General features: G+C 44.1%; 2 long non-coding RNA genes across 3 annotated transcripts; both read right to left on the minus strand.

Annotated features, from left to right (window-relative positions):
- Window positions 1–29060: 29060 nt before the first annotated feature.
- On the minus strand, window positions 29061–487296 carry LOC307181367. 2 transcript variants are annotated; one of them, XR_013826603.1, is made up of 5 exons: window positions 487215–487296; window positions 101199–101280; window positions 32957–33042; window positions 31380–31465; window positions 29061–29886 (listed from the first exon to the last, which is right to left on the minus strand). It is a non-coding gene; the product is annotated as an uncharacterized lncRNA (long non-coding RNA). The 2 variants fall into 2 exon arrangements; XR_013826604.1 differs by lacking the exons at window positions 101199–101280; window positions 487215–487296 and adding an exon at window positions 36114–36206.
- On the minus strand, window positions 62957–66211 carry LOC307181368. The gene is made up of 5 exons (XR_013826605.1): window positions 66119–66211; window positions 65395–65504; window positions 64544–64625; window positions 63816–63925; window positions 62957–63045 (listed from the first exon to the last, which is right to left on the minus strand). It is a non-coding gene; the product is annotated as an uncharacterized lncRNA (long non-coding RNA).
- Window positions 487297–560773: the final 73477 nt, after the last annotated feature.

Below are 560773 nucleotides of genomic sequence, written 5' to 3' on the forward strand. Positions count from 1 at the left end.
TAGAAAACCAACTTATGCTTGCTTAAGGGTAAAGGTGAGTTGGGGTGCTGCATAAAACCAGAGATTGAAATGAGCACAGATAAAGTTCCTTAAGTCAAATATGGAATAGACAAGAGCTACTCCTTGCTCAACGAAATGGACTCAACACCGCATATTAAACGCCTAAGAATGTACCTGACTAGTAATTATCGTAAAACCTATGGATTGCTATGTCTCCAAAAGAGAATCAAGCATGTGTACAGGGGCATAAACGCAGCAGTGATAGGATTGGAGAGGTTCGGTGAGCAAATGAAGACCCTTTGAAGTCATATTGCATGGTACCCATTCCACGGGTCTCAACTCTCCAGGTTTAAGGTATTCTTCCTTCAGCTAAAACATGCATGTGGAACCCAAGTATGATCAACCATGTGAACGGGAGACGTGTTCAAATATGTCTCAGTTTTCCTCCCCTGGTACTCGGGTGCAACATTCCAGACGCTTTACTAACACTCTCCCCACTTGGAGAGTCAGTCCCTTTAACCTCCTGTTTGGCCCAGTTTGCAATTTCTGCGGAAGATGAACAGGAATAGCGAGAACCAATGAGAGGCTAGCTGGAGGTGTCTGGACGGGCAAATTTAACTCTCATTTCCCACCAGGAAGAGGAATTAACCAAAGGCTCAGCATGCCGGGCCGGAACCATATTAGGGCCTGAAGCCATCCTGCGGTGTTGCGGCCAGGTCACAAGAAAGCGAGTTGAAGAAAGGAGCTCAGGGGCACTGTAATTCACAAACCTGCAGAGTTATAAATGACAGCTATCGTCCAAAAATAGACTGAAGTAAGGCTGCCAAGAGGACTTGAAAGCGGGGCAGAATTGCAGGAAACCGATTTCAGGAGGTAGACTGGAATTGCATTGAAAGCATAGGAAAAGAGGCAGAACGTCCACAATGATGCACTTGGCCAAAAAGGGCGTATGCGTTTTTTCCTGAATATATTCAGGAAAAAACGCATACGCCCTTTTTGGCCAACCAAGCAAGCTTGCAAAGGAAATCTGCACTACAATGAAGTCTCACTTCCCCCCGGTCAAAAGGGCCATCTGAAAAAAGTGTAAAATCCAGAAAGGCAGGACAGGCCATGGAGAACTGGGAGCCTTGTTATGCTGATGGGCGGGATGTAAATTGCCAACAGACACTCGGGAGAAGTGTATGGTGTTTCCTGAAACATCTAAAAAACAAAGCAACAGAGCCTAGGGCACTGCCACTTATGGTCGTATAGCTTAGGGAATTTAAAATCAAAAAGACACAGCCACCCCAAAGTTTGGAACGGCTCTGTTTACAAGAACCTCGTTTACAGTACAAGTTCAACATCGCAGAAAGTGAAAAATGGATAAAGAAGTTGTGGTATTTACTTACAAAGCAATATCACTCAGCAATGAAATCTATGTCATCAGGCCCTTAGCATCACAATTAGTGGATTCAGGTATGATGATTCTAACTGAAATAAGTCACACAGAAAAAGAAACATCATAAGATATCAGTAATACACGGAATGTAAACTTGGCTACACAGGAACTGAATTACAGAACAGAACAGGGTCTCAAATTTAGAAAACCAACTTATGCTTGCTTAAGGGTAAAGGTGAGTTGGGGTGCTGCATAAAACCAGAGATTGAAATGAGCACAGATAAAGTTCCTTAAGTCAAATATGGAATAGACAAGAGCTACTCCTTGCTCAACGAAATGGACTCAACACCGCATATTAAACGCCTAAGAATGTACCTGACTAGTAAGTATCGTAAAACCTATGGATTGCTATGTCTCCAAAAGAGAATCAAGCATGTGTACAGGGGCATAAACGCAGCAGTGATAGGATTGGAGAGGTTCGGTGAGCAAATGAAGACCCTTTGAAGTCATATTGCATGGTACCCATTACACGGGTCTCAACTCTCCAGGTTTAAGGTATTCTTCCTTCAGCTAAAACATGCATGTGGAACCCAAGTATGATCAACCATGTGAACGGGAGACGTGTTCAAATATGTCTCAGTTTTCCTCCCCTGGTACTCGGGTGCAACATTCTAGACGCTTTACTAACACTCTCCCCACTTGGAGAGTCAGCGCCTTTAACCTCCTGTTTGGCCCAGTTTGCAATTTCTGCGGAAGATGAACAGGAATAGCGAGAACCAATGAGAGGCTAGCTGGAGGTGTCTGGACGGGCAAATTTAACTCTCATTTCCCACCAGGAAGAGGAATTAACCAAAGGCTCAGCATGTCGGGCCGGAACCAGATTAGGGCCTGAAGCCATCCTGCGGTGTTGCGGCCAGGTCACAAGAAAGCGAGTTGAAGAAAGGAGCTCAGGGGCACTGTAATTCACAAACCTGCAGAGTTATAAATGACAGCTATCGTCCAAAAATAGACTGAAGTAAGGCTGCCAAGAGGACTTGAAAGCGGGGCAGAATTGCAGGAAACCGATTTCAGGAGGTAGACTGGAATTTCATTGAAAGCATAGGAAAAGAGGCAGAACGTCCACAATGATGCACTTGGCCAAAAAGGGCGTATGCGTTTTTTCCTGAATATATTCAGGAAAAAACGCATACGCCCTTTTTGGCCAACCAAGCAAGCTTGCAAAGGAAATCTGCACTACAATGAAGTCTCAGTTCATCCCGGTCAAAAGGGCCATCTGTAAAAAGTGTAAAATCCAGAAAGGCAACAGGCCATTGAGAACTGGGAGCCTTGTTATGCTGATGGGCGGGATGTAAATTGCCAACAGACACTTGGGAGAAGTGTATGGTGTTTCCTGAAACATCTAAAAAACAAAGCAACAGAGCCTAGGGCACTTCCACTTATGGTCCTATAGCTTAGGGAAATTAAAATCAAAAAGACACAGCCACCCCAAAGTTTGGAACGGCTCTGTTTACAAGAACCTCGTTTACAGTACAAGTTCAACATCGCAGAAAGTGAAAAATGGATAAAGAAGTTGTGGTATTTACTTACAAAGCAATATCACTCAGCAATGAAATCTGTGTCATCAGGCCCTTAGCAGCACAATGAGTGGATTCAGGTATGATGATTCTAACTGAAGTAAGTCACACAGAAAAAGAAACATCATAAGATATCAGTAATACACGGAATGTAAACTTGGCTACACAGGAACTGAATTACAGAACAGAACAGGGTCTCAAATTTAGAAAAGCAACTTATGCTTGCTTAAGGGTAAAGGTGAGTTGGGGTGCTGCATAAAATCAGAGATTAAAATGAGCACAGATAAAGTTCCTTAAGTCAAATATGGAATAGACAAGAGCTACTCCTTGCTCAACGAAATGGACTCAACACCGCATATTAAACGCCTAAGAATGTACCTGACTAGTAAGTATCTTAAAACCTATGGATTGCTATGTCTCCGAAAGAGAATCAAGCATGTGTACAGGGGCATAAACACAGCAGTGATAGGATTGGAGAGGTTCGGTGAGCAAATGAAGACCCTTTGAAGTCATATTGCATGGTACCCATTACACGGGTCTCAACTCTCCAGGTTTAAGGTATTCTTCCTTCAGCTAAGACATGCATGTGGAACCCAAGTATGATCAACCATGTGATCGGGAGACGTGTTCAAATATGTCTCAGTTTTCCTCCCCTGGTACTCGGGTGCAACATTCCAGATGCTTTACTAACACTCTCCCCACTTGGAGAGTCAGTCCCTTTAACCTCCTGTTTGGCCCAGTTTGCAATTTCTGCGGAAGATGAACAGGAATAGCGAGAACCAATGAGAGGCTAGCTGGAGGTGTCTGGACGGGCAAATTTAACTCTCATTTCCCACCAGGAAGAGGAATTAACCAAAGGCTCAGCGTGCCGTGCCGGAACCAGATTAGGGCCTGAAGCCATCCTGCGGTGTTGCGGCCAGCTCAAAAGAAAGCGAGTTGAAGAAAGGAGCTCAGGGGCACTGTAATTCACAAACCTGCAGAGTTATAAATGACAGCTATCGTCCAAAAATAGACTGAAGTAAGGCTGCCAAGAGGACTTGAAAGCGGGGCAGAATTGCAGGAAACTGATTTCAGGAGGTAGACTGGAATTGCATTGAAAGCATAGGAAAAGAGGCAGAACGTCCACAATGATGCACTTGGCCAAAAAGGGCGTATGCGTTTTTTCCTGAATATATTCAGGAAAAAACGCATACGCCCTTTTTGGCCAACCAAGCAAGCTTGCAAAGGAAATCTGCACTACAATGAAGTCTCACTTCCCCCCGGTCAAAAGGGCCATCTGAAAAAAGTGTAAAATCCAGAAAGGCAGGACAGGCCATGGAGAACTGGGAGCCTTGTTATGCTGATGGGCGGGATGTAAATTGCCAACAGACACTCGGGAGAAGTGTATGGTGTTTCCTGAAACATCTAAAAAACAAAGCAACAGAGCCTAGGGCACTGCCACTTATGGTCCTATAGCTTAGGGAAATTAAAATCAAAAAGACACAGCCACCCCAAAGTTTGGGACGCCTCTGTTTACAAGAACCTCGTTTACAGTACAAGTTCAACATCGCAGAAAGTGAAAAATGGATAAAGAAGTTGTGGTATTTACTTACAAAGCAATATCACTCAGCAATGCAATCTATGTCATCAGGCCCTTAGCATCACAATGAGTGGATTCAGGTATGATGATTCTAACTGAAATAAGTCACACAGAAAAAGAAACATCATAAGATATCAGTAATACACGGAATGTAAACTTGGCTACACAGGAACTGAATTACAGAACAGAACAGGGTCTCAAATTTAGAAAACCAACTTATGCTTGCTTAAGGGTAAAGGTGAGTTGGGGTGCTGCATAAAACCAGAGATTGAAATGAGCACAGATAAAGTTCCTTAAGTCAAATATGGAATAGACAAGAGCTACTCCTTGCTCAACGAAATGGACTCAACACCGCATATTAAACGCCTAAGAATGTACCTGACTAGTAATTATCGTAAAACCTATGGATTGCTATGTCTCCAAAAGAGAATCAAGCATGTGTACAGGGGCATAAACGCAGCAGTGATAGGATTGGAGAGGTTCGGTGAGCAAATGAAGACCCTTTGAAGTCATATTGCATGGTACCCATTCCACGGGTCTCAACTCTCCAGGTTTAAGGTATTCTTCCTTCAGCTAAAACATGCATGTGGAACCCAAGTATGATCAACCATGTGAACGGGAGACGTGTTCAAATATGTCTCAGTTTTCCTCCCCTGGTACTCGGGTGCAACATTCCAGACGCTTTACTAACACTCTCCCCACTTGGAGAGTCAGTCCCTTTAACCTCCTGTTTGGCCCAGTTTGCAATTTCTGCGGAAGATGAACAGGAATAGCGAGAACCAATGAGAGGCTAGCTGGAGGTGTCTGGACGGGCAAATTTAACTCTCATTTCCCACCAGGAAGAGGAATTAACCAAAGGCTCAGCATGCCGGGCCGGAACCATATTAGGGCCTGAAGCCATCCTGCGGTGTTGCGGCCAGGTCACAAGAAAGCGAGTTGAAGAAAGGAGCTCAGGGGCACTGTAATTCACAAACCTGCAGAGTTATAAATGACAGCTATCGTCCAAAAATAGACTGAAGTAAGGCTGCCAAGAGGACTTGAAAGCGGGGCAGAATTGCAGGAAACCGATTTCAGGAGGTAGACTGGAATTGCATTGAAAGCATAGGAAAAGAGGCAGAACGTCCACAATGATGCACTTGGCCAAAAAGGGCGTATGCGTTTTTTCCTGAATATATTCAGGAAAAAACGCATACGCCCTTTTTGGCCAACCAAGCAAGCTTGCAAAGGAAATCTGCACTACAATGAAGTCTCACTTCCCCCCGGTCAAAAGGGCCATCTGAAAAAAGTGTAAAATCCAGAAAGGCAGGACAGGCCATGGAGAACTGGGAGCCTTGTTATGCTGATGGGCGGGATGTAAATTGCCAACAGACACTCGGGAGAAGTGTATGGTGTTTCCTGAAACATCTAAAAAACAAAGCAACAGAGCCTAGGGCACTGCCACTTATGGTCGTATAGCTTAGGGAAATTAAAATCAAAAAGACACAGCCACCCCAAAGTTTGGAACGGCTCTGTTTACATGAACCTCGTTTACAGTACAAGTTCAACATCGCAGAAAGTGAAAAATGGATAAAGAAGTTGTGGTATTTACTTACAAAGCAATATCACTCAGCAATGAAATCTATGTCATCAGGCCCTTAGCATCACAATGAGTGGATTCAGGTATGATGATTCTAACTGAAATAAGTCACACAGAAAAAGAAACATCATAAGATATCAGTAATACACGGAATGTAAACTTGGCTACACAGGAACTGAATTACAGAACAGAACAGGGTCTCAAATTTAGAAAACCAACTTATGCTTGCTTAAGGGTAAAGGTGAGTTGGGGTGCTGCATAAAACCAGAGATTGAAATGAGCACAGATAAAGTTCCTTAAGTCAAATATGGAATAGACAAGAGCTACTCCTTGCTCAACGAAATGGACTCAACACCGCATATTAAACGCCTAAGAATGTACCTGACTAGTAAGTATCGTAAAACCTATGGATTGCTATGTCTCCAAAAGAGAATCAAGCATGTGTACAGGGGCATAAACGCAGCAGTGATAGGATTGGAGAGGTTCGGTGAGCAAATGAAGACCCTTTGAAGTCATATTGCATGGTACCCATTACACGGGTCTCAACTCTCCAGGTTTAAGGTATTCTTCCTTCAGCTAAAACATGCATGTGGAACCCAAGTATGATCAACCATGTGAACGGGAGACGTGTTCAAATATGTCTCAGTTTTCCTCCCCTGGTACTCGGGTGCAACATTCTAGACGCTTTACTAACACTCTCCCCACTTGGAGAGTCAGCGCCTTTAACCTCCTGTTTGGCCCAGTTTGCAATTTCTGCGGAAGATGAACAGGAATAGCGAGAACCAATGAGAGGCTAGCTGGAGGTGTCTGGACGGGCAAATTTAACTCTCATTTCCCACCAGGAAGAGGAATTAACCAAAGGCTCAGCATGTCGGGCCGGAACCAGATTAGGGCCTGAAGCCATCCTGCGGTGTTGCGGCCAGGTCACAAGAAAGCGAGTTGAAGAAAGGAGCTCAGGGGCACTGTAATTCACAAACCTGCAGAGTTATAAATGACAGCTATCGTCCAAAAATAGACTGAAGTAAGGCTGCCAAGAGGACTTGAAAGCGGGGCAGAATTGCAGGAAACCGATTTCAGGAGGTAGACTGGAATTTCATTGAAAGCATAGGAAAAGAGGCAGAACGTCCACAATGATGCACTTGGCCAAAAAGGGCGTATGCGTTTTTTCCTGAATATATTCAGGAAAAAACGCATACGCCCTTTTTGGCCAACCAAGCAAGCTTGCAAAGGAAATCTGCACTACAATGAAGTCTCAGTTCATCCCGGTCAAAAGGGCCATCTGTAAAAAGTGTAAAATCCAGAAAGGCAACAGGCCATTGAGAACTGGGAGCCTTGTTATGCTGATGGGCGGGATGTAAATTGCCAACAGACACTTGGGAGAAGTGTATGGTGTTTCCTGAAACATCTAAAAAACAAAGCAACAGAGCCTAGGGCACTTCCACTTATGGTCCTATAGCTTAGGGAAATTAAAATCAAAAAGACACAGCCACCCCAAAGTTTGGAACGGCTCTGTTTACAAGAACCTCGTTTACAGTACAAGTTCAACATCGCAGAAAGTGAAAAATGGATAAAGAAGTTGTGGTATTTACTTACAAAGCAATATCACTCAGCAATGAAATCTGTGTCATCAGGCCCTTAGCAGCACAATGAGTGGATTCAGGTATGATGATTCTAACTGAAGTAAGTCACACAGAAAAAGAAACATCATAAGATATCAGTAATACACGGAATGTAAACTTGGCTACACAGGAACTGAATTACAGAACAGAACAGGGTCTCAAATTTAGAAAAGCAACTTATGCTTGCTTAAGGGTAAAGGTGAGTTGGGGTGCTGCATAAAATCAGAGATTAAAATGAGCACAGATAAAGTTCCTTAAGTCAAATATGGAATAGACAAGAGCTACTCCTTGCTCAACGAAATGGACTCAACACCGCATATTAAACGCCTAAGAATGTACCTGACTAGTAAGTATCTTAAAACCTATGGATTGCTATGTCTCCGAAAGAGAATCAAGCATGTGTACAGGGGCATAAACACAGCAGTGATAGGATTGGAGAGGTTCGGTGAGCAAATGAAGACCCTTTGAAGTCATATTGCATGGTACCCATTACACGGGTCTCAACTCTCCAGGTTTAAGGTATTCTTCCTTCAGCTAAGACATGCATGTGGAACCCAAGTATGATCAACCATGTGATCGGGAGACGTGTTCAAATATGTCTCAGTTTTCCTCCCCTGGTACTCGGGTGCAACATTCCAGATGCTTTACTAACACTCTCCCCACTTGGAGAGTCAGTCCCTTTAACCTCCTGTTTGGCCCAGTTTGCAATTTCTGCGGAAGATGAACAGGAATAGCGAGAACCAATGAGAGGCTAGCTGGAGGTGTCTGGACGGGCAAATTTAACTCTCATTTCCCACCAGGAATAGGAATTAACCAAAGGCTCAGCGTGCCGTGCCGGAACCAGATTAGGGCCTGAAGCCATCCTGCGGTGTTGCGGCCAGCTCAAAAGAAAGCGAGTTGAAGAAAGGAGCTCAGGGGCACTGTAATTCACAAACCTGCAGAGTTATAAATGACAGCTATCGTCCAAAAATAGACTGAAGTAAGGCTGCCAAGAGGACTTGAAAGCGGGGCAGAATTGCAGGAAACTGATTTCAGGAGGTAGACTGGAATTGCATTGAAAGCATAGGAAAAGAGGCAGAACGTCCACAATGATGCACTTGGCCAAAAAGGGCGTATGCGTTTTTTCCTGAATATATTCAGGAAAAAACGCATACGCCCTTTTTGGCCAACCAAGCAAGCTTGCAAAGGAAATCTGCACTACAATGAAGTCTCACTTCCCCCCGGTCAAAAGGGCCATCTGAAAAAAGTGTAAAATCCAGAAAGGCAGGACAGGCCATGGAGAACTGGGAGCCTTGTTATGCTGATGGGCGGGATGTAAATTGCCAACAACCACTCGGGAGAAGTGTATGGTGTTTCCTGAAACATCTAAAAAACAAAGCAACAGAACCTAGGGCACTTCCACTTATGGTCCTATAGCTTAGGGAAATTAAAATCAAAAAGACACAGCCACCCCAAAGTTTGGAACGGCTCTGTTTACAAGAACCTCGTTTACAGTACAAGTTCAACATCGCAGAAAGTGAAAAATGGATAAAGAAGTTGTGGTATTTACTTACAAAGCAATATCACTCAGCAATGAAATCTGTGTCATCAGGCCCTTAGCAGCACAATGAGTGGATTCAGGTATGATGATTCTAACTGAAATAAGTCACACAGAAAAAGAAACATCATAAGATATCAGTAATACACGGAATGTAAACTTGGCTACACAGGAACTGAATTACAGAACAGAACAGGGTCTCAAATTTAGAAAACCAACTTATTCTTGCTTAAAGGTAAAGGTGAGTTGGGGTCCTGCATAAAACCAGAGATTGAAATGAGCACAGATAAAGTTCCTTAAGCCAAATATGGAATAGACAAGAGCTACTCCTTGCTCAACGAAATGGACTAAACACACCATATTAAACGCCTAAGAATGTACCTGACTAGTAAGTATCTTAAAACCTATGGATTGCTATGTCTCCGAAAGAGAATCAAGCATGTGTACAGGGGCGTAAACGCAGCAGTGATAGGATTGGAGAGGTTCGGTGAGCAAATGAAGACCCTTTGAAGTCATATTGCATGGTACCCATTCCACGGGTTTCAACTACCCAGGTTTAAGGTATTCTTCCTTCAGCTAAAACATGCATGTGGAACCTAGAGTATGATCTACCATGTGACCGGGAGACGTGTTCAAATATGTCTCAGTTTTCCTCCCCTGGTACTCGGGTGCAACATTCCAGACGCTTTACTAACACTCTCCCCACTTGGAGAGTCAGCGCCTTTAACCTCCTGTTTGGCCCAGTTTGCAATTTCTGCAGAAGATGAACAGGAATAGCGAGAACCAATGAGAGGCTAGCTGGAGGTGTCTGGACGGGCAAATTTAACTCTCATTTCCCACCAGGAAGAGGAAATAACCAAAGGCTCAGCGTGCCGTACCGGAACCAGATTAGGGCCTGAAGCCATCCTGCGGTGTTGCGGCCAGGTCACAAGAAAGCGAGTTGAAGAAAGGAGCTCAGGGGCACTGTAATTCACAAACCTGCAGAGTTATAAATGACAGCTATCGTCCAAAAATAGACTGAAGTAAGGCTGCCAAGAGGACTTGAAAGCGGGGCAGAATTGCAGGAAACCGATTTCAGGAGGTAGACTGGAATTGCATTGAAAGCATAGGAAAAGAGGCAGAACGTCCACAATGATGCACTTGGCCAAAAAGGGCGTATGCGTTTTTTCCTGAATATATTCAGGAAAAAACGCATACGCACTTTTTGGCCAACCAAGCAAGCTTGCAAAGGAAATCTGCACTACAATGAAGTCTCACTTCCCCCCGGTCAAAAGGGCCATCTGAAAAAAGTGTAAAATCCAGAAAGGCAGGACAGGCCATGGAGAACTGGGAGCCTTGTTATGCTGATGGGCGGGATGTAAATTGCCAACAACCACTCGGGAGAAGTGTATGGTGTTTCCTGAAACATCTAAAAAACAAAGCAACAGAACCTAGGGCACTTCCACTTATGGTCCTATAGCTTAGGGAAATTAAAATCAAAAAGACACAGCCACCCCAAAGTTTGGAACGGCTCTGTTTACAAGAACCTCGTTTACAGTACAAGTTCAACATCGCAGAAAGTGAAAAATGGATAAAGAAGTTGTGGTATTTACTTACAAAGCAATATCACTCAGCAATGAAATCTGTGTCATCAGGCCCTTAGCAGCACAATGAGTGGATTCAGGTATGATGATTCTAACTGAAATAAGTCACACAGAAAAAGAAACATCATAAGATATCAGTAATACACGGAATGTAAACTTGGCTACACAGGAACTGAATTACAGAACAGAACAGGGTCTCAAATTTAGAAAACCAACTTATTCTTGCTTAAAGGTAAAGGTGAGTTGGGGTCCTGCATAAAACCAGAGATTGAAATGAGCACAGATAAAGTTCCTTAAGCCAAATATGGAATAGACAAGAGCTACTCCTTGCTCAACGAAATGGACTAAACACACCATATTAAACGCCTAAGAATGTACCTGACTAGTAAGTATCTTAAAACCTATGGATTGCTATGTCTCCGAAAGAGAATCAAGCATGTGTACAGGGGCGTAAACGCAGCAGTGATAGGATTGGAGAGGTTCGGTGAGCAAATGAAGACCCTTTGAAGTCATATTGCATGGTACCCATTCCACGGGTTTCAACTACCCAGTTTTAAGGTATTCTTCCTTCAGCTAAAACATGCATGTGGAACCTAGAGTATGATCTACCATGTGACCGGGAGACGTGTTCAAATATGTCTCAGTTTTCCTCCCCTGGTACTCGGGTGCAACATTCCAGACGCTTTACTAACACTCTCCCCACTTGGAGAGTCAGTCCCTTTAACCTCCTGTTTGGCCCAGTTTGCAATTTCTGCGGAAGATGAACAGGAATAGCGAGAACCAATGAGAGGCTAGCTGGAGGTGTCTGGACGGGCAAATTTAACTCTCATTTCCCACCAGGAAGAGGAATTAACCAAAGGCTCAGCATGCCGGGCCGGAACCATATTAGGGCCTGAAGCCATCCTGCGGTGTTGCGGCCAGGTCACAAGAAAGCGAGTTGAAGAAAGGAGCTCAGGGGCACTGTAATTCACAAACCTGCAGAGTTATAAATGACAGCTATCGTCCAAAAATAGACTGAAGTAAGGCTGCCAAGAGGACTTGAAAGCGGGGCAGAATTGCAGGAAACCGATTTCAGGAGGTAGACTGGAATTTCATTGAAAGCATAGGAAAAGAGGCAGAACGTCCACAATGATGCACTTGGCCAAAAAGGGCGTATGCGTTTTTTCCTGAATATATTCAGGAAAAAACGCATACGCCCTTTTTGGCCAACCAAGCAAGCTTGCAAAGGAAATCTGCACTACAATGAAGTCTCAGTTCCCCCCGGTCAAAAGGGCCATCTGTAAAAAGTGTAAAATCCAGAAAGGCAACAGGCCATTGAGAACTGGGAGCCTTGTTATGCTGATGGGCGGGATGTAAATTGCCAACAGACACTTGGGAGAAGTGTATGGTGTTTCCTGAAACATCTAAAAAACAAAGCAACAGAGCCTAGGGCACTTCCACTTATGGTCCTATAGCTTAGGGAAATTAAAATCAAAAAGACACAGCCACCCCAAAGTTTGGAACGGCTCTGTTTACAAGAACCTCGTTTACAGTACAAGTTCAACATCGCAGAAAGTGAAAAATGGATAAAGAAGTTGTGGTATTTACTTACAAAGCAATATCACTCAGCAATGAAATCTGTGTCATCAGGCCCTTAGCAGCACAATGAGTGGATTCAGGTATGATGATTCTAACTGAAGTAAGTCACACAGAAAAAGAAACATCATAAGATATCAGTAATACACGGAATGTAAACTTGGCTACACAGGAACTGAATTACAGAACAGAACAGGGTCTCAAATTTAGAAAACCAACTTATGCTTGCTTAAGGGTAAAGGTGAGTTGGGGTGCTGCATAAAACCAGAGATTGAAATGAGCACAGATAAAGTTCCTTAAGTCAAATATGGAATAGACAAGAACTACTCCTTGCTCAACGAAATGGACTCAACACCGCATATTAAACGCCTAAGAATGTACCTGACTAGTAAGTATCTTAAAACCTATGGATTGCTATGTCTCCGAAAGAGAATCAAGCATGTGTACAGGGGCATAAACGCAGCAGTGATAGGATTGGAGAGGTTCGGTGAGCAAATGAAGACCCTTTGAAGTCATATTGCATGGTACCCATTACACGGGTCTTAACTCTCCAGGTTTAAGGTATTCTTCCTTCAGCTAAAACATGCATGTGGAACCCAAGTATGATCAACCATGTGAACGGGAGACGTGTTCAAATATGTCTCAGTTTTCCTCCCCTGGTACTCGGGTGCAACATTCCAGACGCTTTACTAACACTCTCCCCACTTGGAGAGTCAGCGCCTTTAACCTCCTGTTTGGCCCAGTTTGCAATTTCTGCGGAAGATGAACAGGAATAGCGAGAACCAATGAGAGACTAGCTGGAGGTGTCTGGACGGGCAAATTTAACTCTCATTTCCCACCAGGAAGAGGAAATAACCAAAGGCTCAGCGTGCCGTGCCGGAACCAGATTAGGGCCTGAAGCCATCCTGCGGTGTTGCGGCCAGGTCACAAGAAAGCGAGTTGAAGAAAGGAGCTCAGGGGCACTGTAATTCACAAACCTGCAGAGTTATAAATGACAGCTATCGTCCAAAAATAGACTGAAGTAAGGCTGCCAAGAGGACTTGAAAGCGGGGCAGAATTGCAGGAAACCGATTTCAGGAGGTAGACTGCAATTGCATTGAAAGCATAGGAAAAGAGGCAGAACGTCCACAATGATGCACTTGGCCAAAAAGGGCGTATGCGTTTTTTCCTGAATATATTCAGGAAAAAACGCATACGCCCTTTTTGGCCAACCAAGCAAGCTTGCAAAGGAAATCTGCACTACAATGAAGTCTCACTTCCCCCCGGTCAAAAGGGCCATCTGAAAAAAGTGTAAAATCCAGAAAGGCAGGACAGGCCATGGAGAACTGGGAGCCTTGTTATGCTGATGGGCGGGATGTAAATTGCCAATAGACACTCGGGAGAAGTGTATGGTGTTTCCTGAAACATCTAAAAAACAAAGCAACAGAGCCTAGGGCACTGCCACTTATGGTCCTATAGCTTAGGGAAATTAAAATCAAAAAGACACAGCCACCCCAAAGTTTGGGACGCCTCCATTTACAAGAACCTCGTTTACCGTACAAGTTCAATATCACAGAAAGTGAAAAATGGATAAAGAACTTGTGGTACTTACGTACAATGCAGTATCACTCAGCAATGAAACCTATGTCATCAGGCCCGTAGCAGCATAATGAGTGGATTCAGGTACGATGATTCTAACTGAAATAAGTCACACAGAAAAAGAAACATCATAAGATATCACTAATACACGGAATGTAAACTTGGCTACACAGGAACTGCATTCCAAAACAGAACAGGGTCTCAAATTTAGAAAACCAACTTATGCTTGCTTATGGGGAAAGGTGAGTTGGGGTGCTGCATAAAACCAGAAATTGAAATGAGCACACATAAAGTTCCTTAAGCCAAATATGGAATAGACAAGAGCTACTCCTTGCTCAACGAAATGGACTCAACACCCCATATTAAACGCCTAAGAATGTACCTGACTAGTAAGTATCTTAAAACCTATGAATTGCTATGTCTCCATAAGAGAACCAAGCGTGTGTACAGGGGCATAAACGCAGCAGTGATAGGATTGGAGAGGTTCGGTGAGCAAATGAAGACCCTTTGAAGTCATATTGCATGGTACCCATTCCACGGGTCTCAACTCTCCAGGTTTAAGGTATTCTTCCTTCAGCTAAAACATGCATGTGGAACCCAAGTATGATCAACCATGTGAACGGGAGACGTGTTCAAATATGTCTCAGTTTTCCTCCCCTGGTACTCGGGTGCAACATTCCAGACGCTTTACTAACACTCTCCCCACTTGGAGAGTCAGTCCCTTTAACCTCCTGTTTGGCCCAGTTTGCAATTTCTGCGGAAGATGAACAGGAATAGCGAGAACCAATGAGAGGCTAGCTGGAGGTGTCTGGACGGGCAAATTTAACTCTCATTTCCCACCAGGAAGAGGAAATAACCAAAGGCTCAGCGTGCCGTACCGGAACCACATTAGGGCCTGAAGCCATCCTGCGGTGTTGCGGCCAGGTCACAAGAAAGCGAGTTGAAGAAAGGAGCTCAGGGGCACTGTAATTCACAAACCTGCAGAGTTATAAATGACAGCTATCGTCCAAAAATAGACTGAAGTAAGGCTGCCAAGAGGACTTGAAAGCGGGGCAGAATTGCAGGAAACCGATTTCAGGAGGTAGACTGGAATTGCATTGAAAGCATAGGAAAAGAGGCAGAACGTCCACAATGATGCACTTGGCCAAAAAGGGCGTATGCGTTTTTTCCTGAATATATTCAGGAAAAAACGCATACGCCCTTTTTGGCCAACCAAGCAAGCTTGCAAAGGAAATCTGCACTACAATGAAGTCTCACTTCCCCCCGGTCAAAAGGGCCATCTGAAAAAAGTGTAAAATCCAGAAAGGCAGGACAGGCCATGGAGAACTGGGAGCCTTGTTATGCTGATGGGCGGGATGTAAATTGCCAACAGACACTCGGGAGAAGTGTATGGTGTTTCCTGAAACATCTAAAAAACAAAGCAACAGAGCCTAGGGCACTGCCGCTTATGGTCCTATAGCTTAGGGAAATTAAAATCAAAAGACACAGCCTCCCCAAAGTTTGGGACGCCTCTGTTTACAAGAACCTCGTTTACAGCACAAGTTCCACATCGCAGAAAGTGAAAAATGGATAAAGAAGTTGTGGTATTTACTTACAAAGCAATATCACTCAGCAATGAAATCTGTGTCATCAGGCCCTTAGCAGCACAATGAGTGGATTCAGGTATGATGATTCTAACTGAAATAAGTCACACAGAAAAAGAAACATCATAAGATATCAGTAATACACGGAATGTAAACTTGGCTACACAGGAACTGAATTACAGAACAGAACAGGGTCTCAAATTTAGAAAACCAACTTATGCTTGCTTAAGGGTGAAGGTGAGTTGGGGTGCTGCATAAAACCAGAGATTGAAATGAGCACAGATAAAGTTCCTTAAGTCAAATATGGAATAGACAAGAGCTACTCCTTGCTCAACGAAATGGACTCAACACCGCATATTAAACGCCTAAGAATGTACCTGACTAGTAAGTATCGTAAAACCTATGGATTGCTATGTCTCCAAAAGAGAATCAAGCATGTGTACAGGGGCATAAACGCAGCAGTGATAGGATTGGAGAGGTTCGGTGAGCAAATGAAGACCCTTTGAAGTCATATTGCATGGTACCCATTCCACGGGTCTCAACTCTCCATGTTTAAGGTATTCTTCCTTCAGCTAAAACATGCATGTGGAACCTAGAGTATGATCAACCATGTGATCGGGAGACGTGTTCAAATATGTCTCAGTTTTCCTCCCCTGGTACTCGGGTGCAACATTCCAGACGCTTTACTAACACTCTCCCCACTTGGAGAGTCAGCGCGTTTAACCTCCTGTTTGGCCCAGTTTGCAATTTCTGCGGAAGATGAACAGGAATAGCGAGAACCAATGAGAGGCTAGCTGGAGGTGTCTGGACGGGCAAATTTAACTCTCATTTCCCACCAGGAAGAGGAATTAACCAAAGGCTGAGCGTGCCGTACCGGAACCAGATTAGGGCCTGAAGCCATCCTGCGGTGTTGCGGCCAGGTCACAAGAAAGCGAGTTGAAGAAAGGAGCTCAGCGGCACTGTAATTCACAAACCTGCAGAGCTATAAATGACAGCTATCGTCCAAAAATATACTGAAGTAAGGCTGCCAAGAGGACTTGAAAGCGGGGCAGAATTGCAGGAAACCGATTTCAGGAGGTAGACTGGAATTGCATTGAAAGCATAGGAAAAGAGGCAGAACGTCCACAATGATGCACTTGGCCAAAAAGGGCGTATGCGTTTTTTCCTGAATATATTCAGGAAAAAACGCATACGCCCTTTTTGGCCAACCAAGCAAGCTTGCAAAGGAAATCTGCACTACAATGAAGTCTCACTTCCCCCCGGTCAAAAGGGCCATCTGAAAAAAGTGTAAAATCCAGAAAGGCAGGACAGGCCATGGAGAACTGGGAGCCTTGTTATGCTGATGGGCGGGATGTAAATTGCCAACAGAGACTCGGGAGAAGTGTATGGTGTTTCCTGAAACATCTAAAAAACAAAGCAACAGAACCTAGGGCACTTCCACTTATGGTCCTATAGCTTAGGGAAATTAAAATCAAAAAGACACAGCCACCCCAAAGTTTGGGACTCCTCTGTTTACAAGAACGTCGTTTACAGTACAAGTTCAACATCGCAGAAAGTGAAAAATGGATAAAGAAGTTGTGGTATTTACTTACAAAGCAATATCACTCAGCAATGAAATCTGTGTCATCAGGCCCTTAGCAGCACAATGAGTGGATTCAGGTATGATGATTCTAACTGAAGTAAGTCACACAGAAAAAGAAACATCATAAGATATCAGTAATACATGGAATGTAAACTTGGCTACACAGGAACTGAATTACAGAACAGAACAGGGACTCAAATTTAGAAAACCAACTTATGCTTGTTTAAGGGTAAAGGTGAGTTGGGGTGCTGCATAAAACCAGAGATTGAAATGAGCACAGATAAAGTTCCTTAAGCCAAATATGGAATAGACAAGAGCTACTCCTTGCTCAACGAAATGGACTCAACACCGCATATTAAACGCCTAAGAATGTACCTGACTAGTAAGTATCTTAAAACCTATGGATTGCTATGTTTCCGAAAGAGAATCAAGCATGTGTACAGGGGCATAAACGCAGCAGTGATAAGATTGGAGAGGTTCGGTGAGCAAATGAAGACCCTTTGAAGTCATATTGCATGGTACCCATTCCACGGGTTTCAACTACCCAGGTTTAAGGTATTCTTCCTTCAGCTAAAACATGCATGTGGAACCTAGAGTATGATCAACCATGTGATCGGGAGACGTGTTCAAATATGTCTCAGTTTTCGTACCCTTGTACTCGGGTGCAACATTCCAGACGCTTTACTAACACTCTCCCCACTTGGAGAGTCAGTCCCTTTAACCTCCTGTTTGGCCCAGTTTGCAATTTCTGCGGAAGATGAACAGGAATAGCGAGAACCAATGAGAGGCTAGCTGGAGGTGTCTGGACGGGCAAATTTAACTCTCATTTCCCACCAGGAAGAGGAAATAAGCAAAGGCTCAGCGTGCCGTGCCGGAACCAGATTAGGGCCTGAAGCCATCCTGCGGTGTTGCGGCCAGCTCAAAAGAAAGCGAGTTGAAGAAAGGAGCTCAGGGGCACTGTAATTCACAAACCTGCAGAGTTATAAATGACAGCTATCGTCCAAAAATAGACTGAAGTAAGGCTGCCAAGAGGACTTGAAAGCAGGGCAGAATTGCAGGAAACCGATTTCAGGAGGTAGACTGGAATTGCATTGAAAGCATAGGAAAAGAAGCAGAACGTCCACAATGATGCACTTGGCCAAAAAGGGCGTATGCGTTTTTTCCTGAATATATTCAGGAAAAAACGCATACGCCCTTTTTGGCCAACCAAGCAAGCTTGCAAAGGAAATCTGCACTACAATGAAGTCTCACTTCCCCCCGGTCAAAAGGGCCATCTGAAAAAAGTGTAAAATCCAGAAAGGCAGGACATGCCATGGAGAACTGGGAGCCTTGTTATGCTGATGGGCGGGATGTAAATTGCCAAGAACCACTCGGGAGAAGTGTATGCTGTTTCCTGAAACATGTAAAAAACAAAGCAACAGAACCTAGGGCACTTCCACTTATGGTCCTATAGCTTAGGGAAATTAAAATCAAAAAGACACAGCCACCCCAAAGTTTGGAACGGCTCTGTTTACAAGAACCTCGTTTACAGTACAAGTTCAATATCGCAGAAAGTGAAAAATGGATAAAGAAGTTGTGGTATTTACTTACAAAGCAATATCACTCAGCAATGAAATCTATGTCATCAGGCCTTTAGCAGCACAATGAGTGGATTCAGGTACGATGATTCTAACTGAAATAAGTCACACAGAAAAAGAAACATCATAAGATATCACTAATACACGGAATGTAAACTTGGCTACACAGGAACTGAATTCCAAAACAGAACAGGGTCTAAAATTTAGAAAACCAACTTATGCTTGCTTAAGGGTAAAGGTGAGTTGGGGTGCTGCATAAAACCAGAGATTGAAATGAGCACAGATAAAGTTCCTTAAGTCAAATATGGAATAGACAAGAGCTACTCCTTGCTCAATGAAATGGACTCAACACCGCATATTAAACGCCTAAGAATGTACCTGACTAGTAAGTATCGTAAAACCTATGGATTGCTGTGTCTCCAAAAGAGAATCAAGCATGTGTACAGGGGCATAAACGCAGCAGTGATAGGATTGGAGAGGTTCGGTGAGCAAATGAAGACCCTTTGAAGTCATATTGCATGGTACCCATTACACGGGCCTCAACTCTCCAGGTTTAAGGTATTCTTCCTTCAGCTAAAACATGCATGTGGATCCCAAGTATGATCAACCATGTGAACGGGAGACGTGTTCAAATATGCCTCAGTTTTCCTCCCCTGGTACTCGCGTGCAACATTCCAGACGCTTTACTAACACTCTCCCCACTTGGAGAGTCAGCGCCTTTAACCTCCTGTTTGGCCCAGTTTGCAATTTCTGCGGAAGATGAACAGGAATAGCGAGAACCAATGAGAGGCTAGCTGGAGGTGTCTGGACGGGCAAATTTAACTCTCATTTCCCACCAGGAAGAGGAAATAACCAAAGGCTCAGCGTGCCGTACCGGAACCAGATTAGGGCCTGAAGCCACCCTGCGGTGTTGCGGCCAGCTCAAAAGAAAGCGAGTTGAAGAAAGGAGCTCAGGGGCACTGTAATTCAAAAACCTGCAGAGTTATAAATGACAGCTATCGTCCAAAAATAGATTGAAGTAAGGCTGCCAAGAGGACTTGAAAGCGGGGCAGAATTGCAGGAAACCGATTTCAGGAGGTAGACTGGAATTGCATTGGAAGCATAGGAAAAGAGGCAGAACGTCCACAATGATGCACTTGGCCAAAAAGGGCGTATGCGTTTTTTCCTGAATATATTCAGGAAAAAACGCATACGCCCTTTTTGGCCAACCAAGCAAGCTTGCAAAGGAAATCTGCACTACAATGAAGTCTCACTTCCCCCCGGTCAAAAGGGCCATCTGAAAAAAGTGTAAAATCCAGAAAGGCAGGACATGCCATGGAGAACTGGGAGCCTTGTTATGCTGATGGGCGGGATGTAAATTGCCAAGAACCACTCGGGAGAAGTGTATGCTGTTTCCTGAAACATGTAAAAAACAAAGCAACAGAACCTAGGGCACTTCCACTTATGGTCCTATAGCTTAGGGAAATTAAAATCAAAAAGACACAGCCACCCCAAAGTTTGGAACGGCTCTGTTTACAAGAACCTCGTTTACAGTACAAGTTCAATATCGCAGAAAGTGAAAAATGGATAAAGAAGTTGTGGTATTTACTTACAAAGCAATATCACTCAGCAATGAAATCTATGTCATCAGGCCTTTAGCAGCACAATGAGTGGATTCAGGTATGATGATTCTAACTGAAATAAGTCACACAGAAAAGAAACATCATAAGATATCAGTAATACACGGAATGTAAACTTGGCTACACAGGAACTGAATTACAGAACAGAACAGGGTCTCAAATTTAGAAAACCAACTTATGCTTGCTTAAGGGTAAAGGTGAGTTGGGGTGCTGCATAAAACCAGAGATTGAAATGAGCACAGATAAAGTTCCTTAAGCCAAATATGGAATAGACAAGAGCTACTCCTTGCTCAACGAAATGGACTCAACACCCCATATTAAACGCCTAAGAATGTACCTGACTAGTAAGTATCTTAAAACCTATGGATTGCTATGTCTCCAAAAGAGAATCAAGCGTGTGTACAGGGGCATAAACGCAGCAGTGATAGGATTGGAGAGGTTCGGTGAGCAAATGAAGACCCTTTGAAGTCATATTGCATGGTACCCATTACACGGGCCTCAACTCTCCAGGTTTAAGGTATTCTTCCTTCAGCTAAAACATGCATGTGGATCCCAAGTATGATCAACCATGTGAACGGGAGACGTGTTCAAATATGCCTCAGTTTTCCTCCCCTGGTACTCGCGTGCAACATTCCAGACGCTTTACTAACACTCTCCCCACTTGGAGAGTCAGCGCCTTTAACCTCCTGTTTGGCCCAGTTTGCAATTTCTGCGGAAGATGAACAGGAATAGCGAGAACCAATGAGAGGCTAGCTGGAGGTGTCTGGACGGGCAAATTTAACTCTCATTTCCCACCAGGAAGAGGAAATAACCAAAGGCTCAGCGTGCCGTACCGGAACCAGATTAGGGCCTGAAGCCACCCTGCGGTGTTGCGGCCAGCTCAAAAGAAAGCGAGTTGAAGAAAGGAGCTCAGGGGCACTGTAATTCAAAAACCTGCAGAGTTATAAATGACAGCTATCGTCCAAAAATAGATTGAAGTAAGGCTGCCAAGAGGACTTGAAAGCGGGGCAGAATTGCAGGAAACCGATTTCAGGAGGTAGACTGGAATTGCATTGGAAGCATAGGAAAAGAGGCAGAACGTCCACAATGATGCACTTGGCCAAAAAGGGCGTATGCGTTTTTTCCTGAATATATTCAGGAAAAAACGCATACGCCCTTTTTGGCCAACCAAGCAAGCTTGCAAAGGAAATCTGCACTACAATGAAGTCTCACTTCCCCCCGGTCAAAAGGGCCATCTGAAAAAAGTGTAAAATCCAGAAAGGCAGGACATGCCATGGAGAACTGGGAGCCTTGTTATGCTGATGGGCGGGATGTAAATTGCCAAGAACCACTCGGGAGAAGTGTATGCTGTTTCCTGAAACATGTAAAAAACAAAGCAACAGAACCTAGGGCACTTCCACTTATGGTCCTATAGCTTAGGGAAATTAAAATCAAAAAGACACAGCCACCCCAAAGTTTGGAACGGCTCTGTTTACAAGAACCTCGTTTACAGTACAAGTTCAATATCGCAGAAAGTGAAAAATGGATAAAGAAGTTGTGGTATTTACTTACAAAGCAATATCACTCAGCAATGAAATCTATGTCATCAGGCCTTTAGCAGCACAATGAGTGGATTCAGGTATGATGATTCTAACTGAAATAAGTCACACAGAAAAGAAACATCATAAGATATCAGTAATACACGGAATGTAAACTTGGCTACACAGGAACTGAATTACAGAACAGAACAGGGTCTCAAATTTAGAAAACCAACTTATGCTTGCTTAAGGGTAAAGGTGAGTTGAGGTGCTGCATAAAACCAGAGATTGAAATGAGCACAGATAAAGTTCCTTAAGCCAAATATGGAATAGACAAGAGCTACTCCTTGCTCAACGAAATGGACTCAACACCCCATATTAAACGCCTAAGAATGTACCTGACTAGTAAGTATCTTAAAACCTATGGATTGCTGTGTCTCCAAAAGAGAATCAAGCGTGTGTACAGGGGCATAAACGCAGCAGTGATAGGATTGGAGAGGGTCGGTGAGCAAATGAAGACCCTTTGAAGTCATATTGCATGGTACCCATTACACGGGCCTCAACTCTCCAGGTTTAAGGTATTCTTCCTTCAGCTAAAACATGCATGTGGATCCCAAGTATGATCAACCATGTGAACGGGAGACGTGTTCAAATATGCCTCAGTTTTCCTCCCCTGGTACTCGCGTGCAACATTCCAGACGCTTTACTAACACTCTCCCCACTTGGAGAGTCAGCGCCTTTAACCTCCTGTTTGGCCCAGTTTGCAATTTCTGCGGAAGATGAACAGGAATAGCGAGAACCAATGAGAGGCTAGCTGGAGGTGTCTGGACGGGCAAATTTAACTCTCATTTCCCACCAGGAAGAGGAAATAACCAAAGGCTCAGCGTGCCGTACCGGAACCAGATTAGGGCCTGAAGCCACCCTGCGGTGTTGCGGCCAGCTCAAAAGAAAGCGAGTTGAAGAAAGGAGCTCAGGGGCACTGTAATTCAAAAACCTGCAGAGTTATAAATGACAGCTATCGTCCAAAAATAGATTGAAGTAAGGCTGCCAAGAGGACTTGAAAGCGGGGCAGAATTGCAGGAAACCGATTTCAGGAGGTAGACTGGAATTGCATTGGAAGCATAGGAAAAGAGGCAGAACGTCCACAATGATGCACTTGGCCAAAAAGGGCGTATGCGTTTTTTCCTGAATATATTCAGGAAAAAACGCATACGCCCTTTTTGGCCAAGCAAGCAAGCTTGCAAAGGAAATCTGCACTACAATGAAGTCTCACTTCCCCCCGGTCAAAAGGGCCATCTGAAAAAAGTGTAAAATCCAGAAAGGCAGGACATGCCATGGAGAACTGGGAGCCTTGTTATGCTGATGGGCGGGATGTAAATTGCCAAGAACCACTCGGGAGAAGTGTATGCTGTTTCCTGAAACATGTAAAAAACAAAGCAACAGAACCTAGGGCACTTCCACTTATGGTCCTATAGCTTAGGGAAATTAAAATCAAAAAGACACAGCCACCCCAAAGTTTGGAACGGCTCTGTTTACAAGAACCTCGTTTACAGTACAAGTTCAATATCGCAGAAAGTGAAAAATGGATAAAGAAGTTGTGGTATTTACTTACAAAGCAATATCACTCAGCAATGAAATCTATGTCATCAGGCCTTTAGCAGCACAATGAGTGGATTCAGGTATGATGATTCTAACTGAAATAAGTCACACAGAAAAGAAACATCATAAGATATCAGTAATACACGGAATGTAAACTTGGCTACACAGGAACTGAATTACAGAACAGAACAGGGTCTCAAATTTAGAAAACCAACTTATGCTTGCTTAAGGGTAAAGGTGAGTTGGGGTGCTGCATAAAACCAGAGATTGAAATGAGCACAGATAAAGTTCCTTAAGCCAAATATGGAATAGACAAGAGCTACTCCTTGCTCAACGAAATGGACTCAACACCCCATATTAAACGCCTAAGAATGTACCTGACTAGTAAGTATCTTAAAACCTATGGATTGCTATGTCTCCAAAAGAGAATCAAGCGTGTGTACAGGGGCATAAACGCAGCAGTGATAGGATTGGAGAGGTTCGGTGAGCAAATGAAGACCCTTTGAAGTCATATTGCATGGTACCCATTACACGGGTCTCAACTCTCCAGGTTTAAGGTATTCTTCCTTCAGCTAAAACATGCATGTGGATCCCAAGTATGATCAACCATGTGAACGGGAGACGTGTTCAAATATGTCTCAGTTTTCCTCCCCTGGTACTCGGGTGCAACATTCCAGACGCTTTACTAACACTCTCCCCACTTGGAGAGTCAGCGCCTTTAACCTCCTGTTTGGCCCAGTTTGCAATTTCTGCGGAAGATGAACAGGAATAGCGAGAACCAATGAGAGGCTAGCTGGAGGTGTCTGGACGGGCAAATTTAACTCTCATTTCCCACCAGGAAGAGGAAATAACCAAAGGCTCAGCGTGCCGTACCGGAACCAGATTAGGGCCTGAAGCCATCCTGCGGTGCTGCGGCCAGGTCAAAAGAAAGCGAGTTGAAGAAAGGAGCTCAGGGGCACTGTAATTCACAAACCTGCAGAGTTATAAATGACAGCTATCGTCCAAAAATAGACTGAAGTAAGGCTGCCAAGAGGACTTGAAAGCGGGGCAGAATTGCAGGAAACCGATTTCAGGAGGTAGACTGGAATTGCATTGAAAGCATAGGAAAAGAGGCAGAACGTCCACAATGATGCACTTGGCCAAAAAGGGCGTATGCGTTTTTTCCTGAATATATTCAGGAAAAAACGCATACGCCCTTTTTGGCCAACCAAGCAAGCTTGCAAAGGAAATCTGCACTACAATGAAGTCTCACTTCCCCCCGGTCAAAAGGGCCATCTGAAAAAAGTGTAAAATCCAGAAAGGCAGGACAGGCCATGGAGAACTGGGAGCCTTGTTATGCTGATGGGCGGGATGTAAATTGCCAACAGACACTCGGGAGAAGTGTATGGTGTTTCCTGAAACATCTAAAAAACAAAGCAACAGAGCCTAGGGCACTTCCACTTATGGTCCTATAGCTTAGGGAAATTAAAATCAAAAAGACACAGCCACCCCAAAGTTTGGGACGCCTCTGTTTACAAGAACCTCGTTTACAGTTCAAGTTCAACATCGCAGAAAGTGAAAAATGGATAAAGAAGTTGTGGTATTTACTTACAAAGCAATATCACTCAGCAATGAATTCTATGTCATCAGGCCCTTAGCATCACAATGAGTGGATTCAGGTATGATGATTCTAACTGAAATAAGTCACACAGAAAAAGAAACATCATAAGATATCAGTAATACACGGAATGGAAACTTGGCTACACAGGAACTGAATTACAGAACAGAACAGGGTCTCAAATTTAGAAAACTAACTTATGCTTGCTTAAGGGGAAAGGTGAGTTGGGGTGCTGCATAAAACCAGAGATTGAAATGAGCACAGATAAAGTTCCTTAAGCCAAATATGGAATAGACAAGAGCTACTCCTTGCTCAACGAAATGGACTCAAAACCCCATATTAAACGCCTAAGAATGTACCTGACTAGTAAGTATCTTAAAACCTATGGATTGCTATGTCTCCAAAAGAGAATCAAGCGTGTGTACAGGGGAATAAACACAGCAGTGATAGGATTGGAGAGGTTCGGTGAGCAAATGAAGACCCTTTGAAGTTATATTGCATGGTACCCATTACACGGGTCTCAACTTTCCAGGTTTAAGGTATTCTTCCTTCAGCTAAAACATGCATGTGGAACCCAGAGTATGATCAACCATGTGAACGGGAGACGTGTTCAAATATGTCTCAGTTTTCCTCCCCTGGTACTCGGGTGCAACATTCCAGACGCTTTACTAACACTCTCCCGACTTAGAGAGTCAGTCCCTTTAACCTCCTGTTTGGCCCAGTTTGCAATTTCTGCGGAAGATGAACAGGAATAGCGAGAACCAATGACAGACTAGCTGGAGGTGTCTGGACGGGCAAATTTAACTCTCATTTCCCACCAGGAAGAGGAAATAACCAAAGGCTCAGCGTGCCGTGCCGGAACCAGATTAGGGCCTGAAGCCATCCTGCGGTGTTGCGGCCAACTCAAAAGAAAGCGAGGTGAAGAAAAGAGCTCAGGGGCACTGTAATTCACAAACCTGCAGAGTTATAAATGACAGCTATCGTCCAAAAATATACTGAAGTAAGGCTGCCAAGAGGACTTGAAAGCGGGGCAGAATTGCAGGAAACCGATTTCAGGAGGTAGACTGGAATTGCATTGAAAGCATAGGAAAAGAGGCAGAACATCCACAATGATGCACTTGGCCAAAAAGGGCGTATGCGTTTTTTCCTGAATATATTCAGGAAAAAACGCATACGCCCTTTTTGGCCAACCAAGCAAGCTTGCAAAGGAAATCTGCACTACAATGAAGTCTCACTTCCCCCCGGTCAAAAGGGCCATCTGAAAAAAGTGTAAAATCCAGAAAGGCAGGACAGGCCATGGAGAACTGGGAGCCCTGTTATCCTGATGGGCGGGATGTAAATTGCCAACAGACACTCCGGAGAAGTGTATGGTGTTTCCTGAAACATCTAAAAAACAAAGCAACAGAGCCTAGGGCACTTCCAATTATGGTCCTATAGCTTAGGGAAATTAAAATCAAAAAGACACAGCCACCCCAAAGTTTGGGACGCCTCTGTTTACAAGAACCTCGTTTACAGTACAAGTTCAACATCGCAGAAAGTGAGAAATGGATAAAGAACTTGTGGTACTTACGTACAATGCACTATCACTCAGCAATGAAATCTATGTCATCAGGCCTGTAGCAGCATAATGAGTGGATTCAGATAGGATGATTCTAACTGAAATAAATCACACAGAAAAAGAAACATCATAAGATATCACTAATACACGGAATGTAAACTTGGCTACACAGGAACTGAATTCCAAAACAGAACAGGGTCTCAAATTTAGAAAACCAACTTATGCTTGCTTAAGGGTAAAGGTGAGTTGGGGTGCTGCATAAAACCAGAGATTGAAATGAGCACAGATAAAGTTCCTTAAGCCAAATATGGAATAGACAAGAGCTATTCCTTGCTCAACGAAATGGACTCAACACCCCATATTAAACGCCTAAGAATGTACCTGACTTGTAAGTAGCTTAAAACCTATGGATTGCTATGTCTCCAAAAGAGAATCAAGCGTGTGTACAGGGACATAAACGCAGCAGTGATAGGATTGGAGAGGTTCGGTGAGCAAATGAAGACCTTTGAATTCATATTGCATGGTTCCCATTCCACGGGTCTCAACTCTCCAGGTTTAAGGTATTCTTCCTTCAGCTAAAACATGCATGTGGAACCCAGAGTACGATGAACCATGGGAACGGGAGACGTGTTCAAATATGTCTCAGTTTTCCTCCCCTGGTACTCGGGTGCAACATTCCAGACACTTTACTAACAATCTCCCCACTTGGAGAGTCAGCGCCTTTAACCTCCTGTTTGGCCCAGTTTGCAATTTCTGTGGAAGATGAACAGGAATAGGGAGAACCAATGAGAGACTAGCTGGAGGTGTCTGGACGGGCAAATTTAACTCTCATTTCCCACCAGGAAGAGGAATTAACCAAAGGCTCAGTGTGCCGTGCCTGAACCAGATTAGGGCCTGAAGCCATCCTGCGGTGTTGCGGCCAGCTCACAAGAAAGCCAGTTGAAGAAAGGAGCTCGGGGACACTGTAATGCAGAAACCTGCAGAGTTATAAATGACAGCTATCGTCCAAAAATATACTGAAGTAAGGCTGCCAAGAGGACTTGAAAGCAGGGCAGAATTGCAGGAAACCGATTTCAGGAGGTAGACTGGAATTGCATTGAAAGCATAGGAAAAGAGGCAGAACGTCCACAATGATGCACTTGGCCAAAAAGGGCGTATGCGTTTTTTCCTGAATATATTCAGGAAAAAACGCATACGCCCTTTTTGGCCAACCAAGCAAGCTTGCAAAGGAAATCTGCACTATAATGAAGTCTCACTTCCCCCGGTCAAAAGGGCCATCTGAAAAAAGTGTAAAATCCAGAAAGGAAGGACAGGCCATGGAGAACTGGGAGCCTTGTTATGCTGATGGGCGGGATGTAAATTGCCAACAGACACTCGGGAGAAGTGTATGGTGTTTCCTGAAACATCTAAAAAACAAAGCAACAGAGCCTAGGGCACTTCCACTTATGGTCCTATAGCTTAGGGAAATTAAAATCCAAAAGACACAGCCACCCCAAAGTTTGGAACGGCTCTGTTTACAAGAACCTCGTTTACAGTAGAAGTTCAGCATCCCAGAAAGTGAAAAATGGATAAAGAAGTTGTGGTATTTACTTACAAAGCAATATCACTCAGCAATGAAATCTATGTCATCAGGCCCTTAGCAGCACAATGAGTGGATTCAGGTATGACGATTCTAACTGAAATAAGTCACACAGAAAAAGAAACATCATAAGATATCACTAATGCACGGAATGTAAACTTGGCTACACAGGAACTGAATTCCAAAACAGAACAGGGTCTCAAATTTAGAAAACCAACTTATGCTTGCTTAAGGGTAAAGGTGAGTTGGGGTGCTGCATAAAACCAGAGATTGAAATGAGCACAGATAAAGTTCCTTAAGCCAAATATGGAATAGACAAGAGCTACTCCTTGCTCAACGAAATGGACTCAACACCGCATATTAAACGCCTAAGAATGTACCTGACTAGTAAGTATCTTAAAACCTATGGATTGCTATGTCTCCAAAAGAGAATCAAGCGTGTGTACAGGGACATAAACGCAGCAGTGATAGGATTGGAGAGGTTCGGTGAGCAAATGAAGACCTCTGAAGACATATTGCATGGTACCCATTCCACGGGTCTCAACTCTCCAGGTTTAAGGTATTCTTCCTTCAGCTAAAACATGCATGTGGAACCCAGAGTATGATCAACCGTGTGAACGGGAGCCGTGTTTAAATATGTCTCAATTTTCCTCCCCTGGTACTCGGGTGCAACATTCCAGACGCTTTACTAACACTCTCTCCACTTGGAGAGTCAGCGCCTTTAACCTCCTGTTTGGCCCAGTTTGCAATTTCTGCGGAAGATGAACAGGAATAGGGAGAACCAATGAGAGACTAGCTGGAGGTGTCTGGACGGGCAAATTTAACTCTCATTTCCCACCAGGAAGAGGAAATAACCAAAGGCTCAGCGTGCCGTGCCGGAACCAGATTAGGGCCTGAAGCCATCCTGCGGTGTTGCGGCCAACTCAAAAGAAAGCGAGGTGAAGAAAAGAGCTCAGGGGCACTGTAATTCACAAACCTGCAGAGTTATAAATGACAGCTATCGTCCAAAAATATACTGAAGTAAGGCTGCCAAGAGGACTTGAAAGCGGGGCAGAATTGCAGGAAACCGATTTCAGGAGGTAGACTGGAATTGCATTGAAAGCATAGGAAAAGAGGCAGAACATCCACAATGATGCACTTGGCCAAAAAGGGCGTATGCGTTTTTTCCTGAATATATTCAGGAAAAAACGCATACGCCCTTTTTGGCCAACCAAGCAAGCTTGCAAAGGAAATCTGCACTACAATGAAGTCTCACTTCCCCCCGGTCAAAAGGGCCATCTGAAAAAAGTGTAAAATCCAGAAAGGCAGGACAGGCCATGGAGAACTGGGAGCCCTGTTATCCTGATGGGCGGGATGTAAATTGCCAACAGACACTCCGGAGAAGTGTATGGTGTTTCCTGAAACATCTAAAAAACAAAGCAACAGAGCCTAGGGCACTTCCAATTATGGGCCTATAGCTTAGGGAAATTAAAATCAAAAAGACACAGCCACCCCAAAATTTGGGACGCCTCTGTTTACAAGAACCTCGTTTACAGTACAAGTTCAACATCGCAGAAAGTGAGAAATGGATAAAGAACTTGTGGTACTTACGTACAATGCAGTATCACTCAGCAATGAAATCTATGTCATCAGGCCTGTAGCAGCATAATGAGTGGATTCAGATAGGATGATTCTAACTGAAATAAATCACACAGAAAAAGAAACATCATAAGATATCACTAATACACGGAATGTAAACTTGGCTACACAGGAACTGAATTCCAAAACAGAACAGGGTCTCAAATTTAGAAAACCAACTTATGCTTGCTTAAGGGGAAAGGTGAGTTGGGGTGCTGCATAAAACCAGAGATTGAAATGAGCACAGATAAAGTTCCTTAAGCCAAATATGGAATAGACAAGAGCTATTCCTTGCTCAACGAAATGGACTCAACACCCCATATTAAACGCCTAAGAATGTACCTGACTTGTAAGTATCTTAAAACCTATGGATTGCTATGTCTCCAAAAGAGAATCAAGCGTGTGTACAGGGACATAAACGCAGCAGTGATAGGATTGGAGAGGTTCGGTGAGCAAATGAAGACCTCTGAAGTCATATTGCATGGTACCCATTCCACGGGTCTCAACTCTCCAGGTTTAAGGTATTCTTCCTTCAGCTAAAACATGCATGTGGAACCCAGAGTATGATCAACCGTGTGAACGGGAGCCGTGTTTAAATATGTCTCAGTTTTCCTCCCCTGGTACTCGGGTGCAACATTCCAGACGCTTTACTAACACTCTCTCCACTTGGAGAGTCAGCGCCTTTAACCTCCTGTTTGGCCCAGTTTGCAATTTCTGCGGAAGATGAACAGGAATAGGGAGAACCAATGAGAGACTAGCTGGAGGTGTCTGGACGGGCAAATTTAACTCTCATTTCCCACCAGGAAGAGGAAATAACCAAAGGCTCAGCGTGCCGTGCCGGAACCAGATTAGGGCCTGAAGCCATCCTGCGGTGTTGCGGCCAGCTCAAAAGAAAGCGAGTTGAAGAAAAGAGCTCAGGGGCACTGTAATTCACAAACCTGCAGAGTTATAAATGACAGCTATCGTCCAAAAATATACTGAAGTAAGGCTGCCAAGAGGACTTGAAAGCGGGGCAGAATTGCAGGAAACCGATTTCAGGAGGTAGACTGGAATTGCATTGAAAGCATAGGAAAAGAGGCAGAACGTCCACAATGATGCACTTGGCCAAAAAGGGCGTATGCGTTTTTTCCTGAATATATTCAGGAAAAAACGCATACGCCCTTTTTGGCCAACCAAGCAAGCTTGCAAAGGAAATCTGCACTACAATGAAGTCTCACTTCCCCCCGGACAAAAGGGCCATCTGAAAAAAGTGTAAAATCCAGAAAGGCAGGACAGGCCATGGAGAACTGGGAGCCTTGTTATGCTGATGGGCGGGATGTAAATTGCCAACATACACTCCGGAGAAGTGTATGGTGTTTCCTGAAACATCTAAAAAACAAAGCAACAGAGCCTAGGGCACTTCCACTTATGGTCCTATAGCTTAGGGAAATTAAAATCAAAAAGACACAGCCACCCCAAAGTTTGGGATGCCTCTGTTTACAAGAACCTCATTTACCGTACAAGTTAAATATCACAGAAAGTGAAAAATGGATAAAGAACTTGTGGTACTTACGTACAATGAAGTATCACTCAGCAATGAAATCTATGTCATCAGGCCCGTAGCAGCATAATGAGTGGATTCAGGTACGATGATTCTAACTGAAATAAGTCACACAGAAAAAGAAACATCATAAGATATCACTAATACACGGAATGTAAACTTGGCTACACAGGAACTGAATTCCAAAACAGAACAGGGTCTCAAATTTAGAAAACCAACTTATGCTTGCTTAAGGGGAAAGGTGAGTTGGGGTGCTGCATAAAACCAGAGATTGAAATGAGCACAGATAAAGTTCCTTAAGCCAAATATGGAATAGACAAGAGCTATTCCTTGCTCAACGAAATGGACTCAACACCCCATATTAAACGCCTAAGAATGTACCTGACTAGTAAGTATCTTAAAACCTATGGATTGCTATGTCTCCAAAAGAGAATCAAGCGTGTGTACAGGGACATAAACGCAGCAGTGATAGGATTGGAGAGGTTCGGTGAGCAAATGAAGACCTTTGAAGTCATATTGCATGGTACCCATTCCACGGGTCTCAACTCTCCAGGTTTAAGGTATTCTTCCTTCAGCTAAAACATGCATGTGGAACCCAGAGTACGATGAACCATGGGAACGGGAGACGTGTTCAAATATGTTTCAGTTTTCCTCCCCTGGTACTCGGGTGCAACATTCCAGACGATTTACTAACACTCTCCCCCTTGGAGAGTCAGCGCCTTTAACCTCCTGTTTGGCCCAGTTTGCAATTTCTGTGGAAGATGAACAGGAATAGGGAGACCAATGAGAGACTAGCTGGAGGTGTCTGGACGGGCAAATTTAACTCTCATTTCCCACCAGGAAGAGGAAATAACCAAAGACTCAGCATGCCATGCCAGAACCAGATTAGGGCCTGAAGCCATCCTGCGGTGTTGCGGCCAGCTCACAAGAAAGCGAGTTGAAGAAAGGAGCTCAGGAGCACTGTAATTCACAAACCTGCAGAGTTATAAATGACAGCTATCGTCCAAAAATATACTGAAGTAAGGCTGTCAAGAGGACTTGAAAGCGGGGCAGAATTGCAGGAAACCGATTTCAGGAGGTAGACTGGAATTGCATTGAAAGCATAGGAAAAGAGGCAGAACGTCCACAATGATGCACTTGGCCAAAAAGGGCATATGCGTTTTTTCCTGAATATATTCAGGAAAAAACGCATACGCCCTTTTTGGCCAACCAAGCAAGCTTGCAAAGGATACCTGCACTACAATGAAGTTTCACTTCCACACGGTCAAAAGGGCCATCTGAAAAAAGTGTAAAATCCAGAAAGGCAGGACAGGCCATGGAGAACTGGGAGCCTTGTTATGCTGATGGGCGGGATGTAAATTGCCAACAGACACTCGGGAGAAGTGTATGGTGTTTCCTGAAACATCTAAAAAACAAAGCAACAGAGCCTAGGGCACTTCCACTTATGGTCCTATAGCTTAGGGAAATTAAAATCAAAAAGACACAGCCACCCCAAAGTTTGGGACAGCTCTGTTTACAAGAACATCGTTTACCGTACAAGTTCAATATCACAGAAAGTGAAAAACGGATAAAGAACTTGTGGTACTTACGTACAATGCAGTATCACTCAGCAATGAAATCTATGTCATCAGGCTCGTAGCAGCATAATGAGTGGATTCAGGTACGATGATTCTAACTGAAATAAGTCACACAGAAAAAGAAACATCATAAGATATCACTAATACACGGAATGTAAACTTGGCTACAAAGTAACTGAATTCCAAAACAGAACAGGGTCTCAAATTTATAAAACCAACTTATGCTTGCTTAAGGGGAAAGGTGAGTTGGGGTGCTGCATAAAACCAGAGATTGAAATGAGCACAGATAAAGTTCCTTAAGCCAAATATGGAATAGACAAGAGCTACTCCTTGCTCAACGAAATGGACTCAACACCCCATATTAAACGCCTAAGAATGTACCTGACTAGTAAGTATCTTAAAACCTATGGATTGCTATGTCTCCAAAAGAGAATCAAGCGTGTGTACAGGGACATAAACGCAGCAGTGATAGGATTGGAGAGGTTCGGTGAGCAAATGAAGACCTCTGAAGTCATATTGCATGGTACCCATTCCACGGGTCTCAACTCTCCAGGTTTAAGGTATTCTTCCTTCAGCTAAAACATGCATGTGGAACCCAGAGTATGATCAACCGTGTGAACGGGAGACGTGTTCAAATATGTCTCAGTTTTTCTCCCCTGGTACTCGGGTGCAACATTCCAGACGCTTTACTAACACTCTCCCAACTTGGAGAGTCAACGCCTTTAACCTCCTGTTTGGCCCAGTTTGCAATTTCTGCGGAAGATGAACAGGAATAGGGAGAACCAATGAGAGACTAGCTGGAGGTGTCTGGACGGGCAAATTTAACTCTCATTTCCCACCAGGAAGAGGAAATAACCAAAGGCTCAGCATGCCGGGCCGGAACGAGATTAGGGCCTGAAGCCATCCTGCGGTGTTGCGGCCAGCTCAAAAGAAAGCGAGTTGAAGAAAGGAGCTCAGGGGCACTGTAATTCACAAACCTGCAGAGTTATAAATGACAGCTATCGTCCAAAAATATACTGAAGTAAGGCTGCCAAGAGGACTTGAAAGTGGGGCAGAATTGCAGGAAACCGATTTCAGGAGGTAGACTGGAATTGCATTGAAAGCATAGGAAAAGAGGCAGAACGTCCACAATGATGCACTTGGCCAAAAAGGGCGTATGCGTTTTTTCCTGAATATATTCAGGAAAAAACGCATACGCCCTTTTTGGCCAACCAAGGAAGCTTGCAAAGGAAATCTGCAGTACAATGAAGTCTCAATTACCCCGGTCAAAAGGGCCATCTGAAAAAACTGTAAAATCCAGAAAGGCAGGACAGGCCATGGAGAACTGGGAGCCTTGTTATGCTGATGGGCGGGATGTAAATTGCCAACAGACACTCGGGAGAAGTGTATGGTGTTTCCTGAAACATCTAAAAAACAAAGCAACAGAGCCTAGGGCACTTCCACTTATGGTCCTATAGCTTAGGGAAATTAAAATCAAAAAGACACAGCCACCCCAAAGTTTGGAATGGCTCTGTTTACAAGAACCTCGTTTACAGTAGAAGTTCAACATCCCAGAAAGTGAAAAATGGATAAAGAAGTTGTGGTATTTACTTACAAAGCAATATCACTCAGCAATGAAATCTATGTCATCAGGCCCTTAGCAGCACAATGAGTGAATTCAGGTATGATGATTCTAACTGAAATAAGTCACACAGAAAAAGAAACATCATAAGATATCACTAATACACGGAATGTAAACTTGGCTACACAGGAACTGAATTCCAAAACAGAACAGGGTCTCAAATTTAGAAAACCAACTTATGCTTGCTTAAGGGTAAAGGTGAGTTGGGGTGCTGCATAAAACCAGAGATTGAAATGAGCACAGATAAAGTTCCTTAAGCCAAATATGGAATAGACAAGAGCTACTCCTTGCTCAACGAAATGGACTCAACACCGCATATTAAACGCCTAAGAATGTACCTGACTAGTAAGTATCTTAAAACCTATGGATTGCTATGTCTCCAAAAGAGAATCAAGCGTGTGTACAGGGACATAAACGCAGCAGTGATAGGATTGGAGAGGTTCGGTGAGCAAATGAAGACCTCTGAAGTCATATTGCATGGTACCCATTCCACGGGTCTCAACTCTCCAGGTTTAAGGTATTCTTCCTTCAGCTAAAATATGCATGTGGAACCCAGAGTATGATCAACCGTGTGAACGGGAGCCGTGTTTAAATATGTCTCAGTTTTCCTCCCCTGGTACTCGGGTGCAACATTCCAGACGCTTTACTAACACTCTCCCCACTTGGAGAGTCAGCGCCTTTAACCTCCTGTTTGGCCCAGTTTGCAATTTCTGCGGAAGATGAACAGGAATAGGGAGAACCAATGAGAGACTAGGTGGAGGTGTCTGGACGGGCAAATTTAACTCTCATTTCCCACCAGGAAGAGGAAATAACCAAAGGCTCAGCGTGCCGTGCCGGAACCAGATTAGGGCCTGAAGCCATCCTGCGGTGTTGCGGCCAGCTCAAAAGAAAGCGAGTTGAAGAAAAGAGCTCAGGGGCACTGTAATTCACAAACCTGCAGAGTTATAAATGACAGCTATCGTCCAAAAATATACTGAAGTAAGGCTGCCAAGAGGACTTGAAAGCCGGGCAGAATTGCAGGAAACCGATTTCAGGAGGTAGACTGGAATTGCCTTGAAAGCATAGGAAAAGAGGCAGAACGTCCACAATGATGCACTTGGCCAAAAAGGGCGTATGCGTTTTTTCCTGAATATATTCAGGAAAAAACGCATACGCCCTTTTTGGCCAACCAAGCAAGCTTGCAAAGGAAATCTGCACTACAATGAAGTCTCACTTCCCCCCGATCAAAAGGGCCATCTGAAAAAAGTGTAAAATCCAGAAAGGCAGGACAGGCCATGGAGAACTGGGAGCCTTGTTATGCTGATGGGCGGGATGTAAATTGCCAACAGACACTCGGGAGAAGTGTATGGTGTTTCCTGAAACATCTAAAAAACAAAGCAACAGAGCCTAGGGCACTTCCACTTATGGTCCTATAGCTTAGGGAAATTAAAATCAAAAAGACACAGCCACCCCAAAGTTTGGGACGCCTCTGTTTACAAGAACCTCGTTTACCGTACAAGTTCAATATCACAGAAAGTGAAAAATGGATAAAGAACTTGTGGTACTTACGTACAATGAAGTATCACTCAGCAATGAAATCTATGTCATCAGGCCCGTAGCAGCATAATGAGTGGATTCAGGTACGATGATTCTAACTGAAATAAGTCACACAGAAAAAGAAACATCATAAGATATCACTAATACACGGAATGTAAACTTGGCTACACAGGAACTGAATTCCAAAACAGAACAGGGTCTCAAATTTAGAAAACCAACTTATGCTTGCTTAAGGGGAAAGGTGAGTTGGGGTGCTGCATAAAACCAGAGATTGAAATGAGCACAGATAAAGTTCCTTAAGCCAAATATGGAATAGACAAGAGCTATTCCTTGCTCAACGAAATGGACTCAACACCCCATATTAAACGCCTAAGAATGTACCTGACTAGTAAGTATCTTAAAACCTATGGATTGCTATGTCTCCAAAAGAGAATCAAGCGTGTGTACAGGGACATAAACGCAGCAGTGATAGGATTGGAGAGGTTCGGTGAGCAAATGAAGACCCTTTGAAGTCATATTGCATGGTACCCATTCCACGGGTCTCAACTCTCCAGGTTTAAGGTATTCTTCCTTCAGCTAAAACATGCATGTGGAACCCAGAGTATGATCACCCGTGTGAACGGGAGACGTGTTTAAATATGTCTCAGTTTTCCTCCCCTGGTACTCGGGTGCAACATTCCAGACGCTTTACTAACACTCTCCCCACTTGGAGAGTCTGTCCCTTTAACCTCCTGTTTGGCCCAGTTTGCAATTTCTGCGGAAGATGAACAGGAATAGCGAGAACCAATGAGAGACTAGCTGGAGGTGTCTGGACGGGCAAATTTAACTCTCATTTCCCACCAGGAAGAGGAATTAACCAAAGGCTCAGCGTGCCGTGCTGGAACCAGATTAGGGCCTGAAGCCATCCTGCGGTGTTGCGGCCAGCTCAAAAGAAAGCGAGTTGAAGATAGGAGCTCAGGGACACTGTTTTTCACAAACATGCAGAGTTATAAATGACAGCTATCATCCAAAAATATACTGAAGTAAGGCTGTCAAGAGGACTTGAAAGCGGGGCAGAATTGCAGGAAACCGATTTCAGGAGGTAGACTGGAATTGCATTGAAAGCATAGGAAAAGAGGCAGAGCGTCCACAATGATGCACTTGGCCAAAAAGGGCGTATGCGTTTTTTCCTAAATATATTCAGGAAAAAACGCATATGCCCTTTTTGGCCAACCAAGCAAGCTTGCAAAGGAAATCTGCACTACAATGAAGTCTCACTTCCCCCCGGTCAAAAGGGCCATCTGAAAAAAGTGTAAAATCCAGAAAGGCAGGACAGGCCATGGAGAACTGGGAGCCTTGTTATGCTGATGGGCGGGATGTAAATTGCCAACAGACACTCCGCAGAAGTGTATGGTGTTTCCTGAAACATCTAAAAAACAAAGCAACAGAGCCTAGGGCACTTCCACTTATGGTCCTATAGCTTAGGGAAATTAAAATCAAAAAGACACAGCCACCCCAAAGTTTGGGACGCCTCTGTTTACAAGAACCTCGTTTACAGTACAAGTTCAACATCGCAGAAAGTGAAAAATGGATAAAGAAGTTGTGGTATTTACTTACAAAGTAATATCACTCAGCAATGAAATCTATGTCATCAGGCCCGTAGCAGCATAATGAGTGGATTCAGGTACGATGATTCTAACTGAAAAAAGTCACACAGAAAAAGAAACATCATAAGATATCAGTAATACACGCAATAAACTTGGCTACACAGGAAATGAATTACAGAACAGAACAGGGTCTCAAATTTAGAAAACCAACTTATGCTTAATTAAGGGTAAAGGTGAGTTGGGGTGCTGCATAAAACCAGAGATCGAAATGAGCACAGATAAAGTTCCTTAAGCCAAATATGGAATAGACAACAGCTACTCCTTGCTCAACGAAATGGACTCAACACCGCATATTAAACGCCTAAGAATGTACCTGACTAGTAAGTATCTTAAAACCTATGGATTGCTATGTCTCCGAAAGAGAATCAAGCATGTGTACAGGGGCATAAACGCAGCAGTGATAGGATTGGAGAGGTTCGTGAGCAAATGAAGACCCTTTGAAGTCATATTGCATGGTACCCATTCCACGGGTTTCTACTACCCAGGTTTAAGGTATTCTTCCTTCAGCTAAAACATGCATGTGGAACCTAGAGTATGATCAACCATGTGATCGGGAGACATGTTCAAACATGTCTCAGTTTTTGTACCCTGGTACTCGGGTGCAACATTCCAGACGCTTTACTAACACTCTCCCGACTTGGAGAGTCAGTCCCTTTAACCTCCTGTTTGGCCCAGTTTGCAATTTCTGCGGAAGATGAACAGGAATAGCGAGAACCAATGAGAGACTAGCTGGAGGTGTCTGGACGGGCAAATTTAACTCTCATTTCCCACCAGGAAGAGGAATTAACCAAAGGCTCAGCGTGCCGTGCCGGAACCAGATTAGGGCCTGAAGCCATCCTGCGGTGTTGCGGCCAGGTCACAAGAAAGCGAGTTGAAGAAAGGAGCTCAGGGGCACTGTAATTCACAAACCTGCAGAGTTATAAATGACAGCTATCATCCAAAAATATACTGAAGTAAGGCTGCCAAGAGGACTTGAAAGCGGGGCAGAATTGCAGGAAACCGATTTCAGGAGGTAGACTGGAATTGCATTGAAAGCATAGGAAAAGAGGCAGAACGTCCACAATGATGCACTTGGCCAAAAAGGGCGTATGCGTTTTTTCCTGAATATATTCAGGAAAAAACGCATACGCCCTTTTTGGCCAACCAAGCAAGCTTGCAAAGGAAATCTGCACTACAATGAAGTCTCACATCCCCCCGGTCAAAAGGGCCATCTGAAAAAAGTGTAAAATCCAGAAAGGCAGGACAGGCCATGGAGAACTGGGAGCCTTGTTATGCTGATGGGCGGGATGTAAATTGCCAACAGACACTCGGGAGAAGTGTATGGTGTTTCCTGAAACATCTAAAAAACAAAGCAACAGAGCCTAGGGCACTTCCACTTATGGTCCTATAGCTTAGGGAAATTAAATTCAAAAAGACACAGCCATCCCAAAGTTTGGGACGGCTCTGTTTACAAGAACCTCGTTTACAGTACAAGTTCAACATCGCAGAAAGTGAAAAATGGATAAAGAAGTTGTGGTATTTACTTACAAAGCAATATCGCTCAGCAATGAAATCTATGTCATCAGGCCCTTAGGAGCACAATGAGTGGATTCAGGTACGATGATTCTAACTGAAATAAGTAACACAGAAAAAGAAACATCATAAGATATCACTAATACACGGAATGTAAACTTGGCTACACAGGAACTGAATTACAAAACATAACAGGGTCTCAAATTTAGAAAACCAACTTATGCTTGCTTAAGGGGAAAGGTGAGTTGGGGTGCTGCATAAAACCAGAGATTGAAATGAGCACAGATAAAGTTCCTTAAGCCAAATATGGAATAGACAAGAGCTACTCCTTGCTCGACGAAATGGACTCAACACCGCATATTAAACGCCTAAGAATGTACCTGACTAGTAAGTATCTTAAAACCTGTGGATTGCTATGTCCCTGAAAGAGAACCAAGCATGTGTACAGGGGCATAAACGCAGCAGTGATAGGATTGGAGAGGTTCGGTGAGCAAATGAAGACCCTTTGAAGTCATATTGCATGGTACCCATTCCACGGGTTTCAACTACCCAGGTTTAAGGTATTCTTCCTTCAGCTAAAACATGCATGTGGAACGTAGAGTATGATCAACCATGTGATCGGGAGACGTGTTCAAATATGTCTCAGTTTTCGTACCCTGGTACTCGGGTGCAGCATTCCAGACGCTTTACTAACACTCTCACCACTTGGAGAGTCAGTCCCTTTAACCTCCTGTTTGGCCCAGTTTGCAATTTCTGCGGAAGATGAACAGGAATAGCGAGAACCAATGAGAGACTAGCTGGAGGTGTCTGGACGGGCAAATTTAACTCTCTTTTCCCACCAGGAAGAGGAATTAACCAAAGGCTCAGCGTGCCATGCCGGAACCATATTAGAGCCTGCAGCCATCCTTTCGGTGTTGCGGCCAGCTCAAAAGAAAGCGAGTTGAAGAAAGGAGCTCAGGGGCACTGTAATTCACAAACCTGCAGAGTTATAAATGACAGCTATCGTCCAAAAATATACTGAAGTAAGGCTGCCAAGAGGACTTGAAAGCGGGGCAGAATTGCAGGAAACCGATTTCAGGAGGTAGACTGGAATTGCATTGAAAGCATAGGAAAAGAGGCAGAACGTCCACAATGATGCACTTGGCCAAAAAGGGCGTATGCGTTTTTTCCTGAATATATTCAGGAAAAAACGCATACGACCTTTTTGGCCAACCAAGTAAGCTTGCGAAGGAAATCTGCACTACAATGAAGTCTCACATCCCCCCGGTCAAAAGGGCCATCTGAAAAAAGTGTAAAATCCAGAAAGGCAGGACAGGCCATGGAGAACTGAGAGCCTTGTTATGCTGATGGGCGGGATGTAAATTGCCAACAAACACTTGGGAGAAGTGTATGGTGTTTCCTGAAACATCTAAAAAACAAAGCAACAGAGCTTAGGGCACTTCCACTTATGGTCCTATAGCTTAGGGAAATTAAAATCAAAAAGACACAGCCACCCCAAAGTTTGGGACGCCTCTGTTTACAAGAACCTCGTTTACCGTACAAGTTCAACATCGCAGAAAGTGAAAAATGGATAAAGAACTTGTGGTACTTACGTACAATGCAGTATCACTCAGCAATGAAACCTATGTCATCAGGCCCGTAGCAGCATAATGAGTGGATTCAGGTACGATGATTCTAACTGAAATAAGTCACACAGAAAAAGAAACATCATAAGATATCACTAATACACGGAATGTAAACTTGGGTACACAGGAACTGAATTCCAAAACAGAACAGGGTCTCAAATTTAGAAAACCAACTTATGCTTGCTTAAGGGGAAAGGTGAGTTGGGGTGCTGCATAAAACCAGAGATTGAAATGAGCACAGATAAAGTTCCTTAAGCCAAATATGGAATAGACAAGAGCTACTCCTTGCTCAACGAAATGGACTCAACACGCCATATTAAACGCCTAAGAATGTACCTGACTAGTAAGTATCTTAAAACCTATGGATTGCTATGTCTCCAAAAGAGAATCAAGCGTGTGTACAGGGACATAAACGCAGCAGTGATAGGATTGGAGAGGTTCGGTGAGCAAATGAAGACCCTTTGAAGTCATATTGCATGGTACCCATTACACGGGTCTCAACTCTCCAGGTTTAAGGAATTCTTCAGCTAAAACATGCATGTGGAACCCAGAGTATGATCAACCGTGTGAATGGGAGACGTGTTCAAATATGTCTCAGTTTTCCTCCCCTGGTACTAGGGTGCAACATTCCAGACGATTTACTAACACTCTCCCCACTTGGAGAGTCAGCGCCTTTAACCTCCTGTTTGGCCCAGTTTGCAATTTCTGCGGAAGATGAACAGGAATAGCGAGAACCAATGAGAGACTAGCTGGAGGTGTCTGGACGGGCAAATTTAATTCTCATTTCCCACCAAGAAGAGCAATTAACCAAAGGCTCAGCATGCCGTGCCGGAACCACATTAGGGCCTGAAGCCATCCTGCGGTGTTGCGGCCAGCTCACAAGAAAGCGAGTTGAAGAAAGGAGCTCAGGGGAACTGTAATTCACAAACCTGCAGAGTTATAAATGACAGCTATCGTCCAAAAATATACTGAAGTAAGGCTGCCAAGAGGACTTGAAAGCGGGGCAGAATTGCAGGAAACCGATTTCAGGAGGTAGACTGGAATTGCATTGAAAGCATAGGAAAAGAGGCAGAACGTCCACAATGATGCACTTGGTCAAAAAGGGCGTATGCGTTTTTTCCTGAATATATTCAGGAAAAAACGCATACGCCCTTTTTGGCCAACCAAGCAAGCTTGCAAAGGAAATCTGCACTACAATGAAGTCTCACTTCCCCCCGGTGAAAAGGGCCATCTGAAAAAAGTGTAAAATCCAGAAAGGCAGGACAGGCCATGGAGAACCGGGAGCCTTGTTATGCTGATGGGCGGGATGGAAATTGCCAACAGACACTCGGGAGAAGTGTATGGTGTTTCGTGAAACATCTAAAAAACAAAGCAACAGAGCCAAGGTCACTTCCACTTATGGTCCTATAGCTTAGGGAAATTAAAATCGAAAAGACACAGCCACCCCAAAGTTTGGGATGCCTCTGTTTACAAGAACCTCGTTTACCATACAAGTTCAATATCACAGAAAGTGAAAAATGGATAAAGAAGTTGTGGTATTTACTTACAAAGCAATATCACTCAGCCATGAACTCTATGTCATCAGGCCCTTAGCAGCACAATGAGTGGATTCAGGTATGATGATTCTAACTGAAATAAATCACACAGAAAAAGAAACATCATAAGATATCAGTAATACACGGAATGTAAACTTGGCTACACAGGAACAGAATTACAGAACAGAACAGGGTCTCAAATTTAGAAAACAAACTTATGCTTGCTTAAGGGGAAAGGTGATTTGGCGTGCTGCATAAAACCAGAGATTGAAATGAGCACAGATAAAGTTCCTTAAGCCAAATATGGAAAAGACAAGAGCTACTCCTTGCTCAACGAAATGGACTCAACACCGCATATTAAACGCCTAAGAATGTACCTGACTAGTAAGTACCTTAAAACCTATGGATTGCTATGTCTCCGAAAGAGAATCAAGCATGTGTACAGGGGCATAAACGCAGCAGTGATAAGATTGGAGAGGTTCGGTGAGCAAATGAAGACCCTTTGAAGTCATATTGCATGGTACCCATTCCACGGGTTTCAACTACCCAGGTTTAAGGTATTCTTCCTTCAGCTAAAACATGCATGTGGAACCTAGAGTATGATCAACCATGTGATCGGGAGACGTGTTCAAATATGTCTCAGTTTTCGTACCCTGGTACTCGGGTGCAACATTCCAGACGCTTTACTAACACTCTCCCGACTTGGAGAGTCAGTCCCTTTAACCTCCTGTTTCGCCCAGTTTGCAATTTCTGCGGAAGATGAACAGGAATAGCGAGAAACAATGAGAGACTAGCTGGAGGTGTCTGGACGTGTAAATTTAACTCTCATTTCCCACCAGGAAGAGGAATTAACCAAAGGCTCAGCGTGCCGTGCCGGGATCAGATTAGGGACTGAAGCCATCCTGCGGTGTTGCGGCCAGCTCACAAGAAAGCGAGTTGAAGAAAGGAGCTCAGGGGCACTGTAATTCACAAACCTGCAGAGTTATAAATGACAGCTATCGTCCAAAAATATACTGAAGTAAGGCTGCCAAGAGGACTTGAAAGCGGGGCAGAATTGCAGGAAACCGATTTCAGGAGGTAGACTGGAATTGCATTGAAAGCATAGGAAAAGAGGCAGAACGTCCACAATGATGCACTTGGCCAAAAAGGGCGTATGCGTTTTTTCCTGAATATATTCCAGAAAAAAACGCATACGCCCTTTTTGGCCAACCAAGCAAGTTTGCAAAGGAAATCTGCACTACAATGAAGTCTCACTTCCCTCCGGTCAAAAGAGCCATCTGAAAAAAGTGTAAAATCCAGAAAGGCAGGACAGGCCATGGAGAAATGGGAGCCTTGTTATGCTGATGGGCAGGATGTAAATTGCCAACACACACACAGGAGAAGTGTATGGTGTTTCCTGAAACATCTAAAAAACAAAGCAACAGAGCCTAGGGCACTTCCACTTATGGTCCTATAGCTTAGGGAAATTAAAATCAAAAAGACACAGCCACCCCAAAGTTTGGAACGGCTCTGTTTACAAGAACCTCGTTTACAGAACAAGTTCAACATCGCAGAAAGTGAAAAATGGATAAAGAAGTTGTGGTATTTACTTACAAAGCAATATCACTCAGCAATGAAATCTATGTCATCAGGCCCTTAGCAGCACAATGAGTGGATTCAGGTACGATGATTCTAACTGAAATAAGTCACAGAGAAAAAGAAACATCATAAGATATCAGTAATACACGGAATGTAAACTTGGCTACACAGGAACTGAATTACAGAACAGAACAGGGTCTCAAATTTAGAAAACCAACTTATGCTTGCTTAAGGGGAAAGGTGAGTTGGGGTGCTGCATAAAACCAGAGATTGAAATGAGCACAGATAAAGTTCTTTAAGCCAAATATGGAATAGAAAAGAGCTACTCCTTGCTCAACAAAATGGACTCAACACCGCATATTAAACGCCTAAGAATGTACCTGACTAGTAAGTATCTTAAAACCTATGGATTGCTATGTCTCCAAAAGAGAATCAAGCGTGTGTACAGGGGCATAAACGCAGCAGTGATAGGATTGGAGAGGTTCGGTGAGCAAATGAAGACCCTTTGAAGTCATATTGCATGGTACCCATTCCACGGGTCTCAACTCTCCAGGTTTAAGGTATTCTTCCTTCAGCTAAAACATGCATGTGGAACCCAGAGTATGATCAACCATGTGATCGGGAGACGTGTTCAAATATGTCTCAGTTTTCCTCCCCTGGTACTCGGGTGCAACATTCCAGACGCTTTACTAACACTCTCCCCACTTGGAGAGTCAGTCCCTTTAACCTCCTGTTTGGCCCAGTTTGCAATTTCTGCGGAAGATGAACAGGAATAGCGAGAACCAATGAGAGACTAGCTGGAGGTGTCTGGACGGGCAAATTTAACTCTCATTTCCCACCAAAAAGAGGAATTAACCAAAGGCTCAGCGTGCCGTTCCGGAACCAGATTAGGGCCTGAAGCCATCCTGCGGTGTTGCGGCCAGCTCACAAGAAAGCGAGTTGAAGAAAGGAGCTCAGGGGCACTGTAATTCACAAACCTGCAGAGTTATAAATGACAGCTATCGTCCAAAAATATACTGAAGTAAGGCTGCCAAGAGGACTTGAAAGCGGGGCAGAATTGCAGGAAACCAATTTCAGGAGGTAGACTGGAATTGCATTGAAAGCATAGGAAAAGAGGCAGAACGTCCACAATGATGCACTTGGCCAAAAAGGGCGTATGCGTTTTTTCCTGAATATATTCAGGAAAAAACGCATACGCCCTTTTTGGCCAACCAAGCAAGCTTGCAAAGGAAATCTGCACTACAATGAAGTCTCACTTCCCCCCGGTCAAAAGGGCCATCTGAAAAAAGTGTAAAATCCAGAAAGGCAGGACAGGCCATGGAGAACTGGGAGCCTTGTTATGCTGATGGGCGGGATGTAAATTGCCAACAGACACTCGGGAGAAGTGTATGGTGTTTCCTGAAATATCTAAAAAACAAAGTAACAGAGCCTAGGGCACTTCCACTTATGGTCCTATAGCTCAGGGAAATTAAAATCAAAAAGACACAACCACCCCAAAGTTTGGGACGCCTCTGTTTACAAGAACCTCGTTTACCGTACAAGTTCAATATCACAGAAAGTGAAAAATGGATAAAGAACTTGTGGTACTTATGTACAATGCAGTATCACTCAGCAATGAAATCTATGTCATCAGGCCCTTAGCAGCATAATGAGTGGATTCAGGTACAATGATTCTAACTGAAATAAGTCACACAGAAAAAGAAACATCATAAGATATCACTAATACACGGAATGTAAACTTGGCTACAGAGGAACTGAATTCCAAAACAGAACAGGGTCTCAAATTTAGAAAACCAACTTATGCTTGCTTAAGGGGAAAGGTGAGTTGGGGAGCTGCATAAAACCAGAGATTGAAATGAGCACAGATAAAGTTCCTTAAGCCAAATATGGAATAGACAAGAGCTACTCCTTGCTCAACGAAATGGACTCAACAACCCATATTAAACGCCTAAGAATGTACCTGACTAGTAAGTATCTTAAAACCTATGGATTGCTATGTCTCCAAAAGAGAATCAAGCATGTGTACAGGGGCATAAACGCAGCAGTGATAGGATTGGAGAGGTTCGGTGAGCAAATGAAGACCCTTTGAAGTCATATTGCATGGTACCCATTCCACGGGTCTCAACTCTCCAGGTTTAAGGTATTCTTCCTTCAGCTAAATCATGCATGTGGAACCTAGAGTATGATCAACCATGTGATCGGGAGACGTGTTCAAATATGTCTCAGTTTTCGTACCCTGATACTCGGGTGCAACATTCCAGACGCTTTACTAACACTCTCCCCACTTGGAGAGTCAGTGCCTTTAACCTCCTGTTTGGCCCAGTTTGCAATTTCTGCGGAAGATGAACAGGAATAGCGAGAAACAATGAGAGACTAGCTGGAGGTGTCTGGACGTGTAAATTTAACTCTCATTTCCCACCAGGAAGAGGAATTAACCAAAGGCTCAGCGTGCCGTGCCGGGATCAGATTAGGGCCTGAAGCCATCCTGCGGTGTTGCGGCCAGCTCACAAGAAAGCGAGTTGAAGAAAGGAGCTCAGGGGCACTGTAATTCACAAACCTGCAGAGTTATAAATGACAGCTATCGTCCAAAAATAGACTGAAGTAAGGCTGCCAAGAGGACTTGAAAGCGGGGCAGAATTGCAGGAAACCGATTTCAGGAGGTAGACTGGAATTGCATTGAAAGCATAGGAAAAGAGGCAGAACGTCCACAATGATGCACTTGGCCAAAAAGGGCGTATGCGTTTTTTCCTGAATATATTCAGGAAAAAACGCATACGCCCTTTTTGGCCAACCAAGCAAACTTGCAAAGGAAATCTGCAGTACAATGAAGTCTCACTTCCCCCCGGTCAAAAGGGCCATCTGAAAAAAGTGTAAAATCCAGAAAGGCAGGACAGGCCATGGAGAACTGGGAGCCTTGTTGTGTTGGTGGGCGGGATGTAAATTGCCAACAGACCCTCGGGAGAAGTGTATGGTGTTTCCTGAAACATCTAAAAAACAAAGCAACAGAGCCAAGGTCACTTCCACTTATGGTCCTATAGCTTAGGGAAATTAAAATCAAAAAGACACAGCCACCCCAAAGTTTGGGACGCCTCTGTTTACAAGAACCTCGTTTACCGCACAAGTTCAATATCACAGAAAGTGAAAAATGGATAAAGAACTTGTGGTACTTACGTACAATGCAGTATCACTCAGCAATGAAATCTATGTCATCAGGCCCGTAGCAGCATAATGAGTGGATTCAGGTACGATGATTCTAACTGAAATAAGTCACACAGAAAAAGAAACATCATAAGATATCACTAATACACGGAATGTAAACTTGGCTACACAGGAACAGAATTCCAAAACAGAACAGGGTCTCTAATTTAGAAAACCAACTTATGCTTGCTTAAGGGGAAAGGTGATTTGGGGTGTTGCATAAAACCAGAGATTGAAATGAGCACAGATAAAGTTCCTTAAGCCAAATATGGAATAGAGAAGAGCTAATCCTTGCTCAACGAAATGGACTCAACACCCCATATTAAACGCCTAAGAATGTACCTGACTAGTAACTATCTTAAAACCTATGGATTGCTATGTATCCAAAAGAGAATCAAGCATGTGTACAGGGGCATAAACGCAGCAGTGATAGGATTGGAGAGGTTCGGTGCTCAAATGAAGACCCTTTGAAGTCATATTGCATGGTACCCATTACACGGGTCTCAACTCTCCAGGTTTAAGGTATTCTTCCTTCAGCTAAAACATGCATGTGGAACCCAGAGTATGATCAACCGTGTGAACGGGAGACGTGTTCAAATATGTCTCAGTTTTCCTCCCCTGGTACTCGGGTGCAACATTCCAGACTCTTTACTAACACTCTCCCCACTTTGAGAGTCAGCGCCTTTAAACTCTTGTTTGAACCAGTTTGCAATTTCTGCGGAAGATGAACAGGAATAGGGAGAACCAATGAGAGACTAGCTGGAGGTGTCTGGACGGGCAAATTTAACTCTCATTTCCCACCAGGAAGAGGAAATAACCAAAGGCTCAACGTGCCATGCTGGAACCAGATTAGGGCCGGAAGCCATCTTGCGGTGTTGCGGCCAGGTCACAAGAAAGCGAGTTGAAGAAAGGAGCTCAGGGGCACTGTAATTCACAAACCTGCAGAGTTATAAATGACAGCTATCGTCCAAAAATATACTGAAGTAAGGCTGCCAAGAGGACTTGAAAGCGGCGCAGAATTGCAGGAAACCGATTTCAGGAGGTAGACTGGAATTGCATTGAAAGCATAGGAAAAGAGGCAGAACGTCCACAATGATGCACTTGGCCAAAAAGGGCGTATGCGTTTTTTCCTGAATATATTCAGGAAAAAACGCATACGCCCTTTTTGGCCAACCAAGCAAACTTGCAAAGGAAATCTGCACTACAGTGAAGTCTCACTTCCCCGCGGTCAAAAGGGCCATCTGAAAAAAGTGTAAAATCCAGAAAGGCAGGACAGGCCATGGAGAACTGGGAGCCTTGTTATGCTGATGGGCGGGATGTAAATTGCCAACAGACACTCGGGAGAAGTGTATGGTGTTTCGTGAAACATCTAAAAAACAAAGCAACAGAGCCAAGGTCACTTCCACTTATGGTCCTATAGCTTAGGGAAATTAAACTCAAAAAGACACAGCCACCCCAAAGTTTGGGACGCCTCTGTTTACAAGAACCTCGTTTACCGTACAAGTTCAATATCACAGAAAGTGAAAAATGGATAAAGAACTTGTGGTACTTACGTACAATGCAGTATCACTCAGCAATGAAATCTATGTCATCAGGCCCGTAGCAGCATAATGAGTGGATTCAGGTACGATGATTCTAACTGAAATAAGTCTCACAGAAAAAGAAACATCATAAGATATCAGTAATGCACGGAATGTAAACTTGGCTACACAGGAACTGAATTCCAAAACAGAACAGGGTCTCAAATTTAGAAAACCAACTTATGCTTGCTTAAGGGGAAAGGTGAGTTGGGGTGCTGCATAAAACCAGAGATTGAAATGAGCACAGATAAAGTTCCTTAAGCCAAATATGGAATAGACAAGAGCTACTCCTTGCTCAACGAAATGGACTCAACACCGCATATTAAACGCCTAAGAATGTACCTGACTAGTAAGTATCTTAAAACCTATGGATTGCTATGTCTCCGAAAGAGAATCAAGCATGTGTACAGGGGCATAAACGCAGCAGTGATAGGATTGGAGATGTTCGGTGAGCAAATGAAGACCCTTTGAAGTCATATTGCATGGTACCCATTCCACGGGTCTCAACTCTCCAGTTTTAAGGTATTCTTCCTTCAGCTAAAACATGCATGTGGAACCTAGAGTATGATCAACCATGTGATCGGGAGATGTGTTCAAATATGTCTCAGTTTTCGTACCCTGGTACTCGGGTGCAACATTCCAGGCGCTTTACTAACACTCTCCCTACTTGGAGAGTCAGTCCCTTTAACCTCCTGTTTGGCCCAGTTTGCAATTGCTGCGGAAGATGAACAGGGATAGCGAGAACCAATGAGAGACTAGCTGGAGGTGTCTGGACGGGCAAATTTAACTCTCATTTCCCACCAGGAAGAGGAATTAACCAAAGGCTCAGCGTGCCGTGCGGGAACCAGATTAGGGCTTGAAGCCATCCTGCTGTGTTGCGGCCAGGTCACAAAAAAGCGAGTTGAAGAAAGGAGCTCAGGGGCACTGTAATGCACAAACCTGCAGAGTTATAAATGACAGCTATCGTCCAAAAATATACTGAAGTAAGGCTGCCAAGAGGACTTGAAAGCCGGGCAAAATTGCAGGTAACCGATTTCAGGAGGTAGACTGGAATTGCATTGAAAGCATAGGAAAAGAGGCAGAACGTCCACAATGATGCACTTGGCCAAAAAGGGCGTATGCGTTTTTTCCTGAATATATTCAGGAAAAAACGCATACGCCCTTTTTGGCCAACCAAGCAAGCTTGCAAAGGAAATCTGCACTACAATGAAGTCTCACTTCCCCCCCGGTCAAAAGGGCCATCTGTAAAAAGTGTAAAATCCAGAAAGGCAGGACAGGCCATGGAGAACTGGGAGCCTTGTTATGCTGATGGGCGGGATGTAAATTGCCAACAGACACTCCGGAGAAGTGTATGGTGTTTCCTGAAACATCTAAAAAACAAAGCAACAGAGCCTAGGGCACTTCCACCTATGGTCCTATAGTTTAGGGAAATTAAAATCAAAAAGACACAGCCACCCCAAAGTTTGGGACGCCTCTGTTTACAAGAACCTCGTTTACCGTACAAGTTCAATATCACAGAAAGTGAAAAATGGATAAAGAACTTGTGGTACTTACGTACAATGCAGTATCACACAGCAATGAAATCTATGTCATCAGGCCCGTAGCAGCATAATGAGTGGATTCAGGTACGATGATTCTAACTGAAATAAGTCACACAGAAAAAGAAACATCATAAGATATCAGTAATACACGGAATGTAAACTTGGCTACACAGGAACTGAATTCCAAAACAGAACATGGTCTCAAATTTAGAAAACCAACTTATGCTTGCTTAAGGGGAAAGGTGAGTTGGGGTGCTGCATAAAACCAGAAATTGAAATGAGCACAGATAAAATTCCTTAAGCCAAATATGGAATAGACAAGAGCTACTCCTTGCTCAACGAAATGGACTCAACACCCCATATTAAACGCCTAAGAATGTACCTGACTAGTAAGTATCTTAAAACCTATGGATTGCTATGTCTCCAAAAGAGAATCAAGCGTGTGTACAGGGGCATGAACGCAGCAGTGATAGGATTGGAGAGGATCGGTAGGCAAATGAAGACCCTTTGAAGTAATATTTCATGGTACCCATTCCACGGGTTTCAACTACCCAGGTTTAAGGTATTCTTCCTTCAGCTAAAACATGCATGTGGAACCCAGAGTATGATCAACCGTGTGAACGGGAGACGTGTTCAAATATGTCTCAGTTTTTCTCGCCTGGTACTCGGGTGCAACATTCCAGACGCTTTACTAACACTCTCCCCACTTGGAGAGTCAGCGCCTTTAACCTCCTGTTCGGCCCAGTTTGCAATTTCTGCGGAAGATGAACAGGAATAGCGAGAACCAATGAGAGACTAGCTGGAGGTGTCTGGACGGGCAAATTTAACTCTCATTTCCGACCGGGAAGAGGAATTAACCAAAGGCTCAGCGTGCCGTGCCGGAACCAGATTAGGGCCTGAAGCCATCCTGCGGTGTTGCGGCCAGGTCACAAGAAAGCGAGTTGAAGAAAGGAGCTCAGGGACACTGTAATGCACAAACTTGCAGAGTTATAAATGACAGCTATCGTCCAAAAATATACTGAAGTAAGGCTGCCAAGAGGACTTGAAAGCGGGGCAAAATTGCAGGAAACCGATTTCAGGAGGTAGACGGGAATTGCATTGAAAGCATAGGAAAAGAGGCAGAGCGTCCACAATGATGCACTTGGCCAAAAAGCGCGTATGCGTTTTTTCCTGAATATATTCAGGAAAAAACGCATACGCCCTTTTTGGCCAACCAAGCAAGCTTGCAAAGGAAATCTGCACTACAATGAAGTCTCACTTCCCCCCGGTCAAAAGGGCCATCTGAAAAAAGTGTAAAATCCAGAAAGGCAGGACAGTCCATGGAGAACTGGGAGCCTTGTTATGCTGATGGGCGGGATGTAAATTGCCAACAGACACTCGGGAGAAGTGTATGGTGTTTCCTGAAACATCTAAAAAACAAAGCAACAGAGCCTAGGGCACTTCCACTTATGGTCCTATAGCTTAGGGAAATTAAAATCAAAAAGACACAGCCACCCCAAAGTTTGGAACGGCTCTGTTTACAAGAACCTCGTTTACAGAAGAAGTTCAACATCCCAGAAAGTGAAAAATGGATAAAGAAGTTGTGGTATTTACTTACAAAGCAATATCACTCAGCAATGAAATCTATGTCATCAGGCCCTTAGCAGCACAATGAGTGGATTCAGGTATGATGACTCTAACTGAAATAAGTCACACAGAAAAAGAAACATCATAAGATATCACTAATACACGGAATGTAAACTTGGCTACACAGGAACTGAATTCCAAAACAGAACAGGGTCTCAAATTTAGAAAACCAACTTATGCTTGCTTAAGGGGAAAGGTGAGTTGGGGTGCTGCATAAAACCAGAGATTGAAATGAGCAAAGATAAAGTTCCTTAAGCCAAATATGGAATAGACAAGAGCTACTCCTTGCTCAACGAAATGGACTCAACACCGCATATTAAACGCCTAAGAATGTACCTGACTAGTAAGTATCTTAAAACCTATGGATTGTTATGTCTCCGAAAGAGAATCAAGCATGTGTACAGGGGCATAAACGCAGCAGTGATAGGATTGGAGAGGTTTGGTGAGCAAATGAAAACCCTTTGAAGTCACATTGCATGGTACCCATTCCCGGGTTTCAACTCTGCAGGTTTAAGGTATTCTTCCTTCAGCTAAAACATGCATGTGGAACCTAAAGCATGATCAACCATGTGATCGGGAGACGTGTTCAAATATGTCTCAGTTTTCATACCCTGGGACTCGTGTGCAACATTCCAGACGCTTTACTAACACTCTCCCCACTTGGAGAGTCAGCGCCTTTAACCTCCTGTTTGGCCCAGTTTGCAATTTCTGCGGAAGATGAACAGGAATAGCGAGAACCAATGAGAGACTAGCTGGAGGTGTCTGGACGGGCAAATTTAACTCTCATTTCCCACCAGGAAGAGGAATTAACCAAAGGCTCAGCATGCCGTGCCGGAACCAGATTAGGGCCTGAAGCCATCCTGCGGTGTTGCGGCCAGCTCACAAGAAAGCGAGTTGAAGAAAGGAGCTCAGGGGCACTGTAATGCACAAACCTGCAGAGTTATAAATGACAGCTATCGTCCCAAAATATACTGAAGTAAGGCTGCCAAGAGGACTTGAAAGCGGGGCAGAATTGCAGGAAACCGATTTCAGGAGGTAGAGTGGAATTGCATTGAAAGCATAGGAAAAGAGGCAGAGCGTCCACAATGATGCACTTGGCCAAAAAGGGCGTATGCGTTTTTTCCTGAATATATTCAGGAAAAAACGCATACGCCCTTTTTGGCCAACCAAGCAAACTTGCAAAGGAAATCTGCACTACAATGAAGTCGCACTTCCCCCCGGTCAAAAGGACCATCTGAAAAAAGTGTAAAATCCAGAAAGGCAGGACAGTCCATGGAGAACTGGGAGCCTTGTTATGCTGATGGGCGGGATGTAAATTGCACACAGACACTCGGGAGAAGTGTATGGTGTTTCCTGAAACATCTAAAATACAAAGCAACAGAGCCTAGAGCACTTCCACTTATGGTCCTATAGCTTAGGGAAATTAAAATCAAAAAGACACAGCCACCCCAAAGTTTGGGAGGCCTCTGTTTACAAGAACCTCGTTTACCGTACAAGTTCAATATCACAGAAAGTGAAAAATGGATAAAGAAATTGTGGTACTTACGTACAATGCAGTATCACTCAGCAATGAAATCTATGTCATCAGGCCCGTAGCAGCATAATGAGTGGATTCAGTTACGATGATTCTAACTGAAATAAGTCACACAGAAAAAGAAACATCATAAGATATCAGTAATACACGGAATGTAAACTTGGCTACACAGGAACTGGATTCCAAAACAGAACAGGGTCTCAAATTTAGAAAACCAACTTATGCTTGCTTAAGGGGAAAGGTGAGTTGGGGTGCTGCATAAAACCAGAGATTGAAATGAGCAAAGATAAAGTTCCTTAAGCCAAATATGGAATAGACAAGAGCTACTCCTTGCTCAATGAAATGGACTCAACATCGCATATTAAACGCCTAAGAATGTACCTGACTAGTAAGTATCTTAAAACCTATGGATTGCTATGTCTCCGAAAGAGAATCAAGCATGTGTACAGGGGCATAAACGCAGCAGTGATAGGATTGGAGAGGTTCGGTGAGCAAATGAAAACCCTTTGAAGTCACATTGCATGGTACCCATTCCCGGGTTTCAACTCTGCAGTTTTAAGGTATTCTTCCTTCAGCTAAAACATGCATGTGGAACCTAAAGCATGATCAACCATGTGATCGGGAGACGTGTTCAAATATGTCTCAGTTTTCATACCCTGGTACTCGTGTGCAACATTCCAGACGCTTTACTAACACTCTCCCCACTTGGAGAGTCAGCGCCTTTAACCTCCTGTTTGGCCAAGTTTGCAATTTCTGCGGAAGATGAACAGGAATAGCGAGAACCAATGAGAGACTAGCTGGAGGTGTCTGGACGGGCAAATTTAACTCTCATTTCCCACCAGGAAGAGGAATTAACCAAAGGCTCAGCATGCCGTGCCGGAACCAGATTAGGGCCTGAAGCCATCCTGCGGTGTTGCGGCCAGCTCACAAGAAAGCGAGTTGAAGAAAGGAGCTCAGGCGCACTGTAATGCACAAACCTGCAGAGTTATAAATGACAGCTATCGTCCAAAAATATACTGAAGTAAGGCTGCCAAGAGGACTTGAAAGCGGGGCAGAATTGCAGGAAACCGATTTCAGGAGGTAGACTGGAATTGCATTGAAAGCATAGGAAAAGAGGCAGAGCGTCCACAATGATGCACTTGGCCAAAAAGGGCGTATGCGTTTTTTCCTGAATATATTCAGGAAAAAACGCATACGCCCTTTTTGGCCAACCAAGCAAGCTTGCAAAGGAAAGCTGCACTACAATGAAGTCTCACTTCCACCCGGTCAAAAGGGCCATCTGAAAAAAGTGTAAAATCCAGAAAGGCAAGACAGGCCATGGAGAACTGGGAGCCTTGTTATGCTGATGGGCGTGATGTAAATTGCCAACAGACACTCGGGAGAAGAGTATGGTGTTTCCTGAAACATCTAAGAAACAAAGCAACAGAGCCTAGGGCACTTCCACTTATGGTCCTATAGCTTAGGGAAATTAAAATCAAAAAGACACAGCCACCCCAAAGTTTGGGACAGCTCTGTTTACAAGAACATTGTTTACCGTACAAGTTCAATATCACAGAAAGTGAAAAACGGATAAAGAACTTGTGGTACTTACGTACAATGCAGTATCACTCAGCATGAAATCTATGTCATCAGGCTCGTAGCAGCATAATGAGTTGATTCAGGTACGATGATTCTAACTGAAATAAGTCACACAGAAAAAGAAACATCATAAGATATCACTAATACACGGAATGTAAACTTGGCTACACAGGAACTGAATTCCAAAACAGAACAGGGTCTCAAATTTAGAAAACCAACTTATGTTTGCTTAAGGGGAAAGGTGAGTTGGGGTGCTGCATAAAACCAGAGATTGAAATGAGCACAGATAAAGTTCCTTAAGCCAAATATGGAATAGACAAGAGCTACTCCTTGCTCAACGAAATGGACTCAACACCGCATATTAAACGCCTAAGTATGTACCTGACTAGTAAGTATCTTAAAACCTATGGATTGCTATGTCTCCAAAAGAGAATCAAGCGTGTGTACAGGGGCATAAACGCAGCAGTAATAGGATTGGAGAAGATCGGTGAGCAAATGAAGACCCTTTGAAGTCATATTGCATGGTACCCATTCCACGGGTTTCAACTACCCAGGTTTAAGGTATTCCTCCTTCAGCTAAAACATGCATGTGGAACCCAGAGTATGATCAACCGTGTGAACGGGAGACGTGTTCAAATATGTCTCAGTTTTTCTCCCCTGGTACTCGGGTGCAACATTCCAGACGCTTTACTAACACTCTCCCAACTTGGAGAGTCAACGCCTTTAACCTCCTGTTTGGCCCAGTTTGCAATTTCTGGGGAAGATGAACAGGAATTGCGAGAACCAATGAGAGACTAGCTGGAGGTGTCTGGACGGGCAAATTTAACTCTCATTTCCCACCAGGAAGAGGAATTAACCAAAGGCTCAGCGTGCCGTGCTGGAACCAGATTAGGGCCTGAAGCCATCCTGCGGTGTTGCGGCCAGCTCAAAAGAAAGCGAGTTGAAGAAAGGAGCTCAGGGGCACTGTTATTCACAAACCTGCAGAGTTATAAATGACAGCTATCATCCAAAAATATACTGAAGTAAGGCTGCCAAGAGGACTTGAAAGCGGGGCAGAATTGCAGGAAACCGATTTCAGGAGGTAGACTGGAATTGCATTGAAAGCATAGGAAAAGAGGCAGAACGTCCACAATGATGCACTTGGCCAAAAAGGGCGTATGCGTTTTTTCCTAAATATATTCAGGAAAAAACGCATACGCCCTTTTTGGCCAACCAAGCAAGCTTGCAAAGGAAATCTGCACTACAATGAAGTCTCACTTCCCCCCGGTCAAAAGGGCCATCTGAAAAAAGTGTAAAATCCAGAAAGGCAGGACAGGCCATGGAGAACTGGGAGCCTTGTTATGCTGATGGGCGGGATGTAAATTGCCAACAGACACTCCGCAGAAGTGTATGGTGTTTCCTGAAACATCTAAAAAACAAAGCAACAGAGCCTAGGGCACTTCCACTTATGGTCCTATAGCTTAGGGAAATTAAAATCAAAAAGACACAGCCACCCCAAAGTTTGGGACAGCTCTGTTTACAAGAACATCGTTTACCGTACAAGTTCAATATCACAGAAAGTGAAAAACGGATAAAGAACTTGTGGTACTTACGTACAATGCAGTATCACTCAGCAATGAAATCTATGTCATCAGGCTCGTAGCAGCATAATGAGTTGATTCAGGTACGATGATTCTAACTGAAATAAGTCACACAGAAAAAGAAACATCATAAGATATCACTAATACACGGAATGTAAACTTGGCTACACAGGAACTGAATTCCAAAACAGAACAGGGTCTCAAATTTAGAAAACCAACTTATGTTTGCTTAAGGGGAAAGGTGAGTTGGGGTGCTGCATAAAACCAGAGATTGAAATGAGCACAGATAAAGTTCCTTAAGCCAAATATGGAATAGACAAGAGCTACTCCTTGCTCAACGAAATGGACTCAACACCGCATATTAAACGCCTAAGTATGTACCTGACTAGTAAGTATCTTAAAACCTATGGATTGCTATGTCTCCAAAAGAGAATCAAGCGTGTGTACAGGGGCATAAACGCAGCAGTAATAGGATTGGAGAAGATCGGTGAGCAAATGAAGACCCTTTGAAGTCATATTGCATGGTACCCATTCCACGGGTTTCAACTACCCAGGTTTAAGGTATTCTTCCTTCAGCTAAAACATGCATGTGGAACCCAGAGTATGATCAACCGTGTGAACGGGAGACGTGTTCAAATATGTCTCAGTTTTCCTCCCCTGGTACTCGGGTGCAACATTCCAGACGCTTTACTAACACTCTCCCCCTTGGAGAGTCAGCGCCTTTAACCTCCTGATGGCCCACTTTGCAATTTCTGTGGAAGATGAACTGGAATAGGGAGAACCAATGAGAGACTAGCTGGAGGTGTCTGGACGGGCAAATTTAACTCTCATTTCCCACCAGGAAGAGGAAATAACCAAAGACTCAGCATGCCATGCCAGAACCAGATTAGGGCCTGAAGCCATCCTGCGGTGTTGCGGCCAGCTCAAAAGAAAGCGAGTTGAAGAAAGGAGCTCAGGGGCACTGTAATTCACAAACCTGCAGAGTTATAAATGACAGTTATCGTCCAAAAATATACTGAAGTAAGGCTGTCAAGAGGACTTGAAAGCGGGGCAGAATTGCAGGAAACCGATTTCAGGAGGTAGACTGGAATTGCATTGAAAGCATAGGAAAAGAGGCAGAACGTCCACAATGATGCACTTGGCCAAAAAGGGCGTATGCGTTTTTTCCTGAATATATTCAGGAAAAAACGCATACGCCCTTTTTGGCCAACCAAGCAAGCTTGCAAAGGAAAGCTGCACTACAATGAAGTCTCACTTCCACCCGGTCAAAAGGGCCATCTGAAAAAAGTGTAAAATCCAGAAAGGCAGGATAGGCCATGGAGAACTGGGAGCCTTGTTATGCTGATGGGCGGGATGTAAATTGCCAACAGACACTCGGGAGAAGTGTATGGTGTTTCCTGAAACATCTAAGAAACAAAGCAACAGAGCCTAGGGCACTTCCACTTATGGTCCTATAGCTTAGGGAAATTAAAATCAAAAAGACACAGCCACCCCAAAGTTTGGGACAGCTCTGTTTACAAGAACATCGTTTACCGTACAAGTTCAATATCACAGAAAGTGAAAAACGGATAAAGAACTTGTGGTACTTACGTACAATGCAGTATCACTCAGCATGAAATCTATGTCATCAGGCTCGTAGCAGCATAATGAGTTGATTCAGGTACGATGATTCTAACTGAAATAAGTCACACAGAAAAAGAAACATCATAAGATATCACTAATACACGGAATGTAAATTTGGCTACACAGGAACTGAATTCCAAAACAGAACAGGGTCTCAAATTTAGAAAACCAACTTATGCTTGCTTAAGGGGAAAGGTGAGTTGGGGTGCTGCATAAAACCAGAGATTGAAATGAGCACAGATAAAGTTCCTTAAGCCAAATATGGAATAGACAAGAGCTACTCCTTGCTCAACGAAATGGACTCAACACCGCATATTAAACGCCTAAGTATGTACCTGACTAGTAAGTATCTTAAAACCTATGGATTGCTATGTCTCCAAAAGAGAATCAAGCGTGTGTACAGGGGCATAAACGCAGCAGTAATAGGATTGGAGAAGATCGGTGAGCAAATGAAGACCCTTTGAAGTCATATTGCATGGTACCCATTCCACGGGTTTCAACTACCCAGGTTTAAGGTATTCTTCCTTCAGCTAAAACATGCATGTGGAACCCAGAGTATGATCAACCGTGTGAACGGGAGACGTGTTCAAATATGTCTCAGTTTTTCTCCCCTGGTACTCGGGTGCAACATTCCAGACGCTTTACTAACACTCTCCCAACTTGGAGAGTCAACGCCTTTAACCTCCTGTTTGGCCCAGTTTGCAATTTCTGGGGAAGATGAACAGGAATAGCGAGAACCAATGAGAGACTAGCTGGAGGTGTCTGGACGGGCAAATTTAACTCTCATTTCCCACCAGGAAGAGGAATTAACCAAAGGCTCAGCGTGCCGTGCTGGAACCAGATTAGGGCCTGAAGCCATCCTGCGGTGTTGCGGCCAGCTCAAAAGAAAGCGAGTTGAAGAAAGGAGCTCAGGGGCACTGTAATTCACAAACCTGCAGAGTTATAAATGACAGCTATCATCCAAAAATATACTGAAGTAAGGCTGCCAAGAGGACTTGAAAGCGGGGCAGAATTGCAGGAAACCGATTTCAGGAGGTAGACTGGAATTGCATTGAAAGCATAGGAAAAGAGGCAGAACGTCCACAATGATGCACTTGGCCAAAAAGGGCGTATGCGTTTTTTCCTAAATATATTCAGGAAAAAACGCATACGCCCTTTTTGGCCAACCAAGCAAGCTTGCAAAGGAAATCTGCACTACAATGAAGTCTCACTTCCCCCCGGTCAAAAGGGCCATCTGAAAAAAGTGTAAAATCCAGAAAGGCAGGACAGGCCATGGAGAACTGGGAGCCTTGTTATGCTGATGGGCGGGATGTAAATTGCCAACAGACACTCCGCAGAAGTGTATGGTGTTTCCTGAAACATCTAAAAAACAAAGCAACAGAGCCTAGGGCACTTCCACTTATGGTCCTATAGCTTAGGGAAATTAAAATCAAAAAGACACAGCCACCCCAAAGTTTGGGACGCCTCTGTTTACAAGAACCTCGTTTACAGTACAAGTTCAACATCGCAGAAAGTGAAAAATGGATAAAGAAGTTGTGGTATTTACTTACAAAGCAATATCACTCAGCAATGAAATCTATGTCATCAGGCCCTTAGCAGCACAATGAGTGGATTCAGGTATGATGATTCTAACTGAAAAAAGTCACACAGAAAAAGAAACATCATAAGATATCAGTAATACACGCAATAAACTTGGCTACACAGGAAATGAATTACAGAACAGAACAGGGTCTCAAATTTAGAAAACCAACTTATGCTTAATTAAGGGTAAAGGTGAGTTGGGGTGCTGCATAAAACCAGAGATCGAAATGAGCACAGATAAAGTTCCTTAAGCCAAATATGGAATAGACAAGAGCTACTCCTTGCTCAACGAAATGGACTCAACACCGCATATTAAACGCCTAAGAATGTACCTGACTAGTAAGTATCTTAAAACCTATGGATTGCTATGTCTCCGAAAGAGAATCAAGCATGTGTACAGGGGCATAAACGCAGCAGTGATAGGATTGGAGAGGTTCGGTGAGCAAATGAAGACCCTTTGAAGTCATATTGCATGGTACCCATTGCACGGTTTTCTACTACCCAGGTTTAAGGTATTCTTCCTTCAGCTAAAACATGCATGTGGAACCTAGAGTATGATCAACCATGTGATCGGGAGACATGTTCAAACATGTCTCAGTTTTCGTACCCTGGTACTCCGGTGCAACATTCCAGACGCTTTACTAACACTCTCCCGACTTGGAGAGTCAGTCCCTTTAACCTCCTGTTTGGCCCAGTTTCCAATTTCTGCGGAAGATGAACAGGAATAGCGAGAACCAATGAGAGACTAGCTGGAGGTGTCTGGACGGGCAAATTTAACTCTCATTTCCCACCAGGAAGAGGAATTAACCAAAGGCTCAGCGTGCCGTGCCGGAACCAGATTAGGGCCTGAAGCCATCCTGCGGTGTTGCGGCCAGGTCACAAGAAAGCGAGTTGAAGAAAGGAGCTCAGGGGCACTGTAATTCACAAACCTGCAGAGTTATAAATGACAGCTATCGTCCAAAAATATACTGAAGTAAGGCTGCCAAGAGGACTTGAAAGCAGGGCAGAATTGCAGGAAACCTATTTCAGGAGGCAGACTGGAATTGCATTGAAAGCATAGGAAAAGAGGCAGAACGTCCACAATGATGCAATTGGCCAAAAAGGGCGTATGCGTTTTTTCCTGAATATATTCAGGAAAAAACGCATACGCCCTTTTTGGCCAACCAAGCAAGCTTGTAGAGGAAACCTGCACTACAATGAAGTCTCACTTCCCCCCGGTCAAAAGGACCATCTGAAAAAAGTGTAAAATGCAGAAAGGCAGGACAGGCCATGGAGAACTGGGAGCCTTGTTATGCTGATGGGCGGGATGTAAATTGCCAACAGACACTCAGGAGAAGTGTATGGTGTTTCCTGAAACATCTAAAAAACAAAGCAACAGAGCCTAGGGCACTTCCACTTATGGTCCTATAGCTTAGGGAAATTAAAATCAAAAAGACACAGCCACCCCAAAGTTTGGAACGGCTCTGTTTACAAGAACCTCGTTTACAGTACAAGTTCAACATCGCAGAAAGTGAAAAATGGATAAAGAAGTTGTGGTATTTACTTACAAAGCAATATCACTCAGCCATGAACTCTATGTCATCAGGCCCTTAGCAGCACAATGAGTGGATTCAGGTACGATGATTCTAACTGAAATAAGTCACACAGAAAAAGAAACATCATAAGATATCAGTAATACACGGAATGTAAACTTGGCTACACAGGAACTGAATTCCAAAACAGAACAGGGTCTCAAATTTAGAAAACCAACATATGCTTGCTTAAGGGGAAAGGTGAGTTGGGGTGCTGCATAAAACCAGAGATTGAAATGAGCACAGATAAAGTTCCTTAAGCCAAATATGGAATAGACAAGAGCTATTCCTTGCTCAACGAAATGGACTCAACACCCCATATTAAACGCCTAAGAATGTACCTGACTAGTAAGTATCTTAAAACCTATGGATTGCTATGTCTCCAAAAGAGAATCAAGCGTGTGCACAGGGACATAAACGCAGCAGTGATAGGATTGGAGAGGTTCAGTGAGCAAATGAAGACCTTTGAATTCATATTGCATGGTACCCATTCCACGAGTCTCAACTCTCCAGGTTTAAGGTATTCTTCCTTCAGCTAAAACATGCATGTGGAACCCAGAGTACGATGAACCATGGGAACGGGAGACGTGTTCAAATATGTCTCTGTTTTCCTCCCCTGGTACTCGGGTGCAACATTCCAGATGCTTTACTAACACTCTCCCCCTTGGAGAGTCAGCGCCTTTAACCTCCTGTTTGGCCCAGTTTGCAATTTCTGTGGAAGATGAACAGGAATAGGGAGAACCAATGAGAGACTAGCTGGAGGTGTCTGGACGGGCAAATTTAACTCTCATTTCCCACCAGGAAGAGGAAATAACCAAAGGCTCAGCATGCCGTGCCGGAACCAGATTAGGGCCTGAATCCATCCTGCGGTGTTGCGGCCAGCTCACAAGAAAGCGAGTTGAAGAAAGGATCTCAGGGACACTGTAATTCACAAACCTGCAGAGTTATAAATGACAGCTATCGTCCAAAAATATACTGAAGTAAGGCTGCCAAGAGGACTTGAAAGCGGGGCAGAATTGCAGAAAACCGATTTCAGGAGGCAGACTGGAATTGCGTTGAAAGCATAGGAAAAGGGGCAGAGCGTCCACAATGATGCACTTGGCCAAAAAGGGCGTATGCGTTTTTTCCTGAATATATTCAGGAAAAAACGCATACGCCCTTTTTGGCCAACCAAGCAAGCTTGCAAAGGAAAGCTGCACTACAATGAAGTCTCACTTCCCCCCGGTCAAAAGGGCCATCTGAAAAAAGTGTAAAATCCAGAAAGGCAGGACAGGCCATGGAGAACTGGGAGCCTTGTTATGCTGATGGGCGGGATGTAAATTGCCAACAGACACTCGGGAGAAGTGTATGGTGTTTCCTGAAACATCTAAAAAACAAAGCAACAGAGCCTAGGGCACTTCCACTTATGGTCCTATAACTTAGGGAAATTAAAATCAAAAAGACACAGCCACCCCAAAGTTTGGGACACCTCTGTTTACAAGAACCTCGTTTACCATACAAGTTCAATATCACAGAAAGTGAAAAATGGATAAAGAACTTGTGGTACTTACGTACAATGCAGTATCACTCAGCAATGAAATCTATGTCATCAGGCCCTTAGGAGCACAATGAGTGGATTCAGGTACGATGATTCTAACTGAAATAAGTCACACAGAAAAAGAAACATCATAAGATATCACTAATACACGGAATGTAAACTTGGCTACACAGGAACTGAATTACAAAACATAACAGGGTCTCAAATTTAGAAAACCAACTTATGCTTGCTTAAGGGAAAAGGTGAGTTGGGGTGCTGCATAAAACCAGAGATTGAAATGAGCACAGATAAAGTTCCTTAAGCCAAATATGGAATAGACAAGAGCTACTCCTTGCTCAACGAAATGGACTCAACACCGCATATTAAACGCCTAAAAATGTACCTGACTAGTAAGTATCTTAAAACCTATGGATTGCTATGTCTCCGAAAGGGAATCAAGCATGTGTACAGGGACATAAACGCAGCAGTGATAGGATTGGAGAGGTTCGGTGAGCAAATGAAGACCCTTTGAAGTCATATTGCATGGTACCCATTCCACGGGTTTCAACTACCCAGGTTTAAGGTATTCTTCCTTCAGCTAAAACATGCATGTGGAACCTAGAGTATGATCAACCATGTGATCGGGAGACATGTTCAAATATGTCTCAGTTTTCGTACCCTGGTACTCGGGTGCAACATCCCAGACGCTTTACTAACACTCTCCCGACTTGGAGAGTCAGTCCCTTTAACCTCCTGTTTGGCCCAGTTTGCAATTTCTGCGGAAGATGAACAGGAATAGCGAGAACCAATGAGAGACTAGCTGGAGGTGTCTGGACGGGCAAATTTAACTCTCATTTCCCACCAGGAAGAGGAAGTAACTAAAGGCTCACCGTGCCACGCCGGAACCAGATTAGGGCCTGAAGCCATCCTGTGGTGTTGCGGCCAGCTCACAAGAAAGCGAGTTGAAGAAAGGAGCTCAAGGTCACTGTAATTCACAAACCTGCAGAGTTATAAATGACAGCTATCGTCCAAAAATATACTGAAGTAAGGCTGCCAAGAGAACTTGAAAGTGGGGCAGAATTGCAGGAAACCGATTTCAGGAGGTAGACTGGAATTGCATTGAAAGCATAGGAAAAGAGGCAGAACGTCCACAATGATGCACTTGGCCAAAAAGGGCGTATGCGTTTTTTCCTGAATATATTCAGGAAAAAACGCATACGCCCTTTTTGGCCAACCAAGCAAGCTTGCAAAGTAAATCTGCACTACAATGAAGTCTCACATCCCCCCGGTCAAAAGGGCCATCTGAAAAAAGTGTAAAATCCAGAAAGGCAGGACAGGCCATGGAGAACTGGGAGCCTTGTTATGCTGATGGGCGGGATGTAAATTGCCAACAGACACTCGGGAGAAGTGTATGGTGTTTCCTGAAACATCTAAAAAACAAAGCAACAGAGCCTAGGGCACTTCCACTTAGTGTCCTATAGCTTAGGGAAATTAAATTCAAAAAGACACAGCCATCCCAAAATTTGGGACGGCTCTGTTTACAAGAACCTCGTTTACAGTACAAGTTCAACATCGCAGAAAGTGAAAAATGGATAAAGAACTTGTGGTATTTACTTACAAAGCAATATCACTCAGCAATGAAATCTATGTCATCAGGCCCTTAGGAGCACAATGAGTGGATTCAGGTACGATGATTCTAACTGAAATAAGTAACACAGAAAAAGAAACATCATAAGATATCACTAATACACGGAATGTAAACTTGGCTACACAGGAACTGAATTACAAAACATAACAGGGTCTCAAATTTAGAAAACCAACTTATGCTTGCTTAAGGGGAAAGGTGAGTTGGGGTGCTGCATAAAACCAGAGATTGAAATGAGCACAGATAAAGTTCCTTAAGCCAAATATGGAATAGACAAGAGCTACTCCTTGCTCGACGAAATGGACTCAACACCGCATATTAAACGCCTAAGAATGTACCTGACTAGTAAGTATCTTAAAACCTATGGATTGCTATGTCTCCGAAAGAGAATCAAGCATGTGTACAGGGGCATAAACGCAGCAGTGATAGGATTGGAGAGGTTCGGTGAGCAAATGAAGACCCTTTGAAGTCATATTGCATGGTACCCATTCCACGGGTTTCAACTACCCAGGTTTAAGGTATTCTTCCTTCAGCTAAAACATGCATGTGGAACCTAGAGTATGATCAACCATGTGATCGGGAGACGTGTTCAAATATGTCTCAGTTTTCCTCCCTGGTACTCGGGTGCAACATTCCAGACGCTTTACTAACACTCTCACCACTTGGAGAGTCAGTCCCTTTAACCTCCTCTTTGGCCCAGGTTGCAATTTCTGCGGAAGATGAACAGGAATAGCGACAACCAATGAGAGACTAGCTGGAGGTGTCTGGACGGGCAAATTTAACTCTCATTTCCCACCAGGAAGAGGAAGTAACTAAAGGCTCACCGTGCCACGGCGGAACCAGATTAGGGCTTGAAGCCATCCTGTGGTGTTGCGGCCAGCTCACAAGAAAGCGAGTTGAAGAAAGGAGCTCAAGGTCACTGTAATTCACAAACCTGCAGAGTTATAAATGACAGCTATCGTCCAAAAATATACTGAAGTAAGGCTGCCAAGAGGACTTGAAAGCGGGGCAGAATTGCAGGAAACCGATTTCAGGAGGTAGACTGGAATTGCATTGAAAGCATAGGAAAAGAGGCAGAACGTCCACAATGATGCACTTGGCCAAAAAGGGCGTATGCGTGTTTTCCTGAATATATTCAGGAAAAAACGCATACGCCCTTTTTGGCCAACCAAGCAAGCTTGCAAAGGAAATCTGCACTACAATGAAGTCTCACTTCCCCCCGGTCAAAAGGGTCATCTGAAAAAAGTGTAAAATCCAGAAAGGCAGGACAGGCCATGGAGAACTGGGAGCCTTGTTATGTTGATGGGCGGGATGTAAATTGCCAACAGACACTTGGGAGAAGTGTATGGTGTTTCCTGAAACATCTAAAAAACAAAGCAACCGAGCCTAGGGCACTTCCACTTATGGTCCTATAGCTTAGGGAAATTAAAATCAAAAAGACACAGCCACCCCAAAGTTTGGGACGCCTCTGTTAACAAGAACCTCGTTTACCGTACAAGTTCAATATCACAGAAAGTGAAAAATGGATAAAGAACTCGCGGTACTTACGTACAATGCAGTATCACTCAGCAATGAAATCTATGTCATCAGGCCCTTAGCAGCACAATGAGTGGATTCAGGTATGATGATTCTAACTGAAATAAGTAACACAGAAAAAGAAACATCATAAGATATCAGTAATATACGGAATAAACTTGGCTACACAGGAAATGAATTACAGAACAGAACAGGGTCTCAAATTTAGAAAACCAACTTATGCTTGCTTAAGGGTAAAGGTGAGTTGGGGTGCTGCATAAAACCAGAGATTGAAATGAGCACAGATAAAGTTCCTTAAGCCAAATATGGAATAGACAAGTGCTACTCCTTGCTCAATGAAATGGACTCAACACCGCATATTAAACGCCTAAGAATGTACCTGACTAGTAAGTATCTTAAAAGCTATGGATTGCTATGTCTCCGAAAGGGAATCAAGCATGTGTACAGGGGCATAAGCGCAGCAGTGATAGGATTGGAGAGGTTCGGTGAGCAAATGAAGACCCTTTGAAGTCATATTGCATGGTACCCATTCCACGGGTTTCAACTACCCAGGTTTAAGGTATTCTTCCTTCAGCTAAAACATGCATGTGGAACCTAGAGTATGATCAACCATGTGAACGGGAGACATGTTCAAATATGTCTCAGTTTTCGTACCCTGGTACTCGGGTGCAACATTCCAGACGCTTTACTAACACTCTCCCGACTTGGAGAGTCAGTCCCTTTAACCTCCTGTTTCGCCCAGTTTACAATTTCTGCGGAAGATGAACAGGAATAGCGAGAACCAATGAGAGACTAGCTGGAGGTGTCTGGACGGGCATATTTAACTCTCATTTCCCACCAGGAAGAGGAAATAACCAAAGTCTCAGCGTGCCTTGCCGGACAAGATTAGGGCCTGAAGCCATCCTGCGGTGTTGCGGCCAGCTCAAAAGAAAGCGAGTTGAAGAAAGGAGCTCAGGGGCACTGTAATTCACAAACCTGCAGAGTTATAAATGGCAGCTATCGTCCAAAAATATACTGAAGTAAGGCTGCCAAGAGGACTTGAAAGCGGGGCAGAATTGCAGGAAACCGATTTCTGGAGGTAGACTGGAATTGCATTGAAAGCATAGGAAAAGAGGCAGAGCGTCCACAATGATGCACTTGGCCAAAAAGGGCGTATGCGTTTTTTCCTGAATATATTCAGTTAAAAACGCATACACCCTTTTTGGCCAACCAAGCAAGCTTGCAAAGAAATCTGCACTACAATGAAGTCTCACTTCCCCCCGGTCAAACGGTCCACCTGAAAAAAGCGTAAAATCCAGAAAGGCAGGACAGGCCATGGAGAACTGGGAGCCTTGTTATGCTGATGGGCGAGATGGAAATTGCCAACAGAAACTCGGGAGAAGTGTATGGTGTTTCCTGAAATATCTAAAAAACAAAGCTATAGAGCCTAGGGCACTTCCACTTATGGTCCTATAGCTTAGGGAAATTAAAATCAAAAAGACACAGCCACCCCAAAGTTTGGGACGCCTCTGTTTACAAAAACCTCATTTACCGTACAAGTTCAATATCACAGAAAGTGAAAAATGGATAAAGAACTTGTGGTACTTACGTACAATTCAGTATCACTCAGCAATGAAATCTATGTCATCAGGCCCGTAGCAGCATAATGAGTGGATTCAGGTACGATGATTCTAACTGAAATAAGTCTCACAGAAAAAGAAACATCATAAGATATCACTAATACACGGAATGTAAACTTGGCTACACAGGAACTGAATTACAGAACAGAACAGGGTCTCAAATTTAGAAAACCAACTTATGCTTGCTTAAGGGGAAAGGTGAGTTGGGGTGCTGCATAAAACCAGAGATCGAAATGAGCACAGATAAAGTTCCTTAAGCCAAATATGGAATAGACTAGAGCTACTCCTTGCTCAACGAAATGGACTCAACACCGCATATTAAACGCCTAAGACTGTACCTGACTAGTAAGTATCTTAAAACCTATGGATTGCTATGTCTCCGAAAGAGAATCAAGCATGTGTACAGGGGCATAAACGCAGCAGTGATAGGATTGGAGAGGTTCGGTGAGCAAATGAAGACCCTTTGAAGTCATATTGCATGGTACCCATTACACGGGTCTCAACTCTCCAGGTTTAAGGTATTCTTCCTTCTGCTAAAACATGCATGTGGAACCCAGAGTATGATCAACCATGTGAACGGGAGATGTGTTCAAATATGTCTCAGTTTTCCTCCCCTGGTACTCGGGTGCAACATTCCAGACGCTTTACTAACACTCTCCCCACTTGGAGAGTCAGCGCCTTTAACTTCCTGTTTGGCCCAGTTTGCAATTGCTGCGGAAGATGAACAGGAATAGGGAGAACAAATGAGAGACTAGCTGGAGGTGTCTGGACAGGCAAATTTAACTCTCATTTCCCACCAGGAAGAGGAAATAACCAAAGGCTCAGCGTGCCATGCCGGAACCAGATTAGGGCCTGAAGCCATCCTGCGGTGTTGCGGCCAGCTCACAAGAAAGCGAGTTGAAGAAAGGAGCTCAGGGCACTGTAATTCACAAACCTGCAGAGTTATAAATGACAGCTATCGTCCAAAAACAGACTGAAGTAAGGCTGCCAAGAGGACTTGAAAACGGGGTAGAATTGCAGGAAACCGATTTCAGGAGGTAGACTGGAATTGCATTGAAAGCATAGGAAAAGAGGCAGAGCGTCCACAATGATGCACTTGGCCAAAAAGGGCATATGCGTTTTTTCCTGAATATATTCAGGAAAAAACGCATATGCCCTTTTTGGCTAACCAAGCAAGCTTGCAAAGGAAATCTGCACTACAATGAAGTCTCACTTCCCCCCGGTCAAACGGGCCATGTGAAAAAAGCGTAAAATCCAGAAAGGCAGGACAGGCCATGGAGAACTGGGAGCCTTGTTATGCTGATGGGCGGGATGTAAATTGCCAACAGACACTCGGGAGAAGTGTATGGTGTTTCCTGAAACATCTAAAAAACAAAGCAACAGAGCCTAGGGCACTTCCACTTATGGTCCTTTAGCTTAGGGAAATTAAAATCAAAAAGACACAGCCACCCCAAAGTTTGGGACGCCTCTGTTTACAAGAACTTCGGTTACCGTACAAGTTCAATATCACTGAAAGTGAAAAATGGATAAAGAACTTGTGGTACTTACGTACAATGCAGTATCACTCAGCAATGAAATCTATGTCATCAGGCCCGTAGCAGCATAATGAGTGGATTCAGGTACGATGATTCTAACTGAAATAAGTCACACAGAAAAAGAAACATCATAAGATATCACTAATACACGGAATGTAAACTTGGCTACACAGGAACTGAATTACAGAACAGAACAGGGTCTCAAATTTAGAAAACCAACTTATGCTTGCTTAAGGGGAAAGGTGAGTTGGGGTGCTGCATAAAACCAGAGATCGAAATGAGCACAGATAAAGTTCCTTAAGCCAAATATGGAATAGACAAGAGCTACTCCTTGCTCAACGAAATGGACTCAACACCGCATATTAAACGCCTAAGAATGTACCTGACTAGTAAGTATCTTAAAACCTATGGATTGCTATGTCTCCGAAAGAGAATCAAGCATGTGTACAGGGGCATAAACGCAGCAGTGATAGGATTGGAGAGGTTCGGTGAGCAAATGAAGACCCTTTGAAGTCATATTGCATGGTACCCATTACACGGGTCTCAACTCTCCAGGTTTAAGGTATTCTTCCTTCTGCTAAAACATGCATGTGGAACCCAGAGTATGATCAACCATGTGAACGGGAGATGTGTTCAAATATGTCTCAGTTTTCCTCCCCTGGTACTCGGGTGCAACATTCCAGACGCTTTACTAACACTCTCCCCACTTGGAGAGTCAGCGCCTTTAACTTCCTGTTTGGCCCAGTTTGCAATTGCTGCGGAAGATGAACAGGAATAGGGAGAACAAATGAGAGACTAGCTGGAGGTGTCTGGACAGGCAAATTTAACTCTCATTTCCCACCAGGAAGAGGAAATAACCAAAGGCTCAGCGTGCCATGCCGGAACCAGATTAGGGCCTGAAGCCATCCTGCGGTGTTGCGGCCAGCTCACAAGAAAGCGAGTTGAAGAAAGGAGCTCAGGGCACTGTAATTCACAAACCTGCAGAGTTATAAATGACAGCTATCGTCCAAAAACAGACTGAAGTAAGGCTGCCAAGAGGACTTGAAAACGGGGTAGAATTGCAGGAAACCGATTTCAGGAGGTAGACTGGAATTGCATTGAAAGCATAGGAAAAGAGGCAGAGCGTCCACAATGATGCACTTGGCCAAAAAGGGCGTATGCGTTTTTTCCTGAATATATTCAGGAAAAAACGCATACGCACTTTTTGGCTAACCAAGCAAGCTTGCAAAGGAAATCTGCACTACAATGAAGTCTCACTTCCCCCCGGTCAAACGGGCCATCTGAAAAAAGCGTAAAATCCAGAAAGGCAGGACAGGCCATGGAGAACTGGGAGCCTTGTTATGCTGATGGGCGGGATGTAAATTGCCAACAGACACTCGGGAGAAGTGTATGGTGTTTCCTGAAACATCTAAAAAACAAAGCAACAGAGCCTAGGGCACTTCCACTTATGGTCCTTTAGCTTAGGGAAATTAAAATCAAAAAGACACAGCCACCCCAAAGTTTGGGACGCCTCTGTTTACAAGAACTTCGGTTACCGTACAAGTTCAATATCACTGAAAGTGAAAAATGGATAAAGAACTTGTGGTACTTACGTACAATGCAGTATCACTCAGCAATGAAATCTATGTCATCAGGCCCGTAGCAGCATAATGAGTGGATTCAGGTACGATGATTCTAACTGAAATAAGTCACACAGAAAAAGAAACATCATAAGATATCACTAATACACGGAATGTAAACTTGGCTACACAGGAACTGAATTACAGAACAGAACAGGGTCTCAAATTTAGAAAACCAACTTATGCTTGCTTAAGGGGAAAGGTGAGTTGGGGTGCTGCATAAAACCAGAGATCGAAATGAGCACAGATAAAGTTCCTTAAGCCAAATATGGAATAGACAAGAGCTACTCCTTGCTCAACGAAATGGACTCAACACCGCATATTAAACGCCTAAGAATGTACCTGACTAGTAAGTATCTTAAAACCTATGGATTGCTATGTCTCCGAAAGAGAATCAAGCATGTGTACAGGGGCATAAACGCAGCAGTGATAGGATTGGAGAGGTTCGGTGAGCAAATGAAGACCCTTTGAAGTCATATTGCATGGTACCCATTACACGGGTCTCAACTCTCCAGGTTTAAGGTATTCTTCCTTCTGCTAAAACATGCATGTGGAACCCAGAGTATGATCAACCATGTGAACGGGAGATGTGTTCAAATATGTCTCAGTTTTCCTCCCCTGGTACTCGGGTGCAACATTCCAGACGCTTTACTAACACTCTCCCCACTTGGAGAGTCAGCGCCTTTAACTTCCTGTTTGGCCCAGTTTGCAATTGCTGCGGAAGATGAACAGGAATAGGGAGAACAAATGAGAGACTAGCTGGAGGTGTCTGGACAGGCAAATTTAACTCTCATTTCCCACCAAGAAGAGGAAATAACCAAAGGCTCAGCGTGCCATGCCGGACCAGATTAGGGCCTGAAGCCATCCTGCGGTGTTGCGGCCAGCTCACAAGAAAGCGAGTTGAAGAAAGGAGCTCATTGCACTGTAATTCACAAACCTGCAGAGTTATAAATGACAGCTATCGTCCAAAAATAGACTGAAGTAAGGCTGCCAAGAGGACTTGAAAACGGGGTAGAATTGCAGGAAACCGATTTCAGGAGGTAGACTGGAATTGCATTGAAAGCATAGGAAAAGAGGCAGAGCGTCCACAATGATGCACTTGGCCAAAAAGGGCGTATGCGTTTTTTCCTGAATATATTCAGGAAAAAACGCATACGCCCTTTTTGGCTAACCAAGCAAGCTTGCAAAGGAAATCTGCACTACAATGAAGTCTCACTTCCCCCCGGTCAAACGGGCCATCTGAAAAAAGCGTAAAATCCAGAAAGGCAGGACAGGCCATGGAGAACTGGGAGCCTTGTTATGCTGATGGGCGGGATGTAAATTGCCAACAGACACTCGGGAGAAGTGTATGGTGTTTCCTGAAACATCTAAAAAACAAAGCAACAGAGCCTAGGGCACTTCCACTTATGGTCCTTTAGCTTAGGGAAATTAAAATCAAAAAGACACAGCCACCCCAAAGTTTGGGACGCCTCTGTTTACAAGAACTTCGGTTACCGTACAAGTTCAATATCACTGAAAGTGAAAAATGGATAAAGAACTTGTGGTACTTACGTACAATGCAGTATCACTCAGCAATGAAATCTATGTCATCAGGCCCGTAGCAGCATAATGAGTGGATTCAGGTACGATGATTCTAACTGAAATAAGTAACACAGAAAAAGAAACATCATAAGATATCACTAATACACGGAATGTAAACTTGGCTACACAGGAACTGAATTACAGAACAGAACAGGGTCTCAAATTTAGAAAACCAACTTATGCTTGCTTAAGGGGAAAGGTGAGTTGGGGTGCTGCATAAAACCAGAGATCGAAATGAGCACAGATAAAGTTCCTTAAGCCAAATATGGAATAGACAAGAGCTACTCCTTGCTCAACGAAATGGACTCAACACCGCATATTAAACGCCTAAGAATGTACCTGACTAGTAAGTATCTTAAAACCTATGGATTGCTATGTCTCCGAAAGAGAATCAAGCATGTGTACAGGGGCATAAACGCAGCAGTGATAGGATTGGAGAGGTTCGGTGAGCAAATGAATACCCTTTGAAGTCATATTGCATGGTACCCATTCCACGGGTTTCAACTCTCCAGGTTTAAGGTATTCTTCCTTCAGCTAAAACATGCATGTGGAACCCAGAGTATGATCAACCGTGTGAATCGGAGGCGTGTTCAAATATGTCTCAGTTTTCCTCTCCTGGTACTCTTGTGCAACATTCCAGATGCTTTACTAACACTCTCCCCACTTGGAGAGTCAGCGCCTTTAACCACCTGTTTGGCCCAGTTTGCAATTTCTGCGGAAGATGAACAGGAATAGGGAGAACCAATGAGACACTAGCTGGAGGTGTCTGGACACGCAAATTTAACTCTCATTTCCCACCAGGAAGAGGAAATAACCAAAGGCTCAGCGTGCCGTGCCGGAACAAGATTAGGGCCTGAAGCCATCCTGCGGTGTTGCGGCCAGCTCACAAGAAAGCGAGTTGAAGAAAGGAGCTGAGGGACACTGTAATTCACAAACCTGCAGAGTTATAAATGACAGCTATCGTCCAAAAATATACTGAAGTAAGGCTGCCAAGAGGACTTGAAAGCGGGGCAGAATTGCAGGAAACCGATTTCAGGAGGTAGACTGGAATTGCAATGAAAGCATAGGAAAAGAGGCAGAGCGTCCACAATGATGCACTTGGCCAAAAAAGACGTATGCGTTTGTTCCTGAATATATTCAGGAAAAAACGCATACGCCCTTTTTGGCCAACCAAGCAAGCTTGCAAAGGAAATCTGCACTACAATGAAGTCTCACTTCCCCCTGGTCAAAAGGGCCATCTGAAAAAGGTGTAAAATCCAGAAAGGCAGGACAGGCCATGGAGAACTGGGAGCCTTGTTATGCTGATGGGCGGGATGGAAATTGCCAACAGACACTCGGGAGAAGTGTATGGTGTTTCCTGAAACATCTAAAAAACAAAGCAACAGAGCCTAGGGCACTTCCACTTATGGTCCTATAGCTTAGGGAAATTAAAATCAAAAAGACACAGCCACCCCAAAGTTTGGGACACCTCTGTTTACAAGAACCTCGTTTACCGTACAAGTTCAATATCACAGAAAGTGAAAAATGGATAAAGAACTTGTGGTACTTACGTACAATGCAGTATCACTCAGCAATGAAATCTATGTCATCAGACCCATAGCAGCATAATGAGTGGATTCAGGTACGACGATTCTAACTGAAATAAGTCACACAGAAAAAGAAACATCATAAGATATCACTAATACACGGAAGGTAAACTTGGCTACACAGGAACTGAATTCCAAAACAGAACAGGGTCTCAAATTTAGAAAACCAACTTATGCTTGCTTAAGGGGAAAGGTGAGTTGGGGTGCTGCATAAAACCAGAGATTGAAATGAGCACAGATAAAGTTCCTTAAGCCAAATATGGAATAGACAAGAGCTACTCCTTGCTCAATGAAATGGACTCAACACCCCATATTAAACGCCTAAGAATGTACCTGACTAGTAAGTAGCTTAAAACCTATGGAATGCTATGTCTCCAAAAGAGAATCAAGCGTGTGTACAGGGGCATAAACGCAGCAGTGATAGGATTGGAGAGGTTCGGTGAGCAAATGAAGACCCTTTGAAGTCATATTGCATGGTACCCATTACACGGGTCTCAACTCTCCAGGTTAAGGTATTCTTCCTTCTGCTAAAACATGCATGTGGAACCCAGAGTATGATCAACCGTGTGAATGGGAGACGTGTTCAAATATGTCTCAATTTTCCTCCCCTGGTACTCGGGTGCAACATTCCAGACGCTTTACTAACACTCTCCCCACTTGGAGAGTCAGCGCCTTTAACTTCCTGTTTGGCCCAGTTTGCAATTTCTGCGGAAGATGAACAGGAATAGGGAGAACCAATGAGAGACTAGCTGGAGGTGTCTGGACGGGCAAATTTAACTCTCATTTCCCACCAGGAAGAGGAAATAACCAAAGGCTCAGCGTGCCATGCCGGAACCAGATTAGGGCCTGAAGCCATCCTGCGGTGTTGCGGCCAGCTCACAAGAAAGCGAGTTGAAGAAAGGAGCTCAGGGGCACTGTAATTCACAAACCTGCAGAGTTATAAATGACAGCTATCGTCCAAAAATATACTGAAGTAAGGCTGCCAAGAGGACTTGAAAACGGGGTAGAATTGCAGGAAACCGATTTCAGGAGGTAGACAGGAATTGCATTGAAAGCATAGGAAAAGAGGCAGAGCGTCCACAATGATGCACTTGGCCAAAAAGGGCGTATGCGTTTTTCCCTGAATATATTCAGGAAAAAACGCATACGCACTTTTTGGCCAACCAAGCAAGCTTGCAAAGGAAATCTGCACTACAGTGAAGTCTCACTTCCCCCCGGTCAAAAGGGCCATCTGAAAAAAGTGTAAAATCCAGAAAAGCAGGAGAGGCCATGGAGAACTGGGAGCCTTGTTATGCTGTTGGGCGGGATGGAAATTGCCAACAGACACTCGGGAGAAGTGTATGGTGTTTTTGAAACATCTAAAAAACAAAGCAACAGAGCCTAGGGCACTTCCACTTATGGTCCTATAGCTTAGGGAAATTAAAATCAAAAAGACACAGCCACCCCAAAGTTTGGGACGCCTCTGTTTACAAGAACCTCGTTTACTGTACAAGTTCAATATCACAGAAAGTGAAAAATGGATAAAGAACTTGTGGTACATACGTACAATGCAGTATCACTCAGCAATGAAATCTATGTCATCAGGCCCGTAGCAGCATAATGAGTGGATTCAGGTATGATGATTCTAACTGCAATATGTCACACAGAAAAAGAAACATCATAAGACATCACTAATACACGGAATGTAAACTTGGCTACACAGGAACTGAATTAGAGAACAGAACAGGGTCTCAAATTTAGAAAACCAACTTATGCTTGCTTAAGGGGAAAGGTGAGTTGGGGTGCTGCATAAAACCAGAGATTGAAATGAGCACAGATAAAGTTCCTTAAGCCAAATATGGAATAGACAAGAGCTACTCCTTGCTCAACGAAATGGACTCAACACCCCATATTAAACGCCTAAGAATGTACCTGACTAGTAAGTATCTTAAAACCTATGGATTGCTATGTCTCCAAAAGAGAATCAAGCGTGTGTACACGGGCATAAACGCAGCAGTGATAGGATTGGAGAGGTTCGGTGAGCAAATGAAGACCCTTTGAAGTCATATTGCATGGTACCCATTCCACGGGTTTCAACTACCCAGGTTTAAGGTATTCTTCCTTCAGCTAAAACATGCATGTGGAACCCAGAGTATGATCAACCATGTGATCGGGAGACGTGTTCAAATATGTCTCAGTTTTCGTACCCTGGTACTCGGGTGCAACATTCCAGACGCTTTACTAACACTCTCCCCACTTGGAGAGTCAGCGCCTTTAACCTCCTGTTTGGCCCAGTTTGCAATTTCTGCGGAAGATGAACAGGAATAGCGAGAACCAATGAGAGACTAGCTGGAGGTGTCTGGACGGGCAAATTTAACTCTCATTTCCCACCAGGAAGAACAATTAACCAAAGGCTCAGCGTGCCGTGCCGGAACCAGATTAGGGCCTGAAGCCATCCTGCGGTGTTGCGGCCAGCTCACAAGAAAGCGAGTTGAAGAAAGGAGCTCAGGGGCACTGTAATTCACAAACCTGCAGAGTTATAAATGACAGCTATCGTCCAAAAATATACTGAAGTAAGGCTGCCAAGAGGACTTGAAAGCGGGGCAGAATTGCAGGAAACCGATTTCAGGAGGTAGACTGGAATTGCATTGAAAGCATAGGAAAAGAGGCAGAGCGTCCACAATGATTCACTTGGCCAAAAAGGGCGTATGCGTTTTTTCCTGAATATATTCAGGGAAAAACGCATACGCCCTTTTTGGCCAACCAAGCAAGCTTGCAAAGGAAATCTGCACTACAATGAAGTCTCACTTCCCCCCGGTCAAAAGGGCCATCTGAAAAAAGTGTAATATCTAGAAAAGCAGGAGAGGCCATGGAGAACTGGGAGCCTTGTTATGCTGATGGGCGGGATGGAAATTGCCAACAGACACTCGGGAGAAGTGTATGGTGTTTCCTGAAACATCTAAAAAACAAAGCAACAGAGCCTAGGGCACTTCCACTTATGGTCCTATAGCTTAGGGAAATTAAAATCAAAAAGACACAGCGTCCCCAAAGCTTGGGACGCCGCTGTTTACAAGAACCTCGTTTACAGTACAAGTTCAACATCGCAGAAAGTGAAAAATGGATAAAGAACTTGTGGTATTTGCTTACAAAGCAATATCACTCAGCAATGAAATCTATGTCATCAGGCCCGTAGCAGCATAATGAGTGGATTCAGGTACGATGATTCTAACTGAAATAAGTCACACAGAAAAAGAAACATCATAAGATATCAGTAATACACGGAATGTAAACTTGGCTACACAGGAACTGAATTCCAAAACAGAACAGGGTCTCAAATTTAGAAAACCAACTTATGCTTGCTTAAGGGGAAAGGTGAGTTGGCGTGCTGCATAAAACCAGAGATTGAAATGAGCACAGATAAAGTTCCTTAAGCCAAATATGGAATAGACAAGAGCTACTCCTTGCTCAACGAAATGGATTCAACACGCCATATTAAACGCCTAAGAATGTACCTGACTAGTAAGTATCTTAAAACGTATGGATTGCTATGTCTCCAAAAGAGAATCAAGCGTGTGTACAGGGGCATAAACGCAGCAGTGATAGGATTGGAGAGGTTCGGTGAGCAAATGAAGACCCTTTGAAGTCATATTGCATGGTACCCATTCCACGGGTCTCAACTCTCCAGGTTTAAGGTATTCTTCCTTCAGCTAAAACATGCATGTGGAACCCAGAGTATGATCAACCGTGTGAACGGGAGACGTGTTCAAATATGTCTCAGTTTTCCTCCCCTGGTACACGGGTGCAACATTCCAGACGCTTTACTAACACTCTCCCCACTTGGAAAGTCAGCGCCTTTAACCTCCTGTTTGGCCCAGTTTGCAATTTCTGCGGAAGATAAACAGGAATAGGGAGAACCAATGAGAGACTAGCTGGAGGTGTCTGGACGGGCAAATTTAACTCTCATTTCCCACCAGGAAGAGGAAATAACCAAAGGCTCAGCGTGCCGTGCCGGAACCAGATTAGGGCCTGAAGCCATCCTGCGGTGTTGCGGCCAGCTCACAAGAAAGCGAGTTGAAGAAAGGAGCTCAGGGGCACTGTAATTCACAAACCTGCAGAGTTATAAATGACAGCTATCGTCCAAAAATATACTGAAGTAAGGCTGCCAAGAGGACTTGAAAGCGGGGCAGAATTGCAGGAAACCGATTTCAGGAGGTAGACTGGAATTGCATTGAAAGCATAGGAAAAGAGACAGAGCGTCCACAATGATGCACTTGGCCAAAAAGAGCGTATGCGTTTTTTCCTGAATATATTCAGGAAAAAACGCATACGCACTTTTTGGCCAACCAAGCAAGCTTGCAAAGGAAATCTGCACTACAATGAAGTCTCACTTCCCCCCGGTCAAAAGGGCCATCTGAAAAAAGTGTAAAATCCAGAAAAGCAGGAGAGGCCATGGAGAACTGGGAGCCTTGTTATGCTGATGGGCGGGATGGAAATTGCCAACAGACACTCGGGAGAAGTGTATGGTGTTTCCTGAAACATCTAAAAAACAAAGCAACAGAGCCTAGGGCACTTCCACTTATGGTCCTATAGCTTAGGGAAATTAAAATCAAAAAGACACAGCGTCCCCAAAGCTTGGGACGCCTCTGTTTACAAGAACGTCGTTTACAGTACAAGTTCAACATCGCAGAAAGTGAAAAATGGATAAAGAACTTGTGGTATTTGCTTACAAAACAATATCACTCAGCAATGAAATCTATGTCATCAGGCCCGTAGCAGCATAATGAGTGGATTCAGGTACGATGATTCTAACTGAAATAAGTCACACAGAAAAAGAAACATCATAAGATATCAGTAATACACGGAATGTAAACTTGGCTACACAGGAACTGAATTCCAAAACAGAACAGGGTCTCAAATTTAGAAAACCAACTTATGCTTGCTTAAGGGGAAAGGTGAGTTGGGGTGCTGCATAAAACCAGAGATTGAAATGAGCACAGATAAAGTTCCTTAAGCCAAATATGGAATAGACAAGAGCTACTCCTTGCTCAACGAAATGGACTCAACACCCCATATTAAACGCCTAAGAATGTACCTGACTAGTAAGTATCTTAAAACCTATGGATTGCTATGTCTCCAAAAGAGAATCAAGCGTGTGTACAGGGGCATATACGCAGCAGTGATAGGATTGGAGAGGTTCGGTGAGCAAATGAAGACCCTTTGAAGTCATATTGCATGGTACCCATTCCACGGGTCTCAACACTCCAGGTTTAAGGTATTCTTCCTTCAGCTAAAACATGCATGTGGAACCTAGAGCATGATCAACCATGTGATCGGGAGACGTGTTCAAATATGTCTCAGTTTTCGTACCCTGGTACTCGGGTGCAACATTCCAGACGCTTTACTAACACTCTCCCCACTTGGAGAGTCAGCGCCTTTAACCTCCTGTTTGGCCCAGTTTGCAATTTCTGCGGAAGATGAACAGGAATAGCGAGAACCAATGAGAGACTAGCTGGAGGTGTCTGGACGGGCAAATTTAACTCTCATTTCCCACCAGGAAGAGCAATTAACCAAAGGCTCAGCGTGCCGTGCCGGAACCAGATTAGGGCTTGAAGCCATCCTGCGGTGTTGCAGCCAGCTCAAAAGAAAGCGAGTTGAAGAAAGGAGCTCAGGGGCACTGTAATTCACAAACCTGCAGAGTTATAAATGACAGCTATCGTCCAAAAATAGACTGAAGTAAGGCTGCCAAGAGGACTTGAAAGCGGGGCAGAATTGCAGGAAACCGATTTCAGGAGGTAGACTGGAATTGCATTGAAAGCATAGGAAAAGAGGCAGAACGTCCACAATGATGCACTTGGCCAAAAAGGGCGTATGCCTTTTTTCCTCAGGAAAAAACGCATACGCCCTTTTTGGCCAACCAAGCAAGCTTGCAAAGGAAATCGGCACTAAAATGAAGTCTCACTTCCCCCCGGTCAAAAGGGCCATGTGAAAAAAGTGTAAAATCCAGAAAGGCAGGACAGGCCATGGAGAACTGGGAGCCTTGTTATGCTGATGGGCGGGATGTAAATTGCCAACAGACACTCGGGAGAAGTGTATGGTGTTTTTGAAACATCTAAAAAACAAAGCAACAGAGCCTAGGGCACTGCCACTTATGGTCCTATAGCTTAGGGAAATTAAAATCAAAAAGACACAGCCACCCCAAAGTTTGGGACGCCTCTGTTTACAAGAACCTCGTTTACTGTACAAGTTCAATATCACAGAAAGTGAAAAATGGATAAAGAACTTGTGGTACATACGTACAATGCAGTATCACTCAGCAATGAAATCTATGTCATCAGGCCCGTAGCAGCATAATGAGTGGATTCAGGTATGATGATTCTAACTGAAATAAGTCACACAGAAAAAGAAACATCATAAGACATAACTAATACAAGGAATGTAAACTTGGCTACACAGGAACTGAATTAGAGAACAGAACAGGGTCTCAAATTTAGAAAACCTACTTATGCTTGCTTAAGGGGAAAGGTGAGTTGGGGTGCTGCATAAAACCAGAGATTGAAATGAGCACAGATAAAGTTCCTTAAGCCAAATATGGAATAGACAAGAGCTACTCCTTGCTCAATGAAATGGACTCAACACCCCATATTAAACGCCTAAGAATGTACCTGACTAGTAAGTATCTTATAACCTATGGATTGCTATGTCTCCAAAAGAGAATCAAGCGTGTGTACACGGGCATAAACGCAGCAGTGATAGGATTGGAGAGGTTCGGTGAGCAAATGAAGACCCTTTGAAGTCATATTGCATGGTACCCTTTACACGGGTCTCAACTCTCCAGGTTTAAGGTATTCTTCCTTCAGCTAAAACATGCATGTGGAACCCAGAGTATGATCAACCATGTGATCGGGAGACGTGTTCAAATATGTCTCAGTTTTCCTCCCCTGGTACTCGGGTGCAACATTCCAGACGCTTTACTAATACTCTCCCCACTTGGAGAGTCAGCGCCTTTAACCTCCTGTTTGGCCCAGTTTGCAATTTCTGCGGAAGATGAACAGGAATAGCGAGAACCAATGAGAGATTGGCTGGAGGTGTCTGGACGGGCAAATTTAACTCTCATTTCCCAACAGGAAGAGGAATTAACCAAAGGCTCAGCGTGCCGTGCCGGAACCAGATTAGTGCCTGAAGCCATCCTGCGGTGTTGCGGCTAGCTCACAAGAAAGCGAGTTGAAGAAAGGAGCTCAGGGGCACTATAATTCACAAACCTGCAGACTTATAAATGACAGCTATTGTCCAAAAATATACTGAAGTAAGGCTGCCAAGAGGACTTGAAAGTGGGGCAGAATTGCAGGAAAACGATTTCAGGAGGTAGACTGGAATTGCATTGAAAGCATAGGAAAAGAGGCAGAACGTCCACAATGCTGTACTTGGCCAAAAAGGGCGTATGCGTTTTTTCCTGAATATATTCAGGAAAAAACGCATACGCCCTTTTTGGCCAACCAAGCAAGCTTGCAAAGGAAATCTGCACTACAATGAAGTCTCACTTCCCCCCAGTCAAAAGGGCCATCTGAAAAAAGTATAAAATCCAGAAAGGCAGGACAGGCCATGGAGAACAGGGAGCCTTGTTATGCTGATGGGCGGGATGTAAATTGCCAACACACACTCAGGAGAAGTGTATGGTGTTTCCTGAAACATCTAAAAAACAAAGCAACAGAGCATAGGGTACTTCCACTTATGGTCCTATAGCTTAGGGAAATTAAAATGAAAAAGACACAGCCACCCCAAAGTTTGGGACGCTTCTGTTTACAAGAACCTCGTTTACCGTACAAATTCAACATCGCAGAAAGTGAAAAATGGATAAAGAACTTGTGGTACTTACGTACAATGCAGTATCACTCAGCAATGAAATCTATGTCATCAGGCCCGTAGCAGCATAATGAGTGGATTCAGGTACGATGATTCTAACTGAAATAAGTCACACAGAAAAAGAAACATCATAAGATATCACTAATACACGGAATGTAAACTTGGCTAAACAGGAATAGAATTCCAAAACAGAACAGGGTCTCAAATTTAGAAAACCAACTTATGCTTGCTTAAGGGGAAAGGTGAGTTGGGGTGCTGCATAAAACCAGAGATTGAAATGAGCACAGATAAAGTTCCTTAAGCCAAATATGGAATAGCCAAGAGCTACTCCTTGCTCAACGAAATGGACTCAACACCGCATATTAAACGCCTAAGAATGTACCTGACTAGTAAGTATCTTAAAACCTATGGATTGCTATGTCTCCGAAAGAGAATCAAGCATGTGTACAGGGACATAAACGCAGCAGTGATAGGATTGGAGAGGTTCAGTGAGCAAATGAAGACCCTTTGAATTCATATTGCATGGTACCCATTCCACGGGTTTCAACTACCCAGATTTTAGGTATTCTTCCTTCAGCTAAAACATGCATGTGGAACCCAGAGTATGATCAACCATGTGATCGGGAGACGTGTTCAAATATGTCTCAGTTTTCCTCCCCTGGTACTCGGGTGCAACATTCCAGACGCTTTACTAACACTCTCCCCACTTGGAGAGTCAGCGCCTTTAACCTCCTGTTTGGCCCAGTTTGCAATTTCTGCGGAAGATGAACAGGAATAGCGAGAACCAATGAGAGGCTAGCTGGAGGTGTCTGGACGGGCAAATTTAACTCTCATTTCCCACCAGGAAGAGGAAATAACCAAAGGCTCAGCGTGCCGTACCGGAACCAGATTAGGGCCTGAAGCCATCCTGCGGTGTTGCGGCCAGGTCACAAGAAAGCGAGTTGAAGAAAGGAGCTCAGGGGCACTGTAATTCACAAACCTGCAGAGTTATAAATGACAGCTATCGTCCAAAAATAGACTGAAGTAAGGCTGCCAAGAGGACTTGAAAGCGGGGCAGAATTGCAGGAAACCGATTTCAGGAGGTAGACTGGAATTGCATTGAAAGCATAGGAAAAGAGGCAGAACGTCCACAATGATGCACTTGGCCAAAAAGGGCGTATGCGTTTTTTCCTGAATATATTCAGGAAAAAACGCATACGCCCTTTTTGGCCAACCAAGCAAGCTTGCAAAGGAAATCTGCACTACAATGAAGTCTCACTTCCCCCCGGTCAAAAGGGCCATCTGAAAAAAGTGTAAAATCCAGAAAGGCAGGACAGGCCATGGAGAACTGGGAGACTTGTTATGCTGATGGGCGGGATGTAAATTGCCAATAGACACTCCGGAGAAGTGTATGGTGTTTCCTGAAACATCTAAAAAACAAAGCAACAGAGCCTAGGGCACTTCCACTTATGGTCCTATAGCTTAGGGAAATTAAAATCAAAAAGACACAGCCACCCCAAAGTTTGGGACGCCTCTGTTTACAAGAACCTCGTTTACAGTACAAGTTCAACATCGCAGAAAGTGAAAAATGGATAAAGAAGTTGTGGTATTTACTTACAAAGCAATATCACTCAGCCATGAACTCTATGTCATCAGGCCCTTAGCAGCACAATGAGTGGATTCAGGTATGATGATTCTAACTGAAATAAGTCACACAGAAAAAGAATCATCATAAGATATCAGTAATACATGGAATGTAAACTTGGCTACACAGGAACTGAATTACAGAACAGACCAGCGTCTCAAATTTAGAAAACCAACTTATGCTTGCTTAAGGGGAAAGGTGAGTTGGGGTGCTGCATAAAACCAGAGATTGAAATGAGCACAGATAAAGTTCCTTAAGCCAAATATGGAATAGACAAGAGCTACTCCTTGCTCAACGAAATGGACTCAACACCGCATATTAAACGCCTAAGAATGTACCTGACTAGTAAGTATCTTAAAACCTATGGATTGCTATGTCTCCGAAAGAGAATCAAACATGTGTACAGGGACATAAACGCAGCAGTGATAGGATTGGAGAGGTTCGGTGAGCAAATGAAGACCCTTTGAAGTCATATTGCATGGTACCCAGTGACGGGTTTCAACTACCCAGGTTTAAGGTATTCTTCCTTCAGCTAAAACATGCATGTGGAACCTAGAGTATGATCAACCATGTGATCGGGAGACGTGTTCAAATATGTCTCAGTTTTCCTCCCCTGGTACTCGGGTGCAACATTCCAGACGCTTTACTAACACTCTCCCCACTTGGAGAGTCAGTCCCTTTAACCTCCTGTTTGGCCCAGTTTGCAATTTCTGCGGAAGATGAACAGGAATAGCGAGAACCAATGAGAGACTAGCTGGAGGTGTCTGGACGTGTAAATTTAACTCTCATTTCCCACCAGGAAGAGGAATTAACCAAAGGCTCAGTGTGCCGTGCCGTGACCAGATTAGGGCCTGAAGCCATCCTGCGGTGTTGCGGCCAGCTCACAAGAAATCGAGTTGAAGAAAGGAGCTCAGGGGCACTGTAATTCACAAACCTGCAGAGTTATAAATGACAGCTATCATCCAAAAATATACTGAAATAAGGCTGCCAAGAGGACTTGAAAGCGGGGCAGAATTGCAGGAAACCGATTTCAGGAGGTAGACTGGAATTGCATTGAAAGCATAGGAAAAGAGGCAGAACGTCCACAATGATGCACTTGGCCAAAAAGGGCGTATGCGTTTTTTCCTGAATATATTCAGGAAAAAACGCATACGCCCTTTTTGGTCAACCAAGCAAACTTGCAAAGGAAATCTGCACTACAATGAAGTCTCACTTCCCCCCGGTCAAAAGGGCCATCTGAAAAAAGTGTAAAATCCAGAAAGGCAGGACAGGCCATGGAGAACTGGGAGCCCTGTTATGCTGATGGGCGGGATGTAAATTGCCAACAGACACTCGGGAGAAGTGTATGGTGTTTCCTGAAACATCTAAAAAACAAAGCAACAGAACCTAGGGCACTTCCACTTATGGTCCTATAGCTTAGGGAAATTAAAATCAAAAAGACAGAGCCACCCCAAAGTTTGGGACGCTTCTGTTTACAAGAACCTCGTTTACCGTACAAATTCAACATCGCAGAAAGTGAAAAATGGATAAAGAACTTGTGGTACTTACGTACAATGCAGTATCACTCAGCAATGAAATCTATGTCATCAGGCCCGTAGCAGCATAATGAGTGGATTCAGGTACGATGATTCTAACTGAAATAAGTCACACAGAAAAAGAAACATCATAAGATATCACTAATACACGGAATGTAAACTTGGCTAAACAGGAACTGAATTCCAAAACAGAACAGGTTCTCAAATTTAGAAAACCAACTTATGCTTGCTTAAGGGGAAAGGTGAGTTGGGGTGCTGCATAAAACCAGAGATTGAAATGAGCACAGATAAAGTTCCTTAAGCCAAATATGGAATAGCCAAGAGCTACTCCTTGCTCAACGAAATGGACTCAACACCGCATATTAAACGCCTAAGAATGTACCTGACTAGTAAGTATCTTAAAACCTATGGATTGCTATGTCTCCAAAAGAGAATCAAGCATGTGTACAGGGACATAAACGCAGCAGTGATAGGATTGGAGAGGTTCAGTGAGCAAATGAAGACCCTTTGAATTCATATTGCATGGTACCCATTCCACGGGTTTCAACTACCCAGATTTTAGGTATTCTTCCTTCAGCTAAAACATGCATGTGGAACCCAGAGTATGATCAACCATGTGATCGGGAGACGTGTTCAAATATGTCTCAGTTTTCCTCCCCTGGTACTCGGGTGCAACATTCCAGACGCTTTACTAACACTCTCCCCACTTGGAGAGTCAGCGCCTTTAACCTCCTGTTGGCCCAGTTTGCAATTTCTGCGGAAGATGAACAGGAATAGCGAGAACCAATGAGAGGCTAGCTGGAGGTGTCTGGACGGGCAAATTTAACTCTCATTTCCCACCAGGAAGAGGAAATAACCAAAGGCTCAGCGTGCCGTACCGGAACCAGATTAGGGCCTGAAGCCATCCTGCGGTGTTGCGGCCAGCTCAAAAGAAAGCGAGTTGAAGAAAGGAGCTCAGGGGCACTGTAATTCACAAACCTGCAGAGTTATAAATGACAGCTATCGTCCAAAAATAGACTGAAGTAAGGCTGCCAAGAGGACTTGAAAGCGGGGCAGAATTGCAGGAAACCGATTTCAGGAGGTAGACTGGAATTGCATTGAAAGCATAGGAAAAGAGGCAGAACGTCCACAATGATGCACTTGGCCAAAAAGGGCGTATGCGTTTTTTCCTGAATATATTCAGGAAAAAACGCATACGCCCTTTTTGGCCAAACAAGCAAGCTTGCAAAGGAAATCTGCACTACAATGAAGTCTCACTTCCCCCCGGTCAAAAGGGCATCTGAAAAAAGTGTAAAATCCAGAAAGGCAGGACAGGCCATGGAGAACTGGGAGCCCTGTTATGCTGATGACCGGGATGTAAATTGCCAACAGACACTCGGGAGAAGTGTATGGTGTTTCCTGAAACATCTAAAAAACAAAGCAACAGAACCTAGGGCACTTCCACTTATGGTCCTATAGCTTAGGGAAATTAAAATCAAAAAGACACAGCCACCCCAAAGTTTGGGACGCTTCTGTTTACAAGAACCTCGTTTACCGTACAAATTCAACATCGCAGAAAGTGAAAAATGGATAAAGAACTTGTGGTACTTACGTACAATGCAGTATCACTCAGCAATGAAATCTATGTCATCAGGCCCGTAGCAGCATAATGAGTGGATTCAGGTACGATGATTCTAACTGAAATAAGTCACACAGAAAAAGAAACATCATAAGATATCACTAATACACGGAATGTAAACTTGGCTAAACAGGAACTGAATTCCAAAACAGAACAGGGTCTCAAATTTAGAAAACCAACTTATGCTTGCTTAAGGGGAAAGGTGAGTTGGGGTGCTGCATAAAACCAGAGATTGAAATGAGCACAGATAAAGTTCCTTAAGCCAAATATGAAATAGACAAGAGCTACTCCTTGCTCAACGAAATGGACTCAACACCGCATATTAAACGCCTAAGAATGTACCTGAGTAGTAAGTATCTTAAAACCTATGGATTGCTATGTCTCCGAAAGAGAATCAAGCATGTGTACAGGGACATAAACGCAGCAGTGATAGGATTGGAGAGGTTCAGTGAGCAAATGAAGACCCTTTGAATTCATATTGCATGGTACCCATTCCACGGGTTTCAACTACCCAGATTTTAGGTATTCTTCCTTCAGCTAAAACATGCATGTGGAACCCAGAGTATGATCAACCATGTGATCGGGAGACGTGTTCAAATATGTCTCAGTTTTCCTCCCCTGGTACTCGGGTGCAACATTCCAGACGCTTTACTAACACTCTCCCCACTTGGAGAGTCAGCGCCTTTAACCTCCTGTTTGGCCCAGTTTGCAATTTCTGCGGAAGATGAACAGGAATAGCGAGAACCAATGAGAGGCTAGCTGGAGGTGTCTGGACGGGCAAATTTAACTCTCATTTCCCACCAGGAAGAGGAAATAACCAAAGGCTCAGCGTGCCGTACCGGAACCAGATTAGGGCCTGAAGCCATCCTGCGGTGTTGCGGCCAGCTCAAAAGAAAGCGAGTTGAACAAAGGAGATCAGGGGCACTGTAATTCACAAACCTGCAGAGTTATAAATGACAGCTATCGTCCAAAAATAGACTGAAGTAAGGCTGCCAAGAGGACTTGAAAGCGGGGCAGAATTGCAGGAAACCGATTTCAGGAGGTAGACTGGAATTGCATTGAAAGCATAGGAAAAGAGGCAGAACGTCCACAATGATGCACTTGGCCAAAAAGGGCGTATGCGTTTTTTCCTGAATATATTCAGGAAAAAACGCATACGCCCTTTTTGGCCAACCAAGCAAGCTTGCAAAGGAAATCTGCACTACAATGAAGTCTCACTTCCCCCCGGTCAAAAGGGCATCTGAAAAAAGTGTAAAATCCAGAAAGGCAGGACAGGCCATGGAGAACTGGGAGCCTTGTTATGCTGATGGGCGGGATGTAAATTGCCAACAGACACTCGGGAGAAGTGTATGGTGTTTCCTGAAATATCTAAAAAACAAAGCAACAGAGCCTAGGGCACTTCCACTTATGGTCCTATAGCTCAGGGAAATTAAAATCAAAAAGACACAGCCACCCCAAAGTTTGGGACGCCTCTGTTTACAAGAACCTCGTTTACCGTACAAGTTCAATATCACAGAAAGTGAAAAATGGATAAAGAACTTGTGGTACTTATGTACAATGCAGTATCACTCAGCAGTGAAATCTATGTCATCAGGCCCTTTGCAGCACAATGAATGGATTCAGGTATGATGATTCTAACTGAAATAAGTCACACAGAAAAAGAAACATCATAAGATATCAGTAATACACGGAATGTAAACTTGGCTACACAGGAACTGAATTACAGAACAGAACAGGGTCTCAAATTTAGAAAACCAACTTATGCTTGCTTAAGGGGAAAGGTGAGTTGGGGTGCTGCATAAAACCAGAGATTGAAATGAGCACAGATAAAGTTCCTTAAGCCAAATATGGAATAGACAAGAGCTACTCCTTGCTCAACGAAATGGACTCAACACCCCATATTAAACGCCTAAGAATGTACCTGACTAGTAACTATCTTAAAACCTATGGATTGCTATGTCCCCAAAAGAGAATCAAACGTGTGTACAGGGGCATAAACGCAGCAGTGTTAGGATTGGAGAGGTTCAGTGAGCAAATGAAGACCCTTTGAAGTCATATTGCATGGTACCCATTCCACGGATTTCAACTACCCAGGTTTAAGGTATTCTTCCTTCAGCGAAAACATGCATGTGGAACCCAGAGTATGATCAACCGTGTGAACGGGAGACGTGTTCAAATATGTCTCAGTTTTCCTCCCCTGGTACTCGGGTGCAACATTCCAGACGCTTTACTAACACTCTCCCCACTTGGAGAGTCAGCGCCTTTAAACTCTTGTTTGAACCAGTTTGCAATTTCTGCGGAAGATGAACAGGAATAGGGAGAACCAATGAGAGACTAGCTGGAGGTGTCTGGACGGGCAAATTTAACTCTTATTTCCCACCCGGAAGAGGAAATAACCAAAGGCTCAGCGTGCCATGCCGGAACCAGATTAGGGCCGGAAGCCATCCTGCGGTGTTGCGGCCAGCTCAAAACAAAGCGAGTTGAAGAAAGGAGCTCAGGGGCACTGTAATTCACAAACCTGCAGAGTTATAAATGACAGCTATCGTCCAAAAATATACTGAAGTAAGGCTGCCAAGAGTACTTGAAAGCGGGGCAGAATTGCAGGAAACCGATTTCAGGAGGTAGACTGGAATTGCATTGAAAGCATAGGAAAAGAGGCAGAACGTCCACAATGATGCACTTGGCCAAAAAGGGCGTATGCGTTTTTTCCTTAATATATTCAGGAAAAAACGCATACGCCCTTTTTGGCCAACCAAGCAAGCTTTCAAAGGAAATCTGCAGTACAATGAAGTCTCACTTCCCCCCGGTCAAAAGGGCCATCTGAAAAAAGTGTAAAATCCAGAAAGGCAGGACAGGCCATGGAGAACTGGGAGCCTTGTTATGCTGATGGGCGGGATGTAAATTGCCAACAGACACTCCGGAGAAGTGTATGGTGTTTCCTGAAACATCTAAAAAACAAAGCAACAGAGCCTAGGGCACTTCCACTTATGGTCCTATAGCTTAGGGAAATTAAAATCAAAAAGACACAGCCACCCCAAAGTTTGGGACGGCTCTGTTTACAAGAACCTCGTTTACCGTACAAGTTCAATATCACAGAAAGTGAAAAATGGATAAAGAACTTGTGGTACTTACGTACAATGCAGTATCACTCAGCAATGAAATCTATGTCATCAGGCCCGTAGCAGCATAATGAGTGGATTCAGGTACGATGATTCTAACTGAAATAAGTCACACAGAAAAAGAAACATCATAAGATATCACTAATACACGGAATGTAAACTTGGCTACACAGGAACTGAATTCCAAAACAGAACAGGGTCTCAAATTTAGAAAACCAACTTATGCTTGCTTAAGGGGAAAGGTGAGTTGGGGTGCTGCATAAAACCAGAGATTGAAATGAGCACAGATAAAGTTCCTTAAGCCAAATATGGAATAGACAAGAGCTACTCCTTGCTCAACGAAATGGACTCAACACCCCATATTAAACGCCTAAGAATGTACCTGACTAGTAAGTATCTTAAAACCTATGGATTGCTATGTCTCCAAAAGAGAATCAAGCGTGTGTACAGGGGCATAAACGCAGCAGTGATAGGATTGGAGAGGTTCGGTGAGCAAATGAAGACCCTTTGAAGTCATATTGCATGGTACCCATTCCACGGGTCTCAACTCTCCAGGTTTAAGGTATTCTTCCTTCAGCTAAAACATGCATGTGGAACCCAGAGTATGATCAACCATGTGAACGGGAGACGTGTTCAAATATGTCTCAGTTTTCCTCCCCTGGTACTCGGGTGCAACATTCCAGACGCTTTACTAACACTCTCCCCACTTGGAGAGTCAGCGCCTTTAACCTCCTGTTTGGCCAAGTTTGCAATTTCTGCGGAAGATGAACAGGAATAGGGAGAACCAATGAGAGACTAGCTGGAGGTTTCTGGACGGGCAAATTTAACTCTCATTTCCCACCCGGAAGAGGAAATAACCAAAGGCTCAGCGTGCCGTGCCGGAACCAGATTAGGGCCTGAAGCCATCCTGCGGTGTTGCGGCCAGGTCACAAGAAAGCGAGTTGAAGAAAGGAGCTCAGGGGCACTGTAATTCACAAACCTGCAGAGTTATAAATGACAGCTATCGTCCAAAAATAGACTGAAGTAAGGCTGCCAAGAGGACTTGAAAGCGGGGCAGAATTGCAGGAAACCGATTTCAGGAGGTAGACTGGAATTGCATTGAAAGCATAGGAAAAGAGGCAGAACGTCCACAATGATGCACTTGGCCAAAAAGGGCGTATGCGTTTTTTCCTGAATATATTCAGGAAAAAACGCATACGCCCTTTTTGGCCAACCAAGCAAGCTTGCAAAGGAAATCTGCACTACAATGAAGTCTCACTTCCCCCCGGTCAAAAGGGCCATCTGAAAAAAGTGTAAAATCCAGAAAGGCAGGACAGGCCATGGAGAACTGGGAGCCTTGTTATGCTGATGGGCGGGATGTAAATTGCAAACAACCACTCGGGAGAAGTGTATGGTGTTTCCTGAAACATCTAAAAAACAAAGCAACAGAACCTAGGGCACTTCCACTTATGGTCCTATAGCTTAGGGAAATTAAAATCAAAAAGACACAGCCACCCCAAAGTTTGGAACGGCTCTGTTTACAAGAACCTCGTTTACAGTACAAGTTCAACATCGCAGAAAGTGAAAAATGGATAAAGAAGTTGTGGTATTTACTTACAAAGCAATATCACTCAGCAATGAAATCTGTGTCATCAGGCCCTTAGCAGCACAATGAGTGGATTCAGGTATGATGATTCTAACTGAAGTAAGTCACACAGAAAAAGAAACATCATAAGATATCAGAAATACACGGAATGTAAACTTGGCTACACAGGAACTGAATTACAGAACAGAACAGGGACTCAAATTTAGAAAACCAACTTATGCTTGCTTAAGGGTAAAGGTGAGTTGGGGTGCTGCATAAAACCAGAGATTGAAATGAGCACAGATAAAGTTCCTTAAGTCAAATATGGAATAGACAAGAGCTACTCCTTGCTCAACGAAATGGACTCAACACCGCATATTAAATGCCTAAGAATGTACCTGACTAGTAAGTATCTTAAAACCTATGGATTGCTATCTCTCCGAAAGAGAATCAAGCATGTGTACAGGGGCATAAACGCAGCAGTGATAGGATTGGAGAGGTTCGGTGAGCAAATGAAGACCCTTTGAAGTCATATTGCATGGTACCCATTCCACGGGTCTCAACTCTCCAGGTTTAAGGTATTCTTCCTTCAGCTAAAACATGCATGTGGAACCCAAGTATGATCAACCATGTGAACGGGAGACGTGTTCAAATATGTCTCAGTTTTCGTACCCTGGTACTCGGGTGCAACATTCCAGACGCTTTACTAACACTCTCCCGACTTGGAGAGTCAGTCCCTTTAACCTCCTGTTTGGCCCAGTTTGCAATTTCTGCGGAAGATGAACAGGAATAGCGAGAACCAATGAGAGACTAGCTGGAGGTGTCTGGACGGGCAAATTTAACTCTCATTTCCCACCAGGAAGAGGAAATAACCAAAGGCTCAGCGTGCCGTGCCGGAACCAGATTAGGGCCTGAAGCCATCCTGCGGTGTTGCGGCCAGGTCACAAGAAAGCGAGTTGAAGAAAGGAGCTCAGGGGCACTGTAATTCACAAACCTGCAGAGTTATAAATGACAGCTATCGTCCAAAAATAAACTGAAGTAAGGCTGCCAAGAGGACTTGAAAGCGGGGCAGAATTGCAGGAAACCGATTTCAGGAGGTAGACTGGAATTGCATTGAAAGCATAGGAAAAGAGGCAGAACGTCCACAATGATGCACTTGGCCAAAAAGGGCGTATGCGTTTTTTCCTGAATATATTCAGGAAAAAACGCATACGCCCTTTTTGACCAACCAAGCAAGCTTGCAAAGGAAATCTGCACTACAATGAAGTCTCACTTCCCCCCGGTCAAAAGGGCCATCTGAAAAAAGTGTAAAATCCAGAAAGGCAGGACAGGCCATGGAGAACTGGGAGCCTTGTTATGCTGATGGGCGGGATGTAAATTGCCAACGGACACTCGGGAAAAGTGTATGGTGTTTCCTGAAACATCTAAAAAACAAAGCAACAGAGCCTAGGGCACTGCCACTTATGGTCCTATAGCTTAGGGAAATTAAAATCAAAAAGACACAGCCACCCCAAAGTTTGGAGCGGATCTTTTTACAAGAACCTCGTTTACCGTACAAGTTCACTATCACAAAAAGTGAAAAATGGATAAAGAACTTATGGTACTTACGTACAATGCAGTATCACTCAGCAATGAAATCTATGACATCAGGCTCGTAGCAGCATAATGAGTGGATTCAGGTACGATGATTCTAACTGAAATAAGTCACACAGAAAAAGAAACATCATAAGATATCACTAATACATGGAATGTAAACGTGGCTACACAGGAACTGAATTCCAAAACAGAACAGGGTCTCAAATTTAGAAAACCAACTTATTCTTGCTTAAGGGGAAAGGTGAGTTGGGGTGCTGCATAAAACCAGAGATTGAAATGAGCACAGATAAAGTTCCTTAAGCCAAATATGGAATAGACAAGAGCTACTCCTTGCTCAATGAAATGGACTCAACACCCCATATTAAACGCCTAAGAATGTACCTGACTAGTAAGTATCTTAAAACCTATGGATTGCTATGTCTCCAAAAGAGAATCAAGCGTGTGTACAGGGGCATAAACGCAGCAGTGATAGGATTGGAGAGGTTCGGTGAGCAAATGAAGACTCTTTGAAGTCATATTGCATGGTACCCATTCCACGGGTCTCAACTCTCCAGGTTTAAGGTATTCTTCCTTCAGCTAAAACATGCATGTGGAACCCAGAGTATGATCAACCGTGTGAACGGGAGACGTGTTCAAATATGTCTCAGTTTTCGTACCCTGGAACTCGGGTGCAACATTCCAGACGCTTTACTCACACTCTCCCGACTTGGAGAGCCAGTCCCTTTAACCTCCTGTTTGGCCCAGTTTGCAATTTCTGCGGAAGATGAACAGGAATAGCGAGAACCAATGAGAGGCTAGCTGGAGGTGTCTGGACGGGCAAATTTAACTCTCATTTCCCACCAGGAAGAGGAATTAACCAAAGGCTCAGCGTGCTGTGCCTGAACCAGATTAGGGCCTGAAGCCATCCTGCGGTGTTGCGGCCAGGTCACAAGAAAGCGAGTTGAAGAAAGGAGCTCAGGGGCACTGTAATTCACAAACCTGCAGAGTTATAAATGACAGCTATTGTCCAAAAATATACTGAAGTAAGGCTGCCAAGAGGAATTGAAAGCGGGGCAGAATTGCAGGAAACCGATTTCAGGAGGTAGACTGGAATTGCATTGAAAGCATAGGAAAAGAGGCAGAACGTCCACAATGATGCACTTGGCCAAAAAGGGCGTATGCGTTTTTTCCTGAATATATTTAGGAAAAAACGCATACGCCCTTTTTGGCCAACCAAGCAAGCTTGCAAAGGAAATCTGCACTACAATGAAGTCTCACTTCCCCCCGGTCAAAAGGGCATCTGAAAAAAGTGTAAAATCCAGAAAGGCAACAGGCCATGGAGAACTGGGAGCCTTGTTATGCTGATGGGCGGGATGTAAATTGCCAACAGACACTCGGGAGAAGTGTATGGTGTTTCCTGAAACATCTAAAAAACAAAGCAACAGAACCTAGGGCACTTCCACTTATGGTCCTATAGCTTAGGGAAATTAAAATCAAAAAGACACAGCCACCCCAAAGTTTGGAACGGCTCTGTTTACAAGAACCTCGTTTACAGTACAAGTTCAACATCGCAGAAAGTGAAAAATGGATAAAGAAGTTGTGGTATTTACTTACAAAGCAATATCACTCAGCAATGAAATCTGTGTCATCAGGCCCTTAGCAGCACAAAGAGTGGATTCAGGTATGATGATTCTAACTGAAGTAAGTCACACAGAAAAAGAAACATCATAAGATATCAGTAATACACGGAATGTAAACTTGGCTACACAGGAACTGAATTACAGAACAGAACAGGGTCTCAAATTTAGAAAACCAACTTATGCTTGCTTAAGGGTAAAGGTGAGTTGGGGTGCTGCATAAAACCAGAGATTGAAATGAGCACAGATAAAGTTCCTTAAGTCAAATATGGAATAGACAAGAGCTACTCCTTGCTCAACGAAATGGACTCAACACCGCATATTAAACGCCTAAGAATGTACCTGACTAGTAAGTATCTTAAAACCTATGGATTGCTATGTCTCTGAAAGAGAATCAAGCGTGTGTACAGGGGCATAAACGCAGCAGTGATAGGATTGGAGAGATTCGGTGAGCAAATGAAGACCCTTTGAAGTCATATTGCATGGTACCCATTCCACGGGTCTCAACTCTCCAGGTTTAAGGTATTCTTCCTTCAGCTAAAACATGCATGTGGAACCTAGAGTATGATCAACCATGTGATCGGGAGACGTGTTCAAATATGTCTCAGTTTTCCTCCCCTGGTACTCGGGTGCAACATTCCAGACGCTTTAGTAACACTCTCCCGACTTGGAGAGTCAGTCCCTTTAACCTCCTGTTTGGCCCAGTTTGCAATTTCTGCGGAAGATGAACAGGAATAGCGAGAACCAATGAGAGGCTAGCTGGAGGTGTCTGGACGGGCAAATTTAACTCTCATTTCCCACCAGGAAGAGGAATTAACCAAAGGCTCAGCGTGCCGTGCCGGAACCAGATTGGGGCCTGAAGCCATCCTGCGGTGTTGCGGCCAGCTCAAAAGAAAGCGAGTTGAAGAAAGGAGCTCAGGGGCACTGTAATTCACAAACCTGCAGATTTATAAATGACAGCTATCGTCCAAAAATAGACTGAAGTAAGGCTGCCAAGAGGACTTGAAAGCGGGGCAGAATTGCAGGAAACCGATTTCAGGAGGTAGACTGGAATTGCATTGAAAGCATAGGAAAAGAGGCAGAACGTCCACAATGATGCACTTGGCCAAAAAGGGCGTATGCGTTTTTTCCTGAATATATTCAGGAAAAAACGCATACGCCCTTTTTGGCCAACCAAGCAAGCTTGCAAAGGAAATCTGCACTACAATGAAGTCTCACATCCCCCCGGTCAAAAGGGCCATCTGAAAAAAGTGTAAAATCCAGAAAGGCAACAGGCCATGGAGAACTGGGAGCCTTGTTATGCTGATGGGCGGGATGTAAATTGCCAACAGACACTCGGGAGAAGTGTATGGTGTTTCCTGAAACATCTAAAAAACAAAGCAACAGAACCTAGGGCACTTCCACTTATGGTCCTATAGCTTAGGGAAATTAAAATCAAAAAGACACAGCCACCCCAAAGTTTGGAACGGCTCTGTTTACAAGAACCTCGTTTACAGTACAAGTTCAACATCGCAGAAAGTGAAAAATGGATAAAGAAGTTGTGGTATTTACTTACAAAGCAATATCACTCAGCAATGAAATCTGTGTCATCAGGCCCTTAGCAGCACAAAGAGTGGATTCAGGTATGATGATTCTAACTGAAGTAAGTCACACAGAAAAAGAAACATCATAAGATATCAGTAATACACGGAATGTAAACTTGGCTACACAGGAACTGAATTACAGAACAGAACAGGGTCTCAAATTTAGAAAACCAACTTATGCTTGCTTAAGGGTAAAGGTGAGTTGGGGTGCTGCATAAAACCAGAGATTGAAATGAGCACAGATAAAGTTCCTTAAGTCAAATATGGAATAGACAAGAGCTACTCCTTGCTCAACGAAATGGACTCAACACCGCATATTAAACGCCTAAGAATGTACCTGACTAGTAAGTATCTTAAAACCTATGGATTGCTATGTCTCCGAAAGAGAATCAAGCATGTGTACAGGGGCATAAACGCAGCAGTGATAGGATTGGAGAGGTTCGGTGAGCAAATGAAGACCCTTTGAAGTCATATTGCATGGTACCCATTCCACGGGTCTCAACTCTCCAGGTTTAAGGTATTCTTCCTTCAGCTAAAACATGCATGTGGAACCTAGAGTATGATCAACCATGTGATCGGGAGACGTGTTCAAATATGTCTCAGTTTTCCTCCCCTGGTACTCGGGTGCAACATTCCAGACGCTTTAGTAACACTCTCCCGACTTGGAGAGTCAGTCCCTTTAACCTCCTGTTTGGCCCAGTTTGCAATTTCTGCGGAAGATGAACAGGAATAGCGAGAACCAATGAGAGGCTAGCTGGAGGTGTCTGGACGGGCAAATTTAACTCTCATTTCCCACCAGGAAGAGGAATTAACCAAAGGCTCAGCGTGCCGTGCCGGAACCACATTGGGGCCTGAAGGCATCCTGCGGTGTTGCGGCCAGCTCAAAAGAAAGCGAGTTGAAGAAAGGAGCTCAGGGGCACTGTAATTCACAAACCTGCAGATTTATAAATGACAGCTATCGTCCAAAAATAGACTGAAGTAAGGCTGCCAAGAGGACTTGAAAGCGGGGCAGAATTGCAGGAAACCGATTTCAGGAGGTAGACTGGAATTGCATTGAAAGCATAGGAAAAGAGGCAGAACGTCCACAATGATGCACTTGGCCAAAAAGGGCGTATGCGTTTTTTCCTGAATATATTCAGGAAAAAACGCATACGCCCTTTTTGGCCAACCAAGCAAGCTTGCAAAGGAAATCTGCACTACAATGAAGTCTCACATCCCCCCGGTCAAAAGGGCCATCTGAAAAAAGTGTAAAATCCAGAAAGGCAGGACAGGCCATGGAGAACTGGGAGTCTTGTTATGCTGATGGGCGGGATGTAAAAACGCATACGCCCTTTTTGGCCAACCAAGCAAGCTTGCAAAGGAAATCTGCACTACAATGAAGTCTCACTTCCCCCAGGTCAAAAGGGCCATCTGAAAAAAGTGTAAAATCCAGAAAGGCAGGACAGGCCATGGAGAACTGGGAGCCTTGTTATGCTGATGGGCGGGATGTAAATTGCCAACAGACACTCGGGAGAAGTGTATGGTGTTTCCTGAAACATCTAAAAAACAAAGCAACAGAGCCTAGGGCACTTCCACTTATGGTCCTATAGCTTAGGGAAATTAAAATCAAAAAGACACAGCCACCCCAAAGTTTGGGACGCCTCTGTTTACAAGAACCTCGTTTACAGTACAAGTTCAACATCGCAGAAAGTGAAAAATGGATATAGAAGTTGTGGTATTTACTTACAAAGCAATATCACTCAGCAATGAATTCTATGTCATCAGGCCCTTAGCATCAAAATGAGTGGATTCAGGTATGATGATTCTAACTGAAATAAGTCACACAGAAAAAGAAACATCATAAGATATCAGTAATACACGGAATGTAAACTTGGCTACACAGGAACTGAATTACAGAACAGAACAGGGTCTCAAATTTAGAAAACCAACTTATGCTTGCTTAAGGGGAAAGGTGAGTTGGGGTGCTGCATAAAACCAGAGATTGAAATGAGCACAGATAAAGTTCCTTAAGCCAAATATGGAATAGACAAGAGCTACTCCTTGCTGAACGAAATGGACTCAACACCGCATATTAAACGCCTAAGAATGTACCTGACTAGTAAGTATCTTAAAACCTATGGATTGCTATGTCTCCGAAGGAGAATCAAGCATGTGTACAGGGGCATAAACGCAGCAGTGATAGGATTGGAGAGGTTCGGTGAGCAAATGAAGACCCTTTGAAGTCATATTGCATGGTACCCATTCCACGGGTTTCAACTACCCAGGTTTTAGGTATTCTTCCTTCAGCTAAAACATGCATGTGGAACCCAAGTATGATCAACCATGTGAACGGGAGACGTGTTCAAATATGTCTCAGTTTTCCTCCCCTGGTACTCGGGTGCAGCATTCCAGACGCTTTACTAACACTCTCCCCACTTGGAGAGTCAGCGCCTTTAACCTCCTGTTTGGCCCAGTTTGCAATTTCTGCGGAAGATGAACAGGAATAGCGAGAACCAATGAGAGGCTAGCTGGAGGTGTCTGGACGGGCAAATTTAACTCTCATTTCCCACCAGGAAGAGGAAATAACCAAAGGCTCAGCGTGCCGTACCGGAACCAGATTAGGGCCTGAAGCCATCCTGCGGTGTTGCGGCCAGCTCAAAAGAAAGCGAGTTGAAGAAAGGAGCTCAGGGGCACTGTAATTCACAAACCTGCAGAGTTATAAATGACAGCTATCGTCCAAAAATAGACTGAAGTAAGGCTGCCAAGAGGACTTGAAAGCGGGGCAGAATTGCAGGAAACCGATTTCAGGAGGTAGACTGGAATTGCATTGAAAGCATAGGAAAAGAGGCAGAACGTCCACAATGATGCACTTGGCCAAAAAGGGCGTATGCGTTTTTTCCTGAATATATTCAGGAAAAAACGCATACGCCCTTTTTGGCCAACCAAGCAAGCTTGCAAAGGAAATCTGCACTACAATGAAGTCTCACTTCCCCCCGGTCAAAAGGGCCATCTGAAAAAAGTGTAAAATCCAGAAAGGCAGGACAGGCCATGGAGAACTGGGAGCCTTGTTATGCTGATGGGCGGGATGTAAAAACGCATACGCCCTTTTTGGCCAACCAAGCAAGCTTGCAAAGGAAATCTGCACTACAATGAAGTCTCACTTCCCCCAGGTCAAAAGGGCCATCTGAAAAAAGTGTAAAATCCAGAAAGGCAGGACAGGCCATGGAGAACTGGGAGCCTTGTTATGCTGATGGGCGGGATGTAAATTGCCAACAGACACTCGGGAGAAGTGTATGGTGTTTCCTGAAACATCTAAAAAACAAAGCAACAGAGCCTAGGGCACTTCCACTTATGGTCCTATAGCTTAGGGAAATTAAAATCAAAAAGACACAGCCACCCCAAAGTTTGGGACGCCTCTGTTTACAAGAACCTCGTTTACAGTACAAGTTCAACATCGCAGAAAGTGAAAAATGGATAAAGAAGTTGTGGTATTTACTTACAAAGCAATATCACTCAGCAATGAATTCTATGTCATCAGGCCCTTAGCATCACAATGAGTGGATTCAGGTATGATGATTCTAACTGAAATAAGTCACACAGAAAAAGAAACATCATAAGATATCAGTAATACACGGAATGTAAACTTGGCTACACAGGAACTGAATTACAGAACAGAACAGGGTCTCAAATTTAGAAAACCAACTTATGCTTGCTTAAGGGGAAAGGTGAGTTGGGGTGCTGCATAAAACCAGAGATTGAAATGAGCACAGATAAAGTTCCTTAAGCCAAATATGGAATAGACAAGAGCTACTCCTTGCTCAACGAAATGGACTCAACACCGCATATTAAACGCCTAAGAATGTACCTGACTAGTAAGTATCTTAAAACCTATGGATTGCTATGTCTCCGAAGGAGAATCAAGCATGTGTACAGGGGCATAAACGCAGCAGTGATAGGATTGGAGAGGTTCGGTGAGCAAATGAAGACCCTTTGAAGTCATATTGCATGGTACCCATTCCACGGGTCTCAACTCTCCAGGTTTTAGGTATTCTTCCTTCAGCTAAAACATGCATGTGGAACCCAAGTATGATCAACCATGTGAACGGGAGACGTGTTCAAATATGTCTCAGTTTTCCTCCCCTGGTACTCGGGTGCAGCATTCCAGACGCTTTACTAACACTCTCCCCACTTGGAGAGTCAGCGCCTTTAACCTCCTGTTTGGCCCAGTTTGCAATTTCTGCGGAAGATGAACAGGAATAGCGAGAACCAATGAGAGGCTAGCTGGAGGTGTCTGGACGGGCAAATTTAACTCTCATTTCCCACCAGGAAGAGGAAATAACCAAAGGTTCAGCGTGCCGTGCCGGAACCAGATTAGGGCCTGAAGCCATCCTGCGGTGTTGCGGCCAGGTCACAAGAAAGCGAGTTGAAGAAAGGAGCTCAGGGGCACTGTAATTCACAAACCTGCAGAGTTATAAATGACAGCTATCGTCCAAAAATAGACTGAAGTAAGGCTGCCAAGAGGACTTGAAAGCGGGGCAGAATTGCAGGAAACCGATTTCAGGAGGTAGACTGGAATTGCATTGAAAGCATAGGAAAAGAGGCAGAACGTCCACAATGATGCACTTGGCCAAAAAGGGCGTATGCGTTTTTTCCTGAATATATTCAGGAAAAAACGCATACGCCCTTTTTGGCCAACCAAGCAAGCTTGCAAAGGAAATCTGCACTACAATGAAGTCTCACTTCCCCCCGGTCAAAAGGGCCATCTGAAAAAAGTGTAAAATCCAGAAAGGCAGGACAGGCCATGGAGAACTGGGAGCCTTGTTATGCTGATGGGCGGGATGTAAATTGCCAACAACCACTCGGGAGAAGTGTATGGTGTTTCCTGAAACATCTAAAAAACAAAGCAACAGAACCTAGGGCACTTCCACTTATGGTCCTATAGCTTAGGGAAATTAAAATCAAAAAGACACAGCCACACCAAAGTTTGGAACGGCTCTGTTTACAAGAACCTCGTTTACAGTACAAGTTCAACATCGCAGAAAGTGAAAAATGGATAAAGAAGTTGTGGTATTTACTTACAAAGCAATATCACTCAGCAATGAGATCTGTGTCATCAGGCCCTTAGCAGCACAATGAGTGGATTCAGGTATGATGATTCTAACTGAAATAAGTCACACAGAAAAAGAAACATCATAAGATATCAGTAATACACGGAATGGAAACTTGGCTACACAGGAACTGAATTACAGAACAGAACAGGGTCTCAAATTTAGAAAACCAACTTATTCTTGCTTAAGGGGAAAGGTGAGTTGGGGTGCTGCATAAAACCAGAGATTGAAATGAGCACAGATAAAGTTCCTTAAGCCAAATATGGTATAGACAAGAGCTACTCCTTGCTCAACGAAATGGACTCAACACCCCATATTAAACGCCTAAGAATGTACCTGACTAGTAAGTATCTTAAAACCTATGGATTGCAATGTCTCCGAAAGAGAATCAAGCATGTGTACAGGGGCATAAACGCAGCAGTGATAGGTTTGGAGATGTTCGGTGAGCAAATGAAGACCCTTTGAAGTCATATTGCATGGTACCCATTCAACGGGTTTCAACTACCCAGGTTTAAGGTATTCTTCCTTCAGCTAAAACATGCATGTGGAACCCAAGTATGATCAACCATGTGAACGGGAGACGTGTTCAAATATGTTTCAGTTTTCCTCCCCTGGTACTCGGGTGCAACATTCCAGACGCTTTACTAACACTCTCCCCACTTGGAGAGTCAGCGCCTTTAACCTCCTGTTTGGCCCAGTTTGCAATTTCTGCGGAAGATGAACAGGAATAGCGAGAACCAATGAGAGGCTAGCTGAAGGTGTCTGGACGGGCAAATTTAACTCTCATTTCCCACCAGGAAGAGGAAATAACCAAAGGCTCAGCATGCCGTACCGGAACGAGATTAGGGCCTGAAGCCATCCTGCGGTGTTGCGGCCAGCTCAAAAGAAAGCGAGTTGAAGAAAGGAGCTCAGGGGCACTGTAATTCACAAACCTGCAGAGTTATAAATGACAGCTATCGTCCAAAAATAGACTGAAGTAAGGCTGCCAAGAGGACTTGAAAGCGGGGCAGAATTGCAGGAAACCGATTTCAGGAGGTAGACTGGAATTGCATTGAAAGCATAGGAAAAGAGGCAGAACGTCCACAATGATGCACTTGGCCAAAAAGGGCGTATGCGTTTTTTCCTGAATATATTCAGGAAAAAACGCATACGCCCTTTTTGGCCAACCAAGCAAGCTTGCAAAGGAAATCTGCACTACAATGAAGTCTCACTTCCCCCCGGTCAAAAGGGCCATCTGAAAAAAGTGTAAAATCCAGAAAGGCAACAGGCCATTGAGAACTGGGAGCCTTGTTATGCTGATGGGCGGGATGTAAATTGCCAACAGACACTTGGGAGAAGTGTATGGTGTTTCCTGAAACATCTAAAAAACAAAGCAACAGAGCCTAGGGCACTTCCACTTATGGTCCTATAGCTTAGGGAAATTAAAATCAAAAAGACACAGTCACCCCAAAGTTTGGAACGGCTCTGTTTACAAGAACCTCGTTTACAGTACAAGTTCAACATCGCAGAAAGTGAAAAATGGATAAAGAAGTTGTGGTATTCACTTACAAAGCAATATCACTCAGCAATGAAATCTATGTTATCAGGCCCTTAGCTGTACAATGAGTGGCTTCAGGTATGATGATTCTAACTGAAATAAGTCACACAGAAAAAGAAACATCATAAGATATCAGTAATACACGGAATGGAAACTTGGCTACACAGGAACTGAATTACAGAACAGAACAGGGTCTCAAATTTAGAAAAACAACTTATGCTTGCTTAAGAGTAAAGGTGAGTTGGGGTGCTGCATAAAACCAGAGATTGAAATGAGCACAGATAAAGTTCCTTAAGCCAAATATGGAATAGACAAGAGCTACTCCTTGCTCAATGAAATGAACTCAACACCGCATATTAAACGCCTAAGAATGTACCTGACTTGTAAGTATCTTAAAACCTATGGATTGCTATGTCTCCAAAAGAGAATCAAGCATGTGTACAGGGGCATAAACGCAGCAGTGATAGGATTGGAGAGGTTCGGTGAGCAAATGAAGACCCTTTGAAGTCATATTGCATGGTACCCATTCCACGGGTTTCAACTACCCAGGTTTAAGGTATTCTTCCTTCAGCTAAAACATGCATGTGGAACCTAGAGTATGATCAACCATGTGATCGGGAGACGTGTTCAAATATGTCTCAGTTTTCCTCCCCTGGTACTCGGGTGCAACATTCCAGACGCTTTACTAACACTCTCCCCACTTGGAGAGTCAGTCCCTTTAACCTCCTGTTTGGCCCAGTTTGCAATTTCTGCGGAAGATTAACAGGAATAGCGAGAACCAATGAGAGGCTAGCTGGAGGTGTCTGGACGGGCAAATTTAACTCTCATTTCCCACCAGGAAGAGGAATTAACCAAAGGCTCAGCATGCCGGGCCGGAACCAGATTAGGGCCTGAAGCCATCCTGCGGTGTTGCGGCCAGGTCACAAGAAAGCGAGTTGAAGAAAGGAGCTCAGGGGCACTGTAATTCACAAACCTGCAGAGTTATAAATGACAGCTATCATCCAAAAATAGACTGAAGTAAGGCTGCCAAGAGGACTTGAAAGTGGGGCAGAATTGCAGGAAACCGATTTCAGGAGGTAGACTGGAATTGCATTGAAAGCATAGGAAAAGAGGCAGAACGTCCACAATGATGCACTTGGCCAAAAAGGGCGTATGCGTTTTTTCCTGAATATATTCAGGAAAAAACGCATACGCCCTTTTTGGCCAACCAAGCAAGCTTGCAAAGGAAATCTGCACTACAATGAAGTCTCACTTCCCCCGGTCAAAAGGGCCATCTGGAAAAAGTGTAAAATCCAGAAAGGCAGGACAGGCCATGGAGAACTGGGAGCCTTGTTATGCTGATGGGCGGGATGTAAATTGCCAACAGACACTTGGGAGAAGTGTATGGTGTTTCCTGAAACATCTAAAAAACAAAGCAACAGAGCCTAGGGCACTTCCACTTATGGTCCTATAGCTTAGGGAAATTAAAATCAAAAAGACACAGCCACCCCAAAGTTTGGAATGGCTCTGTTTACAAGAACCTCGTTTACAGTACAAGTTCAACATCGCAGAAAGTGAAAAATGGATAAAGAAGTTGTGGTATTTACTTACAAAGCAATATCACTCAGCAATGAAATCTATGTCATCAGGCCCTTTGCATCACAATGAGTGGATTCAGGTATGATGATTCTAACTGAAATAAGTCACACAGAAAAAGAAACATCATAAGATATCAGTAATACACGGAATGTAAACTTGGCTACACAGGAACTGAATTACAGAACAGAACAGGGTCTCAAATTTAGAAAACCAACTTATGCTTGCTTAAGGGTAAAGGTGAGTTGGGGTGCTACATAAAACCAGAGATTGAAATGAGCACAGATAAAGTTCCTTAAGTCAAATATGAAATAGACAAGAGCTACTCCTTGCTCAACGAAATGGACTCAACACCGCATATTAAACGCCTAAGAATGTACCTGACTAGTAAGTATCGTAAAACCTATGGATTGCTATGTCTCCAAAAGAGAATCAAGCATGTGTACAGGGGCATAAACGCAACAGTGATAGGATTGGAGAGGTTCGGTGAGCAAATGAAGACCCTTTGAAGTCATATTGCATGGTACCCATTACACGGGTCTCAACTCTCCAGGTTTAAGGTATTCTTCCTTCAGCTAAAACATGCATGTGGAACCCAAGTATGATCAACCATGTGAACGGGAGACGTGTTCAAATATGTCTCAGTTTTCCTCCCCTGGTACTCGGGTGCAACATTCCAGACGCTTTACTAACACTCTCCCCACTTGGAGAGTCAGCGCCTTTAACCTCCTGTTTGGCCCAGTTTGCAATTTCTGCGGAAGATGAACAGGAATAGCGAGAACCAATGAGAGGCTAGCTGGAGGTGTCTAGACGGGCAAATTTAACTCTCATTTCCCACCAGGAAGAGGAATTAACCAAAGGCTCAGCATGCCGGGCCGGAACCAGATTAGGGCCTGAAGCCGACCTGCGGTGTTGCGGCCAGGTCACAAGAAAGCGAGTTGAAGAAAGGAGCTCAGGGGCACTGTAATTCACAAACCTGCAGAGTTATAAATGACAGCTATCATCCAAAAATAGACTGAAGTAAGGCTGCCAAGAGGACTTGAAAGCGGGGCAGAATTGCAGGAAACCGATTTCAGGAGGTAGACTGGAATTGCATTGAAAGCATAGGAAAAGAGGCAGAACGTCCACAATGATGCACTTGGCCAAAAAGGGCGTATGCGTTTTTTCCTGAATATATTCAGGAAAAAACGCATACGCCCTTTTTGGCCAACCAAGCAAGCTTGCAAAGGAAATCTGCACTACAATGAAGTCTCACTTCCCCCCGGTCAAAAGGGCCATCTGAAAAAAGTGTAAAATCCAGAAAGGCAACAGGCCATTGAGAACTGGGAACCTTGTTATGCTGATGGGCGGGATGTAAATTGCCAACAGACACTTGGGAGAAGTGTATGGTGTTTCCTGAAACATCTAAAAAACAAAGCAACAGAGCCTAGGGCACTTCCACTTATGGTCCTATAGCTTAGGGAAATTAAAATCAAAAAGACACAGCCACCCCAAAGGTTGGAACGGCTCTGTTTACAAGAACCTCGTTTACAGTACAAGTTCAACATCGCAGAAAGTGAAAAATGGATAAAGAAGTTGTGGTTTTCACTTACAAAGCAATATCACTCAGCAATGAAATCTATGTCAACAGGCCCTTAGCAGCACAATGAGTGGATTCAGGTATGATGATTCTAACTGAAATAAGTCACACAGAAAAAGAAACATCATAAGACATCAGTAATACACGGAATGGAAACTTGGCTACACAGGAACTGAATTACAGAACAGAACAGGGTCTCAAATTTAGAAAAACAACTTATGCTTGCTTAAGGGTAAAGGTGAGTTGGGGTGCTGCATAAAACCAGAGATTGGAATGAGCACAGATAAAGTTCCTTAAGCCAAATATGGAATAGACAAGAGCTACTCCTTGCTCAACGAAATGGACTCAACACCGCATATTAAACGCCTAAGAATGTACCTGACTTGTAAGTATCTTAAAACCTATGGATTGCTATGTCTCCAAAAGAGAATCAAGCATGTGTACAGGGGCATAAACGCAGCAGTGATAGGATTGGAGAGGTTCGGTGAGCAAATGAAGACCCTTTGAAGTCATATTGCATGGTACCCATTCCACGGGTTTCAACTACCCAGGTTTAAGGTATTCTTCCTTCAGCTAAAACATGCATGTGGAACCTAGAGTATGATCAACCATGTGATCGGGAGACGTGTTCAAATATGTCTCAGTTTTCCTCCCCTGGTACTCGGGTGCAACATTCCAGACGCTTTACTAACACTCTGCCCACTTGCAGAGTCAGTCCCTTTAACCTCCTGTTTGGCCCAGTTTGCAATTTCTGCGGAAGATGAACAGGAATAGTGAGAACCAATGAGAGGCTAGCTGGAGGTGTCTGGACGGGCAAATTTAACTCTCATTTCCCACCAGGAAGAGGAATTAACCAAAGGCTCAGCATGCCGGGCCGGAACCAGATTAGGGCCTGAAGCCATCCTGCGGTGTTGCGGCCAGCTCACAAGAAAGCGAGTTGAAGAAAGGAGCTCAGGGGCACTGTAATTCACAAACCTGCAGAGTTATAAATGACAGCTATCGTCCAAAAATAGACTGAAGTAAGGCTGCCAAGAGGACTTGAAAGCGGGGCAGAATTGCAGGAAACCGATTTCAGGAGGTAGACTGGAATTGCATTGAAAGCATAGGAAAAGAGGCAGAACGTCCACAATGATGCACTTGGCCAAAAAGGGTGTATGCGTTTTTTCCTGAATATATTCAGGAAAAAACGCATACGCCCTTTTTGGCCAACCAAGCAAGCTTGCAAAGGAAATCTGCACTACAATGAAGTCTCACTTCCCCCCGGTCAAAAGGGCCATCTGGAAAAAGTGTAAAATCCAGAAAGGCAGGACAGGCCATGGAGAACTGGGAGCCTTGTTATGCTGATGGGCGGGATGTAAATTGCCAACAGACACTCGGGAGAAGTGTATGGTGTTTCCTGAAACATCTAAAAAACAAAGCAACAGAGCCTAGGGCACTGCCGCTTATGGTCCTATAGCTTAGGGAAATTAAAATCAAAAAGACACAGCCACCCCAAAGTTTGGGACGCCTCTGTTTACAAGAACCTCGTTTACAGTACAAGTTCAACATCACAGAAAGTGAAAAATGGATAAAGAAGTTGTGGTATTTACTTACAAAGCAATATCACTCAGCAATGAAATCTATGTCATCAGGCCCTTAGCATCACAATGAGTGGATTCAGGTATGATGATTCTAACTGAAATATGTCACACAGAAAAAGAAACATCATAAGATATCAGTAATACACGGAATGTAAACTTGGCTACACAGGAACTGAATTACAGAACAGAACAGGGTCTCAAATTTAGAAAACCAACTTATGCTTGCTTAAGGGTAAAGGTGAGATGGGGTGCTGCATAAAACCAGAGATTGAAATGAGCACAGATAAAGTTCCTTAAGTCAAATATGGAATAGACAAGAGCTACTCCTTGCTCAACGAAATGGACTCAACACCGCATATTAAACGCCTAAGTATGTACCTGACTAGTAAGTATCTTAAAACCTATGGATTGCTGTGTCTCCGAAAGAGAATCAAGCATGTGTACAGGGGCATAAACGCAGCAGTGATAGGATTGGAGAGGTTCGGTGAGCAAATGAAGACCCTTTGAAGTCATATTGCATGGTACCCATTACACGGGTCTCAACTCTCCAGGTTTAAGGTATTCTTCCTTCAGCTAAAACATGCATGTGGAACCTAGAGTATGATCAACCATGTGAACGGGAGACGTGTTCAAATATGTCTCAGTTTTCCCCCCCTGGTACTCGGGTGCAACATTCCAGACGCTTTACTAACACTCTCCCCACTTGGAGAGTCAGCGCCTTTAACCTCCTGTTTGGCCCAGTTTGCAATTTCTGCGGAAGATGAACAGGAATAGCGAGAACCAATGAGAGACTAGCTGGAGGTGTCTGGACGGGCAAATTTAACTCTCATTTCCCACCAGGAAGAGGAAATAACCAAAGGCTCAGCATGCCGTGCCGGAACCAGATTAGGGCGTGAAGCCATCCTGCGGTGTTGCGGCCAGGTCACAAGAAAGCAAGTTGAAGAAAGGAGCTCAGGGGCACTGTAATTCACAAACCTGCAGAGTTATAAATGACAGCTATCGTCCAAAAATAGACTGAAGTAAGGCTGCCAAGAGGACTTGAAAGCGGGGCAGAATTGCAGGAAACCGATTTCAGGAGGTAGACTGGAATTGCATTGAAAGCATAGGAAAAGAGGCAGAACGTCCACAATGATGCACTTGGCCAAAAAGGGCGTATGCGTTTTTTCCTGAATATATTCAGGAAAAAACGCATACGCCCTTTTTGGCCAACCAAGCAAGCTTGCAAAGGAAATCTGCACTACAATGAAGTCTCACTTCCCCCCGGTCAAAAGGGCCATCTGAAAAAAGTGTAAAATCCAGAAAGGCAGGACAGGCCATGGAGAACTGGGAGCCTTGTTATGCTGATGGGCGGGATGTAAATTGCCAACAACCACTCGGGAGAAGTGTATGGTGTTTCCTGAAACCTCTAAAAAACAAAGCAACAGAACCTAGGGCACTTCCACTTATGGTCCTATAGCTTAGGGAAATTAAAATCAAAAAGACACAGCCACCCCAAAGTTTGGAACGGCTCTGTTTACAAGAACCTCGTTTACAGTACAAGTTCAACATCGCAGAAAGTGAAAAATGGATAAAGAAGTTGTGGTATTTACTTACAAAGCAATATCACTCAGCAATGAAATCTGTGTCATCAGGCCCTTAGCAGCACAATGAGTGGATTCAGGTATGATGATTCTAACTGAAATAAGTCACACAGAAAAAGAAACATCATAGGATATCAGTAATACACGGAATGGAAACTTGGCTACACAGGAACTGAATTACAGAACAGAACAGGGTCTCAAATTTAGAAAACCAACTTATGCTTGCTTAAGGGTAAAGGTGAGTTGGGGTGCTGCATAAAACCAGAGATTGAAATGAGCACAGATAAAGTTCCTTAAGTCAAATATGGAATAGACAAGAGCTACTCCTTGCTCAACGAAATGGACTCAACACCGCATATTAAACGCCTAAGAATGTACCTGACTAGTAAGTATCAAAACCTATGGATTGCTATGTCTCCGAAAGAGAATCAAGCATGTGTACAGGGGCATAAACGCAGCAGTGATAGGATTGGAGAGGTTCGGTGAGCAAATGAAGACCCTTTGAAGTCATATTGCATGGTACCCATTCCACGGGTCTCAACTCTCCAGGTTTAAGGTATTCTTCCTTCAGCTAAAACATGCATGTGGAACCCAAGTATGATCAACCATGTGAACGGGAGACGTGTTCAAATATGTCTCAGTTTTCCCCCCCTGGTACTCGGGTGCAACATTCCAGACGCTTTATTAACACTCTCCCCACTTGGAGAGTCAGCGCCTTTAACCTCCTGTTTGGCCCAGTTTGCAATTTCTGCGGAAGATGAACAGGAATAGCGAGAACCAATGAGAGACTAGCTGGAGGTGTCTGGACGGGCAAATTTAACTCTCATTTCCCACCAGGAAGAGGAAATAACCAAAGGCTCAGCGTGCCGTGCCGGAACCAGATTAGGGCGTGAAGCCATCCTGCGGTGTTGCGGCCAGCTCACAAGAAAGCAAGTTGAAGAAAGGAGCTCAGGGGCACTGTAATTCAAAAACCTGCAGAGTTATAAATGACAGTTATCGTCCAAAAATAGACTGAAGTAACGCTGCCAACAGGACTTGAAAGCGGGGCAGAATTGCAGGGAACCGATTTCAGGAGGTAGACTGGAATTGCATTGAAAGCATAGGAAAAGAGGCAGAACGTCCACAATGATGCACTTGGCCAAAAAGGGCGTATGCGTTTTTTCCTGAATATATTCAGGAAAAAACGCATACTCCCTTTTTGGCCAACCAAGCAAGCTTGCAAAGGAAATCTGCACTACAATGAAGTCTCACTTCCCCCCGGTCAAAAGGGCCATCTGAAAAAAGTGTAAAATCCAGAAAGGCAGGACAGGCCATGGAGAACTGGGAGCCTTGTTATGCTGATGGGCGGGATGTAAATTGCCAACAACCACACGGGAGAAGTGTATGGTGTTTCCTGAAACCTCTAAAAAACAAAGCAACAGAACCTAGGGCACTTCCACTTATGGTCCTATAGCTTAGGGAAATTAAAATCAAAAAGACACAGCCACCCCAAAGTTTGGAACGGCTCTGTTTACAAGAACCTCGTTTACAGTACAAGTTCAACATCGCAGAAAGTGAAAAATGGATAAAGAAGTTGTGGTATTTACTTACAAAGCAATATCACTCAGCAATGAAATCTGTGTCATCAGGCCCTTAGCAGCACAATGAGTGGATTCAGGTATGATGATTCTAACTGAAATAAGTCACACAGAAAAAGAAACATCATAGGATATCAGTAATACACGGAATGGAAACTTGGCTACACAGGAACTGAATTACAGAACAGAACAGGGTCTCAAATTTAGAAAACCAACTTATTCTTGCTTAAGGGTAAAGGTGAGTTGGGGTGCTGCATAAAACCAGAGATTGAAATGAGCACAGATAAAGTTCCTTAAGCCAAATATGGAATAGACAAGAGCTACTCCTTGCTCAACGAAATGGACTCAACACCCCATATTAAACGCCTAAGAATGTACCTGACTAGTAAGTATCTTAAAACCTATGGATTGCTATTTCTCCGAAAGAGAATCAAGCATGTGTACATGGGCATAAACGCAGCAGTGATAGGATTGGAGAGGTTCGGTGAGCAAATGAAGACCCTTTGAAGTCATATTGCATGGTACCCATTCCACGGGTTTCAACTACCCAGGTTTAAGGTATTCTTCCTTCAGCTAAAACATGCATGTGGAACCTAGAGTATGATCAACCATGTGATCGGGAGACGTGTTCAAATATGTCTCAGTTTTCCTCCCCTGGTACTCGGGTGCAACATTCCAGACGCTTTACTAACACTCTCCCCACTTGGAGAGTCAGTCCCTTTAACCTCCTGTTTGGCCCAGTTTGCAATTTCTGCGGAAGATGAACAGGAATAGCGAGAACCAATGAGAGGCTAGCTGTAGGTGTCTGGACGGGCAAATTTAACTCTCATTTCCCACCAGGAAGAGGAATTAACCAAAGGCTCAGCGTGCCGGGCCGGAACCAGATTAGGGCCTGAAGCCATCCTGCGGTGTTGCGGCCAGGTCACAAGAAATCGAGTTGAAGAAAGGAGCTCAGGGACACTGTAATTCACAAACCTGCAGAGTTATAAATGACAGCTATCGTCCAAAAATAGACTGAAGTAAGGCTGCCAAGAGGACTTGAAAGCGGGGCAGAATTGCAGGAAACCAATTTCAGAAGGTAGACTGGAATTGCATTGAAAGCATAGGAAAAGAGGCAGAACGTCCACAATGATGCACTTGGCCAAAAAGGGCGTATGCGTTTTTTCCTGAATATATTCAGGAAAAAACGCATACGCCCTTTTTGGCCAACCAAGCAAGCTTGCAAAGGAAATCTGCACTACAATGAAGTCTCACTTCCCCCCGGTCAAAAGGGCCATCTGAAAAAAGTGTAAAATCCAGAAATGCAACAGGCCATTGAGAACTGGGAGCCTTGTTATGCTGATGGGCGGGATGTAAATTGCCAACAGACACTTGGGAGAAGTGTATGGTGTTTCCTGAAACATCTAAAAAACAAAGCAACAGAGCCTAGGGCACTTCCACTTATGGTCCTATAGCTTAGGGAAATTAAAATAAAAAAGACACAGCCAGCCCAAAGTCTGGGACGCCTCTGTTTACAAGAACCTCGTTTACAGTACAAGTTCAACATCGCAGAAAGTGAAAAATGGATAAAGAAGTTGTGGTATTTACTTACAAACCAATATCACTCAGCAATGAAATCTATGTCATCAGGCCCTTAGCAGCACAATGAGTGGATTCAGGTATGATGATTCTAACTGAAATAAGTCACACAGAAAAAGAAACATCATAAGATATCAGTAATACACGGAATGTAAACTTGGCTACACAGGAACTGAATTACAGAACAGAACAGGTTCTCAAATTTAGAAAACCAACTTATGCTTGCTTAAGGGTAAAGGTGAGTTGGGGTGCTGCATAAAACCAGAGATTGAAATGAGCACAGATAAAGTTCCTTAAGCCAAATATGGAATAGACAAGAGCTACTCCTTGCTCAACGAAATGGACTCAACACCCCATATTAAACGCCTAAGAATGTACCTGACTAGTAAGTATCTTAAAACCTATGGATTGCTATGTCTCCGAAAGAGAATCAAGCATGTGTACAGGGGCATTAACGCAGCAGTGATAGGATTGGAGAGGTTCGGTGAGCAAATGAAGACCCTTTGAAGTCATATTGCATGGTACCCATTACACGGGTCTCAACTCTCCAGGTTTAAGGTATTCTTCCTTCAGCTAAAACATGCATGTGGAACCCAAGTATGATCAACCATGTGAACGGGAGACGTGTTCAAATATGTCTCAGTTTTCCTCCCCTGGTACTCGGGTGCAACATTCCAGACGCTTTACTAACACTCTCCCCACTTGGAGAGTCAGTCCCTTTAACCTCCTGTTTGGCCCAGTTTGCAATTTCTGCGGAAGATGAACAGGAATAGCGAGAACCAATGAGAGGCTAGCTGGAGGTGTCTGGACGGGCAAATTTAACTCTCATTTCCCACCAGGAAGAGGAAATAACCAAAGGCTCAGCGTGCCGTGCCAGAACCAGATTAGGGCCTGAAGCCATCCTGCGCTGTTGCGGCCAGGTCACAAGAAAGCAAGTTGAAGAAAGGAGCTCAGGGGCACTGTAATTCACAAACCTGCAGAGTTATAAATGACAGCTATCGTCCAAAAATAGACTGAAGTAAGGCTGCCAAGAGGACTTGAAAGCGGGGCAGAATTGCAGGAAACCGATTTCAGAAGGTAGATTGGAATTGCATTGAAAGCATAGGAAAAGAGGCAGAACGTCCACAATGATGCACTTGGCCAAAAAGGGCGTATGCGTTTTTTCCTGAATATATTCAGGAAAAAACGCATACGCCCTTTTTGGCCAACCAAGCAAGCTTGCAAAGGAAATCTGCACTACAATGAAGTCTCACTTCCCCCCGGTCAAAAGGGCCATCTGAAAAAAGTGTAAAATCCAGAAAGGCAGGACAGGCCATGGAGAACTGGGAGCCTTGTTATGCTGATGGGCGGGATGTAAATTGCCAACAGACACTCGGGAGAAGTGTATGGTGTTTCCTGAAACATCTAAAAAACAAAGCAACAGAGCCTAGGGCACTGCCACTTATGGTCCTATAGCTTAGGGAAATTAAAATCAAAAAGACACAGCCACCCCAAAGTTTGGGACGCCTCTGTTTACAAGAACCTCGTTTACAGTACAAGTTCAACATTGCAGAAAGTGAAAAATGGATAAAGAAGTTGTGGTATTTACTTACAAAGCAATATCACTCAGCAATGAAATCTATGTCATCAGGCCCTTAGCATCACAATGAGTGGATTCAGGTATGATGACTCTAACTGAAATAAGTCACACAGAAAAAGAAACATCATAAGATATCAGTAATACACGGAATGTAAACTTGGCTACACAGGAACTGAATTACAGAACAGAACAGGGTCTCAAATTTAGAAAACCAACTTATGCTTGCTTAAGGGTAAAGGTGAGTTGGGGTGCTGCATAAAACCAGAGATTGAAATGAGCACAGATAAAGTTCCTTAAGTCAAATATGGAATAGACAAGAGCTACTCCTTGCTCAACGAAATGGACTCAACACCGCATATTAAACGCCTAAGAATGTACCTGACTAGTAAGTATCGTAAAACCTATGGATTGCTATGTCTCCAAAAGAGAATCAAGCATGTGTACAGGGGCATAAACGCAGCAGTGATAGGATTGGAGAGGTTCGGTGAGCAAATGAAGACCCTTTGAAGTCATATTGCATGGTACCCATTCCACGGGTCTCAACTCTCCAGGTTTAAGGTATTCTTCCTTCAGCTAAAACATGCATGTGGAACCCAAGTATGATCAACCATGTGAACGGGAGACGTGTTCAAATATGTCTCAGTTTTCCTCCCCTGGTACTCGGGTGCAACATTCCAGACGCTTTACTAACACTCTCCCCACTTGGAGAGTCAGCGCCTTTAACCTCCTGTTTGGCCCAGTTTGCAATTTCTGCGGAAGATGAACAGGAATAGCGAGAACCAATGAGAGGCTACCTGGAGGTGTCTGGACGGGCAAATTTAACTCTCATCTCCCACCAGGAAGAGGAAATAACCAAAGGCTCAGCGTGCCGTACCGGAACCAGATTAGGGCCTGAAGCCATCCTGCGGTGTTGCGGCCAGCTCAAAAGAAAGCGAGTTGAAGAAAGGAGCTCAGGGGCACTGTAATTCACAAACCTGCAGAGTTATAAATGACAGCTATCGTCCAAAAATAGACTGAAGTAAGGCTGCCAAGAGGACTTGAAAGTGGGGCAGAATTGCAGGAAACCGATTTCAGGAGGTAGACTGGAATTGCATTGAAAGCATAGGAAAAGAGGCAGAACGTCCACAATGATGCACTTGGCCAAAAAGGGCGTATGCGTTTTTTCCTGAATATATTCAGGAAAAAACGCATACGCCCTTTTTGGCCAACCAAGCAAGCTTGCAAAGGAAATCTGCACTACAATGAAGTCTCACTTCCCCCTGGTCAAAAGGGCCATCTGAAAAAAGTGTAAAATCCAGAAAGGCAACAGGCCATTGAGAACTGGGAGCCTTGTTATGCTGATGGGCGGGATGTAAATTGCCAACAGACACTCGGGAGAAGTGTATGGTGTTTCCTGAAACATCTAAAAAACAAAGCAACAGAGCCTAGGGCACTGCCACTTATGGTCCTATAGCTTAGGGAAATTAAAATCAAAAAGACACAGCCACCCCAAAGTTTGGGACGCCTGTGTTTACAAGAACCTCGTTTACAGTACAAGTTCAACATCGCAGAAAGTGAAAAATGGATAAAGAAGTTGTGGTATTTACTTACAAAGCAATATCACTCAGCAATGAAATCTATGTCAACAGGCCCTTTGCATCACAATGAGTGGATTCAGGTATGATGATTCTAACTGAAATAAGTCACACAGAAAAAGAAACATCATAAGATATCAGTAATACACGGAATGTAAACTTGGCTACACAGGAACTGAATTACAGAACAGAACAGGGTCTCAAATTTAGAAAACCAACTTATGCTTGCTTAAGGGGAAAGGTGAGTTGGGGTGCTGCATAAAACCAGAGATTGAAATGAGCACAGATAAAGTTCCTTAAGTCAAATATGAAATAGACAAGAGCTATTCCTTGCTCAACGAAATGGGCTCAACACCGCATATTAAACGCCTAAGAATGTACCTGACTAGTAAGTATCGTAAAACCTATGGATTGCTATGTCTCCAAAAGAGAATGAAGCATGTGTACAGGGGCATAAACACAGCAGTGATAGGATTGGAGAGGTTCGGTGAGCAAACGAAGACCCTTTGAAGTCATATTGCATGGTACCCATTACACGGGTCTCAACTCTCCAGCTTTAAGGTATTCTTCCTTCAGCTAAAACATGCATGTGGAACCCAAGTATGATCAACCATGTGAACTGGAGACGTGTTCAAATATGTCTCAGTTTTCCTCCCCTGGTACTCGGGTGCAACATTCCAGACGCTTTACTAACACTCTCCCCACTTGGAGAGTCAGCGCCTTTAACCTCCTGTTTGGCCCAGTTTGCAATTTCTGCGGAAGATGAACAGGAATAGCGAGAACCAATGAGAGGCTAGCTGGAGGTGTCTGGACGGGCAAATTTAACTCTCATTTCCCACCAGGAAGAGGAATTAACCAAAGGCTCAGCATGCCAGGCCGGAACCAGATTAGGGCCTGAAGCCATCCTGCGGTGTTGCGGCCAGGTCACAAGAAAGCGAGTTGAAGAAAGGAGCTCAGGGGCACTGTAATTCACAAACCTGCAGAGTTATAAATGACAGCTATCGTCCAAAAATAGACTGAAGTAAGGCTGCCAAGAGGACTTGAAAGCGGGGCAGAATTGCAGGAAACCGATTTCAGGAGGTAGACTGGAATTGCATTGAAAGCATAGGAAAAGAGGCAGAACGTCCACAATGATGCACTTGGCCAAAAAGGGCGTATGCGTTTTTTCCTGAATATATTCAGGAAAAAACGCATACGCCCTTTTTGGCCAACCAAGCAAGCTTGCAAAGGAAATCTGCACTACAATGAAGTCTCACTTCCCCCCGGTCAAAAGGGCCATCTGAAAAAAGTGTAAAATCCAGAAAGGCAACAGGCCATTGAGAACTGGGAACCTTGTTATGCTGATGGGCGGGATGTAAATTGCCAACAGACACTTGGGAGAAGTGTATGGTGTTTCCTGAAACATCTAAAAAACAAAGCAACAGAGCCTAGGGCACTTCCACTTATGGTCCTATAGCTTAGGGAAATTAAAATCAAAAAGACACAGCCACCCCAAAGTTTGGAACGGCTCTGTTTACAAGAACCTCGTTTACAGTACAAGTTCAACATCGCAGAAAGTGAAAAATGGATAAAGAAGTTGTGGTATTTACTTACAAAGCAATATCACTCAGCAATGAAATCTATGTCATCAGGCCCTTTGCATCACAATGAGTGGATTCAGGTATGATGATTCTAACTGAAATAAGTCACACAGAAAAAGAAACATCATAAGATATCAGTAATACACGGAATGTAAACTTGGCTACACAGGAACTGAATTACAGAACAGAACAGGGTCTCAAATTTAGAAAACCAACTTATGCTTGCTTAAGGGTAAAGGTGAGTTGGGGTGCTACATAAAACCAGAGATTGAAATGAGCACAGATAAAGTTCCTTAAGTCAAATATGAAATAGACAAGAGCTACTCCTTGCTCAACGAAATGGACTCAACACCGCATATTAAACGCCTAAGAATGTACCTGACTAGTAAGTATCGTAAAACCTATGGATTGCTATGTCTCCAAAAGAGAATCAAGCATGTGTACAGGGGCATAAACGCAGCAGTGATAGGATTGGAGAGGTTCGGTGAGCAAATGAAGACCCTTTGAAGTCATATTGCATGGTACCCATTACACGGGTCTCAACTCTCCAGGTTTAAGGTATTCTTCCTTCAGCTAAAACATGCATGTGGAACCCAAGTATGATCAACCATGTGAACGGGAGACGTGTTCAAATATGTCTCAGTTTTCCTCCCCTGGTACTCGGGTGCAACATTCCAGACGCTTTACTAACACTCTCCCCACTTGGAGAGTCAGCGCCTTTAACCTCCTGTTTGGCTCAGTTTGCAATTTCTGCGGAAGATGAACAGGAATAGCGAGAACCAATGAGAGGCTAGCTGGAGGTGTCTAGACGGGCAAATTTAACTCTCATTTCCCACCAGGAAGAGGAATTAACCAAAGGCTCAGCATGCCGGGCCGGAACCAGATTAGGGCCTGAAGCCATCCTGCGGTGTTGCGGCCAGGTCACAAGAAAGCGAGTTGAAGAAAGGAGCTCAGGGGCACTGTAATTCACAAACCTGCAGAGTTATAAATGACAGCTATCGTCCAAAAATAGACTGAAGTAAGGCTGCCAAGAGGACTTGAAAGCGGGGCAGAATTGCAGGAAACCGATTTCAGGAGGTAGACTGGAATTGCATTGAAAGCATAGGAAAAGAGGCAGAACGTCCACAATGATGCACTTGGCCAAAAAGGGCGTATGCGTTTTTTCATGAATATATTCAGGAAAAAACGCATACGCACTTTTTGGCCAACCAAGCAAGCTTGCAAAGGAAATCTGCACTACAATGAAGTCTCACTTCCCCCCGGTCAAAAGGGCCATCTGAAAAAAGTGTAAAATCCAGAAAGGCAACAGGCCATTGAGAACTGGGAACCTTGTTATGCTGATGGGCGGGATGTAAATTGCCAACAGACACTCGGGAGAAGTGTATGGTGTTTCCTGAAACATCTAAAAAACAAAGCAACAGAGCCTAGGGCACTTCCACTTATGGTCCTATAGCTTAGGGAGATTAAAATCAAAAAGACACAGCCACCCCAAAGTTTGGGACGCCTGTGTTTACAAGAACCTCGTTTACAGTACAAGTTCAACATCGCAGAAAGTGAAAAATGGATAAAGAAGTTGTGGTATTTACTTACAAAGCAATATCACTCAGCAATGAAATCTATGTCAACAGGCCCTTTGCATCACAATGAGTGGATTCAGGTATGATGATTCTAACTGAAATAAGTCACACAGAAAAAGAAACATCATAAGATATCAGTAATACACGGAATGTAAACTTGGCTACACAGGAACTGAATTACAGAACAGAACAGGGTCTCAAATTTAGAAAACCAACTTATGCTTGCTTAAGGGGAAAGGTGAGTTGGGGTGCTGCATAAAACCAGAGATTGAAATGAGCACAGATAAAGTTCCTTAAGTCAAATATGAAATAGACAAGAGCTATTCCTTGCTCAACGAAATGGGCTCAACACCGCATATTAAACGCCTAAGAATGTACCTGACTAGTAAGTATCGTAAAACCTATGGATTGCTATGTCTCCAAAAGAGAATGAAGCATGTGTACAGGGGCATAAACACAGCAGTGATAGGATTGGAGAGGTTCGGTGAGCAAACGAAGACCCTTTGAAGTCATATTGCATGGTACCCATTACACGGGTCTCAACTCTCCAGCTTTAAGGTATTCTTCCTTCAGCTAAAACATGCATGTGGAACCCAAGTATGATCAACCATGTGAACTGGAGACGTGTTCAAATATGTCTCAGTTTTCCTCCCCTGGTACTCGGGTGCAACATTCCAGACGCTTTACTAACACTCTCCCCACTTGGAGAGTCAGCGCCTTTAACCTCCTGTTTGGCCCAGTTTGCAATTTCTGCGGAAGATGAACAGGAATAGCGAGAACCAATGAGAGGCTAGCTGGAGGTGTCTGGACGGGCAAATTTAACTCTCATTTCCCACCAGGAAGAGGAATTAACCAAAGGCTCAGCATGCCAGGCCGGAACCAGATTAGGGCCTGAAGCCATCCTGCGGTGTTGCGGCCAGGTCACAAGAAAGCGAGTTGAAGAAAGGAGCTCAGGGGCACTGTAATTCACAAACCTGCAGAGTTATAAATGACAGCTATCGTCCAAAAATAGACTGAAGTAAGGCTGCCAAGAGGACTTGAAAGCGGGGCAGAATTGCAGGAAACCGATTTCAGGAGGTAGACTGGAATTGCATTGAAAGCATAGGAAAAGAGGCAGAACGTCCACAATGATGCACTTGGCCAAAAAGGGCGTATGCGTTTTTTCCTGAATATATTCAGGAAAAAACGCATACGCCCTTTTTGGCCAACCAAGCAAGCTTGCAAAGGAAATCTGCACTACAATGAAGTCTCACTTCCCCCCGGTCAAAAGGGCCATCTGAAAAAAGTGTAAAATCCAGAAAGGCAACAGGCCATTGAGAACTGGGAACCTTGTTATGCTGATGGGCGGGATGTAAATTGCCAACAGACACTTGGGAGAAGTGTATGGTGTTTCCTGAAACATCTAAAAAAGAAAGCAACAGAGCCTAGGGCACTTCCACTTATGGTCCTATAGCTTAGGGAAATTAAAATCAAAAAGACACAGCCACCCCAAAGTTTGGAACGGCTCTGTTTACAAGAACCTCGTTTACAGTACAAGTTCAACATCGCAGAAAGTGAAAAATGGATAAAGAAGTTGTGGTATTTACTTACAAAGCAATATCACTCAGCAATGAAATCTATGTCATCAGGCCCTTTGCATCACAATGAGTGGATTCAGGTATGATGATTCTAACTGAAATAAGTCACACAGAAAAAGAAACATCATAAGATATCAGTAATACACGGAATGTAAACTTGGCTACACAGGAACTGAATTACAGAACAGAACAGGGTCTCAAATTTAGAAAACCAACTTATGCTTGCTTAAGGGTAAAGGTGAGTTGGGGTGCTACATAAAACCAGAGATTGAAATGAGCACAGATAAAGTTCCTTAAGTCAAATATGAAATAGACAAGAGCTACTCCTTGCTCAACGAAATGGACTCAACACCGCATATTAAACGCCTAAGAATGTACCTGACTAGTAAGTATCGTAAAACCTATGGATTGCTATGTCTCCAAAAGAGAATCAAGCATGTGTACAGGGGCATAAACGCAGCAGTGATAGGATTGGAGAGGTTCGGTGAGCAAATGAAGACCCTTTGAAGTCATATTGCATGGTACCCATTACACGGGTCTCAACTCTCCAGGTTTAAGGTATTCTTCCTTCAGCTAAAACATGCATGTGGAACCCAAGTATGATCAACCATGTGAACGGGAGACGTGTTCAAATATGTCTCAGTTTTCCTCCCCTGGTACTCGGGTGCAACATTCCAGACGCTTTACTAACACTCTCCCCACTTGGAGAGTCAGCGCCTTTAACCTCCTGTTTGGCTCAGTTTGCAATTTCTGCGGAAGATGAACAGGAATAGCGAGAACCAATGAGAGGCTAGCTGGAGGTGTCTAGACGGGCAAATTTAACTCTCATTTCCCACCAGGAAGAGGAATTAACCAAAGGCTCAGCATGCCGGGCCGGAACCAGATTAGGGCCTGAAGCCATCCTGCGGTGTTGCGGCCAGGTCACAAGAAAGAGAGTTGAAGAAAGGAGCTCAGGGGCACTGTAATTCACAAACCTGCAGAGTTATAAATGACAGCTATCGTCCAAAAATAGACTGAAGTAAGGCTGCCAAGAGGACTTGAAAGCGGGGCAGAATTGCAGGAAACCGATTTCAGGAGGTAGACTGGAATTGCATTGAAAGCATAGGAAAAGAGGCAGAACGTCCACAATGATGCACTTGGCCAAAAAGGGCGTATGCGTTTTTTCATGAATATATTCAGGAAAAAACGCATACGCACTTTTTGGCCAACCAAGCAAGCTTGCAAAGGAAATCTGCACTACAATGAAGTCTCACTTCCCCCCGGTCAAAAGGGCCATCTGAAAAAAGTGTAAAATCCAGAAAGGCAACAGGCCATTGAGAACTGGGAACCTTGTTATGCTGATGGGCGGGATGTAAATTGCCAACAGACACTCGGGAGAAGTGTATGGTGTTTCCTGAAACATCTAAAAAACAAAGCAACAGAGCCTAGGGCACTTCCACTTATGGTCCTATAGGTTAGGGAAATTAAAATCAAAAAGACACAGCCACCCCAAAGTTTGGAATGGCTCTGTTTACAAGAACCTCGTTTACAGTACAAGTTCAACATCGCAGAAAGTGAAAAATGGATAAAGAAGTTGTGGTATTCACTTACAAAGCAATATCACTCAGCAATGAAATCTATGTCAACAGGCCCTTAGCAGCACAATGAGTGGATTCAGGTATGATGATTCTAACTGAAATAAGTCACACAGAAAAAGAAACATCATAAGATATCAGTAATACACGGAATGGAAACTTGGCTACACAGGAACTGAATTACAGAACAGAACAGGGTCTCAAATTTAGAAAAACAACTTATGCTTGCTTAAGGGTAAAGGTGAGTTGGGGTGCTGCATAAAACCAGAGATTGGAATGAGCACAGATAAAGTTCCTTAAGCCAAATATGGAATAGACAAGAGCTACTCCTTGCTCAACGAAATGGACTCAACACCGCATATTAAACGCCTAAGAATGTACCTGACTTGTAAGTATCTTAAAACCTATGGATTGCTATGTCTCCAAAAGAGAATCAAGCATGTGTACAGGGGCATAAACGCAGCAGTGATAGGATTGGAGAGGTTCGGTGAGCAAATGAAGACCCTTTGAAGTCATATTGCATGGTACCCATTCCATGGGTTTCAACTACCCAGGTTTAAGGTATTCTTCCTTCAGCTAAAACATGCATGTGGAACCTAGAGTATGATCAACCATGTGATCGGGAGACGTGTTCAAATATGTCTCAGTTTTCCTCCCCTGGTACTCGGGTGCAACATTCCAGACGCTTTACTAACACTCTCCCCACTTGCAGAGTCAGTCCCTTTAACCTCCTGTTTGGCCCAGTTTGCAATTTCTGCGGAAGATGAACAGGAATAGTGAGAACCAATGAGAGGCTAGCTGGAGGTGTCTGGACGGGCAAATTTAACTCTCATTTCCCACCAGGAAGAGGAATTAACCAAAGGCTCAGCATGCCGGGCCGGAACCAGATTAGGGCCTGAAGCCATCCTGCGGTGTTGCGGCCAGGTCACAAGAAAGCGAGTTGAAGAAAGGAGCTCAGGGGCACTGTAATTCACAAACCTGCAGAGTTATAAATGACAGCTATCATCCAAAAATAGACTGAAGTAAGGCTGCCAAGAGGACTTGAAAGCGGGGCAGAATTGCAGGAAACCGATTTCAGGAGGTAGACTGAAATTGCATTGAAAGCATAGGAAAAGAGGCAGACCGTCCACAATGATGCACTTGGCCAAAAAGGGCGTATGCGTTTTTTCCTGAATATATTCAGGAAAAAACGCATACGCCCTTTTTGGCCAACCAAGCAAGCTTGCAAAGGAAATCTGCACTACAATGAAGTCTCACTTCCCCCGGTCAAAAGGGCCATCTGGAAAAAGTGTAAAATCCAGAAAGGCAGGACAGGCCATGGAGAACTGGGAGCCTTGTTATGCTGATGGGCGGGATGTAAATTGCCAACAGACACTCGGGAGAAGTGTATGGTGTTTCCTGAAACATCTAAAAAACAAAGCAACAGAGCCTAGGGCACTGCCACTTATGGTCCTATAGCTTAGGGAAATTAAAATCAAAAAGACACAGCCACCCCAAAGTTTGGGACGCCTCTGTTTACAAGAACCTCGTTTACAGTACAAGTTCAACATCGCAGAAAGTGAAAAATGGATAAAGAAGTTGTGGTATTTACTTACAAAGCAATATCACTCAGCAATGAAATCTATGTCATCAGGCCCTTAGCATCACAATGAGTGGATTCAGGTATGATGATTCTAACTGAAATAAGTCACACAGAAAAAAAACATCATAAGATATCAGTAATACACGGAATGTAAACTTGGCTACACAGGAACTGAATTACAGAACAGAACAGGGTCTCAAATTTAGAAAACCAACTTATGCTTGCTTAAGGGTAAAGGTGAGTTGGGGTTCTGCATAAAACCAGAGATTGAAATGAGCACAGATAAAGTTCCTTATGTCAAATATGGAATAGACAAGAGCTACTCCTTGCTCAACGAAATGGACTCAACACCGCATATTAAACGCCTAAGAATGTACCTGACTAGTAAGTATCGTAAAACCTATGGATTGCTATGTCTCCAAAAGAGAATCAAGCATGTGTACAGGGGCATAAACGCAGCAGTGATAGGATTGGAGAGGTTCGGTGAGCAAATGAAGACCCTTTGAAGTCATATTGCATGGTACCCATTCCACGGGTCTCAACTCTCCAGGTTTAAGGTATTCTTCCTTCAGCTAAAACATGCATGTGGAACCCAAGTATGATCAACCATGTGAACGGGAGACGTGTTCAAATATGTCTCAGTTTTCCTCCCCTGGTACTCGGGTGCAACATTCCAGACGCTTTACTAACACTCTCCCCACTTGGAGAGTCAGCGCCTTTAACCTCCTGTTTGGCCCAGTTTGCAATTTCTGCGGAAGATGAACAGGAATAGCGAGAACCAATGAGAGGCTAGCTGAAGGTGTCTGGACAGGCAAATTTAACTCTCATTTCCCACCAGGAAGAGGAAATAACCAAAGGCTCAGCGTGCCGTGCCGGAACCAGATTAGGGCCTGAAGCCATCCTGCGGTGTTGCGGCCAGGTCACAAGAAAGCAAGTTGAAGAAAGGAGCTCAGGGGCACTGTAATTCACAAACCTGCAGAGTTATAAATGACAGCTATCGTCCAAAAATAGACTGAAGTAAGGCTGCCAAGAGGACTTGAAAGCGGGGCAGAATTGCAGGAAACCGATTTCAGGAGGTAGACTGGAATTGCATTGAAAGCATAGGAAAAGAGGCAGAACGTCCACAATGATGCACTTGGCCAAAAAGGGCGTATGCGTTTTTTCCTGAATATATTCAGGAAAAAACGCATACGCCCTTTTTGGCCAACCAAGCAAGCTTGCAAAGGAAATCTGCACTACAATGAAGTCTCACTTCCCCCCGGTCAAAAGGGCCATCTGAAAAAAGTGTAAAATCCAGAAAGGCAGGACAGGCCATGGAGAACTGGGAGCCTTGTTATGCTGATGGGCGGGATGTAAATTGCCAACAACCACTCGGGAGAAGTGTATGGTGTTTCCTGAGACATCTAAAAAAGAAAGCAACAGAACCTAGGGCACTTCCACTTATGGTCATATAGCTTAGGGAAATTAAAATAAAAAAGACACAGCCACCCCAAAGTTTGGAACGGCTCTGTTTACAAGAACCTCGTTTACAGTACAAGTTCAACATCGCAGAAAGTGAAAAATGGATAAAGAAGTTGTGGTATGTACTTACAAAGCAATATCACTCAGCAATGAAATCTGTGTCATCAGGCCCTTAGCAGCACAATGAGTGGATTCAGGTATGATGATTCTAACTGAAGTAAGTCACACAGAAAAAGAAACATCATAAGATATCAGTAATACACGGAATGTAAACTTGGCTACACAGGAACTGCATTCCAAAACAGAACAGGGTCTCAAATTTAGAAAACCAACTTATGCTTGCTTAAGGGTAAAGGTGAGTTGGGGTTCTGCATAAAACCAGAGATTGAAATGAGCACAGATAAAGTTCCTTAAGTCAAATATGGAATAGACAAGAGCTACTCCTTGCTCAACGAAATGGACTCAACACCGCATATTAAACGCCTAAGAATGTACCTGACTAGTAAGTATCGTAAAACCTATGGATTGCTATGTCTCCGAAAGAGAATCAAGCATGTGTACAGGGGCATAAACGCAGCAGTGATAGGATTGGAGAGGTTCGGTGAGCAAATGAAGACCCTTTGAAGTCATATTGCATGGTACCCATTCCACGGGTCTCAACTCTCCAGGTTTTAGGTATTCTTCCTTCAGCTAAAACATGCATGTGGAACCCAAGTATGATCAACCATGTGAACGGGAGACGTGTTCAAATATGTCTCAGTTTTCCTCCCCTGGTACTCGGGTGCAACATTCCAGACGCTTTACTAACACTCTCCCCACTTGGAGAGTCAGCGCCTTTAACCTCCTGTTTGGCCCAGTTTGCAATTTCTGCGGAAGATGAACAGGAATAGCGAGAACCAATGAGAGGCTAGCTGGAGGTGTCTGGACGGGCAAATTTAACTCTCATTTCCCACCAGGAAGAGGAAATAACCAAAGGCTCAGCGTGCCATACCGGAACCAGATTAGGGCCTGAAGCCATCCTGTGGTGTTGCGGCCAGCTCAAAAGAAAGCGAGTTGAAGAAAGGATCTCAGGGGCACTGTAATTCACAAACCTTCAGAATTATAAATGACAGCTATCGTCCAAAAATATACTGAAGTAAGTCTGCCAAGAGGACTTGAAAGCGGGGCAGAATTGCTGGAAACCGATTTCAGGAGGTAGACTGGAATTGCATTGAAAGCATAGGAAAAGAGGCAGAACGTCCACAATGATGCACTTGGCCAAAAAGGGCGTATGCGTTTTTTCCTGAATATATTCAGGAAAAAACGCATACGCCCTTTTTGGCCAACCAAGCAAGCTTGCAAAGGAAATCTGCACTACAATGAAGTCTCACTTCCCCCCGGTCAAAAGGGCCATCTGAAAAAAGTGTAAAATCCAGAAAGGCAGGACAGGCCATGGAGAACTGGGAGCCTTGTTATGCTGATGGGCGGGATGTAAATTGCCAACAACCACTCGGGAGAAGTGTATGGTGTTTCCTGAGACATCTAAAAAACAAAGCAACAGAACCTAGGGCACTTCCACTTATGGTCCTATAGCTTAGGGAAATTAAAATCAAAAAGACACAGCCACCCCAAAGTTTGGAACGGCTCTGTTTACAAGAACCTCGTTTACAGTACAAGTTCAACATCGCAGAAAGTGAAAAATGGATAAAGAAGTTGTGGTATGTACTTACAAAGCAATATCACTCAGCAATGAAATCTGTGTCATCAGGCCCTTAGCAGCACAATGAGTGGATTCAGGTATGATGATTCTAACTGAAGTAAGTCACACAGAAAAAGAAACATCATAAGATATCAGTAATACACGGAATGTAAACTTGGCTACACAGCAACTGAATTACAGAACAGAATAGGGTCTCAAATTTAGAAAACCAACTTATGCTTGCTTAAGGGTAAAGGTGAGTTGGGGTGCTGCATAAAACCAGAGATTGAAATGAGCACAGATAAAGTTCCTTAAGTCAAATATGGAATAGACAAGAGCTACTCCTTGCTCAACGAAATGGACTCAACACCGCATATTAAACGCCTAAGAATGTACCTGACTAGTAAGTATCTTAAAACCTATGGATTGCTATGTCTCCGAAAGAGAATCAAGCATGTGTACAGGGGCATAAACGCAGCAGTGATAGGATTGGAGAGGTTCGGTGAGCAAATGAAGACCCTTTGAAGTCATATTGCATGGTACCCATTACACGGGTCTTAACTCTCCAGGTTTAAGGTATTCTTCCTTCAGCTAAAACATGCATGTGGAACCCAAGTATGATCAACCATGTGAACGGGAGACGTGTTCAAATATGTCTCAGTTTTCCTCCCTTGGTACTCGGGTGCAACATTCCAGACGCTTTACTAACACTCTCCCCACTTGGAGAGTCAGCGCCTTTAACCTCCTGTTTGGCCCAGTTTGCAATTTCTGCGGAAGATGAACAGGAATAGCGAGAACCAATGAGAGACTAGCTGGAGGTGTCTGGACGGGCAAATTTAACTCTCATTTCCCACCAGGAAAAGGAAATAACCAAAGGCTCAGCGTGCCGTGCCGGAACCAGATTAGGGCCTGAAGCTATCCTGCGGTGTTGCGGCCAGGTCACAAGAAAGCAAGTTGAAGAAAGGAGCTCAGGGGCACTGTAATTCACAAACCTGCAGAGTTATAAATGACAGCTATCGTCCAAAAATAGACTGAAGTAAGGCTGCCAAGAGGACTTGAAAGCGGGGCAGAATTGCAGGAAACCGATTTCAGGAGGTAGACTGGAATTGCATTGAAAGCATAGGAAAAGAGGCAGAACGTCCACAATGATGCACTTGGCCAAAAAGGGCGTATGCGTTTTTTCCTGAATATATTCAGGAAAAAACGCATACGCCCTTTTTGGCCAACCAAGCAAGCTTGCAAAGGAAATCTGCACTACAATGAAGTCTCACTTCCCCCCGGTCAAAAGGGCCATCTGAAAGAAGTGTAAAATCCAGAAAGGCAGGACAGGCCATGGAGAACTGGGAGCCTTGTTATGCTGATGGGCGGGATGTAAATTGCCAACAGACACTTGGGAGAAGTGTATGGTGTTTCCTGAAACATCTAAAAAAGAAAGCAACAGAGCCTAGGGCACTTCCACTTATGGTCCTATAGCTTAGGAAAATTAAAATCAAAAAGACACAGCCACCCCAAAGTTTGGAACAGCTCTGTTTACAAGAACCTCGTTTACAGTACAAGTTCAACATCACAGAAAGTGAAAAATGGATAAAGAACTTGTGGTACTTACGTACAATGCAGTATCACTCAGCAATGAAATCTATGTCATCAGGCCCGTAGCAGCATAATGAGTGGATTCAGGTACGATGATTCTAACTGAAATAAGTCACACAGAAAAAGAAACATCATAAGATATCAGTAATACACGGAATGTAAACTTGGCTACACAGAAACTGAATTACAGAACAGAACAGGGTCTCAAATTTAGAAAACCAACTTATGCTTGCTTAAGGGTAAAGGTGAGTTGGGGTGCTGCATAAAACCAGAGATTGAAATGAGCACAGATAAAGTTCCTTAAGTCAAATATGGAATAGACAAGAGCTACTCCTTGCTCAACGAAATGGATTCAACACCGCATATTAAACGCCTAAGAATGTACCTGACTAGTAAGTATCTTAAAACCTATGGATTGCTATGTCTCCGAAAGAGAATCAAGCATGTGTACAGGGGCATAAACGCAGCAGTGATAGGATTGGAGAGGTTCGGTGAGCAAATGAAGACCCTTTGAAGTCATATTGCATGGTACCCATTACACGGGTCTCAACTCTCCAGGTTTAAGGTATTCTTCCTTCAGCTAAAACATGCATGTGGAACCCAGAGTATGATCAACCATGTGAACGGGAGATGTGTTCAAATATGTCTCAGTTTTCTTCCCCTGGTACTCGGGTGCAACATTCCAGACGCTTTACTAACACTCTCCCCACTTGGAGAGTCAGCGCCTTTAACCTCCTGTTTGGCCCAGTTTGCAATTTCTGCGGAAGATGAACAGGAATAGCGAGAACCAATGAGAGGCTAGCTGGAGGTGTCTGGACGGGCAAATTTAACTCTCATTTCCCACCAGGAAGAGGAATTAACCAAAGGCTCAGCATGCCGGGCCGGAACCAGATTAGGGCCTGAAGCCATCCTGCGGTGTTGCGGCCAGGTCACAAGAAAGCGAGTTGAAGAAAGGAGCTCAGGGGCACTGTAATTCACAAACCTGCAGAGTTATAAATGACAGCTATCGTCCAAAAATATACTGAAGTAAGGCTGCCAAGAGGACTTGAAAGCGGGGCAGAATTGCAGGAAACCGATTTCAGGAGGTAGACTGGAATTGCATTGAAAGCATAGGAAAAGAGGCAGAACGTCCACAATGATGCACTTGGCCAAAAAGGGCGTATGCGTTTTTTCCTGAATATATTCAGGAAAAAACGCATACGCCCTTTTTGGCCAACCAAGCAAGCTTGCAAAGGAAATCTGCACTACAATGAAGTCTCACTTCCCCCCGGTCAAAAGGGCCATCTGAAAAAAGTGTAAAATCCAGAAAGGCAGGACAGGCCATGGAGAACTGGGAGCCTTGTTATGCTGATGGGCGGGATGTAAATTGCCAACAACCACTCGGGAGAAGTGTATGGTGTTTCCTGAAACATCTAAAAAACAAAGCAACAGAACCTAGGGCACTTCCACTTATGGTCCTATAGCTTAGGGAAATTAAAATCAAAAAGACACAGCCACCCCAAAGTTTGGAACGGCTCTGTTTACAAGAACCTCGTTTACAGTACAAGTTCAACATCGCAGAAAGTGAAAAATGGATAAAGAAGTTGTGGTATTTACTTACAAAGCAATATCACTCAGCAATGAAATCTGTGTCATCAGGCCCTTAGCAGCACAATGAGTGGATTCAGGTATGATGATTCTAACTGAAATAAGTCACACAGAAAAAGAAACATCATAAGATATCAGTAATACACGGAATGTAAACTTGGCTACACAGGAACTGAATTACAGAACAGAACAGGGTCTCAAATTTAGAAAACCAACTTATGCTTGCTTAAGGGGAAAGGTGAGTTGGGGTGCTGCATAAAACCAGAGATTGAAATGAGCACAGATAAAGTTCCTTAAGCCAAATATGGAATAGACAAGAGCTACTCCTTGCTCAACGAAATGGACTCAACACCCCATATTAAACGCCTAAGAATGTACCTGACTAGTAAGTATCTTAAAACCTATGGATTGCTATGTCTCCGAAAGAGAATCAAGCATGTGTACAGGGGCATAAACGCAGCAGTGATAGGATTGGAGAGGTTCGGTGAGCAAATGAAGACCCTTTGAAGTCATATTGCATGGTACCCATTCCACGGGTTTCAACTACCCAGGTTTAAGGTATTCTTCCTTCAGCTAAAACATGCATGTGGAACCTACAGTATGATCAACCATGTGATCAGGAGACGTGTTCAAATATGTCTCAGTTTTCCTCCGCTGGTACTCGGGTGCAACATTCCAGACGCTTTACTAACACTCTCCCCACTTGGAGCGTCAGTCCCTTTAACCTCCTGTTTGGCCCAGTTTGCAATTTCTGCGGAAGATGAACAGGAATAGCGAGAACCAATGAGAGGCTAGCTGGAGGTGTCTGAACGGGCAAATTTAACTCTCATTTCCCACCAGGAAGAGGAATTAACCAAAGGCTCAGCATGCCGGGCCGGAACCAGATTAGGGCCTGAAGCCATCCTGCGGTGTTGCGGCCAGGTCACAAGAAAGCGAGTTGAAGAAAGGAGCTCAGGGGCACTGTAATTCACAAACCTGCAGAGTTATAAATGACAGCTATCGTCCAAAAATATACTGAAGTAAGGCTGCCAAGAGGACTTGAAAGCGGGGCAGAATTGCAGGAAACCGATTTCAGGAGGTAGACTGGAATTGCATTGAAAGCATAAGAAAAGAGGCAGAACGTCCACAATGATGCACTTGGCCAAAAAGGGCGTATGCGTTTTTTCCTGAATATATTCAGGAAAAAACGCATACGCCCTTTTTGGCCAACCAAGCAAGCTTGCAAAGGAAATCTGCACTACAATGAAGTCTCACTTCCCCCCGGTCAAAAGGGCCATCTGAAAAAAGTGTAAAATCCAGAAAGGCAGGACAGGCCATGGAGAACTGGGAGCCTTGTTATGCTGATGGGCGGGATGTAAATTGCCAACAACCACTCGGGAGAAGTGTATGGTGTTTCCTGAAACATCTAAAAAACAAAGCAACAGAGCCTAGGGCACTTCCACTTATGGTCCTATAGCTTAGGGAAATTAAAATCAAAAAGACACAGCCACCCCAAAGTTTGGAACGGCTCTGTTTACAAGAACCTCGTTTACAGTACAAGTTCAACATCACAGAAAGTGAAAAATGGATAAAGAAGTTGTGGTATTTACTTACAAAGCAATATCACTCAGCAATGAAATCTGTGTCATCAGGCCCTTAGCAGCACAATGAGTGGATTCAGGTATGATGATTCTAACTGAAATAAGTCACACAGAAAAAGAAACATCATAAGATATCAGTAATACACGGAATGTAAACTTGGCTACACAGGAACTGAATTACAGAACAGAACAGGGTCTCAAATTTAGAAAACCAACTTATTCTTGCTTAAGGGGAAAGGTGAGTTGGGGTGCTGCATAAAACCAGAGATTGAAATGAGCACAGATAAAGTTCCTTAAGCCAAATACGGAATAGACAAGAGCTACTCCTTGCTCAACGAAATGGACTCAACACCGCATATTAAACGCCTAAGAATGTACCTGACTAGTAAGTATCTTAAAACCTATGGATTGCTATGTCTCCGAAAGAGAATCAAGCATGTGTACAGGGGCATAAACGCAGCAGTGATAGGATTGGAGAGGTTCGGTGAGCAAATGAAGACCCTTTGAAGTCATATTGCATGGTACCCATTCCACGGGTTTCAACTACCCAGGTTTAAGGTATTCTTCCTTCAGCTAAAACATGCATGTGGAACCTACAGTATGATCAACCATGTGATCAGGAGACGTGTTCAAATATGTCTCAGTTTTCCTCCCCTGGTACTCGGGTGCAACATTCCAGACGCTTTACTAACACTCTCCCCACTTGGAGCGTCAGTCCCTTTAACCTCCTGTTTGGTCCAGTTTGCAATTTCTGCGGAAGATGAACAGGAATAGCGAGAACCAATGAGAGGCTAGCTGGAGGTGTCTGAACGGGCAAATTTAACTCTCATTTCCCACCAGGAAGAGGAATTAACCAAAGGCTCAGCATGCCGGGCCGGAACCAGATTAGGGCCTGAAGCCATCCTGCGGTGTTGCGGCCAGCTGAAAAGAAAGCGAGTTGAAGAAAGGAGCTCAGGGGCACTGTAATTCATAAACCTGCAGAGTTATAAATGACAGCTATCGTCCAAAAATAGACTGAAGTAAGGCTGCCAAGAGGACTTGAAAGCGGGGCAGAATTGCAGGAAACCGATTTCAGGAGGTAGACTGGAATTGCATTGAAAGCATAGGAAAAGAGGCAGAACGTCCACAATGATGCACTTGGCCAAAAAGGGCGTATGCGTTTTTTCCTGAATATATTCAGGAAAAAACGCATACGCCCTTTTTGGCCAACCAAGCAAGCTTGCAAAGGAAATCTGCACTACAATGAAGTCTCACTTCCCCCCGGTCAAAAGGGCCATCTGAAAAAAGTGTAAAATCCAGAAAGGCAGGACAGGCCATGGAGAACTGGGAGCCTTGTTATGCTGATGGGCGGGATGTAAATTGCCAACAGACACTTGGGAGAAGTGTATGGTGTTTCCTGAAACATCTAAAAAACAAAGCAACAGAGCCTAGGGCACTTCCACTTATGGTCCTATAGCTTAGGGAAATTAAAATCAAAAAGACACAGCCACCCCAAAGTTTGGGATGCCTCTGTTTACAAGAACCTCGTTTACAGTACAAGTTCAACATCGCAGAAAGTGAAAAAAGGATAAAGAAGTTGTGGTATTTACTTACAAAGCAATATCACTCCGCAATGAAATCTATGTCATCAGGCCCGTAGCAGCACAATGAGTGGATTCAGGTATGATGATTCTAACTGAAATAAGTCACACAGAAAAAGAAACATCATAAGATATCAGTAATACACGGAATGTAAACTTGGCTACACAGAAACTGAATTACAGAACAGAACAGTGTCTCAAATTTAGAAAACCAACTTATGCTTGCTTAAGGGTAAAGGTGAGTTGGGGTGCTGCATAAAACCAGAGATTGAAATGAGCACAGATAAAGTTCCTTAAGTCAAATATGGAATAGACAAGAGCTACTCCTTGCTCAACGAAATGGACTCAACACCGCATATTAAACGCCTAAGAATGTACCTGACTAGTAAGTATCTTAAAACCTATGGATTGCTATGTCTCCGAAAGAGAATCAAGCATGTGTACAGGGGCATAAACGCAGCAGTGATAGGATTGGAGAGGTTCGGTGAGCAAATGAAGACCCTTTGAAGTCATATTGCATGGTACCCATTCCACGGGTTTCAACTACCCAGGTTTAAGGTATTCTTCCTTCAGCTAAAACATGCATGTGGAACCTACAGTATGATCAACCATGTGATCAGGAGACGTGTTCAAATATGTCTCAGTTTTCCTCCCCTGGTACTCGGGTGCAACATTCCAGACGCTTTACTAACACTCTCCCCACTTGGAGCGTCAGTCCCTTTAACCTCCTGTTTGGTCCAGTTTGCAATTTCTGCGGAAGATGAACAGGAATAGCGAGAACCAATGAGAGGCTAGCTGGAGGTGTCTGAACGGGCAAATTTAACTCTCATTTCCCACCAGGAAGAGGAATTAACCAAAGGCTCAGCATGCCGGGCCGGAACCAGATTAGGGCCTGAAGCCATCCTGCGGTGTTGCGGCCAGCTGAAAAGAAAGCGAGTTGAAGAAAGGAGCTCAGGGGCACTGTAATTCATAAACCTGCAGAGTTATAAATGACAGCTATCGTCCAAAAATAGACTGAAGTAAGGCTGCCAAGAGGACTTGAAAGCGGGGCAGAATTGCAGGAAACCGATTTCAGGAGGTAGACTGGAATTGCATTGAAAGCATAGGAAAAGAGGCAGAACGTCCACAATGATGCACTTGGCCAAAAAGGGCGTATGCGTTTTTTCCTGAATATATTCAGGAAAAAACGCATACGCCCTTTTTGGCCAACCAAGCAAGCTTGCAAAGGAAATCTGCACTACAATGAAGTCTCACTTCCCCCCGGTCAAAAGGGCCATCTGAAAAAAGTGTAAAATCCAGAAAGGCAGGACAGGCCATGGAGAACTGGGAGCCTTGTTATGCTGATGGGCGGGATGTAAATTGCCAACAGACACTTGGGAGAAGTGTATGGTGTTTCCTGAAACATCTAAAAAACAAAGCAACAGAGCCTAGGGCACTTCCACTTATGGTCCTATAGCTTAGGGAAATTAAAATCAAAAAGACACAGCCACCCCAAAGTTTGGGATGCCTCTGTTTACAAGAACCTCGTTTACAGTACAAGTTCAACATCGCAGAAAGTGAAAAAAGGATAAAGAAGTTGTGGTATTTACTTACAAAGCAATATCACTCCGCAATGAAATCTATGTCATCAGGCCCGTAGCAGCACAATGAGTGGATTCAGGTATGATGATTCTAACTGAAATAAGTCACACAGAAAAAGAAACATCATAAGATATCAGTAATACACGGAATGTAAACTTGGCTACACAGAAACTGAATTACAGAACAGAACAGTGTCTCAAATTTAGAAAACCAACTTATGCTTGCTTAAGGGTAAAGGTGAGTTGGGGTGCTGCATAAAACCAGAGATTGAAATGAGCACAGATAAAGTTCCTTAAGTCAAATATGGAATAGACAAGAGCTACTCCTTGCTCAACGAAATGGACTCAACACCGCATATTAAACGCCTAAGAATGTACCTGACTAGTAAGTATCTTAAAACCTATGGATTGCTATGTCTCCGAAAGAGAATCAAGCATGTGTACAGGGGCATAAACGCAGCAGTGATAGGATTGGAGAGGTTCGGTGAGCAAATGAAGACCCTTTGAAGTCATATTGCATGGTACCCATTACACGGGTCTCAACTCTCCAGGTTTAAGGTATTCTTCCTTCAGCTAAAACATGCATGTGGAACCCAAGTATGATCAACCATGTGAACGGGAGACGTGTTCAAATATGTCTCAGTTTTCCTCCCCTGGTACTCGGGTGCAACATTCCAGACGCTTTACTAACACTCTCCCCACTTGGAGAGTAAGCGCCTTTAACCTCCTGTTTGGCCCAGTTTGCAATTTCTGCGGAAGATGAACAGGAATAGCGAGAACCAATGAGAGGCTAGCTGGAGGTGTCTGAACGGGCAAATTTAACTCTCATTTCCCACCAGGAAGAGGAATTAACCAAAGGCTCAGCCTGACGTGCCGGAACCAGATTAGGGCCTGAAGCCATCCTGCGGTGTTGCGGCCAGGTCACAAGAAAGCGAGTTGAAGAAAGGAGCTCGGGGCACTGTAATTCACAAACCTGCAGAGTTATAAATGACAGCTATCGTCCAAAAATAGACTGAAGTAAGGCTGCCAAGAGGACTTGAAAGCGGGGCAGAATTGCAGGAAACCAATTTCAGGAGGTAGACTGGAATTGCATTGAAAGCATAGGAAAAGAGGCAGAACGTCCACAATGATGCACTTGGCCAAAAAGGGCGTATGCGTTTTTTCCTGAATATATTCAGGAAAAAACGCATACGCCCTTTTTGGCCAACCAAGCAAGCTTGCAAAGGAAATCTGCACTACAATGAAGTCTCACTTCCCCCCGGTCAAAAGGGCCATCTGAAAAAAGTGTAAAATCCAGAAAGGCAGGACAGGCCATGGAGAACTGGGAGCCTTGTTATGCTGATGGGCGGGATGTAAATTGCCAACAACCACTCGGGAGAAGTGTATGGTGTTTCCTGAAACATCTAAAAAACAAAGCAACAGAACCTAGGGCACTTCCACTTATGGTCCTATAGCTTAGGGAAATTAAAATCAAAAAGACACAGCCACCCCAAAGTTTGGAACGGCTCTGTTTACAAGAACCTCGTTTACAGTACAAGTTCAACATCGCAGAAAGTGAAAAATGGATAAAGAAGTTGTGGTATTTACTTACAAAGCAATATCACTCAGCAATGAAATCTGTGTCATCAGGCCCTTAGCAGCACAATGAGTGGATTCAGGTATGATGATTCTAACTGAAATAAGTCACACAGAAAAAGAAACATCATAAGATATCAGTAATACACGGAATGTAAACTTGGCTACACAGGAACTGAATTACAGAACAGAACAGGGTCTCAAATTTAGAAAACCAACTTATTCTTGCTTAAGGGGAAAGGTGAGTTGGGGTGCTGCATAAAACCAGAGATTGAAATGAGCACAGATAAAGTTCCTTAAGCCAAATATGGAATAGACAAGAGCTACTCCTTGCTCAACGAAATGGACTCAACACCCCATATTAAACGCCTAAGAATGTACCTGACTAGTAAGTATCTTAAAACCTATGGATTGCTATGTCTCCGAAAGAGAATCAAGCATGTGTACAGGGGCATAAACGCAGCAGTGATAGGATTGGAGAGGTTCGGTGAGCAAATGAAGACCCTTTGAAGTCATATTGCATGGTACCCATTCCACGGGTTTCAACTACCCAGGTTTAAGGTATTCTTCCTTCAGCTAAAACATGCATGTGGAACCTACAGTATGATCAACCATGTGATCAGGAGACGTGTTCAAATATGTCTCAGTTTTCCTCCGCTGGTACTCGGGTGCAACATTCCAGACGCTTTACTAACACTCTCCCCACTTGGAGCGTCAGTCCCTTTAACCTCCTGTTTGGCCCAGTTTGCAATTTCTGCGGAAGATGAACAGGAATAGCGAGAACCAATGAGAGGCTAGCTGGAGGTGTCTGAACGGGCAAATTTAACTCTCATTTCCCACCAGGAAGAGGAATTAACCAAAGGCTCAGCATGCCGGGCCGGAACCAGATTAGGGCCTGAAGCCATCCTGCGGTGTTGCGGCCAGGTCACAAGAAAGCGAGTTGAAGAAAGGAGCTCAGGGGCACTGTAATTCACAAACCTGCAGAGTTATAAATGACAGCTATCGTCCAAAAATAGACTGAAGTAAGGCTGCCAAGAGGACTTGAAAGTGGGGCAGAATTGCAGGAAACCGATTTCAGGAGGTAGACTGGAATTGCATTGAAAGCATAGGAAAAGAGGCAGAACGTCCACAATGATGCACTTGGCCAAAAAGGGCGTATACGTTTTTTCCTGAATATATTCAGGAAAAAACGCATACGCCCTTTTTGGCCAACCAAGCAAGCTTGCAAAGGAAATCTGCACTACAATGAAGTCTCACTTCCCCCCGGTCAAAAGGGCCATCTGAAAAAAGTGTAAAGTCCAGAAAGGCAGGACAGGCCATGGAGAACTGGGAGCCTTGTTATGCTGATGGGCGGGATGTAAATTGCCAACAACCACTGGGGAGAAGTGTATGGTGTTTCCTGAAACATCTAAAAAACAAAGCAACAGAACCTAGGGCACTTCCACTTATGGTCCTATAGCTTAGGGAAATTAAAATCAAAAAGACACAGCCACCCCAAAGTTTGGAACGGCTCTGTTTACAAGAACCTCGTTTACAGTACAAGTTCAACATCGCAGAAAGTGAAAAATGGATAAAGAAGTTGTGGTATTTACTTACAAAGCAATATCACTCAGCAATGAAATCTGTGTCATCAGGCCCTTAGCAGCACAATGAGTGGATTCAGGTATGATGATTCTAACTGAAGTAAGTCACACAGAAAAAGAAACATCATAAGATATCAGTAATACACGGAATGTAAACTTGGCTACACAGGAACTGAATTACAGAACAGAACAGGGTCTCAAATTTAGAAAACCAACTTATTCTTGCTTAAGGGGAAAGGTGAGTTGGGGTGCTGCATAAAACCAGAGATTGAAATGAGCACAGATAAAGTTCCTTAAGCCAAATATGGAATAGACAAGAGCTACTCCTTGCTCAACGAAATGGACTCAACACCGCATATTAAACGCCTAAGAATGTACCTGACTAGTAAGTATCGTAAAACCTATGGATTGCTATGTCTCCGAAAGAGAATCAAGCATGTGTACAGGGGCATAAACGCAGCAGTGATAGGATTGGAGAGGTTCGGTGAGCAAATGAAGACCCTTTGCAGTCATATTGCATGGTACCCATTCCACGGGTTTCAACTACCCAGGTTTAAGGTATTCTTCCTTCAGCTAAAACATGCATGTGGAACCTAGAGTATGATCAACCATGTGATCGGGAGACGTGTTCAAATATGTCTCAGTTTTCCTCCCCTGGTCCTCGGGTGCAACATTCCAGACGCTTTACTAACACTCTCCCCACTTGGAGAGTCAGCACCTTTAACCTCCTGTTTGGCCCAGTTTGCAATTTCTGCGGAAGATGAACAGGAATAGCGAGAACCAATGAGAGGCTAGCTGGAGGTGTCTGGACGGGCAAATTTAACTCTCATTTCCCACCAGGATGAGGAATTAACCAAAGGCTCAGCATGCCAGGCCGGAACCAGATTAGGGCCTGAAGCCATCCTGCGGTGTTGCGGCCAGGTCACAAGAAAGCGAGTTGAAGAAAGGAGCTCAGGGGCACTGTAATTCACAAACCTGCAGAGTTATAAATGACAGCTATCGTCCAAAAATAGACTGAAGTAAGGCTGCCAAGAGGACTTGAAAGCGGGGCAGAATTGCAGGAAACCGATTTCAGGAGGTAGACTGGAATTGCATTGAAAGCATAGGAAAAGAGGCAGAACGTCCACAATGATGCACTTGGCCAAAAAGGGCGTATGCGTTTTTTCCTGAATATATTCAGGAAAAAACGCATACGCCCTTTTTGGCCAACCAAGCAAGCTTGCAAAGGAAATCTGCACTACAATGAAGTCTCACTTCCCCCCGGTCAAAAGGGCCATCTGAAAAAAGTGTAAAATCCAGAAAGGCAGGACAGGCCATGGAGAACTGGGAGCCTTGTTATGCTGATGGGCGGGATGTAAATTGCCAACAGACACTTGGGAGAAGTGTATGGTGTTTCCTGAAACATCTAAAAAACAAAGCAACAGAGCCTAGGGCACTTCCACTTATGGTCCTATAGCTTAGGAAAATTAAAATCAAAAAGACACAGCCACCCCAAAGTTTGGAACGGCTCTGTTTACAAGAACCTCGTTTACAGTACAAGTTCAACATCGCAGAAAGTGAAAAATGGATAAAGAAGTTGTGGTATTTACTTACAAAGCAATATCACTCAGCAATGAAATCTGTGTCATCAGGCCCTTAGCAACACAATGAGTGGATTCAGGTATGATGATTCTAACTGAAGTAAGTCACACAGAAAAAGAAACATCATAAGATATCAGTAATACACGGAATGTAAACTTGGCTACACAGGAACTGAATTACAGAACAGAACAGAGTCTCAAATTTAGAAAACCAACTTAGGCTTGCTTAAGGGTAAAGGTGAGTTGAGGTGCTGCATAAAACGAGAGATTGAAATGAGCACAGATAAAGTTCCTTAAGTCAAATATGGAATAGACAAGAGCTACTCCTTGCTCAACGAAATGGACTCAACACCGCATATTAAACGCCTAAGAATGTACCTGACTAGTAAGTATCTTAAAACCTATGGATTGCTATGTCTCCGAAAGAGAATCAAGCATGTGTACAGGGGCATAAACGCAGCAGTGATAGAATTGGAGAGGTTCGGTGAGCAAATGAAGACCCTTTGAAGTCATATTGCATGGTACCCATTCCACGGGTTTCAACTACCCAGGTTTTAGGTATTCTTCCTTCAGCTAAAACATGCATGTGGAACCCAGAGTATGATCAACCATGTGATCGCGAGACGTGTTCAAATATGTCTCAGTTTTCCTCCCCTGGTCCTCGGGTGCAACATTCCAGACGCTTTACTAACACTCTCCCCACTTGGAGAGTCAGCGCCTTTAACCTCCTGTTTGGTCCAGTTTGCAATTTCTGCGGAAGATGAACAGGAATAGCGAGAACCAGTGAGAGGCTAGCTGGAGGTGTCTGGACGGGCAAATTTAACTCTCATTTTCCAACAGGAAGAGGAAATAACCAAAGGCTCATCTTGCCGTACCGGAACCAGATTAGGGCCTGAATCCATCCTGCGGAGTTGCGGCCAGCTCAAAAGAAAGCGAGTTGAAGAAAGGAGCTCAGGGGCACTGTAATTCACAAACCTGCAGAGTTATAAATGACAGCTATCGTCCAAAAATAGACTGAAGTAAGGCTGCCAGGAGGACTTGAAAGCGGGGCAGAATTGCAGGAAACCGATTTCAGGAGGTAGACTGGAATTGCACTGAAAGCATAGGAAAAGAGGCAAAACGTCCACAATGATGCACTTGGCCAAAAAGGGCGTATGCGTTTTTTCCTGAATATATTCAGGAAAAAACGCATACGCCCTTTTTGGCCAACCAAGCAAGCTTGCAAAGGAAATCTGCACTACAAAGAAGTCTCTCTTCCCCCGGTCAAAAGGGCCATCTGAAAAAAGTGTAAAATCCAGAAAGGCAGGACAGGCCATGGAGAACTGGGAGCCTTGTTATGCTGATGGGCGGGATGTAAATTGCCAACAACCACTCGGGAGAAGTGTATGGTGTTTCCTGAAACATCTAAAAAACAAAGCAACAGAACCTAGGGCACTTCCACTTATGGTCCTATAGCTTAGGGAAATTAAAATCAAAAAGACACAGCAACCCCAAAGTTTGGAACGGCTCTGTTTACAAGAACCTCGTTTACAGTACAAGTTCAACATCGCAGAAAGTGAAAAATGGATAAAGAAGTTGTGGTATGTACTTACAAAGCAATATCACTCAGCAATGAAATCTGGGTCATCAGGCCCTTAGCAGCACAATGAGTGGATTCAGGTATGATGATTCTAACTGAAGTAAGTCACACAGAAAAAGAAACATCATAAGATATCAGTAATACACGGAATGTAAACTTGGCTACACAGGAACTGAATTACAGAACAGAATAGGGTCTCAAATTTAGAAAACCAACTTATGCTTGCTTAAGGGTAAAGGTGAGTTGGGGTGCTGCATAAAACCAGAGATTGAAATGAGCACAGATAAAGTTCCTTAAGTCAAATATGGAATAGACAAGAGCTACTCCTTGCTCAACGAAATGGACTCAACACCGCATATTAAACGCCTAAGAATGTACCTGACTAGTAAGTATCTTAAAACCTATGGATTGCTATGTCTCCGAAAGAGAATCAAGCATGTGTACAGGGGCATAAACGCAGCAGTGATAGGATTGGAGAGGTTCGGTGAGCAAATGAAGACCCTTTGAAGTCATATTGCATGGTACCCATTACACGGGTCTTAACTCTCCAGGTTTAAGGTATTCTTCCTTCAGCTAAAACATGCATGTGGAACCCAAGTATGATCAACCATGTGAACGGGAGACGTGTTCAAATATGTCTCAGTTTTCCTCCCTTGGTACTCGGGTGCAACATTCCAGACGCTTTACTAACACTCTCCCCACTTGGAGAGTCAGCGCCTTTAACCTCCTGTTTGGCCCAGTTTGCAATTTCTGCGGAAGATGAACAGGAATAGCGAGAACCAATGAGAGACTAGCTGGAGGTGTCTGGACGGGCAAATTTAACTCTCATTTCCCACCAGGAAAAGGAAATAACCAAAGGCTCAGCGTGCCGTGCCGGAACCAGATTAGGGCCTGAAGCCATCCTGCGGTGTTGCGGCCAGGTCACAAGAAAGCAAGTTGAAGAAAGGAGCTCAGGGGCACTGTAATTCACAAACCTGCAGAGTTATAAATGACAGCTATCGTCCAAAAATAGACTGATGTAAGGCTGCCAAGAGGACTTGAAAGCGGGGCAGAATTGCAGGAAACCGATTTCAGGAGGTAGACTGGAATTGCATTGAAAGCATAGGAAAAGAGGCAGAACGTCCACAATGATGCACTTGGCCAAAAAGGGCGTATGCGTTTTTTCCTGAATATATTCAGGAAAAAACGCATACGCCCTTTTTGGCCAACCAAGCAAGCTTGCAAAGGAAATCTGCACTACAATGAAGTCTCACTTCCCCCCGGTCAAAAGGGCCATCTGAAAAAAGTGTAAAATCCAGAAAGGCAGGACAGGCCATGGAGAACTGGGAGCCTTGTTATGCTGATGGGCGGGATGTAAATTGCCAACAGACACTTGGGAGAAGTGTATGGTGTTTCCTGAAACATCTAAAAAACAAAGCAACAGAGCCTAGGGCACTTCCACTTATGGTCCTATAGCTTAGGAAAATTAAAATCAAAAAGACACAGCCACCCCAAAGTTTGGAACAGCTCTGTTTACAAGAACCTCGTTTGCCATACAAGTGCAATATCACAGAAAGTGAAAAATGGATAAAGAACTTGTGGTACTTACGTACAATGCAGTATCACTCAGCAATGAAATCTATGTCATCAGGCCCGTAGCAGCATAATGAGTGGATTCAGGTACGATGATTCTAACTGAAATAAGTCACACAGAAAAAGAAACATCATAAGATATCAGTAATACACGGAATGTAAACTTGGCTACACAGGAACTGAATTACAGAACAGAACAGGGTCTCAAATTTAGAAAACCAACTTATGCTTGCTTAAGGGGAAAGGTGAGTTGGGGTGCTGCATAAAACCAGAGATTGAAATGAGCACAGATAAAGTTCCTTAAGTCAAATATGGAATAGACAAGAGCTACTCCTTGCTCAACGAAATGGACTCAACACCGCATATTAAACGCCTAAGAATGTACCTGACTAGTAAGTATCTTAAAACCTATGGATTGCTATGTCTCCGAAAGAGAATCAAGCATGTGTACAGGGGCATAAACGCAGCAGTGATAGGATTGGAGAGGTTCGGTGAGCAAATGAAGACCCTTTGAAGTCATATTGCATGGTACCCATTACACGGGTCTTAACTCTCCAGGTTTAAGGTATTCTTCCTTCAGCTAAATCATGCATGTGGAACCCAAGTATGATCAACCATGTGAACGGGAGACGTGTTCAAATATGTCTCAGTTTTCCTCCGCTGGTACTCGGGTGCAACATTCCAGACGCTTTACTAACACTCTCCCGACTTGGAGAGTCAGTCCCTTTAACCTCCTGTTTGGCCCAGTTTGCAATTTCTGCGGAAGATGAACAGGAATAGCGAGAACCAATGAGAGGCTAGCTGGAGGTGTCTGAACGGGCAAATTTAACTCTCATTTCCCACCAGGAAGAGGAATTAACCAAAGGCTCAGCATGCCGGGCCGGAACCAGATTAGGGCCTGAAGCCATCCTGCGGTGTTGCGGCCAGGTCACAAGAAAGCGAGTTGAAGAAAGGAGCTCAGGGGCACTGTAATTCACAAACCTGCAGAGTTATAAATGACAGCTATCGTCCAAAAATATACTGAAGTAAGGCTGCCAAGAGGACTTGAAAGCGGGGCAGAATTGCAGGAAACCGATTTCAGGAGGTAGACTGGAATTGCATTGAAAGCATAGGAAAAGAGGCAGAACGTCCACAATGATGCACTTGGCCAAAAAGGGCGTATGCGTTTTTTCCTGAATATATTCAGGAAAAAACGCATACGCCCTTTTTGGCCAACCAAGCAAGCTTGCAAAGGAAATCTGCACTACAATGAAGTCTCACTTCCCCCCGGTCAAAAGGGCCATCTGAAAAAAGTGTAAAATCCAGAAAGGCAGGACAGGCCATGGAGAACTGGGAGCCTTGTTATGCTGATGGGCGGGATGTAAATTGCCAACAACCACTCGGGAGAAGTGTATGGTGTTTCCTGAAACATCTAAAAAACAAAGCAACAGAACCTAGGGCACTTCCACTTATGGTCCTATAGCTTAGGGAAATTAAAATCAAAAAGACACAGCCACCCCAAAGTTTGGAACGGCTCTGTTTACAAGAACCTCGTTTACAGTACAAGTTCAACATCGCAGAAAGTGAAAAATGGATAAAGAAGTTGTGGTATTTACTTACAAAGCAATATCACTCAGCAATGAAATCTGGGTCATCAGGCCCTTAGCAGCACAATGAGTGGATTCAGGTATGATGATTCTAACTGAAATAAGTCACACAGAAAAAGAAACATCATAAGATATCAGTAATACACGGAATGTAAACTTGGCTACACAGGAACTGAATTACAGAACAGAACAGGGTCTCAAATTTAGAAAACCAACTTATTCTTGCTTAAGGGGAAAGGTGAGTTGGGGTGCTGCATAAAACCAGAGATTGAAATGAGCACAGATAAAGTTCCTTAAGCCAAATATGGAATAGACAAGAGCTACTCCTTGCTCAACGAAATGGACTCAACACCCCATATTAAACGCCTAAGAATGTACCTGACTAGTAAGTATCTTAAAACCTATGGATTGCTATGTCTCCGAAAGAGAATCAAGCATGTGTACAGGGGCATAAACGCAGCAGTGATAGGATTGGAGAGGTTCGGTGAGCAAATGAAGACCCTTTGAAGTCATATTGCATGGTACCCATTCCACGGGTTTCAACTACCCAGGTTTAAGGTATTCTTCCTTCAGCTAAAACATGCATGTGGAACCTACAGTATGATCAACCATGTGATCAGGAGACGTGTTCAAATATGTCTCAGTTTTCCTCCGCTGGTACTCGGGTGCAACATTCCAGACGCTTTACTAACACTCTCCCCACTTGGAGCGTCAGTCCCTTTAACCTCCTGTTTGGCCCAGTTTGCAATTTCTGCGGAAGATGAACAGGAATAGCGAGAACCAATGAGAGGCTAGCTGGAGGTGTCTGAACGGGCAAATTTAACTCTCATTTCCCACCAGGAAGAGGAATTAACCAAAGGCTCAGCATGCCGGGCCGGAACCAGATTAGGGCCTGAAGCCATCCTGCGGTGTTGCGGCCAGGTCACAAGAAAGCGAGTTGAAGAAAGGAGCTCAGGGGCACTGTAATTCACAAACCTGCAGAGTTATAAATGACAGCTATCGTCCAAAAATATACTGAAGTAAGGCTGCCAAGAGGACTTGAAAGCGGGGCAGAATTGCAGGAAACCGATTTCAGGAGGTAGACTGGAATTGCATTGAAAGCATAAGAAAAGAGGCAGAACGTCCACAATGATGCACTTGGCCAAAAAGTGCGTATGCGTTTTTTCCTGAATATATTCAGGAAAAAACGCATACGCCCTTTTTGGCCAACCAAGCAAGCTTGCAAAGGAAATCTGCACTACAATGAAGTCTCACTTCCCCCCGGTCAAAAGGGCCATCTGAAAAAAGTGTAAAATCCAGAAAGGCAGGACAGGCCATGGAGAACTGGGAGCCTTGTTATGCTGATGGGCGGGATGTAAATTGCCAACAACCACTCGGGAGAAGTGTATGGTGTTTCCTGAAACATCTAAAAAACAAAGCAACAGAGCCTAGGGCACTTCCACTTATGGTCCTATAGCTTAGGGAAATTAAAATCAAAAAGACACAGCCACCCCAAAGTTTGGAACGGCTCTGTTTACAAGAACCTCGTTTACAGTACAAGTTCAACATCGCAGAAAGTGAAAAATGGATAAAGAAGTTGTGGTATTTACTTACAAAGCAATATCACTCAGCAATGAAATCTGTGTCATCAGGCCCTTAGCAGCACAATGAGTGGATTCAGGTATGATGATTCTAACTGAAATAAGTCACACAGAAAAAGAAACATCATAAGATATCAGTAATACACGGAATGTAAACTTGGCTACACAGGAACTGAATTACAGAACAGAACAGGGTCTCAAATTTAGAAAACCAACTTATTCTTGCTTAAGGGGAAAGGTGAGTTGGGGTGCTGCATAAAACCAGAGATTGAAATGAGCACAGATAAAGTTCCTTAAGCCAAATACGGAATAGACAAGAGCTACTCCTTGCTCAACGAAATGGACTCAACACCCCATATTAAACGCCTAAGAATGTACCTGACTAGTAAGTATCTTAAAACCTATGGATTGCTATGTCTCCGAAAGAGAATCAAGCATGTGTACAGGGGCATAAACGCAGCAGTGATAGGATTGGAGAGGTTCGGTGAGCAAATGAAGACCCTTTGAAGTCATATTGCATGGTACCCATTCCACGGGTTTCAACTACCCAGGTTTAAGGTATTCTTCCTTCAGCTAAAACATGCATGTGGAACCTACAGTATGATCAACCATGTGATCAGGAGACGTGTTCAAATATGTCTCAGTTTTCCTCCCCTGGTACTCGGGTGCAACATTCCAGACGCTTTACTAACACTCTCCCCACTTGGAGCGTCAGTCCCTTTAACCTCCTGTTTGGTCCAGTTTGCAATTTCTGCGGAAGATGAACAGGAATAGCGAGAACCAATGAGAGGCTAGCTGGAGGTGTCTGAACGGGCAAATTTAACTCTCATTTCCCACCAGGAAGAGGAATTAACCAAAGGCTCAGCATGCCGGGCCGGAACCAGATTAGGGCCTGAAGCCATCCTGCGGTGTTGCGGCCAGGTCACAAGAAAGCGAGTTGAAGAAAGGAGCTCAGGGGCACTGTAATTCATAAACCTGCAGAGTTATAAATGACAGCTATCGTCCAAAAATAGACTGAAGTAAGGCTGCCAAGAGGACTTGAAAGCGGGGCAGAATTGCAGGAAACCGATTTCAGGAGGTAGACTGGAATTGCATTGAAAGCATAGGAAAAGAGGCAGAACGTCCACAATGATGCACTTGGCCAAAAAGGGCGTATGCGTTTTTTCCTGAATATATTCAGGAAAAAACGCATACGCCCTTTTTGGCCAACCAAGCAAGCTTGCAAAGGAAATCTGCACTACAATGAAGTCTCACTTCCCCCCGGTCAAAAGGGCCATCTGAAAAAAGTGTAAAATCCAGAAAGGCAGGACAGGCCATGGAGAACTGGGAGCCTTGTTATGCTGATGGGCGGGATGTAAATTGCCAACAGACACTCGGGAGAAGTGTATGGTGTTTCCTGAAACATCTAAAAAACAAAGCAACAGAGCCTAGGGCACTGCCACTTATGGTCCTATAGCTTAGGGAAATTAAAATCAAAAAGACACAGCCACCCCAAAGTTTGGAACGGCTCTGTTTACAAGAACCTCGTTTACAGTACAAGTTCAACATCGCAGAAAGTGAAAAATGGATAAAGAACTTGTGGTACTTACGTACAATGCAGTATCACTCAGCAATGAAATCTATGTCATCAGGCCCGTAGCAGCATAATGAGTAGATTCAGGTACGATGATTCTAACTGAAATAAGTCACACAGAAAAAGAAACATCATAAGATATCACTAATACACGGAATGTAAACTTGGCTACACAGGAACAGAATTTCAAAACAGAACAGGTTCTCAAATTTAGAAAACCAACTTATGCTTGCTTAAGGGGAAAGGTGAGTTGGGTTGCTGCATAAAACCACAGATTGAAATGAGCACAGATAAAGTTCCTTAAGCCAAATATGGAATAGACAAGAGCTACTCCTTGCTCAACGAAATGGACTCAACACCGCATATTAAACGCCTAAGAATGTACCTGACTAGTAAGTATCTTAAAACCTATGGATTGCTATGTCTCCGAAAGAGAATCAAGCATGTGTACAGGGGCATAAACGCAGCAGTGATAGGATTGGAGAGGTTCGGTGAGCAAATGAAGACCCTTTGAAGTCATATTGCATGGTACCCATTCCACGGGTTTCAACTACCCAGGTTTTAGGTATTCTTCCTTCAGCTAAAACATGCATGTGGAACCCAGAGTATGATCAACCATGTGATCAGGAGACGTGTTCAAATATGTCTCAGTTTTGCTCCCTTGGTACTCGGGTGCAACATTCCAGACGCTTTACTAACACTCTCCCCACTTGGAGAGTCAGCCCCTTTAACCTCCTGTTTGGCCCAGTTTGCAATTTCTGCGGAAGATGAACAGGAATAGCGAGAACCAATGAGAGGCTAGCTGGAGGTGTCTGGACGGGCAAATTTAACTCTCATTTCCCACCAGGATGAGGAATTAACCAAAGGCTCAGCATGCCGGGCCGGAACCAGATTAGGGCCTGAAGCCATCCTGCGGTGTTGCGGCCAGGTCACAAGAAAGCGAGTTGAAGAAAGGAGCTCAGGGGCACTGTAATTCACAAACCTGCAGAGTTATAAATGACAGCTATCGTCCAAAAATAGACTGAAGTAAGGCTGCCAAGAGGACTTGAAAGCGGAGCAGAATTGCAGGAAACCGATTTCAGGAGGTAGACTGGAATTGCATTGAAAGCATAGGAAAAGAGGCAGAACGTCCACAATGATGCACTTGGCCAAAAAGGGCGTATACGTTTTTTCCTGAATATATTCAGGAAAAAACGCATACGCCCTTTTTGGCCAACCAAGCAAGCTTGCAAAGGAAATCTGCACTACAATGAAGTCTCACTTCCCCCCGGTCAAAAGGGCCATCTGAAAAAAGTGTAAAGTCCAGAAAGGCAGGACAGGCCATGGAGAACTGGGAGCCTTGTTATGCTGATGGGCGGGATGTAAATTGCCAACAACCACTCGGGAGAAGTGTATGGTGTTTCCTGAAACATCTAAAAAACAAAGCAACAGAACCTAGGGCACTTCCACTTATGGTCCTATAGCTTAGGGAAATTAAAATCAAAAAGACACAGCCACCCCAAAGTTTGGAACGGCTCTGTTTACAAGAACCTCGTTTACAGTACAAGTTCAACATCGCAGAAAGTGAAAAATGGATAAAGAAGTTGTGGTATTTACTTACAAAGCAATATCACTCAGCAATGAAATCTGTGTCATCAGGCCCTTAGCAGCACAATGAGTGGATTCAGGTATGATGATTCTAACTGAAGTAAGTCACACAGAAAAAGAAACATCATAAGATATCAGTAATACACGGAATGTAAACTTGGCTACACAGGAACTGAATTACAGAACAGAACAGGGTCTCAAATTTAGAAAACCAACTTATTCTTGCTTAAGGGGAAAGGTGAGTTGGGGTGCTGCATAAAACCAGAGATTGAAATGAGCACAGATAAAGTTCCTTAAGCCAAATATGGAATAGACAAGAGCTACTCCTTGCTCAACGAAATGGACTCAACACCGCATATTAAACGCCTAAGAATGTACCTGACTAGTAAGTATCTTAAAACCTATGGATTGCTATGTCTCCGAAAGAGAATCAAGCATGTGTACAGGGGCATAAACGCAGCAGTGATAGGATTGGAGAGGTTCGGTGAGCAAATGAAGACCCTTTGCAGTCATATTGCATGGTACCCATTCCACGGGTTTCAACTACCCAGGTTTAAGGTATTCTTCCTTCAGCTAAAACATGCATGTGGAACCTAGAGTATGATCAACCATGTGATCGGGAGACGTGTTCAAATATGTCTCAGTTTTCCTCCCCTGGTCCTCGGGTGCAACATTCCAGACGCTTTACTAACACTCTCCCCACTTGGAGAGTCAGCACCTTTAACCTCCTGTTTGGCCCAGTTTGCAATTTCTGCGGAAGATGAACAGGAATAGCGAGAACCAATGAGAGGCTAGCTGGAGGTGTCTGGACGGGCAAATTTAACTCTCATTTCCCACCAGGATGAGGAATTAACCAAAGGCTCAGCATGCCAGGCCGGAACCAGATTAGGGCCTGAAGCCATCCTGCGGTGTTGCGGCCAGGTCACAAGAAAGCGAGTTGAAGAAAGGAGCTCAGGGGCACTGTAATTCACAAACCTGCAGAGTTATAAATGACAGCTATCGTCCAAAAATAGACTGAAGTAAGGCTGCCAAGAGGACTTGAAAGCGGGGCAGAATTGCAGGAAACCGATTTCAGGAGGTAGACTGGAATTGCATTGAAAGCATAGGAAAAGAGGCAGAACGTCCACAATGATGCACTTGGCCAAAAAGGGCGTATGCGTTTTTTCCTGAATATATTCAGGAAAAAACGCATACGCCCTTTTTGGCCAACCAAGCAAGCTTGCAAAGGAAATCTGCACTACAATGAAGTCTCACTTCCCCCCGGTCAAAAGGGCCATCTGAAAAAAGTGTAAAATCCAGAAAGGCAGGACAGGCCATGGAGAACTGGGAGCCTTGTTATGCTGATGGGCGGGATGTAAATTGCCAACAACCACTCGGGAGAAGTGTATGGTGTTTCCTGAAACATCTAAAAAACAAAGCAACAGAACCTAGGGCACTTCCACTTATGGTCCTATAGCTTAGGGAAATTAAAATCAAAAAGACACAGCCACCCCAAAGTTTGGAACGGCTCTGTTTACAAGAACCTCGTTTACAGTACAAGTTCAACATCGCAGAAAGTGAAAAATGGATAAAGAAGTTGTGGTATTTACTTACAAAGCAATATCACTCAGCAATGAAATCTGTGTCATCAGGCCCTTAGCAGCACAATGAGTGGATTCAGGTATGATGATTCTAACTGAAGTAAGTCACACAGAAAAAGAAACATCATAAGATATCAGTAATACACGGAATGTAAACTTGGCTACACAGGAACTGAATTACAGAACAGAACAGAGTCTCAAATTTAGAAAACCAACTTAGGCTTGCTTAAGGGTAAAGGTGAGTTGAGGTGCTGCATAAAACGAGAGATTGAAATGAGCACAGATAAAGTTCCTTAAGTCAAATATGGAATAGACAAGAGCTACTCCTTGCTCAACGAAATGGACTCAACACCGCATATTAAACTCCTAAGAATGTACCTGACTAGTAAGTATCTTAAAACCTATGGATTGCTATGTCTCCGAAAGAGAATCAAACATGTGTACAGGGGCATAAACGCAGCAGTGATAGAATTGGAGAGGTTCGGTGAGCAAATGAAGACCCTTTGAAGTCATATTGCATGGTACCCATTACACGGGTTTCAACTACCCAGGTTTTAGGTATTCTTCCTTCAGCTAAAACATGCATGTGGAACCCAGAGTATGATCAACCATGTGATCGCGAGACGTGTTCAAATATGTCTCAGTTTTCCTCCCCTGGTACTCGGGTGCAACATTCCAGACGCTTTAATAACACTCTCCCCACTTGGAGAGTCAGCGCCTTTAACCTCCTGTTTGGTCCAGTTTGCAATTTCTGCGGAAGATGAACAGGAATAGCGAGAACCAGTGAGAGGCTAGCTGGAGGTGTCTGGACGGGCAAATTTAACTCTCATTTTCCAACAGGAAGAGGAAATAACCAAAGGCTCATCGTGCCGTACCGGAACCAGATTAGGGCCTGAATCCATCCTGCGGAGTTGCGGCCAGCTCAAAAGAAAGCGAGTTGAAGAAAGGAGCTCAGGGGCACTGTAATTCACAAACCTGCAGACTTATAAATGACAGCTATCGTCCAAAAATAGACTGAAGTAAGGCTGCCAAGAGGACTTGAAAGCGGGGCAGAATTGCAGGAAACCGATTTCAGGAGGTAGACTGGAATTGCACTGAAAGCATAGGAAAAGAGGCAAAACGTCCACAATGATGCACTTGGCCAAAAAGGGCGTATGCGTTTTTTCCTGAATATATTCAGGAAAAAACGCATACGCCCTTTTTGGCCAACCAAGCAAGCTTGCAAAGGAAATCTGCACTACAAAGAAGTCTCACTTCCCCCGGTCAAAAGGGCCATCTGAAAAAAGTGTAAAATCCAGAAAGGCAGAACAGGCCATGGAGAACTGGGAGCCTTGTTATGCTGATGGGCGGGATGTAAATTGCCAACAACCACTCGGGAGAAGTGTATGGTGTTTCCTGAAACATCTAAAAAACAAAGCAACAGAACCTAGGGCACTTCCACTTATGGTCCTATAGCTTAGGGAAATTAAAATCAAAAAGACACAGCCACCCCAAAGTTTGGAACGGCTCTGTTTACAAGAACCTCGTTTACAGTACAAGTTCAACATCGCAGAAAGTGAAAAATGGATAAAGAAGTTGTGGTATTTACTTACAAAGCAATATCACTCAGCAATGAAATCTATGTCATCAGGCCCTTAGCAGCACAATGAGTGGATTCAGGTATGATGATTCTAACTGAAGTAAGTCACACAGAAAAAGAAACATCATAAGATATCAGTAATACACGGAATGTAAACTTGGCTACACAGGAACTGAATTACAGAACAGAACAGGGTCTCAAATTTAGAAAACCAACTTATTCTTGCTTAAGGGGAAAGGTGAGTTGGGGTGCTGCATAAAACCAGAGATTGAAATGAGCACAGATAAAGTTCCTTAAGCCAAATATGGAATAGACAAGAGCTACTCCTTGCTCAACGAAATGGACTCAACACCCCATATTAAACGCCTAAGAATGTACCTGACTAGTAAGTATCTTAAAACCTATGGATTGCTATGTCTCCGAAAGAGAATCAAGCATGTGTACAGGGGCATAAACGCAGCAGTGATAGAATTGGAGAGGTTCGGTGAGCAAATGAAGACCCTTTGAAGTCATATTGCATGGTACCCATTCCACGGGTTTCAACTACCCAGGTTTAAGGTATTCTTCCTTCAGCTAAAACATGCATGTGGAACCTAGAGTATGATCAACAATGTGATCGGGAGACGTGTTCAAATATGTCTCAGTTTTCCTCCGCTGGTACTCGGGTGCAACATTCCAGACGCTTTACTAACACTCTCCCCACTTGGAGAGTCAGCGCCTTTAACCTCCTGTTTGGCCCAGTTTGCAATTTCTGCGGAAGATGAACCGGAATAGCGAGAACCAATGAGAGGCTAGCTGGAGGTGTCTGGACGGGCAAATTTAACTCTCATTTCCCACCAGGATGAGGAATTAACCAAAGGCTCAGCATGCCAGGCCGGAACCAGATTAGGGCCTGAAGCCATCCTGCGGTGTTGCGGCCAGGTCACAAGAAAGCGAGTTGAAGAAAGGAGCTCAGGGGCACTGTAATTCACAAACCTGCAGAGTTATAAATGACAGCTATCGTCCAAAAATAGACTGAAGTAAGGCTGCCAAGAGGACTTGAAAGCGGGGCAGAATTGCAGGAAACCGATTTCAGGAGGTAGACTGGAATTGCACTGAAAGCATAGGAAAAGAGGCAGAACGTCCACAATGATGCACTTGGCCAAAAAGGGCGTATGCGTTTTTTCCTGAATATATTCAGGAAAAAACGCATACGCCCTTTTTGGCCAACCAAGCAAGCTTGCAAAGGAAATCTGCACTACAATGAAGTCTCACTTCCCCCCGGTCAAAAGGGCCATCTGAAAAAAGTGTAAAATCCAGAAAGGCAGGACAGGCCATGGAGAACTGGGAGCCTTGTTATGCTGATGGGCGGGATGTAAATTGCCAACAACCACTCGGGAGAAGTGTATGGTGTTTCCTGAAACATCTAAAAAACAAAGCAACAGAACCTAGGGCACTTCCACTTATGGTCCTATAGCTTAGGGAAATTAAAATCAAAAAGACACAGCCACCCCAAAGTTTGGGACGCCTCTGTTTACAAGAACCTCGTTTACATTACAAGTTCAACATCGCAGAAAGTGAAAAATGGATAAAGAAGTTGTGGTATTTACTTACAAAGCAATATCACTCAGCAATGAAATCTGTGTCATCAGGTCCTTAGCAGCATAATGAGTGGATTCAGGTATGATGATTCTAACTGAAATAAGTCACACAGAAAAAGAAACATCATAAGATATCAGTAATACACGGAATGTAAACTTGGCTACACAGGAACTGAATTACAGAACAGAACAGGGTCTCAAATTGAGAAAATCAACTTATGCTTGCTTAAGGGGAAAGGTGAGTTTGGGTGCTGCATAAAACCAGAGATTGAAATGAGCACAGATAAAGTTCCTTAAGTCAAATATGGAATAGACAAGAGCTACTCCTTGCTGAACGAAATGGACTCAACACCCCATATTAAACGCCTAAGAATGTACCTGACTAGTAAGTATCTTAAAACCTATGGATTGCTATGTCTCCGAAAGAGAATGAAGCATGTGTACAGGGGCATAAACGCAGCAGTGATAGGATTGGAGAGGTTCGGTGAGCAAATGAAGACCCTTTGAAGTCATATTGCATGGTACCCATTCCACGGGTTTCAACTACCCAGGTTTAAGGTATTCTTCCTTCAGCTAAAACATGCATGTGGAACCTAGAGTATGATCAACCATGTGATCGGGAGACGTGTTCAAATATGTCTCAGTTTTCCTCCCCTGGTACTCGGGTGCAACATTCCAGACGCTTTACTAACACTCTCCCCACTTGGAGAGTCAGTCCCTTTAACCTCCTGTTTGGCCCAGTTTGCAATTTCTGCGGAAGATGAACAGGAATAGCGAGAACCAATGAGAGGCTAGCTGGAGGTGTCTGGACGGGCAAATTTAACTCTCATTTCCCACCAGGAAGAGGAATTAACCAAAGGCTCAGCATGCCGTGCCGGAACCAGATTAGGGCCTGAAGCCATCCTGCGGTGTTGCGGCCAGGTCACAAGAAAGCGAGTTGAAGAAAGGAGCTCAGGGGCACTGTAATTCACAAACCTGCAGAGTTATAAATGACAGCTATCGTCCAAAAATAGACTGAAGTAAGGCTGCCAAGAGGACTTGAAAGCGGGGCAGAATTGCAGGAAACCGATTTCAGGAGGTAGACTGGAATTGCATTGAAAGCATAGGAAAAGAGGCAGAACGTCCACAATGATGCACTTGGCCAAAAAGGGCGTATGCGTTTTTTCCTGAATATATTCAGGAAAAAACGCATACGCCCTTTTTGGCCAACCAAGCAAGCTTGCAAAGGAAATCTGCACTACAATGAAGTCTCACTTCCCCCCGGTCAAAAGGGCCATCTGAAAAAAGTGTAAAATCCAGAAAGGCAGGACAGGCCATGGAGAACTGGGAGCCTTGTTATGCTGATGGGCGGGATGTAAATTGCCAACAACCACTCGGGAGAAGTGTATGGTGTTTCCTGAAACATCTAAAAAACAAAGCAACAGAACCTAGGGCACTTCCACTTATGGTCCTATAGCTTAGGGAAATTAAAATCAAAAAGACACAGCCACCCCAAAGTTTGGGACACCTCTGTTTACAAGAACCTCGTTTACATTACAAGTTCAACATCGCAGAAAGTGAAAAATGGATAAAGAAGTTGTGGTATTTACTTACAAAGCAATATCACTCAGCAATGAAATCTGTGTCATCAGGTCCTTAGCAGCACAATGAGTGGATTCAGGTATGATGATTCTAACTGAAATAAGTCACACAGAAAAAGAAACATCATAAGATATCAGTAATACACGGAATGTAAACTTGGCTACACAGGGACTGCATTCCAAAACAGAACAGGGTCTCAAATGTAGAAAACCAACTTATGCTTGCTTAAGGGGAAAGGTGAGTTGGGGTGCTGCATAAAACCAGAGATTGAAATGAGCACAGATAAAGTTCCTTAAGCCAAATATGGAATAGACAAGAGCTACTCCTTGCTCAACGAAATGGACTCAACACCCCATATTAAACGTCTAAGAATGTACCTGACTAGTAAGTATCTTAAAACCTATGGATTGCTATGTCTCTGAAAGAGAATCAAGCATGTGTACAGGGGCATAAACGCAGCAGTGATAGGATTGGAGAGGTTCGGTGAGCAAATGAAGACCCTTTGAAGTCATATTGCATGGTACCCATTCCACGGGTTTCAACTACCCAGGTTTAAGGTATTCTTCCTTCAGCTAAAACATGCATGTGGAACCCAAGTATGATCAACCATGTGAACGGGAGACGTGTTCAAATATGTCTCAGTTTTCCTCCCCTGGTACTCGGGTGCAACATTCCACACGCTTTACTAACACTCTCCCCACTTGGAGAGTCAGCGCCTTTAACCTCCTGTTTGGCCCAGTTTGCAATTTCTGCGGAAGATGAACAGGAATAGCGAGACCCAATGAGAGACTAGCTGGAGGTGTCTGGACGGGCAAATTTAACTCTCATTTCCCACCAGGAAGAGGAAATAACCAAAGGCTCAGCGTGCCGTGCCGGAACCAGATTAGGGCCTGAAGCCATCCTGCGGTGTTGCGGCCAGGTCACAAGAAAGCGAGTTGAAGAAAGGAGCTCAGGGGCACTGTAATTCACAAACCTGCAGAGTTATAAATGACAGCTATCGTCCAAAAATAGACTGAAGTAAGGCTGCCAAGAGGACTTGAAAGCGGGGCAGAATTGCAGGAAACCGATTTCAGGAGGTAGACTGGAATTGCATTGAAAGCATAGGAAAAGAGGCAGAACGTCCACAATGATGCACTTGGCCAAAAAGCGCGTATGCGTTTTTTCCTGAATATATTCAGGAAAAAACGCATACGCCCTTTTTGGCCAACCAAGCAAGCTTGCAAAGGAAATCTGCACTACAATGAAGTCTCACTTCCCCCCGGTCAAAAGGGCCATCTGAAAAAAGTGTAAAATCCAGAAAGGCAGGACAGGCCATGGAGAACTGGGAGCCTTGTTATGCTGATGGGCGGGATGTAAATTGCCAACAACCACTCGGGAGAAGTGTATGGTGTTTCCTGAAACATCTAAAAAACAAAGCAACAGAGCCTAGGGCACTGCCACTTATGGTCCTATAGCTTAGGGAAATTAAAATCAAAAAGACACAGCCACCCCAAAGTTTGGGACGCCTCTGTTTACAAGAACCTCGTTTACAGTACAAGTTCAACATCGCAAAAAGTGAAAAATGGATAAAGAACTTGTGGTACTTACGTACAATGCAGTATCACTCAGCAATGAAATCTATGTCATCAGGCCCGTAGCAGCATAATGAGTGGATTCAGGTACGATGATTCTAACTGAAATAAGTCACACAGAAAAAGAAACATCATAAGATATCACTAATACACGGAATGTAAACTTGGCTACACAGGGACTGCATTCCAAAACAGAACAGGGTCTCAAATTTAGAAAACCAACTTATGCTTGCTTAAGGGGAAAGGTGAGTTGGGGTGCTGCATAAAACCAGAGATTGAAATGAGCACAGATAAAGTTCCTTAAGCCAAATATGGAATAGACAAAGCTACTCCTTGCTCAACGAAATGGACTCAAAACCCCATATTAAACCCCTAAGAATGTACCTGACTAGTAAGTATCTTAAAGACTATGGATTGCTATGTCTCCAAAAGAGAATCAAGCGTGTGTACAGGGGAATAAACGCAGCAGTGATAGGATTGGAGAGGTTCGGTGAGCAAATGAAGACCCTTTGAAGTCATATTGCATGGTACCCATTACACGGGTCTCAACTCTACAGGTTTAAGGTATTCTTCCTTCAGCTAAAACATGCATGTGGAACCCAGAGTATGATCAACCATGTGAACGGGAGACGTGTTCAAATATGTCTCAGTTTTCCTCCCCTGGTACTCGGGTGCAACATTCCAGACGCTTTACTAACACTCACCCCACTTGGAGAGTCAGCGCCTTTAACCTCCTGTTTGGCCCAGTTTGCAATTTCTGCGGAATATGAACAGGATTAGCGAGAACCATGAGAGACTAGCTGGAGGTGTCTGGACGGGCAAATTTAACTCTCATTTCCCACCAGGAAGAGGAAATAACCAAAGGCTCAGCGTGCCGTGCCGGAACCAGATTAGGGCCTGAAGCCATCCTGCGGTGTTGCGGCCAGGTCACAAGAAAGCGAGTTGAAGAAAGGAGCTCAGGGGCACTGTAATTCACAAACCTGCAGAGTTATAAATGACAGCTATCGTCCAAAAATAGACTGAAGTAAGGCTGCCAAGAGGACTTGAAAGCGGGGCAGAATTGCAGGAAACCGATTTCAGGAGGTAGACTGGAATTGCATTGAAAGCATAGGAAAAGAGGCAGAACGTCCACAATGATGCACTTGGCCAAAAAGGGCGTATACGTTTTTTCCTGAATATATTCAGGAAAAAACGCATACGCCCTTTTTGGCCAACCAAGCAAGCTTGCAAAGGAAATCTGCACTACAATGAAGTCTCACTTCCCCCCGGTCAAAGGGCCATCTGAAAAAAGTGTAAAATCCAGAAAGGCAGGACAGGCCATGGAGAACTGGGAGCCTTGTTATGCTGATGGGCGGGATGTAAATTGCCAACAACCACTCGGGAGAAGTGTATGGTGTTTCCTGAAACATCTAAAAAACAAAGCAACAGAGCCTAGGGCACTTCCACTTATGGTCCTATAGCTTAGGGAAATTAAAATAAAAAAGACACAGCCACCCCAAAGTTTGGGACGCCTCCGTTTACAAGAACCTCGTTTACCGTACAAGTTAAATATCACAGAAAGTGAGAAATGGATAAAGAACTTGGGGTACTTACGTACAATGCAGTATCACTCAGCAATGAAATCTATGTCATCAGGCCCGTAGCAGCATAATGAGTGGATTCAGGTACGATGATTCTAACTGAAATAAGTCACACAGAAAAAGAAACATCATAAGATATCAGTAATACACGGAATGTAAACTTGGCTACACAGGAACTGAATTACAGAACAGAACAGTGTCTCAAATTTAGAAAACCAACTTATGCTTGCTTAAGGGGAAAGGTGAGTTGGGGTGCTGCATAAAACCAGAGATTGAAATGAGCACAGATAAAGTTCCTTAAGCCAAATATGGAATAGACAAGAGCTACTCCTTGCTCAACGAAATGGACTCAACACCCCATATTAAACGCCTAAGAATGTACCTGACTAGTAAGTATCTTAAAACCTATGGATTGCTATGTCTCCAAAAGAGAATCAAGCGTGTGTACAGGGGCATAAACGCAGCAGTGATAGGATTGGAGAGGTTCGGTGAGCAAATGAAGACCCTTTGAAGTCATATTGCATGGTACCCATTCCACGGGTCTCAACTCTCCAGGTTTTAGGTATTCTTCCTTCAGCTAAAACATGCATGTGGAACCCAGAGTATGATCAACCATGTGAACGGGAGACGTGTTCAAATATGTCTCAGTTTTCCTCCCCTGGTACTCGGGTGCAACATTCCAGACGCTTTACTAACACTCTCCCGACTTGGAGAGTCAGTCCCTTTAACCTCCTGTTTGGCCCAGTTTGCAATTTCTGCGGAAGATGAACAGGAATAGCGAGAACCAATGAGAGGCTAGCTGGAGGTGTCTGAACGGGCAAATTTAACTCTCATTTCCCACCAGGAAGAGGAATTAACCAACGGCTCAGCGTGCGGGGCCGGAACCAGATTAGGGCCTGAAGCCATCCTGCGGTGTTGCGGCCAGGTCACAAGAAAGCGAGTTGAAGAAAGGAGCTCAGGGGCACTGTAATTCACAAACCTGCAGAGTTATAAATGACAGCTATCGTCCAAAAATAGACTGAAGTAAGGCTGCCAAGAGGACTTGAAAGCGGGGCAGAATTGCAGGAAACCGATTTCAGGAGGTAGACTGGAATTGCATTGAAAGCATAGGAAAAGAGGCAGAACGTCCACAATGATGCACTTGGCCAAAAAGGGCGTATGCGTTTTTTCCTGAATATATTCAGGAAAAAACGCATACGCCCTTTTTGGCCAACCAAGCAAGCTTGCAAAGGAAATCTGCACTACAATGAAGTCTCACTTCCCCCCGGTCAAAAGGGCCATCTGAAAAAAGTGTAAAATCCAGAAAGGCAGAACAGGCCATGGAGAACTGGGAGCCTTGTTATGCTGATGGGCGGGATGTAAATTGTCAACAGACACTTGGGAGAAGTGTATGGTGTTTCCTGAAACATCTAAAAAACAAAGCAACAGAGCCTAGGGCACTTCCACTTATGGTCCTATAGCTTAGGGAGATTAAAATCAAAAAGACACAGCCACCCCAAAGTTTGGGACGCCTCTGTTTACAAGAACCTCGTTTACAGTACAAGTTCAACATCGCAGAAAGTGAAAAATGGATAAAGAAGTTGTGGTATTCACTTACAAAGCAATATCACTCAGCAATGAAATCTATGTCATCAGGCCCTTAGCAGCACAATGAGTGGATTCAGGTATGATGATTCTAACTGAAATAAGTCACACAGAAAAAGAAACATCATAAGATATCACTAATACACGGAATGGAGACTTGGCTACACAGGAACTGAATTACAGAACAGAACAGGGTCTCAAATTTAGAAAACCAACTTATGCTTGCTTAAGGGGAAAGGTGAGTTGGGGTGCTGCATAAAACCAGAGATTGAAATGAGCACAGATAAAGTTCCTTAAGCCAAATATGGAATAGACAAGAGCTACTCCTTGCTCAACGAAATGGACTCAACACCCCATATTAAACGCCTAAGAATGTACCTGACTAGTAAGTATCTTAAAACCTATGGATTGCTATGTCTCCGAAAGAGAATCAAGCATGTGTACAGGGGCATGAACGCAGCAGTGAGGGGATTGCAGAGGTTCGGTGAGCAAATGAAGACCCTTTGAAATCATATTGCATGGTACCCATTACACGGGTCTCAACTCTCCAGGTTTAAGGTATTCTTCCTTCAGCTAAAACATGCATGTGGAACCCCGAGTATGATCAACCATGTGAACGGGAGACGTGTTCAAATATGTCTCAGTTTTCCTCCCCTGGTACTCGGGTGCAACATTCCAGACCCTTTACTAACACTCTCCTGACTTGGAGAGTCAGCGCCTTTAACCTCCTGTTTGGCCCAGTTTGCAATTTCTGCGGAAGATGAACAGGAATAGGGAGAACCAATGAGAGACTAGCTGGAGGTGTCTGGACGGGCAAATTTAACTCTCATTTCCCACCAGGAAGAGGAAATAACCAAAGGCTCAGCGTGCCGTGCCGGAACCAGATTAGGGCCTGAAGCCATCCTGCGGTGTTGCGGCCAGCTCAAAAGAAAGCGAGTTGAAGAAAGGAGCTCAGGGTCTCTGTAATTCACAAACCTGCAGAGTTATAAATGACAGCTATCGTCCAAAAATATACTGAAGTAAGGCTGCCAAGAGGACTTGAAAGCGGGGCAGAATTGCAGGATACCGATTTCAGGAGGTAGACTGGAATTGCATTGAAAGCATAGGAAAAGAGGCAGAACGTCCACAATGATGCACTTTGCCAAAACGGCGTATGCGTTTTTTCCTCAATATATTCAGGAAAAAACGCATACGCCCTTTTTGGCCAACCAAGCAAGCTTGCAAAGGAAATCTGCACTACAATGAAGTCTCACTTCCCCCAGGTCAAAAGGGCCATCAGAATAAAGTGTAAAATCCAGAAAGGCAGGACAGGCCATGGAGAACTGGGAGCCTTCTTATGCTGATGGGCGGGATGTAAATTGCCAACAGACACTTGGGAGAAGTGTATGGTGTTTCCTGAAACATCTAAAAAACAAAGCAACAGAGCCTAGGGCACTTCCACTTATGGTCCTATAGCTTAGGGAAATTAGTATCAAAAAGACACAGCAACCCCAAAATTTGGGACGGCTCTTTTTACAGGAATCTCTTCTACGGCACAAGTTAAATATCCCAGAGAGCAAATAATGGATAAAGAAGTTGCGGTACTTCTGTACAACAGAATACCACTCAGCAATGAAATCTATGTCACCAGGCCCGTACCAGCATAATGAGTGGATTGAGGCACGATGATTCTAAGTGAAATAAGTCACACAGAAAAAGAAACATCATAAGGTATCACTAATACACGGAATGTGAACTTGGCTACACATGAACTGAATTACAAAACAGAACAGGGTCTCAAGTTTAGAAAACCAACTTATGCCTGCTTAAGGGGGAAGGTGAGTTGGGGTGCTGCATAAAAGCAGAGTTTGAAATTAGCACAGATACCGTTCCATAAGCCAAATATGTAATAGACAAGAGCTACCCCTTGCTCAACGAAATGGATTCAACAATGAGGTATCACCTCACACCTGGTAGAATAGGCATCATTGAAAATCTACAAACAAAAAATGCTGGAAAGGGTGTGGAGAAAAGGAACCCTCTTCCACTATTGTTGGGAATATAAATTGATACAGTCATTATGGAGAACAATATGGAATTTCTTAAGAAACTAACAATAGAATTACCATATGATACAGCAATCCCAGTACTGGACATATACCCAGACAAAACCATAAATCAAAAAGAGTCATTCACCGCAATGTTCATTGCATCACTATTTACAATATCGAGGTAATGGAAGCAACCTAAATGCCCACAGACAGACGAATGCATAAAGCTGTGGTACATATATAAAATGGAATATTACTCAGCCATGAAAAGGAATGAAATTGGGTCATTTGTAGAGACGTCGATGGATCTAGAGACTGTCATACAGAGTGAAGTAAGTCAGAAAGAGAAAAACAAATCTTGTATATTCATGCATATATGTGGAACCTAGAAAAACTGTACAGATTAACCATTTTGCAAGGCATAAATAGAGCAACAGATGTAGACAACAAACGTATGGACAACAAGGGGGGAAAGCTGTTGGGGGGGTGGTGGTGGGAGGAGTTGAGAGACTGGGATTGGCATGTATACATTTAGATGTATAAAATAGATAACCAATAAGAACCTGCTGTATAAAAATATAAAATAAAATTCAAAATTAAAAAGAAGTAAAATTTAAAAAATAAAACAGAAAAAACAATTATTCCCTGCACATACATGTATTTATATGAATAAATTATTTCCATGCTTATATCTGTAAATACAAAAAAGAGGAATAAAATCTACCTTGAACCAAAAACGAAAAAGAGAAAAAAAACACAGAACCCACCAGTTACACAGAGGAAAACCGTATCAGGGCACTTGCTCCAGTTGTAAACAATTCTGAAGTTGGTCAGTGGTGGGGAATCGTCTCCCATTCAGCCAGCAGCCCCCACGCAACAAGCGTCCTCATTGCAAAGCTGGGGCACCGTGCCGAGGCATCTGTGAGTAAACGTGAGCTGAGCCCCAGGCCAGTTGCTGCTGAACTATTCCCACCCGTCCCAGGTAAAACACCTGAATATATACAAGGACTTGAAAGCCTAGAGGAAGGGCCATAGAGCCACACGAGTGACAGCATGCCGGCCGACTTGGTGCCTGCAGGCCAGCCAGGATGGTCCTGGCCCTGGGTGCTCTTCTGGAAGATTTCCATTTCCCTGCCTGAGATACCCGTCCTGTCCCTGCCCCCACTGCTTTTTTCCTTCCTCACCTCTGCCCAGGGAGAAATTCCAGCAGCAGGTATGGGTGACACATCCTCTTCTTTAGCAGGTGGCAGCCTGGCAACTGCTGCAGAAAGTCCAGCAGAGCCCCACTCACACTGGGCCACCCACAAAGCCGTGGCCTCTCACTCCCTCCCACCAGCCCAGCCCCGAGACTGCTGACAGGGCAGAGAAAATGGCGTCAGGCACGGCTGCAGGGGCTCTTGCTGCCTGGAGTGGTATTTATATTGATCTCAACCCAGGCACACCTGGGGAGGGCTGGCCGGCACGGTAAGGCTGCCCAGGTCAGCCAATCATCACCCCTCAGGGGCTCACAGTTGCAGAAAATGGAACTTGCTGAACCGGCCAGGTCCAAGGAACAGGTGTGGGCTCCTGAGAGTCAGGATAGACAAGGGGCTGCAGCTTTGGCTTGTTTTCTAATCATTTTATCTGGCCCATGAGTGGGAGACAACTTCAAGAAAACCCTCTCCTAATGAGAGGAACCCAGGAGTCAGGCAGAGGAGGGGTGGGTGGTGGTTGGAGACAGAGGCCTGGTGCCCCGGGTGCAGTGGAAGTCTCTGGAAGACCAGGTGGAGGGAGGCCTCACGGAGTGATGCCCAGGGTCACAGACCTGTCGCAGCTGCTGTTTGTTAGTTCAAGTCCTGCTCTGAGGTGCTCTGTGTCAGCTCTGAGCGACAGGTGAGCTGGGGGTGCTCTGCAATGAGGGCTATGTGCACGGTTCCTGTGTGCCCAGCCCTGCCACGGTACCTGCAAGGGTAGCTCTGTATCCTGGGAGGGGCCTGACCACGAGAGCCCCGAGGGCTGGGGTGGGGGTGGGGTACCTGCCCAGGTGAGCTCCATATTCTGGGATTGGTCTGACCACGAGAGCCCCATGGGCTGCTGGGGACCTGGTAAAGGATGTCAGGACAGTCAGTGAAGCCACCGAGGATATACCTCCAGTTGCTCCTAATTCCTACACCCTGCTGGTCATTCTACCAACCACCAGGACATGGTATTCTGTATTAGTCTTCAATGATGCCTTCTTTTGTATTCCATTAGTCCCAGAGTCACAAGAAATTTTGGCTTGTGAGTGGCAGGACTCAACATACAACTAAAACAATACTTCCGGGCCGTCTGGCCCCAAGGGTGCAAAAATTCCCACACCATCTTTGGGGAAAGCTTAGCTAAAGACCTAAAAGTTCTACCTCTGGAAAAGGAAACCCTCCTTCAATATGCAGACGACATTCTGATCACCAGCCCTACTAAGGAGGCCTCTGAACTACCAAGCCAATAAAGGATAGAAGTTGTCCAAGAAAAAGCTCAAATATCACAGACTGCGGTGACCTGCCTGGGCTTCATTCTCACAGAAGGTCAGAGAAGCCCATCCCAGGAAAGGGAAGAAACCATTTTCAGCCTTACCCCTTTCTAAAACTAGAAGACAGCTTAGGGGTTCCTGGGGAGGCCAGGGTTTGCTGCTTCTGGATCCCTAGCTACAGTCTACTAGCTGGGCCTCTATATGAAACACTGAAAGGAAAAGATGATGATCCTTTTGAATAGAATCCAGAAGTGGCCTTTCAAGAATGGAAAGAGCAGTCAATTCAGACCCTTGCCCTGGAACTCCCTAATTTAGCTAAACCCTTTGACCTTTACATTCCCGGTGAAAGGTGAATCGCCATTGGAGAATTAGTGCAAAAACTGGGACCACTTGAAATGGAACAATGCAAGAATGCCATCCAGGTAGGATAAACTACGGTCACTAAGGGGCTTGGCCCACTGCCACATCTGGCCAAGATACTGGCGGTATCTAAAAACCTGGAAATCAGCAGCCCAAAAGGCCACCTCCCTCCTAAGGGAAAAGGACCCCACGTGGTGATCCTAACCACCAACCATGCCCTGAAGTTGCAGGGTTCGCTCCGTGGGCACACCGACCTCGAGTGAGGAGGCCCTCCAACTCCAACATCCAGAGAGATAACCGGGGGCAACAGGGCACCATGACGACTCGTGTGAACATCACTTGACCTGGAGTTTCTCTCATAAAACAACAAGAGTGTGTCCCAAAAGAGTAGACTACTGCTTGCAGGACTTACTGCACCCAGAGGGGAGCTAATAATCTTGGCGGGGGAACAGTATACCACACTGTCACCATAGAAAAGCCTACAGACACCGTGATGATGGTGGCCAATAAGACCGGCTGGACTCCTGTTTACTTCAAAAGGCTGTTGACTCAGTAGCCATCATGGTCCTTGGTCACCACTGACCCTGGACTGTCTGGGAGTTGAGCGGGCAGGGCTCTGACACCTGGTGCTGTTTGTACGTTAATTCAGGGGCCTAATTGAAGAAAGCGCAGACTACTGGTCAGAACATCTAGGCTGGCAGAGACGGTCAGCCTAAGGTGGCCGAACAAATGTGGGGCGGGGTGAAACCGGCCCCCACAGCGTCTCTGCACATCTCTTTCCTGGACCCTTAAAGGTCATTAGAATCTATAACACTTCCAATGCTGGTGCTCAGGTGGACGAGCAGGGAGGCAGGGGTCCTGGGGACAATCAACGTCACCGGGAGGCTGCTGGGGAGAAGCTCTGACCCTCGCCCCAGGGTATGAGGGCTCCCAACTCAGCACTCAGCAGTTACAGAAGAAGGGTCTGCACCCTCAGCACTCCAAGAATGAGGAACGGGACAAAAGGCAGAGGAGGGGTTTGTCCCCAGCAAAGCCCATTAAAAATCCCTGGGAGATAAAAATAGAATCTGGGCAATAAAGTCAAGTCTAACCTTTTTTATCCTTTGTGCTTTGTCTAATTTCACGTGCTCCTAGGGTCCCGCATGCAGAGGTTCCACACCCGGCACTTCAGACCAGATTTCCTAGTGCAGAATGGCTGGGTCGACACCTCAGCTCCTGGGGCCCAGTGCAGACTCCACGATATAGAGGCTGAGCTACAGCCAACCCGGTCCTCGAGAGCTCCGCCGCCTCCCTCCCTCCCACTGACTCTGACAGGATCTCTACACAGCAGCCCAGCCCACAGCCCACGGGGTAGTGCATGCTCTCACCTCTCCATTCTCTGATCAAAATATAAAGTTTCCTTTGCTTGTGAACCAAACTCAGTCTCGATCTGTTGGCCCCAATGACACTGGGCAGGGGGACACTTGTTGGGGTCCACTCTGGAGGATCAGTAACAGAAATTGAGACTATTGTAACCTCAATGAACAGATGTGTGAGCCAAACTGTAGTTAACATAGAACAGTGTATAAGGCTCGGGTAAAATAAGATGTTTTTAACACTTCCATTTGATATTTCCATCACTTTTTATAAGCAAGTTCAGTGAAAAGGTTTGTCTTATTTGTCAGGTCAATATTAGAGAAACGAAGTGATTTCTTTCCAAGGATGTACAGCTAATAATCTTGGTTAAACCTTCAATCTTGTTTTAAATGCTTTTCCATTGAAAATGATACCTCTCTTTCAGCTCCCCCATTTCTGAGAAGTATAAAATCTTATAATTTATTATTACCAAAGGGGAAAGGTGGGAGGAGGGATAAATTAACAGTTTGGAATGAACACATACACACTGCTATGTATAAAATAGATCATCAACAAGGAACTACTGTATAGCACAGGGAACTACACTCAACATTTTGCAATAACCTATAAGGGGAAATAATCTGAAAAAGAATAGATATTTTTATTGACATCATCTATCAATGACAGTTAAAGTGTAGCCTAAGGGAAGCTGGTGGTGAGTGCTTCTGACCCTGAAGACTTCAATCATCTAAAGTTTGGACTCTGCCTACTTCCCAAGGCCCTTAATGAACATATGTGTAGCCGTAGCTTAAAAACTTCCCCAGTTTGGGTTTCGGGGAGACACTGATTTTGAAAAAGCCCTGGTGTTCTCCTTACATGAATGGGACTCTTCCTACTGCTAAAACATGTCTGTCACACCCAGAGGATGGTATACCGTCTGATCGGGAAGAGTTTGGAAAAGGCATCTCATCTCCTCATCTCCTGGTGCTCGGGTTCACCCCTCCAGCGTCTTTACTAACAGTCTCCCCACTTGGAGATGTCAGCACTGTCAACATCCTGTTGCGTACAGTTTGGAATTTGTCCAGAGGATGAAGCGGAAGGATGAGGAACAATGAGAGACAAGTCCTAGGTGTTCAGACAGGCACATGTCACTCTAATTTCCAATCAGGAAGACGAATTGACCAAAGGCTAGGGTTGCCCATGGAAACAGTATAGGGCTTGAGGAAATCCCGCTGCTTTGTGGCCAGTTCCCATAAACACGAGTTGAACAATGGAACTCAGGGGCAGTAAAATTCACAAAACTGCAGAGTTGAAAATATCCATCACTGAAAAATGTCTTGAGGAAAGTCAGAGAAAAGGACTTGTAAGCAAGGGAGAATGGCAGGAAAGGGATTTGAGGAGGTAGAAAGGACTCGCCATTAAGCACAAGAAAAGGAGCTGAACATTGCCAACATTGCAGTTGGCCAAAAAGGGTGTATGCGTTCTTTTCTGTATATATTCAAGAAAAGGGCATACACTTTTTTAGCCAACCAAACAGGTGGGCACTGGAAGTCAATACTACAAAAGATATCACTTCGCATCAGTCAGAAGAGCCATCCTCATAAAGCGTAAACAACAGAAATGCAGGACAGGGCAACGAGAAGAGGGAGCCCTGTGAGACTTATAGTGGAAATGTATATTGCCAACGGCCATTCTGGAGAAGTGTATTGTGTTTACTAAAGCATCTAAAAAATGAGCTACAGAGCATAGGGCACTTGCACTCATGGGCGTATATCTTGGGAAAAACAAAAATCGAGAGGACACAGGCACCCCAATGTTTACCCCCTCTCTGTTTAAAAGATCCTCGACTAGGATATAACTTAAATGTCTCTGGAGGGAAAAAATGGATAGAGATGTGGTACTTAGGTAGAGTGGAATATTATTCAGCCTGGAAATCAATGAAATATGGCCAGTTGTAACAACTCCGGAGGAGTTACGTATGATCATTCTAAGTGACAGAATTCAAAAAGAAAAAGACACATATCATAAGATATCACTTAAAGGTGGAATCCAAAATGGCTACACATGAAATAAATTACAAAACAAAAACATAGTCAAATATGTAGAAAACACGCATAAGGCTGCTAAACGGGAAAGGTGGGGAGGGGTGAGGCATCATCCAGGAGGTTGAAATTAGCAAAGATACCATTCCAAATACCAAACTGATAATCAACAAGGCCTACACGGTAGCTAAAAGAACTGCACTCAGCACACTCAAGTCACCGGAAAAGAATATATACGACTGGTAAGAATCTGAAAAAGAATTTATTGATGTCTCTCTGTACGCGAATCAAGTGGATGTACAGCAGCAAGAAACAGAGCTTTGAAAATCAGCTGTAACCAATATAGTAATAAATTGAAAAAAATAAACGACAGAGAGACAGAGAAAACCTCTTACAACTTTTCCTCAGGGACGGTGATGCAACATGGATTGAACACATCTAGACCCACAGCAGGATGAGACATAAGGCTGGAAACTGTTTGCGCTAAGAGAAATGTGAGGTTGGGTGAGGAAATGCACACCCTTTAAAGTAATACTACCTGGTACCCATTCAATGGGTCCCAAATCTGCAGGTTCAAGGGATCTTCCTACAGCTAAAACATGCATGGAAAACCCAGAGGACTGTACACCATGTGATCGGGAGATGTGTCTAAAATGCACCTCATTTATCCTCTCCTGGTGCTCCTGTTCACCATTCCAGCCACGCTACTTAGAATCTCCCCACTTGGAGAATCAGCACATTTAAACTTCTGTTTCACACATTTTGCAAATTGTGAGGAGGATGAACGGGAAGAGGGGGAACCAATGAGAGAAGAGTTGTAGGGGTTTGGACGGGCACATATCACTCTAATTTCCCATTAAGAATAAGAATTAAAGGAAGGCTCAGCCTGCCTCGCCGGAGCCAAAATAGGGCCTGAAGCAATCCTGCGGGTTTGAGGCCAGCTCACAAAAGAGCAACTTAAAAAATGGAGCTCAGGGTCACTGCAATTCACAAACCTGCAGAGTTATAAATGAAAACTAACGTCCAAAAATATGTTGAGGTAAGGCAAAGAAGAGGATCTGAATGCAAGACAGAATTGCAAGAAACAGATTTCAAGAGATAGATTGGACTCGTCTTTAACGCACATGAAAAGCGGCAGAATTTCGACAATGATGCAGTTGGCCCAAAAGGGCGTATGCGTTTTTTCCTGATTATATCCAGGAAAAAACGCATACGCACTTTATGGGCAACGAAGCAAGCAAGCAATGCAAATGTGCACAACAAAGAAGTCTCACTTCCCACCGGTCAAAAGGGCCATCCTAAAAAATTGTAAAAACCAGAAATGCAGGACAGGCCATGGAGAACAGGGAGCCTTTATACGCTGATGGGCAGTGTGTGAACTGCCGAGAGCCACTCTGGAGAAGTGTATGGTGGTTCCTAAATCATCTAAAAAACAGAGCTACAGAGCATAGGACACTTCCAATCATGGGAGTATATCTAGGGAAGTCTAAAAATCAACAAGACACAAGCACACCACAGTTTAGGGCTACTCTGTTTACAAGAACCTCAACTTCAGTACACCTTAAATATCCCAGGAAAGAGAACAATGGATAAAGAAGATGTGGTACTTATGTACAATGGAATATCTCTTCACCATGAAATCAATGTAATAAGGCTAGTAGAAGGATAAAGAGTGGATTTAGGTCCGATAATACTACTTGAAATAAGTCAAACAGAAAAAGAAACATATCATAAGATATCACTTATAGAGGGAGGGTAAATATGGCTGCACAAGAAATGAATTACAGAACAGAACAGTGTCTCACATTTAGAAAACACACTTATGTCAGCTTAAGGGGAAAGGAGAGGTGGGGTGATGCATAAAACCAGAGTTTGAAATTAGCACAGATACCGTTCAATAAACCAAATAGGTATTAGACAAGATCTACACCTTGCTCAATGAACAGGCCTCAACACACCTTATACACCGCAGAGAAATATATCTGAGGAATAAGAATCTTAAAACCCATGTATTGATATATCTCCATAAGGGAATCGAGTGTGTGCAGAGCGGCACAAACACAGCAGTGAAAAGGAGCTAAACCCCATTATAGAAATAAATTTTAAAAACAAAACGCTGAAACAATGAAAGAGAGAAAAATTCTTACAAAATTCGCTCAGGGGCTGTGATGCAACCTGGATTGACCACATATAAACCCACAGCTGGATAAGACATAAGGCTGGACACTTGGGGCTGACAGGATTGGTGAGCTTTGGTGAGCAACTGCCGAAAGTTTAATGCAATACTTCATGCTACTCAGTCCAAGGGTCCCAACACTCCAGGTTGAAGGGAATCTTCCTACAGCTAAACCATGCTTGGGAAACCCAGCGACTGGTATACCATATGATCGGGAAAGGTTTCTAAAACGCACCTCATTTTTCCCCTCCTGGGGCTCCGGATCGACATTCCAGCCGCTTTACTAACAACATCCCCACATGGAGTCAATGCCTTTAAGTTCTGGTATCGCACAGTCTGCAGTTAGTGCAGAGGATGAATGGGAATAGGGGGAACCAGTGAGAAACTAGCTGTAGCGGTTTCAATGGGCACATGTCACTCTAATATCACATCAGTAAGAAGAATTAACCAAAGGCACAGCAAGGTGCCCCAGAAGAAAAATAGGGCTTCAAGGAATCCTGTGGTTATGGGGCAAGACCACAAAAATAAGAGCTAAAAAATGGAGCTAAGGGCCACTGCAATTCAAAAACCTGCAGAGTTATAAAGGCCAACTATTTTTAAAAAATATATTGAGGTAAGGCTATGAAGAGGCATTGAAAGCAAGGCAGAATTGCAGGAAACCGATTTCAGGAGGTAGACTGGAATTGCATTGAAAGCATATGAAGAGAGTCAGAAACTCGACAATGATGCACTTGGCCAAAAAGGGCGTATGCGTTTTTTCCTGAATATATTCAGGAAAAAACGCATACGCACTTTTTGGCCAACCAAGCAAGCTTGCAAAGGAAATCTGCACTACAATGAAGTCTCACTTCCACCCGGTCAAAAGGGCCATCTGAAAAAAGTGTAAAATCCATAAAGGCACGACAGGCCATGGAGAACTGGGAGCCTTCTTATGCTGATGGGCGGGATGTAAATTGCCAACAGACACTTGGGAGAAGTGTATGGTGTTTCCTGAAACATCTAAAAAACAAAGCAACAGAGCCTAGGGCACTTCCACTTATGGTCCTATAGCTTAGGGAAATTAGTATCAAAAAGACACAGCAACCCCAAAATTTGGGACGGCTCTTTTTACAGGAATCTCTTCTACGGCACAAGTTAAATATCCCAGAGAGCAAATAATGGATAAAGAAGTTGCGGTACTTCTGTACAACAGAATACCACTCAGCAATGAAATCTATGTCACCAGGCCCGTACCAGCATAATGAGTGGATTGAGGCACGATGATTCTAAGTGAAATAAGTCACACAGAAAAAGAAACATCATAAGGTATCACTAATACACGGAATGTGAACTTGGCTACACATGAACTGAATTACAAAACAGAACAGGGTCTCAAGTTTAGAAAACCAACTTATGCCTGCTTAAGGGGGAAGGTGAGTTGGGGTGCTGCATAAAAGCAGAGTTTGAAATTAGCACAGATACCGTTCCATAAGCCAAATATGTAATAGACAAGAGCTACCCCTTGCTCAACGAAATGGATTCAACAATGAGGTATCACCTCACACCTGGTAGAATAGGCATCATTGAAAATCTACAAACAAAAAATGCTGGAAAGGGTGTGGAGAAAAGGAACCCTCTTCCACTATTGTTGGGAATATAAATTGATACAGTCATTATGGAGAACAATATGGAATTTCTTAAGAAACTAACAATAGAATTACCATATGATACAGCAATCCCAGTACTGGACATATACCCAGACAAAACCATAAATCAAAAAGAGTCATTCACCGCAATGTTCATTGCATCACTATTTACAATATCGAGGTAATGGAAGCAACCTAAATGCCCACAGACAGACGAATGCATAAAGCTGTGGTACATATATAAAATGGAATATTACTCAGCCATGAAAAGGAATGAAATTGGGTCATTTGTAGAGACGTCGATGGATCTAGAGACTGTCATACAGAGTGAAGTAAGTCAGAAAGAGAAAAACAAATCTTGTATATTCATGCATATATGTGGAACCTAGAAAAACTGTACAGATTAACCATTTTGCAAGGCATAAATAGAGCAACAGATGTAGACAACAAACGTATGGACAACAAGGGGGGAAAGCTGTTGGGGGGGTGGTGGTGGGAGGAGTTGAGAGACTGGGATTGGCATGTATACATTTAGATGTATAAAATAGATAACCAATAAGAACCTGCTGTATAAAAATATAAAATAAAATTCAAAATTAAAAAGAAGTAAAATTTAAAAAATAAAACAGAAAAAACAATTATTCCCTGCACATACATGTATTTATATGAATAAATTATTTCCATGCTTATATCTGTAAATACAAAAAAGAGGAATAAAATCTACCTTGAACCAAAAACGAAAAAGAGAAAAAAAACACAGAACCCACCAGTTACACAGAGGAAAACCGTATCAGGGCACTTGCTCCAGTTGTAAACAATTCTGAAGTTGGTCAGTGGTGGGGAATCGTCTCCCATTCAGCCAGCAGCCCCCACGCAACAAGCGTCCTCATTGCAAAGCTGGGGCACCGTGCCGAGGCATCTGTGAGTAAACGTGAGCTGAGCCCCAGGCCAGTTGCTGCTGAACTATTCCCACCCGTCCCAGGTAAAACACCTGAATATATACAAGGACTTGAAAGCCTAGAGGAAGGGCCATAGAGCCACACGAGTGACAGCATGCCGGCCGACTTGGTGCCTGCAGGCCAGCCAGGATGGTCCTGGCCCTGGGTGCTCTTCTGGAAGATTTCCATTTCCCTGCCTGAGATACCCGTCCTGTCCCTGCCCCCACTGCTTTTTTCCTTCCTCACCTCTGCCCAGGGAGAAATTCCAGCAGCAGGTATGGGTGACACATCCTCTTCTTTAGCAGGTGGCAGCCTGGCAACTGCTGCAGAAAGTCCAGCAGAGCCCCACTCACACTGGGCCACCCACAAAGCCGTGGCCTCTCACTCCCTCCCACCAGCCCAGCCCCGAGACTGCTGACAGGGCAGAGAAAATGGCGTCAGGCACGGCTGCAGGGGCTCTTGCTGCCTGGAGTGGTATTTATATTGATCTCAACCCAGGCACACCTGGGGAGGGCTGGCCGGCACGGTAAGGCTGCCCAGGTCAGCCAATCATCACCCCTCAGGGGCTCACAGTTGCAGAAAATGGAACTTGCTGAACCGGCCAGGTCCAAGGAACAGGTGTGGGCTCCTGAGAGTCAGGATAGACAAGGGGCTGCAGCTTTGGCTTGTTTTCTAATCATTTTATCTGGCCCATGAGTGGGAGACAACTTCAAGAAAACCCTCTCCTAATGAGAGGAACCCAGGAGTCAGGCAGAGGAGGGGTGGGTGGTGGTTGGAGACAGAGGCCTGGTGCCCCGGGTGCAGTGGAAGTCTCTGGAAGACCAGGTGGAGGGAGGCCTCACGGAGTGATGCCCAGGGTCACAGACCTGTCGCAGCTGCTGTTTGTTAGTTCAAGTCCTGCTCTGAGGTGCTCTGTGTCAGCTCTGAGCGACAGGTGAGCTGGGGGTGCTCTGCAATGAGGGCTATGTGCACGGTTCCTGTGTGCCCAGCCCTGCCACGGTACCTGCAAGGGTAGCTCTGTATCCTGGGAGGGGCCTGACCACGAGAGCCCCGAGGGCTGGGGTGGGGGTGGGGTACCTGCCCAGGTGAGCTCCATATTCTGGGATTGGTCTGACCACGAGAGCCCCATGGGCTGCTGGGGACCTGGTAAAGGATGTCAGGACAGTCAGTGAAGCCACCGAGGATATACCTCCAGTTGCTCCTAATTCCTACACCCTGCTGGTCATTCTACCAACCACCAGGACATGGTATTCTGTATTAGTCTTCAATGATGCCTTCTTTTGTATTCCATTAGTCCCAGAGTCACAAGAAATTTTGGCTTGTGAGTGGCAGGACTCAACATACAACTAAAACAATACTTCCGGGCCGTCTGGCCCCAAGGGTGCAAAAATTCCCACACCATCTTTGGGGAAAGCTTAGCTAAAGACCTAAAAGTTCTACCTCTGGAAAAGGAAACCCTCCTTCAATATGCAGACGACATTCTGATCACCAGCCCTACTAAGGAGGCCTCTGAACTACCAAGCCAATAAAGGATAGAAGTTGTCCAAGAAAAAGCTCAAATATCACAGACTGCGGTGACCTGCCTGGGCTTCATTCTCACAGAAGGTCAGAGAAGCCCATCCCAGGAAAGGGAAGAAACCATTTTCAGCCTTACCCCTTTCTAAAACTAGAAGACAGCTTAGGGGTTCCTGGGGAGGCCAGGGTTTGCTGCTTCTGGATCCCTAGCTACAGTCTACTAGCTGGGCCTCTATATGAAACACTGAAAGGAAAAGATGATGATCCTTTTGAATAGAATCCAGAAGTGGCCTTTCAAGAATGGAAAGAGCAGTCAATTCAGACCCTTGCCCTGGAACTCCCTAATTTAGCTAAACCCTTTGACCTTTACATTCCCGGTGAAAGGTGAATCGCCATTGGAGAATTAGTGCAAAAACTGGGACCACTTGAAATGGAACAATGCAAGAATGCCATCCAGGTAGGATAAACTACGGTCACTAAGGGGCTTGGCCCACTGCCACATCTGGCCAAGATACTGGCGGTATCTAAAAACCTGGAAATCAGCAGCCCAAAAGGCCACCTCCCTCCTAAGGGAAAAGGACCCCACGTGGTGATCCTAACCACCAACCATGCCCTGAAGTTGCAGGGTTCGCTCCGTGGGCACACCGACCTCGAGTGAGGAGGCCCTCCAACTCCAACATCCAGAGAGATAACCGGGGGCAACAGGGCACCATGACGACTCGTGTGAACATCACTTGACCTGGAGTTTCTCTCATAAAACAACAAGAGTGTGTCCCAAAAGAGTAGACTACTGCTTGCAGGACTTACTGCACCCAGAGGGGAGCTAATAATCTTGGCGGGGGAACAGTATACCACACTGTCACCATAGAAAAGCCGACAGACACCGTGATGATGGTGGCCAATAAGACCGGCTGGACTCCTGTTTACTTCAAAAGGCTGTTGACTCAGTAGCCATCATGGTCCTTGGTCACCACTGACCCTGGACTGTCTGGGAGTTGAGCGGGCAGGGCTCTGACACCTGGTGCTGTTTGTACGTTAATTCAGGGGCCTAACTGAAGAAAGTGCAGACTACTGGTCAGAGCATCTAGGCTGGCAGAGACGGTCAGCCTAAGGTGGCCAAACAAATGTGGAGCGGGGTGAAACCGGCCCCCACAGCGTCTCTGCACATCTCTTTCCTGGACCCTTAAAGGTCATTAGAATCTATAACACTTCCAATGCTGGTGCTCAGGTGGACGAGCAGGGAGGCAGGGGTCCTGGGGACAATCAACGTCACCGGGAGGCTGCTGGGGAGAAGCTCTGACCCTCGCCCCAGGGTATGAGGGCTCCCAACTCAGCACTCAGCAGTTACAGAAGAAGGGTCTGCACCCTCAGCACTCCAAGAATGAGGAACGGGACAAAAGGCAGAGGAGGGGTTTGTCCCCAGCAAAGCCCATTAAAAATCCCTGGGAGATAAAAATAGAATCTGGGCAATAAAGTCAAGTCTAACCTTTTTTATCCTTTGTGCTTTGTCTAATTTCACGTGCTCCTAGGGTCCCGCATGCAGAGGTTCCACACCCGGCACTTCAGACCAGATTTCCTAGTGCAGAATGGCTGGGTCGACACCTCAGCTCCTGGGGCCCAGTGCAGACTCCACGATATAGAGGCTGAGCTACAGCCAACCCGGTCCTCGAGAGCTCCGCCGCCTCCCTCCCTCCCACTGACTCTGACAGGATCTCTACACAGCAGCCCAGCCCACAGCCCACGGGGTAGTGCATGCTCTCACCTCTCCATTCTCTGATCAAAATATAAAGTTTCCTTTGCTTGTGAACCAAACTCAGTCTCGATCTGTTGGCCCCAATGACACTGGGCAGGGGGACACTTGTTGGGGTCCACTCTGGAGGATCAGTAACAGAAATTGAGACTATTGTAACCTCAATGAACAGATGTGTGAGCCAAACTGTAGTTAACATAGAACAGTGTATAAGGCTCGGGTAAAATAAGATGTTTTTAACACTTCCATTTGATATTTCCATCACTTTTTATAAGCAAGTTCAGTGAAAAGGTTTGTCTTATTTGTCAGGTCAATATTAGAGAAACGAAGTGATTTCTTTCCAAGGATGTACAGCTAATAATCTTGGTTAAACCTTCAATCTTGTTTTAAATGCTTTTCCATTGAAAATGATACCTCTCTTTCAGCTCCCCCATTTCTGAGAAGTATAAAATCTTATAATTTATTATTACCAAAGGGGAAAGGTGGGAGGAGGGATAAATTAACAGTTTGGAATGAACACATACACACTGCTATGTATAAAATAGATCATCAACAAGGAACTACTGTATAGCACAGGGAACTACACTCAACATTTTGCAATAACCTATAAGGGGAAATAATCTGAAAAAGAATAGATATTTTTATTGACATCATCTATCAATGACAGTTAAAGTGTAGCCTAAGGGAAGCTGGTGGTGAGTGCTTCTGACCCTGAAGACTTCAATCATCTAAAGTTTGGACTCTGCCTACTTCCCAAGGCCCTTAATGAACATATGTGTAGCCGTAGCTTAAAAACTTCCCCAGTTTGGGTTTCGGGGAGACACTGATTTTGAAAAAGCCCTGGTGTTCTCCTTACATGAATGGGACTCTTCCTACTGCTAAAACATGTCTGTCACACCCAGAGGATGGTATACCGTCTGATCGGGAAGAGTTTGGAAAAGGCATCTCATCTCCTCATCTCCTGGTGCTCGGGTTCACCCCTCCAGCGTCTTTACTAACAGTCTCCCCACTTGGAGATGTCAGCACTGTCAACATCCTGTTGCGTACAGTTTGGAATTTGTCCAGAGGATGAAGCGGAAGGATGAGGAACAATGAGAGACAAGTCCTAGGTGTTCAGACAGGCACATGTCACTCTAATTTCCAATCAGGAAGACGAATTGACCAAAGGCTAGGGTTGCCCATGGAAACAGTATAGGGCTTGAGGAAATCCCGCTGCTTTGTGGCCAGTTCCCATAAACACGAGTTGAACAATGGAACTCAGGGGCAGTAAAATTCACAAAATTGCAGAGTTGAAAATATCCATCACTGAAAAATGTCTTGAGGAAAGTCAGAGAAAAGGACTTGTAAGCAAGGGAGAATGGCAGGAAAGGGATTTGAGGAGGTAGAAAGGACTCGCCATTAAGCACAAGAAAAGGAGCTGAACATTGCCAACATTGCAGTTGGCCAAAAAGGGTGTATGCGTTCTTTTCTGTATATATTCAAGAAAAGGGCATACACTTTTTTAGCCAACCAAACAGGTGGGCACTGGAAGTCAATACTACAAAAGATATCACTTCGCATCAGTCAGAAGAGCCATCCTCATAAAGCGTAAACAACAGAAATGCAGGACAGGGCAACGAGAAGAGGGAGCCCTGTGAGACTTATAGTGGAAATGTATATTGCCAACGGCCATTCTGGAGAAGTGTATTGTGTTTACTAAAGCATCTAAAAAATGAGCTACAGAGCATAGGGCACTTGCACTCATGGGCGTATATCTTGGGAAAAACAAAAATCGAGAGGACACAGCCACCCCAATGTTTACCCCCTCTCTGTTTAAAAGATCCTCGACTAGGATATAACTTAAATGTCTCTGGAGGGAAAAAATGGATAGAGATGTGGTACTTAGGTAGAGTGGAATATTATTCAGCCTGGAAATCAATGAAATATGGCCAGTTGTAACAACTCCGGAGGAGTTACGTATGATCATTCTAAGTGACAGAATTCAAAAAGAAAAAGACACATATCATAAGATATCACTTAAAGGTGGAATCCAAAATGGCTACACATGAAATAAATTACAAAACAAAAACATAGTCAAATATGTAGAAAACACGCATAAGGCTGCTAAACGGGAAAGGTGGGGAGGGGTGAGGCATCATCCAGGAGGTTGAAATTAGCAAAGATACCATTCCAAATACCAAACTGATAATCAACAAGGCCTACACGGTAGCTAAAAGAACTGCACTCAGCACACTCAAGTCACCGGAAAAGAATATATACGACTGGTAAGAATCTGAAAAAGAATTTATTGATGTCTCTCTGTACGCGAATCAAGTGGATGTACAGCAGCAAGAAACAGAGCTTTGAAAATCAGCTGTAACCAATATAGTAATAAATTGAAAAAAATAAACGACAGAGAGACAGAGAAAACCTCTTACAACTTTTCCTCAGGGACGGTGATGCAACATGGATTGAACACATCTAGACCCACAGCAGGATGAGACATAAGGCTGGAAACTGTTTGCGCTAAGAGAAATGTGAGGTTGGGTGAGGAAATGCACACCCTTTAAAGTAATACTACCTGGTACCCATTCAATGGGTCCCAAATCTGCAGGTTCAAGGGATCTTCCTACAGCTAAAACATGCATGGAAAACCCAGAGGACTGTACACCATGTGATCGGGAGATGTGTCTAAAATGCACCTCATTTATCCTCTCCTGGTGCTCCTGTTCACCATTCCAGCCACGCTACTTAGAATCTCCCCACTTGGAGAATCAGCACATTTAAACTTCTGTTTCACACATTTTGCAAATTGTGAGGAGGATGAACGGGAAGAGGGGGAACCAATGAGAGAAGAGTTGTAGGGGTTTGGACGGGCACATATCACTCTAATTTCCCATTAAGAATAAGAATTAAAGAAAGGCTCAGCCTGCCTCGCCGGAGCCAAAATAGGGCCTGAAGCAATCCTGCGGGTTTGAGGCCAGCTCACAAAAGAGCAACTTAAAAAATGGAGCTCAGGGTCACTGCAATTCACAAACCTGCAGAGTTATAAATGAAAACTAACGTCCAAAAATATGTTGAGGTAAGGCAAAGAAGAGGATCTGAATGCAAGACAGAATTGCAAGAAACAGATTTCAAGAGATAGATTGGACTCGTCTTTAACGCACATGAAAAGCGGCAGAATTTCGACAATGATGCAGTTGGCCCAAAAGGGCGTATGCGTTTTTTCCTGATTATATCCAGGAAAAAACGCATACGCACTTTATGGGCAACGAAGCAAGCAAGCAATGCAAATGTGCACAACAAAGAAGTCTCACTTCCCACCGGTCAAAAGGGCCATCCTAAAAAATTGTAAAAACCAGAAATGCAGGACAGGCCATGGAGAACAGGGAGCCTTTATACGCTGATGGGCAGTGTGTGAACTGCCGAGAGCCACTCTGGAGAAGTGTATGGTGGTTCCTAAATCATCTAAAAAACAGAGCTACAGAGCATAGGACACTTCCAATCATGGGAGTATATCTAGGGAAGTCTAAAAATCAACAAGACACAAGCACACCACAGTTTAGGGCTACTCTGTTTACAAGAACCTCAACTTCAGTACACCTTAAATATCCCAGGAAAGAGAACAATGGATAAAGAAGATGTGGTACTTATGTACAATGGAATATCTCTTCACCATGAAATCAATGTAATAAGGCTAGTAGAAGGATAAAGAGTGGATTTAGGTCCGATAATACTACTTGAAATAAGTCAAACAGAAAAAGAAACATATCATAAGATATCACTTATAGAGGGAGGGTAAATATGGCTGCACAAGAAATGAATTACAGAACAGAACAGTGTCTCACATTTAGAAAACACACTTATGTCAGCTTAAGGGGAAAGGAGAGGTGGGGTGATGCATAAAACCAGAGTTTGAAATTAGCACAGATACCGTTCAATAAACCAAATAGGTATTAGACAAGATCTACACCTTGCTCAATGAACAGGCCTCAACACACCTTATACACCGCAGAGAAATATATCTGAGGAATAAGAATCTTAAAACCCATGTATTGATATATCTCCATAAGGGAATCGAGTGTGTGCAGAGCGGCACAAACACAGCAGTGAAAAGGAGCTAAACCCCATTATAGAAATAAATTTTAAAAACAAAACGCTGAAACAATGAAAGAGAGAAAAATTCTTACAAAATTCGCTCAGGGGCTGTGATGCAACCTGGATTGACCACATATAAACCCACAGCTGGATAAGACATAAGGCTGGACACTTGGGGCTGACAGGATTGGTGAGCTTTGGTGAGCAACTGCCGAAAGTTTAATGCAATACTTCATGCTACTCAGTCCAAGGGTCCCAACACTCCAGGTTGAAGGGAATCTTCCTACAGCTAAACCATGCTTGGGAAACCCAGCGACTGGTATACCATATGATCGGGAAAGGTTTCTAAAACGCACCTCATTTTTCCCCTCCTGGGGCTCCGGATCGACATTCCAGCCGCTTTACTAACAACATCCCCACATGGAGTCAATGCCTTTAAGTTCTGGTATCGCACAGTCTGCAGTTAGTGCAGAGGATGAATGGGAATAGGGGGAACCAGTGAGAAACTAGCTGTAGCGGTTTCAATGGGCACATGTCACTCTAATATCACATCAGTAAGAAGAATTAACCAAAGGCACAGCAAGGTGCCCCAGAAGAAAAATAGGGCTTCAAGGAATCCTGTGGTTATGGGGCAAGACCACAAAAATAAGAGCTAAAAAATGGAGCTAAGGGCCACTGCAATTCAAAAACCTGCAGAGTTATAAAGGCCAACTATTTTTAAAAAATATATTGAGGTAAGGCTATGAAGAGGCATTGAAAGCAAGGCAGAATTGCAGGAAACCGATTTCAGGAGGTAGACTGGAATTGCATTGAAAGCATATGAAGAGAGTCAGAAACTCGACAATGATGCACTTGGCCAAAAAGGGCGTATGCGTTTTTTCCTGAATATATTCAGGAAAAAACGCATACGCACTTTTTGGCCAACCAAGCAAGCTTGCAAAGGAAATCTGCACTACAATGAAGTCTCACTTCCACCCGGTCAAAAGGGCCATCTGAAAAAAGTGTAAAATCCATAAAGGCACGACAGGCCATGGAGAACTGGGAGCCTTCTTATGCTGATGGGCGGGATGTAAATTGCCAACAGACACTTGGGAGAAGTGTATGGTGTTTCCTGAAACATCTAAAAAACAAAGCAACAGAGCCTAGGGCACTTCCACTTATGGTCCTATAGCTTAGGGAAATTAATATCAAAAAGACACAGCAACCCCAAAATTTGGGACGGCTCTTTTTACAGGAATCTCTTCTACGGCACAAGTTAAATATCCCAGAGAGCAAATAATGGATAAAGAAGTTGCGGTACTTCTGTACAACAGAATACCACTCAGCAATGAAATCTATGTCACCAGGCCCGTACCAGCATAATGAGTGGATTGAGGCACGATGATTCTAAGTGAAATAAGTCACACAGAAAAAGAAACATCATAAGGTATCACTAATACACGGAATGTGAACTTGGCTACACATGAACTGAATTACAAAACAGAACAGGGTCTCAAGTTTAGAAAACCAACTTATGCCTGCTTAAGGGGGAAGGTGAGTTGGGGTGCTGCATAAAAGCAGAGTTTGAAATTAGCACAGATACCGTTCCATAAGCCAAATATGTAATAGACAAGAGCTACCCCTTGCTCAACGAAATGGATTCAACAATGAGGTATCACCTCACACCTGGTAGAATAGGCATCATTGAAAATCTACAAACAAAAAATGCTGGAAAGGGTGTGGAGAAAAGGAACCCTCTTCCACTATTGTTGGGAATATAAATTGATACAGTCATTATGGAGAACAATATGGAATTTCTTAAGAAACTAACAATAGAATTACCATATGATACAGCAATCCCAGTACTGGACATATACCCAGACAAAACCATAAATCAAAAAGAGTCATTCACCGCAATGTTCATTGCATCACTATTTACAATATCGAGGTAATGGAAGCAACCTAAATGCCCACAGACAGACGAATGCATAAAGCTGTGGTACATATATAAAATGGAATATTACTCAGCCATGAAAAGGAATGAAATTGGGTCATTTGTAGAGACGTCGATGGATCTAGAGACTGTCATACAGAGTGAAGTAAGTCAGAAAGAGAAAAACAAATCTTGTATATTCATGCATATATGTGGAACCTAGAAAAACTGTACAGATTAACCATTTTGCAAGGCATAAATAGAGCAACAGATGTAGACAACAAACGTATGGACAACAAGGGGGGAAAGCTGTTGGGGGGGTGGTGGTGGGAGGAGTTGAGAGACTGGGATTGGCATGTATACATTTAGATGTATAAAATAGATAACCAATAAGAACCTGCTGTATAAAAATATAAAATAAAATTCAAAATTAAAAAGAAGTAAAATTTAAAAAATAAAACAGAAAAAACAATTATTCCCTGCACATACATGTATTTATATGAATAAATTATTTCCATGCTTATATCTGTAAATACAAAAAAGAGGAATAAAATCTACCTTGAACCAAAAACGAAAAAGAGAAAAAAAACACAGAACCCACCAGTTACACAGAGGAAAACCGTATCAGGGCACTTGCTCCAGTTGTAAACAATTCTGAAGTTGGTCAGTGGTGGGGAATCGTCTCCCATTCAGCCAGCAGCCCCCACGCAACAAGCGTCCTCATTGCAAAGCTGGGGCACCGTGCCGAGGCATCTGTGAGTAAACGTGAGCTGAGCCCCAGGCCAGTTGCTGCTGAACTATTCCCACCCGTCCCAGGTAAAACACCTGAATATATACAAGGACTTGAAAGCCTAGAGGAAGGGCCATAGAGCCACACGAGTGACAGCATGCCGGCCGACTTGGTGCCTGCAGGCCAGCCAGGATGGTCCTGGCCCTGGGTGCTCTTCTGGAAGATTTCCATTTCCCTGCCTGAGATACCCGTCCTGTCCCTGCCCCCACTGCTTTTTTCCTTCCTCACCTCTGCCCAGGGAGAAATTCCAGCAGCAGGTATGGGTGACACATCCTCTTCTTTAGCAGGTGGCAGCCTGGCAACTGCTGCAGAAAGTCCAGCAGAGCCCCACTCACACTGGGCCACCCACAAAGCCGTGGCCTCTCACTCCCTCCCACCAGCCCAGCCCCGAGACTGCTGACAGGGCAGAGAAAATGGCGTCAGGCACGGCTGCAGGGGCTCTTGCTGCCTGGAGTGGTATTTATATTGATCTCAACCCAGGCACACCTGGGGAGGGCTGGCCGGCACGGTAAGGCTGCCCAGGTCAGCCAATCATCACCCCTCAGGGGCTCACAGTTGCAGAAAATGGAACTTGCTGAACCGGCCAGGTCCAAGGAACAGGTGTGGGCTCCTGAGAGTCAGGATAGACAAGGGGCTGCAGCTTTGGCTTGTTTTCTAATCATTTTATCTGGCCCATGAGTGGGAGACAACTTCAAGAAAACCCTCTCCTAATGAGAGGAACCCAGGAGTCAGGCAGAGGAGGGGTGGGTGGTGGTTGGAGACAGAGGCCTGGTGCCCCGGGTGCAGTGGAAGTCTCTGGAAGACCAGGTGGAGGGAGGCCTCACGGAGTGATGCCCAGGGTCACAGACCTGTCGCAGCTGCTGTTTGTTAGTTCAAGTCCTGCTCTGAGGTGCTCTGTGTCAGCTCTGAGCGACAGGTGAGCTGGGGGTGCTCTGCAATGAGGGCTATGTGCACGGTTCCTGTGTGCCCAGCCCTGCCACGGTACCTGCAAGGGTAGCTCTGTATCCTGGGAGGGGCCTGACCACGAGAGCCCCGAGGGCTGGGGTGGGGGTGGGGTACCTGCCCAGGTGAGCTCCATATTCTGGGATTGGTCTGACCACGAGAGCCCCATGGGCTGCTGGGGACCTGGTAAAGGATGTCAGGACAGTCAGTGAAGCCACCGAGGATATACCTCCAGTTGCTCCTAATTCCTACACCCTGCTGGTCATTCTACCAACCACCAGGACATGGTATTCTGTATTAGTCTTCAATGATGCCTTCTTTTGTATTCCATTAGTCCCAGAGTCACAAGAAATTTTGGCTTGTGAGTGGCAGGACTCAACATACAACTAAAACAATACTTCCGGGCCGTCTGGCCCCAAGGGTGCAAAAATTCCCACACCATCTTTGGGGAAAGCTTAGCTAAAGACCTAAAAGTTCTACCTCTGGAAAAGGAAACCCTCCTTCAATATGCAGACGACATTCTGATCACCAGCCCTACTAAGGAGGCCTCTGAACTACCAAGCCAATAAAGGATAGAAGTTGTCCAAGAAAAAGCTCAAATATCACAGACTGCGGTGACCTGCCTGGGCTTCATTCTCACAGAAGGTCAGAGAAGCCCATCCCAGGAAAGGGAAGAAACCATTTTCAGCCTTACCCCTTTCTAAAACTAGAAGACAGCTTAGGGGTTCCTGGGGAGGCCAGGGTTTGCTGCTTCTGGATCCCTAGCTACAGTCTACTAGCTGGGCCTCTATATGAAACACTGAAAGGAAAAGATGATGATCCTTTTGAATAGAATCCAGAAGTGGCCTTTCAAGAATGGAAAGAGCAGTCAATTCAGACCCTTGCCCTGGAACTCCCTAATTTAGCTAAACCCTTTGACCTTTACATTCCCGGTGAAAGGTGAATCGCCATTGGAGAATTAGTGCAAAAACTGGGACCACTTGAAATGGAACAATGCAAGAATGCCATCCAGGTAGGATAAACTACGGTCACTAAGGGGCTTGGCCCACTGCCACATCTGGCCAAGATACTGGCGGTATCTAAAAACCTGGAAATCAGCAGCCCAAAAGGCCACCTCCCTCCTAAGGGAAAAGGACCCCACGTGGTGATCCTAACCACCAACCATGCCCTGAAGTTGCAGGGTTCGCTCCGTGGGCACACCGACCTCGAGTGAGGAGGCCCTCCAACTCCAACATCCAGAGAGATAACCGGGGGCAACAGGGCACCATGACGACTCGTGTGAACATCACTTGACCTGGAGTTTCTCTCATAAAACAACAAGAGTGTGTCCCAAAAGAGTAGACTACTGCTTGCAGGACTTACTGCACCCAGAGGGGAGCTAATAATCTTGGCGGGGGAACAGTATACCACACTGTCACCATAGAAAAGCCGACAGACACCGTGATGATGGTGGCCAATAAGACCGGCTGGACTCCTGTTTACTTCAAAAGGCTGTTGACTCAGTAGCCATCATGGTCCTTGGTCACCACTGACCCTGGACTGTCTGGGAGTTGAGCGGGCAGGGCTCTGACACCTGGTGCTGTTTGTACGTTAATTCAGGGGCCTAACTGAAGAAAGCGCAGACTACTGGTCAGAGCATCTAGGCTGGCAGAGACGGTCAGCCTAAGGTGGCCAAACAAATGTGGAGCGGGGTGAAACCGGCCCCCACAGCGTCTCTGCACATCTCTTTCCTGGACCCTTAAAGGTCATTAGAATCTATAACACTTCCAATGCTGGTGCTCAGGTGGACGAGCAGGGAGGCAGGGGTCCTGGGGACAATCAACGTCACCGGGAGGCTGCTGGGGAGAAGCTCTGACCCTCGCCCCAGGGTATGAGGGCTCCCAACTCAGCACTCAGCAGTTACAGAAGAAGGGTCTGCACCCTCAGCACTCCAAGAATGAGGAACGGGACAAAAGGCAGAGGAGGGGTTTGTCCCCAGCAAAGCCCATTAAAAATCCCTGGGAGATAAAAATAGAATCTGGGCAATAAAGTCAAGTCTAACCTTTTTTATCCTTTGTGCTTTGTCTAATTTCACGTGCTCCTAGGGTCCCGCATGCAGAGGTTCCACACCCGGCACTTCAGACCAGATTTCCTAGTGCAGAATGGCTGGGTCGACACCTCAGCTCCTGGGGCCCAGTGCAGACTCCACGATATAGAGGCTGAGCTACAGCCAACCCGGTCCTCGAGAGCTCCGCCGCCTCCCTCCCTCCCACTGACTCTGACAGGATCTCTACACAGCAGCCCAGCCCACAGCCCACGGGGTAGTGCATGCTCTCACCTCTCCATTCTCTGATCAAAATATAAAGTTTCCTTTGCTTGTGAACCAAACTCAGTCTCGATCTGTTGGCCCCAATGACACTGGGCAGGGGGACACTTGTTGGGGTCCACTCTGGAGGATCAGTAACAGAAATTGAGACTATTGTAACCTCAATGAACAGATGTGTGAGCCAAACTGTAGTTAACATAGAACAGTGTATAAGGCTCGGGTAAAATAAGATGTTTTTAACACTTCCATTTGATATTTCCATCACTTTTTATAAGCAAGTTCAGTGAAAAGGTTTGTCTTATTTGTCAGGTCAATATTAGAGAAACGAAGTGATTTCTTTCCAAGGATGTACAGCTAATAATCTTGGTTAAACCTTCAATCTTGTTTTAAATGCTTTTCCATTGAAAATGATACCTCTCTTTCAGCTCCCCCATTTCTGAGAAGTATAAAATCTTATAATTTATTATTACCAAAGGGGAAAGGTGGGAGGAGGGATAAATTAACAGTTTGGAATGAACACATACACACTGCTATGTATAAAATAGATCATCAACAAGGAACTACTGTATAGCACAGGGAACTACACTCAACATTTTGCAATAACCTATAAGGGGAAATAATCTGAAAAAGAATAGATATTTTTATTGACATCATCTATCAATGACAGTTAAAGTGTAGCCTAAGGGAAGCTGGTGGTGAGTGCTTCTGACCCTGAAGACTTCAATCATCTAAAGTTTGGACTCTGCCTACTTCCCAAGGCCCTTAATGAACATATGTGTAGCCGTAGCTTAAAAACTTCCCCAGTTTGGGTTTCGGGGAGACACTGATTTTGAAAAAGCCCTGGTGTTCTCCTTACATGAATGGGACTCTTCCTACTGCTAAAACATGTCTGTCACACCCAGAGGATGGTATACCGTCTGATCGGGAAGAGTTTGGAAAAGGCATCTCATCTCCTCATCTCCTGGTGCTCGGGTTCACCCCTCCAGCGTCTTTACTAACAGTCTCCCCACTTGGAGATGTCAGCACTGTCAACATCCTGTTGCGTACAGTTTGGAATTTGTCCAGAGGATGAAGCGGAAGGATGAGGAACAATGAGAGACAAGTCCTAGGTGTTCAGACAGGCACATGTCACTCTAATTTCCAATCAGGAAGACGAATTGACCAAAGGCTAGGGTTGCCCATGGAAACAGTATAGGGCTTGAGGAAATCCCGCTGCTTTGTGGCCAGTTCCCATAAACACGAGTTGAACAATGGAACTCAGGGGCAGTAAAATTCACAAAATTGCAGAGTTGAAAATATCCATCACTGAAAAATGTCTTGAGGAAAGTCAGAGAAAAGGACTTGTAAGCAAGGGAGAATGGCAGGAAAGGGATTTGAGGAGGTAGAAAGGACTCGCCATTAAGCACAAGAAAAGGAGCTGAACATTGCCAACATTGCAGTTGGCCAAAAAGGGTGTATGCGTTCTTTTCTGTATATATTCAAGAAAAGGGCATACACTTTTTTAGCCAACCAAACAGGTGGGCACTGGAAGTCAATACTACAAAAGATATCACTTCGCATCAGTCAGAAGAGCCATCCTCATAAAGCGTAAACAACAGAAATGCAGGACAGGGCAACGAGAAGAGGGAGCCCTGTGAGACTTATAGTGGAAATGTATATTGCCAACGGCCATTCTGGAGAAGTGTATTGTGTTTACTAAAGCATCTAAAAAATGAGCTACAGAGCATAGGGCACTTGCACTCATGGGCGTATATCTTGGGAAAAACAAAAATCGAGAGGACACAGGCACCCCAATGTTTACCCCCTCTCTGTTTAAAAGATCCTCGACTAGGATATAACTTAAATGTCTCTGGAGGGAAAAAATGGATAGAGATGTGGTACTTAGGTAGAGTGGAATATTATTCAGCCTGGAAATCAATGAAATATGGCCAGTTGTAACAACTCCGGAGGAGTTACGTATGATCATTCTAAGTGACAGAATTCAAAAAGAAAAAGACACATATCATAAGATATCACTTAAAGGTGGAATCCAAAATGGCTACACATGAAATAAATTACAAAACAAAAACATAGTCAAATATGTAGAAAACACGCATAAGGCTGCTAAACGGGAAAGGTGGGGAGGGGTGAGGCATCATCCAGGAGGTTGAAATTAGCAAAGATACCATTCCAAATACCAAACTGATAATCAACAAGGCCTACACGGTAGCTAAAAGAACTGCACTCAGCACACTCAAGTCACCGGAAAAGAATATATACGACTGGTAAGAATCTGAAAAAGAATTTATTGATGTCTCTCTGTACGCGAATCAAGTGGATGTACAGCAGCAAGAAACAGAGCTTTGAAAATCAGCTGTAACCAATATAGTAATAAATTGAAAAAAATAAACGACAGAGAGACAGAGAAAACCTCTTACAACTTTTCCTCAGGGACGGTGATGCAACATGGATTGAACACATCTAGACCCACAGCAGGATGAGACATAAGGCTGGAAACTGTTTGCGCTAAGAGAAATGTGAGGTTGGGTGAGGAAATGCACACCCTTTAAAGTAATACTACCTGGTACCCATTCAATGGGTCCCAAATCTGCAGGTTCAAGGGATCTTCCTACAGCTAAAACATGCATGGAAAACCCAGAGGACTGTACACCATGTGATCGGGAGATGTGTCTAAAATGCACCTCATTTATCCTCTCCTGGTGCTCCTGTTCACCATTCCAGCCACGCTACTTAGAATCTCCCCACTTGGAGAATCAGCACATTTAAACTTCTGTTTCACACATTTTGCAAATTGTGAGGAGGATGAACGGGAAGAGGGGGAACCAATGAGAGAAGAGTTGTAGGGGTTTGGACGGGCACATATCACTCTAATTTCCCATTAAGAATAAGAATTAAAGAAAGGCTCAGCCTGCCTCGCCGGAGCCAAAATAGGGCCTGAAGCAATCCTGCGGGTTTGAGGCCAGCTCACAAAAGAGCAACTTAAAAAATGGAGCTCAGGGTCACTGCAATTCACAAACCTGCAGAGTTATAAATGAAAACTAACGTCCAAAAATATGTTGAGGTAAGGCAAAGAAGAGGATCTGAATGCAAGACAGAATTGCAAGAAACAGATTTCAAGAGATAGATTGGACTCGTCTTTAACGCACATGAAAAGCGGCAGAATTTCGACAATGATGCAGTTGGCCCAAAAGGGCGTATGCGTTTTTTCCTGATTATATCCAGGAAAAAACGCATACGCACTTTATGGGCAACGAAGCAAGCAAGCAATGCAAATGTGCACAACAAAGAAGTCTCACTTCCCACCGGTCAAAAGGGCCATCCTAAAAAATTGTAAAAACCAGAAATGCAGGACAGGCCATGGAGAACAGGGAGCCTTTATACGCTGATGGGCAGTGTGTGAACTGCCGAGAGCCACTCTGGAGAAGTGTATGGTGGTTCCTAAATCATCTAAAAAACAGAGCTACAGAGCATAGGACACTTCCAATCATGGGAGTATATCTAGGGAAGTCTAAAAATCAACAAGACACAAGCACACCACAGTTTAGGGCTACTCTGTTTACAAGAACCTCAACTTCAGTACACCTTAAATATCCCAGGAAAGAGAACAATGGATAAAGAAGATGTGGTACTTATGTACAATGGAATATCTCTTCACCATGAAATCAATGTAATAAGGCTAGTAGAAGGATAAAGAGTGGATTTAGGTCCGATAATACTACTTGAAATAAGTCAAACAGAAAAAGAAACATATCATAAGATATCACTTATAGAGGGAGGGTAAATATGGCTGCACAAGAAATGAATTACAGAACAGAACAGTGTCTCACATTTAGAAAACACACTTATGTCAGCTTAAGGGGAAAGGAGAGGTGGGGTGATGCATAAAACCAGAGTTTGAAATTAGCACAGATACCGTTCAATAAACCAAATAGGTATTAGACAAGATCTACACCTTGCTCAATGAACAGGCCTCAACACACCTTATACACCGCAGAGAAATATATCTGAGGAATAAGAATCTTAAAACCCATGTATTGATATATCTCCATAAGGGAATCGAGTGTGTGCAGAGCGGCACAAACACAGCAGTGAAAAGGAGCTAAACCCCATTATAGAAATAAATTTTAAAAACAAAACGCTGAAACAATGAAAGAGAGAAAAATTCTTACAAAATTCGCTCAGGGGCTGTGATGCAACCTGGATTGACCACATATAAACCCACAGCTGGATAAGACATAAGGCTGGACACTTGGGGCTGACAGGATTGGTGAGCTTTGGTGAGCAACTGCCGAAAGTTTAATGCAATACTTCATGCTACTCAGTCCAAGGGTCCCAACACTCCAGGTTGAAGGGAATCTTCCTACAGCTAAACCATGCTTGGGAAACCCAGCGACTGGTATACCATATGATCGGGAAAGGTTTCTAAAACGCACCTCATTTTTCCCCTCCTGGGGCTCCGGATCGACATTCCAGCCGCTTTACTAACAACATCCCCACATGGAGTCAATGCCTTTAAGTTCTGGTATCGCACAGTCTGCAGTTAGTGCAGAGGATGAATGGGAATAGGGGGAACCAGTGAGAAACTAGCTGTAGCGGTTTCAATGGGCACATGTCACTCTAATATCACATCAGTAAGAAGAATTAACCAAAGGCACAGCAAGGTGCCCCAGAAGAAAAATAGGGCTTCAAGGAATCCTGTGGTTATGGGGCAAGACCACAAAAATAAGAGCTAAAAAATGGAGCTAAGGGCCACTGCAATTCAAAAACCTGCAGAGTTATAAAGGCCAACTATTTTTAAAAAATATATTGAGGTAAGGCTATGAAGAGGCATTGAAAGCAAGGCAGAATTGCAGGAAACCGATTTCAGGAGGTAGACTGGAATTGCATTGAAAGCATATGAAGAGAGTCAGAAACTCGACAATGATGCACTTGGCCAAAAAGGGCGTATGCGTTTTTTCCTGAATATATTCAGGAAAAAACGCATACGCACTTTTTGGCCAACCAAGCAAGCTTGCAAAGGAAATCTGCACTACAATGAAGTCTCACTTCCACCCGGTCAAAAGGGCCATCTGAAAAAAGTGTAAAATCCATAAAGGCACGACAGGCCATGGAGAACTGGGAGCCTTCTTATGCTGATGGGCGGGATGTAAATTGCCAACAGACACTTGGGAGAAGTGTATGGTGTTTCCTGAAACATCTAAAAAACAAAGCAACAGAGCCTAGGGCACTTCCACTTATGGTCCTATAGCTTAGGGAAATTAATATCAAAAAGACACAGCAACCCCAAAATTTGGGACGGCTCTTTTTACAGGAATCTCTTCTACGGCACAAGTTAAATATCCCAGAGAGCAAATAATGGATAAAGAAGTTGCGGTACTTCTGTACAACAGAATACCACTCAGCAATGAAATCTATGTCACCAGGCCCGTACCAGCATAATGAGTGGATTGAGGCACGATGATTCTAAGTGAAATAAGTCACACAGAAAAAGAAACATCATAAGGTATCACTAATACACGGAATGTGAACTTGGCTACACATGAACTGAATTACAAAACAGAACAGGGTCTCAAGTTTAGAAAACCAACTTATGCCTGCTTAAGGGGGAAGGTGAGTTGGGGTGCTGCATAAAAGCAGAGTTTGAAATTAGCACAGATACCGTTCCATAAGCCAAATATGTAATAGACAAGAGCTACCCCTTGCTCAACGAAATGGATTCAACAATGAGGTATCACCTCACACCTGGTAGAATAGGCATCATTGAAAATCTACAAACAAAAAATGCTGGAAAGGGTGTGGAGAAAAGGAACCCTCTTCCACTATTGTTGGGAATATAAATTGATACAGTCATTATGGAGAACAATATGGAATTTCTTAAGAAACTAACAATAGAATTACCATATGATACAGCAATCCCAGTACTGGACATATACCCAGACAAAACCATAAATCAAAAAGAGTCATTCACCGCAATGTTCATTGCATCACTATTTACAATATCGAGGTAATGGAAGCAACCTAAATGCCCACAGACAGACGAATGCATAAAGCTGTGGTACATATATAAAATGGAATATTACTCAGCCATGAAAAGGAATGAAATTGGGTCATTTGTAGAGACGTCGATGGATCTAGAGACTGTCATACAGAGTGAAGTAAGTCAGAAAGAGAAAAACAAATCTTGTATATTCATGCATATATGTGGAACCTAGAAAAACTGTACAGATTAACCATTTTGCAAGGCATAAATAGAGCAACAGATGTAGACAACAAACGTATGGACAACAAGGGGGGAAAGCTGTTGGGGGGGTGGTGGTGGGAGGAGTTGAGAGACTGGGATTGGCATGTATACATTTAGATGTATAAAATAGATAACCAATAAGAACCTGCTGTATAAAAATATAAAATAAAATTCAAAATTAAAAAGAAGTAAAATTTAAAAAATAAAACAGAAAAAACAATTATTCCCTGCACATACATGTATTTATATGAATAAATTATTTCCATGCTTATATCTGTAAATACAAAAAAGAGGAATAAAATCTACCTTGAACCAAAAACGAAAAAGAGAAAAAAAACACAGAACCCACCAGTTACACAGAGGAAAACCGTATCAGGGCACTTGCTCCAGTTGTAAACAATTCTGAAGTTGGTCAGTGGTGGGGAATCGTCTCCCATTCAGCCAGCAGCCCCCACGCAACAAGCGTCCTCATTGCAAAGCTGGGGCACCGTGCCGAGGCATCTGTGAGTAAACGTGAGCTGAGCCCCAGGCCAGTTGCTGCTGAACTATTCCCACCCGTCCCAGGTAAAACACCTGAATATATACAAGGACTTGAAAGCCTAGAGGAAGGGCCATAGAGCCACACGAGTGACAGCATGCCGGCCGACTTGGTGCCTGCAGGCCAGCCAGGATGGTCCTGGCCCTGGGTGCTCTTCTGGAAGATTTCCATTTCCCTGCCTGAGATACCCGTCCTGTCCCTGCCCCCACTGCTTTTTTCCTTCCTCACCTCTGCCCAGGGAGAAATTCCAGCAGCAGGTATGGGTGACACATCCTCTTCTTTAGCAGGTGGCAGCCTGGCAACTGCTGCAGAAAGTCCAGCAGAGCCCCACTCACACTGGGCCACCCACAAAGCCGTGGCCTCTCACTCCCTCCCACCAGCCCAGCCCCGAGACTGCTGACAGGGCAGAGAAAATGGCGTCAGGCACGGCTGCAGGGGCTCTTGCTGCCTGGAGTGGTATTTATATTGATCTCAACCCAGGCACACCTGGGGAGGGCTGGCCGGCACGGTAAGGCTGCCCAGGTCAGCCAATCATCACCCCTCAGGGGCTCACAGTTGCAGAAAATGGAACTTGCTGAACCGGCCAGGTCCAAGGAACAGGTGTGGGCTCCTGAGAGTCAGGATAGACAAGGGGCTGCAGCTTTGGCTTGTTTTCTAATCATTTTATCTGGCCCATGAGTGGGAGACAACTTCAAGAAAACCCTCTCCTAATGAGAGGAACCCAGGAGTCAGGCAGAGGAGGGGTGGGTGGTGGTTGGAGACAGAGGCCTGGTGCCCCGGGTGCAGTGGAAGTCTCTGGAAGACCAGGTGGAGGGAGGCCTCACGGAGTGATGCCCAGGGTCACAGACCTGTCGCAGCTGCTGTTTGTTAGTTCAAGTCCTGCTCTGAGGTGCTCTGTGTCAGCTCTGAGCGACAGGTGAGCTGGGGGTGCTCTGCAATGAGGGCTATGTGCACGGTTCCTGTGTGCCCAGCCCTGCCACGGTACCTGCAAGGGTAGCTCTGTATCCTGGGAGGGGCCTGACCACGAGAGCCCCGAGGGCTGGGGTGGGGGTGGGGTACCTGCCCAGGTGAGCTCCATATTCTGGGATTGGTCTGACCACGAGAGCCCCATGGGCTGCTGGGGACCTGGTAAAGGATGTCAGGACAGTCAGTGAAGCCACCGAGGATATACCTCCAGTTGCTCCTAATTCCTACACCCTGCTGGTCATTCTACCAACCACCAGGACATGGTATTCTGTATTAGTCTTCAATGATGCCTTCTTTTGTATTCCATTAGTCCCAGAGTCACAAGAAATTTTGGCTTGTGAGTGGCAGGACTCAACATACAACTAAAACAATACTTCCGGGCCGTCTGGCCCCAAGGGTGCAAAAATTCCCACACCATCTTTGGGGAAAGCTTAGCTAAAGACCTAAAAGTTCTACCTCTGGAAAAGGAAACCCTCCTTCAATATGCAGACGACATTCTGATCACCAGCCCTACTAAGGAGGCCTCTGAACTACCAAGCCAATAAAGGATAGAAGTTGTCCAAGAAAAAGCTCAAATATCACAGACTGCGGTGACCTGCCTGGGCTTCATTCTCACAGAAGGTCAGAGAAGCCCATCCCAGGAAAGGGAAGAAACCATTTTCAGCCTTACCCCTTTCTAAAACTAGAAGACAGCTTAGGGGTTCCTGGGGAGGCCAGGGTTTGCTGCTTCTGGATCCCTAGCTACAGTCTACTAGCTGGGCCTCTATATGAAACACTGAAAGGAAAAGATGATGATCCTTTTGAATAGAATCCAGAAGTGGCCTTTCAAGAATGGAAAGAGCAGTCAATTCAGACCCTTGCCCTGGAACTCCCTAATTTAGCTAAACCCTTTGACCTTTACATTCCCGGTGAAAGGTGAATCGCCATTGGAGAATTAGTGCAAAAACTGGGACCACTTGAAATGGAACAATGCAAGAATGCCATCCAGGTAGGATAAACTACGGTCACTAAGGGGCTTGGCCCACTGCCACATCTGGCCAAGATACTGGCGGTATCTAAAAACCTGGAAATCAGCAGCCCAAAAGGCCACCTCCCTCCTAAGGGAAAAGGACCCCACGTGGTGATCCTAACCACCAACCATGCCCTGAAGTTGCAGGGTTCGCTCCGTGGGCACACCGACCTCGAGTGAGGAGGCCCTCCAACTCCAACATCCAGAGAGATAACCGGGGGCAACAGGGCACCATGACGACTCGTGTGAACATCACTTGACCTGGAGTTTCTCTCATAAAACAACAAGAGTGTGTCCCAAAAGAGTAGACTACTGCTTGCAGGACTTACTGCACCCAGAGGGGAGCTAATAATCTTGGCGGGGGAACAGTATACCACACTGTCACCATAGAAAAGCCGACAGACACCGTGATGATGGTGGCCAATAAGACCGGCTGGACTCCTGTTTACTTCAAAAGGCTGTTGACTCAGTAGCCATCATGGTCCTTGGTCACCACTGACCCTGGACTGTCTGGGAGTTGAGCGGGCAGGGCTCTGACACCTGGTGCTGTTTGTACGTTAATTCAGGGGCCTAACTGAAGAAAGCGCAGACTACTGGTCAGAGCATCTAGGCTGGCAGAGACGGTCAGCCTAAGGTGGCCAAACAAATGTGGAGCGGGGTGAAACCGGCCCCCACAGCGTCTCTGCACATCTCTTTCCTGGACCCTTAAAGGTCATTAGAATCTATAACACTTCCAATGCTGGTGCTCAGGTGGACGAGCAGGGAGGCAGGGGTCCTGGGGACAATCAACGTCACCGGGAGGCTGCTGGGGAGAAGCTCTGACCCTCGCCCCAGGGTATGAGGGCTCCCAACTCAGCACTCAGCAGTTACAGAAGAAGGGTCTGCACCCTCAGCACTCCAAGAATGAGGAACGGGACAAAAGGCAGAGGAGGGGTTTGTCCCCAGCAAAGCCCATTAAAAATCCCTGGGAGATAAAAATAGAATCTGGGCAATAAAGTCAAGTCTAACCTTTTTTATCCTTTGTGCTTTGTCTAATTTCACGTGCTCCTAGGGTCCCGCATGCAGAGGTTCCACACCCGGCACTTCAGACCAGATTTCCTAGTGCAGAATGGCTGGGTCGACACCTCAGCTCCTGGGGCCCAGTGCAGACTCCACGATATAGAGGCTGAGCTACAGCCAACCCGGTCCTCGAGAGCTCCGCCGCCTCCCTCCCTCCCACTGACTCTGACAGGATCTCTACACAGCAGCCCAGCCCACAGCCCACGGGGTAGTGCATGCTCTCACCTCTCCATTCTCTGATCAAAATATAAAGTTTCCTTTGCTTGTGAACCAAACTCAGTCTCGATCTGTTGGCCCCAATGACACTGGGCAGGGGGACACTTGTTGGGGTCCACTCTGGAGGATCAGTAACAGAAATTGAGACTATTGTAACCTCAATGAACAGATGTGTGAGCCAAACTGTAGTTAACATAGAACAGTGTATAAGGCTCGGGTAAAATAAGATGTTTTTAACACTTCCATTTGATATTTCCATCACTTTTTATAAGCAAGTTCAGTGAAAAGGTTTGTCTTATTTGTCAGGTCAATATTAGAGAAACGAAGTGATTTCTTTCCAAGGATGTACAGCTAATAATCTTGGTTAAACCTTCAATCTTGTTTTAAATGCTTTTCCATTGAAAATGATACCTCTCTTTCAGCTCCCCCATTTCTGAGAAGTATAAAATCTTATAATTTATTATTACCAAAGGGGAAAGGTGGGAGGAGGGATAAATTAACAGTTTGGAATGAACACATACACACTGCTATGTATAAAATAGATCATCAACAAGGAACTACTGTATAGCACAGGGAACTACACTCAACATTTTGCAATAACCTATAAGGGGAAATAATCTGAAAAAGAATAGATATTTTTATTGACATCATCTATCAATGACAGTTAAAGTGTAGCCTAAGGGAAGCTGGTGGTGAGTGCTTCTGACCCTGAAGACTTCAATCATCTAAAGTTTGGACTCTGCCTACTTCCCAAGGCCCTTAATGAACATATGTGTAGCCGTAGCTTAAAAAATTCCCCAGTTTGGGTTTCGGGGAGACACTGATTTTGAAAAAGCCCTGGTGTTCTCCTTACATGAATGGGACTCTTCCTACTGCTAAAACATGTCTGTCACACCCAGAGGATGGTATACCGTCTGATCGGGAAGAGTTTGGAAAAGGCATCTCATCTCCTCATCTCCTGGTGCTCGGGTTCACCCCTCCAGCGTCTTTACTAACAGTCTCCCCACTTGGAGATGTCAGCACTGTCAACATCCTGTTGCGTACAGTTTGGAATTTGTCCAGAGGATGAAGCGGAAGGATGAGGAACAATGAGAGACAAGTCCTAGGTGTTCAGACAGGCACATGTCACTCTAATTTCCAATCAGGAAGACGAATTGACCAAAGGCTAGGGTTGCCCATGGAAACAGTATAGGGCTTGAGGAAATCCCGCTGCTTTGTGGCCAGTTCCCATAAACACGAGTTGAACAATGGAACTCAGGGGCAGTAAAATTCACAAAACTGCAGAGTTGAAAATATCCATCACTGAAAAATGTCTTGAGGAAAGTCAGAGAAAAGGACTTGTAAGCAAGGGAGAATGGCAGGAAAGGGATTTGAGGAGGTAGAAAGGACTCGCCATTAAGCACAAGAAAAGGAGCTGAACATTGCCAACATTGCAGTTGGCCAAAAAGGGTGTATGCGTTCTTTTCTGTATATATTCAAGAAAAGGGCATACACTTTTTTAGCCAACCAAACAGGTGGGCACTGGAAGTCAATACTACAAAAGATATCACTTCGCATCAGTCAGAAGAGCCATCCTCATAAAGCGTAAACAACAGAAATGCAGGACAGGGCAACGAGAAGAGGGAGCCCTGTGAGACTTATAGTGGAAATGTATATTGCCAACGGCCATTCTGGAGAAGTGTATTGTGTTTACTAAAGCATCTAAAAAATGAGCTACAGAGCATAGGGCACTTGCACTCATGGGCGTATATCTTGGGAAAAACAAAAATCGAGAGGACACAGGCACCCCAATGTTTACCCCCTCTCTGTTTAAAAGATCCTCGACTAGGATATAACTTAAATGTCTCTGGAGGGAAAAAATGGATAGAGATGTGGTACTTAGGTAGAGTGGAATATTATTCAGCCTGGAAATCAATGAAATATGGCCAGTTGTAACAACTCCGGAGGAGTTACGTATGATCATTCTAAGTGACAGAATTCAAAAAGAAAAAGACACATATCATAAGATATCACTTAAAGGTGGAATCCAAAATGGCTACACATGAAATAAATTACAAAACAAAAACATAGTCAAATATGTAGAAAACACGCATAAGGCTGCTAAACGGGAAAGGTGGGGAGGGGTGAGGCATCATCCAGGAGGTTGAAATTAGCAAAGATACCATTCCAAATACCAAACTGATAATCAACAAGGCCTACACGGTAGCTAAAAGAACTGCACTCAGCACACTCAAGTCACCGGAAAAGAATATATACGACTGGTAAGAATCTGAAAAAGAATTTATTGATGTCTCTCTGTACGCGAATCAAGTGGATGTACAGCAGCAAGAAACAGAGCTTTGAAAATCAGCTGTAACCAATATAGTAATAAATTGAAAAAAATAAACGACAGAGAGACAGAGAAAACCTCTTACAACTTTTCCTCAGGGACGGTGATGCAACATGGATTGAACACATCTAGACCCACAGCAGGATGAGACATAAGGCTGGAAACTGTTTGCGCTAAGAGAAATGTGAGGTTGGGTGAGGAAATGCACACCCTTTAAAGTAATACTACCTGGTACCCATTCAATGGGTCCCAAATCTGCAGGTTCAAGGGATCTTCCTACAGCTAAAACATGCATGGAAAACCCAGAGGACTGTACACCATGTGATCGGGAGATGTGTCTAAAATGCACCTCATTTATCCTCTCCTGGTGCTCCTGTTCACCATTCCAGCCACGCTACTTAGAATCTCCCCACTTGGAGAATCAGCACATTTAAACTTCTGTTTCACACATTTTGCAAATTGTGAGGAGGATGAACGGGAAGAGGGGGAACCAATGAGAGAAGAGTTGTAGGGGTTTGGACGGGCACATATCACTCTAATTTCCCATTAAGAATAAGAATTAAAGGAAGGCTCAGCCTGCCTCGCCAGAGCCAAAATAGGGCCTGAAGCAATCCTGCGGGTTTGAGGCCAGCTCACAAAAGAGCAACTTAAAAAATGGAGCTCAGGGTCACTGCAATTCACAAACCTGCAGAGTTATAAATGAAAACTAACGTCCAAAAATATGTTGAGGTAAGGCAAAGAAGAGGATCTGAATGCAAGACAGAATTGCAAGAAACAGATTTCAAGAGATAGATTGGACTCGTCTTTAACGCACATGAAAAGCGGCAGAATTTCGACAATGATGCAGTTGGCCCAAAAGGGCGTATGCGTTTTTTCCTGATTATATCCAGGAAAAAACGCATACGCACTTTATGGGCAACGAAGCAAGCAAGCAATGCAAATGTGCACAACAAAGAAGTCTCACTTCCCACCGGTCAAAAGGGCCATCCTAAAAAATTGTAAAAACCAGAAATGCAGGACAGGCCATGGAGAACAGGGAGCCTTTATACGCTGATGGGCAGTGTGTGAACTGCCGAGAGCCACTCTGGAGAAGTGTATGGTGGTTCCTAAATCATCTAAAAAACAGAGCTACAGAGCATAGGACACTTCCAATCATGGGAGTATATCTAGGGAAGTCTAAAAATCAACAAGACACAAGCACACCACAGTTTAGGGCTACTCTGTTTACAAGAACCTCAACTTCAGTACACCTTAAATATCCCAGGAAAGAGAACAATGGATAAAGAAGATGTGGTACTTATGTACAATGGAATATCTCTTCACCATGAAATCAATGTAATAAGGCTAGTAGAAGGATAAAGAGTGGATTTAGGTCCGATAATACTACTTGAAATAAGTCAAACAGAAAAAGAAACATATCATAAGATATCACTTATAGAGGGAGGGTAAATATGGCTGCACAAGAAATGAATTACAGAACAGAACAGTGTCTCACATTTAGAAAACACACTTATGTCAGCTTAAGGGGAAAGGAGAGGTGGGGTGATGCATAAAACCAGAGTTTGAAATTAGCACAGATACCGTTCAATAAACCAAATAGGTATTAGACAAGATCTACACCTTGCTCAATGAACAGGCCTCAACACACCTTATACACCGCAGAGAAATATATCTGAGGAATAAGAATCTTAAAACCCATGTATTGATATATCTCCATAAGGGAATCGAGTGTGTGCAGAGCGGCACAAACACAGCAGTGAAAAGGAGCTAAACCCCATTATAGAAATAAATTTTAAAAACAAAACGCTGAAACAATGAAAGAGAGAAAAATTCTTACAAAATTCGCTCAGGGGCTGTGATGCAACCTGGATTGACCACATATAAACCCACAGCTGGATAAGACATAAGGCTGGACACTTGGGGCTGACAGGATTGGTGAGCTTTGGTGAGCAACTGCCGAAAGTTTAATGCAATACTTCATGCTACTCAGTCCAAGGGTCCCAACACTCCAGGTTGAAGGGAATCTTCCTACAGCTAAACCATGCTTGGGAAACCCAGCGACTGGTATACCATATGATCGGGAAAGGTTTCTAAAACGCACCTCATTTTTCCCCTCCTGGGGCTCCGGATCGACATTCCAGCCGCTTTACTAACAACATCCCCACATGGAGTCAATGCCTTTAAGTTCTGGTATCGCACAGTCTGCAGTTAGTGCAGAGGATGAATGGGAATAGGGGGAACCAGTGAGAAACTAGCTGTAGCGGTTTCAATGGGCACATGTCACTCTAATATCACATCAGTAAGAAGAATTAACCAAAGGCACAGCAAGGTGCCCCAGAAGAAAAATAGGGCTTCAAGGAATCCTGTGGTTATGGGGCAAGACCACAAAAATAAGAGCTAAAAAATGGAGCTAAGGGCCACTGCAATTCAAAAACCTGCAGAGTTATAAAGGCCAACTATTTTTAAAAAATATATTGAGGTAAGGCTATGAAGAGGCATTGAAAGCAAGGCAGAATTGCAGGAAACCGATTTCAGGAGGTAGACTGGAATTGCATTGAAAGCATATGAAGAGAGTCAGAAACTCGACAATGATGCACTTGGCCAAAAAGGGCGTATGCGTTTTTTCCTGAATATATTCAGGAAAAAACGCATACGCACTTTTTGGCCAACCAAGCAAGCTTGCAAAGGAAATCTGCACTACAATGAAGTCTCACTTCCACCCGGTCAAAAGGGCCATCTGAAAAAAGTGTAAAATCCATAAAGGCACGACAGGCCATGGAGAACTGGGAGCCTTCTTATGCTGATGGGCGGGATGTAAATTGCCAACAGACACTTGGGAGAAGTGTATGGTGTTTCCTGAAACATCTAAAAAACAAAGCAACAGAGCCTAGGGCACTTCCACTTATGGTCCTATAGCTTAGGGAAATTAGTATCAAAAAGACACAGCAACCCCAAAATTTGGGACGGCTCTTTTTACAGGAATCTCTTCTACGGCACAAGTTAAATATCCCAGAGAGCAAATAATGGATAAAGAAGTTGCGGTACTTCTGTACAACAGAATACCACTCAGCAATGAAATCTATGTCACCAGGCCCGTACCAGCATAATGAGTGGATTGAGGCACGATGATTCTAAGTGAAATAAGTCACACAGAAAAAGAAACATCATAAGGTATCACTAATACACGGAATGTGAACTTGGCTACACATGAACTGAATTACAAAACAGAACAGGGTCTCAAGTTTAGAAAACCAACTTATGCCTGCTTAAGGGGGAAGGTGAGTTGGGGTGCTGCATAAAAGCAGAGTTTGAAATTAGCACAGATACCGTTCCATAAGCCAAATATGTAATAGACAAGAGCTACCCCTTGCTCAACGAAATGGATTCAACAATGAGGTATCACCTCACACCTGGTAGAATAGGCATCATTGAAAATCTACAAACAAAAAATGCTGGAAAGGGTGTGGAGAAAAGGAACCCTCTTCCACTATTGTTGGGAATATAAATTGATACAGTCATTATGGAGAACAATATGGAATTTCTTAAGAAACTAACAATAGAATTACCATATGATACAGCAATCCCAGTACTGGACATATACCCAGACAAAACCATAAATCAAAAAGAGTCATTCACCGCAATGTTCATTGCATCACTATTTACAATATCGAGGTAATGGAAGCAACCTAAATGCCCACAGACAGACGAATGCATAAAGCTGTGGTACATATATAAAATGGAATATTACTCAGCCATGAAAAGGAATGAAATTGGGTCATTTGTAGAGACGTCGATGGATCTAGAGACTGTCATACAGAGTGAAGTAAGTCAGAAAGAGAAAAACAAATCTTGTATATTCATGCATATATGTGGAACCTAGAAAAACTGTACAGATTAACCATTTTGCAAGGCATAAATAGAGCAACAGATGTAGACAACAAACGTATGGACAACAAGGGGGGAAAGCTGTTGGGGGGGTGGTGGTGGGAGGAGTTGAGAGACTGGGATTGGCATGTATACATTTAGATGTATAAAATAGATAACCAATAAGAACCTGCTGTATAAAAATATAAAATAAAATTCAAAATTAAAAAGAAGTAAAATTTAAAAAATAAAACAGAAAAAACAATTATTCCCTGCACATACATGTATTTATATGAATAAATTATTTCCATGCTTATATCTGTAAATACAAAAAAGAGGAATAAAATCTACCTTGAACCAAAAACGAAAAAGAGAAAAAAAACACAGAACCCACCAGTTACACAGAGGAAAACCGTATCAGGGCACTTGCTCCAGTTGTAAACAATTCTGAAGTTGGTCAGTGGTGGGGAATCGTCTCCCATTCAGCCAGCAGCCCCCACGCAACAAGCGTCCTCATTGCAAAGCTGGGGCACCGTGCCGAGGCATCTGTGAGTAAACGTGAGCTGAGCCCCAGGCCAGTTGCTGCTGAACTATTCCCACCCGTCCCAGGTAAAACACCTGAATATATACAAGGACTTGAAAGCCTAGAGGAAGGGCCATAGAGCCACACGAGTGACAGCATGCCGGCCGACTTGGTGCCTGCAGGCCAGCCAGGATGGTCCTGGCCCTGGGTGCTCTTCTGGAAGATTTCCATTTCCCTGCCTGAGATACCCGTCCTGTCCCTGCCCCCACTGCTTTTTTCCTTCCTCACCTCTGCCCAGGGAGAAATTCCAGCAGCAGGTATGGGTGACACATCCTCTTCTTTAGCAGGTGGCAGCCTGGCAACTGCTGCAGAAAGTCCAGCAGAGCCCCACTCACACTGGGCCACCCACAAAGCCGTGGCCTCTCACTCCCTCCCACCAGCCCAGCCCCGAGACTGCTGACAGGGCAGAGAAAATGGCGTCAGGCATGGCTGCAGGGGCTCTTGCTGCCTGGAGTGGTATTTATATTGATCTCAACCCAGGCACACCTGGGGAGGGCTGGCCGGCACGGTAAGGCTGCCCAGGTCAGCCAATCATCACCCCTCAGGGGCTCACAGTTGCAGAAAATGGAACTTGCTGAACCGGCCAGGTCCAAGGAACAGGTGTGGGCTCCTGAGAGTCAGGATAGACAAGGGGCTGCAGCTTTGGCTTGTTTTCTAATCATTTTATCTGGCCCATGAGTGGGAGACAACTTCAAGAAAACCCTCTCCTAATGAGAGGAACCCAGGAGTCAGGCAGAGGAGGGGTGGGTGGTGGTTGGAGACAGAGGCCTGGTGCCCCGGGTGCAGTGGAAGTCTCTGGAAGACCAGGTGGAGGGAGGCCTCACGGAGTGATGCCCAGGGTCACAGACCTGTCGCAGCTGCTGTTTGTTAGTTCAAGTCCTGCTCTGAGGTGCTCTGTGTCAGCTCTGAGCGACAGGTGAGCTGGGGGTGCTCTGCAATGAGGGCTATGTGCACGGTTCCTGTGTGCCCAGCCCTGCCACGGTACCCGCAAGGGTAGCTCTGTATCCTGGGAGGGGCCTGACCACGAGAGCCCCGAGGGCTGGGGTGGGGGTGGGGTACCTGCCCAGGTGAGCTCCATATTCTGGGATTGGTCTGACCACGAGAGCCCCATGGGCTGCTGGGGACCTGGTAAAGTATGTCAGGACAGTCAGTGAAGCCACCGAGGATATACCTCCAGTTGCTCCTAATTCCTACACCCTGCTGGTCATTCTACCAACCACCAGGACATGGTATTCTGTATTAGTCTTCAATGATGCCTTCTTTTGTATTCCATTAGTCCCAGAGTCACAAGAAATTTTGGCTTGTGAGTGGCAGGACTCAACATACAACTAAAACAATACTTCCGGGCCGTCTGGCCCCAAGGGTGCAAATATTCCCACACCATCTTTGGGGAAAGCTTAGCTAAAGACCTAAAAGTTCTACCTCTGGAAAAGGAAACCCTCCTTCAATATGCAGACGACATTCTGATCACCAGCCCTACTAAGGAGGCCTCTGAACTACCAAGCCAATAAAGGATAGAAGTTGTCCAAGAAAAAGCTCAAATATCACAGACTGCGGTGACCTGCCTGGGCTTCATTCTCACAGAAGGTCAGAGAAGCCCATCCCAGGAAAGGGAAGAAACCATTTTCAGCCTTACCCCTTTCTAAAACTAGAAGACAGCTTAGGGGTTCCTGGGGAGGCCAGGGTTTGCTGCTTCTGGATCCCTAGCTACAGTCTACTAGCTGGGCCTCTATATGAAACACTGAAAGGAAAAGATGATGATCCTTTTGAATAGAATCCAGAAGTGGCCTTTCAAGAATGGAAAGAGCAGTCAATTCAGACCCTTGCCCTGGAACTCCCTAATTTAGCTAAACCCTTTGACCTTTACATTCCCGGTGAAAGGTGAATCGCCATTGGAGAATTAGTGCAAAAACTGGGACCACTTGAAATGGAACAATGCAAGAATGCCATCCAGGTAGGATAAACTACGGTCACTAAGGGGCTTGGCCCACTGCCACATCTGGCCAAGATACTGGCGGTATCTAAAAACCTGGAAATCAGCAGCCCAAAAGGCCACCTCCCTCCTAAGGGAAAAGGACCCCACGTGGTGATCCTAACCACCAACCATGCCCTGAAGTTGCAGGGTTCGCTCCGTGGGCACACCGACCTCGAGTGAGGAGGCCCTCCAACTCCAACATCCAGAGAGATAACCGGGGGCAACAGGGCACCATGACGACTCGTGTGAACATCACTTGACCTGGAGTTTCTCTCATAAAACAACAAGAGTGTGTCCCAAAAGAGTAGACTACTGCTTGCAGGACTTACTGCACCCAGAGGGGAGCTAATAATCTTGGCGGGGGAACAGTATACCACACTGTCACCATAGAAAAGCCGACAGACACCGTGATGATGGTGGCCAATAAGACCGGCTGGACTCCTGTTTACTTCAAAAGGCTGTTGACTCAGTAGCCATCATGGTCCTTGGTCACCACTGACCCTGGACTGTCTGGGAGTTGAGCGGGCAGGGCTCTGACACCTGGTGCTGTTTGTACGTTAATTCAGGGGCCTAACTGAAGAAAGCGCAGACTACTGGTCAGAGCATCTAGGCTGGCAGAGACAGTCAGCCTAAGGTGGCCGAACAAATGTGGGGCGGGGTGAAACCGGCCCCCACAGCGTCTCTGCACATCTCTTTCCTGGACCCTTAAAGGTCATTAGAATCTATAACACTTCCAATGCTGGTGCTCAGGTGGACGAGCAGGGAGGCAGGTGTCCTGGGGACAATCAACGTCACCGGGAGGCTGCTGGGGAGAAGCTCTGACCCTCGCCCCAGGGTATGAGGGCTCCCAACTCAGCACTCAGCAGTTACAGAAGAAGGGTCTGCACCCTCAGCACTCCAAGAATGAGGAACGGGACAAAAGGCAGAGGAGGGGTTTGTCCCCAGCAAAGCCCATTAAAAATCCCTGGGAGATAAAAATAGAATCTGGGCAATAAAGTCAAGTCTAACCTTTTTTATCCTTTGTGTTTTGTCTAATTTCACGTGCTCCTAGGGTCCCGCATGCAGAGGTTCCACACCCGGCACTTCAGACCAGATTTCCTAGTGCAGAATGGCTGGGTCGACACCTCAGCTCCTGGGCCCAGTGCAGACTCCACGATATAGAGGCTGAGCTACAGCCAACCCGGTCCTCGAGAGCTCCGCCGCCTCCCTCCCTCCCACTGACTCTGACAGGATCTCTACACAGCAGCCCAGCCCACAGCCCACGGGGTAGTGCATGCTCACACCTCTCCATTCTCTGATCAAAATATAAAGTTTCCTTTGCTTGTGAACCAAACTCAGTCTCGATCTGTTGGCCCCAATGACACTGGGCAGGGGGACACTTGTTGGGGTCCACTCTGGAGGATCAGTAACAGAAATTGAGACTATTGTAACCTCAATGAACAGATGTGTGAGCCAAACTGTAGTTAACATAGAACAGTGTATAAGGCTCGGGTAAAATAAGATGTTTTTAACACTTCCATTTGATATTTCCATCACTTTTTATAAGCAAGTTCAGTGAAAAGGTTTGTCTTATTTGTCAGGTCAATATTAGAGAAACGAAGTGATTTCTTTCCAAGGATGTACATCTAATAATCTTGGTTAAACCTTCAATCTTGTTTTAAATGCTTTTCCATTGAAAATGATACCTCTCTTTCAGCTCCCCCATTTCTGAGAAGTATAAAATCTTATAATTTATTATTACCAAAGGGGAAAGGTGGGAGGAGGGATAAATTAACAGTTTGGAATGAACACATACACACTGCTATGTATAAAATAGATCATCAACAAGGAACTACTGTATAACACAGGGAACTACACTCAACATTTTGCAATAACCTATAAGGGGAAATAATCTGAAAAAGAATAGATATTTTTATTGACATCATCTATCAATGACAGTTAAAGTGTAGCCTAAGGGAAGCTGGTGGTGAGTGCTTCTGACCCTGAAGACTTCAATCATCTAAAGTTTGGACTCTGCCTACTTCCCAAGGCCCTTAATGAACATATGTGTAGCCGTAGCTTAAAAAATTCCCCAGTTTGGGTTTCGGGGAGACACTGATTTTGAAAAAGCCCTGGTGTTCTCCTTACATGAATGGGACTCTTCCTACTGCTAAAACATGTCTGTCACACCCAGAGGATGGTATACCGTCTGATCGGGAAGAGTTTGGAAAAGGCATCTCATCTCCTCATCTCCTGGTGCTCGGGTTCACCCCTCCAGCGTCTTTACTAACAGTCTCCCCACTTGGAGATGTCAGCACTGTCAACATCCTGTTGCGTACAGTTTGGAATTTGTCCAGAGGATGAAGCAGAAGGATGAGGAACAATGAGAGACAAGTCCTAGGTGTTCAGACAGGCACATGTCACTCTAATTTCCAATCAGGAAGACGAATTGACCAAAGGCTAGGGTTGCCCATGGAAACAGTATAGGGCTTGAGGAAATCCCGCTGCTTTGTGGCCAGTTCCCATAAACACGAGTTGAACAATGGAACTCAGGGGCAGTAAAATTCACAAAATTGCAGAGTTGAAAATATCCATCACTGAAAAATGTCTTGAGGAAAGTCAGAGAAAAGGACTTGTAAGCAAGGGAGAATGGCAGGAAAGGGATTTGAGGAGGTAGAAAGGACTCGCCATTAAGCACAAGAAAAGGAGCTGAACATTGCCAACATTGCAGTTGGCCAAAAAGGGTGTATGCGTTCTTTTCTGTATATATTCAAGAAAAGGGCATACACTTTTTTAGCCAACCAAACAGGTGGGCACTGGAAGTCAATACTACAAAAGATATCACTTCGCATCAGTCAGAAGAGCCATCCTCATAAAGCGTAAACAACAGAAATGCAGGACAGGGCAACGAGAAGAGGGAGCCCTGTGAGACTTATAGTGGAAATGTATATTGCCAACGGCCATTCTGGAGAAGTGTATTGTGTTTACTAAAGCATCTAAAAAATGAGCTACAGAGCATAGGGCACTTGCACTCATGGGCGTATATCTTGGGAAAAACAAAAATCGAGAGGACACAGGCACCCCAATGTTTACCCCCTCTCTGTTTAAAAGATTCTCGACTAGGATATAACTTAAATGTCTCTGGAGGGAAAAAATGGATAGAGATGTGGTACTTAGGTAGAGTGGAATATTATTCAGCCTGGAAATCAATGAAATATGGCCAGTTGTAACAACTCCGGAGGAGTTACGTATGATCATTCTAAGTGACAGAATTCAAAAAGAAAAAGACACATATCATAAGATATCACTTAAAGGTGGAATCCAAAATGGCTACACATGAAATAAATTACAAAACAAAAACATAGTCAAATATGTAGAAAACACGCATAAGGCTGCTAAACGGGAAAGGTGGGGAGGGGTGAGGCATCATCCAGGAGGTTGAAATTAGCAAAGATACCATTCCAAATACCAAACTGATAATCAACAAGGCCTACACGGTAGCTAAAAGAACTGCACTCAGCACACTCAAGTCACCGGAAAAGAATATATACGACTGGTAAGAATCTGAAAAAGAATTTATTGATGTCTCTCTGTACGTGAATCAAGTGGATGTACAGCAGCAAGAAACAGAGCTTTGAAAATCAGCTGTAACCAATATAGTAATAAATTGAAAAAAATAAACGACAGAGAGACAGAGAAAACCTCTTACAACTTTTCCTCAGGGACGGTGATGCAACATGGATTGAACACATCTAGACCCACAGCAGGATGAGACATAAGGCTGGAAACTGTTTGCGCTAAGAGAAATGTGAGGTTGGGTGAGGAAATGCACACCCTTTAAAGTAATACTACCTGGTACCCATTCAATGGGTCCCAAATCTGCAGGTTCAAGGGATCTTCCTACAGCTAAAACATGCATGGAAATCCCAGAGGACTGTACACCATGTGATCGGGAGATGTGTCTAAAATGCACCTCATTTATCCTCTCCTGGTGCTCCTGTTCACCATTCCAGCCACGCTACTTAGAATCTCCCCACTTGGAGAATCAGCACATTTAAACTTCTGTTTCACACATTTTGCAAATTGTGAGGAGGATGAACGGGAAGAGGGGGAACCAATGAGAGAAGAGTTGTAGGGGTTTGGACGGGCACATATCACTCTAATTTCCCATTAAGAATAAGAATTAAAGAAAGGCTCAGCCTGCCTCGCCAGAGCCAAAATAGGGCCTGAAGCAATCCTGCGGGTTTGAGGCCAGCTCACAAAAGAGCAACTTAAAAAATGGAGCTCAGGGTCACTGCAATTCACAAACCTGCAGAGTTATAAATGAAAACTAACGTCCAAAAATATGTTGAGGTAAGGCAAAGAAGAGGATCTGAATGCAAGACAGAATTGCAAGAAACAGATTTCAAGAGATAGATTGGACTCGTCTTTAACGCACATGAAAAGCGGCAGAATTTCGACAATGATGCAGTTGGCCCAAAAGGGCGTATGCGTTTTTTCCTGATTATATCCAGGAAAAAACGCATACGCACTTTATGGGCAACGAAGCAAGCAAGCAATGCAAATGTGCACAACAAAGAAGTCTCACTTCCCACCGGTCAAAAGGGCCATCCTAAAAAATTGTAAAAACCAGAAATGCAGGACAGGCCATGGAGAACAGGGAGCCTTTATACGCTGATGGGCAGTGTGTGAACTGCCGAGAGCCACTCTGGAGAAGTGTATGGTGGTTCCTAAATCATCTAAAAAACAGAGCTACAGAGCATAGGACACTTCCAATCATGGGAGTATATCTAGGGAAGTCTAAAAATCAACAAGACACAAGCACACCACAGTTTAGGGCTACTCTGTTTACAAGAACCTCAACTTCAGTACACCTTAAATATCCCAGGAAAGAGAACAATGGATAAAGAAGATGTGGTACTTATGTACAATGGAATATCTCTTCACCATGAAATCAATGTAATAAGGCTAGTAGAAGGATAAAGAGTGGATTTAGGTCCGATAATACTACTTGAAATAAGTCAAACAGAAAAAGAAACATATCATAAGATATCACTTATAGAGGGAGGGTAAATATGGCTGCACAAGAAATGAATTACAGAACAGAACAGTGTCTCACATTTAGAAAACACACTTATGTCAGCTTAAGGGGAAAGGAGAGGTGGGGTGATGCATAAAACCAGAGTTTGAAATTAGCACAGATACCGTTCAATAAACCAAATAGGTATTAGACAAGATCTACACCTTGCTCAATGAACAGGCCTCAACACACCTTATACACCGCAGAGAAATATATCTGAGGAATAAGAATCTTAAAACCCATGTATTGATATATCTCCATAAGGGAATCGAGTGTGTGCAGAGCGGCACAAACACAGCAGTGAAAAGGAGCTAAACCCCATTATAGAAATAAATTTTAAAAACAAAACGCTGAAACAATGAAAGAGAGAAAAATTCTTACAAAATTCGCTCAGGGGCTGTGATGCAACCTGGATTGACCACATATAAACCCACAGCTGGATAAGACATAAGGCTGGACACTTGGGGCTGACAGGATTGGTGAGCTTTGGTGAGCAACTGCCGAAAGTTTAATGCAATACTTCATGCTACTCAGTCCAAGGGTCCCAACACTCCAGGTTGAAGGGAATCTTCCTACAGCTAAACCATGCTTGGGAAACCCAGCGACTGGTATACCATATGATCGGGAAAGGTTTCTAAAACGCACCTCATTTTTCCCCTCCTGGGGCTCCGGATCGACATTCCAGCCGCTTTACTAACAACATCCCCACATGGAGTCAATGCCTATAAGTTCTGGTATCGCACAGTCTGCAGTTAGTGCAGAGGATGAATGGGAATAGGGGAACCAGTGAGAAACTAGCTGTAGCGGTTTCAATGGGCACATGTCACTCTAATATCACATCAGTAAGAAGAATTAACCAAAGGCACAGCAAGGTGCCCCAGAAGAAAAATAGGGCTTCAAGGAATCCTGTGGTTATGGGGCAAGACCACAAAAATAAGAACTAAAAAATGGAGCTAAGGGCCACTGCAATTCAAAAACCTGCAGAGTTATAAAGGCCAACTATTTTTAAAAAATATATTGAGGTAAGGCTATGAAGAGGCATTGAAAGCAAGGCAGAATTGCAGGAAACCGATTTCAGGAGGTAGACTGGAATTGCATTGAAAGCATATGAAGAGAGTCAGAAACTCGACAATGATGCACTTGGCCAAAAAGGGCGTATGCGTTTTTTCCTGAATATATTCAGGAAAAAACGCATACGCACTTTTTGGCCAACCAAGCAAGCTTGCAAAGGAAATCTGCACTACAATGAAGTCTCACTTCCACCCGGTCAAAAGGGCCATCTGAAAAAAGTGTAAAATCCATAAAGGCACGACAGGCCATGGAGAACTGGGAGCCTTCTTATGCTGATGGGCGGGATGTAAATTGCCAACAACCACTCGGGAGAAGTGTATGGTGTTTCCTGAAACATCTAAAAAACAAAGCAACAGAGCCTAGGGCACTTCCACTTATGGTCCTATAGCTTAGGGAAATTAATATCAAAAAGACACAGCAACCCCAAAATTTGGGACAGCTCTTTTTACAGGAATCTCTTCTACGGCACAAGTTAAATATCCCAGAGAGCAAATAATGGATAAAGAAGTTGCGGTACTTCTGTACAACAGAATACCACTCAGCAATGAAATCTATGTCACCAGGCCCGTACCAGCATAATGAGTGGATTGAGGCACGATGATTCTAAGTGAAATAAGTCACACAGAAAAAGAAACATCATAAGGTATCACTAATACACGGAATGTGAACTTGGCTACACATGAACTGAATTACAAAACAGAACAGGGTCTCAAGTTTAGAAAACCAACTTATGCCTGCTTAAGGGGGAAGGTGAGTTGGGGTGCTGCATAAAAGCAGAGTTTGAAATTAGCACAGATACCGTTCCATAAGCCAAATATGTAATAGACAAGAGCTACCCCTTGCTCAACGAAATGGATTCAACAATGAGGTATCACCTCACACCTGGTAGAATAGGCATCATTGAAAATCTACAAACAAAAAATGCTGGAAAGGGTGTGGAGAAAAGGAACCCTCTTCCACTATTGTTGGGAATATAAATTGATACAGTCATTATGGAGAACAATATGGAATTTCTTAAGAAACTAACAATAGAATTACCATATGATACAGCAATCCCAGTACTGGACATATACCCAGACAAAACCATAAATCAAAAAGAGTCATTCACCGCAATGTTCATTGCATCACTATTTACAATATCGAGGTAATGGAAGCAACCTAAATGCCCACAGACAGACGAATGCATAAAGCTGTGGTACATATATAAAATGGAATATTACTCAGCCATGAAAAGGAATGAAATTGGGTCATTTGTAGAGACGTCGATGGATCTAGAGACTGTCATACAGAGTGAAGTAAGTCAGAAAGAGAAAAACAAATCTTGTATATTCATGCATATATGTGGAACCTAGAAAAACTGTACAGATTAACCATTTTGCAAGGCATAAATAGAGCAACAGATGTAGACAACAAACGTATGGACAACAAGGGGGGAAAGCTGTTGGGGGGGTGGTGGTGGGAGGAGTTGAGAGACTGGGATTGGCATGTATACATTTAGATGTATAAAATAGATAACCAATAAGAACCTGCTGTATAAAAATATAAAATAAAATTCAAAATTAAAAAGAAGTAAAATTTAAAAAATAAAACAGAAAAAACAATTATTCCCTGCACATACATGTATTTATATGAATAAATTATTTCCATGCTTATATCTGTAAATACAAAAAAGAGGAATAAAATCTACCTTGAACCAAAAACGAAAAAGAGAAAAAAAACACAGAACCCACCAGTTACACAGAGGAAAACCGTATCAGGGCACTTGCTCCAGTTGTAAACAATTCTGAAGTTGGTCAGTGGTGGGGAATCGTCTCCCATTCAGCCAGCAGCCCCCACGCAACAAGCGTCCTCATTGCAAAGCTGGGGCACCGTGCCGAGGCATCTGTGAGTAAACGTGAGCTGAGCCCCAGGCCAGTTGCTGCTGAACTATTCCCACCCGTCCCAGGTAAAACACCTGAATATATACAAGGACTTGAAAGCCTAGAGGAAGGGCCATAGAGCCACACGAGTGACAGCATGCCGGCCGACTTGGTGCCTGCAGGCCAGCCAGGATGGTCCTGGCCCTGGGTGCTCTTCTGGAAGATTTCCATTTCCCTGCCTGAGATACCCGTCCTGTCCCTGCCCCCACTGCTTTTTTCCTTCCTCACCTCTGCCCAGGGAGAAATTCCAGCAGCAGGTATGGGTGACACATCCTCTTCTTTAGCAGGTGGCAGCCTGGCAACTGCTGCAGAAAGTCCAGCAGAGCCCCACTCACACTGGGCCACCCACAAAGCCGTGGCCTCTCACTCCCTCCCACCAGCCCAGCCCCGAGACTGCTGACAGGGCAGAGAAAATGGCGTCAGGCACGGCTGCAGGGGCTCTTGCTGCCTGGAGTGGTATTTATATTGATCTCAACCCAGGCACACCTGGGGAGGGCTGGCCGGCACGGTAAGGCTGCCCAGGTCAGCCAATCATCACCCCTCAGGGGCTCACAGTTGCAGAAAATGGAACTTGCTGAACCGGCCAGGTCCAAGGAACAGGTGTGGGCTCCTGAGAGTCAGGATAGACAAGGGGCTGCAGCTTTGGCTTGTTTTCTAATCATTTTATCTGGCCCATGAGTGGGAGACAACTTCAAGAAAACCCTCTCCTAATGAGAGGAACCCAGGAGTCAGGCAGAGGAGGGGTGGGTGGTGGTTGGAGACAGAGGCCTGGTGCCCCGGGTGCAGTGGAAGTCTCTGGAAGACCAGGTGGAGGGAGGCCTCACGGAGTGATGCCCAGGGTCACAGACCTGTCGCAGCTGCTGTTTGTTAGTTCAAGTCCTGCTCTGAGGTGCTCTGTGTCAGCTCTGAGCGACAGGTGAGCTGGGGGTGCTCTGCAATGAGGGCTATGTGCACGGTTCCTGTGTGCCCAGCCCTGCCACGGTACCTGCAAGGGTAGCTCTGTATCCTGGGAGGGGCCTGACCACGAGAGCCCCGAGGGCTGGGGTGGGGGTGGGGTACCTGCCCAGGTGAGCTCCATATTCTGGGATTGGTCTGACCACGAGAGCCCCATGGGCTGCTGGGGACCTGGTAAAGGATGTCAGGACAGTCAGTGAAGCCACCGAGGATATACCTCCAGTTGCTCCTAATTCCTACACCCTGCTGGTCATTCTACCAACCACCAGGACATGGTATTCTGTATTAGTCTTCAATGATGCCTTCTTTTGTATTCCATTAGTCCCAGAGTCACAAGAAATTTTGGCTTGTGAGTGGCAGGACTCAACATACAACTAAAACAATACTTCCGGGCCGTCTGGCCCCAAGGGTGCAAAAATTCCCACACCATCTTTGGGGAAAGCTTAGCTAAAGACCTAAAAGTTCTACCTCTGGAAAAGGAAACCCTCCTTCAATATGCAGACGACATTCTGATCACCAGCCCTACTAAGGAGGCCTCTGAACTACCAAGCCAATAAAGGATAGAGTTGTCCAAGAAAAAGCTCAAATATCACAGACTGCGGTGACCTGCCTGGGCTTCATTCTCACAGAAGGTCAGAGAAGCCCATCCCAGGAAAGGGAAGAAACCATTTTCAGCCTTACCCCTTTCTAAAACTAGAAGACAGCTTAGGGGTTCCTGGGGAGGCCAGGGTTTGCTGCTTCTGGATCCCTAACCACAGTCTACTACCTGGGCCTCTATATGAAACACTGAAAGGAAAAGATGATGATCCTTTTGAATAGAATCCAGAAGTGGCCTTTCAAGAATGGAAAGAGCAGTCAATTCAGACCCTTGCCCTGGAACTCCCTAATTTAGCTAAACCCTTTGACCTTTACATTCCCAGTGAAAGGTGAATCGCCATTGGAGAATTAGTGCAAAAACTGGGACCACTTGAAATGGAACAATGCAAGAATGCCATCCAGGTAGGATAAACTACGGTCACTAAGGGGCTTGGCCCACTGCCACATCTGGCCAAGATACTGGCGGTATCTAAAAACCTGGAAATCAGCAGCCCAAAAGGCCACCTCCCTCCTAAGGGAAAAGGACCCCACGTGGTGATCCTAACCACCAACCATGCCCTGAAGTTGCAGGGTTCGCTCCGTGGGCACACCGACCTCGAGTGAGGAGGCCCTCCAACTCCAACATCCAGAGAGATAACCGGGGGCAACAGGGCACCATGACGACTCGTGTGAACATCACTTGACCTGGAGTTTCTCTCATAAAACAACAAGAGTGTGTCCCAAAAGAGTAGACTACTGCTTGCAGGACTTACTGCACCCAGAGGGGAGCTAATAATCTTGGCGGGGGAACAGTATACCACACTGTCACCATAGAAAAGCCTACAGACACCGTGATGATGGTGGCCAATAAGACCGGCTGGACTCCTGTTTACTTCAAAAGGCTGTTGACTCAGTAGCCATCATGGTCCTTGGTCACCACTGACCCTGGACTGTCTGGGAGTTGAGCGGGCAGGGCTCTGACACCTGGTGCTGTTTGTACGTTAATTCAGGGGCCTAACTGAAGAAAGCGCAGACTACTGGTCAGAGCATCTAGGCTGGCAGAGACAGTCAGCCTAAGGTGGCCAAACAAATGTGGGGCGGGGTGAAACCAGCCCCCACAGCGTCTCTGCACATCTCTTTCCTGGACCCTTAAAGGTCATTAGAATCTATAACACTTCCAATGCTGGTGCTCAGGTGGACGAGCAGGGAGGCAGGTGTCCTGGGGACAATCAACGTCACCGGGAGGCTGCTGGGGAGAAGCTCTGACCCTCGCCCCAGGGTATGAGGGCTCCCAACTCAGCACTCAGCAGTTACAGAAGAAGGGTCTGCACCCTCAGCACTCCAAGAATGAGGAACGGGACAAAAGGCAGAGGAGGGGTTTGTCCCCAGCAAAGCCCATTAAAAATCCCTGGGAGATAAAAATAGAATCTGGGCAATAAAGTCAAGTCTAACCTTTTTTATCCTTTGTGCTTTGTCTAATTTCACGTGCTCCTAGGGTCCCGCATGCAGAGGTTCCACACCCGGCACTTCAGACCAGATTTCCTAGTGCAGAATGGCTGGGTCGACACCTCAGCTCCTGGGGCCCAGTGCAGACTCCACGATATAGAGGCTGAGCTACAGCCAACCCGGCCCTCGAGAGCTCCGCCGCCTCCCTCCCTCCCACTGACTCTGACAGGATCTCTACACAGCAGCCCAGCCCACAGCCCACGGGGTAGTGCATGCTCTCACCTCTCCATTCTCTGATCAAAATATAAAGTTTCCTTTGCTTGTGAACCAAACTCAGTCTCGATCTGTTGGCCCCAATGACACTGGGCAGGGGGACACTTGTTGGGGTCCACTCTGGAGGATCAGTAACAGAAATTGAGACTATTGTAACCTCAATGAACAGATGTGTGAGCCAAACTGTAGTTAACATAGAACAGTGTATAAGGCTCGGGTAAAATAAGATGTTTTTAACACTTCCATTTGATATTTCCATCACTTTTTATAAGCAAGTTCAGTGAAAAGGTTTGTCTTATTTGTCAGGTCAATATTAGAGAAACGAAGTGATTTCTTTCCAAGGATGTACAGCTAATAATCTTGGTTAAACCTTCAATCTTGTTTTAAATGCTTTTCCATTGAAAATGATACCTCTCTTTCAGCTCCCCCATTTCTGAGAAGTATAAAATCTTATAATTTATTATTACCAAAGGGGAAAGGTGGGAGGAGGGATAAATTAACAGTTTGGAATTAACACATACACACTGCTATGTATAAAATAGATCATCAACAAGGAACTACTGTATAGCACAGGGAACTACACTCAACATTTTGCAATAACCTATAAGGGGAAATAATCTGAAAAAGAATAGATATTTTTATTGACATCATCTATCAATGACAGTTAAAGTGTAGCCTAAGGGAAGCTGGTGGTGAGTGCTTCTGACCCTGAAGACTTCAATCATCTAAAGTTTGGACTCTGCCTACTTCCCAAGGCCCTTAATGAACATATGTGTAGCCGTAGCTTAAAAACTTCCCCAGTTTGGGTTTCGGGGAGACACTGATTTTGAAAAAGCCCTGGTGTTCTCCTTACATGAATGGGACTCTTCCTACTGCTAAAACATGTCTGTCACACCCAGAGGATGGTATACCGTCTGATCGGGAAGAGTTTGGAAAAGGCATCTCATCTCCTCATCTCCTGGTGCTCGGGTTCACCCCTCCAGCGTCTTTACTAACAGTCTCCCCACTTGGAGATGTCAGCACTGTCAACATCCTGTTGCGTACAGTTTGGAATTTGTCCAGAGGATGAAGCGGAAGGATGAGGAACAATGAGAGACAAGTCCTAGGTGTTCAGACAGGCACATGTCACTCTAATTTCCAATCAGGAAGACGAATTGACCAAAGGCTAGGGTTGCCCATGGAAACAGTATAGGGCTTGAGGAAATCCCGCTGCTTTGTGGCCAGTTCCCATAAACACGAGTTGAACAATGGAACTCAGGGGCAGTAAAATTCACAAAACTGCAGAGTTGAAAATATCCATCACTGAAAAATGTCTTGAGGAAAGTCAGAGAAAAGGACTTGTAAGCAAGGGAGAATGGCAGGAAAGGGATTTGAGGAGGTAGAAAGGACTCGCCATTAAGCACAAGAAAAGGAGCTGAACATTGCCAACATTGCCAACATTGCAGTTGGCCAAAAAGGGTGTATGCGTTCTTTTCTGTATATATTCAAGAAAAGGGCATACACTTTTTTAGCCAACCAAACAGGTGGGCACTGGAAGTCAATACTACAAAAGATATCACTTCGCATCAGTCAGAAGAGCCATCCTCATAAAGCGTAAACAACAGAAATGCAGGACAGGGCAACGAGAAGAGGGAGCCCTGTGAGACTTATAGTGGAAATGTATATTGCCAACGGCCATTCTGGAGAAGTGTATTGTGTTTACTAAAGCATCTAAAAAATGAGCTACAGAGCATAGGGCACTTGCACTCATGGGCGTATATCTTGGGAAAAACAAAAATCGAGAGGACACAGGCACCCCAATGTTTACCCCCTCTCTGTTTAAAAGATCCTCGACTAGGATATAACTTAAATGTCTCTGGAGGGAAAAAATGGATAGAGATGTGGTACTTAGGTAGAGTGGAATATTATTCAGCCTGGAAATCAATGAAATATGGCCAGTTGTAACAACTCCGGAGGAGTTACGTATGATCATTCTAAGTGACAGAATTCAAAAAGAAAAAGACACATATCATAAGATATCACTTAAAGGTGGAATCCAAAATGGCTACACATGAAATAAATTACAAAACAAAAACATAGTCAAATATGTAGAAAACACGCATAAGGCTGCTAAACGGGAAAGGTGGGGAGGGGTGAGGCATCATCCAGGAGGTTGAAATTAGCAAAGATACCATTCCAAATACCAAACTGATAATCAACAAGGCCTACACGGTAGCTAAAAGAACTGCACTCAGCACACTCAAGTCACCGGAAAAGAATATATACGACTGGTAAGAATCTGAAAAAGAATTTATTGATGTCTCTCTGTACGCGAATCAAGTGGATGTACAGCAGCAAGAAACAGAGCTTTGAAAATCAGCTGTAACCAATATAGTAATAAATTGAAAAAAATAAACGACAGAGAGACAGAGAAAACCTCTTACAACTTTTCCTCAGGGACGGTGATGCAACATGGATTGAACACATCTAGACCCACAGCAGGATGAGACATAAGGCTGGAAACTGTTTGCGCTAAGAGAAATGTGAGGTTGGGTGAGGAAATGCACACCCTTTAAAGTAATACTACCTGGTACCCATTCAATGGGTCCCAAATCTGCAGGTTCAAGGGATCTTCCTACAGCTAAAACATGCATGGAAAACCCAGAGGACTGTACACCATGTGATCGGGAGATGTGTCTAAAATGCACCTCATTTATCCTCTCCTGGTGCTCCTGTTCACCATTCCAGCCACGCTACTTAGAATCTCCCCACTTGGAGAATCAGCACATTTAAACTTCTGTTTCACACATTTTGCAAATTGTGAGGAGGATGAACGGGAAGAGGGGGAACCAATGAGAGAAGAGTTGTAGGGGTTTGGACGGGCACATATCACTCTAATTTCCCATTAAGAATAAGAATTAAAGGAAGGCTCAGCCTGCCTCGCCGGAGCCAAAATAGGGCCTGAAGCAATCCTGCGGGTTTGAGGCCAGCTCACAAAAGAGCAACTTAAAAAATGGAGCTCAGGGTCACTGCAATTCACAAACCTGCAGAGTTATAAATGAAAACTAACGTCCAAAAATATGTTGAGGTAAGGCAAAGAAGAGGATCTGAATGCAAGACAGAATTGCAAGAAACAGATTTCAAGAGATAGATTGGACTCGTCTTTAACGCACATGAAAAGCGGCAGAATTTCGACAATGATGCAGTTGGCCCAAAAGGGCGTATGCGTTTTTTCCTGATTATATCCAGGAAAAAACGCATACGCACTTTATGGGCAACGAAGCAAGCAAGCAATGCAAATGTGCACAACAAAGAAGTCTCACTTCCCACCGGTCAAAAGGGCCATCCTAAAAAATTGTAAAAACCAGAAATGCAGGACAGGCCATGGAGAACAGGGAGCCTTTATACGCTGATGGGCAGTGTGTGAACTGCCGAGAGCCACTCTGGAGAAGTGTATGGTGGTTCCTAAATCATCTAAAAAACAGAGCTACAGAGCATAGGACACTTCCAATCATGGGAGTATATCTAGGGAAGTCTAAAAATCAACAAGACACAAGCACACCACAGTTTAGGGCTACTCTGTTTACAAGAACCTCAACTTCAGTACACCTTAAATATCCCAGGAAAGAGAACAATGGATAAAGAAGATGTGGTACTTATGTACAATGGAATATCTCTTCACCATGAAATCAATGTAATAAGGCTAGTAGAAGGATAAAGAGTGGATTTAGGTCCGATAATACTACTTGAAATAAGTCAAACAGAAAAAGAAACATATCATAAGATATCACTTATAGAGGGAGGGTAAATATGGCTGCACAAGAAATGAATTACAGAACAGAACAGTGTCTCACATTTAGAAAACACACTTATGTCAGCTTAAGGGGAAAGGAGAGGTGGGGTGATGCATAAAACCAGAGTTTGAAATTAGCACAGATACCGTTCAATAAACCAAATAGGTATTAGACAAGATCTACACCTTGCTCAATGAACAGGCCTCAACACACCTTATACACCGCAGAGAAATATATCTGAGGAATAAGAATCTTAAAACCCATGTATTGATATATCTCCATAAGGGAATCGAGTGTGTGCAGAGCGGCACAAACACAGCAGTGAAAAGGAGCTAAACCCCATTATAGAAATAAATTTTAAAAACAAAACGCTGAAACAATGAAAGAGAGAAAAATTCTTACAAAATTCGCTCAGGGGCTGTGATGCAACCTGGATTGACCACATATAAACCCACAGCTGGATAAGACATAAGGCTGGACACTTGGGGCTGACAGGATTGGTGAGCTTTGGTGAGCAACTGCCGAAAGTTTAATGCAATACTTCATGCTACTCAGTCCAAGGGTCCCAACACTCCAGGTTGAAGGGAATCTTCCTACAGCTAAACCATGCTTGGGAAACCCAGCGACTGGTATACCATATGATCGGGAAAGGTTTCTAAAACGCACCTCATTTTTCCCCTCCTGGGGCTCCGGATCGACATTCCAGCCGCTTTACTAACAACATCCCCACATGGAGTCAATGCCTTTAAGTTCTGGTATCGCACAGTCTGCAGTTAGTGCAGAGGATGAATGGGAATAGGGGGAACCAGTGAGAAACTAGCTGTAGCGGTTTCAATGGGCACATGTCACTCTAATATCACATCAGTAAGAAGAATTAACCAAAGGCACAGCAAGGTGCCCCAGAAGAAAAATAGGGCTTCAAGGAATCCTGTGGTTATGGGGCAAGACCACAAAAATAAGAGCTAAAAAATGGAGCTAAGGGCCACTGCAATTCAAAAACCTGCAGAGTTATAAAGGCCAACTATTTTTAAAAAATATATTGAGGTAAGGCTATGAAGAGGCATTGAAAGCAAGGCAGAATTGCAGGAAACCGATTTCAGGAGGTAGACTGGAATTGCATTGAAAGCATATGAAGAGAGTCAGAAACTCGACAATGATGCACTTGGCCAAAAAGGGCGTATGCGTTTTTTCCTGAATATATTCAGGAAAAAACGCATACGCACTTTTTGGCCAACCAAGCAAGCTTGCAAAGGAAATCTGCACTACAATGAAGTCTCACTTCCACCCGGTCAAAAGGGCCATCTGAAAAAAGTGTAAAATCCATAAAGGCACGACAGGCCATGGAGAACTGGGAGCCTTCTTATGCTGATGGGCGGGATGTAAATTGCCAACAGACACTTGGGAGAAGTGTATGGTGTTTCCTGAAACATCTAAAAAACAAAGCAACAGAGCCTAGGGCACTTCCACTTATGGTCCTATAGCTTAGGGAAATTAATATCAAAAAGACACAGCAACCCCAAAATTTGGGACGGCTCTTTTTACAGGAATCTCTTCTACGGCACAAGTTAAATATCCCAGAGAGCAAATAATGGATAAAGAAGTTGCGGTACTTCTGTACAACAGAATACCACTCAGCAATGAAATCTATGTCACCAGGCCCGTACCAGCATAATGAGTGGATTGAGGCACGATGATTCTAAGTGAAATAAGTCACACAGAAAAAGAAACATCATAAGGTATCACTAATACACGGAATGTGAACTTGGCTACACATGAACTGAATTACAAAACAGAACAGGGTCTCAAGTTTAGAAAACCAACTTATGCCTGCTTAAGGGGGAAGGTGAGTTGGGGTGCTGCATAAAAGCAGAGTTTGAAATTAGCACAGATACCGTTCCATAAGCCAAATATGTAATAGACAAGAGCTACCCCTTGCTCAACGAAATGGATTCAACAATGAGGTATCACCTCACACCTGGTAGAATAGGCATCATTGAAAATCTACAAACAAAAAATGCTGGAAAGGGTGTGGAGAAAAGGAACCCTCTTCCACTATTGTTGGGAATATAAATTGATACAGTCATTATGGAGAACAATATGGAATTTCTTAAGAAACTAACAATAGAATTACCATATGATACAGCAATCCCAGTACTGGACATATACCCAGACAAAACCATAAATCAAAAAGAGTCATTCACCGCAATGTTCATTGCATCACTATTTACAATATCGAGGTAATGGAAGCAACCTAAATGCCCACAGACAGACGAATGCATAAAGCTGTGGTACATATATAAAATGGAATATTACTCAGCCATGAAAAGGAATGAAATTGGGTCATTTGTAGAGACGTCGATGGATCTAGAGACTGTCATACAGAGTGAAGTAAGTCAGAAAGAGAAAAACAAATCTTGTATATTCATGCATATATGTGGAACCTAGAAAAACTGTACAGATTAACCATTTTGCAAGGCATAAATAGAGCAACAGATGTAGACAACAAACGTATGGACAACAAGGGGGGAAAGCTGTTGGGGGGGTGGTGGTGGGAGGAGTTGAGAGACTGGGATTGGCATGTATACATTTAGATGTATAAAATAGATAACCAATAAGAACCTGCTGTATAAAAATATAAAATAAAATTCAAAATTAAAAAGAAGTAAAATTTAAAAAATAAAACAGAAAAAACAATTATTCCCTGCACATACATGTATTTATATGAATAAATTATTTCCATGCTTATATCTGTAAATACAAAAAAGAGGAATAAAATCTACCTTGAACCAAAAACGAAAAAGAGAAAAAAAACACAGAACCCACCAGTTACACAGAGGAAAACCGTATCAGGGCACTTGCTCCAGTTGTAAACAATTCTGAAGTTGGTCAGTGGTGGGGAATCGTCTCCCATTCAGCCAGCAGCCCCCACGCAACAAGCGTCCTCATTGCAAAGCTGGGGCACCGTGCCGAGGCATCTGTGAGTAAACGTGAGCTGAGCCCCAGGCCAGTTGCTGCTGAACTATTCCCACCCGTCCCAGGTAAAACACCTGAATATATACAAGGACTTGAAAGCCTAGAGGAAGGGCCATAGAGCCACACGAGTGACAGCATGCCGGCCGACTTGGTGCCTGCAGGCCAGCCAGGATGGTCCTGGCCCTGGGTGCTCTTCTGGAAGATTTCCATTTCCCTGCCTGAGATACCCGTCCTGTCCCTGCCCCCACTGCTTTTTTCCTTCCTCACCTCTGCCCAGGGAGAAATTCCAGCAGCAGGTATGGGTGACACATCCTCTTCTTTAGCAGGTGGCAGCCTGGCAACTGCTGCAGAAAGTCCAGCAGAGCCCCACTCACACTGGGCCACCCACAAAGCCGTGGCCTCTCACTCCCTCCCACCAGCCCAGCCCCGAGACTGCTGACAGGGCAGAGAAAATGGCGTCAGGCACGGCTGCAGGGGCTCTTGCTGCCTGGAGTGGTATTTATATTGATCTCAACCCAGGCACACCTGGGGAGGGCTGGCCGGCACGGTAAGGCTGCCCAGGTCAGCCAATCATCACCCCTCAGGGGCTCACAGTTGCAGAAAATGGAACTTGCTGAACCGGCCAGGTCCAAGGAACAGGTGTGGGCTCCTGAGAGTCAGGATAGACAAGGGGCTGCAGCTTTGGCTTGTTTTCTAATCATTTTATCTGGCCCATGAGTGGGAGACAACTTCAAGAAAACCCTCTCCTAATGAGAGGAACCCAGGAGTCAGGCAGAGGAGGGGTGGGTGGTGGTTGGAGACAGAGGCCTGGTGCCCCGGGTGCAGTGGAAGTCTCTGGAAGACCAGGTGGAGGGAGGCCTCACGGAGTGATGCCCAGGGTCACAGACCTGTCGCAGCTGCTGTTTGTTAGTTCAAGTCCTGCTCTGAGGTGCTCTGTGTCAGCTCTGAGCGACAGGTGAGCTGGGGGTGCTCTGCAATGAGGGCTATGTGCACGGTTCCTGTGTGCCCAGCCCTGCCACGGTACCTGCAAGGGTAGCTCTGTATCCTGGGAGGGGCCTGACCACGAGAGCCCCGAGGGCTGGGGTGGGGGTGGGGTACCTGCCCAGGTGAGCTCCATATTCTGGGATTGGTCTGACCACGAGAGCCCCATGGGCTGCTGGGGACCTGGTAAAGGATGTCAGGACAGTCAGTGAAGCCACCGAGGATATACCTCCAGTTGCTCCTAATTCCTACACCCTGCTGGTCATTCTACCAACCACCAGGACATGGTATTCTGTATTAGTCTTCAATGATGCCTTCTTTTGTATTCCATTAGTCCCAGAGTCACAAGAAATTTTGGCTTGTGAGTGGCAGGACTCAACATACAACTAAAACAATACTTCCGGGCCGTCTGGCCCCAAGGGTGCAAAAATTCCCACACCATCTTTGGGGAAAGCTTAGCTAAAGACCTAAAAGTTCTACCTCTGGAAAAGGAAACCCTCCTTCAATATGCAGACGACATTCTGATCACCAGCCCTACTAAGGAGGCCTCTGAACTACCAAGCCAATAAAGGATAGAAGTTGTCCAAGAAAAAGCTCAAATATCACAGACTGCGGTGACCTGCCTGGGCTTCATTCTCACAGAAGGTCAGAGAAGCCCATCCCAGGAAAGGGAAGAAACCATTTTCAGCCTTACCCCTTTCTAAAACTAGAAGACAGCTTAGGGGTTCCTGGGGAGGCCAGGGTTTGCTGCTTCTGGATCCCTAGCTACAGTCTACTAGCTGGGCCTCTATATGAAACACTGAAAGGAAAAGATGATGATCCTTTTGAATAGAATCCAGAAGTGGCCTTTCAAGAATGGAAAGAGCAGTCAATTCAGACCCTTGCCCTGGAACTCCCTAATTTAGCTAAACCCTTTGACCTTTACATTCCCGGTGAAAGGTGAATCGCCATTGGAGAATTAGTGCAAAAACTGGGACCACTTGAAATGGAACAATGCAAGAATGCCATCCAGGTAGGATAAACTACGGTCACTAAGGGGCTTGGCCCACTGCCACATCTGGCCAAGATACTGGCGGTATCTAAAAACCTGGAAATCAGCAGCCCAAAAGGCCACCTCCCTCCTAAAGGAAAAGGACCCCACGTGGTGATCCTAACCACCAACCATGCCCTGAAGTTGCAGGGTTCGCTCCGTGGGCACACCGACCTCGAGTGAGGAGGCCCTCCAACTCCAACATCCAGAGAGATAACCGGGGGCAACAGGGCACCATGACGACTCGTGTGAACATCACTTGACCTGGAGTTTCTCTCATAAAACAACAAGAGTGTGTCCCAAAAGAGTAGACTACTGCTTGCAGGACTTACTGCACCCAGAGGGGAGCTAATAATCTTGGCGGGGGAACAGTATACCACACTGTCACCATAGAAAAGCCGACAGACACCGTGATGATGGTGGCCAATAAGACCGGCTGGACTCCTGTTTACTTCAAAAGGCTGTTGACTCAGTAGCCATCATGGTCCTTGGTCACCACTGACCCTGGACTGTCTGGGAGTTGAGCGGGCAGGGCTCTGACACCTGGTGCTGTTTGTACGTTAATTCAGGGGCCTAACTGAAGAAAGCGCAGACTACTGGTCAGAGCATCTAGGCTGGCAGAGACGGTCAGCCTAAGGTGGCCAAACAAATGTGGAGCGGGGTGAAACCGGCCCCCACAGCGTCTCTGCACATCTCTTTCCTGGACCCTTAAAGGTCATTAGAATCTATAACACTTCCAATGCTGGTGCTCAGGTGGACGAGCAGGGAGGCAGGGGTCCTGGGGACAATCAACGTCACCGGGAGGCTGCTGGGGAGAAGCTCTGACCCTCGCCCCAGGGTATGAGGGCTCCCAACTCAGCACTCAGCAGTTACAGAAGAAGGGTCTGCACCCTCAGCACTCCAAGAATGAGGAACGGGACAAAAGGCAGAGGAGGGGTTTGTCCCCAGCAAAGCCCATTAAAAATCCCTGGGAGATAAAAATAGAATCTGGGCAATAAAGTCAAGTCTAACCTTTTTTATCCTTTGTGCTTTGTCTAATTTCACGTGCTCCTAGGGTCCCGCATGCAGAGGTTCCACACCCGGCACTTCAGACCAGATTTCCTAGTGCAGAATGGCTGGGTCGACACCTCAGCTCCTGGGGCCCAGTGCAGACTCCACGATATAGAGGCTGAGCTACAGCCAACCCGGTCCTCGAGAGCTCCGCCGCCTCCCTCCCTCCCACTGACTCTGACAGGATCTCTACACAGCAGCCCAGCCCACAGCCCACGGGGTAGTGCATGCTCTCACCTCTCCATTCTCTGATCAAAATATAAAGTTTCCTTTGCTTGTGAACCAAACTCAGTCTCGATCTGTTGGCCCCAATGACACTGGGCAGGGGGACACTTGTTGGGGTCCACTCTGGAGGATCAGTAACAGAAATTGAGACTATTGTAACCTCAATGAACAGATGTGTGAGCCAAACTGTAGTTAACATAGAACAGTGTATAAGGCTCGGGTAAAATAAGATGTTTTTAACACTTCCATTTGATATTTCCATCACTTTTTATAAGCAAGTTCAGTGAAAAGGTTTGTCTTATTTGTCAGGTCAATATTAGAGAAACGAAGTGATTTCTTTCCAAGGATGTACAGCTAATAATCTTGGTTAAACCTTCAATCTTGTTTTAAATGCTTTTCCATTGAAAATGATACCTCTCTTTCAGCTCCCCCATTTCTGAGAAGTATAAAATCTTATTATTTATTATTACCAAAGGGGAAAGGTGGGAGGAGGGATAAATTAACAGTTTGGAATTAACACATACACACTGCTATGTATAAAATAGATCATCAACAAGGAACTACTGTATAGCACAGGGAACTACACTCAACATTTTGCAATAACCTATAAGGGGAAATAATCTGAAAAAGAATAGATATTTTTATTGACATCATCTATCAATGACAGTTAAAGTGTAGCCTAAGGGAAGCTGGTGGTGAGTGCTTCTGACCCTGAAGACTTCAATCATCTAAAGTTTGGACTCTGCCTACTTCCCAAGGCCCTTAATGAACATATGTGTAGCCGTAGCTTAAAAACTTCCCCAGTTTGGGTTTCGGGGAGACACTGATTTTGAAAAAGCCCTGGTGTTCTCCTTACATGAATGGGACTCTTCCTACTGCTAAAACATGTCTGTCACACCCAGAGGATGGTATACCGTCTGATCGGGAAGAGTTTGGAAAAGGCATCTCATCTCCTCATCTCCTGGTGCTCGGGTTCACCCCTCCAGCGTCTTTACTAACAGTCTCCCCACTTGGAGATGTCAGCACTGTCAACATCCTGTTGCGTACAGTTTGGAATTTGTCCAGAGGATGAAGCGGAAGGATGAGGAACAATGAGAGACAAGTCCTAGGTGTTCAGACAGGCACATGTCACTCTAATTTCCAATCAGGAAGACGAATTGACCAAAGGCTAGGGTTGCCCATGGAAACAGTATAGGGCTTGAGGAAATCCCGCTGCTTTGTGGCCAGTTCCCATAAACACGAGTTGAACAATGGAACTCAGGGGCAGTAAAATTCACAAAATTGCAGAGTTGAAAATATCCATCACTGAAAAATGTCTTGAGGAAAGTCAGAGAAAAGGACTTGTAAGCAAGGGAGAATGGCAGGAAAGGGATTTGAGGAGGTAGAAAGGACTCGCCATTAAGCACAAGAAAAGGAGCTGAACATTGCCAACATTGCAGTTGGCCAAAAAGGGTGTATGCGTTCTTTTCTGTATATATTCAAGAAAAGGGCATACACTTTTTTAGCCAACCAAACAGGTGGGCACTGGAAGTCAATACTACAAAAGATATCACTTCGCATCAGTCAGAAGAGCCATCCTCATAAAGCGTAAACAACAGAAATGCAGGACAGGGCAACGAGAAGAGGGAGCCCTGTGAGACTTATAGTGGAAATGTATATTGCCAACGGCCATTCTGGAGAAGTGTATTGTGTTTACTAAAGCATCTAAAAAATGAGCTACAGAGCATAGGGCACTTGCACTCATGGGCGTATATCTTGGGAAAAACAAAAATCGAGAGGACACAGGCACCCCAATGTTTACCCCCTCTCTGTTTAAAAGATCCTCGACTAGGATATAACTTAAATGTCTCTGGAGGGAAAAAATGGATAGAGATGTGGTACTTAGGTAGAGTGGAATATTATTCAGCCTGGAAATCAATGAAATATGGCCAGTTGTAACAACTCCGGAGGAGTTACGTATGATCATTCTAAGTGACAGAATTCAAAAAGAAAAAGACACATATCATAAGATATCACTTAAAGGTGGAATCCAAAATGGCTACACATGAAATAAATTACAAAACAAAAACATAGTCAAATATGTAGAAAACACGCATAAGGCTGCTAAACGGGAAAGGTGGGGAGGGGTGAGGCATCATCCAGGAGGTTGAAATTAGCAAAGATACCATTCCAAATACCAAACTGATAATCAACAAGGCCTACACGGTAGCTAAAAGAACTGCACTCAGCACACTCAAGTCACCGGAAAAGAATATATACGACTGGTAAGAATCTGAAAAAGAATTTATTGATGTCTCTCTGTACGCGAATCAAGTGGATGTACAGCAGCAAGAAACAGAGCTTTGAAAATCAGCTGTAACCAATATAGTAATAAATTGAAAAAAATAAACGACAGAGAGACAGAGAAAACCTCTTACAACTTTTCCTCAGGGACGGTGATGCAACATGGATTGAACACATCTAGACCCACAGCAGGATGAGACATAAGGCTGGAAACTGTTTGCGCTAAGAGAAATGTGAGGTTGGGTGAGGAAATGCACACCCTTTAAAGTAATACTACCTGGTACCCATTCAATGGGTCCCAAATCTGCAGGTTCAAGGGATCTTCCTACAGCTAAAACATGCATGGAAAACCCAGAGGACTGTACACCATGTGATCGGGAGATGTGTCTAAAATGCACCTCATTTATCCTCTCCTGGTGCTCCTGTTCACCATTCCAGCCACGCTACTTAGAATCTCCCCACTTGGAGAATCAGCACATTTAAACTTCTGTTTCACACATTTTGCAAATTGTGAGGAGGATGAACGGGAAGAGGGGGAACCAATGAGAGAAGAGTTGTAGGGGTTTGGACGGGCACATATCACTCTAATTTCCCATTAAGAATAAGAATTAAAGAAAGGCTCAGCCTGCCTCGCCGGAGCCAAAATAGGGCCTGAAGCAATCCTGCGGGTTTGAGGCCAGCTCACAAAAGAGCAACTTAAAAAATGGAGCTCAGGGTCACTGCAATTCACAAACCTGCAGAGTTATAAATGAAAACTAACGTCCAAAAATATGTTGAGGTAAGGCAAAGAAGAGGATCTGAATGCAAGACAGAATTGCAAGAAACAGATTTCAAGAGATAGATTGGACTCGTCTTTAACGCACATGAAAAGCGGCAGAATTTCGACAATGATGCAGTTGGCCCAAAAGGGCGTATGCGTTTTTTCCTGATTATATCCAGGAAAAAACGCATACGCACTTTATGGGCAACGAAGCAAGCAAGCAATGCAAATGTGCACAACAAAGAAGTCTCACTTCCCACCGGTCAAAAGGGCCATCCTAAAAAATTGTAAAAACCAGAAATGCAGGACAGGCCATGGAGAACAGGGAGCCTTTATACGCTGATGGGCAGTGTGTGAACTGCCGAGAGCCACTCTGGAGAAGTGTATGGTGGTTCCTAAATCATCTAAAAAACAGAGCTACAGAGCATAGGACACTTCCAATCATGGGAGTATATCTAGGGAAGTCTAAAAATCAACAAGACACAAGCACACCACAGTTTAGGGCTACTCTGTTTACAAGAACCTCAACTTCAGTACACCTTAAATATCCCAGGAAAGAGAACAATGGATAAAGAAGATGTGGTACTTATGTACAATGGAATATCTCTTCACCATGAAATCAATGTAATAAGGCTAGTAGAAGGATAAAGAGTGGATTTAGGTCCGATAATACTACTTGAAATAAGTCAAACAGAAAAAGAAACATATCATAAGATATCACTTATAGAGGGAGGGTAAATATGGCTGCACAAGAAATGAATTACAGAACAGAACAGTGTCTCACATTTAGAAAACACACTTATGTCAGCTTAAGGGGAAAGGAGAGGTGGGGTGATGCATAAAACCAGAGTTTGAAATTAGCACAGATACCGTTCAATAAACCAAATAGGTATTAGACAAGATCTACACCTTGCTCAATGAACAGGCCTCAACACACCTTATACACCGCAGAGAAATATATCTGAGGAATAAGAATCTTAAAACCCATGTATTGATATATCTCCATAAGGGAATCGAGTGTGTGCAGAGCGGCACAAACACAGCAGTGAAAAGGAGCTAAACCCCATTATAGAAATAAATTTTAAAAACAAAACGCTGAAACAATGAAAGAGAGAAAAATTCTTACAAAATTCGCTCAGGGGCTGTGATGCAACCTGGATTGACCACATATAAACCCACAGCTGGATAAGACATAAGGCTGGACACTTGGGGCTGACAGGATTGGTGAGCTTTGGTGAGCAACTGCCGAAAGTTTAATGCAATACTTCATGCTACTCAGTCCAAGGGTCCCAACACTCCAGGTTGAAGGGAATCTTCCTACAGCTAAACCATGCTTGGGAAACCCAGCGACTGGTATACCATATGATCGGGAAAGGTTTCTAAAACGCACCTCATTTTTCCCCTCCTGGGGCTCCGGATCGACATTCCAGCCGCTTTACTAACAACATCCCCACATGGAGTCAATGCCTTTAAGTTCTGGTATCGCACAGTCTGCAGTTAGTGCAGAGGATGAATGGGAATAGGGGGAACCAGTGAGAAACTAGCTGTAGCGGTTTCAATGGGCACATGTCACTCTAATATCACATCAGTAAGAAGAATTAACCAAAGGCACAGCAAGGTGCCCCAGAAGAAAAATAGGGCTTCAAGGAATCCTGTGGTTATGGGGCAAGACCACAAAAATAAGAGCTAAAAAATGGAGCTAAGGGCCACTGCAATTCAAAAACCTGCAGAGTTATAAAGGCCAACTATTTTTAAAAAATATATTGAGGTAAGGCTATGAAGAGGCATTGAAAGCAAGGCAGAATTGCAGGAAACCGATTTCAGGAGGTAGACTGGAATTGCATTGAAAGCATATGAAGAGAGTCAGAAACTCGACAATGATGCACTTGGCCAAAAAGGGCGTATGCGTTTTTTCCTGAATATATTCAGGAAAAAACGCATACGCACTTTTTGGCCAACCAAGCAAGCTTGCAAAGGAAATCTGCACTACAATGAAGTCTCACTTCCACCCGGTCAAAAGGGCCATCTGAAAAAAGTGTAAAATCCATAAAGGCACGACAGGCCATGGAGAACTGGGAGCCTTCTTATGCTGATGGGCGGGATGTAAATTGCCAACAGACACTTGGGAGAAGTGTATGGTGTTTCCTGAAACATCTAAAAAACAAAGCAACAGAGCCTAGGGCACTTCCACTTATGGTCCTATAGCTTAGGGAAATTAATATCAAAAAGACACAGCAACCCCAAAATTTGGGACGGCTCTTTTTACAGGAATCTCTTCTACGGCACAAGTTAAATATCCCAGAGAGCAAATAATGGATAAAGAAGTTGCGGTACTTCTGTACAACAGAATACCACTCAGCAATGAAATCTATGTCACCAGGCCCGTACCAGCATAATGAGTGGATTGAGGCACGATGATTCTAAGTGAAATAAGTCACACAGAAAAAGAAACATCATAAGGTATCACTAATACACGGAATGTGAACTTGGCTACACATGAACTGAATTACAAAACAGAACAGGGTCTCAAGTTTAGAAAACCAACTTATGCCTGCTTAAGGGGGAAGGTGAGTTGGGGTGCTGCATAAAAGCAGAGTTTGAAATTAGCACAGATACCGTTCCATAAGCCAAATATGTAATAGACAAGAGCTACCCCTTGCTCAACGAAATGGATTCAACAATGAGGTATCACCTCACACCTGGTAGAATAGGCATCATTGAAAATCTACAAACAAAAAATGCTGGAAAGGGTGTGGAGAAACGGAACCCTCTTCCACTATTGTTGGGAATATAAATTGATACAGTCATTATGGAGAACAATATGGAATTTCTTAAGAAACTAACAATAGAATTACCATATGATACAGCAATCCCAGTACTGGACATATACCCAGACAAAACCATAAATCAAAAAGAGTCATTCACCGCAATGTTCATTGCATCACTATTTACAATATCGAGGTAATGGAAGCAACCTAAATGCCCACAGACAGACGAATGCATAAAGCTGTGGTACATATATAAAATGGAATATTACTCAGCCATGAAAAGGAATGAAATTGGGTCATTTGTAGAGACGTCGATGGATCTAGAGACTGTCATACAGAGTGAAGTAAGTCAGAAAGAGAAAAACAAATCTTGTATATTCATGCATATATGTGGAACCTAGAAAAACTGTACAGATTAACCATTTTGCAAGGCATAAATAGAGCAACAGATGTAGACAACAAACGTATGGACAACAAGGGGGGAAAGCTGTTGGGGGGGTGGTGGTGGGAGGAGTTGAGAGACTGGGATTGGCATGTATACATTTAGATGTATAAAATAGATAACCAATAAGAACCTGCTGTATAAAAATATAAAATAAAATTCAAAATTAAAAAGAAGTAAAATTTAAAAAATAAAACAGAAAAAACAATTATTCCCTGCACATACATGTATTTATATGAATAAATTATTTCCATGCTTATATCTGTAAATACAAAAAAGAGGAATAAAATCTACCTTGAACCAAAAACGAAAAAGAGAAAAAAAACACAGAACCCACCAGTTACACAGAGGAAAACCGTATCAGGGCACTTGCTCCAGTTGTAAACAATTCTGAAGTTGGTCAGTGGTGGGGAATCGTCTCCCATTCAGCCAGCAGCCCCCACGCAACAAGCGTCCTCATTGCAAAGCTGGGGCACCGTGCCGAGGCATCTGTGAGTAAACGTGAGCTGAGCCCCAGGCCAGTTGCTGCTGAACTATTCCCACCCGTCCCAGGTAAAACACCTGAATATATACAAGGACTTGAAAGCCTAGAGGAAGGGCCATAGAGCCACACGAGTGACAGCATGCCGGCCGACTTGGTGCCTGCAGGCCAGCCAGGATGGTCCTGGCCCTGGGTGCTCTTCTGGAAGATTTCCATTTCCCTGCCTGAGATACCCGTCCTGTCCCTGCCCCCACTGCTTTTTTCCTTCCTCACCTCTGCCCAGGGAGAAATTCCAGCAGCAGGTATGGGTGACACATCCTCTTCTTTAGCAGGTGGCAGCCTGGCAACTGCTGCAGAAAGTCCAGCAGAGCCCCACTCACACTGGGCCACCCACAAAGCCGTGGCCTCTCACTCCCTCCCACCAGCCCAGCCCCGAGACTGCTGACAGGGCAGAGAAAATGGCGTCAGGCACGGCTGCAGGGGCTCTTGCTGCCTGGAGTGGTATTTATATTGATCTCAACCCAGGCACACCTGGGGAGGGCTGGCCGGCACGGTAAGGCTGCCCAGGTCAGCCAATCATCACCCCTCAGGGGCTCACAGTTGCAGAAAATGGAACTTGCTGAACCGGCCAGGTCCAAGGAACAGGTGTGGGCTCCTGAGAGTCAGGATAGACAAGGGGCTGCAGCTTTGGCTTGTTTTCTAATCATTTTATCTGGCCCATGAGTGGGAGACAACTTCAAGAAAACCCTCTCCTAATGAGAGGAACCCAGGAGTCAGGCAGAGGAGGGGTGGGTGGTGGTTGGAGACAGAGGCCTGGTGCCCCGGGTGCAGTGGAAGTCTCTGGAAGACCAGGTGGAGGGAGGCCTCACGGAGTGATGCCCAGGGTCACAGACCTGTCGCAGCTGCTGTTTGTTAGTTCAAGTCCTGCTCTGAGGTGCTCTGTGTCAGCTCTGAGCGACAGGTGAGCTGGGGGTGCTCTGCAATGAGGGCTATGTGCACGGTTCCTGTGTGCCCAGCCCTGCCACGGTACCTGCAAGGGTAGCTCTGTATCCTGGGAGGGGCCTGACCACGAGAGCCCCGAGGGCTGGGGTGGGGGTGGGGTACCTGCCCAGGTGAGCTCCATATTCTGGGATTGGTCTGACCACGAGAGCCCCATGGGCTGCTGGGGACCTGGTAAAGGATGTCAGGACAGTCAGTGAAGCCACCGAGGATATACCTCCAGTTGCTCCTAATTCCTACACCCTGCTGGTCATTCTACCAACCACCAGGACATGGTATTCTGTATTAGTCTTCAATGATGCCTTCTTTTGTATTCCATTAGTCCCAGAGTCACAAGAAATTTTGGCTTGTGAGTGGCAGGACTCAACATACAACTAAAACAATACTTCCGGGCCGTCTGGCCCCAAGGGTGCAAAAATTCCCACACCATCTTTGGGGAAAGCTTAGCTAAAGACCTAAAAGTTCTACCTCTGGAAAAGGAAACCCTCCTTCAATATGCAGACGACATTCTGATCACCAGCCCTACTAAGGAGGCCTCTGAACTACCAAGCCAATAAAGGATAGAAGTTGTCCAAGAAAAAGCTCAAATATCACAGACTGCGGTGACCTGCCTGGGCTTCATTCTCACAGAAGGTCAGAGAAGCCCATCCCAGGAAAGGGAAGAAACCATTTTCAGCCTTACCCCTTTCTAAAACTAGAAGACAGCTTAGGGGTTCCTGGGGAGGCCAGGGTTTGCTGCTTCTGGATCCCTAGCTACAGTCTACTAGCTGGGCCTCTATATGAAACACTGAAAGGAAAAGATGATGATCCTTTTGAATAGAATCCAGAAGTGGCCTTTCAAGAATGGAAAGAGCAGTCAATTCAGACCCTTGCCCTGGAACTCCCTAATTTAGCTAAACCCTTTGACCTTTACATTCCCGGTGAAAGGTGAATCGCCATTGGAGAATTAGTGCAAAAACTGGGACCACTTGAAATGGAACAATGCAAGAATGCCATCCAGGTAGGATAAACTACGGTCACTAAGGGGCTTGGCCCACTGCCACATCTGGCCAAGATACTGGCGGTATCTAAAAACCTGGAAATCAGCAGCCCAAAAGGCCACCTCCCTCCTAAAGGAAAAGGACCCCACGTGGTGATCCTAACCACCAACCATGCCCTGAAGTTGCAGGGTTCGCTCCGTGGGCACACCGACCTCGAGTGAGGAGGCCCTCCAACTCCAACATCCAGAGAGATAACCGGGGGCAACAGGGCACCATGACGACTCGTGTGAACATCACTTGACCTGGAGTTTCTCTCATAAAACAACAAGAGTGTGTCCCAAAAGAGTAGACTACTGCTTGCAGGACTTACTGCACCCAGAGGGGAGCTAATAATCTTGGCGGGGGAACAGTATACCACACTGTCACCATAGAAAAGCCGACAGACACCGTGATGATGGTGGCCAATAAGACCGGCTGGACTCCTGTTTACTTCAAAAGGCTGTTGACTCAGTAGCCATCATGGTCCTTGGTCACCACTGACCCTGGACTGTCTGGGAGTTGAGCGGGCAGGGCTCTGACACCTGGTGCTGTTTGTACGTTAATTCAGGGGCCTAACTGAAGAAAGCGCAGACTACTGGTCAGAGCATCTAGGCTGGCAGAGACGGTCAGCCTAAGGTGGCCAAACAAATGTGGAGCGGGGTGAAACCGGCCCCCACAGCGTCTCTGCACATCTCTTTCCTGGACCCTTAAAGGTCATTAGAATCTATAACACTTCCAATGCTGGTGCTCAGGTGGACGAGCAGGGAGGCAGGGGTCCTGGGGACAATCAACGTCACCGGGAGGCTGCTGGGGAGAAGCTCTGACCCTCGCCCCAGGGTATGAGGGCTCCCAACTCAGCACTCAGCAGTTACAGAAGAAGGGTCTGCACCCTCAGCACTCCAAGAATGAGGAACGGGACAAAAGGCAGAGGAGGGGTTTGTCCCCAGCAAAGCCCATTAAAAATCCCTGGGAGATAAAAATAGAATCTGGGCAATAAAGTCAAGTCTAACCTTTTTTATCCTTTGTGCTTTGTCTAATTTCACGTGCTCCTAGGGTCCCGCATGCAGAGGTTCCACACCCGGCACTTCAGACCAGATTTCCTAGTGCAGAATGGCTGGGTCGACACCTCAGCTCCTGGGGCCCAGTGCAGACTCCACGATATAGAGGCTGAGCTACAGCCAACCCGGCCCTCGAGAGCTCCGCCGCCTCCCTCCCTCCCACTGACTCTGACAGGATCTCTACACAGCAGCCCAGCCCACAGCCCACGGGGTAGTGCATGCTCTCACCTCTCCATTCTCTGATCAAAATATAAAGTTTCCTTTGCTTGTGAACCAAACTCAGTCTCGATCTGTTGGCCCCAATGACACTGGGCAGGGGGACACTTGTTGGGGTCCACTCTGGAGGATCAGTAACAGAAATTGAGACTATTGTAACCTCAATGAACAGATGTGTGAGCCAAACTGTAGTTAACATAGAACAGTGTATAAGGCTCGGGTAAAATAAGATGTTTTTAACACTTCCATTTGATATTTCCATCACTTTTTATAAGCAAGTTCAGTGAAAAGGTTTGTCTTATTTGTCAGGTCAATATTAGAGAAACGAAGTGATTTCTTTCCAAGGATGTACAGCTAATAATCTTGGTTAAACCTTCAATCTTGTTTTAAATGCTTTTCCATTGAAAATGATACCTCTCTTTCAGCTCCCCCATTTCTGAGAAGTATAAAATCTTATTATTTATTATTACCAAAGGGGAAAGGTGGGAGGAGGGATAAATTAACAGTTTGGAATTAACACATACACACTGCTATGTATAAAATAGATCATCAACAAGGAACTACTGTATAGCACAGGGAACTACACTCAACATTTTGCAATAACCTATAAGGGGAAATAATCTGAAAAAGAATAGATATTTTTATTGACATCATCTATCAATGACAGTTAAAGTGTAGCCTAAGGGAAGCTGGTGGTGAGTGCTTCTGACCCTGAAGACTTCAATCATCTAAAGTTTGGACTCTGCCTACTTCCCAAGGCCCTTAATGAACATATGTGTAGCCGTAGCTTAAAAACTTCCCCAGTTTGGGTTTCGGGGAGACACTGATTTTGAAAAAGCCCTGGTGTTCTCCTTACATGAATGGGACTCTTCCTACTGCTAAAACATGTCTGTCACACCCAGAGGATGGTATACCGTCTGATCGGGAAGAGTTTGGAAAAGGCATCTCATCTCCTCATCTCCTGGTGCTCGGGTTCACCCCTCCAGCGTCTTTACTAACAGTCTCCCCACTTGGAGATGTCAGCACTGTCAACATCCTGTTGCGTACAGTTTGGAATTTGTCCAGAGGATGAAGCGGAAGGATGAGGAACAATGAGAGACAAGTCCTAGGTGTTCAGACAGGCACATGTCACTCTAATTTCCAATCAGGAAGACGAATTGACCAAAGGCTAGGGTTGCCCATGGAAACAGTATAGGGCTTGAGGAAATCCCGCTGCTTTGTGGCCAGTTCCCATAAACACGAGTTGAACAATGGAACTCAGGGGCAGTAAAATTCACAAAATTGCAGAGTTGAAAATATCCATCACTGAAAAATGTCTTGAGGAAAGTCAGAGAAAAGGACTTGTAAGCAAGGGAGAATGGCAGGAAAGGGATTTGAGGAGGTAGAAAGGACTCGCCATTAAGCACAAGAAAAGGAGCTGAACATTGCCAACATTGCAGTTGGCCAAAAAGGGTGTATGCGTTCTTTTCTGTATATATTCAAGAAAAGGGCATACACTTTTTTAGCCAACCAAACAGGTGGGCACTGGAAGTCAATACTACAAAAGATATCACTTCGCATCAGTCAGAAGAGCCATCCTCATAAAGCGTAAACAACAGAAATGCAGGACAGGGCAACGAGAAGAGGGAGCCCTGTGAGACTTATAGTGGAAATGTATATTGCCAACGGCCATTCTGGAGAAGTGTATTGTGTTTACTAAAGCATCTAAAAAATGAGCTACAGAGCATAGGGCACTTGCACTCATGGGCGTATATCTTGGGAAAAACAAAAATCGAGAGGACACAGGCACCCCAATGTTTACCCCCTCTCTGTTTAAAAGATCCTCGACTAGGATATAACTTAAATGTCTCTGGAGGGAAAAAATGGATAGAGATGTGGTACTTAGGTAGAGTGGAATATTATTCAGCCTGGAAATCAATGAAATATGGCCAGTTGTAACAACTCCGGAGGAGTTACGTATGATCATTCTAAGTGACAGAATTCAAAAAGAAAAAGACACATATCATAAGATATCACTTAAAGGTGGAATCCAAAATGGCTACACATGAAATAAATTACAAAACAAAAACATAGTCAAATATGTAGAAAACACGCATAAGGCTGCTAAACGGGAAAGGTGGGGAGGGGTGAGGCATCATCCAGGAGGTTGAAATTAGCAAAGATACCATTCCAAATACCAAACTGATAATCAACAAGGCCTACACGGTAGCTAAAAGAACTGCACTCAGCACACTCAAGTCACCGGAAAAGAATATATACGACTGGTAAGAATCTGAAAAAGAATTTATTGATGTCTCTCTGTACGCGAATCAAGTGGATGTACAGCAGCAAGAAACAGAGCTTTGAAAATCAGCTGTAACCAATATAGTAATAAATTGAAAAAAATAAACGACAGAGAGACAGAGAAAACCTCTTACAACTTTTCCTCAGGGACGGTGATGCAACATGGATTGAACACATCTAGACCCACAGCAGGATGAGACATAAGGCTGGAAACTGTTTGCGCTAAGAGAAATGTGAGGTTGGGTGAGGAAATGCACACCCTTTAAAGTAATACTACCTGGTACCCATTCAATGGGTCCCAAATCTGCAGGTTCAAGGGATCTTCCTACAGCTAAAACATGCATGGAAAACCCAGAGGACTGTACACCATGTGATCGGGAGATGTGTCTAAAATGCACCTCATTTATCCTCTCCTGGTGCTCCTGTTCACCATTCCAGCCACGCTACTTAGAATCTCCCCACTTGGAGAATCAGCACATTTAAACTTCTGTTTCACACATTTTGCAAATTGTGAGGAGGATGAACGGGAAGAGGGGGAACCAATGAGAGAAGAGTTGTAGGGGTTTGGACGGGCACATATCACTCTAATTTCCCATTAAGAGTAAGAATTAAAGGAAGGCTCAGCCTGCCTCGCCGGAGCCAAAATAGGGCCTGAAGCAATCCTGCGGGTTTGAGGCCAGCTCACAAAAGAGCAACTTAAAAAATGGAGCTCAGGGTCACTGCAATTCACAAACCTGCAGAGTTATAAATGAAAACTAACGTCCAAAAATATGTTGAGGTAAGGCAAAGAAGAGGATCTGAATGCAAGACAGAATTGCAAGAAACAGATTTCAAGAGATAGATTGGACTCGTCTTTAACGCACATGAAAAGCGGCAGAATTTCGACAATGATGCAGTTGGCCCAAAAGCGCGTATGCGTTTTTTCCTGATTATATCCAGGAAAAAACGCATACGCACTTTATGGGCAACGAAGCAAGCAAGCAATGCAAATGTGCACAACAAAGAAGTCTCACTTCCCACCGGTCAAAAGGGCCATCCTAAAAAATTGTAAAAACCAGAAATGCAGGACAGGCCATGGAGAACAGGGAGCCTTTATACGCTGATGGGCAGTGTGTGAACTGCCGAGAGCCACTCTGGAGAAGCGTATGGTGGTTCCTAAATCATCTAAAAAACAGAGCTACAGAGCATAGGACACTTCCAATCATGGGAGTATATCTAGGGAAGTCTAAAAATCAACAAGACACAAGCACACCACAGTTTAGGGCTACTCTGTTTACAAGAACCTCAACTTCAGTACACCTTAAATATCCCAGGAAAGAGAACAATGGATAAAGAAGATGTGGTACTTATGTACAATGGAATATCTCTTCACCATGAAATCAATGTAATAAGGCTAGTAGAAGGATAAAGAGTGGATTTAGGTCCGATAATACTACTTGAAATAAGTCAAACAGAAAAAGAAACATATCATAAGATATCACTTATAGAGGGAGGGTAAATATGGCTGCACAAGAAATGAATTACAGAACAGAACAGTGTCTCACATTTAGAAAACACACTTATGTCAGCTTAAGGGGAAAGGAGAGGTGGGGTGATGCATAAAACCAGAGTTTGAAATTAGCACAGATACCGTTCAATAAACCAAATAGGTATTAGACAAGATCTACACCTTGCTCAATGAACAGGCCTCAACACACCTTATACACCGCAGAGAAATATATCTGAGGAATAAGAATCTTAAAACCCATGTATTGATATATCTCCATAAGGGAATCGAGTGTGTGCAGAGCGGCACAAACACAGCAGTGAAAAGGAGCTAAACCCCATTATAGAAATAAATTTTAAAAACAAAACGCTGAAACAATGAAAGAGAGAAAAATTCTTACAAAATTCGCTCAGGGGCTGTGATGCAACCTGGATTGACCACATATAAACCCACAGCTGGATAAGACATAAGGCTGGACACTTGGGGCTGACAGGATTGGTGAGCTTTGGTGAGCAACTGCCGAAAGTTTAATGCAATACTTCATGCTACTCAGTCCAAGGGTCCCAACACTCCAGGTTGAAGGGAATCTTCCTACAGCTAAACCATGCTTGGGAAACCCAGCGACTGGTATACCATATGATCGGGAAAGGTTTCTAAAACGCACCTCATTTTTCCCCTCCTGGGGCTCCGGATCGACATTCCAGCCGCTTTACTAACAACATCCCCACATGGAGTCAATGCCTTTAAGTTCTGGTATCGCACAGTCTGCAGTTAGTGCAGAGGATGAATGGGAATAGGGGGAACCAGTGAGAAACTAGCTGTAGCGGTTTCAATGGGCACATGTCACTCTAATATCACATCAGTAAGAAGAATTAACCAAAGGCACAGCAAGGTGCCCCAGAAGAAAAATAGGGCTTCAAGGAATCCTGTGGTTACGGGCCAAGACCACAAAAATAAGAGCTAAAAAATGGAGCTAAGGGCCACTGCAATTCAAAAACCTGCAGAGTTATAAAGGCCAACTATTTTTAAAAAATATATTGAGGTAAGGCTATGAAGAGGCATTGAAAGCAAGGCAGAATTGCAGGAAACCGATTTCAGGAGGTAGACTGGAATTGCATTGAAAGCATATGAAGAGAGTCAGAAACTCGACAATGATGCACTTGGCCAAAAAGGGCGTATGCGTTTTTTCCTGAATATATTCAGGAAAAAACGCATACGCCCTTTTTGGCCAACCAAGCAAGCTTGCAAAGGAAATCTGCACTACAATGAAGTCTCACTTCCACCTGGTCAAAAGGGCCATCTGAAAAAAGTGTAGAATCCATAAAGGCACGACAGGCCATGGAGAACTGGGAGCCTTCTTATGCTGATGGGCGGGATGAAAATTGCCAACAGCCACTCTGGAGAAGTGTATGGTGTTTCCTGAAACATCTAAAAAACAAAGCAACAGAGCCTAGGGCACTTCCACTTATGGTCCTATAGCTTAGGGAAGTTAAAATCAAAAAGACACAGCCACCCCAAAGTTTGGGACGCCTCTGTTTACAAGAACCTCGTTTACGGTACAAGTTCAATATCGCAGATAGTGAAAAATGGATAAAGAACTTGTGGTACTTACGTACAATGCAATATCACTCAGCAATGAAATCTATGTGATCAGGCCCGTAGCAGCATAATGAGTGGATTCCGGTATGATGATTCGAACTGAAATAAGTCACACAGAAAAGAAACATCATAAGGTATCACTAATACACAGGATGTGAACTTGGCTACACATGAACTGAATTACAAAACAGAACAGTGTCTCAAGTTTAGAAAACCAACTTACGCTTGCTTAACGGGGAAGGTGAGTTGGGGTGCTGTATAAAACCAGAGATTGAAATCAGCACAGATAAAGTTCCTTAAGCCAAATATGGAATAGACAAGAGCTACTCCTTGCTCAACGAAATGGACTCAACACCCCATATTAAACGCCTAAGAATGTACCTGACTAGTAAGTATCTTAAAACCTATGGATTGCTATGTCTCCAAAAGAGAATCAAGCGTGTGTACAGGGGCATAAACGCAGCAGTGATAGGATTGGAGAGGTTCTGTGAGCAAATGAAGACCCTTTGAAGTCATATTGCATGGTACCCATTCCACGGGTTTCAACTACCCAGGTTTTAGGTATTCTTCCTTCAGCTAAAACATGCATGTGGAACCCAGAGTATGATCAACCATGTGATCGGGAGATGTGTTCAAATATGTCTCAGTTTTCGTACCCTGGTACTCGGGTGCAACATTCCAGACGCTTTACTAACACTCTCCCCACATGGAGAGTCAGCACCTTTAACCTCCTGTTTGGCCCAGTTTGCAATTTCTGCGGAAGATGAACAGGAATAGCGAGAACCAATGAGAGGCTAGCTGGAGGTGTCTGGACGGGCAAATTTAACTCTCATTTCCCACCAGGAAGAGGAATTAACCAAAGGCTTAGTGTGCCGTGCCGGAACCAGATTAGGGCCTGAAGCCATCCTGCGGTGTTGCGGCCAGCTGAAAAGAAAGCGAGTTGAAGAAAGGAGCTCAGGGGCACTGTAATTCATAAACCTGCAGAGTTATAAATGACAGCTATCGTCCAAAAATAGACTGAAGTAAGGCTGCCAAGAGGACTTGAAAGTGGGGCAGAATTGCAGGAAACCAATTTCAGGAGGTAGACTGGAATTGCATTGAAAGCATAGGAAAAGAGGCAGAACGTCCACAATGATGCACTTGGCCAAAAAGGGCGTATGCGTTTTTTCCAGAATATATTCAGGAAAAAACGCATACGCCCTTTTTGGCCAACCAAGCAAGCTTGCAAAGGAAATCTGCACTACAATGAAGTCTCACTTCCCCCCGGTCAAAAGGGCCATCTGAAAAAAGTGTAAAATCCAGAAAGGCAACAGGCCATTGAGAACTGGGAGCCTTGTTATGCTGATGGGCGGGATGTAAATTGCCAACAGACACTCGGGAGAAGTGTATGGTGTTTCCTGAAACATCTAAAAAACAAAGCAACAGAGCCTAGGGCACTGCCACTTATGGTCCTATAGCTTAGGGAAATTAAAATCAAAAAGACACAGCCACCCCAAAGTTTGGAACGGCTCTGTTTACAAGAACCTCGTTTACAGTACAAGTTCAACATCGCAGAAAGTGAAAAATGGATAAAGAAGTTGTGGTATTTACTTACAAAGCAATATCACTGAGCAATGAAATCTGTGTCATCAGGCCCTTAGCAGCACAATGAGTGGATTCAGGTATGATGATTCTAACTGAAATAAGTCACACAGAAAAAGAAACATCATAAGATATCAGTAATACACGGAATGTAAACTTGGCTACACAGGAACTGAATTACAGAACAGAACAGGGTCTCAAATTTAGAAAACCAACTTATGCTTGCTTAAGGGTAAAGGTGAGTTGGGGTGCTGCATAAAACCAGAGATTGAAATGAGCACAGATAAAGTTCCTTAAGCCAAATATGGAATAGACAAGAGCTACTCCTTGCTCAACGAAATGGACTCAACACCGCATATTAAACGCCTAAGAATGTACCTGACTTGTAAGTATCTTAAAACCTATGGATTGCTATGTCTCCGAAAGAGAATCAAGCATGTGTACAGGGGCATAAACAGAGCAGTGATAGGATTGGAGAGGTTCGGTGAGCAAATGAAGACCCTTTGAAGTCATATTGCATGGTACCCATTCCACGGGTTTCAACTACCCAGGTTTAAGGTATTCTTCCTTCAGCTAAAACATGCATGTGGAACCTAGAGTATGATCAACCATGTGATCGGGAGACGTGTTCAAATATGTCTCAGTTTTCGTACCCTGGTACTCGGGTGCAACATTCCAGACGCTTTACTAACACTCTCCAGACTTGGAGAGTCAGTTCCTTTAACCTCCTGTTTGGCCCAGTTTGCAATTTCTGCGGAAGATGAACAGGAATAGCGAGAACCAATGAGAGGCTAGCTGGAGGTGTCTGGACGGGCAAATTTAACTCTCATTTCCCACCAGGAAGAGGAATTAACCAAAGGCTCAGCGTGCCATGCCGGAACCAGATTAGGGCCTGAAGCCATCCTGCGGTGTTGCGGCCAGCTCACAAGAAAGCGAGTTGAAGAAAGGAGCTCAGGGGCACTGTAATTCACAAACCTGCAGAGTTATAAATGACAGCTATCGTCCAAAAATAGACTGAAGTAAGGCTGCCAAGAGGACTTGAAAGTGGGGCAAAATTGCAGGAAACCGATTTCAGGAGGTAGACTGGAATTGCATTGAAAGCATAGGAAAAGAGGCAGAACGTCCACAATGATGCACTTGGCCAAAAAGGGCGTATGCGTTTTTTCCTGAATATATTCAGGAAAAAACGCATACGCCCTTTTTGGCCAACCAAGCAAGCTTGCAAAGGAAATCTGCACTACAATGAAGTCTCACTTCCCCCCGGTCAAAAGGGCCATCTGAAAAAATTGTAAAATCCAGAAAGGCAGGACAGGCCATGGAGAACTGGGAGCCTTGTTATGCTGATGGGCGGGATGTAAATTGCCAACAACCACTGGGGAGAAGTGTATGGTGTTTCCTGAAACATCTAAAAAACAAAGCAACAGAACCTAGGGCACTTCCACTTATGGTCCTATAGCTTAGGGAAATTAAAATCAAAAAGACACAGCCACCCCAAAGTTTGGGACGCTTCTGGTTACAAGAACCTCGTTTACAGTACAAGTTCAACATCGCAGAAAGTGAAAAGTGGAGAAAGAAGTTGTGGTATTTACTTACAAAGCAATATCACTCAGCAATGAAATCTGTGTCATCAGGCCCTTAGCAGCACAATGAGTGGATTCAGGTATGATGATTCTAACTGAAATAAGTCACACAGAAAAAGAAACATCATAAGATATCAGTAATACACGGAATGTAAACTTGGCTACACAGGAACTGAATTACAGAACAGAACAGGGTCTCAAATTTAGAAAACCAACTTATGCTTGCTTAAGGGTAAAGGTGAGTTGGGGTGCTGCATAAAACCAGAGATTGAAATGAGCACAGATAAAGTTCCTTAAGCCAAATATGGAATAGACAAGAGCTACTCCTTGCTCAACTTAATGGACTCAACACCCCATATTAAACGCCTAAGAATGTACCTGACTAGTAAGTATCTTAAAACCTATGGATTGCTATGTCTCCGAAAGAGAATCAAGCAAGTGTACAGGGGCATAAACGCAGCAGTGATAGGATTGGAGAGGTTCGGTGAGCAAATGAAGACCCTTTGAAGTCATATTGCATGGTACCCATTCCACGGGTTTCAACTACCAAGGTTTAAGGTATTCTTCCTTCAGCTAAAACATGCATGTGGAACCTAGAGTATGATCAACCATGTGATCGGGAGACGTGTTCAAATATGTCTCAGTTTTCATACCCTGGTACTCGGGTGCAACATTCCAGATGCTTTACTAACACTCTCCCGACTTGGAGAGTCAGTCCCTTTAACCTCCTGTTTGGCCCAGTTTGCAATTTCTGCGGAAGATGAACAGGAATAGCGAGAACCAATGAGAGACTAGCTGGAGGTGTCTGAACGGGCAAATTTAACTCTCATTTCCCACCAGGAAGAGGAATTAACCAAAGGCTCAGCGTGCCGTGCCGGAACCAGATTAGGGCCTGAAGCCATCCTGCGGTGTTGCGGCCAGCTCAAAAGAAAGCGAGTTGAAGAAAGGAGCTCAGGGGCACTGTAATTCACAAACCTGCAGAGTTATAAATGACAGCTATCGTCCAAAAATATACTGAAGTAAGGCGGCCAAGAGGACTTGAAATCGGGGCAGAATTGCAGGAAACCGATTTCAGGAGGTAGACTGGAATTGCATTGAAAGCATAGGAAAAGAGGCAGAACTTCCACAATGATGCACTTGGCCAAATAGGGCGTATGCGTTTTTTCCTGAATATATTCAGGAAAAAACGCATACGCCCTTTTTGGCCAACCAAGCAAGCTTGCAAAGGAAATCTGCACTACAATGAAGTCTCACTTCCCCCCTGCTCAAAAGGGCCATCTGAAAAAAGTGTAAAATCCAGAAAGGCAGGACAGGCCATGGAGAACTGGGAGCCTTGTTATGCTGATGGGCGGGATGTAAATTGCCAACAGACACTCGGGAGAACTGTATGGTGTCTCCTGAAACATCTAAAAAACAAAGCAACAGAGCCTAGGGCACTTCCACTTATGGTCCTATAGCTTAGGGAAATTAAAATCAAAAAGACACAGCCACCCCAAAGTTTGGGACGCCTCTGTTTACAACAACCTCGTTTACCGTACAGGTTCAATATCACAGAAAGTGAAAAATGGATAAAGAATTGTGGTACTTACGTACAATGCAGTATCACTCAGCAATGAAATCTATGTCATCAGGCCCGTAGCAGCATAATGAGTGGATTCAGGTACGATGATTCTAACTGAAATAAGTCACACAGAAAAAGAAACATCATAAGATATCACTAATACACGGAATGTAAACTTGGCTACACAGGAACTGAATTCCAAAACAGAACAGGGTCTCAAATTTAGAAAACCAACTTATGCTTGCTTAAGGGGAAAGGTGAGTTGGGGTGCTGCATAAATCCAGAGATTGAAATGAGCACAGATAAAGGTCCTTAAGCCAAATATGGAATAGACAAGAGCTACTCCTTGCTCAACGAAATGGACTCAACACCCCATATTAAACGCCTAAGAATGTACCTGACTAGTAAGTATCTTAAAACCTATGGATTGCTATGTCTCCAAAAGAGAATCAAGCGTGTGTACAGGGGCATAAACGCAGCAGTGATAGGATTGGAGAGGTTCGGTGAGCAAATGAAGACCCTTTGAAGTCATATTGCATGGTACCCATTACACGGGTCTCAACTCTCCAGGTTTAAGGTATTCTTTCTTCAGCTAAAACATGCATGTGGAACCCAGAGTATGATCAACCATGTGAACGGGAAACGTGTTCAAATATGTCTCAGTTTTCCTCCCCTGGTACTCGGGTGCAACCTTCCAGACGCTTTACTAACACTCTCCCGACTTGGAGAGTCAGTCCCTTTAACCTCCTGTTTGGCCCAGTTTGCAATTTCTGCGGAAGATGAACAGGAATAGCGAGAACCAATGAGAGACTAGCTGGAGGTGTCTGAACGGGCAAATTTAACTCTCATTTCCCACCAGGAAGAGGAATTAACCAAAGGCTCAGCGTGCCGTGCCGGAACCAGATTAGGGCCTGAAGCCATCCTGCGGTGTTGCGGCCAGGTCACAAGAAAGCGAGTTGAAGAAAGGAGCTCACGGGCACTGTAATTCACAAACCTGCAGAGTTATAAATGACAGCTATCGTCCAAAAATAGACTGAAGTAAGGCTGCCAAGAGGACTTGAAAGCGGGGCAGAATTGCAGGAAACCGATTTCAGGAGGTAGACTGGAATTGCATTGAAAGCATAGGAAAAGAGGCAGAACGTCCACAATGATGCACTTGGCCAAAAAGGGCGTATGCGTTTTTTCCTGAATATATTCAGGAAAAAACGCATACGCCCTTTTTGGCCAACCAAGCAAGCTTGCAAAGGAAATCTGCACTACAATGAAGTCTCACTTCCCCCCGGTCAAAAGGGCCATCTGAAAAAAGTGTAAAATCCAGAAAGGCAGGACAGGCCATGGAGAACTGGGAGCCTTGTTATGCTGATGGGCCGGATGTAAATTGCCAACAACCACTCGGGAGAAGTGTATCGTGTTTCCTGAAACATCTAAAAAACAAAGCAACAGAGCCTAGGGCACTTCCACTTATGGTCCTATAGCTTAGGGAAATTAAAATCAAAAAGACACAGCCACCCCAAAGTTTGGGACGCCTCTGTTTACAAGAACCTTGTTTACAGTACAAGTTCAACATCGCAGAAAGTGAAAAATGGATAAAGAAGTTGTGGTATTTACTTACAAAGCAATATCACTGAGCAATGAAATCTGTGTCATCAGGCCCTTAGCAGCACAATGAGTGGATTCAGGTATGATGATTCTACCTGAAATAAGTCACACAGAAAAAGAAACATCATAAGATATCAGTAATACACGGAATGTAAACTTGGCTACACAGGAACTGAATTACAGAACAGAACAGTGTCTCAAATTTAGAAAACCAACTTATGCTTGCTTAAGGGGAAAGGTGAGTTGGGGTGCTGCATAAAACCAGAGATTGAAATGAGCACAGATAAAGTTCCTTAAGCCAAATATGGAATAGACAAGAGCTACTCCTTGCTCAACGAAATGGACTCAACACCCCATATTAAACGCCTAAGAATGTACCTGACTAGTAAGTATCTTAAAACCTATGGATTGCTATGTCTCCAAAAGAGAATCAAGCGTGTGTTCAGGGGCATAAACGCAGCAGTGATAGGATTGGAGAGGTTCGGTGAGCAAATGAAGACCCTTTGAAGTCATATTGCATGGTACCCATTCCACGGGTCTCAACTCTCCAGGTTTTAGGTATTCTTCCTTCAGCTAAAACATGCATGTGGAACCCAGAGTATGATCAACCATGTGAACGGGAGACGTGTTCAAATATGTCTCAGTTTTCCTCCCCTGGTACTCGGGTGCAACATTCCAGACGCTTTACTAACACTCTCCCGACTTGGAGAGTCAGTCCCTTTAACCTCCTGTTTGGCCCAGTTTGCAATTTCTGCGGAAGATGAACAGGAATAGCGAGAACCAATGAGAGGCTAGCTGGAGGTGTCTGAACGGGCAAATTTAACTCTCATTTCCCACCAGGAAGAGGAATTAACCAACGGCTCAGCGTGCGGGGCCGGAACCAGATTAGGGCCTGAAGCCATCCTGCGGTGTTGCGGCCAGGTCACAAGAAAGCGAGTTGAAGAAAGGAGCTCAGGGGCACTGTAATTCACAAACCTGCAGAGTTATAAATGACAGCTATCGTCCAAAAATAGACTGAAGTAAGGCTGCCAAGAGGACTTGAAAGCGGGGCAGAATTGCAGGAAACCGATTTCAGGAGGTAGACTGGAATTGCATTGAAAGCATAGGAAAAGAGGCAGAACGTCCACAATGATGCACTTGGCCAAAAAGGGCGTATGCGTTTTTTCCTGAATATATTCAGGAAAAAACGCATACGCCCTTTTTGGCCAACCAAGCAAGCTTGCAAAGGAAATCTGCACTACAATGAAGTCTCACTTCCCCCCGGTCAAAAGGGCCATCTGAAAAAAGTGTAAAATCCAGAAAGGCAGAACAGGCCATGGAGAACTGGGAGCCTTGTTATGCTGATGGGCGGGATGTAAATTGTCAACAGACACTTGGGAGAAGTGTATGGTGTTTCCTGAAACATCTAAAAAACAAAGCAACAGAGCCTAGGGCACTTCCACTTATGGTCCTATAGCTTAGGGAGATTAAAATCAAAAAGACACAGCCACCCCAAAGTTTGGGACGCCTCTGTTTACAAGAACCTCGTTTACAGTACAAGTTCAACATCGCAGAAAGTGAAAAATGGATAAAGAAGTTGTGGTATTCACTTACAAAGCAATATCACTCAGCAATGAAATCTATGTCATCAGGCCCTTAGCAGCACAATGAGTGGATTCAGGTATGATGATTCTAACTGAAATAAGTCACACAGAAAAAGAAACATCATAAGATATCACTAATACACGGAATGGAAACTTGGCTACACAGGAACTGAATTACAGAACAGAACAGGGTCTCAAATTTAGAAAACCAACTTATGCTTGCTTAAGGGGAAAGGTGAGTTGGGGTGCTGCATAAAACCAGAGATTGAAATGAGCACAGATAAAGTTCCTTAAGCCAAATATGGAATAGACAAGAGCTACTCCTTGCTCAACGAAATGGACTCAACACCCCATATTAAACGCCTAAGAATGTACCTGACTAGTAAGTATCTTAAAACCTATGGATTGCTATGTCTCCGAAAGAGAATCAAGCATGTGTACAGGGGCATGAACACAGCAGTGAGGGGATTGCAGAGGTTCGGTGAGCAAATGAAGACCCTTTGAAGTCATATTGCATTGTACCCATTACACGGGTCTCAACTCTCCAGGTTTAAGGTATTCTTTCTTCAGCTAAAACATGCATGTGGAACCCAGAGTATGATCAACCATGTGAACGGGAAACGTGTTCAAATATGTCTCAGTTTTCCTCCCCTGGTACTCGGGTGCAACCTTCCAGACGCTTTACTAACACTCTCCCGACTTGGAGAGTCAGTCCCTTTAACCTCCTGTTTGGCCCAGTTTGCAATTTCTGCGGAAGATGAACAGGAATAGCGAGAACCAATGAGAGACTAGCTGGAGGTGTCTGAACGGGCAAATTTAACTCTCATTTCCCACCAGGAAGAGGAATTAACCAAAGGCTCAGCGTGCCGTGCCGGAACCAGATTAGGGCCTGAAGCCATCCTGCGGTGTTGCGGCCAGGTCACAAGAAAGCGAGTTGAAGAAAGGAGCTCAGGGGCACTGTAATTCACAAACCTGCAGAGTTATAAATGACAGCTATCGTCCAAAAATATACTGAAGTAAGGCGGCCAAGAGGACTTGAAATCGGGGCAGAATTGCAGGAAACCGATTTCAGGAGGTAGACTGGAATTGCATTGAAAGCATAGGAAAAGAGGCAGAACGTCCACAATGATGCACTTGGCCAAAAAGGGCGTATGCGTTTTTTCCTGAATATATTCAGGAAAAAACGCATACGCCCTTTTTGGCCAACCAAGCAAGCTTGCAAAGGAAATCTGCACTACAATGAAGTCTCACTTCCCCCCGGTCAAAAGGGCCATCTGAAAAAAGTGTAAAATCCAGAAAGGCAGGACAGGCCATGGAGAACTGGGAGCCTTGTTATGCTGATGGGCGGGATGTAAATTGCCAACAACCACTCGGGAGAAGTGTATCGTGTTTCCTGAAACATCTAAAAAACAAAGCAACAGAGCCTAGGGCACTTCCACTTATGGTCTTATAGCTTAGGGAAATTAAAATCAAAAAGACACAGCCACCCCAAAGTTTGGGACGCCTCTGTTTACAAGAACCTTGTTTACAGTACAAGTTCAACATCGCAGAAAGTGAAAAATGGATAAAGAAGTTGTGGTATTTACTTACAAAGCAATATCACTGAGCAATGAAATCTGTGTCATCAGGCCCTTAGCAGCACAATGAGTGGATTCAGGTATGATGATTCTAACTGAAATAAGTCACACAGAAAAAGAAACATCATAAGATATCAGTAATACACGGAATGTAAACTTGGCTACACAGGAACTGAATTACAGAACAGAACAGTGTCTCAAATTTAGAAAACCAACTTATGCTTGCTTAAGGGGAAAGGTGAGTTGGGGTGCTGCATAAAACCAGAGATTGAAATGAGCACAGATAAAGTTCCTTAAGCCAAATATGGAATAGACAAGAGCTACTCCTTGCTCAACGAAATGGACTCAACACCCCATATTAAACGCCTAAGAATGTACCTGACTAGTAAGTATCTTAAAACCTATGGATTGCTATGTCTCCAAAAGAGAATCAAGCGTGTGTACAGGGGCATAAACGCAGCAGTGATAGGATTGGAGAGGTTCGGTGAGCAAATGAAGACCCTTTGAAGTCATATTGCATGGTACCCATTCCACGGGTCTCAACTCTCCAGGTTTTAGGTATTCTTCCTTCAGCTAAAACATGCATGTGGAACCCAGAGTATGATCAACCATGTGAACGGGAGACGTGTTCAAATATGTCTCAGTTTTCCTCCCCTGGTACTCGGGTGCAACATTCCAGACGCTTTACTAACACTCTCCCGACTTGGAGAGTCAGTCCCTTTAACCTCCTGTTTGGCCCAGTTTGCAATTTCTGCGGAAGATGAACAGGAATAGCGAGAACCAATGAGAGGCTAGCTGGAGGTGTCTGAACGGGCAAATTTAACTCTCATTTCCCACCAGGAAGAGGAATTAACCAACGGCTCAGCGTGCGGGGCCGGAACCAGATTAGGGCCTGAAGCCATCCTGCGGTGTTGCGGCCAGGTCACAAGAAAGCGAGTTGAAGAAAGGAGCTCAGGGGCACTGTAATTCACAAACCTGCAGAGTTATAAATGACAGCTATCGTCCAAAAATAGACTGAAGTAAGGCTGCCAAGAGGACTTGAAAGCGGGGCAGAATTGCAGGAAACCGATTTCAGGAGGTAGACTGGAATTGCATTGAAAGCATAGGAAAAGAGGCAGAACGTCCACAATGATGCACTTGGCCAAAAAGGGCGTATGCGTTTTTTCCTGAATATATTCAGGAAAAAACGCATACGCCCTTTTTGGCCAACCAAGCAAGCTTGCAAAGGAAATCTGCACTACAATGAAGTCTCACTTCCCCCCGGTCAAAAGGGCCATCTGAAAAAAGTGTAAAATCCAGAAAGGCAGAACAGGCCATGGAGAACTGGGAGCCTTGTTATGCTGATGGGCGGGATGTAAATTGTCAACAGACACTTGGGAGAAGTGTATGGTGTTTCCTGAAACATCTAAAAAACAAAGCAACAGAGCCTAGGGCACTTCCACTTATGGTCCTATAGCTTAGGGAGATTAAAATCAAAAAGACACAGCCACCCCAAAGTTTGGGACGCCTCTGTTTACAAGAACCTCGTTTACAGTACAAGTTCAACATCGCAGAAAGTGAAAAATGGATAAAGAAGTTGTGGTATTCACTTACAAAGCAATATCACTCAGCAATGAAATCTATGTCATCAGGCCCTTAGCAGCACAATGAGTGGATTCAGGTATGATGATTCTAACTGAAATAAGTCACACAGAAAAAGAAACATCATAAGATATCACTAATACACGGAATGGAGACTTGGCTACACAGGAACTGAATTACAGAACAGAACAGGGTCTCAAATTTAGAAAACCAACTTATGCTTGCTTAAGGGGAAAGGTGAGTTGGGGTGCTGCATAAAACCAGAGATTGAAATGAGCACAGATAAAGTTCCTTAAGCCAAATATGGAATAGACAAGAGCTACTCCTTGCTCAACGAAATGGACTCAACACCCCATATTAAACGCCTAAGAATGTACCTGACTAGTAAGTATCTTAAAACCTATGGATTGCTATGTCTCCGAAAGAGAATCAAGCATGTGTACAGGGGCATGAACGCAGCAGTGAGGGGATTGCAGAGGTTCGGTGAGCAAATGAAGACCCTTTGAAATCATATTGCATGGTACCCATTACACGGGTCTCAACTCTCCAGGTTTAAGGTATTCTTCCTTCAGCTAAAACATGCATGTGGAACCCCGAGTATGATCAACCATGTGAACGGGAGACGTGTTCAAATATGTCTCAGTTTTCCTCCCCTGGTACTCGGGTGCAACATTCCAGACCCTTTACTAACACTCTCCTGACTTGGAGAGTCAGCGCCTTTAACCTCCTGTTTGGCCCAGTTTGCAATTTCTGCGGAAGATGAACAGGAATAGGGAGAACCAATGAGAGACTAGCTGGAGGTGTCTGGACGGGCAAATTTAACTCTCATTTCCCACCAGGAAGAGGAAATAACCAAAGGCTCAGCGTGCCGTGCCGGAACCAGATTAGGGCCTGAAGCCATCCTGCGGTGTTGCGGCCAGCTCAAAAGAAAGCGAGTTGAAGAAAGGAGCTCAGGGTCTCTGTAATTCACAAACCTGCAGAGTTATAAATGACAGCTATCGTCCAAAAATATACTGAAGTAAGGCTGCCAAGAGGACTTGAAAGCGGGGCAGAATTGCAGGATACCGATTTCAGGAGGTAGACTGGAATTGCATTGAAAGCATAGGAAAAGAGGCAGAACGTCCACAATGATGCACTTTGCCAAAACGGCGTATGCGTTTTTTCCTCAATATATTCAGGAAAAAACGCATACGCCCTTTTTGGCCAACCAAGCAAGCTTGCAAAGGAAATCTGCACTACAATGAAGTCTCACTTCCCCCAGGTCAAAAGGGCCATCAGAATAAAGTGTAAAATCCAGAAAGGCAGGACAGGCCATGGAGAACTGGGAGCCTTCTTATGCTGATGGGCGGGATGTAAATTGCCAACAGACACTTGGGAGAAGTGTATGGTGTTTCCTGAAACATCTAAAAAACAAAGCAACAGAGCCTAGGGCACTTCCACTTATGGTCCTATAGCTTAGGGAAATTAGTATCAAAAAGACACAGCAACCCCAAAATTTGGGACGGCTCTTTTTACAGGAATCTCTTCTACGGCACAAGTTAAATATCCCAGAGAGCAAATAATGGATAAAGAAGTTGCGGTACTTCTGTACAACAGAATACCACTCAGCAATGAAATCTATGTCACCAGGCCCGTACCAGCATAATGAGTGGATTGAGGCACGATGATTCTAAGTGAAATAAGTCACACAGAAAAAGAAACATCATAAGGTATCACTAATACACGGAATGTGAACTTGGCTACACATGAACTGAATTACAAAACAGAACAGGGTCTCAAGTTTAGAAAACCAACTTATGCCTGCTTAAGGGGGAAGGTGAGTTGGGGTGCTGCATAAAAGCAGAGTTTGAAATTAGCACAGATACCGTTCCATAAGCCAAATATGTAATAGACAAGAGCTACCCCTTGCTCAACGAAATGGATTCAACAATGAGGTATCACCTCACACCTGGTAGAATAGGCATCATTGAAAATCTACAAACAAAAAATGCTGGAAAGGGTGTGGAGAAAAGGAACCCTCTTCCACTATTGTTGGGAATATAAATTGATACAGTCATTATGGAGAACAATATGGAATTTCTTAAGAAACTAACAATAGAATTACCATATGATACAGCAATCCCAGTACTGGACATATACCCAGACAAAACCATAAATCAAAAAGAGTCATTCACCGCAATGTTCATTGCATCACTATTTACAATATCGAGGTAATGGAAGCAACCTAAATGCCCACAGACAGACGAATGCATAAAGCTGTGGTACATATATAAAATGGAATATTACTCAGCCATGAAAAGGAATGAAATTGGGTCATTTGTAGAGACGTCGATGGATCTAGAGACTGTCATACAGAGTGAAGTAAGTCAGAAAGAGAAAAACAAATCTTGTATATTCATGCATATATGTGGAACCTAGAAAAACTGTACAGATTAACCATTTTGCAAGGCATAAATAGAGCAACAGATGTAGACAACAAACGTATGGACAACAAGGGGGGAAAGCTGTTGGGGGGGTGGTGGTGGGAGGAGTTGAGAGACTGGGATTGGCATGTATACATTTAGATGTATAAAATAGATAACCAATAAGAACCTGCTGTATAAAAATATAAAATAAAATTCAAAATTAAAAAGAAGTAAAATTTAAAAAATAAAACAGAAAAAACAATTATTCCCTGCACATACATGTATTTATATGAATAAATTATTTCCATGCTTATATCTGTAAATACAAAAAAGAGGAATAAAATCTACCTTGAACCAAAAACGAAAAAGAGAAAAAAAACACAGAACCCACCAGTTACACAGAGGAAAACCGTATCAGGGCACTTGCTCCAGTTGTAAACAATTCTGAAGTTGGTCAGTGGTGGGGAATCGTCTCCCATTCAGCCAGCAGCCCCCACGCAACAAGCGTCCTCATTGCAAAGCTGGGGCACCGTGCCGAGGCATCTGTGAGTAAACGTGAGCTGAGCCCCAGGCCAGTTGCTGCTGAACTATTCCCACCCGTCCCAGGTAAAACACCTGAATATATACAAGGACTTGAAAGCCTAGAGGAAGGGCCATAGAGCCACACGAGTGACAGCATGCCGGCCGACTTGGTGCCTGCAGGCCAGCCAGGATGGTCCTGGCCCTGGGTGCTCTTCTGGAAGATTTCCATTTCCCTGCCTGAGATACCCGTCCTGTCCCTGCCCCCACTGCTTTTTTCCTTCCTCACCTCTGCCCAGGGAGAAATTCCAGCAGCAGGTATGGGTGACACATCCTCTTCTTTAGCAGGTGGCAGCCTGGCAACTGCTGCAGAAAGTCCAGCAGAGCCCCACTCACACTGGGCCACCCACAAAGCCGTGGCCTCTCACTCCCTCCCACCAGCCCAGCCCCGAGACTGCTGACAGGGCAGAGAAAATGGCGTCAGGCACGGCTGCAGGGGCTCTTGCTGCCTGGAGTGGTATTTATATTGATCTCAACCCAGGCACACCTGGGGAGGGCTGGCCGGCACGGTAAGGCTGCCCAGGTCAGCCAATCATCACCCCTCAGGGGCTCACAGTTGCAGAAAATGGAACTTGCTGAACCGGCCAGGTCCAAGGAACAGGTGTGGGCTCCTGAGAGTCAGGATAGACAAGGGGCTGCAGCTTTGGCTTGTTTTCTAATCATTTTATCTGGCCCATGAGTGGGAGACAACTTCAAGAAAACCCTCTCCTAATGAGAGGAACCCAGGAGTCAGGCAGAGGAGGGGTGGGTGGTGGTTGGAGACAGAGGCCTGGTGCCCCGGGTGCAGTGGAAGTCTCTGGAAGACCAGGTGGAGGGAGGCCTCACGGAGTGATGCCCAGGGTCACAGACCTGTCGCAGCTGCTGTTTGTTAGTTCAAGTCCTGCTCTGAGGTGCTCTGTGTCAGCTCTGAGCGACAGGTGAGCTGGGGGTGCTCTGCAATGAGGGCTATGTGCACGGTTCCTGTGTGCCCAGCCCTGCCACGGTACCTGCAAGGGTAGCTCTGTATCCTGGGAGGGGCCTGACCACGAGAGCCCCGAGGGCTGGGGTGGGGGTGGGGTACCTGCCCAGGTGAGCTCCATATTCTGGGATTGGTCTGACCACGAGAGCCCCATGGGCTGCTGGGGACCTGGTAAAGGATGTCAGGACAGTCAGTGAAGCCACCGAGGATATACCTCCAGTTGCTCCTAATTCCTACACCCTGCTGGTCATTCTACCAACCACCAGGACATGGTATTCTGTATTAGTCTTCAATGATGCCTTCTTTTGTATTCCATTAGTCCCAGAGTCACAAGAAATTTTGGCTTGTGAGTGGCAGGACTCAACATACAACTAAAACAATACTTCCGGGCCGTCTGGCCCCAAGGGTGCAAAAATTCCCACACCATCTTTGGGGAAAGCTTAGCTAAAGACCTAAAAGTTCTACCTCTGGAAAAGGAAACCCTCCTTCAATATGCAGACGACATTCTGATCACCAGCCCTACTAAGGAGGCCTCTGAACTACCAAGCCAATAAAGGATAGAAGTTGTCCAAGAAAAAGCTCAAATATCACAGACTGCGGTGACCTGCCTGGGCTTCATTCTCACAGAAGGTCAGAGAAGCCCATCCCAGGAAAGGGAAGAAACCATTTTCAGCCTTACCCCTTTCTAAAACTAGAAGACAGCTTAGGGGTTCCTGGGGAGGCCAGGGTTTGCTGCTTCTGGATCCCTAGCTACAGTCTACTAGCTGGGCCTCTATATGAAACACTGAAAGGAAAAGATGATGATCCTTTTGAATAGAATCCAGAAGTGGCCTTTCAAGAATGGAAAGAGCAGTCAATTCAGACCCTTGCCCTGGAACTCCCTAATTTAGCTAAACCCTTTGACCTTTACATTCCCGGTGAAAGGTGAATCGCCATTGGAGAATTAGTGCAAAAACTGGGACCACTTGAAATGGAACAATGCAAGAATGCCATCCAGGTAGGATAAACTACGGTCACTAAGGGGCTTGGCCCACTGCCACATCTGGCCAAGATACTGGCGGTATCTAAAAACCTGGAAATCAGCAGCCCAAAAGGCCACCTCCCTCCTAAGGGAAAAGGACCCCACGTGGTGATCCTAACCACCAACCATGCCCTGAAGTTGCAGGGTTCGCTCCGTGGGCACACCGACCTCGAGTGAGGAGGCCCTCCAACTCCAACATCCAGAGAGATAACCGGGGGCAACAGGGCACCATGACGACTCGTGTGAACATCACTTGACCTGGAGTTTCTCTCATAAAACAACAAGAGTGTGTCCCAAAAGAGTAGACTACTGCTTGCAGGACTTACTGCACCCAGAGGGGAGCTAATAATCTTGGCGGGGGAACAGTATACCACACTGTCACCATAGAAAAGCCTACAGACACCGTGATGATGGTGGCCAATAAGACCGGCTGGACTCCTGTTTACTTCAAAAGGCTGTTGACTCAGTAGCCATCATGGTCCTTGGTCACCACTGACCCTGGACTGTCTGGGAGTTGAGCGGGCAGGGCTCTGACACCTGGTGCTGTTTGTACGTTAATTCAGGGGCCTAATTGAAGAAAGCGCAGACTACTGGTCAGAACATCTAGGCTGGCAGAGACGGTCAGCCTAAGGTGGCCGAACAAATGTGGGGCGGGGTGAAACCGGCCCCCACAGCGTCTCTGCACATCTCTTTCCTGGACCCTTAAAGGTCATTAGAATCTATAACACTTCCAATGCTGGTGCTCAGGTGGACGAGCAGGGAGGCAGGGGTCCTGGGGACAATCAACGTCACCGGGAGGCTGCTGGGGAGAAGCTCTGACCCTCGCCCCAGGGTATGAGGGCTCCCAACTCAGCACTCAGCAGTTACAGAAGAAGGGTCTGCACCCTCAGCACTCCAAGAATGAGGAACGGGACAAAAGGCAGAGGAGGGGTTTGTCCCCAGCAAAGCCCATTAAAAATCCCTGGGAGATAAAAATAGAATCTGGGCAATAAAGTCAAGTCTAACCTTTTTTATCCTTTGTGCTTTGTCTAATTTCACGTGCTCCTAGGGTCCCGCATGCAGAGGTTCCACACCCGGCACTTCAGACCAGATTTCCTAGTGCAGAATGGCTGGGTCGACACCTCAGCTCCTGGGGCCCAGTGCAGACTCCACGATATAGAGGCTGAGCTACAGCCAACCCGGTCCTCGAGAGCTCCGCCGCCTCCCTCCCTCCCACTGACTCTGACAGGATCTCTACACAGCAGCCCAGCCCACAGCCCACGGGGTAGTGCATGCTCTCACCTCTCCATTCTCTGATCAAAATATAAAGTTTCCTTTGCTTGTGAACCAAACTCAGTCTCGATCTGTTGGCCCCAATGACACTGGGCAGGGGGACACTTGTTGGGGTCCACTCTGGAGGATCAGTAACAGAAATTGAGACTATTGTAACCTCAATGAACAGATGTGTGAGCCAAACTGTAGTTAACATAGAACAGTGTATAAGGCTCGGGTAAAATAAGATGTTTTTAACACTTCCATTTGATATTTCCATCACTTTTTATAAGCAAGTTCAGTGAAAAGGTTTGTCTTATTTGTCAGGTCAATATTAGAGAAACGAAGTGATTTCTTTCCAAGGATGTACAGCTAATAATCTTGGTTAAACCTTCAATCTTGTTTTAAATGCTTTTCCATTGAAAATGATACCTCTCTTTCAGCTCCCCCATTTCTGAGAAGTATAAAATCTTATAATTTATTATTACCAAAGGGGAAAGGTGGGAGGAGGGATAAATTAACAGTTTGGAATGAACACATACACACTGCTATGTATAAAATAGATCATCAACAAGGAACTACTGTATAGCACAGGGAACTACACTCAACATTTTGCAATAACCTATAAGGGGAAATAATCTGAAAAAGAATAGATATTTTTATTGACATCATCTATCAATGACAGTTAAAGTGTAGCCTAAGGGAAGCTGGTGGTGAGTGCTTCTGACCCTGAAGACTTCAATCATCTAAAGTTTGGACTCTGCCTACTTCCCAAGGCCCTTAATGAACATATGTGTAGCCGTAGCTTAAAAACTTCCCCAGTTTGGGTTTCGGGGAGACACTGATTTTGAAAAAGCCCTGGTGTTCTCCTTACATGAATGGGACTCTTCCTACTGCTAAAACATGTCTGTCACACCCAGAGGATGGTATACCGTCTGATCGGGAAGAGTTTGGAAAAGGCATCTCATCTCCTCATCTCCTGGTGCTCGGGTTCACCCCTCCAGCGTCTTTACTAACAGTCTCCCCACTTGGAGATGTCAGCACTGTCAACATCCTGTTGCGTACAGTTTGGAATTTGTCCAGAGGATGAAGCGGAAGGATGAGGAACAATGAGAGACAAGTCCTAGGTGTTCAGACAGGCACATGTCACTCTAATTTCCAATCAGGAAGACGAATTGACCAAAGGCTAGGGTTGCCCATGGAAACAGTATAGGGCTTGAGGAAATCCCGCTGCTTTGTGGCCAGTTCCCATAAACACGAGTTGAACAATGGAACTCAGGGGCAGTAAAATTCACAAAACTGCAGAGTTGAAAATATCCATCACTGAAAAATGTCTTGAGGAAAGTCAGAGAAAAGGACTTGTAAGCAAGGGAGAATGGCAGGAAAGGGATTTGAGGAGGTAGAAAGGACTCGCCATTAAGCACAAGAAAAGGAGCTGAACATTGCCAACATTGCAGTTGGCCAAAAAGGGTGTATGCGTTCTTTTCTGTATATATTCAAGAAAAGGGCATACACTTTTTTAGCCAACCAAACAGGTGGGCACTGGAAGTCAATACTACAAAAGATATCACTTCGCATCAGTCAGAAGAGCCATCCTCATAAAGCGTAAACAACAGAAATGCAGGACAGGGCAACGAGAAGAGGGAGCCCTGTGAGACTTATAGTGGAAATGTATATTGCCAACGGCCATTCTGGAGAAGTGTATTGTGTTTACTAAAGCATCTAAAAAATGAGCTACAGAGCATAGGGCACTTGCACTCATGGGCGTATATCTTGGGAAAAACAAAAATCGAGAGGACACAGGCACCCCAATGTTTACCCCCTCTCTGTTTAAAAGATCCTCGACTAGGATATAACTTAAATGTCTCTGGAGGGAAAAAATGGATAGAGATGTGGTACTTAGGTAGAGTGGAATATTATTCAGCCTGGAAATCAATGAAATATGGCCAGTTGTAACAACTCCGGAGGAGTTACGTATGATCATTCTAAGTGACAGAATTCAAAAAGAAAAAGACACATATCATAAGATATCACTTAAAGGTGGAATCCAAAATGGCTACACATGAAATAAATTACAAAACAAAAACATAGTCAAATATGTAGAAAACACGCATAAGGCTGCTAAACGGGAAAGGTGGGGAGGGGTGAGGCATCATCCAGGAGGTTGAAATTAGCAAAGATACCATTCCAAATACCAAACTGATAATCAACAAGGCCTACACGGTAGCTAAAAGAACTGCACTCAGCACACTCAAGTCACCGGAAAAGAATATATACGACTGGTAAGAATCTGAAAAAGAATTTATTGATGTCTCTCTGTACGCGAATCAAGTGGATGTACAGCAGCAAGAAACAGAGCTTTGAAAATCAGCTGTAACCAATATAGTAATAAATTGAAAAAAATAAACGACAGAGAGACAGAGAAAACCTCTTACAACTTTTCCTCAGGGACGGTGATGCAACATGGATTGAACACATCTAGACCCACAGCAGGATGAGACATAAGGCTGGAAACTGTTTGCGCTAAGAGAAATGTGAGGTTGGGTGAGGAAATGCACACCCTTTAAAGTAATACTACCTGGTACCCATTCAATGGGTCCCAAATCTGCAGGTTCAAGGGATCTTCCTACAGCTAAAACATGCATGGAAAACCCAGAGGACTGTACACCATGTGATCGGGAGATGTGTCTAAAATGCACCTCATTTATCCTCTCCTGGTGCTCCTGTTCACCATTCCAGCCACGCTACTTAGAATCTCCCCACTTGGAGAATCAGCACATTTAAACTTCTGTTTCACACATTTTGCAAATTGTGAGGAGGATGAACGGGAAGAGGGGGAACCAATGAGAGAAGAGTTGTAGGGGTTTGGACGGGCACATATCACTCTAATTTCCCATTAAGAATAAGAATTAAAGGAAGGCTCAGCCTGCCTCGCCGGAGCCAAAATAGGGCCTGAAGCAATCCTGCGGGTTTGAGGCCAGCTCACAAAAGAGCAACTTAAAAAATGGAGCTCAGGGTCACTGCAATTCACAAACCTGCAGAGTTATAAATGAAAACTAACGTCCAAAAATATGTTGAGGTAAGGCAAAGAAGAGGATCTGAATGCAAGACAGAATTGCAAGAAACAGATTTCAAGAGATAGATTGGACTCGTCTTTAACGCACATGAAAAGCGGCAGAATTTCGACAATGATGCAGTTGGCCCAAAAGGGCGTATGCGTTTTTTCCTGATTATATCCAGGAAAAAACGCATACGCACTTTATGGGCAACGAAGCAAGCAAGCAATGCAAATGTGCACAACAAAGAAGTCTCACTTCCCACCGGTCAAAAGGGCCATCCTAAAAAATTGTAAAAACCAGAAATGCAGGACAGGCCATGGAGAACAGGGAGCCTTTATACGCTGATGGGCAGTGTGTGAACTGCCGAGAGCCACTCTGGAGAAGTGTATGGTGGTTCCTAAATCATCTAAAAAACAGAGCTACAGAGCATAGGACACTTCCAATCATGGGAGTATATCTAGGGAAGTCTAAAAATCAACAAGACACAAGCACACCACAGTTTAGGGCTACTCTGTTTACAAGAACCTCAACTTCAGTACACCTTAAATATCCCAGGAAAGAGAACAATGGATAAAGAAGATGTGGTACTTATGTACAATGGAATATCTCTTCACCATGAAATCAATGTAATAAGGCTAGTAGAAGGATAAAGAGTGGATTTAGGTCCGATAATACTACTTGAAATAAGTCAAACAGAAAAAGAAACATATCATAAGATATCACTTATAGAGGGAGGGTAAATATGGCTGCACAAGAAATGAATTACAGAACAGAACAGTGTCTCACATTTAGAAAACACACTTATGTCAGCTTAAGGGGAAAGGAGAGGTGGGGTGATGCATAAAACCAGAGTTTGAAATTAGCACAGATACCGTTCAATAAACCAAATAGGTATTAGACAAGATCTACACCTTGCTCAATGAACAGGCCTCAACACACCTTATACACCGCAGAGAAATATATCTGAGGAATAAGAATCTTAAAACCCATGTATTGATATATCTCCATAAGGGAATCGAGTGTGTGCAGAGCGGCACAAACACAGCAGTGAAAAGGAGCTAAACCCCATTATAGAAATAAATTTTAAAAACAAAACGCTGAAACAATGAAAGAGAGAAAAATTCTTACAAAATTCGCTCAGGGGCTGTGATGCAACCTGGATTGACCACATATAAACCCACAGCTGGATAAGACATAAGGCTGGACACTTGGGGCTGACAGGATTGGTGAGCTTTGGTGAGCAACTGCCGAAAGTTTAATGCAATACTTCATGCTACTCAGTCCAAGGGTCCCAACACTCCAGGTTGAAGGGAATCTTCCTACAGCTAAACCATGCTTGGGAAACCCAGCGACTGGTATACCATATGATCGGGAAAGGTTTCTAAAACGCACCTCATTTTTCCCCTCCTGGGGCTCCGGATCGACATTCCAGCCGCTTTACTAACAACATCCCCACATGGAGTCAATGCCTTTAAGTTCTGGTATCGCACAGTCTGCAGTTAGTGCAGAGGATGAATGGGAATAGGGGGAACCAGTGAGAAACTAGCTGTAGCGGTTTCAATGGGCACATGTCACTCTAATATCACATCAGTAAGAAGAATTAACCAAAGGCACAGCAAGGTGCCCCAGAAGAAAAATAGGGCTTCAAGGAATCCTGTGGTTATGGGGCAAGACCACAAAAATAAGAGCTAAAAAATGGAGCTAAGGGCCACTGCAATTCAAAAACCTGCAGAGTTATAAAGGCCAACTATTTTTAAAAAATATATTGAGGTAAGGCTATGAAGAGGCATTGAAAGCAAGGCAGAATTGCAGGAAACCGATTTCAGGAGGTAGACTGGAATTGCATTGAAAGCATATGAAGAGAGTCAGAAACTCGACAATGATGCACTTGGCCAAAAAGGGCGTATGCGTTTTTTCCTGAATATATTCAGGAAAAAACGCATACGCACTTTTTGGCCAACCAAGCAAGCTTGCAAAGGAAATCTGCACTACAATGAAGTCTCACTTCCACCCGGTCAAAAGGGCCATCTGAAAAAAGTGTAAAATCCATAAAGGCACGACAGGCCATGGAGAACTGGGAGCCTTCTTATGCTGATGGGCGGGATGTAAATTGCCAACAGACACTTGGGAGAAGTGTATGGTGTTTCCTGAAACATCTAAAAAACAAAGCAACAGAGCCTAGGGCACTTCCACTTATGGTCCTATAGCTTAGGGAAATTAGTATCAAAAAGACACAGCAACCCCAAAATTTGGGACGGCTCTTTTTACAGGAATCTCTTCTACGGCACAAGTTAAATATCCCAGAGAGCAAATAATGGATAAAGAAGTTGCGGTACTTCTGTACAACAGAATACCACTCAGCAATGAAATCTATGTCACCAGGCCCGTACCAGCATAATGAGTGGATTGAGGCACGATGATTCTAAGTGAAATAAGTCACACAGAAAAAGAAACATCATAAGGTATCACTAATACACGGAATGTGAACTTGGCTACACATGAACTGAATTACAAAACAGAACAGGGTCTCAAGTTTAGAAAACCAACTTATGCCTGCTTAAGGGGGAAGGTGAGTTGGGGTGCTGCATAAAAGCAGAGTTTGAAATTAGCACAGATACCGTTCCATAAGCCAAATATGTAATAGACAAGAGCTACCCCTTGCTCAACGAAATGGATTCAACAATGAGGTATCACCTCACACCTGGTAGAATAGGCATCATTGAAAATCTACAAACAAAAAATGCTGGAAAGGGTGTGGAGAAAAGGAACCCTCTTCCACTATTGTTGGGAATATAAATTGATACAGTCATTATGGAGAACAATATGGAATTTCTTAAGAAACTAACAATAGAATTACCATATGATACAGCAATCCCAGTACTGGACATATACCCAGACAAAACCATAAATCAAAAAGAGTCATTCACCGCAATGTTCATTGCATCACTATTTACAATATCGAGGTAATGGAAGCAACCTAAATGCCCACAGACAGACGAATGCATAAAGCTGTGGTACATATATAAAATGGAATATTACTCAGCCATGAAAAGGAATGAAATTGGGTCATTTGTAGAGACGTCGATGGATCTAGAGACTGTCATACAGAGTGAAGTAAGTCAGAAAGAGAAAAACAAATCTTGTATATTCATGCATATATGTGGAACCTAGAAAAACTGTACAGATTAACCATTTTGCAAGGCATAAATAGAGCAACAGATGTAGACAACAAACGTATGGACAACAAGGGGGGAAAGCTGTTGGGGGGGTGGTGGTGGGAGGAGTTGAGAGACTGGGATTGGCATGTATACATTTAGATGTATAAAATAGATAACCAATAAGAACCTGCTGTATAAAAATATAAAATAAAATTCAAAATTAAAAAGAAGTAAAATTTAAAAAATAAAACAGAAAAAACAATTATTCCCTGCACATACATGTATTTATATGAATAAATTATTTCCATGCTTATATCTGTAAATACAAAAAAGAGGAATAAAATCTACCTTGAACCAAAAACGAAAAAGAGAAAAAAAACACAGAACCCACCAGTTACACAGAGGAAAACCGTATCAGGGCACTTGCTCCAGTTGTAAACAATTCTGAAGTTGGTCAGTGGTGGGGAATCGTCTCCCATTCAGCCAGCAGCCCCCACGCAACAAGCGTCCTCATTGCAAAGCTGGGGCACCGTGCCGAGGCATCTGTGAGTAAACGTGAGCTGAGCCCCAGGCCAGTTGCTGCTGAACTATTCCCACCCGTCCCAGGTAAAACACCTGAATATATACAAGGACTTGAAAGCCTAGAGGAAGGGCCATAGAGCCACACGAGTGACAGCATGCCGGCCGACTTGGTGCCTGCAGGCCAGCCAGGATGGTCCTGGCCCTGGGTGCTCTTCTGGAAGATTTCCATTTCCCTGCCTGAGATACCCGTCCTGTCCCTGCCCCCACTGCTTTTTTCCTTCCTCACCTCTGCCCAGGGAGAAATTCCAGCAGCAGGTATGGGTGACACATCCTCTTCTTTAGCAGGTGGCAGCCTGGCAACTGCTGCAGAAAGTCCAGCAGAGCCCCACTCACACTGGGCCACCCACAAAGCCGTGGCCTCTCACTCCCTCCCACCAGCCCAGCCCCGAGACTGCTGACAGGGCAGAGAAAATGGCGTCAGGCACGGCTGCAGGGGCTCTTGCTGCCTGGAGTGGTATTTATATTGATCTCAACCCAGGCACACCTGGGGAGGGCTGGCCGGCACGGTAAGGCTGCCCAGGTCAGCCAATCATCACCCCTCAGGGGCTCACAGTTGCAGAAAATGGAACTTGCTGAACCGGCCAGGTCCAAGGAACAGGTGTGGGCTCCTGAGAGTCAGGATAGACAAGGGGCTGCAGCTTTGGCTTGTTTTCTAATCATTTTATCTGGCCCATGAGTGGGAGACAACTTCAAGAAAACCCTCTCCTAATGAGAGGAACCCAGGAGTCAGGCAGAGGAGGGGTGGGTGGTGGTTGGAGACAGAGGCCTGGTGCCCCGGGTGCAGTGGAAGTCTCTGGAAGACCAGGTGGAGGGAGGCCTCACGGAGTGATGCCCAGGGTCACAGACCTGTCGCAGCTGCTGTTTGTTAGTTCAAGTCCTGCTCTGAGGTGCTCTGTGTCAGCTCTGAGCGACAGGTGAGCTGGGGGTGCTCTGCAATGAGGGCTATGTGCACGGTTCCTGTGTGCCCAGCCCTGCCACGGTACCTGCAAGGGTAGCTCTGTATCCTGGGAGGGGCCTGACCACGAGAGCCCCGAGGGCTGGGGTGGGGGTGGGGTACCTGCCCAGGTGAGCTCCATATTCTGGGATTGGTCTGACCACGAGAGCCCCATGGGCTGCTGGGGACCTGGTAAAGGATGTCAGGACAGTCAGTGAAGCCACCGAGGATATACCTCCAGTTGCTCCTAATTCCTACACCCTGCTGGTCATTCTACCAACCACCAGGACATGGTATTCTGTATTAGTCTTCAATGATGCCTTCTTTTGTATTCCATTAGTCCCAGAGTCACAAGAAATTTTGGCTTGTGAGTGGCAGGACTCAACATACAACTAAAACAATACTTCCGGGCCGTCTGGCCCCAAGGGTGCAAAAATTCCCACACCATCTTTGGGGAAAGCTTAGCTAAAGACCTAAAAGTTCTACCTCTGGAAAAGGAAACCCTCCTTCAATATGCAGACGACATTCTGATCACCAGCCCTACTAAGGAGGCCTCTGAACTACCAAGCCAATAAAGGATAGAAGTTGTCCAAGAAAAAGCTCAAATATCACAGACTGCGGTGACCTGCCTGGGCTTCATTCTCACAGAAGGTCAGAGAAGCCCATCCCAGGAAAGGGAAGAAACCATTTTCAGCCTTACCCCTTTCTAAAACTAGAAGACAGCTTAGGGGTTCCTGGGGAGGCCAGGGTTTGCTGCTTCTGGATCCCTAGCTACAGTCTACTAGCTGGGCCTCTATATGAAACACTGAAAGGAAAAGATGATGATCCTTTTGAATAGAATCCAGAAGTGGCCTTTCAAGAATGGAAAGAGCAGTCAATTCAGACCCTTGCCCTGGAACTCCCTAATTTAGCTAAACCCTTTGACCTTTACATTCCCGGTGAAAGGTGAATCGCCATTGGAGAATTAGTGCAAAAACTGGGACCACTTGAAATGGAACAATGCAAGAATGCCATCCAGGTAGGATAAACTACGGTCACTAAGGGGCTTGGCCCACTGCCACATCTGGCCAAGATACTGGCGGTATCTAAAAACCTGGAAATCAGCAGCCCAAAAGGCCACCTCCCTCCTAAGGGAAAAGGACCCCACGTGGTGATCCTAACCACCAACCATGCCCTGAAGTTGCAGGGTTCGCTCCGTGGGCACACCGACCTCGAGTGAGGAGGCCCTCCAACTCCAACATCCAGAGAGATAACCGGGGGCAACAGGGCACCATGACGACTCGTGTGAACATCACTTGACCTGGAGTTTCTCTCATAAAACAACAAGAGTGTGTCCCAAAAGAGTAGACTACTGCTTGCAGGACTTACTGCACCCAGAGGGGAGCTAATAATCTTGGCGGGGGAACAGTATACCACACTGTCACCATAGAAAAGCCTACAGACACCGTGATGATGGTGGCCAATAAGACCGGCTGGACTCCTGTTTACTTCAAAAGGCTGTTGACTCAGTAGCCATCATGGTCCTTGGTCACCACTGACCCTGGACTGTCTGGGAGTTGAGCGGGCAGGGCTCTGACACCTGGTGCTGTTTGTACGTTAATTCAGGGGCCTAATTGAAGAAAGCGCAGACTACTGGTCAGAACATCTAGGCTGGCAGAGACGGTCAGCCTAAGGTGGCCGAACAAATGTGGGGCGGGGTGAAACCGGCCCCCACAGCGTCTCTGCACATCTCTTTCCTGGACCCTTAAAGGTCATTAGAATCTATAACACTTCCAATGCTGGTGCTCAGGTGGACGAGCAGGGAGGCAGGGGTCCTGGGGACAATCAACGTCACCGGGAGGCTGCTGGGGAGAAGCTCTGACCCTCGCCCCAGGGTATGAGGGCTCCCAACTCAGCACTCAGCAGTTACAGAAGAAGGGTCTGCACCCTCAGCACTCCAAGAATGAGGAACGGGACAAAAGGCAGAGGAGGGGTTTGTCCCCAGCAAAGCCCATTAAAAATCCCTGGGAGATAAAAATAGAATCTGGGCAATAAAGTCAAGTCTAACCTTTTTTATCCTTTGTGCTTTGTCTAATTTCACGTGCTCCTAGGGTCCCGCATGCAGAGGTTCCACACCCGGCACTTCAGACCAGATTTCCTAGTGCAGAATGGCTGGGTCGACACCTCAGCTCCTGGGGCCCAGTGCAGACTCCACGATATAGAGGCTGAGCTACAGCCAACCCGGTCCTCGAGAGCTCCGCCGCCTCCCTCCCTCCCACTGACTCTGACAGGATCTCTACACAGCAGCCCAGCCCACAGCCCACGGGGTAGTGCATGCTCTCACCTCTCCATTCTCTGATCAAAATATAAAGTTTCCTTTGCTTGTGAACCAAACTCAGTCTCGATCTGTTGGCCCCAATGACACTGGGCAGGGGGACACTTGTTGGGGTCCACTCTGGAGGATCAGTAACAGAAATTGAGACTATTGTAACCTCAATGAACAGATGTGTGAGCCAAACTGTAGTTAACATAGAACAGTGTATAAGGCTCGGGTAAAATAAGATGTTTTTAACACTTCCATTTGATATTTCCATCACTTTTTATAAGCAAGTTCAGTGAAAAGGTTTGTCTTATTTGTCAGGTCAATATTAGAGAAACGAAGTGATTTCTTTCCAAGGATGTACAGCTAATAATCTTGGTTAAACCTTCAATCTTGTTTTAAATGCTTTTCCATTGAAAATGATACCTCTCTTTCAGCTCCCCCATTTCTGAGAAGTATAAAATCTTATAATTTATTATTACCAAAGGGGAAAGGTGGGAGGAGGGATAAATTAACAGTTTGGAATGAACACATACACACTGCTATGTATAAAATAGATCATCAACAAGGAACTACTGTATAGCACAGGGAACTACACTCAACATTTTGCAATAACCTATAAGGGGAAATAATCTGAAAAAGAATAGATATTTTTATTGACATCATCTATCAATGACAGTTAAAGTGTAGCCTAAGGGAAGCTGGTGGTGAGTGCTTCTGACCCTGAAGACTTCAATCATCTAAAGTTTGGACTCTGCCTACTTCCCAAGGCCCTTAATGAACATATGTGTAGCCGTAGCTTAAAAACTTCCCCAGTTTGGGTTTCGGGGAGACACTGATTTTGAAAAAGCCCTGGTGTTCTCCTTACATGAATGGGACTCTTCCTACTGCTAAAACATGTCTGTCACACCCAGAGGATGGTATACCGTCTGATCGGGAAGAGTTTGGAAAAGGCATCTCATCTCCTCATCTCCTGGTGCTCGGGTTCACCCCTCCAGCGTCTTTACTAACAGTCTCCCCACTTGGAGATGTCAGCACTGTCAACATCCTGTTGCGTACAGTTTGGAATTTGTCCAGAGGATGAAGCGGAAGGATGAGGAACAATGAGAGACAAGTCCTAGGTGTTCAGACAGGCACATGTCACTCTAATTTCCAATCAGGAAGACGAATTGACCAAAGGCTAGGGTTGCCCATGGAAACAGTATAGGGCTTGAGGAAATCCCGCTGCTTTGTGGCCAGTTCCCATAAACACGAGTTGAACAATGGAACTCAGGGGCAGTAAAATTCACAAAACTGCAGAGTTGAAAATATCCATCACTGAAAAATGTCTTGAGGAAAGTCAGAGAAAAGGACTTGTAAGCAAGGGAGAATGGCAGGAAAGGGATTTGAGGAGGTAGAAAGGACTCGCCATTAAGCACAAGAAAAGGAGCTGAACATTGCCAACATTGCAGTTGGCCAAAAAGGGTGTATGCGTTCTTTTCTGTATATATTCAAGAAAAGGGCATACACTTTTTTAGCCAACCAAACAGGTGGGCACTGGAAGTCAATACTACAAAAGATATCACTTCGCATCAGTCAGAAGAGCCATCCTCATAAAGCGTAAACAACAGAAATGCAGGACAGGGCAACGAGAAGAGGGAGCCCTGTGAGACTTATAGTGGAAATGTATATTGCCAACGGCCATTCTGGAGAAGTGTATTGTGTTTACTAAAGCATCTAAAAAATGAGCTACAGAGCATAGGGCACTTGCACTCATGGGCGTATATCTTGGGAAAAACAAAAATCGAGAGGACACAGGCACCCCAATGTTTACCCCCTCTCTGTTTAAAAGATCCTCGACTAGGATATAACTTAAATGTCTCTGGAGGGAAAAAATGGATAGAGATGTGGTACTTAGGTAGAGTGGAATATTATTCAGCCTGGAAATCAATGAAATATGGCCAGTTGTAACAACTCCGGAGGAGTTACGTATGATCATTCTAAGTGACAGAATTCAAAAAGAAAAAGACACATATCATAAGATATCACTTAAAGGTGGAATCCAAAATGGCTACACATGAAATAAATTACAAAACAAAAACATAGTCAAATATGTAGAAAACACGCATAAGGCTGCTAAACGGGAAAGGTGGGGAGGGGTGAGGCATCATCCAGGAGGTTGAAATTAGCAAAGATACCATTCCAAATACCAAACTGATAATCAACAAGGCCTACACGGTAGCTAAAAGAACTGCACTCAGCACACTCAAGTCACCGGAAAAGAATATATACGACTGGTAAGAATCTGAAAAAGAATTTATTGATGTCTCTCTGTACGCGAATCAAGTGGATGTACAGCAGCAAGAAACAGAGCTTTGAAAATCAGCTGTAACCAATATAGTAATAAATTGAAAAAAATAAACGACAGAGAGACAGAGAAAACCTCTTACAACTTTTCCTCAGGGACGGTGATGCAACATGGATTGAACACATCTAGACCCACAGCAGGATGAGACATAAGGCTGGAAACTGTTTGCGCTAAGAGAAATGTGAGGTTGGGTGAGGAAATGCACACCCTTTAAAGTAATACTACCTGGTACCCATTCAATGGGTCCCAAATCTGCAGGTTCAAGGGATCTTCCTACAGCTAAAACATGCATGGAAAACCCAGAGGACTGTACACCATGTGATCGGGAGATGTGTCTAAAATGCACCTCATTTATCCTCTCCTGGTGCTCCTGTTCACCATTCCAGCCACGCTACTTAGAATCTCCCCACTTGGAGAATCAGCACATTTAAACTTCTGTTTCACACATTTTGCAAATTGTGAGGAGGATGAACGGGAAGAGGGGGAACCAATGAGAGAAGAGTTGTAGGGGTTTGGACGGGCACATATCACTCTAATTTCCCATTAAGAGTAAGAATTAAAGGAAGGCTCAGCCTGCCTCGCCGGAGCCAAAATAGGGCCTGAAGCAATCCTGCGGGTTTGAGGCCAGCTCACAAAAGAGCAACTTAAAAAATGGAGCTCAGGGTCACTGCAATTCACAAACCTGCAGAGTTATAAATGAAAACTAACGTCCAAAAATATGTTGAGGTAAGGCAAAGAAGAGGATCTGAATGCAAGACAGAATTGCAAGAAACAGATTTCAAGAGATAGATTGGACTCGTCTTTAACGCACATGAAAAGCGGCAGAATTTCGACAATGATGCAGTTGGCCCAAAAGCGCGTATGCGTTTTTTCCTGATTATATCCAGGAAAAAACGCATACGCACTTTATGGGCAACGAAGCAAGCAAGCAATGCAAATGTGCACAACAAAGAAGTCTCACTTCCCACCGGTCAAAAGGGCCATCCTAAAAAATTGTAAAAACCAGAAATGCAGGACAGGCCATGGAGAACAGGGAGCCTTTATACGCTGATGGGCAGTGTGTGAACTGCCGAGAGCCACTCTGGAGAAGCGTATGGTGGTTCCTAAATCATCTAAAAAACAGAGCTACAGAGCATAGGACACTTCCAATCATGGGAGTATATCTAGGGAAGTCTAAAAATCAACAAGACACAAGCACACCACAGTTTAGGGCTACTCTGTTTACAAGAACCTCAACTTCAGTACACCTTAAATATCCCAGGAAAGAGAACAATGGATAAAGAAGATGTGGTACTTATGTACAATGGAATATCTCTTCACCATGAAATCAATGTAATAAGGCTAGTAGAAGGATAAAGAGTGGATTTAGGTCCGATAATACTACTTGAAATAAGTCAAACAGAAAAAGAAACATATCATAAGATATCACTTATAGAGGGAGGGTAAATATGGCTGCACAAGAAATGAATTACAGAACAGAACAGTGTCTCACATTTAGAAAACACACTTATGTCAGCTTAAGGGGAAAGGAGAGGTGGGGTGATGCATAAAACCAGAGTTTGAAATTAGCACAGATACCGTTCAATAAACCAAATAGGTATTAGACAAGATCTACACCTTGCTCAATGAACAGGCCTCAACACACCCTATACACCGCAGAGAAATATATCTGAGGAATAAGAATCTTAAAACCCATGTATTGATATATCTCCATAAGGGAATCGAGTGTGTGCAGAGCGGCACAAACACAGCAGTGAAAAGGAGCTAAACCCCATTATAGAAATAAATTTTAAAAACAAAACGCTGAAACAATGAAAGAGAGAAAAATTCTTACAAAATTCGCTCAGGGGCTGTGATGCAACCTGGATTGACCACATATAAACCCACAGCTGGATAAGACATAAGGCTGGACACTTGGGGCTGACAGGATTGGTGAGCTTTGGTGAGCAACTGCCGAAAGTTTAATGCAATACTTCATGCTACTCAGTCCAAGGGTCCCAACACTCCAGGTTGAAGGGAATCTTCCTACAGCTAAACCATGCTTGGGAAACCCAGCGACTGGTATACCATATGATCGGGAAAGGTTTCTAAAACGCACCTCATTTTTCCCCTCCTGGGGCTCCGGATCGACATTCCAGCCGCTTTACTAACAACATCCCCACATGGAGTCAATGCCTTTAAGTTCTGGTATCGCACAGTCTGCAGTTAGTGCAGAGGATGAATGGGAATAGGGGGAACCAGTGAGAAACTAGCTGTAGCGGTTTCAATGGGCACATGTCACTCTAATATCACATCAGTAAGAAGAATTAACCAAAGGCACAGCAAGGTGCCCCAGAAGAAAAATAGGGCTTCAAGGAATCCTGTGGTTATGGGGCAAGACCACAAAAATAAGAGCTAAAAAATGGAGCTAAGGGCCACTGCAATTCAAAAACCTGCAGAGTTATAAAGGCCAACTATTTTTAAAAAATATATTGAGGTAAGGCTATGAAGAGGCATTGAAAGCAAGGCAGAATTGCAGGAAACCGATTTCAGGAGGTAGACTGGAATTGCATTGAAAGCATATGAAGAGAGTCAGAAACTCGACAATGATGCACTTGGCCAAAAAGGGCGTATGCGTTTTTTCCTGAATATATTCAGGAAAAAACGCATACGCACTTTTTGGCCAACCAAGCAAGCTTGCAAAGGAAATCTGCACTAAAATGAAGTCTCACTTCCACCTGGTCAAAAGGGCCATCTGAAAAAAGTGTAGAATCCATAAAGGCACGACAGGCCATGGAGAACTGGGAGCCTTCTTATGCTGATGGGCGGGATGTAAATTGCCAACAGCCACTCTGGAGAAGTGTATGGTGTTTCCTGAAACATCTAAAAAACAAAGCAACAGAGCCTAGGGCACTTCCACTTATGGTCCTATAGCTTAGGGAAATTAAAATCAAAAAGACACAGCCACCCCAAAGTTTGGGACGCCTCTGTTTACAAGAACCTCGTTTACGGTACAAGTTCAATATCGCAGATAGTGAAAAATGGATAAAGAACTTGTGGTACTTACGAACAATGCAATATCACTCAGCAATGAAATCTATGTGATCAGGCCCGTAGCAGCATAATGAGTGGATTCCGGTATGATGATTCGAACTGAAATAAGTCACACAGAAAAGAAACATCATAAGGTATCACTAATACACAGAATGTGAACTTGGCTACACATGAACTGAATTACAAAACAGAACAGTGTCTCAAGTTTAGAAAACCAACTTACGCTTGCTTAACGGGGAAGGTGAGTTGGGGTGCTGTATAAAACCAGAGATTGAAATGAGCACAGATAAAGTTCCTTAAGCCAAATATGGAATAGACAAGAGCTACTCCTTGCTCAACGAAATGGACTCAACACCCCATATTAAACGCCTAAGAATGTACCTGACTAGTAAGTATCTTAAAACCTATGGATTGCTATGTCTCCAAAAGAGAATCAAGCGTGTGTACAGGGGCATAAACGCAGCAGTGATAGGATTGGAGAGGTTCGGTGAGCAAATGAAGACCCTTTGAAGTCATATTGCATGGTACCCATTCCACGGGTTTCAACTACCCAGGTTTTAGGTATTCTTCCTTCAGCTAAAACATGCATGTGGAACCCAGAGTATGATCAACCATGTGATCGGGAGATGTGTTCAAATATGTCTCAGTTTTCGTACCCTGGTACTCGGGTGCAACATTCCAGACGCTTTACTAACACTCTCCCCACTTGGAGAGTCAGCACCTTTAACCTCCTGTTTGGCCCAGTTTGCAATTTCTGCGGAAGATGAACAGGAATAGCGAGAACCAATGAGAGGCTAGCTGGAGGTGTCTGGACGGGCAAATTTAACTCTCATTTCCCACCAGGAAGAGGAATTAACCAAAGGCTTAGTGTGCCGTGCCGGAACCAGATTAGGGCCTGAAGCCATCCTGCGGTGTTGCGGCCAGCTCACAAGAAAGCGAGTTGAAGAAAGGAGCTCAGGGGCACTGTAATTCACAAACCTGCAGAGTTATAAATGACAGCTATCGTCCAAAAATAGACTGAAGTAAGGCTGCCAAGAGGACTTGAAAGCGGGGCAGAATTGCAGGAAACCAATTTCAGGAGGTAGACTGGAATTGCATTGAAAGCATAGGAAAAGAGGCAGAACGTCCACAATGATGCACTTGGCCAAAAAGGGCGTATGCGTTTTTTCCAGAATATATTCAGGAAAAAACGCATACGCCCTTTTTGGCCAACCAAGCAAGCTTGCAAAGGAAATCTGCACTACAATGAAGTCTCACTTCCCCCCGGTCAAAAGGGCCATCTGAAAAAAGTGTAAAATCCAGAAAGGCAACAGGCCATTGAGAACTGGGAGCCTTGTTATGCTGATGGGCGGGATGTAAATTGCCAACAGACACTCGGGAGAAGTGTATGGTGTTTCCTGAAACATCTAAAAAACAAAGCAACAGAGCCTAGGGCACTGCCACTTATGGTCCTATAGCTTAGGGAAATTAAAATCAAAAAGACACAGCCACCCCAAAGTTTGGAATGGCTCTGTTTACAAGAACCTCGTTTACAGTACAAGTTCAACATCGCAGAAAGTGAAAAATGGATAAAGAAGTTGTGGTATTTACTTACAAAGCAATATCACTCAGCAATGAAATCTGTGTCATCAGGCCCTTAGCAGCACAATGAGTGGATTCAGGTATGATGATTCTAACTGAAATAAGTCACACAGAAAAAGAAACATCATAAGATATCAGTAATACACGGAATGTAAACTTGGCTACACAGGAACTGAATTACAGAACAGAACAGGGTCTCAAATTTAGAAAACCAACTTATGCTTGCTTAAGGGTAAAGGTGAGTTGGGGTGCTGCATAAAACCAGAGATTGAAATGAGCACAGATAAAGTTCCTTAAGCCAAATATGGAATAGACAAGAGCTACTCCTTGCTCAACGAAATGGACTCAACACCGCATATTAAACGCCTAAGAATGTACCTGACTTGTAAGTATCTTAAAACCTATGGATTGCTATGTCTCCGAAAGAGAATCAAGCATGTGTACAGGGGCATAAACAGAGCAGTGATAGGATTGGAGAGGTTCGGTGAGCAAATGAAGACCCTTTGAAGTCATATTGCATGGTACCCATTCCACGGGTTTCAACTACCCAGGTTTAAGGTATTCTTCCTTCAGCTAAAACATGCATGTGGAACCTAGAGTATGATCAACCATGTGATCGGGAGACGTGTTCAAATATGTCTCAGTTTTCGTACCCTGGTACTCGGGTGCAACATTCCAGACGCTTTACTAACACTCTCCCGACTTGGAGAGTCAGTTCCTTTAACCTCCTGTTTGGCCCAGTTTGCAATTTCTGCGGAAGATGAACAGGAATAGCGAGAACCAATGAGAGGCTAGCTGGAGGTGTCTGGACGGGCAAATTTAACTCTCATTTCCCACCAGGAAGAGGAATTAACCAAAGACTCAGCGTGCTATGCCGGAACCAGATTAGGGCCTGAAGCCATCCTGCGGTGTTGCGGCCAGGTCACAAGAAAGCGAGTTGAAGAAAGGAGCTCAGGGGCACTGTAATTCACAAACCTGCAGAGTTATAAATGACAGCTATCGTCCAAAAATAGACTGAAGTAAGGCTGCCAAGAGGACTTGAAAGTGGGGCAGAATTGCAGGAAACCGATTTCAGGAGGTAGACTGGAATTGCATTGAAAGCATAGGAAAAGAGGCAGAACGTCCACAATGATGCACTTGGCCAAAAAGGGCGTATGCGTTTTTTCCTGAATATATTCAGGAAAAAACGCATACGCCCTTTTTGGCCAACCAAGAAAGCTTGCAAAGGAAATCTGCACTACAATGAAGTCTCACTTCCCCCCGGTCAAAAGGGCCATCTGAAAAAAGTGTAAAATCCAGAAAGGCAACAGGCCATTGAGAACTGGGAGCCTTGTTATGCTGATGTGCGGGATGTAAATTGCCAACAGACACTCGGGAGAAGTGTATGGTGTTTCCTGGAACATCTAAAAAACAAAGCAACAGAACCTAGGGCACTTCCACTTATGGTCCTATAGCTTAGGGAAATTAAAATCAAAAAGACACAGCCACCCCAAAGTTTGGGACGCCTGTGTTTACAAGAACCTCGTTTACAGTACAAGTTCAACATCGCAGAAAGTGAAAAATGGATAAAGAAGTTGTGGTATTTACTTACAAAGCAATATCACTCAGCAATGAAATCTGTGTCATCAGGCCCTTAGCAGCACAATGAGTGGATTCAGGTATGATGATTCTAACTGAAATAAGTCACACAGAAAAAGAAACATCATAAGATATCACTAATACACGGAATGTAAACTTGGCTACACAGGAACTGCATTCCAAAACAGAACAGGGTCTCAAATTTAGAAAACCAACTTATGCTTGCTTAAGGGGAAAGGTGAGTTGGGGTGCTGCATAAAACCAGAGATTGAAATGAGCACAGATAAAGTTCCTTAAGCCAAATATGGAATAGACAAGAGCTACTCCTTGCTCAACGAAATGGACTCAACACCGCATATTAAACGCCTAAGAATGTACCTGACTAGTAAGTATCTTAAAACCTATGGATTGCTATGTCTCCGAAAGAGAATCAAGCATGTGTACAGGGGCATAAACGCAGCAGTGATAGGATTGGAGAGGTTCGGTGAGCAAATGAAGACCCTTTGAAGTCATATTGCATGGTACCCATTCCACGGGTTTCAACTACCCAGGTTTAAGGTATTCTTCCTTCAGCTAAAACATGCATGTGGAACCTAGAGTATGATCAACCATGTGATCGGGAGACATGTTCAAATATGTCTCAGTTTTCCTCCCCTGGTACTCGGGTGCAACATTCCAGACGCTTAACGAACACTCTCCCCACTTGGAGAGTCAGCGCCTTTAACCTCCTGTTTGGCCCAGTTTGTAATTTCTGCGGAAGATGAACAGGAATAGCGAGAACCAATGAGAGGCTAGCTGGAGGTGTCTGGACGGGCAAATTTAACTCTCATTTCCCACCAGGAAGAGGAAATAACCAAAGGCTCAGCGTGCCGTGCCGGAAACAGATTAGGGCCTGAAGTCATCCTGCGGTGTTGCGGCCAGGTCACAAGAAAGCGAGTTGAAGAAAGGAGCTCAGGGGCACTGTAATTCACAAACCTGCAGAGTTATAAATGACAGCTATCGTCCAAAAATAGACTGAAGTAAGGCTGCCAAGAGGACTTGAAAGCGGGGCAGAATTGCAGGAATCCGATTTCAGGAGGTAGACTGGAATTGCATTGAAAGCATAGGAAAAGAGGCAGAACGTCCACAATGATGCACTTGGCCAAAAAGGGCGTATGCGTTTTTTCCTGAATATATTCAGGAAAAAACGCATACGCCCTTTTTGGCCAACCAAGCAAGCTTGCAAAGGAAATCTGCACTACAATGAAGTCTCACTTCCCCCCGGTCAAAAGGGCCATCTGAAAAAAGTGTAAAATCCAGAAAGGCAGGACAGGCCATGGAGAACTGGGAGCCTTGTTATGCTGATGGGCGGGATGTAAATTGCCAACAACCACTCGGGAGAAGTGTATGGTGTTTCCTGAAACATCTAAAAAACAAAGCAACAGAACCTAGGGCACTTCCACTTATGGTCCTATAGCTTAGGGAAATTAAAATCAAAAAGACACAGCCACCCCAAAGTTTGGAACGGCTCTGTTTACAAGAACCTCGTTTACAGTACAAGTTCAACATCGCAGAAAGTGAAAAATGGATAAAGAAGTTGTGGTATTTACTTACAAAGCAATATCACTCAGCAATGAAATCTGTGTCATCAGGCCCTTAGCAGCACAATGAGTGGATTCAGGTATGATGATTCTAACTGAAGTAAGTCACACAGAAAAAGAAACATCATAAGATATCAGTAATACACGGAATGTAAACTTGTCTACACAGGGACTGAATTACAGAACAGAACAGGGTCTCAAATTTAGAAAACCAACTTATGCTTGCTTAAGGGTAAAGGTGAGTTGGGGTGCTGCATAAAACCAGAGATTGAAATGAGCACAGATAAAGTTCCTTAAGCCAAATATGGAATAGACAAGAGCTACTCCTTGCTCAACGAAATGGATTCAACACCCCATATTAAACGCCTAAGAATGTACCTGACTAGTAAGTATCTTAAAACCTATGGATTGCTATGTCTCTGAAAGAGAATCAAGCATGTGTACAGTGGCATAAACGCAGCAGTGGTAGGATTGGAGAGGTTCAGTGAGCAAATGAAGACCCTTTGAAGTCATATTGCATGGTACCCATTCCACGGGTTTCAACTACCCAGGTTTAAGGTATTCTTCCTTCAGCTAAAACATGCATGTGGAACCTAGAGTATGATCAACCATGTGATCGGGAGACGTGTTCAAATATGTCTCAGTTTTCCTCCCCTGGTACTCGGGTGCAACATTCCAGACGCTTTCCTAACACTCTCCCCACTTGGAGAGTCAGTCCCTTTAACCTCCTGTTTGGCCCAGTTTGCAATTTCTGCGGAAGAAGAACAGGAATAGCGAGAACCAATGAGAGTCTAGCTGGAGGTGTCTGGACTGGCAAATTTAACTCTCATTTCCCACCAGGAAGAGGAATTAACCAAAGGCTCAGCATGCCGGGCCGGAACCAGATTAGGGCCTGAAGCCATCCTGCGGTGTTGCGGCCAGGTCACAAGAAAGCGAGTTGAAGAAAGGAGCTCAGGGGCACTGTAATTCACAAACCTGCAGAGTTATAAATAACAGCTATCGTCCAAAAATAGACTGAAGTAAGGCTGCCAAGAGGACTTGAAAGCGGGGCAGAATTGCAGGAAACCGATTTCAGGAGGTAGACTGGAATTGCATTGAAAGCATAGGAAAAGAGGCAGAACGTCCACAATGATGCACTTGGCCAAAAAGGGCGTATGCGTTTTTTCCTGAATATATTCAGGAAAAAACGCATACGCCCTTTTTGGCCAACCAAGCAAGCTTGCAAAGGAAATCTGCACTACAATGAAGTCTCACTTCCCCCCGGTCAAAAGGGCCATCTGAAAAAAGTGTAAAATCCAGAAAGGCAGGACAGGCCATGGAGAACTGGGAGCCTTGTTATGCTGATGGGCGGGATGTAAATTGCCAACAGACACTCGGGAGAAGTGTATGGTGTTTCCTGAAACATCTAAAAAACAAAGCAACAGAGCCTAGGGCACTTCCACTTATGGTCCTATAGCTTAGGGAAATTAAAATCAAAAAGACACAGCCACCCCAAAGTTTGGAACGGCTCTGTTTACAAGAACCTCGTTTACAGTACAAGTTCAACATCGCAGAAAGTGAAAAATGGAGAAAGAAGTTGTGGTATTTACTGACAAAGCAATATCACTCAGCAATGAAATCTGTGTCATCAGGCCCTTAGCAGCACAATGAGTGGATTCAGGTATGATGATTCTACCTGAAATAAGTCACACAGAAAAAGAAACATCATAAGATATCAGTAATACACGGAATGTAAACTTGGCTACACAGGAACTGAATTACAGAACAGAACAGGGTCTCAAATTTAGAAAACCAACTTATTCTTGCTTAAGGGTAAAGGTGAGTTGGAGTGCTGCATAAAACCAGAGATTGAAATGAGCACAGATAAAGGTCCTTAAGCCAAATATGGAATAGACAAGAGCTACTCCTTGCTCAACGAAATGGACTCAACACCCCATATTAAACGCCTAAGAATGTACCTGACTAGTAAGTATCTTAAAACCTATGGATTGCTATGTCTCCGAAAGAGAATCAAGCATGTGTACAGGGGCATAAACACAGCAGTGATAGGATTGGAGAGGTTCGGTGAGCAAATGAAGACCCTTTGAAGTCATATTGCATGGTACCCATTCCACGGGTTTCAACTACCCAGGTTTAAGGTATTCTTCCTTCAGCTAAAACATGCATGTGGAACCTAGAGTATGATCAACCATGTGATCGGGAGACGTGTTCAAATATGTCTCAGTTTTCCTCCCCTGGTACTCGGGTGCAACATTCCAGACGCTTTCCTAACACTCTCCCCACTGGGAGAGTCAGTCCCTTTAACCTCCTGTTTGGCCCAGTTTGCAATTTCTGCGGAAGATGAACAGGAATAGCGAGAACCAATGAGAGGCTAGCTGGAGGTGTCTGGACTGGCAAATTTAACTCTCATTTCCCACCAGGAAGAGGAATTAACCAAAGGCTCAGCATCCCGGGCCGGAACCAGATTAGGGTCTGAAGCCATCCTGCGGTGTTGCGGCCAGGTCACAAGAAAGCGAGTTGAAGAAAGGAGCTCAGGGGCACTGTAATTCACAAACCTGCAGAGTTATAAATGACAGCTATCGTCCAAAAATAGACTGAAGTAAGGCTGCCAAGAGGACTTGAAAGCGGGGCAGAATTGCAGGAAACCGATTTCAGGAGGTAGACTGGAATTGCATTGAAAGCATAGGAAAAGAGGCAGAACGTCCACAATGATGCACTTGGCCAAAAAGGGCGTATGCGTTTTTTCCTGAATATATTCAGGAAAAAACGCATACGCCCTTTTTGGCCAACCAAGCAAGCTTGCAAAGGAAATCTGCACTACAATGAAGTCTCACTTCCCCCCGGTCAAAAGGGCCATCTGAAAAAAGTGTAAAATCCAGAAAGGCAGGACAGGCCATGGAGAACTGGGAGCCTTGTTATGCTGATGGGCGGGATGTAAATTGCCAACAGACACTCGGGAGAAGTGTATGGTGTTTCCTGAAACATCTAAAAAACAAAGCAACAGAGCCTAGGGCACTTCCACTTATGGTCCTATAGCTTAGGGAAATTAAAATCAAAAAGACACAGCCACCCCAAAGTTTGGAACGGCTCTGTTTACAAGAACCTCGTTTACAGTACAAGTTCAACATCACAGAAAGTGAAAAATGGATAAAGAAGTTGTGGTATTTACTTACAAAGCAATATCACTCAGCAATGAAATCTGTGTCATCAGGCCCTTAGCAGCACAATGAGTGGATTCAGGTATGATGATTCTAACTGAAATAAGTCCCACAGAAAAAGAAACATCATAAGATATCAGTAATACACGGAATGTAAACTTGGCTACACAGGAACTGAATTACAGAACAGAACAGGGTCTCAAATTTAGAAAACCAACTTATTCTTGCTTAAGGGTAAAGGTGAGTTGGGGTGCTGCATAAAACCAGAGATTGAAATGAGCACAGATAAAGTTCCTTAAGCCAAATATGGAATAGACAAGAGCTACTCCTTGCTCAACGAAATGGACTCAACACCCCATATTAAACGCCTAAGAATGTACCTGACTAGTAAGTATCTTAAAACCTATGGATTGCTATGTCTCTGAAAGAGAATCAAGCATGTGTACAGGGGCATAAACGCAGCAGTGATAGGATTGGAGAGGTTCGGTGAGCAAATGAAGACCCTTTGAAGTCATATTGCATGGTACCCATTCCACGGGTTTCAACTACCCAGGTTTAAGGTATTCTTCCTTCAGCTAAAACATGCATGTGGAACCTAGAGTATGATCAACCATGTGATCGGGAGACGTGTTCAAATATGTCTCAGTTTTCCTCCCCTGGTACTCGGGTGCAACATTCCAGACGCTTTACTAACTCTCTCCCCACTTGGAGAGTCAGTCCCTTTAACCTCCTGTTTGGTCCAGTTTGCAATTTCTGCGGAAGATGAACAGGAATAGCGAGAACCAATGAGAGGCTAGCTGGAGGTGTCTGGACGGGCAAATTTAACTCTCATTTCCCACCAGGAAGAGGAATTAACCAAAGGCTCAGCATGCCGGGCCGGAACCAGATTAGGGCCTGAAGCCATCCTGCGGTGTTGCGGCCAGGTCACAAGAAAGCGAGTTGAAGAAAGGAGCTCAGGGGCACTGTAATTCACAAACCTGCATAGTTATAAATGACAGCTATCGTCCAAAAATAGACTGAAGTAAGGCTGCCAAGAGGACTTGAAAGCGGGGCAGAATTGCAGGAAACCGATTTCAGGAGGTAGACTGGAATTGCATTGAAAGCATAGGAAAAGAGGCAGAACGTCCACAATGATGCACTTGGCCAAAAAGGGCGTATGCGTTTTTTCCTGAATATATTCAGGAAAAAACGCATACGCCCTTTTTGGCCAACCAAGCAAGCTTGCAAAGGAAATCTGCACTACAATGAAGTCTCACATCCCCCCGGCCAAAAGGGCCATCTGAAAAAAGTGTAAAATCCAGAAAGGCAACAGGCCATTGAGAACTGGGAGCCTTGTTATGCTGATGGGCGGGATGTAAATTGCCAACAGACACTCGGGAGAAGTGTATGGTGTTTCCTGAAACATCTAAAAAACAAAGCAACAGAGCCTAGGGCACTGCCACTTATGGTCCTATAGCTTAGGGAAATTAAAATCAAAAAGACACAGCCACCCCAAAGTTTGGAATGGCTCTGTTTACAAGAACCTCGTTTACAGTACAAGTTCAACATCACAGAAAGTGAAAAATGGATAAAGAAGTTGTGGTATTTACTTACAAAGCAATATCACTCAGCAATGAAATCTGTGTCATCAGGCCCTTAGCAGCACAATGAGTGGATTCAGGTATGATGATTCTAACTGAAATAAGTCACACAGAAAAAGAAACATCATAAGATATCAGTAATACACGGAATGGAAACTTGGCTACACAGGAACTGAATTACAGAACAGAACAGGGTCTCAAATTTAGAAAACCAACATATTCTTGCTTAAGGGTAAAGGTGAGTTGGGGTACTGCATAAAAACAGAGATTGAAATGAGCACAGATAAAGTTCCTTAAGCCAAATATGGAATAGACAAGAGCTACTCCTTGCTCAACGAAATGGACTCAACACCCCATATTAAACGCCTAAGAATGTACCTGACTAGAAAGTATCTTAAAACCTATGGATTGCTATGTCTCCGAAAGAGAATCAAGCATGTGTACAGGGGCATAAACGCAGCAGTGATAGGATTGGAGAGGTTCGGTGAGCAAATGAAGACCCTTTGAAGTCATATTGCATGGTACCCATTCCACGGGTTTCAACTACCCAGGTTTTAGGTATTCTTCCTTCAGCTAAAACATGCATGTGGAACCCAGAGTATGATCAACCATGTGATCGGGAGACGTGTTCAAATATGTCTCAGTTTTCCTCCCCTGGTACTCGGGTGCAACATTCCAGACGCTTTACTAACACTCTCCCCACTTCGAGAGTCAGCGCCTTTAACCTCCTGTTTGGCCCAGTTTGCAATTTCTGCGGAAGATGAACAGGAATAGCGAGAACCAATGAGAGGCTAGCTGGAGGTGTCTGGACGGGCAAATTTAACTCTCATTTCCTACCAGGAAGAGGAAATAACCAAAGGCTCAGCGTGCCGTACCAGAACCAGATTAGGGCCTGAAGCCATCCTGCGATGTTGCGGCCAGCTCAAAAGAAAGCGAGTTGAAGAAAGGAGCTCAGGGGCACTGTAATTCACAAACCTGCAGAGTTATAAATGACAGCTATCGTCCAAAAATAGACTGAAGTAAGGCTGCCAAGAGGACTTGAAAGCGGGGCAGAATTGCAGGAAACCGATTTCAGGAGGTAGACTGGAGTTGCATTGAAAGCATAGGAAAAGAGGCAGAACGTCCACAATGATGCACTTGGCCAAAAAGGGCGTATGCGTTTTTTCCTGAATATATTCAGGAAAAAACGCATACGCCCTTTTTGGCCAACCAAGCAAGCTTGCAAAGGAAATCTGCACTACAATGAAGTCTCACTTCCCCCCGGTCAAAAGGGCCATCTGAAAAAAGTGTAAAATCCAGAAAGGCAGGACAGGCCATGGAGAACTGGGAGCCTTGTTATGCTGATGGGCGGGATGTAAATTGCCAACAGACACTCGGGAGAAGTGTATGGTGTTTCCTGAAACATCTAAAAAACAAAGCAACAGAGCCTAGGGCACATCCACTTATGGTCCTATAGCTTAGGGAAATTAAAATCAAAAAGACACAGCCACCCCAAAGTTTGGGACGCCTCTGTTTACAAGAACCTCGTTTACAGTACAAGTTCAACATCGCAGAAAGTGAAAAATGGATAAAGAAGTTGTGGTATTTACTTACAAAGCAATATCACTCAGCAATGAAATCTGTGTCATCAGGCCCTTAGCAGCACAATGAGTGGATTCAGGTATGATGATTCTAACTGAAATAAGTCACACAGAAAAAGAAACATCATAAGATATCAGTAATACACGGAATGTAAACCTGGCTACACAGGAACTGAATTACAGAACAGAACAGGGTCTCAAATTTAGAAAACCAACTTATGCTTGCTTAAGGGTAAAGGAGAGTTGGGGTGCTGCATAAAACCAGAGATTGAAATGAGCACAGATAAAGTTCCTTAAGTCAAATATGGAATAGACAAGAGCTACTCCTTGCTCAACGAAATGGACTCAACACCGCATATTAAACGCCTAAGAATGTACCTGACTAGTAAGTATCTTAAAAACCTATGGATTGCTATGTCTCCGAAAGAGAATCAAGCATGTGTACAGGGGCATAAACGCAGCAGTGATAGGATTGGAGAGGTTCGGTGAGCAAATGAAGACCCTTTGAAGTCATATTGCATGGTACCCATTACACGGGTCTCAACTCTCCAGGTTTAAGGTATTCTTCCTTCAGCTAAAACATGCATGTGGAACCCAAGTATGATCAACCATGTGAACGGGAGACGTGTTCAAATATGTCTCAGTTTTCCTCCCCTGGTACTCGGGTGCAACATTCCAGATGCTTTACTAACACTCTCCCCACTTGGAGAGTCAGCGCCTTTAACCTCCTGTTTGGCCCAGTTTGCAATTTCTGCGGAAGATGAACAGGAATAGCGAGAACCAATGAGAGGCTAGCTGGAGGTGTCTGGACGGGCAAATTTAACTCTCATTTCCCACCAGGAAGAGGAAATAACCAAAGGCTCAGCGTGCCATACCGGAACAAGATTAGGGCCTGAAGCCATCCTGCGGTGTTGCGGCCAGCTCACAAGAAAGCGAGTTGAAGAAAGGAGCTCAGGGGCACTGTAATTCACAAACCTGCAGAGTTATAAGTGACAGCTATCGTCCAAAAATAGACTGAAGTAAGGCTGCCAAGAGGACTTGAAAGCGGGGCAGAATTGCAGGAAACCGATTTCAGGAGGTAGACTGGAATTGCATTGAAAGCATAGGAAAAGAGGCAGAACGTCCACAATGATGCACTTGGCCAAAAAGGGCGTATGCGTTTTTTCCTGAATATATTCAGGAAAAAACGCATACGCCCTTTTTGGCCAACCAAGCAAGCTTGCAAAGGAAATCTGCACTACAATGAAGTCTCACTTCCCCCCGGCCAAAAGGGCCATCTGAAAAAAGTGTAAAATCCAGAAAGGCAACAGGCCATTGAGAACTGGGAGCCTTGTTATGCTGATGGGCGGGATGTAAATTGCCAACAGACACTTGGGAGAAGTGTATGGTGTTTCCTGAAACATCTAAAAAACAAAGCAACAGAGCCTAGGGCACTTCCACTTATGGTCCTATAGCTTAGGGAAATTAAAATCAAAAAGACACAGCCACCCCAAAGTTTGGGACGCCTCTGGTTACAAGAACCTCGTTTACAGTACAAGTTCAACATCGCAGAAAGTGAAAAATGGAGAAAGAAGTTGTGGTATTTACTTACAAAGCAATATCACTCAGCAATGAAATCTGTGTCATCAGGCCCTTAGCAGCACAATGAGTGGATTCAGGTATGATGATTCTAACTGAAATAAGTCACACAGAAAAAGAAACATCATAAGATATCAGTAATACACGGAATGTAAACTTGGCTACACAGGAACTGAATTACAAAACAGAACAGGGTCTCAAATTTAGAAAACCAACTTATTCTTGCTTAAGGGTAAAGGTGAGTTGGGGTGCTGCATAAAACCAGAGATTGAAATGAGCACAGATAAAGTTCCTTAAGCCAAATATGGAATAGACAAGAGCTACTCCTTGCTCAATGAAATGGACTCAACACCCCATATTAAACGCCTAAGAATGTACCTGACTAGTAAGTATCGTAAAACCTATGGATTGCTATGTCTCCGAAAGAGAATCAAGCATGTGTACAGGGGCATAAACGCAGCAGTGATAGGATTGGAGAGGTTCGGTGAGCAAATGAAGACCCTTTGAAGTCATATTGCATGGTACCCATTACACGGGTCTTAACTCTCCAGGTTTAAGGTATTCTTCCTTCAGCTAAAACATGCATGTGGAACCCAAGTATGATCAACCATGTGATCGGGAGACGTGTTCAAATATGTCTCAGTTTTCCTCCCCTGGTACTCGGGTGCAACATTCCAGACGCTTTACTAACACTCTCCCCACTTGGAGAGTCAGCGCCTTTAACCTCCTGTTTGGCCCAGTTTGCAATTTCTGCGGAAGATGAACAGGAATAGCGAGAACCAATGAGAGGCTAGCTGGAGGTGTCTGGACGGGCAAATTTAACTCTCATTTCCCACCAGGAAGAGGAAATAACCAAAGGCTCAGCGTGCCGTACCGGAACCAGATTAGGGCCTGAAGCCATCCTGCGGTGTTGCGGCCAGGTCACAAGAAAGCGAGTTGAAGAAAGGAGCTCAGGGGCACTGTAATTCACAAACCTGCAGAGTTATAAATGACAGCTATCGTCCAAAAATAGACTGAAGTAAGGCTGCCAAGAGGACTTGAAAGCGGGGCAGAATTGCAGGAAACCGATTTCAGGAGGTAGACTGGAATTGCATTGAAAGCATAGGAAAAGAGGCAGAACGTCCACAATGATGCACTTGGCCAAAAAGGGCGTATGCGTTTTTTCCTGAATATATTCAGGAAAAAACGCATACGCCCTTTTTGGCCAACCAAGCAAGCTTGCAAAGGAAATCTGCACTACAATGAAGTCTCACTTCCCCCCGGTCAAAAGGGCCATCTGAATAAAGTGTAAAATCCAGAAAGGCAGGACAGGCCATGGAGAACTGGGAGCCTTGTTATGCTGATGGGCGGGATGTAAATTGCCAACAACCACTCGGGAGAAGTGTATGGTGTTTCCTGAAACATCTAAAAAACAAAGCAACAGAACCTAGGGCACTTCCACTTATGGTCCTATAGCTTAGGGAAATTAAAATCAAAAAGACACAGCCACCCCAAAGTTTGGAACGGCTCTGTTTACAAGAACCTCGTTTACAGTACAAGTTCAACATCGCAGAAAGTGAAAAATGGATAAAGAAGTTGTGGTATTTACTTACAAAGCAATATCACTCAGCAATGAAATCTGTGTCATCAGGCCCTTAGCAGCACAATGAGTGGATTCAGGTATGATGATTCTAACTGAAGTAAGTCACACAGAAAAAGAAACATCATAAGATATCAGTAATACACGGAATGTAAACTTGGCTACACAGGAACTGAATTACAGAACAGAACAGGGTCTCAAATTTAGAAAACCAACTTATGCTTGCTTAAGGGTAAAGGTGAGTTGGGGTGCTGCATAAAACCAGAGATTGAAATGAGCACAGATAAAGTTCCTTAAGTCAAATATGGAATAGACAAGAGCTACTCCTTGCTCAACGAAATGGACTCAACACCCCATATTAAACGCCTAAGAATGTACCTGACTAGTAATTATCGTAAAACCTATGGATTGCTATGTCTCTGAAAGAGAATCAAGCATGTGTACAGGGGCATAAACGCAGCAGTGATAGGATTGGAGAGGTTCGGTGAGCAAATGAAGACCCTTTGAAGTCATATTGCATGGTACCCATTACACGGGTCTCAACTCTCCAGGTTTAAGGTATTCTTCCTTCAGCTAAAACATGCATGTGGAACCCAAGTATGATCAACCATGTGAACGGGAGACGTGTTCAAATATGTCTCAGTTTTCCTCCCCTGGTACTCGGGTGCAACATTCCAGACGCTTTACTAACACTCTCCCCACTTGGAGAGTCAGCGCCTTTAACCTCCTGTTTGGCCCAGTTTGCAATTTCTGCGGAAGATGAACAGGAATAGCGAGAACCAATGAGAGGCTAGCTGGAGGTGTCTGGACGGGCAAATTTAACTCTCATTTCCCACCAGGAAGAGGAAATAACCAAAGGCTCAGCGTGCCGTACCAGAACCAGATTAGGGCCTGAAGCCATCCTGCGGTGTTGCGGCCAGCTCAAAAGAAAGCGAGTTGAAGAAAGGAGCTCAGGGGCACTGTAATTCACAGACCTGCAGAGTTATAAATGACAGCTATTGTCCAAAAATAGACTGAAGTAAGGCTGCCAAGAGGACTTGAAAGCGGGGCAGAATTGCAGGAAACCGATTTCAGGAGGTAGACTGGAATTGCATTGAAAGCATAGGAAAAGAGGCAGAACGTCCACAATGATGCACTTGGCCAAAAAGGGCGTATGCGTTTTTTCCTGAATATATTCAGGAAAAAACGCATACGCCCTTTTTGGCCAACCAAGCAAGCTTGCAAAGGAAATCTGCACTACAATGAAGTCTCACTTCCCCCCGGTCAAAAGGGCCATCTGAAAAAAGTGTAAAATCCAGAAAGGCAGGACAGGCCATGGAGAACTGGGAGCCTTGTTATGCTGATGGGCGGGATGTAAATTGCCAACAACCACTCGGGAGAAGTGTATGGTGTTTCCTGAAACATCTAAAAAACAAAGCAACAGAACCTAGGGCACTTCCACTTATGGTCCTATAGCTTAGGGAAATTAAAATCAAAAAGACACAGCCACCCCAAAGTTTGGAACGGCTCTGTTTACAAGAACCTCGTTTACAGTACAAGTTCAACATCGCAGAAAGTGAAAAATGGATAAAGAAGTTGTGGTATTTACTTACAAAGCAATATCACTCAGCAATGAAATCTGTGTCATCAGGCCCTTAGCAGCACAATGAGTGGATTCAGGTATGATGATTCTAACTGAAGTAAGTCACACAGAAAAAGAAACATCATAAGATATCAGTAATACACGGAATGTAAACTTGGCTACACAGGAACTGAATTACAGAACAGAACAGGGTCTCAAATTTAGAAAACCAACTTATGCTTGCTTAAGGGTAAAGGTGAGTTGGGGTGCTGCATAAAACCAGAGATTGAAATGAGCACAGATAAAGTTCCTTAAGCCAAATATGGAATAGACAAGAGCTACTCCTTGCTCAACGAAATGGACTCAACACCGCATATTAAACGCCTAAGAATGTGCCTGACTTGTAAATATCTTAAAACCTATGGATTGCTATGTCTCCGAAAGAGAATCAAGCATGTGTACAGGGGCATAAACGCAGCAGTGATAGGATTGGAGAGGTTCGGTGAGCAAATGCAGACCCTTTGAAGTCATATTGCATGGTACCCATTACACGGGTCTCAACTCTCCAGGTTTAAGGTATTCTTCCTTCAGCTAAAACATGCATGTGGAACCCAAGTATGATCAACCATGTGAACGGGAGACGTGTTCAAATATGTCTCAGTTTTCCTCCCCTGGTACTCGGGTGCAACATTCCAGACGCTTTACTAACACTCTCCCCACTTGGAGAGTCAGTGCCTTTAACCTCCTGTTTGGCCCAGTTTGCAATTTCTGCGGAAGATGAACAGGAATAGCGAGAACCAATGAGAGGCTAGCTGGAGGTGTCTGGACGGGCAAATTTAACTCTCATTTCCCACCAGGAAGAGGAATTAACCAAAGGCACAGCATGCCGGGCCGGAACCAGATTAGGGCCTGAAGCCATCCTGTGGTGTTGCGGCCAGGTCACAAGAAAGCGAGTTGAAGAAAGGAGCTCAGGGGCACTGTAATTCACAAAACTGCAGAGTTATAAGTGACAGCTATCGTCCAAAAATAGACTGAAGTAAGGCTGCCAAGAGGACTTGAAAGCGGGGCAGAATTGCAGGAAACCGATTTCAGGAGGTAGACTGGAATTGCATTGAAAGCATAGGAAAAGAGGCAGAACGTCCACAATGATGCACTTGGCCAAAAAGGGCGTATGCGTTTTTTCCTGAATATATTCAGGAAAAAACGCATACGCCCTTTTTGGCCAACCAAGCAAGCTTGCAAAGGAAATCTGCACTACAATGAAGTCTCACTTCCCCCCGGTCAAAAGGGCCATCTGAAAAAAGTGTAAAATCCAGAAAGGCAACAGGCAATTGAGAACTGGGAGCCTTGTTATGCTGATGGGCGGGATGTAAATTGCCAACAGACACTTGGGAGAAGTGTATGGTGTTTCCTGAAACATCTAAAAAACAAAGCAACAGAGCCTAGGGCACTTCCACTTATGGTCCTATAGCTTAGGGAAATTAAAATCAAAAAGACACAGCCACCCCAAAGTTTGGGACGCCTCTGTTTACAAGAACCTCGTTTACAGTACAAGTTCAACATCACAGAAAGTGAAAAATGGATAAAGAAGTTGTGGTATTCACTTACAAAGCAATATCACTCAGCAATGAAATCTATGTCATCAGGCCCTTAGCAGCACAATGAGTGGATTCAGGTATGATGATTCTAACTGAAATAAGTCACACAGAAAAAGAAACATCATAAGATATCAGTAATACACGGAATGGAAACTTGGCTACACAGGAACTGAATTACAGAACAGAACAGGGTCTCAAATTTAGAAAACCAACTTATGCTTGCTTAAGGGTAAAGGTGAGTTGGGGTGCTGCATAAAACCAGAGATTGAAATGAGCACAGATAAAGTTCCTTAAGCCAAATATGGAATAGACAAGAGCTACTCCTTGCTCAACGAAATGGACTCAACACCGCATATTAAACGCCTAAGAATGTACCTGACTAGTAAGTATCTTAAAACCTATGGATTGCTATGTCTCCAAAAGAGAATCAAGCATGTGTACAGGGGCATAAACGCAGCAGTGATAGGATTGGAGAGGTTTGGTGAGCAAATGAAGACCCTTTGAAGTCATATTGCATGGTACCCATTACACGGGTCTTAACTCTCCAGGTTTAAGGTATTCTTCCTTCAGCTAAAACATGCATGTGGAACCCAAGTATGATCAACCATGTGAACGGGAGACGTGTTCAAATATGTCTCAGGTTTCCTCCCCTGGTACTCGGGTGCAACATTCCAGACGCTTTACAAACACTCTCCCCACTTGGAGAGTCAGCGCCTTTAACCTCCTGTTTGGCCCAGTTTGCAATTTCTGCGGAAGATGAACAGGAATAGCGAGAACCAATGAGAGACTAGCTGGAGGTGTCTGGACGGGCAAATTTAACTCTCATTTCCCACCAGGAAGAGGAAATAACCAAAGGCTCAGCGTGCCGTACCGGAACCAGATTAGGGCCTGAAGCCATCCTGCGGTGTTGCGGCCAGCTCAAAAGAAAGCGAGTTGAACAAAGGAGCTCAGGGGCACTGTAATTCACAAACCTGCAGAGTTATAAATGACAGCTATCGTCCAAAAATAGACTGAAGTAAGGCTGCCAAGAGGACTTGAAAGCGGGGCAGAATTGCAGGAAACCGATTTCAGGAGGTAGACTGGAATTGCATTGAAAGCATAGGAAAAGAGGCAGAACGTCCACAATGATGCACTTGGCCAAAAAGGGCGTATGCGTTTTTTCCTGAATATATTCAGGAAAAAACGCATACGCCCTTTTTGGCCAACCAAGCAAGCTTGCAAAGGAAATCTGCACTACAATGAAGTCTCACTTCTCCCCGGTCAAAAGGGCCATCTGCAAAAAGTGTAAAATCCAGAAAGGCAGGACAGGCCATGGAGAACAGGGAGCCTTGTTATGCTGATGGGCGGGATGTAAATTGCCAACAGACACTCGGGAGAAGTGTATGGTGTTTCCTGAAACATCTAAAAAACAAAGCAACAGAACCTAGGGCACTTCCACTTATGGTCCTATAGCTTAGGGAAATTAAAATCAAAAAGACACAGCCACCCCAAAGTTTGGAACGGCTCTGTTTACAAGAACCTCGTTTACAGTACAAGTTCAACATCGCAGAAAGTGAAAAATGGATAAAGAAGTTGTGGTATTTACTTACAAAGCAATATCACTCAGCAATGAAATCTGTGTCATCAGGCCCTTAGCAGCACAATGAGTGGATTCAGGTATGATGATTCTAACTGAAATAAGTCACACAGAAAAAGAAACATCATAAGATATCAGTAATACACGGAATGTAAACTTGGCTACACAGGAACTGAATTACAGAACAGAACAGGGTCTCAAATTTCGAAAACCAACTTATGCTTGCTTAAGGGTAAAGGTGAGTTGGGGTGCTGCATAAAACCAGAGATTGAAATGAGCACAGATAAAGTTCCTTAAGCCAAATATGGAATAGACAAGAGCTACTCCTTGCTCAACCAAATGGACTGAACACCCCATATTAAACGCCTAAGAATGTACCTGACTAGTAAGTATCTTAAAACCTATGGATTGCTATGTCTCCGAAAGAGAATCAAGCATGTGTACAGGGGCATAAACGCAGCAGTGATAGGATTGGAGAGGTTCGGTGAGCAAATGAAGACCCTTTGAAGTCATATTGCATGGTACCCATTCCACGGGTTTCAACTACCCAGGTTTAAGGTATTCTTCCTTCAGCTAAAACATGCATGTGGAACCCAAGTATGATCAACCATGTGAACGGGAGACGTGTTCAAATATGTCTCAGTTTTCCTCCCCTGGTACTCGGGTGCAACATTCCAGACGCTTTACTAACACTCTCCCCACTTGGAGAGTCAGCGCCTTTAACCTCCTGTTTGGCCCAGTTTGCAATTTCTGCGGAAGATGAACAGGAATAGCGAGAACCAATGAGAGGCTAGCTGGAGGTGTCTGGACGGGCAAATTTAACTCTCATTTCCCACCAGGAAGAGGAATTAACCAAAGGCTCAGCGTGCCGGGCCGGAACCAGATTAGGGCCTGAAGCCATCCTGCGTTGTTGCGGCCAGGTCACAAGAAAGCGAGTTGAAGAAAGGAGCTCAGGGGCACTGTAATTCACAAACCTGCAGAGTTATAAGTGACAGCTATCGTCCAAAAATAGACTGAAGTAAGGCTGCCAAGAGGACTTGAAAGCGGGGCAGAATTGCAGGAAACCGATTTCAGGAGGTAGACTGGAATTGCATTGAAAGCATAGGAAAAGAGGCAGAACGTCCACAATGATGCACTTGGCCAAAAAGGGCGTATGCGTTTTTTCCTGAATATATTCAGGAAAAAACGCATACGCCCTTTTTGGCCAACCAAGCAAGCTTGCAAAGGAAATCTGCACTACAATGAAGTCTCACTTCCCCCCGGTCAAAAGGGCCATCTGCAAAAAGTGTAAAATCCAGAAAGGCAGGACAGGCCATGGAGAACTGGGAGCCTTGTTATGCTGATGGGTGGGATGTAAATTGCCAACAGACACTCGGGAGAAGTGTATGGTGTTTCCTGAAACATCTAAAAAACAAAGCAACAGAGCCTAGGGCACTGCCACTTATGGTCCTATAGCTTAGGGAAATTAAAATCAAAAAGACACAGCCACCCCAAAGTTTGGGACGCCTTTGTTTACAAGAACCTCGTTTACAGTACAAGTTCAACATCGCAGAAAGTGAAAAATGGATAAAGAAGTTGTGGTATTTACTTACAAAGCAATATCACTCAGCAATGAAATCTATGTCATCAGGCCCTTAGCATCACAATGAGTGGATTCAGGTATGATGATTCTAACTGAAATAAGTCACACAGAAAAAGAAACATCATAAGATATCAGTAATACACGGAATGTAAACTTGGCTACACAGGAACTGAATTACAGAACAGAACAGGGTCTCAAATTTAGAAAACCAACTTATGCTTGCTTAAGGGTAAAGGTGAGTTGGGGTGCTGCATAAAACCAGAGATTGAAATGAGCACAGATAAAGTTCCTTAAGTCAAATATGGAATAGACAAGAGCTACTCCTTGCTCAACGAAATGGACTCAACACCGCATATTAAACGCCTAAGAATGTACCTGACTAGTAAGTATCTTAAAAACCTATGGATTGCTATGTCTCCGAAAGAGAATCAAGCATGTGTACAGGGGCATAAACGCAGCAGTGATAGGATTGGAGAGGTTCGGTGAGCAAATGAAGACCCTTTGAAGTCATATTGCATGGTACCCATTACACGGGTCTCAACTCTCCAGGTTTAAGGTATTCTTCCTTCAGCTAAAACATGCATGTGGAACCCAAGTATGATCAACCATGTGAACGGGAGACGTGTTCAAATATGTCTCAGTTTTCCTCCCCTGGTACTCGGGTGCAACATTCCAGACGCTTTACTAACACTCTCCCCACTTGGAGAGTCAGCGCCTTTAACCTCCTGTTTGGCCCAGTTTGCAATTTCTGCGGAAGATGAACAGGAATAGCGAGAACCAATGAGAGGCTAGCTGGAGGTGTCTGGACGGGCAAATTTAACTCTCATTTCCCACCAGGAAGAGGAATTAACCAAAGGCTCAGCGTGCCGGGCCGGAACCAGATTAGGGCCTGAAGCCATCCTGCGGTGTTGCGGCCAGGTCACAAGAAAGCGAGTTGAAGAAAGGAGCTCAGGGGCACTGTAATTCACAAACCTGCAGAGTTATAAGTGACAGCTATCGTCCAAAAATAGACTGAAGTAAGGCTGCCAAGACGACTTGAAAGCAGGGCAGAATTGCAGGAAACCGATTTCAGGAGGTAGACTGGAATTGCATTGAAAGCATAGGAAAAGAGGCAGAACGTCCACAATGATGCACTTGGCCAAAAAGGGCGTATGCGTTTTTTCCTGAATATATTCAGGAAAAAACGCATACGCCCTTTTTGGCCAACCAAGCAAGCTTGCAAAGGAAATCTGCACTACAATGAAGTCTCACTTCCCCCCGGTCAAAAGGGCCATCTGAAAAAAGTGTAATATCCAGAAAGGCAACAGGCAATTGAGAACTGGGAGCCTTGTTATGCTGATGGGCGGGATGTAAATTGCCAACAGACACTTGGGAGAAGTGTATGGTGTTTCCTGAAACATCTAAAAAACAAAGCAACAGAGCCTAGGGCACTTCCACTTATGGTCCTATAGCTTAGGGAAATTAAAATCAAAAAGACACAGCCACCCCAAAGTTTGGGATGCCTCTGTTTACAAGAACCTCGTTTACAGTACAAGTTCAACATCGCAGAAAGTGAAAAATGGATAAAGAAGTTGTGGTATTCACTTACAAAGCAATATCACTCAGCAATGAAATCTATGTCATCAGGCCCTTAGCAGCACAATGAGTGGATTCAGGTATGATGATTCTAACTGAAATAAGTCACACAGAAAAAGAAACATCATAAGATATCAGTAATACACGGAATGGAAACTTGGCTACACAGGAACTGAATTACAGAACAGAACAGGGTCTCAAATTTAGAAAACCAACTTATGCTTGCTTAAGGGTAAAGGTGAGTTGGGGTGCTGCATAAAACCAGAGATTGAAATGAGCACAGATAAAGTTCCTTAAGCCAAATATGGAATAGACAAGAGCTACTCCTTGCTCAACGAAATGGACTCAACACCGCATATTAAACGCCTAAGAATGTATCTGACTTGTAAGTATCTTAAAACCTATGGATTGCTATGTCTCCGAAAGAGAATCAAGCATGTGTACAGGGGCATAAATGCAGCAGTGATAGGATTGGAGAGGTTCGGTGAGCAAATGAAGACCCTTTGAAGTCATATTGCATGGTACCCATTACACGGGTCTCAACTCTCCAGGTTTAAGGTATTCTTCCTTCAGCTAAAACATGCATGTGGAACCCAAGTATGATCAACCATGTGAACGGGAGACGTGTTCAAATATGTCTCAGTTTTCCTCCCCTGGTACTCGGGTGCAACATTCCAGACGCTTTACTAACACTCTCCCCACTTGGAGAGTCAGCGCCTTTAACCTCCTGTTTGGCCCAGTTTGCAATTTCTGCGGAAGATGAACAGGAATAGCGAGAACCAATGAGAGGCTAGCTGGAGGTGTCTGGACGGGCAAATTTAACTCTCATTTCCCACCAGGAAGAGGAAATAACCAAAGGCTCAGCGTGCCGTGCCGGAACCAGATTAGGGCCTGAAGCCATCCTGCGGTGTTGCGGCCAGGTCACAAGAAAGCGAGTTGAAGAAAGGAGCTCAGGGGCACTGTAATTCACAAACCTGCAGAGTTATAAATGACAGCTATCGTCCAAAAATAGACTGAAGTAAGGCTGCCAAGAGGACTTGAAAGCGGGGCAGAATTGCAGGAAACCGATTTCAGGAGGTAGACTGGAATTGCATTGCAAGCATAGGAAAAGAGGCAGAACGTCCACAATGATGCACTTGGCCAAAAAGGGCGTATGCGTTTTTTCCTGAATATATTCAGGAAAAAACGCATACGCCCTTTTTGGCCAACCAAGCAAGCTTGCAAAGGAAATCTGCACTACAATGAAGTCTCACTTCCCCCCGGTCAAAAGGGCCATCTGAAAAAAGTGTAAAATCCAGAAAGGCAGGACAGGCCATGGAGAACTGGGAGCCTTGTTATGCTGATGGGCGGGATGTAAATTGCCAACAACCACTCGGGAGAAGTGTATGGTGTTTCCTGAAACATCTAAAAAACAAAGCAACAGAACCTAGGGCACTTCCACTTATGGTCCTATAGCTTAGGGAAATTAAAATCAAAAAGACACAGCCACCCCAAAGTTTGGAACGGCTCTGTTTACAAGAACCTCGTTTACAGTACAAGTTCAACATCGCAGAAAGTGAAAAATGGATAAAGAAGTTGTGGTATTTACTTACAAAGCAATATCACTCAGCAATGAAATCTGTGTCATCAGGCCCTTAGCAGCACAATGAGTGGATTCAGGTATGATGATTCTAACTGAAATAAGTCACACAGAAAAAGAAACATCATAAGATATCAGTAATACACGGAATGTAAACTTGGCTACACAGGAACTGAATTACAGAACAGAACAGGGTCTCAAATTTAGAAAACCAACTTATGCTTGCTTAAGGGGAAAGGTGATTTGGGGTGCTGCATAAAACCAGAGATTGAAATGAGCACAGATAAAGTTCCTTAAGTCAAATATGGAATAGACAAGAGCTACTCCTTGCTCAACGAAATGGACTCAACACCGCATATTAAACGCCTAAGAATGTACCTGACTAGTAAGTATCTTAAAAACCTATGGATTGCTATGTCTCCGAAAGAGAATCAAGCATGTGTACAGGGGCATAAACGCAGCAGTGATAGGATTGGAGAGGTTCGGTGAGCAAATGAAGACCCTTTGAAGTCATATTGCATGGTACCCATTACACGGGTCTCAACTCTCCAGGTTTAAGGTATTCTTCCTTCAGCTAAAACATGCATGTGGAACCCAAGTATGATCAACCATGTGAACGGGAGACGTGTTCAAATATGTCTCAGTTTTCCTCCCCTGGTACTCGGGTGCAACATTCCAGACGCTTTACTAACACTCTCCCCACTTGGAGAGTCAGCGCCTTTAACCTCCTGTTTGGCCCAGTTTGCAATTTCTGCGGAAGATGAACAGGAATAGCGAGAACCAATGAGAGGCTAGCTGGAGGTGTCTGGACGGGCAAATTTAACTCTCATTTCCCACCAGGAAGAGGAATTAACCAAAGGCTCAGCGTGCCGGGCCGGAACCAGATTAGGGCCTGAAGCCATCCTGCGGTGTTGCGGCCAGGTCACAAGAAAGCGAGTTGAAGAAAGGAGCTCAGGGGCACTGTAACACACAAACCTGCAGAGTTATAAATGACAGCTATCGTCCAAAAATAGACTGAAGTAAGGCTGCCAAGAGGACTTGAAAGCGGGGCAGAATTGCAGGAAACCGATTTCAGGAGGTAGACTGGAATTGCATTGAAAGCATAGGAAAAGAGGCAGAACGTCCACAATGATGCACTTGGCCAAAAAGGGCGTATGCGTTTTTTCCTGAATATATTCAGGAAAAAACGCATACGCACTTTTTGGCCAACCAAGCAAGCTTGCAAAGGAAATCTGCACTACAATGAAGTCTCACTTCCCCCCGGTCAAAAGGGCCATCTGAAAAAAGTGTAAAATCCAGAAAGGCAGGACAGGCCATGGAGAACTGGGAGCCTTGTTATGCTGATGGGCGGGATGTAAATTGCCAACAGACACTCGGGAGAAGTGTATGGTGTTTCCTGAAACATCTAAAAAACAAAACAACAGAGCCTAGGGCACTGCCACTTATGGTCCTATAGCTTAGGGAAATTAAAATCAAAAAGACACAGCCACCCCAAAGTTTGGGACGCCTCTGTTTACAAGAACCTCGTTTACAGTACAAGTTCAACATCGCAGAAAGTGAAAAATGGATAAAGAAGTTGTGGTATTTACTTACAAAGCAATATCACTCAGCAATGAAATCTATGTCATCAGGCCCTTAGCATCACAATGAGTGGATTCAGGTATGATGATTCTAACTGAAATAAGTCACACAGAAAAAGAAACATCATAAGATATCAGTAATACACGGAATGTAAACTTGGCTACACAGGAACTGAATTACAGAACAGAACAGGGTCTCAAATTTAGAAAACCAACTTATGCTTGCTTAAAGGTAAAGGTGAGTTGGGGTGCTGCATAAAACCAGAGATTGAAATGAGCACAGATAAAGTTCCTTAAGTCAAATATGGAATAGACAAGAGCTACTCCTTGCTCAACGAAATGGACTCAACACCGCATATTAAACGCCTAAGAATGTACCTGACTAGTAAGTATCGTAAAACCTATAGATTGCTATGTCTCCGAAAGAGAATCAAGCATGTGTACAGGGGCATAAACGCAGCAGTGATAGGATTGGAGAGGTTCGGTGAGCAAATGAAGACCCTTTGAAGTCATATTGCATGGTACCCATTACACGGGTCTCAACTCTCCAGGTTTAAGGTATTCTTCCTTCAGCTAAAACATGCATGTGGAACCCAAGTATGATCAACCATGTGAACGGGAGACGTGTTCAAATATGTCTCAGTTTTCCTCCCCTGGTACTCGGGTGCAACATTCCAGACGCTTTACTAACACTCTCCCCACTTGGAGAGTCAGCGCCTTTAACCTCCTGTTTGGCCCAGTTTGCAATTTCTGCGGAAGATGAACAGGAATAGCGAGAACCAATGAGAGGCTAGCTGGAGGTGTCTGGACGGGCAAATTTAACTCTCATTTCCCACCAGGAAGAGGAAATAACCAAAGGCTCAGCGTGCCGTGCCGGAACCAGATTAGGGCCTGAAGCCATCCTGCGGTGTTGCGGCCAGGTCACAAGAAAGCGAGTTGAAGAAAGGAGCTCAGGGGCACTGTAATTCACAAACCTGCAGAGTTATAAATGACAGCTATCGTCCAAAAATAGACTGAAGTAAGGCTGCCAAGAGGACTTGAAAGCGGGGCAGAATTGCAGGAAACCGATTTCAGGAGGTAGACTGGAATTGCATTGAAAGCATAGGAAAAGAGGCAGAACGTCCACAATGATGCACTTGGCCAAAAAGGGCGTATGCGTTTTTTCCTGAATATATTCAGGAAAAAACGCATACGCCCTTTTTGGCCAACCAAGCAAGCTTGCAAAGGAAATCTGCACTACAATGAAGTCTCACTTCCCCCCGGTCAAAAGGGCCATCTGAAAAAAGTGTAAAATCCAGAAAGGCAGGACAGGCCATGGAGAACTGGGAGCCTTGTTATGCTGATGGGCGGGATGTAAATTGCCAACAACCACTCGGGAGAAGTGTATGGTGTTTCCTGAAACATCTAAAAAACAAAGCAACAGAACCTAGGGCACTTCCACTTATGGTCCTATAGGTTAGGGAAATTAAAATCAAAAAGACACAGCCACCCCAAAGTTTGGGACGCCTCTGTTTACAAGAACCTCGTTTACAGTACAAGTTCAACATCGCAGAAAGTGTAAAATGGATAAAGAAGTTGTGGTATTTACTTACAAAGCAATATCACTCAGCAATGAAATCTATGTCATCAGGCCCTTAGCATCACAATGAGTGGATTCAGGTATGATGATTCTAACTGAAATAAGTCACACAGAAAAAGAAACATCATAAGATATCAGTAATACACGGAATGTAAACTTGGCTACACAGGAACTGAAATACAGAACAGAACAGGGTCTCAAATTTAGAAAACCAACTTATGCTTGCTTAAGGGGAAAGGTGAGTTGGGGTGCTGCATAAAACCAGAGATTGAAATGAGCACAGATAAAGTTCCTTAAGCCAAATATGGAATAGACAAGAGCTACTCCTTGCTCAACGAAATGGACTCAACACCCCATATTAAACGCCTAAGAATGTACCTGACTAGTAAGTATCTTAAAACCTATGGATTGCTATGTCTCCAAAAGAGAATCAAGCGTGTGTACAGGGGCATAAACGCAGCAGTGATAGGATTGGAGAGGTTCGGTGAGCAAATGAAGACCCTTTGAAGTCATATTGCATGGTACCCATTCCACGGGTCTCAACTCTCCAGATTTAAGGTATTCTTCCTTCAGCTAAAACATGCATGTGGAACCCAGAGTATGATCAACCATGTGAACGGGAGACGTGTTCAAATATGTCTCAGTTTTCCTCCCCTGGTACTCGGGTGCAACATTCCAGACGCTTTACTAACACTCTTCCGACTTGGAGAGTCAGTCCCTTTAACCTCCTGTTTGGCACAGTTTGCAATTTCTGCGGAAGATGAACAGGAATAGCGAGAACCAATGAGAGGCTAGCTGGAGGTGTCTGGACGGGCAAATTTAACTCTCATTTCCCACCAGGAAGAGGAAATAACCAAAGGCTCAGCGTGCCGTGCCGGAACCAGATTAGGGCCTGAAGCCATCCTGCGGTGTTGCGGCCAGGTCACAAGAAAGCGAGTTGAAGAAAGGAGCTCAGGGGCACTGTAATTCACAAACCTGCAGAGTTATAAATGACAGCTATCGTCCAAAAATAGACTGAAGTAAGGCTGCCAAGAGGACTTGAAAGCGGGGCAGAATTGCAGGAAACCGATTTCAGGAGGTAGACTGGAATTGCATTGCAAGCATAGGAAAAGAGGCAGAACGTCCACAATGATGCACTTGGCCAAAAAGGGCGTATGCGTTTTTTCCTGAATATATTCAGGAAAAAACGCATACGCCCTTTTTGGCCAACCAAGCAAGCTTGCAAAGGAAATCTGCACTACAATGAAGTCTCACTTCCCCCCGGTCAAAAGGGCCATCTGAAAAAAGTGTAAAATCCAGAAAGGCAGGACAGGCCATGGAGAACTGGGAGCCTTGTTATGCTGATGGGCGGGATGTAAATTGCCAACAGACACTCGGGAGAAGTGTATGGTGTTTCCTGAAACATCTAAAAAACAAAGCAACAGAACCTAGGGCACTTCCACTTATGGTCCTATAGCTTAGGGAAATTAAAATCAAAAAGACACAGCCACCCCAAAGTTTGCGACGCCTCCGTTTACAAGAACCTCGTATACCATACAAGTTCAATATCACAGAAAGTGAAAAATGGATAAAGAACTTGTGGTTCTTACGTACAATGCAGTATCACTCAGCAATGAAATCTATGTCATCAGGCCCATAGCAGCATAATGAGTGGATTCAGGTACGATGATTCTAACTGAAATAAGTCACACAGAAAAAGAAACATCATAAGATATCAGTAATACACGGAATGTAAACTTGGCTACACAGGAACTGAATTACAGAACAAAACAGGGTCTCAAATTTAGAAAACCAACTTATGCTTGCTTAAGGGGAAAGGTGAGTTGGGGTGCTGCATAAAACCAGAGATTGAAATGAGCACAGATAAAGTTCCTTAAGCCAAATATGGAATAGACAAGAGCTACTTCTTGCTCAACGAAATGGACTCAACACCCCATATTAAACGCCTAAGAATGTACCTGACTAGTAAGTATCTTAAAACCTATGGATTGCTATGTCTCCAAAAGAGAATCAAGCGTGTGTACAGGGGCATAAACGCAGCAGTGATAGGATTGGAGAGGTTCGGTGAGCAAATGAAGACCCTTTGAAGTCATATTGCATGGTACCCATTACACGGGTCTCAACTCTCCAGGTTTAAGGTATTCTTCCTTCAGCTAAAACATGCATGTGGAACCCAAGTATGATCAACCATGTGAACGGGAGACGTGTTCAAATATGTCTCAGTTTTCCTCCCCTGGTACTCGGGTGCAACATTCCAGACGCTTTACTAACACTCTCCCCACTTGGAGAGTCAGCGCCTTTAACCTCCTGTTTGGCCCAGTTTGCAATTTCTGCGGAAGATGAACAGGAATAGCGAGAACCAATGAGAGGCTAGCTGGAGGTGTCTGGACGGGCAAATTTAACTCTCATTTCCCACCAGGAAGAGGAAATAACCAAAGGCTCAGCGTGCCGTACCGGAACCAGATTAGGGCCTGAAGCCATCCTGCGGTGTTGCGGCCAGCTCAAAAGAAAGCGAGTTGAAGAAAGGAGCTCAGGGGCACTGTAATTCACAAACCTGCAGAGTTATAAATGACAGCTATCGTCCAAAAATAGACTGAAGTAACGCTGCCAAGAGGACTTGAAAGCGGGGCAGAATTGCAGGAAACCGATTTCAGGAGGTAGACTGGAATTGCATTGAAAGCATAGGAAAAGAGGCAGAACGTCCACAATGATGCACTTGGCCAAAAAGGGCGTATGCGTTTTTTCCTGAATATATTCAGGAAAAAACGCATACGCCCTTTTTGGCCAACCAAGCAAGCTTGCAAAGGAAATCTGCACTACAATGAAGTCTCACTTCCCCCCGGTCAAAAGGGCCATCTGAAAAAAGTGTAAAATCCAGAAAGGCAGGACAGGCCATGGAGAACTGGGAGCCTTGTTATGCTGATGGGCGGGATGTAAATTGCCAACAACCACTCGGGAGAAGTGTATGGTGTTTCCTGAAACATCTTAAAAACAAAGCAACAGAGCCTAGGGCACTTCCACTTATGGTCCTATAGCTTAGGGAAATTAAAATCAAAAAGACACAGCCACCCCAAAGTTTGGAACGGCTCTGTTTACAAGAACCTCTTTTACAGTACAAGTTCAACATCGCAGAAAGTGAAAAATGGATAAAGAAGTTGTGGTATTTACTTACAAAGCAATATCACTCAGCAATGAAATCTGTGTCATCAGGCCCTTAGCAGCACAATGAGTGGATTCAGGTATGATGATTCTAACTGAAATAAGTCACACAGAAAAAGAAACATCATAAGATATCAGTAATACACGGAATGTAAACTTGGCTACACAGGAACTGAATTACAGAACAGAACAGGGTCTCAAATTTAGAAAACCAACTTATGCTTGCTTAAGGGGAAAGGTGAGTTGGGGTGCTGCATAAAACCAGAGATTGAAATGAGCACAGATACAGTTCCTTAAGTCAAATATGGAATAGACAAGAGCTACTCATTGCTCAACGAAATGGACTCAACACTGCATATTAAACGCGTAAGAATGTACCTGACTAGTAAGTATCTTAAAACCTATGGATTGCTATGTCTCCGAAAGAGAATCAAGCATGTGTACAGGGGCATAAACGCAGCAGTGATAGGATTGGAGAGGTTCGGTGAGCAAATGAAGACCCTTTGAAGTCATATTGCATGGTACCCATTACACAGGTCTTAACTCTCCAGGTTTAAGGTATTCTTCCTTCAGCTAAAACATGCATGTGGAACCCAAGTATGATCAACCATGTGAACGGGAGACGTGTTCAAATATGTCTCAGTTTTCCTCCCCTGGTACTCGGGTGCAACATTCCAGACGCTTCCCTAACACTCTCCCCACTTGGAGAGTCAGCGCCTTTAACCTCCTGTTTGGCCCAGTTTGCAATTTCTGCGGAAGATGAACAGGAATAGCGAGAACCAATGAGAGACTAGCTGGAGGTGTCTGGACGGGCAAATTTAACTCTCATTTCCCAACAGGAAGAGGAAATAACCAAAGGCTCAGCGTGCCATGCCGGAACCAGATTAGGGCCTGAAGCCATCCTGCGGTGTTGCGGCCAGGTCACAAGAAAGCGAGTTGAAGAAAGGAGCTCAGGGGCACTGTAATTCACAAACCTGCAGAGTTATAAATGACAGCTATCGTCCAAAAATAGACTGAAGTAAGGCTGCCAAGAGGACTTGAAAGCGGGGCAGAATTGCAGGAAACCGATTTCAGGAGGTAGACTGGAATTGCATTGAAAGCATAGGAAAAGAGGCAGAACGTCCACAATGATGCACTTGGCCAAAAAGGGCGTATGCGTTTTTTCCTGAATATATTCAGGAAAAAACGCATACGCCCTTTTTGGCCAACCAAGCAAGCTTGCAAAGGAAATCTGCACTACAATGAAGTCTCACTTACCCCCGGTCAAAAGGGCCATCTGAAAAAAGTGTAAAATCCAGAAAGGCAGGACAGGCCATGGAGAACTGGGAGCCTTGTTATGCTGATGGGCGGGATGTAAATTGCCAACAACCACTCGGGAGAAGTGTATGGTGTTTCCTGAAACATCTTAAAAACAAAGCAACAGAGCCTAGGGCACTTCCACTTATGGTCCTATAGCTTAGGGAAATTAAAATCAAAAAGACACAGCCACCCCAAAGTTTGGAACGGCTCTGTTTACAAGAACCTCTTTTACAGTACAAGTTCAACATCGCAGAAAGTGAAAAATGGATAAAGAAGTTGTGGTATTTACTTACAAAGCAATATCACTCAGCAATGAAATCTGTGTCATCAGGCCCTTAGCAGCACAATGAGTGGATTCAGGTATGATGATTCTAACTGAAATAAGTCACACAGAAAAAGAAACATCATAAGATATCAGTAATACACGGAATGTAAACTTGGCTACACAGGAACTGAATTACAGAACAGAACAGGGTCTCAAATTTAGAAAACCAACTTATGCTTGCTTAAGGGGAAAGGTGAGTTGGGGTGCTGCATAAAACCAGAGATTGAAATGAGCACAGATAAAGTTCCTTAAGTCAAATATGGAATAGACAAGAGCTACTCATTGCTCAACGAAATGGACTCAACACTGCATATTAAACGCGTAAGAATGTACCTGACTAGTAAGTATCTTAAAACCTATGGATTGCTATGTCTCCGAAAGAGAATCAAGCATGTGTACAGGGGCATAAACGCAGCAGTGATAGGATTGGAGAGGTTCGGTGAGCAAATGAAGACCCTTTGAAGTCATATTGCATGGTACCCATTACACAGGTCTTAACTCTCCAGGTTTAAGGTATTCTTCCTTCAGCTAAAACATGCATGTGGAACCCAAGTATGATCAACCATGTGAACGGGAGACGTGTTCAAATATGTCTCAGTTTTCCTCCCCTGGTACTCGGGTGCAACATTCCAGACGCTTCCCTAACACTCTCCCCACTTGGAGAGTCAGCGCCTTTAACCTCCTGTTTGGCCCAGTTTGCAATTTCTGCGGAAGATGAACAGGAATAGCGAGAACCAATGAGAGACTAGCTGGAGGTGTCTGGACGGGCAAATTTAACTCTCATTTCCCACCAGGAAGAGGAAATAACCAAAGGCTCAGCGTGCCATGCCGGAACCAGATTAGGGCCTGAAGCCATCCTGCGGTGTTGCGGCCAGGTCACAAGAAAGCGAGTTGAAGAAAGGAGCTCAGGGGCACTGTAATTCACAAACCTGCAGAGTTATAAATGACAGCTATCGTCCAAAAATAGACTGAAGTAAGGCTGCCAAGAGGACTTGAAAGCGGGGCAGAATTGCAGGAAACCGATTTCAGGAGGTAGACTGGAATTGCATTGAAAGCATAGGAAAAGAGGCAGAACGTCCACAATGATGCACTTGGCCAAAAAGGGCGTATGCGTTTTTTCCTGAATATATTCAGGAAAAAACGCATACGCCCTTTTTGGCCAACCAAGCAAGCTTGCAAAGGAAATCTGCACTACAATGAAGTCTCACTTCCCCCCCGTCAAAAGGGCCATCTGAAAAAAGTGTAAAATCCAGAAAGGCAGGACAGGCCATGGAGAACTGGGAGCCTTGTTATGCTGATGGGCGGGATATAAATTGCCAACAGACACTCGGGAGAAGTGTATGGTGTTTCCTGAAACATCTAAAACACAAAGCAACAGAGCCTAGGGCACTGCCACTTATGGTCCTATAGCTTAGGGAAATTAAAATCAAAAAGACACAGCCACCCCAAAGTTTGGGACGCCTCTGTTTACAAGAACCTCGTTTACAGTACAAGTTCAACATCGCAGAAAGTGTAAAATGGATAAAGAAGTTGTGGTATTTACTTACAAAGCAATATCACTCAGCAATGAAATCTATGTCATCAGGCCCTTAGCATCACAATGAGTGGATTCAGGTATGATGATTCTAACTGAAATAAGTCACACAGAAAAAGAAACATCATAAGATATCAGTAATACACGGAATGTAAACTTGGCTACACAGGAACTGAAATACAGAACAGAACAGGGTCTCAAATTTAGAAAACCAACTTATGCTTGCTTAAGGGGAAAGGTGAGTTGGGGTGCTGCATAAAACCAGAGATTGAAATGAGCACAGATAAAGTTCCTTAAGCCAAATATGGAATAGACAAGAGCTACTCCTTGCTCAACGAAATGGACTCAACACCGCATATTAAACGCCTAAGAATGTACCTGACTAGTAAGTATCTTAAAACCTATGGATTGCTATGTCTCCAAAAGAGAATCAAGCGTGTGTACAGGGGCATAAACGCAGCAGTGATAGGATTGGAGAGGTTCGGTGAGCAAATGAAGACCCTTTGAAGTCATATTGCATGGTACCCATTCCACGGGTCTCAACTCTCCAGGTTTAAGGTATTCTTCCTTCAGCTAAAACATGCATGTGGAACCCAGAGTATGATCAACCAAGTGAACGGGAGACGTGTTCAAATATGTCTCAGTTTTCCTCCCCTGGTACTCGGGTGCAACATTCCAGACGCTTTACTAACACTCTTCCGACTTGGAGAGTCAGTCCCTTTAACCTCCTGTTTGGCACAGTTTGCAATTTCTGCGGAAGATGAACAGGAATAGCGAGAACCAATGAGAGGCTAGCTGGAGGTGTCTGGACGGGCAAATTTAACTCTCATTTCCCACCAGGAAGAGGAAATAACCAAAGGCTCAGCGTGCCGTGCCGGAACCAGATTAGGGCCTGAAGCCATCCTGCGGTGTTGCGGCCAGGTCACAAGAAAGCGAGTTGAAGAAAGGAGCTCAGGGGCACTGTAATTCACAAACCTGCAGAGTTATAAATGACAGCTATCGTCCAAAAATAGACTGAAGTAAGGCTGCCAAGAGGACTTGAAAGCGGGGCAGAATTGCAGGAAACCGATTTCAGGAGGTAGACTGGAATTGCATTGCAAGCATAGGAAAAGAGGCAGAACGTCCACAATGATGCACTTGGCCAAAAAGGGCGTATGCGTTTTTTCCTGAATATATTCAGGAAAAAACGCATACGCCCTTTTTGGCCAACCAAGCAAGCTTGCAAAGGAAATCTGCACTACAATGAAGTGTCACTTCCCCCCGGTCAAAAGGGCCATCTGAAAAAAGTGTAAAATCCAGAAAGGCAGGACAGGCCATGGAGAACTGGGAGCCTTGTTATGCTGATGGGCGGGATGTAAATTGCCAACAACCACTTGGGAGAAGTGTATGGTGTTTCCTGAAACATCTAAAAAACAAAGCAACAGAACCTAGGGCACTAACACTTATGGTCCTATAGCTTAGGGAAATTAAAATCAAAAAGACACAGCCACCCCAAAGTTTGGAACGGCTCTGTTTACAAGAACCTCGTTTACAGTACAAGTTCAACATCGCAGAAAGTGAAAAATGGATAAAGAAGTTGTGGTATTTACTTACAAAGCAATATCACTCAGCAATGAAATCTGTGTCCTCAGGCCCTTAGCAGCACAATGAGTGGATTCAGGTATGATGATTCTAACTGAAGTAAGTCACACAGAAAAAGAAACATCATAAGATATCAGTAATACACGGAATGTAAACTTGGCTACACAGGAACTGAATTACAGAACAGAACAGGGACTCAAATTTAGAAAACCAACTTATGCTTGCTTAAGGGTAAAGGTGAGTTGGGGTGCTGCATAAAACCAGAGATTGAAATGAGCACAGATAAAGTTCCTTAAGCCAAATATGGAATAGACAAGAGCTACTCCTTGCTCAACGAAATGGACTCAACACCGCATATTAAACGCCTAAGAATGTACCTGACTAGTAAATATCTTAAAACCTATGGATTGCTATGTCTCCGAAAGAGAATCAAGCATGTGTACAGGGGCATAAACGCAGCAGTGATAGGATTGGAGAGGTTCGGTGAGCAAATGAAGACCCTTTGAAGTCATATTGCATGGTACCCATTCCACGGGTTTCAACTACCCAGGTTTAAGGTATTCTTCCTTCAGCTAAAACATGCATGTGGAACCTAGAGTATGATCAACCATGTGATCGGGAGACGTGTTCAAATATGTCTCAGTTTTCGTACCCTGGTACTCGGGTGCAACATTCCAGACGCTTTACTAACACTCTCCCGACTTGGAGAGTCAGTCCCTTTAACCTCCTGTTTGGCCCAGTTTGCAATTTCTGCTTAAGATGAACAGAAATAGCGAGAACCAATGAGAGGCTAGCTGGAGGTGTCTGGACGGGCAAATTTAACTCTCATTTCCCACCAGGAAGAGGAAATAACCAAAGGCTCAGCGTGCCGTGCCGGAACCAGATTAGGGCCTGAAGCCATCCTGCGGTGTTGCGGCCAGCTCAAAAGAAAGCGAGTTGAAGAAAGGAGCTCAGGGGCACTGTAATTCACAAACCTGCAGAGTTATAAATGACAGCTATCGTCCAAAAATAGACTGAAGTAAGGCTGCCAAGAGGACTTGAAAGCGGGGCAGAATTGCAGGAAACCGATTTCAGGAGGTAGACTGGAATTGCATTGCAAGCATAGGAAAAGAGGCAGAACGTCCACAATGATGCACTTGGCCAAAAAGGGCGTATGCGTTTTTTCCTGAATATATTCAGGAAAAAACGCATACGCCCTTTTTGGCCAACCAAGCAAGCTTGCAAAGGAAATCTGCACTACAATGAAGTCTCACTTCCCCCCGGTCAAAAGGGCCATCTGAAAAATGTGTAAAATCCAGAAAGGCAGGACAGGCCATGGAGAACTGGGAGCCTTGTTATGCTGATGGGCGGGATGTAAATTGCCAACAGACACTCGGGAGAAGTGTATGGTGTTTCCTGAAACATCTAAAAAACAAAGCAACAGAACCTAGGGCACTTCCACTTATGGTCCTATAGCTTAGGGAAATTAAAATCAAAAAGACACAGCCACCCCAAAGTTTGGAACGGCTCTGTTTACAAGAACCTCGTTTACAGTACAAGTTCAACATCGCAGAAAGTGAAAAATGGATAAAGAAGTTGTGGTATTTACTTACAAAGCAATATCACTCAGCAATGAAATCTGTGTCATCAGGCCCTTAGCAGCACAATGAGTGGATTCAGGTATGATGATTCTAACTGAAGTAAGTCACACAGAAAAAGAAACATCATAAGATATCAGTAATACACGGAATGTAAACTTGGCTACACAGGAACTGAATTACAGAACAGAACAGGGACTCAAATTTAGAAAACCAACTTATGCTTGCTTAAGGGTAAAGGTGAGTTGGGGTGCTGCATAAAACCAGAGATTGAAATGAGCACAGATAAAGTTCCTTAAGCCAAATATGGAATAGACAAGAGCTACTCCTTGCTCAACGAAATGGACTCAACACCGCATATTAAACGCCTAAGAATGTACCTGACTAGTAAATATCTTAAAACCTATGGATTGCTATGTCTCCGAAAGAGAATCAAGCATGTGTACAGGGGCATAAACGCAGCAGTGATAGGATTGGAGAGGTTCGGTGAGCAAATGAAGACCCTTTGAAGTCATATTGCATGGTACCCATTCCACGGGTTTCAACTACCCAGGTTTAAGGTATTCTTCCTTCAGCTAAAACATGCATGTGGAACCTAGAGTATGATCAACCATGTGATCGGGAGACGTGTTCAAATATGTCTCAGTTTTCGTACCCTGGTACTCGGGTGCAACATTCCAGACGCTTTACTAACACTCTCCCGACTTGGAGAGTCAGTCCCTTTAACCTCCTGTTTGGCCCAGTTTGCAATTTCTGCTTAAGATGAACAGAAATAGCGAGAACCAATGAGAGGCTAGCTGGAGGTGTCTGGACGGGCAAATTTAACTCTCATTTCCCACCAGGAAGAGGAAATAACCAAAGGCTCAGCGTGCCGTGCCGGAACCAGATTAGGGCCTGAAGCCATCCTGCGGTGTTGCGGCCAGCTCAAAAGAAAGCGAGTTGAAGAAAGGAGCTCAGGGGCACTGTAATTCACAAACCTGCAGAGTTATAAATGACAGCTATCGTCCAAAAATAGACTGAAGTAAGGCTGCCAAGAGGACTTGAAAGCGGGGCAGAATTGCAGGAAACCGATTTCAGGAGGTAGACTGGAATTGCATTGCAAGCATAGGAAAAGAGGCAGAACGTCCACAATGATGCACTTGGCCAAAAAGGGCGTATGCGTTTTTTCCTGAATATATTCAGGAAAAAACGCATACGCCCTTTTTGGCCAACCAAGCAAGCTTGCAAAGGAAATCTGCACTACAATGAAGTCTCACTTCCCCCCGGTCAAAAGGGCCATCTGAAAAAAGTGTAAAATCCAGAAAGGCAGGACAGGCCATGGAGAACTGGGAGCCTTGTTATGCTGATGGGCGGGATGTAAATTGCCAACAGACACTCGGGAGAAGTGTATGGTGTTTCCTGAAACATCTAAAAAACAAAGCAACAGAACCTAGGGCACTTCCACTTATGGTCCTATAGCTTAGGGAAATTAAAATCAAAAAGACACAGCCACCCCAAAGTTTGCGACGCCTCCGTTTACAAGAACCTCGTATACCATACAAGTTCAATATCACAGAAAGTGAAAAATGGATAAAGAACTTGTGGTACTTACGTACAATGCAGTATCACTCAGCAATGAAATCTATGTCATCAGGCCCATAGCAGCATAATGAGTGGATTCAGGTACGATGATTCTAACTGAAATAAGTCACACAGAAAAAGAAACATCATAAGATATCAGTAATACACGGAATGTAAACTTGGCTACACAGGAACTGAATTACAGAACAAAACAGGTTCTCAAATTTAGAAAACCAACTTATGCTTGCTTAAGGGGAAAGGTGAGTTGGGGTGCTGCATAAAACCAGAGATTGAAATGAGCACAGATAAAGTTCCTTAAGCCAAATATGGAATAGACAAGAGCTACTCCTTGCTCAACGAAATGGACTCAACACCCCATATTAAACGCCTAAGAATGTACCTGACTAGTAAGTATCTTAAAACCTATGGATTGCTATGTCTCCAAAAGAGAATCAAGCGTGTGTACAGGGGCATAAACGCAGCAGTGATAGGATTGGAGAGGTTCGGTGAGCAAATGAAGACCCTTTGAAGTCATATTGCATGGTACCCATTACACGGGTCTCAACTCTCCAGGTTTAAGGTATTCTTCCTTCAGCTAAAACATGCATGTGGAACCCAAGTATGATCAACCATGTGAACGGGAGACGTGTTCAAATATGTCTCAGTTTTCCTCCCCTGGTACTCGGGTGCAACATTCCAGACGCTTTACTAACACTCTCCCCACTTGGAGAGTCAGTCCCTTTAACCTCCTGTTTGGCCCAGTTTGCAATTTCTGCGGAAGATGAACAGGAATAGCGAGAACCAATGAGAGGCTAGCTGGAGGTGTCTGGACGGGCAAATTTAACTCTCATTTCCCACCAGGAAGAGGAAATAACCAAAGGCTCAGCGTGCCGTACCGGAACCAGATTAGGGCCTGAAGCCATCCTGCGGTGTTGCGGCCAGCTCAAAAGAAAGCGAGTTGAAGAAAGGAGCTCAGGGGCACTGTAATTCACAAACCTGCAGAGTTATAAATGACAGCTATCGTCCAAAAATAGACTGAAGTAAGGCTGCCAAGAGGACTTGAAAGCGGGGCAGAATTGCAGGAAACCGATTTCAGGAGGTAGACTGGAATTGCATTGAAAGCATAGGAAAAGAGGCAGAACGTCCACAATGATGCACTTGGCCAAAAAGGGCGTATGCGTTTTTTCCTGAATATATTCAGGAAAAAACGCATACGCCCTTTTTGGCCAACCAAGCAAGCTTGCAAAGGAAATCTGCACTACAATGAAGTCTCACTTCCCCCCGGTCAAAAGGGCCATCTGAAAAAAGTGTAAAATCCAGAAAGGCAGGACAGGCCATGGAGAACTGGGAGCCTTGTTATGCTGATGGGCGGGATGTAAATTGCCAACAACCACTCGGGAGAAGTGTATGGTGTTTCCTGAAACATCTTAAAAACAAAGCAACAGAGCCTAGGGCACTTCCACTTATGGTCCTATAGCTTAGGGAAATTAAAATCAAAAAGACACAGCCACCCCAAAGTTTGGAACGGCTCTGTTTACAAGAACCTCGTTTACAGTACAAGTTCAACATCGCAGAAAGTGAAAAATGGATAAAGAAGTTGTGGTATTTACTTACAAAGCAATATCACTCAGCAATGAAATCTGTGTCATCAGGCCCTTAGCAGCACAATGAGTGGATTCAGGTATGATGATTCTAACTGAAGTAAGTCACACAGAAAAAGAAACATCATAAGATATCAGTAATACACGGAATGTAAACTTGGCTACACAGGAACTGAATTACAGAACAGAACAGGGTCTCAAATTTAGAAAAACAACTTATGCTTGCTTAAGGGGAAAGGTGAGTTGGGGTGCTGCATAAAACCAGAGATTGAAATGAGCACAGATAAAGTTCCTTAAGCCAAATATGGAATAGACAAGAGCTACTCCTTGCTCAACGAAATGGACTCAACACCCCATATTAAACGCCTAAGAATGTACCTGACTAGTAAGTATCTTAAAACCTATGGATTGCTATGTCTCCAAAAGAGAATCAAGCGTGTGTACAGGGGCATAAACGCAGCAGTCATAGGATTGGAGAGGTTCGGTGAGCAAATGAAGACCCTTTGAAGTCATATTGCATGGTACCCATTCCACGGGTCTCAACTCTCCAGGTTTAAGGTATTCTTCCTTCAGCTAAAACATGCATGTGGAACCCAGAGTATGATCAACCATGTGAACGGGAGACGTGTTCAAATATGTCTCAGTTTTCCTCCCCTGGTACTCGGGTGCAACATTCCAGACGCTTTACTAACACTCTCCCGACTTGGAGAGTCAGTCCCTTTAACCTCCTGTTTGGCCCAGTTTGCAATTTCTGCGGAAGATGAACAGGAATAGCGAGAACCAATGAGAGACTAGCTGGAGGTGTCTGAACGGGCAAATTTAACTCTCAATTCCCACCAGGAAGAGGAATTAACCAAAGGCTCAGCATGCCGGGCCGGAACCAGATTAGGGCCTGAAGCCATCCTGCGGTGTTGCGGCCAGGTCACAAGAAAGCGAGTTGAAGAAAGGAGCTCAGGGGCACTGTAATTCACAAACCTGCAGAGTTATAAATGACAGCTATCGTCCAAAAATAGACTGAAGTAAGGCTGCCAAGAGGACTTGAAAGCGGGGCAGAATTGCAGGAAACCGATTTCAGGAGGTAGACTGGAATTGCATTGAAAGCATAGGAAAAGAGGCAGAACGTCCACAATGATGCACTTGGCCAAAAAGGGCGTATGCGTTTTTTCCTGAATATATTCAGGAAAAAACGCATACGCCCTTTTTGGCCAACCAAGCAAGCTTGCAAAGGAAATCTGCACTACAATGAAGTCTCACTTCCCCCCGGTCAAAAGGGCCATCTGAAAAAAGTGTAAAATCCAGAAAGGCAGGACAGGCCATGGAGAACTGGGAGCCTTGTTATGCTGATGGGCGGGATGTAAATTGCCAACAGACACTCGGGAGAAGTGTATGGTGTTTCCTGAAACATCTAAAAAACAAAGCAACAGAGCCTAGGGCACTGCCACTTATGGTCCTATAGCTTAGGGAAATTAAAATCAAAAAGACACAGCCACCACAAAGTTTGGGATGCCTCTGTTTACAAGAACCTCGTTTACAGTACAAGTTCAACATCGCAGAAAGTGAAAAATGGATAAAGAAGTTGTGGTATTTACTTACAAAGCAATATCACTCAGCAATGAAATCTATGTCATCAGGCCCTTAGCATCACAATGAGTGGATTCAGGTATGATGATTCTAACTGAAATAAGTCACACAGAAAAAGAAACATCATAAGATATCAGTAATACACGGAATGGAAACTTGGCTACACAGGAACTGAAATACAGAACAGAACAGGGTCTCAAATTTAGAAAAACAACTTATGCTTGCTTAAGGGGAAAGGTGAGTTGGGGTGCTGCATAAAACCAGAGATTGAAATGAGCACAGATAAAGTTCCTTAAGTCAAATATGGAATAGACAAGAGCTACTCCTTGCTCAACGAAATGGACAAAACACCGCATATTAAACGCCTAAGAATGTACCTGACTAGTAAGTATTGTAAAACCTATGGATTGCTATGTCTCCAAAAGAGAATCAAGCATGTGTACAGGGGCATAAACGCAGCAGTGATAGGATTGGAGAGGTTCGGTGAGCAAATGAAGACCCTTTCAAGTCATATTGCATGGTACCCATTCCACGGGTCTCAACTCTCCAGGTTTAAGGTATTCTTCCTTCAGCTAAAACATGCATGTGGAACCCAAGAATGATCAACCATGTGAACGGGAGACGTGTTCAAATATGTCTCAGTTTTCCTCCCCTGATACTCGGGTGCAACATTCCAGACGCTTTACTAACACTCTCCCCACTTGGAGAGTCAGCGCCTTTAACCTCCTGTTTGGCCCAGTTTGCAATTTCTGCAGAAGATGAACAGGAATACCGAGAACCAATGAGAGGCTAGCTGGAGGTGTCTGGACGGGCAAATTTAACTCTCATTTCCCAACAGGAAGAGGAAATAACCAAAGGCTCAGCGTGCCGTACCGGAACCAGATTAGGGCCTGAAGCCATCCTGCGGTGTTGCGGCCAGCTCAAAAGAAAGCGAGTTGAAGAAAGGAGCTCAGGGGCACTGTAATTCACAAACCTGCAGAGTTATAAATGACAGCTATCGTCCAAAAATAGACTGAAGTAAGGCTGCCAAGAGGACTTGAAAGCGGGGCAGAATTGCAGGAAACCGATTTCAGGAGGTAGACTGGAATTGCATTGAAAGCATAGGAAAAGAGGCAGAATGTCCACAATGATGCACTTGGCCAAAAAGGGCGTATGCGTTTTTTCCTGAATATATTCAGGAAAAAACGCATACGCCCTTTTTGGCCAACCAAGCAAGCTTGCAAAGGAAATCTGCACTACAATGAAGTCTCACTTCCCCCCGGTCAAAAGGGCCATCTGAAAAAAGTGTAAAATCCAGAAAGGCAGGACAGGCCATGGAGAACTGGGAGCCTTGTTATGCTGATGGGCGGGATGTAAATTGCCAACAACCACTCGGCAGAAGTGTATGGTGTTTCCTGAAACATCTAAAAAACAAAGCAACAGAGCCTAGGGCACTTCCACTTATGGTCCTATAGCTTAGGGAAATTAAAATCAAAAAGACACAGCCACCGCAAAGTTTGGGACGCCTCTGTTTACAAGAACCTCGTTTACAGTACAAGTTCAACATCGCAGAAAGTGAAAAATGGATAAAGAAGTTGTGGTATTCACTTACAAAGCAATATCACTCAGCAATGAAATCTATGTCATCAGGCCCTTAGCAGCACAATGAGTGGATTCAGGTATGATGATTCTAACTGAAATAAGTCACACAGAAAAAGAAAGATCATAAGATATCAGTAATACACGGAATGGAAACTTGGCTACACAGGAACTGAATTACAGAACAGAACAGGGTCTCAAATTTAGAAAAACAACTTATGCTTGCTTAAGGGTAAAGGTGAGTTGGGGTGCTGCATAAAACCAGAGATTGAAATGAGCACAGATAAAGTTCCTTAAGCCAAATATGGAATAGACAAGAGCTACTCCTTGCTCAACGAAATGGACTCAACACCCCATATTAAACGCCTAAGAATGTACCTGACTTGTAAGTATCTTAAAACCTATGGATTGCTATGTCTCCAAAAGAGAATCAAGCATGTGTACAGGGGCATAAACGCAGCAGTGATAGGATTGGAGAGATTCGGTGAGCATATGAAGACCCTTTGAAGTCATATTGCATGGTACCCATTCCACGGGTCTCAACTCTCCAGGTTTAAGGTATTCTTCCTTCAGCAAAAACATGCATGTGGAACCCAAGAATGATCAACCATGTGAACGGGAGACGTGTTCAAATATGTCTCAGTTTTCCTCCCCTGATACTCGGGTGCAACATTCCAGACGCTTTACTAACACTCTCCCCACTTGGAGAGTCAGCGCCTTTAACCTCCTGTTTGGCCCAGTTTGCAATTTCTGCAGAAGATGAACAGGAATACCGAGAACCAATGAGAGGCTAGCTGGAGGTGTCTGGACGGGCAAATTTAACTCTCATTTCCCACCAGGAAGAGGAAATAACCAAAGGCTCAGCGTGCCGTACCGGAACCAGATTAGGGCCTGAAGCCATCCTGCGGTGTTGCGGCCAGCTCAAAAGAAAGCGAGTTGAACAAAGGAGCTCAGGGGCACTGTAATTCACAAACCTGCAGAGTTATAAATGACAGCTATCGTCCAAAAATAGACTGAAGTAAGGCTGCCAAGAGGACTTGAAAGCGGGGCAGAATTGCAGGAAACCGATTTCAGGAGGTAGACTGGAATTGCATTGAAAGCATAGGAAAAGAGGCAGAATGTCCACAATGATGCACTTGGCCAAAAAGGGCGTATGCGTTTTTTCCTGAATATATTCAGGAAAAAACGCATACGCCCTTTTTGGCCAACCAAGCAAGCTTGCAAAGGAAATCTGCACTACAATGAAGTCTCACTTCCCCCCGGTCAAAAGGGCCATCTGAAAAAAGTGTAAAATCCAGAAAGGCAGGACAGGCCATGGAGAACTGGGAGCCTTGTTATGCTGATGGGCGGGATGTAAATTGCCAACAACCACTCGGGAGAAGTGTATGGTGTTTCCTGAAACATCTAAAAAACAAAGCAACAGAACCTAGGGCACTTCCACTTATGGTCCTATACCTTAGGGAAATTAAAATCAAAAAGACACAGCCACCCCAAAGTTTGGGACGCCTCTGTTTACAAGAACCTCGTTTACAGTACAAGTTCAACATCGCAGAAAGTGAAAAATGGATAAAGAACTTGTGGTACTTACGTACAATGCAGTATCACTCAGCAATGAAATCTATGTCATCAGGCCCTTAGCAGCATAATGAGTAGATTCAGGTACGATGATTCTAACTGAAATAAGTCACACAGAAAAAGAAACATCATAAGATCAGTAATACACGGAATGTAAACTTGGCTACACAGGAACTGAATTCCAAAACAGAAAAGGTTCTCAAATTTAGAAAACCAACTTATGCTTGCTTAAGGGGAAAGGTGAGTTGGGTTGCTGCATAAAGCCAGAGATTGAAATGAGCACAGATAAAGTTCCTTAAGCCAAATATGGAATAGACAAGAGCTACTCCTTGCTCAACGAAATGGACTCAACACCGCATATTAAACGCCTAAGAATGTACCTGACTAGTAAGTATCTTAAAACCTATGGATCGCTATGTCTCCGAAAGAGAATCAAGCATGTGTACAGGGGCATAAACGCAGCAGTGATAGGATTGGAGAGGTTCGGTGAGCAAATGAAGACCCTTTGAAGTCATATTGCATGGTACCCATTCCACGGGTTTCAACTACCCACGTTTTAGGTATTCTTCCTTCAGCTAAAACATGCATGTGGAACCCAGAGTATGATCAACCATGTGATCGGGAGACGTGTTCAAATGTGTCTCAGTTTTCCTCCCCTGGTACTCGGGTGCAACATTGCAGACGCTTTACTAACACTCTCCCCACTTGGAGAGTCAGCGCCTTTAACCTCCTGTTTGGCACAGTTTGCAATTTCTGCGGAAGATGAACAGGAATAGCGAGAACCAATGAGAGGCTAGCTGGAGGTCTCTGGACGGGCAAATTTAACTCTCATTTCGCAACAGGAAGAGGAAATAACCAAAGGCTCAGCGTTCCATACCGAAACCAGATTAGGGCCTGAAGACATCCTGCGGTGTTGCGGCCAGCTCAAAAGAAACCGAGTTGAAGAAAGGAGCTCAGGGGCACTGTAATTCACAAACCTGCAGTTATAAATGACAGCTATCGTCCAAAAATAGACTGAAGTAAGGCTGCCAAGAGGACTTGAAAGCGGGGCAGAATTGCAGGAAACCGATTTCAGGAGGTAGACTGGAATTGCATTGAAAGCATAGGAAAAGAGGCAGAACGTCCACAATGATGCACTTGGCCAAAAACGGCGTATGCGTTTTTTCCTGAATATATTCAGGAAAAAACGCATACGCCCTTTTTGGCCAACCAAGCAAGCTTGCAAAGGAAATCTGCACTACAATGAAGTCTCACTTCCCCCCGGTCAAAAGGGCCATCTGAAAAAAGTGTAAAATCCAGAAAGGCAGGACAGGCCATGGAGAACTGGGAGCCTTGTTATGCTGATGTGCGGGATGTAAATTGCCAACAACCACTCGGGAGAAGTGTATGGTGTTTCCTGAAACATCTAAAAAACAAAGCAACAGAACCTAGGGCACTTCCACTTATGGTCCTATACCTTAGGGAAATTAAAATCAAAAAGACACAGCCACCCCAAAGTTTGGAACGGCTCTGTTTACAAGAACCTCGTTTACAGTACAAGTTCAACATCGCAGAAAGTGAAAAATGGATAAAGAAGTTGTGGTATTCACATACAAAGCAATATCACTCAGCAATGAAATCTATGTCATCAGGCCCGTAGCAGCACAATGAGTGGATTCAGGTATGATGATTCTAACTGAAATAAGTCACACAGAAAAAGAAACATCATAAGATATCAGTAATACACGGAATGGAAACTTGGCTACACAGGAACTGAATTACAGAACAGAACAGGGTCTCAAATTTAGAAAAACAACTTATGCTTGCTTAAGGGTAAAGGTGAGTTGGGGTGCTGCATAAAACCAGAGATTGAAATGAGCACAGATAAAGTTCCTTAAGCCAAATATGGAATAGACAAGAGCTACTCCTTGCTCAACGAAATGGACTCAACACCGCATATTAAACGCCTAAGAATGTACCTGACTTGTAAGTATCTTAAAACCTATGGATTGCTATGTCTCCAAAAGAGAATCAAGCATGTGTACAGGGGCATAAACGCAGCAGTGATAGGATTGGAGAGGTTCGGTGAGCAAATGAAGACCCTTTCAAGTCATATTGCATGGTACCCATTCCACGGGTTTCAACTACCCAGGTTTAAGGTATTCTTCCTTCAGCTAAAACATGCATGTGGAACCTAGAGTATGATCAACCATGTGATCGGGAGACGTGTTCAAATATGTCTCAGTTTTCCTCCCCTGGTACTCGGGTGCAACATTCCAGACGCTTTACTAACACTCTCCCCACTTGGAGAGTCAGTCCCTTTAACCTCCTGTTTGGCCCAGTTTGCAATTTCTGCGGAAGATGAACAGGAATAGCGAGAACCAATGAGAGGCTAGCTGGAGGTGTCTGGACGGGCAAATTTAACTCTCATTTCCCACCAGGAAGAGGAATTAACCAAAGGCTCAGCATGCCGGGCCGGAACCAGATTAGGGCCTGAAGCCATCCTGCGGTGTTGCGGCCAGGTCACAAGAAAGCGAGTTGAAGAAAGGAGCTCAGGGGCACTGTAATTCACAAACCTGCAGAGTTATAAATGACAGCTATCGTCCAAAAATAGACTGAAGTAAGGCTGCCAAGAGGACTTGAAAGCGGGGCAGAATTGCAGGAAACCGATTTCAGGAGGTAGACTGGAATTGCATTGAAAGCATAGGAAAAGAGGCAGAACGTCCACAATGATGCACTTGGCCAAAAAGGGCGTATGCGTTTTTTCCTGAATATATTCAGGAAAAAACGCATACGCCCTTTTTGGCCAACCAAGCAAGCTTGCAAAGGAAATCTGCACTACAATGAAGTCTCACTTCCCCCCGGTCAAAAGGGCCATCTGAAAAAAGTGTAAAATCCAGAAAGGCAGGACAGGCCATGGAGAACTGGGAGCCTTGTTATGCTGATGGGCAGGATGTAACTTGCCAACAACCACTCGGGAGAAGTGTATGGTGTTTCCTGAAACATCTAAAAAACAAAGCAACAGAGCCTAGGGCACTGCCACTTATGGTCCTATAGCTTAGGGAAATTAAAATCAAAAAGACACAGCCACCCCAAAGTTTGGGACGCCTCTGTTTACAAGAACCTCGTTTACAGTACAAGTTCAACATCACAGAAAGTGAAAAATGGATAAAGAAGTTGTGGTATTTACTTACAAAGCAATATCACTCAGCAATGAAATCTATGTCATCAGGCCCTTAGCATCACAATGAGTGGATTCAGGTATGATGATTCTAACTGAAATAAGTCACACAGAAAAAGAAACATCATAAGATATCAGTAATACACGGAATGTAAACTTGGCTACACAGGAACTGAATTACAGAACAGAACAGGGTCTCAAATTTAGAAAACCAACTTATGCTTGCTTAAGGGGAAAGGTGAGTTGGGGTGCTGCATAAAACCAGAGATTGAAATGAGCACAGATAAAGTTCCTTAAGTCAAATATGGAATAGACAAGAGCTACTCCTTGCTCAACGAAATGGACTCAACACCGCATATTAAACGCCTAAGAATGTACCTGACTAGTAAGTATTGTAAAACCTATCGATTGCTATGTCTCCAAAAGAGAATCAAGCATGTGTACAGGGGCATAAACGCAGCAGTGATAGGATTGGAGAGGTTCGGTGAGCAAATGAAGACCCTTTGAAGTCATATTGCATGGTACCCATTCCATGGGTCTCAACTCTCCAGGTTTAAGGTATTCTTCCTTCAGCTAAAACATGCATGTGGAACCCAAGAATGATCAACCATGTGAACGGGAGACGTGTTCAAATATGTCTCAGTTTTCCTCCCCTGATACTCGGGTGCAACATTCCAGACGCTTTACTAACACTCTCCCCACTTGGAGAGTCAGCGCCTTTAACCTCCTGTTTGGCCCAGTTTGCAATTTCTGCAGAAGATGAACAGGAATACCGAGAACCAATGAGAGGCTAGCTGGAGGTGTCTGGACGGGCAAATTTAACTCTCATTTCCCACCAGGAAGAGGAAATAACCAAAGGCTCAGCGTGCCGTACCGGAACCAGATTAGGGCCTGAAGCCATCCTGCGGTGTTGCGGCCAGGTCACAAGAAAGCGAGTTGAAGAAAGGAGCTCAGGGGCACTGTAATTCACAAACCTGCAGAGTTATAAATGACAGCTATCGTCCAAAAATAGACTGAAGTAAGGCTGCCAAGAGGACTTGAAAGCGGGGCAGAATTGCAGGAAACCGATTTCAGGAGGTAGACTGGAATTGCATTGAAAGCATAGGAAAAGAGGCAGAACGTCCACAATGATGCACTTGGCCAAAAAGGGCGTATGCGTTTTTTCCTGAATATATTCAGGAAAAAACGCATACGCCCTTTTTGGCCAACCAAGCAAGCTTGCAAAGGAAATCTGCACTACAATGAAGTCTCACTTCCCCCCGGTCAAAAGGGCCATCTGAAAAAAGTGTAAAATCCAGAAAGGCAGGACAGGCCATGGAGAACTGGGAGCCTTGTTATGCTGATGGGCGGGATGTAAATTGCCAACAACCACTCGGGAGAAGTGTATGGTGTTTCCTGAAACATCTAAAAAACAAAGCAACAGAACCTAGGGCACTTCCACTTATGGTCCTATAGCTTAGGGAAATTAAAATCAAAAAGACACAGCCACCCCAAAGTTTGGAACGGCTCTGTTTACAAGAACCTCGTTTACAGTACAAGTTCAACATCGCAGAAAGTGAAAAATGGATAAAGAAGTTGTGGTATTTACTTACAAAGCAATATCACTCAGCAATGAAATCTGTGTCATCAGGCCCTTAGCAGCACAATTAGTGGATTCAGGTATGATGATTCTAACTGAAGTAAGTCACACAGAAAAAGAAACATCATAAGATATCAGTAATACACGGAATGTAAACTTGGCTACACAGGAACTGAATTACAGAACAGAACAGGGTCTCAAATTTAGAAAACCAACTTATGCTTGCTTAAGGGGAAAGGTGAGTTGGGGTGCTGCATAAAACCAGAGATTGAAATGAGCACAGATAAAGTTCCTTAAGTCAAATATGGAATAGACAAGAGCTACTCCTTGCTCAACGAAATGGACTCAACACCGCATATTAAACGCCTAAGAATGTACCTGACTAGTTAATATCTTAAAACCTATGGATTGCTATGTCTCCGAAAGAGAATCAAGCATGTGTACAGGGGCATAAACGCAGCAGTGATAGGATTGGAGAGGTTCGGTGAGCAAATGAAGACCCTTTGAAGTCATATTGCATGGTACCCATTACACGGGTCTTAACTCTCCAGGTTTAAGGTATTCTTCCTTCAGCTAAAACATGCATGTGGAACCCAAGTATGATCAACCATGTGAACGGGAGACGTGTTCAAATATGTCTCAGTTTTCCTCCCCTGGTACTCGGGTGCAACATTCCAGACGCTTTACTAACACTCTCCCCACTTGGAGAGTCAGCGCCTTTAACCTCCTGTTTGGCCCAGTTTGCAATTTCTGCGGAAGATGAACAGGAATAGCGAGAACCAATGAGAGACTAGCTGGAGGTGTCTGGACGGGCAAATTTAACTCTCATTTCCCACCAGGAAGAGGAAATAACGAAAGGCTCAGCGTGCCGTGCCGGAACCAGATTAGGGCCTGAAGCCATCCTGCGGTGTTGCGGCCAGGTCACAAGAAAGCGAGTTGAAGAAAGGAGCTCAGGGGCACTGTAATTCACAAACCTGCAAAGTTATAAATGACAGCTATCGTCCAAAAATAGACTGAAGTAAGGCTGCCAAGAGGACTTGAAAGCGGGGCAGAATTGCAGGAAACCGATTTCAGGAGGTAGACTGGAATTGCATTGAAAGCATAGGAAAAGAGGCAGAACGTCCACAATGATGCACTTGGCCAAAAAGGGCGTATGCGTTTTTTCCTGAATATATTCAGGAAAAAACGCATACGCCCTTTTTGGCCAACCAAGCAAGCTTGCAAAGGAAATCTGCACAACAATGAAGTCTCACTTCCCCCGGTCAAAAGGGCCATCTGAAAAAAGTGTAAAATCCAGAAAGGCAACAGGCCATTGAGAACTGGGAGCCTTGTTATGCTGATGGGCGGGATGTAAATTGCCAACAGACACTCGGGAGAAGTGTATGGTGTTTCCTGAAACATCTAAAAAACAAAGCAACAGAGCCTAGGGCACTTCCACTTATGGTCCTATAGCTTAGGGAAATTAAAATCAAAAAGACACAGCCACCCCAAAGTTTGGGACGCCTCTGTTTACAAGAACCTCGTTTACAGTACAAGTTCAACATCGCAGAAAGTGAAAAATGGATAAAGAAGTTGTGGTATTCACTTACAAAGCAATATCACTCAGCAATGAAATCTATGTCATCAGGCCCTTAGCAGCACAATGAGTGGATTCAGGTATGATGATTCTAACTGAAATAAGTCACACAGAAAAAGAAACATCATAAGATATCAGTAATACACGGAATGTAAACTTGGCTACACAGGAACTGAATTACAGAACAGAACAGGGTCTCAAATTTCGAAAACCAACTTATGCTTGCTTAAGGGGAAAGGTGAGTTGGGGTGCTGCATAAAACCAGAGATTGAAATGAGCACAGATAAAGTTCCTTAAGCCAAATATGGAATAGACAAGAGCTACTCCTTTCTCAACGAAATGGACTCAACACCGCATATTAAACGCCTAAGAATGTACCTGACTAGTAAGTATCTTAAAACCTATGGATTGCTATGTCTCCGAAAGAGAATCAAGCATGTGTACAGGGGCATAAACGCAGCAGTGATAGGATTGGAGAGGTTCGGTGAGCAAATGAAGACCCTTTGAAGTCATATTGCATGGTACCCATTCCACGGGTTTCAACTACCCAGGTTTTAGGTATTCTTCCTTCAGCTAAAACATGCATGTGGAACCCAGAGTATGATCAACCATGTGATCGGGAGACGTGTTCAAATATGTCTCAGTTTTCCTCCCCTGGTACTCGGGTGCAACATTGCAGACGCTTTACTAACACTCTCCCCACTTGGAGAGTCAGCGCCTTTAACCTCCTGTTTGGCACAGTTTGCAATTTCTGCGGAAGATGAACAGGAATAGCGAGAACCAATGAGAGGCTAGCTGGAGGTGTCTGGACGGGCAAATTTAACTCTCATTTCGCAACAGGAAGAGGAAATAACCAAAGGCTCAGCGTTCCATACCGAAACCAGATTAGGGCCTGAAGCCAACCTGCGGTGTTGCGGCCAGCTCAAAAGAAACCGAGTTGAAGAAAGGAGCTCAGGGGCACTGTAATTCACAAACCTGCAGTTATAAATGACAGCTATCGTCCAAAAATAGACTGAAGTAAGGCTGCCAAGAGGACTTGAAAGCGGGGCAGAATTGCAGGAAACCGATTTCAGGAGGTAGACTGGAATTGCATTGAAAGCATAGGAAAAGAGGCAGAACGTCCACAATGATGCACTTGGCCAAAAACGGCGTATGCGTTTTTTCCTGAATATATTCAGGAAAAAACGCATACGCCCTTTTTGGCCAACCAAGCAAGCTTGCAAAGGAAATCTGCACTACAATGAAGTCTCACTTCCCCCCGGTCAAAAGGGCCATCTGAAAAAAGTGTAAAATCCAGAAAGGCAGGACAGGCCATGGAGAACTGGGAGCCTTGTTATGCTGATGGGCGGGATGTAAATTGCCAACAACCACTCGGGAGAAGTGTATGGTGTTTCCTGAAACATCTAAAAAACAAAGCAACAGAACCTAGGGCACTTCCACTTATGGTCCTATAGCTTAGGGAAATTAAAATCAAAAAGACACAGCCACCCCAAAGTTTGGAACGGCTCTGTTTACAAGAACCTCGTTTACAGTACAAGTTCAACATCGCAGAAAGTGAAAAATGGATAAAGAAGTTGTGGTATTTACTTACAAATCAATATCACTCAGCAATGAAATCTGTGTCATCAGGCCCTTAGCAGCACAATGAGTGGATTCAGGTATGATGATTGTAACTGAAATAAGTCACACAGAAAAAGAAACATCATAAGATATCAGTAATACACGGAATGTAAACTTGGCTACACAGGAACTGAATTACAGAACAGAACAGGGTCTCAAATTTAGAAAACCAACTTATTCTTGCTTAAGGGTAAAGGTGAGTTGGGGTGCTGCATAAAACCAGAGATTGCAATGAGCACAGATAAAGTTCCTTAAGCCAAATATGGAATAGACAAGAGTTACTCCTTGCTCAACGAAATGGACTCAACACCCCATATTAAACGCCTAAGAATGTTCCTGACTAGTAAGTATCTTAAAACCTATGGATTGCTATGTCTCCGAAAGAGAATCAAGCATGTGTACAGGGGCATAAACGCAGCAGTGATAGGATTGGAGAGGTTCGGTGAGCAAATGAAGACCCTTTGAAGTCATATTGCATGGTACCCATTCCACGGGTTTCAACTACCCAGGTTTAAGGTATTCTTCCTTCAGCTAAAACATGCATGTGGAACCTAGAGTATGATCAACCATGTGATCGGGAGACGTGTTCAAATATGTCTCAGTTTTCGTACCCTGGTACTCGGGTGCAACATTCCAGACGCTTTACTAACACTCTCCCGACTTGGAGAGTCAGTCCCTTTAACCTCCTGTTTGGCCCAGTTTGCAATTTCTGCGGAAGATGAACAGGAATAGCGAGAACCAATGAGAGACTAGCTGGAGGTGTCTGGACGGGCAAATTTAACTCTCATTTCCCACCAGGAAGAGGAATTAACCAAAGGCTCAGCGTGCCGTGCCGGAACCAGATTAGGGCCTGAAGCCATCCTGCGGTGTTGCGGCCAGGTCACAAGAAAGCGAGTTGAAGAAAGGAGCTCAGGGGCACTGTAATTCACAAACCTGCAGAGTTATAAATGACAGCTATCGTCCAAAAATAGACTGAAGTAAGGCTGCCAAGAGGACTTGAAAGCGGGGCAGAATTGCAGGAAACCGATTTCAGGAGATAGACTGGAATTGCATTGAAAGCATAGGAAAAGAGGCAGAACGTCCACAATGATGCACTTGGCCAAAAAGGGCGTATGCGTTTTTTCCTGAATATATTCAGGAAAAAACGCATACGCCCTTTTTGGCCAACCAAGCAAGCTTGCAAAGGAAATCTGCACTACAATGAAGTCTCACTTCCCCCCGGTCAAAAGGGCCATCTGAAAAAAGTGTAAAATCCAGAAATGCAACAGGCCATTGAGAACTGGGAGCCTTGTTATGCTGATGGACGGGATGTAAATTACCAACAGACACTTGGAGAAGTGTATGGTGTTTCCTGAAACATCTAAAAAACAAAGCAACAGAGCCTAGGGCACTTCCACTTATGGTCCTATAGCTTAGGAAAATTAAAATCAAAAAGACACAGCCACCCCAAAGTTTGGAACGGCTCTGTTTACAAGAACCTCGTTTACAGTACAAGTTCAACATCGCAGAAAGTGAAAAATGGATAAAGAACTTGTGGTACTTACGTACAATGCAGTGTCACTCAGCAATGAAATCTATGTCATCAGGCCCGTAGCAGCATAATGAGTAGATTCAGGTACGATGATTCTAACTGAAATAAGTCACACAGAAAAAGAAACATCATAAGATATCACTAATACACGGAATGTAAACTTGGCTACACAGGAACTGAATTCCAAAACAGAACAGGTTCTCAAATTTAGAAAACCAACTTATGCTTGCTTAAGGTGAAAGGTGAGTTGGGTTGCTGCATAAAACCAGAGATTGAAATGAGCACAGATAAAGTTCCTTAAGCCAAATATGGAATAGACAAGAGCTACTCCTTGCTCAACGAAATGGACTCAACACCGCATATTAAACGCCTAAGAATGTACCTGACTAGTAAGAATCTTAAAACCTATGGATTGCTATGTCTCCGAAAGAGAATCAAGCATGTGTACAGGGGCATAAACGCAGCAGTGATAGGATTGGAGAGGTTCGGTGAGCAAATGAAGACCCTTTGAAGTCATATTGCATGGTACCCATTCCACGGGTTTCAACTACCCAGGTTTTAGGTATTCTTCCTTCAGCTAAAACATGCATGTGGAACCCAGAGTATGATCAACCATGTGATCGGGAGACGTGTTCAAATATGTCTCAGTTTTCCTCCCCTGGTACTCGGGTGCAACATTCCAGACGCTTTACTAACACTCTCCCCACTTGGAGAGTCAGCGCCTTTAACCTCCTGTTTGGCACAGTTTGCAATTTCTGCGGAAGATGAACAGGAATAGCGAGAACCAATGAGAGGCTAGCTGGAGGTGTCTGGACGGGCAAATTTAACTCTCATTTCCCAACAGGAAGAGGAAATAACCAAAGGCTCAGCGTGCCGTACCGGAACCAGATTAGGGCCTGAAGCCATCCTGCGGTGTTGCGGCCAGCTCAAAAGAAACCGAGTTGAAGAAAGGAGCTCAGGGGCACTGTAATTCACAAACCTGCAGAGTTATAAATGACAGCTATCGTCCAAAAATAGACTGAAGTAAGGCTGCCAAGAGGACTTGAAAGCGGGGCAGAATTGCAGGAAACCGATTTCAGGAGGTAGACTGGAATTGCATTGAAAGCATAGGAAAAGAGGCAGAACGTCCACAATGATGCACTTGGCCAAAAAGGGCGTATGCGTTTTTTCCTGAATATATTCAGGAAAAAACGCATACGCCCTTTTTGGCCAACCAAGCAAGCTTGCAAAGGAAATCTGCACTACAATGAAGTCTCACTTCCCCCCGGTCAAAAGGGCCATCTGAAAAAAGTGTAAAATCCAGAAAGGCAGGACAGGCCATGGAGAACTGGGAGCCTTGTTATGCTGATGGGCGGGATGTAAATTGCCAACAGACACTCGGGAGAAGTGTATGGTGTTTCCTGAAACATCTAAAAAACAAAGCAACAGAGCCTAGGGCACTGCCACTTATGGTCCTATAGCTTAGGGAAATTAAAATCAAAAAGACACAGCCACCCCAAAGTTTGGGACGCCTCTGTTTACAAGAACCTCGTTTACAGTACAAGTTCAACATCACAGAAAGTGAAAAATGGATAAAGAAGTTGTGGTATTTACTTACAAAGCAATATCACTCAGCAATGAAATCTGTGTCATCAGGCCCTTAGCAGCACAATGAGTGGATTCAGGTATGATGATTCTAACTGAAGTAAGTCACACAGAAAAAGAAACATCATAAGATATCAGTAATACACGGAATGTAAACTTGGCTACACAGGAACTGAATTACAGAACAGAACAGGGTCTAAAATTTCGAAAACCAACTTATGCTTGCTTAAGGGGAAAGGTGAGTTGGGGTGCTGCATAAAACCAGAGATTGAAATGAGCACAGATAAAGTTCCTTAAGTCAAATATGGAATAGACAAGAGCTACTCCTTTCTCAACGAAATGGACTCAACACCGCATATTAAACGCCTAAGAATGTACCTGACTAGTAAGTATCTTAAAACCTATGGATTACTATGTCTCCGAAAGAGAATCAAGCATGTGTACAGGGGCATAAACGCAGCAGTGATAGGATTGGAGAGGTTCGGTAAGCAAATGAAGACCCTTTGAAGTCATATTGCATGGTACCCATTCCACGGGTCTCAACTCTCCAGGTTTAAGGTATTCTTCCTTCAGCTAAAACATGCATGTGGAACCCAAGTATGATCAACCATGTGAATGGGAGACGTGTTCAAATATGTCTCAGTTTTCCTCCCCTGGTATTCGGGTGCAACATTCCAGACGCTTTACTAACACTCTCCCCACTTGGAGAGTCAGCGCCTTTAACCTCCTGTTTGGCCCAGTTTGCAATTTCTGCGGAAGATGAACAGGAATAGCGAGAACCAATGAGAGACTAGCTGGAGGTGTCTGGACGGGCAAATTTAACTCTCATTTCCCACCAGGAAAAGGAAATAACCAAAGGCTCAGCGTTCCGTGCCAGAACCAGATTAGGGCCTGAAGCCATCCTGCGGTGTTGCGGCCAGGTCACAAGAAAGCGAGTTGAAGAAAGGAGCTCAGGGGCACTGTAATTCACAAACCTGCAGAGTTATAAATGACAGCTATCATCCAAAATAGACTGAAGTAAGGCTGCCAAGAGGACTTGAAAGCAGGGCAGAATTGCAGGAAACCGATTTCAGGAGGTAGACTGGAATTGCATTGAAAGCATAGGAAAAGAGGCAGAACGTCCACAATGATGCACTTGGCCAAAAAGGGCGTATGCATTTTTTCCTGAATATATTCAGGAAAAAACGCATACGCCCTTTTTGGCCAACCAAGCAAGCTTGCAAAGGAAATCTGCACTACAATGAAGTCTCACTTCCCCCCGGTCAAAACGGCCATCTGAAAAAAGTGTAAAATCCAGAAAGGCAGGACAGGCCATGGAGAACTGGGAGCCTTGTTATGCTGATGGGCGGGATGTAAATTGCCAACAACCACTCGGGAGAAGTGTATGGTGTTTCCTGAAACATCTAAAAAACAAAGCAACAGAACCTAGGGCACTTCCACTTATGGTCCTATAGCTTAGGGAAATTAAAATCAAAAAGACACAGCCACCCCAAAGTTTGGAACGGCTCTGTTTACTAGAACCTCGTTTACAGTACAAGTTCAACATCGCAGAAAGTGAAAAATGGATAAAGAAGTTGTGGTATTTACTTACAAAGCAATATCACTCAGCAATGAAATCTGTGTCATCAGGCCCTTAGCAGCACAATGAGTGGATTCAGGTATGATGATTCTAACTGAAGTAAGTCACACAGAAAAAGAAACATCATAAGATATCAGTAATACACGGAATGTAAACTTGGCTACACAGGAACTGAATTACAGAACAGAACAGGGTCTCAAATTTAGAAAACCAACTTATTCTTGCTTAAGGGGAAAGGTGAGTTGGGGTGCTGCATAAAAACAGAGATTGAAATGAGCACAGATAAAGTTCCTTAAGCCAAATATGGAATAGACAAGAGCTACTCCTTGCTCAGCGAAATGGACTCAACACCCCATATTAAACGCCTAAGAATGTTCCTGACTAGTAAGTATCTTAAAACCTATGGATTGCTATGTCTCCGAAAGAGAATCAAGCATGTGTACAGGGGCATAAACGCAGCAGTGATAGGATTGGAGAGGTTCGGTGAGCAAATGAAGACCCTTTGAAGTCATATTGCATGGTACCCATTCCACGGGTTTCAACTACCCAGGTTTAAGGTATTCTTCCTTCAGCTAAAACATGCATGTGGAACCTAGAGTATGATCAACCATGTGATCGGGAGACGTGTTCAAATATGTCTCAGTTTTCCTCCCCTAGTACTCGGGTGCAACATTCCAGATGCTTTACTAACACTCTCCCGAGTTGGAGAGTCAGTCCCTTTAACCTCCTGTTTGGCCCAGTTTGCAATTTCTGCGGAAGATGAACAGGAATAGCGAGAACCAATGAGAGACTAGCTGGAGGTGTCTGGACGGGCAAATTTAACTCTCATTTCCCACCAGGAAGAGGCATTAACCAAAGGCTCAGCATGCCGTGCCGGAACCAGATTAGGGCCTGAAGCCATACTGCGGTGTTGCGGCCAGGTCACAAGAAAGCGAGTTGAAGAAAGGAGCTCGGGGCACTGTAATTCACAAACCTGCAGAGTTATAAATGACAGCTATCGTCCAAAAATAGACTGAAGTAAGGCTGCCAAGAGGACTTGAAAGCGGGGCAGAATTGCAGGAAACCGATTTCAGGAGGTAGACTGGAATTGCATTGAAAGCATAGGAAAAGAGGCAGAACGTCCACAATGATGCACTTGGCCAAAAACGGCGTATGCGTTTTTTCCTGAATATATTCAGGAAAAAACGCATACGCCCTTTTTGGCCAACCAAGCAAGCTTGCAAAGGAAATCTGCACTACAATGAAGTCTCACTTCCCCCCGGTCAAAACGGCCATCTGAAAAAAGTGTAAAATCCAGAAAGGCAGGACAGGCCATGGAGAACTGGGAGCCTTGTTATGCTGATGGGCGGGATGTAAATTGCCAACAACCACTCGGGAGAAGTGTATGGTGTTTCCTGAAACATCTAAAAAACAAAGCAACAGAACCTAGGGCACTTCCACTTATGGTCATATAGCTTAGGGAAATTAAAATCAAAAAGACACAGCCACCCCAAAGTTTGGAACCGCTCTGTTTACAAGAACCTCGTTTACAGTACAAGTTCAACATCGCAGAAAGTGAAAAATGGATAAAGAACTTGTGGTACTTACGTACAATGCAGTATCACTCAGCAATGAAATCTATGTCATCAGGCCCGTAGCAGCATAATGAGTAGATTCAGGTACGATGATTCTAACTGAAATAAGTCACACAGAAAAAGAAACATCATAAGATATCAGTAATACACGGAATGTAAACTTGGCTACACAGGAACTGAATTCCAAAACAGAACAGGTTCTCAAATTTAGAAAACCAACATATGCTTGCTTAAGGGGAAAGGTGAGTTGTGTTGCTGCATAAAACCAGAGATTGAAATGAGCACAGATAAAGTTCCTTAAGCCAAATATGGAATAGACTAGAGCTACTCCTTGCTCAACAAAATGGACTCAACACCGCATATTAAACGCCTAAGAATGTACCTGACTAGTAAGTATCTTAAAACCTATGGATTGCTATGTCTCCGAAAGAGAATCAAGCATGTGTACAGGGGCATAAACGCAGCAGTGATAGGATTGGAGAGGTTCGGTGAGCAAATGAAGACCCTTTGAAGTCATATTGCATGGTACCCATTCCACGGGTTTCAACTACCCAGGTTTTAGGTATTCTTCCTTCAGCTAAAACATGCATGTGGAACCCAGAGTATGATCAACCATGTGATCGGGAGACGTGTTCAAATATGTCTCAGTTTTCCTCCCCTGGTACTCGGGTGCAACATTCCAGACGCTTTACTAACACTCTCCCCATTTGGAGAGTCAGCGCCTTTAACCTCCTGTTTGGCACAGTTTGCAATTTCTGCGGAAGATGAACAGGAATAGCGAGAACCAATGAGAGGCTAGCTGGAGGTGTCTGGACGGGCAAATTTAACTCTCATTTCCCAACAGGAAGAGGAAATAACCAAAGGCTCAGCATGCCGTACCGGAACCAGATTAGGGCCTGAAGCCATCCTGCGGTGTTGCGGCCAGGTCACAAGAAAGCGAGTTGAAGAAAGGAGCTCAGGGGCACTGTAATTCACAAACCTGCAGAGTTATAAATGACAGCTATCGTCCAAAAATAGACTGAAGTAAGGCTGCCAAGAGGACTTGAAAGCGGGGCAGAATTGCAGGAAACCGATTTCAGGAGGTAGACTGGAATTGCATTGAAAGCATAGGAAAAGAGGCAGAACGTCCACAATGATGCACTTGGCCAAAAAGGGCGTATGCGTTTTTTCCTGAATATATTCAGGAAAAAACGCATACGCCCTTTTTGGCCAACCAAGCAAGCTTGCAAAGGAAATCTGCACTACAATGAAGTCTCACTTCCCCCCGGTCAAAAGGGCCATCTGAAAAAAGTGTAAAATCCAGAAAGGCAGGACAGGCCATGGAGAACTGGGAGCCTTGTTATGCTGATGGGCGGGATGTAAATTGCCAACAACCACTCGGGAGAAGTGTATGGTGTTTCCTGAAACATCTAAAAAACAAAGCAACAGAACCTAGGGCACTTCCACTTATGGTCCTATAGCTTAGGGAAATTAAAATCAAAAAGACACAGCCACCCCAAAGTTTGGAACGGCTCTGTTTACAAGAACCTCGTTTAAAGTACAAGTTCAACATCGCAGAAAGTGAAAAATGGATAAAGAAGTTGTGGTATTTACTTACAAAGCAATATCACTCAGCAATGAAATCTGTGTCATCAGGCCCTTAGCAGTACAATGAGTGGATTCAGGTAGGATGATTCTAACTGAAATAAGTCACACAGAAAAAGAAACATCATAAGATATCAGTAATACACGGAATGTAAACTTGGCTACACAGGAACTGAATTACAGAACAGAACAGGGTCTCAAATTTAGAAAACCAACTTATGCTTGCTTAAGGGGAAAGGTGAGTTGGGGTGCTGCATAAAACCAGAGATTGAAATGAGCACAGATAAAGTTCCTTAAGCCAAATATGGAATAGACAAGAGCTACTCCTTGCTCAACGAAATGGACTCAACACCGCATATTAAACGCCTAAGAATGTACCTGACTAGTAAGTATCTTAAAACCTATAGATTGCTATGTCTCCGAAAGAGAATCAAGCATGTGTACAGGGGCATAAACGCAGCAGTGATAGGATTGGAGAGGTTCGGTGAGCAAATGAAGACCCTTTGAAGTCATATTGCATGGTACCCATTCCACGGGTTTCAATTACCCAGGTTTTAGGTATTCTTCCTTCAGCTAAAACATGCATGTGGAACCCAGAGTATGATCAACCATGTGATCGGGAGACGTGTTCAAATATGTCTCAGTTTTCCTCCCCTGGTACTCGGGTGCAACATTCCAGACGCTTTACTAACACTCTCCCCACTTGGAGAGTCAGCGCCTTTAACCTCCTGTTTGGCCCAGTTTGCAATTTCTGCGGAAGATGAACAGGAATAGCGAGAACCAATGAGAGGCTAGCTGGAGGTGTCTGGACGGCAAATTTAACTCTCATTTCCCACCAGGAGGAGGAAATAACCAAAGGCTCAGCCTGCCGTGCCAGAACCAGATTAGGGCCAGAAGCCATCCTGCGGTGTTGCGGCCAGGTCACAAGAAAGCGAGTTGAAGAAAGGAGCTAAGGGGCACTGTAATTCACAAACCTGCAGAGTTATAAATGACAGCTATCGTCCAAAAATAGACTGAAGTAAGGCTGCCAAGAGGACTTGAAAGTGGGGCAGAATTGCAGGAAACCGATTTCAGGAGGTAGACTGAAATTGCATTGAAAGCATAGGAAAAGAGGCAGAACGTCCACAATGATGCACTTGGTCAAAAAGGGCGTATGCGTTTTTTCCTGAATATATTCAGGAAAAAACGCATACACCCTTTTTGGCCAACCAAGCAAGCTTGCAAAGGAAATCTGCACTACAATGAAGTCTCACTTCCCCCCTGGTCAAAAGGGCCAACTGAAAAATGTGTAAAATCCAGAAAGGCAGGACAGGCCATGGAGAACTGGGAGCCTTGTTATGCTGATGGGCGGGATGTAAATTGCCAACAGACACTCGGGAGAAGTGTATGGTGTTTCCGGAAACATCTAAAAAACAAAGCAACAGAGCCTAGGGCACTGCCACTTATGGTCCTATAGCTGAGGGAAATTAAAATCAAAAAGACACAGCCACCCCAAAGTTTGGGACACCTCTGTTTACAAGAACCTCGTTTACAGTACAAGTTCAACATCGCAGAAAGTGAAAAATGGATAAAGAAGTTGTGGTATTTACTTACAAAGCAATATCACTCAGCAATGAAATCTATGTCATCAGGCCCTTAGCATCACAATGAGTGGATTCAGGTATGATGATTGTAACTGAAATAAGTCACACAGAAAAAGAAACATCATAAGATATCAGTAATACACGGAATATAAACTTGGCTACACAGGAACTGAATTACAGAACAGAACAGGGTCTCAAATTTAGAAAACCAACTTATGCTTGCTTAAGGGTAAAGGTGAGGTGAGGTGCTGCATAAAACCAGAGATTGAAATGAGCACAGATAAAGTTCCTTAAGTCAAATATGGAATAGACAAGAGCTACTCCTTGCTCAACGAAATGGACTCAACACCGCATATTAAACGCCTAAGAATGTACCTGACTAGTATCGTAAAACCTATGGATTGCTATGTCTCCGAAAGAGAATCAAGCATGTGTACAGGGGCATAAACGCAGCAGTGATAGGATTGGAGAGGTTTGGTGAGCAAATGAAGACCGTTTGAAGTCATATTGCATGGTACCCATTCCACGGGTCTCAACTCTCCAGGTTTAAGGTATTCTTCCTTCAGCTAAAACATGCATGTGGAACCCAAGTATGATCAACCATGTGAACGGGAGACGTGTTCAAATATGTCTCAGTGTTCCTCCCCTGGTACTCGGGTGCAACATTCCAGACGCTTTACTAACACTCTCCCCACTTGGAGAGTCAGCGCCTTTAACCTCCTGTTTGGCCCAGTTTGCAATTTCTGAGGAAGATGAACAGGAATAGCGAGAACCAATGAGAGGCTAGCTGGAGGTGTCTGGACGGGCAAATTTAACTCTCATTTCCCACCAGGAAGAGGAAATAACCAAAGGCTCAGCGTGCCGTACCGGAACCAGATTAAGGCCTGAAGCCATCCTGCGGTGTTGCGGCCAGGTCAAAAGAAAGCGAGTTGAACAAAGGAGCTCAGGGGCACTGTAATTCACAAACCTGCAGAGTTATAAATGACAGCTATCGTCCAAAAATAGACTGAAGTAAGGCTGCCAAGAGGACTTGAAAGCGGGGCAGAATTGCAGGAAACCGATTTCAGGAGGTAGACTGGAATTGCATTGAAAGCATAGGAAAAGAGGCAGAACGTCCACAATGATGCACTTGGCCAAAAAGGGCGTATACGTTTTTTCCTGAATATATTCAGGAAAAAACCCATACGCCCTTTTTGGCCAACCAAGCAAGCTTGCAAAGGAAATCTGCACTACAATGAAGTCTCACTTCCCCCCGGTCAAAAGGGCCATCTGAAAAAAGTGTAAAATCCAGAAAGGCAGGACAGGCCATGGAGAACTGGGAGCCTTGTTATGCTGATGGGCGGGATGTAAATTGCCAACAACCACTCGGGAGAAGTGTATGGTGTTTCCTGAAACATCTAAAAAACAAAGCAACAGAACCTAGGGCACTTCCACTTATGGTCCTATAGCTTAGGGAAATTAAAATAAAAAAGACACAGCCACCCCAAAGTTTGGAACCGCTCTGTTTACAAGAACCTCGTTTACAGTACAAGTTCAACATCGCAGAAAGTGAAAAATGGATAAAGAACTTGTGGTACTTACGTACAATGCAGTATCACTCAGCAATGAAATCTATGTCATCAGGCCCGTAGCAGCATAATGAGTAGATTCAGGTACGATGATTCTAACTGAAATAAGTCACACAGAAAAAGAAACATCATAAGATATCAGTAATACACGGAATGTAAACTTGGCTACACAGGAACTGAATTCCAAAACAGAACAGGTTCTCAAATTTAGAAAACCAACCTATGCTTGCTTAAGGGGAAAGGTGAGTTGTGTTGCTGCATAAAACCAGAGATTGAAATGAGCACAGATAAAGTTCCTTAAGCCAAATATGGAATAGACAAGAGCTACTCCTTGCTCAACAAAATGGACTCAACACCGCATATTAAACGCCTAAGAATGTACCTGACTAGTAAGTATCTTAAAACCTATGGATTGCTATGTCTCCGAAAGAGAATCAAGCATGTGTACAGGGGCATAAACGCAGCAGTGATAGGATTGGAGAGGTTCGGTGAGCAAATGAAGACCCTTTGAAGTCATATTGCATGGTACCCATTCCACGGGTTTCAACTACCCAGGTTTTAGGTATTCTTCCTTCAGCTAAAACATGCATGTGGAACCCAGAGTATGATCAACCATGTGATCGGGAGACGTGTTCAAATATGTCTCAGTTTTCCTCCCCTGGTACTCGGGTGCAACATTCCAGACGCTTTACTAACACTCTCCCCACTTGGAGAGTCAGCGCCTTTAACCTCCTGTTTGGCCCAGTTTGCAATTTCTGCGGAAGATGAACAGGAATAGCGAGAACCAATGAGAGGCTAGCTGGAGGTGTCTGGACGGGCAAATTTAACTCTCATTTCCCAACAGGAAGAGGAAATAACCAAAGGCTCAGCGTGCCGTACCGGAACCAGATTAGGGCCTGAAGCCATCCTGCGGTGTTGCGGCCAGGTCACAAGAAAGCGAGTTGAAGAAAGGAGCTCAGGGGCACTGTAATTCACAAACCTGCAGAGTTATAAATGACAGCTATCGTCCAAAAATAGACTGAAGTAAGGCTGCCAAGAGGACTTGAAAGCGGGGCAGAATTGCAGGAAACCGATTTCAGGAGGTAGACTGGAATTGCATTGAAAGCATAGGAAAAGAGGCAGAACGTCCACAATGATGCACTTGGCCAAAAAGGGCGTATGCGTTTTTTCCTGAATATATTCAGGAAAAAACGCATACGCCCTTTTTGGCCAACCAAGCAAGCTTGCAAAGGAAATCTGCACTACAATGAAGTCTCACTTCCCCCCGGTCAAAAGGGCCATCTGAAAAAAGTGTAAAATCCAGAAAGGCAGGACAGGCCATGGAGAACTGGGAGCCTTGTTATGCTGATGGGCGGGATGTAAATTACCAACAACCACTCGGGAGAAGTGTATGGTGTTTCCTGAAACATCTAAAAAACAAAGCAACAGAACCTAGGGCACTTCCACTTATGGTCCTATAGCTTAGGGAAATTAAAATCAAAAAGACACAGCCACCCCAAAGTTTGGAACGGCTCTGTTTACAAGAACCTCGTTTAAAGTACAAGTTCAACATCGCAGAAAGTGAAAAATGGATAAAGAAGTTGTAGTATTTACTTACAAAGCAATATCACTCAGCAATGAAATCTGTGTCATCAGGCCCTTAGCAGCACAATGAGTGGATTCAGGTAGGATGATTCTAACTGAAATAAGTCACACAGAAAAAGAAACATCATAAGATATCAGTAATACACGGAATGTAAACTTGGCTACACAGGAACTGAATTACAGAACAGAACAGGGTCTCAAATTTAGAAAACCAACTTATGCTTGCTTAAGGGTAAAGGTGAGTTGGGATGCTGCCTAAAACCAGAGATTGCAATGAACACAGATAAAGTTCCTTAAGCCAAATATGGAATAGACAAGAGCTACTCCTTGCTCAGCGAAATGGACTCAACACCCCATATTAAACGCCTAAGAATGTTCCTGACTAGTAAGTATCTTAAAACCTATGGATTGCTATGTCTCCGAAAGAGAATCAAACATGTGTACAGGGGCATAAACGCAGCAGTGATAGGATTGGAGAGGTTCGGTGAGCAAATGAAGACCCTTTGAAGTCATATTGCATGGTAACCATTCCACGGGTTTCAACTACCCAGGTTTAAGGTATTCTTCCTTCAGCTAAAACATGCATGTGGAACCTAGAGTACGATCAACCATGTGATCGGGAGACGTGTTCAAATATGTCTCAGTTTTCCTCCCCTGGTACTCGGGTGCAACATTCCAGACGCTTTACTAACACTCTCCCGACTTGGAGAGTCAGTCCCTTTAACCTCCTGTTTGGCCCAGTTTGCAATTTCTGCGGAAGATGAACAGGAATAGCGAGAACCAATGAGAGACTAGCTGGAGGTGTCTGGACGGGCAAATTTAACTCTCATTTCCCACCAGGAAGAGGCATTAACCAAAGGCTCAGCGTGCCGTGCCAGAACCAGATTAGGGCCTGAAGCCATCCTGCGGTGTTGCGGCCAGGTCACAAGAAAGCGAGTTGAAGAAAGGAGCTCAGGGGCACTGTAATTCACAAACCTGCAGAGTTATAAATGACAGCTATCGTCCAAAAATAGACTGAAGTAAGGCTGCCAAGAGGACTTGAAAGCGGGGCAGAATTGCAGGAAACCGATTTCAGGAGGTAGACTGGAATTGCATTGAAAGCATAGGAAAAGAGGCAGAACGTCCACAATGATGCACTTGGCCAAAAAGGGCGTATGCGTTTTTTCCTGAATATATTCAGGAAAAAACGCATACGCCCTTTTTGGCCAACCAAGCAAGCCTGCAAAGGAAATCTGCACTACAATGAAGTCTCACTTCCCCCCGGTCAAAAGGGCCATCTGAAAAAAGTGTAAAATCCAGAAAGGCAACAGACCATGGAGAACTGGGAGCCTTGTTATGCTGATGGGCGGGATGTAAATTGCCAACAGACACTTGGGAGAAGTGTATGGTGTTTCCTGAAACATCTAAAAAACAAAGCAACAGAGCCTAGGGCACTTCCACTTATGGTCCTATAGCTTAGGGAAATTAAAATCAAAAAGACACAGCCACCCCAAAGTTTGGAATGGCTCTGTTTACAAGAACCTCGTTTACAGTACAAGTTCAACATCGCAGAAAGTGAAAAATGGATAAAGAACTTGTGGTACTTACGTACAATGCAGTATCACTCAGCAATGAAATCTATGTCATCAGACCCGTAGCAGCATAATGAGTAGATTCAGGTACGATGATTCTAACTGAAATAAGTCACACAGAAAAAGAAACATCATAAGATATCAGTAATACACGGAATGTAAACTTGGCTACACAGGAACTGAATTCCAAAACAGAACAGGTTCTCAAATTTAGAAAACCAACATATGCTTGCTTAAGGGGAAAGGTGAGTTGGGTTGCTGCATAAAACCAGAGATTGAAATGAGCACAGATAAAGTTCCTTAAGCCAAATATGGAATAGACAAGAGCTACTCCTTGCTCAACGAAATGGACTCAACACCGCATATTAAACGCCTAAGAATGTACCTGACTAGTAAGTATCTTAAAACCTATGGATTGCTATGTCTCCGAAAGAGAATCAAGCATGTGTACAGGGGCATAAACGCAGCAGTGATAGGATTGGAGAGGTTCGGTGAGCAAATGAAGACCCTTTGAAGTCATATTGCATGGTACCCATTCCACGGGTTTCAACTTCCCAGGTTTTAGGTATTCTTCCTTCAGCTAAAACATGCATGTGGAACCCAGAGTATGATCAACCATGTGATCGGGAGACGTGTTCAAATATGTCTCAGTTTTCCTCCCCTGGTACTCGGGTGCAACATTCCAGACGCTTTACTAACACTCTCCCCACTTGGAGAGTCAGCGCCTTTAACCTCCTGTTTGACACAGTTTGCAATTTCTGCGGAAGATGAACAGGAAGAGCGAGAACCAATGAGAGGCTAGCTGGAGGTGTCTGGACGGGCAAATTTAACTCTCATTTCCCAACAGGAAGAGGAAATAACCAAAGGCTCAGCGTGCCGTACCGGAACCAGATTAGGGCCTGAAGCCATCCTGCGGTGTTGCGGCCAGCTCAAAAGAAAGCGAGTTGAAGAAAGGAGCTCAGGGGCACTGTAATTCACAAACCTGCAGAGTTATAAATGACAGCTATCGTCCAAAAATAGACTGAAGTAAGGCTGCCAAGAGGACTTGAAAGCGGGGCAGAATTGCAGGAAACCGATTTCAGGAGGTAGACTGGAATTGCATTGAAAGCATAGGAAAAGAGGCAGAACGTCCACAATGATGCACTTGGCCAAAAAGGGCGTATGCGTTTTTTCCTGAATATATTCAGGAAAAAACGCATACGCCCTTTTTGGCCAACCAAGCAAGCTTGCAAAGGAAATCTGCACTACAATGAAGTCTCACTTCCCCCCGGTCAAAAGGGCCATCTGAAAAAAGTGTAAAATCCAGAAAGGCAGGACAGGCCATGGAGAACTGGGAGCCTTGTTATGCTGATGGGCGGGATGTAAATTGCCAACAACCACTCGGGAGAAGTGTATGGTGTTTCCTGAAACATCTAAAAAACAAAGCAACAGAACCTAGGGCACTTCCACTTATGGTCCTATAGCTTAGGGAAATTAAAATCAAAAAGACACAGCCACCCCAAAGTTTGGAACGGCTCTGTTTACAAGAACCTCGTTTAAAGTACAAGTTCAACATCGCAGAAAGTGAAAAATGGATAAAGAAGTTGTGGTATTTACTTACAAAGCAATATCACTCAGCAATGAAATCTGTGTCATCAGGCCCTTAGCAGCACAATGAGTGGATTCAGGTAGGATGATTGTAACTGAAATAAGTCACACAGAAAAAGAAACATCATAAGATATCAGTAATACACGGAATGTAAACTTGGCTACACAGGAACTGAATTACAGAACAGAACAGGGTCTCAAATTTAGAAAACCAACTTATGCTTGCTTAAGGGTAAAGGTGAGTTGGGGTGCTGCATAAAACCAGAGATTGAAATGAGCACAGATAAAGTTCCTTAAGCCAAATATGGAATAGACAAGAGCTACTCCTTGCTCAACGAAATGGACTCAACACCTCATATTAAACGCCTAAGAATGTACCTGACTAGTAAGTATCTTAAAACCTATAGATTGCTATGTCTCTGAAAGAGAATCAAGCATGTGTACAGGGGCATAAACGCAGCAGTGATAGGATTGGAGAGGTTCGGTGAGCAAATGAAGACCCTTTGAAGTCATATTGCATGGTACCCATTCCACGGGTTTCAACTTCCCAGGTTTTAGGTATTCTTCCTTCAGCTAAAACATGCATGTGGAACCCAGAGTATGATCAACCATGTGATCGGGAGACGTGTTCAAATATGTCTCAGTTTTCCTCCCCTGGTACTCGGGTGCAACATTCCAGACGCTTTACTAACACTCTCCCCACTTGGAGAGTCAGCGCCTTTAACCTCCTGTTTGGCCCAGTTTGCAATTTCTGCGGAAGATGAACAGGAATAGCGAGAACCAATGAAAGGCTAGCTGGAGGTGTCTGGACGGGCAAATTTAACTCTCATTTCCCACCAGGAGGAGGAAATAACCAAAGGCTCAGCCTGCCGTGCCAGAACCAGATTAGTGCCAGAAGCCATCCTGCGGTGTTGCGGCCAGGTCACAAGAAACCGAGTTGAAGAAAGGAGCTCAGGGGCACTGTAATTCACAAACCTGCAGAGTTATAAATGACAGCTATCGTCCAAAAATAGACTGAAGTAAGGCTGCCAAGAGGACTTGAAAGCGGGGCAGAATTGCAGGAAACCGATTTCAGGAGGTAGACTGAAATTGCATTAAAAGCATAAGAAAAGAGGCAGAACGTCCACAATGATGCACTTGGCCAAAAAGGGCGTATGCGTTTTTTCCTGAATATATTCAGGAAAAAACGCATACGCCCTTTTTGGCCAACCAAGCAAGCTTGCAAAGGAAATCTGCACTACAATGAAGTCTCACTTCCCCCCGGTCAAAAGGGCCATCTGAAAAAAGTGTAAAATCCAGAAAGGCAGGACAGGCCATGGAGAACTGGGAGCCTTGTTATGCTGATGGGCGGGATGTAAATTGCCAACAGACACTCGGGAGAAGTGTATGGTGTTTCCTGAAACATCTAAAAAACAAAGCAACAGAGCCTAGGGCACTGCCACTTATGGTCCTATAGCTTAGGGAAATTAAAATCAAAAAGACACAGTCACCCCAAAGTTTGGGACACCTCTGTTTACAAGAACCTCGTTTACAGTACAAGTTCAACATCGCAGAAAGTGAAAAATGGATAAAGAATTTGTGGTATTTACTTACAAAGCAATATCAGTCAGCAATGAAATCTGTGTAATCAGGCCCTTAGCAGCACAATGAGTGGATTCAGGTACGATGATTCTAACTGAAATAAGTCACACAGAAAAAGAAACATCATAAGATATCAGTAATACACGGAATGTAAACTTGGCTACACAGGAACTGAATTACAGAACAGAACAGGGTCTCAAATTTAGAAAACCAACTTATGCTTGCTTAAGGGTAAAGGTGAGTTGGGGTGCTGCATAAAACCAGAGATTGAAATGAGCACAGAGAAAGTTCCTTAAGTCAAATATGGAATAGACAAGAGCTACTCCTTGCTCAACGAAATGGACTCAACACCGCATATTAAACGCCTAAGAATGTACCTGACTAGTATCATAAAACCTATGGATTTCTATGTCTCCGAAAGAAAATCAAGCATGTGTACAGGGGCATAAACGCAGCAGTGATAGGATTGGAGAGGTTCGGTGAGCAAATGAAGACCCTTTGAATTCATATTGCATGGTACCAATTCCACGGGTCTCAACTCTCCAGGTTTAAGGTATTCTTCCTTCAGCTAAAACATGCATGTGGAACCCAAGTATGATCAACCATGTGAATGGGAGACGTGTTCAAATATGTCTCAGTTTTCCTCCCCTGGTACTCGGGTGCAACATTCCAGACGCTTTACTAACACTCTCCCCACTTGGAGAGTCAGCGCCTTTAACCTCCTGTTTGGCACAGTTTGCAATTTCTGCGGAAGATGAACAGGAATAGCGAGAACCAATGAGAGGCTAGCTGGAGGTGTCTGGACGGGCAAATTTAACTCTCATTTCCCACCAGGAAGAGGAAATAACCAAAGGCTCAGCGTGCCGTACCGGAACCAGATTAGGGCCTGAAGCCATCCTGCGGTGTTGCGGCCAGCTCAAAAGAAAGCGAGTTGAAGAAAGGAGCTCAGGGGCACTGTAATTCACAAACCTGCAGAGTTATAAATGACAGCTATCGTCCAAAAATAGACTGAAGTAAGGCTGCCAAGAGGACTTGAAAGCGGGGCAGAATTGCAGGAAACCGATTTCAGGAGGTAGACTGGAATTGCATTGAAAGCATAGGAAAAGAGGCAGAACGTCCACAATGATGCACTTGGCCAAAAAGGGCGTATGCGTTTTTTCCTGAATATATTCAGGAAGAAACGCATACGCCCTTTTTGGCCAACCAAGCAAGCTTGCAAAGGAAATCTGCACTACAATGAAGTCTCACTTCCCCCCGGTCAAAAGGGCCATCTGAAAAAAGTGTAAAATCCAGAAAGGCAACAGGCCATTGAGAACTGGGAGCCTTGTTATGCTGATGGGCGGGATGTAAATTGCCAACAACCACTCGGGAGAAGTGTATGGTGTTTCCTGAAACATCTAAAAAACAAAGCAACAGAACCTAGGGCACTTCCACTTATGGTCCTATAGCTTAGGGAAATTAAAATCAAAAAGACACAGCCACCCCAAAGTTTGGAACGGCTCTGTTTACAAGAACCTCGTTTACAGTACAAGTTCAACATCGCAGAAAGTGAAAAATGGATAAAGAAGTTGTGGTATTCACTTACAAAGCAATATCACTCAGCAATGAAATCTGTGTCATCAGGCCCTTAGCAGCACAATGAGTGGATTCAGGTATGATGATTCTAACTGAAATAAGTCACACAGAAAAAGAAACATCATAAGATATCAGTAATACACGGAATGTAAACTTGGCTACACAGGAACTGAATTACAGAACAGAACAGGGTCTCAAATTTAGAAAACCAACTTATTCTTGCTTAAGGGTAAAGGTGAGTTGGGGTGCTGCATAAAACCAGAGATTGAAATGAGCACAGATAAAGTTCCTTAAGCCAAATATGGAATAGACAAGAGCTACTCCTAGCTCAACGAAATGGACTCAACACCGCATATTAAACGCCTAAGAATGTACCTGACTAGTAAGTACCTTAAAACCTATGGATTGCTATGTCTCCGAAAGAGAATCAAGCATGTGTACAGGGGCATAAACGCAGCAGTGATAGGATTGGAGAGGTTCGGTGAGCAAATGAAGACCCTTTGAAGTCATATTGCATGGTACCCATTACACGGGTCTTAACTCTCCAGGTTTAAGGTATTCTTCCTTCAGCTAAAACATGCATGTGGAACCCAAGTATGATCAACCATGTGAACGGGAGACGTGTTCAAATATGTCTCAGGTTTCCTCCCCTAGTACTCGGGTGCAACATTCCAGATGCTTTACTAACACTCTCCCCACTTGGAGAGTCAGTCCCTTTAACCTCCTGTTTGGCCCAGTTTGCAATTTCTGCAGAAGATGAACAGGAATAGCGAGAACCAATGAGAGGCTAGCTGGAGGTGTCTGGACGGGCAAATTTAACTCTCATTTCCCACCAGGAAGAGGAATTAACCAAAGGCTCAGCATGCCGGGCCGGAAGCAGATTAGGGCCTGAAGCCATCCTGCGGTGTTGCGGCCAGGTCACAAGAAAGCGAGTTGAAGAAAGGAGCTCAGGGGCACTGTAATTCACAAACCTGCAGAGTTATAAATGACAGCTATCGTCCAAAAATAGACTGAAGTAAGGCTGCCAAGAGGACTTGAAAGCGGGGCAGAATTGCAGGAAACCGATTTCAGGAGGTAGACTGGAATTGCATTGAAAGCATAGGAAAAGAGGCAGAACGTCCACAATGATGCACTTGGCCAAAAAGGGCGTATGCGTTTTTTCCTGAATATATTCAGGAAAAAACGCATACGCCCTTTTTGGACAACCAAGCAAGCTTGCAAAGGAAATCTGCACTACAATGAAGTCTCATTTCCCCCGGTCAAAAGGGCCATCTGAAAAAAGTGTAAAATCCAGAAAGGCAACAGGCCATTGAGAACTGGGAGCCTTGTTATGCTGATGGGCAGGATGTAAATTGCCAACAGACACTTGGGAGAAGTGTATGGTGTTTCCTGAAACATCTAAAAAACAAAGCAACAGAGCCTAGGGCACTGCCACTTATGGTCCTATAGCTTAGGGAAATTAAATTCAAAAAGACACAGCCACCCCAAAGTTTGGAACGGCTCTGTTTACAAGAACCTCGTTTACAGTACAAGTTCAACGTCGCAGAAAGTGAAAAATGGATAAAGAAGTTGTGGTATTCACTTACAAAGCAATATCACTCAGCAATGAAATCTGTGTCATCAGGCCCTTAGCAGCACAATGAGTGGATTCAGGTATGATGATTCTAACTGAAATAAGTCTCACAGAAAAAGAAACATCATAAGATATCAGTAATACACGGAATGTAAACTTGGCTACACAGGAACTGAATTACAGAACAGAACAGGGTCTCAAATTTAGAAAAACAACTTATGCTTGCTTAAGGGGAAAGGTGAGTTGGGGTGCTGCATAAAACCAGAGATTGAAATGAGCACAGATAAAGTTCCTTAAGGCAAATATGGAATAGACAAGAGCTACTCCTTGCTCAACGAAATGGACTCAACACCGCATATTAAACGCCTAAGAATGTACCTGACTAGTAAGTATCTTAAAACCTATGGATTGCTATGTCTCCGAAAGAGAATCAAGCATGTGTACAGGGGCATAAACGCAGCAGTGATAGGATTGGAGAGGTTCGGTGAGCAAATGAAGACCCTTTGAAGTCATATTGCATGGTACCCTTTACACGGGTCTCAACTCTCCAGGTTTAAGGTATTCTTCCTTCAGCTAAAACATGCATGTGGAACCCAAGTATGATCAACCATGTGAACGGGAGACGTGTTCAAATATGTCTCAGTTTTCCTCCCCTGGTACTCGGGTGCAACATTCCAGACGCTTTACTAACACTCTCCCCACTTGGAGAGTCAGCGCCTTTAACCTCCTGTTTGGCCCAGTTTGCAATTTCTGCGGAAGATGAACAGGAATAGCGAGAACCAATGAGAGACTAGCTGGAGGTGTCTGGACGGGCAAATGTAACTCTCATTTCCCACCAGGAAGAGGAATTAACCAAAGGCTCAGCGTGCCGTGCCGGAACCAGATTAAGGCCTGAAGCCATCCTGCAGTGTTGCGGCCAGCTCAAAAGAAAGAGAGTTGAAGAAAGGAGCTCAGGGGCACTGTAATTCACAAACCTGCAGAGTTATAAATGACAGCTATCGTCCAAAAATAGACTGAAGTAAGGCTGCCAAGAGGACTTGAAAGCGGGGCAGAATTGCAGGAAACCGATTTCAGGAGGTAGACTGGAATTGCATTGAAAGCATAGGAAAAGAGGCAGAACGTCCACAATGATGCACTTGGCCAAAAAGGGCGTATGCGTTTTTTCCTGAATATATTCAGGAAAAAACGCATACGCCCTTTTTGGCCAACCAAGCAAGCTTGCAAAGGAAATCTGCACTACAATGAAGTCTCACTTCCCCCCGGTCAAAAGGGCCATCTGAAAAAAGTGTAAAATCCAGAAAGGCAGGACAGGCCATGAGAACTGGGCGCCTTGTTATGCTGATGGGCGGGATGTAAATTGCCAACAACCACTCAGGAGAAGTGTATGGTGTTTCCTGAAACATCTAAAAAACAAAGCAACAGAGCCTAGGGCACTTCCACTTATGGTCCTATAGCTTAGGGAAATTAAAATCAAAAAGACACAGCCACCCCAAAGTTTGGAATGGCTCTGTTTACAAGAACCTCGTTTACAGTACAAGTTCAACATCGCAGAAAGTGAAAAATGGATAAAGAAGTTGTGGTATTTACTTACAAAGCAATATCACTCAGCAATGAAATCTGTGTCATCAGGCCCGTAGCACCACAATGAGTGGATTCAGGTATGATGATTCTAACTGAAATAAGTCACACAGAAAAAGAAACATCATAAGATATCAGTAATACACGGAATGTAAACTTGGCTACACAGGAACTGAATTACAGAACAGAACAGGGTCTCAAATTTAGAAAACCAACTTATGCTTGCTTAAGGGTAAAGGTGAGTTGGGGTGCTGCATAAAACCAGAGATTGAAATGAGCACAGATAAAGTTCCTTAAGCCAAATATGGAATAGACAAGAGCTACTCCTTGCTCAACGAAATGGACTCAACACCCCATATTAAACGCCTAAGAATGTACCTGACTAGTAAGTATCTTAAAACCTATGGATTGCTATGTCTCCGAAAGAGAATCAAGCATGTGTACAGGGGCATAAACGCAGCAGTGATAGGATTGGAGAGGTTCGGTGAGCAAATGAAGACCCTTTGAAGTCATATTGCATGGTACCCATTCCACGGGTTTCAACTACCCAGGTTTAAGGTATTCTTCCTTCAGCTAAAACATGCATGTGGAAACTAGAGTATGATCAACCATGTGATCGGGAGACGTGTTCAAATATGTCTCAGTTTTCCTCCCCTGGTACTCGGGTGCAACATTCCAGACGCTTTACTAACACTCTCCCCACTTGGAGAGTCAGTCCCTTTAACCTCCTGTTTGGCCCAGTTTGCAATTTCTGCGGAAGATGAACAGGAATAGCGAGAACCAATGAGAGGCTAGCTGGAGGTGTCTGGACGGGCAAATGTAACTCTCATTTCCCACCAGGAAGAGGAATTAACCAAAGGCTCAGCGTGCCGTGCCGGAACCAGATTAGGGCCTGAAGCCATCCTGCAGTGTTGCGGCCAGCTCAAAAGAAAGAGAGTTGAAGAAAGGAGCTCAGGGGCACTGTAATTCACAAACCTGCAGAGTTATAAATGACAGCTATCGTCCAAAAATAGACTGAAGTAAGGCTGCCAAGAGGACTTGAAAGCGGGGCAGAATTGCAGGAAACCGATTTCAGGAGGTAGACTGGAATTGCATTGAAAGCATAGGAAAAGAGGCAGAACGTCCACAATGATGCACTTGGCCAAAAAGGGCGTATGCGTTTTTTCCTGAATATATTCAGGAAAAAACGCATACGCCCTTTTTGGCCAACCAAGCAAGCTTGCAAAGGAAATCTGCACTACAATGAAGTCTCACTTCCCCCCGGTCAAAAGGGCCATCTGAAAAAAGTGTAAAATCCAGAAAGGCAGGACAGGCCATGAGAACTGGGAGCCTTGTTATGCTGATGGGCGGGATGTAAATTGCCAACAACCACTCAGGAGAAGTGTATGGTGTTTCCTGAAACATCTAAAAAACAAAGCAACAGAGCCTAGGGCACTTCCACTTATGGTCCTATAGCTTAGGGAAATTAAAATCAAAAAGACACAGCCACCCCAAAGTTTGGAATGGCTCTGTTTACAAGAACCTCGTTTACAGTACAAGTTCAACATCGCAGAAAGTGAAAAATGGATAAAGAAGTTGTGGTATTTACTTACAAAGCAATATCACTCAGCAATGAAATCTGTGTCATCAGGCCCGTAGCACCACAATGAGTGGATTCAGGTATGATGATTCTAACTGAAATAAGTCACACAGAAAAAGAAACATCATAAGATATCAGTAATACACGGAATGTAAACTTGGCTACACAGGAACTGAATTACAGAACAGAACAGGGTCTCAAATTTAGAAAACCAACTTATGCTTGCTTAAGGGTAAAGGTGAGTTGGGGTGCTGCATAAAACCAGAGATTGAAATGAGCACAGATAAAGTTCCTTAAGCCAAATATGGAATAGACAAGAGCTACTCCTTGCTCAACGAAATGGACTCAACACCCCATATTAAACGCCTAAGAATGTACCTGACTAGTAAGTATCTTAAAACCTATGGATTGCTATGTCTCCGAAAGAGAATCAAGCATGTGTACAGGGGCATAAACGCAGCAGTGATAGGATTGGAGAGGTTCGGTGAGCAAATGAAGACCCTTTGAAGTCATATTGCATGGTACCCATTCCACGGGTTTCAACTACCCAGGTTTAAGGTATTCTTCCTTCAGCTAAAACATGCATGTGGAACCTAGAGTATGATCAACCATGTGATCGGGAGACGTGTTCAAATATGTCTCAGTTTTCCTCCCCTGGTACTCGGGTGCAACATTCCAGACGCTTTACTAACACTCTCCCCACTTGGAGAGTCAGTCCCTTTAACCTCCTGTTTGGCCCAGTTTGCAATTTCTGCGGAAGATGAACAGGAATAGCGAGAACCAATGAGAGGCTAGCTGGAGGTGTCTGGACGGGCAAATTTAACTCTCATTTCCCACCAGGAAGAGGAATTAACCAAAGGCTCAGCGTGCCGGGCCGGAACCAGATTAGGGCCTGAAGCCATCCTGCGGTGTTGCGGCCAGGTCACAAGAAAGCGAGTTGAAGAAAGGAGCTCAGGGGCACTGTAATTCACAAACCTGCAGAGTTATAAATGACAGCTATCGTCCAAAAATAGACTGAAGTAAGGCTGCCAAGAGGACTTGAAAGCGGGGCAGAATTGCAGGAAACCGATTTCAGGAGGTAGACTGGAATTGCATTGAAAGCATAGGAAAAGAGGCAGAACGTCCACAATGATGCACTTGGCCAAAAAGGGCGTATGCGTTTTTTCCTGAATATATTCAGGAAAAAACGCATACGCCCTTTTTGGACAACCAAGCAAGCTTGCAAAGGAAATCTGCACTACAATGAAGTCTCATTTCCCCCGGTCAAAAGGGCCATCTGAAAAAAGTGTAAAATCCAGAAAGGCAACAGGCCATTGAGAACTGGGAGCCTTGTTATGCTGATGGGCAGGATGTAAATTGCCAACAGACACTTGGGAGAAGTGTATGGTGTTTCCTGAAACATCTAAAAAACAAAGCAACAGAGCCTAGGGCACTGCCACTTATGGTCCTATAGCTTAGGGAAATTAAATTCAAAAAGACACAGCCACCCCAAAGTTTGGAACGGCTCTGTTTACAAGAACCTCGTTTACAGTACAAGTTCAACGTCGCAGAAAGTGAAAAATGGATAAAGAAGTTGTGGTATTCACTTACAAAGCAATATCACTCAGCAATGAAATCTGTGTCATCAGGCCCTTAGCAGCACAATGAGTGGATTCAGGTATGATGATTCTAACTGAAATAAGTCTCACAGAAAAAGAAACATCATAAGATATCAGTAATACACGGAATGTAAACTTGGCTACACAGGAACTGAATTACAGAACAGAACAGGGTCTCAAATTTAGAAAAACAACTTATGCTTGCTTAAGGGGAAAGGTGAGTTGGGGTGCTGCATAAAACCAGAGATTGAAATGAGCACAGATAAAGTTCCTTAAGGCAAATATGGAATAGACAAGAGCTACTCCTTGCTCAACGAAATGGACTCAACACCGCATATTAAACGCCTAAGAATGTACCTGACTAGTAAGTATCTTAAAACCTATGGATTGCTATGTCTCCGAAAGAGAATCAAGCATGTGTACAGGGGCATAAACGCAGCAGTGATAGGATTGGAGAGGTTCGGTGAGCAAATGAAGACCCTTTGAAGTCATATTGCATGGTACCCTTTACACGGGTCTCAACTCTCCAGGTTTAAGGTATTCTTCCTTCAGCTAAAACATGCATGTGGAACCCAAGTATGATCAACCATGTGAACGGGAGACGTGTTCAAATATGTCTCAGTTTTCCTCCCCTGGTACTCGGGTGCAACATTCCAGACGCTTTACTAACACTCTCCCCACTTGGAGAGTCAGCGCCTTTAACCTCCTGTTTGGCCCAGTTTGCAATTTCTGCGGAAGATGAACAGGAATAGCGAGAACCAATGAGAGACTAGCTGGAGGTGTCTGGACGGGCAAATGTAACTCTCATTTCCCACCAGGAAGAGGAATTAACCAAAGGCTCAGCGTGCCGTGCCGGAACCAGATTAAGGCCTGAAGCCATCCTGCAGTGTTGCGGCCAGCTCAAAAGAAAGAGAGTTGAAGAAAGGAGCTCAGGGGCACTGTAATTCACAAACCTGCAGAGTTATAAATGACAGCTATCGTCCAAAAATAGACTGAAGTAAGGCTGCCAAGAGGACTTGAAAGCGGGGCAGAATTGCAGGAAACCGATTTCAGGAGGTAGACTGGAATTGCATTGAAAGCATAGGAAAAGAGGCAGAACGTCCACAATGATGCACTTGGCCAAAAAGGGCGTATGCGTTTTTTCCTGAATATATTCAGGAAAAAACGCATACGCCCTTTTTGGCCAACCAAGCAAGCTTGCAAAGGAAATCTGCACTACAATGAAGTCTCACTTCCCCCCGGTCAAAAGGGCCATCTGAAAAAAGTGTAAAATCCAGAAAGGCAGGACAGGCCATGAGAACTGGGCGCCTTGTTATGCTGATGGGCGGGATGTAAATTGCCAACAACCACTCAGGAGAAGTGTATGGTGTTTCCTGAAACATCTAAAAAACAAAGCAACAGAGCCTAGGGCACTTCCACTTATGGTCCTATAGCTTAGGGAAATTAAAATCAAAAAGACACAGCCACCCCAAAGTTTGGAATGGCTCTGTTTACAAGAACCTCGTTTACAGTACAAGTTCAACATCGCAGAAAGTGAAAAATGGATAAAGAAGTTGTGGTATTTACTTACAAAGCAATATCACTCAGCAATGAAATCTGTGTCATCAGGCCCGTAGCACCACAATGAGTGGATTCAGGTATGATGATTCTAACTGAAATAAGTCACACAGAAAAAGAAACATCATAAGATATCAGTAATACACGGAATGTAAACTTGGCTACACAGGAACTGAATTACAGAACAGAACAGGGTCTCAAATTTAGAAAACCAACTTATGCTTGCTTAAGGGTAAAGGTGAGTTGGGGTGCTGCATAAAACCAGAGATTGAAATGAGCACAGATAAAGTTCCTTAAGCCAAATATGGAATAGACAAGAGCTACTCCTTGCTCAACGAAATGGACTCAACACCCCATATTAAACGCCTAAGAATGTACCTGACTAGTAAGTATCTTAAAACCTATGGATTGCTATGTCTCCGAAAGAGAATCAAGCATGTGTACAGGGGCATAAACGCAGCAGTGATAGGATTGGAGAGGTTCGGTGAGCAAATGAAGACCCTTTGAAGTCATATTGCATGGTACCCATTCCACGGGTTTCAACTACCCAGGTTTAAGGTATTCTTCCTTCAGCTAAAACATGCATGTGGAAACTAGAGTATGATCAACCATGTGATCGGGAGACGTGTTCAAATATGTCTCAGTTTTCCTCCCCTGGTACTCGGGTGCAACATTCCAGACGCTTTACTAACACTCTCCCCACTTGGAGAGTCAGTCCCTTTAACCTCCTGTTTGGCCCAGTTTGCAATTTCTGCGGAAGATGAACAGGAATAGCGAGAACCAATGAGAGGCTAGCTGGAGGTGTCTGGACGGGCAAATGTAACTCTCATTTCCCACCAGGAAGAGGAATTAACCAAAGGCTCAGCGTGCCGTGCCGGAACCAGATTAGGGCCTGAAGCCATCCTGCAGTGTTGCGGCCAGCTCAAAAGAAAGAGAGTTGAAGAAAGGAGCTCAGGGGCACTGTAATTCACAAACCTGCAGAGTTATAAATGACAGCTATCGTCCAAAAATAGACTGAAGTAAGGCTGCCAAGAGGACTTGAAAGCGGGGCAGAATTGCAGGAAACCGATTTCAGGAGGTAGACTGGAATTGCATTGAAAGCATAGGAAAAGAGGCAGAACGTCCACAATGATGCACTTGGCCAAAAAGGGCGTATGCGTTTTTTCCTGAATATATTCAGGAAAAAACGCATACGCCCTTTTTGGCCAACCAAGCAAGCTTGCAAAGGAAATCTGCACTACAATGAAGTCTCACTTCCCCCCGGTCAAAAGGGCCATCTGAAAAAAGTGTAAAATCCAGAAAGGCAGGACAGGCCATGAGAACTGGGAGCCTTGTTATGCTGATGGGCGGGATGTAAATTGCCAACAACCACTCAGGAGAAGTGTATGGTGTTTCCTGAAACATCTAAAAAACAAAGCAACAGAGCCTAGGGCACTTCCACTTATGGTCCTATAGCTTAGGGAAATTAAAATCAAAAAGACACAGCCACCCCAAAGTTTGGAATGGCTCTGTTTACAAGAACCTCGTTTACAGTACAAGTTCAACATCGCAGAAAGTGAAAAATGGATAAAGAAGTTGTGGTATTTACTTACAAAGCAATATCACTCAGCAATGAAATCTGTGTCATCAGGCCCGTAGCACCACAATGAGTGGATTCAGGTATGATGATTCTAACTGAAATAAGTCACACAGAAAAAGAAACATCATAAGATATCAGTAATACACGGAATGTAAACTTGGCTACACAGGAACTGAATTACAGAACAGAACAGGGTCTCAAATTTAGAAAACCAACTTATGCTTGCTTAAGGGTAAAGGTGAGTTGGGGTGCTGCATAAAACCAGAGATTGAAATGAGCACAGATAAAGTTCCTTAAGCCAAATATGGAATAGACAAGAGCTACTCCTTGCTCAACGAAATGGACTCAACACCCCATATTAAACGCCTAAGAATGTACCTGACTAGTAAGTATCTTAAAACCTATGGATTGCTATGTCTCCGAAAGAGAATCAAGCATGTGTACAGGGGCATAAACGCAGCAGTGATAGGATTGGAGAGGTTCGGTGAGCAAATGAAGACCCTTTGAAGTCATATTGCATGGTACCCATTCCACGGGTTTCAACTACCCAGGTTTAAGGTATTCTTCCTTCAGCTAAAACATGCATGTGGAACCTAGAGTATGATCAACCATGTGATCGGGAGACGTGTTCAAATATGTCTCAGTTTTCCTCCCCTGGTACTCGGGTGCAACATTCCAGACGCTTTACTAACACTCTCCCCACTTGGAGAGTCAGTCCCTTTAACCTCCTGTTTGGCCCAGTTTGCAATTTCTGCGGAAGATGAACAGGAATAGCGAGAACCAATGAGAGGCTAGCTGGAGGTGTCTGGACGGGCAAATTTAACTCTCATTTCCCACCAGGAAGAGGAATTAACCAAAGGCTCAGCGTGCCGTGCCGGAACCAGATTAGGGCCTGAAGCCATCCTGCGGTGTTGCGGCCAGGTCACAAGAAAGCGAGTTGAAGAAAGGAGCTCAGGGGCACTGTAATTCACAAACCTGCAGAGTTATAAATGACAGCTATCGTCCAAAAATAGACTGAAGTAAGGCTGCCAAGAGGACTTGAAAGCGGGGCAGAATTGCAGGAAACCGATTTCAGGAGGTAGACTGGAATTGCATTGAAAGCATAGGAAAAGAGGCAGAACGTCCACAATGATGCACTTGGCCAAACAGGGCGTATGCGTTTTTTCCTGAATATATTCAGGAAAAAACGCATACGCCCTGTTTGGCCAACCAAGCAAGCTTGCAAAGGAAATCTGCACTACAATGAAGTCTCATTCCCCCCGGTCAAAAGGGCCATCTGAAAAAAGTGTAAAATCCAGAAAGGCAGGACAGGCCATGGAGAACTGGGAGCCTTGTTATGCTGATGGGCGGGATGTAAATTGCCAACAGACACTCGGGAGAAGTGTATGGTGTTTCCTGAAACATCTAAAAAACAAAGCAACAGAGCCAAGGGCACTGCCACTTATGGTCCTATAGCTTAGGGAAATTAAAATAAAAAAGACACAGCCACCCCAAAGTTTGGGACGCCTCTGTTTACAAGAACCTCGTGTACAGTACAAGTTCAACATCGCAGAAAGTGAAAAATGGATAAAGAAGTTGTGGTATTTACTTACAAAGCAATATCACTCAGCAATGAAATCTGTGTCATCAGGCCCTTAGCAGCACAATGAGTGGATTCAGGTATGATGATTCTAACTGAAATAAGTCACACAGAAAAAGAAACATCATAAGATATCAGTAATACACGGAATGTAAACTTGGCTACACAGGAACTGAATTACAGAACAGAACAGGGTCTCAAATTTAGAAAATCAACTTATTCTTGCTTAAGGGTAAAGGTGAGTTGGGGTGCTGCATAAAACCAGAGATTGAAATGAGCACAGATAAAGTTCCTTAAGCCAAATATGGAATAGACAAGAGCTACTCCTTGCTCAAGGAAATGGACTCAACACCACATATTAAACGCCTAAGAATGTACCTGACTAGTAAGTATCTTAAAACCTATGGATTGCTATGTCTCCGAAAGAGAATCAAGCATGTGTACAGGGGCATAAACGCAGCAGTGATAGGATTGGAGAGGTTCAGTGAGCAAATGAAGACCCTTTGAAGTCATATTGCATGGTACCCATTGCACGGGTTTCAACTACCCAGGTTTAAGGTATTCTTCCTTCAGCTAAAACATGCATGTGGAACCTAGAGTATGATCAACCATGTGATCGGGAGACGTGTTCAAATATGTCTCAGTTTTCGTACCCTGGTACTCGGGTGCAACATTCCAGACACTTTACTAACACTCTCCCCACTTGGAGAGTCAGCGCCTTTAACCTCCTGTTTGGCCCAGTTTGCAATTTCTGCGGAAGATGAACAGGAATAGCGAGAACCAATGAGAGACTAGCTGGAGGTGTCTGGACTGGCAAATTTAACTCTCATTTCCCACCAGGAAGAGGAAATAACCAAAGGTTCAGCGTGCCGTGCCTGACCCAGATTAGGGCCTGAAGCCATCCTGCGGTGTTGCGGCCAGGTCACAAGAAAGCGAGTTGAAGAAAGGAGCTCAGGGTCACTGTAATTCACAAACCTGCAGAGTTATAAATGACAGCTATCGTCCAAAAATAGACTGAAGTAAGGCTGCCAAGAGGACTTGAAAGCGGGGCAGAATTGCAGGAAACCGATTTCAGGAGGTAGACTGGAATTGCATTGAAAGCATAGGAAAAGAGGCAGAACGTCCACAATGATGCACTTGGCCAAAAAGGGCGTATGCATTTTTTCCTGAATATATTCAGGAAAAAACGCATACGCCCTTTTTGGCCAACCAAGCAAGCTTGCAAAGGAAATCTGCACTACAATGAAGTCTCACTTCCCCCCGGCCAAAAGGGCCATCTGAAAAAAGTGTAAAATCCAGAAAGGCAACAGGCCATTGAGAACTGGGAGCCTTGTTATGCTGATGGGCGGGATGTAAATTGCCAACAGACACTTGGGAGAAGTGTATGGTGTTTCCTAAAACATCTAAAAAACAAAGCAACAGAGCCTAGGGCACTTCCACTTATGGTCCTATAGCTTAGGGAAATTAAAATCAAAAAGACACAGCCACCCCAAAGTTTGGGACGCCTCTGTTTACAAGAACCTCGTTTACAGTACAAGTTCAACATCGCAGAAAGTGAAAAATGGATAAAGAAGTTGTGGTATTTACTTACAAAGCAATATCACTCAGCAATGAAATCTGTGTCATCAGGCCCTTAGCAGCACAATGAGTGGATTCAGGTATGATGATTCTAACTGAAATAAGTCACACAGAAAAAGAAACATCATAAGATATCAGTAATACACGGAATGTAAACTTAGCTACACAGGAACTGAATTACAGAACAGAACAGGGTCTCAAATTTAGAAAACCAACTTATTCTTGCTTAAGGGGAAAGGTGAGTTGGGGTGCTGCATAAAAACAGAGATTGCAATGAGCACAGATAAAGTTCCTTAAGCCAAATATGGAATAGACAAGAGCTACTCCTTGCTCAACGAAATGGACTCAACACCGCATATTAAACGCCTAAGAATGTACCTGAGTAGTAAGTATCTTAAAACCTATGGATTGCTATGTCTCCGAAAGAGAATCAAGCATGTGTACAGGGGCATAAACGCAGCAGTGATAGGATTGGAGAGGTTCGGTGAGCAAATGAAGACCCTTTGAAGTCATATTGCATGGTACCCATTCCACGGGTTTCAACTACCCAGGTTTAAGGTATTCTTCCTTCAGCTAAAACATGCATGTGGAACCTAGAGTATGATCAACCATGTGAACGGGAGACGTGTTCAAATATGTCTCAGTTTTCCTCCCCTGGTACTCGGGTGCAACATTCCAGACGCTTTACTAACACTCTCCCCACTTGGAGAGTCAGTCCCTTTAACCTCCTGTTTGGGCCAGTTTGCAATTTCTGCGGAAGATGAACAGGAATAGCGAGAACCAATGAGAGACTAGCTGGAGGTGTCTGGACGGGCAAATTTAACTCTCATTTCCCACCAGGAAGAGGAAATAACCAAAGGCTCAGCGTGCCGTGCCGGAACCAGATTAGGGCCTGAAGCCATCCTGCGGTGTTGCGGCCAGGTCACAAGAAAGCGAGTTGAAGAAAGGAGCTCAGGGGCACTGTAATTCACAAACCTGCAGAGTTATAAATGACAGCTATCGTCCAAAAATAGACTGAAGTAAGGCTGCCAAGAGGACTTGAAAGCGGGGCAGAATTGCAGGAAACCGATTTCAGGAGGTAGACTGGAATTGCATTGAAAGCATAGGAAAAGAGGCAGAACGTCCACAATGATGCACTTGGCCAAAAAGGGCGTATGCGTTTTTTCCTGAATATATTCAGGAAAAAACGCATACGCCCTTTTTGGCCAACCAAGCAAGCTTGCAAAGGAAATCTGCACTACAATGAAGTCTCACTTCCCCCCGGTCAAAAGGGCCATCTGAAAAAAGTGTAAAATCCAGAAAGGCAGGACAGGTCATGGAGAACTGGGAGCCTTGTTATGCTGATGGGCGGGATGTAAATTGCCAACAACCACTCGGGAGAAGTGTATGGTGTTTCCTGAAACATCTAAAAAACAAAGCAACAGAACCTAGGGCACTTCCACTTATGGTCCTATAGCTTAGGGAAATTAAAATCAAAAAGACACAGCCACCCCAAAGTTTGGAACGGCTCTGTTTACAAGAACCTCGTTTAAAGTACAAGTTCAACATCGCAGAAAGTGAAAAATGGATAAAGAAGTTGTGGTATTTACTTACAAAGCAATATCACTCAACAATGAAATCTGTGTCATCAGGCCCTTAGCAGCACAATGAGTGGATTCAGGTAGGATGATTCTAACTGAAATAAGTCACACAGAAAAAGAAACATCATAAGATATCAGTAATACACGGAATGTAAACTTGGCTACACAGGAACTGAATTACAGAACAGAACAGGGTCTCAAATTTAGAAAACCAACTTATGCTTGCTTAAGGGTAAAGGTGAGTTGGGGTGCTGCATAAAACCAGAGATTGAAATGAGCACAGATAAAGTTCCTTAAGCCAAATATGGAATAGACAAGAGCTACTCCTTGCTCAACGAAATGGACTCAACACCGCATATTAAACGCCTAAGAATGTACCTGACTAGTAAGTATCTTAAAACCTATAGATTGCTATGTCTCCGAAAGAGAATCAAGCATGTGTACAGGGGCATAAACGTAGCAGTGATAGGATTGGAGAGGTTCGGTGAGCAAATGAAGACCCTTTGAAATCATATTGCATGGTACCCATTCCACGGGTTTCAATTACCCAGGTTTTAGGTATTCTTCCTTCAGCTAAAACATGCATGTGGAACCCAGAGTATGATCAACCATGTGATCGGGAGACGTGTTCAAATATGTCTCAGTTTTCCTCCCCTGGTACTCGGGTGCAACATTCCAGACGCTTTACTAACACTCTCCCCACTTGGAGAGTCAGCGCCTTTAACCTCCTGTTTGGCCCAGTTTGCAATTTCTGCGGAAGATGAACAGGAATAGCGAGAACCAATGAGAGGCTAGCTGGAGGTGTCTGGACGGGCAAATTTAACTCTCATTTCCCACCAGGAGGAGGAAATAACCAAAGGCTCAGCCTGCCGTGCCAGAACCAGATTAGGGCCAGAAGCCATCCTGCGGTGTTGCGGCCAGGTCACAAGAAAGCGAGTTGAAGAAAGGAGCTCAGGGGCACTGTAATTCACAAACCTGCAGAGTTATAAATGACAGCTATCGTCCAAAAATAGACTGAAGTAAGGCTGCCAAGAGGACTTGAAAGTGGGGCAGAATTGCAGGAAACCGATTTCAGGAGGTAGACTGAAATTGCATTGAAAGCATAAGAAAAGAGGCAGAACGTCCACAATGATGCACTTGGCCAAAAAGGGCGTATGCGTTTTTTCCTGAATATATTCAGGAAAAAACGCATACGCCCTTTTTGGCCAACCAAGCAAGCTTGCAAAGGAAATCTGCACTACAATGAAGTCTCACTTCCCCCCGGTCAAAAGGGCCATCTGAAAAAAGTGTAAAATCCAGAAAGGCAGGACAGGCCATGGAGAACTGGGAGCCTTGTTATGCTGATGGGCGGGATGTAAATTGCCAACAGACACTCGGGAGAAGTGTATGGTGTTTCCTGAAACATCTAAAAAACAAAGCAACAGAGCCTAGGGCGCTGCCACTTATGGTCCTATAGCTTAGGGAAATTAAAATCAAAAAGACACAGCCACCCCAAAGTTTGGGACGCCTCTGTTTACAAGAACCTCGTTTACAGTACAAGTTCAACATCGCAGAAAGTGAAAAATGGATAAAGAAGTTGTGGTATTCACTTACAAAGCAATATCACTCAGCAATGAAATCTATGTCATCAGGCCCTTAGCAGCACAATGAGTGGATTCAGGTATGATGATTCTAACTGAAATAAGTCACACAGAAAAAGAAACATCATAAGATATCAGTAATACACGGAATGCAAACTTGGCTACACAGGAACTGAATTACAGAACAGAACAGGGTCTCAAATTTAGAAAACCAACTTATGCTTGCTTAAGGGTAAAGGTGAGTTGGGGTGCTGCATAAAACCAGAGATTGAAATGAGCACAGATAAAGTTCCTTAAGCCAAATATGGAATAGACAAGAGCTACTCCTTGCTCAACGAAATGGACTCAACACCGCATATTAAACGCCTAAGAATGTACCTGACTTGTAAGTATCTTAAAACCTATGGATTGCTATGTCTCCGAAAGAGAATCAAGCATGTGTACAGGGGCATAAACGCAGCAGTGATAGGATTGGAGAGGTGCGGTGAGCAAATGAAGACCCTTTGAAGTCATATTGCATGGTACCCATTCCACGGGTCTCAACTCTCCAGGTTTAAGGTATTCTTCCTTCAGCTAAAACATGCATGTGGAACCCAAGTATGATCAACCATGTGAACGGGAGACGTGTTCAAATATGTCTCAGTTTTCCTCCCCTGGTACTCGGGTGCAACATTCCAGACGCTTTACTAACACTCTCCCCACTTGGAGAGTCAGCGCCTTTAACCTCCTGTTTGGCCCAGTTTGCAATTTCTGCGGAAGATGAACAGGAATAGCGAGAACCAATGAGAGGCTAGCTGGAGGTGTCTGGACGGGCAAATTTAACTCTCATTTCCCACCAGGAAGAGGAAATAACCAAAGGCTCAGCGTGCCGTACCGGAACCAGATTAGGGCCTGAAGCCATCCTGCGGTGTTGCGGCCAGCTCAAAAGAAAGCGAGTTGAAGAAAGGAGCTCAGGGGCACTGTAATTCACAAACCTGCAGAGTTAGAAATGACAGCTATCGTCCAAAAATAGACTGAAGTAAGGCTGCCAAGAGGACTTGAAAGCGGGGCAGAATTGCAGGAAACCGATTTCAGGAGGTAGACTGGAATTGCATTGAAAGCATAGGAAAAGAGGCAGAACGTCCACAATGATGCACTTGGCCAAAAAGGGCGTATGCGTTTTTTCCTGAATATATTCAGGAAAAAACGCATACGCCCTTTTTGGCCAACCAAGCAAGCTTACAAAGGAAATCTGCACTACAATGAAGTCTCACTTCCCCCCGGTCAAAAGGGCCATCTGAAAAAAGTGTAAAATCCAGAAAGGCAGGACAGGCCATGGAGAACTGGGAGCCTTGTTATGCTGATGGGCGGGATGTAAATTGCCAACAACCACTCGGGAGAAGTGTATGGTGTTTCCTGAAACATCTAAAAAATAAAGCAACAGAACCTAGGGCACTTCCACTTATGGTCCTATAGCTTAGGGAAATTAAAATCAAAAAGACACAGCCACCCCAAAGTTTGGAACGGCTCTGTTTACAAGAACCTCGTTTACAGTACAAGTTCAACATCGCAGAAAGTGAAAAATGGATAAAGAAGTTGTGGTATTTACTTACAAAGCAATATCACTCAGCAATGAAATCTGTGTCATCACGCCCTTAGCAGCACAATGAGTGGATTCAGGTATGATGATTCTAACTGAAATAAGTCACACAGAAAAAGAAACATCATAAGATATCAGTAATACACGGAATGTAAACTTGACTACACAGGAAATGAATTACAGAACAGAACAGGTTCTCAAATTTAGAAAACCAACTTATGCTTGCTTAAGGGTAAAGGTGAGTTGGGGTGCTGCATAAAACCAGAGATTGAAATGAGCACAGATAAAGTTCCTTAAGTCAAATATGGAATAGACAAGAGTTACTCCTTGCTCAACGAAATGGACTCAACACCGCATATTAAACGCCTAAGAATGTACCTGACTAGTAAGTATCTTAAAACCTATGGATTGCTATGTCTCCGAAAGAGAATCAAGCATGTGTACAGGGGCATAAACGCAGCAGTGATAGGATTGGAGAGGTTCGGTGAGCAAATGAAGACCCTTTGAAGTCATATTGCATGGTACCCATTGCACGGGTCTTAACTCTCCAGGTTTAAGGTATTCTTCCTTCAGCTAAAACATGCATGTGGAACCCAAGTATGATCAACCATGTGAACGGGAGACGTGTTCAAATATGTCTCAGGTTTCCTTCCCTGGTACTCGGGTGCAACATTCCAGACGCTTTACTAACACTCTCCCCACTTGGAGAGTCAGCGCCTTTAACCTCCTGTTTGGCCCAGTTTGCAATTTCTGCGGAAGATGAACAGGAATAGCGAGAACCAATGAGAGGCTAGTTGGAGGTGTCTGGACGGGCAAATTTAACTCTCATTTCCCACCAGGAAGAGGAATTAACCAAAGGCTCAGCATGCCGGGCCGGAACCAGATTAGGGCCTGAAGCCATCCTGCGGTGTTGCGGCCAGGGCACAAGAAAGCGAGTTGAAGAAAGGAGCTCAGGGTCACTGTAATTCACAAACCTGCAGAGTTATAAATGACAGCTATCGTCCAAAAATAGACTGAAGTAAGGCTGCCAAGAGGACTTGAAAGCGGGGCAGAATTGCAGGAAACCGATTTCAGGAGGTAGACTGGAATTGCATTGAAAGCATAGGAAAAGAGGCAGAACGTCCACAATGATGCACTTGGCCAAAAAGGGCGTATGCATTTTTTCCTGAATATATTCAGGAAAAAACGCATACGCCCTTTTTGGCCAACCAAGCAAGCTTGCAAAGGAAATCTGCACTACAATGAAGTCTCACTTCCCCCCGGCCAAAAGGGCCATCTGAAAAAAGTGTAAAATCCAGAAAGGCAACAGGCCATTGAGAACTGGGAGCCTTGTTATGCTGATGGGCGGGATGTAAATTGCCAACAGACACTTGGGAGAAGTGTATGGTGTTTCCTAAAACATCTAAAAAACAAAGCAACAGAGCCTAGGGCACTTCCACTTATGGTCCTATAGCTTAGGGAAATTAAAATCAAAAAGACACAGCCACCCCAAAGTTTGGGACGCCTCTGTTTACAAGAACCTCGTTTACAGTACAAGTTCAACATCGCAGAAAGTGAAAAATGGATAAAGAAGTTGTGGTATTTACTTACAAAGCAATATCACTCAGCAATGAAATCTGTGTCATCAGGCCCTTAGCAGCACAATGAGTGGATTCAGGTATGATGATTCTAACTGAAATAAGTCACACAGAAAAAGAAACATCATAAGATATCAGTAATACACGGAATGTAAACTTAGCTACACAGGAACTGAATTACAGAACAGAACAGGGTCTCAAATTTAGAAAACCAACTTATTCTTGCTTAAGGGGAAAGGTGAGTTGGGGTGCTGCATAAAAACAGAGATTGCAATGAGCACAGATAAAGTTCCTTAAGCCAAATATGGAATAGACAAGAGCTACTCCTTGCTCAACGAAATGGACTCAACACCGCATATTAAACGCCTAAGAATGTACCTGAGTAGTAAGTATCTTAAAACCTATGGATTGCTATGTCTCCGAAAGAGAATCAAGCATGTGTACAGGGGCATAAACGCAGCAGTGATAGGATTGGAGAGGTTCGGTGAGCAAATGAAGACCCTTTGAAGTCATATTGCATGGTACCCATTCCACGGGTTTCAACTACCCAGGTTTAAGGTATTCTTCCTTCAGCTAAAACATGCATGTGGAACCCAAGTATGATCAACCATGTGAACGGGAGACGTGTTCAAATATGTCTCAGTTTTCCTCCCCTGGTACTCGGGTGCAACATTCCAGACGCTTTACTAACACTCTCCCCACTTGGAGAGTCAGTCCCTTTAACCTCCTGTTTGGGCCAGTTTGCAATTTCTGCGGAAGATGAACAGGAATAGCGAGAACCAATGAGAGACTAGCTGGAGGTGTCTGGACGGGCAAATTTAACTCTCATTTCCCACCAGGAAGAGGAATTAACCAAAGGCTCAGCATGCCGTGCCGGAACCAGATTAGGGCCTGAAGCCATCCTGCGGTGTTGCGGCCAGGTCACAAGAAAGCGAGTTGAAGAAAGGAGCTCAGGGGCACTGTAATTCACAAACCTGCAGAGTTATAAATGACAGCTATCGTCCAAAAATAGACTGAAGTAAGGCTGCCAAGAGGACTTGAAAGCGGGGCAGAATTGCAGGAAACCGATTTCAGGAGGTAGACTGGAATTGCATTGAAAGCATAGGAAAAGAGGCAGAACGTCCACAATGATGCACTTGGCCAAAAAGGGCGTATGCGTTTTTTCCTGAATATATTCAGGAAAAAACGCATACGCCCTTTTTGGCCAACCAAGCAAGCTTGCAAAGGAAATCTGCACTACAATGAAGTCTCACTTCCCCCCGGTCAAAAGGGCCATCTGAAAAAAGTGTAAAATCCAGAAAGGCAGGACAGGTCATGGAGAACTGGGAGCCTTGTTATGCTGATGGGCGGGATGTAAATTGCCAACAACCACTCGGGAGAAGTGTATGGTGTTTCCTGAAACATCTAAAAAACAAAGCAACAGAACCTAGGGCACTTCCACTTATGGTCCTATAGCTTAGGGAAATTAAAATCAAAAAGACACAGCCACCCCAAAGTTTGGAACGGCTCTGTTTACAAGAACCTCGTTTAAAGTACAAGTTCAACATCGCAGAAAGTGAAAAATGGATAAAGAAGTTGTGGTATTTACTTACAAAGCAATATCACTCAACAATGAAATCTGTGTCATCAGGCCCTTAGCAGCACAATGAGTGGATTCAGGTAGGATGATTCTAACTGAAATAAGTCACACAGAAAAAGAAACATCATAAGATATCAGTAATACACGGAATGTAAACTTGGCTACACAGGAACTGAATTACAGAACAGAACAGGGTCTCAAATTTAGAAAACCAACTTATGCTTGCTTAAGGGTAAAGGTGAGTTGGGGTGCTGCATAAAACCAGAGATTGAAATGAGCACAGATAAAGTTCCTTAAGCCAAATATGGAATAGACAAGAGCTACTCCTTGCTCAACGAAATGGACTCAACACCGCATATTAAACGCCTAAGAATGTACCTGACTAGTAAGTATCTTAAAACCTATAGATTGCTATGTCTCCGAAAGAGAATCAAGCATGTGTACAGGGGCATAAACGTAGCAGTGATAGGATTGGAGAGGTTCGGTGAGCAAATGAAGACCCTTTGAAATCATATTGCATGGTACCCATTCCACGGGTTTCAATTACCCAGGTTTTAGGTATTCTTCCTTCAGCTAAAACATGCATGTGGAACCCAGAGTATGATCAACCATGTGATCGGGAGACGTGTTCAAATATGTCTCAGTTTTCCTCCCCTGGTACTCGGGTGCAACATTCCAGACGCTTTACTAACACTCTCCCCACTTGGAGAGTCAGCGCCTTTAACCTCCTGTTTGGCCCAGTTTGCAATTTCTGCGGAAGATGAACAGGAATAGCGAGAACCAATGAGAGGCTAGCTGGAGGTGTCTGGACGGGCAAATTTAACTCTCATTTCCCACCAGGAGGAGGAAATAACCAAAGGCTCAGCCTGCCGTGCCAGAACCAGATTAGGGCCAGAAGCCATCCTGCGGTGTTGCGGCCAGGTCACAAGAAAGCGAGTTGAAGAAAGGAGCTCAGGGGCACTGTAATTCACAAACCTGCAGAGTTATAAATGACAGCTATCGTCCAAAAATAGACTGAAGTAAGGCTGCCAAGAGGACTTGAAAGTGGGGCAGAATTGCAGGAAACCGATTTCAGGAGGTAGACTGAAATTGCATTGAAAGCATAAGAAAAGAGGCAGAACGTCCACAATGATGCACTTGGCCAAAAAGGGCGTATGCGTTTTTTCCTGAATATATTCAGGAAAAAACGCATACGCCCTTTTTGGCCAACCAAGCAAGCTTGCAAAGGAAATCTGCACTACAATGAAGTCTCACTTCCCCCCGGTCAAAAGGGCCATCTGAAAAAAGTGTAAAATCCAGAAAGGCAGGACAGGCCATGGAGAACTGGGAGCCTTGTTATGCTGATGGGCGGGATGTAAATTGCCAACAGACACTCGGGAGAAGTGTATGGTGTTTCCTGAAACATCTAAAAAACAAAGCAACAGAGCCTAGGGCACTTCCACTTATGGTCCTATAGCTTAGGGAAATTAAAATCAAAAAGACACAGCCACCCCAAAGTTTGGAACGGCTCTGTTTACAAGAACCTCGTTTACAGTACAAGTTCAACATCGCAGAAAGTGAAAAATGGATAAAGAAGTTGTGGTATTCACTTACAAAGCAATATCACTCAGCAATGAAATCTATGTCATCAGGCCCTTAGCAGCACAATGAGTGGATTCAGGTATGATGATTCTAACTGAAATAAGTCACACAGAAAAAGAAACATCATAAGATATCAGTAATACACGGAATGCAAACTTGGCTACACAGGAACTGAATTACAGAACAGAACAGGGTCTCAAATTTAGAAAAACAACTTATGCTTGCTTAAGGGTAAAGGTGAGTTGGGGTGCTGCATAAAACCAGAGATTGAAATGAGCACAGATAAAGTTCCTTAAGCCAAATATGGAATAGACAAGAGCTACTCCTTGCTCAACGAAATGGACTCAACACCGCATATTAAACGCCTAAGAATGTACCTGACTTGTAAGTATCTTAAAACCTATGGATTGCTATGTCTCCGAAAGAGAATCAAGCATGTGTACAGGGGCATAAACGCAGCAGTGATAGGATTGGAGAGGTTCGGTGAGCAAATGAAGACCCTTTGAAGTCATATTGCATGGTACCCATTCCACGGGTTTCAACTACCCAGGTTTTAGGTATTCTTCCTTCAACTAAAACATGCATGTGGAACCCAAGTATGATCAACCATGTGAACGGGAGACGTGTTCAAATATGTCTCAGTTTTCCTCCCCTGGTACTCGGGTGCAACATTCCAGACGCTTTACTAACACTCTCCCCACTTGGAGAGTCAGCGCCTTTAACCTCCTGTTTGGCCCAGTTTGCAATTTCTGCGGAAGATGAACAGGAATAGCGAGAACCAATGAGAGGCTAGCTGGAGGTGTCTGGACGGGCAAATTTAACTCTCATTTCCCACCAGGAAGAGGAAATAACCAAAGGCTCAGCGTGCCGTACCGGAACCAGATTAGGGCCTGAAGCCATCCTGCGGTGTTGCGGCCAGCTCAAAAGAAAGCGAGTTGAAGAAAGGAGCTCAGGGGCACTGTAATTCACAAACCTGCAGAGTTAGAAATGACAGCTATCGTCCAAAAATAGACTGAAGTAAGGCTGCCAAGAGGACTTGAAAGCGGGGCAGAATTGCAGGAAACCGATTTCAGGAGGTAGACTGGAATTGCATTGAAAGCATAGGAAAAGAGGCAGAACGTCCACAATGATGCACTTGGCCAAAAAGGGCGTATGCGTTTTTTCCTGAATATATTCAGGAAAAAACGCATACGCCCTTTTTGGCCAACCAAGCAAGCTTGCAAAGGAAATCTGCACTACAATGAAGTCTCACTTCCCCCCGGTCAAAAGGGCCATCTGAAAAAAGTGTAAAATCCAGAAAGGCAGGACAGGCCATGGAGAACTGGGAGCCTTGTTATGCTGATGGGCGGGATGTAAATTGCCAACAACCACTCGGGAGAAGTGTATGGTGTTTCCTGAAACATCTAAAAAATAAAGCAACAGAACCTAGGGCACTTCCACTTATGGTCCTATAGCTTAGGGAAATTAAAATCAAAAAGACACAGCCACCCCAAAGTTTGGAACGGCTCTGTTTACAAGAACCTCGTTTACAGTACAAGTTCAACATCGCAGAAAGTGAAAAATGGATAAAGAAGTTGTGGTATTTACTTACAAAGCAATATCACTCAGCAATGAAATCTGTGTCATCACGCCCTTAGCAGCACAATGAGTGGATTCAGGTATGATGATTCTAACTGAAATAAGTCACACAGAAAAAGAAACATCATAAGATATCAGTAATACACGGAATGTAAACTTGACTACACAGGAAATGAATTACAGAACAGAACAGGTTCTCAAATTTAGAAAACCAACTTATGCTTGCTTAAGGGTAAAGGTGAGTTGGGGTGCTGCATAAAACCAGAGATTGAAATGAGCACAGATAAAGTTCCTTAAGTCAAATATGGAATAGACAAGAGTTACTCCTTGCTCAACGAAATGGACTCAACACCGCATATTAAACGCCTAAGAATGTACCTGACTAGTAAGTATCTTAAAACCTATGGATTGCTATGTCTCCGAAAGAGAATCAAGCATGTGTACAGGGGCATAAACGCAGCAGTGATAGGATTGGAGAGGTTCGGTGAGCAAATGAAGACCCTTTGAAGTCATATTGCATGGTACCCATTGCACGGGTCTTAACTCTCCAGGTTTAAGGTATTCTTCCTTCAGCTAAAACATGCATGTGGAACCCAAGTATGATCAACCATGTGAACGGGAGACGTGTTCAAATATGTCTCAGGTTTCCTTCCCTGGTACTCGGGTGCAACATTCCAGACGCTTTACTAACACTCTCCCCACTTGGAGAGTCAGCGCCTTTAACCTCCTGTTTGGCCCAGTTTGCAATTTCTGCGGAAGATGAACAGGAATAGCGAGAACCAATGAGAGGCTAGTTGGAGGTGTCTGGACGGGCAAATTTAACTCTCATTTCCCACCAGGAAGAGGAATTAACCAAAGGCTCAGCATGCCGGGCCGGAACCAGATTAGGGCCTGAAGCCATCCTGCGGTGTTGCGGCCAGGGCACAAGAAAGCGAGTTGAAGAAAGGAGCTCAGGGGCACTGTAATTCACAAACCTGCAGAGTTATAAATGACAGCTATCGTCCAAAAATAGACTGAAGTAAGGCTGCCAAGAGGACTTGAAAGCGGGGCAGAATTGCAGGAAACCGATTTCAGGAGGTAGACTGGAATTGCATTGAAAGCATAGGAAAAGAGGCAGAACGTCCACAATGATGCACTTGGCCAAAAAGGGCGTATGCGTTTTTTCCTGAATATATTCAGGAAAAAACGCATACGCCCTTTTTGGCCAACCAAGCAAGCTTGCAAAGGAAATCTGCACTACAATGAACTCTCATTTCCCCCAGGCCAAAAGGGCCATCTGAAAAAAGTGTAAAATCCAGAAAGGCAACAGGCCATTGAGAACTGGGAGCCTTGTTATGCTGATGGGCGGGATGTAAATTGCCAACAGACACTTGGGAGAAGTGTATGGTGTTTCCTGAAACATCTAAAAAACAAAGCAACAGAGCCTAGGGCACTTCCACTTATGGTCCTATAGCTTAGGGAAATTAAAATCAAAAAGACACAGCCACCCCAAAGTTTGGAACGGCTCTGTTTACAAGAACCTCGTTTACAGTACAAGTTCAACATCGCAGAAAGTGAAAAATGGATAAAGAAGTTGTGGTATTTACTTACAAAGCAATATCACTCAGCAATGAAATCTGTGTCATCAGGCCCTTAGCAGCACAATGAGTGGATTCAGGTATGATGATTCTAACTGAAATAAGTCACACAGAAAAAGAAACATCATAAGATATCAGTAATACACGGAATGTAAACTTGGCTACACAGGAACTGAATTACAGAACAGAACAGGGTCTCAAATTTAGAAAACCAACTTATGCTTGCTTAAGGGTAAAGGTGAGTTGGGGTGCTGCATAAAACCAGAGATTGAAATGAGCACAGATAAAGTTCCTTAAGCCAAATATGGAATAGACAAGAGCTACTCCTTGCTCAACGAAATGGACTCAACACCGCATATTAAACGCCTAAGAATGTACCTGACTAGTAAGTATCGTAAAACCTATGGATTGCTATGTCTCCGAAAGAGAATCAAGCATGTGTACAGGGGCATAAACGCAGCAGTGATAGGATTGGAGAGGTTCGGTGAGCAAATGAAGACCCTTTGAAGTCATATTGCATGGTACCCATTACACGGGTCTCAACTCTCCAGGTTTAAGGTATTCTTCCTTCAGCTAAAACATGCATGTGGAACCCAAGTATGATCAACCATGTGAACGGGAGACGTGTTCAAATATGTCTCAGTTTTCCTCCCCTGGTACTCGGGTGCAACATTCCAGACGCTTTACTAACACTCTCCCCACTTGGAGAGTCAGCGCCTTTAACCTCCTGTTTGGCCCAGTTTGCAATTTCTGCGGAAGATGAACAGGAATAGCGAGAACCAATGAGAGGCTAGCTGGAGGTGTCTGGACGGGCAAATTTAACTCTCATTTCCCACCAGGAAGAGGAAATAACCAAAGGCTCAGCGTGCCGTACCGGAACCAGATTAGGGCCTGAAGCCATCCTGCGGTGTTGCGGCCAGCTCAAAAGAAAGCGAGTTGAAGAAAAGAGCTCAGGGGCACTGTAATGCACAAACCTGCAGAGTTATAAATGACAGCTATCGTCCAAAAATAGACTGAAGTAAGGCTGCCAAGAGGACTTGAAAGCGGGGCAGAATTGCAGGAAACCGATTTCAGGAGGTAGACTGGAATTGCATTGAAAGCATAGGAAAAGAGGCAGAACGTCCACAATGATGCACTTGGCCGAAAAGTGCGTATGAGTTTTTTCCTGAATATATTCAGGAAAAAACGCATACGCCCTTTTTGGCCAACCAAGCAAGCTTGCAAAGGAAATCTGCACTACAATGAAGTCTCACTTCCCCCCGGTCAAAAGGGCCATCTGAAAAAAGTGTAAAATCCAGAAAGGCAGGACAGGCCATGGAGAACTGGGAGCCTTGTTATGCTGATGGGCGGGATGTAAATTGCCAACAACCACTCGGGAGAAGTGTATGGTGTTTCCTGAAACATCTAAAAAACAAAGCAACAGAACCTAGGGCACTTCCACTTATGGTCCTATAGCTTAGGGAAATTAAAATCAAAAAGACACAGCCACCCCAAAGTTTGGGACAGCTCTGTTTACAAGAACCTCGTTTACAGTACAAGTTCAACATCGCAGAAAGTGAAAAATGGATAAAGAAGTTGTGGTATTTACTTACAAAGCAATATCACTCAGCAATGAAATCTGTGTCATCAGGCCCTTAGCAGCACAATGAGTGGATTCAGGTATGATGATTCTAACTGAAATAAGTCACACAGAAAAAGAAACATCATAAGATATCAGTAATACACGGAATGTAAACTTGGCTACACAGGAACTGAATTACAGAACAGAACAGGGTCTCTAATTTAGAAAACCAACTTATTCTTGCTTAAAGGTAAAGGTGAGTTGGGGTGCTGCATAAAACCAGAGATTGAAATGAGCACAGATAAAGTTCCTTAAGCCAAATATGGAATAGACAAGAGCTACTCCTTGCTCAACGAAATGGACTCAACACCGCATATTAAACGCCTAAGAATGTACCTGACTAGTAAGTATCTTAAAACCTATGGATTGCTATGTCTCCGAAAGAGAATCAAGCATGTGTACAGGGGCGTAAACACAGCAGTGATAGGATTGGAGAGGTTCGGTGAGCAAATGAAGACCCTTTGAAGTCATATTGCATGGTACCCATTCCACGGGTTTCAACTACCCAGGTTTAAGGTATTCTTCCTTCAGCTAAAACATGCATGTGGAACCTAGAGTATGATCAACCATGTGATCGGGAGACGTGTTCAAATATGTCTCAGTTTTCCTCCCCTGGTACTCGGGTGCAACATTCCAGACGCTTTACTAACACTCTCCCCACTTGGAGAGTCAGTCCCTTTAACCTCCTGTTTGGCCCAGTTTGCAATTTCTGCGGAAGATGAACAGGAATAGCGAGAACCAATGAGAGGCTAGCTGGAGGTGTCTGGACGGGCAAATTTAACTCTCATTTCCCACCAGGAAGAGGAATTAACCAAAGGCTCAGCATGCCGTGCCGGAACCAGATTAGGGCCTGAAGCCATCCTGCGGTGTTGCGGCCAGCTCACAAGAAAGCGAGTTGAAGAAAGGAGCTCAGGGGCACTGTAATTCACAAACCTGCAGAGTTATAAATGACAGCTATCGTCCAAAAATAGACTGAAGTAAGGCTGCCAAGAGGACTTGAAAGCGGGGCAGAATTGCAGGAAACCGATTTCAGGAGGTAGACTGGAATTGCATTGAAAGCATAGGAAAAGAGGCAGAACGTCCACAATGATGCACTTGGCCAAAAAGGGCGTATGCGTTTTTTCCTGAATATATTCAGGAAAAAACGCATACGCCCTTTTTGGCCAACCAAGCAAGCTTGCAAAGGAAATCTGCACTACAATGAAGTCTCACTTCCCCCCGGTCAAAAGGGCCATCTGAAAAAAGTGTAAAATCCAGAAAGGCAGGACAGGCCATGGAGAACTGGGCGCCTTGTTATGCTGATGGGCGGGATGTAAATTGCCAACAGACACTCGGGAGAAGTGTATGGTGTTTCCTGAAACATCTAAAAAACAAAGCAACAGAGCCTAGGGCACTGCCACTTATGGTCCTATAGCTTAGGGAAATTAAAATCAAAAAGACACAGCCACCCCAAAGTTTGGGACGCCTCTGTTTACAAGAACCTCGTTTACAGTACAAGTTCAACATCGCAGAAAGTGAAAAATGGATAAAGAAGTTGTGGTATTTACTTACAAAGCAATATCACTCAGCAATGAAATCTGTGTCATCAGGCCCTTAGCAGCACAATGAGTGGATTCAGGTATGATGATTCTAACTGAAATAAGTCACACAGAAAAAGAAACATCATAAGATATCAGTAATACACGGAATGTAAACTTGGCTACACAGGAACTGAATTACAGAACAGAACAGGGTCTCAAATTTAGAAAACCAACTTATTCTTGCTTAAAGGTAAAGGTGAGTTGGGGTGCTGCATAAAACCAGAGATTGAAATGAGCACAGATAAAGTTCCTTAAGGCAAATATGGAATAGACAAGAGCTACTCCTTGCTCAACGAAATGGACTCAACACCCCATATTAAACGCCTAAGAATGTACCTGACTAGTAAGTATCTTAAAACCTATGGATTGCTATGTCTCCGAAAGAGAATCAAGCATGTGTACAGGGGCGTAAACGCAGCAGTGATAGGATTGGAGAGGTTCGGTAAGCAAATGAAGACCCTTTGAAGTCATATTGCATGGTACCCATTCCACGGGTTTCAACTACCCAGGTTTAAGGTATTCTTCCTTCAGCTAAAACATGCATGTGGAACCCAAGTATGATCAACCATGTGATCGGGAGACTTGTTCAAATATGTCTCAGTTTTCCTCCCCTGGTACTCGGGTGAAACATTCCAGACGCTTTACTAACACTCTCCCCACTTGGAGAGTCAGTCCCTTTAACCTCCTGTTTGGCCCAGTTTGCAATTTCTGCGGAAGATGAACAGGAATAGCGAGAACCAATGAGAGGCTAGCTGGAGGTGTCTGGACGGGCAAATTTAACTCTCATTTCCCACCAGGAAGAGGAATTAACCAAAGGCTCAGCATGCCGGGCCAGAACCAGATTAGGGCCTGAAGCCATCCTGCGGTGTTGCGGCCAGGTCACAAGAAAGCGAGTTGAAGAAAGGAGCTCAGGGGCACTGTAATTCACAAACCTGCAGAGTTATAAATGACAGCTATCGTCCAAAAATAGACTGAAGTAAGGCTGCCAAGAGGACTTGAAAGCGGGGCAGAATTGCAGGAAACCGATTTCAGGAGGTAGACTGGAATTGCATTGAAAGCATAGGAAAAGAGGCAGAACGTCCACAATGATGCACTTGGCCAAAAAGGGCGTATGCGTTTTTTCCTGAATATATTCAGGAAAAAACGCATACGCCCTTTTTGGCCAACCAAGCAAGCTTGCAAAGGAAATCTGCACTACAATGAAGTCTCACTTCCCCCAGGTCAAAAGGGCCATCTGAAAAAAGTGTAAAATCCAGAAAGGCAGGACAGGCCATGGAGAACTGGGAGCCTTGTTATGCTGATGGGCGGGATGTAAATTGCCAACAGACACTCGGGAGAAGTGTATGGTGTTTCCTGAAACATCTAAAAAACAAAGCAACAGAGCCTAGGGCACTGCCACTTATGGTGCTATAGCTTAGGGAAATTAAAATCAAAAAGACACAGCCACCCCAAAGTTTGGAACGGCTCTGTTTACAAGAACCTCGTTTACAGTACAAGTTCAACATCGAAGAAAGTGAAAAATGGATAAAGAACTTGTGGTACTTACGTACAATGCAGTATCACTCAGCAATGAAATCTATGTCATCAGGCCCGTAGCTGCATAATGAGTAGATTCAGGTACGATGATTTTAACTGAAATAAGTCACACAGAAAAAGAAACATCATAAGATATCAGTAATACACGGAATGTAAACTTGGCTACACAGGAACTGAATTATAGAACAGAACAGGGTCTCAAATTTAGAAAAACAACTTATTCTTGCTTAAGGGGAAAGGTGAGTTGGGGTGCTGCAAAAAACCAGAGATTGAAATGAGCACAGATAAAGTTCCTTAAGCCAAATATGGAATAGACAAGAGCTACTCCTTGCTCAACGAAATGGACTCAACACCCTATATTAAACGCCTAAGAATGTACCTGACTAGTAAGTATCATAAAACCTATGGATTGCTATGTCTCCAAAAGAGAATCAAGCGTGTGTACAGGGGCATAAACGCAGCAGTGATAGGATTGGAGAGGTTCGGTGAGCAAATGAAGACCCTTTGAAGTCATATTGCATGGTACCCATTCCACGGGTCTCAACTCTCCAGGTTTAAGGTATTCTTCCTTCAGCTAAAACATGCATGTGGAACCCAGAGTATGATCAACCATGTGAACGGGAGACGTGTTCAAATATGTCTCAGTTTTCCTCCCCTGGTACTCGGGTGCAACATTCCAGACGCTTTACTAACACTCTCCCGACTTGGAGAGTCAGTCCCTTTAACCTCCTGTTTGGCCCAGTTTGCAATTTCTGCGGAAGATGAACAGGAATAGCGAGAACCAATGAGAGACTAGCTGGAGGTGTCTGAACGGGCAAATTTAACTCTCATTTCCCACCAGGAAGAGGAATTAACCAAAGGCTCAGCATGCCGGGCCAGAACCAGATTAGGGCCTGAAGCCATGCTGCGGTGTTGCGGCCAGGTCACAAGAAAGCGAGTTGAAGAAAGGAGCTCAGGGGCACTGTAATTCACAAACCTGCAGAGTTATAAATGACAGCTATCGTCCAAAAATATACTGAAGTAAGGCTGCCAAGAGGACTTGAAAGCGGGGCAGAATTGCAGGAAACCGATTTCAGGAGGCAGACTGGAATTTCATTGAAAGCATAGGAAAAGAGGCAGAACGTGCACAATGATGCACTTGGCCAAAAAGGGCGTATGCGTTTTTTCCTGAATATATTCAGGAAAAAAAGCATACGCCCTTTTTGGCCAACCAAGCAAGCTTGCAAAGGAAATCTGCACTACAATGAAGTCTCACTTCCCCCCGGTCAAAAGGGCCATCTGAAAAAAGTGTAAAATCCAGAAAGGCAACAGGCCATGGAGAACTGGGTGCCTTGTTATGCAGATGGGCGGGATGTAAATTGCCAAGAAACTCTCGGGAGAAGTGTATGGTGTTTCCTGAAACATGTAAAAAACAAAGCAACAGAACCTAGGGCACTTCCACTTATGGTCCTATAGCTTAGGGAAATTAAAATCAAAAAGACACAGCCACCCCAAAGTTTGGAATGGCTCTGTTTACAAGAACCTCGTTTACAGTACAAGTTCAACATCGCAGAAAGTGAAAAATGGATAAAGAAGTTGTGGTATTTACTTACAAAGCAATATCACTCAGCAATGAAATCTCTGTCATCAGGCCCTTAGCAGCACAATGAGTGGATTCAGGTACGATGATTCTAACTGAAATAAGTCACACAGAAAAAGAAACATCATAAGATATCACTAATACACGGAATGTAAACTTGGCTACACAGGAACTGAATTCCAAAACAGAACAGTGTCTCAAATTTAGAAAACCAACTTATGCTTGCTTAAGGGGAAAGGTGAGTTGGGGTGCTGCATAAAACCAGAGATTGAAATGAGCACAGATAAAGTTCCTTAAGCCAAATATGGAATAGACAAGAGCTACTCCTTGCTCAACGAAATGGACTCAACACCCCATATTAAACGCCTAAGAATGTACCTGACTAGTAAGTATCTTAAAACCTATGGATTTCTATGTCTCCAAAAGAGAATCAAGCGTGTGTACAGGGGCATAAACGCAGCAGTGATAGGATTGGAGAGGTTCGGTGAGCAAATGAAGACCCTTTGAAGTCATATTGCATGGTACCCATTCCACGGGTTTCAACTACCCAGGTTTAAGGTATTCTTCCTTCAGCTAAAACATGCATGTGGAACCTAGAGTATGATCAACCATGTGATTGGGAGACGTGTTCAAATATGTCAGTTTTCGTACCCTGGTACTCGGGTGCAACATTCCAGACGCTTTACTAACACTCTCCCGACTTGGAGAGTCAGTCCCTTTAACCTCCTGTTTGGCCCAGTTTGCAATTTCTGCGGAAGATGAACAGGAATAGCGAGAACCAATGAGAGGCTAGCTGGAGGTGTCTGGACGGGCAAATTTAACTCTCATTTCCCAACAGGAAGAGGAAATAACCAAAGGCTCAGCGTGCCGTACCGGAACCAGATTAGGGCCTGAAGCCATCCTGCGGTGTTGCGGCCAGCTCAAAAGAAAGCGAGTTGAAGAAAGGAGCTCAGAGGCACTGTAATTCACAAACCTGCAGAGTTATAAATGACAGCTATCGTCCAAAAATAGACTGAAGTAAGGCTGCCAAGAGGACTTGAAAGCGGGGCAGAATTGCAGGAAACCGATTTCAGGAGGTAGACTGGAATTGCATTGAAAGCATAGGAAAAGAGGCAGAACGTCCACAATGATGCACTTGGCCAAAAAGGGCGTATGCGTTTTTTCCTGAATATATTCAGGAAAAAACGCATACGCCCTTTTTGGCCAACCAAGCAAGCTTGCAAAGGAAATCTGCACTACAATGAAGTCTCACTTCCCCCCGGTCAAAAGGGCCATCTGAAAAAAGTGTAAAATCCAGAAAGGCAGGACAGGCCATGGAGAACTGGGAGCCTTGTTATGCTGATGGGCGGGATGTAAATTGCCAACAGACACTCGGGAGAAGTGTATGGTGTTTCTTGAAACATCTAAAAAACAAAGCAACAGAGCCTAGGGCACTGCCACTTATGGTCCTATAGCTTAGGGAAATTAAAATCAAAAAGACACAGCCACCCCAAAGTTTGGGACGCCTCTGTTTACAAGAACCTCGTTTAAAGTACAAGTTCAACATCGCAGAAAGTGAAAAATGGATAAAGAACTTGTGGTACTTACGTACAATGCAGTATCACTCAGCAATGAAATCTATGTCATCAGGCCCGTAGCAGCATAATGAGTGGATTCAGGTACGATGATTCTAACTGAAATAAGTCACACAGAAAAAGAAACATCATAAGATATCAGTAATACACGGAATGTAAACTTGGCTACACAGGAACTGCTTTCCAGAACAGAACAGGGTCTCAAATTTAGAAAACCAACTTATGCTTGCTTAAGGGGAAAGGTGAGTTGGGGGGCTGCATAAAACCAGAGATTGAAATGAGCACAGTTAAAGTTCCTTAAGCCAAATATGGAATAGACAAGAGCTACTCCTTGCTCAATGAAATGGACTCAACACCGCATATTAAACGCCTAAGAATGTACCTGACTAGTAAGTATCTTAAAACCTATGGATTGGTATGTCTCCGAAAGAGAATCAAGCATGTGTACAGGGGCATAAACGCAGCAGTGATAGGATTGGAGAGGTTCGGTGAGCAAATGAAGACCCTTTGAAGTCATATTGCACGGTACCCATTCCACGGGTTTCAACTACTCAGGTTTAAGGTATTCTTCCTTCAGCTAAAACATGCATGTGGAACCTAGAGTATGATCAACCATGTGATCGGGAGACGTGTTCAAATATGTCTCAGTTTTCCTCCCCTGGTACTTAGGTGCAACATTCCAGACGCTTTACTAACACTCTCCCGACTTGGAGAGTCAGTCCCTTTAACCTCCTGTTTGGCCCAGTTTGCAATTTCTGCGGAAGATGAACAGGAATAGCGAGAACCAATGAGAGGCTAGCTGGAGGTGTCTGGACGGGCAAATTTAACTCTCATTTCCCACCAGGAAGAGGAATTAACCAAAGGCTCAGCATGCCGTGCCAGAACCAGATTAGGGCCTGAAGCCATCCTGCGGTGTTGCGGCCAGCTCAAAAGAAAGCGAGTTGAAGAAAGGAGCTCAGGGGCACTGTAATTCACAAACCTGCAGAGTTATAAATGACAGCTATCGTCCAAAAATAGACTGAAGTAAGGCTGCCAAGAGGACTTGAAAGCGGGGCAGAATTGCAGGAAACCGATTTCAGGAGGTAGACTGGAATTGCATTGAAAGCATAGGAAAAGAGGCAGAACGTCCACAATGATGCACTTGGCCAAAAAGGGCGTATGCGTTTTTTCCTGAATATATTCAGGAAAAAACGCATACGCCCTTTTTGGCCAACCAAGCAAGCTTGCAAAGGAAATCTGCACTACAATGAAGTCTCACTTCCCCCCGGTCAAAAGGGCCATCTGAAAAAAGTGTAAAATCCAGAAAGGCAGGACAGGCCATGGAGAACTGGGAGCCTTGTTATGCTGATGGGCGGGATGTAAATTGCCAACAACCACTTGGGAGAAGTGTATGGTGTTTCCTGAAACATGTAAAAAACAAAGCAACAGAACCTAGGGCACTTCCACTTATGGTCCTATAGCTTAGGGAAATTAAAATCAAAAAGACACAGCCACCCCAAAGTTTGGAACGGCTCTGTTTACCAGAACCTCGTTTACAGTACAAGTTCAACATCGAAGAAAGTGAAAAATGGATAAAGAAGTTGTGGTATTTACTTACAAAGCAATATCACTCAGCAATGAAATCTATGTCATCAGGCCCTTAGCATCACAATGAGTGGATTCAGGTATGATGATTCTAACTGAAATAAGTCACACAGAAAAAGAAACATCATAAGATATCAGTAATACACGGAATGTAAACTTGGCTACACAGGAACTGAATTACAGAACAGAACAGGGTCTCAAATTTAGAAAACCAACTTATGCTTGCTTAAGGGTAAAGGTGAGTTGGGGTGCTGCATAAAACCAGAGATTGAAATGAGCACAGATAAAGTTCCTTAAGTCAAATATGGAATAGACAAGAGCTACTCCTTGCTCAACGAAATGGACTCAACACCGCATATTAAACGCCTAAGAATGTACCTGACTAGTAAGTATCTTAAAACCTATGGATTGCTATGTCTCCAAAAGAGAATCAAGCATGTGTACAGGGGCATAAACGCAGCAGTGATAGGATTGGAGAGGTTCGGTGAGCAAATGAAGACCCTTTGAAGTCATATTGCATGGTACCCATTCCACGGGTCTCAACTCTCCAGGTTTAAGGTATTCTTCCTTCAGCTAAAACATGCATGTGGAACCCAAGTATGATCAACCATGTGAACGGGAGACGTGTTCAAATATGTCTCAGTTTTCCTCCCCTGGTACTCGGGTGCAACATTCCAGATGCTTTACTAACACTCTCCCCACTTGGAGAGTCAGCGCCTTTAACCTCCTGTTTGGCCCAGTTTGCAATTTCTGCGGAAGATGAACAGGAATAGCGAGAACCAATGAGAGGCTAGCTGGAGGTGTCTGGACGGGCAAATTTAACTCTCATTTCCCACCAGGAAGAGGAAATAACCAAAGGCTCAGCGTGCCGTACCGGAACCAGATTAGGGCCTGAAGCCACCCTGCGGTGTTGCGGCCAGCTCAAAAGTAAGCGAGTTGAAGAAAGGAGCTCAGGGGCACTGTAATTCACAAACCTGCAGAGTTATAAATGACAGCTATCGTCCAAAAATAGACTGAAGTAAGGCTGCCAAGAGGACTTGAAAGCGGGGCAGAATTGCAGGAAACCGATTTCAGGAGGTAGACTGGAATTGCATTGAAAGCATAGGAAAAGAGGCAGAACGTCCACAATGATGCACTTGGCCAAAAAGGGCGTATGCGTTTTTTCCTGAATATATTCAGGAAAAAACGCATACGCCCTTTTTGGCCAACCAAGCAAGCTTGCAAAGGAAATCTGCACTACAATGAAGTCTCACTTCCCCCCGGTCAAAAGGGCCATCTGAAAAAAGTGTAAAATCCAGAAAGGCAGGACAGGCCATGGAGAACTGGGAGCCTTGTTATGCTGATGGGCGGGATGTAAATTGCCAACAACCACTCGGGAGAAGTGTATGGTGTTTCCAGAAACATCTAAAAAACAAAGCAACAGAACCTAGGGCACTTCCACTTATGGTCCTATCGCTTAGGGAAATTAAAATCAAAAAGACACAGCCACCCCAAAGTTTGGAACGGCTCTGTTTACAAGAACCTCGTTTACAGTACAAGTTCAACATCGCAGAAAGTGAAAAATGGATAAAGAAGTTGTGGTATTTACTTACAAAGCAATATCACTCAGCAATGAAATCTGTGTCATCAGGCCCTTAGCAGCACAATGAGTGGATTCAGGTATGATGATTCTAATTGAAGTAAGTCACACAGAAAATAAACATCATAAGATATCAGTAATACACGGAATGTAAACTTGGCTACACAGGAACTGAATTCCGAAACAGAACAGGGTCTCAAATTTAGAAAACCAACTTATGCTTGCTTAAGGGTAAAGGTGAGTTGGGGTGCTGCATAAATCCAGAGATTGAAATGAGCACAGATAAAGTTCCTTAAGCCAAATATGGAATAGACAAGAGCTACTCCTTGCTCAACGAAATGGACTCAACACCCCATATTAAACGCCTAAGAATGTACCTGACTAGTAAGTATCTTAAAACCTATGGATTGCTATGTCTCCAAAAGAGAATCAAGCGTGTGTACAGGGGCATAAACGCAGCAGTGATAGGATTGGAGAGGTTCGGTGAGCAAATGAAGACCCTTTGAAGTCATATTGCATGGTACCCATTCCACGGGTTTCAACTACCCAGGTTTAAGGTATTCTTCCTTCAGCTAAAACATGCATGTGGAACCTAGAGTATGATCAACCATGTGATCGGGAGACGTGTTCAAATATGTCTCAGTTTTCCTCCCCTGGTACTCGGGTGCAACATTCCAGACGCTTTACTAACACTCTCCCCACTTGGAGAGTCAGCGCCTTTAACCTCCTGTTTGGCCCAGTTTGCAATTTCTGCGGAAGATGAACAGGAATAGCGAGAACCAATGACAGGCTACCTGGAGGTGTCTGGACGGGCAAATTTAACTCTCATTTCCCACCAGGAAGAGGAAATAACCAAAGGCTCAGCGTGCCGTACCGGAACCAGATTAGGGCCTGAAGCCATCCTGCGGTGTTGCGGCCAGCTCAAAAGAAAGCGAGTTGAAGAAAGGAGCTCAGGGGCACTGTAATTCACAAACCTGCAGAGTTATAAATGACAGCTATCGTCCAAAAATAGACTGAAGTAAGGCTGCCAAGAGGACTTGAAAGCGGGGCAGAATTGCAGGAAACCGATTTCAGGAGGTAGACTGGAATTGCATTGAAAGCATAGGAAAAGAGGCAGAACGTCCACAATGATGCACTTGGCCAAAAAGGGCGTATGTGTTTTTTCCTGAATATATTCAGGAAAAAACGCATACGCCCTTTTTGGCCAACCAAGCAAGCTTGCAAAGGAAATCTGCACTACAATGAAGTCTCACTTCCCCCCGGTCAAAAGGGCCATCTGAAAAAAGTGTAAAATCCAGAAAGGCAGGACAGGCCATGGAGAACTGGGAGCCTTGTTATGCTGATGGGCGGGATGTAAATTGCCAACAACCACTCGGGAGAAGTGTATGGTGTTTCCTGAAACATCTAAAAAACAAAGCAACAGAACCTAGGGCACTTCCACTTATGGTCCTATAGCTTAGGGAAATTAAAATCAAAAAGACACAGCCACCCCAAAGTTTGGGACGGCTCTGTTTACAAGAACCTCGTTTACAGTACAAGTTCAACATCGCAGAAAGTGAAAAATGGATAAAGAAGTTGTGGTATTTACTTACAAAGCAATATCACTCAGCAATGAAATCTGTGTCATCAGGCCCGTAGCAGCACAATGAGTGGATTCAGGTATGATGATTCTAACTGAAATAAGTCACACAGAAAAGAAACATCATAAGATATCAGTAATACACGGAATGTAAACTTGGCTACACAGGAACTGAATTACAGAACAGAACAGGGTCTCAAATTTAGAAAACCAACTTATTCTTGCTTAAAGGTAAAGGTGAGTTGGGGTGCTGCATAAAACCAGAGATTGAAATGAGCACAGATAAAGTTCCTTAAGCCAAATATGGAATAGACAAGAGCTACTCCTTGCTCAACGAAATGGACTCAACACCGCATATTAAACGCCTAAGAATGTACCTGACTAGTAAGTATCTTAAAACCTATGGATTGCTATGTCTCCGAAAGAGAATCAAGAATGTGTACAGGGGCGTAAACGCAGCAGTGATAGGATTGGAGAGGTTCGGTGAGCAAATGAAGACCCTTTGAAGTCATATTGCATGGTACCCATTCCACGGGTTTCAACTACCCAGGTTTAAGGTATTCTTCCTTCAGCTAAAACATGCATGTGGAACCTAGAGTATGATCAACCATGTGATCGGGAGACGTGTTCAAATATGTCTCAGTTTTCCTCCCCTGGTACTCGGGTGCAACATTCCAGACGCTTTACTAACACTCTCCCCACTTGGAGAGTCAGTCCCTTTAACCTCCTGTTTGGCCCAGTTTGCAATTTCTGCGGAAGATGAACAGGAATAGCGAGAACCAATGACAGGCTACCTGGAGGTGTCTGGACGGGCAAATTTAACTCTCATTTCCCACCAGGAAGAGGAATTAACCAAAGGCTCAGCATGCCGTGCCGGAACCAGATTAGGGCCTGAAGCCATCCTGCGGTGTTGCGGCCAGCTCACAAGAAAGCGAGTTGAAGAAAGGAGCTCAGGGGCACTGTAATTCACAAACCTGCAGAGTTATAAATGACAGCTATCGTCCAAAAATAGACTGAAGTAAGGCTGCCAAGAGGACTTGAAAGCGGGGCAGAATTGCAGGAAACCGATTTCAGGAGGTAGACTGGAATTGCATTGAAAGCATAGGAAAAGAGGCAAAACGTCCACAATGATGCACTTGGCCAAAAAGGGCGTATGCGTTTTTTCCTGAATATATTCAGGAAAAAACGCATACGCCCTTTTTGGCCAACCAAGCAAGCTTGCAAAGGAAATCTGCACTACAATGAAGTCTCACTTCCCCCCGGTCAAAAGGGCCATCTGAAAAAAGTGTAAAATCCAGAAAGGCAGGACAGGCCATGGAGAACTGGGCGCCTTGTTATGCTGATGGGCGGGATGTAAATTGCCAACAGACACTCGGGAGAAGTGTATGGTGTTTCCTGAAACATCTAAAAAACAAAGCAACAGAGCCTAGGGCACTGCCACTTATGGTCCTATAGCTTAGGGAAATTAAAATCAAAAAGACACAGCCACCCCAAAGTTTGGGACGCCTCTGTTTACAAGAACCTCGTTTACAGTACAAGTTCAACATCGCAGAAAGTGAAAAATGGATAAAGAAGTTGTGGTATTTACTTACAAAGCAATATCACTCAGCAATGAAATCTGTGTCATCAGGCCCTTAGCAGCACAATGAGTGGATTCAGGTATGATGATTCTAACTGAAATAAGTCACACAGAAAAAGAAACATCATAAGATATCAGTAATACACGGAATGTAAACTTGGCTACACAGGAACTGAATTACAGAACAGAACAGGGTCTCAAATTTAGAAAACCAACTTATTCTTGCTTAAAGGTAAAGGTGAGTTGGGGTGCTGCATAAAACCAGAGATTGAAATGAGCACAGATAAAGTTCCTTAAGCCAAATATGGAATAGACAAGAGCTACTCCTTGCTCAACGAAATGGACTCAACACCCTATATTAAACGCCTAAGAATGTACCTGACTAGTAAGTATCGTAAAACCTATGGATTGCTATGTCTCCAAAAGAGAATCAAGCGTGTGTACAGGGGCATAAACGCAGCAGTGATAGGATTGGAGAGGTTCGGTGAGCAAATGAAGACCCTTTGAAGTCATATTGCATGGTACCCATTCCACGGGTCTCAACTCTCCAGGTTTAAGGTATTCTTCCTTCAGCTAAAACATGCATGTGGAACCCAGAGTATGATCAACCATGTGAACGGGAGACGTGTTCAAATATGTCTCAGTTTTCCTCCCCTGGTACTCGGGTGCAACATTCCAGACGCTTTACTAACACTCTCCCGACTTGGAGAGTCAGTCCCTTTAACCTCCTGTTTGGCCCAGTTTGCAATTTCTGCGGAAGATGAACAGGAATAGCGAGAACCAATGAGAGACTAGCTGGAGGTGTCTGAACGGGCAAATTTAACTCTCATTTCCCACCAGGAAGAGGAATTAACCAAAGGCTCAGCATGCCGGGCCAGAACCAGATTAGGGCCTGAAGCCATGCTGCGGTGTTGCGGCCAGGTCACAAGAAAGCGAGTTGAAGAAAGGAGCTCAGGGGCACTGTAATTCACAAACCTGCAGAGTTATAAATGACAGCTATCGTCCAAAAATATACTGAAGTAAGGCTGCCAAGAGGACTTGAAAGCGGGGCAGAATTGCAGGAAACCGATTTCAGGAGGCAGACTGGAATTTCATTGAAAGCATAGGAAAAGAGGCAGAACGTGCACAATGATGCACTTGGCCAAAAAGGGCGTATGCGTTTTTTCCTGAATATATTCAGGAAAAAAAGCATACGCCCTTTTTGGCCAACCAAGCAAGCTTGCAAAGGAAATCTGCACTACAATGAAGTCTCACTTCCCCCCGGTCAAAAGGGCCATCTGAAAAAAGTGTAAAATCCAGAAAGGCAACAGGCCATGGAGAACTGGGTGCCTTGTTATGCTGATGGGCGGGATGTAAATTGCCAAGAACCTCTCGGGAGAAGTGTATGGTGTTTCCTGAAACATGTAAAAAACAAAGCAACAGAACCTAGGGCACTTCCACTTATGGTCCTATAGCTTAGGGAAATTAAAATCAAAAAGACACAGCCACCCCAAAGTTTGGAATGGCTCTGTTTACAAGAACCTCGTTTACAGTACAAGTTCAACATCGCAGAAAGTGAAAAATGGATAAAGAAGTTGTGGTATTTACTTACAAAGCAATATCACTCAGCAATGAAATCTCTGTCATCAGGCCCTTAGCAGCACAATGAGTGGATTCAGGTACGATGATTCTAACTGAAATAAGTCACACAGAAAAAGAAACATCATAAGATATCACTAATACACGGAATGTAAACTTGGCTACACAGGAACTGAATTCCAAAACAGAACAGTGTCTCAAATGTAGAAAACCAACTTATGCTTGCTTAAGGGGAAAGGTGAGTTGGGGTGCTGCATAAAACCAGAGATTGAAATGAGCACAGATAAAGTTCCTTAAGCCAAATATGGAATAGACAAGAGCTACTCCTTGCTCAACGAAATGGACTCAACACCCCATATTAAACGCCTAAGAATGTACCTGACTAGTAAGTATCTTAAAACCTATGGATTTCTATGTCTCCAAAAGAGAATCAAGCGTGTGTACAGGGGTATAAACGCAGCAGTGATAGGATTGGAGAGGTTCGGTGAGCAAATGAAGACCCTTTGAAGTCATATTGCATGGTACCCATTCCACGGGTTTCAACTACCCAGGTTTAAGGTATTCTTCCTTCAGCTAAAACATGCATGTGGAACCCAAGTATGATCAACCATGTGATTGGGAGACGTGTTCAAATATGTCAGTTTTCGTACCCTGGTACTCGGGTGCAACATTCCAGACGCTTTACTAACACTCTCCCGACTTGGAGAGTCAGTCCCTTTAACCTCCTGTTTGGCCCAGTTTGCAATTTCTGCGGAAGATGAACAGGAATAGCGAGAACCAATGAGAGGCTAGCTGGAGGTGTCTGGACGGGCAAATTTAACTCTCATTTCCCACCAGGAAGAGGAATTAACCAAAGGCTCAGCGTGCCGTACCGGAACCAGATTAGGGCCTGAAGCCATCCTGCGGTGTTGTGGCCAGCTTAAAAGAAAGCGAGTTGAAGAAAGGAGCTCAGAGGCACTGTAATTCACAAACCTGCAGAGTTATAAATGACAGCTATCGTCCAAAAATAGACTGAAGTAAGGCTGCCAAGAGGACTTGAAAGCGGGGCAGAATTGCAGGAAACCGATTTCAGTAGGTAGACTGGAATTGCATTGAAAGCATAGGAAAAGAGGCAGAACGTCCACAATGATGCACTTGGCCAAAAAGGGCGTATGCGTTTTTTCCTGAATATATTCAGGAAAAAACGCATACGCCCTTTTTGGCCAACCAAGCAAGCTTGCAAAGGAAATCTGCACTACAATGAAGTCTCACTTCCCCCCGGTCAAAAGGGCCATCTGAAAAAAGTGTAAAATCCAGAAAGGCAGGACAGGCCATGGAGAACTGGGAGCCTTGTTATGCTGATGGGCGGGATGTAAATTGCCAACAGACACTCGGGAGAAGTGTATGGTGTTTCTTGAAACATCTAAAAAACAAAGCAACAGAGCCTAGGGCACTGCCACTTATGGTCCTATAGCTTAGGGAAATTAAAATCAAAAAGACACAGCCACCCCAAAGTTTGGGACGCCTCTGTTTACAAGAACCTCGTTTAAAGTACAAGTTCAACATCGCAGAAAGTGAAAAATGGATAAAGAACTTGTGGTACTTACGTACAATGCAGTATCACTCAGCAATGAAATCTATGTCATCAGGCCCGTAACAGCATAATGAGTGGATTCAGGTACGATGATTCTAACTGAAATAAGTCACACAGAAAAAGAAACATCATAAGATATCACTAATACACGGAATGTAAACTTGGCTACACAGGAACTGCTTTCCAGAACAGAACAGGGTCTCAAATTTAGAAAACCAACTTATGCTTGCTTAAGGGGAAAGGTGAGTTGGGGGGCTGCATAAAACCAGAGATTGAAATGAGCACAGTTAAAGTTCCTTAAGCCAAATATGGAATAGACAAGAGCTACTCCTTGCTCAATGAAATGGACTCAACACCGCATATTAAACGCCTAAGAATGTACCTGACTAGTAAGTATCTTAAAACCTATGGATTGGTATGTCTCCGAAAGAGAATCAAGCATGTGTACAGGGGCATAAACGCAGCAGTGATAGGATTGGAGAGGTTCGGTGAGCAAATGAAGACCCTTTGAAGTCATATTGCACGGTACCCATTCCACGGGTTTCAACTACCCAGGTTTAAGGTATTCTTCCTTCAGCTAAAACATGCATGTGGAACCTAGAGTATGATCAACCATGTGATCGGGAGACGTGTTCAAATATGTCTCAGTTTTCCTCCCCTGGTACTTAGGTGCAACATTCCAGACGCTTTACTAACACTCTCCCGACTTGGAGAGTCAGTCCCTTTAACCTCCTGTTTGGCCCAGTTTGCAATTTCTGCGGAAGATGAACAGGAATAGCGAGAACCAATGAGAGGCTAGCTGGAGGTGTCTGGACGGGCAAATTTAACTCTCATTTCCCACCAGGAAGAGGAATTAACCAAAGGCTCAGCATGCCGTGCCAGAACCAGATTAGGGCCTGAAGCCATCCTGCGGTGTTGCGGCCAGCTCAAAAGAAAGCGAGTTGAAGAAAGGAGCTCAGGGGCACTGTAATTCACAAACCTGCAGAGTTATAAATGACAGCTATCGTCCAAAAATAGACTGAAGTAAGGCTGCCAAGAGGACTTGAAAGCGGGGCAGAATTGCAGGAAACCGATTTCAGGAGGTAGACTGGAATTGCATTGAAAGCATAGGAAAAGAGGCAGAACGTCCACAATGATGCACTTGGCCAAAAAGGGCGTATGCGTTTTTTCCTGAATATATTCAGGAAAAAACGCATACGCACTTTTTGGCCAACCAAGCAAGCTTGCAAAGGAAATCTGCACTACAATGAAGTCTCACTTCCCCCCGGTCAAAAGGGCCATCTGAAAAAAGTGTAAAATCCAGAAAGGCAGGACAGGCCATGGAGAACTGGGAGCCTTGTTATGCTGATGGGCGGGATGTAAATTGCCAACAACCACTTGGGAGAAGTGTATGGTGTTTCCTGAAACATCTAAAAAACAAAGCAACAGAACCTAGGGCACTTCCACTTATGGTCCTATAGCTTAGGGAAATTAAAATCAAAAAGACACAGCCACCCCAAAGTTTGGAACGGCTCTGTTTACCAGAACCTCGTTTACAGTACAAGTTCAACATCGAAGAAAGTGAAAAATGGATAAAGAAGTTGTGGTATTTACTTACAAAGCAATATCACTCAGCAATGAAATCTATGTCATCAGGCCCTTAGCATCACAATGAGTGGATTCAGGTATGATGATTCTAACTGAAATAAGTCACACAGAAAAAGAAACATCATAAGATATCAGTAATACACGGAATGTAAACTTGGCTACACAGGAACTGAATTACAGAACAGAACAGGGTCTCAAATTTAGAAAACCAACTTATGCTTGCTTAAGGGTAAAGGTGAGTTGGGGTGCTGCATAAAACCAGAGATTGAAATGAGCACAGATAAAGTTCCTTAAGTCAAATATGGAATAGACAAGAGCTACTCCTTGCTCAACGAAATGGACTCAACACCGCATATTAAACGCCTAAGAATGTACCTGACTAGTAAGTATCTTAAAACCTATGGATTGCTATGTCTCCAAAAGAGAATCAAGCATGTGTACAGGGGCATAAACGCAGCAGTGATAGGATTGGAGAGGTTCGGTGAGCAAATGAAGACCCTTTGAAGTCATATTGCATGGTACCCATTCCACGGGTCTCAACTCTCCAGGTTTAAGGTATTCTTCCTTCAGCTAAAACATGCATGTGGAACCCAAGTATGATCAACCATGTGAACGGGAGACGTGTTCAAATATGTCTCAGTTTTCCTCCCCTGGTACTCGGGTGCAACATTCCAGACGCTTTACTAACACTCTCCCCACTTGGAGAGTCAGCGCCTTTAACCTCCTGTTTGGCCCAGTTTGCAATTTCTGCGGAAGATGAACAGGAATAGCGAGAACCAATGAGAGGCTAGCTGGAGGTGTCTGGACGGGCAAATTTAACTCTCATTTCCCACCAGGAAGAGGAAATAACCAAAGGCTCAGCGTGCCGTACCGGAACCAGATTAGGGCCTGAAGCCACCCTGCGGTGTTGCGGCCAGCTCAAAAGTAAGCGAGTTGAAGAAAGGAGCTCAGGGGCACTGTAATTCACAAACCTGCAGAGTTATAAATGACAGCTATCGTCCAAAAATAGACTGAAGTAAGGCTGCCAAGAGGACTTGAAAGCGGGGCAGAATTGCAGGAAACCGATTTCAGGAGGTAGACTGGAATTGCATTGAAAGCATAGGAAAAGAGGCAGAACGTCCACAATGATGCACTTGGCCAAAAAGGGCGTATGCGTTTTTTCCTGAATATATTCAGGAAAAAACGCATACGCCCTTTTTGGCCAACCAAGCAAGCTTGCAAAGGAAATCTGCACTACAATGAAGTCTCACTTCCCCCCGGTCAAAAGGGCCATCTGAAAAAAGTGTAAAATCCAGAAAGGCAGGACAGGCCATGGAGAACTGGGAGCCTTGTTATGCTGATGGGCGGGATGTAAATTGCCAACAACCACTCGGAAGAAGTGTATGGTGTTTCCTGAAACATCTAAAAAACAAAGCAACAGAACCTAGGGCACTTCCACTTATGGTCCTATAGCTTAGGGAAATTAAAATCAAAAAGACACAGCCACCCCAAAGTTTGGGACGCCTCTGTTTACAAGAACCTCGTTTAAAGTACAAGTTCAACATCGCAGAAAGTGAAAAATGGATAAAGAAGTTGTGGTATTTACTTACAAAGCAATATCACTCAGCAATGAAATCTGTGTCATCAGGCCCGTAGCAGCACAATGAGTGGATTCAGGTATGATGATTCTAACTGAAATAAGTCACACAGAAAAGAAACATCATAAGATATCAGTAATACACGGAATGTAAACTTGGCTACACAGGAACTGAATTACAGAACAGAACAGGGTCTCAAATTTAGAAAACCAACTTATGCTTGCTTAAGGGGAAAGGTGAGTTGGGGTGCTGCATAAAACCAGAGATTGAAATGAGCACAGATAAAGTTCCTTAAGCCAAATATGGAATAGACAAAAGCTACTCCTTGCTCAATGAAATGGACTCAACACCCCATATTAAACGCCTAAGAATGTACCTGACTAGTAAGTATCTTAAAACCTATGGATTGCTATGTCTCCAAAAGAGAATCAAGCGTGTGTACAGGGGCATAAACGCAGCAGTGATAGGATTGGAGAGGTTCGGTGAGCAAATGAAGACCCTTTGAAGTCATATTGCATGGTACCCATTACACGGGTCTCAACTCTCCAGGTTTAAGGTATTCTTCCTTCAGCTAAAACATGCATGTGGATCCCAAGTATGATCAACCATGTGAACGGGAGACGTGTTCAAATATGTCTCAGTTTTCCTCCCCTGGTACTCGGGTGCAACATTCCAGACGCTTTACTAACACTCTCCCCACTTGGAGAGTCAGCGCCTTTAACCTCCTGTTTGGCCCAGTTTGCAATTTCTGCGGAAGATGAACAGGAATAGCGAGAACCAATGAGAGGCTAGCTGGAGGTGTCTGGACGGGCAAATTTAACTCTCATTTCCCACCAGGAAGAGGAAATAACCAAAGGCTCAGCGTGCCGTACCGGAACCAGATTAGGGCCTGAAGCCATCCTGCGGTGTTGCGGCCAGCTCAAAAGAAAGCGAGTTGAACAAAGGAGCTCAGGGGCACTGTAATTCACAAACCTGCAGAGTTATAAATGACAGCTATCGTCCAAAAATAGACTGAAGTAAGGCTGCCAAGAGGACTTGAAAGCGGGGCAGAATTGCAGGAAACCGATTTCAGGAGGTAGACTGGAATTGCATTGAAAGCATAGGAAAAGAGGCAGAACGTCCACAATGATGCACTTGGCCAAAAAGGGCGTATGCGTTTTTTCCTGAATATATTCAGGAAAAAACGCATACGCCCTTTTTGGCCAACCAAGCAAGCTTGCAAAGGAAATCTGCACTACAATGAAGTCTCACTTCCCCCCGGTCAAAAGGGCCATCTGAAAAAGGTGTAAAATCCAGAAAGGCAACAGGCCATTGAGAACTGGGAGCCTTGTTATGCTGATGGGCGGGATGTAAATTGCCAACAGACACTTGGGAGAAGTGTATGGTGTTTCCTGAAACATCTAAAAAACAAAGCAACAGAGCCTAGGGCACTTCCACTTATGGTCCTATAGCTTAGGGAAATTAAAATCAAAAAGACACAGCCACCCCAAAGTTTGGAACGGCTCTGTTTAAAAGAACCTCGTTTACAGTACAAGTTCAACATCGCAGAAAGTGAAAAATGGATAAAGATGTTGTGGTATTTACTTACAAAGCAATATCACTCAGCAATGAAATCTGTGTCATCAGGCCCGTAGCAGCACAATGAGTGGATTCAGGTATGATGATTCTAACTGAAATAAGTCACACAGAAAAGAAACATCATAAGATATCAGTAATACACGGAATGTAAACTTGGCTACACAGGAACTGAATTACAGAACAGAACAGGGTCTCAAATTTAGAAAACCAACTTATGCTTGCTTAAGGGTAAAGGTGAGTTGGGGTGCTGCATAAAACCAGAGATTGAAATGAGCACAGATAAAGTTCCTTAAGCCAAATATGGAATAGACAAGAGCTACTCCTTGCTCAACGAAATGGACTCAACACCCCATATTAAACGCCTAAGAATGTACCTGACTAGTAAGTATCTTAAAACCTATGGATTGCTATGTCTCCAAAAGAGAATCAAGCGTGTGTACAGGGGCATAAACGCAGCAGTGATAGGATTGGAGAGGTTCGGTGAGCAAATGAAGACCCTTTGAAGTCATATTGCATGGTACCCATTCCACGGGTCTCAACTCTCCAGGTTTAAGGTATTCTTCCTTCAGCTAAAACATGCATGTGGAACCCAAGTAAGATCAACCATGTGAACGGGAGACGTGTTCAAATATGTCTCAGTTTTCCTCCCCTGGTACTCGGGTGCAACATTCCAGACGCTTTACTAACACTCTCCCCACTTGGAGAGTCAGCGCCTTTAACCTCCTGATTGGCCCAGTTTGCAATTTCTGCGGAAGATGAACAGGAATAGCGAGAACCAATGAGAGGCTAGCTGGAGGTGTCTGGACGGGCAAATTTAACTCTCATTTCCCACCAGGAAGAGGAAATAACCAAAGGCTCAGCGTGCCGTTCCGGAACCAGATTAGGGCCTGAAGCCATCCTGCGGTGTTGCGGCCAGCTCAAAAGAAAGCGAGTTGAAGAAAGGAGCTCAGGGGCACTGTAATTCACAAACCTGCAGAGTTATAAATGACAGCTATCGTCCAAAAATAGACTGAAGTAAGGCTGCCAAGAGGACTTGAAAGCGGGGCAGAATTGCAGGAAACCGATTTCAGGAGGTAGACTGGAATTGCATTGAAAGCATAGGAAAAGAGGCAGAACGTCCACAATGATGCACTTGGCCAAAAAGGGCGTATGCGTTTTTTCCTGAATATATTCAGGAAAAAACGCATACGCCCTTTTTGGCCAACCAAGCAAGCTTGCAAAGGAAATCTGCACTACAATGAAGTCTCACTTCCCCCCGGTCAAAAGGGCCATCTGAAAAAAGTGTAAAATCCAGAAAGGCAGGACAGGCCATGGAGAACTGGGAGCCTTGTTATGCTGATGGGCGGGATGTAAATTGCCAACAACCACTCGGGAGAAGTGTATGGTGTTTCCTGAAACATCTAAAAAACAAAGCAACAGAACCTAGGGCACTTCCACTTATGGTCCTATAGCTTAGGGAAATTAAAATCAAAAAGACACAGCCACCCCAAAGTTTGGAACGGCTCTGTTTAAAAGAACCTCGTTTACAGTACAAGTTCAACATCGCAGAAAGTGAAAAATGGATAAAGAAGTTGTGGTATTTACTTACAAAGCAATATCACTCAGCAATGAAATCTGTGTCATCAGGTCCTTAGCAGCACAATGAGTGGATTCAGGTATGATGATTTTAACTGAAGTAAGTCACACAGAAAAGAAACATCATAAGATATCAGTAATACACGGAATGTAAACTTGGCTACACAGGAACTGAATTACAGAACAGAACAGGGTCTCAAATTTAGAAAACCAACTTATGCTTGCTTAAGGGGAAAGGTGAGTTGGGGTGCTGCATAAAACCAGAGATTGAAATGAGCACAGATAAAGTTCCTTAAGCCAAATATGGAATAGACAAGAGCTACTCCTTGCTCAATGAAATGGACTCAACACCCCATATTAAACGCCTAAGAATGTACCTGACTAGTAAGTATCTTAAAACCTATGGATTGCTATGTCTCCAAAAGAGAATCAAGCGTGTGTACAGGGGCATAAACGCAGCAGTGATAGGATTGGAGAGGTTCGGTGAGCAAATGAAGACCCTTTGAAGTCATATTGCATGGTACCCATTACACGGGTCTCAACTCTCCAGGTTTAAGGTATTCTTCCTTCAGCTAAAACATGCATGTGGATCCCAAGTATGATCAACCATGTGAACGGGAGACGTGTTCAAATATGTCTCAGTTTTCCTCCCCTGGTACTCGGGTGCAACATTCCAGACGCTTTACTAACACTCTCCCCACTTGGAGAGTCAGCGCCTTTAACCTCCTGTTTGGCCCAGTTTGCAATTTCTGCGGAAGATGAACAGGAATAGCGAGAACCAATGAGAGGCTAGCTGGAGGTGTCTGGACGGGCAAATTTAACTCTCATTTCCCACCAGGAAGAGGAAATAACCAAAGGCTCAGCGTGCCGTACCGGAACCAGATTAGGGCCTGAAGCCATCCTGCGGTGTTGCGGCCAGCTCAAAAGAAAGCGAGTTGAACAAAGGAGCTCAGGGGCACTGTAATTCACAAACCTGCAGAGTTATAAATGACAGCTATCGTCCAAAAATAGACTGAAGTAAGGCTGCCAAGAGGACTTGAAAGCGGGGCAGAATTGCAGGAAACCGATTTCAGGAGGTAGACTGGAATTGCATTGAAAGCATAGGAAAAGAGGCAGAACGTCCACAATGATGCACTTGGCCAAAAAGGGCGTATGCGTTTTTTCCTGAATATATTCAGGAAAAAACGCATACGCCCTTTTTGGCCAACCAAGCAAGCTTGCAAAGGAAATCTGCACTACAATGAAGTCTCACTTCCCCCCGGTCAAAAGGGCCATCTGAAAAAGGTGTAAAATCCAGAAAGGCAACAGGCCATTGAGAACTGGGAGCCTTGTTATGCTGATGGGCGGGATGTAAATTGCCAACAGACACTTGGGAGAAGTGTATGGTGTTTCCTGAAACATCTAAAAAACAAAGCAACAGAGCCTAGGGCACTTCCACTTATGGTCCTATAGCTTAGGGAAATTAAAATCAAAAAGACACAGCCACCCCAAAGTTTGGAACGGCTCTGTTTACAAGAACCTCGTTTACAGTACAAGTTCAACATCGCAGAAAGTGAAAAATGGATAAAGAACTTGTGGTACTTACGTACAATGCAGTATCACTCAGCAATGAAATCCATGTCATCAGGCCCGTAGCAGCATAATGAGTAGATTAAGGTACGATGATTCTAACTGAAATAAGTCACACAGAAAAAGAAACATCATAAGATATCAGTAATACACGGAATGTAAACTTGGCTACACAGGAACTGAATTCCGAAACAGAACAGGGTCTCAAATTTAGAAAACCAACTTATGCTTGCTTAAGGGGAAAGGTGAGTTGGGTTGCTGCATAAAACCAGAGATTGAAATGAGCACAGATAAAGTTCCTTAAGCCAAATATGGAATAGACAAGAGCTACTCCTTGCTCAACGAAATGGACTCAACACCGCATATTAAACGCCTAAGAATGTACCTGACTAGTAAGTATCTTAAAACCTATGGATTGCTATGTCTCCAAAAGAGAATCAAGCATGTGTACAGGGGCATAAACGCAGCAGTGATAGGATTGGAGAGGTTCGGTGAGCAAATGAAGACCCTTTGAAGTCATATTGCATGGTACCCTTTCCACGGGTTTCAACTACACAGGTTTTAGGTATTCTTCCTTCAGCTAAAACATGCATGTGGAACCCAAGTATGATCAACCATGTGAACGGGAGACGTGTTCAAATATGTCTCAGTTTTCCTCCCCTGGTACTCGGGTGCAACATTCCAGACGCTTTACTAACACTCTCCCCACTTGGAGAGTCAGCGCCTTTAACCTCCTGTTTGGCCCAGTTTGCAATTTCTGCGGAAGATGAACAGGAATAGCGAGAACCAATGAGAGGCTAGCTGGAGGTGTCTGGACGGGCAAATTTAACTCTCATTTCCCACCAGGAAGAGGAAATAACCAAAGGCTCAGCGTGCCGTACCGGAACCAGATTAGGGCCTGAAGCCATCCTGCGGTGTTGCGGCCAGCTCAAAAGAAAGCGAGTTGAACAAAGGAGCTCAGGGGCACTGTAATTCACAAACCTGCAGAGTTATAAATGACAGCTATCGTCCAAAAATAGACTGAAGTAAGGCTGCCAAGAGGACTTGAAAGCGGGGCAGAATTGCAGGAAACCGATTTCAGGAGGTACACTGGAATTGCATTGAAAGCATAGGAAAAGAGGCAGAACGTCCACAATGATGCACTTGGCCAAAAAGGGCGTATGCGTTTTTTCCTGAATATATTCAGGAAAAAACGCATACGCCCTTTTTGGCCAACCAAGCAAGCTTGCAAAGGAAATCTGCACTACAATGAAGTCTCACTTCCCCCCGGTCAAAAGGGCCATCTGAAAAAAGTGTAAAATCCAGAAAGGCAGGACAGGCCATGGAGAACTGGGAGCCTTGTTATGCTGATGGGCGGGATGTAAATTGCCAACAACCACTCGGGAGAAGTGTATGGTGTTTCCTGAAACATCTAAAAAACAAAGCAACAGAACCTAGGGCACTTCCACTTATGGTCCTATAGCTTAGGGAAATTAAAATCAAAAAGACACAGCCACCCCAAAGTTTGGGACGCCTCTGTTTACAAGAACCTCGTTTACAGTACAAGTTCAACATCGCAGAAAGTGAAAAATGGATAAAGAAGTTGTGGTATTTACTTACAAAGCAATATCACTCAGCAATGAAATCTGTGTCATCAGGCCCGTAGCAGCACAATGAGTGGATTCAGGTATGATGATTCTAACTGAAATAAGTCACACAGAAAAGAAACATCATAAGATATCAGTAATACACGGAATGTAAACTTGGCTACACAGGAACTGAATTACAGAACAGAACAGGGTCTCAAATTTAGAAAACCAACTTATGCTTGCTTAAGGGTAAAGGTGAGTTGGGGTGCTGCATAAAACCAGAGATTGAAATGAGCACAGATAAAGTTCCTTAAGCCAAATATGGAATAGACAAGAGCTACTCCTTGCTCAACGAAATGGACTCAACACCCCATATTAAACGCCTAAGAATGTACCTGACTAGTAAGTATCTTAAAACCTATGGATTGCTATGTCTCCAAAAGAGAATCAAGCGTGTGTACACGGGCATAAACGCAGCAGTGATAGGATTGGAGAGGTTCGGTGAGCAAATGAAGACCCTTTGAAGTCATATTGCATGGTACCCATTCCACGGGTCTCAACTCTCCAGGTTTAAGGTATTCTTCCTTCAGCTAAAACATGCATGTGGAACCCAAGTAAGATCAACCATGTGAACGGGAGACGTGTTCAAATATGTCTCAGTTTTCCTCCCCTGGTACTCGGGTGCAACATTCCAGACGCTTTATTAACACTCTCCCCACTTGGAGAGTCAGCGCCTTTAACCTCCTGATTGGCCCAGTTTGCAATTTCTGCGGAAGATGAACAGGAATAGCGAGAACCAATGAGAGGCTAGCTGGAGGTGTCTGGACGGGCAAATTTAACTCTCATTTCCCACCAGGAAGAGGAAATAACCAAAGGCTCAGCATGCCGTTCCGGAACCAGATTAGGGCCTGAAGCCATCCTGCGGTGTTGCGGCCAGCTCAAAAGAAAGCGAGTTGAAGATAGGAGCTCAGGGGCACTGTAATTCACAAACCTGCAGAGTTATAAATGACAGCTATCGTCCAAAAATAGACTGAAGTAAGGCTGCCAAGAGGACTTGAAAGCGGGGCAGAATTGCAGGAAACCGATTTCAGGAGGTAGACTGGAATTGCATTGAAAGCATAGGAAAAGAGGCAGAACATCCACAATGATGCACTTGGCCAAAAAGGGCGTATGCGTTTTTTCCTGAATATATTCAGGAAAAAACGCATACGCCCTTTTTGGCCAACCAAGCAAGCTTGCAAAGGAAATCTGCACTACAATGAAGTCTCACTTCCCCCCGGTCAAAAGGGCCATCTGAAAAAAGTGTAAAATCCAGAAAGGCAGGACAGGCCATGGAGAACTGGGAGCCTTGTTATGCTGATGGGCGGGATGTAAATTGCCAACAACCACTCGGGAGAAGTGTATGGTGTTTCCTGAAACATCTAAAAAACAAAGCAACAGAGCCTAGGGCACTTCCACTTATGGTCCTATAGCTTAGGGAAATTAAAATCAAAAAGACACAGCCACCCCAAAGTTTGGAACGGCTCTGTTTACAAGAACCTCGTTTACAGTACAAGTTCAACATCGCAGAAAGTGAAAAATGGATAAAGAACTTGTGGTACTTACGTACAATGCAGTATCACTCAGCAATGAAATCTATGTCATCAGGCCCGTAGCAGCACAATGAGTAGATTCAGGTACGATGATTCTAACTGAAATAAGTCACACAGAAAAAGAAACATCATAAGATATCAGTAATACACGGAATGTAAACTTGGCTACACAGGAACTGAATTCCGAAACAGAACAGGGTCTCAAATTTAGAAAACCAACTTATGCTTGCTTAAGGGGAAAGGTGAGTTGGGTTGCTGCATAAAACCAGAGATTGAAATGAGCACAGATAAAGTTCCTTAAGGCAAATATGGAATAGACAAGAGCTACTCCTTGCTCAACGAAATGGACTCAACACCGCATATTAAACGCCTAAGAATGTACCTGACTAGTAAGTATCTTAAAACCTATGGATTGCTATGTCTCCAAAAGAGAATCAAGCATGTGTACAGGGGCATAAACGCAGCAGTGATAGGATTGGAGAGGTTCGGTGAGCAAATGAAGACCCTTTGAAGTCATATTGCATGGTACCCATTCCACGGGTTTCAACTACCCAGGTTTTAGGTATTCTTCCTTCAGCTAAAACATGCATGTGGAACCCAAGTATGATCAACCATGTGAACGGGAGACGTGTTCAAATATGTCTCAGTTTTCCTCCCCTGGTACTCGGGTGCAACATTCCAGACGCTTTACTAACACTCTCCCCACTTGGAGAGTCAGCGCCTTTAACCTCCTGTTTGGCCCAGTTTGCAATTTCTGCGGAAGATGAACAGGAATAGCGAGAACCAATGAGAGGCTAGCTGGAGGTGTCTGGACGGGCAAATTTAACTCTCATTTCCCACCAGGAAGAGGAAATAACCAAAGGCTCAGCGTGCCGTACCGGAACCAGATTAGGGCCTGAAGCCATCCTGCGGTGTTGCGGCCAGGTCAAAAGAAAGCGAGTTGAACAAAGGAGCTCAGGGGCACTGTAATTCACAAACCTGCAGAGTTATAAATGACAGCTATCGTCCAAAAATAGACTGAAGTAAGGCTGCCAAGAGGACTTGAAAGCGGGGCAGAATTGCAGGAAACCGATTTCAGGAGGTAGACTGGAATTGCATTGAAAGCATAGGAAAAGAGGCAGAACGTCCACAATGATGCACTTGGCCAAAAAGGGCGTATGCGTTTTTTCCTGAATATATTCAGGAAAAAACGCATACGCCCTTTTTGGCCAACCAAGCAAGCTTGCAAAGGAAATCTGCACTACAATGAAGTCTCACTTCCCCCCGGTCAAAATGGCCATCTGAAAAAAGTGTAAAATCCAGAAAGGCAGCAGGCCATTGAGAACTGGGAACCTTGTTATGCTGATGGGCGGGATGTAAATTGCCAACAGACACTCCGGAGAAGTGTATGGTGTTTCCTGAAACATCTAAAAAACAAAGCAACAGAGCCTAGGGCACTTCCACTTATGGTCCTATAGCTTAGGGAAATTAAAATCAAAAAGACACAGCCACCCCAAAGTTTGGAACGGCTCTGTTTACAAGAACCTCGTTTACAGTACAAGTTCAACATCGCAGAAAGTGAAAAATGGATAAAGAAGTTGTGGTATTCACTTACAAAGCAATATCACTCAGCAATGAAATTTGTGTCATCAGGCCCTTAGCATCACAATGAGTGGATTCAGGTATGATGATTCTAACTGAAATAAGTCACACAGAAAAAGAAACATCATAAGATATCACTAATACACGGAATGTAAACTTGCCTACACAGGAACTGAATTACAGAACAGAACAGTGTCTCAAATTTAGAAAACCAACTTATGCTTGCTTAAGGGTAAAGGTGAGTTGGGGTGCTGCATAAAACCAGAGATTGAAATGAGCACAGATAAAGTTCCTTAAGCCAAATATGGAATAGACTAGAGCTACTCCTTGCTCAACGAAATGGACTCAACACCCCATATTAAACGCCTAAGAATGTTCCTGACTAGTAAGTATCTTAAAACCTATGGATTGCTATGTGTCCGAAAGAGAATCAAGCATGTGTACAGGGGCATAAACGCAGCAGTGATAGGATTGGAGAGGTTCGGTGAGCAAATGAAGACCCTTTGAAGTCATATTGCATGGTACCCATTCCACGGGTTTCAACTACCCAGGTTTAAGGTATTCTTCCTTCAGCTAAAACATGCATGTGGAACCTAGAGTATGATCAACCATGTGATCGGGAGACGTGTTCAAATATGTCTCAGTTTTCGTACCCTGGTACTTGGGTGCAACATTCCAGACGCTTTACTAACACTCTCCCGACTTGGAGAGTCAGTCCCTTTAACCTCCTGTTTGGCCCAGTTTGCAATTTCTGCGGAAGATGAACAGGAATAGCGAGAACCAATGAGAGGCTAGCTGGAGGTGTCTGGACGGGCAAATTTAACTCTCATTTCCCACCAGGAAGAGGAAATAACCAAAGGCTCAGCATGCCGTACCGGAACCAGATTAGGGCCTGAAGCCATCCTGCGGTGTTGCGGCCAGCTCAAAAGAAAGCGAGTTGAAGAAAGGAGCTCAGGGGCACTGTAATTCACAAACCTGCAGAGTTATAAATGACAGCTATCGTCCAAAAATAGACTGAAGTAAGGCTGCCAAGAGGACTTGAAAGCGGGGCAGAATTGCAGGAAACCGATTTCAGGAGGTAGACTGGAATTGCATTGAAAGCATAGGAAAAGAGGCAGAACGTCCACAATGATGCACTTGGCCAAAAAGGGCGTATGCGTTTTTTCCTGAATATATTCAGGAAAAAACGCATACGCCCTTTTTGGCCAACCAAGCAAGCTTGCAAAGGAAATCTGCACTACAGTGAAGTCTCACTTCCCCCCGGTCAAAAGGGCCATCTGAAAAAAGTGTAAAATCCAGAAAGGCAGGACAGGCCATGGAGAACTGGGAGCCTTGTTATGCTGATGGGCGGGATGTAAATTGCCAACAACCACTCGGGAGAAGTGTATGGTGTTTCCTGAAACATCTAAAAAACAAAGCAACAGAACCTAGGGCACTTCCACTTATGGTCCTATAGCTTAGGGAAATTAAAATCAAAAAGACACAGCCACCCCAAAGTTTGGGACGCCTCTGTTTACAAGAACCTCGTTTACAGTACAAGTTCAACATCGCAGAAAGTGAAAAATGGATAAAGAAGTTGTGGTATTTACTTACAAAGCAATATCACTCAGCAATGAAATCTGTGTCATCAGGCTCGTAGCACCACAATGAGTGGATTCAGGTATGATGATTCTAACTGAAATAAGTCACACAGAAAAGAAACATCATAAGATATCAGTAATACACGGAATGTAAACTTGGCTACACAGGAACTGAATTACAGAACAGAACAGGGTCTCAAATTTAGAAAACCAACTTATGCTTGCTTAAGGGTAAAGGTGAGTTGGGGTGCTGCATAAAACCAGAGATTGAAATGAGCACAGATAAAGTTCCTTAAGCCAAATATGGAATAGACAAGAGCTACTCCTTGCTCAACGAAATGGACTCAACACCCCATATTAAACGCCTAAGAATGTACCTGACTAGTAAGTATCTTAAAACCTATGGATTGCTATGTCTCCAAAAGAGAATCAAGCGTGTGTACAGGGGCATAAACGCAGCAGTGATAGGATTGGAGAGGTTCGGTGAGCAAATGAAGACCCTTTGAAGTCATATTGCATGGTACCCATTCCACGGGTCTCAACTCTCCAGGTTTAAGGTATTCTTCCTTCAGCTGAAACATGCATGTGGAACCCAAGTATGATCAACCATGTGAACGGGAGACGTGTTCAAATATGTCTCAGTTTTCCTCCCCTGGTACTCGGGTGCAACATTCCAGACGCTTTACTAACACTTTCCCCACTTGGAGAGTCAGCGCCTTTAACCTCCTGTTTGGCCCAGTTTGCAATTTCTGCGGAAGATGAACAGGAATAGCGAGAACCAATGACAGGCTAGCTGGAGGTGTCTGGACGGGCAAATTTAACTCTCATTTCCCACCAGGAAGAGGAAATAACCAAAGGCTCAGCGTGCCGTACCGGAACCAGATTAGGGCCTGAAGCCATCCTGCGGTGTTGCGGCCAGCTCAAAAGAAAGCGAGTTGAACAAAGGAGCTCAGGGGCACTGTAATTCACAAACCTGCAGAGCTATAAATGACAGCTATCGTCCAAAAATAGACTGAAGTAAGGCTGCCAAGAGGACTTGAAAGCGGGGCAGAATTGCAGGAAACCGATTTCAGGAGGTACACTGGAATTGCATTGAAAGCATAGGAAAAGAGGCAGAACGTCCACAATGATGCACTTGGCCAAAAAGGGCGTATGCGTTTTTTCCTGAATATATTCAGGAAAAAACGCATACGCCCTTTTTGGCCAACCAAGCAAGCTTGCAAAGGAAATCTGCACTACAATGAAGTCTCACTTCCCCCCGGTCAAAATGGCCATCTGAAAAAAGTGTAAAATCCAGAAAGGCAGCAGGCCATTGAGAACTGGGAACCTTGTTATGCTGATGGGCGGGATGTAAATTGCCAACAGACACTTGGGAGAAGTGTATGGTGTTTCCTGAAACATCTAAAAAACAAAGCAACAGAGCCTAGGGCACTTCCACTTATGGTCCTATAGCTTAGGGAAATTAAAATCAAAAAGACACAGCCACCCCAAAGTTTGGAACGGCTCTGCTTACAAGAACCTTGTTTACAGTACAAGTTCAACATCGCAGAAAGTGAAAAATGGATAAAGAAGTTGTGGTATTCACTTACAAAGCAATATCACTCAGCAATGAAATTTGTGTCATCAGGCCCTTAGCATCACAATGAGTGGATTCAGGTATGATGATTCTAACTGAAATAAGTCACACAGAAAAAGAAACATCATAAGATATCACTAATACACGGAATGTAAACTTGCCTACACAGGAACAGAATTACAGAACAGAACAGTGTCTCAAATTTAGAAAACCAACTTATGCTTGCTTAAGGGTAAAGGTGAGTTGGGGTGCTGCATAAAACCAGAGATTGAAATGAGCACAGATAAAGTTCCTTAAGCCAAATATGGAATAGACAAGAGCTACTCCTTGCTCAACGAAATGGACTCAACACCCCATATTAAACGCCTAAGAATGTTCCTGACTAGTAAGTATCTTAAAACCTATGGATTGCTATGTGTCCGAAAGAGAATCAAGCATGTGTACAGGGGCATAAACGCAGCAGTGATAGGATTGTAGAGGTTCGGTAAGCAAATGAAGACCCTTTGAAGTCATATTGCATGGTACCCATTCCACGGGTTTCAACTACCCAGGTTTAAGGTATTCTTCCTTCAGCTAAAACATGCATGTGGAACCTAGAGTATGATCAACCATGTGATCGGGAGACGTGTTCAAATATGTCTCAGTTTTCGTACCCTGGTACTTGGGTGCAACATTCCAGACGCTTTACTAACACTCTCCCGACTTGGAGAGTCAGTCCCTTTAACCTCCTGTTTGGCCCAGTTTGCAATTTCTGCGGAAGATGAACAGGAATAGCGAGAACCAATGAGAGGCTAGCTGGAGGTGTCTGGACGGGCAAATTTAACTCTCATTTCCCACCAGGAAGAGGAAATAACCAAAGGCTCAGCGTGCCGTACCAGAACCAGATTAGGGCCTGAAGCCATCCTGCGGTGTTGCGGCCAGCTCAAAAGAAAGCGAGTTGAAGAAAGGAGCTCAGGGGCACTGTAATTCACAAACCTGCAGAGTTATAAATGACAGCTATCGTCCAAAAATAGACTGAAGTAAGGCTGCCAAGAGGACTTGAAAGCGGGACAGAATTGCAGGAAACCGATTTCAGGAGGTAGACTGGAATTGCATTGAAAGCATAGGAAAAGAGGCAGAACGTCCACAATGATGCACTTGGCCAAAAAGGGCGTATGCGTTTTTTCCTGAATATATTCAGGAAAAAACGCATACGCCCTTTTTGGCCAACCAAGCAAGCTTGCAAAGGAAATCTGCACTACAATGAAGTCTCACTTCCCCCCGGTCAAAAGGGCCATCTGAAAAAAGTGTAAAATCCAGAAAGGCAGGACAGGCCATGGAGAACTGGGAGCCTTGTTATGCTGATGGGCGGGATGTAAATTGCCAACAACCACTCGGGAGAAGTGTATGGTGTTTCCTGAAACATCTAAAAAACAAAGCAACAGAACCTAGGGCACTTCCACTTATGGTCCTATAGCTTAGGGAAATTAAAATCAAAAAGACACAGCCACCCCAAAGTTTGGGACGCCTCTGTTTACAAGAACCTCGTTTACAGTACAAGTTCAACATCGCAGAAAGTGAAAAATGGATAAAGAAGTTGTGGTATTTACTTACAAAGCAATATCACTCAGCAATGAAATCTGTGTCATCAGGCCCGTAGCACCACAATGAGTGGATTCAGGTATGATGATTCTAACTGAAATAAGTCACACAGAAAAGAAACATCATAAGATATCAGTAATACACGGAATGTAAACTTGGCTACACAGGAACTGAATTACAGAACAGAACAGGGTCTCAAATTTAGAAAACCAACTTATGCTTGCTTAAGGGTAAAGGTGAGTTGGGGTGCTGCATAAAACCAGAGATTGAAATGAGCACAGATAAAGTTCCTTAAGCCAAATATGGAATAGACAAGAGCTACTCCTTGCTCAACGAAATGGACTCAACACCCCATATTAAACGCCTAAGAATGTACCTGACTAGTAAGTATCTTAAAACCTATGGATTGCTATGTCTCCAAAAGAGAATCAAGCGTGTGTACACGGGCATAAACGCAGCAGTGATAGGATTGGAGAGGTTCGGTGAGCAAATGAAGACCCTTTGAAGTCATATTGCATGGTACCCATTCCACGGGTCTCAACTCTCCAGGTTTAAGGTATTCTTCCTTCAGCTAAAACATGCATGTGGAACCCAAGTAAGATCAACCATGTGAACGGGAGACGTGTTCTAATATGTCTCAGTTTTCCTCCCCTGGTACTCGGGTGCAACATTCCAGACGCTTTACTAACACTCTCCCCACTTGGAGAGTCAGCGTCTTTAACCTCCTGATTGGCCCAGTTTGCAATTTCTGCGGAAGATGAACAGGAATAGCGAGAACCAATGAGAGGCTAGCTGGAGGTGTCTGGACGGGCAAATTTAACTCTCATTTCCCACCAGGAAGAGGAAATAACCAAAGGCTCAGCATGCCGTTCCGGAACCAGATTAGGGCCTGAAGCCATCCTGCGGTGTTGCGGCCAGCTCACAAGAAAGCGAGTTGAAGATAGGAGCTCAGGGGCACTGTAATTCACAAACCTGCAGAGTTATAAATGACAGCTATCGTCCAAAAATAGACTGAAGTAAGGCTGCCAAGAGGACTTGAAAGCGGGGCAGAATTGCAGGAAACCGATTTCAGGAGGTAGACTGGAATTGCATTGAAAGCATAGGAAAAGAGGCAGAACGTCCACAATGATGCACTTGGCCAAAAAGGGCGTATGCGTTTTTTCCTGAATATATTCAGGAAAAAACGCATACGCCCTTTTTGGCCAACCAAGCAAGCTTGCAAAGGAAATCTGCACTACAATGATGTCTCACTTCCCCCCGGTCAAAAGGGCCATCTGAAAAAAGTGTAAAATCCAGAAAGGCAGGACAGGCCATGGAGAACTGGGAGCCTTGTTATGCTGATGGGCGGGATGTAAATTGCCAACAACCACTCGGGAGAAGTGTATGGTGTTTCCTGAAACATGTAAAAAACAAAGCAACAGAACCTAGGGCACTTCCACTTATAGTCCTATAGCTTAGGGAAATTAAAATCAAAAAGACACAGCCACCCCAAACTTTGGAACGGCTCTGTTTACAAGAACCTCGTTTACAGTACAAGTTCAACATCGCAGAAAGTGAAAAATGGATAAAGAAGTTGTGGTATTTACTTACAAAGCAATATCACTCAGCAATGAAATCTGTGTCATCAGGTCCTTAGCTGCACAATGAGTGGATTCAGGTATGATGATTCTAACTGAAGTAAGTCACACAGAAAAGAAACATCATAAGATATCAGTAATACACGGAATGTAAACTTGGCTACACAGGAACTGAATTACAGAACAGAACAGGGTCTCAAATTTAGAAAACCAACTTATGCTTGCTTAAGGGGAAAGGTGAGTTGGGGTGCTGCATAAAACCAGAGATTGAAATGAGCCCAGATAAAGTTCCTTAAGCCAAATATGGAATAGACAAGAGCTACTCCTTGCTCAACGAAATGGAATCAACACCCCATATTAAACGCCTAAGAATGTACCTGACTAGTAAGTATCTTAAAACCTATGGATTGCTATGTCTCCAAAAGAGAATCAAGCATGTGTACAGGGGCATAAACGCAGCAGTGATAGGATTGGAGAGGTTCGGTGAGCAAATGAAGACCCTTTGAAGTCATATTGCATGGTACCCATTCCACGGGTCTCAACTCTCCAGGTTTAAGGTATTCTTCCTTCAGCTAAAACATGCATGTGGAACCCAAGTATGATCAACCATGTGAACGGGAGACGTGTTCAAATATGTCTCAGTTTTCCTCCCCTGGTACTCGGGTGCAACATTCCAGACGCTTTACTAACACTCTCCCCACTTGGAGAGTCAGCGCCTTTAACCTCCTGTTTGGCCCAGTTTGCAATTTCTGCGGAAGATGAACAGGAATAGCGAGAACCAATGAGAGGCTAGCTGGAGGTGTCTGGACGGGCAAATTTAACTCTCATTTCCCACCAGGAAGAGGAAATAACCAAAGGCTCAGCGTGCCGTACCGGAACCAAATTAGGGCCTGAAGCCATCCTGCGGTGTTGCGGCCAGCTCAAAAGAAAGCGAGTTGAAGAAAGGAGCTCAGGGGCACTGTAATTCACAAACCTGCAGAGTTATAAATGACAGCTATCGTCCAAAAATAGACTGAAGTAAGGCTGCCAAGAGGACTTGAAAGCGGGGCAGAATTGCAAGAAACCGATTTCAGGAGGTAGACTGGAATTGCATTGAAAGCATAGGAAAAGAGGCAGAACGTCCACAATGATGCACTTGGCCAAAAAGGGCGTATGCGTTTTTTCCTGAATATATTCAGGAAAAAACGCATACGCCCTTTTTGGCCAACCAAGCAAGCTTGCAAAGGAAATCTGCACTACAATGAAGTCTCACTTCCCCCCGGTCAAAAGGGCCATCTGAAAAAAGTGTAAAATCCAGAAAGGCAGCAGGCCATTGAGAACTGGGAACCTTGTTATGCTGATGGGCGGGATGTAAATTGCCAACAGACACTTGGGAGAAGTGTATGGTGTTTCCTGAAACATCTAAAAAACAAAGCAACAGAGCCTAGGGCACTTCCACTTATGGTCCTATAGCTTAGGGAAATTAAAATCAAAAAGACACAGCCACCCCAAAGTTTGGAACGGCTCTGTTTACAAGAACCTCGTTTACAGTACAAGTGCAACATCGCAGAAAGTGAAAAATGGATAAAGAAGTTGTGGTATTCACTTACAAAGCAATATCACTCAGCAATGAAATTTGTGTCATCAGGCCCTTAGCATCACAATGAGTGGATTCAGGTATGATGATTCTAACTGAAATAAGTCACACAGAAAAAGAAACATCATAAGATATCACTAATACACGGAATGTAAACTTGCCTACACAGGAACTGAATTACAGAACAGAACAGTGTCTCAAATTTAGAAAACCAACTTATGCTTGCTTAAGGGGAAAGGTGAGTTGGGGTGCTGCATAAAACCAGAGATTGAAATGAGCACAGATAAAGTTCCTTAAGCCAAATATGGAATAGACAAGAGCGACTCCTTGCTCAACGAAATGGAATCAACACCCCATATTAAACGCCTAAGAATGTACCTGACTAGTAAGTATCTTAAAACCTATGGATTGCTATGTCTCCAAAAGAGAATCAAGCGTGTGTACAGGGGCATAAACGCAGCAGTGATAGGATTGGAGAGGTTCGGTGAGCAAATGAAGACCCTTTGAAGTCATATTGCATGGTACCCATTCCACGGGTCTCAACTCTCCAGGTTTAAGGTATTCTTCCTTCAGCTAAAACATGCATGTGGAACCCAAGTATGATCAACCATGTGAACGGGAGACGTGTTCAAATATGTCTCAGTTTTCCTCCCCTGGTACTCGGGTGCAACATTCCAGACGCTTTACTAACACTCTCCCCACTTGGAGAGTCAGCGCCTTTAACCTCCTGTTTGGCCCAGTTTGCAATTTCTGCGGAAGATGAACAGGAATAGCGAGAACCAATGAGAGGCTAGCTGGAGGTGTCTGGACGGGCAAATTTAACTCTCATTTCCCACCAGGAAGAGGAAATAACCAAAGGCTCAGCGTGCCGTACCGGAACCAAATTAGGGCCTGAAGCCATCCTGCGGTGTTGCGGCCAGCTCAAAAGAAAGCGAGTTGAACAAAGGAGCTCAGGGGCACTGTAATTCACAAACATGCAGAGTTATAAATGACAGCTATCGTCCAAAAATACACTGAAGTAAGGCTGCCAAGAGGACTTGAAAGCGGGGCAGAATTGCAAGAAACCGATTTCAGGAGGTAGACTGGAATTGCATTGAAAGCATAGGAAAAGAGGCAGAACGTCCACAATGATGCACTTGGCCAAAAAGGGCGTATGCGTTTTTTCCTGAATATATTCAGGAAAAAACGCATACGCCCTTTTTGGCCAACCAAGCAAGCTTGCAAAGGAAATCTGCACTACAATGAAGTCTCACTTCCCCCCGGTCAAAAGGGCCATCTGAAAAAAGTGTAAAATCCAGAAAGGCAGCAGGCCATTGAGAACTGGGAACCTTGTTATGCTGATGGGCGGGATGTAAATTGCCAACAGACACTTGGGAGAAGTGTATGGTGTTTCCTGAAACATCTAAAAAACAAAGCAACAGAGCCTAGGGCACTTCCACTTATGGTCCTATAGCTTACGGAAATTAAAATCAAAAAGACACAGCCACCCCAAAGTTTGGAACGGCTCTGTTTACAAGAACCTCGTTTACAGTACAAGTTCAACATCGCAGAAAGTGAAAAATGGATAAAGAAGTTGTGGTATTCACTTACAAAGCAATATCACTCAGCAATGAAATTTGTGTCATCAGGCCCTTAGCATCACAATGAGTGGATTCAGGTATGATGATTCTAACTGAAATAAGTCACACAGAAAAAGAAACATCATAAGATATCACTAATACACGGAATGTAAACTTGCCTACACAGGAACTGAATTACAGAACAGAACAGTGTCTCAAATTTAGAAAACCAACTTATGCTTGCTTAAGGGTAAAGGTGAGTTGGGTTGCTGCATAAAACCAGAGATTGAAATGAGCACAGATAAAGTTCCTTAAGCCAAATATGGAATAGACAAGAGCTACTCCTTGCTCAACGAAATGGACTCAACACCCCATATTAAACGCCTAAGAATGTTCCTGACTAGTAAGTATCTTAAAACCTATGGATTGCTATGTCTCCAAAAGAGAATCAAGCATGTGTACAGGGGCATAAACGCAGCAGTGATAGGATTGGAGAGGTTCGGTGAGCAAATGAAGACCCTTTGAAGTCATATTGCATGGTACCCATTCCACGGGTTTCAACTACCCAGGTTTAAGGTATTCTTCCTTCAGCTAAAACATGCATGTGGGACCTAGAGTATGATCAACCATGTGATCGGGAGACGTGTTCAAATATGTCTCAGTTTTCGTACCCTGGTACTTGGGTGCAACATTCCAGACGCTTTACTAACACTCTCCCGACTTGGAGAGTCAGTCCCTTTAACCTCCTGTTTGGCCCAGTTTGCAATTTCTGCGGAAGATGAACAGGAATAGCGAGAACCAATGAGAGGCTAGCTGGAGGTGTCTGGACGGGCAAATTTAACTCTCATTTCCCACCAGGAAGAGGCATTAACCAAAGGCTCAGCGTGCCGTGCCAGAACCAGATTAGGGCCTGAAGCCATCCTGCGGTGTTGCGGCCAGGTCACAAGAAAGCGAGTTGAAGAAAGGAGCTCAGGGGCACTGTAATTCACAAACCTGCAGAGTTATAAATGACAGCTATCGTCCAAAAATAGACTGAAGTAAGGCTGCCAAGAGGACTTGAAAGCGGGGCAGAATTGCAGGAAACCGATTTCAGGAGGTAGACTGGAATTGCATTGAAAGCATAGGAAAAGAGGCAGAACGTCCACAATGATGCACTTGGCCAAAAAGGGCGTATGCGTTTTTTCCTGAATATATTCAGGAAAAAACGCATACGCCCTTTTTGGCCAACCAAGCAAGCTTGCAAAGGAAATCTGCACTACAATGAAGTCTCACTTCCCCCCCGGTCAAAAGGGCCATCTGAAAAAAGTGTAAAATCCAGAAAGGCAGGACAGGCCATGGAGAACTGGGAGCCTTGTTATGCTGATGGGCGGGATGTAAATTGCAAACAACCACTAGGGAGAAGTGTATGGTGTTTCCTGAAACATCTAAAAAACAAAGCAACAGAGCCTAGGGCACTTCCACTTATGGTCCTATAGCTTAGGGAAATTAAAATCAAAAAGACACAGCCACCCCAAAGTTTGGAACGGCTCTGTTTACAAGAACCTCGTTTACAGTAAAAGTTCAACATCGCAGAAAGTGAAAAATGGATAAAGAACTTGTGGTACTTACGTACAATGCAGTATCACTCAGTAATGAAATCTATGTAATCACGCCCGTAGCAGCATAATGAGTAGATTCAGGTACGATGATTCTAACTGAAATAAGTCACACAGAAAAAGAAACATCATAAGATATCAGTAATACACGGAATGTAAACTTGGCTACACAGGAACTGAATTCCGAAACAGAACAGGGTCTCAAATTTAGAAAACCAACTTATGCTTGCTTAAGGGTAAAGGTGAGTTGGGTTGCTGCATAAAACCAGAGATTGAAATGAGCACAGATAAAGTTCCTTAAGCCAAATATGGAATAGACAAGAGCTACTCCTTGCTCAACGAAATGGACTCAACACCGCATATTAAACGCCTAAGAATGTACCTGACTAGTAAGTATCTTAAAACCTATGGATTGCTATGTCTCCAAAAGAGAATCAAGCATGTGTACAGGGGCATAAACGCAGCAGTGATAGGATTGGAGAGGTTCGGTGAGCAAATGAAGACCCTTTGAAGTCATATTGCATGGTACCCATTCCACGGGTTTCAACTACCCAGGTTTTAGGTATTCTTCCTTCAGCTAAAACATGCATGTGGAACCCAAGTATGATCAACCATGTGAACGGGAGACGTGTTCAAATATGTCTCAGTTTTCCTCCCCTGGTACTCGGGTGCAACATTCCAGACGCTTTACTAACACTCTCCCCACTTGGAGAGTCAGCGCCTTTAACCTCCTGTTTGGCCCAGTTTGCAATTTCTGCGGAAGATGAACAGGAATAGCGAGAACCAATGAGAAGCTAGCTGGAGGTGTCTGGACGGGCAAATTTAACTCTCATTTCCCACCAGGAAGAGGAAATAACCAAAGGCTCAGCGTGCCGTACCGGAACCAGATTAGGGCCTGAAGCCATCCCGCGGTGTTGAGGCCAGGTCACAAGAAAGCGAGTTGAAGAAAGGAGCTCAGGGGCACTGTAATTCACAAACCTGCAGAGTTATAAATGACAGCTATCGTCCAAAAATAGACTGAAGTAAGGCTGCCAAGAGGACTTGAAAGCGGGGCAGAATTGCAGGAAACCGATTTCAGGAGGTAGACTGGAATTGCATTGAAAGCATAGGAAAAGAGGCAGAACGTCCACAATGATGCACTTGGCCAAAAAGGGCGTATGCATTTTTTCCTGAATATATTCAGGAAAAAACGCATACGCCCTTTTTGGCCAACCAAGCAAGCTTGCAAAGGAAATCTGCACTACAATGAAGTCTCACTTCCCCCCGGTCAAAAGGGCCATCTGAAAAAAGTGTAAAATCCAGAAAGGCAGGACAGGCCATGGAGAACTGGGAGCCTTGTTATGCTGATGGGCGGGATGTAAATTGCCAACAAACACTCGGGAGAAGTGTATGGTGTTTCCTGAAACATCTAAAAAACAAAGCAACAGAACCTAGGGCACTTCCACTTATGGTCCTATAGCTTAGGGAAATTAAAATCAAAAAGACACAGCCACCCCAAAGTTTGGAACGGCTCTGTTTACAAGAACCTCGTTTACAGTACAAGTTCAACATCGCAGAAAGTGAAAAATGGATAAAGAAGTTGTGGTATTTACTTACAAAGCAATATCACTCAGCAATGAAATCTGTGTAATCAGGCCCTTAGCAGCACAATGAGTGGATTCAGGTATGATGATTCTAACTGAAGTAAGTCACACAGAAAAAGAAACATCATAAGATATCAGTAATACACGGAATGTAAACTTGGCTACACAGGAACTGAATTACAGAACAGAACAGGGACTCAAATTTAGAAAACCAACTTATGCTTGCTTAAGTGTAAAGGTGAGTTGGGGTGCTGCATAAAACCAGAGATTGAAATGAGCACAGATAAAGTTCCTTAAGACAAATATGGAATAGACAAGAGCTACTCCTTGCTCAACGAAATGGACTCAACACCCCATATTAAACGCCTAAGAATGTACCTGACTAGTAAGTATCTTAAAACCTATGGATTGCTATGTCTCCAAAAGAGAATCAAGCGTGTGTACAGGGTCATAAACGCAGCAGTGATAGGATTGGAGAGGTTCGGTGAGCAAATGAAGACCCTTTGAAGTCATATTGCATGGTACCCATTCCACGGGTCTCAACTCTCCAGGTTTAAGGTATTCTTCCTTCAGCTAAAACATGCATGTGGAACCCAAGTATGATCAACCATGTGAACGGGAGACGTGTTCAAATATGTCTCAGTTTTCCTCCCCTGGTACTCGGGTGCAACATTCCAGACGCTTTACTAACACTCTCCCCACTTGGAGAGTCAGCGCCTTTAACCTCCTGTTTGGCCCAGTTTGCAATTTCTGCGGAAGATGAACAGGAATAGCGAGAACCAATGAGAGGCTAGCTGGAGGTGTCTGGACGGGCAAATTTAACTCTCATTTCCCACCAGGAAGAGGAAATAACCAAAGGCTCAGCGTGCCGTACCGGAACCAGATTAGGGCCTGAAGCCATCCTGCGGTGTTGCGGCCAGCTCAAAAGAAAGCGAGTTGAACAAAGGAGCTCAGGGGCACTGTAATTCACAAACCTGCAGAGTTATAAATGACAGCTATCGTCCAAAAATAGACTGAAGTAAGGCTGCCAAGAGGACTTGAAAGTCGGGCAGAATTGCAGGAAACCGATTTCAGGAGGTAGACTGGAATTGCATTGAAAGCATAGGAAAAGAGGCCGAACGTCCACAATGATGCACTTGGCCAAAAAGGGCGTATGCGTTTTTTCCTGAATATATTCAGGAAAAAACGCATACGCCCTTTTTGGCCAACCAAGCAAGCTTGCAAAGGAAATGTGCACTACAATGAAGTCTCACTTCCCCCCGGTCAAAAGGGCCATCTGAAAAAAGTGTAAAATCCAGAAAGGCAGCAGGCCATTGAGAACTGGGAACCTTGTTATGCTGATGGGAGGGATGTAAATTGCCAACAGACATTGGGAGAAGTGTATGGTGTTTCCTGAAACATCTAAAAAACAAAGCAACAGAGCCTAGGGCACTTCCACTTATGGTCCTATAGCTTAGGGAAATTAAAATCAAAAAGACACAGCCACCCCAAAGTTTGGAACGGCTCTGTTTACAAGAACCTCGTTTACAGTACAAGTTCAACATCGCAGAAAGTGAAAAATGGATAAAGAACTTGTGGTACTTACGTACAATGCAGTATCACTCAGTAATGAAATCTATGTCATCACGCCCGTAGCAGCATAATGAGTAGATTCAGGTACGATGATTCTAACTGAAATAAGTCACACAGAAAAAGAAACATCATAAGATATCAGTAATACACGGAATGTAAACTTGGCTACACAGGAACTGAATTCCAAAACAGAACAGGTTCTCAAATTTAGAAAACCAACTTATGCTTGCTTAAGGGTAAAGGTGAGTTGGGGTGCTGCATAAAACCAGAGATTGAAATGAGCACAGATAAAGTTCCTTAAGCCAAATATGGAATAGACAAGAGCTACTCCTTGCTCAACGAAATGGACTCAACACCGCATATTAAACGCCTAAGAATGTACCTGACTAGTAAGTATCTTAAAACCTATGGATTACTATGTCTCCAAAAGAGAATCAAGCATGTGTACAGGGGAATAAACACAGCAGTGATAGGATTGGAGAGGTTCGGTGAGCAAATGAAGACCCTTTGAAGTTATATTGCATGGTACCCATTCCACGGGTCTCAACTCTGCAGGTTTAAGGTATTCTTCCTTAAGCTAAAACATGCATGTGGAACCCAGAGTATGATCAACTATGTGAACGGGAGACGTGTTCAAATATGTCTCAGTTTTCCTCCCCTGGTACTCGGGTGCAACATTCCAGACGCTTTACTAACACTCTCCCGACTTGGAGAGTCAGTCCCTTTAACCTCCTGTTTGGCCCAGTTTGCAATTTCTGCGGAAGATGAACAGGAATAGCGAGAACCAATGAGAGGCTAGCTGGAGGTGTCTGGACGGGCAAATTTAACTCTCATTTCCCACCAGGAAGAGGAATTAACCAAAGGCTCAGCGTGCCGTGCCGGAACCAGATTAGGTCCTGAAGCCATCCTGCGGTGTTGCGGCCAGGTCACAAGAAAGCGAGTTGAAGAAAGGAGCTCAGGGGCACTGTAATTCACAAACCTGCAGAGTTATAAATGACAGCTATCGTCCAAAAATAGACTGAAGTAAGGCTGCCAAGAGGACTTGAAAGCAGGGCAGAATTGCAGGAAACCGATTTCAGGAGGTAGACTGGAATTGCATTGAAAGCATAGGAAAAGAGGCAGAACGTCCACAATGATGCACTTGGCCGAAAAGGGCGTATGCGTTTTTTCCTGAATATATTCAGGAAAAAACGCATACGCCCTTTTTGGCCAACCAAGCAAGCTTGCAAAGGAAATCTGCACTACAATGAAGTCTCACTTCCCCCCGGTCAAAAGGGCCATCTGAAAAAAGTGTAAAATCCAGAAAGGCAACAGGCCATTGAGAACTGGGAGCCTTGTTATGCTGATGGGCGGGATGTAAATTGCCAACAGACACTTGGGAGAAGTGTATGGTGTTTCCTGAAACATCTAAAAAACAAAGCAACAGAGCCTAGGGCACTTCCACTTATGGTCCTATAGCTTAGGGAAATTAAAATCAAAAAGACACAGCCACCCCAAAGTTTGGAACGGCTCTGTTTACAAGAACCTCGTTTACAGTACAAGTTCAACATCGCAGAAAGTGAAAAATGGATAAAGAAGTTGTGGTATTCACTTACAAAGCAATATCACTCAGCAATGAAATCTATGTCATCAGGCCCTTAGCATCGCAATGAGTGGATTCAGGTATGATGATTCTAACTGAAATAAGTCACACAGAAAAAGAAACATCATAAGATATCACTAATACACGGAATGTAAACTTGCCTACACAGGAACTGAATTACAGAACAGAACAGGGTCTCAAATTTAGAAAACCAACTTATGCTTGCTTAAGGGTAAAGGTGAGTTGGGGTGCTGCATAAAACCAGAGATTGAAATGAGCACAGATAAAGTTCCTTAAGCCAAATATGGAATAGACAAGAGCTACTCCTTGCTCAATGAAATGGACTCAACACCCCATATTAAACGCCTAAGAATGTTCCTGACTAGTAAGTATCTTAAAACCTATGGATTGCTATGTCTCCAAAAGAGAATCAAGCATGTGTACAGGGGCATAAACGCAGCAGTGATAGGATTGGAGAGGTTCGGTGAGCAAATGAAGACCCTTTGAAGTCATATTGCATGATACCCATTCCACGGGTTTCAACTACCCAGGTTTAAGGTATTCTTCCTTCAGCTAAAACATGCATGTGGAACCTAGAGTATGATCAACCATGTGATCGGGAGACGTGTTCAAATATGTCTCAGTTTTCGTACCCTGGTACTTGGGTGCAACATTCCAGACGCTTTACTAACACTCTTCCGACTTGGAGAGTCAGTCCCTTTAACCTCCTGTTTGGCCCAGTTTACAATTTCTGCGGAAGATGAACAGGAATAGCGAGAACCAATGAGAGGCTAGCTGGAGGTGTCTGGACGGGCAAATTTAACTCTCATTTCCCACCAGGAAGAGGAATTAACCAAAGGCTCAGCGTGCCGTGCCGGAACCAGATTAGGTCCTGAAGCCATCCTGCGGTGTTGCGGCCAGGTCACAAGAAAGCGAGTTGAAGAAAGGAGCTCAGGGGCACTGTAATTCACAAACCTGCAGAGTTATAAATGACAGCTATCGTCCAAAAATAGACTGAAGTAAGGCTGCCAAGAGGACTTGAAAGCAGGGCAGAATTGCAGGAAACCGATTTCAGGAGGTAGACTGGAATTGCATTGAAAGCATAGGAAAAGAGGCAGAACGTCCACAATGATGCACTTGGCCAAAAAGGGCGTATGCGTTTTTTCCTGAATATATTCAGGAAAAAACGCATACGCCCTTTTTGGCCAACCAAGCAAGCTTGCAAAGGAAATCTGCACTACAATGAAGTCTCACTTCCCCCCGGTCAAAAGGGCCATCTGAAAAAAGTGTAAAATCCAGAAAGGCAGGACAGGCCATGGAGAACTGGGAGCCTTGTTATGCTGATGGGCGGGATGTAAATTGCCAACAACCACTCGGGAGAAGTGTATGGTGTTTCCTGAAACATCTAAAAAACAAAGCAACAGAGCCTAGGGCACTTCCACTTATGGTCCTATAGCTTAGGGAAATTAAAATCAAAAAGACACAGCCACCCCAAAGTTTGGAACGGCTCTGTTTACAAGAACCTCGTTTACAGTACAAGTTCAACATCGCAGAAAGTGAAAAATGGATAAAGAACTTGTGGTACTTACGTACAATGCAGTATCACTCAGCAATGAAATCCATGTCATCAGGCCCGTAGCAGCATAATGAGTAGATTCAGGTACGATGATTCTAACTGAAATAAGTCACACAGAAAAAGAAACATCATAAGATATCAGTAATACACGGAATGTAAACTTGGCTACACAGGAACTGAATTCCAAAACAGAACAGGGTCTCAAATTTAGAAAACCAACTTATGCTTGCTTAAGGGTAAAGGTGAGTTGGGTTGCTGCATAAAACCAGAGATTGAAATGAGCACAGATAAAGTTCCTTAAGCCAAATATGGAATAGACAAGAGCTACTCCTTGCTCAACGAAATGGACTCAACACCGCATATTAAACGCCTAAGAATGTACCTGACTAGTAAGTATCTTAAAACCTATGGATTGCTATGTCTCCAAAAGAGAATCAAGCATGTGTACAGGGGCATAAACGCAGCAGTGATAGGATTGGAGAGGTTCGGTGAGCAAATGAAGACCCTTTGAAGTCATATTGCATGGTACCCATTCCACGGGTTTCAACTACACAGGTTTTAGGTATTTTTCCTTCAGCTAAAACATGCATGTGGAACCCAAGTATGATCAACCATGTGAACGGGAGACGTGTTCAAATATGTCTCAGTTTTCCTCCCCTGGTACTCGGGTGCAACATTCCAGACGCTTTACTAACACTCTCCCCACTTGGAGAGTCAGCGCCTTTAACCTCCTGTTTGGCCCAGTTTGCAATTTCTGCGGAAGATGAACAGGAATAGCGAGAACCAATGAGAGGCTAGCTGCAGGTGTCTGGACGGGCAAATTTAACTCTCATTTCCCACCAGGAAGAGGAAATAACCAAAGGCTCAGCGTGCCGTACCGGAACCAGATTAGGGCCTGAAGCCATCCTGCGGTGTTGCGGCCAGCTCAAAAGAAAGCGAGTTGAACAAAGGAGCTCAGGGGCACTGTAATTCACAAACCTGCAGAGTTATAAATGACAGCTATCGTCCAAAAATAGACTGAAGTAAGGCTGCCAAGAGGACTTGAAAGCGGGGCAGAATTGCAGGAAACCGATTTCAGGAGGTAGACTGGAATTGCATTGAAAGCATAGGAAAAGAGGCAGAACGTCCACAATGATGCACTTGGCCAAAAAGGGCGTATGCGTTTTTTCCTGAATATATTCAGGAAAAAACGCATACGCCCTTTTTGGCCAACCAAGCAAGCTTGCAAAGGAAATCTGCACTACAATGAAGTCTCACTTCCCCCCGGTCAAAAGGGTCATCTGAAAAAAGTGTAAAATCCAGAAAGGCAGGACAGGCCATGGAGAACTGGGAGCCTTGTTATGCTGATGGGCGGGATGTAAATTGCCAACAACCACTCGGGAGAAGTGTATGGTGTTTCCTGAAACATCTAAAAAACAAAGCAACAGAACCTAGGGCACTTCCACTTATGGTCCTATAGCTTAGGGAAATTAAAATCAAAAAGACACAGCCACCCCAAAGTTTGGAACGGCTCCGTTTACAAGAACCTCGTTTACAGTACAAGTTCAACATCGCAGAAAGTGAAAAATGGATAAAGAAGTTGTGGTATTTACTTACAAAGCAATATCACTCAGCAATGAAATCTGTGTCATCAGGCCCTTAGCAGCACAATGAGTGGATTCAGGTATGATGATTCTAACTGAAGTAAGTCACACAGAAAAAGAAACATCATAAGATATCAGTAATACATGGAATGTAAACTTGGCTACACAGGAACTGAATTACAGAACAGAACAGGGTCTCAAATTTAGAAAACCAACTTATGCTTGCTTAAGGGGAAAGGTGAGTTGGGGTGCTGCATAAAACCAGAGATTGAAATGAGCACAGATAAAGTTCCTTAAGCCAAATATGGAATAGACAAGAGCTACTCCTTGCTCAACGAAATGGACTCAACACCGCATATTAAACGCCTAAGAATGTACCTGACTAGTAAGTATCTTAAAACCGATGGATTGCTATGTCTCCAAAAGAGAATCAAGCATGTGTACAGGGGCATAAACGCAGCAGTGATAGGATTGGAGAGGTTCGGTGAGCAAATGAAGACCCTTTGAAGTCATATTGCATGGTACCCATTCCACGGGTTTCAACTACCCAGGTTTTAGGTATTCTTCCTTCAGCTAAAACATGCATGTGGAACCCAAGTATGATCAACCATGTGAACGGGAGACGTGTTCAAATATGTCTCAGTTTTCCTCCCCTGGTACTCGGGTGCAACATTCCAGACGCTTTACTAACACTCTCCCCACTTGGAGAGTCAGCGCCTTTAACCTCCTGTTTGGCCCAGTTTGCAATTTCTGCAGAAGATGAACAGGAATAGCGAGAACCAATGAGAGGCTAGCTGGAGGTGTCTGGACGGGCAAATTTAACTCTCATTTCCCACCAGGAAGAGGAAATAACCAAAGGCTCAGCGTGCCGTACCGGAACCAGATTAGGGCCTGAAGCCATCCTGCGGTGTTGCGGCCAGCTCAAAAGAAAGCGAGTTGAACAAAGGAGCTCAGGGGCACTGTAATTCACAAACCTGCAGAGTTATAAATGACAGCTATCGTCCAAAAATAGACTGAAGTAAGGCTGCCAAGAGGACTTGAAAGCGGGGCAGAATTGCAGGAAACCGATTTCAGGAGGTAGACTGGAATTGCATTGAAAGCATAGGAAAAGAGGCAGAACGTCCACAATGATGCACTTGGCCAAAAAGGGCGTATGCGTTTTTTCCTGAATATATTCAGGAAAAAACGCATACGCCCTTTTTGGCCAACCAAGCAAGCTTGCAATGGAAATCTGCACTACAATGTAGTCTCACTTCCCCCCGGTCAAAAGGGCCATCTGAAAAAAGTGTAAAATCCAGAAAGGCAGGACAGGCCATGGAGAACTGGGAGCCTTGTTATGCTGATGGGCAGGATGTAAATTGCCAACAACCACTCGGGAGAAGTGTATGGTGTTTCCTGAAACATCTAAAAAACAAAGCAACAGAACCTAGGGCACTTCCACTTATGGTCCTATAGCTTAGGGAAATTAAAATCAAAAAGACACAGCCACCCCAAAGTTTGGAACGGCTCTGTTTACAAGAACCTCGTTTACAGTACAAGTTCAACATCGCAGAAAGTGAAAAATGGATAAAGAAGTTGTGGTATTTACTTACAAAGCAATATCACTCAGCAATGAAATCTGTGTCATCAGGCCCTTAGCAGCACAATGAGTGGATTCAGGTATGATGATTCTAACTGAAGTAAGTCACACAGAAAAAGAAACATCATAAGATATCAGTAATACACGGAATGTAAACTTGGCTACACAGGAACTGAATTACAGAACAGAACAGGGTCTCAAATTTAGAAAACCAACTTATGCTTGCTTAAGGGGAAAGGTGAGTTGGGGTGCTGCATAAAACCAGAGATTGAAATGAGCACAGATAAAGTTCCTTAAGTCAAATATGGAATAGACAAGAGCTACTCCTTGCTCAACGAAATGGACTCAACACCGCATATTAAACGCCTAAGAATGTACCTGACTAGTAAGTATCTTAAAAACCTATGGATTGCTATGTCTCCGAAAGAGAATCAAGCATGTGTACAGGGGCATAAACGCAGCAGTGATAGGATTGGAGAGGTTCGGTGAGCAAATGAAGACCCTTTGAATTCATATTGCATGGTACCCATTACACGGGTCTTAACTCTCCAGGTTTAAGGTATTCTTCCTTCAGCTAAAACATGCATGTGGAACCCAAGTATGATCAACCATGTGAACGGGAGACGTGTTCAAATATGTCTCAGTTTTCCTCCCCTGGTACTCGGGTGCAACATTCCAGACGCTTTACTAACACTCTCCCCACTTGGAGAGTCAGCGCCTTTAACCTCCTCTTTGGCCCAGTTTGCAATTTCTGCGGAAGATGAACAGGAATAGCGAGAACCAATGAGAGGCTAGCTGGAGGTGTCTGGACGGGCAAATTTAACTCTCATTTCCCACCAGGAAGAGGAAATAACCAAAGGCTCAGCGTGCCGTGCCGGAACCAGATTAGGGCCTGAAGCCATCCTGCGGTGTTGCGGCCAGGTCACAAGAAAGCGAGTTGAAGAAAGGAGCTCAGGGGCACTGTAATTCACAAACCTGCAGAGTTATAAATGACAGCTATCGTCCAAAAATAGACTGAAGTAAGGCTGCCAAGAGGACTTGAAAGCGGGGCAGCATTGCAGGAAACCGATTTCAGGAGGTAGACTGGAATTGCATTGAAAGCATAGGAAAAGAGGCAGAACGTCCACAATGATGCACTTGGCCAAAAAGGGCGTATGCGTTTTTTCCTGAATATATTCAGGAAAAAACGCATACGCCCTTTTTGGCCAACCAAGCAAGCTTGCAAAGGAAATCTGCACTACAATGAAGTCTCACTTCCCACCGGTCAAAAGGGCCATCTGAAAAAAGTGTAAAATCCAGAAAGGCAGGACAGGCCATGGAGAACTGGGAGCCTTGTTATGCTGATGGGCGGGATGTAAATTGCCAACAACCACTCGGGAGAAGTGTATGGTGTTTCCTGAAACATCTAAAAAACAAAGCAACAGAACCTAGGGCACTTCCACTTATGGTCCTATAGCTTAGGGAAATTAAAATCAAAAAGACACAGCCACCCCAAAGTTTGGAATGGCTCTGTTTACAAGAACCTCGTTTACAGTACAAGTTCAACATCGCAGAAAGTGAAAAATGGATAAAGAAGTTGTGGTATTTACTTACAAAGCAATATCACTCAGCAATGAAATCTGTGTCATCAGGCCCTTAGCAGCACAATGAGTGGATTCAGGTATGATGATTCTAACTGAAATAAGTCACACAGAAAAAGAAACATCATAAGATATCAGTAATACACGGAATGTAAACTTGGCTACACAGGAACTGAATTACAGAACAGAACAGGGACTCAAATTTAGAAAACCAACTTATGCTTGCTTAAGGGTAAAGGTGAGTTGGGGTGCTGCATAAAACCAGAGATTGAAATGAGCACAGATAAAGTTCCTTATGTCAAATATGGAATAGACAAGAGCTACTCCTTGCTCAACGAAATGGACTCAACACCGCATATTAAACGCCTAAGAATGTACCTGACTAGTAAGTATCTTAAAACCTATGGATTGCTATGTGTCTGAAAGAGAATCAAGCATGTGTACAGGGGCATAAACGCAGCAGTGATAGGATTGGAGAGGTTCGGTGAGCAAATGAAGACCCTTTGAAGTCATATTGCATGGTACCCATTCCACGGGTTTCAACTACCCAGGTTTTAGGTATTCTTCCTTCAGCTAAAACATGCATGTGGAACCTAGAGTATGATCAACCATGTGATCGGGAGACGTGTTCAAATATGTCTCAGTTTTCGTACCCTGGTACTCAGGTGCAACATTCCAGACGCTTTACTAACACTCTCCCGACTTGGAGAGTCTGTCCCTTTAACCTCCTGTTTGGCCCAGTTTGCAATTTCTGCGGAAGATGAACAGGAATAGCGAGAACCAATGAGAGACTAGCTGGAGGTGTCTAGACGGGCAAATTTAACTCTCATTTCCCACCAGGAAGAGGAAATAACCAAAGGCTCAGCGTGCCGTACCGGAACCAGATTAGGGCCTGAGGCCATCCTGCAGTGTTGCGGCCAGGTCACAAGAAAGCGAGTTGAAGAAAGGAGCTCAGGGGCACTGTAATTCACAAACCTGCAGAGTTATAAATGACAGCTATCGTCCAAAAATAGACTGAAGTAAGGCTGCCAAGAGGACTTGAAAGCGGGGCAGAATTGCAGGAAACCGATTTCAGGAGGTAGACTGGAATTGCATTGAAAGCATAGGAAAAGAGGCAGAACGTCCACAATGATGCACTTGGCCAAAAAGGGCGTATGCGTTTTTTCCTGAATATATTCAGGAAAAAACGCATACGCCCTTTTTGGCCAACCAAGCAAGCTTGCAAAGGAAATCTGCACTACAATGAAGTCTCACTTCCCACCGGTCAAAAGGGCCATCTGAAAAAAGTGTAAAATCCAGAAAGGCAGGACAGGCCATGGAGAACTGGGAGCCTTGTTATGCTGATGGGCGGGATGTAAATTGCCAACAGACACTCGGGAGAAGTGTATGGTGTTTCCTGAAACATCTAAAAAACAAAGCAACAGAGCCTAGGGCACTGCCACTTATGGTCCTATAGCTTAGGGAAATTAAAAACAAAAAGACACAGCCACCCCAAAGTTTGGGACGCCTCTGTTTACAAGAACCTCGTTTACAGTACAAGTTCAACATCGCAGAAAGTGAAAAATGGATAAAGAAGTTGTGGTATTTACTTACAAAGCAATATCACTCAGCAATGAATTCTATGTCATCAGGCCCTTAGCATCACAATGAGTGGATTCAGGTATGATGATTCTAACTGAAATAAGTCACACAGAAAAAGAAACATCATAAGATATCACTAATACACGGAATGTAAACTTGGCTACACAGGAACTGCATTCCAAAACAGAACAGGGTGTCAAATTTAGAAAACCAACTTATGCTTGCTTAAGGGGAAAGGTGAGTTGGGGTGCTGCATAAAACCAGAGATTGAAATGAGCACAGATACAGTTCCTTAAGCCAAATATGGAATAGACAAGAGCTACTCCTTGCTCAACGAAATGGACTCAACACCGCATATTAAACGCCTAAGAATGTACCTGACTAGTAAGTATCTTAAAACCTATGGATTGCTATGTCTCCGAAAGAGAATCAAGCATGTGTACAGGGGCATAAACGCAGCAGTGATAGGATTGGAGAGGTTCGGTGAGCAAATGAAGACCCTTTGAAGTCATATTGCATGGTACCCATTACACGGGTCTCAACTCTCCAGGTTTAAGGTATTCTTCCTTCAGCTAAAACATGCATGTGGAACCCAATTATGATCAACCATGTGAACGGGAGACCTGTTCAAATATGTCTCAGTTTTCCTCCCCTGGTACTCGGGTGCAACATTCCAGACGCTTTACTAACACTCTCCCCACTTGGAGAGTCAGCGCCTTTAACCTCCTGTTTGGCACAGTTTGCAATTTCTGCGGAAGATGAACAGGAATAGCGAGAACCAATGAGAGACTAGCTGGAGGTGTCTGGACGGGCAAATTTAACTCTCATTTCCCACCAGGAAGAGGAAATAACCAAAGGCTCAGCGTGCCGTACCGGAACCAGATTAGGGCCTGAAGCCATCCTGCGGTGTTGCGGCCAGGTCACAAGAAAGCGAGTTGAAGAAAGGAGCTCAGGGGCACTGTAATTCACAAACCTGCAGAGTTATAAATGACAGCTATCGTCCAAAAATAGACTGAAGTAAGGCTGCCAAGAGGACTTGAAAGTGGGGCAGAATTGCAGGAAACCGATTTCAGGAGGTAGACTGGAATTGCATTGAAAGCATAGGAAAAGAGGCAGAACGTCCACAATGATGCACTTGGCCAAAAAGGGCGTATGCGTTTTTTCCTGAATATATTCAGGAAAAAACGCATACGCCCTTTTTGGCCAACCAAGCAAGCTTGCAAAGGAAATCTGCACTACAATGAAGTCTCACTTCCCCCCGGTCAAAAGGGCCATCTGAAAAAACTGTAAAATCCAGGAAGGCAGGACAGGCCATGGAGAACTGGGAGCCTTGTTATGCTGATGGGCGGGATGTAAATTGCCAACAACCACTCGGGAGAAGTGTATGGTGTTTCCTGAAACATCTAAAAAACAAAGCAACAGAACCTAGGGCACTTCCACTTATGGTCCTATAGCTTAGGGAAATTAAAATCAAAAAGACACAGCCACCCCAAAGTTTGGAACGGCTCTGTTTACAAGAACCTCGTTTACAGTACAAGTTCAACATCGCAGAAAGTGAAAAATGGATAAAGAAGTTGTGGTATTTACTTACAAAGCAATATCACTCAGCAATGAAATCTGTGTCATCAGGCCCTTAGCAGCACAATGAGTGGATTCAGGTATGATGATTCTAACTGAAGTAAGTCACACAGAAAAAGAAACATCATAAGATATCAGTAGTACACGGAATGTAAACTTGGCTACTCAGGAACTGAATTACAGAACAGAACAGGGACTCAAATTTAGAAAACCAACTTATGCTTGCTTAAGGGTAAAGGTGAGTTGGGGTGCTGCATAAAACGAGAGATTGAAATGAGCACAGATAAAGTTCCTTAAGCCAAATATGGAATAGACAAGAGCTACTCCTTGCTCAACGAAATGGACTCAAAACCCCATATTAAACCCCTAAGAATGTACCTGACTAGTAAGTATCTTAAAACCTATGGATTGCTATGTCTCCAAAAGAGAATCAAGCGTGTGTACAGGGGAATAAACGCAGCAGTGATAGGATTGGAGAGGTTCGGTGAGCAAATGAAGACCCTTTGAAGTCATATTGCATGGTACCCATTACACGGGTCTCAACTCTCCAGGTTTAAGGTATTCTTCCTTCAGCTAAAACATGCATGTGGAACCCAGAGTATGATCAACCATGTGATCGGGAGACGTGTTCAAATATGTCTCAGTTTTCCTCCCCTGGTACTCGGGTGCAACATTCCAGATGCTTTACTAACACTCTCCCGACTTGGAGAGTCAGTCCCTTTAACCTCCTGTTTGGCCCAGTTTGCAATTTCTGCGGAAGATGAACAGGAATAGCGAGAACCAATGAGAGGCTAGCTGGAGGTGTCTGGACGGGCAAATTTAACTCTCATTTCCCACCAGGAAGAGGAATTAACCAAAGGCTCAGCATGCCGGGCCGGAACCAGATTAGGGCCTGAAGCCATCCTGCGGTGTTGCGGCCAGGTCACAAGAAAGCGAGTTGAAGAAAGGAGCTCAGGGGCACTGTAATTCACAAACCTGCAGAGTTATAAATGACAGCTATCGTCCAAAAATAGACTGAAGTAAGGCTGCCAAGAGGACTTGAAAGCAGGGCAGAATTGCAGGAAACCGATTTCAGGAGGTAGACTGGAATTGCATTGAAAGCATAGGAAAAGAGGCAGAACGTCCACAATGATGCACTTGGCCAAAAAGGGCGTATGCGTTTTTTCCTGAATATATTCAGGAAAAAACGCATACGCTCTTTTTGGCCAACCAAGCAAGCTTGCAAAGGAAATCTGCACTACAATGAAGTCTCACTTCCCCCCGGTCAAAAGGGCCATCTGAAAAAAGTGTAAAATCCAGAAAGGCAACAGGCCATTGAGAACTGGGAGCCTTGTTATGCTGATGGGCGGGATGTAAATTGCCAACAGACACTTGGGAGAAGTGTATGGTGTTTCCTGAAACATCTAAAAAACAAAGCAACAGAGCCTAGGGCACTTCCACTTATGGTCCTATAGCTTAGGGAAATTAAAATCAAAAAGACACAGCCACCCCAAAGTTTGGAACGGCTCTGTTTACAAGAACCTCATTTACAGTACAAGTTCAACATCGCAGAAAGTGAAAAATGGATAAAGAAGTTGTAGTATTCACTTACAAAGCAATATCACTCAGCAATGAAATCTGTGTCGTCAGGCCCTTAGCAGCACAATGAGTGGATTCAGGTATGATGATTCTAACTGAAGTAAGTCACACAGAAAAAGAAACATCATAAGATATCAGTAATACACGGAATGTAAACTTGGCTACACAGGAACTGAATTACAGAACAGAACAGGGTCTCAAATTTAGAAAACCAACTTATGCTTGCTTAAGGGTAAAGGTGAGTTGGGGTGCTGCATAAAACCAGAGATTGAAATGAGCACAGATAAAGTTCCTTAAGCCAAATATGGAATAGACAAGAGCTACTCCTTGCTCAACGAAATGGACTCAACACCGCATATTAAACGCCTAAGAATGTACCTGACTTGTAAGTATCTTAAAACCTATGGATTGCTATGTCTCCGAAAGAGAATCAAGCATGTGTACAGGGGCATAAACGCAGCAGTGATAGGATTGGAGAGGTTCGGTGAGCAAATGAAGACCCTTTGAAGTCATATTGCATGGTACCCTTTCCACGGGTTTCAACTACCCAGGTTTAAGGTATTCTTCCTTCAGCTAAAACATGCATGTGGAACCCAAGTATGATCAACCATGTGAACGGGAGACGTGTTCAAATATGTCTCAGTTTTCCTCCCCTGGTACTCGGGTGCAACATTCCAGACGCTTTACTAACACTCTCCCCACTTGGAGAGTCAGCGCCTTTAACCTCCTGTTTGGCCCAGTTTGCAATTTCTGCGGAAGATGAACAGGAATAGCGAGAACCAATGAGAGACTAGCTGGAGGTGTCAGGACGGGCAAATTTAACTCTCATTTCCCACCAGGAAAAGGAAATAACCAAAGGCTCAGCGTGCCGTGCCGGAACCAGATTAGGGCCTGAAGCCATCCTGCGGTGTTTCGGCCAGGTCACAAGAAAGCAAGTTGAAGAAAGGAGCTCAGGGGCACTGTAATGCACAAACCTGCAGAGTTATAAATGACAGCTATCGTCCAAAAATAGACTGAAGTAAGGCTGCCAAGAGGACTTGAAAGCGGGGCAGAATTGCAGGAAACCGATTTCAGGAGGTAGACTGGAATTGCATTGAAAGCATAGGAAAAGAGGCAGAACGTCCACAATGATACACTTGGCCAAAAAGGGCGTATGCGTTTTTTCCTGAATATATTCAGGAAAAAACGCATACGCCCTTTTTGGCCAACCAAGCAAGCTTGCAAAGGAAATCTGCACTACAATGAAGTCTCACTTCCCCCCGGTCAAAAGGGCCATCTGAAAAAAGTGTAAAATCCAGAAAGGCAGGACAGGCCATGGAGAACTGGGAGCCTTGTTATGCTGATGGGCGGGATGTAAATTGCCAACAACCACTCGGGAGAAGTGTATGGTGTTTCCTGAAACATCTAAAAAACAAAGCAACAGAACCTAGGGCACTTCCACTTATGGTCCTATAGCTTAGGGAAATTAAAATCAAAAAGACACAGCCACCCCAAAGTTTGGAACGGCTCTGTTTACAAGAACCTCGTTTACAGTACAAGTTCAACATCGCAGAAAGTGAAAAATGGATAAAGAAGTTGTGGTATTTACTTACAAAGCAATATCACTCAGCAATGAAATCTGTGTCATCAGGCCCTTAGCAGCACAATGAGTGGATTCAGGTATGATGATTCTAACTGAAGTAAGTCACACAGAAAAAGAAACATCATAAGATATCAGTAATACACGGAATGTAAACTTGGCTACACAGGAACTGAATTACAGAACAGAACAGGGTCTCAAATATAGAAAACCAACTTATGCTTGCTTAAGGGTAAAGGTGAGTTGGGGTGCTGCATAAAACCAGAGATTGAAATGAGCACAGATAAAGTTCCTTAAGTCAAATATGGAATAGACAAGAGCTACTCCTTGCTCAACGAAATGGACTCAACACCGCATATTAAATGCCTAAGAATGTACCTGACTAGTAAGTATCTTAAAAACCTATGGATTGCTATGTCTCCGAAAGAGAATCAAGCATGTGTACAGGGGCATAAACGCAGCAGTGATAGGATTGGAGAGGTTCGGTGAGCAAATGAAGACCCTTTGAAGTCATATTGCATGGTACACATTACACGGGTCTTAACTCTCCAGGTTTAAGGTATTCTTCCTTCAGCTAAAACATGCATGTGGAACCCAAGTATGATCAACCATGTGAAAGGGAGACGTGTTCAAATATGTCTCAGTTTTCCTCCCCTGGTACTCGGGTGCAACATTCCAGACGCTTTACTAACACTCTCCCCACTTGGAGAGTCAGCGCCTTTAACCTCCTGTTTGGCCCAGTTTGCAATTTCTGTGGAAGATGAACAGGAATAGCGAGAACCAATGAGAGACTAGCTGGAGGTGTCAGGACGGGCAAATTTAACTCTCATTTCCCACCAGGAAAAGGAAATAACCAAAGGCTCAGCGTGCCGTGCCGGAACCAGATTAAGGCCTGAAGCCATCCTGCGGTGTTGCGGCCAGGTCACAAGAAAGCGAGTTGAAGAAAGGAGCTCAGGGGCACTGTAATGCACAAACCTGCAGAGTTATAAATGACAGCTATCGTCCAAAAATAGACTGAAGTAAGGCTGCCAAGAGGACTTGAAAGCGGGGCAGAATTGCAGGAAACCGATTTCAGGAGGTAGACTGGAATTGCATTGAAAGCATAGGAAAAGAGGCAGAACGTCCACAATGATGCACTTGGCCAAAAAGGGCATATGCGTTTTTTCCTGAATATATTCAGGAAAAAACGCATACGCCCTTTTTGGCCAACCAAGCAAGCTTGCAAAGGAAATCTGCACTACAATGAAGTCTCACTTCCCCGCGGTCAAAAGGGCCATCTGAAAAAAGTGTAAAATCCAGAAAGGCAGGACAGGTCATGGAGAACTGGGAGCCTTGTTATGCTGATGGGTGGGATGTAAATTGCCAACAACCACTCGGGAGAAGTGTATGGTGTTTCCTGAAACATCTAAAAAACAAAGCAACAGAGCCTAGGGCACTGCCACTTATGGTCCTATAGCTTAGGGAAATTAAAATCAAAAAGACACAGCCACCCCAAAGTTTGGAATGGCTCTGTTTACAAGAACCTCGTTTACAGTACAAGTTCAACATCGCAGAAAGTGAAAAATGGATAAAGAACGTGTGGTACTTACGTACAATGCAGTATCACTCAGCAATGAAATCTATGTCATCAGGCCCGTAGCAGCATAATGAGTAGATTCAGGTACGATGATTCTAACTGAAATAAGTCACACAGAAAAAGAAACATCATAAGATATCCCTAATACACGGAATGTAAACTTGTCTACACAGGAACTGAATTCCAAAACAGAACAGGGTCTCAAATTTAGAAAACCAACTTATGCTTGCTTAAGGGGAAAGGTGAGTTGGGGTGCTGCATAAAACCAGAGATTGAAATGAGCACAGATAAAGTTCCTTAAGCCAAATATGGAATAGACAAGAGCTACTCCTTGCTCAACGAAATGGACTCAACACCGCATATTAAACGCCTAAGAATGTACCTGACTAGTAAGTATCTTAAAACCTATGGATTGCTATGTCTCCGAAAGAGAATCAAGCATGTGTACAGGGGCATAAACGCAGCAGTGATAGGATTGGAGAGGTTCGGTGAGCAAATGAAGACCCTTTGAAGTCATATTGCATGGTACCCATTCCACGGGTTTCAACTACCCTGGTTTTAGGTATTCTTCCTTCAGCTAAAACATGCATGTGGAACCCAAGTATGATCAACCATGTGAACGGGAGACGTGTTCAAATATGTCTCAGTTTTCCTCCCCTGGTACTCGGGTGCAACATTCCAGACGCTTTACTAACACTCTCCCCACTTGGAGAGTCAGCGCCTTTAACCTCCTGTTTGGCCCAGTTTGCAATTTCTGCGGAAGATGAACGGGAATAGCGAGAACCAATGAGAGGCTAGCTGGAGGTGTCTGGACGGGCAAATTTAACTCTCATTTCCCACCAGGAAGAGGAAATAACCAAAGGCTCAGCGTGCCGTGCCGGAACCAGATTAGGGCCTGAAGCCATCCTGCGGTGTTGCGGCCAGCTCAAAAGAAAGCGAGTTGAAGAAAGGAGCTCAGGGGCACTGTAATTCACAAACCTGCAGAGTTATAAATGACAGCTATCGTCCAAAAATAGACTGAAGTAAGGCTGCCAAGAGGACTTGAAAGCGGGGCAGAATTGCAGGGAAACCGATTTCAGGAGGTAGACTGGAATTGCATTGAAAGCATAGGAAAAGAGGCAGAACGTCCACAATGATGCACTTGGCCAAAAAGGGCGTATGCGTTTTTTCCTGAATATATTCAGGAAAAAACGCATACGCCCTTTTAGGCCAACCAAGCAAGCTTGCAAAGGAAATCTGCAGTACAATGAAGTCTCACTTCCCCCCGGTCAAAAGGGCCATCTGAAAAAAGTGTAAAATCCAGAAAGGCAGGACAGGCCATGAAGAACTTGGAGCCTTGTTATGCTGATGGGCGGGATGTAAATTGCCAACAACCACTCGGGAGAAGTGTATGGTGTTTCCTGAAACATCTAAAAAACAAAGCAACAGAACCTAGGGCACTTCCACTTATGGTCCTATAGCTTAGGGAAATTAAAATCAAAAAGACACAGCTACCCCAAAGTTTGGAACGGCTCTGTTTACAAGAACCTCGTTTACAGTACAAGTTCAACATCGCAGAAAGTGAAAAATGGATAAAGAAGTTGTGGTATTTACTTACAAAGCAATATCACTCAGCAATGAAATCTGTGTCATCAGGCCCTTAGCAGCACAATGAGTGGATTCAGGTATGATGATTCTAACTGAAGTAAGTCACACAGAAAAAGAAACATCATAAGATATCAGTAATACACGGAATGTAAACTTGGCTACACAGGAACTGAATTACAGAACAGAACAGGGTCTCAAATTTAGAAAACCAACTTATGCTTGCTTAAGGGTAAAGGTGAGTTGGGGTGCTGCATAAAACCAGAGATTGAAATGAGCACAGATAAAGTTCCTTAAGTCAAATATGGAATAGACAAGAGCTACTCCTTGCTCAACAAAATGGACTCAACACCCCATATTAAACGCCTAAGAATGTACCTGACTAGTAAGTATCTTAAAACCTATGGATTGCTATGTCTCCGAAAGAGAATCAAGCATGTGTACAGGAGCATAAACGCAACAGTGATAGGATTGGAGAGGTGCGGTGAGCAAATGAAGACCCTTTGAAGTCATATTGCATGGTACCCATTACACGGGTCTCAACTCTCCAGGTTTAAGGTATTCTTCCTTCAGCTAAAACATGCATGTGGAACCCAAGTATGATCAACCATGTGAACGGGAGACGTGTTCAAATATGTCTCAGTTTTCCTCCCCTGGTACTCGGGTGCAACATTCCAGACGCTTTACTAACACTCTCCCCACTTGGAGAGTCAGCGCCTTTAACCTCCTGTTTGGCCCAGTTTGCAATTTCTGCGGAAGATGAACAGGAATAGCGAGAACCAATGAGAGACTAGCTGGAGGTGTCTGGACGGGCAGATTTAACTCTCATTTCCCACCAGGAAGAGGAAATAACCAAAGGCTCAGCGTGCCGTACCGGAACCAGATTAGGGCCTGAAGCCATCCTGCGGTGTTGCGGCCAGCTCAAAAGAAAGCGAGTTGAACAAAGGAGCTCAGGGGCACTGTAATTCACAAACCTGCAGAGTTATAAATGACAGCTATCGTCCAAAAATAGACTGAAGTAAGGCTGCCAAGAGGACTTGAAAGCGGGGCAGAATTGCAGGAAACCGATTTCAGGAGGTAGACTGGAATTGCATTGAAAGCATAGGAAAAGAGGCAGAACGTCCACAATGATGCACTTGGCCAAAAAGGGCGTATGCGTTTTTTCCTGAATATATTCAGGAAAAAACGCATACGCCCTTTTTGGCCAACCAAGCAAGCTTGCAAAGGAAATCTGCACTACAATGAAGTCTCACTTCCCCCCGGTCAAAAGGGCCATCTGAAAAAAGTGTAAAATCCAGAAAGGCAGGACAGGCCATGGAGAATTGGGAGCCTTGTTATGCTGATGGGCGGGATGTAAATTGCCAACAACCACTCGGGAGAAGTGTATGGTGTTTCCTGAAACATCTAAAAAACAAAGCAACAGAACCTAGGGCCTTCCACTTATGGTCCTATAGCTTAGGGAAATTAAAATCAAAAAGACACAGCCACCCCAAAGTTTGGAACGGCTCCGTTTACAAGAACCTCGTTTACAGTACAAGTTCAACATCGCAGAAAGTGAAAAATGGATAAAGAAGTTGTGGTATTTACTTACAAAGCAATATCACTCAGCAATGAAATCTGTGTCATCAGGCCCTTAGCAGCACAATGAGTGGATTCAGGTATGATGATTCTAACTGAAGTAAGTCACACAGAAAAAGAAACATCATAAGATATCAGTAATACACGGAATGTAAACTTGGCTACACAGGAACTGAATTACAGAACAGAACAGGGTCTCAAATTTAGAAAACCAACTTATGCTTGCTTAAGGGTAAAGGTGAGTTGGGGTGCTGCATAAAACCAGAGATTGAAATGAGCACAGATAAAGTTCCTTAAGTCAAATATGGAATAGACAAGAGATACTCCTTGCTCAACGAAATGGACTCAACACCGCATATTAAACGCCTAAGAATGTACCTGACTAGTAAGTATCTTAAAAACCTATGGATTGCTATGTCTCCGAAAGAGAATCAAGCATGTGTACAGGGGCATAAACGCAGCAGTGATAGGATTGGAGAGGTTCGGTGAGCAAATGAAGACCCTTTGAAGTCATATTGCATGGTACCCATTACACGGGTCTTAACTCTCCAGGTTTAAGGTATTCTTCCTTCAGCTAAAACATGCATGTGGAACCCAAGTATGATCAACCATGTGAACGGGAGATGTGTTCAAATATGTCTCAGTTTTCCTCCCCTGATACTCGGGTACAACATTCCAGACGCTTTACTAACACTCTCCCCACTTGGAGAGTCAGCGCCTTTAACCTCCTGTTTGGCCCAGTTTGCAATTTCTGCGAAAGATGAACAGGAATAGCGAGAACCAATGAGAGACTAGCTGGAGGTGTCTGGACGGGCAAATTTAACTCTCATTTCCCACCAGGAAAAGGAAATAACCAAAGGCTCAGCATGCCGGGCCGGAACAAGATTAGGGCCTGAAGCCATCCTGCGGTGTTACGGCCAGGTCACAAGAAAGCGAGTTGAAGAAAGGAGCTCAGGGGCACTGTAATTCACAAACCTGCAGAGTTATAAATGACAGCTATCGTCCAAAAATAGACTGAAGTAAGGCTGCCAAGAGGACTTGAAAGCGGGGCAGAATTGCAGGAAACCGATTTCAGGAGGTAGACTGGAATTGCATTGAAAGCATAGGAAAAGAGGCAGAACGTCCACAATAATACACTTGGCCAAAAAGGGCATATGCGTTTTTTCCTGAATATATTCAGGAAAAAACGCATACGCCCTTTTTGGCCAACCAAGCAAGCTTGCAAAGGAAATCTGCACTACAATGAAGTCTCACTTCCCCCCGGTCAAAAGGGCCATCTGAAAAAAGTGTAAAATCCAGAAAGGCAACAGGCCATTGAGAACTGGGAGCCTTGTTATGCTGATGGGCGGGATGTAAATTGCAAACAGACACTTGGGAGAAGTGTATGGTGTTTCCTGAAACATCTAAAAAACAAAGCAACAGAGCCTAGGGCACTTCCACTTATGGTCCTATAGCTTAGGGAAATTAAAATCAAAAAGACACAGCCACCCCAAAGTTTGGAACGGCTCTGTTTACAAGAACCTCGTTTACAGTACAAGTTCAACATCGCAGAAAGTGAAAAATGGATAAAGAAGTTGTAATATTCACTTACAAAGCAATATCACTCAGCAATGAAATCTGTGTCATCAGGCCCTTAGCATCACAATGAGTGGATTCAGGTATGATGATTCTAACTGAAATAAGTCACACAGAAAAAGAAACATCATAAGATATCACTAATACACGGAATGTAAACTTGGCTACACAGGAACTGAATTCCAAAACAGAACAGGGTCTCAAATTTAGAAAACCAACTTATGCTTGCTTAAGGGGAAAGGTGAGTTGGGTTGCTGCATAAAACCAGAGATTGAAATGAGCACAGATAAAGTTCCTTAAGCCAAATATGGAATAGACAAGAGCTACTCCTTGCTCAACGAAATGGACTCAACACCGCATATTAAACGCCTAAGAATGTACCTGACTTGTAAGTATCTTAAAACCTATGGATTGCTATGTCTCCAAAAGAGAATCAAGCATGTGTACAGGGGCATAAACGCAGCAGTGATAGGATTGGAGAGGTTCGGTGAGCAAATGAAGACCCTTTGAAGTCATATTGCATGGTACCCATTCCACGGGTTTCAACTACCCATGTTTTAGGTATTCTTCCTTCAGCTAAAACATGCATGTGGAACCCAAGTATGATCAACCATGTGAACGGGAGACGTGTTCAAATATGTCTCAGTTTTCCTCCCCTGGTACTCGGGTGCAACATTCCAGACGCTTTACTAACACTCTCCCCACTTGGAGAGTCAGCGCCTTTAACCTCCTGTTTGGCCCAGTTTGCAATTTCAGCGGAAGATGAACAGGAATAGCGAGAACCAATGAGAGGCTAGCTGGAGGTGTCTGGACGGGCAAATTTAACTCTCATTTCCCACCAGGAAGAGGAAATAACCAAAGGCTCAGCGTGCCGTACCGGAACCAGATTAGGGCCTGAAGCCATCCTGCGGTGTTGCGGCCAGCTCAAAAGAAAGCGAGTTGAAGAAAGGAGCTCAGGGGCACTGTAATTCACAAACCTGCAGAGTTATAAATGACAGCTATCGTCCAAAAATAGACTGAAGTAAGGCTGCCAAGAGGACTTGAAAGCGGGGCAGAATTGCAGGAAACCGATTTCAGGAGGTAGACTGGAATTGCATTGAAAGCATAGGAAAAGAGGCAGAACGTCCACAATGATGCACTTGGCCAAAAAGGGCGTATGCGTTTTTTCCTGAATATATTCAGGAAAAAACGCATACGCCCTTTTTGGCCAACCAAGCAAGCTTGCAAAGGAAATCTGCACTACAATGAAGTCTCACTTCCCCCCGGTCAAAAGGGCCATCTGAAAAAAGTGTAAAATCCAGAAAGGCAGGACAGGCCATGGAGAATTGGGAGCCTTGTTATGCTGATGGGCGGGATGTAAATTGCCAACAACCACTCGGGAGAAGTGTATGGTGTTTCCTGAAACATCTAAAAAACAAAGCAACAGAACCTAGGGCCTTCCACTTATGGTCCTATAGCTTAGGGAAATTAAAATCAAAAAGACACAGCCACCCCAAAGTTTGGAACGGCTCCGTTTACAAGAACCTCGTTTACAGTACAAGTTCAACATCGCAGAAAGTGAAAAATGGATAAAGAAGTTGTGGTATTTACTTACAAAGCAATATCACTCAGCAATGAAATCTGTGTCATCAGGCCCTTAGCAGCACAATGAGTGGATTCAGGTATGATGATTCTAACTGAAGTAAGTCACACAGAAAAAGAAACATCATAAGATATCAGTAATACACGGAATGTAAACTTGGCTACACAGGAACTGAATTACAGAACAGAACAGGGTCTCAAATTTAGAAAACCAACTTATGCTTGCTTAAGGGTAAAGGTGAGTTGGGGTGCTGCATAAAACCAGAGATTGAAATGAGCACAGATAAAGTTCCTTAAGTCAAATATGGAATAGACAAGAGATACTCCTTGCTCAACGAAATGGACTCAACACCGCATATTAAACGCCTAAGAATGTACCTGACTAGTAAGTATCTTAAAAACCTATGGATTGCTATGTCTCCGAAAGAGAATCAAGCATGTGTACAGGGGCATAAACGCAGCAGTGATAGGATTGGAGAGGTTCGGTGAGCAAATGAAGACCCTTTGAAGTCATATTGCATGGTACCCATTACACGGGTCTTAACTCTCCAGGTTTAAGGTATTCTTCCTTCAGCTAAAACATGCATGTGGAACCCAAGTATGATCAACCATGTGAACGGGAGATGTGTTCAAATATGTCTCAGTTTTCCTCCCCTGATACTCGGGTACAACATTCCAGACGCTTTACTAACACTCTCCCCACTTGGAGAGTCAGCGCCTTTAACCTCCTGTTTGGCCCAGTTTGCAATTTCTGCGAAAGATGAACAGGAATAGCGAGAACCAATGAGAGACTAGCTGGAGGTGTCTGGACGGGCAAATTTAACTCTCATTTCCCACCAGGAAAAGGAAATAACCAAAGGCTCAGCATGCCGGGCCGGAACAAGATTAGGGCCTGAAGCCATCCTGCGGTGTTACGGCCAGGTCACAAGAAAGCGAGTTGAAGAAAGGAGCTCAGGGGCACTGTAATTCACAAACCTGCAGAGTTATAAATGACAGCTATCGTCCAAAAATAGACTGAAGTAAGGCTGCCAAGAGGACTTGAAAGCGGGGCAGAATTGCAGGAAACCGATTTCAGGAGGTAGACTGGAATTGCATTGAAAGCATAGGAAAAGAGGCAGAACGTCCACAATAATACACTTGGCCAAAAAGGGCATATGCGTTTTTTCCTGAATATATTCAGGAAAAAACGCATACGCCCTTTTTGGCCAACCAAGCAAGCTTGCAAAGGAAATCTGCACTACAATGAAGTCTCACTTCCCCCCGGTCAAAAGGGCCATCTGAAAAAAGTGTAAAATCCAGAAAGGCAACAGGCCATTGAGAACTGGGAGCCTTGTTATGCTGATGGGCGGGATGTAAATTGCAAACAGACACTTGGGAGAAGTGTATGGTGTTTCCTGAAACATCTAAAAAACAAAGCAACAGAGCCTAGGGCACTTCCACTTATGGTCCTATAGCTTAGGGAAATTAAAATCAAAAAGACACAGCCACCCCAAAGTTTGGAACGGCTCTGTTTACAAGAACCTCGTTTACAGTACAAGTTCAACATCGCAGAAAGTGAAAAATGGATAAAGAAGTTGTAATATTCACTTACAAAGCAATATCACTCAGCAATGAAATCTGTGTCATCAGGCCCTTAGCATCACAATGAGTGGATTCAGGTATGATGATTCTAACTGAAATAAGTCACACAGAAAAAGAAACATCATAAGATATCACTAATACACGGAATGTAAACTTGGCTACACAGGAACTGAATTCCAAAACAGAACAGGGTCTCAAATTTAGAAAACCAACTTATGCTTGCTTAAGGGGAAAGGTGAGTTGGGTTGCTGCATAAAACCAGAGATTGAAATGAGCACAGATAAAGTTCCTTAAGCCAAATATGGAATAGACAAGAGCTACTCCTTGCTCAACGAAATGGACTCAACACCGCATATTAAACGCCTAAGAATGTACCTGACTTGTAAGTATCTTAAAACCTATGGATTGCTATGTCTCCAAAAGAGAATCAAGCATGTGTACAGGGGCATAAACGCAGCAGTGATAGGATTGGAGAGGTTCGGTGAGCAAATGAAGACCCTTTGAAGTCATATTGCATGGTACCCATTCCACGGGTTTCAACTACCCATGTTTTAGGTATTCTTCCTTCAGCTAAAACATGCATGTGGAACCCAAGTATGATCAACCATGTGAACGGGAGACGTGTTCAAATATGTCTCAGTTTTCCTCCCCTGGTACTCGGGTGCAACATTCCAGACGCTTTACTAACACTCTCCCCACTTGGAGAGTCAGCGCCTTTAACCTCCTGTTTGGCCCAGTTTGCAATTTCTGCGGAAGATGAACAGGAATAGCGAGAACCAATGAGAGGCTAGCTGGAGGTGTCTGGACGGGCAAATTTAACTGTCATTTCCCACCAGGAAGAGGAAATAACCAAAGGCTCAGCGTGCCGTACCGGAACCAGATTAGGGCCTGAAGCCATCCCGCGGTGTTGAGGCCAGGTCACAAGAAAGCGAGTTGAAGAAAGGAGCTCAGGGGCACTGTAATTCACAAACCTGCAGAGTTATAAATGACAGCTATCGTCCAAAAATAGACTGAAGTAAGGCTGCCAAGAGGACTTGAAAGCGGGGCAGAATTGCAGGAAACCGATTTCAGGAGGTAGACTGGAATTGCATTGAAAGCATAGGAAAAGAGGCAGAACGTCCACAATGATGCACTTGGCCAAAAAGGGCGTATGCATTTTTTCCTGAATATATTCAGAAAAAACGCATACGCCCTTTTTGGCCAACCAAGCAAACTTGCAAAGGAAATCTGCACTACAATGAAGTCTCACTTCCCCCCGGTCAAAAGGGCCATCTGAAAAAAGTGTAAAATCCAGAAAGGCAGGACAGGCCATGGAGAACTGGGAGCCTTGTTATGCTGATGGGCGGGATGTAAATTGCCAACAACCACTCGGGAGAAGTGTATGGTGTTTCCTGAAACATCTAAAAAACAAAGCAACAGAACCTAGGGCACTTCCACTTATGGTCCTATAGCTTAGGGAAATTAAAATCAAAAAGACACAGCCACCCCAAAGTTTGGAACGGCTCCGTTTACAAGAACCTCGTTTACAGTACAAGTTCAACATCGCAGAAAGTGAAAAATGGATAAAGAAGTTGTGGTATTTACTTACAAAGCAATATCACTCAGCAATGAAATCTGTGTCATCAGGCCCTTAGCAGCACAATGAGTGGATTCAGGTATGATGATTCTAACTGAAGTAAGTCACACAGAAAAAGAAACATCATAAGATATCAGTAATACACGGAATGTAAACTTGGCTACACAGGAACTGAATTACAGAACAGAACAGGGTCTCAAATTTAGAAAACCAACTTATGCTTGCTTAAGGGTAAAGGTGAGTTGGGGTGCTGCATAAAACCAGAGATTGAAATGAGCACAGATAAAGTTCCTTAAGTCAAATATGGAATAGACAAGAGCTACTCCTTGCTCAACGAAATGGACTCAACACCGCATATTAAACGCCTAAGAATGTACCTGACTAGTAAGTATCTTAAAACCTATGGATTGCTATGTCTCCGAAAGAGAATCAAGCATGTGTACAGGGGCATAAACGCAGCAGTGATAGGATTGGAGAGGTTCGGTGAGCAAATGAAGACCCTTTGAAGTCATATTGCATGGTACCCATTCCACGGGTTTCAACTACCCAGGTTTTAGGTATTCTTCCTTCAGATAAAACATGCATGTGGAACCCAGAGTATGATCAACCATGTGATCGGGAGACGTGTTCAAATATGTCTCAGTTTTCCTCCCCTGGTACTCGGGTGCAACATTCCAGACGCTTTACTAACACTCTCCCCACTTGGAGAGTCAGCGCCTTTAACCTCCTGTTTGGCACAGTTTGCAATTTCTGCGGAAGATGAACAGGAATAGCGAGAACCAATGAGAGGCTAGCTGGAGGTGTCTGGACGGGCAAATTTAACTGTCATTTCCCACCAGGAAGAGGAAATAACCAAAGGCTCAGCGTGCCGTACCTAAACCAGATTAGGGCCTGAAGACATCCTGCGGTGTTGCGGCCAGCTCAAAAGAAAGCGAGTTGAAGAAAGGAGCTCAGGGGCACTGTAATTCACAAACCTGCAGAGTTATAAATGACAGCTATCGTCCAAAAATATACTGAAGTAAGGCTGCCAAGAGGACTTGAAAGTGGGGCAGAATTGCAGAAAACCGATTTCAGGAGGTAGACTGGAATTGCATTGCAAGCATAGGAAAAGAGGCAGAACGTCCACAATGATGCACTTGGCCAAAAAGGGCGTATGCGTTTTTTCCTGAATATATGCAGGAAAAAACGCATACGCCCTTTTTGGCCAACCAAGCAAGCTTGCAAAGGAAATCTGCACTACAATGAAGTCTCACTTCCCCTCGGTCAAAAGGGCCATCTGAAAAAAGTGTAAAATCCAGAAAGGCAGGACAGGCCATGGAGAACTGGGAGCCTTGTTATGCTGATGGGCGGGATGTAAATTGCCAACAACCACTCGGGAGAAGTGTATGGTGTTTCCTGAAACATCTAAAAAACAAAGCAACAGAACCTAGGGCACTTCCACTTATGGTCCTATAGCTTAGGGAAATTAAAATCAAAAAGACACAGCCACCCCAAAGTTTGGAACGGCTCCGTTTACAAGAACCTCGTTTACAGTACAAGTTCAACATCGCAGAAAGTGAAAAATGGATAAAGAAGTTGTGGTATTTACTTACAAAGCAATATCACTCAGCAATGAAATCTGTGTCATCAGGCCCTTAGCAGCACAATGAGTGGATTCAGGTATGATGATTCTAACTGAAGTAAGTCACACAGAAAAAGAAACATCATAAGATATCAGTAATACACGGAATGTAAACTTGGCTACACAGGAACTGAATTACAGAACAGAACAGGGTCTCAAATTTAGAAAACCAACTTATGCTTGCTTAAGGGTAAAGGTGAGTTGGGGTGCTGCATAAAACCAGAGATTGAAATGAGCACAGATAAAGTTCCTTAAGTCAAATATGGAATAGACAAGAGCTACTCCTTGCTCAACGAAATGGACTCAACACCGCATATTAAACGCCTAAGAATGTACCTGACTAGTAAGTATCTTAAAACCTATGGATTGCTATGTCTCCGAAAGAGAATCAAGCATGTGTACAGGGGCATAAACGCAGCAGTGATAGGATTGGAGAGGTTCGGTGAGCAAATGAAGACCCTTTGAAGTCATATTGCATGGTACCCATTCCACGGGTTTCAACTACCCAGGTTTTAGGTATTCTTCCTTCAGATAAAACATGCATGTGGAACCCAGAGTATGATCAACCATGTGATCGGGAGACGTGTTCAAATATGTCTCAGTTTTCCTCCCCTGGTACTCGGGTGCAACATTCCAGACGCTTTACTAACACTCTCCCCACTTGGAGAGTCAGTCCCTTTAACCTCCTGTTTGGCCCAGTTTGCAATTTCTGCGGAAGATGAACAGGAATAGCGAGAACCAATGAGAGGCTAGCTGGAGGTGTCTGGACGGGCAAATTTAACTGTCATTTCCCACCAGGAAGAGGAAATAACCAAAGGCTCAGCATGCCGTACCGGAACCAGATTAGGGCCTGAAGCCATCCTGCGGTGTTGCGGCCAGCTCAAAAGAAAGCGAGTTGAAGAAAGGAGCTCAGGGGCACTGTAATTCACAAACCTGCAGAGTTATAAATGACAGCTATCGTCCAAAAATATACTGAAGTAAGGCTGCCAAGAGGACTTGAAAGTGGGGCAGAATTGCAGGAAACCGATTTCAGGAGGTAGACTGGAATTGCATTGAAAGCATAGGAAAAGAGGCAGAACGTCCACAATGATGCACTTGGCCAAAAAGGGCGTATGCGTTTTTTCCTGAATATATTCAGGAAAAAACGCATACGCCCTTTTTGGCCAACCAAGCAAGCTTGCAAAGGAAATCTGCACTACAATGAAGTCTCACTTCCCCCCTGTCAAAAGGGCCATCTGAAAAAAGTGTAAAATCCAAAAAGGCAGGACAGGTCATGGAGAACTGGGAGCCTTGTTATGCTGAAGGGCGGGATGTAAATTGCCAACAAACACTCGGGAGAAGTGTATGGTGTTTCCTGAAACATCTAAAAAACAAAGCAACAGAGCCTAGGTCACTTCCACTTATGGTCCTATAGCTTAGGGAATTTAAAATCAAAAAGACACAGCCACCCCAAAGTTTCGAACGGCTCTGTTTACAAGAACCTCGTTTACAGTACAAGTTCAACATCGCAGAAAGAGAAAAATGGATTAAAAAGTTGTGGTATTTACTTACAAAGCAATATCACTCAGCAATGAAATCTGTGTCATCAGGCCCTTAGCAGCACAATGAGTGGATTCAGGTATGATGATTCTAACTGAAATAAGTCACACAGAAAAAGAAACATCATAAGATATCAGTAATACACGGAATGTAAACTTGGCTACACAGGAACTGAATTACAGAACAGAACAGGGTCTCAAATTTAGAAAACCAACTTATGCTTGCTTAAGGGTAAAGGTGAGTTGGGGTGCTGCATAAAACCAGAGATTGAAATGAGCACAGATAAAGTTCCTTAAGCCAAACATGGAATAGACAAGAGCTACTCCTTGCTCAACGAAATGGACTCAACACCGCATATTAAACGCCTAAGAATGTACCTGACTAGTAAGTATCTTAAAACCTATGGATTGCTATGTCTCCGAAAGAGAATCAAGCATGTGTACAGGGGCATAAACGCAGCAGTGATAGGATTGGAGAGGTTCGGTGAGCAAATGAAGACCCTTTGAAGTCATATTGCATGGTACCCATTCCACGGGTTTCAAATACCCAGGTTTAAGGTATTCTTCCTTCAGCTAAAACATGCATGTGGAACCCAAGTATGATCAACCATGTGAACGGGAGACGTGTTCAAATATGTCTCAGTTTTCCTCCCCTGGTACTCGGGTGCAACATTCCAGACGCTTTACTAACACTCTCCGCACTTGGAGAGTCAGCGCCTTTAACCTCCTGTTTGGCCCAGTTTGCAATTTCTGCGGAAGATGAACAGGAATAGCGAAAACCAATGAGAGACTAGCTGGAGGTGTCTGGACGGGCAAATTTAACTCTCATTTCCCACCAGGAAGAGGAAATAACCAAAGGGTCAGTGTGCCGTGCCGGAACCAGATTAGGGCCTGAAGCCATCCTGCGGTGTTGCGGCCAGCTCACAAGAAAGCGAGTTGAAGAAAGGAGCTCAGGGGCACTGTAATTCACAAACCTGCAGAGTTATAAATGACAGCTATCGTCCAAAAATAGACTGAAGTAAGGCGGCCAAGAGGACTTGAATGCGGGGCAGAATTGCAGGAAACCGATTTCAGGAGGTAGACTGGAATTGCATTGAAAGCATAGGAAAAGAGGCAGAACGTCCACAATGATGCACTTGGCCAAAAAGTGCGTATGCGTTTTTTCCTGAATATATTCAGGAAAAAACGCATACGCCCTTTTTGGCCAACCAAGCAAGCTTGCAAAGGAAATCTGCACTACATTGAAGTCTCACTTCCCCCCGGTCAAAAGGGCCATCTGAAAAAAGTGTAAAATCCAGAAAGGCAGGACAGGCCATGGAGAACTGGGAGCCTTGTTATGCTGATGGGCGGGATGTAAATTGCCAACAACCACTCGGGAGAAGTGTATGGTGTTTCCTGAAACATCTAAAAAACAAAGCAACAGAACCTAGGGCACTTCCACTTATGGTCCTATAGCTTAGGGAAATTAAAATCAAAAAGACACAGCCACCCCAAAGTTTGGAACGGCTCCGTTTACAAGAACCTCGTTTACAGTACAAGTTCAACATCGCAGAAAGTGAAAAATGGATAAAGAAGTTGTGGTATTTACTTACAAAGCAATATCACTCAGCAATGAAATCTGTGTCATCAGGCCCTTAGCAGCACAATGAGTGGATTCAGGTATGATGATTCTAACTGAAGTAAGTCACACAGAAAAAGAAACATCATAAGATATCAGTAATACACGGAATGTAAACTTGGCTACACAGGAACTGAATTACAGAACAGAACAGGGTCTCAAATTTAGAAAACCAACTTATGCTTGCTTAAGGGTAAAGGTGAGTTGGGGTGCTGCATAAAACCAGAGATTGAAATGAGCACAGATAAAGTTCCTTAAGTCAAATATGGAATAGACAAGAGCTACTCCTTGCTCAACGAAATGGACTCAACAACCCATATTAAACGCCTAAGAATGTACCTGACTAGTAAGTATCTTAAAACCTATGGATTGCTATGTCTCCAAAAGAGAATCAAGCGTGTGTACAGGGGCATAAACGCAGCAGTGATAGGATTGGAGAGGTTCGGTGAGCAAATGAAGACCCTTTGAAGTCATATTGCATGGTACCCATTACACGGGTCTCAACTCTCCAGGTTTAAGGTATTCTTCCTTCAGCTAAAACATGCATGTGGATCCCAAGTATGATCAACCATGTGAACGGGAGACGTGTTCAAATATGTCTCAGTTTTCCTCCCCTGGTACTCGGGTGCAACATTCCAGACGCTTTACTAACACTCTCCCCACTTGGAGAGTCAGCGCCTTTAACCTCCTGTTTGGCCCAGTTTGCAATTTCTGCGGAAGATGAACAGGAATAGCGAGAACCAATGAGAGGCTAGCTGGAGGTGTCTGGACAGGCAAATTTAACTCTCATTTCCCACCAGGAAGAGGAATTAACCAAAGGCTCAGCGTGCCGTGCCGGAACCAGATTAGGTCCTGAAGCCATCCTGCAGTGTTGCGGCCAGGTCACAAGAAAGTGAGTTGAAGAAAGGAGCTCAGGGGCACTGTAATTCACAAACCTGCAGAGTTATAAATGACAGCTATCGTCCAAAAATAGACTGAAGTAAGGCTGCCAAGAGGACTTGAAAGCGGGGCAGAATTGCAGGGAACCGATTTCAGGAGGTAGACTGGAATTGCATTGAAAGCATAGGAAAAGAGGCAGAACGTCCACAATGATGCACTTGGCCAAAAAGGGCGTATGCATTTTTTCCTGAATATATTCAGGAAAAAACGCATACGCCCTTTTTGGCCAACCAAGCAAGCTTGCAAAGGAAATCTGCACTACAATGAAGTCTCACTTCCCCCCGGTCAAAAGGGCCATCTGAAAAAAGTGTAAAATCCAGAAAGGCAGGACAGGCCATGGAGAACTGGGAGCCTTGTTATGCTGATGGGCGGGATGTAAATTGCCAACAACCACTCGGGAGAAGTGTATGGTGTTTCCTGAAACATCTAAAAAACAAAGCAACAGAGCCTAGGGCACTTCCACTTATGGTCCTATAGCTTAGGGAAATTAAAATCAAAAAGACACAGCCACCCCAAAGTTTGGAACGGCTCTGTTTACAAGAACCTCGTTTACAGTACAAGTTCAACATCGCAGAAAGTGAAAAATGGATAAAGAACTTGTGGTACTTACGTACAATGCAGTATCACTCAGCAATGAAATCTATGTCATCAGGCCCGTAGCAGCATAATGAGTAGATTCAGGTACGATGATTCTAACTGAAATAAGTCACACAGAAAAAGAAACATCATAAGATATCAGTAATACACGGAATGTAAACTTGGCTACACAGGAACTGAATTCCGAAACAGAATAGGGTCTCAAATTTAGAAAACCAACTTATGCTTGCTTAAGGGGAAAGGTGAGTTGGGTTGCTGCATAAAACCAGAGATTGAAATGAGCACAGATAAAGTTCCTTAAGCCAAATATGGAATAGACAAGAGCTACTCCTTGCTCAATGAAATGGACTCAACACCGCATATTAAACGCCTAAGAATGTACCTGACTAGTAAGTATCTTAAAACCTATGGATTGCTATGTCTCCAAAAGAGAATCAAGCATGTGTACAGGGGCATAAACGCAGCAGTGATAGGATTGGAGAGGTTCGGTGAGCAAATGAAGACCCTTTGAAGTCATATTGCATGGTACCCATTCCACGGGTTTCAACTACCCAGGTTTTAGGTATTCTTCCTTCAGCTAAAACATGCATGTGGAACCCAAGTATGATCAACCATGTGAACGGGAGACGTGTTCAAATATGTCTCAGTTTTCCTCCCCTGGTACTCGGGTGCAACATTCCAGACGCTTTACTAACACTCTCCCCACTTGGAGAGTCAGCGCCTTTAACCTCCTGTTTGGCCCAGTTTGCAATTTCTGCGGAAGATGAACAGGAATAGCGAGAACCAATGAGAGGCTAGCTGGAGGTGTCTGGACGGGCAAATTTAACTCTCATTTCCCACCAGGAAGAGGAAATAACCAAAGGCTCAGCGTGCCGTACCGGAACCAGATTAGGGCCTGAAGCCATCCTGCGGTGTTGCGGCCAGCTCAAAAGAAAGCGAGTTGAACAAAGGAGCTCAGGGGCACTGTAATTCACAAACCTGCAGAGTTATAAATGACAGCTATCGTCCAAAAATAGACTGAAGTAAGGCTGCCAAGAGGACTTGAAAGCGGGGCAGAATTGCAGGAAACCGATTTCAGGAGGTAGACTGGAATTGCATTGAAAGCATAGGAAAAGAGGCAGAACGTCCAAAATGATGCACTTGGCCAAAAAGGGCGTATGCGTTTTTTCCTGAATATATTCAGGAAAAAACGCATACGCCCTTTTTGGCCAACCAAGCAAGCTTGCAAAGGAAATCTGCACTACAATGAAGTCTCACTTCCCCCCGGTCAAAAGGGCCATCTGAAAAAAGTGTAAAATCCAGAAAGGCAGGACAGGCCATGGAGAACTGGGAGCCTTGTTATGCTGATGGGCGGGATGTAAATTGCCAACAACTACTCGGGAGAAGTGTATGGTGTTTCCTGAAACATCTAAAAAACAAAGCAACAGAGCCTAGGGCACTTCCACTTATGGTCCTATAGCTTAGGGAAATTAAAATCAAAAAGACACAGCCACCCCAAAGTTTGGGACGCCTCTGTTTACAAGAACCTCGTTTACAGTACAAGTTCAACATCGCAGAAAGTGAAAAATGGATAAAGAAGTTGTGGTATTTACTTACAAAGCAATATCACTCAGCAATGAAATCTGTGTCATCAGGCCCTTAGCAGCACAATGAGTGGATTCAGGTATGATGATTCTAACTGAAGTAAGTCACACAGAAAAAGAAACATCATAAGATATCAGTAATACACGGAATGTAAACTTGGCTACACAGGAACTGAATTACAGAACAGAACAGGGTCTCAAATTTAGAAAACCAACTTATGCTTGCTTAAGGGTAAAGGTGAGTTGGGGTGCTGCATAAAACCAGAGATTGAAATGAGCACAGATAAAGTTCCTTAAGCCAAATATGGAATAGACAAGAGCTACTCCTTGCTCAACGAAATGGACTCAACACCCCATATTAAACGCCTAAGAATGTACCTGACTAGTAAGTATCTTAAAACCTATGGATTGCTATGTCTCCAAAAGAGAATCAAGCATGTGTACAGGGGCATAAACGGAGCAGTGATAGGATTGGAGAGGTTCGGTGAGCAAATGAAGACCCTTTGAAGTCATATTGCATGGTACCCATTCCACGGGTCTCAACTCTCCAGGTTTAAGGTATTCTTCCTTCAGCTAAAACATGCATGTGGAACCCAAGTATGATCAACCATGTGAACGGGAGACGTGTTCAAATATGTCTCAGTTTTCCTCCCCTGGTACTCGGGTGCAACATTCCAGACGCTTTACTAACACTTTCCCCACTTGGAGAGTCAGCGCCTTTAACCTCCTGTTTGGCCCAGTTTGCAATTTCTGCGGAAGATGAACAGGAATAGCGAGAACCAATGACAGGCTAGCTGGAGGTGTCTGGACGGGCAAATTTAACTCTCATTTCCCACCAGGAAGAGGAAATAACCAAAGGCTCAGCGTGCCGTACCGGAACCAGATTAGGGCCTGAAGCCATCCTGCGGTGTTGCGGCCAGCTCAAAAGAAAGCGAGTTGAACAAAGGAGCTCAGGGGCACTGTAATTCACAAACCTGCAGAGTTATAAATGACAGCTATCGTCCAAAAATAGACTGAAGTAAGGCTGCCAAGAGGACTTGAAAGCGGGGCAGAATTGCAGGAAACCGATTTCAGGAGGTAGACTGGAATTGCATTGAAAGCATAGGAAAAGAGGCAGAACGTCCACAATGATGCACTTGGCCAAAAAGGGCGTATGCGTTTTTTCCTGAATATATTCAGGAAAAAACGCATACGCCCTTTTTGGCCAACCAAGCAAGCTTGCAAAGGAAATCTGCACTACAATGAAGTCTCACTTCCGCCCGGTCAAAATGGCCATCTGAAAAAAGTGTAAAATCCAGAAAGGCAGCAGGCCATTGAGAACTGGGAACCTTGTTATGCTGATGGGCGGGATGTAAATTGCCAACAGACACTCGGGAGAAGTGTATGGTGTTTCCTGAAACATCTAAAAAACAAAGCAACAGAGCCTAGGGCACTTCCACTTATGGTCCTATAGCTTAGGGAAATTAAAATCAAAAAGACACAGCCACCCCAAAGTTTGGAACGGCTCTGTTTACAAGAACCTCGTTTACAGTACAAGTTCAACATCGCAGAAAGTGAAAAATGGATAAAGAAGTTGTGGTATTCACTTACAAAGCAATATCACTCAGCAATGAAATTTGTGTCATCAGGCCCTTAGCATCACAATGAGTGGATTCAGGTATGATGATTCTAACTGAAATAAGTCACACAGAAAAAGAAACATCATAAGATATCACTAATACACGGAATGTAAACTTGCCTACACAGGAACTGAATTACAGAACAGAACAGTGTCTCAAATTTAGAAAACCAACTTATGCTTGCTTAAGGGTAAAGGTGAGTTGGGGTGCTGCATAAAACCAGAGATTGAAATGAGCACAGATAAAGTTCCTTAAGCCAAATATGGAATAGACAAGAGCTACTCCTTGCTCAACGAAATGGACTCAACACCCCATATTAAACGCCTAAGAATGTTCCTGACTAGTAAATATCTTAAAACCTATGGATTGCTATGTCTCCAAAAGAGAATCAAGCATGTGTACAGGGGCATAAACGCAGCAGTGATAGGATTGGAGAGGTTCGGTGAGCAAATGAAGACCCTTTGAAGTCATATTGCATGGTACCCATTCCACGGGTTTCAACTACCCAGGTTTAAGGTATTCTTCCTTCAGCTAAAACATGCATATGGAACCTAGAGTATGATCAACCATGTGATCGGGAGACGTGTTTAAATATGTCTCAGTTTTCCTCCCCTGGTACTCGGGTGCAACATTCCAGATGCTTTACTAACACTCTCCCCACTTGGAGAGTCAGTCCCTTTAACCTCCTGTTTGGCCCAGTTTGCAATTTCTGCGGAAGATGAACAGGAATAGCGAGAACCAATGAGAGGCTAGCTGGAGGTGTCTGGACGGGCAAATTTAACTCTCATTTCCCACCAGGAAGAGGAAATAACCAAAGGCTCAGCGTGCCGTACCGGAACCAGATTAGGGCCTGAAGCCATCCTGCGGTGTTGCGGCCAGCTCAAAAGAAAGGGAGTTGAAGAAAGGAGCTCAGGGGCACTGTAATTCACAAACCTGCAGAGTTATAAATGACAGCTATCGTCCAAAAATAGACTGAAGTAAGGCTGCCAAGAGGACTTGAAAGCGGGGCAGAATTGCAGGAAACCGATTTCAGGAGGTAGACTGGAATTGCATTGAAAGCATAGGAAAAGAGGCAGAACGTCCACAATGATGCACTTGGCCAAAAAGGGCGTATGCGTTTTTTCCTGAATATATTCAGGAAAAAACGCATACGCCCTTTTTGGCCAACCAAGCAAGCTTGCAAAGGAAATCTGCACTACAATGAAGTCTCACTTCCCCCCGGTCAAAAGGGCCATCTGAAAAAAGTGTAAAATCCAGAAAGGCAGGACAGGCCATGGAGAACTGGGAGCCTTGTTATGCTGATGGGCGGGATGTAAATTGCCAACAACCACTCGGGAGAAGTGTATGGTGTTTCCTGAAACATCTAAAAAACAAAGCAACAGAACCTAGGGCACTTCCACTTATGGTCCTATAGCTTAGGGAAATTAAAATCAAAAAGACACAGCCACCCCAAAGTTTGGGACGCCTCTGTTTACAAGAACCTCGTTTAAAGTACAAGTTCAACATCGCAGAAAGTGAAAAATGGATAAAGAAGTTGTGGTATTTACTTACAAAGCAATATCACTCAGCAATGAAATCTGTGTCATCAGGCCCGTAGCACCACAATGAGTGGATTCAGGTATGATGATTCTAACTGAAATAAGTCACACAGAAAAGAAACATCATAAGATATCAGTAATACACGGAATGTAAACTTGGCTACACAGGAACTGAATTACAGAACAGAACAGGGTCTCAAATTTAGAAAACCAACTTATGCTTGCTTAAGGGTAAAGGTGAGTTGGGGTGCTGCATAAAACCAGAGATTGAAATGAGCACAGATAAAGTTCCTTAAGCCAAATATGGAATAGACAAGAGCTACTCCTTGCTCAACGAAATGGACTCAACACCCCATATTAAACGCCTAAGAATGTACCTGACTAGTAAGTATCTTAAAACCTATGGATTGCTATGTCTCCAAAAGAGAATCAAGCGTGTGTACAGGGGCATAAACGCAGCAGTGATAGGATTGGAGAGGTTCGGTGAGCAAATGAAGACCCTTTGAAGTCATATTGCATGGTACCCATTCCACGGGTCTCAACTCTCCAGGTTTAAGGTATTCTTCCTTCAGCTAAAACATGCATGTGGAACCCAAGTAAGATCAACCATGTGAACGGGAGACGTGTTCAAATATGTCTCAGTTTTCCTCCCCTGGTACTCGAGTGCAACATTCCAGACGCTTTACTAACACTCTCCCCACTTGGAGAGTCAGCGCCTTTAACCTCCTGATTGGCCCAGTTTGCAATTTCTGCGGAAGATGAACAGGAATAGCGAGAACCAATGAGAGGCTAGCTGGAGGTGTCTGGACGGGCAAATTTAACTCTCATTTCCCACCAGGAAGAGGAAATAACCAAAGGCTCAGCATGCCGTTCCGGAACCAGATTAGGGCCTGAAGCCATCCTGCGGTGTTGCGGCCAGCTCAAAAGAAAGCGAGTTGAAGATAGGAGCTCAGGGGCACTGTAATTCACAAACCTGCAGAGTTATAAATGACAGCTATCGTCCAAAAATAGACTGAAGTAAGGCTGCCAAGAGGACTTGAAAGCGGGGCAGAATTGCAGGAAACCGATTTCAGGAGGTAGACTGGAATTGCATTGAAAGCATAGGAAAAGAGGCAGAACGTCCAAAATGATGCACTTGGCCAAAAAGGGCGTATGCGTTTTTTCCTGAATATATTCAGGAAAAAACGCATACGCCCTTTTTGGCCAACCAAGCAAGCTTGCAAAGGAAATCTGCACTACAATGAAGTCTCACTTCCCCCCGGTCAAAAGGGCCATCTGAAAAAAGTGTAAAATCCAGAAAGGCAGGACAGGCCATGGAGAACTGGGAGCCTTGTTATGCTGATGGGCGGGATGTAAATTGCCAACAACCACTCGGGAGAAGTGTATGGTGTTTCCTGAAACATCTAAAAAACAAAGCAACAGAACCTAGGGCACTTCCACTTATGGTCCTATAGCTTAGGGAAATTAAAATCAAAAAGACACAGCCACCCCAAAGTTTGGAACGGCTCTGTTTACAAGAACCTCGTTTACAGTACAAGTTCAACATCGCAGAAAGTGAAAAATGGATAAAGAAGTTGTGGTATTTACTTACAAAGCAATATCACTCAGCAATGAAATCTGTGTCATCAGGTCCTTAGCAGCACAATGAGTGGATTCAGGTATGATGATTCTAACTGAAGTATGTCACACAGAAAAGAAACATCATAAGATATCAGTAATACACGGAATGTAAACTTGGCTACACAGGAACTGAATTACAGAACAGAACAGGGTCTCAAATTTAGAAAACCAACTTATGCTTGCTTAAGGGGAAAGGTGAGTTGGGGTGCTGCATAAAACCAGAGATTGAAATGAGCACAGATAAAGTTCCTTAAGCCAAATATGGAATAGACAAGAGCTACTCCTTGCTCAACGAAATGGACTCAACACCCCATATTAAACGCCTAAGAATGTACCTGACTAGTAAGTATCTTAAAACCTATGGATTGCTATGTCTCCAAAAGAGAATCAAGCGTGTGTACAGGGGCATAAACGCAGCAGTGATAGGATTGGAGAGGTTCGGTGAGCAAATGAAGACCCTTTGAAGTCATATTGCATGGTACCCATTCCACGGGTCTCAACTCTCCAGGTTTAAGGTATTCTTCCTTCAGCTAAAACATGCATGTGGAACCCAAGTATGATCAACCATGTGAACGGGAGACGTGTTCAAATATGTCTCAGTTTTCCTCCCCTGGTACTCGGGTGCAACATTCCAGATGCTTTACTAACACTCTCCCCACTTGGAGAGTCAGCGCCTTTAACCTCCTGTTTGGCCCAGTTTGCAATTTCTGCGGAAGATGAACAGGAATAGCGAGAACCAATGAGAGGCTAGCTGGAGGTGTCTGGACGGGCAAATTTAACTCTCATTTCCCACCAGGAAGAGGAAATAACCAAAGGCTCAGCGTGCCGTACCGGAACCAGATTAGGGCCTGAAGCCATCCTGCGGTGTTGCGGCCAGCTCAAAAGAAAGCGAGTTGAACAAAGGAGCTCAGGGGCACTGTAATTCACAAACCTGCAGAGTTATAAATGACAGCTATCGTCCAAAAATAGACTGAAGTAAGGCTGCCAAGAGGACTTGAAAGCGGGGCAGAATTGCAGGAAACCGATTTCAGGAGGTAGACTGGAATTGCATTGAAAGCATAGGAAAAGAGGCAGAACGTCCACAATGATGCACTTGGCCAAAAAGGGCGTATGCGTTTTTTCCTGAATATATTCAGGAAAAAACGCATACGCCCTTTTTGGCCAACCAAGCAAGCTTGCAAAGGAAATCTGCACTACATTGAAGTCTCACTTCCCCCCGGTCAAAAGGGCCATCTGAAAAAAGTGTAAAATCCAGAAAGGCAGGACAGGCCATGGAGAACTGGGAGCCTTGTTATGCTGATGGGCGGGATGTAAATTGCCAACAACCACTCGGGAGAAGTGTATGGTGTTTCCTGAAACATCTAAAAAACAAAGCAACAGAACCTAGGGCACTTCCACTTATGGTCCTATAGCTTAGGGAAATTAAAATCAAAAAGACACAGCCACCCCAAAGTTTGGGACGCCTCTGTTTACAAGAACCTCGTTTACAGTACAAGTTCAACATCGCAGAAAGTGAAAAATGGATAAAGAAGTTGTGGTATTTACTTACAAAGCAATATCACTCAGCAATGAAATCTGTGTCATCAGGCCCTTAGCAGCACAATGAGTGGATTCAGGTATGATGATTCTAACTGAAATAACTCACACAGAAAAAGAAACATCATAAGATATCAGTAATACACGGAATGTAAACTTGGCTACACAGGAACTGAATTACAGAACAGAACAGGGTCTCAAATTTAGAAAACCAACTTATTCTTGCTTAAGGGTAAAGGTGAGTTGGGGTGCTGCATAAAACCAGAGATTGAAATGAGCACAGATAAAGTTCCTTAAGCCAAATATGGAATAGACAAGAGCTACTCCTTGCTCAACGAAATGGACTCAACACCCCATATTAAACGCCTAAGAATGTACCTGACTAGTAAGTATCTTAAAACCTATGGATTGCTATGTCTCCAAAAGAGAATCAAGCATGTGTACAGGGGCATAAACGCAGCAGTGATAGGATTGGAGAGGTTCGGTGAGCAAATGAAGACCCTTTGAATTCATATTGCATGGTACCCATTCCATGGGTTTCAACTACCCAGGTTTAAGGTATTCTTCCTTCAGCTAAAACATGCATGTGGAACCTAGAGTATGATCAACCATGTGATCGGGAGACGTGTTCAAATATGTCTCAGTTTTCCTCCCCTGGTACTCGGGTGCAACATTCCAGACGCTTTACTAACACTCTCGCCACTTGGAGAGTCAGTCCCTTTAACCTCCTGTTTGGCCCAGTTTGCAATTTCTGCGGAAGATGAACAGGAATAGCGAGAACCAATGAGAGACTAGCTGGAGGTGTCTGGACGGGCAAATTTAACTCTCATTTCCCACCAGGAAGAGGAATTAACCAAAGGCTCAGCGTGCCGTACCAGAACCAGATTAGGGCCTGAAGCCATCCTGCGGTGTTGCGGCCAGCTCAAAAGAAAGCGAGTTGAAGAAAGGAGCTCAGGGACACTGAAATTCACAAACCTGCAGAGTTATAAATGACAGCTATTGTCCAAAAATAGACTGAAGTAAGGCTGCCAAGAGGACTTGAAAGCGGGGCAGAATTGCAGGAAACCGATTTCAGGAGGTAGACTGGAATTGCATTGAAAGCATAGGAAAAGAGGCAGAACGTCCACAATGATGCACTTGGCCAAAAAGGGCGTATGCGTTTTTTCCTGATATATTCAGGAAAAAACGCATACGCCCTTTTTGGCCAACCAAGCAAGCTTGCAAAGGAAATCTGCACTACAATGAAGTCTCACTTCCCCCCGGTCAAAAGGGCCATCTGAAAAAAGTGTAAAATCCAGAAAGGCAGGACAGGCCATGGAGAACTGGGAGCCTTGTTATGCTGATGGGCGGGATGTAAATTGCCAACAACCACTCGGGAGAAGTGTATGGTGTTTCCTGAAACATCTAAAAAACAAAGCAACAGAGCCTAGGTCACTTCCACTTATGCTCCTATAGCTTAGGGAATTTAAAATCAAAAAGACACAGCCACCCCAAAGTTTCGAACGGCTCTGTTTACAAGAACCTCGTTTACAGTACAAGTTCAACATCGCAGAAAGTGAAAAATGGATTAAAAAGTTGTGGTATTTACTTACAAAGCAATATCACTCAGCAATGAAATCTGTGTCATCAGGCCCTTAGCAGCACAATGAGTGGATTCAGGTATGATGATTCTAACTGAAATAAGTCACACAGAAAAAGAAACATCATAAGATATCAGTAATACACGGAATGTAAACTTGGCTACACAGGAACTGAATTACAGAACAGAACAGGGTCTCAAATTTAGAAAACCAACTTATGCTTGCTTAAGGGTAAAGGTGAGTTGGGGTGCTGCATAAAACCAGAGATTGAAATGAGCACAGATAAAGTTCCTTAAGCCAAATATGGAATAGACAAGAGCTACTCCTTGCTCAACGAAATGGACCCAACACCGCATATTAAACGCCTAAGAATGTACCTGACTAGTAAGTATCTTAAAACCTATGGATTGCTATGTCTCCGAAAGAGAATCAAGCATGTGTACAGGGGCATAAACGCAGCAGTGATAGGATTGGAGAGGTTCAGTGAGCAAATGAAGACCCTTTGAAGTCATATTGCATGGTACCCATTCCACGGGTTTCAAATACCCAGGTTTAAGGTATTCTTCCTTCAGCTAAAACATGCATGTGGAACCCAAGTATGATCAACCATGTGAACGGGAGACGTGTTCAAATATGTCTCAGTTTTCCTCCCCTGGTACTCGGGTGCAACATTCCAGACGCTTTACTAACACTCTCACCACTTGGAGAGTCAGTCCCTTTAACCTCCTGTTTGGCCCAGTTTGCAATTTCTGCGGAAGATGAACAGGAATAGCGAAAACCAATGAGAGGCTAGCTGGAGGTGTCTGGACGGGCAAATTTAACTCTCATTTCCCACCAGGAAGAGGAAATAACCAAAGGCTCAGTGTGCCGTGCCGGAACCAGATTAGGGCCTGAAGCCATCCTGCGGTGTTGCGGCCAGGTCACAAGAAAGCGAGTTGAAGAAAGGAGCTCAGGGGCACTGTAATTCACAAACCTGCAGAGTTATAAATGACAGCTATCGTCCAAAAATAGACTGAAGTAAGGCTGCCAAGAGGACTTGAAAGCGGGGCAGAATTGCAGGAAACCGATTTCAGGAGGTAGACTGGAATTGCATTGAAAGCATAGGAAAAGAGGCAGAACGTCCACAATAATGCACTTGGCCAAAAAGGGCGTATGTGTTTTTTCCTGAATATATTCAGGAAAAAACGCATACGCCCTTTTTGGCCAACCAAGCAAGCTTGCAAAGGAAATCTGCACTACAATGAAGTCTCACTTCCCCCCGGTCAAAAGGGCCATCTGAAAAAAGTGTAAAATCCAGAAAGGCAGGACAGGCCATGGAGAACTGGGAGCCTTGTTATGCTGATGGGCGGGATGTAAATTGCCAACAACCACTCGGGAGAAGTGTATGGTGTTTCCTGAAACATCTAAAAAACAAAGCAACAGAACCTAGGGCACTTCCACTTATGGTCCTATAGCTTAGGGAAATTAAAATCAAAAAGACACAGCCACCCCAAAGTTTGGAACGGCTCTGTTTACAAGAACCTCGTTTACAGTACAAGTTCAACATCGCAGAAAGTGAAAAATGGATAAAGAAGTTGTGGTATTTACTTACAAAGCAATATCACTCAGCAATGAAATCTGTGTCATCAGGCCCTTAGCAGCACAATGAGTGGATTCAGGTATGATGATTCTAACTGAAGTAAGTCACACAGAAAAAGAAACATCATAAGATATCAGTAATACACGGAATGTAAACTTGGCTACACAGGAACTGAATTACAGAACAGAACAGGGTCTCAAATTTAGAAAACCAACTTATGCTTGCTTAAGGGTAAAGGTGAGTTGGGGTGCTGCATAAAACCAGAGATTGAAATGAGCACAGATAAAGTTCCTTAAGTCAAATATGGAATAGACAAGAGCTACTCCTTGCTCAATGAAATGGACTCAACACCGCATATTAAACGCCTAAGAATGTACCTGACTAGTAAGTATCTTAAAACCTATGGATTGCTATGTCTCCGAAAGAGAATCAAGCATGTGTACAGGAGCATAAACGCAGCAGTGATAGGATTGGAGAGGTTCGGTGAGCAAATGAAGACCCTTTGAAGTCATATTGCATGGTACCCATTCCACGGGTTTCAACTACCCAGGTTTTAGGTATTCTTCCTTCAGATAAAACATGCATGTGGAACCCAGAGTATGATCAACCATGTGATCGGGAGACGTGTTCAAATATGTCTCAGTTTTCCTCCCCTGGTACTCGGGTGCAACATTCCAGACGCTTTACTAACACTCTCCCCACTTGGAGAGTCAGCGCCTTTAACCTCCTGTTTGGCCCAGTTTGCAATTTCTGCGGAAGATGAACAGGAATAGCGAGAACCAATGAGAGGCTAGCTGGAGGTGTCTGGACGGGCTAATTTAACTCTCATTTCCCAGCAGGAGGAGGAAATAACCAAAGGTTCAGCGTGCCGTGCCAGAACCAGATTAGGGCCTGAAGCCATCCTGCGGTGTTGCGGCCAGGTCACAAGAAAGCGAGTTGAAGAAAGGAGCTCAGGGGCACTGTAATTCACAAACCTGCAGAGTTATAAATGACAGCTATCGTCCAAAAATAGACTGAAGTAAGGCTGCCAAGAGGACTTGAAAGCGGGGCAGAATTGCAGGAAACCGATTTCAGGAGGTAGACTGAAATTGCATTGAAAGCATAGGAAAAGAGGCAGAACGTCCACAATGATGCACTTGGCCAAAAAGGGCGTATCCGTTTTTTCCTGAATATATTCAGGAAAAAACGCATATGCCCTTTTTGGCCAACCAAGCAAGCTTGCAAAGGAAATCTGCACTACAATGAAGTCTCACTTCCCCCCGGTCAAAAGGGCCATCTGAAAAAAGTGTAAAATCCAGAAAGGCAGGACAGGCCATGGAGAACTGGGAGCCTTGTTATGCTGATGGGCGGGATGTAAATTGCCAACAGACACTCGGGAGAAGTGTATGGTGTTTCCTGAAACATCTGAAAAACAAAGCAACAGAGCCTAGGGCACTGCCACTTATGGCCCTATAGCTTAGGGAAATTAAAATCAGAAAGACACAGCCACCCCAAAGTTTGGGACGCCTCTGTTTACAAGAACCTCGTTTACAGTACAAGTTCAACATCGCAGAAAGTGAAAAATGGATAAAGAAGTTGTGGTATTTACTTACAAAGCAATATCACTCAGCAATGAAATCTATGTCATCAGGCCCTTAGCATCACAATGAGTGGATTCAGGTATGATGATTCTAACTGAAATAAGTCACACAGAAAAAGAAACATCATAAGATATCAGTAATACACGGAATGTAAACTTGGCTACACAGGAACTGAATTACAGAACAGAACAGGGTCTCAAATTTAGAAAACCAACTTATGCTTGCTTAAGGGTAAAGGTGCGTTGGGGTGCTGAATAAAACCAGAGATTGAAATGAGCACAGATAAAGTTCCTTAAGTCAAATATGGAATAGACAAGAGCTACTCCTTGCTCAACGAAATGGACTCAACACCGCATATTAAACGCCTAAGAATGTACCTGACTAGTAAGTATCTTAAAACCTATGGATTGCTATGTCTCCGAAAGAGAATCAAGCATGTGTACAGGGGCATAAACGCAGCAGTGATAGGATTGGAGAGGTTCGGTGAGCAAATGAAGACCCTTTGAAGTCATATTGCATGGTACCCATTACACGGGTCTGAACTCGCCAGGTTTAAGGTATTCTTCCTTCAGCTAAAACATGCATGTGGAACCCAAGTATGATCAACCATGTGAACGGGAGACGTGTTCAAATATGTCTCAGTTTTCCTCCCCTGGTACTCGGGTGCAACATTCCAGACGCTTTACTAACACTCTCCCCACTTGGAGAGTCAGTCCCTTTAACCTCCTCTTTGGCCCAGTTTGCAATTTCTGTGGAAGATGAACAGGAATAGCGAGAACCAATGAGAGACTAGCTGGAGGTGTCTGGATGGGCAAATTTAACTCTCATTTACCACCAGGAAGAGGAATCAACCAAAGGCTCAGCGTGCCGTGCCAGAACCAGATTAGGGCCTGAAGACATCCTGCGGTGTTGCGGCCAGGTCATAAGAAAGCGAGTTGAAGAAAGGAGCTCAGGGGCACTGTAATTCACAAACCTGCAGAGTTATAAATGACAGCTATCGTCCAAAAATAGACTGAAGTAAGGCTGCCAAGAGGACTTGAAAGCGGGGCAGAATTGCAGGAAACCGATTTCAGGAGGTAGACTGGAATTGCATTGAAAGCATAGGAAAAGAGGCAGAACGTCCACAATGATGCACTTGGCCAAAAAGGGCGTATGCGTTTTTTCCTGAATATATTCAGGAAAAAACGCATACGCCCTTTTTGGCCAACCAAGCAAGCTTGCAAAGGAAATCTGCACTACAATGAAGTCTCACTTCCCCCCGGTCAAAAGGGCCATCTGAAAAAAGTGTAAAATCCAGAAAGGCAGGACAGGCCATGGAGAACTGGGAGCCTTGTTATGCTGATGGGCGGGATGTAAATTGCCAACAACCACTCGGGAGAAGTGTATGTTGTTTCCTGAAACATCTAAAAAACAAAGCAACAGAACCTAGGGCACTTCCACTTATGGTCCTATAGCTTAGGGAAATTAAAATCAAAAAGACACAGCCACCCCAAAGTTTGGAACGGCTCTGTTTACAAGAACCTCGTTTACAGTACAAGTTCAACATCGCAGAAAGTGAAAAATGGATAAAGAAGTTGTGGTATTTACTTACAAAGCAATATCACTCAGCAATGAAATCTGTGTCATCAGGCCCTTAGCAGCACAATGAGTGGATTCAGGTACGATGATTCTAACTGAAATAAGTCACACAGTAAAAGAAACATCATAAGATATCAGTAATACACGGAATGTAAACTTGGCTACACAGGAACTGAATTCCAAAACAGAACAGGGTCTCAAATTTAGAAAACCAACTTATGCTTGCTTAAGGGTAAAGGTGAGTTGGGGTGCTGCATAAAACCAGAGATTGAAATGAGCACAGATAAAGTTCCTTAAGTCAAATATGGAATAGACAAGAGCTACTCCTTGCTCAACGAAATGGACTCAACACCGCATATTAAACGCCTAAGAATGTACCTGACTAGTAAGTATTGTAAAACCTATAGATTGCTATGTCTCCGAAAGAGAATCAAGCATGTGTACAGGGGCATAAACGCAGCAGTGATAGGATTGGAGAGGTTCGGTGAGCAAATGAAGACCCTTTGAAGTCATATTGCATGGTACCCATTACACGGGTCTCAACTCTCCAGGTTTAAGGTATTCTTCCTTCGGCTAAAACATGCATGTGGAACCCAAGTATGATCAACCATGTGAACGGGAGACGTGTTCAAATATGTCTCAGTTTTCCTCCCCTGGTACTCGGGTGCAACATTCCAGACGCTTTACTTACACTCTCCCCACTTGGAGAGTCAGCGCCTTTAACCTCCTGTTTGGCCCGGTTTGCAATTTCTGCGGAAGATGAACAGGAATAGCGAGAACCAATGAGAGGCTAGCTGGAGGTGTCTGGACGGGCAAATTTAACTCTCATTTCCCACCAGGAGGAGGAAATAACCAAAGGCTCAGCGTGCCGTACCGGAACCAGATTAGGGCCTGAAGCCATCCTGCGGTGTTGCGGCCAGCTCAAAAGAAAGCGAGTTGAAGAAAGGAGCTCCGGGGCACTGTAATTCACAAACCTGCAGAGTTATAAATGACAGCTATCGTCCAAAAATAGACTGAAGTAAGGCTGCCAAGAGGACTTGAAAGCGGGGCAGAATTGCAGGAAACCGATTTCAGGAGGTAGACTGGAATTGCATTGAAAGCATAGGAAAAGAGGCAGAACGTCCACAATGATGCACTTGGCCAAAAAGGGCGTCTGCGTTTTTTCCTGAATATATTCAGGAAAAAACGCATACGCCCTTTTTGGCCAACCAAGCAAGCTTGCAAAGGAAATCTGCACTACAATGAAGTCTCACTTCCCCCCGGTCAAAAGGGCCATCTGAAAAAAGTGTAAAATCCAGAAAGGCAGGACAGGCCATGGAGAACTGGGAGCCTTGTTATGCTGATGGGCGGGATGTAAATTGCCAACAAACACTCGGGAGAAGTGTATGGTGTTTCCTGAAACATCTAAAAAACAAAGCAACAGAACCTAGGGCACTTCCACTTATGGTCCTATAGCTTAGGGAAATTAAAATCAAAAAGACACAGCCACCCCAAAGTTTGGAACGGCTCTGTTTACAAGAACCTCGTTTACAGTACAAGTTCAACATCGCAGAAAGTGAAGAATGGATAAAGAAGTTGTGGTATATACTTACAAAGCAATATCACTCAGCAATGAAATCTGTGTCATCAGGCCCTTAGCAGCACAATGAGTGGATTCAGGTATGATGATTCTAACTGAAGTAAGTCACACAGAAAAAGAAACATCATAAGATATCAGTAATACACGGAATGTAAACTTGGGTACACAGGAAATGAATTACAGAACAGAACAGGGTCTCAAATTTAGAAAACCAACTTATGCTTGCTTAAGGGTAAAGGTGAGTTGGGGTGCTGCATAAAACCAGAGATTGAAATGAGCACAGATAAAGTTCCTTAAGTCAAATATGGAATAGACAAGAGCTACTCCTTGCTCAACGAAATGCACTCAACATCGCATATTAAACGCCTAAGAATGTACCTGACTAGTAAGTATCTTAAAACCTATGGATTGCTATGTCTCCGAAAGAGAATCAAGCATGTGTACAGGGGCATAAACGCAGCAGTGATAGGATTGGAGAGGTTCTGTGAGCAAATGAAGACCCTTTGAAGTCATATTGCATGGTACCCATTCCACGGGTTTCAACTACCCAGGTTTAAGGTATTCTTCCTTCAGCTAAAACATGCATGTGTAACCTAGAGTATGATCAACCATGTGATCGGGAGACGTGTTCAAATATGTCTCAGTTTCCGTACCCTGGTACTCGGGTGCAACATTCCAGACGCTTACTAACACTCTCCCCACTTGGAGAGTCAGTCCCTTTAACCTCCTGTTTGGCCCAGTTTGCAATTTCTGCGGAAGATGAACAGGAATAGCGAGAATCAATGAGAGACTACCTGGAGGTGTCTGGACGGGCAAATTTAACTCTCATTTCCCACCAGGAAGAGGAATTAACCAAAGGCTCAGCAGCCGTGCCAGAACCAGATTAGGGCCTGAAGACATCCTGCGGTGTTGCGGCCAGGTCACAAGAAAGCGAGTTGAAGAAAGGAGCTCAGGGGCACTGTAATTCACAAACCTGCAGAGTTATAAATGACAGCTATCGTCCAAAAATAGACTGAAGTAAGGCTGCCAAGAGGACTTGAAAGCCGGGCAGAATTGCAGGAAACCGATTTCAGGAGGTAGACTGGAATTGCATTGAAAGCATAGGAAAAGAGGCAGAACGTCCACAATGATGCACTTGGCCAAAAAGGGCGTATGCGTTTTTTCCTGATTATATTCAGGAAAAAACGCATACGCCCTTTTTGGCCAACCAAGCAAGCTTGCAAAGGAAATCTGCACTACAATGAAGTCTCACTTCCCCCCCGGTCAAAAGGGCCATCTGAAAAAAGTGTAAAATCCAGAAAGGCAGGACAGGCCATGGAGAACTGGGAGCCTTGTTATGCTGATGGGCGGGATGTAAATTGCCAACAGACACTCGGGAGAAGTGTATGGTGTTTCCTGAAACATCTAATAAACAAAGCAACAGAGCCTAGGGCACTTCCACTTATGGTCCTATAGCTTAGGGAAATTAAAATCAAAAAGACACAGCCACCCCAAAGTTTGGGACGCCTGCGTTTACAAGAACCTCGTTTACCGTACAAGTTCAATATCACAGAAAGTGAAAAATGGATAAAGAACTTGTGGTACTTACATACAATGCAGTATCACTCAGCAATGAAATCTATGTCATCAGGCCCGTAGCAGCATAATGAGTGGATTCAGGTACGATGATTCTAACTGAAATAAGTCACACAGTAAAAGAAACATCATAAGATATCAGTAATACACGGAATGTAAACTTGGGTACACAGGAAATGAATTACAGAACAGAACAGGGTCTCAAATTTAGAAAACCAACTTATGCTTGCTTAAGGGTAAAGGTGAGTTGGGGTGCTGCATAAAACCAGAGATTGAAATGAGCACAGATAAAGTTCCTTAAGTCAAATATGGAATAGACAAGAGCTACTCCTTGCTCAACGAAATGCACTCAACATCGCATATTAAACGCCTAAGAATGTACCTGACTAGTAAGTATCTTAAAACCTATGGATTGCTATGTCTCCGAAAGAGAATCAAGCATGTGTACAGGGGCATAAACGCAGCAGTGATAGGATTGGAGAGGTTCTGTGAGCAAATGAAGACCCTTTGAAGTCATATTGCATGGTACCCATTCCACGGGTTTCAACTACCCAGGTTTAAGGTATTCTTCCTTCAGCTAAAACATGCATGTGTAACCTAGAGTATGATCAACCATGTGATCGGGAGACGTGTTCAAATATGTCTCAGTTTCCGTACCCTGGTACTCGGGTGCAACATTCCAGACGCTTACTAACACTCTCCCCACTTGGAGAGTCAGTCCCTTTAACCTCCTGTTTGGCCCAGTTTGCAATTTCTGCGGAAGATGAACAGGAATAGCGAGAATCAATGAGAGACTACCTGGAGGTGTCTGGACGGGCAAATTTAACTCTCATTTCCCACCAGGAAGAGGAATTAACCAAAGGCTCAGCAGCCGTGCCAGAACCAGATTAGGGCCTGAAGACATCCTGCGGTGTTGCGGCCAGGTCACAAGAAAGCGAGTTGAAGAAAGGAGCTCAGGGGCACTGTAATTCACAAACCTGCAGAGTTATAAATGACAGCTATCGTCCAAAAATAGACTGAAGTAAGGCTGCCAAGAGGACTTGAAAGCCGGGCAGAATTGCAGGAAACCGATTTCAGGAGGTAGACTGGAATTGCATTGAAAGCATAGGAAAAGAGGCAGAACGTCCACAATGATGCACTTGGCCAAAAAGGGCGTATGCGTTTTTTCCTGATTATATTCAGGAAAAAACGCATACGCCCTTTTTGGCCAACCAAGCAAGCTTGCAAAGGAAATCTGCACTACAATGAAGTCTCACTTCCCCCCCGGTCAAAAGGGCCATCTGAAAAAAGTGTAAAATCCAGAAAGGCAGGACAGGCCATGGAGAACTGGGAGCCTTGTTATGCTGATGGGCGGGATGTAAATTGCCAACAGACACTCGGGAGAAGTGTATGGTGTTTCCTGAAACATCTAATAAACAAAGCAACAGAGCCTAGGGCACTTCCACTTATGGTCCTATAGCTTAGGGAAATTAAAATCAAAAAGACACAGCCACCCCAAAGTTTGGGACGCCTGCGTTTACAAGAACCTCGTTTACCGTACAAGTTCAATATCACAGAAAGTGAAAAATGGATAAAGAACTTGTGGTACTTACATACAATGCAGTATCACTCAGCAATGAAATCTATGTCATCAGGCCCGTAGCAGCATAATGAGTGGATTCAGGTACGATGATTCTAACTGAAATAAGTCACACAGTAAAAGAAACATCATAAGATATCAGTAATACACGGAATGTAAACTTGGGTACACAGGAAATGAATTACAGAACAGAACAGGGTCTCAAATTTAGAAAACCAACTTATGCTTGCTTAAGGGTAAAGGTGAGTTGGGGTGCTGCATAAAACCAGAGATTGAAATGAGCACAGATAAAGTTCCTTAAGTCAAATATGGAATAGACAAGAGCTACTCCTTGCTCAACGAAATGCACTCAACATCGCATATTAAACGCCTAAGAATGTACCTGACTAGTAAGTATCTTAAAACCTATGGATTGCTATGTCTCCGAAAGAGAATCAAGCATGTGTACAGGGGCATAAACGCAGCAGTGATAGGATTGGAGAGGTTCTGTGAGCAAATGAAGACCCTTTGAAGTCATATTGCATGGTACCCATTCCACGGGTTTCAACTACCCAGGTTTAAGGTATTCTTCCTTCAGCTAAAACATGCATGTGTAACCTAGAGTATGATCAACCATGTGATCGGGAGACGTGTTCAAATATGTCTCAGTTTCCGTACCCTGGTACTCGGGTGCAACATTCCAGACGCTTACTAACACTCTCCCCACTTGGAGAGTCAGTCCCTTTAACCTCCTGTTTAGCCCAGTTTGCAATTTCTGCGGAAGATGAACAGGAATAGCGAGAATCAATGAGAGACTACCTGGAGGTGTCTGGACGGGCAAATTTAACTCTCATTTCCCACCAGGAAGAGGAATTAACCAAAGGCTCAGCAGCCGTGCCAGAACCAGATTAGGGCCTGAAGACATCCTGCGGTGTTGCGGCCAGGTCACAAGAAAGCGAGTTGAAGAAAGGAGCTCAGGGGCACTGTAATTCACAAACCTGCAGAGTTATAAATGACAGCTATCGTCCAAAAATAGACTGAAGTAAGGCTGCCAAGAGGACTTGAAAGCCGGGCAGAATTGCAGGAAACCGATTTCAGGAGGTAGACTGGAATTGCATTGAAAGCATAGGAAAAGAGGCAGAACGTCCACAATGATGCACTTGGCCAAAAAGGGCGTATGCGTTTTTTCCTGATTATATTCAGGAAAAAACGCATACGCCCTTTTTGGCCAACCAAGCAAGCTTGCAAAGGAAATCTGCACTACAATGAAGTCTCACTTCCCCCCCGGTCAAAAGGGCCATCTGAAAAAAGTGTAAAATCCAGAAAGGCAGGACAGGCCATGGAGAACTGGGAGCCTTGTTATGCTGATGGGCGGGATGTAAATTGCCAACAGACACTCGGGAGAAGTGTATGGTGTTTCCTGAAACATCTAAAAAACAAAGCAACAGAGCCTAGGGCACTTCCACTTATGGTCCTATAGCTTAGGGAAATTAAAATCAAAAAGACACAGCCACCCCAAAGTTTGGGACGCCTGCGTTTACAAGAACCTCGTTTACCGTACAAGTTCAATATCACAGAAAGTGAAAAATGGATAAAGAACTTGTGGTACTTACATACAATGCAGTATCACTCAGCAATGAAATCTATGTCATCAGGCCCGTAGCAGCATAATGAGTGGATTCAGGTACGATGATTCTAACTGAAATAAGTCACACAGTAAAAGAAACATCATAAGATATCAGTAATACACGGAATGTAAACTTGGCTACACAGGAACTGAATTACAGAACAGAACAGGGTCTCAAATTTAGAAAACCAACTTATGCTTGCTTAAGGGGAAAGGTGAGTTGGGGTGCTGCATAAAACCAGAGATTGAAATGAGCACAGATAAAGTTCCTTAAGTCAAATATGGAATAAACAAGAGCTACTCCTTGCTCAACGAAAGGGACTCAACACCGCATATTAAACGCCTAAGAATGTACCTGACTAGTAAGTATCGTAAAACCTATGGATTGCTATGTCTCCAAAAGAGAATCAAGCATGTGTACAGGGGCATAAACGCAGCAGTGATAGGATTGGAGAGGTTCGGTGAGCAAATGAAGACCCTTTGAAGTCATATTGCATGGTTCCTATTACACGGGTCTCAACTCTCCAGGTTTAAGGTATTCTTCCTTCAGCTAAAACATGCATGTGGAACCCAAGTATGATCAACCATGTGGTCGGGAGACGTGTTCAAATATGTCTCAGTTTTCGTACCCTGGTACTCGGGTGCAACATTCCAGACGCTTTACTAACACTCTCCCCACTTGGAGAGTCAGTCCCTTTAACCTCCTCTTTGGCCCAGTTTGCAATTTCTGTGGAAGATGAACAGGAATAGCGAGAACCAATGAGAGAGTAGCTGGAGGTGTCTGGACGGGCAAATTTAACTCTCATTTCCCACCAGGAAGAGGAAATAACCAAAGGCTCAGCGTGCCGTACCGGAACCAGATTAGGGCCTGAAGCCATCCTGCGGTGTTGCGGCCAGCTCAAAAGAAAGCGAGTTGAAGAAAGGAGCTCAGGGGCACTGTAATTCACAAACCTGCAGAGTTATAAATGACAGCTATCGTCCAAAAATAGACTGAAGTAAGGCTGCCAAGAGGACTTGAAAGCCGGGCAGAATTGCAGGAAACCGATTTCAGGAGGTAGACTGGAATTGCATTGAAAGCATAGGAAAAGAGGCAGAACGTCCACAATGATGCACTTGGCCAAAAAGGGCGTATGCGTTTTTTCCTGATTATATTCAGGAAAAAACGCATACGCCCTTTTTGGCCAACCAAGCAAGCTTGCAAAGGAAATCTGCACTACAATGAAGTCTCACTTCCCCCCCGGTCAAAAGGGCCATCTGAAAAAAGTGTAAAATCCAGAAAGGCAGGACAGGCCATGGAGAACTGGGAGCCTTGTTATGCTGATGGGCGGGATGTAAATTGCCAACAGACACTCGGGAGAAGTGTATGGTGTTTCCTGAAACATCTAAAAAACAAAGCAACAGAGCCTAGGGCACTTCCACTTATGGTCCTATAGCTTAGGGAAATTAAAATCAAAAAGACACAGCCACCCCAAAGTTTGGGACGCCTCCGTTTACAAGAACCTCGTTTACCGTACAAGTTCAATATCACAGAAAGTGAAAAATGGATAAAGAACTTGTGGTACTTACATACAATGCAGTATCACTCAGCAATGAAATCTATGTCATCAGGCCCGTAGCAGCATAATGAGTGGATTCAGGTACGATGATTCTAACTGAAATAAGTCACACAGTAAAAGAAACATCATAAGATATCAGTAATACACGGAATGTAAACTTGGCTACACAGGAACTGCATTCCAAAACAGAACAGGGTCTCAAATTTAGAAAACCAACTTATGCTTGCTTAAGGGGAAAGGTGAGTTGGGGTGCTGCATAAAACCAGAGATTGAAATGAGCACAGATAAAGTTCCTTAAGCCAAATATGGATTAGACAAGAGCTACTCCTTGCTCAACGAAATGGACTCAACACCCCATATTAAACGCCAAAGAATGTACCTGACTAGTAAGTATCTTAAAACCTATGGATTGCTATGTCTCCGAAAGAGAATCAAGCATGTGTACAGGGGCATAAACGCAGCAGTGATAGGATTGGAGAGGTTCGGTGAGCAAATGAAGACCCTTTGAAGTCATATTGCATGGTACCCATTCCACGGGTTTTAACTACCCAGGTTTAAGGTATTCTTCCTTCAGCTAAAACATGCATGTGGAACCCAGAGTATGATCAACCATGTGAACGGGAGACGTGTTCAAATATGTCTCAGTTTTCCTCCCCTGGTACTCGGGTGCAACATTCCAGACGCTTTACTAACACTCTCCCCACTTGGAGAGTCAGTCCCTTTAACCTCCTGTTTGGCCCAGTTTGCAATTTCTGCGGAAGATGAACAGGAATAGCGAGAACCAATGAGAGACTAGCTGGAGGTGTCTGGACGGGCAAATTTAACTCTCTTTTCCCACCAGGAAGAGGAATTAACCAAAGGCTCAGCGTGCGGTGCCAGAACCAGATTAGGGCCTGAAGCCATCCTGCGGTGTTGCGGCCAGGTCACAAGAAAGCGAGTTGAAGAAAGGAGCTCAGGGGCACTGTATTTCACAAACCTGCAGAGTTATAAATGACAGCTATCGTCCAAAAATAGACTGAAGTAAGGCTGCCAAGAGGACTTGAAAGCGGGGCAGAATTGCAGGAAACCGATTTCAGGAGGTAGACTGGAATTGCATTGAAAGCATAGGAAAAGAGGCAGAACGTCCACAATGATGCACTTGGCCAAAAAGGGCGTATGCGTTTTTTCCTGAATATATTCAGGAAAAAACGCATACGCCCTTTTTGGCCAACCAAGCAAGCTTGCAAAGGAAATCTGCACTACAATGAAGTCTCACTTCCCCCCGGTCAAAAGGGCCATCTGAAAAAAGTGTAAAATCCAGAAAGACAGGACAGGCCATGGAGAACTGGGAGCCTTGTTATGCTGATGGGCGGGATGTAAATTGCCAACAACCACTCGGGAGAAGTGTATGGTGTTTCCTGAAACATCTAAAAAACAAAGCAACAGAGCCTAGGGCACTTCCACTTATGGTCCTATAGCTTAGGGAATTTAAAATCAAAAAGACACAGCCACCCCAAAGTTTGGAACGGCTCTGTTTACAAGAACCTCGTTTACCGTACAAGTTCAATATCACAGAAAGTGAAAAATGGATAAAGAACTTGTGGTACTTACGTACAATGCAGTATCACTCAGCAATGAAATCTATGTCATCAGGCCCGTAGCAGCATAATGAGTGGATTCAGGTACGATGATTCTAACTGAAATAAGTCACACAGTAAAAGAAACATCATAAGATATCAGTAATACACGGAATATAAACTTGGCTACACAGGAACTGCATTCCAAAACAGAACAGGGTCTCAAATTTAGAAAACCAACTTATGCTTGCTTAAGGGGAAAGGTGAGTTGGGGTGCTGCATAAAACCAGAGATTGAAATGAGCACAGAGAAAGTTCCTTAAGCCAAATATGGAATAGACAAGAGCTACTCCTTGCTCAACGAAATGGACTCAACACCGCATATTAAACGCCTAAGAATGTACCTGACTAGTAAGTATCTTAAAACCTATGGATTGCTATGTCTCCGAAAGAGAATCAAGCATGTGTACAGGGGCATAAACGCAGCAGTGATAGGATTGGAGAGGTTCGGTGAGCAAATGAAGACCCTTTGAAGTCATATTGCATGGACCCATTCCACGGGTTTCAACTACCCAGGTTTAAGGTATTCTTCCTTCAGCTAAAACATGCATGTGGAACCCAGAGTATGATCAACCATGTGATCGGGAGACGTGTTCAAATATGTGTCAGTTTTCGTACCCTGGTACTCGGGTGCAACATTCCAGACGCTTTACTAACACTCTCCCCCTTGGAGAGTCAGTCCCTTAAACCTCCTGTTTGGCCCAGTTTGCAATTTCTGCGGAAGATGAACAGGAATAGCGAGAACCAATGACAGACTAGCTGGAGGTGTCTGAACGGGCAAATTTAACTCTCATTTCGCACCAGGAAGAGGAATTAACCAAAGGCTCAGCGTGCCGTGCCGGAACCAGATTAGGGCCTGAAGCCATCCTGCGGTGTTGCGGCCAGGTCACAAGAAAGCGAGTTGAAGAAAGGAGCTCAGGGGCACTGTAATTCACAAACCTGCAGAGTTATAAATGACAGCTATCGTCCAAAAATAGACTGAAGTAAGGCTGCCAAGAGGACTTGAAAGCGGGGCAGAATTGCAGGAAACCGATTTCAGGAGGTAGACTGGAATTGCATTGAAAGCATAGGAAAAGAGGCAGAACGTCCACAATGATGCACTTGGCCAAAAAGGGCGTATGCGTTTTTTCCTGAATATATTCAGGAAAAAACGCATACGCCCTTTTTGGCCAACCAAGCAAGCTTCCAAAGGAAATCTGCACTACAATGAAGTCTCACTTCCCCCCGGTCAAAAGGGCCATCTGAAAAAAGTGTAACATCCAGAAAGGCAGGACAGGCCATGGAGAACTGGGAGCCTTGTTATGCTGATGGGCGGGATGTAAATTGCCAACAACCACTCGGGAGAAGTGTATGGTGTTTCCTGAAACATCTAAAAAACAAAGCAACAGAGCCTAGGGCACTTCCACTTATGGTCCTATAGCTTAGGGAAATTAAAATCAAAAAGACACAGCCACCCCAAAGTTTGGAACGGCTCTGTTTACAAGAACCTCGTTTACAGTACAAGTTCAACATCGCAGAAAGTGAAAAATGGATAAAGAAGTTGTGGTATTTACTTACAAAGCAATATCACTCAGCAATGAAATCTATGTCATCAGGCCCTTAGCAGCACAATGAGTGGATTCAGGTATGATGATTCTAACTGAAATAAGTCACACAGAAAAAGAAACATCATAAGATGTCAGTAATACACGGAATGGAAACTTAGCTACACAGGAACTGAATTACAGAACAGAACACGGTCTGAAATTTAGAAAACCAACTTATTCTTGCTTAAGGGTAAAGGTGAGTTGGGGTGCTGCATAAAACGAGAGATTGAAATGAGCACAGATAAAGTTCCTTAAGCCAAATATGGAATAGACAAGAGCTACTCCTTGCTCAACGAAATGGACTCAACACCCCATATTAAACGCCTAAGAATGTTCCTGACTAGTAAGTATCTTAAAACCTATGGATTGCTATGTCTCCGAAAGAGAATCAAGCATGTGTACAGGGGCATAAACGCAGCAGTGATAGGATTGGAGAGGTTCGGTGAGCAAATGAAGACCCTTTGAAGTCATATTGCATGGTACCCATTCCATGGGTTTCAACTACCCAGGTTTAAGGTATTCTTCCTTCAGCTAAAACATGCATGGGGAACCTAGAGTATGATCAACCATGTGATCGGGAGACGTGTTCAAATATGTCTCAGTTTTCCTCCCCTGGTACTCGGGTGCAACATTCCAGACGCTTTACTAACACTCTCGCCACTTGGAGAGTCAGTCCCTTTAACCTCCTGTTTGGCCCAGTTTGCAATTTCTGCGGAAGATGAACAGGAATAGCGAGAACCAATGAGAGACTAGCTGGAGGTGTCTGGACGGGCAAATTTAACTCTCATTTCCCACCAGGAAGAGGAAATAACCAAAGGTTCAGCGTGCCGTGCCAGAACCAGATTAGGGCCTGAAGCCATCCTGCGGTGTTGCGGCCAGGTCACAAGAAAGCGAGTTGAAGAAAGGAGCTCAGGGACACTGGAATTCACAAACCTGCAGAGTTATAAATGACAGCTATCGTCCAAAAATAGACTGAAGTAAGGCTGCCAAGAGGACTTGAAAGCCGGGCAGAATTGCAGGAAACCGATCTCAGGAGGTAGACTGGAATTGCATTGAAAGCATAGGAAAAGAGGCAGAACGTCCACAATGATGCACTTGGCCAAAAAGTGCGTATGCGTTTTTTCCTGAATATATTCAGGAAAAAACGCATACGCCCTTTTTGGCCAACCAAGCAAGCTTGCAAAGGAAATCTGCACTACAATGAAGTCTCACTTCCCCCCGGTCAAAAGGGCCATCTGAAAAAAGTGTAAAATCCATAAAGGCACGACAGGCCATGGAGAACTGGGAGCCTTCTTATGCTGATGGGCGGGATGTAAATTGCCAACAGCCACTCTGGAGAAGTGTATGGTGTTTCCTGAAACATCTAAAAAACAAAGCAACAGAGCCTAGGGCACTTCCACTTATGGTCCTATAGCTTAGGGAAATTAAAATCAAAAAGACACAGCCACCCCAAAGTTTGGGACGACTCTGTTTACAAGAACCTCGTTTACAATACAAGTTCAACATCGCAGAAAGTGAAAAATGGATAAAGAAGTTGTGGTATTTACTTACAAAGCAATATCACTCAGCAATGAATTCTGTGTCATCAGGCCCTTAGCAGCACAATGAGTGGATTCAGGTATGATGATTCTAACTGAAATAAGTCACACAGAAAAAGAAACATCATAAGATATCAGTAATACACGGAATGTAAACTTGGCTACACAGGAACTGAATTACAGAACAGAACAGGGTCTCAAATTTAGAAAACCAACTTATGCTTGCTTAAGGGGAAAGGTGAGTTGGGGTGCTGCATAAAACCAGAGATTGAAATGAGCACAGATAAAGTTCTTTAGCCAAATATGGAATAGACAAGAGCTACTCCTTGCTCAACGAAATGGACTCAACACCCCATATTAAACGCCTAAGAATGTACCTGACTAGTAAGTATCTTAAAACCTATGGATTGCTATGTCTCCGAAAGAGAATCAAGCATGTGTACAGGGGCATAAACGCAGCAGTGATAGGATTGGAGAGGTTCGGTGAGCAAATGAAGACCCTTTGAAGTCATATTGCATGGTACCCATTCCACGGGTTTCAACTAACCAGGTTTAAGGTATTCTTCCTTCAGCTAAAACATGCATGTGGAACCTAGAGTATGATCAACCATGTGATCGGGAGACGTGTTCAAATATGTCTCAGTTTTCATACCCTGGTACTCGGGTGCAACATTCCAGACGCTTTACTAACACTCTCCCGACTTGGAGAGTCAGCGCCTTTAACCTCCTGTTTGACCCAGTTTGCAATTTCTGCGGAAGATGAACAGGAATAGCGAGAACCAATGAGGCTAGTTGGAGGTGTCTGGACGGGCAAATTTAACTCTCATTTCCCACCAGGAAGAGGAATTAACCAAAGGCTCAGCGTGCCGTGCCGGAACCAGATTAGGGCCTGAAGCCATCCTGCGGTGTTGCGGCCAGGTCACAAGAAAGCGAGTTGAAGAAAGGAGCTCAGGGGCACTGGAATTCACAAACCTGCAGAGTTATAAATGACAGCTATCGTCCAAAAATAGACTGAAGTAAGGCTGCCAAGAGGACTTGAAAGCGGGGCAGAATTGCAGGAAACCGATTTCAGGAGGTAGACTGGAATTGCATTGAAAGCATAGGAAAAGAGGCAGAACGTCCACAATGATGCACTTGGCCAAAAAGGGCGTATGCGTTTTTTCCTGAATATATTCAGGAAAAAACGCATACGCCCTTTTTGGCCAACCAAGCAAGCTTGCAAAGGAAATCTGCACTACAATGAAGTCTCACTTCCCCCCGGTCAAAAGGGCCATCTGAAAAAAGTGTAAAATCCAGAAAGGCAGGACAGGCCATGGAGAACTGGGAGCCTTGTTATGCTGATGGGCGGGATGTAAATTGCCAACAACCACTCGGGAGAAGTGTATGGTGTTTCCTGAAACATCTAAAAAACAAAGCAACAGAGCCTAGGGCACTTCCACTTATGGTCCTATAGCTTAGGGAAATTAAAATCAAAAAGACACAGCCACCCCAAAGTTTGGAACGGCTCTGTTTACAAGAACCTCGTTTACAGTACAAGTTCAACATCGCAGAAAGTGAAAAATGGATAAAGAAGTTGTGGTATTTACTTACAAAGCAATATCACTCAGCAATGAAATCTATGTCATCAGGCCCTTAGAAGCACAATGAGTGGATTCAGGTATGATGATTCTAACTGAAATAAGTCACACAGAAAAAGAAACATCATAAGATATCAGTAATACACGGAATGGAAACTTGGCTACACAGGAACTGAATTACAGAACAGAACAGGGTCTCAAATTTAGAAAACCAACTTATTCTTGCTTAAGGGTAAAGGTGAGTTGGGGTGCTGCATAAAACGAGAGATTGAAATGAGCACAGATAAAGTTCCTTAAGCCAAATATGGAATAGACAAGAGCTACTCCTTGCTCAACGAAATGGACTCAACACCCCATATTAAACGCCTAAGAATGTTCCTGACTAGTAAGTATCTTAAAACCTATGGATTGCTATGTCTCCGAAAGAGAATCAAGCATGTGTACAGGGGCATAAACGCAGCAGTGATAGGATTGGAGAGGTTCGGTGAGCAAATGAAGACCCTTTGAAGTCATATTGCATGGTATCCATTCCATGGGTTTCAACTACCCAGGTTTAAGGTATTCTTCCTTCAGCTAAAACATGCATGGGGAACCTAGAGTATGATCAACCATGTGATCGGGAGACGTGTTCAAATATGTCTCAGTTTTCCTCCCCTGGTACTCGGGTGCAACATTCCAGACGCTTTACTAACACTCTCGCCACTTGGAGAGTCAGTCCCTTTAACCTCCTGTTTGGCCCAGTTTGCAATTTCTGCGGAAGATGAACAGGAATAGCGAGAACCAATGAGAGACTAGCTGGAGGTGTCTGGACGGGCAAATTTAACTCTCATTTCCCACCAGGAAGAGGAAATAACCAAAGGATCAGCGTGCCGTGCCAGAACCAGATTAGGGCCTGAAGCCATCCTGCGGTGTTGCGGCCAGGTCAAAAGAAAGCGAGTTGAAGAAAGGAGCTCAGGGACACTGGAATTCACAAACCTGCAGAGTTATAAATGACAGCTATCGTCCAAAAATAGCCTGAAGTAAGGCTGCCAAGAGGACTTGAAAGCCGGGCAGAATTGCAGGAAACCGATCTCAGGAGGTAGACTGGAATTGCATTGAAAGCATAGGAAAAGAGGCAGAACGTCCACAATGATGCACTTGGCCAAAAAGGGCGTATGCGTTTTTTCCTGAATATATTCAGGAAAAAACGCATACGCCCTTTTTGGCCAACCAAGCAAGCTTGCAAAGGAAATCTGCACTACAATGAAGTCTCACTTCCCCCCGGTCAAAAGGGCCATCTGAAAAAAGTGTAAAATCCAGAAAGGCACTACAGGCCATGGAGAACTGGGAGCCTTCTTATGCTGATGGGCGGGATGTAAATTGCCAACAGCCACTCTGGAGAAGTGTATGGTGTTTCCTGAAACATCTAAAAAACAAAGCAACAGAGCCTAGGGCACTTCCACTTATGGTCCTATAGCTTAGGGTAATTAAAATCAAAAAGACACAGCCACCCCAAAGTTTGGGACGACTCTGTTTACAAGAACCTCGTTTACAATACAAGTTCAACATCGCAGAAAGTGAAAAATGGATAAAGAAGTTGTGGTATTTACTTACAAAGCAATATCACTCAGCAATGAAATCTGTGTCATCAGGCCCTTAGCAGCACAATGAGTGGATTCAGGTATGATGATTCTAACTGAAATAAGTCACACAGAAAAACAAACATCATAATATATCACTAATACACATAATGTAAACTTGGCTACACAGGAACTGAATTCCAAAACAGAACAGGGTCTCAAATTTAGAACACCAACTTGTGCTTGCTTAAAGGGAAAGGTGAGTTGGGGTGCTGCATAAAACCAGAGATTGAAATGAGCACAGACAAAGTTCCTTAAGCCAAATATGGAATAGACAAGAGCTACTCCTTGCTCAACGAAATGGACTCAACACCTCATATTAAACGCCTAAGAATGTACCTGACTAGTAAGTATCTTATAACCTATGGATTGCTATGTCTCCAAAAGAGAATCAAGCGTGTGTACAGGGGAATAAACGCAGCACTGATAGGATTGGAGAGGTTCGGTGAGCAAATGAAGACCCTTTGAAATCATATTGCATGGTACCCTTTACACGGGTCTCAACTCTCCCGGTTTAAGGTATTCTTCCTTCAGCTAAAACATGCATGTGGAACCCAGAGTATGATCAACCATGTGAACGGGAGACGTGTTCAAATATGTCTCAGTTTTCCTCCCCTGGTACTCGGGTGCAACATTCCAGACGCTTTAGTAACACTCTCCCCACTTGGAGAGTCAGCGCCTTTAACCTCCTGTTTGGCCCAGTTTGCAATTTCTGCGGAAGATGAACAGGAATGGGGAGAACCAATGAGAGACTAGCTGGAGGTGTCTGGACGGGCAAATTTAACTCTCATTTCCCACCAGGAAGAGGAATTAACCAAAGGCTCAGCGTGCCGTGCCAGAACCAGATTAGGGCCTGAAGCAATCCTGCGGTGTTGCGGCCAGCTCACAAGAAAGCGAGTTGAAGAAAGGAGCTCAGGGGCACTGTAATTCACAAACCTGCAGAGTTATAAATGACAGCTATCGTCCAAAAATATACTGAAGTAAGGCTGCCAAGAGGACTTGAAAGCGGGACAGAATTGCAGGAATCCGATTTAAGGAGGTAGACTGGAATTGCACTGAAAGCATAGGAAAAGAGGCAGAGCGTCCACAATGATGCACTTGGCCAAAAAGGGCGTATGCGTTTTTTCCTGAATATATTCAGGAAAAAACGCATACGCCCTTTTTGGCCAACCAAGCAAGCTTGCAAAGGAAATCTGCACTACAATGAAGTCTCACTTCCCCCCGGTCAAAAGGTCCATCTGAAAAAAGTGTAAAATCCAGAAAGGCAGGACAGGCCATGGAGAACTGGGAGCCTTGTTATGCTGATGGGCGGGATGTAAATTGCTAACAGACACTAGGGAGAAGTGTATGGTGTTTCCTGAAACATCTAAAAAACAAAGCAACAGAGCCTAGGGCACTTCCAATTATGGTCCTATAGCTTAGGGAAATTAAAATTAAAAAGACACAGCCACCCCAAAGTTTGGGACGCCTCTGTTTACAAGAACCTCGTTTACAGTACAAGTTCAACATCGCAGAAAGTGAAAAATGGATAAAGAATTTGTGGTATTTACTTAGAAAGCAAATTCGCTCAGCAATGAAATGTATGTCATCAGGCCCTTAGCAGCACAATGAGTGGATTCAGGTATGATGATTCTAACTGAAATAAGTCACACAGAAAAAGAAACATCATAAGATATCAGTAATACACGGAATGTAAACTTGGCTACACAGGAACTGAATTAAAGAACAGAACAGGGTCTCAAATTTAGAAAACCAACTTATGTTTGCTTAAGGGGGAAGGTGAGTTGAGGTGCTGCATAAAACCAGAGATTGAAATGAGCACAGATAAAGTTCCTTAAGCCAAATATGGAATAGACAAGAGCTACTCCTTGCTCAATGAAATGGACTCAACACCGCATATTAAACGCCTAAGAATATACTTGACTAGTAAGTATCTTAAAACCTATGGATTGCTATGTCGCTGAAAGAGAATGAAGCATGTGTACAGGGGCATGAACGCAGCAGTGATAGGATTGGAGAGGTTCGGTGAACAAATTAAGACCCTTTGAAGTCATATTGCATGGTACCCATTACACGGGTCTCAACTCTCCAGGTTTAAGGAATTCTTCAGCTAAAACATGCATGTGGAACCCAGAGTATGATCAACCGTGTGAACGGGAGACGTGTTCAAATATGTCTCAGTTTTCCTCCCCTGGTACTCGGGTGCAACATTCCAGACGCTTTACTAACACTCTCCCCACTTGGAGAGTCAGCGCCTTTAACCTCCTGTTTGGCCCCGTTTGCAATTAATGCGGAAGATGAACAGGAATAGCGAGAACCAATGAGAGACTAGCTGGAGGTGTCTGGACGGGCAACTCTAACTCTCATTTCCCACCAGGAAGAGGAAATAACGAAAGGCTCATCGTGCCATGCCTGAACAAGATTAGGGCCTGAAGCCATCCTGCGGTGTTGCAGCCAGGTCACAAGAAAGCGAGTTGAAGAAAGGAGCTCAGGGGCACTGTAATTCACAAACCTGCAGAGTTATAAATGACAGCTATCGTCCAAAAATATACTGAAGGAAGGCTGCCAAGAGGACTTGAAAGCGGGGCAGAATTGCAGGAAACCGATTTCAGGAGGTAGACTGGAATTGCATTGAAAGCATAGGAAAAGAGGCAGAACGTCCACAATGATGCACTTGGCCAAAAAGGGCGTATGCGTTTTTTCCTGAATATATTCAGGAAAAAACGCATACGCCCTTTTTGGCCAACCAAGCAAGCTTGCAAAGGAAATCTGCACTACAATGAAGTCTCACTTCCCTCCGGTCAAAAGGGCCATCGGAAAAAAGTGTAAAATCCAGAAAGGCAGGACAGGCCATGGAGAACTGGGAGCCTTGTTATGCTGATGGGTGGGATGTAAATTGCCAACAGACACTCGGGAGAAGTGTATGGTGTTTCCTGAAACATCTAAAAAACAAAGCAACAGAGACTAGGGCACTTCCACTTATGGTCCTATAGCTTAGGGAAATTAAAATCAAAAAGACACAGCCACCCCAAAGTTTGGGACGCCTCTGTTTACAAGAACCTCGTTTCCAGTACAAGTTCAATATCACAAAAAGTGAAAAATGGATAAAGAACTTGTGGTACTTACGTACAATGCAGTATCACTCAGCAATGAAATCTATGTCATCAGGCCCATAGCAGCATAATGAGTGGATTCAGGTATGATTATTCTAACTGAAATAAGTCACACAGAAAAAGAAACATCGTAAGATATCACTAATACACGGAATGTAAACATGGCTACACAGTAACCGAATTCCAAAACAGAACAGGGTCTCAAATTTAGAAACCCAACTTATGCTTGCTTAACGGGAATGGTGAGTTGGGGTGCTGCATAAAACCAGAGATTGAAATAAGCACAGATAAAGTTCCTTAAGCCAAATATGGAATAGACAAGAGCTACTCCTTGCTCAACGAAATGGACTCAACACCCCATATTAAACGCCTAAGAATGTACCTGACTAGTAAGTATCTTAAAACCTATGGATTGCTATGTCTCCAAAAGAGAATCAAGCGTGTGTACAGGGGCATAAACGCAGCAGTGATAGGATTGGAGAGGTTCGGTGAGCAAATGAAGACCCTTTGAAGTCATATTGCATGGTACCCATTCCACGGGTCTCAACTCTCCAGGTTTAAGGTATTCTTCCTTCAGCTAAAACATGCATGTGGAACCCAAGTATGATCAACCATGTGAACGGGAGACGTGTTCAAATATGTCTCAGTTTTCCTCCCCTGGTACTCGGGTGCAACATTCCAGATGCTTTACTAACACTCTCCCCACTTGGAGAGTCAGCGCCTTTAACCTCCTGTTTGGCCCAGTTTGCAATTTCTGCGGAAGATGAACAGGAATAGCGAGAACCAATGAGAGGCTAGCTGGAGGTGTCTGGACGGGCAAATTTAACTCTCATTTCCCACCAGGAAGAGGAAATAACCCAAGGCTCAGCGTGCCGTGCCGGAACCAGATTAGGGCCTGAAGCCATCCTGTGGTGTTGCGGCCAGCTCAAAAGAAAGCGAGTTGAAGAAAGGAGCTCAGGGGCACTGTAATTCACAAACCTGCAGAGTTATAAATGACAGCTATCGTCCAAAAATATACTGAAGTAAGGCTGCCTAGAGGACTTGAAAGCGGGGCAGAATTGCAGGAAAGCGATTTCAGGAGGTAGACTGTAATTGCATTGAAAGCATAGGAAAAGAGGCAGAACGTCCACAATGATGCACTTGGCCAAAAAGGGTGTATGCGTTTTTTCGTGAATATATTCAGGGAAAAACGCATACGCCCTTTTTGGCCAACCAAGCAAACTTGCAAAGGAAATCTGCACTACAATGAAGTCTCACTTCCTTCCGGACAAAAGGGCCATCTGAAAAAAGTGTAAAATCCAGAAAGGCAGGACAGGCCATGGAGAACTGGGAGCCTTGTTATGCTGATGGGCGGGATGTAAATTGCCAACAGACACTCGGGAGAAGTGTATGGTGTTTCCTGAAACATCTAAAAAACAAAGCAACAGAGCCTAGGGCACTTCCACTTATGGTCCTATAGCTTAGGTAAATTAAAATCAAAAAGACACAGCCACCCGAAACTTTGGGACGCCTCTGTTTACAAGAACCTCGTTTACAGTACAAGTTCAATATCACAGAAAGTGAAAAATGGATAAAGAAATTGTGGTACTTACGTACAATGCAGTATCACTCAGCAATGAAATCTATGTCATCAGGCCCGTAGCAGCATAATGAGTGGATTCAGGTACGATGATTCTAACTGAAATAAGTCACACAGAAAAACAAACATCATAATATATCACTAATACACATAATGTAAACTTGGCTACACAGGAACTGAATTCCAAAACAGAACAGGGTCTCAAATTTAGAACACCAACTTATGCTTGCTTAAAGGGAAAGGTGAGTTGGGGTGCTGCATAAAACCAGAGATTGAAATGAGCACAGATAAAGTTCCTTAAGCCAAATATGGAATAGACAAGAGCTACTCCTTGCTCAACGAAATGGACTCAACACCTCATATTAAACGCCTAAGAATGTACCTGACTAGTAAGTATCTTATAACCTATGGATTGCTATGTCTCCTAAAGAGAATCAAGCGTGTGTACAGGGGAATAAACGCAGCACTGATAGGATTGGAGAGGTTCGGTGAGCAAATGAAGACCCTTTGAAATCATATTGCATGGTACCCTTTACACGGGTCTCAACTCTCCCGGTTTAAGGTATTCTTCCTTCAGCTAAAACATGCATGTGGAACCCAGAGTATGATCAACCATGTGAACGGGAGACGTGTTCAAATATGTCTCAGTTTTCCTCCCCTGGTACTCGCGTGCAACATTCCAGACGCTTTAGTAACACTCTCCCCACTTGGAGAGTCAGCGCCTTTAACCTCCTGTTTGGCCCAGTTTGCAATTTCTGCGGAAGATGAACAGGAATGGGGAGAACCAATGAGAGACTAGCTGGAGGTGTCTGGACGGGCAAATTTAACTCTCATTTCCCACCAGGAAGAGGAATTAACCAAAGGCTCAGCGTGCCGTGCCAGAACCAGATTAGGGCCTGAAGCAATCCTGCGGTGTTGCGGCCAGCTCACAAGAAAGCGAGTTGAAGAAAGGAGCTCAGGGGCACTGTAATTCACAAACCTGCAGAGTTATAAATGACAGCTATCGTCCAAAAATATACTGAAGTAAGGCTGCCAAGAGGACTTGAAAGCGGGACAGAATTGCAGGAAACCGATTTCAGGAGGTAGACTGGAATTGCATTGAAAGCATAGGAAAAGAGGCAGAGCGTCCACAATGATGCACTTGGCCAAAAAGGGCGTATGCGTTTTTTCCTGAATATATTCAGGAAAAAACGCATACGCCCTTTTTGGCCAACCAAGCAAGCTTGCAAAGGAAATCTGCACTACAATGAAGTCTCACTTCCCCCCGGTCAAAAGGTCCATCTGAAAAAAGTGTAAAATCCAGAAAGGCAGGACAGGCCATGGAGAACTGGGAGCCTTGGTATGCTGATGGGCGGGATGTAAATTGCCAACAGACACTCGGGAGAAGTGTATGGTGTTTCCTGAAACATCTAAAAAACAAAGCAACAGAGCCTAGGGCACTTCCAATTATGGTCCTATAGCTTAGGGAAATTAAAATCAAAAAGACACAGCCACCCCAAAGTTTGGGACACCTCTGTTTACAAGAACCTCGTTTACAGTACAAGTTCAACATCGCAGAAAGTGAAAAATGGATAAAGAAGTTGTGGTACTTACTTACAAAGCAATATCACTCGGCAATGAAATCTATGTCATCAGGCCCTTAGCAGCACAATGACTGGATTCAGGTATGATGATTCTAACTGAAATAAGTCACACAGAAAAAGAAACATCATAAGATATCAGTAATACACGGAATGTAAACTTGGCTACACAGGAACTGAATTACAGAACAGAACAGGGTCTCAAATTTAGAAAACCAACTTATGCTTGCTTAAGGGGAAAGGTGAGTTGGGTTGCTGCATAAAACCAGAGATTGAAATAAGCACAGATAAAGTTCCTTAAGCCAAATATGGAATAGACAAGAGCTACTCCTTGCTCAACGAAATGGACTCAACACCCCATATTAAACGCCTAAGAATGTACCTGACTAGTAACTATCTTAAAACCTATGGATTGCTATGTATCCAAAAGAGAATCAAGCGTGTGTACAGGGGCATAAACACAGCATTGATAGGATTGGAGAGGTTCGGTGCGCAAATGAAGACCCTTTGAAGTCATATTGCATGGTACCCATTCCACGGGTCTCAACTCTCCAGGTTTAAGGTATTCTTCCTTCAGCTAAAACATGCATGTGGAACCTAGAGTATGATCAACCATGTGATCGGGAGACGTGTTCAAATATGTCTCAGTTTTCGTACCCTGGTACTCGGGTGCAACATTCCAGACGCTTTACTAACACTCTCCCTACTTGGAGAGTCAGTCCCTTTAACCTCCTGTTTGGCCCAGTTTGCAATTTCTGCGGAAGATGAACAGGGATAGCGAGAACCAATGAGAGACTAGCTGGAGGTGTCTGGACGGGCAAATTTAACTCTCATTTCCCACCAGGAAGAGGAATTAACCAAAGGCTCAGCGTGCCGTGCGGGAACCAGATTAGGGCTTGAAGCCATCCTGCTGTGTTGCGGCCAGGTCACAAAAGAGCGAGTTGAAAAAAGGAGCTCAGGGGCACTGTAATTCACAAACCTGCAGAGTTTTAAATGACAGCTATCATCCAAAAATATACTGAAGTAAGGCTGCCAAGAGGACTTGAAAGCCGGGCAGAATTGCAGGAAACCGATTTCAGGAGGTAGACTGGAATTGCATTGAAAGCATAGGAAAAGAGGCAGAACGTCCACAATGATGCACTTGGCCAAAAAGGGCGTATGCGTTTTTTCCTGAATATATTCAGGAAAAAACGCATACGCCCTTTTTGGCCAACCAAGCAAGCTTGCAAAGGAAATCTGCACTACAATGAAGTCTCACTTCCCCCCGGTCAAAAGGGCCATCTGAAAAAAGTGTAAAATCCAGAAAGGCAGGACAGTCCATGGAGAACTGGGAGCCTTGTTATGCTGATGGACGGGATGTAAATTGCCAACAGACACTTGGGAGAAGTGTATGGTGTTTCCTGAAACATCTAAAAAACAAAGCAACAGAGCCTAGGGCACTTCCACTTATGGTCCTATAGCTTAGGGAAATTAAAATCAAAAAGACACAGCCACCCCAAAGTTTGGAACGGCTCTGTTTACAAGAACCTCGTTTACAGTAGAAGTTCAACATCCCAGAAAGTGAAAAATGGATAAAGAAGTTGTGGTATTTACTTACAAAGCAATATCACTCAGCAATGAAATCTATGTCATCAGGCCCGTAGCAGCATAATGAGTGGATTCAGGTACGATGATTCTAACTGAAATAAGTCACACAGAAAAAGAAACATCATAAGATATCAGTAATACACGGAATGTAAACTTGGCTACACAGGAACTGAATTCCAAAACAGAACAGGGTCTCAAATTTAGAAAACCAACTTATGCTTGCTTAAGGGGAAAGGTGAGTTGGGGTGCTGCATAAAACCAGAGATTGAAATGAGCACAGATAAAGTTCCTTAAGCCAAATATGGAATAGACAAGAGCTACTCCTTGCTCAACGAAATGGACTCAACACCCCATATTAAACGCCTAAGAATGTACCTGACTAGTAAGTATCTTAAAACCTATGGATTGCTATGTCTCCAAAAGAGAATCAAGCGTGTGTACAGGGGCATAAACGCAGCAGTGATAGGATTGGAGAGGATCGGTGAGCAAATGAAGACCTTTGAAGTCATATTGCATGGTACCCATTCCACGGGTCTCAACTCTCCAGGTTTAAGGTATTCTTCCTTCAGCTAAAACATGCAGTGGAACCCAGAGTATGATCAACCGTGTGAACGGGAGACGTGTTCAAATATGTCTCAGTTTTCCTCCCCTGGTACTCGGGTGCAACATTCCAGACGCTTTACTAACACTCTCCCCACTTGGAGAATCAGCGCCTTTAACCTCCTGTTTGGCCCAGTTTGCAATTTCTGCGGAAGATGAACAGGAATAGGGAGAACCAATGACAGACTAGCTGGAGGTGTCTGGACGGGCAAATTTAACTCTCATTTCCCACCAGGAAGAGGAAATAACCAAAGACTCAGCATGCCATGCCAGAACCAGATTAGGGCCTGAAGCCATCCTGCGGTGTTGCGGCCAGCTCACAAGAAAGCGAGTTGAAGAAAGGAGCTCAGGGGCACTGTAATTCACAAACCTGCAGAGTTATAAATGACAGCTATCGTCCAAAAATATACTGAAGTAAGGCTGTCAAGAGGACTTGAAAGCGGGGCAGAATTGCAGGAAACCGATTTCAGGAGGTAGACTGGAATTGCATTGAAAGCATAGGAAAAGAGGCAGAACGTCCACAATGATGCACTTGGCCAAAAAGGGCATATGCGTTTTTTCCTGAATATATTCAGGAAAAAACGCATACGCCCTTTTTGGCCAACCAAGCAAGCTTGCAAAGGAAACCTGCACTACAATGAAGTCTCACTTCCACACGGTCAAAAGGGCCATCTGAAAAAAGTGTAAAATCCAGAAAGGCAGGACAGGCCATGGAGAACTGGGAGCCTTGTTATGCTGATGGGCGGGATGTAAATTGCCAACAGACACTCGGGAAAAGTGTATGGTGTTTCCTGAAACATCTAAAAAACAAAGCAACAGAGCCTAGGGCACTTCCACTTATGGTCCTATAGCTTAGGGAAATTAAAATCAAAAAGACACAGCCACCCCAAAGTTTGGGACAGCTCTGTTTACAAGAACATCGTTTACCGTACAAGTTCAATATCACAGAAAGTGAAAAACGGATAAAGAACTTGTGGTACTTACGTACAATGCAGTATCACTCAGCAATGAAATCTATGTCATCAGGCTCGTAGCAGCATAATGAGTGGATTCAGGTACGATGATTCTAACTGAAATAAGTCACACAGAAAAAGAAACATCATAAGATATCACTAATACACGGAATGTAAACTTGGCTACACAGTAACTGAATTCCAAAACAGAACAGGGTCTCAAATTTAGAAAACCCACTTATGCTTGCTTAAGGGGAAAGGTGAGTTGGGGTGCTGCATAAAACCAGAGATTGAAATGAGCACAGATAAAGTTCCTTAAGCCAAATATGGAATAGACAAGAGCTACTCCTTGCTCAACGAAATGGACTCAACACCCCATATTAAACGCCTAAGAATGTACCTGACTAGTAAGTATCTTAAAACCTATGGATTGCTATGTCTCCAAAAGAGAATCAAGCGTGTGTACAGGGGCATAAACGCAGCAGTGATAGGATTGGAGAGGTTCGGTGAGCAAATGAAGACCCTTTGAAGTCATATTGCATGGTACCCATTCCACGGGTTTCAACTACCCAGGTTTAAGGTATTCTTCCTTCAGCTAAAACATGCATGTGGAACCCAGAGTATGATCAACCGTGTGAACGGGAGACGTGTTCAAATATGTCTCAGTTTTTCTCCCCTGGTACTCGGGTGCAACATTCCAGACGCTTTACTAACACTCTCCCAACTTGGAGAGTCAACGCCTTTAACCTCCTGTTTGGCCCAGTTTGCAATTTCTGCGGAAGATGAACAGGAATAGGGAGAACCAATGAGAGACTAGCTGGAGGTGTCTGGACGGGCAAATTTAACTCTCATTTCCCACCAGGAAGAGGAATTAACCAAAGGCTCAGCATGCCGTGCCGGAACCAGATTAGGGCCTGAAGCCATCCTGCGGTGTTGCGGCCAGCTCAAAAGAAAGCGAGTTGAAGAAAGGAGCTCAGGGGCACTGTAATTCACAAACCTGCAGAGTTATAAATGACAGCTATCGTCCAAAAATATACTGAAGTAAGGCTGCCAAGAGGACTTGAAAGTGGGGCAGAATTGCAGGAAACCGATTTCAGGAGGTAGACTGGAATTGCATTGAAAGCATAGGAAAAGAGGCAGAACGTCCACAATGATGCACTTGGCCAAAAAGGGCGTATGCGTTTTTTCCTGAATATATTCAGGAAAAAACGCATACGCCCTTTTTGGCCAACCAAGCAAGCTTGCAAAGGAAATCTGCACTACAATGAAGTCTCAATTACCCCGGTCAAAAGGGCCATCTGAAAAAAGTGTAAAATCCACAAAGGCAGGACAGGCCATGGAGAACTGGGAGCCTTGTTATGCTGATGGGCGGGATGTAAATTGCCAACAGACACTCGGGAGAAGTGTATGGTGTTTCCTGAAACATCTAAAAAACAAAGCAACAGAGCCTAGGGCACTTCCACTTATGGTCCTATAGCTTAGGGAAATTAAAATCCAAAAGACACAGCCACCCCAAAGTTTGGAACGGCTCTGTTTACAAGAACCTCGTTTACAGTAGAAGTTCAGCATCCCAGAAAGTGAAAAATGGATAAAGAACTTGTGGTACTTACGTACAATGAAGTATCACTCAGCAATGAAATCTATGTCATCAGGCCCGTAGCAGCATAATGAGTGGATTCAGGTACGATGATTCTAACTGAAATAAGTCACACAGAAAAAGAAACATCATAAGATATCACTAATACACGGAATGTAAACTTGGCTACACAGGAACTGAATTCCAAAACAGAACAGGGTCTCAAATTTAGAAAACCAACTTATGCTTGCTTAAGGGGAAAGGTGAGTTGGGGTGCTGCATAAAACCAGAGATTGAAATGAGCACAGATAAAGTTCCTTAAGCCAAATATGGAATAGACAAGAGCTATTCCTTGCTCAACGAAATGGACTCAACACCGCATATTAAACGCCTAAGAATGTACCTGACTAGTAAGTATCTTAAAACCTATGGATTGCTATGTCTCCAAAAGAGAATCAAGCGTGTGTACAGGGACATAAACGCAGCAGTGATAGGATTGGAGAGGTTCGGTGAGCAAATGAAGACCTTTGAAGTCATATTGCATGGTACCCATTCCACGGGTCTCAACTCTCCAGGTTTAAGGTATTCTTCCTTCAGCTAAAACATGCATGTGGAACCCAGAGTACGATGAACCATGGGAACGGGAGACGTGTTCAAATATGTTTCAGTTTTCCTCCCCTGGTACTCGGGTGCAACATTCCAGACGCTTTACTAACACTCTCCCCCTTGGAGAGTCAGCGCCTTTAACCTCCTGTTTGGCCCAGTTTGCAATTTCTGTGGAAGATGAACAGGAATAGGGAGACCAATGAGAGACTAGCTGGAGGTGTCTGGACGGGCAAATTTAACTCTCATTTCCCACCAGGAAGAGGAAATAACCAAAGACTCAGCATGCCATGCCAGAACCAGATTAGGGCCTGAAGCCATCCTGCGGTGTTGCGGCCAGCTCACAAGAAAGCGAGTTGAAGAAAGGAGCTCAGGGGCACTGTAATTCACAAACCTGCAGAGTTATAAATGACAGCTATCGTCCAAAAATATACTGAAGTAAGGCTGTCAAGAGGACTTGAAAGCGGGGCAGAATTGCAGGAAACCGATTTCAGGAGGTAGACTGGAATTGCATTGAAAGCATAGGAAAAGAGGCAGAACGTCCACAATGATGCACTTGGCCAAAAAGGGCATATGCGTTTTTTCCTGAATATATTCAGGAAAAAACGCATACGCCCTTTTTGGCCAACCAAACAAGCTTGCAAAGGAAACCTGCACTACAATGAAGTCTCACTTCCATACGGTCAAAAGGGCCATCTGAAAAAAGTGTAAAATCCAGAAAGGCAGGACAGGCCATGGAGAACTGGGAGCCTTGTTATGCTGATGGGCGGGATGTAAATTGCCAACAGACACTCGGGAGAAGTGTATGGTGTTTCCTGAAACATCTAAAAAACAAAGCAACAGAGCCTAGGGCACTTCCACTTATGGTCCTATAGCTTAGGGAAATTAAAATCCAAAAGACACAGCCACCCCAAAGTTTGGAACGGCTCTGTTTACAAGAACCTCGTTTACAGTAGAAGTTCAACATCCCAGAAAGTGAAAAATGGATAAAGAAGTTGTGGTATTTACTTACAAAGCAATATCACTCAGCAATGAAATCTATGTCATCAGGCCCTTAGCAGCACAATGAGTGGATTCAGGTATGATGATTCTAACTGAAATAAGTCACACAGAAAAAGAAACATCATAAGATATCACTAATACACGGAATGTAAACTTGGCTACACAGGAACTGAATTCCAAAACAGAACAGGGTCTCAAATTTAGAAAACCAACTTATGCTTGCTTAAGGGTAAAGGTGAGTTGGGGTGCTGCATAAAACCAGAGATTGAAATGAGCACAGATAAAGTTCCTTAAGCCAAATATGGAATAGACAAGAGCTACTCCTTGCTCAACGAAATGGACTCAACACCGCATATTAAACGCCTAAGAATGTACCTGACTAGTAAGTATCTTAAAACCTATGGATTGCTATGTCTCCAAAAGAGAATCAAGCGTGTGTACAGGGACATAAACGCAGCAGTGATAGGATTGGAGAGGTTCAGTGAGCAAATGAAGACCTCTGAAGTCATATTGCATGGTACCCATTCCACGGGTCTCAACTCTCCAGGTTTAAGGTATTCTTCCTTCAGCTAAAACATGCATGTGGAACCCAGAGTATGATCAACCGTGTGAACGGGAGCCGTGTTTAAATATGTCTCAGTTTTCCTCCCCTGGTACTCGGGGGCAACATTCCAGACGCTTTACTAACACTCTCCCCACTTGGAGAGTCAGCGCCTTTAACCTCCTGTTTGGCCCAGTTTGCAATTTCTGCGGAAGATGAACAGGAATAGGGAGAACCAATGAGAGACTAGCTGGAGGTGTCTGGACGGGCAAATTTAACTCTCATTTCCCACCAGGAAGAGGAAATCACCAAAGGCTCAGCGTGCCGTGTCGGAAACAGATTAGGGCCTGAAGCCATCCTGCGGTGTTGCGGCCAGCTCAAAAGAAAGCGAGTTGAAGAAAAGAGCTCAGGGGCACTGTAATTCACAAACCTGCAGAGTTATAAATGACAGCTATCGTCCAAAAATATACTGAAGTAAGGCTGCCAAGAGGACTTGAAAGCCGGGCAGAATTGCAGGAAACCGATTTCAGGAGGTAGACTGGAATTGCATTGAAAGCATAGGAAAAGAGGCAGAACGTCCACAATGATGCACTTGGCCAAAAAGGGCGTATGCGTTTTTTCCTGAATATATTCAGGAAAAAACGCATACGCCCTTTTTGGCCAACCAAGCAAGCTTGCAAAGGAAATCTGCACTACAATGAAGTCTCACTTCCCCCCGGACAAAAGGGCCATCTGAAAAAAGTGTAAAATCCAGAAAGGCAGGACAGGCCATGGAGAACTGGGAGCCTTGTTATGCTGATGGGCAGGATGTAAATTGCCAACAGACACTCCGGAGAAGTGTATGGTGTTTCCTGAAACATCTAAAAAACAAAGCAACAGAGCCTAGGGCACTTCCACTTATGGTCCTATAGCTTAGGGAAATTAAAATCAAAAAGACACAGCCACCCCAAAGTTTGGGACGCCTCTGTTTACAAGAACCTCATTTACCGTACAAGTTCAATATCACAGAAAGTGAAAAATGGATAAAGAACTTGTGGTACTTACGTACAATGAAGTATCACTCAGCAATGAAATCTATGTCATCAGGCCCGTAGCAGCATAATGAGTGGATTCAGGTACGATGATTCTAACTGAAATAAGTCACACAGAAAAAGAAACATCATAAGATATCACTAATACACGGAATGTAAACTTGGCTACACAGGAACTGAATTCCAAAACAGAACAGGGTCTCAAATTTAGAAAACCAACTTATGCTTGCTTAAGGGGAAAGGTGAGTTGGGGTGCTGCATAAAACCAGAGATTGAAATGAGCACAGATAAAGTTCCTTAAGCCAAATATGGAATAGACAAGAGCTATTCCTTGCTCAACGAAATGGACTCAACACCGCATATTAAACGCCTAAGAATGTACCTGACTAGTAAGTATCTTAAAACCTATGGATTGCTATGTCTCCAAAAGAGAATCAAGCGTGTGTACAGGGACATAAACGCAGCAGTGATAGGATTGGAGAGGTTCGGTGAGCAAATGAAGACCTTTGAAGTCATATTGCATGGTACCCATTCCACGGGTCTCAACTCTCCAGGTTTAAGGTATTCTTCCTTCAGCTAAAACATGCATGTGGAACCCAGAGTACGATGAACCATGGGAACGGGAGACGTGTTCAAATATGTTTCAGTTTTCCTCCCCTGGTACTCGGGTGCAACATTCCAGACGCTTTACTAACACTCTCCCCCTTGGAGAGTCAGCGCCTTTAACCTCCTGTTTGGCCCAGTTTGCAATTTCTGTGGAAGATGAACAGGAATAGGGAGACCAATGAGAGACTAGCTGGAGGTGTCTGGACGGGCAAATTTAACTCTCATTTCCCACCAGGAAGAGGAAATAACCAAAGACTCAGCATGCCATGCCAGAACCAGATTAGGGCCTGAAGCCATCCTGCGGTGTTGCGGCCAGCTCACAAGAAAGCGAGTTGAAGAAAGGAGCTCAGGGGCACTGTAATTCACAAACCTGCAGAGTTATAAATGACAGCTATCGTCCAAAAATATACTGAAGTAAGGCTGTCAAGAGGACTTGAAAGCGGGGCAGAATTGCAGGAAACCGATTTCAGGAGGTAGACTGGAATTGCATTGAAAGCATAGGAAAAGAGGCAGAACGTCCACAATGATGCACTTGGCCAAAAAGGGCATATGCGTTTTTTCCTGAATATATTCAGGAAAAAACGCATACGCCCTTTTTGGCCAACCAAACAAGCTTGCAAAGGAAACCTGCACTACAATGAAGTCTCACTTCCATACGGTCAAAAGGGCCATCTGAAAAAAGTGTAAAATCCAGAAAGGCAGGACAGGCCATGGAGAACTGGGAGCCTTGTTATGCTGATGGGCGGGATGTAAATTGCCAACAGACACTCGGGAGAAGTGTATGGTGTTTCCTGAAACATCTAAAAAACAAAGCAACAGAGCCTAGGGCACTTCCACTTATGGTCCTATAGCTTAGGGAAATTAAAATCCAAAAGACACAGCCACCCCAAAGTTTGGAACGGCTCTGTTTACAAGAACCTCGTTTACAGTAGAAGTTCAACATCCCAGAAAGTGAAAAATGGATAAAGAAGTTGTGGTATTTACTTACAAAGCAATATCACTCAGCAATGAAATCTATGTCATCAGGCCCTTAGCAGCACAATGAGTGGATTCAGGTATGATGATTCTAACTGAAATAAGTCACACAGAAAAAGAAACATCATAAGATATCACTAATACACGGAATGTAAACTTGGCTACACAGGAACTGAATTCCAAAACAGAACAGGGTCTCAAATTTAGAAAACCAACTTATGCTTGCTTAAGGGTAAAGGTGAGTTGGGGTGCTGCATAAAACCAGAGATTGAAATGAGCACAGATAAAGTTCCTTAAGCCAAATATGGAATAGACAAGAGCTACTCCTTGCTCAACGAAATGGACTCAACACCGCATATTAAACGCCTAAGAATGTACCTGACTAGTAAGTATCTTAAAACCTATGGATTGCTATGTCTCCAAAAGAGAATCAAGCGTGTGTACAGGGACATAAACGCAGCAGTGATAGGATTGGAGAGGTTCGGTGAGCAAATGAAGACCTCTGAAGTCATATTGCATGGTACCCATTCCACGGGTCTCAACTCTCCAGGTTTAAGGTATTCTTCCTTCAGCTAAAACATGCATGTGGAACCCAGAGTATGATCAACCGTGTGAACGGGAGCCGTGTTTAAATATGTCTCAGTTTTCCTCCCCTGGTACTCGGGGGCAACATTCCAGACGCTTTACTAACACTCTCCCCACTTGGAGAGTCAGCGCCTTTAACCTCCTGTTTGGCCCAGTTTGCAATTTCTGCGGAAGATGAACAGGAATAGGGAGAACCAATGAGAGACTAGCTGGAGGTGTCTGGACGGGCAAATTTAACTCTCATTTCCCACCAGGAAGAGGAAATCACCAAAGGCTCAGCGTGCCGTGTCGGAAACAGATTAGGGCCTGAAGCCATCCTGCGGTGTTGCGGCCAGCTCAAAAGAAAGCGAGTTGAAGAAAAGAGCTCAGGGGCACTGTAATTCACAAACCTGCAGAGTTATAAATGACAGCTATCGTCCAAAAATATACTGAAGTAAGGCTGCCAAGAGGACTTGAAAGCCGGGCAGAATTGCAGGAAACCGATTTCAGGAGGTAGACTGGAATTGCATTGAAAGCATAGGAAAAGAGGCAGAACGTCCACAATGATGCACTTGGCCAAAAAGGGCGTATGCGTTTTTTCCTGAATATATTCAGGAAAAAATGCATACGCCCTTTTTGGCCAACCAAGCAAGCTTGCAAAGGAAATCTGCACTACAATGAAGTCTCACTTCCCCCCGATCAAAAGGGCCATCTGAAAAAAGTGTAAAATCCAGAAAGGCAGGACAGGCCATGGAGAACTGGGAGCCTTGTTATGCTGATGGGCGGGATGTAAATTGCCAACAGACACTCGGGAGAAGTGTATGGTGTTTCCTGAAACATCTAAAAAACAAAGCAACAGAGCCTAGGGCACTTCCACTTATGGTCCTATAGCTTAGGGAAATTAAAAGCAAAAAGACACAGCCACCCCAAAGTTTGGGACGCCTCTGTTTACAAGAACCTCGTTTACCGTACAAGTTCAATATCACAGAAAGTGAAAAATGGATAAAGAACTTGTGGTACTTATGTACAATGAAGTATCACTCAGCAATGAAATCTATGTCATCAGGCCCGTAGCAGCATAATGAGTGGATTCAGGTACGATGATTCTAACTGAAATAAGTCACACAGAAAAAGAAACATCATAAGATATCACTAATACACGGAATGTAAACTTGGCTACACAGGAACTGAATTCCAAAACAGAACAGGGTCTCAAATTTAGAAAACCAACTTATGCTTGCTTAAGGGGAAAGGTGAGTTGGGTTGCTGCATAAAACCAGAGATTGAAATGAGCACAGATAAAGTTCCTTAAGCCAAATATGGAATAGACAAGAGCTATTCTTTGCTCAACGAAATGGACTCAACACCCCATATTAAACGCCTTAGAATGTACCTGACTAGTAAGTATCTTAAAACCTATGGATTGCTATGTCTCCAAAAGAGAATCAAGCGTGTGTACAGGGACATAAACGCAGCAGTGATAGGATTGGAGAGGTTCGGTGAGCAAATGAAGACCCTTTGAAGTCATATTGCATGGTACCCATTCCACGGGTCTCAACTCTCCAGGTTTAAGGTATTCTTCCTTCAGCTAAAACATGCATGTGGAACCCAGAGTATGATCAACCGTGTGAACGGGAGACGTGTTTAAATATGTCTCAGTTTTCCTCCCCTGGTACTCGGGTGCAACATTCCAGATGCTTTACTAACACTCTCCCCACTTGGAGAGTCAGTCCCTTTAACCTCCTGTTTGGCCCAGTTTGCAATTTCTGCGGAAGATGAACAGGAATAGCGAGAACCAATGAGAGACTAGCTGGAGGTGTCTGGACGGGCAAATTTAACTCTCATTTCCCACCAGGAAGAGGAATTAACCAAAGGCTCAGCGTGCCGTGCTGGAACCAGATTAGGGCCTGAAGCCATCCTGCGGTGTTGCGGCCAGGTCACAAGAAAGCGAGTTGAAGAAAGGAGCTCAGGGACAGTGTTATTCACAAACCTGCAGAGTTATAAATGACAGCTATCATCCAAAAATATACTGAAGTAAGGCTGCCAAGAGGACTTGAAAGCGGGGCAGAATTGCAGGAAACCGATTTCAGGAGGTAGACTGGAATTGCATTGAAAGCATAGGAAAAGAGGCAGAACGTCCACAATGATGCACTTGGCCAAAAAGGGCGTATGCGTTTTTTCCTAAATATATTCAGGAAAAAACGCATATGCACTTTTTGGCCAACCAAGCAAGCTTGCAAAGGAAATCTGCACTACAATGAAGTCTCACTTCCCCCCGGTCAAAAGGGCCATCTGAAAAAAGTGTAAAATCCAGAAAGGCAGGACAGGCCATGGAGAACTGGGAGCCTTGTTATGCTGATGGGCGGGATGTAAATTGCCAACAGACACTCCGCAGAAGTGTATGGTGTTTCCTGAAACATCTAAAAAACAAAGCAACAGAGCCTAGGGCACTTCCACTTATGGTCCTATAGCTTAGGGAAATTAAAATCAAAAAGACACAGCCACCCCAAAGTTTGGGACGCCTCTGTTTACCAGAACCTCGTTTACAGTACAAGTTCAACATCGCAGAAAGTGAAAAATGGATAAAGAAGTTGTGGTATTTACTTACAAAGCAATATCACTCAGCAATGAAATCTATGTCATCAGGCCCGTAGCAGCATAATGAGTGGATTCAGGTACGATGATTCTAACTGAAAAAAGTCACACAGAAAAAGAAACATCATAAGATATGAGTAATACACGCAATAAACTTGGCTACACAGGAAATGAATTACAGAACAGAACAGGGTCTCAAATTTAGAAAACCAACTTATGCTTAATTAAGGGTAAAGGTGAGTTGGGGTGCTGCATAAAACCAGAGATCGAAATGAGCACAGATAAAGTTCCTTAAGCCAAATATGGAATAGACAAGAGCTACTCCTTGCTCAACGAAATGGACTCAACACCACATATTAAACGCCTAAGAATGTACCTGACTAGTAAGTATCTTAAAACCTATGGATTGCTATGTCTCCGAAAGAGAATCAAGCATGTGTACAGGGGCATAAACGCAGCAGTGATAGGATTGGAGAGGTTCGTGAGCAAATGAAGACCCTTTGAAGTCATATTGCATGGTACCCATTCCACGGGTTTCTACTACCCAGGTTTAAGGTATTCTTCCTTCAGCTAAAACATGCATGTGGAACCTAGAGTATGATCAACCATGTGATCGGGAGACATGTTCAAACATGTCTCAGTTTTCGTACCCTGATACTCGGGTGCAACATTCCAGACGCTTTACTAACACTCTCCCCACTTGGAGAGTCAGTCCCTTTAACCTCCTGTTTGGCCCAGTTTGCAATTTCTGCGGAAGATGAACAGGAATAGTGAGAAACAATGAGAGACTAGCTGGAGGTGTCTGGACGGGCAAATTTAACTCTCATTTCCCACCAGGAAGAGGAATTAACCAAAGGCTCAGCGTGCCGTGCCGGAACCAGATTAGGGCCTGAAGCCATCCTGCGGTGTTCCGGCCAGCTCAAAAGAAAGCGAGTTGAAGAAAGGAGCTCAGGGGCACTGTAATTCACAAACCTGCAGAGTTATAAATGACAGCTATCATCCAAAAATATACTGAAGTAAGGCTGCCAAGAGGACTTGAAAGTGGGGCAGAATTGCAGGAAACCGATTTCAGGAGGTAGACTGGAATTGCATTGAAAGCATAGGAAAAGAGGCAGAACGTCCACAATGATGCACTTGGCCAAAAAGGGCGTATGCGTTTTTTCCTGAATATATTCAGGAAAAAACGCATACGCCCTTTTTGGCCAACCAAGCAAGCTTGCAAAGGAAATCTGCACTACAATGAAGTCTCACATCCCCCCGGTCAAAAGGGCCATCTGAAAAAAGTGTAAAATCCAGAAAGGCAGGACAGGCCATGGAGAACTGGGAGCCTTGTTATGCTGATGGGCGGGATGTAAATTGCCAACAGACACTTGGGAGAAGTGTATGGTGTTTCCTGAAACATCTAAAAAACAAAGCAACAGAGCCTAGGGCACTTCCACTTATGGTCCTATAGCTTAGGGAAATTAAGTTCAAAAAGACACAGCCACCCCAAAGTTTGGGACGGCTCTGTTTACAAGAACCTCGTTTACAGTACAAGTTCAAAATCGCAGAAAGTGAAAAATGGATAAAGAACTTGTGGTACTTACGTACAAAGCAATATCACTCAGCAATGAAATCTATGTCATCAGGCCCTTAGCAGCACAATGAGTGGATTCAGGTACGATGATTCTAACTGAAATAAGTCACACAGAAAAAGAAACATCATAAGATATCACTAATACACGGAATGTAAACTTGGCTACACAGGAACTGAATTCCAAAACAGAACAGGATCTCAAATTTAGAAAACCAACTTATGCTTGTTTAAGGGGAAAGGTGAGTTGGGGTGCTGCATAAAACCAGAGATTGAAATGAGCACAGATAAAGTTCCTTAAGCCAAATATGGAATAGACAAGTGCTACTCCTTGCTCAACGTAATGGACTCAACACCCCATATTAAACGCCTAAGAATGTACCTGACTAGTATGTATCTTAAAACCTATGGATTGCTATGCCTCCAAAAGAGAATCAAGCGTGTGTACAGGGGCATAAACGCAGCAGTGATAGGATTGGAGAGGTTCGGTGAGCAAATGAAGACCCTTTGAAGTCATATTGCATGGTACCCATTCCACGGGTCTCAACTCTCCAGGTTTAAGGTATTCTTCCTTCAGCTAAAACATGCATGTGGAACCCAGAATATGATCAACCGTGTGATCGGGAGACGTGTTCAAATATGTCTCAGTTTTCGTACCCTGGTACTCGGGTGCAACATTCCAGACGCTTTACTAACACTCTCCCGACTTGGAGAGTCAGTCCCTTTAACCTCCTGTTTGGCCCAGTTTGCAATTTCTGTGGAAGATGAACACGAATAGGGAGAACAAATGAGAGATTAGCTGGAGGTGTCTGGACGGGCAAATTTAACTCTCATTTCCCACCAGGAAGAGGAAATAACCAAAGGCTCAGTGTGCCGTGCCGGAACCAGATTAGGGCCTGAAGCCATTCTGCGGTGTTGCGGCCAGCTCAAAAGAAAGCGAGTTGAAGAACGGAGCTCAGGGGCACTGTAATTCACAAACGTGCAGAGTTATAAATGACAGCTATCGTCCAAAAATATACTGAAGTAAGGCTGCCAAGAGGACTTGAAAGCGGGGCAGAATTGCAGGAAACCGATTTCAGGAGGTAGACTGGAATTGCATTGAAAGCATAGGAAAAGAGGCAGAACGTCCACAATGATGCACTTGGCCAAAAAGGGCGTATGCGTTTTTTCCTGAATATATTCAGGAAAAAACACATACGCCCTTTTTGGCCAACCAAGCAAGCTTGCAAAGGAAAACTGCACTACAGTGAAATCTCACTTCCCCCCGATCAAAAGGACCATCTGAAAAAAGTGTAAAATCCAGAAAGACAGGACAGGCCATGGAGAACTGGCAGCCTTGTTATGCTGATGGGCGGGATGTAAATTGCCAACAGACACTCCGGAGAAGTGTATGGTGTTTCCTGAAACATCTAAAAAACAAAGCAACAGAGCCTAGGGCACTTCCACTTATGGTCCTATAGCTTAGGGAAATTAAAATCAAAAAGACACAGCCACCCCAAAGTTTGGAACGGCTCTGTTTACAAGAACCTCGTTTACAGTAGAAGTTCAACATCGCAGAAAGTGAAAAATGGATAAAGAACTTGTGGTACTTACGTACAATGCAGTATCACTCAGCAATGAAATCTATGTCATCAGGACCTTAGCAGCACAATGAGTGGATTCAGGTATGATGATTCTAACTGAAATAAGTCACACAGAAAAAGAAACATCATAAGATATCAGTAATACACGGAATGTAAACTTGGCTACAGAGGAACTGAATTACAGAACAGAACAGGGTCTCAAATTTAGAAAACCAACTTATGCTTGATTAAGGGGAAAGGTGAGTTGGGGTGCTGCATAAAACCAGAGATTGAAATGAGCACAGATAAAGTTCCTTAAGCCAAATATGGAATAGACAAGAGCTACTCCTTGCTCAACGAAATGGACTCAACACCCCATATTAAACGCCTAAGAATGTACCTGACTAGTAAGTATCTTAAAACCTATGGATTGCTATGTCTCCGAAAGAGAATCAAGCATGTGTACAGGGGCATAAACGCAGCAGTGATAGGATTGGAGAGGTTCGGTGAGCAAATGAAGACCCTTTGAAGTCATATTGCATGGTACCCATTCCACGGGTTTCAACTCTCCAGGTTTAAGGTATTCTTCCTTCAGCTAAAACATGCATGTGGAACCTAGAGTATGATCAACCATGTGATCGGGAGACGTGTTCAAATATGTCTCAGTTTTCGTACCCTGGTACTCGGGTGCAACATTCCAGACGCTTTACTAACACTCTCCCGACTTGGAGAGTCAGTCCCTTTAACCTCCTGTTTGGCCCAGTTTGCAATTTCTGCGGAAGATGAACAGGAATAGCGAGAAGCAATGAGAGACTAGCTGGAGGTGTCTGGACGGGCAAATTTAACTCTCATTTCCCACCAGGAAGAGGAATTAACCAAAGGCTCAGCGTGCCGTGCCGGAACCAGATTAGGGCCTGAAGCAATCCTGCGGTGTTGCGGCCAGCTCACAAGAAAGCGAGTTGAAGAAAGGATCTCAGGGACACTGTAATTCACAAACCTGCAGAGGTATAAATGACAGCTATCGTCCAAAAATATACTGAAGTAAGGCTGCCAAGAGGACTTGAAAGCGGGGCAGAATTGCAGGAAACCGATTTCAGGAGGTAGACTGGAATTGCATTGAAAGCATAGGAAAAGGGGCAGAGCGTCCACAATGATGCACTTGGCCAAAAAGGGCGTATGCGTTTTTTCCTGAATATATTCAGGAAAAAACGCATACGCCCTTTTTGGCCAACCAAGCAAGCTTGCAAAGGAAATCTGCACTACAATGAAGTCTCACTTCCCCCCGGTCAAAAGGGCCATCTGAAAAAAGTGTAAAATCCAGAAAGGCAGGACAGGCCATGGAGAACTGGGAGCCTTGTTATGCTGATGGGCGGGATGTAAATTGCCAACAACCACTCGGGAGAAGTGTATGGTGTTTCCTGAAACATCTTAAAAACAAAGCAACAGAGCCTAGGGCACTTCCACTTATGGTCCTATAGCTTAGGGAAATTAAAATCAAAAAGACACAGCCACCCCAAAGTTTGGAACGGCTCTGTTTACAAGAACCTCGTTTACAGTACAAGTTCAACATCGCAGAAAGTGAAAAATGGATAAAGAAGTTGTGGTATTTACTTACAAAGCAATATCACTCAGCAATGAAATCTGTGTCATCAGGCCCTTAGCAGCACAATGAGTGGATTCAGGTATGATGATTCTAACTGAAATAAGTCACACAGAAAAAGAAACATCATAAGATATCACTAATACACGGAATGTAAACTTGGCTACACAGGAACTGAATTACAAAACAGAACAGGGTCTCAAATTTAGAAAACCAACTTATGCTTGCTTAAGGGAAAAGGTGAGTTGGGGTGCTGCATAAAACCAGAGATTGAAATGAGCACAGATAAAGTTCCTTAAGCCAAATATGGAATAGACAAGAGCTACTCCTTGCTCGACGAAATGGACTCAACACCGCATATTAAACGCCTAAGAATGTACCTGACTAGTAAGTATCTTAAAACCTATGGATTGCTATGTCTCCGAAAGGGAATCAAGCATGTGTACAGGGACATAAACGCAGCAGTGATAGGATTGGAGAGGTTCGGTGAGCAAATGAAGACCCTTTGAAGTCATATTGCATGGTACCCATTCCACGGTTTTCAACTACCCAGGTTTAAGGTATTCTTCCTTCAGCTAAAACATGCATGTGGAACCTAGAGTATGATCAACCATGTGATCGGGAGACATGTTCAAATATGTCTCAGTTTTCGTACCCTGGTACTCGGGTGCAACATCCCAGACGCTTTACTAACACTCTCCCCACTTGGAGAGTCAGTCCCTTTAACCTCCTGTTTGGCCCAGTTTGCAATTTCTGCGGAAGATGAACAGGAATAGCGAGAACCAATGAGAGACTAGCTGGAGGTGTCTGGACGGGCAAATTTAACTCTCATTTCCCACCAGGAAGAGGAAGTAACTAAAGGCTCACCGTGCCATGCCGGAACCAGATTAGGGCCTGAAGCCATCCTGTGGTGTTGCGGCCAGCTCACAAGAAAGCGAGTTGAAGAAAGGAGCTCAAGGTCACTGTAATTCACAAACCTGCAGAGTTATAAATGACAGCTATCGTCCAAAAATATACTGAAGTAAGGCTGCCAAGAGGACTTGAAAGCGGGGCAGAATTGCAGGAAACCGATTTCAGGAGGTAGACTGGAATTGCATTGAAAGCATAGGAAAAGAGGCAGAACGTCCACAATGATGCACTTGGTCAAAAAGGGCGTATGCTTTTTTTCCTGAATATATTCAGGAAAAAGAGCATACGCACTTTTTGGCCAACCAAGCAAGCTTGCAAAGCAAATCTGCACTACAATGAAGTCTCACATCCCCCCGGTCAAAAGGGCCATCTGAAAAAAGTGTAAAATCCAGAAAGGCAGGACAGGTCATGGAGAACTGGGAGCCTTGTCATGCTGATGGGCGGGATGTAAATTGCCAACAGACACTCGGGAGAAGTGTATGGTGTTTCCTTAAACATCTAAAAAACAAAACAACAGAGCCTAGGGTACTTCCACTTATGGTCCTATAGCTTAGGGAAATTAAAATCAAAAAGACACAGCCACCTGAAAGTTTGGCACGGCTCTGTTTACAAGAACCTTGTTTACAGTACAAGTTCAACATCGCAGAAAGTGAAAAATGAATAAAGAAGTTGTGGTATTTACTTACAAAGCAATATCACTCAGCAATGAAATCTATGTCATCAGGCCCTTAGGCGCACAATGAGTGGATTCAGGTACGATGATTCTAACTGAAATAAGTCACACAGAAAAAGAAACATCATAAGATATCACTAATACACGGAATGTAAACTTGGCTACACAGGAACTGAATTACAAAACATAACAGGGTCTCAAATTTAGAAAACCAACTTATGCTTGCTTAAGGGGAAAGGTGAGTTGGGGTGCTGCATAAAACCAGAGATTGAAATGAGCACAGATAAAGTTCCTTAGGCCAAATATGGAATAGACAAGAGCTACTCCTTGCTCGACGAAATGGACTCAACACCGCATATTAAACGCCTAAGAATGTACCTGACTAGTAAGTATCTTAAAACCTATGGATTGCTATGTCTCCGAAAGAGAATCAAGCATGTGTACAGGGGCATAAACGCAGCAGTGATAGGATTGGAGAGGTTCGGTGAGCAAATGAAGACCCTTTGAAGTCATATTGCATGGTACCCATTCCACGGGTTTCAACTACCCAGGTTTAAGGTATTCTTCCTTCAGCTAAAACATGCATGTGGAACCTAGAGTATGATCAACCATGTGATCGGGAGACGTGTTCAAATATGTCTCAGTTTTCGTACCCTGGTACTCGGGTGCAACATTCCAGACGCTTTACTAACACTCTCCCCACTTGGAGAGTCAGTCCCTTTAACCTCCTGCTTGGCCCAGTTTGCAATTTCTGCGGAAGATGAACAGGAATAGCGAGAACCAATGAGAGACTAGCTGGAGGTGTCTGGACGGGCAAATTTAACTCTCTTTTCCCACCAGGAAGAGGAATTAACCAAAGGCTCAGCGTGCCATGCCGGAACCATATTAGGGCCTGAAGCCATCCTTTCGGTGTTGCGGCCAGCTCAAAAGAAAGCGAGTTGAAGAAAGGAGCTCGGGGGCACTATAATTCACAAACCTGCAGAGTTATAAATGACAGCTATCGTCCAATAATATACTGAAGTAAGGCTGCCAAGAGGACTTGAAAGCTGGGCAGAATTGCAGGAAACCGATTTCAGGAGGTAGACTGGAATTGCATTGAAAGCATAGGAAAAGAGGCAGAACGTCCACAATGATGCACTTGGCCAAAAAGGGCGTATGCGTTTTTTCCTGAATATATTCAGGAAAAAACGCATACGACCTTTTTGGCCAACCAAGTAAGCTTGCGAAGGAAATCTGCACTACAATGAAGTCTCACATCCCCCCGGTCAAAAGGGCCATCTGAAAAAAGTGTAAAATCCAGAAAGGCAGGACAGGCCATGGAGAACTGAGAGCCTTGTTATGCTGATGGGCGGGATGTAAATTGCCAACAAACACTTGGGAGAAGTGTATGGTGTTTCCTGAAACATCTAAAAAACAAAGCAACAGAGCCTAGGGCACTTCCACTTATGGTCCTATAGCTTAGGGAAATTAAAATCAAAAAGACACAGCCACCCCAAAGTTTGGAATGGCTCTGTTTACAAGAACCTCGTTTACAGTACAAGTTCAACATCGCAGAAAGTGAAAAATGGATAAAGAAGTTGTGGTATTTACGTATAAAGCAATATCACTCAGCAAAGAAATCTATGTCATCAGGCCCTTAGCAGCACAATGAGTGGATTCAGGTACGATGATTCTAACTGAAATAAGTCACACAGAAAAAGAAACATCATAAGATATCAGTAATACACGGAATGTAAACTTGGCTACACAGGAACTGAATTACAGAACAGAACAGGGTCTCAAATTTAGAAAACCAACTTATGCTTGCTTAAGGGTAAAGGTGAGTTGGGTTGCTGCATAAAACCAGAGATCGAAATGAGCACAGATAAAGTTCCTTAAGCCAAATATGGAATAGACAAGAGCTACTCCTTGCTCAACGAAATGGACTCAACACCGCATATTAAACGCCTAAGAATGTACCTGACTAGTAAGTATCTTAAAACCTATGGATTGCTATGTCTCCGAAAGAGAATCAAGCATGTGTACAGGGGCATAAACGCAGCAGTGATAGGATTGGAGAGGTTCGGTGAGCAAATGAAGACCCTTTGAAGTCATATTGCATGGTAGCCATTCCACGGGTTTCAACTACCCAGGTTTAAGGTATTCTTCCTTCACCTAAAACATGCATGTGGAACGTAGAGTATGATCAACCATGTGATCGGGAGACGTGTTCAAATATGTCTCAGTTTTCGTACCCTGGTACTCGGGTGCAACATTCCAGACGCTTTACTAACACTCTCCCGACTTGGAGAGTTAGTCCCTTTAAACTCCTGTTTGGCCCAGTTTGCAATTTCTGCGGAAGATGAACAGGAATAGCGAGAAGCAATGAGAGACTAGCTGGAGGTGTCTGGACGGGCAAATTTAACTCTCATTTCCCACCAGGAAGAGGAATTAACCAAAGGCTCAGTGTGCCATGCCGGAACCAGATTAGGGCCTGAAGCCATCCTGCCGTGTTGCGGCCAGGTCACAAGAAAGCGAGTTGAAGAAAGGAGCTCAGGGGCACTGTAATTCACAAACCTGCAGAGTTATAAATGACAGCTATCGTCCAAAAATATACTGAAGTAGGGCTGTGAAGAGGACTTGAAAGCGGGGCAGAATTGCAGGAAACCGATTTCAGCAGGTAGACTGGAATTGCATTGAAAGCATAGGAAAAGAGGCAGAACGTCCACAATGATGCACTTGGCCAAAAAGTGCGTATGCGTGTTTTCCTGAATATATTCAGGAAAACACGCATACGCCCTTTTTGGCCAACCAAGCAAGCTTGCAAAGGAAATCTGCACTACAATGAAGTCTCACTTCCCCCCGGTCAAAAGGGCCATCTGAAAAAAGTGTAAAATCCAGAAAGGCAGGACAGGCCATGGAGAACTGGGAGCCCTGTTATGCTGATGGGCGGGATGTAAATTGCCAACAGACACTCGGGAGAAGTGTATGGTGTTTCCTGAAACATCTAAAAAACAAAGCAACAGAGCCTAGGGCACTTCCACTTATGGTCCTATAGCTTAGGGAAATTAAAATCAAAAAGACACAGCCACCCCAAAGTTTTGGACGCCTCTGTTTACGAGAACCACGTTTACCGTACAAGTTAAATATCACAGAAAGTGAAAAATGGATAAAGAACTTGTGGTACTTACGTACAATACAGTATCACTCAGCAATGAAATCTATGTCATCAGGCCCGTAGCAGCATAATGAGTGGATTCAGGTACGATTATTCTAACTGAAGTAAGTCACACAGAAAAAGAAACATCATAAGATATCACTAATACACGGAATGTAAACTTGGCTACACAGGAACTGAATTCCAAAACAGAACAGGATCTCAAATTTAGAAAACCAACTTATGCTTGTTTAAGGGGAAAGGTGAATTGGGGAGCTGCATAAAACCAGAGATTGAAATGAGCACAGATAAAGTTCCTTAAGCCAAATATGGAATAGACAAGAGCTACTCCTTGCTCAACGAAATGGACTCAACACCCCATATTAAATGCCTAAGAATGTACCTGACTAGTATGTATCTTAAAACCTATGGATTGCTATGTCTCCAAAAGAGAATCAAGCGTGTGTACAGGGGCATAAACGCAGCAGTGATAGGATTGGAGAGGTTCGGTGAGCAAATGAAGACCCTTTGAAGTCATATTGCATGGTACCCATTCCACGGGTCTCAACTCTCCAGGTTTAAGGTATTCTTCCTTCAGCTAAAACATGCATGTGGAACCCAGAGTATGATCAACCGTGTGAACGGGAGACATGTTCAAATATGTCTCAGTTTTCCTCCCCTGGTACTTGGGTGCAACATTCCAGATGCTTTACTAACACTCTCCCGACTTGGAGAGTCAGCGCCTTTAACCTCCTGTTTGGCCCAGTTTGCAATTTCTGCGGAAGATGAACAGGAATAGGGAGAACCAATGAGAGACTAGCTGGAGGTTTCTGGATGGGCAAATTTAACTCTCATTTCCCACCAGGAAGGGGAAATAACCAAAAGCTCAGCGTGCCGTGCCGGAACCAGATTAGAGCCTGAAGCCATCCTGCGGTGTTGCGGCCAGCTCAAAAGAAAGCGAGTTGAAGAAAGGAACTCAGGGGCACTGTAATTCACAAACCTGCAGAGTTATAAATGACAACTATCGTCCAAAAATAGACTGAAGTAAGGCTTCCAAGAGGACTTGAAAGCGGGGCAGAATTGCAGGAAACCGATTTCAGGAGGTAGACTGGAATTGCATTGAAAGCATAGGAAAAGAGGCAGAACGTCCACAATGATGCAGTTGGCCAAAAAGGGCGTATGCGTTTTTTCTTGAATATATTCAGGAAAAAACGCATACGCCCCTTTTTGGCCAACCAAGCAAGCTTGCAAAGGAAATCTGCACTACAATGAAGTCTCACATCCCCCCGGTCAAAAGGGCCATCTGAAAAAAGTGTAAAATCCAGAAAGGCAGGACAGGCCATGGAGAACTGGGAGCCTTGTTATGCTGATGGGCTGGATGTAAATTGCCAACAGACACTCGGGAGAAGTGTATGGTGTTTCCTGAAACATCTAAAAAACAAAGCAACAGAGCCTAGGACACTTTCACTTATGGTCCTATAGCTTAGGGAAATTAAAATCAAAAAGACACAGCCACCCCAAAGTTTGGAATGGCTCTGTTTACAAGAACCTCGTTTACAGTACAAGTTCAACATCGCAGAAAGTGAAAAATGGATAAAGAAGTTGTGGTATTTACGTATAAAGCTATATCACTCAGCAAAGAAATCTATGTCATCAGGGCCTTAGCAGCACAATGAGTGGATTTAGGTACGATGATTCTAACTGAAATAAGTCACACAGAAAAAGAAACATCATAAGATATCAGTAATACACGGAATGTAAACTTGGCTACACAGGAACTGAATTACAGAACAGAAGAGGGTCTCAAATTTAGAAAACCAACTTATGCTTGCTTAAGGGTAAAGGTGAGTTGGGTTGCTGCATAAAACCAGAGATTGAAATGAGCACAGATAAAGTTCCTTAAGCCAAATATGGAATAGACAAGAGCTACTCCTTGCTCAACGAAATGGACTCAACACCGCATATTAAACGCCTAAGAATGTACCTGACTAGTAAGTATCTTAATTCTATGGATTGCTATGTCTCCAAAAGAGAATCAAGTGTGTGTACAGGGGCATAATCGCAGCAGTGATAGGATTGGAGAGGTTCGGTGAGCAAATGAAGACCCTTTGAAGTCATATTGCATGGTACCCATTACACGGGTCTCAACTCTCCAGGTTTAAGGTATTCTTCCTTCTGCTAAAACATGCATGTGGAACCCAGAGTATGATCAGCCATGTGAACGGGAGATGTGTTCAAATATGTCTCAGTTTTCCTCCCCTGGTACTCGGGTGCAACATTCAAGACGCTTTACTAACATTCTCCCCACTTGGAGAGTCAGCGCCTTTAACCTCCTGTTTGGCCCAGTTTGCAATTTCTGCGGAAGATGAACAGGAATAGCGAGAACCAATGAGAGACTAGCTGGAGGTGTCTGGACGGGCAAATTTAACTCTCATTTCCCACCAGGAAGAGGAAATAACCAAAGGCTCAGCGTGCCATGCCTTTACTAGTTTAGGGCCTGAAGCCATCCTGCGGTGTTGCGGCCAGCTCACAAGAAAGCGAGTTGAAGAAAGGAGCTCAGGGGCACTGTAATTCACAAACCTGCAGAGTTATAAATGACAGCTATCGTCCAAAAATAGACTGAAGTAAGGCTGCCAAGAGGACTTGAAAGCGGGGCAGAATTGCAGGAATCCGATTTCAGGAGGTAGACTGGAATTGCATTGAAAGCATAGGAAAAGAGGCAGAACGTCCACAATGATGCACTTGGCCAAAAAGGGCGTATGCATTTTTTCCTGAATATATTCAGGAAAAAACGCATACGCACTTTTTGGCCAACAAAGCAAGCTTGCAAAGGAAATCTGCACTACAATGAAGTCTCACTTCCCCCCGGTCAAAAGGGCCATCTGAAAAAAGCGTAAAATCCAGAAAGGCAGGAGAGGCCATGGAGAACTGGGAGCCTTGTTATGCTGATGGGCGGGATGTAAATTGCCAACAGACACTTGGGAGAAGTGTATGGTGTTTCCTGAAACATCTAAAAAACAAAGCAACAGAGCCTAGGGCACTTCCACTTATGGTCCTATAGCTTAGGGAAATTAAAATCAAAAAGACACAGCCACCCCAAAGTTTGGGACGCCTCTGTTTACAAGAACCTCGTTTACCGTACAAGTTCAATATCACAGAAAGTGAAAAATGGATAAAGAACTTGTGGTACTTACGTACAATGCAGTATCACTCAGCAATGAAATCTATGTCATCAGGCCCGTAGCAGCATAATGACTGGATTCAGGTACGATGATTCTAACTGAAATAAGTCACACAGAAAAAGAAACATCATAAGATATCACTAATACACGGAATGTAAACTTGGCTACACAGGAACTGAATTACAGAACAGAACAGGGTCTCAAATTTAGAAAACCAACTTATGCTTCCTTAAGGGGAAAGGTGAGTTGGGGTGCTGCATAAAACCAGAGATTGAAATGAGCACAGATAAAGTTCCTTAAGCCAAATATGGAATAGACAAGAACTACTCTTTGCTCAATGAAATGGACTCAACACCCCATATTAAACGCCTAAGAATGTACCTGACTAGTAAGTATCTTAAAACCTATGGATTGCTATGTCTCCAAAAGAGAATCAAGCGTGTGTACAGGGGCATAAACGCAGCAGTGATAGGATTGGAGAGGTTCGGTGAGCAAATGAAGACCCTTTGAAGTCATATTGCATGGTACCCATTGCACGGGTCTCAACTCTCCAGGTTTGAGGTATTCTTCCTTCAGCTAAAACATGCATGTGGAACCTAGAGTATGATCAACCATGTGATCGGGAGACGTGTTCAAATATGTCTCAGTTTTCCTCCCCTGGTACTCGGGTGCAACATTCCAGACGCTTTACTAACACTCTCCCCACTTGGAGAGTCAGTCCCTTTAACCTCCTGTTTAGCCCAGTTTGCAATTTCTGCGGAAGATGAACAGGAATAGCGAGAACCAATGAGAGACTAGCTGGAGGTGTCTGGACGGGCAAATTTAACTCTCATTTCCCACCAGGAAGAGGAAATAACCAAAGGCTCAGCATGCCGTGCCGGACAAGATTAGGGCCTGAAGCCATTCTGCCATGTTGCGGCCAGCTCACAAGAAAGCGAGTTGAAGAAAGGAGCTCAGGGGCACTGTAATTCACAAACCTGCAGAGTTATAAATGACAGCTATCGTCCAAAAATAGACTGAAGTAAGGCTGCCAAGAGGACTTGAAAACGGGGTAGAATTGCAGGAATCCGATTTCAGGAGGTAGACTGGAATTGCATTGAAAGCATAGGAAAAGAGGCAGAGCGTCCACAATGATGCACTTGGCCAAAAAGGGCGTATGCGTTTTTTCCTGAATATATTCAGGAAAAACGCATACGCCCTTTTTGGCCAACCAAGCAAGCTTGCAAAGGAAATCTGCACTACAATGAAGTCTCACTTCCCCCCGGTCAAAAGGGCCATCTGAAAAAAGCGTAAAATCCAGAAAGGCAGGACAGGCCATGGAGAACTGGGAGCCTTGTTATGCTGATGGGCGGGATGTAAATTGCCAACAACCACTCGGGAGAAGTGTATGGTGTTTCCTGAAACATCTAAAAAACAAAGCAACAGAGCCTAGGGCACTTCCACTTATGGTCCTTTAGCTTAGGGAAATTAAAATCAAAAAGACACAGCCACCCCAAAGTTTGGGACGCCTCTGTTTACAAGAACTTCGGTTACCGTACATGTTCAATATCACTGAAAGTGAAAAATGGATAAAGAACTTGTGGTACTTACGTACAATGCAGTATCACTCAGCAATGAAATCTATGTCATCAGGCCCGTAGCAGCATAATGAGTGGATTCAGGTACGATGATTCTAACTGAAATAAGTCACACAGAAAAAGAAACATCATAAGATATCACTAATACACGGAATGTAAGCTTGGCTACACAGGAACTGAATTACAGAACAGAACAGGGTCTCAAATTTAGAAAACCAACTTATGCTTGCTGAAGGGGAAAGGTGAGTTGGGGTGCTGCATAAAACCAGAGATCGAAATGAGCACAGATAAAGTTCCTTAAGCCAAATATGGAATAGACAAGAGCTACTCCTTGCTCAACGAAATGGACTAAACACCGCATATTAAACGCCTAAGAATGTACCTGACTAGTAAGTATCTTAAAACCTATGGATTGCTATGTCTCCGAAAGAGAATCAAGCATGTGTACAGGGGCATAAACGCAGCAGTGATAGGATTGGAGAGGTTCGGTGAGCAAATGAAGACCCTTTGAATTCATATTGCATGGTACCCATTACACGGGTCTCAACTCTCCAGGTTTAAGGTATTCTTCCTTCAGCTAAAATATGCATGTGGAACCCAGAGTATGATCAACCGTGTGAATCGGAGACGTGTTCAAATATGTCTCAGTTTTCCTCCCCTGGTACTCTTGTGCAACATTCCAGATGCTTTACTAACACTCTCCCCACTTGGAGAGTCAGCGCCTTTAACCACCTGTTTGGCCCAGTTTGCAATTTCTGCGGAAGATGAAAAGAATAGGGAGAACCAATGAGACACTAGCTGGAGGTGTCTGGACACGCAAATTTAACTCTCATTTCCCACCAGGAAGAGGAAATAACCAAAGGCTCAGCGTGCCGTGCCGGAAGAAGATCAGGGCCTGAAGCCATCCTGCGGTGTTGCGGCCAGCTCACAAGAAAGCCAGTTGAAGAAAGGAGGTCAGGGGCACTGTAATTCACAAACCTGCAGAGTTATAAATGACAGCTATCGTCCAAAAATATACTGAAGTAAGGCTGCCAAGAGGACTTGAAAGCGGGGCAGAATTGCAGGAAACCGATTTCAGGAGGTAGACTGGAACTGCATTGAAAGCATAGGAAAAGAGGCAGAGCGTCCACAATGATGCACTTGGCCAAAAAGTGCGTATGCGTTTGTTCCTGAATATATTCAGGAAAAAACGTATACGCCCTTTTTGGCCAACCAAGCAAGCTTGCAAAGGAAATCTGCACTACAATGAAGTCTCACTTCCCCCCGGTTAAACGGGCCATCTGAAAAAAGCGTAAAATCCAGAAAGGCACGACAGGCCATGGAGAACTGAGAGCCTTGTTATGCTGATGGGCGGGATGTAAATTGCCAACAACCACTCGGGAGAAGTGTATGGTGTTTCCTGAAACATCTAAGAAACAAAGCAACAGAGCCTAGGGCACTTCCACTTATGGTCCTATAGCTTAGGGAAGTTAAAATCAAAAAGAGACAGCAACCCCAAAGTTTGGGACGCCTCTGTTTACAAGAACCTCGTTTACCGTACAAGTTCAATATCACAGAAAGTGAAAAATGGATAAAGAACTTGTGGTACTTACGTACAATGCAGTATCACTCAGCAATGAAATCTATGTCATCAGGCCCGTAGCAGCATAATGAGTGGATTCAGGTACGATGATTCTAACTGAAATAAGTCACACAGAAAAAGAAACATCATAAGATATCACTAATACACGGAATGTAAACTTGGCTACACAGGAACTGAATTCCAAAACAGAACAGGGTCTCAAATTTAGAAAACCAACTTATGCTTGCTTAAGGGGAAGGTGAGTTGGGGTGCTGCATAAAACCAGAGATTGAAATGAGCACAGATAAATTTCCTTAAGCCAATTATGGAATAGAAAAGAGCTACTCCTTGCTCAACGAAATGGACTCAACACCCCATATTAAACGCCTAAGCATGTACCGGACTAGTAAGTATCTTAAAACCTATGGATTGCTATGTCTCCAAAAGAGAATCAAGCGTGTGTACAGGGGCATAATCGCAGCAGTGATAGGATTGGAGACGTTCCGTGAGCAAATGAAGACCCTTTGAAGTCATATTGCATGGTACCCATTCCACGGGTCTCAACTCTCCAGGTTTAAGGTATTCTTCCTTCTGCTAAAACATGCATGTGGAACCCAGAGTATGATCAACCATGTGAACGGGAGACGTGTTCAAATATGTCTCAGTTTTCCTCCCCTTGTACTCGGGTGCAACATTCCAAACGCTTTACTAACACTCTTCCCACTTGGAAAGTCAGAGCCTTTAACCTCCTGTTTGGCCCAGTTTGCAATTTCTGCGGAAGATGAACAGGAATAGGGAGAACCAATGAGAGACTAGCTGGAGGTGTCTGGACGGGCAAATTTAACTCTCATTTCCCACCAGGAAGAGGAAATAACCAAAGGCTCAGCATGCCGTGCCGGAACCAGATTAGGGCCTGAAGCCATCCTGCGGTGTTGCGGCCACCTCACAAGAAAGCGAGTTGAAGAAAGGAGCTCAGGGGCACTGTAATTCACAAACCTGCAGAGTTATAAATGACAGCTATCGTCCAAAAATAGACTGAAGTAAGGCTGCCAAGAGGACTTGAAAACGGGGTAGAATTGCAGGAATCCGATTTCAGGAGGTAGACTGGAATTGCATTGAAAGCATAGGAAAAGAGGCAGAGCGTCCACAATGATGCACTTGGCCAAAAAGGGCGTATGCGTTTTTTCCTGAATATATTCAGGAAAAACGCATACGCCCTTTTTGGCCAACCAAGCAAGCTTGCAAAGGAAATCTGCACTACAATGAAGTCTCACTTCCCCCCGGTCAAAAGGGCCATCTGAAAAAAGCGTAAAATCCAGAAAGGCAGGACAGGCCATGGAGAACTGGGAGCCTTGTTATGCTGATGGGCGGGATGTAAATTGCCAACAACCACTCGGGAGAAGTGTATGGTGTTTCCTGAAACATCTAAAAAACAAAGCAACAGAGCCTAGGGCACTTCCACTTATGGTCCTTTAGCTTAGGGAAATTAAAATCAAAAAGACACAGCCACCCCAAAGTTTGGGACGCCTCTGTTTACAAGAACTTCGGTTACCGTACATGTTCAATATCACTGAAAGTGAAAAATGGATAAAGAACTTGTGGTACTTACGTACAATGCAGTATCACTCAGCAATGAAATCTATGTCATCAGGCCCGTAGCAGCATAATGAGTGGATTCAGGTACGATGATTCTAACTGAAATAAGTCACACAGAAAAAGAAACATCATAAGATATCACTAATACACGGAATGTAAGCTTGGCTACACAGGAACTGAATTACAGAACAGAACAGGGTCTCAAATTTAGAAAACCAACTTATGCTTGCTGAAGGGGAAAGGTGAGTTGGGGTGCTGCATAAAACCAGAGATCGAAATGAGCACAGATAAAGTTCCTTAAGCCAAATATGGAATAGACAAGAGCTACTCCTTGCTCAACGAAATGGACTAAACACCGCATATTAAACGCCTAAGAATGTACCTGACTAGTAAGTATCTTAAAACCTATGGATTGCTATGTCTCCGAAAGAGAATCAAGCATGTGTACAGGGGCATAAACGCAGCAGTGATAGGATTGGAGAGGTTCGGTGAGCAAATGAAGACCCTTTGAATTCATATTGCATGGTACCCATTACACGGGTCTCAACTCTCCAGGTTTAAGGTATTCTTCCTTCAGCTAAAATATGCATGTGGAACCCAGAGTATGATCAACCGTGTGAATCGGAGACGTGTTCAAATATGTCTCAGTTTTCCTCCCCTGGTACTCTTGTGCAACATTCCAGATGCTTTACTAACACTCTCCCCACTTGGAGAGTCAGCGCCTTTAACCACCTGTTTGGCCCAGTTTGCAATTTCTGCGGAAGATGAAAAGAATAGGGAGAACCAATGAGACACTAGCTGGAGGTGTCTGGACACGCAAATTTAACTCTCATTTCCCACCAGGAAGAGGAAATAACCAAAGGCTCAGCGTGCCGTGCCGGAAGAAGATCAGGGCCTGAAGCCATCCTGCGGTGTTGCGGCCAGCTCACAAGAAAGCCAGTTGAAGAAAGGAGGTCAGGGGCACTGTAATTCACAAACCTGCAGAGTTATAAATGACAGCTATCGTCCAAAAATATACTGAAGTAAGGCTGCCAAGAGGACTTGAAAGCGGGGCAGAATTGCAGGAAACCGATTTCAGGAGGTAGACTGGAACTGCATTGAAAGCATAGGAAAAGAGGCAGAGCGTCCACAATGATGCACTTGGCCAAAAAGTGCGTATGCGTTTGTTCCTGAATATATTCAGGAAAAAACGTATACGCCCTTTTTGGCCAACCAAGCAAGCTTGCAAAGGAAATCTGCACTACAATGAAGTCTCACTTCCCCCCGGTTAAACGGGCCATCTGAAAAAAGCGTAAAATCCAGAAAGGCACGACAGGCCATGGAGAACTGAGAGCCTTGTTATGCTGATGGGCGGGATGTAAATTGCCAACAACCACTCGGGAGAAGTGTATGGTGTTTCCTGAAACATCTAAGAAACAAAGCAACAGAGCCTAGGGCACTTCCACTTATGGTCCTATAGCTTAGGGAAGTTAAAATCAAAAAGAGACAGCAACCCCAAAGTTTGGGACGCCTCTGTTTACAAGAACCTCGTTTACCGTACAAGTTCAATATCACAGAAAGTGAAAAATGGATAAAGAACTTGTGGTACTTACGTACAATGCAGTATCACTCAGCAATGAAATCTATGTCATCAGGCCCGTAGCAGCATAATGAGTGGATTCAGGTACGATGATTCTAACTGAAATAAGTCACACAGAAAAAGAAACATCATAAGATATCACTAATACACGGAATGTAAACTTGGCTACACAGGAACTGAATTCCAAAACAGAACAGGGTCTCAAATTTAGAAAACCAACTTATGCTTGCTTAAGGGGAAGGTGAGTTGGGGTGCTGCATAAAACCAGAGATTGAAATGAGCACAGATAAATTTCCTTAAGCCAATTATGGAATAGAAAAGAGCTACTCCTTGCTCAACGAAATGGACTCAACACCCCATATTAAACGCCTAAGCATGTACCGGACTAGTAAGTATCTTAAAACCTATGGATTGCTATGTCTCCAAAAGAGAATCAAGCGTGTGTACAGGGGCATAATCGCAGCAGTGATAGGATTGGAGACGTTCCGTGAGCAAATGAAGACCCTTTGAAGTCATATTGCATGGTACCCATTCCACGGGTCTCAACTCTCCAGGTTTAAGGTATTCTTCCTTCTGCTAAAACATGCATGTGGAACCCAGAGTATGATCAACCATGTGAACGGGAGACGTGTTCAAATATGTCTCAGTTTTCCTCCCCTTGTACTCGGGTGCAACATTCCAAACGCTTTACTAACACTCTTCCCACTTGGAAAGTCAGAGCCTTTAACCTCCTGTTTGGCCCAGTTTGCAATTTCTGCGGAAGATGAACAGGAATAGGGAGAACCAATGAGAGACTAGCTGGAGGTGTCTGGACGGGCAAATTTAACTCTCATTTCCCACCAGGAAGAGGAAATAACCAAAGGCTCAGCATGCCGTGCCGGAACCAGATTAGGGCCTGAAGCCATCCTGCGGTGTTGCGGCCACCTCACAAGAAAGCGAGTTGAAGAAAGGAGCTCAGGGGCACTGTAATTCACAAACCTGCAGAGTTATAAATGACAGCTATCGTCCAAAAATATACTGAAGTAAGGCTGCCAAGAGGACTTGAAAGCGGGGCAGAATTGCAGGAAACCGATTTCAGGAGGTAGACTGGAATTGCATTGAAAGCATAGGAAAAGAGGCAGAGCGTCCACAATGATGCACTTGGCCAAAAAGAGCGTATGCGTTTTTTCCTGAATATATTCAGGAAAAAACGCATACGCCCTTTTTGGCCAACCAAGCAAGCTTGCAAAGGAAATCTGCACTACAATGAAGTCTAACTTCCCCCCGGTCAAAAGGGCCATCTGAAAAAAGTGTAAAATCATGAAAGGCAGGACAGGCCATGGAGAACTGGGATCCTTGTTATGCTGATGGGTGGGCTGTAAATTGCCAACAGACATTCGGGAGAAGTGTATGGTGTTTTTGAAACATCTAAAAAACAAAGCAACAGAGCCTAGGGCACTTCCACTTATGGTCCTATAGCTTAGGGAAATTAAAATCAAAAAGACACAGCCACCCCAAAGTTTGGGACGCCTCTGTTTACAAGAACCTCGTTTACTGTGCAAGTTCAATATCACAGAAAGTGAAAAATGGATAAAGAACTTGTGGTACATACGTACAATGCAGTATCACTCAGCAATGAAATCTATGTCATCAGGCCCGTAGTAGCATAATGAGTGGATTCAGGTACGATGATTCTAACTGAAATAAGTCACACAGAAAAAGAAACATCATAAGACATCACTAATACACGGAATATAAACTTGGCTACACAGGAACTGAATTAGAGAACAGAACAGGGTCTCAAATTTAGAAAACCAACTTATGCTTGCTTAAGGGGAAAGGTGAGTTGTGGTGCTGCATAAAACCAGAGATTGAAATGAGCACAGATAAAGTTCCTTATGCCAAATATGGAATAGACAAGAGCTACTCCTTGCTCAACGAAATGGACTCAACACAGCATATTAAACGCCTAAGAATGTACCTGACTAGTAAGTATCTTAAAACCTATGGATTGCTATGTCTCCAAAAGAGAATCAAGCGTGTGTACACGGGCATAAACGCAGCAGTGATAGGATTGGAGAGGTTCGGTGAGCAAATGAAGACCCTTTGAAGTCATATTGCATGGTACCCATTCCACGGGTCTCAACTCTCCAGGTTTAAGGTATTCTTCCTTCAGCTAAAACATGCATGTGGAACCCAGAGTATGATCAACCATGTGAACGGGAGACGTGTTCAAATATGTCTCACTTTTCCTCCCCTTGTACTCGGGTGCAACATTCCAGACGCTTTACTAACACTCTTCCCACTTGGAAAGTCAGCGCCTTTAACCTCCTGTTTGGCCCAGTTTGCAATTTCTGCGGAAGATGAACAGGAATAGGGAGAACCAATGAGAGACTAGCTGGAGGTGTCTGGACGGGCAAATTTAACTCTCATTTCCCACCAGGAAGAGGAAATAACCAAAGGCTCAGCGTGCCGTGCCGGAACCAGATTAGGGCCTGAAGCCATCCTGCGGTGTTGCGGCCAGCTCACAAGAAAGCGAGTTGAACAAAGGAGCTCAGGGGAACTGTAATTCACAAACCTGCAGAGTTATAAAAGACAGCTATCGTCCAAAAATATACTGAAGTAAGGCTGCCAAGAGGACTTGAAAGCGGGGCAGAATTGCAGGAAACCGATTTCAGGAGGTAGACTGGAATTGCATTGAAAGCATAGGAAAAGAGGCAGAACGTCCACAATGATGCACTTGGCCAAAAAGGGCGTATGCGTTTTTTCCTGAATATATTCAGGAAAAAACGCATACGCCCTTTTTGGCCAACCAAGCAAGCTTGCAAAGGAAATCTGCACTACAATGAAGTCTCACTTCCCCCCGGTCAAAAGGGCCATCTGAAAAAAGTGTAAAATCCAGAAAAGCAGGAGAGGCCATGGAGAACTGGGAGCCTTGTTATGCTGATGGGCGGGATGGAAATTGCCAACAGACACTCGGGAGAAGTGTATGGTGTTTCCTGAAACATCTTAAAAACAAAGCAACAGAGCCTAGGGCACTTCCACTTATGGTCCTATAGCTTAGGGAAATTAAAATCAAAAAGACACAGCGTCCCCAAAGCTTGGGACACCTCTGTTTACAAGAACCTCGTTTACAGTACAAGTTCAACATCGCAGAAAGTGAAAAATGGATAAAGAACTTGTGGTATTTGCTTACAAAGCAATATCACTCAGCAATGAAATCTATGTCATCAGGCCCGTAGCAGCATAATGAGTGGATTCAGGTACGATGATTCTAACTGAAATAAGTCACACAGAAAAAGAAACATCATAAGATATCACTAATACACGGAATTAAACTTGGCTACACAGTAACTGAATTACAGAACAGAACAGGGTCTCAAATTTAGAAAACCAACTTATGCTTGCTTAAGGGGAAAGGTGAGTTGGGGTGCTGCATAAAACCAGAGATTGAAATGAGCACAGATAAAGTTCCTTAAGCCAAATATGGAATAGACAAGAGCTACTCCTTGCTCAACGAAATGGACTCAACACCGCATATTAAACGCCTAAGAATGTACCTGACTAGTAAGTATCTTAAAACCTATGGATTGCTATGTCTCCGAAAGAGAATCAAGCGTGTGTACAGGGGCATAAACGCAGCAGTGATAGGATTGGAGAGGTTCGGTGAGCAAATGAAGACCCTTTGAAGTCATATTGCATGGTACCCATTACACGGGTCTCAACTCTCCAGGTTTAAGGTATTCTTCCTTCAGCTAAAACATGCATGTGGAACCCAGAGTATGATCAACCATGTGATCGGGAGACGTGTTCAAATATGTCTCAGTTTTCCTCCCCTGGTACTCGGGTGCAACATTCCAGACGCTTTACTAATACTCTCCCCACTTGTAGAGTCAGCGCCTTTAACCTCCTGTTTGGCCCAGTTTGCAATTTCTGCGGAAGATGAACAGGAATAGCGAGAACCAATGAGAGATTGGCTGGAGGTGTCTGGACGGGCAAATTTAACTCTCATTTCCCAACAGGAAGAGGAATTAACCAAAGGCTCAGCGTGCCGTGCCGGAACCAGATTAGGGCCTGAAGCCATCCTGCGGTGTTGCGGCTAGCTCACAAGAAAGCGAGTTGACGAAAGGAGCTCAGGGGCACTGTAATTCACAAACCTGCAGAGATATAAATGACAGCTATCGTCCAAAAATACACTGAAGTAAGGCTGCCAAGAGGACTTGAAAGTGGGGCAGAATTGCAGGAAACCGATTTCAGGAGGTAGACTGGAATTGCATTGAAAGCATAGGAAAAGAGGCAGAACGTCCACAATGCTGTACTTGGCCAAAAAGGGCGTATGCGTTTTTTCCTGAATATATTCAGGAAAAAACGCATACGCCCTTTTTGGCCAACCAAGCAAGCTTGCAAAGGAAATCTGCACTACAATGAAGTCTCACTTTCCCCCAGTCAAAAGGGCCATCTGAAAAAAGTGTAAAATCCAGAAAGGCAGGACAGGCCATGGAGAACTGGGAGCCTTGTTATGCTGATGGGCGGGATGTAAATTGCCAACACACACTCAGGAGAAGTGTATGGTGTTTCCTGAAACATCTAAAAAACAAAGCAACAGAGCATAGGGTACTTCCACTTATGGTCCTATAGCTTAGGGAAATTAAAATCAAAAAGACACAGCCACCCCAAAGTTTGGGACGCCTCTGTTTACAAGAACCTCGTTTACCGTACAAGTTCAACATCGCAGAAAGTGAAAAATGGATAAAGAACTTGTGGTACTTACGTACAATGCAGTATCACTCAGCAATGAAATCTATGTCATCAGGCCCGTAGCAGCATAATGAGTGGATTCAGGTACGATGATTCTAACTGAAATAAGTCACACAGAAAAAGAAACATCATAAGATATCACTAATACACTGAATGTAAACTTGGCTACACAGGAACTGAATTCCAAAACAGAACAGGGTCTCAAATTTAGAAAACCAACTTATGCTTGCTTAAGGGGAAAGGTGAGTTGGGGTGCTGCATAAAACCAGAGATTGAAATGAGCACAGATAAAGTTCCTTAAGCCAAATATGGAATAGACAAGAGCTACTCCTTGCTCAACGAAATGGACTCAACACGCCATATTAAACGCCGAAGAATGTACCTGACTAGTAAGTATCTTAAAACATATGGATTGCTATGTCTCCAAAAGAGAATCAAGCGTGTGTACAGGGACATAAACGCAGCAGTGATAGGATTGGAGAGGTTCGGTGAGCAAATGAAGACCCTTTGAAGTCATATTGCATGGTACCCATTACACGGGTCTCAACTCTCCATTTTTAAGGTATTCTTCCTTCAGATAAAACATGCATGTGGAACCCAAGGTATGATCAACTGTGTGAACGGGAGACGTGTTCAAATATGTCTCAGTTTTCCTCCCCTGGTACTCGGGTGCAACATTTCAGACGATTTACTAACACTCTCCCCACTTGGAGAGTCAGCGCCTTTAACCTCCTGTTTGGCCCAGTTTGCAATTTCTGCGGAAGATGAACAGGAATAGCGAGAACCAATGAGAGACTAGCTGGAGGTGTCTGGACGGGCAAATTTAACTCTCATTTCCCACCAGGAAGAGCAATTAACCAAAGGCTCAGCGTGCCGTGCCGGAACCAGATTAGGGCCTGAAGCCATCCTGCGGTGTTGCGGCCATCTCACAAGAAAGCGAGTTGAAGAAAGGAGCTCAGGGGAACTGTAATTCACATACCTGCAGAGTTATAAATGACAGCTATCGTCCAAAAATATACTGAAGTAAGGCTGCCAAGAGGACTTGAAAGCGGGGCAGAATTGCAGGAAACCGATTTCAGGAGGTAGACTGGAATTGCATTGAAAGCATAGGAAAAGAGGCAGAACGTCCACAATGATGCACTTGGTCAAAAAGGGCATATGCGTTTTTTCCTGAATATATTCAGGAAAAAACGCATACGCCCTTTTTGGCCAACCAAGCAAGCTTGCAAAGGAAATCTGCACTACAATGAAGTCTCACTTCCCCCCGGTGAAAAGGGCCATCTGAAAAAAGTGTAAAATCCAGAAAGGCAGGACATGCCATGGAGAACCGGGAGCCTTGTTATGCTGATGGGCGGGATGAAAATTGCCAACAGACACTCGGGAGAAGTGTATGGTGTTTCCTGAAACATCTAAAAAACAAAGCAACAGAGCCTAGGGCACTTCCACTTATGGTCCTATAGCTTAGGGAAATTAAAATCAAAAAGACACAGCCACCCCAAAGTTTGGGACGCCTCTGTTTACAAGAATCTCGTTTACAGTACAAGTTCAACATCGCAGAAAGTGAAAAATGGATAAAGAAGTTGTGGTATTTACTTACAAAGCAATATCACTCAGCCATGAACTCTATGTCATCAGGCCCTTAGCAGCACAATGAGTGGATTCAGGTATGATGATTCTAACTGAAATAAGTCACACAGAAAAAGAATCATCATAAGATATCAGTAATACACGGAATGTAAACCTGGCTACACAGGAACTGAATTACAGAACAGAACAGGGTCTCAAATTTAGAAAACCAACTTATGCTTGCTTAAGGGGAAAGGTGAGTTGGGGTGTTGCATAAAACCAGAGATTGAAATGAGCACAGATAAAGTTCCTTAAGCCAAATATGGAATAGACAAGAGCTACTCCTTGCTCAACGAAATGGACTCAACACCGCATATTAAACGCCTAAGAATGTACCTGACTAGTAAGTATCTTAAAACCTATGGATTGCTATGTCTCCGAAAGAGAATCAAGCATGTGTACAGGGACATTAACGCAGCAGTGATAGGATTGGAGAGGTTCGGTGATCAAATGAAGACCCTTTGAAGTCATATTGCATGGTACCCATTCCACGGGTTTCAACTACCCAGGTTTAAGGTATTCTTCCTTCAGCTAAAACATGCATGTGGAACCTAGAGTATGATCAACCATGTGATCGGGAGACGTGTTCAAATATGTCTCAGTTTTCGTACCCTGGTACTCGGGTGCAACATTCCAGACGCTTTACTAACACTCTCCCGACTTGGAGAGTCAGTCCCTTTAACCTCCTTTTTCGCCCAGTTTGCAATTTCTGCGGAAGATGAACAGGAATAGCGAGAAACAATGAGAGACTAGCTGGAGGTGTCTGGACGTGTAAATTTAACTCTCATTTCCCACCAGGAAGAGGAATTAACCAAACGCTCAGCGTGCCGTGCCGGGATCAGATTAGGGACTGAAGCCATCCTGCGGTGTTGCGGCCAGCTCACAAGAAAGCGAGTTGAAGAAAGGAGCTCAGGGGCACTGTAATTCACAAACCTGCAGAGTTATAAATGACAGCTATCGTCCAAAAATATACTGAAGTAAGGCTGCCAAGAGGACTTGAAAGCGGGGCAGAATTGCAGGAAACCGATTTCAGGAGGTAGACTGGAATTGCATTGAAAGCATAGGAAAAGAGGCAGAACGTCCACAATGATGCACTTGGCCAAAAAGGGCGTATGCGTTTTTTCCTGAATATATTCAGGAAAAAACGCATACGCCCTTTTTGGCCAACCAAGCAAGCTTGCAAAGGAAATCTGCACTACAATGAAGTCTCACTTCCCCCCGGTCAAAAGGGCCATCTGAAAAAAGTGTAAAATCCAGAAAGGCAGGACAGGCCATGGAGAACTGGGAGCCTTGTTATGCTGATGGGCGGGATGTAAATTGCCAACAGACACTCGGGAGAAGTGTATGGTGTTTCCTGAAATATCTAAAAAACAAAGCAACAGAGCCTAGGGCACTTCCACTTATGGTCCTATAGCTCAGGGAAATTAAAATCAAAAAGACACAGCCACCCCAAAGTTTGGGACGCCTCTGTTTACAAGAACCTCGTTTACCGTACAAGTTCAATATCACAGAAAGTGAAAAATGGATAAAGAACTTGTGGTACTTATGTACAATGCAGTATCACTCAGCAATGAAATCTATGTCATCAGGCCCTTAGCAGCATAATGAGTGGATTCAGGTACAATGATTCTAACTGAAATAAGTCACACAGAAAAAGAAACATCATAAGATATCACTAATACACGGAATGTAAACTTGGCTACACAGGAACTGAATTCCAAAACAGAACAGGGTCTCAAATTTAGAAAACCAACTTATGCTTGCTTAAGGGGAAAGGTGAGTTGGGGAGCTGCATAAAACCAGAGATTGAAATGAGCACAGATAAAGTTCCTTAAGCCAAATATGGAATAGACAAGAGCTACTCCTTGCTCAACGAAATGGACTCAACAACCCATATTAAACGCCTAAGAATGTACCTGACTAGTAAGTATCTTAAAACCTATGGATTGCTATGTCTCCAAAAGAGAATCAAGCATGTGTACAGGGGCATAAACGCAGCAGTGATAGGATTGGAGAGGTTCGGTGAGCAAATGAAGACCCTTTGAAGTCATATTGCATGGTACCCATTCCACGGGTCTCAACTCTCCAGGTTTAAGGTATTCTTCCTTCAGCTAAATCATGCATGTGGAACCTAGAGTATGATCAACCATGTGATCGGGAGACGTGTTCAAATATGTCTCAGTTTTCGTACCCTGATACTCGGGTGCAACATTCCAGACGCTTTACTAACACTCTCCCCACTTGGAGAGTCAGTCCCTTTAACCTCCTGTTTGGCCCAGTTTGCAATTTCTGCGGAAGATGAACAGGAATAGCGAGAAACAATGAGAGACTAGCTGGAGGTGTCTGGACGGGCAAATTTAACTCTCTTTTCCCACCAGGAAGAGGAAATAACCAAAGGCTCAACGTGCCATGCTGGAACCAGATTAGGGCCGGAAGCCATCCTGCGGTGTTGCGGCCAGCTCAAAAGAAAGCGAGTTGAAGAAAGGAGCTCAGGGGCACTGTAATTCACAAACCTGCAGAGTTATAAATGACAGCTATCGTCCAAAAATATACTGAAGTAAGGCTGCCAAGAGGACTTGAAAGCGGCGCAGAATTGCAGGAAACCGATTTCAGGAGGTAGACTGGAATTGCATTGAAAGCATAGGAAAAGAGGCAGAACGTCCACAATGATGCACTTGGCCAAAAAGGGCGTATGCGTTTTTTCCTGAATATATTCAGGAAAAAACGCATACGCCCTTTTTGGCCAACCAAGCAAACTTGCAAAGGAAATCTGCACTACAGTGAAGTCTCACTTCCCCGCGGTCAAAAGGGCCATCTGAAAAAAGTGTAAAATCCAGAAAGGCAGGACAGGCCATGGAGAACTGGGAGCCTTGTTATGCTGATGGGCGGGATGTAAATTGCCAACAGACACTCGGGAGAAGTGTATGGTGTTTCGTGAAACATCTAAAAAACAAAGCAACAGAGCCAAGGTCACTTCCACTTATGGTCCTATAGCTTAGGGAAATTAAAATCAAAAAGACACAGCGTCCCCAAAGCTTGGGACGCCGCTGTTTACAAGAACCTCGTTTACCGTACAAGTTCAATATCACAGAAAGTGAAAAATGGATAAAGAAGTTGTGGTATTTACTTACAAAGCAATATCACTCAGCCATGAACTCTATGTCATCAGGCCCTTAGCAGCACAATGAGTGGATTCAGGTATGATGATTCTAACTGAAATAAGTCACACAGAAAAAGAAACATCATAAGATATCAGTAATACACGGAATGTAAACTTGGCTACACAGGAACAGAATTACAGAACAGAACAGGGTCTCAAATTTAGAAAACCAACTTATGCTTGCTTAAGGGGAAAGGTGATTTGGCGTGCTGCATAAAACCAGAGATTGAAATGAGCACAGATAAAGTTCCTTAAGCCAAATATGGAAAAGACAAGAGCTACTCCTTGCTCAACGAAATGGACTCAACACCGCATATTAAACGCCTAAGAATGTACCTGACTAGTAAGTACCTTAAAACCTATGGATTGCTATGTCTCCGAAAGAGAATCAAGCATGTGTACAGGGGCATAAACGCAGCAGTGATAGGATTGGAGAGGTTCTGTGAGCAAATGAAGACCCTTTGAAGTCATATTGCATGGTACCCATTCCACGGGTTTCAACTACCCAGTTTTAAGGTATTCTTCCTTCAGCTAAAACATGCATGTGTAACCTAGAGTATGATCAACCATGTGATCGGGAGACGTGTTCAAATATGTCTCAGTTTCCGTACCCTGGTACTCGGGTGCAACATTCCAGACGCTTACTAACACTCTCCCCACTTGGAGAGTCAGTCCCTTTAACCTCCTGTTTGGCCCAGTTTGCAATTTCTGCGGAAGATGAACAGGAATAGCGAGAATCAATGAGAGACTACCTGGAGGTGTCTGGACGGGCAAATTTAACTCTCATTTCCCACCAGGAAGAGGAATTAACCAAAGGCTCAGCAGCCGTGCCAGAACCAGATTAGGGCCTGAAGACATCCTGCGGTGTTGCGGCCAGGTCACAAGAAAGCGAGTTGAAGAAAGGAGCTCAGGGGCACTGTAATTCACAAACCTGCAGAGTTATAAATGACAGCTATCGTCCAAAAATAGACTGAAGTAAGGCTGCCAAGAGGACTTGAAAGCCGGGCAGAATTGCAGGAAACCGATTTCAGGAGGTAGACTGGAATTGCATTGAAAGCATAGGAAAAGAGGCAGAACGTCCACAATGATGCACTTGGCCAAAAAGGGCGTATGCGTTTTTTCCTGATTATATTCAGGAAAAAACGCATACGCCCTTTTTGGCCAACCAAGCAAGCTTGCAAAGGAAATCTGCACTACAATGAAGTCTCACTTCCCCCCCGGTCAAAAGGGCCATCTGAAAAAAGTGTAAAATCCAGAAAGGCAGGACAGGCCATGGAGAACTGGGAGCCTTGTTATGCTGATGGGCGGGATGTAAATTGCCAACAGACACTCGGGAGAAGTGTATGGTGTTTCCTGAAACATCTAAAAAACAAAGCAACAGAGCCTAGGGCACTTCCACTTATGGTCCTATAGCTTAGGGAAATTAAAATCAAAAAGACACAGCCACCCCAAAGTTTGGAACGGCTCTGTTTACAAGAACCTCGTTTACAGAAGAAGTTCAACATCCCAGAAAGTGAAAAATGGATAAAGAAGTTGTGGTATTTACTTACAAAGCAATATCACTCAGCAATGAAATCTATGTCATCAGGCCCTTAGCAGCACAATGAGTGGATTCAGGTATGATGATTCTAACTGAAATAAGTCACACAGAAAAAGAAACATCATAAGATATCAGTAATACACGGAATGTAAACTTGGCTACACAGGAACTGGATTCCAAAACAGAACAGGGTCTCAAATTTAGAAAACCAACTTATGCTTGCTGAAGGGGAAAGGTGAGTTGGGGTGCTGCATAAAACCAGAGATTGAAATGAGCAAAGATAAAGTTCCTTAAGCCAAATATGGAATAGACAAGAGCTACTCCTTGCTCAACGAAATAGACTCAACACCGCATATTAAACGCCTAAGAATGTACCTGACTAGTAAGTATCTTAAAACCTATGGATTGCTATGTCTCCGAAAGAGAATCAAGCATGTGTACAGGGGCATAAACGCAGCAGTGATAGGATTGGAGAGGTTCGGTGAGCAAATGAAAACCCTTTGAAGTCACATTGCATGGTACCCATTCCCGGGTTTCAACTCTGCAGGTTTAAGGTATTCTTCCTTCAGCTAAAACATGCATGTGGAACCTAAAGCATGATCAACCATGTGATCGGGAGACGTGTTCAAATATGTCTCAGTTTTCATACCCTGGTACTCGTGTGCAACATTCCAGACGCTTTACTAACACTCTCCCCACTTGGAGAGTCAGCGCCTTTAACCTCCTATTTGGCCCAGTTTGCAATTTCTGCGGAAGATGAACAGGAATAGCGAGAACAAATGAGAAACTAGCTGGAGGTGTCTGGACGGGCAAATTTAACTCTCATTTCCCACCAGGAAGAGGAATTAACCAAAGGCTCAGCGTGCCGTGCCGGAACCAGATTAGGGCCTGAAGCCATCCTGCGGTGTTGCGGCCAGCTCACAAGAAAGCGAGTTGAAGAAAGGAGCTCAGGGGCACTGTAATGCACAAAACTGCAGAGTTATAAATGACAGCTATCGTCCAAAAATATACTGAAGTAAGGCTGCCAAGAGGACTTGAAAGCGGGGCAGAATTGCAGGAAACCGATTTCAGGAGGTAGACTGGAATTGCATTGAAAGCATAGGAAAAGAGGCAGAGCGTCCACAATGATGCACTTGGCCAAAAAGGGCGTATGCGTTTTTTCCTGAATATATTCAGGAAAAAACGCATACGCCCTTTTTGGCCAACCAAGCAAACTTGCGAAGGAAATCTGCACTACAATGAAGTCGCACTTCCCCCCGGTCAAAAGGAGCATCTGAAAAAAGTGTAAAGTCCAGAAAGGCAGGACAGTCCATGGAGAACTGGGAGCCTTGTTATGCTGAATGGCGGGATGTAAATTGCACACAGACACTCCGGAGAAGTGTATGGTGTTTCCTGAAACATCTAAAAAACAAAGCAACAGAGCCTAGGGCACTTCCACTTATGGTCCTATAGCTTAGGGAAATTAAAATCAAAAAGACACAGCCACCCCAAAGTTTGGGAGGCCTCTGATTACAAGAACCTCGTTTACCGTACAAGTTCAATATCACAGAAAGTGAAAAATGGATAAAGAACTTGTGGTACTTACGTACAATGCAGTATCACTCAGCAATGAAATCTATGTCATCAGGCCCGTAGCAGCATAATGAGTGGATTCAGGTACGATGATTCTAACTGAAATAAGTCACACAGAAAAAGAAACATCATAAGATATCAGTAATACACGGAATGTAAACTTGGCTACACAGGAACTGGATTCCAAAACAGAACAGGGTCTCAAATTTAGAAAACCAACTTATGCTTGCTTAAGGGGAAAGGTGAGTTGGGGTGCTGCATAAAACCAGAGATTGAAATGAGCACAGATAAAGTTCCTTAAGCCATTATGGAATAGACAAGAGGTACTCCTTGCTCAACGAAATGGACTCAACACCCCATATTAAACGCCTAAGAATGTACCTGACTTGTAAGTATCTTAAAACCTATGGATTGCTATGTCTCCAAAAGAGAATCAAGCGTGTGTACAGGGACATAAACGCAGCAGTGATAGGATTGGAGAGGTTCGGTGAGCAAATGAAGACCTTTGAAGTCATATTGCATGGTACCCATTCCACGGGTTTCAACTACCCAGGTTTAAGGTATTCTTCCTTCAGCTAAAACATGCATGTGGAACCTAGAGTATGATCAACCATGTGATCGGGAGACGTGTTCAAATATGTTTCAGTTTTCCTCCCCTGGTACTCGGGTGCAACATTCCAGACGCTTTACTAACACTCTCCCCCTTGGAGAGTCAGCGCCTTTAACCTCCTGATGGCCCAGTTTGCAATTTCTGTGGAAGATGAACAGGAATAGGGAGAACCAATGAGAGACTAGCTGGAGGTGTCTGGACGGGCAAATTTAACTCTCATTTCCCACCAGGAAGAGGAAATAACCAAAGACTCAGCATGCCATGCCGGAACCAGATTAGGGCCTGAAGCCATCCTGCAGTGTTGCGGCCAGGTCACAAGAAAGCGAGTTGAAGAAAGGAGCTCAGGGGCACTGTAATTCACAAACCTGCAGAGTTATAAATGACAGCTATCGTCCAAAAATATACTGAAGTAAGGCTGTCAAGAGGACTTGAAAGCGGGGCAGAATTGCAGGAAACCGATTTCAGGAGGTAGACTGGAATTGCATTGAAAGCATAGGAAAAGAGGCAGAACGTCCACAATGATGCACTTGGCCAAAAAGGGCGTATGCGTTTTTTCCTGAATATATTCAGGAAAAAACGCATACGCCCTTTTTGGCCAACCAAGCAAGCTTGCAAAGGAAAGCTGCACTACAATGAAGTCTCACTTCCACCCGGTCAAAAGGGCCATCTGAAAAAAGTGTAAAATCCAGAAAGGCAAGACATGCCATGAAGAACTGGGAGCCTTGTTATGCTGATGGGCGGGATGTAAATTGCCAACAGACACTCGGGAGAAGAGTATGGTGTTTCCTGAAACATCTAAGAAACAAAGCAACAGAGCCTAGGGCACTTCCACTTATGGTCCTATAGCTTAGGGAAATTAAAATCAAAAAGACACAGCCACCCCAAAGTTTGGGACAGCTCTGTTTACAAGAACATCGTTTACCGTACAAGTTCAATATCACAGAAAGTGAAAAACGGATAAAGAACTTGTGGTACTTACGTACAATGCAGTATCACTCAGCATGAAATCTATGTCATCAGGCTCGTAGCAGCATAATGAGTTGATTCAGGTACGATGATTCTAACTGAAATAAGTCACACAGAAAAAGAAACATCATAAGATATCACTAATACACGGAATGTAAACTTGGCTACACAGGAACTGAATTCCAAAACAGAACAGGGTCTCAAATTTAGAAAACCAACTTATGTTTGCTTAAGGGGAAAGGTGAGTTGGGGTGCTGCATAAAACCAGAGATTGAAATGAGCACAGATAAAGTTCCTTAAGCTAAATATGGAATAGACAAGAGCTACTCCTTGCTCAACGAAATGGACTCAACACCGCATATTAAACGCCTAAGTATGTACCTGACTAGTAAGTATCTTAAAACCTATGGATTGCTATGTCTCCAAAAGAGAATCAAGCGTGTGTACAGGGGCATAAACGCAGCAGTAATAGGATTGGAGAAGATCGGTGAGCAAATGAAGACCCTTTGAAGTCATATTGCATGGTACCCATTCCACGGGTTTCAACTACCCAGGTTTAAGGTATTCTTCCTTCAGCTAAAACATGCATGTGGAACCCAGAGTATGATCAACCGTGTGAACGGCAGACGTGTTCAAATATGTCTCAGTTTTCCTCCCCTGGTACTCGGGTGCAACATTCCAGACGCTTTACTAACACTCTCCCCCTTGGAGAGTCAGCGCCTTTAACCTCCTGATGGCCCAGTTTGCAAATTCTGTAGAAGATGACCAGGAATAGGGAGAACCAATGAGAGACTAGCTGGAGGTGTCTGGACGGGCAAATTTAACTCTCATTTCCCACCAGGAAGAGGAAATAACCAAAGACTCAGCATGCCATGCCGGAAACAGATTAGGGCCTGAAGCCATCCTGCGGTGTTGCGGCCAGCTCAAAAGAAAGCGAGTTGAAGAAAGGAGCTCAGGGGCACTGTAATTCACAAACCTGCAGAGTTATAAATGACAGCTATCGTCCAAAAATATACTGAAGTAAGGCTGTCAAGAGGACTTGAAAGCGGGGCAGAATTGCAGGAAACCGATTTCAGGAGGTAGACTGGAATTGCATTGAAAGCATAGGAAAAGAGGCAGAACGTCCACAATGATGCACTTGGCCAAAAAGGGCGTATGCGTTTTTTCCTGAATATATTCAGGAAAAAACGCATACGCCCTTTTTGGCCAACCAAGCAAGCTTGCAAAGGAAAGCTGCACTACAATGAAGTCTCACTTCCACCCGGTCAAAAGGGCCATCTGAAAAAAGTGTAAAATCCAGAAAGGCAGGACAGGCCATGGAGAACTGGGAGCCTTGTTATGCTGATGGGCGGGATGTAAATTGCCAACAGACACTCCGCAGAAGTGTATGGTGTTTCCTGAAACATCTAAAAAACAAAGCAACAGAGCCTAGGGCACTTCCACTTATGGTCCTATAGCTTAGGGAAATTAAAATCAAAAAGACACAGCCACCCCAAAGTTTGGGACGCCTCTGTTTACAAGAACCTCGTTTACAGTACAAGTTCAACATCGCAGAAAGTGAAAAATGGATAAAGAAGTTGTGGTATTTACTTACAAAGCAATATCACTCAGCAATGAAATCTATGTCATCAGGCCCTTAGCAGCACAATGAGTGGATTCAGGTATGATGATTCTAACTGAAAAAAGTCACACAGAAAAAGAAACATCATAAGATATCAGTAATACACGCAATAAACTTGGCTACACAGGAAATGAATTACAGAACAGAACAGGGTCTCAAATTTAGAAAACCAACTTATGCTTAATTAAGGGTAAAGGTGAGTTGGGGTGCTGCATAAAACCAGAGATTGAAATGAGCACAGATAAAGTTCCTTAAGCCAAATATGGAATAGACAAGAGCTACTCCTTGCTCAACGAAATGGACTCAACACCGCATATTAAACGCCTAAGAATGTACCTGACTAGTAAGTATCTTAAAACCTATGGATTGCTATGTCTCCGAAAGAGAATCAAGCATGTGTACAGGGGCATAAACGCAGCAGTGATAGGATTGGAGAGGTTCGGTGAGCAAATGAAGACCCTTTGAAGTCATATTGCATGGTACCCATTCCACGGTTTTCTACTACCCAGGTTTAAGGTATTCTTCCTTCAGCTAAAACATGCATGTGGAACCTAGAGTATGATCAACCATGTGATCGGGAGACATGTTCAAACATGTCTCAGTTTTCGTACCCTGGTACTCCGGTGCAACATTCCAGACGCTTTACTAACACTCTCCCGACTTGGAGAGTCAGTCCCTTTAACCTCCTGTTTGGCCCAGTTTCCAATTTCTGCGGAAGATGAACAGGAATAGCGAGAACCAATGAGAGACTAGCTGGAGGTGTCTGGACGGGCAAATTTAACTCTCATTTCCCACCAGGAAGAGGAATTAACCAAAGGCTCAGCATGCCGTGCCGGAACCAGATTAGGGCCTGAAGCCATCTTGCGGTGTTGCGGCCAGGTCACAAGAAAGCGAGTTGAAGAAAGGAGCTCAGGGGCACTGTAATTCACAAACCTGCAGAGTTATAAATGACAGCTATCGTCCAAAAATATACTGAAGTAAGGCTGCCAAGAGGACTTGAAAGCGGGGCAGAATTGCAGGAAACCAATTTCAGGAGGTAGACTGGAATTGCATTGAAAGCATAGGAAAAGAGGCAGAACGTCCACAATGATGCAATTGGCCAAAAAGGGCGTATGCGTTTTTTCCTGAATATATTCAGGAAAAAACGCATACGCCCTTTTTGGCCAACCAAGCAAGCTTGTAGAGGAAACCTGCACTACAATGAAGTCTCACTTCCCCCCGGTCAAAAGGACCATCTGAAAAAATTGTAAAATGCAGAAAGGCAGGACAGGCCATGGAGAACTGGGAGCCTTGTTATGCTGATGGGCGGGATGGAAATTGCCAACAGACACTCAGGAGAAGTGTATGGTGTTTCCTGAAACATCTAAAAAACAAAGCAACAGAGCCTAGGGCACTTCCACTTATGGTCCTATAGCTTAGGGAAATTAAAATCAAAAAGACACAGCCACCCCAAAGTTTGGAACGGCTCTGTTTACAAGAACCTCGTTTACAGTACAAGTTCAACATCGCAGAAAGTGAAAAATGGATAAAGAAGTTGTGGTATTTACTTACAAAGCAATATCACTCAGCCATGAACTCTATGTCATCAGGCCCTTAGCAGCACAATGAGTGGATTCAGGTACGATGATTCTAACTGAAATAAGTCACACAGAAAAAGAAACATCATAAGATATCAGTAATACACGGAATGTAAACTTGGCTACACAGGAACTGAATTCCAAAACAGAACAGGGTCTCAAATTTAGAAAACCAACTTATGCTTGCTTAAGGGTAAAGGTGAGTTGGGGTGCTGCATAAAACCAGAGATTGAAATGAGCACAGATAAAGTTCCTTAAGCCAAATATGGAATAGACAAGAGCTATTCCTTGCTCAACGAAATGGACTCAACACCCCATATTAAACGCCTAAGAATGTACCTGACTAGTAAGTATCTTAAAACCTATGGATTGCTATGTCTCCAAAAGAGAATCAAGCGTGTGCACAGGGACATAAACGCAGCAGTGATAGGATTGGAGAGGTTCAGTGAGCAAATGAAGACCTTTGAATTCATATTGCATGGTACCCATTCCACGAGTCTCAACTCTCCAGGTTTAAGGTATTCTTCCTTCAGCTAAAACATGCATGTGGAACCCAGAGTACGATGAACCATGGGAACGGGAGACGTGTTCAAATATGTCTCAGTTTTCCTCCCCTGGTACTCGGGGGCAACATTCCAGACGCTTTACTAACACTCTCCCCCTTGGAGAGTCAGCGCCTTTAACCTCCTGTTTGGCCCAGTTTGCAATTTCTGTGGAAGATGAACAGGAATAGGGAGAACCAATGAGAGACTAGCTGGAGGTGTCTGGACGGGCAAATTTAACTCTCATTTCCCGCCAGGAAGGGGAAATAACCAAAGACTCAGCATGCCGTGCCGGAACCAGATTAGGGCCTGAAGCCATCCTGCGGTGTTGCGGCCAGCTCACAAGAAAGCGAGTTGAAGAAAGGAGCTCAGGGGCACTGTAATTCACAAACCTGCAGAGTTATAAATGACAGCTATCGTCCAAAAATATACTGAAGTAAGGCTGTCAAGAGGACTTGAAAGCGGGGCAGAATTGCAGGAAACCGATTTCAGGAGGTAGACTGGAATTGCATTGAAAGCATAGGAAAAGAGGCAGAACGTCCACAATGATGCACTTGGCCAAAAAGGGCGTATGCGTTTTTTCCTGAATATATTCAGGAAAAAACGCATACGCACTTTTTGGCCAACCAAGCAAGCTTGCAAAGCAAACCTGCACTACAATGAACTCTCACTTCCCCCCGGTCAAAAGGGCCATCAGAAAAAAGTGTAAAATCCAGAAAGGCAGGACAGGCCATGGAGAACTGGGAGCCTTGTTATGCTGATGGGCGGGATGTAAATTGCCAACAGACACTCGGGAGAAGTGTATGGTGTTTCCTGAAACATCTAAAAAACAAAGCAACAGAGCCTAGGGCACTTCCACTTATGGTCCCATAGCTTAGGGAAATTAAAATCAAAAAGACACAGCCACCCCAAAATTTGGGACGCCTCTGTTTACAAGAACCTCGTTTACAGTACAAGTTCAACATCGCAGAAAGTGAAAAATGGATAAAGAACTTGTGGTACTTACGTACAATGCAGTATCACTCAGCAATGAAATCTATGTCATCAGGCCATTAGCAGCACAATGAGTGGATTCAGGTACGATGATTCTAACTGAAATAAGTCACACAGAAAAAGAAACATCATAAGATATCACTAATACACGGAATGTAAACTTGGCTACACAGGAACTGAATTACAAAACATAACAGGGTCTCAAATTTAGAAAACCAACTTATGCTTGCTTAAGGGAAAAGGTGAGTTGGGGTGCTGCATAAAACCAGAGATTGAAATGAGCACAGATAAAGTTCCTTAAGCCAAATATGGAATAGACAAGAGCTACTCCTTGCTCAACGAAATGGACTCAACACCGCATATTAAACGCCTAAGAATGTACCTTACTAGTAAGTATCTTAAAACCTATGGATTGCTATGTCTCCGAAAGGGAATCAAGCATGTGTACAGGGACATAAACGCAGCAGTGATAGGATTGGAGAGGTTTGGTGAGCAAATGAAGACCCTTTGAAGTCATATTGCATGGTACCCATTCCACGGGTTTCAACTACCCAGGTTTAAGGTATTCTTCCTTCAGCTAAAACATGCATGTGGAACCTAGAGTATGATCAACCATGTGATCGGGAGACATGTTCAAATATGTCTCAGTTTTCGTACCCTGGTACTCGGGTGCAACATCCCAGACGCTTTACTAACACTCTCCCGACTTGGAGAGTCAGTCCCTTTAACCTCCTGTTTGGCCCAGTTTGCAATTTCTGCGGAAGATGAACAGGAATAGCGAGAACCAATGAGAGACTAGCTGGAGGTGTCTGGACGGGCAAATTTAACTCTCATTTCCCACCAGGAAGAGGAAGTAACTAAAGGCTCACCGTGCCACGCCGGAACCAGATTAGGGCCTGAAGCCATCCTGTGGTGTTGCGGCCAGCTCACAAGAAAGCGAGTTGAAGAAAGGAGCTCAAGGTCACTGTAATTCACAAACCTGCAGAGTTATAAATGACAGCTATCGTCCAAAAATATACTGAAGTAAGGCTGCCAAGAGAACTTGAAAGTGGGGCAGAATTGCAGGAAACCGATTTCAGGAGGTAGACTGGAATTGCATTGAAAGCATAGGAAAAGAGGCAGAACGTCCACAATGATGCACTTGGCCAAAAAGGGCGTATGCGTTTTTTCCTGAATATATTCAGGAAAAAACGCATACGCCCTTTTTGGCCAACCAAGCAAGCTTGCAAAGCAAATCTGCACTACAATGAAGTCTCACATCCCCCCGGTCAAAAGGGTCATCTGAAAAAAGTGTAAAATCCAGAAAGGCAGGACAGGCCATGGAGAACTGGGAGCCTTGTTATGCTGATGGGCGGGACGTAAATTGCCAACAGACACTCGGGAGAAGTGTATGGTGTTTCCTGAAACATCTAAAAAACAAAGCAACAGAGCCTAGGGCACTTCCACTTATGGTCCTATAGCTTAGGGAAATTAAAATCAAAAAGACACAGCCACCTGAAAGTTTGGCACGGCTCTGTTTACAAGAACCTCGTTTACAGTACAAGTTCAACATCGCAGAAAGTGAAAAATGGATAAAGAAGTTGTGGTATTTACTTACAAAGCAATATCACTCAGCAATGAAATCTATGTCATCAGGCCCTTAGCAGCACAATGAGTGGATTCAGGTATGATGATTCTAACTGAAAAAAGTCACACAGAAAAAGAAACATCATAAGATATCAGTAATACACGCAATAAACTTGGCTACACAGGAAATGAATTACAGAACAGAACAGGGTCTCAAATTTAGAAAACCAACTTATGCTTAATTAAGGGTAAAGGTGAGTTGGGGTGCTGCATAAAACCAGAGATTGAAATGAGCACAGATAAAGTTCCTTAAGCCAAATATGGAATAGACAAGAGCTACTCCTTGCTCAACGAAATGGACTCAACACCGCATATTAAACGCCTAAGAATGTACCTGACTAGTAAGTATCTTAAAACCTATGGATTGCTATGTCTCCGAAAGAGAATCAAGCATGTGTACAGGGGCATAAACGCAGCAGTGATAGGATTGGAGAGGTTCGGTGAGCAAATGAAGACCCTTTGAAGTCATATTGCATGGTACCCATTCCACGGTTTTCTACTACCCAGGTTTAAGGTATTCTTCCTTCAGCTAAAACATGCATGTGGAACCTAGAGTATGATCAACCATGTGATCGGGAGACATGTTCAAACATGTCTCAGTTTTCGTACCCTGGTACTCCGGTGCAACATTCCAGACGCTTTACTAACACTCTCCCGACTTGGAGAGTCAGTCCCTTTAACCTCCTGTTTGGCCCAGTTTCCAATTTCTGCGGAAGATGAACAGGAATAGCGAGAACCAATGAGAGACTAGCTGGAGGTGTCTGGACGGGCAAATTTAACTCTCATTTCCCACCAGGAAGAGGAATTAACCAAAGGCTCAGCATGCCGTGCCGGAACCAGATTAGGGCCTGAAGCCATCTTGCGGTGTTGCGGCCAGGTCACAAGAAAGCGAGTTGAAGAAAGGAGCTCAGGGGCACTGTAATTCACAAACCTGCAGAGTTATAAATGACAGCTATCGTCCAAAAATATACTGAAGTAAGGCTGCCAAGAGGACTTGAAAGCGGGGCAGAATTGCAGGAAACCAATTTCAGGAGGTAGACTGGAATTGCATTGAAAGCATAGGAAAAGAGGCAGAACGTCCACAATGATGTAATTGGCCAAAAAGGGCATATGCGTTTTTTCCTGAATATATTCAGGAAAAAACGCATACGCCCTTTTTGGCCAACCAAGCAAGCTTGTAGAGGAAACCTGCACTACAATGAAGTCTCACTTCCCCCCGGTCAAAAGGACCATCTGAAAAAAGTGTAAAATGCAGAAAGGCAGGACAGGCCATGGAGAACTGGGAGCCTTGTTATGCTGATGGGCGGGATGGAAATTGCCAACAGACACTCAGGAGAAGTGTATGGTGTTTCCTGAAACATCTAAAAAACAAAGCAACAGAGCCTAGGGCACTTCCACTTATGGTCCTATAGCTTAGGGAAATTAAAATCAAAAAGACACAGCCACCCCAAAGTTTGGAACGGCTCTGTTTACAAGAACCTCGTTTACAGTACAAGTTCAACATCGCAGAAAGTGAAAAATGGATAAAGAAGTTGTGGTATTTACTTACAAAGCAATATCACTCAGCCATGAACTCTATGTCATCAGGCCCTTAGCAGCACAATGAGTGGATTCAGGTACGATGATTCTAACTGAAATAAGTCACACAGAAAAAGAAACATCATAAGATATCAGTAATACACGGAATGTAAACTTGGCTACACAGGAACTGAATTCCAAAACAGAACAGGGTCTCAAATTTAGAAAACCAACTTATGCTTGCTTAAGGGTAAAGGTGAGTTGGGGTGCTGCATAAAACCAGAGATTGAAATGAGCACAGATAAAGTTCCTTAAGCCAAATATGGAATAGACAAGAGCTATTCCTTGCTCAACGAAATGGACTCAACACCCCATATTAAACGCCTAAGAATGTACCTGACTAGTAAGTATCTTAAAACCTATGGATTGCTATGTCTCCAAAAGAGAATCAAGCGTGTGCACAGGGACATAAACGCAGCAGTGATAGGATTGGAGAGGTTCAGTGAGCAAATGAAGACCTTTGAATTCATATTGCATGGTACCCATTCCACGAGTCTCAACTCTCCAGGTTTAAGGTATTCTTCCTTCAGCTAAAACATGCATGTGGAACCCAGAGTACGATGAACCATGGGAACGGGAGACGTGTTCAAATATGTCTCAGTTTTCCTCCCCTGGTACTCGGGGGCAACATTCCAGACGCTTTACTAACACTCTCCCCCTTGGAGAGTCAGCGCCTTTAACCTCCTGTTTGGCCCAGTTTGCAATTTCTGTGGAAGATGAACAGGAATAGGGAGAACCAATGAGAGACTAGCTGGAGGTGTCTGGACGGGCAAATTTAACTCTCATTTCCCGCCAGGAAGAGGAAATAACCAAAGACTCAGCATGCCGTGCCGGAACCAGATTAGGGCCTGAAGCCATCCTGCGGTGTTGCGGCCAGCTCACAAGAAAGCGAGTTGAAGAAAGGAGCTCAGGGGCACTGTAATTCACAAACCTGCAGAGTTATAAATGACAGCTATCGTCCAAAAATATACTGAAGTAAGGCTGTCAAGAGGACTTGAAAGCGGGGCAGAATTGCAGGAAACCGATTTCAGGAGGTAGACTGGAATTGCATTGAAAGCATAGGAAAAGAGGCAGAACGTCCACAATGATGCACTTGGCCAAAAAGGGCGTATGCGTTTTTTCCTGAATATATTCAGGAAAAAACGCATACGCACTTTTTGGCCAACCAAGCAAGCTTGCAAAGGAAAACTGCACTACAATGAAGTCTCACTTCCCCCCGGTCAAAAGGGCCATCTGAAAAAAGTGTAAAATCCAGAAAGGCAGGACAGGCCATGGAGAACTGGGAGCCTTGTTATGCTGATGGGCGGGATGTAAATTGCCAACAGACACTCGGGAGAAGTGTATGGTGTTTCCTGAAACATCTAAAAAACAAAGCAACAGAGCCTAGGGCACTTCCACTTATGGTCCCATAGCTTAGGGAAATTAAAATCAAAAAGACACAGCCACCCCAAAATTTGGGACGCCTCTGTTTACAAGAACCTCGTTTACAGTACAAGTTCAACATCGCAGAAAGTGAAAAATGGATAAAGAACTTGTGGTACTTACGTACAATGCAGTATCACTCAGCAATGAAATCTATGTCATCAGGCCATTAGCAGCACAATGAGTGGATTCAGGTACGATGATTCTAACTGAAATAAGTCACACAGAAAAAGAAACATCATAAGATATCACTAATACACGGAATGTAAACTTGGCTACACAGGAACTGAATTACAAAACATAACAGGGTCTCAAATTTAGAAAACCAACTTATGCTTGCTTAAGGGAAAAGGTGAGTTGGGGTGCTGCATAAAACCAGAGATTGAAATGAGCACAGATAAAGTTCCTTAAGCCAAATATGGAATAGACAAGAGCTACTCCTTGCTCAACGAAATGGACTCAACACCGCATATTAAACGCCTAAGAATGTACCTGACTAGTAAGTATCTTAAAACCTATGGATTGCTATGTCTCCGAAAGGGAATCAAGCATGTGTACAGGGACATAAACGCAGCAGTGATAGGATTGGAGAGGTTCGGTGAGCAAATGAAGACCCTTTGAAGTCATATTGCATGGTAGCCATTCCACGGGTTTCAACTACCCAGGTTTAAGGTATTCTTCCTTCAGCTAAAACATGCATGTGGAACCTAGAGTATGATCAACCATGTGATCGGGAGACATGTTCAAATATGTCTCAGTTTTCGTACCCTGGTACTCGGGTGCAACATCCCAGACGCTTTACTAACACTCTCCCGACTTGGAGAGTCAGTCCCTTTAACCTCCTGTTTGGCCCAGTTTGCAATTTCTGCGGAAGATGAACAGGAATAGCGAGAACCAATGAGAGACTAGCTGGAGGTGTCTGGACGGGCAAATTTAACTCTCATTTCCCACCAGGAAGAGGAAGTAACTAAAGGCTCACCGTGCCACGCCGGAACAAGATTAGGGCCTGAAGCCATCCTGTGGTGTTGCGGCCAGCTCACAAGAAAGCGAGTTGAAGAAAGGAGCTCAAGGTCACTGTAATTCACAAACCTGCAGAGTTATAAATGACAGCTATCGTCCAAAAATATACTGAAGTAAGGCTGCCAAGAGAACTTGAAAGTGGGGCAGAATTGCAGGAAACCGATTTCAGGAGGTAGACTGGAATTGCATTGAAAGCATAGGAAAAGAGGCAGAACGTCCACAATGATGCACTTGGCCAAAAAGGGCGTATGCGTTTTTTCCTGAATATATTCAGGAAAAAACGCATACGCCCTTTTTGGCCAACCAAGCAAGCTTGCAAAGCAAATCTGCACTACAATGAAGTCTCACATCCCCCCGGTCAAAAGGGTCATCTGAAAAAAGTGTAAAATCCAGAAAGGCAGGACAGGCCATGGAGAACTGGGAGCCTTGTTATGCTGATGGGCGGGACCTAAATTGCCAACAGACACTCGGGAGAAGTGTATGGTGTTTCCTGAAACATCTAAAAAACAAAGCAACAGAGCCTAGGGCACTTCCACTTATGGTCCTATAGCTTAGGGAAATTAAAATCAAAAAGACACAGCCACCTGAAAGTTTGGCACGGCTCTGTTTACAAGAACCTCGTTTACAGTACAAGTTCAACATCGCAGAAAGTGAAAAATGGATAAAGAAGTTGTGGTATTTACTTACAAAGCAATATCACTCAGCAATGAAATCTATGTCATCAGGCCCTTAGGAGCACAATGAGTGGATTCAGGTACGATGATTCTAACTGAAATAAGTAACACAGAAAAAGAAACATCATAAGATATCAGTAATACACGGAATGTAAACTTGGCTACACAGGAACTGAATTACAAAACAAAACAGGGTCTCAAATTTAGAAAACCAACTTATGCTTGCTTAAGGGGAAAGGTGAGTTGGGGTGCTGCATAAAACCAGAGATTGAAATGAGCACAGATAAAGTTCCTTAAGCCAAATATGGAATAGACAAGAGCTACTCCTTGCTCGACGAAATGGACTCAACACCGCATATTAAACGCCTAAGAATGTACCTGACTAGTAAGTATCTTAAAACCTATGGATTGCTATGTCTCCGAAAGAGAATCAAGCATGTGTACAGGGGCATAAACGCAGCAGTGATAGGATTGGAGAGGTTCGGTGAGCAAATGAAGACCCTTTGAAGTCATATTGCATGGTACCCATTCCACGGGTTTCAACTACCCAGGTTTAAGGTATTCTTCCTTGAGCTAAAACATGCATGTGGAACCTAGAGTATGATCAACCATGTGATCGGGAGACGTGTTCAAATATGTCTCAGTTTTCGTACCCTGGTACTCAGGTGCATCATTCCAGACACTTTACTAACACTCTCACAACTTGGAGAGTCAGTCCCTTTAACCTCCTGTTTGGCCCAGTTTGCAATTTCTGCGGAAGATGAACAGGAATAGCGAGAACCAATGAGAGACTAGCTGGAGGTGTCTGGACGGGCAAATTTAACTCTCATTTCCCACCAGGAAGAGGAATTAACCAAAGGCTCAGCGTGCCGTGCCGGAACCATATTAGGGCCTGAAGCCATCCTGCGGTGTTGCGGCCAGCTCACAAGAAAGCGAGTTGAAGAAAGGAGCTCAGGGGCACTGTAATTCACAAACCTGCAGAGTTATAAATGACAGCTATCGTCCAAAAATAGACTGAAGTAAGGCTGCCAAGAGGACTTGAAAGCGGGGCAGAATTGCAGGAAACCGATTTCAGGAGGTAGACTGGAATTGCATTGAAAGCATAGGAAAAGAGGCAGAACGTCCACAATGATGCACTTGGCCAAAAAGGGCGTATGCGTTTTTTCCTGAATATATTCAGGAAAAAACGCATACGCCCTTTTTGGCCAACCAAGCAAGCTTGCAAAGGAAATCTGCACTACAATGAAGTCTCACATCCCCCCGGTCAAAAGGGCCATCTGAAAAAAGTGTAAAATCCAGAAAGGCAGGACAGGCCATGGAGAACTGGGAGCCTTGTTATGCTGATGGGCGGGATGTAAATTGCCAACAGACACTCGGGAGAAGTGTATGGTGTTTCCTGAAACATCTAAAAAACAAAGCAACAGAGCCTAGGGCACTTCCACTTAGGGTCCTATAGCTTAGGGAAATTAAATTCAAAAAGACACAGCCATCCCAAAGTTTGGGACGGCTCTGTTTACAAGAAGCTCGTTTACAGTACAAGTTCAACATCGCAGAAAGTGAAAAATGGATAAAGAAGTTGTGGTATTTACTTACAAAGCAATATCACTCAGCAATGAAATCTATGTCATCAGGCCCTTAGGAGCACAATGAGTGGATTCAGGTACGATGATTCTAACTGAAATAAGTAACACAGAAAAAGAAACATCATAAGATATCACTAATACACGGAATGTAAACTTGGCTACACAGGAACTGAATTACAAAACATAACAGGGTCTCAAATTTAGAAAACCAACTTATGCTTGCTTAAGGGAAAAGGTGAGTTGGGGTGCTGCATAAAACCAGAGATTGAAATGAGCACAGATAAAGTTCCTTAAGCCAAATATGGAATAGACAAGAGCTACTCCTTGCTCAACGAAATGGACTCAACACCGCATATTAAACGCCTAAGAATGTACCTGACTAGTAAGTATCTTAAAACCTATGGATTGCTATGTCTCTGAAAGGGAATCAAGCATGTGTACAGGGACATAAACGCAGCAGTGATAGGATTGGAGAGGTTCGGTGAGCAAATGAAGACCCTTTGAAGTCATATTGCATGGTACCCATTCCACGGGTTTCAACTACCCAGGTTTAAGGTATTCTTCCTTCAGCTAAAACATGCATGTGGAACCTAGAGTATGATCAACCATGTGATCGGGAGACATGTTCAAATATGTCTCAGTTTTCGTACCCTGGTACTCGGGTGCAACATCCCAGACGCTTTACTAACACTCTCCCGACTTGGAGAGTCAGTCCCTTTAACCTCCTGTTTGGCCCAGTTTGCAATTTCTGCGGAAGATGAACAGGAATAGCGAGAACCAATGAGAGACTAGCTGGAGGTGTCTGGACGGGCAAATTTAACTCTCATTTCCCACCAGGAAGAGGAAGTAACTAAAGGCTCACCGTGCCACGCCGGAACCAGATTAGGTCCTGAAGCCATCCTGTGGTGTTGCGGCCAGCTCACAAGAAAGCGAGTTGAAGAAAGGAGCTCAAGGTCACTGTAATTCACAAACCTGCAGAGTTATAAATGACAGCTATCGTCCAAAAATATACTGAAGTAAGGCTGCCTAGAGGACTTGAAAGTGGGGCAGAATTGCAGGAAACCGATTTCAGGAGGTAGACTGGAATTGCATTGAAAGCATAGGAAAAGAGGCAGAACGTCCACAATGATGCACTTGGCCAAAAAGGGCGTATGCGTTTTTTCCTGAATATATTCAGGAAAAAACGCATACGCCCTTTTTGGCCAACCAAGCAAGATTGCAAAGCAAATCTGCACTACAATGAAGTCTCACATCCCCCCGGTCAAAAGGGTCATCTGAAAAAAGTGTAAAATCCAGAAAGGCAGGACAGGCCATGGAGAACTGGGAGCCTTGTTATGCTGATGGGCGGGATGTAAATTGCCAACAGACACTCGGGAGAAGTGTATGGTGTTTCCTGAAACATCTAAAAAACAAAGCAACAGAGCCTAGGGCACTTCCACTTATGGTCCTATAGCTTAGGGAAATTAAAATCAAAAAGACACAGCCACCTGAAAGTTTGGCACGGCTCTGTTTACAAGAACCTCGTTTACAGTACAAGTTCAACATCGCAGAAAGTGAAAAATGGATAAAGAAGTTGTGGTATTTACTTACAAAGCAATATCACTCAGCAATGAAATCTATGTCATCAGGCCCTTAGGAGCACAATGAGTGGATTCAGGTACGATGATTCTAACTGAAATAAGTAACACAGAAAAAGAAACATCATAAGATATCAGTAATACACGGAATGTAAACTTGGCTACACAGGAACTGAATTACAAAACAAAACAGGGTCTCAAATTTAGAAAACCAACTTATGCTTGCTTAAGGGAAAGGTGAGTTGGGGTGCTGCATAAAACCAGAGATTGAAATGAGCACAGATAAAGTTCCTTAAGCCAAATATGGAATAGACAAGAGCTACTCCTTGCTCGACGAAATGGACTCAACACCGCATATTAAACGCCTAAGAATGTACCTGACTAGTAAGTATCTTAAAACCTATGGATTGCTATGTCTCCGAAAGAGAATCAAGCATGTGTACAGGGGCATAAACGCAGCAGTGATAGGATTGGAGAGGTTCGGTGAGCAAATGAAGACCCTTTGAAGTCATATTGCATGGTACCCATTCCACGGGTTTCAACTACCCAGGTTTAAGGTATTCTTCCTTCAGCTAAAACATGCATGTGGAACCTAGAGTATGATCAACCATGTGATCGGGAGACGTGTTCAAATATGTCTCAGTTTTCGTACCCTGGTACTCGGGTGCATCATTCCAGACACTTTACTAACACTCTCACAACTTGGAGAGTCAGTCCCTTTAACCTCCTGTTTGGCCCAGTTTGCAATTTCTGCGGAAGATGAACAGGAATAGCGAGAACCAATGAGAGGCTAGCTGGAGGTGTCTGGACGGGCAAATTTAACTCTCATTTCCCACCAGGAAGAGGAATTAACCAAAGGCTCAACGTGCCGTGCCGGAACCAGATTAGGGCCTGAAGCCATCCTGCGGTGTTGTGGCCAGCTCAAAAGAAAGCGAGTTGAAGAAAGGAGCTCAGGGGCACTGTAATTCACAAACCTGCAGAGTTATAAATGACAGCTATCGTCCAAAAATAGACTGAAGTAAGGCTGCCAAGAGGACTTGAAAGCGGGGCAGAATTGCAGGAAACCGATTTCAGGAGGTAGACTGGAATTGCATTGAAAGCATAGGAAAAGAGGCAGAACGTCCACAATGATGCACTTGGCCAAAAAGGGCGTATGCGTTTTTTCCTGAATATATTCAGGAAAAAACGCATACGCCCTTTTTGGCCAACCAATCAAGCTTGCAAAGGAAATCTGCACTACAATGAAGTCTCACTTCCCCCCGGTCAAAAGGGCCATCTGAAAAAAGTGTAAAATCCAGAAAGGCAGGACAGGCCATGGAGAACTGGGAGCCTTGTTATGCTGATGGGCGGGATGTAAATTGCCAACAGACACTCGGGAGAAGTGTATGGTGTTTCCTGAAACATCTAAAAAACAAAGCAACAGAGCCTAGGGCACTTCCACTTATGGTCCTATAGCTTAGGGAAATTAAAATCAAAAAGACACAGCCACCCCAAAGTTTGGGACGCCTCTGTTTACAAGAACCTCGTTTACAGTACAAGTTCAACATCGCAGAAAGTGAAAAATGGATAAAGAAGTTGTGGTATTTACTTACAAAGCAATATCACTCAGCAATGAAATCTGTGTCATCAGGCCCTTAGCAGCACAATGAGTGGATTCAGGTATGATGATTCTAACTGAAATATGTCACACAGAAAAAGAAACATCATAAGATATCAGTAATACACGGAATGTAAACTTGGCTACACAGGAACTGAATTACAGAACAGAACAGGGTCTCAAATTTAGAAAACCAACTTATTCTTGCTTAAGGGTAAAGGTGAGTTGGGGTGCTGCATAAAACCAGAGATTGAAATGAGCACAGATAAAGTTCCTTAAGTCAAATATGGAATAGACAAGAGCTACTCCTTGCTCAACGAAATGGACTCAACACCGCATATTAAACGCCTAAGAATGTACCTGACTAGTAAGTATCTTAAAACCTATAGATTGCTATGTCTCCGAAAGAGAATCAAGCATGTGTACAGGGGCATAAACGCAGCAGTGATAGGATTGGAGAGGTTCGGTGAGCAAATGAAGACCCTTTGAAGTCATATTGCATGGTACCCATTCCACGGGTTTCAACTACCCAAGTTTTAGGTATTCTTCCTTCAGCTAAAACATGCATGTGTAACCCAGAGTATGATCAACCATGTGATCGGGAGACGTGTTCAAATATGTCTCAGTTTTCCTCCCCTGGTACTCGGGTGCAACATTCCAGACGCTTTACTAACACTCTCCCCACTTGGAGAGTCAGCGCCTTTAACCTCCTGTTTGGCACAGTTTGCAATTTCTGCGGAAGATGAACAGGAATAGCGAGAACCAATGAGAGGCTAGCTGGAGGTGTCTGGACGGGCAAATTTAACTCTCATTTCCCACCAGGAGGAGGAAATAACCAAAGGCTCAGCGTGCCGTGCCGGAACCAGATTAGGGCCTGAAGCCATCCTGCGGTGTTGCGGCCAGCTCACAAGAAAGCGAGTTGAAGAAAGGAGCTCAGGGGCACTGTAATTCACAAACCTGCAGAGTTATAAATGACAGCTATCGTCCAAAAATAGACTGAAGTAAGGCTGCCAAGAGGACTTGAAAGCGGGGCAGAATTGCAGGAAACCGATTTCAGGAGGTAGACTGAAATTGCATTGAAAGCATAGGAAAAGAGGCAGAACGTCCACAATGATGCACTTGGCCAAAAAGGGCGTATGCGTTTTTTCCTGAATATATTCAGGAAAAAACGCATACGCCCTTTTTGGCCAACCAAGCCAGCTTGCAAAGGAAATCTGCACTACAATGAAGTCTCACTTCCCCCCGGTCAAAAGGGCCATCTGAAAAAAGTGTAAAATCCAGAAAGGCAGGACAGGCCATGGAGAACTGGGAGCCTTGTTATGCTGATGGGCGGGATGTAAATTGCCAACAACCACTCGGGAGAAGTGTATGGTGTTTCCTGAAACATCTAAAAAACAAAGCAACAGAACCTAGGGCACTTCCACTTATGGTCCTATAGCTTAGGGAAATTAAAATCAAAAAGACACAGCCACCCCAAAGTTTGGGACGCCTCTGTTTACAAGAACCTCGTTTACAGTACAAGTTCAACATCGCAGAAAGTGAAAAATGGATAAAGAAGTTGTGGTATTTACTTACAAAGCAATATCACTCAGCAATGAAATCTGTGTCATCAGGCCCTTAGCAGCACAATGAGTGGATTCAGGTATGATGATTCTAACTGAAATAAGTCACACAGAAAAAGAAACATCATAAGATATCAGTAATACACGGAATGTAAACTTGGCTACACAGGAACTGAATTACAGAACAGAACAGGGTCTCAAATTTAGAAAACCAACTTATGCTTGCTTAAGGGTAAAGGTGAGTTGGGGTGCTGCATAAAACCAGAGATTGAAATGAGCACAGATAAAGTTCCTTAAGTCAAATATGGAATAGACAAGAGCTACTCCTTGCTCAACGAAATGGACTCAACACCGCATATTAAACGCCTAAGAATGTACCTGACTAGTAAGTATCTTAAAACCTATAGATTGCTATGTCTCCGAAAGAGAATCAAGCATGTGTACAGGGGCATAAACGCAGCAGTGATAGGATTGGAGAGGTTCGGTGAGCAAATGAAGACCCTTTGAAGTCATATTGCATGGTACCCATTCCACGGGTTTCAACTACCCAAGTTTTAGGTATTCTTCCTTCAGCTAAAACATGCATGTGGAACCCAGAGTATGATCAACCATGTGATCGGGAGACGTGTTCAAATATGTCTCAGTTTTCCTCCCCTGGTACTTGGGTGCAACATTCCAGACGCTTTACTAACACTCTCCCCACTTGGAGAGTCAGCGCCTTTAACCTCCTGTTTGGCACAGTTTGCAATTTCTGCGGAAGATGAACAGGAATAGTGAGAACCAATGAGAGGCTAGCTGGAGGTGTCTGGACGGGCAAATTTAACTCTCAATTCCCACCAGGAGGAGGAAATAACCAAAGGCTCAGCGTGCCGTGCCGGAACCAGATTAGGGCCTGAAGCCATCCTGCGGTGTTGCGGCCAAGTCACAAGAAAGCGAGTTGAAGAAAGGAGCTCAGGGGCACTGTAATTCACAAACCTGCAGAGTTATAAATGACAGCTATCGTCCAAAAATATACTGAAGTAAGGCTGCCAAGAGGACTTGAAAGCGGGGCAGAATTGCAGGAAACCGATTTCAGGAGGTAGACTGGAATTGCATTGAAAGCATAGGAAAAGAGGCAGAACGTCCACAATGATGCACTTGGCCAAAAAGGGCGTATGCGGTTTTTCCTGAATATATTCAGGAAAAAACGCATACGCCCTTTTTGGCCAACCAAGCAAGCTTGCAAAGGAAATCTGCACTACAATGAAGTCTCACTTCCCCCCGGTCAAAAGGGCCATCTGAAAAAAGTGTAAAATCCAGAAAGGCAGGACAGGCCATGGAGAACTGGGAGCCTTGTTATGCTGATGGGCGGGATGTATATTGCCAACAACCACTCGGGAGAAGTGTATGGTGTTTCCTGAAACATCTAAAAAACAAAGCAACAGAACCTAGGGCACTTCCACTTATGGTCCTATAGCTTAGGAAAATTAAAATCAAAAAGACACAGCCACCCCAAAGTTTGGAACGGCTCTGTTTACAAGAACCTCATTTACAGTACAAGTTCAACATCGCAGAAAGTGAAAAATGGATAAAGAAGTTGTGGTATTTACTTACAAAGCAATATCACTCAGCAATGAAATCTGTGTCATCAGGCCCTTAGCAGCACAATGAGTGGATTCAGGTATGATGATTCTAACTGAAGTAAGTCACACAGAAAAAGAAACATCATAAGATATCAGTAATACACGGAATGTAAACTTGGCTACACAGGAACTGAATTACAGAACAGAACAGGGTCTCAAATTTAGAAAACCAACTTATGCTTGCTTAAGGGTAAAGGTGAGTTGGGGTGCTGCATAAAACCAGAGATTGAAATGAGCACAGATAAAGTTCCTTAAGTCAAATATGGAATAGACAAGAGCTACTCCTTGCTCAACGAAATGGACTCAACACCGCATATTAAACGCCTAAGAATGTACCTGACTAGTAAGTATCTTAAAACCTATGGATTGCTATGTCTCCGAAAGAGAATCAAGCATGTGTACAGGGGCATAAACGCAGCAGTGATAGGATTGGAGAGGTTCGGTGAGCAAATGAAGACCCTTTGAAGTCATATTGCATGGTACCCATTACACGGGTCTCAACTCTCCAGGTTTAAGGTATTCTTCCTTCAGCTAAAACATGCATGTGGCACCCAAGTATGATCAACCATGTGAACGGGAGACGTGTTCAAATATGTCTCAGTTTTCCTCCCCTGGTACTCGGGTGCAACATTCCAGACGCTTTACTAACACTCTCCCCACTTGGAGAGTCAGCGCCTTTAACCTCCTGTTTGGCCCAGTTTGCAATTTCTGCGGAAGATGAACAGGAATAGCGAGAACCAATGAGAGGCTAGCTGGAGGTGTCTGGACGGGCAAATTTAACTCTCATTTCCCACCAGGAAGAGGAATTAACCAAAGGCTCAGCGTGCCGCACCGGAACCAGATTAGGGCCTGAAGCCATCCTGCGGTGTTGCGGCCAGCTCAAAAGAAAGCGAGTTGAAGAAAGGAGCTCAGGGGCACTGTAATTCACAAACCTGCAGAGTTATAAATGACAGCTATCGTCCAAAAATAGACTGAAGTAAGGCTGCCAAGAGGACTTGAAAGCGGGGCAGAATTGCAGGAAACCGATTTCAGGAGGTAGACTGGAATTGCATTGAAAGCATGGGAAAAGAGGCAGAACGTCCACAATGATGCACTTGGCCAAAAAGGGCGTATGCGTTTTTTCCTGAATATATTCAGGAAAAAACGCATACGCCCTTTTTGGCCAACCAAGCAAGCTTGGAAAGGCAATCTGCACTACAATGAAGTCTCACTTCCCCCCGGTCAAAAGGGCCATCTGAAAAAAGTGTAAAATCCAGAAAGGCAGGACAGGCCATGGAGAACTGGGAGCCTTGTTATGCTGATGGGCGGGATGTAAATTGCCAACAACCACTCGGGAGAAGTGTATGGTGTTTCCTGAAACATCTAAAAAACAAAGCAACAGAACCTAGGGCACTTCCACTTATGGTCCTATAGCTTAGGGAAATTAAAATCAAAAAGACACAGCCACCCCAAAGTTTGGGACGCCTCTGTTTACAAGAACCTCGTTTACCGTACAAGTTCAACATCGCAGAAAGTGAAAAATGGATAAAGAACTTGTGGTACTTACGTACAATGCAGTATCACTCAGCAATGAAACCTATGTCATCAGGCCCGTAGCAGCATAATGAGTGGATTCAGGTACGATGATTCTAACTGAAATAAGTCACACAGAAAAAGAAACATCATAAGATATCAGTAATACACGGAATGTAAACTTGGCTACACAGGAACTGAATTACAGAACAGAACAGGGTCTCAAATTTAGAAAACCAACTTATGCTTGCTTAAGGGTAAAGGTGAGTTGGGGTGCTGCATAAAACCAGAGATTGAAATGAGCACAGATAAAGTTCCTTAAGTCAAATATGGAATAGACAAGAGCTACTCCTTGCTCAACGAAATGGACTCAACACCGCATATTAAACGCCTAAGAATGTACCTGACTAGTAAGTATCTTAAAACCTATGGATTGCTATGTCTCCGAAAGAGAATCAAGCATGTGTACAGGGGTATAAACACAGCAGTGATAGGATTGGAGAGGTTCGGTGAGCAAATGAAGACCCTTTGAAGTCATATTGCATGGTACCCATTACACGGGTCTTAACTCTCCAGGTTTAAGGTATTCTTCCTTCAGCTAAAACATGCATGTGGAACCCAAGTATGATCAACCATGTGAACGGGAGACGTGTTCAAATATGTCTCAGTTTTCCTCCCCTGGTACTCGGGTGCAACATTCCAGACGCTTTACTAACACTCTCCCCACTTGGAGAGTCAGCGACTTTAACCTCCTGTTTGGCCCAGTTTGCAATTTCTGTGGAAGATGAACAGGAATAGCGAGAACCAATGAGAGACTAGCTGGAGGTGTCTGGACGGGCAAATTTAACTCTCATTTCCCACCAGGAAGAGGAAATAACCAAAGGCTCAGCGTGCCGTGCCGGAACCAGATTAGGGCCTGAAGCCATCCTGCGGTGTTGCGGCCAGCTCAAAAGAAAGCGAGTTGAAGAAAGGAGCTCAGGGGCAGTGTAATTCACAAACCTGCAGAGTTATAAATGACAGCTATCGTCCAAAAATAGACTGAAGTAAGGCTGCCAAGAGGACTTGAAAGTGGGGCAGAATTGCAGGAAACCGATTTCAGGAGGTAGACTGGAATTGCATTGAAAGCATAGGAAAAGAGGCAGAACGTCCACAATGATGCACTTGGCCAAAAAGGGCGTATGCGTTTTTTCCTGAATATATTCAGGAAAAAACGCATACGCCCTTTTTGGCCAACCAAGCAAGCTTGCAAAGGAAATCTGCACTACAATGAAGTCTCACTTCCCCCCGGTCAAAAGGGCCATCTGAAAAAAGTGTAAAATCCAGAAAGGCAGGACAGGCCATGGAGAACTGGGAGCCTTGTTATGCTGATGGGCGGGATGTAAATTGCCAACAGACACTCGGGAGAAGTGTATGGTGTTTCCTGAAACATCTAAAAAACAAAGCAACAGAACCTAGGGCACTTCCACTTATGGTCCTATAGCTTAGGGAAATTAAAATCAAAAAGACACAGCCACCCCAAAGTTTGGAACGCCTCTGTTTACAAGAACCTCGTTTACAGTACAAGTTCAACATCGCAGAAAGTGAAAAATGGATAAAGAATTTGTGGTATTTACTTACAAAGCAATATCACTCAGCAATGAAATCTGTGTCATCAGGCCCTTAGCAGCACAATGAGTGGATTCAGGTATGATGTTTCTAACTGAAATAAGTCACACAGAAAAAGAAACATCATAAGATATCAGTAATACACGGAATGTAAACTTGGCTACACAGGAACTGAATTACAGAACAGAACAGGGTCTCAAATTTAGAAAACCAACTTATTCTTGCTTAAGGGTAAAGGTGAGTTGGGGTGCTGCATAAAACCAGAGATTGAAATGAGCACAGATAAAGTTCCTTAAGCCAAATATGGAATAGACAAGAGCTACTCCTTGCTCAACGAAATGGACTCAACACCGCATATTAAACGCCTAAGAATGTACCTGACTAGTAAGTATCTTAAAACCTATGGATTGCTATGTCTCCGAAAGAGAATCAAGCATGTGTACAGGGGCATAAACGCAGCAGTGATAGGATTGGAGAGGTTCGGTGAGCAAATGAAGACCCTTTGAAGTCATATTGCATGGTACCCATTCCACGGGTTTCAACTACCCAGGTTTAAGGTATTCTTCCTTCAGCTAAAACATGCATGTGGAACCTAGAGTATGATCAACCATGTGATCGGGAGACGTGTTCAAATATGTCTCAGTTTTCCTCCCCTGGTACTCGGGTGCAACATTCCAGACGCTTTACTAACACTCTCCCCACTTGGAGAGTCAGTCCCTTTAACCTCCTGTTTGGCCCAGTTTGCAATTTCTGCGGAAGATGAACAGGAATAGCGAGAACCAATGAGAGGCTAGCTGGAGGTGTCTGGACGGGCAAATTTAACTCTCATTTCCCACCAGGAAGAGGAATTAACCAAAGGCTCAGCATGCCGGGCTGGAACCAGATTAGGGCCTGAAGCCATCCTGCGGTGTTGCGGCCAGGTCACAAGAAAGCGAGTTGAAGAAAGGAGCTCAGGGGCACTGTAATTCACAAACCTGCAGAGTTATAAATGACAGCTATCGTCCAAAAATTGACTGAAGTAAGGCTGCCAAGAGGACATGAAAGCGGGGCAGAATTGCAGGAAACCGATTTCAGGAGGTAGACTGGAATTGCATTGAAAGCATAGGAAAAGAGGCAGAACGTCCACAATGATGCACTTGGCCAAAAAGGGCGTATGCGTGTTTTCCTGAATATATTCAGGAAAAAACGCATACGCCCTTTTTGGCCTACCAAGCAAGCTTGCAAAGGAAATCTGCACTACAATGAAGTCTCACTTCCCCCCGGTCAAAAGGGACATCTGAAAAAAGTGTAAAATCCAGAAAGGCAACAGGCCATTGAGAACTGGGAGCCTTGTTATGCTGATGGGCGGGATGTAAATTGCCAACAGACACTCGGGAGAAGTGTATGGTGTTTCCTGAAACATCTAAAAAACAAAGCAACAGAGCCTAGGGCACTGCCACTTATGGTCCTATAGCTTAGGGAAATTAAAATCAAAAAGACACAGCCACCCCAAAGTTTGGGACGCCTCTGTTTACAAGAACCTCGTTTACAGTACAAGTTCAACATCGCAGAAAGTGAAAAATGGATAAAGAAGTTGTGGTATTTACTTACAAAGCAATATCACTCAGCAATGAAATCTATGTCATCAGGCCCTTAGCATCACAATGAGTGGATTCAGGTATGATGATTCTAACTGAAATAAGTCACACAGAAAAAGAAACATCATAAGATATCAGTAATACACGGAATGTAAACTTGGCTACACAGGAACTGAATTACAGAACAGAACAGGGTCTCAAATTTAGAAAACCAACTTATGCTTGCTTAAGGGTAAAGGTGAGTTGGGGTGCTGCATAAAACCAGAGATTGAAATGAGCACAGATAAAGTTCCTTAAGTCAAATATGGAATAGACAAGAGCTACTCCTTGCTCAACGAAATGGACTCAACACCGCATATTAAACGCCTAAGAATGTACCTGACTAGTAATTATCGTAAAACCTATGGATTGCTATGTCTCCGAAAGAGAATCAAGCATGTGTACAGGGGCATAAACGCAGCAGTGATAGGATTGGAGAGGTTCGGTGAGCAAATGAAGACCCTTTGAAGTCATATTGCATGGTACCCATTCCACGGGTTTCAACTACCCAGGTTTAAGGTATTCTTCCTTCAGCTAAAACATGCATGTGGAACCTAGAGTATGATCAACCATGTGATCGGGAGACGTGTTCAAATATGTCTCAGTTTTCCTCCCCTGGTACTCGGGTGCAACATTCCAGATGCTTTACTAACACTCTCCCCACTTGGAGAGTCAGCGCCTTTAACCTCCTGTTTGGCCCAGTTTGCAATTTCTGCGGAAGATGAACAGGAATAGCGAGAACCAATGAGAGGCTAGCTGGAGGTGTCTGGACGGGCAAATTTAACTCTCATTTCCCACCAGGAGGAGGAAATAACCAAAGGCTCAGCGTGCCGTACCGGAACCAGATTAGGGCCTGAAGCCATCCTGCGGTGTTGCGGCCAGGTCACAAGACAGCGAGTTGAAGAAAGGAGCTCAGGGGCACTGTAATTCACAAACCTGCAGAGTTATAAATGACAGCTATCGTCCAAAAATAGACTGAAGTAAGGCTGCCAAGAGGACTTGAAAGTGGGGCAGAATTGCAGGAAACCGATTTCAGGAGGTAGACTGGAATTGCATTGAAAGCATAGGAAAAGAGGCAGAACGTCCACAATGATGCACTTGGCCAAAAAGGGCGTATGCGTTTTTTCCTGAATATATTCAGGAAAAAACGCATACGCCCTTTTTGGCCAACCAAGCAAGCTTGCAAAGGAAATCTGCACTACAATGAAGTCTCACTTCCCCCCGGTCAAAAGGGCCATCTGAAAAAAGTGTAAAATCCAGAAAGGCAGGACAGGTCATGGAGAACTGGGAGCCTTGTTATGCTGATGGGCGGGATGTAAATTGCCAACAACCATTCGGGAGAAGTGTATGGTGTTTCCTGAAACATCTAAAAAACAAAGCAACAGAACCTAGGGCACTTCCACTTATGGTCCTATAGCTTAGGGAAATTAAAATCAAAAAGACACAGCCACCTCAAAGTTTGGAACGGCTCTGTTTACAAGAACCTCGTTTAAAGTACAAGTTCAACATCGCAGAAAGTGAAAAATGGATAAAGAAGTTGTGTTATTTACTTACAAAGCAATATCACTCAGCAATGAAATCTGTGTCATCAGGCCCTTAGCACCACAATGAGTGGATTCAGGTATGATGATTCTAACTGAAGTAAGTCACACAGAAAAAGAAACATCATAAGATATCAGTAATACACGGAATGTAAACTTGGCTACACAGGAACTGAATTACAGAACAGAACAGGGTCTCAAATTTAGAAAACCAACTTATGCTTGCTTAAGGGTAAAGGTGAGTTGGGGTGCTGCATAAAACCAGAGATTGAAATGAGCACAGATAAAGTTCCTTAAGTCAAATATGGAATAGACAAGAGCTACTCCTTGCTCAACGAAATGGACTCAACACCGCATATTAAACGCCTAAGAATGTACCTGACTAGTAAGTATCGGAAAACCTATGGATTGCTATGTCTCCGAAAGAGAATCAAGCATGTGTACAGGGGCATAAACGCAGCAGTGATAGGATTGGAGAGGTTCGGTGAGCAAATGAAGACCCTTTGAAGTCATATTGCATGGTACCCATTACACGGGTCTTAACTTTCCAGGTTTAAGATATTCTTCCTTCAGCTAAAACATGCATGTGGAACCCAAGTATGATCAACCATGTGAACGGGAGACGTGTTCAAATATGTCTCAGTTTTCCTCCCCTGGTACTCGGGTGAAACATTCCAGACGCTTTACTAACACTCTCCCCACTTGGAGAGTCAGTCCCTTTAACCTCCTGTTTGGCCCAGTTTGCAATTTCTGCGGAAGATGAACAGGAATAGCGAGAACCAATGAGAGACTAGCTGGAGGTGTCTGGACGGGCAAATTTAACTCTCATTTCCCACCAGGAAGAGGAAATAACCAAAGGCTCAGCGTGCCGTGCCGGAACCAGATTAGGGCCTGAAGCCATCCTGCGGTGTTGCGGCCAGGTCACAAGAAAGCGAGTTGAAGAAAGGAGCTCAGGGGCACTGTAATTCACAAACCTGCAGAGTTATAAATGACAGCTATCGTCCAAAAATAGACTGAAGTAAGGCTGCCAAGAGGACATGAAAGCGGGGCAGAATTGCAGGAAACCGATTTCAGGAGGTAGACTGGAATTGCATTGAAAGCATAGGAAAAGAGGCAGAACGTCCACAATGATGCACTTGGCCAAAAAGGGCGTATGCGTTTTTTCCTGAATATATTCAGGAAAAAACGCATACGCCCTTTTTGGCCAACCAAGCAAGCTTGCAAAGGAAATCTGCACTACAATGAAGTCTCACTTCCCCCCGGTCAAAAGGGCCATCTGAAAAAAGTGTAAAATCCAGAAAGGCAGGACAGGCCATGGAGAACTGGGAACCTTGTTATGTTGATGGGCGGGATGTAAATTGCCAACAGACACTCGGGAGAAGTGTATGGTGTTTCCTGAAACATCTAAAAAACAAAGCAACAGAGCCTAGGGCACTGCCACTTATGGTCCTATAGCTTAGGGAAATTAAAATCAAAAAGACACAGCCACCCCAAAGTTTGGGACGCCTCTGTTTACAAGAACCTCGTTTACAGTACAAGTTCAACATCGCAGAAAGTGAAAAATGGATAAAGAAGTTGTGGTATTTACTTACAAAGCAATATCACTCAGCAATGAAATCTATGTCATCAGGCCCTTAGCATCACAATGAGTGGATTCAGGTATGATGATTCTAACTGAAGTAAGTCACACAGAAAAAGAAACATCATAAGATATCAGTAATACACGGAATGTAATCTTGGCTACACAGGAACTGAATTACAGAACAGAACAGGGTCTAAAATGTAGAAAACCAACTTATGCTTGCTTAAGGGTAAAGGTGAGTTGGGGTGCTGCATAAAACCAGAGATTGAAATGAGCACAGATAAATTTCCTTAAGTCAAATATGGAATAGACAAGAGCTACTCCTTGCTCAACAAAATGGACTCAACACCGCATATTAAACGCCTAAGAATGTACCTGACTAGTAAGTATCATAAAACCTATGGATTGCTATGTCTCCAAAAGAGAATCAAGCATGTGTACAGGGGCATAAACGCAGCAGTGATAGGATTGGAGAGGTTCGGTGAGCAAATGAAGACCCTTTGAAGTCATATTGCATGGTACCCATTACACGGGTCTCAACTCTCCAGGTTTAAGGTATTCTTCCTTCAGCTAAAACATGCATGGGGAACCCAAGTATGATCAACCATGTGAACGGGAGACGTGTTCAAATATGTCTCAGTTTTCCTCCCCTGGTACTCGGGTGCAACATTCCAGACGCTTTACTAACACTCTCCCCACTTGGAGAGTCAGCGCCTTTAACCTCCTGTTTGGCCCAGTTTGCAATTTCTTCAGAAGATGAACAGGAATAGCGAGAACCAATGAGAGGCTAGCTGGAGGTGTCTGGACGGGCAAATTTAACTCTCATTTCCCACCAGGAAGAGGAAATAACCAAAGGCTCAACGTGCCGTACCGGAACCAGATTAGGGCCTGAAGCCATCCTGCGGTGTTGCGGCCAGCTCAAAAGAAAGCGAGTTGAAGAAAGGAGCTCAGGGGCACTGTAATTCACAAACCTGCAGAGTTATAAATGACAGCTATCGTCCAAAAATAGACTGAAGTAAGGCTGCCAAGAGGACTTGAAAGCGGGGCAGAATTGCAGGAAACCGATTTCAGGAGGTAGACTGGAATTGCATTGAAAGCATAGGAAAAGAGGCAGAACGTCCACAATGATGCACTTGGCCAAAAAGGGCGTATGCGTTTTTTCCTGAATATATTCAGGAAAAAACGCATACGCCCTTTTTGGCCAACCAAGCAAGCTTGCAAAGGAAATCTGCACTACAATGAAGTCTCACTTCCCCCCAGTCAAAAGGGCCATCTGAAAAAAGTGTAAAATCCAGAAAGGCAGGACAGGCCATGGAGAACTGGGAGCCTTGTCATGCTGATGGGCGGGATGTAAATTGCCAACAACCACTCGGGAGAAGTGTATGGTGTTTCCTGAAACATGTAAAAAACAAAGCAACAGAGCCTAGGGCACTTCCTCTTATGGTCCTATAGCTTAGGGAAATTAAAATCAAAAAGACACAGCCACCCCAAAGTTTGGGACGCCTCCGTTTACAAGAACCTCGTTTACCGTACAAGTTCAATATCACAGAAAGTGAAAAATGGATAAAGAATTTTTGGTACTTACGTACAATGCAGTATCACTCAGCAATGAAATCTATGTCATCAGGCCCGTAGCAGCATAATGAGTGGATTCAGGTACGATGATTCTAACTGAAGTAAGTCACACAGAAAAAGAAACATCATAAGATATCACTAATACACGGAATGTAAACTTGGCTACACAGGAACTGCATTCCAAAACAGAACAGGGTCTCAAATTTAGAAAACCAACTTATGCTTGCTTAAGGGGAAAGGTGAGTTGGGGTGCTGCATAAAACCAGAGATTGAAATGAGCACAGATAAAGTTCCTTAAGCCAAATATAGAATAGACAAGAGCTACTCCTTGCTCAACGAAATGGACTCAACACCCCATATTAAACGCCTAAGAATGTACCTGACTAGTAAGTATCTTAAAACCTATGGATTGCTATGTCTCCAAAAGAGAATCAAGCGTGTGTACAGGGGCATAAACGCAGCAGTGATAGGATTGGAGAGGTTCGGTGAGCAAATGAAGACCCTTTGAAGTCATATTGCATGGTACCCATTCCACGGGTTTCAACTACCCAGGTTTAAGGTATTCTTCCTTCAGCTAAAACATGCATGTGGAACCCAGAGTATGATCAACCATGTGAACGGGAGACGTGTTCAAATATGTCTCAGTTTTCCTCCACTGGTACTCGGGTGCAACATTCCAGACGCTTTACTAACACTCTCCCGACTTGGAGAGTCAGTCCCTTTAACCTCCTGTTTGGCCCAGTTTGCAATTTCTGCGGAAGATGAACATAATAGCGAGAACCAATGAGAGACTAGCTGGAGGTGTCTGGACGGGCAAATTTAACTCTCATTTCCCACCAGGAAGAGGAAATAACCAAAGTCTCAGCGTGCCGTACCGGAACCAGATTAGGGCCTGAAGCCATCCTGCGGTGTTGCGGCCAGCTCAAAAGAAAGCGAGTTGAAGAAAGGAGCTCAGGGGGACTGTAATTCACAAACCTGCAGAGTTATAAATGACAGCTATCATCCAAAAATAGACTGAAGTAAGGCTGCCAAGAGGACTTGAAAGCGGGGCAGAATTGCAGGAAACCGATTTCAGGAGGTAGACTGGAATTGCATTGAAAGCATAGGAAAAGAGGCAGAACGTCCACAATGATGCACTTGGCCAAAAAGGGCGTATGCGTTTTTTCCTGAATATATTCAGGAAAAAATGCATACGCCCTTTTTGGCCAACCAAGCAAGCTTGCAAAGGAAATCTGCACTACAATGAAGTCTCACTTCCCCCCGGTCAAAAGGGCCATCTGAAAAAAGTGTAAAATCCAGAAAGGCAGGACAGGCCATGGAGAACTGGGAGCCTTGTTATGCTGATGGGCGGGATGTAAATTGCCAACAACCACTCGGGAGAAGTGTATGGTGTTTCCTGAAACATCTAAAAAACAAAGCAACAGAACCTAGGGCACTTCCACTTATGGTCCTATAGCTTAGGGAAATTAAAATCAAAAAGACACAGCCACCCCAAAGTTTGGGACGCCTCTGTGTACAAGAACCTCGTTTACAGTACAAGTTCAACATCGCAGAAAGTGAAAAATGGATAAAGAAGTTGTGGTATTTACTTACAAAGCAATATCACTCAGCAATGAAATCTATGTCATCAGGCCCTTAGCATCACAATGAGTGGATTCAGGTATGATGATTCTAACTGAAGTAAGTCACACAGAAAAAGAAACATCATAAGATATCAGTAATACATGGAATGTAAACTTGGCTACACAGGAAGTGAATTACAGAACAGAACAGGGACTCAAATTTAGAAAAACAACTTATGCTTGCTTAAGGGTAAAGGTGAGTTGGGGTGTTGCATAAAACCAGAGATTGAAATGAGCACAGATAAAGTTCCTTAAGCCAAATATGGAATAGACAAGAGCTACTCCTTGCTCAACGAAATGGACTCAACACAGCATATTAAACGCCTAAGAATGTACCTGACTTGTAAGTATCTTAAAACCTATGGATTGCTATGTCTCCAAAAGAGAATCAAGCATGTGTACAGGGGCATAAACGCAGCAGTGATAGGATTGGAGAGGTTCGGTGAGCAAATGAAGACCCTTTGAAGTCATATTGCATGGTACCCATTCCACGGGTTTCAACTACCCAGGTTTAAGGTATTCTTCCTTCAGCTAAAACATGCATGTGGAACCCAGAGTATGATCAACCATGTGATCGGGAGACGTGTTCAAATATGTCTCAGTTTTCCTCCCCTGGTACTCGGGTGCAACATTCCAGACGCTTTACTAACACTCTCCCCACTTGGAGAGTCAGCGCCTTTAACCTCCTGTTTGGCCCAGTTTGCGATTTCTGCGGAAGATGAACAGGAATAGCGAGAACCAATGAGAGACTAGCTGGAGGTGTCTGGACGGGCAAATTTAACTCTCATTTCCCACCAGGAAGAGGAAATAACCAAAGGCTCAGCGTGCCGTGCCGGAACCAGATTAGGGCCTGAAGCCATCCTGCAGTGTTGCGGCCAGGTCACAAGAAAGCAAGTTGAAGAAAGGAGCTCAGGGGCACTGTAATTCACAAACCTGCAGAGTTATAAATGACAGCTATCGTCCAAAAATAGACTGAAGTAAGGCTGCCAAGAGGACTTGAATGTGGGGCAGAATTGCAGGAAACCGATTTCAGGAGGTAGACTGGAATTGCATTGAAAGCATAGGAAAAGAGGCAGAACGTCCACAATGATGCACTTGGCCAAAAAGGGCGTATGCGTTTTTTCCTGAATATATTCAGGAAAAAACGCATACGCCCTTTTTGGCCAACCAAGCAAGCTTGCAAAGGAAATCTGCACTACAATGAAGTCTCACTTCCCCCCAGTCAAAAGGGCCATCTGAAAAAAGTGTAAAATCCAGAAAGGCAGGACAGGCCATGGAGAACTGGGAGCCTTGTTATGCTGATGGGCGGGATGTAAATTGCCAACAACCACTCGCGAGAAGTGTATGGTGTTTCCTGAAACATCTAAAAAACAAAGCAACAGAGCCTAGGGCACTTATGGTCCTATAGCTTAGGGAAATTAAAATCAAAAAGACACAGCCACCCCAAAGTTTGGGACGCCTCCGTTTACAAGAACCTCGTTTACCGTACAAGTTCAATATCACAGAAAGTGAAAAATGGATAAAGAACTTGTGGTACTTACGTACAATGCAGTATCACTCAGCAATGAAATCTATGTCATCAGGCCCGTAGCAGCATAATGAGTGGATTCAGGTACGATGATTCTAACTGAAATAAGTCACACAGAAAAAGAAACATCATAAGATATCACTAATACACGGAATGTAAACTTGGCTACACAGGAACTGCATTCCAAAACAGAACAGGGTCTCAAATTTAGAAAACCAACTTATGCTTGCTTAAGGGGAAAGGTGAGTTGGGGTGCTGCATAAAACCAGAGATTGAAATGAGCACAGATAAAGTTCCTTAAGCCAAATATGGAATAGACAAGAGCTACTCCTTGCTCAACGAAATGGACTCAACACCGCATATTAAACGCCTAAGAATGTACCTGACTTGTAAGTATCTTAAAACCTAAGAATTGCTATGTCTCCGAAAGAGAATCAAGCATGTGTACAGGGGCATAAACACAGCAGTGATAGGATTGGAGAGGTTCGGTGAGCAAATGAAGACCCTTTGAAGTCATATTGCATGGTACCCATTCCACGGGTTTCAACTACCCAGGATTAAGGTATTCTTCCTTCAGCTAAAACATGCATGTGGAACCTAGAGTATGATCAACCATGTGATCGGGAGACGTGTTCAAATATGTCTCAGTTTTCCTCCCCTGGTACTCGGGTGCAACATTCCAGACGCTTTACTAACACTCTCCCTAAGTGGAGAGTCAGTCCCTTTAACCTCCTGTTTGGCCCAGTTTGCAATTTCTGCGGAAGATGAACAGGAATAGCGAGAACCAATGAGAGGCTAGCTGGAGGTGTCTGGACGGGCAAATTTAACTCTCATTTCCCACCAGGAAGAGGAATTAACCAAAGGCTCAGCATGCCGGCCCGGAACCAGATTAGGGCCTGAAGCCATCCTGCGGTGTTGCGGCCAGGTCACAAGAAAGCGAGT

Source organism: Stenella coeruleoalba, assembly GCF_951394435.1.
Source record: "Stenella coeruleoalba genome assembly, contig: scaffold_137, whole genome shotgun sequence".
NCBI lineage: Eukaryota > Metazoa > Chordata > Mammalia > Artiodactyla > Delphinidae > Stenella > Stenella coeruleoalba.